This window comes from Copadichromis virginalis, linkage group LG2 (assembly GCF_057382275.1).
Source record: "Copadichromis virginalis isolate Kocher_CV1m ecotype Utaka linkage group LG2, C_Virginalis_male_GT1.1, whole genome shotgun sequence".
NCBI classification, from domain to species: Eukaryota; Metazoa; Chordata; class Actinopteri; order Cichliformes; family Cichlidae; genus Copadichromis; species Copadichromis virginalis.
In genome coordinates, this window is record NC_140619.1 from 36,846,210 (window position 1) to 37,379,223 (window position 533,014).

At 39.6% G+C, this 533,014-nt stretch overlaps 1 protein-coding gene and 1 long non-coding RNA gene across 8 annotated transcripts; one reads left to right on the forward strand and one right to left on the reverse strand.

The window, feature by feature from the left end:
• Positions 1-75,739: 75,739 nt before the first annotated feature.
• Positions 75,740-449,672, reverse strand: diaph2 (diaphanous-related formin 2). Of its 7 annotated transcripts, XM_085433575.1 has the most exons (32): positions 449,534-449,672; positions 448,541-448,900; positions 435,519-435,551; positions 434,119-434,295; positions 427,067-427,171; positions 422,457-422,477; positions 345,072-345,211; positions 332,323-332,397; positions 332,155-332,224; positions 331,280-331,416; positions 328,338-328,446; positions 325,836-325,946; positions 324,432-324,544; positions 319,927-320,043; positions 315,573-315,691; positions 314,181-314,245; positions 313,297-313,401; positions 308,208-308,270; positions 304,728-305,078; positions 299,432-299,546; positions 240,797-240,898; positions 232,578-232,672; positions 216,601-216,702; positions 213,987-214,226; positions 205,623-205,752; positions 176,529-176,653; positions 145,336-145,500; positions 137,319-137,454; positions 125,074-125,166; positions 123,214-123,279; positions 82,454-82,481; positions 75,740-79,483 (listed from the first exon to the last, which is right to left on the reverse strand). In XM_085433575.1, the coding sequence occupies exons 2-32, from the start codon at positions 448,622-448,624 to the stop codon at positions 79,345-79,347; spliced, it is 3,531 nt and encodes a 1,176-aa protein (XP_085289701.1). In that variant the 5' UTR covers positions 448,625-448,900; positions 449,534-449,672; the 3' UTR covers positions 75,740-79,344. The 7 variants fall into 7 exon arrangements, with proteins under 7 accessions (XP_085289701.1, XP_085289695.1, XP_085289694.1 ...); XM_085433569.1 differs by lacking the exon at positions 82,454-82,481 and having other exon boundaries at positions 79,345-79,483; positions 123,229-123,279; XM_085433568.1 differs by lacking the exon at positions 82,454-82,481 and having other exon boundaries at positions 79,345-79,483.
• On the forward strand, positions 367,054-367,659 carry LOC146717955 (uncharacterized). The gene is made up of 2 exons (XR_014915453.1): positions 367,054-367,402; positions 367,492-367,659. It is a non-coding gene; the product is annotated as an uncharacterized LOC146717955 (long non-coding RNA).
• Positions 449,673-533,014: the final 83,342 nt, after the last annotated feature.

Sequence of the window (533,014 nt, forward strand, 5' to 3'; positions counted from 1 at the left end):
CCTTTGGTAATTCTTCCCTCAGCCTTCCACTCTAACCATCGAGATCATGGCTCTCTAATAAGGCTTGTTTACTCAGCAGCAATTTGGTCAGTGCACTGATGACTGGTTGGAAAATGTTCCTGAACTCTAACATTTACATTATTTTGCAACAAAATTAAACAGTCTGCAGATTTGCTGGTTGCTTGTATACACAGCAGTGGGTTCTGTATTGCAGCATAACACACCAGAATGTCTCTTCACTGCTTCTCTCTGGTTTTGGTTTTTGTCCTTGTTGGTTTGTATTCCATCCTGTTCCAAAGCTGTCCTTTCACCACTGTGTTTACAGCACTCTTCTGCATGACTTGGTTTAAATATGATTCTCATACTTAGCAGTTAAGTGGATGGATGCTTTTGTTTGATGTCAAAGGTGGACATTGCTAAAGCATACGTCCTTTGTGTCTCAAAAACTGAGCTAATTCCATAAGTTTGTAGCATATACAGATATACACATAGATTTAGAGGCTAAGTAGTTTATGATAAAGACATTTTTAATCAATGCAAGTCGCATCACTGCACACTATTTCTGTAATCTTATATAATTCTGGTGCTAAACTATTTATTTCATTATTATAGCATTATACTTCATTAAAGTAAATGGAGGGTAAATACGATATAAGATCAGCTTAAAAAGTTTGATATAGCTTCATTAAGTCAAAGTCTCTACCTGGAATCATTACTCCCACAAACACACTGTCTATTAGAAAAAGAGATAAGGGACTGACTTTGATTTTCATGATGATAAATGGTTACAATTAATGTTAAATTAATTGCGATAATTAACAACTTAATATAGAGCCCAGCCAATTAAAGTTAAATCCCACTGTTTAAAAATACATAAGTGTGAGAATTCATATTTTGTTCTCATTAGAAAAGGTTGATATACTGAGATTTTTAAAAAAATGCCTCCAGGCAAAAGTCATCACTATACACATGTTCAAGGTAAAGATCCATAAATTGGTTTCTATGTAAAATTGAGTGCTGGAATTAGCAGTGTGCAAGTCCACACTGAGTATCACTCACTGCTGGACTGTATGAATTGTATGCCTATGTAATTACAAAGCAAGACCATAAATTTGTCACTGAATTGGTCTTAAATCATGTGGTAATGCATCAAATACTATCTCTCGCCATTCAGGGTGTTTACTGCATAGGTATGTAAAGGCTGTGCTTTTGGTGCCAAGTAGTTACAAGGAAAGAAGGTTCTTTAACTTCAAAATTGAAAGCTATATGTTTTACATTAGAGGTCCAGGTTGTTTGAAGGGAATGACAAAGAGACAGAAGACTACAGACAATCCCATAATGATGTTAACAAGCAGAAAAAAATACCATGAACACAACATCCTGTGATCTTACCTGTAAGCTATTCTGATTATTCTCCTGCATATGCTTCGTAAATGTTTTCCATAAATGCATGCTCCTAACTGGAAGTGTTACATGCGGGCATGCTGTAACGTAGTTTTGGCTTGCCTAAAGCTATGACTGATATAAAGTACAAATACACATTTCCACTCTTCAACACCTGAAAACCATTATCTCAGTTACTAAAAAAGGAGACAGCAGTATGTGCTTTTATTCTGACTCAATATCTCAAGAGGGCTATAAACACTGCCATGTTGCTACAGACCATCTCATTCATGCAGGTCTGTATATATGCGTATTTTATAGCCTGTGGTCTGGCAAGGACAGAGGAATTAGCCTGATCCACATTCATTAACCTCATTCTCATTCTCCAGAGCAACAGTGCTGTAGAACTGTCACCACAGCACAAAAATGATGAATTGGTAATCAGTTGAGAGCTGTCAAGAAAGCTCCAGGAATACAAAATTTACACACTTGTTTGCCCTTGCATTAACCGTTTGTAATCAAATCACTATTTATCGTTAGTACAGTTAGACATGTTTTATCACCCAGTGTTGTCATATATGTACAGGCAGGGAGACAATAGTGGCAGTTCTCATTAAACGCACTAAATATTGACTCTTGGTAGAGGTGGGGCTGGCTGTGTTTATTTCTTATAAGTAGGCCTCCCCCTAAAGCATACGATGCTTGTTGGTTGTGATTCATTTTTAATCATCCTCTTTAATTATTCATACATTTCATATTGAAAATAGAGTGCATGCAACAAATCAGTATGTTTAGCTGTTGTAATTTTTTAAGTAAGCTAGCAGGTAAGAAAATGTATTTTTAATTTGTACTTCCTTAATTTATTGCATATGTACAGAACAAGAATTATTGGTTACATTAAGCTTATGTGGAGCATCACTAAAAAAACAGTTTGACATCAACACCTAGTTATGCGCCCAAGGTGACCACTCTATGAGCAGAAGGATCCTGTGGAGAAATCAATACAGTGACAGCTGAGCTCCAGAAACTCCAAACTGTATCCTAATTAGGTGGTCGGTGTGTACCAAGAGTTTTCCTCACTTACCTAATTGTGCTTTAAAGTTCAGACACAGTGAAGAGTTGGAAAGGAGAAGGCTTGGGAGGCCAGTTGATGGGTAGTCTACCAACCTGTTGTTAATGGTTCTTGTTTTAAAAGTTAATGAGAGCTGGAGTTAAAAGCAGCATTAGCTAAAGGCTAGGTGGAGCTGAGTTATATGGATTAACTTTTCATTACCACCTCATTAGGTGGGCCTGGGGATTTGAGAGACCCTTGTATGAAATGTAGCATGAAAATATCCAAATGGGCTTCCATAAAGCTGGTTTAGAAGGGGGGAAAGTGGAGGAGTTAAAGATTGAGCTTTTAGCCCTCTCCTCATCTCTGAGATCACTCTACAGTTAAGCTGACATCATTTGCTCCCTATTAGCCAATAAGAAGGCAGGTTGTAGGAGCAGAAAAGCTACCTTTTCTTAAGGAGGTGACTTTAAAAACTAGACTGGGTCATTAAAAGCGGAATAAGAAGGCCATTATAATTCTAACACTGAAGTTGCCATTTATTTGCATTTGAAGTCCCTGGTGTAGTAGTTAAATGTCACTTGCCAACTTTAATGGGAGTAAAGTTAGAGAGTGTAGCCAGAGCTGATTAGTGTTTTCTGCAGCAATTTTATCCAATGCAGTGTCCAAAGGAATCATCAACACTTCACACTGAGAGCATACTGGGCAATGAGATTGTTCAGACCTCCCCACAGCTAGCCCAGCTATCACTAACACGTTAATTACCCTGAATCAGGAAACAGAAGTGCACAGGTCTTTAATACTTTCTGTTAGTTATGCATTATGTAGTGTGCCAATAGGATATGCTTTAAAATGTTTTTCCCTGCTTTCCCTGCTTGTGATTTCAAAATTGTTTGAAACAGGAACAGTTTCAGATGAACAGTTAGTCGACTAATGAGTTTGTAATTGCTTGAATCATATTTATTAATTACCCTAATTGTGATCCCTAAGGTTGAAGAAAGATATCTAGTAGTACAGAAGTGAACTGGGGGGGGGAAATACCCTTGACTTTTCAAGGCACTGAACACTTTCCTGATGGGTTTATGAGCTTAGTTACATGTGAACACAAAATTAAGTCAATTTTTTGATTATTTTTAGTGTTTTTAAGGATTATCCAGGGTGTGTGTGCAGTTTGACTTTGAGAATCATCTGTTGCTCATCATATTTGGTTTCAAAATACCAAGACAGTGACAGTGCTCAGCTAGCTTGGTCACAATAGGCCTTCATTAACCAGTGTGTGACATTATGAGACTATGTTGATGTTTTATGCTATTCACATGTATCATCAAGTCCAGCTGTTCCCAGCGTAGTTTAGGAGAACTGTGGTCCAATCTGGACTTTGGGCTTCAAACACAGTCAAACTTTGCATGACTTGCCTGGTGCAAGTTGGCTTGAACGTTTTACTTTTGTTTTATTTTTTATTTGTACCTGTCTCAGCTTTGGTTTGATGGTTTCTGCATTTTCATTAACAGCTGTGGAACCCAGTGAATTGGGACATACAGTTTCAGCTCTTATCAAGCGATACATTGTGATCACTGTAGTAGAAAATGTTGGTAAATCAGAAGACGGGATGTTTTATTGTTGGTGAAATGAAGACTCAACCGATTTTGATGCATATTAAGGTATCACGAGTCACAACCAAACCAAAATGTAGAACCAGAAATGCTCTAGAGATACTTGGCAATACCAGCAGTATAAAAAACATAATCCCCAGTAACCAGTGTGCAGGAAACAAATAGTAAGATGTCCAAGACATTGCAAATTAGCTAATGTTATAATGTGGTGGCTGTGATGGACAGATGACCTGCCCAGGGTATAGATAGATATTGCTAAGAAAATGGGTGAATGGAAAAAAGTGACAAATAAAAATCAATAAGGAAAATTAAACATTTAGAGCAAAATAACTAAACAAATCAAACCTAAAGCAACCACGAGACAACCCTAAAACAGGAATGGTTTTATAGGTGGAGACAACTGACAATTTTTCCTTCCTCACTAGTTTTGCATTTTGCTAGGATGAGTGTCACTACTGATAGCATGAAGCATTACCTGGACCTTACAGAGGTTGCACAGGCAGTCCAGCTCCTCCAGAATGGCATTGTGATGCACTGTGTAAGGCAAGGTTGATGACCCAAAATGCTGAGGCAAAACTAAACTCAAACCTCAGCTTTATTGGTGAAATCCAAAAGTACAAAAAGGAAACAGGAAAGCACACGAACTAAACAAGCAGGCAGAACACACAACAGGGAATGAGAGAGATCGCACAAGAAAAAAAATACATGAGGGATTCCGGGTAGAGAGAAAACACCTGGGAAACATGGCTGAACACAATCAACTGACGAGACGAGGGAAGCACAGCTGAACATAGAGACTGTCAAACTAAAACAGGAAATATGAGACACACGCACGGTGATGCAGACAGACGAAATCCGGAGAACAGAGGAAGGAGATAGCGAAGGACAAGAGACATAGCAAGGGAGTGAGGGGCGAGGGACCAGAGAAGGCGAGGAGCAAGAGACGAGAGAGGGTGAGAGAAACCAGACAGACACACAGAGACATGACTAGGGAAACAGGCAGAGAAAAATGAAGACAAGACTGACGTAACAAGGGGAGGCAAAGGAGCTTGCAAAGAAAAGCGTCTGGACTTCTTTGAGTTACTTGAAGACGTTTCACCTCTCATCCGAGAAGCTTCTTCAGTTCTAAGGTCAAATGGTGGAGAGTCCCAGATATAAACCTAGTGGGAGTTTCCCCCCACAGAGGGACAAAAGGACCCCCTGATGATCCTCTAATCGCCTGAGCCAAGGTGTGAAACTGGGTGTGGGTCACAATCAGCTGGATGACTGAGAACCTTCACAGACGTAACATGGGGAGAATACACAGAGGCAAAACCAAGACAAACAGGACATAAAAGGAAACAGACTAAATAACCAGGAACCTAAGAACTAGGAACACAAACTGTTGTGGAAGTTTTCCATTAAATAAAGCCTGCAGACGAGCGGTGAGCGGTAGCTAACACTCTTTAATCCAAACACACAAAGAACAGACAAACAAGTTGGTGGAGAGCCTGCATGACCGCAGGGCAGACGGTCAGCAGAGTCTCACTGAGCCCAGCATGGCTCTCAGTTAAAAACCTTCTCCAGGAACAAAAAGCAGTACACAGCTGTTTCACACCTTAAAGTTCACACTCCCTTGTTACCTCCCAGAGTCCTCGAAGACACAAAAGACTCTTCCTGTGGAGTTCCTGTTTTCCCCCAACTTCCTTACTACACCCCCACCATTTGTCTTACTGTATGAGTGTGAGACATGTTCAAATCCAGTGGCACCAAAGTATCATACAATAAAATAATGTGATTAATACATAAGTAAAAGAAATTCCTATACAAAACGAAGAAACACAGAGGCACAAGAGAACTAAACTATACCAACCCAAGACTAAGAAGCAGATCATCACAACAATAGGATTGCTGTGAGCCTCAGCACAGTCTCAAGAGCACGGAGGAGATTCTAGGAGACCTGGACAGGGTCCTTAACCCATTAACAGGATGGGTATCTGCTCATTTGTGCAAGGAGGAATAGGATAAGGAGTGTCAGAACACTACGAAATGTCCTCAAGTAGGTCACTGGTGTGAATGTCTCTAACCAAAAACCAGACGCCAATTGTTTCATTAGGAGTATGCTCCAGCAGTCCAGACTAGCCTGCCAGATAATTTTTTCACTTTGATTTTTAGGTAGTGTTTGAGCTCAGCCCTCTGTTGGTTGATAATTTTCATTTCCATCAAGCGATCCGGGATCCTTTTGTTCCTAACACATTACCCAGTCCATTATCAGTATAGATGTCGAACATGATTTTTATCCCTCTGAGATCTGACGAGTTTTCAAAATGTTCCTTTATTTTGAGCAGCGTATATTAGAAAATGATGTAACAGTCTACTGTAATAACAATCAGCAATAAATACCTCCAGCAATATATTGCGGGGAATTATGTTAAATGTGTGCACAGTTGAACAGAAAGTCCCACAGAGTTTCTTTGTCCATCTGTGTGATCTATCAGAACAACAAGGGGAAAAAAGAAAACTATAACGTGTGAAAACAACTCTGAGAGGTGTGACTATAATTTGAATTAATGAGACCGTATCATATAAGAGGAACGGTCTTGGAGTGACTGTGGTTGAACTTGTATCATTTGGATAATTAAAGCAACTTACTTTGACATTTACCACACGTTTGTGAGATTCACACTAACGATAACTGACACTGAGGCTGGCCTCTCCAACTGTGTTTATGATCAAATGATTGTCCTAGTTTATTTCTGCTCTGATACTCTAATTCTGGTATTGACTGGAAGAGAGAGAAACTACTGACAGGAACAAAATATGCAGACCCATCATATCATTATGTTTATTATATTACTATCCTTGATGCTTAACCTGTGATAATGAGATGTTGGTAGGTGATTCATGGCATTCTCTTACCTTCTCTCTTACTGCCATCAATTAAGCTGCATAGTTTTTCCTAGAGTTAAGAAAAAAAACAGCTTTTTAAACATGTTGCTAATGCTGCCCCCTGACAACTTCCCATTACCATTTACTCGTTGGGGTAGCACACATTCACTGTGACACCATTTCCCATGATTTCCCTTGCTGGCCAATTAAGGAGCGGCACAAAGTAAGTTAGTTGTAGGCACGCTCATGCTTTCTTTCCCATTGTGGAATAAAATGATTACCCACAAGCTCACAGAACAAAATGACCATGTTCCCTGAAACAGTCTGTTTTGTGAGAATATGCACCCAGTAACATTAAAATAGTAATCCACGATGTGTCATTTCATATTACCATTAAGAGTAGGGATATATTCTGATATATGCTGGTGCTATCAAAGATTTTCAAGGTCCTGGAGCACGGACCAGCCACATGAACTCCTTGTGCTTGCAATTGAAACTCTTGCAGGGGGTGTCATAGTTAATATACTGTAAAGGCCAATTATTGATCCTTTTGCATGTGAATATTTTTCATACATTGTAATCCCCAGGGTAATTAAATGCAAGTACTATGCTTATGATAGCCATCAACAGTTGCTTTGCCAGTGCGGTCAATCATTCTGTTAAAGGCCTTGCAGGAACTGAGTATGCTACAAGGCCAGTGGCAATGAATTGCCGCAGGCTAGCAGAACTAATTAGAAGTTTGCCCAATGGAATTCCATTACCACCATATCCAAGCCACCCAGCCCATTTCTGCTTTTCATCCCCATTTTCATCTTAATTTCAACATGCAGCATATCTGTTTCTCTTAATTCCCTCACCTCCCTCTCCAGGGCCATTAATTTGCATAGATATGTAGACTGAAAAATGTGATGCCACAGTACAAATCAACAGGGAGCATTAGAAGTGAAGTTTGAAATTTCATGCTATTCTCACATGAGTTTGTGAATACGACAAAATATTTCATTTCTGCCAGTGTGAGACTTCTTCAGAAGATTTCCCACTACTGATAGAAATACCTTTAAAGTTGTCATCCTTGCTTCCACACATCATCACGTGTCTATTTTCATTTAGGGGGAAAAAACATCTCAGATTCTCTTTTAAACGGACCCTTTGCTTGATAAATGCAAACTGATAATCATGCCAGTTTGCAGTTCGTTTTCCATCTACGGACTGATTAATTGACCGATTGAGACACCTCTACTTTTAACTGTCTGTTACCTCACAACCATAAATTATCAGACAACCCACACCAAGTGAGGTTGACAGAAATATAATCACATGCGAACCTCGAGAACAAAGGTTTTTGAAAAACCATTCTCTAAGTTATTAAAATAAAGAAAATGATAAAAATTAAGTGCTTTGAGATTTGCTAATGTATTACCTCTGTGTACACTGCAGTAGACCTTTTATTCACACTTTTCTCTGGGTGTTATTATTACAGTTATATTTAATAATTCTAAAATAGTCTAGAATGTCCATTGTTTAAGGAGGAATGTATGAATTCATTGTATGTATATGCACTTTAATATGACAGATCTTTTCATGTATTGTTAATACTATACTACAGCTTAAAATATATATTTTAATATTCCTTTAATCTTCTTGTAACCCGTCTAATTTTCATAAAGGGTTGCACTTTTTTCCATAACAATAGTGTTGTTCTTAAACTCACTTAAACTTGTTTACCTTACCTTTCATGTAACTAACAGATAATAACTATAAGAAGTCTTATACTGGTTCTGGTATAAGACTGGTCCAGTCCCTTTTTCTTTAAGCCAGCTTAGTTCTGTTCAGCCGCCCATTACAAACAGACGTTTTGAACAGCAGGTGGGTGTTATGCCACATTATGGCTGTGTATGATTTCAGTGAGAGGCTGTTCTTATTGTGTTGATTCACAGGGCTTACTTGGATATACTCTGACCTCCTTATTTATTATTCACTTTCAGGCAGGCAAAGTACTCTGTAGTTGAAAAAGATGCTTCATCGTGCATTACAATAAATCATTTTAAAAGTGCTCAATGTAAATGTGCTTTCTATATGTTACACAGCTCTTTGCAAGTCTAATCTTACTTGAAAGAAAAAATACATTGGGAGTTACAGATGACCAAAACACACTTGTGAACAGATGCCCTCCTTTTCTTTCACATGCACATAAACTGCTAGACACCTGCACATGTGTATCTTGATGAATGTTTGATCCACCCCCACGCTAGGGCCCAGCCAACCTTCAACTGTACACGATGAATTACTTTCTTCATTAGCCACATGTAAAATTAAAAACATTAAACACGGCTCTAGTAGTAATCACACCCAAGGGTTCATTCGAGCACAATGTTTGTTTGTTTGTTTGTTTTTTTCATTTTCACCTGTGAATCACTATATTCTGCACCTCAAAAGTTCTGTCATTTCATTGTTGTAATTTGCACTGCCTTATTGCCTCAGCATTTATGCTCCAAGTCTCCTATCTATTAGAACCAAAACTGTTACACTATTTGTTTGCCTTTGATTTGAGAGATGTAAAAATGGACTGACAGATGTTGAAGCAGACAAACGTAATGACACAGACCGAATTAGAATGCTGACAGTGGCAAGAAGAAGCAAATATTTAAAAAAAATAAACTATATTTAGCACATGTGACATGAGTGGTTTCTGTCAGTGTGAGGACTCCAGGCATCCTCTGGGGTTTGGGATTTTTTCTATATACCACCAAAGATGGATAATTGGTTATTTTGAGTAATTTTATGAACAAAGCTCAGCTGCTGCAGCTCAACCTCAAGTAAACAACATACCTTGGGAATAGCCTCTGTTCAGCTTGCTTCTGTTTGTAGATTCCTGTCTGCATGCATTTTTTTCTCTGCCAGATGTAAAGAAGCCTAACGTTTTTAGCCTAGATGGAGCTATTTTGATTTCTTCTGATCATCTACACCAGAGGAAATCCAAATTAGTTGTACAGACATTTAGTGTGTTTATTATATTAGCAGGCAGTTTCCAATGATTTTGTTAGCAACTTTACATACTATAGACAAATAAACTGTACATTTGTGATTCTGTATAAAACGTGAATCATGAAGTAAATGATTAATTACAAGTGGAGTCTTGGAAAATCTTTATCAGTAATAAGGTTTATTTATCTGGACATAATAAAACTCAACTGGTTCAACATTTGATACAACCTCATTTGTATAACAACAAGTCAAAATGCAGTGTGTCAAAAACTAACTATACCCTTATTAGAATTAAGAGGGTAAATTGTAGCCACATGCTGATACTATACTTAATCAATTATCAACAAGCATAAGCGCCTCTATAAAAGCAGATGTTTTCGCAGTTTCAGGTCTGGAGCATTCAGATGTGAGTTAACACAATGTAATCAATGATGAGATTGTTGCAATGAGCAGCAATGACCTGGGAGGGGTTATAAGGTAATTTTTAAATAATTTAATCTATCAGTCAATAGTGAGAAAGATAACAAATGGAAAACATTCCGGGCCATTGCCAATCTTCCCAGGACTAAATGTCCCAGCAAATCTACATCAAACTAGTGTTTTGCTTAACAAGATATAATTAAAAAAAAAAAAAAAAAAAAGTCTGGTTCTCATCAGCCACTATAGTGATTAAAATAGAACCTCAGACGAACTACAAAATATGACATATAACACTTTATTATTTAGTTAAAAGTTAAGCCAAGAAGCACTGTGTGAAAATCAAGTGCCTTAAAGCATCCATAGAAATTCACAGGGTTAGAAGCACCTAGTGCTGCGCTTGATTAACTGATCTATAAAAGCGACGTTTTGGCAGTTTCCTGGTCTGGAGCACTCAAGTGTGTGTTAACACACTGCCAATGAGCAAAGGCATGAGCAAGGTCTTAAACAATCAAATGTTGCTGGGAACGATTACATGATTATTTCTAATGTAATGCCCATCATTATACAATGACAAAGATTACTGATACAATACAATAAAACGACGCAATCTAATATGTGATTTGTAGGTGACTGTAGCTCAGAAGGTAGAGGAGGTCATCTACTAATCAAATCACAAGGTTGGTGGTTCAGTCCCTGTCTGCTCCAGTCTGCATGCCAACTGTCTGTGGGTAAGAGTCACTGTTTTGCACTGAAGTGCATGTGACAGATGAGACCAAAGCATAGATGTTTAGCCATAATGTACAGCCCCAGATTGGCAAAACAAACAAGCAAACACAGCATATCAGCAAAAACACCTCATACTAACTGTCATGCATAGTGGTGGAGGGCTTACTTTGTATACCAAAGTATTCTAGAGTCACTTGTGGGGCCATTTATCTGACAGCCAAACCTTAGATCAGTGTTTCCCAACCACTGTGTCGTGGCACATAGGTGTGCAGTGAGAAATGATCATGTGTGCCATGGAAGATTATCTGGTTCTACCTGTTTGATAGACTAAGCAATCGGCGTGAGTAACGGGCAGTACAATTACATTCTCTTCCACTAGAGGGCGATACAACTACTGGCTCTAATTAAATGGGGCCAACTGCCAATAAAACAGAAGAAGACAAAGAAGAAATTACACAATAGTCATACTGTAATAGCAATAGATAAATGTTTGAAAAGAAAAAGCAGTCCATCTGACCTGTGTCCTGGACAATAGTCTGACCCAGACGAAGGCCCAGAAGAAAGCAAAAAAGGTATACTGGGGACAAACCGAGCCAATTCCGCTATACCTGGTGTGCACGGAAAACTCAATATGCTTTTTGTGACTTTTTGTTTGGTGGTGTGCCGTGTGATTTTTCTAATGTGAAATATGTGCCGTGGCTCCAGAAGCTTAGACAAAATAGGACAACAGAACAATGATTCCCCCTTCCTCAAAAAACAAACAAACCAGCAAATAGATGGGGATTGTAATGACACAGTCAAATCTAGACCTTAACCCAGTTGAAATGCTGTGGCAGGAAATTGGGAGCTGTGCATGAATGAATGCAAGCAAACATCAATGAACTGAAGCATTGTTGTAAAGAATAGTGGGTCAAAATTCCTCAAAAATTATGTGAGAGACTTATAAAGTCATACAGAACATGATTGTTTCAAGTTATTTCTGCTAAAAGTGGTTCTACAAGCTGGTGAATCATGTAGTGTATTCACTTGTATTTACTTTTTCACACACTTCTTCTGGCCTAGTATTGGCAAATAAATGATGACACCTTATAATATGTCATAATATGTTGTTGTACATCTGAGGATATAGTTACCTAATATTAAGACCTGCTAAGAAGTGCATGATTTTTTCCCTTCATTCATAAAAGGCTGTTGTGGCATTGTTGTCACTAACACAGGTGGGCGACATGGAAACCCAAGATTGCGAATGCGATTACTTGAGAATGAGGTGACATAAATCCACTATATAAACCTGACGGGTGACATAGGATTACCGTTGGTGTATCTATTAAAAATCTCACAAGAGTTTGAATCTCAGTCAGCTCGACCTCAATGTCAAATGTCAAGTCTTCTGAAAATCTCATGAATGCAATAACTCAAGAAGGAAGTCACCTAGGATTTTGTAATTCCTATCATAAGGGTGTTTACTAAAAGTCTCAGATGAGTTTGAATTTCAGTGATCGCAATCTTAAGGCAAGGCAAGGCAAGGCAAGTTTATTTGTATAGCACAATTCAACAACAAGGTGATTCAAAGTGCTTTACAGAGACATTAGAAACAAGAACAAATAAAAAGCATGATTTAAAATTGATTAAAACAAGCAAATAAACTAACTAACTAATTAACAAACAAACAAACAAACAAACAAACAACAGTATATAAAATCAAAACAGATAAAATCAGAACAGTAGATAAAATCAGTAGTTAAATGTAAGTTTTGAAATTTAAGCTTAAAGTGTGGATTTGGTGCTTTATTCAAATGCAGCTGAGAACAGGTGAGTCTTCAACCTGGATTTAAATAAACTGAGTGTTTCAGCTGATCTGAGGCTTTCTGGGAGTTTGTTCCAGATATAAGGAGCATAAAAGCTGAATGCAGCTTCTCCGTGTCTGGTTCTGATTCTGGGAACTGATAAAAGACCGGATCCAGATGACCTGAGGGATCTGGATGGTTCATACTGGGTCAGGAGGTCACTGATGTATTTTGGTCCTAAACCATTCAGAGCTTTATAGGCCAGCATCAGAACTTTAAAGTCTATCCTCTGACGGACAGGCAGCCAGTGTAAGGACCTCAGAGCTGGACTGATGTGGTCCACTTTTTTGGTCTTAGTGAGGACTCGAGCAGCAGAGTTCTGAATGAGCTGTAGTTGTCTGACTGATTTTTTAGGTAGACCTGTAAAGATGCTGTTACAGTAATCAAGCCTACTAAAGATGAATGCATGGACTAGTTTTTCCAGGTCCTGTTGAGACATCAGATCTTTTATCCTTGATATATTCTTGAGGTGATAGTAAGCTGACTTTGTTATTGTCTTAATGTGTTTTTCTAAGTTTAGGTCTGCATCCATCACTACACCCAAATTTCTCGCCTGGTTTGTGGTTTTTAGATGTCAAAGGTCAAAGATCAACTTTTTTGAAATCAGCTAGGATCTTCAAATTTAGATCTTAGGTGCATCTACTAGGAGGTTGAGAGGCAGCACTGGCGGTACTTTCCTTTTTTTTTTTTTTTTATCATTATTGTGTTCTGAAACATAGGCCTAGCCCTGCTTTATCAGAGAAATAAGAGAGCGGAACCGGCTGTTCAAACCCCCACATGGCTGCCCGCTGGATTCGAAGCGCCGGGACGAGGTGCGACCTCTCACAACGAACGTAATATGGTCAACACCTTGGAGACGCTTACTGCTGCTGTGAAGGCTCAAAACAACACCATTGAGCGTATGAGGGGAAACATCAGAGAGAGGCCTGCTCAAAATGAGACCCTTGAGCGACAGCTGGAAAACATCGCGGAACGGATCACTGCAGTTGTGAAGTCTCAGAATCAAAAGACTGACAACACCTTGGAACTGAAGTTTGATACCATCATGGGGAGGCTCGCGGCTCTCCAACGCGAAGTTGAGGGACCAGTCTCAGAGTGCTAGAATTCGAGCTGCTCACAAAGGAGAAATCAACAATATTCAACATTCGGACACCACGGCGCCAGCTGCAGGCCCAAGGCTGGAGCCCACCAAAACAACTCCCTGATAACGACTGTGTGATGACTATTCTTCCCGTCCCATGAAGGACACCTGGGTTGGCTGGCAGACTGTTTACTTAGCCTGATAGTGCGAAGGACACTGTCTCCGCTGAACTCTGGACACACACACACACACACTTACACTGACAAGCACTCACTCATCCCCCTCCCTTTCCAACGCCTTCGATGCTTGTGCCCTACCGGGGAAGATAGCAGTCAACTGGACCAGCGCAGATGCTGCAGGACCGGATGCGCTTTCTACGCCGGCTCTCTCTTACCCTTTACCCGCCCCTGTTGCTTGTCTCGTGTTTCTATGGTGTATTGATAGTCATGTGCTTTTGTGCTGAGGTGTTTTTTCTGTTATCAAACTGTTCTCCCACCAGGAGCTCAGTCTGAGTGGAGTTTTTTTTTCTCCTCCTCTTACCTCATGTAGTGTATTTTCGTTGTTTTTTCCTATCAGCCTACCTTTCTGACATGTCTCCCCAATGTGATGTTTGTGTAAAGTTGGTCAGAAGGTTCCTTTGTGAGTGCGCATGCGCCATTAGCGTGCTGCCTGCTGTAACCCCTAATTTCCCTCGGGATGAATAAAGTATTCTGATTCTGATTCTGATTCTGAAAACGTAGAATTGGAAGAAGATGCACATTAAGCTTTTCCCTGCTGAAGCTTAAAATTTTTAAAGTTAAGGGAATATATTTTTACAGCGCCTAATGTTTTTTGAGAAACTGAAGAAGTGTCCACATAGAAAATGATTGGCAGCAGTATGCCGAATAGGCATGATAGTCAGTCATTGACGTTCATCAGCTTCAAGTAACAATGGAGTGAAGACAACAAAACTATACATAAAGCACCAAATCCTAAATATAAATGAAAATAATGCAAACATAAAAGCAAATAACAGTCCATGTTGTAGAGAGACTAGTTGTTATATTGCTAATAGGAGGTTAACAACTAATTACACAAACTGAATTGATTAAAGTGATAAAGACATACAGACTTTGGAGAGCAGGCCAGGAGGATACAGCAATTATCCTCACATACAAATAGATTCCCTCTGGTATCCCCATACTGTAAAAGACTGCATGAGAAATAGGATTCCACATGAACATCTGTTATCACAGCTGGTTTCATCATCAGGATCGTTTTATGATATTCTCCATAGTGGATCCAGATCTGAACTGTTGCCTTGTTCTCTGCTGCTGGCCTTGGCAAAGTTTCCTTCCTGTGAGACATTATTTCAAGTAATAACAAAATATCTATGACTAGTCTTAACAAAGAGCTCATTGTTATCTTAATGGTGAATATGAGGGAAATACAATAGTTAGTCATAATAAATATACTCAACTCGAAAACATAAAGGGGAAATTATTAAACTTGTTAAAATTCCTCATTGTTAACAATGCCATATTAAAGTCTTATAACAGTATATATACGTCATATACTGCTGCTGCTAAATGGAGAAAAGGGAGATTAAGTATGCATCCAAAGAAATACAAAATAATACCCTAATGAAATGTTTTCATGAGGTACTTTCTATTTATTATGTATTTATTTACACTTACCAAAGAGCTCATTGTTAGATATGTAATCCACGATCCGTCAGTTTGTTCTTTCAGACATTATGATAACATTGATGTCACAAGTCAGAGGAGTCAATAGTGTGCACACAAAATATAACATTATAACAAATGACATATAATTCATTAGGTCATAGTTCTGTCTTGATATCTATTATTGATTAATTATGTAAGTGCATTGTTGCTGTTACACCATGCTTTGAAAAACGCTGTGGAATTTGCTGTTGTCTGATTCTGCAGATACATATTGAACTCTTAAGACTCTGGAAACAACCTGTAGCAATGTGTATTTTTTCTGTCACGTTATTGCTGTAAGATATTGCATACAAGCTTAACTGTTAATCTCATAGAAGGCCTTCAGATGTGTGACAGTGAGCATGATACATCAATGTTACTACAGCCTATACCTTCTAAAGAAAAGTGGCCGGCATCCATTTAGCAAAAATCATTCAAGAAGGAAAAAAGCATCATAGCATCAATTTAGTGAGGGGTATGACTTTCACCTCTCATATAATACAGTTTACCTTGTCAACCAAACTATGTTCAATAATCTAACATCTGCTCATTCAGCTTTGAACTCTTTACTTAGTGAATGGCAATACTGCAAGTTCAGCGAGCTATTTTCTTTCAAGTTCCTTCAGCTTTTGCTGTGTAAACTCCAAGTCAGTTATACATGGAACATTTTTAAAGGAAGGCATCGACGGGAATCGTACTGGTTCCTGTTTTAGATATTATAGATATAGATTTGATTATTGGTTTATTTAGAAGCTACAACATACAATGAAATGTATCCTTCATGTCACATTCCACATTCCGTTTATTTACGTCTCAAACCTCAAGTTTTGTCTGGTTTAGAGTTCAAGCTAAACAGTTGCAATCTTAAGTTTTTCAAAATATAGGTTATACTCTGTGGGTGAGTGTGAGGACATGTTTTTAGAAAATATTGTCAGAAAGCTTGAATTATTTATTGTGCTGTAAAAAATACTTGCATAAAACTGTCAAAATTTAGCAATGAACCAAGAGTTCTCCGATGAAACCACAACAACAATTTAACATCACAAACTTCCCAAATTGTGTTCTTATTTATTAAATTACATTTCCATGTATTGGAAGTAACTAAAGGCCCTACTGTGTCACACATCAAACCAGCCCAGTGTCCTTTAAGTTAAAACAAATGAGAAAGAGTGGCTTAAATGTTGCAGGGTTTTGTTTTCCAATCGATTTTTCACGGTTGACAGTCTTGAGTGATATATAAGGACAGAAAAATATAAATGTGAAGTTACACTTAAAGTTTCAAAGTTTCAGTTATTGAGAGGTTGTACGTGTAGTTAAGTTCTGGCTATTTGAAAAATAATATATATTTTTTAATTTTTAAAAAGCTACATATACAAAAATTTTCAAAGAGATCCAAAAGATCAGTGAACCAATTTTAATATTAAACCCTGGCTTTGCTGACTCAAAACAAGGGCCATCAGTAAGCTTTCTGCAGTAACAGCTCCCTGGGTGAGTAGAAATTAGTAAATTACAGCTGTTTCCAGGTCATGTCCCAATATATACTGTGGGTCACAGGTGAAGTGAGCCTTCACTGGAAGATGGATCTCACCGACACAAAGTGGGCTTGCTCTGTATTTTCAATGCAGAGAGCAGTCCTCCTATTATCATTTTGTGAACTACGAAGCTCTTTAATTTGAAACAAAGGGAATACACGTGCCAACACCTGAAAAAAGTGAAAAGTATAGGGAAAAAAAGAAAGAGAAAGTGAAAGCCCGACACAGTAAATGAGATCTTATACAGTACAGGCGCTGTTTAGTGTGCAGATCAATGTATTTTTAACACTGCTATTATTCAGAAGAATAACCATGTTATGCATTTCATTATGCATTATATCTGAACAAGATGATGCTATTAAGTATTTTGTTTCTAAGTTTGCAGGCAAGTATCACAGTATACCATGTTTTCTATTACCTAATGATGGTTACTTTGGTTGCCACTGTACTTGGATGCATCAGAACACCTTAGTACTATGTAGCATTTATTAACAGTAAGTTGCATCTGCTCATATTTGTCTCTAATAGTTGAATTTTGGAAAGCAGAAATATCTGAAATGACTGAAATATTTAAAACACACAAAAAGTTCAAATTTAATGCTTAAGCTTCTAACATGAAAAATGCTGCTATAAACCCTAAAATCCAATTATGTATTTTCCTTATGGTCTAATAATCATGTTATGATGTACTACCTACTCTCTAATTTACAAGACTAAGGCACTAACCATCAAATTCACACCTTTTAATTTAATCAGTGTCAGTTTTATGGTAGGAATTGAGAGATTTCGACCTGCAATTTTCACTTCCACTGTATCGCTTCAGTGGTATAAAGTCAGATTTTCCAAAATTATGCCACTGTTCAGTTCCAAGTCAAATGAAACTCCATGGTCCTAATGGCTTATATTAATACCTGTGGAATAGCAGAAGATTATATAATTTAACATTGCAGGAAGATTATAAAGTTTCTGCTTGTAATAAGAATGAAAGAAAAAGAAAGAATTACCATTTGTATTTATTCAACAGCTGGTTTTGTAATTGGAAACATAGTGAAAATTGCTTCCCTGCCGTTAGTAACTGGTTTAACAGGAGGTCTTTTTCTCCTGGATGAACCACTAATTACAAATAGTTCAACAATGACATTTTACCTTGATTTTGTGGTATAGCACCTCAATGCAAAAAGCAAATTGTTTCCCCATTAAGGAACTTTGTTGTGAATCTCTAGCTGCTTTGTTAGATAGTATGCCTTCTCTCTCAGCAACATTTTCATCTGCTACAATTGGTGGGAAGCTGCAAAATGAACTCTAACTATCTGTTTTTCAGACTGATGTAATTTTTAACTGGGAATGTTGTTACCCAGTGTGAATGTATACCTCTGTGCAAAGCCAAAGGCACTGAACAGAACCATAGAATAGAGTGTACAGAAGTGCTCAGTCCACTGGCATGCAGAATATTGGACATCTTATTAGTAACAGTTACTGATGAAACAGGAAATTATGCACAAGTGCTCAGCGCAGTACTTTCAGCCTCCACACATATACACAAACTGCAATTACTGCAAAATGCACAGACTCACACATTCCCGCTCATTGCAATAAGAAGGTTAGCCCTGTCACTAATTATGACGCTAATTCATTATGAGAGAGAATTAAAACCTGGCCTCTGTTGCTGCCCAAACTCCAATCAGGCTGTAAATGAGGCAGAAAAAATGGGCTGAACCTGAGAGTGAAGAGACTCTTCAGACATGTGAATTCCAACACCTGCACATTGAAAACTCACTGCGTCATTCTACTAAAACTGCTAAGAACCAGAGAATATGTTTCCATGTTATTTTGTAACTTACAATAAAGTGTGTAGCATTGTACTCGATCAGTCTTTATAATTAAATGTTTGTTGAAAATTCTATAAACAGCATAAAAGCATTCAGATACGATTAAGTGGTGATTCTAAATGGGCCATTGGAGTCAACATGTCAGTGAATAATTACGTATTTTTTCATGTTAGCTCTATGATGGACTGGTGACCTAGTCAAGTTGAACCACCCTGTTAATTTTACATTTACAATCACCTGCCACTTTATTAGGTACACCGTGCACTTTGAGATTATTGCAGTTTTTCTGACCCTGCTATTCTTTGACAGATAGGTGCACTGTTTTCATGGCGAGATGAACATGGTCAGTAACAATACTCATGTTGGCTGTGGTATTTTAAATTATACTCCACCACCAGCCTGAACCAGTGATACAAGGCGGGATGTTGTTTAGAGAAATTCTGACTGTACCAGCCCAATGTCACAGCATAAATTGATATTTATCAGACCAGGCAGCCTCTTTTTAAACATTTATTGCCAAATTTGGTGAGGAGATGAAAATTGCAATCTTAGCTTCTTTAGTTTTAATTGTATTCTTGTTGTTACTTGAAAGGAATGGCACCCAGTGTGGTCTTCTGCTGTTGTAGAGCCCATCTGCTCCAATGTGTTTTGTGTTCAGAGATGCTTTTCTGCATATCTCAGTTGTAAGTTGGTATTTGACTCACGGTTGCCTTCCTATCAGCTGAACTTTGGAATCAACAAGGCATTTTCACCCACAGAAATGATGGTCAGTGGATATTATCTCTTTTTTTGCAAACACCAGAGAAGGCTGTGAATCATCCAGAAAATTATCCAAGAGTTTGTAACAACAAATATGGTTATGTGCTAGTGTATGTGAGGTTCTTGCTCATTTAGACATAGCAGGGTGCTTTATTACATATTATATATTATATGTATGTCAGTCAAATGTCAGTAGTGCACCTGAAGATTGAGTTCCAGTAAATTACTCTGAATAAATACTGAAAAGTAATTGTTTAACATGGCTGCAGACCCAACTAATAAAAGAAAAAAGACTTCTAACAACAGGCATCTTTCATATATGATGTACTGTGTGCCCAGTGAAGCATTTTCACCCCTTTCATTTGCACTTAAGATGGATAAAGCTTACACTAAGAGTACTACAGCCTTAAAAGAGACTGTGAAGACACTATAAAGGAAAACACTTGTGAAATATCCTAGAAACCACCCTACCCATTTTCATTATTGTCCTGTGTCAAGGGAAGAATCTTTTCTGGAACTCCTCTCGGCCATATTATGACAGCTAATTAAGAAGATGATGAGTGCTACATTGCTCTGATCTGATGGTGAAAAATTAAAGATGAAAGAGGAGATTATGTTTCTATTATTATCATTTTATTTTGTTCTTGCTCTACACCTCAGTCTTGTCATACACACTCCAAGTTCACTGGAGAATCAAAGGACATCATAAATATTTGTAGTAATAAAGCCTATTTTTCCTTTTTGTGTGCCACCTTAAGTGTATTTGGGGGACATAAGGGGTTCATAAGGTTGTTGATAAAATATTAGAGGGTCTTATCTAAACAAATATGTCTGTTCTAAAATGTATAATTCAGGCTTGTAGCTCCAGCTTTTTATTGTTTGTAGTTTAAAGCACCTGCAAAAATGGCAAACACAGGTAAAGTGACTGTAGTGGAAAAAGTCAAGCACTGTTTGTTTGTACACAGATGGTAACCAGATTTTAACATCAGAGTTTTAAAAAATGGGACCTTTTAGAATTTAAGTCCCACAAGCAGATTTTGAACAACTAGCAATTTGGACCGTATAACTCTCAGTAAACCTTTAAAAAAAAACGAAGAAGAAAATTGTGAAGCAGCAGTGATTGCTGTAGAGATCAAGGAGTACAACTCAGTTCACAAACCATTTGATATGGAATCAATAAGTCTGGATGTAGATGAATTGTGACACAGTAGAAAACATTCATAAACTAGTCAGTTAGGATTAGGAACATGGAAAAAAAATCATCCAGAGATACATTTTAGAAAATTGAGATATTTTTATTTTTAAATTACATAGATTTTAGCATAAAATGTTGCAGGGGGTGGTGATGATGGAGTTACATATGCACTTTAACTAAGCTGAACAAATGTTTATATGGGAAGAATGATCACAAGTTTCCTGGTCTACGTCCACGATGAAGGATATGTCAGCTGCTGAGTTCTGAAGCCTCAGTGTGCAATGAAGTTATGTTTGTTTCCAATTCTCTCTCTCTCTCTCTCTCTCTCACACACACACACACACACACACACACACACACACACACACACACACACACACACACACACACACACACACACACACACCCCCCAATGGGCGGCAGAGCTGCCATGTAAGATGCTGCTTTGCCAATCAGGAGAAATCAGGAGTTACAAGTTAATGTAAATAATAATAATTGTTTCCAGGCATCATGTTGATGGGTCCAAATGTTGTGCCCATTAAACATATAATATATATGGATATATAGATATGTAACACAGAGGACAAGGCAAATTTACACAGCTTCATAGGACTGTGTAAAACAGCCATCTGTTCTTTCTCCTCCTTTATATCATTCTTGTATCATTAATGTGACTAACACTACCACACAAATATCAGGCTTATCGACCCCCAGAACCTCTCAGACTGAAGGAAATGATGAAATTCAATCAAACCTCCAATGAACTGAGGTTGATTGATGACTTGGTGGAGGATTTCTGGCAATTGCATTTACAAGTGAAATCACATTTACAAGTAAAAAACGACTCTTCACTTTCTCTAGTTGAGATTACTGTAAAATCAAAGGGTACCAATAGTATGGTATATCTGTATTGGCATGGTATATCTGGAAGAGGCAATGTTACATTAATGTCGGACCACAAAAATATTCAGTGAAACTAATTCTTCCTTGTGTGCTCATTTTTTCTTACAGTGTGGATCAATCCCACCAGGATGTGCAATACCTTGACTTTTACTGTAATGGCACCAAGAGGTCAAAGTTTTTACTTACCAAGATAAATATTACAGCATTTCTAATATGGAATGAGTTTAAATTTGCGATAGACCTTTATGATTCCCAGAAGATCTATCCTTAAGATTTTAGTCATCTGTCTTTTCTTTTGGCACCTATATTTGGTGGATTTACCAGTCACAGTAAAAGGTTCTCATGTTTTACTTATCAGGACATAATAAAAAATCTTAATCATAATCTGGTCCTTTCCAGGTACTAAAATGATTTAAATACAACCCCAGGTAAACTGCAAAATATGGCATTTAAGATATATGGCTTATTGGGACAAGCTGCCAGGAGTCTTTTTTTCTAAAAAAGAGCATAGCAGGATGTCTTGGGTCTGAAAAGTTGCATCTGAATGAACCACAAGACTTCTGACATAACATCCTTTTGCCAGATATGTCCAAAGTGGAGATGTTTGGTCAGCATCAAACATCTCCAAAGTAGTTGTTTCTGCAGTCTCTGAGTCAACCGTGAATTCCTCTGTGTACAAACGTGTTCTAGAAACAAATGTGACAATAGCTTTAAACTTGTTTGTGCAATAGGACAATGATCCCAAGCATTGCAGCAAATCTACAACAGAATTGCTGGAAAAAATGAAAAGAATCAAAGTTTTGCAAGGACCAAGTCGAACTCCAGACCTCGACCCAATTGCAATGCTTTAGTAGGACCTTCAGACAGGTGTGCATAAGCAAATGTCTGTAAAACTCAGTGAACTGAAACTACATTGTAAAGAAGAGCGAGTCAAAATTCCTCCACAGCGATGTGAGAAAATGATAATCATACAGAAAACCATTACTTTATGTCATTGCAGCTGAAGTGTGGGTTCGGTACTCAGAGAATAATTCATTTTGGCTCAGGTTTTGTTGAATAAATAATGACACTGTTAAACATGTATATGTTTTTGTCCATCTCAGGTTGTATTTACTTAACTGTAAGACCTGCTAACGACCAGGTATTTTTTTTATGGTGTCTTAATATATAAAACCAGAGATTTGAAAGAGGGTGCCTTTTAAAGGAAATGGATTTCAGTCGTGATGAAGTGGATCGCTAATTTAACTTTTATACCATATTTTTAAATTTGCACGGATGTCAAGAGCAACTGCTTTCAACCCTTTAGTGTTGTTTGTACACAGTTCATATGAATGTGGGTCTTAGCAATACTAAGATAAACTTTGAAAGTCACTTTCAGTCAAGGCTACCTCCAAATGTTATTTGAGGCTTGGCAGCAGAGTTCCATGACAGGTTGTGCCCCCGCTGCCCTAGTTGCCGCTTGGCCCTCCATTGCTCTGTATGGTGAAGGCACTGCTCAGTACTGGCATGCCTGCAGAGAGACTGTATGTAGGGGGTGTGGGAGGGTGTCAGTGGTTGTGTGTGCTGGGGTGAGTTGGCAGGGCTTGGCCAAAAAAACTATCAAACAGCATTTGTGACTTACACTGGCTTAAACAATTTCCGTCATCCTTGAAAAGCAGATGAGAAAGAATAGAAATGAGAAAATAAAAAATATTTGAAAACTCTATCCGTTTTCAGATATTTTAACAAAGTAATTTCCACTAAATTTATTTGCTCATCACTTCAAAACATGTCACAATACACCATTGACATCCCGATGACACTTTAAAGGAAAAATTAATGAAATATGCCCTTCAGAAAATGACAAAATAACCCTGAGTTATAAGTGGCTGATGAGACTGTTGATACATGGAAAGTATCTTGTTGTTTTTTATAAATCTGCCTTTCAGAACATGGCTTTTGTTTTGCTGACAATTTTTAAAAAATCAAAATGCCTCCAGTGTGACACACGGATTCACAAAACAAGCCTTGCCAGACTTTCATTTACTCAGGCAATTAAAGCTTATTCTGAAATTTAAAACAAAAAACGGGGGGCATAGCCACATTGCTAATGTACATTTCCCAGTCCTCCTTAAATCTCAGTCTGCACTATAAAATAGGAACTTTTTTTGTTGGCATGAATAGCAGGAGCATTGTCACTCAAGAGGATGGGTTTAGGGGATGAGTGGATAGGGATGTAGGTTAATATTCTTCTTCTGGCACATGGCACGCCCACACATACGCTTGGTATGTGTGGGCGCTTGTTGACATGTTATCGGAGAAGTGTGCACTGGTGGCAGAAAGGCAGAGACTATATAACATTAGACAATGCAAAACCTACTTAGCAACCAGTCACAGATTGTCTTGGATTTCCTGTGTTTCATTCAGAAGATAGGCTTTGTAATTCTTTGCCGTGACAACAACTTTATTTATGGCCACTGGGCTTTGAGCTCTTGTGATCATTGTTCAAATAGTGAGGGATGTTCTTTAGCACCAAATGACAAAAAAGCCAGTTCAGTTTACAGATTAACATACACACTATTTGTGATTTTAAGCTGTTAACTCAGCTAAAAGGTGAGGTTGAAACAAATGTAAGCTAAAATTTGTGATTGACACATTGATGTCCACACGCAGCGAATTTGTCTTGATAGCTGGCGCATAACAATGACAGGCATAGCACGAAAAAATAAGACAGTAAAATCAAGAACTGCAGGTAAAAGCTGCACTTGCTGACACATACGCTCCACACACACAGTCTCATACAGACAACGCAAGCACCTGCTGAGAATGTCTGTGAGTCTGGACATGACCCTGTCAAGAGTCTTCAGGAGATTAATTTTCCGGGCCTGTTTCCTTAGATAAAAATTGAGACTGAATTAGAAACGTGAGACAGGGGGAACAAATCTGAAAATGATGTACATTTCAAAGGGATTAAATAAATCACCACATTTTTCAGTTCCTTCATTTGTCCTTTGTTTCAAGCCAGTATTTGTGAAGGAAAGTACACTGTTAGCCTTGTCACAATGTATGAAGTTGCTTCAAGAATATCCAGTAGAAATTGTCAATGGAAAATGAATCCAGGGACTCCATGCAATGGTAATCGGGAGGAAAGGAAAAAAAAACTCCAGGTAATTTATCCTCCAAAGTAATTTCAGTATTTATGGGATTCACCTTCAAAATGTAATGTGGCATGCAGGTAGAAAAAACATGGGAAATGAGAAATCCGCCAAGGAGAGGGAGGGAGGGGACGAGAGAGGCAGAGAGACAGGGAGGGAGAGAAAGCCAAAGAGGGAGTCATAAAGTAAGTCATCTCTACAGTCTGCCATCCAGACAGGTCTCCCGTGACCTCCAGCACCAGTGCCCTTCACATCTGACATTGTTTGGAGGACAGGCTGGAAATATGAGGCTGTTACAGCCACCCTCATATTTGAATGCACTTTTTATGTCTCTGTCTGGATAAGAGCATCTGTTAAATGACTGAATAGTAAATTGTGTGCTAAGGACAGCAGACTAGTAGGGCAGATAAAGGAGCTTTGTCTTAGTTACATTTCAGCAGGTAGCAGCATGGCTTAGACTGCCAACAGGTTTTGCTACTGTGCAAGCTTAATGGTGGATGACTGAGGGGAGGAGAGGGAGTCACTGGTAGAAGAGATGCGATTTTCCACTTGTCCAAGCAGTTTTCTGTGAAATTACATATGAGTCTCCTTGCACACAAAACGTATTGGACGGTCTAGATTTTAAAATATGCATTAACTGGTAACTGTGAGTTTATTAGCAAAGAAATTAGATTGCACCGGTTTGAAAATAAATCTTGGGTTTACACAAACTTTTTACAATCGAATTTCCATTAATTATTATTAGATTATTAATATTCATTTGTTGTCTTTTTGCTTTTATCGGCTTTCTGGGAAGGCTGATTTGTGAAGCTGATAGAAATACAGAGTGATGTGTTAGAGGATCAGTTTGAAAACAGAACGATGCTGTTTGTTAATTGAATAAACGCATTGCTATTCTGTGCCATTTAGAAAGGTGATATTTTCTACCAGGAAAGTGGGAAAAAAGAACCTGATATGAAGTTAGGAAATAAAGTCTAATAAAGCTAGCGTCACTTTATACTTGTGAATTCTCCTCTTACCCTCAAATCCTGCACATTTTGTACAAATTAGCTCCTTTTCTTTTTTCTTTGTTGCTTTTTTTTTTGTTTTTTAGTACACGTGCGAAAACCATGAACTCGACACATTGTTTGTTGACATTTATTTTCTCTTTAAGGAAAGACTCCTAATTTTTAAACCTGTTTGTCTTATGATGTTAATTTGCTTTGTTACACAGTAGAAAACCTTATTTTATTATATTGTATTTATGTATATATTATTAAGTTTTATAAAATAACTAACTGCTCCTACAGCATATACCTCTTTATTTACAAAATTATGGTAAGCAATTCATCAGAGTAATGATAAATATGTTGGAGAGTACTGGTTTAGGTAGCAGTAAAAAGCACAATGACTGTACAACCACACTTGCTGAGCATATAGACAATGTTAGGTAAGATGCTGGCTTACATGCAGCATTGGGAAAGAAAGTTGCTCCTTTTTTTTTACTTCTAAAGATTGTGTGTTTGTACTTGAACACCACCCAGAACAGTTTTCTTTCAGCTGATCAGAATTCTTGGCTTGCCTTTCTTTTCCTTCAAATCTGCTATTTAAGGATTGCACCCCCTCCGAGCTATTGTACCAGTGCCACTGCTCTAATCAATCACAGACCATGCTGCGTGTGGTAGTGTACGGGCGTACGTGTGTGTGTGTGTTTGCACACATTCACACACACGCGCGCATGCTCTCGCACATTCTTAAAGGGGTGTTTAGCTAATGCTATTTGAATGATTATGAGCCCTTAAACATCAAGCCTATTGCCAAATTGCCCTTGACACAGAAATATGTTGTTAGTTAAGATAATGTGCTGCCCATTATTTTAGGCTATAGTTCTCTGCCAGAATGTGGGATTATTTGGAGCTTGCAGCGTGGCAGCATCTGCACACTTAGAGATACACAGAACACGGAACAGGGAGCATCTCCACCATTATGTTGCCAGTTATGGAGACAAGAAAGAAAATTATAGGTTATACCTAAAGGAAAAACTAAACAAATGCTGCAAATGCATATAGATATATATATATATTTAAGATGAAATGTAGCAGTTTTGCACAAACAATATTATTTGTAGGAACAGCTCATTAAATAGTTGCTCTTATAATAATAACACACTGGGGGTTTAAAGAATACAAGGTATTGTTGCCTCAAAGATTTGTTTTTGCACTTTCATGTGCTACATTTTGAAAGTTTTCAAACTCCATTCCTCAGTAAATCTAAGGGAATTTTTTCCCCTCCTTTCTTTAGCCCGGTGAGTTACACATCAAAAGGAGCTGAAAAGAAATCTATTTAATATGTGAAAATACAATTAATTTACCAAAAATTAAAAAAAACTTTTCTTCACAAGAAGCTATTTATGCATAACATGCACAAGTGTTTTTTATTGTATATATATATACAACTTGTACTGTATCGTGTTTCTGTGTAATTCCTATGTCCAAGAATTTTAATTAGTTGTGTGAGTTGTGTTAAATTCAGCTTAAAAAATGATTTCCAATCATACTGGGGAAGACACTTAGTGGTCAATACAACTAGAAAAGCTCTATGTAAATGCAGGTCAGTCCATACCCATCACCATGGCTTTGTATGGGGTTGGAAGAATACAAAGGTTCAAAAATAAAGTTTGCCACAAGGTTTTAGGAAGAAAAAGAAGAAATATTCCGCTTGTCTTCACTTCTCAAGTGTCTATTCTATTCTATTCTTTAGGATGAATTTCACATATACACCTTCTGTGGGTTTCTTTTAATGATCAAAATATGTTTCAAATACTCCATAAATACAAAATGTGTTTCATACTATCATATTTTTATCCCACAATTAAGCAACTATAATTATACAAGGTGTTTGAGTGGTTGTTAAATTGAGCCTACAGGCTCCACTATAATTACCAAAGAAAATATTTGTCTGTAAAAATAGTTGTTGTTAGTGTTAAACAGCAGAGACATACAACGTTTTCTCTCTCATCTCTATCACTTTCCTCCTCCCAGTCCCCACATCTTGCACATTTATCATCAGTGAATGAAGTAAACCAAGGGTCAGCTGAGAATTCTTTGCAGTTAAATAGATAAATACACAACAACAAGATAATTCACTTCTATCACAGGGACTAGCAAACTGACAAAGATAATCAAAAAAGAAAAAGTCAGTTATCTTGTCATGTACAATATCTCTGAGACACCAAAAACTAGATAGCATAATTCAGTTATGGACAGCAGAGTGGTGCGGTGGATTGCATTGTCAGCTCGTGGTATAAGTCTGTGCCTGTCCAAAGGTTCATTGGTGATTTTATGTGTGGTCTACCTGTTTTAGCCCTCTAATAGACTGGCGACTTGTCCAGGGTATTGTTGAATGCCTTTCACACTGTGATAGCTTAGATAGACTGAAGGCCCCTACAAGATGGAGGGAGGGATGGATGGATGGATGGATGGATGGATGGATGGAGGGATAATTCAGTTATTTAATAACTTATCTTAATGGTGGATATATCCATGGCTATATAACCACTGTATGTGAACAGTAGCTGGAACCATAAATAATGGCAAGATGCAATTTATTTGGTATTGGTTGCAAAAATATTACCCTCTAACTGTATTTACAAAAACAAACATAACCTTCACCATATAGTTTTTTTCTTTGATGTTATGCAAATACTTGTGATTTGCATGGCTTTTTAATAAAAATGAGAGAAAGTGTCACTGTGGCAAAAACAGAATGTTAGGGTGATCGCATTTCAAATGAATAAATATACAGTACACCAGGTAATATGTATTAAAGTGTAAATATTATTTATAAACTAGCACTAAATGTGCACAGTATCATCCAGCAGGATATTATCATGGACGGCTGTCAAAACGAGGACTCTGGAAATCTGCTGGTGGTTGTAGCAATTAAACCAGTTTGTGTTTTGTGGAAAACTGTACAAATAGGTGTCCAGTGCATGACAATAAATAAATGGGAACACAGCAGCTGAGGCCATTTCTGCATCAGAGGCTTGCCTTGGGTAAGGCTATGTCTGGAAGAATAACAAAACAGATGCATTGTACACAACCTGGCTGATGCATTCCACATAATACATCATTTAATCACTGAACCTTTGGCTCTAAGAGAGAAGAGAGGAGAGCGGGGGGGGGGGAGAGAGACAAGGACAGAAATAAATGGCTCAAAATGAATTCTGAATCCATGAGAAGTCATATTCATATGAAGCTTTAATTTTAGAATCCTCATGAAGCAAAATGACCAAATGTATTATCAGCCAAGACTACGGTAATCCTTTTTATATAAATCCCTACTTTTTCACTTTGTCTTGCTATGAGAGGTCCTCTGTGACTGCTGGATGCTACTCACGCTCTTTATTCTTCCATAAAAAAACCCATCAAATACTATGGGTGGAACAGTGGGGGGAGGAGGGGGGGGGGGCGCAATCTCATCCATCATGATCAATGTCTCCATGTGACTATCATATCATTTGAAAGCTAAACCCTACTCACCTTACCTGCAGATCCCAATGAAGCAGAAAATAAGGGCGAAACATAGTCTGAGCAATACAGAGCATAAAACTGAATTGGAAAGCCAAGTAAAACAATAAATATCAAGTAAATAGACAACCCATGTAATGGATTGTGCACAACAACCTTTGGGATAATGCGATTCTCTCTTTCAGACAGACAACATACGTACTGCACTGAACTGCATTTCTGGTCACTTCATTTTGGGTGTGTTTATAATCCCATTATAGTCCTTCCAACTCCCCAACTTTGATTAAATTTGAGTAAAACATGACTTCAGAGGCAGTTTGACAGACAAGACAAAAGTAAGATAAAAGAAGTGCCAAAAAAAATAAGTCAAACAGTCACATGACTAAATCCTCTAATAGCACTGAGGAAAATGCTTTGGCAGGGAGTTTTGGTTGGCAGGGGTCTAAGGAGGATTATTTTTGCTGAAGTGACAGCTAACGCGTGCGAATATTTAGCTGGTTAAGCTACCTCCAGGAAGAGTGATATCTAGCAGTGTGGCAATGGTGACCTTCGTCAATTATATTTCCCCAGTTATCGATTCCAGATTCCTCGCTAATTATGGTTAAAAACAAATTCCTATTGTATCTGCTATTTTTCCAAATCTTCTCATCCTGGTCATATAATAGCAATAAACTGATATATTGAATACTTTACTTGTTTATCTAGTATTAATTTACTGTTTTTTAAATGCAGATTATATATAACCTGGGAAAATATGTTTGAGGATGAATATGAACATAACACTGTGATAACAAACATGAGGAAAAATGAAATCTAAGCTCTAGCTCATCAATAATATGCCATCCATCATGGTTAATCGCTTTGCTTTGCAATCAGACACAGCAACATATTTGCAGACACAACCTGATTATGAATCATTTTAGCACCTTTTCCCACCGTCAACAGAAAAGATCTGCACTGCCCATGTAGTGTTAGAATCATTTAGCGAGGTTATTGTACAATCCAATAACGCACATAAAGGTTGTTGAAGTCCAAACAGATTTAATCTTTAACCACTCATTTCGTCTCATAATCTCATGATCAACTGGGCGTGGTGTCTGTTTTTTTGGGGGGTTTTTGTTAGTCTGTTAGTCAAATGAGGCCACTGAAATCAGCCTTGACAGATCTGGAGCATGTTACAAGCCCTGTTTGTCACAGGCTGTACCTGCCACTCAACTAGCAACAGAGAGAAAAGAATAGGAGAAAGAAAAAAGACCATTTTGTCATTTACCTTTTGAATATTTAGGTAACCTGAAAAGAAGCAATTTTAGGGCCCCCTGGGGCTTAAATGGCATGCCTTGATTTTGCTGAAAAGTGCTGCAGCCCACACAAAAAGACTGTACTAATTCCATAGTTTCGACTAATTGCTTATAACGGCAGTCCAAACTTTATATAGTTCATGACTGAAGTCTTAATGACAGGGTTGCACTGTATGAACGAGCTCTAAAGTTACCTATGGTGTGCATTAGATTTGTGTGAAAACTGAACAGTAGTTTTCATTTGGAGATTCAGTACTAGCTCCTTTTATTGAGCATCACTTTGATTTAAGAGCATCCACGGGATATACTTATCCTAGCATGTGCAATCTGCAGTTAAAGTGTTTAAAACCTTTACATTACAATTGTTTTGTGCTTTAAGCCCGAAGTTGCTCAGTCGCTTCTTACAAAACCTCAAAACTGTGACTCTTTCAGTCGGCATGGACTGACATGGCAGGTGATGATTTCAGTGTGTGGGTGCTTATAAAATTGCAGTATTTTAAAAGCATGCATCTATACTTACCTCCCGTTTAAGCTTCAAGGCGAGGCATTGTCATACATTTGTTGCATGTTATTTTTCTCTTTAAAGCTTGGCTTTTGCAACATAATCATCTGACCACAATAACATTAACTGACATGTAACATTCATGTTTGTTCATCATAAACTGGCCACATTAAAAATCATTTCTATGATGATTCAAATGGACAGCTTTGATTTTTAATGTGTAGTCAAATTGGACATATTCCTTCAAAGAGCATCCACAGCAGGATACAGGAAGTATAGGGGAAGCTAGAAGGGGGTGTAGTCTTCTGCCTCTTTCTCATATTCTCTCCACATAATCACCTGCAACAGGATTAGTTCAGGGGCTCAGGGTCTGCCACTTGGTTCTAAAATATGTTTGCCAAAAGCCCCAGCTGGCCTTCCCTGGTATTTGGACCAGGTATTCCAAGTCCTCCCACCCCTAAGGGCACGCCATGCCTCCATCTTTCTGTGCATCCTTCCTTTTATCCACCCGAGCCCATCTACAACACTGACTTTACTCTGGACCATATTTTTAATGTAAAGTACTTGATATCACTTTGGTAAAAACTGTAATTTGTATTCAGAGAGCTGAAACAGACAGACCATTGAATGAAAGCTGTGTTTCACCAGTGAATGCAGCTTTACTGACTGTGCTCATGTCATGCAACTGAGGTCAGCTGTCATGCATTTTTCTTCCTGCAGTGTCATCATTTGCTGATTGCAGGCTGTAAAAGTGCATTTCTGTAGTTTGTAAATGACTGCACTTAGCTAGCAAACTAGTAATCAAGCTAGCTAAGAGTTGCAAGCACAGCCAGAGTGACCATGAAAGTTGCAAATGAAGCACATTTGAGACAAAAACAAAACATGAACAGAAGGTTTCTGAAAAGCTCATTCTATGTATTGTATGTAGACAGATTCATGTCTACATGCAATAAAAAAGTTGTTGTTGTTTTACTAAATGCTTTTTTTATATATTGATAGTCGTTTTTCTCCAAGAAACCAATCAGCACGGACAAAATTCTTTAACATTTAAGAACAATGGGAATATAAAAGCTTAGCTTTCAAATCATATGTAATCAAATTACTCTTCTTTCTATTCTTGCCTGCAAAATATGCAAAATTACATAATCACTTATTGGCTTTGAAGTTTTTCTAAGGTCTATGAGGGGGGGGAAAGGTCAAGTCTGTAGCCTTTTTTTAGTGACATGCAATCGTCTTATAAAGCAATGTACTCTTCTTTCCATACCAATTATTTTGAAAAGTTCATGGTTATTAATTTCACATCTTCTTCGCACAACTGAAAGCCTGTAGTTGTGTGTGACCGAAGGCTTTCGGCAAGCAGTGTCTGGTTCTCCTTAAAAGTCTCTTTGTCCGAATTTGTAGCTCATGCAAAGCACAATGTGGCCGTAGTTACCCTGAGTGCATCAGCCCATTTTGCATGAGGATAAAGTAGGTGTAGCACAATGCATCAATACTATTAGTTTTTGGATGAAAATTAAGGTTTTGTTGTTATAAAACACTGCGTGGCTTTTAGCCCTCTAAATATGTTAAACCACACAAAGCAGTATGTGATTAGGATAAGAAAGCTGAGCAAGCATGATAAAATTATAATTGCAGCTCTTGGGAAATTCCCAATAATGCATTAGATACTTGATTGAATTTATTTAAGGGACAAAGTGTTTTTATTTTACTGTAAATAACAGTGAATTTTAAAAAGCATGAAATAAAGCATTTTCTATTAAAAAGCGACTCACAGTAGAACGTAAGTGCCTATTTATGCAAAACATAAAATCTGACTGTGTATGTCCAGAGCTGCCGTCAAACAGACATATGTACATCGATCTTAGGTCAAGCATAAAAGACTGTGACTCTAACACCTTTCAATCCTGATAATCTCTCTATGCTTATCAGCGCAGGAAGACTAGGGAAAGATAAGAGCGCCCTGCTGTTGCTTATCCCTTCGCAGCACGGTCACCACACTGATCAGAAGAGGAGGACTCAGGTGGAGACCTGGAACAGTGTCATCATCAGTGCTCAAACAGGAACAGTTTGGCCCAGGCACTGGGAGTTGGATTTAGCCAAGTTGGGAAATGCCAGCCAAATGCCTTTTTGCTCTTCCTGATTCCATGCTCCCCTCTCATAACAATATCAGGGCCTTTTAATATTGAAAAGCCAGGCCGGACAAATAAGAGCAAAGTGTACTTAGCCACCTGTGAACCAGCTGGAGAGGAGATGGCCATAAGATGGTATTTGGTCAGAGATTTTGTCTCATAAACAAAATGGATGAAAACAACAGAAGCACTGGACCTGCTGTTACACAGAAAGTCATACAGATCCTTTATCAAAATTACAAATTAATGGCAGTGCCTCAGAACATCGAGGCATCTGTGACTTGATGAATAGTGTGTGCTGTGTTGATTAAGCTGTATTGATCAAAATAAATCTGACCACTGCACCTGTCAAATGAAGATATAATTATGACGTTTCAAGCTGAAGTTACTAGGTTGGTTGCTTAAATTTGTATTAAGCTTCTTGTTTAAGCTCATTTATTTAAATTACCTCACATCCTGAGCATGTCTGCAAACAATTTGTAGAGAAAGTGTCTCTCCAGACCTTCCTAATCAATGCTCAGTCTGGGGTGATTACTCAAAGTACCTGTGTAATAAAAAAATACTCAGATTCAAAATACCTGCCTCGAGGCTTTGTTTCACAATGAAATTATTAAACGATGGACAACTGCAGGGTAATAACCACCCCAGGCAGTGATGCTGATTGTTGATACCCAAGTCAGGGAACTCAAGAAACTACAACCACTGGAAACATAAAGAAAAAATGAATGATTAGCCATGTAAGGCCCTTAAAAAAAATCCACAAGCTTCCCTGTTCTAGGAAAAAAAAAGTGACATACAGCTATCCAGTGTCAGTTTAAATACCAGAAATAAACATAATCATAAGTGACTAAACCGTGTAGTAAATAGTAGATGCAGTTTGATCAGCTGCTCTTCAGTGGAGGGAACCAGTAGCTGTGGAAGCATTTACACTTAACACTAGATTAAACTGAGTGCTTCTGTTCAAACAGTTTGAAAAAGCTACCAGGATTTACTGAGGAGAGGTTGCCTTTCTTTTCATGTAGAGCACAGTGATATTGATAACACTGAGTACAAGAACAGGCGTGCACTAACCTTGTGAGACACAAGAACATATTTGAAACTGCAAAAAACTCAGGAGACTTTAAAAATGCCGGGGAAAAGACCATACAGGCAGCTGGACTTCTATTGCACATGAAATGACAGAGTAGACACACCATGTAAGACTAAAACTAATGAAAAATAAGTTGCCAAAATAAAAGTATTTTATCTAAAACTAGTGGCAAGTTAAAAGAAGCTACTGCTGGATTTGTGAATAAAAAATAGAATAATATATTTGTCATTGTGCATGTACAACAAAATTGGATGCAATGTTCAATTAGTGCAAAGGTCTGGAAAAAGTCTATAAACACAAACAAATATCTAAAATTACCTGAAAGGACAAAGGAAAGCAAAACACACATCATACCACACGTGATGCAAGACATTTCCTATTCTACCGGCATTCGTTGCACAACTCTTTTTGGTTTCACAAAATTGTACAGTTTCAGCAGCATCTAGTGCAGCATTTAGATAAAAGCGTTATTTTTAATCAAATGTTTGTCTTTGTTTTTACTGTCCTGAAATGTCTGCCCCAGGGCAGCAGTTCATTCAAAGAGTGTGTTTGGGGTGGTGGGAACTATAAAGATCTTACAGGGAGGGGAGATGGCATCTGATAATGTTCTGGGCAGTAGTGATGACCCTCTTTTGTCTACAGGCAAGCTGGTAGTCAGGAAACCGTCATTAGCTATTCTACCTCCCACACGCATGCCATCATGTTACCAGTGGAGAGCAAGTCCACAGAACATGAAGGGGTAGTTTGCAAGGTTTGAGTCTGCCAGCAAAGCAGAACCAGCAGGGAAGCTACAAGCACTATCCTTTTCAGAGCTGAGGGCTGTGCTGATGCAAGAGAAGCCCACATTCTGTGAACATTAGTGAATAACGTACGGTCCGCTCATTTGAGGACCGAGCTCCAATATGACATCATGCTCATGCTACTATATCTAAGGTGCAGACATTTTACCTGTAACCTCACAGCTTGAACGATTGGTGGAACAGAGCTAACACTAGCACACAGGCATGGTGTTAGCACACCACAGCCAGGCCAGAAGAGAAGTGCTGAAATCTATGATTAAAGCCATCTTTGCCCATCAAGTCGCTGCTTTTTTCAAATGGTTAGGCCAAAATAGTATTAACGAGGATCAAGCTAATAGGTCGAATACAGTTATGAAAATGTTCTATCTTCTACTTTTCCGACAGAGTGGCTAATACTACAGAGGGAGGTGATGATGATTATGTGATGGAAAACAAATATAGAACTCAAACAGCGTAACATGTCGTCACCATCATCAGAGTCTCTGGTTTGTATCTTCATCAACTTTCTTAACATGTTCTAGAGAACAACTAATTAAATCTGGGGACAAAATGCACCTATTTTGTAATTAGTGTAATTGAATTTTTTTTTCCTTTAGGATGTTCCATTCATTTTTACCAATAATTTACTACTAATTGCAAAAATGTTTAAAAACCATTTAATCACGCATAACATATTCAGGCTAACTCTATGTTCAATTATCTGATCTACCCTGACATCAGTCCACCCTGTGCTCAGTGTTTAGCACTGATCAGCATTAATCTAATCAATTATAAAATCATTTGACAAGCCAAAGGCTACACAAATCTTATACTAACTGAGCTCTGTAAAGCATGTCATGCATTGTAATGAGTGTAATTGATAGCCTCCCACAGCCAGAGCCATTTGTGTGGCAACCAGGGCAGATGATTTCAAATATTGAGCGTTCAGTAAGAGAAAACCATCATAGCATTGATGCTAATTATACATTTCTGAAGCTACAGGGGTATGCTCCCCTGAGGGATGACTTTCCCTATCCCTGATGCACATGCTCAGAGGCATCATATCTATGGTAATACTGGCTGAGCTGTGATTGCATTCTGCCTGATATACTGCAGTTCATTAACCTATAGCTAAAAAACTCCCCAGACAGTTGATCTAATAGAGAGGACACAGTGCTTTATCCCCTTTACTCCAATAACTAAAGAGTAAAGATAATTAGGGCCCAGTTAACAAGAGGAGATGCAGATTCTCTTTTGCATGATATAGTTCAATTATAATCTGCTCCCGGTGGGTTTAACATTCTTGGGAATATTCACCATGTATACCCAAGGGTCATCCAAATACAGTCCATGCACTTACATTGGATGGCATTTCCACAGTGAGATGTTAGTAAAGTCTAATCCTTTTGGTTATTGCATGTCAATAAGCACAACTCATATGGAATCCTTCATTTAGCTCACACTGAGAGCAGCACCAGGGAAAGTTGACCCTTCTAATAAGGTGGAAAAGTAAAAAGGAGTATAACAACGCTGATGCATAATGGATTAGCTCAGGTTTGCAAGCTGAATATCAAGCAAGTCCTCTAGTGCACACAGGCCACCTGAGTTCTGTTACAACAGAGTTGTTTAGGTGAGAATAAGCCACCAGGTGAACACTCACTTTGACATATGATACCGATAAATGAAGCATGGTAATGAGCTTTCCAGAGGCTTCCCACCAAAAATAATGCATAATCTGTTGGTACTCATCCCTTATTTAGATTAACTTTATAATAAGAAACTGGTGGTCAAAAAACAATAGATACTTCTGGCAACTCTAACAATCACAGCAACCAATAAAGGGATATTATCTGGTTATATAATTGTAAATACTCTGTAGTTCACCTCTCCTTCTGCTTTGTGAAGCTCAAGTAATTTGTACAATAATTGCATCTAAGAAAAGCGGTGCTGCAGTATCATGTTTAAACTGGAAAAATTGATCAGGTGGTGTCACAACGTTGGTATTCTCAATGACTGCAGCCAAGATGTTCACATAAATACACAGATGTTGAATGGGTGGAGGATGTCAGAGTGAAAAGTTGCTACAGCTGGTGCCAAGATACACAGTGTTTGGAAATAGACACAGGTACACATACCCGGCACTGCCACGAGGTACTGGCACATGTTGAAGTGGACTTGGCACTCAGGCTTGCGAACAGATGTTAATCCAGGACAGATAATTACATCAGTGAGTGAGCAGACATTTTTCCACTTAATTTCCGTCTTTTAAAAGTGTGACTTTTCCCCAGAGGCGCTTGCTAGAGAGATGCCCCTGGATCTGTTGCCTGGGAAGAAGCCTAAAGCACCCCATTGAGATTCCTGATCACCGGGATTTAGTGTGACCTCGTCGTCAGTGGGGGGGCAGTCAGCACGTCTGTGTCACTTACACAGATGTGTTGCACGGTGGGGATGTGTGGAAGAGAGAAGGTAAACTGTCAGACTGTTACATTTCTTTCATTTATGACCTTGCACAGCTTTTTATTTATTTATTTATTTGGTGTGTGAGCCTTTTATTGGAAGTTCTTTTCTTTAAGAAGTTTAAAAAATGGCAGGAGATGAAAGCAATTATTTTTTTGCCTCTTCACTTAGTTAACTTTAAACACTTCTGTGTAACCACCTGGTTTGCCTAGTTGAGTCTTATGTGTGTCTAGATGCCAATATTTCACTGGTACTGGTAACACAGCAGGTGTGTGTGTGCACCTGTGTGTATTTTGGCCAATATGCTATAGCTTGATGATGGAGTAGAAAACAATTCCAGTGTCAAATGGTCAAATGACTCGTCATTGTTTTCTGTCTGCTAAACAATAAGCAAGTTAAATGAGAATAGGACAATTCATTAGCAGCTTTTGATTGCAATTTTGTAGCCCAGACCTACGATGGCACAACGGGACAATGGTTCTCTGTAGGCCAGGCCACAATATATCTCACTATAAATTAAGTTAGCATGTTCGGTTATGTTGCTTAATGAGCTGCGCTACTAAACAATATTGAAGTACTCTCACTGAATGATTGGTGACAACAGCTTTACTGCCTACACAAGGGCCTCGAAAGGACAACAGGGTTTGTTACGGCAGATGCTTCCATCACTTACCCCTTGCAAACAAATGTGGCGTTCGGGTGCCTTAATACTTTGTAAACTTGAGGGAGTCATCTGAGGAGGACCTCGATTGTCTCGTGATTGTGCTCGGCTTGTGTGCACACATGCGTATGTTTGTAGTTAAGTGTACAGGAAGGGCGCAGGACTGCATTGGGGAAATTTACAGTCCATAAGACATTAGATAATTCATGGTGTGGAACCACCCGATAAATAAAAGCACAAGCGCGAGTAAATAGTCTGCAGCAATGAGTGTCACACTTGAAAAAGACCTTCCACAGACCTTCTTGACTTTGACAAAGCAAGTGTGCACCAATAACTCCTCCCTGCCTGCTGCAGGTCTTAAAATATAAGTACCCACTTCTCACACTCTTCAGTAAGTCTTCGAAGGAAATTTTTCCATGAGTCACTAACCCAACGTACATCGAGTTTTCTATGTCCTTCTAGTCCTTTTTTTTTTTTTTTTTTTTTTTTTTTTTTGAGGGCGATCGTGGCTCAAGAGTTGGGAGTTCGTCTTGTAATCGGAAGGTTGCCGGTTGGAGCCCCGGACAGTCTCGGTCGTTGTGTCCTTGGGCAAGACACTTTACCCTACTGCCTACTGGTGATGGCCAGAGGGGCCGATGGCGCGATATGGCAGCCTCGCTTCTGTCAATCCCCCTAGGACACCTGTGGCTACACCTGTAGCTGCCTCCACCAGTGTGTGAATGTGAATGAATAGTGGTATTGTAAAGCGCTTTGAGGGGTCCCGAAAAGCGCTATATAAATCCAATCCATTATTATTTTAGTTAGATACTTTTTTGAGAGTTGGAATAAACATTTCTTCTTTACAGTGATGTGCATCTGTCATCTTCGCATTGGCAGCTATTAACTGTACATAGTTGAAATTAAGACCATTCCATGAGGTATAATTAAATGCAGGGCCTATGTTGTGGGAAATGAAGTGTGCAGTGTTGATATCCAAAAAACCCTTTCCAATCGATCCTCAGTAGAACTTAGTTTAATGTCCTTGGAAAGTGAGGCAGGTAATCTATTGAGTTATTAAACTGTGAAGGTCTAGGGAATGCTGCGGCATACTGTGATTCCTATGGGAATTCCTGTTGCTCCACATCATTTGCCACCACCAAACTCTTCTTAATCTAAACTCCTATGGAGGCTTTCTGTATTAATAGACAATTTTTTCCTGTGTTAAGGTTCAAAATATTGGGGATGGAGACAAGAGAAAAACCACAATAACAACACTGGTCCGGTCGGGTTGAGTCAAACGATGATTTAATGATCACACACGTGGGAGATGGACACTGATGCAGACAGCCTCAAAATTTCAAAATGGTGGAGCATTGCTCAAACTTTTATAGCCTCTGGTGCCTCCACCTTATCATACAAAGCCTAAACATTCACATGCTTTCTCTCACACAGCGCCTAAGCTACGACCTTGGCTCCCTGTTTATCTGCTCCTGCTGAAATGGGGCAGAAAACTCCAGCACACTCTGTTCTCTTCTACTCAGACAAATTAGATTTCTTATAACTCAGCAGTATAATGCATCATAAAACAATATCATTCATTCACAACAAGTCAGCAGTTTAATGTAATGCAAATCAGTTTAACTAATGCAATAGTTATCAGCTTCTTCTAATTCAGGAGAATAATGCAAACTAAAACTACATAATAATTCACAATCTTTAATTAGGGGTATAACATGGCATAAAATAATATTATAATCTAACACCTGACTTTTGAGCGCTTAAACTATAGTGAAGGGGGCAAAGTGACTGTAACGGAGGACTGACTTGGGATCCTGAGGGAATAAATTTGCCATAACATTCCATTGACAGGAGGACATGACAAAGGGACATGCTCTGCTACACAGGAAACATGGTTAACACTTCCAATCATCTATGGTGTGAAAGTAGAATTGCCAAGATAACACTTGCAAAGTAAAAAATTATATATATATTGTGCTTGAGGGCTTGTCCTCCTGTCACAAAAAACAAGCAGTAGCACATGGTGAAGCACTTCACATACAATTTAAATTGTGCCATTTTTGACACATCCCCTCTGATAGTGTTCAAAACCATTGAGCTCAAATGGAGGTGGCACTCAGCCGGGCACTTTCCTGGCCTCAAATATGTGACAAATTCATTTTATAAAAGGTGCAGGTGGCAGATGAGGCCCTGCAATTGAGTGAGAGCACATATCTCTCAGGCGCCTGGCAGGGCCTCATTGGAAATGCCAATATGCTCCATACGTTTTTATTGGCTCGTCAAGGAGTAGGAATCATACTATGCCAGACCACATGTGTTTTACAATGGGTTAACACATTCTATGTGTGCCATAATCAGGCAGAGAAGAGCAAATGACAGTGCAGCACTGCTGAGAGACCGAAAAAAACCTCATTGATGTGGGAGGAGGAAGGGTATAAGCTCGAGGTGTGTGTGCAGCAGATTGTGCTTCTCTGTCTCCAGGGTCAGGGTTGAGGGGTTTTTTCTCCATCTTCTCCCAATGTACCAAAAGAATCTTAAGCAACAATATGGCTCAATTTCAGCAGCCATTGCTCCTACAATTCTCCAGTCGCATGTAAGGAGGAATTAAAACTCTGTAATATCTGAGGAATCACAAACCCAGAAGCACTGACCTGATATGTGACATTCTAGATTTGTGTGTCTGGAACTTTTTTCTGGAGGACTAGTGGTGGGGAAAATTGGTTATCGTTTTCTAGAAGGTCTGTATTGAAAAACAGGAAGTGTTTCAAGAATACTTACATACATAGATAGACACAGGTTTGTATTTTATATCTTTTTAGAGAGAGAGGTTATCCTCAAAGGACAGCAATGCATGCTGCACACATTTATTCTATAAAATATGATGCATTACTGTAGATTTAACTGAATGTAAAGGATTCAAATGAGCTCAGTCTTAAATACCTAGAGCAATGATATGAATCCATATAACAGCGATGGGAATCTTTAAGTAGAGTGTGCTAGTAATACGTGGGAAGTGAGGTGTTTTCACAGCGAGGTTCTTTAATAAACAAACAGTTCAAAACAAATTGTCAGTCAGTTGTCATAATCAGCTAATAGTAAATCTTTTGATAGTTAAATATGTACATTAATATTTTTACAGTTCATTGTCTACAGAAGCAAAAAGATGTCTGTATACAGTACGGGAAAATCCAGAATAAGCTGTCAGCATATATAAAATAATAATAACTTTTAGTTAAGGCAGCACAAAATAATGAAACTGTGTTTTTCTTTAAACAGTAGATACAGATTTGTATCCTTTTTGTGTAAAAGTGCAGCACGTAAGTAACTGCTGGAAGGTGTTAAGGGGGGATGTGAGGACACAAGTGAAGAAAACAGATACTTGAAGATGTCGTGACATGAATGGCACTTTACATGCAGACTGTTCTTCAGATAAATGAATGAGAAAATAGGTCTGACATTCGGAATACAATTTTATGTTTCAGGAGAAAGGGAAGTATGCCTTTACTTTAATAGTTCAGTTTGCTCAGTTGTAAACAAACAGAGATAAAGGAGGAACAAACACAGAAGCATTACCTCATTCAAAGCAGAAGTGCACACAGGTGCCATAACTACAATATCCCCAACACATGTTTTATTGTTATAATACACATGTTCAGCGGCTACCCATATCAGTACCATATCATGCAGATAGATGTCATACAGCAATGTTTGTCCCTTAACAAAGCATTGTGACACCAGATAAGGACACAATGTAAATTAGGCCTGGGGTTCTACAGTACTATAAGGGAGCCTGTCATATCCAAGAATTAAATGCAAATCATGCATTATCACCGAGCACACTCCCTATCCAGGAGAGTGATGCCTTTGTGTTCTTATGCAGCAGCAGAAGGTGCATGGCCTTCTGGGGGGTTGGGGGGGGGAGACAGAGGAAAAACAGGTCTCTGACAGAAAACTGCACTCGTAACTGAAAGGGACATGTCAATCGCATGAACAATACCCGTCTCTCAACCTGGTAATCATGGCTTTCATTACACAACCATGCACCTTTCTTCTGCTGTCACTATACCTCTCTATCTCTGTCTTTGTATGCACACACAGGCAGACGCAGCAGTCGCGTGCAAACACACATGCAGAGGCACTAGCTACAAACAGGACAGCATTTAGGTTGGGTTTTTGTAATCTTCTTAAGGAAATGTACACATCAAAACAAAACGTAGCAAATCCTCAGGCTTGGCTTTTTGGCTATGGGAGAAGAACAGCACTGTAACTGACTTGGAGTAATGCAAAGACACTGCAACAAAGAAATGTCAAAGGAGATTTTAATCACAGATTGTGCCTATGGAGGAATACATCTACATACAGGTACAACAAAACCAAACACATCTAGTCTTTTTGTTTAAAAAGCTCCTTAGATACACAGTCTGCATGCATACTGTTTGATATCTCAGTAGCTTGACGATTTAGGAACATCTTTTGTATGTGGGGTAAATGTACCTTCACGATAATTAAAAAACATATATCTAAAAAAAGACTATGAAGGAGGCCTTGGAGTACTTTTGAGTGCATAATTCCACATTCCATTTTCTTCTTGTTTGATCACTGAACCCTGTTGAAAAGAGAAGCTCATCATTGGGACATCGATCGCCTCCTGAACACTGTACAAAAGCATTGAAAATTGGTGGTTTGATCATGCAACTTCAAAAGCTGATATTGATAAATGTCTGCAAGGCCACAGTTGTTGTGTGTGCGTGAGATTTCCAAGGTTTTAAATAGAAACCTATTATTTCTTGACATCCCACACAAATATGCATTGTGTTTGATGGTGGCCGTGTAACATCCAGTCTTTGACATTTGACAAAGGACTTCAACATTATTTATAAATTCCCTCATATTAATAATGGGAGCCAGTGGCATTAGGGCAGTCAACTCAGTCTTTCATTCACTCCTTTATTCTCGTATGCATGTGGTATAATGCTTTGGTGGAGGCCATTCACAGCTAATGAATGGATGTAATTGAGAGGCTGGAGTAATACACAATTGAAGTCTTTCACGGGTTTTATGGATCTGAGGCTAATTAGTGAAAAATAGAAGCCGCATTGTCTCCCATCAAATCCAATCCTTAATTCACCAGGGTCCCAATCACCCCTTCACTGGAGCCTAACATTTTAATCATCCTACCTCTAGAGCATGAGGCCAGTCCCCTAGTCGATTATTGCAATTCAATTTAGCATATTAATTATAGCCACTGCCAAAGGGTATGTTCTTTCTCCCTACTCGAGGTGAACGTGGTCCGTGTTTTCCTCTTCCAGCATGTTTGCTTATCTCCGGTCTCGTTTAGAGCATGTATATATTGCATTGTTTCTATGGGAGACAGTATGGTAATTTTCCTCCCTGCACCCCGAGCCTGTCAGTATACATGAGTGGGCATCTCTACAGAGGAGCTCCCGCTGTTAATCCCTCTATGAAGACTAATAAAATCAATAATGCCCCCCATGGGAGGTCATTGGGTTCAGAGGATTCTTGGTGGTGTTGCAGATGGCCTTGAACTTTCTAAAAGACCCTTATGTGAGTTGAAGAACTGCACAGGGGCAAGTCTGCGGTCAGCTCTCTTTTTGGCCTGTATAAATTGAATCACTCAGGTCAAGAGTGAATGGGACTTCTGCAGGACAGTGCATTGAGACATAGAAAGGACTACTGCTGTGCCAAGTGTAATGCAACAACATAAGATGATCTTTTTTTTTTCATCGATCCAGTCTCTTCGGGTAATCTGTTGGTGCCCGGTGATTACGTTGACTTTTTTCATATTTGCTGACCAAATGTGACCGAATACACCCAGACGCACCTTCTTGGTGACCACTTGCAAATGCAAGGTGATTGCATAGGTCACCTGGTGGGAGCCAACCTGTCTCCACACAATCATGATCCAACCCAGACTGATTACAGACGCTTTATAAATGCAGATTGCAAATAATTTCCAATTTTTGGACCCATTCAATCCAAACTGACAGCAGATTTATTAAGTCACTTTCACTTTGGTAGCTCAGTGTAAGTTGTTGCAGACCTGGTTCCCATCTTTGAATCAATCATTTTAAAGCCAGCAAGATCACAGTTTCATTGCACACACGTTACATAGTAAATAACTCTGGTCGTGCCGTGGTCTCCAACCACTAAGTGTAACCATAGCATTAAAAGTTCCCATTACTTTCAAGTTTTAGGACATTATCTCGAGATTTTTTCCTACTTAATGGTTGATTTGTATACACCACATTAAGACTAAGGGCAAGCTGAAGCTTTGGACATGGCAGTGCAGAGAATATGTGATGTAAGGAGATGATAAAATGAGTCCCCTTGCTGTGGGTCTGTCCGCGCATGGCACATAGGACTGACACCCAGTCTTCATCTCTGCCTGGCTGTCCCTACGCTCCTGGCATTCCTAACCAGACCTCTGTCAAATCCCAGAGAAGAGGCAGATGGGCCTGGCTTTTTATGTACTAATCAAGGAGGAATTTGCTCCCTCACAGACATGTCACCTCTGACCCATGTGTCTAGTCACATTTATTATTCATTCCCGCAGAGGTGAGCTGCTCTAAAGGGTCTAGACCAGCGTAGAGGATGAGTAGGCAGAAGCAAAGAGAATGTGGGGTGGGGTGATGAATGCGTGTTTCGCTTTGCTCCAGCTGCCAGTTTATCCCAGTATTCAAGGGTCCCTAAGACTTTATACGAGAAAGAGGACCTCGTGTAACATGCTGAATCAAAGCGTCTGGTCCACATTTTGCTTATATTGTTTTCACTCAGACTCCTAAATTATGCTTTCTCCTTTCTGGTAGCAGCTAGGGACAAAGCTGATTTCAGGGTATTTTTAAGTGTCATAGAAGATATTATTGTAGGTTTTATCTGCATGTCTTTGTCTGGATGAAATGAATTACATTAAAAAATACAATAAAGTAAATCTAGTATTATAAAGTATAATTCTTATAATATAATAAGGCAGAGCAGTGTCCTAACTAAAGATAGGAAACTGAATTTGGGTCTGGATGTCATGGATGGCAGAGCAGAATTAGCAGGAAGCAGAAATGGGTGGCGACTTCAGATGCTACTTTCTGAGGTGAAGAGGGAGAAGAAGAGGGTTGTACTCATGATGATCTGACAGGAAAAATACAAGAGCAATACTGAGCTTTAACAAAACAAGAGTGAGAGACTGATCGGCTCATAGAAGGACGGCAAGAATAAGATGGAACTGAGAACAGAGAAAATGTGACAGGGTGGGAAAAAATATCATGATGAAACAAACAGATCAACAGGTATAGTTGAAACAACCAAAGAAAAAATATTTTGTCTTTGCAGTGCAGACACAATAATTGCAGTGAAAACATAAATTTTAGTCCATTAAGTACTAGAATTACTGCCATCACCACTGTCAACAGACAGTGCTTTTCAGACTGTCCTTGAACACACCAGCAAGTTGAGTTTTCAACCAGCCACTAGCTGACAGTGTAAAAAAAACCAATGACTGTGATAGATGCCTTTGCTTAAGCACAAACCACATTTCTGCAACATGATTTTAAAGCCATGCACTGTTTAACTGAAGCTTTAGGGAAGTTTTTAGGGGGCTTAAACTAGGAAGCTGCACCTGTATGGGTCATTCACACAAAAACATATATCTGCTGCGTCAAGTCTTAGTTACAACATACTTAAAATCTATGTTTAGACTGTAAACATGCTTTTCTCTATTGAATTCAATTCAATTTCTATATTGAATTGAATTGAACTCTGTTTAATCTGCACTGGTCACTCCACTTTATTGTTATTGATATTTATATTTAAAAAGTGTAATACTGTAATTTTCTGCTGCTCATTCCTGTGCAATATCCCATCTGCCCTCCCGTCATATTTCTTTTCAAGATTTTCTTACTTAATCACTAGTGTACATATATTTATATTTATAGATACATATATATTTAGTCATCTTTTCTCTTTTACCACGTCTCTCTAATATTTTGCTCCTTACTAGTTTTCTATTTTTTTTATTACTTTATTTGATTTTATTTATTTTATTATATTTTATTATATTTTCTTCTACTGTATCATGCTGCTGAGTGACTGCTGCTCGTCAAACACATTTCATTGCAATGTTGACCCTGTGCTAACTTACATATGACAAATAAAACTGAAACTGAATTTGCTGCCATGACTTCATCTTTTAGCCCCAGACTTGTGCCTCTGTCAAAATGTGTTTCTAAAATAGCAGAGAGCTATGGTAAATGGCCTGTATTTATATAGCGCTTTACTCGTCCCCAAGGACCCCAAAGCGCTTTACACATCTAGTCATCCACCCATCCACACACACATTCACACACTGGTGATGGCAGCTACATTGTAGCCACAGCCACCCTGGGGCGCACTGACAGAGGCGTATGATCAACACACAAAAAGTTTGAAGTGCATACAATAAGAAGCTATAACCAGAATGCTAGAATGTAATAAGGTCAGCAAGTACCAGAAAAATGTGATCACTTCTCAAAGGCTAATTCCATATTACATCCATGTTAGCACACTAATCAATTTAGATTCACCCATCAAGCTTAGTCAGATCATTAGGAAGCAATTTTCATTTTGCCCGAGAGTCCATTAGTTGCTTGAGTAACATTGGACTCTAAATTGATGCACTCAAATTGCATCTGGACTGATTTCAGAACAACAACAGGCATACAGAAATACATGCAAATGCATCATTAGATCTAAAAACACGCTGTCAGTTACAGGCAGCGATGGTGTAGTAGCACCGAGTAGCACCATCTTCAGATTACACCCAACTTTGCCAGCGAGTCCAATTGCTTCAGTTATTGATGTGTTTATGGCGGCTTGGGCACTCCTGCTCCTTCACATCTTAATAGATGCAAATAGCTGTGTGTATGCTCCACTGAACATCACAGGAAGTGACTTTCAGCTACCTTACACAAGGTGGGCAAATCAGTGGGGAGCGAGCCATTATGGCTGTGTTGTGGTTCATTTGAGTGCCATGCACTGTGCAAGAAAACATGATCTTTCCAAGTGGCCAGGGGATTCTGCACAGCAGGGTCGCTGGGGAGGAGTTGTCCCGTAAATTACGACTAATTACAGCTTCGATTGAGCTGAAATCCAGTCTGCTAAGGCCCACATTTTCACTAAGACACAGGGGGGATTTCACTCTTCCCCACTTAAAGCCCAATATCCATAAGCAGCAGTGAGAGATTTAACAGCTTTTAAATAAGCTTTCTAACATGCATAGAAATGTACTGTTCATATGGTGACAAAGGATGTTACAGTATTGTTTGTGGAATTAGGATTTGTCTGTTTTCATTAATACAGCTCCATTATTTTTACTTATTTCTTTATAGATTTGTATTGACCAGAATATTTCTCAAATTACCAATAAGATCATGTGGCTTAGACCCACTTCTTTTTTCCCCAAAAATATGTTTTGCAGTACTGAACAGTCACAGCCTCATAGCTTAGCATGATGTAAGTGTGATGTAATTCCCTCAGCCAATGATTTCAAAAAGAAAAAAAATGGCAAAAACAGAAAGCTGTTTCAGAGTCGATAAAAATTTAAGCCTCTATACTGGAAAAAAAAAATATTCGTCTTCTTTTTTTAAAATGTGGTTTTGGTTGTTATGTCATGGCAAAACAGAGAATCTCTCATATGCAGCTTCTACCCAAGACGGGACACTTTCGCTGTCACTTATAATCATTCATAATGTGCACAAGACAAAATATGCTATAATTCCTGTGTTGTGAACTCTATTTATATTTGTATTCTGGCAATAAAGCAAAATCCCACAAAAATACCCCCTGGTGGAGAAGGGAAAGTTGAAAGGGTGTGAGATTATAGTGTTACCTGGCATACTCAAAGATTTCAGACAAATAGCAATGCTGATAGTCACAGGGTGGTTGGGTTTATTTTTGCTGGAGCTGAGTGTGTTTTATGAAAAGAAAAAAAATGATGATAAATGTTTGGATTCCTTTTAAGCCCCTAATCAAAAACTCAACATAACCAACAGTGACCATAAATCCTCCCAGCCCTCTCTGCTTTGTTAAAGATGATCTTCAAGGAATTATTCATTTTACTGTTACCATGGGCACGGGAATAAATTGTTTCCCCCCCTCTTCTCTGCTTTTCCTCTTTTTTCCAATGTCAGGGTTACTGTCATTAAAACAAGAAAAAATAAAAACAACCAAACAAAAAATTACTGTGCAACTGCATAGTAACAGACTTACTGAGTCACTCACTCACAAGGACATCTCAGAGACATCCACTAAAAATGGCAAAAAGCGTTGAATGGACTGGAGGTGGTAACTGGGTTGTTGAAAGTGAGTGAGGTGCCCAATCTTCTCAGTGAGGGTGGCAGACAGAGCACACATTAACACCTGTGAGACTGGTAAGCCACAGCTTTGGCAAAGCCTCTTAGACCAGGCCTGTGTCATCCATTTTATATGGCTCTGGCACAGGGGCATTTATACTGTACAGCCTCAATGCTGCATCACAGAGCGGTTCAATGGCACACCATCTGTAGGAGAATGTTCTTTTTGTCTTGGCACAGAGTGGTCTTTAGTTTTACAGCGAGTTTTACAGATGGAGAGGCCAAGTCGGGTCAAGTCAAGTCAGTTCATCTATAGAGCACATTTGTACATCACAGAAAGCCAGTGCAGTGATTTAAGGATACGTGGACCACGAGGAGGAACGGGAGCATTTTAAACCAACTGCTGCTGAGGTATTAGAGCGGAGCTCTCTAAAACTCGAAGTAGAGCATGACAGCAGTCACACACATATCATAGAAAACCGTATTAGTATAGAATAAATGTTTACATAAACTGATCTACAAATAGCGGTACAGTGACATTTGAAATCCAACCTGGCGCTCTTGAAAATAGGCTTGCTCTTTGCACTGCTATGTTTGTATTTTTGCACGATGCCTTTGTTTTTGGTGTGGCATGCCTGGTATGTGGGTGTCATATTCCTCTGAGAGTTTTCAAGATTAGTAAGCGCTATATCTGTGACAGTTAACAGGCTGTCACATACGTCTTACCTCTTTCTTGTAGAATTTATGGTCAGAGCACAAGCACTGATCTGGCAAAATAAACTAAGCCAGGAGGATAACATGTGCAATTAAAGCAGCTAAAATCCCATTATACTGATTAAACATCTCTTAATTGCCAGTTCATTAAGTGCACCTACTATAGCTAAAAGTAATTCAGTCTAATTCAACATTCTTGCAGTAAATCCTACCTTAATAAGGTTATAATGTTTTTTAATCGAGTTGTATTGGTACGAGGTCGTTATGGCATTTAGTCTCTTCACACTGACGATCGAGGTGGGCAAAATATTAGACATTCCCTCCTCCCTCTCTTTCTCTCTCCCTACATATAAATATATATTGTTGCACTGAGGTTCAGCGTAGAATCTCATCTTTCAAGTTTTATTTTTGGTTTCTGTGCTTTTTTTTTTTTAACTGAATTGATGCTATCATGTTTGCAAAAAGTGATTTGGCTCTGTCTGATTCGAGTAAGCAAGCACTCACAAGATGCTGCCACATGCTTTTCCCAAACCTTTATCGTTGAGCTGTAATTGTGCATAAATACCCCTCCCCACCACCATCACTGATGCTGGTTATGCAAACAGTGCACTGATAACAATCTGAATGACCCATGGCCCCTTCAGTCTGAAGGATTGAAGGTCTATGATTTTGAAAGGACTTTTCCACCTAACTTCAGTTCCTTGATCATGTCTGTGTATTTAATTTTAAAGTTCTAACTTTAATCGCTGGGTGCATCTTATACGCGTATTTATCTTTCTGAAGTATCCTGATCCCAAAACGTGATGAAATACACATTTTTGTTTCATGAGTGTCTGAAAATCACTTACATTTAAATTCGTTTTTCTATTTTCAGAAACTGAGTAATTTGATGAAATTAGCGGTTTTAGTGGTGAACTGCTCGTTTACTTCAAAAGTGTTCAAAACTCTTTTTATTGAGTCATGTTGCTGACCTAATGTTAATGGGATTCCCACACAAACACGTATCACATGTCCTTAAAATGCTAGACACCTATTCTGTTTTTGTTTTTTGGTTTGTTTATTTTTCCCTGAAAATCTATTAAAACTATTTCTGCACTCTTAAATTCCTCTCAAATCCGATTTGAACTCAACAAAATCATTTAAAAAGGTGATTTAAATGCCATTATCCGGAGACCTGTTTGCTAATTATGGCAGTTTGATGGCACAAGATATACATAAAGTTAATACATAGAATTGATCATTTGAAAATGTTATGCACGCTGTTGCTTTCATTCTTGCAGCTTGACACAAGATGAAGAGATGTCCCCGCTACGCTAACAGCTTTACAAATGCATAGGGTAACAACAGTTGTAAGGAAGTGAGGGACACATATAAGATGATGGGAGAATATGCCTGACACCTGTGAAGAGGACGCTGCGATATGGAGACACATTTATAGTCTGTAGCCGGAGACTCATAGAGGCGGTAAAATGGGATGCAGCTTATGCCACATCGCTGTTGCATGGCTGCAGAGAGGAGTGGAGGATAAAAATGATCACTGCAATCATTAAATCAAATTGACAGGTGGCTGCAGTCAGTTAAATGCTGAATTTCGTCCAGTATCTGAGGGATTAGGGAGCGATGTGAATTCTTTGTCGGTAATTCTTCAAGACAAATAGCAGGGCTCCCTAGACACCGCCCCCTTCAAGGCAGCAGGCAGCCTGCACTAATTAGCAAGGGAGGTGTGAAGGAGAAATCATTACTTTATTCACACACTGTGCCCTACATACTCCTGTCTCTCTCCCCCCCGCGGACACCATCAGTCCACCTCTCTCCTTTCCCTATAATCTGCAGCATATTCATGCATTTGCATATAACTGTGTGCAACGCTGGTACACAGCAATGGTGGCTTGTGACTGCTAGTTCAAAACAGAGGGCAATTGGAGGACCACACTCAAAGGCAAGAAAAAGAAATTTGGGGGAGGAGGGGTGTTAATAGTAGGGCTTGTGGGAATAAAAAAAGAGTGTCAGACTTGCGAACTGAATAGTGGGGGGAGGAATGAAGAGAAGGGTATGTGCTGCAAGGTGTGGGCAGCTCAGTGCGGTGCCTCCCTGGGTGTAATTACTATAGAATGGTCTCTGATTGATTGTTTGAGCTAGCAGCAGTTCCAAAGGACCTCTGTGATGTGGATGAGGCCTTTGTAGCACTGCTTAGCCCCCCCTCCCCTTCCCCACTGGACCTCAGCTGGGCTCCTATTCCCAGCAGCATGATTCATGAGCACAGGAGCACTCTTCTGACCCAGGCGGGCCTGCAGTCCAAACCATCAGGTAGCACTCAAAACAGTTGCCCTCTCTGCAATTAATTAGATACAGAAGCAGAGGGCCACCACCGCTGCCACCACCTTCCCTCTTTAATTCTCCCATTTTAAAGCCTGCGTTCATAGCTGTTCATAATCAGATCTTGTTACCACAGAGCAAGGATCCACAAGAGGCAAAAATAACCACAGTAGGTTGATCTTGCTAGAAGCACCACGGTTAATACGCTAACATAATCTGCCACAGGCTTACCAGTAGGAGTACATAGTCAAAGCAATCAGATTTAGGGCTAGATTCCACAAGTAAAGTGATGCACTTTGTACATCCTGGCCACTGTCTTTTCAAGAACATCCTGAATATTTAACCATGGCTCAATTTTACATACAGGCTTTTAAAATATGATATTTATTTCATGGGGACAGAATGCATAAAAGCCACTCAAATTGAACCCTGTTGCATCCATACTCCTTTCAAAAATGCACTTATATTGAGCAGCACTTACCAACACAATGCACTCACTCTGTTTGTGCCTCGAGTTAACTTTACTATACTCAACCCTCCCTCACTAAAAAGTCAGTAGGAAAACTAAGGAAAAGTAGATAAGAACAGAATATATACCACAAGGTATCAAAAGGAATTCCATTGTCTGTAAAGGCCAGCAGTTAAAAAAAATTTTTTTGCAATAGATCCTGAAAGTAAAACATCTGTGCAGGTGCTTTACTTCACTTGCACCACCAGCAACTCAGAGGGCACATGAAAGCATAAAACTGTGCTCTAAAAAAAGATGCACAGAAATCCAGTCATGTGTGCTTCACAAGAAAATCTAAGGTAAATAGTAGCATTCCACATAAATCCCCCTCAACTACCCACCCACTCAGTCCCCACCCTTGAAAAAAGCACCCTTTCAGCACATATTCATAAAGGTTCTCTAATGGCTTCCAGAGGGACGAGGGGGCCTTCTCCTCAGACAGAGACATTTCACAGCCCCACAGGCAGAGCAGAGGAGAGCCAAGAGAAAAATATCAAGTCTGAGAGAGAGAGAGAGAGAGGACGTCTTCATCATGAGTGGAATAGAAATGATGCCCCACTGGGTTCTATTAGTGAGCTTTTACATACAATGGAAGTCTCACCAAGCATGGCAACAATGCAAAACCTCCAGTTACTATGGCAGGAATAGGAAGATTGAGGAAACCAAACAGTACCTATTGTATATCCAGTCTAAATACTCGCTGAATGGGGTGGACCACCTTAGAGATAACTTATGGTATTCTGAAATCATGACATCCACTATCATATGACGTTATTATTATTGTTATTATTATCATTACTGACTTTTCATGTGCATACTCACACACACTGGTCAAGGAGCTCTGCAAAAAGCTATCGTATTGTAATTTGGGTTGAATGTTTGGTTCAAGGACACTGGACTAATAGAAGAAGTTGGAATTGAGCTATTGAGCAGCAATTAACAGCGGACATGCTGATCCTCCCAAGAAACAAAATATATGCAATAGGCCTTGTTCCCTTGTGTTTATGTTAAAATAATGATTCAACACCACAGTATTATGGATGTGCAGGCCCCAAGTGGAGGAGTTTAGGTACCTTGGACAGATAAACTGAGGTTGCATCTGCAGGAATGCCAATGGTGTACGGGTCCATTTTGGTGAAGAGAGCTGAGTGTAAAAGAAAAGGTGTTGGTTTCCCACCTACATCCTGACCCTCAACTCTAGTTACAATACTGGATAGTAATCAGAAGAATGAGATCATGGATACCAGTGGCAGAAATCAACTTCCTCCAAAGGGCAAGGACTTCAGTCAGGATGGATTCAGAACAGAGCCATTGCCTCTCTGCATTAAAAGGAGCCAGATGAGGTAGTTTGGGCATTTGACTAGGATGCCTCCTGGGTCCCTGCTAGGTGAGGTGTTCCAGGCACAGTCTACTGGGAGGGGCCCCCGGGGCAAAACAAGGACATGCTGGAGAAAATACATCTTTCAGCTCTCCTGGGAACGCCTGGGTGTTCCCCCAGATGGGCTGGAGGAAGTGATTGGGGACAGAGAGGTCTGGGCTTCTCTGTATGGTCTCCTGCCTCCACGAGCCAGCCCTGGAGAGACAGACACCTAACACATTTATATTTCAGCTCCTGATCATCCGTGTCAAAACCTTTGTCAAAACCTTGACTGACATTGAAAGATCGCAATAAGACTCTGCTAAACTATGTACCATGGACCAATTACAAGGTGCCTTTAGTTCAAGTGCATTTACCATTTTTTCCTCATTACTGGGAATCAGAGGCCCATTAACAATTCTTCATGAACAGAATCCTCTGCTCAACATGGTGCTCATTAAAGCTGCACTGGGAAGGTGCCATTTTCACTTATTAGCTTAATTGCCAGGTCACTTAGATTGGACAGATGACAGTGAAGGTGTCTGTGCCAAAGGATATGTTTCAGTCAGCCACTGCTACGAAGTGCAAGCCATCAGTTGCTTAACATATTCATACGTCACATGCGGTATATGGGCCAAATTAAGCCACAGACAAATTAAACATGCTTGCTCATAAATTAAAGGACCTATATATCATTGGCATGGCAGTCATGAATCATTGTGAAGCTAGAACTCTTAACTTAAATGAGCGTGTAGGTTATTCTTTTACCTACTGTAGTCTTACCTACTCTTCATCCTTGGATGAACTGACTGCTTAGATATCTGCAATTATCAGTCTTACTAACCTCAGACTGCATTAAACTTTTTAATTTCTGATTGCCCGCTTAAACGCTTTCTCCTAATTTTCATCCAAGAAATCCTGAAGAGCAAAGCAAAAATTACTTTGACCCTCCGATCCTCAAAAAGGGCAAATAGTCTGTTTTGATATGTGCTTGTAGCCGCCGTGTCATTCGATGGCAGTATCCGCTTTTAGTGTCAACTTATTTCTCAGCTCAATATCATCTGTTTTTTCTTTGTGAACAGATGAAAGGGATATAAAGATTCATGGTATATTCTACTTATAGCTTAAATGAGCAGAGCAAGTGGACCCTGGAATGATTGTTGATGCCAGATGGGCTGATTTGTGTATTTCTTAAACTGCTGATCTCCTGGGATTTTGACAAGCAGTGGTGTCTAAAGTTTACTCAGATGGGTAAAAAAAAGAGAAGAAATGCACCCAGTGAACAGAAGAGATATTTCTTGTTGATGAGAGAGGTCAGAGAATGACCAGGGGCTACTGGACATGCAGTGTGTGCGTGCGTTTATTCTGCAGTTGTTATTCACTGTACTTTATAGACGGTGCAGGCAGAACCTTGAATTTTTACCATGTTACACAATTCTATCTCTGTTTATTCCCCCGCATTTGTGAAAAAGCCACCTGTCTGAAGCTGCTCAAATTTCTTAAAAACCAATCATGTAAATTTCTTTTTCCAGCACACTAGATCAGTTTTGGATCTAAAGCTACAGTGCTACAATTAATTAGTCAAAATTAATTTTAAAATTAATTCCCTTAATTAATATTAATGTGCTTCCAGGTGAGCAGTCTATGTGCATCTCGTGTTTGCAGAGGTGAGATGTCTCGTTATAGAATTTAGTTGCTTTATCTTTATTTTCCTTTACCTAGAGAGCAACAGGTGCTTTATACAAAGTCATGCAACCCTTAATAATAAATGGCTAATTTAAACTCAGACCTCCAAATACATCGTATTCATCACCTGAGTCACAGTCATTGAAATAATTAAAGCCTTGATAGAGTACAAGGCTCCAGAACATGCTCACAAATGACCATATAATGAATTCCTCTGGTTGAAAACCAAAAATCGATCACAAAAATTATTTCTATTCTTTTTTTTTTTTTTTTTTTTTTTTTCTCTAAATGACATAAGAAACAGCAGTATGCGACATTACGTGATGGCAGAGCTTCAGTTCATCCTTTGTCATTTTTTTTTTTTTTCTTTTTTTTTAATAAATAGGACAGGGGGAATGAATGAGAGAGAGAGGGGGAGAGAAAGAAAGAAAACCAAAGGGGAGAAGAGACGGTGAGAAGGGGGGGGGAAGAGAGACAAAAAAAAAAAAAAAAACTCCTGGGTCACCTGTATGGAGAAAAAAAAAAAAAAAAACAAACAAAAAAAACAAACAGAGGAGACAGCAAACAACAAAGAGCAACATAATAATAGAGAAAACAAAGCACCATCACAATAAACTAGCTAGTCATAGATATCAGTATTTACTAAGTAATAAACGATATTGTGCAGAACGCAAGATAGACAGCGCACAGTGTGCTTTGAGGCAGCAGCCAAGAAAGCTTTAGTCCGCGTCTGTGAATACCCATGTGTGCATACCTGTGTGGATCAGCATGCTTGCATTCCAAAGGTTTCTCCATGTAATGATCTGCTAGGGAGTGTGGGGGGGCCACAGCCCCGTCCTCCAGGGTGTGAAGCGGGTATGGAGGAGATCAAAACTCCAGACATCCAGAGGCCCCCAGAACACAAGAGACCATGGAAGACCAACAGAGAGGCAGCCGCGCCACTGTCCCAGTAAGAGCTGAGGAGAGTCCCAGATGAGGGCTCGCCCAGCAGCCGCGGAGCAGAAGTCAGGGGGAGTTGCAGTGACGCGCCCGTGAGCTCCGCCGGCCCCCAGCTGCACCTGAGTGACCGAGCCCTAGGCCGAGAGGCCGGGGGCACCCCACCTCCAAAGGGGCCCGAGCGAGCCCCAGGCCCCAGGCCCCGACAAGCGGCCGCCAAGGAGTGAGCCGGTGTGTACCCGGACGCCCACCCCCAGACACAAAGAACCACCAACACACCGACACCTGAGGGAGTCCGCCACCGGCAGGGGAAGTGGTGGTGGGTGGAGATAGGCCTCCAAACCTTGGAGGGCCTGAGGTGTCCCCAGAGAGGTGGCGTCTGATACCCAACCTGACATATAGACACAGACATACAGGCACACACAGACACAAACATCCATTCCCACCCTCATGCTCTCATATGCACTCACTCCACACTCAACCAACGTGGAGACAGACATAAAGAGACGCTGTACACACAATCACACTCCCCAAGCGTACTCTACAAACCGGGTCTAGGTACCCTTGCCCCTGGAGGGGGGAATTGCACCCAGACCCAGGTGGTGTTACCCTTTTCCCTGCGGTGGGGAGAGGCAGACCACCCCGACTCCGCAGCAGCAGGGAGGCCCCACACCCCAGACCGCAGTCGGACGGCCAACTCCTCCTACTAGCCCTCCCGCTCCAGCAGGCCGCAGAGAATGGGGGTGGGAGAAGACTCCAAACCTCCCTCCACCCGCTCATTGTAGTGTTGATGCATATGTGTTCTAAGGTGCAATTAAAACCCAGGAGGGCATGGAGCTACCTGCCAAGGAGCAGCAGGTAAGTGCATAGTCCCTCCTGCTAGCCCTCAATGACTAAGTGTATTTAAAATTGAGAGGTGGGCAACGACGTCAGGGGTGAGGTATACACCCTGATGGTGATTTGGACTCCGTGATTGTGCCCACCCCCAAGATCCTATATGTATGTGTAATGAGAGGCCAGCTCCCCCGCTGACCCCAGTAGGCACTCCCACCCTCCGCGACCCGCCAGGGAAGGGGGGCCCAGGCCCATCAGACCGGGGCCCAGTGCAGTAGCGCCCTCCGGCTCCACAGAGCCCTGGACAGTCCACCCAACCCCACCACAGAGAAAACTGCACCCACCCCACCAACCACACATCTTCCAGACTACATAAGACGGTAAACGCCCAGGCTGAGATCTTCCTCCACCTCTCCTGTATCTCCCCCTCCTGCAGAGAGTTCCTGAGAGAAGAAAGCTCCTGCAAGATGTGACCATCCCCCCCACCAGTTGAAGAGCCCCCCAGGCGGCTCGATGCACCGGCGGCACCCTGCTCCAGGGCCGGGCCCCCATGCACCCACCCGCCCACAACCCCGGCAACACACCAACCAGGACCCGAGCCCCCGAGGCCCGGCCCGGGCCCCAGCCCAGAGACGGAGCGCCCCCAGAACCTCACGCCCATCCCGGACCCACCCAGGGGCAGCCAGGTTGCCAGGTCAGTAACCCGCGTCCGTCAGCACAGACCCTCCCCTAGCCCCGCTGCACGCAGCCGCGAGGAAACAGTCACCTGAGAGCCAACAGAGCCCTCAACCGGACGTGACCGCTACCCCGGGTTGAGCCCCCCAAGGAAGATGCCTCCGGGGAACCCCCCGATGCCCTAAGCCTGTCCCTACCCCCTCAAAATTATTTCTATTCACCGAAGCCAGACTTTGACACCAAAGACACAAATATGACAAATCACTCAAGACTATTTCTGACACAATAACAGAAGCCTCCACTATTCTTGAGACTCGGCTTAATTCTGCGGCTAAATGTTATTGCTCCAAGCGTATCCTTTAATGTGACTCTGAAAACATCAAAGTGTTACCTTGCATGCTCTGAAACCAGTCACACATTTCTCACTTTACTCAGTCTACATGCACAAAGATATTCATCTGATTAAGAATATGTAAGGCCTTTTAAAGATAATCTATTTTTATTTGAATCTGAAACAGATTGACGTTTAAAAGAAAACCACATAAAAAGCACTTAAAAGTGGACTCAGCTGTCTTGAAGACAGGTAGACTGATTAAACATCCACATATTAAACTGAGGTCACACACGGGAACAAAGAATTCATGAGGAGGAAGAAAATATTCTACATCTTGTACCTTATCAAAAAGAAATGTGCCAAATGACTTTGCGTTAATTTTATATTACATATATCTGAAAAACCTAAACCGTACAACTCGGAACACAAAGTGAGAGGGCAACTTTGTTGCTTTGGCAGTAACAACAAAGAAGACACAGGTGTTATGCTCAATGCTCTCTTAAACCTGCATGATGACTCTCCAGCAGTATAAAAGGAAGTGAGAGGGTTGTGTACCATACTTCTCAGGTGAACAGCTGGACTGTGGAATATTTGGCGGGCAGAAAGTATGAGGCACAGCTGGCTTTTAAGAGGAAGAGCTCCCTTGGAGCCTCTGGGAGGTCACAGCCTGCTAGGCCGTGAAGCGTTGCTCGGCAGGAGCCGTGTGTAAAGGCAGAAGGCCTGTGCCACTGTGTGCAGATGTTCCAACCCCCATCCCCTACCCCGCTCTGCTGGCTGCTTCAAAACACACACAACAAACACACAATGCAAAAAACCTTGGTGCAGGGATGATTTAGCGGTTAACACGGACACCTTTCCTGAAACATACACACACGTTCATTCATACACATACATCCACTCTCCATATCTGCACAACCACGTCGCTTTCTTGTATCCTCCATAGCAACCAGCACCACCTCAGTGCTTCTGAGAGGTACTGCTGGAAACAATAAAGTATGTCTAAATGAGCTCTCCAAGGTCTGAAACACATAATCAAATGTAGGAAGGTGCCCCTCAAATGCGGCAGCAAACTGCTCCTCTTCACTTCATAACAGAGCAGCTTCTATTCATTACCCAGAGGAAAAGCAGAGTTATAGGACAAAGTAAAGATAAAAAAAAAACCTCAAGGCTCCAACCTTCACACACCTCAGTATCATACCTTGTTATGTATGTCTTTCACACTCTGCCACGTAGCAATCAACAGAAAAATTAAAAAGGCTTTTCTTTCATTCCTGTGCCGTGCACATTCATCAACCTGTGTGCACCTCTGTGATCCAAGATGCATCACTGAGGTCCAACTTTGCTAATGTTTGTGGCAGGATTATAAAAAACCTCACTGAATAATGTCAATCACAGACATGGAAGATTAAAAGAGATTTATCCAGGTGGAGTACGTAGCATGGGAGATGGCACCATAGGATAGGTACAGACACCGGGCAGCAGCATCAGCAGTCTCCTGGCAGTGATGAACAGAGAAAAAGACAGAATGAGTGGCAGACCCTAGTGAGGGACAGCACTCACTCTGCAATCTCCTCCTCACCGTCTGTCCAACCCGACAAACCCTTGCAAACCCAGGAGACAAATCCTGCTGCTGACACCAATGGACAAGCACATCTGGCAACTAAGGTCTGCCAGGGTCTGCAATGAGAAGCCCAATCAGCCACTTGATATTCAGTGTGCCAGCTTATTCTCTCAATGGGATGCTGGAGACTGAAGGAAAGAGTGCAGAATCAAGAGGAGGGCAACCTTTTAACAGAAGATTAAATATTAATCAGCCTGATCACATATCACCACAACAGCATTCAGTCATTGATATTCAGCCGCTCATAAGGCCTTAATATGAGGAGATTACGGTGAGATCAACAATAGAAGAAGGAAAAGTTAGGCCACACAGGAAGGGATTTGCAGCTCATCGAGATCATAGAAAGGCAAGACAGAGGAAACAAGCGCTGGCAATGCAAAGTTAGAGTTTCCTCAACTTTGACATGAGCGATTGAAGTGACAGCCAATCAGGCAAGGCAAGGCAAATTTATTTGTATAGCACAATTCAACAACAAGGTGATTCAAAGTGCTTTACAGAGACATTAGAAACAAGAACAAATAAAAAGCATGATTTAAAATTGATTAAAACAAGCAAATAAACTAACTAATTAACAAACAAACAAACAAACAAAACAGTATATAAAATCAGAACAGATAAAATCAGAACAATAGATAAGATCAGTAGTTAATGTAAGTTTTGAAATTTAAGCTTAACAGTGTGGATTTGGTGCTTTATTCAAATGCAGCTGAGAACAGGTGAGTCTTCAACCTGGATTTAAATAAACTGAGTGTTTCAGCTGATCTGAGGCTTTCTGGGAGTTTGTTCCAGATATAAGGAGCATAAAAGCTGAATGCAGCTTCTCCGTGTCTGGTTCTGACTCTGGGAACTGATAAAAGACCGGATCCAGATGACCTGAGGGATCTGGATGGTTCATACTGGGTCAGGAGGTCACTGATGTATTTTGGTCCTAAACCATTCAGAGCTTTATAGGCCAGCATCAGAACTTTAAAGTCTATCCTCTGACGGACAGGCAGCCAGTGTAAGGACCTCAGAGCTGGACTGATGTGGTCCACTGTTTTGGTCTTAGTGAGGACTCGAGCAGCAGAGTTCTGAATGAGCTGTAGTTGTCTCACTGATGTTTTAGGTAGACCTGTAAAGATGCTGTTACAGTAATCAAGCCTACTAAAGATGAATGCATGGACTAGTTTTTCCAGGTCCTGTTGAGACATCAGATCTTTTATCCTTGATATATTCTTGAGGTGATAGTAAGCTGACTTTGTTATTGTCTTAATGTGTTTTTCTAAGTTTAGGTCTGCATCCATCACTACACCCAAATTTCTCGCCTGGTTTGTGGTTTTTAGATGTATAGATTGAAGTTCTCTGGTGACCTGTAATCGTTTTTCTTTGGCGCCAAAGACTATTACTTCAGTTTTGTTTTTGTTTAGCTGGAGAAAATTGTGGCACAACCAGTCATTGATTTCCTCAATGCATTTACCAAGAGCCTGTACAGGGCCTCGGTCTCCTGGTGACATTGTGATATATATTTGTGTGTCATCTGCATAGCTGTGATAGTTTATTTTGTTGTTGTTTATAATCTGTGCCAGTGGGAGCATGTAAATGTTAAACAGAAGGGGTCCCAAGATGGAACCTTGGGGAACTCCACATGTGATACTTGTCTGCTCAGATGTGAAGTTACCTATTGATACAAAGTATTTCCTGTTTTCTACGTATGTTTTGAACCAGTTTAGTGCAGTTCCTGAAAGACCTGTCCAGTTCTCTAGTTGTTTGAGTAATATGTTGTGGTCAACTGTATCAAATGCTGCACTGAGATCCAGTAAAACTAAGACTGACATTTTTCCACTGTCTGTATTCAGACATATGTCATTAAACACTTTGGTCAGAGCGGTTTCAGTGCTGTGGTTCTGTCTAAAACCTGACTGGAAGGCATCGTAGCAGTTATTCTGTTTTAAGAAGTAACTGAGCTGTTGAGAAACTGCTTTTTCAATGATCTTACTTAAAAATGGGAGATTTGAGATCGGCCTGTAGTTGTTCATTTGTGTCTTGTCAGGATTGTCCTTTTTCAGTATAGGTTTTATTACAGCAGTTTTTAGTGATTCTGGAAACACACCTGATAATAAAGAAAAGTTGACGATCTGTAACAGGTCTGACTCTAAAGTCTTTGAGACCTTCACTCTGAAGCGATATCCTTCACTTCAGAGTGAAGGATATCGCTCAGTCACATCTAAACAGTGTGGTAAATATGTTAGAGGGTTACCCAGGCAACCGTAGCCTTGAATTTCTACTAACGACCGATCGTCAAAAACAAAACGATGTGCGATGAGCGACTTGCTTCCAGTGTGAAAGAAGATAACAGGGACGTTTTCTATTGTTTTTCCTAGAATTCTCAAAATTCTTTGTTTAAAATATCATCTCTGAATCAAAGTACTGGTAGTTGTATTTATAGCGGTACAACCTGCACTCATATGACAGCAGTCGTTGTTTTATATGTGTTGTTAGCTCTGCTGCCCTTTCATTAATTATGTACTAGAAACTGGCCAAAGGCTATATTGTTGTCTACAGTGAAAATTAAATATTGAAGCTCCAGCTTTCACCCCAGATTTCATTGTGTTGATAAATATGTTTTGTTTGCAAAACAATTTGAATTTAATAATTCATCAAAAGTGGGGGAGGCCATTATCATTCAGTATGAGCCCTGTGCGGGGCTCCAGATGTCAGGGATCATGTCTTGGTACTGATAACACATGCAAAGTCTGTGCCCTCTTTTATACATTATTGGAAGCAAATTCTGGAGATGGGGTTAGACATGGGCGCAGAAACTGATACGTACCTGTATAGAGGTGACCTGAGACAGTCTGTCAGGGGGAAAAAATCGTGACAAAACTACAAAGACATATTTACACAAACATTCTGCGTGATCAATGTGCTCATTTGTTACTATAAAAGCAATTGCTTCTACTGCAAAGGGATTAATACTCAGAACAAGTTTCTTTTTGTAGCCTTGATTAATTTATGTATGTAAAACGTAACATTATAATGAATTTTGTTAATGTTATAAGCTTTCCATTGTAAGAGTTCTGGCTGTTTAAAGGTTTTTTAACCCATAGGTCCAGAAATCCAGGGTAGAGAGAGATCATAGCGTCCCAGCGGGCTATACCATTAGTCACCAGCCTCATGTTGGTCATAAATCTAACACAGCAGAATCCCGACTCTGCCTGGAAACATGAATGCAATCCTTAAAAGTGAAATTATTCTTTATTTGTCATTATGGGATGAAAGGAAAGTGAAAACGGTGGCGATTACAGCTTCAACCTGGAACATCCAAACCGTATTGACCACTCTGTCAGCCTTCGGTAACAAAGCTTGACTTGACATTCTGTTAGCAGCAGTGCGGGGGCTGCTGAATAGAAGGGAAGTGGTGGTTGATAGGCGTGACGGAGAAGAGAAAGAGAGAGAGACAGGGGACGCCTGTTTGGGATTTACAGCAGCGGCGTGCTCACCTAGCAGCTGACCGTACTGCTTCACAGGTCAGCCGCTCTAACCGGACTCCATTAATACGCCAGTCCACCTTGTGGCACACTTTATGCTCCAGTGCATCTGCTGCCTCAGGGACAACTTCACTGGCACTTTACTCTCGAACAAAGTAAGAAAGAGGGGAGGTCTGGTATTCAGGAACAAAGAAACCCCTTGAAAATAGAAAGGGGTAAAGGAAAAGTCACACAGAAAGTTTGAAGAGAAGATGCCGTTTCCTATGTACTTTATTTTATGGTCCTATATATGTGATGAATTTTGCATGCTTGAGCTCACACTTATAAAGGACTCCGTTTTAAAGGTCAAAGTGGGTTTTTTGCTGTTTTTTTTTCTTTTCTTTTCTTTTTGCCTTAAAGTTGACTCAAGTTCATCTGATATACCAGGGTTTACTTTTTGGCCCAGTACCCTGAAGCACGCTTTAGGGATGGGCATGGACATCATAGTATAAATGTGTTTTATGGCCAGGCAGCTGCCGGGTGCAGGCTGTTTTTTATGCTTTCTGGCCGAGTACAACATGGCCACCTGCTTGGTGTAAAAACTCTCACTGCTATGCTGAGCTTAATGGGCACGTTCTGCAACGAAACAAAGATATACAAGGACGTGTGCGAGGAAAGCTTCCTGTTGCATATGGTTTGCACTTAAGCAATTCATTGGTGCCATAAGCATCAGAGGGCACAAATCCATGGCTCTTTGTGGATTTCAGGGCTCAGTGGGACCTGGGGGATACTCCCTGGTCTATGTCTCCCTTAGCTAGAACTACATGTGTCACTTTCTGACAACTCCTCTTTTTTCCTAAGCTCCAGAAAGCTCACTGATTATGATGAGACACTGTATGGAGGTAGTGCAACTGGATGGGGACTCACAGATGATCACCCCCAGGATTCACAGAAGAGAGTGTGTTTTTGAGCTGTGGAGGGAGGTGAGTGGCACTCAACCACCTGGTCTTCTGATAAACAAGTTCATGTATGAGGAAGAGCGAAAATGATTATTAGAAGGATTTCAGAGTGTCATCCCTCCCTCTCTCCTGCTATCTTGCTTTCACTGCGAGCGGCAGAACAAAATTACTCCCCGCCAGTGAATAATAAGGAAGTTTATGAAACGTGACGAGTGCGGCGGCGCTCTACATGAAATACCAATGAGGGAGGCGCCCCAGCGTAGCAAATGCTACATCCTAATATCAACAGTCACCTTGTGTTACTCCCACTGCTCTCCTGAAGGGCACATCACAGGCAGGGTAGGAGCACACAGCATAATGTAGTGACACCAAAAACTCCAGATTTGGTATGCGGGCCCATACAGGTGAACGTGCACATGCAGGGAACATGCCACCACACCACCACAGCAGACTGGAACCAGGACAAGGGAAGCTGCCATTGCCACATGAGCACTGCTGTGTGGCATATTCAGTCACAGACGGGGGCCAGAGGAAGGGCGTGTATGACTCAGATACAGTTGTCACTCACTGTTTGAGTAAGTGAATCAGCTTGGTGTGACAAACTTGAAGCGATGTGTGAAAATGAAACTAATGCACAGGTAATTACTAGAAAACAACTGGCAGTTGTGATTTTTTATCATAGTATGCACAATACAGACCTCGGGTGGCCCTTGACGACACTGTTTGTGGCAGTACTGTTATGGTAGATAGCCGCCCGATAACCCCTACCTTTAGGTTTGGGCTCATCTGGTTATTGACTTTTCTTGTTGTTGGATTTGTTTTGTTTTTTGGTGCCCCTTCATGATTCGCCGTTTTCTTGCACACTAGAAATAAATTACACTCTTCCTGTCGACACCATTCCATAAGCCCTACTTACAAATACATTTCTAGTACATTTACTATTCATGTCATGCTATGATATAGCGACACAGAACGTAAACTTGTTGCAGCCATAAACAGAGATGGGCAGTAACGCGTAACGCGTTACTGTAATCTGATTACTTTTTTCGAGTAACGAGTAAAGTAAGGGATTACTATTGCAAAAACGGTAATTAGATTACCGTTACTTTCCCGTAGGAACGCTGCGTTACTAAAACCGTGATTTTTTTTGCGAGAATGTCTCACGACAGTGACGTAGGCGAGTGCGCCGTTCGTGGCAACAGCTGTGTGCAGATCAACAATGGATCATATATCGAGTGCGGGAGAGAGTATGAGCGTGCAGCGTTTAAAGCGTGGAAGTACTGACCTTACTTTGAGTTTGATTCCATAAAAAGTGACAAAAACATTAGTGTCCATCGTGCGTGGGAAGAAAACTTCTTTTTACAGCGAAAAAACCCATAAACTTCCAACAAGCACCGAGTAGCTACGACGTAATGGGAAACTCACAGAGAAACTGCCGTACCCTTCCACTGACCGCTGCACACCTGCACCAGGGTAACCCTCCGCCTACCCCACTCCTGCTTTACAGGTGAAAATAGAGCAACAGCTGAGTCTTTGACTTTATTTATTTTCTGCTGTGTTTTACTTGCATCTATTTGAAAGACTGAGTGTAAACACACAAAATATTTTATTTTATGTGCTGGAATGTGCAGAAAATAGGTTTAAATGTTAAACTAATTTATTCAACTCAGAGAATGTTGCATATCGTTAGCTTCATAGCATAATTGCCTAAGTCATTTGACTAAGTCAATGACTTAGGCACTTATGCTATGAAGCTAACGATAATTAAATTTTTGCTTGATGCATAAAGTTAAAAGATTAAAACTGATAAAACAAGTTAAAAAAAAGAGACGTTTCCATTTGATTACATTTTGTATGATGGATTATGCAGAAAAAGTAGAATTGGGCTGAAAGATCTATCACTTTATCACCTGTTCAGGTTGTAAATCGTGTTTTTAAAAAGTAACTAAGTAACTAAGTAATTAATTACTTTTGAAAACAAGTAATCAGTAAAGTAACGGGATTACTTTTTGGGGGAAGTAATCAGTAATTAGTTACTGATTACTTTTTTCAAGTAACTTGACCAACACTGGCCATAAATATGGGTGTCAAGCTGTTAAGAAATCTATGAATCATTCATGTTTTTTAAAATATAACATGTCAAAACAATTAAAATTAAAAGAAAAAAAACTGTGTTTTATGTACACATTTTGCCTACAGCACTAACTAAACTGACAATCATCAAAACTTTAAGATTGGTGCTTATGTTCATCACGAACATATACAAATATTTTCATTTGGATTTTATGTTGTCTCGGTTTTGGAGCTAAATGCCTTTGTGTAGGGCTCATTGTGATATTCATATCAACAATATGGCTAATTACGACTTTTTGTTTTGGATGACTTCTGTTTGCAGTCTTGACTCTGAACAAAACGAGCAGTATGGATCCTGGAGGTCAAACACATTGATCAATGTATGTTCTATCAAAGTTTGTTTCTCCTAGATTTAGAAACTTTTATTCTTTAAGTTTACGAATTGGAAATTTGCTCCTTTCTTTTCTTTTCTTGCCACATTTCCAGCCTCTGTTGATTATAGTACAGCGTAACGCTGGCAGTAATGCTCGTGGTGATTGTGGTGATGGTAGAGGAGAGTGAACTACACGTACATCTTGAGAGCATTCTATAAATAAGCCTCCACAGCCAAACCTTTTTCCATTATTTCATCAGTGGTGACACACTTTTTTCCATTTATGTTAAAAATAATCATCCCCTGAAAATCAGTGTGAATCGTTAATGGGCGGAAGTTCTTAACTTTTCTTTTTTTATATCGCTCAAAAATAACGCTACATTGTTTTACATCATTTTGTAGGTTTGTTTCCTGTTTACAAAAGCTCCTCTTCATCTTTTCTGTATCCTCCACCTTGTCTACAGCTGAGTGACCAGAGTTTGTTTGTTAAATGAAGTATTTCCTTCTTTTTCTCATGGTCATTCCCCTCGCTTGCAGGTTATAGTTTTTCACGGGTCTACTTTGTTTGGCTGCGCACTTATAATCCCTTTCTGTGCAAAATGACTTGTTATGTTTCAACTAGAGCATTATTAATAAACGTGGGTTAAAATGCAAAACTTAAAAAAAAGCCTGAATGGAATGGCCTCTATTTTTTATGAGTGCATGTAAGCACGTGTGCACGCGTGTGTGCATGTGTATTTATGCGCATGCATTCGTGGGGTCAACCCTTTTATCCTCGTCTTTCAGTGCTGAGTGCGTGAGTGTTTGTGTGTTTCTGCATTCTCCGCAGGGACTATTTCAGTTGAGGGCAAAGAACACAGAGAAACTTTGAAAGAGCTTTTATGTACTTTTGAGTGAAATGATCCTAAGAAAGGCTTTTTATAAAAATACTTTTATTCAGGCTTCCACATCCAGAAGGGCACTTACTCAATTACCAAGCTCCCTTCTTTCCTTTTTCCATCAATCCCGCCTCTATTCTTAGGCCTGTGTCTGCGTTGTGTGTGGAGGCACTGCTATGGGCAAAGAGCATGAGCTTAGTAGTAAGCTATGTAGGGCATGTCAGTGAGTATACAGTGAGTCAGTCATTTGAAACCACTCTTTGGTCATATTGTAACTTCAAAAGATCACACAGCTAGAAAAAACATATTTGATTACTAATCTTGGTTTTGTTGGCTATTTTTAAAGCAAGCATTTAACGGTCTTTTGTTTTTTTGCTTTACTTTTAAAAGAAATCCTTTGATGTAAAACACTGGCTGTGGTAAAATATGGCATGTACAGATAAGGCTGATACTGTATGACAAGCCAACTGAATGAGAGGTAAACTCATTCTGTCTCCCTCACTTTCGCATCTCAGCTCTCTTTTAACTGCAGCCTTGTCACTCAGTAGCCTGAAAGGCAAGACCTCATACAGGTTTGACAGATAAAAGTCTCCTCACTTCATTGCTGTTTGACATTTTTACCTCCAAGAAAAGTTTCGGCACTTCTCCTCCCTTTCTTTTTCTCCTTCCATCTCATAAACACACACGCGCATACCTCGATGTGAGTCTGTCTTCTCTCCTCCTGTCCATCTGCCTGGCAAAATGTGGCGTCAGACAAAGGAGACGCAGGCTAACTCAGTGATCTGAATCAAATGGCAAGAAGAGGAGGGTAGCAGAGGAAAAGAGGAGTGATGGGTGCCAGGGAGGGAGCGCTGGAGATGTGAGAGACAGAAGGGTTGGATGGTGAAGAGAGGCATGAGGGGCTAGATGTGAATTTTTTCTGACAGGTTGAAGTCTCCTCTGAGCTGACCCTCTCCCTGCTGGGAGACATGTCTCCTGAGTGGGGTGTGGCAGGAAGAAAAAGCAGAAGACATACAGTAAGGTGAAGCAATGAACTGTGATCATGGAAATGCCACGCTGAATGCAGGAGTACCAGCAGTTCTCATCTGTGGGCATGCAGTATAATAATTTGATCCATTGCAAAGCACACACTCCTGCAAGAATATTTCTGTATTAAATTCACCACTTTCGGTATATTCTGCCATCACTCAACGTCAGGCAGGATTGTTGGACACAGTGCTAGTGCAGCCATTGAAGCTTAGCGAGGCAAAAGATACATCTGCTGTCTAGGTCATTTTACATTTTCATGTACTCAGAACAAACAAACAAACAAATAAAAAAGATGTATTGATTTATAAGTAGTAAAACTCTGGGACTGGAGTGGGAAAACTGCAGAAACACAGTGATAAGTGACTTCCAGTGACTCCAAGGCCGACAGGGGAAAAAAAGAGAGAGAGAGAGGGCAGATCTGGGGAGAATGCTTGTACGTCTGCAAGTGAACAACACAGGAGTGAAAAATGTTTTACAGTCAGATAGTTGGAGGCACTCATACATCTGAATCTGGGTGCTGAGTAAGTCGGAGTACTTTTCTATGCTGTGGTGTGCTGGGGGAGCAGCACAGCAAAGAAGGACTCATCCAGGCTGGAGAAACTGATCAGGAGGGCTAGCTCTGTGGTCGGCATGAAGCTGGACACTGGTGACAGTGGCAGAGAAAAGGACATTAAAGAAACTGATGGACATTATGGACAATGCTGGGCATCCTCTGCACACGGCCATAAACAATCAGAAGAGTCTGTTCAGTGACAGGTTGCTTCTCACAAAGACAAGAACTAACAGACTTAAAAACTCCTTTGTCCCACACGCCATCAAACTGTTTAACTCCTCTCTGGAGGGGAGAGGGAGGGGAAACAGGAGGACAAAGGAGGGGAACAACTAAGCTGTAGTGCCTCTGCACCTCACTGTACAATACCTTGTGCAATACTTTTTGTAAATAGTCAACGGTGCAATAGACTCAATACTTGAAATGTGCAATTCACTTGTATTTTTATTTTTATTCCTATTTATTCTATTTATCCCCTTTGTATATTTTATTTATATTTGTCTCTGTATTTATATATGTGTGTGTGTGTGTGTGTGTATATATATATATATATATATATAACAATTCTGTAACTGTAACTTCGGTCGTTGCTGTGCTTTTTGGAAGTCGAATTTCCCAGAGGAACCCACCCGAGGGATTAATAAAGTTCTATCTTATCTTATCTTATCTTAAGTCAAAGAAGAGAGCAGACAGCGTTATTGCATAGAAGCCAGTTCATTATACGGCTCAGGGAATTAATCAGTCAGCGCAAAGTCCATCTGTTTTTGTCAAAAGTGCCAAAAACATTCCATTGTTTTAATGTTGGTTTAATTTCTTTGTGACTTGAAGAATTTCTTTGCAGTGTTGGCCAAACAAAACAAGCAGCTGAAAACAAGCAGCTGAAAACATCACCTTGGCCTTTTAAATTGTTGATAAAGAAAAATAATCTTTAGTTGCAACTCCTATTCCACATGGCTACAGTCATAGCACCTGTGCCAAACTGTTCTTTAGCACAGTGGTGCTCTGACATTTACCCATAGACTGTATATAAAAGATGGACACACCCTGGGACATATTTACACGACATCACCCCCACTAAAGTTTGCAGTTAGGTATCTGCTGATGCATGCATGCATGCATGCAAACACACTTTATGGGTGCAACATCGTAAAGAGCACAGACTTCTTGAAGTGGTTATAGTACAATTAATCACAAATAACCACATTAAAAATGCTCTGATGGCCAGCTGCACCATGAATACAGACCAGAGTTCCAACAGTGACTTGAATTGGTGGATACGAGGCTTAGCAGATAGCTAGCTATATGACTACCCCTGTTGGCAACCACCTGTCACCTGTGCCTACTAATGACTTAGCCTTAAGACTAAAACAAAATCATTTTGAAATATAAATAATAAAACCTTTGATGCAGCATGCTGTAGTAAGTTTTATTTTAACTTTTATTTTCTCTGTTCGGAGCCATGAGGAATGCCACCTCATGGCTTTGTATGAAAATTCCACAGTGATTTCGTCGTTTTTATGGTCAATTTTTCTTTCACCGTTTCTGTGACACGGCATGCAGTTTTCCACAAGTTTCTTCATTTATGTGCCCATAAAGCATGAACAGTAGTTTTCTTTTCAGCCAAAAAATGACTCCTGCTAGATTATTACCCTGATTTCCCCTAGGCTCCACACACATATTAGGTAATATAATCACACAGCTTTTAAGTCTTTCTGATAGTTACTGGATTAAAGGAATCAATTTCTGATAATGAAGGGGTCTTTGGGATTGTGGAGTTTTAAATGCTCAGAAAAATTTATTCACTGCTTAACAGCCCTTCCAACAAATGTAATAGAAATGCCTTTTGGGCAATTATATTACATTATGAATTTGTAGCGGGCAGCACGGTGGCACGGTGGTTAGCACTGTTGCCGCACAGCAAGAAGGTCCTGAGTTCAATTCCACCATCAGGTCTTTCTGTGTGGAGTTTGCATGTTCTCCCCGTGTCTGCGTGGGTTCTCTCCGGGTACTCCGGCTTCCTCCCACCGTCCAAAGACATGCAGCTTGTGGGGATAGGTTAATTGGAAAATCCAAATTGCCACTAGGAGTGAATGTGAGTGTGAATGGTTGTCTGTCCCTGTGTGTTGACCCTGCGACAGACTGGCGACCTGTCCAGGGTGTACCCCGCCTCTCGCCCTATGACAGCTGGGATAGGCTCCAGCGCCCCCCGCGACCCTGAAAAGGATAAGCGGAAGCGAATGGATGAATTTGTAGCTACACAGTTTGGCCACTATGTTCAATTATAGCATATATATATATGCTTTATATTAATCATAAACGTAGTATCTGGGTCTGAGGAGGAAAGCCTTTGAACGAGTGCCTTAAAACAGCCTCTTTGTCCTCATAGCCAGCAGGTGGTGACACTCAAGATTATGTTTGGGAAAATTAACCATCTCACTTGATTCTTTAACTTTGTAAACATTCTCCTGAATGGTTTTTGGTCCCAGTCTCTGCTTTTCACTCTTATTCAGCATCAAATTATTTTAATTTGAAAAACTTATGTTCCCATTTAAAGTGAAATAAAAAAAAAATCCAGGGCACTGTGAGCATACAGTGCACACATTTCTTAGTCAGCTCCACCTCCACTGCAGCTGGTTTAGTATTTGGTTGTATTCAAAGACACTGGGAGGAGATAGCTGTTCAGTTCTCTCGATAAGTAAGACTTTTTATCCCGTTGTTCACCAGCATCCCAGTTACTGTCGCAGTCAAAAACGTTTACACTTTGTTAATCAAAACTTTAGTTTGCAGTAGCGCTCCTGCTAGCTATTGCCCTTTCATTCAAGTAGTTTACATATCAATGTGCAGTCTATGCTCACGTAGCAGAACAGCGGGTAAAGACAAAGTACCATTGGCATCATATTTAAGTTTAGCTTCTAAACAGTGCAAAGCTGATGACTCCCATCCTGTTGAGTTAAAAGAAAATAGGCACCATAACATAAACTGTCGTTACAAGAATATGCTGTGTTTTCTTAAAATGCATTTTTCGGTGCAGCACTACTGTGATGGTCACATTAACTGTAAGTCTTACATGCTCATGACACTGAGCTGTTAATGGCAAATACACCAAGACAAATGTGCAATGCTGCTCAAGCTGCAAAGTACCAAACAGGCCTATAGGTAGAGTTGTTCCTTTCACAAATGGCACACACCTGCAGAACATTAGACAAGTAAATTCTTTTACAGGCAAATTTATTTAGACACCCATGCACCCTGGACATGCATGCATTTTATCAAAGTGCCATGGTTAAGCGCAAAGTGCTGCTTGAATAAGATTTCTCCTCAGACAGAATTAGCTCAGGTAAGGAGGGAATCGTTACTGCCTGCTTTGTCTCATCTCCATAATGTTTGCGTATTCCATTAGGCGGAAATGCGAAATGAAACATAATTATGTTGTATTCCCGCTGACAACTGATCTGTCACAGAGTGCATTAGAAACACGACTGTGAATAGCGTGAAGAAAGAAGGTGGCGAGAGAGAAAAAACTTGTGTGGGCCAGGCTCATCTCTCAGAGTTTGACAAGGCTACTTACCTGGAGGTTGTAAAAAAGAAAAGAAAAAAGAAAACAGGATAAAAAAATAAGTAATACCTGCCACATCCACACAACTGTACCCCTAAGCTCATTAGACAAACACACTTCTAGTATCTCATTTCCAGTTCTACCGCCCCGGCCATGACAGATCTCTCAGCCCGGTACAAAGCGCAATTATACCGAACTAGACAAATATAGCAAGAGGGTATAATAATTCTGAATCACCTCGAAAGTCAAGAAGATAAAAAAGCTGTTCTTCTTATGGTTGCAGTGCTGGTGCCTCGTAAGGAACTAGGTTGGCCTTCTTTAGCACTTGCAGCCAAGTACAAATTAACCTCCCTAGATCAACAATAAACCTAATTAGAGTTGTGTTCTGCAGCACACATCTCTAAACACAGATCACAGCTTGTTGAGAGATGAATCTCCATCTGTCTGGCTGCACACTGGGAGGAGAAGAGGCTCAGAGAAGATCAGTCCCAAGACACGTCGAGAGAAGCGTCGCGCATTTCTGTGTGCGAGTGCACACGAGGAGCGGGAGAGAGCTCCTTGTGACCCGAGGTATACTCACAGATGTCAGCCCTTATTTTATGATGTCGTGCTGCAGCTGGGATGTGGGACATGGCACATGCAGGGAGAACACGCCATTACATGTGAGCAGACTTGGTGGTGGTGGTCGGTGGGCTGTAAAGCAAACGGTTAGGACAGGAGCAGCCCTGCCCTGCAATTCGACGCTCGCTAGCAGAGGTGGGACCAAGTCATTGTTTTGCAAGTCTCAAGTAAGTCTCAAGTCTTTATCCTCAAGTCTCAAGTCAAGTCTCAAGTAATGTCAGGCAAGTCAGAGTCGAGTCTCAAGTCTGAAACTTTGAATTTCAAGTCCTTTCGAGTCTTAAAAAAAACAAACGAAAAAATAATGTTGCAGTTATGCTAAATGTAAATATTAGACCATGTAATTTTTAAATCTGTGTTTTTCTCAACACATGACAAAATAGTGAACTTAGAAAATATACACAAATTGTGAAATTGCACCTCTTTAAAATGCAGCTCAATTAAACCTAGCTCCAAGAATAATTTTCACCGACAGTTCTGAGATAAGCTGCATGTTATTCTTGGATGCGGTTGTAGGACCAGCTTTAAAATCGCATGACAAAAATATCATACACATTAAAAAAAACTGTATCACCAACGTAGCCTGGACAACATTTGCTAGTTAGATGAAGTCAGCTATCTCATCGTAGCATATTTATATGCATATTTATAATCATACGGTTCTTGGAGTGAGTGCATACACTCATGAAGTTTAGTAACTTCAGGTCACTGCAACAAGCCCAGGTACAGTTTACCGACGGATGGGTGCAGGACCTTGAAATGCACCGTGTAGAACGAAAGACCATCGTACGTATCATAAGTTTACCAGTCTCACAAATCGTCGTCATAAATACACATTCCTTAACCGTTTATTAATAGGACCTTTGAGCTCAACGGTAATTAATTAGTAGTGGAAATAATTTCTGGTAGCATCACAGAAATGTAGCAGTGACAATAATATTGTATGCTGTAATCGTACTGGGCAATTAGTGATACAAAAAACCTGTTTTATCCTGTGAATAAAAGTATATGTTTTTGTCAATGTACCATAATAACAGAAGCGAAACGCAATATTGTGTCAGGACAATTCACTATTTATGCACAATAAATAAAGGAGCATAGCGCCACAATTTCTGTTCAGCGCCAGACTTGCTTGTAACCTATATCACCAATTATGTTATGAAAATGACGTATTAACTACTAAAAAACACTGACCTTTGTGTAAATGCTTGGAGCAGACTAACCTGTGAGCTGGAGGGTTCTGGGACGTTATATTTGGTCTTTGAATGGCTGCAATCCAGGCCACCCGTCGCGTCTTTGTTACTTCGGAAACATGAACAATTTCTCTTCAACGACGTAATCCGATAACAACCGATCTCTTTACCCGTCGGCTTCCCGTGGCTGTCATGTGACCGGCTATTGCAGTTAATAATAGAACGGCTTCTTGACATTTTTGTGTTTCTTTTTATCGCTGTATAACTGATTTTAATTGAAAGCCTGCGTGCGCTAGTACCGCTTGCCACGAGTTCCCAGAATCCTTTGCGGTTCTACCCGTGAATGACGTCACATTTTCAATCTCCATATAATATGCATGTTAAATTTTATATTTGGGGTAAAATATCAAGTCTTTTCAAGTAAACCGGTTCAAGTCCAATTCAAGTCCCAAGTCATTGGTGTAAAAGTCCAAGTCAAGTCACAAGTCTTACAACATTTTTTCAAGTCAAGTCTAAAGTCATAAAATTAATGACTCGAGTCTGACTCGAGTCCAAGTCATGTGACTCGAGTCCACACCTCTGCTCGCTAGTGAGACTCGTACAGACTGACACAAACTGATCGCACGGGAACACATCATGGAGAGTTCATTTTTTCCATAAATTGCTGCTCTAAAAAAAAAAAAGACTCTTATTAACTTTAAAGTCAAACTGCCTAACACAGATTTAAACTGCAAATTTTGTTTTGACTGCCTATAAAAGATGAAATTCCAGAGAAAATGTTTCCCCGGCTTACAAATTAAAATTCTTTAGTATCAAATAATAAACAAATGATTGGTTTGCTACCCTGATTTTCCCCGTTGTCTAACATAGGTGGAGATAAGCTGAAGTCACAGTAGAGAGAAACGTCTGCAAAATGATTAAAATGAGAAGAATTCTTTGAAATGTGTTTTCAGACGCTAGTAATTTCCCTAAGCTGCCATTAGACATGACAGCATTATCACTTTGCCTTTGACACTGTGCAAGATAAAGCAGCGAGGACACAGAGGTCCAAATATGTTGCTTTTATAGGTAGGAGCTGTCTCATTTATCATGTACTAAAACCTGGAGCTCTCTGTAAGCTCTGTCCATAAGTCAGAGGAGCAGGTATCTTCTGCCGTGCTATAAAATGAACCGAAGATGTAATTTTAGACCCAAGTACACAGCAAGACAAAAGGTGAAGACTTGATCAAGAAATACTTGTGACGTGTGAATACAAAAAAACTACTGGCAAAAGAAGAAGAGACAAAGACGCGCACAGAAATTTGTTTATATAACAAAGTGGTTATTATTTAGTATCATATTCCATTACATAGTTTATGGAAGGACAGTGTGCATAACCATTTTGCTTCTTCATGTTTCTAAGGATACAAATAAACTTAAAATGTTACAAATATAAATGTTTCTTATGACAATAAAACATACTCGGTGACAACAAGAAAGGTAGGCAGGGATATGGCAGCTTACACACCATGGTTGGACAGGGTTTGTCAACAGTTATGAACATTGTTTGTTGATTCAGCCACAATTGTTCTTCCACAAATCAATAGTAAGCGCTAACAAAGTCGGAAAGAACTGGATATGTGGCAGCTGGGAACTATTTACCAAAAGAAATGCTTTGCAAATAGTTCACTCTGTTAGTGGCAATGTTGTATTTACGAATCTTAAACAAATCTTTCTCCGCCTGAGCAGAATAACTTGTGAGGTAAAGTGCGCAGTCAGTGAGTGTAAGTAACATTTCAAACTTTTCATTTAATCACTTGCCACTGCAGAGAAATGGCACCTTTACCTTTATACCCCTGCCTCGCCATTCTTACCATTACAATGAGAACACCATCAGCTGAGGTTTGTTAGTAACAACCAGTAAGAGGATGGGCCGATATGCTGATTTCTACAATAACACGGCAGACCAATTCGGGTTCATTGTCAATGGACTCTCTACTATTCTTCTAGGAAAAAACACATTATTCTGAATATTCTACGAGATGGTGTGGGGGAGAAACACATGAATCACTCACAGGGACGATGGAAATGTTGTCGTTGTAGAAGCGTCTTGTTTTCACTCATTGTTATCATTCAAAAACAAAAACGTATTCAAGGTGAACACTGATGATCTGGAACTTCTATAATGGCAAACAGTGTAGCGCTTAGCTCAGCACATCAGAATCATTACAAAACAGATTTTTAAATGACATCTCTAAAAAGATGCACCAGTGTTTTGATAAGAAATAACACTTGACTATCATAATAACATCAAATTTCCTACTCTGAATGACTTAATTGGATCAAAGTTGAAATAACAATTACAGTTTTAGAAAAGCTTTTGTCTGTACAGTCTTTTTTTATAGTTTAGAGAAAAAAAGCTAAACAAACACTTGGCAAATGTGGAAGAAAGTTGTTTAAAATGAGCAAAAAAAAGAATAATTCAGTCAAATTTTGTGAGAAAAACATACTGTTACTGCTGACCGCAAACCACTTGTTGTTTTAGCATACACAGTATCCAATCATAAAGCACTAAATATCACTGTAGTTGGACGACTGATAAAACAATAGCTGTTATTAATTGCTTGAAACTGTGCTGAGGGCAAAGGGCAAGTTTCTACTAGAAAGGGAAGAAAAATCACTGCAATCTCTGCGCTGTGTGCAACACGTCTTTAAAACTGCCATCAATGCAGAAACCTCATTCTCTCTGCTTTCTCTGTATGACTGCTCAAACCTTATATTCAGAGGAGAATTAAATATGCAGACGTCTCAGAGTATTGTGGGTGCACCTTGAGCCGAGATGATGTGTAAAATTGCATTTTTAGAAGTGCGCAGGCTGGGAGAGGAGGCATCGTGAAACAGACACATCATAAGCTGCACTGGCAGATTGTTTAAATGAAAAAAATCTCCATCTATTCAGCCCAGGAGTCGAGCACATGGAATCCTATTTTGCCCGAGTTCCTGTTCCGATTACTGAGCTGGCATGGTGCACACAGACGATTGCCCCACACAGAAACACACAGACACACAAAGCCTACAGCTGAGTTCTGTTATTAGTATGGTAACCTGTCTTAAGGTAAAATGATTGCTCGTGCCCTTAGTGCTGGGGAATCGGAGGGCGTTTGGAGACTCGCTTTCCAAGACAAGGATCATCTTGTCTACTGTGCCCCTCAGTCGATAATTCTGCTCGTGCCCGGTCTCCATGTGGATTCAGCGGTTGTTTTTAGTAGCATCTGCTTACAGTTTAGGGAAGTAAGGGAACAAGGGCCACCCTAGGCATGAATACATGAATAAATAGTTCACGTGAAACTGTGTGACAGTGAGCCCATACAGAGAAACAAGCTCACAGCAAAGTTTCAACTATCACGTACACAAACGCCACACACCAGGTGGCTGTTTGGAGGAGTTTGTCCAGGTAGAAGAATTACACAAATCCCACCTCTTGGTGGTCTTAAAACCCTGCTTGACCTCATACATTCAGTCAGATGAATTTAAATGTTTTGGAACCTACGAGGGTTTTTACATATTTATATAAAATCATGTCTCATGTTCCACCAAATATATATTATGTTTTTCAGTTAGGTTTGGGAAAAGGTCAACATTTGGGATAAAACGGACCCTTTCACAAAGTTAACCACATGTTAGATTGCAAGCCTCGTTTTTGTTTTGTAGTCATAGAGACGAGTCCTACGTCAGGTACTGGTGACAGCACTGCCTTTCAGTAACTACTACAACAGGTTGCTTACATAAACACTTGTTATTTTAACCTGGTTCAAAATTTTTCCATAATTTCTTTCTTTCTTTTTCTGGAGATTCCAGTGTTTAAAAACCAAATGAAAGACAAAGTGCAAACCTTTTTACTGCTAGTTTACAGATAGATTAATTTTCGGCCTGTGCCTTTATTGTATTTCAAACAGATTAATAATAAAATGATGGTAATGTTGTCGTTTTTTTTCCCTTGCTGAACACCTGATCACAGGAAAGGTCAAAAAGTTCATGTTAGCTCCTCCAGGCAGTTAGATGCATTTAAAAATGTGTCAGTCTCTCATGTTAGAAGCAAAAGCGACCTTGGGACAGATCAGCACCCAAAGGCAAAGTTAGATATTACACAACTAAAAATAAAATGCATCTTGTCAAAATGGAGATTACAGTTTCAAAATCCATGAGTCACAAGCTCTGAAATATCGGTACAGACGGGGGCCAGCTCTTGTGGCTTTGTGGTATATGCAATGAGCTGATTTACGGAGACAACTGGCTGTTGTGAAAACTGTCTTGATGTTGGTTGAAGGAGGTACTGGCAGTAAGAAATTTTAAACAGCTACTCCCTCTTTGATAAGAGCTTGGGGAGCTGCTCGAGAAAACATCAGCAGGTTGAAGGCTTGCCAACACGGGTGTTAAATCCCTGTTTTCCATTTAGAGGACAGCTGCCCCGCTGCTTGCTTGCAAAATAAAGGGTGTGTGGTATGTTCACGGGAATGAACGACTCTGCAGTCCTTCTTGGCATTAGTTCTTTCTTCAGTACGCTGCAATGTTCAATACATGTTTCACGTCAAATCTGAGTGTGAAGTATTTTGATTACAGAAGGATTTAAGTGGAAGGCTTAGACTTGCAAGAATGAAAATGGATTTTCAAACAATCAAAACGTTTCATTTCTCTGCAGTAACCTTAAAATGTATTGTTTTTAATATCAAACCAGCTAGAGAGGACAAACATTTAAAGTGATGAACAATTCTTGAATAAATATGAACTGGATGAAAATGATTCTTCAGTTCTGTGTAGTTTCTTTAGGCTTGTTTGTTCTGTACTTGGTGCTGTGTGTATGTGGGATTCCTTGGAGTTTGTGTATGTGCCACAGTAAGGGGTGGTCTGTCCCTCTTTCAGATGTCTTCTAGGTCTCCTCCTCGCAGCCCTCTTTGGCACTTATCTAGCGTCTTATAGTAGGCGCGGGTGATCATCGAGCTTGGTGATTTGCGTTGTGCCGTGAGCGAGATCTTTCCAGGACTGCACGACGGTTGTCTGGTTAAAAAAAACAGGAAGACAAAGAATAAAAATACAAAATGTGAGAATCAGAAGGAACATGAAAGCGCTGGTACATTGATTCATACTAGCACAGGAGCTCAACCAAATCAAAGACAGAGGAGAAACGACGTGAAGAAAATCCAGGCTGATTGAGAGCAGAGCAGCAGGGAAGGAGGGAGGAACAGAAGAAGCTGCTGGAGTGGAGGTGCTTGTCTCTGGTGTCATAGTAACTCTATTCAGCTCCTGATCCAGACTTCCACTCAAGAGCCCCTCAACTATTCTCTCATCAGATGCAGCAAATGCACACTACACAAAGTAAATGCACCACGCACAAAAACTAATACCACTACAAAAATAGTATACATATGGCCTTTTTCCATTCAAGCCTGTGTGCTCTCTCCATCGTGACACGTTTCCACCGTGGCCTCCCTGCAGGGGACAGCTGCACTGCAACAAGCTGCTACGGAGGTGATAGCAGAGCCGCCCATGGCCAAACTACGTGGTGTCCTCACTGTCTTTAGTGGCTAAAATGTGCTGGAGATTAGAGAGACGTCCTCTGGTGTTCAACTGTCAATACCTTTGCAACTTTTACCTGAACTCTAGAGTTTATTTGAAGCTATGCGGTTCATTCACATGTCAACCTTGTATTACTGTGAACTGCATGTTTTCAGCTGCATCGAGTGCACTAAACACTTCCTGCTTCACGAGAAAAGCTTTTGTCTGGTGAACTAGCAAAGGCCCTAATACAGCACCCAGACAGAAGCATTGTGTTGTAGGTCTTTAGCATTAGAAAGATCCTTTGAGAAATGAAAAGGATCAACCTAAGAGTCCAAACTTCAATGAGAAAAAGACCAACATGAGTCAAAATATGCAGAAAAAATTCAATCAGATATGATTCGCTGCTAGTAACAGAGAATATGCCACTGTAGCACTTGTGGTCAGAAAGCAGGCCAGTCACACTTTGGGTTTTTCTCTTGCCAGTTCTATGACAGAGTCATACAAACACTGCCTCCTATGCTATCCAACGATGGCTGCCCAGAAATGCCCATGGCATCTACTGGGCAGCCAGGTGGCAGGTGGGGCTGAACAGAACCAGGAAGCATAGCCATGGAGTTGACTGCAGGCACACCCACACAGGACTCCCTGGTATTTCCAAGCGTGCCGTCGCCAATGTGCCCATTACTCAGTGCCAGCTGTAGGGTGCCAGGCGTCCCTGGCTGGGCGTTGTTTAATGGCACTTGCACCATCCATCATGTCAGGTAATGAGCTGAGAGTGACTGCGATGCCGACGAACACATACACAAACACGTTCACACGCAAGATCCACACCGACTCCCACATTCACAGCGGAGAACAGCAAGCACTCCTTCAGACTGGATACAAAGCATCATGCAGATGGTGCACAGGAGGAGAGGGGGAGAAAGAGGGAGGGATGAAAGAGACCGAAAGGAAGACAGCTCAAGATGTTTAAGGAAAACAGATAAAGGTCCTGCATTCTCAAATTATTTTAGTACAACATAGATTCATATACAATAGGCCACTGCAAAAGCTACCATGTTCTGGCAGCGCATCCAAACACATCATGACTGCTTATTCATGTACTCGTTTTTTCTGTTCACAAGTTGTGCTTTATTCTGTAAGCATGACTTACACAACCTCCCTCTTTTCAAAATAACAAGCAGCATTACACAAAAAAGAAAGCAAAAATGGGGACAGTTTAAAAGAAAAAAAAAACCTAGATCATCCACAATCTATCCCTGCCAATCATTTGCAAGCCCAATTGCTGTAACCTCATTTCTGCGCAAGCAGTCCCCTTTAACCCTCATTCTATCAGAAGAACATGAAAAACAGAGCTCGGAGAATACAGACCCACTGTCTCTGATCTGAGGTCATCTTGGGTTACATCTATTACTGTAAATAGGAAATGGGATAGAAAATAGGAATGGGAAAAACAATAGTGAAAGGGATCAAAGGCGGCTGTCTAAAGAAGGCATTATGAATTATTAGATGAGTAAAATGACGAAAGACAAGCTAAAAAAAAATCGTTTTAAAATCGGAAGAAAAATTAAATTCGCAGTACAAATATGATTTTCCTTTTAATAGAGCATCATATCCATTTTTTGAGCGATGCCATTCTACACATTGCATTCAGGATACTTACCATCAACCAACTTGGTTTAGACAGTCAACGTTATTAGTTTAAAGTAAGCCACAGTGGTCGAAACAGGATTCCAGCCAGTATACATCAGGCAGGCAAATATGGATCTTCAGCCGTCCTCTCTGTTTATAGGACTATTTACAGATAACCACAATATTATTTAAAGTACAGATGCATAGCTAATTATATGAGAACTGTCTACATCACAAGTGCAAACCGTTGGTGGGCATTTGAAGAGTCATTTTGTATTCTGTGCAAACTGAAAAGAATGGAAACCATTAAGGTGGCCACTTGTTGCAACCCTACAGGAAAACTGCCCTAAACTGGAGGCAGCATTTTTGTGGAATAACAAATAACAAGTGCCCTTTTGGGGGTATTTGTGTCTTGCCTGACTGCCTGAATATATTGGAAAGCGTTCGTGAAAGACTTTGCAAAAAAAGAGAAAAACTTCCAGCAAAATGCATCTCCCATCAGACGATTCTTGAATGGAGAGCTACTGGCTTCTCATAAAGACTTTTCTGTTCCTATGTTCAGGTGCATAAAAGCCCATCTTTTCCCACCCCACATCAATCTATCACAACAATTGAACAAACAGCAGCCATTTCTACTGGGAGAGAAACATTACTAGTAGCCTCTACTGAATTGAAAGCTCACATACACACATATACAGGAAGAGAGGGAAACAAAATGAAACTGGGGAAAAGGAGAAGAGATCCACACAAAAGATGCTCTACAACTAGTTTTTTTTTTCCTTTTGGTGCGCTGATTGCAACTCTTTCTACTTGCATTGGTTTTGATGGCTTCTTTACCTGCTTCTCCCAGAGGCGACATCTTTCCCTGTTACAGTAAGACCGACACAGAGCAGCACAGAAACAGGAGAGAAATTGACAAAAGAAGAGATATTCCATGTTACAACAGGGAGATGTTGGCATACCAGAACTTAATTAAATGCTGGCTGGCACTGTTTCTCAAAATGTTACTAAAAGCACCATGGATGGCAGATGGAGGGGGATGTCACTGACACACACACACACACACACACACACACACACACACACACACACACACACTCCTTTTCTCTCTCACACCAACAGAGGGAAATACATTGTTCCTTTAGTGTTAGCAGAGGAAAATCCTTGCATGTATATCATGATGATCCCTGCCACAAGGGAGAGGCTCTGAATAAGACAAGGGTAATAGGAGGAGGAGAGGACGCCAGATTACAGAGCAGCGAAAAGCAGAGGCCTTTTAAGCCTGCAAAGTCAACTCCGACCTTCTCCTGACTCTTTGGAGGGCTTCCAGAGAGATGCCATTTCTTCATATGACAGATGTTGTGTTATGTTAATGGATAATTGCACTGAATTACATCATGATGCAGTTCTGTTCACTGCTAAAGTAGAAAAAGCCATCATTCATTCACCAAATGGTTTTCACATCGGATACTCTGAGCCCAGTAAAAACCACAAGGCTTAGAAGGCACTAGACAATGTTAGGTAAATACTGTCTGGGTAGCAACTGCCCAACATCTAAACATGCCACTCATGTTCACTGACCCATATTCAAGGCCACAATAAAAAGCTCATAATCACCAGCCTTTTGTGTAAATAGCTTCAGCAGGAGAGTATCTGGAGTAAAGACTGGAGCTGGAGCTCTTGTGGTAGCTGTTGTGATAGCTTTGCATCGACTCTCTTTTTGGTTAAATAAGTTAGCGATGACATGATGCCTCTGACATGTCACTGCCTTTGTCTAATTCTCCCTGTCTGAGTTGCTCCGCACTTCATATTTTGATGAGTTGAAACATAGCAAAGGTGATTAAATCTCTGCTTGCTGCACATCAACATGTTGTTTGCTTCTCTGCTGAGGGGGAAAGCGTCTGCGGCGCCAGCAACAGGAACAGCCGCAGCCTTCTATCACTCCTTTTCATCTCCTTTACCTCCCGCCTCCCTCCCCTCTACCAGCCTCCGAGCTACAGAGTAATGGAACTCTGTACACAGAAACAAGATACGGCATATAAATGGGATGCAGAGTGAGAGAAGCTATTTCTTCTAACTGAAAATTATGACCCAGGTATCGCAAAACTACAGTGGTGGCAAACATAGCCCCTCGTTCGCTGGTAAGACTAATCACCACAAATAAAGAGCAAGAAAGAAAACATTGTGCAGCTGAGTAAAAGGTGAGAGCAGCTGTGATGAGGTGAAAAAATACAAACATTGTGTCACAGTGTCCTGTGTGATGTTACAGACACTCAATGATTTACGACAATCAGGTCAAAGGTATACAAACCAGAGAATTGTAGAAGATTAAAAGATTAAAGGTGCAACAAGCTTTGTTTCTCCTGTGTCTCTATGAAGATCTTCCCAAAGTAGATTTTCTGTAGTTAAGATTTTTCTTTTTTTGTTGCCACAAGCGGAGAATATCAACTGTAGTTTGCAGAAAACAAAGTTCATCTTGCTTCTGGTAACAGAAGCTGAACAGATGCAGATGACTTTGTTGCAGAGTTGTTCTGAGTACCAAACCCCCCAAAACATATAAAAACAAAAGAAAACTAAATGGACTAATAATAAATGCTGTAAAAGCAAACCAAACAACTTTTGGTGTCCATTTTCAAATCTGTCTTTATGTACACTTAACCATAAAAATGTAGAATTTCCATCACTATACTTATCAGCATTTTTCATTTGTACTCAGAGGAAATGCTACATGAAAAACAAAAATGTGTAAACCAATCAGCTTTCATGCAAATGGACCAAAAAAGATGCAACCATAGGTAAAGTGTTACAATTCTACTCACATTTAATCTTTTAATTAGTTAATCAGTTAACTGTGTTGATATATCCAGTTTATTTGTATTTCAAATGCCCCAAATGACATTCACAAATTTTCACACACTACTGTGAACGCAGGTATTTCCTTACAGTCAAAATGCAACACGTTATCCACCACAGTGCAGCCATTTACACATTTGCCTATCAAGGGGAAGATCCCTGGTTTGATTGTGGCAGGAAGTGCATCCGGCATTAAAAAAACTGCCAAATCAAACATGCTGAGCTACCTGCTGTGGTGACGACCTTGTGAATACGGGAGCAGCTTAAAGTAGCTTCTTATCTATGACTTTTTATCCATCCATTCACCTCCGCTTATCCTTTTCAGGGCTGCAGGGGGCGATGGAGCCTATCCCAGCTGTCTTAGGGCGGGAGGCAGGGAACACCCTGGACTGTCGCAGGGCTAACAAATATGCACAGACAACCATTCGCACTCACATTCCCTCCCGCATTCACACCTATGGGCAATTCAGAGTTTCCAGTTAACCTATCCCCACAAACTGCTTGTCTTTGGATGATGGGAAGGAAGCCGGAGTACCCGGGGGCGGGTAGGACCACGCAAACACAGGGAGAACATGCAAATTCCACACAGAAAGACCCCAGCCAGATGGTGGAATTGAACTCAGGTGTGCTGTGAGGCAACGGTGCTAACCACCGTGCCACCGTGCTGCATGACTTTCACATTTTAAATGTGCGCATAGTCAAGCACGGAAGTGTCTATAGCCAGTAATATACATTTTTTACCGTTAAGTAACACCCAAAGGAGTGGGCTGTACAAGTGTCAGGAGATCTGAGAGCGAGGGCGCTGCAATCTGGTGCTTGATGTGTTTTGGTGTGTTTTCTCAGCATGCCATAGCAGGCAAAGGCGATCAGACTGGCATGACAAAGGGAAATGTCTGAGACAGGTCTAGATAAACACGCTGAGGCAAGATACTGAAATTCTTCCACTTTCTGTATCTCTTGGAGCCTTCCAGTGTACACCGTGCTTTTTCATCCTGTATCCTTTTTCCAATTTTCTTCTCTCACTTTGTTCTACTCCCCTCCCCCCTTTTAATCCCTCTTATTACTGACATTACCTCCGCTGTTTACTACAAAAAGCTGGCCACTTGTGATTTCTAAACACCCAGGAAGCACAGGAAGCAAACCAAGCAGTAACACAGAGTTCTGGCTTAAAATGAACACTTAATCTTAAAGCATTCAGAGCTGGCAACCATGTATACGGGTTCCCATTCCTGCTTGACAGTTTGTATACAGAATCTGAAAGCAAAGTGAGTTCAACAGAGCCTGTTGAGATAAACAGTAACGAAGAGAGGTTCGTAGAAAGCAAGGTGGTCATAACACATGCAATTGCTTTTGACAGCAGAGGGATGTGGTTAATCTTTCCATGCCTCTATCACCACTCTATCTCTGTGGGTACTTTGATGTGCATGCTTGGTAATAATAGTGACTGACCCAGATAGTGAATACAGCCATTCTTTCTCCCAGTAGCCCACGACTCTCACTACCAGGATGCCACTTAAGTTCTAAAATCCTCTTTTGCAAAAACAGTGCTGTCCACCTTCACTGAGAAATCTCACCATTTTGGATCGTTGAAGCTCTCTCTTTTGCTGCTTTCTACGCTTTGCATTTTTTCTGCTTTTAATGTCGGGCATACTGTGCGTAAATGTGGTACATCCACGCAGAACATAATGCACACGCAGGAACTTACTGTCCCATACTAGCCCGAGAGAAGCTTGCTCTAAGAGAAATGCCTCTTGATTGCAAAGCATAAAATATTTTTGAGGAGAGTACAGGAAATCACTGCTCATGCTTATAAATGAATGTTTTTTTATTTTTAATATTACTTTGCCTTCTCACCAGTGAAACCTTGACAGCTCTCTACCAGGGACAAAACAGCAAGAGAGAAGACGTGAGGTTTTGCATGTGTTTGCGCACATAAAACCTGTCTGCACTACCTGCACTTAACTTTATGTGTGTGGTAACCTAAAAAAATCCATGTTTCTTCTTGGAGCTTGGCTCACATTTGTTAGGTTTTTGACTAAAGGCAACATGCCTCACAGACAAAGGGTAGTACACTTTCCTCACTGGGCTCCTCAGGTTCAAAAATCTCCTTAAAATATCTCTGCAGGACTTGACTCCTCAGTCATGGGACGGTGCCTCTGAGCATTCTGGGATGCACAGACAAACACAGCCCAAATGATCAGTTATATGAAAACACTTTTGCGATCGATCAGTGCCTGAGGCAAAACTCCCATTCATGATTGTCCTCTCAGCAGTCACGTTTCAGGAGGGAAGCTTAAACCTAAGTATAACCATGAAAGAAAACAAATATCCTTGAGAGCATATTCCTAAAACTGCTAAGCACTGCCCACCTGTGTGACTACTGTTTGAATTTACTTTATACTTTGACATTATCTCCCTACTTTGGCACAACACGTAAGTATACAGTGCAGCTTCCATGTTTAACATCTCGATCTGAGTAAAATGAGCAGGAGCATTTCCGCTTCATTTAAAAATTGAATCTCTCCATACACTTAGGGCCACATTTACTAAATGGGGCACAATAACGTGTGAGAGCAATCCCCATATACCACCGATAATTGTGGTTAGTTTTGCCGGTGATTTACGAGAGTCGCACTGTTTTCTAAACACAGGTGCAGTCAGTTCATTTTAACATGACATGTCCAATCTGCCGAGAGCTGCGCATTTTAGAGCAAGGTCGCAAGCTGTGGGTAATCTACTGACAGAAAAGGCGCAGTTTGTTATTGTAATCAGAAAAGTGTATAATAACAGATCAAACACGTGCACGTTAACTGGACGCTTGTGATTATTATGAAGGAAACAGACTTCAGTAATTGACAGACTCCAATGCAGGACTGTAAATCATGTGACATCACGTATTTTTGTATTAAGACAACTTACATGACTTCAGGGTATAAAACAAACCGGAAATACCTGATTGACAAAAGTTTATTTCTATACTCTGCAACTGGGGGCGTTAACACTACTAACACAATTTTTCTGTGCTCACTTTGCCTCATTTCATGGTCTCGTGTGTGAAATCTGTGATTTTATAGCTCACGTGTCTCAATTTGTGTAGGTCCGCCACTAAAATCAGTTGTTTTAAGTGCCCAGCTCCTAGTGAAAAAACATGTGCCATGTCTTGGGTCCTGAAATCATAACTATAATTACATTAAAGTGTAATTTATTAAGGTAAAACATGTTTTTAAATGTTATTAATGTAAATGCATTAGGCCTGGTTAGGATAGGGTCCACAGCCAACATCAGTCGGTTCTCTTGGTTCTTCAGTTTTTTCACTTTGAACTCCGTTGTGCAGATTGTGAAATTCCTGCCACAGAAGCCACAGCATGTTAAAAAGAACCCAACGCCAAACGTCGAAGAAGTTTTGTTGCCACTGGTTTTGCATGACTTCTTAGGTGTGAGGTTTCAGGTCATCACTAAATTCACTGAGCAAATTTAGAATTAGGTGTTTTGGTAATGTTTGGTAGTCACATCTTCACCTGGCTGTGAGAAATGTCTCACTCTTCCAACACGTGCTCTTAAATTTCCATGTCTCCTATGTGTAGCAATATCAAGCACATAAAATAAGACATCTTCTTTCTGGCATTAAATATCAGCATCATTTGCAGTGAACTGTGCATCACAAACATTAGCAAATCAGTTTGTGTGTTTGATTTAAATATTTTTTAATGTTGTGGTGGTGCAACAGATTTGTGAATTTATCCCTTAATATTTTAATATTTGATTTCTGGTAATAACATGCTTAGTAAATCAACATCTTCATTTATAAAATATCAGAAAACAGAGTCACAATCAACCCAAACCACCCTGACGCCATTGCCAAATGTTTACTTTTCTAATATGTTACATTTGAGAAAAAGTCATACATTCAATAATAAGCATGCTATATATGTTATGTTTCTGACAAAATATCTGAAAAATGTTTGTGGGTCTAATTAAATCTTTCTTTTACACAAGTCATGCATGGAGGCATGGTAGAAGTGGCAAAATATGCACACTGGACTGAAACTGAGATTCATTTGGGGCTTCACCAGCAGCCCAAGACTATGACCATGAGGCATGCAGGAGCCATGGAGAGCACAGATGGGGCCCACAGCAAAGGCCTGGGTTTCACATGCCTGAGCCAGGAGAGAGTAATCCATCAGGCCAAGGCACTCTGGTGCCTAGGGGGGGCAGTCACTGATCCTATAAGACTGATTGGGCCTCTGTGGGAGGCCAGACCTCCTGACTACACGGACATCAGTGGCCGGCTTGCTCCACTGAGGCCTGATCTGAACTGGACTGATCCAAAGCAATGACCTGTTTCCATTTGGATTCTATAGCGGCAGTTATGTAGATCAAAGATAACAGTCTGCACGAAACATGTTGTGTAAAATTTAATGAAAGTGGGCATTTGAAACTTGATTTTTTAAAGTATATATCTTACCTGAAACAAATTTAGGAAACATTTCAGGCACTGAAATATCAATCCTCCATAAGTAGTGTTCATATATGTTTAGCTGAATAACCCTGATGCTAAAACTCTATGCTAAAATTCTACTTCAGTGTATTTAATACAGTGTAAAACTTTAGATCAAGCGATAGAAATCTAATTACTTTATCCAACTGTCTCCTAATCAGACGAGGTCAGACACAGCCTCACCCAGATGAACAGCTGGAACCTGCGGCAGCCAAGGCAAGCTGCATGATTGACAGGTGAATGAGTAGACAGAGAGATAGTTAGACAAATGGAAGCTAAGATATAGTTTGACAGACAGATGGGAGCGTAAATGGATGGTTTGGCAGCATGATAAGGTAAATAGGCTGATGGATCACCAAACAAATGTGGGAGGAGGAAGGAAGAAAATAAAAGAAGAGAAGAAAAGAATGCCTGTCTGCAGACAACAAAAGATAGGAAGCCAGATAGCCTGATAAACACAGATGGATTGTGTTGATACACAGGGAGGTGGGGCAAGATCGATAGATTGTTTTATTCTATTTTCTCTTGGCAAACTGGAGATTTGATGTGGCTGGTATCAAGGCGATCTGTTTCTGACGACGCCAGGCGTGACTGTTACAGATGGCAAGATAATGACACATCTCAATCTTTGGCTAGCCTCGCTGCAGTCGATCTTAGCTGCAATGCTAGCACCACCGGTGGCGTCATACTGCCCTGTGTAATCAAAAAGGCTCTGTGGAACGAATATGTCCTATAATAATGTCCTATAAAGCCCCTCCCCCTGCATAAGACTTCATATAACACGTGGGTCAAAATGAGTGAGTTTGAAACAAAAAGTGAAGCGACAAAGAGCTTCGAGAGAAAAGTGACTTTGTGTCTCAGAATGGAGATCGGGGAGGAATTTTTTACTTCTACTCAGTTTTGAGCAAAACAAAATGGATGCCCTGACAACCCGATGCCTCATTACTGCTGCTTGCGTTTATCATGTCAAAATGGAAGACAAGGGTATGAGAAGTTTAGAGGCAAGGGCTCTCCTAGTTAGAAAGGTGGCTTCTCTCTGCGGCTGCTTGAGGGACATGAGGGTGCACTGCAACAGCATTGATGAGTGTTGCAGGGCTTATAATAGACAGGAAAGGCCCAGAAAGCATGCCCTTTAGAGGTGCAGCATCTCTCACTGTCTGACAGCTTACAGGGTTTAGGCTTCACAATGACACCTTCACAGTGCGCTCAAGATGACACACAAACACACATGCTCACAGGTGCATAATTCGCACACAAAGTCTCAGAAACACAAATAAGTTTGGCAGCGCACACACGCACGATGATACACAAACAGGCATGTGCATGCTATCACAGTCACGCACTCTCACTAATCCATTTGCGATGTGGAGATAACACCTGACAAGTGGAATCTCAGCATCATGCTGACAGTATTAATACTCATAAAACAAGCCAAGCTATAAAAACATCCTGCATTCACTCCAAGAAGGGGGTTATGGAAACAAACATCTGTTTGTGCCATGTTAAGGAAGCAGTACAACTCCCTAGGCGTACACATAAATATAGCGAGGAATAGTCTTGAATTTCTGTCAAACCACATAGTGGGTGAAGGAGGTAGGTTACCAGGTGGTTTCTTTAATGAGAGGCCAGCTACACAAGCGAAGGACAGCTGTGTCGAGAGCAAAATGTCGCTTTTATCGTTAGTATTAATTTACGGTAGTGTCGATGACAAGTTTCAAGAGATTGGAAAATTATTTTGACAACTGCATCATGTGAATAATGTATGCAGAAAACATCTACCAATTCCAAGCCTTTTCATTTTCAAGTGTCGCTTTTATCTTTCTCATTTTCTATCTGATCGTTAAGTGATGACGCGACGAATCCTACTTCCGGGTCTAAAGTAGTCTGCGTTTAATATGGCTTTTGTGTTGTTAACATGTTTAATGTTATGTATTTTCTTCTATTTAATCTCAAAAAGCTCCTAAAACAGTCAGTGATCACTGTTGACCTCCCTCGGCTTTTATTACCGCTAATCATTTATTTAAGCTCAGTTTTTAAAACCTTAGGATGTAACTACAGCCCAGCCCATGCAGCAGTATATGAATGACTAACCTCGTATTGTGGATGGATTATCTCAGTTGTTCTCCTGGCTGAAGTTTGGTCCTTTTACAGCATCCTGCCATGCGATTACATTTGTTCCTGACCACCGAGAACACTCACGTTAACTTTTATCCAGTGGAAAAAAAGTTAGCTTGTTTATATTATGCTAACATAGCTGTGTCGCTAGCGGTCACGTAGCATATCATTAGCTACAGCTAGCCAAACTTCAGCAACCCTACAAACGTCACTGCTGTTTAGTTTTCTGTCTTCATTTATGTTGGAAGTGATAGCAGAGCTGTACGTTTTAATTTGTTTCTAAAACCCCGCAGTCAGGACATGCTATATTGTATTTAGATAGAAGCTAGCAAGCTAACTTCCTGCTAACTTCTAACTCCATTAAATGTCATAAATTCCGTTTTCATGGATGCCTGGATGTTAAACTCAATTGTTACACCTGGTAGAGCAGAACGCTGATCATTTTATTAAAGAGGAAAGACTTTAGACAGTTTTTCAACTCTCAGTAATGCCATAGTGATCGTTTGATATATGGACCTGCAGCGGAGTTTAGGCCCAGACACGGCTAGTGACGTCAGACTTTACGACCGGATAACTAAACACATGGTGGTCAGGTTATTTTCAGCCCTACTGTGTTGTATTGCAAAACGCTCCTTTTATTAAAAGTGTTGACAAAAACATGGATATATGTTATGTAATGGATATAAATAAAAAACATGCATGGCTAAAATAGCTAACAGTAAAAAAATCTGCTCAGATCAGCAGGTAAGGCTACTGCTCTGCTTCGGGAATCTGAACTTGGTGTCTTCTGGATGTTTCTTAGGTGAGATGTTATATGTAGGTTCAACTGAGATGAGACCCCAGGGTGAGCCCAGGACACACTGGAAAGATTATCTCTCAGACAGCCTGGGAATGTCTTTGTCCCCCCAGATGAGCAGGAAGAGGAAGCTGGGGAAAGGGAAGTCTGTGCAGACTGCTGCCCCAATGCTCCAACCCTACATACATGTTGTAAAACACATATTATGAAATAAACGTAACTGTGTGTGTTTAACGATAGCCCAGGTTGGTGAATGATGGCCCAGAAGGATGCAGAGTTCTTCTAAAAAAATCTGAATGCTAGAAAACTGCAAAGTTTTTTCCAGCAACAATCCAAGCTTCCATCAAATCTCAGGATTCTCTAGGACTTTTACCCACTCGTGCCTTACCCGAGTTAATAAAACATGGTGTTGTGTGTTATTTATTTATTAATCCCCTTTTTGAAGTGTCCCAGCACACAGCGAGAGCAGTGGTGGAGACCGCAGAAGGCTTTGCAGCCAGTGAGCAGCCTCGCTCTTTCCTCCATGCGATCACCATCAGACCCATTTGGCCATGTGAAGATGCTCCCGTCTGTTCACATGGGGGGTGCGGGTGTGCTTCCTGAAAGACTTTTCACTTTTTCTTTTAATATAAATCATTCATACTGAGAGATGCTCCCTCATGTACACAAAACACCACAAGCTTCTCCGCGATGGGCTACACTTTGCTACCTTCATGTTTTTGCTTGTGTTTTTCTTGTGCTGCTGTCAACGTGCGTTTTGGTGTGCAAAACTTAAAGTAGAGGTGATAGATGCAAAGTATATAGTGGTACTGTATAAAGCAGCAGCCGTGTGACTGACTTCTTTGTAGTTTGAATAAAGTTACTTGAAATTTTCTTTTTAAATTTAATTTACCAAAAGCTATCCATCTGTTTTCTTCTGCTTTTCCAGTTCAGGAACGTGGGGGCATTCCCAGCCATAACTTGAATAGGTTGCCATTACATTATCACCTCTTAAACTTCAAAATCTATTTATTCCCCTTTCTAGATGTTGCTCTGTCTGCACTGATATGACTTAGAGTGAACAATAACTCATCGATATTCCACCACATTTCTCAGGCACTCTTTGTCGAATTCCTCGACGTCCACAGCTTAGATGGTGGATGTGCTTCTACGTGTGCGAGTATACATTTTGAGCTTATATGTGTGACTGAGTGTGTGTATGCGCTGGCATCAGATGAAGCGGGAGCAAGATGACTACACATACCAACAGACCAGACATCTCAAGCGACAATGGATTCAGTGTGGATGAAAAATTTATCCACCTCCTTCACTTATTCATCAAGGAGGAAGATTTTTCTGCAGGGATGCCCTCCAGAGATGCGGCGCTCACATGCCAGGCGGCCTGCCGCCACTTTACCCACAAGGTTTTCAATAAAACAAGCAAACAACACAATTCCAACACCTATAAATAAGTGATCGTTCCTGAATAAAGTGCTGTACATAGAGCCCCTCACTGAGGCCACTCATCACACTTTAATGGGGCCCTGTACCAGCCAAAGTTATTTCTCTCCTCTCTCCCTGCCTCTCTCTATCTTTGAGCAGAGTGAGGGAACAAAGTAGCTGGAGGTAGCTGAAACAGAAGAAGCAGAGTTGCATTCAGATCATCATCATGCCATCACCTGGCTCAACAGTGGTTAAGATACAGCACTATCTCGTTCATGATTTATGAGGCTATCAACATGCACTATCCTCCCCCTTTCCGCCTCCTCTTTCTCTCTCGTCTCTTTCAAGCACACACACACAAACAAAAAACCCACAAACACGTAAGCACAAACAAAGTCCTTGAATTACTTTCTTAGTTATTTCTCCTTTTCTGGAGACAGGTTGTTCACAGCAGTTTGAACATTCAGAGTGGTGGCCCGCCAGATGCTTGGGCGTCTGTCAACGTGGTGCTATTGTTAGCTAGTTTTTGATGAGATTTGCATGGCAGAAAAGCCATCAAATAAGATATACTACTGAGAATATGAGAAGAGATCACACCTAATCCGCACACCTGTGTCTTGGCAGCACTAAGTCTCTTTTCAGACCAACACACACACAGGAGCAGATACATCCAACCGCCCACCCACACCCACACAATCAAGACTGCAAACTTACACAGCAGCTTGAGTCTGATTTAGATGTGGGTTTTCCTGGGGCTCAAAGGCTCACAATTACCATACTTGTTCAAAAACTAACACACATGTACTACACTTCTTAAAATTGAGTATGCACAGAAACAAGAGCATTACACCGCGAGTTCTCACATATTTTCTCATATAGTCATTTTCTGCAAAAGACACTTGAATTTTAGGGAAAAACAACAACAAAAATTCAGCTGTGGTATTCAAATTTGACAAGATTCCATCTCTGACAAAAAGATATGCTTTTATTTTTATTAGTCTTATCTTTAATTACACTTAGTTTAGGAGTTTCACTGAGAAAATACAATTTTATTTGAAGATCTATTTCCTGGGGCCATTTCTTTCTGGGACTAAGTGGCTGAAAAGGCCCATTATACTTTTTCTCTCACTCTGAGTGATGTGTATACTGTGCACATCAAACCTGTGCTGATTAAAAAAAAGAACTGGGTCACTAGCATCCTGGCTAGTGGCACTTTCTGCCCTGGCCTATAAGCCCCTTAGTTACCTAGAATCCCTTGGCATCCATGTTAGAGCCAGGGCCCGCGGCAACACACCTGTGTCCGCACTTCTTCACTGGGATCAATTAGCATTAAAGTTTCAGAGCTGCTCTACCGCAGTGTGGACATAGTGTACACTGGAGGGATACAGCCTGAGAACAGCCACAAGAAAGAGACATAGACGTGAAGAGAGAGATAGATTTGTAGGCACACAGTGGACTGACACACACACAAAGTCATTCCTCCAACTCGAACCCTCCATAAGCTGCATTTCTGGGTCCAAATCCAGGGTTCTGTGTGTTTTTAAAGTGACGACCAATAAAAAGATTATCGCATGTACCGTCAGCATGAGCATGCTTTGCTTCATGTTCTGCTGTAGCTTAACCTGAAGTAAATGGAACTGTTTTTTTCTGATTTCTTTGTCCTCTCTAACATTGAACTGATCAACCTATGAGCCACGCACTTAGAGGGACGGATGAAACTTTGAGTATATAACACACTCCAGAATAAATGCAGAAAGAGAAGGATTCTAAGTCGAATACTGTGTGTAGATGCGGGAAAACCGGCCCGTCAAATGACCAAAAACCAGTGAAAAAACTGTTTTTGATTGTAGTGCTATGAGAAAAGATCTACAGCCCTGAAATCTATGTGAGAGAAATCCATAAACTGGAAGATTTTCAAATTTTATAAACACCCTTAGGCTCCTAAGATGTCATCTATTTGAATTTGCAGTAATAAATGTTCTTTAAAATTCTGCTTGTATCCAGTTTTCCACTCACAGGTTATTGTTCACTTTATCAGCCTTTGCTCTTGCAAAGTTCACCACGCTGGAATAAAAACGCAGCTTTACCAGTTGAGCCACAGAGTCGTCAATAGTGACTACCTTTTCATTTAAAGGAAACCTCACGTAGTTGGTTCCAAGTGTGGCACCCCTGTGAGGGAATGACCACATTAATATTATTTTGTGTAAAACACTCATGTAACGGGACATTTTTCATTACTATATGTATTTATTTTCAGTTTCTTTAAAAGGATAGAAAATCCATGTAACAGGATGTTATGTTAGAAAGCAGTGAGGGCGGAACTTTGGTGCTTGCTCCGGAGTTTCGGGGTGCAGTAAGTGGAGCCCACCTTCTGCTGCTTCCTCAGACACGTTCTGGAGGAAAGCAGAGACGCATCGTGTCTTCCTTACTCTGCTCTTCACCTGCTTTTACAGGTCGGTAAATGGTGTTTATTGTTACCATGGTTACCCACGTTAATGTGAATGAGAGAGTTAAGGCGGTCCGCCCGAGTTATTTATATGTAAACACGGGAGAAACCAGAGGAGTGTCCCGCGCGGCCGCACCGCGAGCCCGCTCGTTAGGTGGAGCGCTCGTGAAGCAGAGTCAGTGCGCTCCTATGCTCTGTGCAAACGTGTTGTAATGCTCCAATCAAATCAGTTCTGTGAGATGTGAATGTTAATAGTTATGTAAAAGTGACTGAGTAGATTAGCTAGTGTAACACAAGCACTCTGAGCAACTCTGTGTAGCTAACAGAGGCATTCATGGGTTGATTCAACAAGCTGTGTTTCATGATGCACTAAATAGTGATTTTGCCAGTAAATTACTGAAGGAAACAAATGTGATTTATTTACCGATGCTGTTATTGAATATAACGGTTTAGCCAGTAAGACACTGCAGAAGACAATGTGATGTGTTTATTGATATGATAAAGGATGTAGCTGTTATGGAAATAAGTGTGAATTTGAGAAACTGAACCAGTTAAAAAGAGTATATTTCACTGAGGTTGTGAAATAAGTAAATGTAATTGATGTAAATGAGGAACCAGCTGAACAGTATATTGAAAGCTCATGTTTAGTGTTTATATAGCATTTATTTGTGTGAAATAAATCCGACTCAGACACCTTCTGGAGGAAAGCAGAGACGCATCGTGTCTTCCTTACTCTGCTCTTCACCTGCTTTTACAGGTAACATATTTGTCATCGTGGTCTTCATCCTTGGGACCCGTAACACAAGCAAACAGACAGCCAACAAGTAGGCCATAGCGTTTGTTTTGAAGCGAGTGCACAATCCTGGGGCTTTCACTCCACTTTTCCCACCACTGTGTGTCACTTTACAGTGAGCATGGATGTTTTTGGCTGCGAGTTCCCATCAATGTGTGTGTGTGTGTGTGTGTGTGTGTGTGCCACAGAGGAAAAAGAGCACTGAGGGCAGCTGTACCTGTGCTGCCTTGTGGTTGTCTCTTGACAGTGCCCTTCACATCACAGCATGGGCCTGGACATTGGATCTGACAGAAGTGACCTCCATGCCACATCACCCTTACTAGACACACAAACAGACCCGCACCCTACACAGACATATCTACACACACATCTGGTAACTTGATCACATGTAAGATCTAGAGCACAATGTTGACACAAAATACTGTATATTCTAATACATTCATATGATATACAACCACAGACTGCACCCCGCACTACACCCTCAGGGCTGCTTAGCCACCCAACCCACTGTCAGACAGCTATCAATAGGGATTCCAGCAGAGCGGCTGCTAGACAGCATGGGTAAACAAAGAAGGGATGAAAAAGAGCCCGAATCAAAGGCAGAGAAGGGACCCTGTTATTCTTCCTGAACAGGAAATCATTCGCTGGCAATTTGTGACTCATTTTGAAGCATTTTGTGTGGGGGTGCTTTTGACACATACGTAGTGATGAGGAGGTGGGTTGAAGGGAGCTTGGTGGTAAACTTTTACTTAATATATTTAAAATGTCAAGTTTGTTCTTTACAATGCTGCTATTTCTGGAGAATTGATGGCTAATCAGAATTTGTGTTGCACATGTCAAACAGAAGGCAGTAATTGATGGGATTCAGTGCTGGCACAATTCAGTGATTGATAGGGAGCAGAGGAAGCACTGAGACTTGCATTTTCCCCCACTGTAAGTAATAAAAAATAAACAGCACTTGTGCCGCTGTTTGAAACTGAGTGGAGTTATGAGCTTACTTGGCATATTTATCCTAAACTGTTCCATCAATACCTTACTAGCATTACCATCTTCTTTAGTCGATTAGCCTTATCTTAATCCTCAGAAACACGATGCCATTACAAATAAATCAATTTCCCAAACACTTTCTCAGCACGACATATTTACCTGGCCTAATTGAAATTAAGTTGGGTGACCTTTGGGGTGCCTATGGGGACCTGGTCATTCCACTGTTCCCCTACTAGATCTCATTTGCTAGAACCTCATCAATCAGCCCGTTGAACTGGGCTGAGATGTTGGTGTCGACCTTTCTCATGACATTTCCAAATGGTTACATCCTCCACCTAGGGTCATGGCACCATGAAAAGTACCCGACCATGATTCATCAAGACGAGAATGACTCCATACTGCCATGTGCAGGAAATAAAATAAGCCACCGGGATTGGGGAATTGCACCGATTGCCACAAGTGGTGTGCTTTGTCCTCAGCGTCACAGAAACAGTTTACCAATGCATGGCTGACATGAATATTTAAAGTGGTCTCAGCTTTGGGAATACTCAGACATATACATCATCTTGACTTGAGCCACAATGAAGAAGCATCACTCTGTACAGAGACGCTTTTCATTCAGGTTCTCTGTTTATGTACTATGTAGAGTCTGATGAAGAAATCCTGTATATGTGTGCAAATTTGTGTGCAATACGGGGAGAGAAGTAAAGGTCCTCTTGTGACAAGCCTAGCGGGAATAGGAACATCTGGTGGACCGGCTGCTCCTCTGGTTAACATGCTCCTCCTCAGTGGCCCCCAACAACACACGCCAAGGTACCACATGCACGCACATACGCAGGTACATGCTGATAAACACACATACATATGGACACAAAAAAGTCAAGTGTATGTACGTCATGCATACCGATGTGCTTCCTTTCTTGGTCATTCCTGTCCTGGTTTAACATAAAACCATATTCTGTTCATCCCATGTAAATAATGGCTCCTCACGCCAACAGATTCAAACAAATCACAGTGGAAAGAGGTATAAATAGAAGGCCTATCATTCATGCAATGACGCTTAAGAGCAACTATGTCCAATTTGCACCAGATGCTCTTCAGAGCCAAATTAAGCCTGCATTATTACTGGTAGAAAATGTCATGTTATTGGCAAGGTGAACCCTTTCCGCTCCAACCCCTGTACTTGATGTAGCTCTGCGTGGATTTGTGCCGGCTCAACCCCATATCCGCCCTGTAATCGACTAAATACAGAGCCATGCCTTATTTTATCCATCTCAGTCTGCCACTTAGAGACGTGTATTTAAAGTCATCACTCATAACTCTGCCTCAGCTCCAGTGAAATGTCATTTGTGATGCGCAGCATCAATTAACACTTCTTCACCTTCGTTAACGAAGTAATGTTAAAGCCAGAGGTCATATTTCCAATGAGTGCATGGTCGTATAACAGGATAGGACAGAAACACTGGGTCCTTCATGAAAGGTTGAGCTACTTGATAGAAGTGGCAGTAGACTTACTAGAAAGATTGCTTACTGCCCCCAGGGCTGGCATTTGGTGCCCTAGGCAAGATTTTGCACTAATAACTTCGACCTCCCTCACTCCCTTCCTCCACTCTATTTCTTCCTTACACAAGCAAACACACACAGATAAATTTTGGTGTCTCTTACCACACATTCCCACCTTAAAATGTTCTTTATTTAAGCAGTACATCTAAATACTCCCACTAACAGAGTCAAAAAGATGACTTGGTATAAATGAGTATTTTTCAGAGGGAGGGCAATGGGCTAACATCATTATGATGGTTTTGGCACTCCCAGCGATAGTAATAATACAAAAGCACACACATACGCAGACCTAATCTCCAGCCTCTGACGGCAACAGCCAGGTCTCACCAGAAAAATTGTGGGAGGAGGATGTGAACGGCAGAAGCAGACTACACATTGTGAGCGACCCTGCCAAGCCTGAGGAACACTCAGCTGGTCTCCTGCCAGGGCGTCAGCATCCTTCCTTCACCAATCTATGTAATGGCCGTGCTAATGATGGTAAAGCAGCCAGTACCTCAGAGAGCAGTAATTTAGACACCGCTAACACTATCGCCAGTGCAGTCGTTCCATGGTGATGATATGCTCCTGATATCAGTCATTCCAGCCCCCGGTGGTTTCTTTGTGGCAACATGACAAAACTAGATAATTAGACAAAGAGCATATGCACACATTTTCAGTTACTTAGAAAAAGAAACACACTTGGAATGTGAACAGAAAGTATTACTTATTGTAACTGTTTACTTTCTCAACTGTTTCTTATGGCTGAGAAAGTGAGCGTATTGATTTTCCTTTTCAGAAAAATAATACTGAAGAAACAACCATAAATATAAACAAGAAAATAAGAGATTGTTATGGAGAAGAGAACGGAGTTTGAATAGCATCAAGGAAGAGAAGAAATTACAAAACACGAAAAGGCTGTTTTAATGTTCCTGGCAAACAGTGAATAGAAGCCTAAAATCTCAGAACGAGAGTATATTTTTACACCAGGTGCTGACAAGCGGTGCATATCCAACAGGTTCAAAGAGCACTGAACCTGTTGGATATGCATTGATTTCGCCAATACTGAAGAACAAATGTGGCACTTTAGCACTGCTTTACTTTAGCTGACTATCATAAACAACCTACTCCCAAAACAATGCATCTCTGGATCGTATGTGCTTATTTGTTTGCAATCTGTGTTGCTGCAAACATAATGTTGCTTGTGGGTGTGTACATTTATGCTTATAGTGGAATTAACAAAATACAAAAAACCCATCCAACTACGGGCATCACAAGCAGTGACATGTCAGAAGAATTTTACCACCCAGTTGGTGCTTAAACCTTTGGCTTTTGTTTCTTCACTCGCCTCTCACCTTGTTTACACATCACTGCTGTGTTTAATCTTTAGCAATTATTAAACTGTGGCTCTTTCTCCCACAATGTGTCTTTGGTACTGTCTCCCTCCTGTCACCACCAACCAGCCACGGTTTCTTCCTGTTAAAAGGGAGTTTTTCTTTCGCACTGTTGCCAAGTGCTTGCTCAGGGCCGTGTGATTGTCGGGGTGCTTTCTAATATTGGAGGATGTTTACCTCACAATATAAAGTGCCTTGAGGCAACTGGCGACGTGAATTGATGCTATATAAAGAAATGTAATTATTATTCAAAGTTGTGAGTTTCAGCTACTCCTAGCTGCTAATGAGGGGAGGGACTGTGTGTCTGGAGATGAAACTATTGGTATTGATACAGCTGCAAATGAGTGTGTAATTTGATATTAATTTAGGTTAGTATCCTTGTACCACTTGACAACCCTAGATCCCCCAAGGGATGGACTCGGGACCTCTGGAGGTGTCCTGTGGTGTCTGGCATGAGCAGATCCTTTGGGTCCAGTGAGTCTCTGTGAACTGGACTTTTCTATCCTGGGGATGCTCAACTAAAACAATGATCTAGGGTACTTGGATGCCAGGCCAATGCCTTGGCTGTTCCTGCCCTCAACCTCCTTTGGATTGAAGCAATAAATTGCTGAAGGAGGATGCCGCTATCAGGGAAAGCTATTGCCGTGGGGGTGTGTGCTATATCTGCAGCATTGATGAGGTGGGTGGTATGTGTCAAGAAACTCAATCCTAAATGCCTGCACCAAAGGATTTAAAGCAGAACATTAAATTGTAATGAGATGATCAATGTCATTCACTCCATCACTTCATCTTAGTGATTTTTATGTTTTGTCTAATTGGTGTAAATGTATCATGTACCACAAAATAAAAACAACAAGGTTTATTTCCCAAAATGTTATTGTCATAGTCAAGTCAAAATAGTAAAACATCGATGTAAAATTTACATAAAATGTAATGTTCTGCATATCTGTTATGACGACGTGTGTACAAAATACATTCACTTCACTGATTGATTCTTCTAGATATCTGGTTTAGCATTCAGAAATATGTGTGGTTTTGGTGCCATATGTCAAATTTGTAGTAACTCCAATAAACAAAGCCACATGGAGATAAAGCGATGACTACTTGAATGCCTTAAAAGTCACATTCCAATGCTAAAATAACCTTCCAAAACCTGTGTGGAAATGCACAGGCTCTCATCAATGCCCTATTCAGCTGAGTCTTTATGGGGAGCACTAAAGGTGATGATGCTATCAAGCTGTATTATGTTCTTTGATACGTGGCCATAGTGTTAGTCATGGTAATGAGGTGTCCTGATTTAAGGAGATAATGAAATTGTGTTTTAAAGATCATCCCCTCAATCTCTCAGTGTATTGTTTACCTATGTGAAGTCATCTCTCTGTGCTCTGTCGCTTATTTAATCAGATCATCTTCACTAAACTTTTGGTTTTCAACCAAATGAGCATCTTTGCTGATCATCGTCCATGCACATGCTGCGTTAAAACGAAAGTTGTCCAAGTAGCTGCACGTAATTTGACTGGGATACATTTTGACAGAAAATCAACTTTTAATGAAGAGCCGTGTGGTGGGAGAAATTAGCCATTACCCTACAGAGCTTGCATAAAATGTTTATAAATGACAATGATGTCGGTACTGACTGTGAAGGAAGTGCAGAGCTTGGGGAACATACTGACGTTTAGACTGTCAGAGAACAGCACACAGACTTCTCATCTGGGGAGGTAGAGAGAAATGAAAGAAAGGGAGGGAGAAAGAGCGTGACAGAGGAAGAAAAAAGAGGAGGAGCACGAGGGGGCATGCGAGAGACTGCATTTATGATGTGCATGAAAAAGGGAGACAGTGAACGACAAGGCGAGAGAGTTTAAAAGGCATGGTGTCTGTTGGCTGGCAGAACGGACGCAGCGAGTGAGGGAGGTATGCGACAGCAAAGCGTGGCAAGTGCGGCAGAACAAACCGGCGGTGACTCATGGGCTTCTTCATTCACCAGCGTGATCAGATCCAGCAGGACAGCCCACCATATGGGATGGCACAACGTATTCATCCAATCAGTTGGACTATATACAGGACCAGGAGAGTAAAGGGGATGGTGTGTCTGCCTGTGTCAATGCGTGCATGTGAAAGAGAAGGTGCCCTGAAGGTTCCCTGAATATGCTGGCAAATGAAAAAAGGGATGTAAACAGGAATTTAAACAGGACAGTAATTAATGTGCTACAAACTCAATTCCTGAACAAATAATACAGGCACGTCACAGCAAATAAAACATTTTATAATCAAACGTACAATGCAACATGATTTGTTTTGAAATTCAAAAAATTGATCACTAAACAAAAAATATATAAGCACTCCCATTTTGTAGGTCACCTACGATGAACAGCTATTGTTCCGCTGAGTTATACCCAATTTACATCAAACTGTCCTACAAACCCAACCAATCGTGCATGCAAATTAACCAGAAAAACATAAAAAAAGTCAACTCAATGGGAAATCCTCAGATACTAAAATTATCTGTTGTCTCTCTCTATACTTGCAGATTATTTATTTATCCTCTTAAGAAAAATTAACATAACCTCTGACTCTGTCATCTGACATATTGAAAGGAGTCAAATACATTTCAACAAATTATTAAATAAATCCTTCTGAGCATATAACATTGTGATAATCATTCCTGGCTTTTCCAGGCCTCCATTAAATGCAGATTAAGGCTAAGCTTTGAGAGGTGAAGGGCCTGGCAAATTGAGCCCCAACACACCAAGCACAGGAATAGAAACAGACATAATCTAACCAAAGCCAGATATTTTTGTGAAGAAAAGAATGTTTCTGCTCGGTTGGCAAGAGGCATCATAAACCCTTTTATAAGGTACCTAAAGTACACTGCGCTTTGCAGAAAGCAGAACCAATTTGCTTAACTTCACAACATGCAGGGCCCCGCCGATAAAAGTGTCTGTCCTATGCCGTGGCTGGCAAAGATATTGTTATCCACTTTGTTCCTCTGCCACCTTGCCAGCTTACACAATTTTTGCAAGACAGATAGCAATCGTTGTGGGGTAATTTAGGGATTAGACTGGAGGTGTATTGTGATCACATGCTTTTGTGGCAGCAAGAGAGTCATTTAGGATATAGGATGGCAAGACTGTCCAAGATGTACCTTTTGTTTCTTATCTAATACAAGGGTTCTTAGAAATCCTCAGGCCACTGCCAAGATTTTGGTTTTTAGAAAGTACCAGTATGTATTGTGCTCTGACTGATCTGGGAATAATTATGTAAAAAGGCAGATTGGAAGCATTTTTATACTAAATATGAAGCAGAAGGGGAATTTTGAGACAGAGTCAGCATCGAAAAAAATCGCTTCCCTCTCTGGTTTCACAGATTTTCAGGGTTGGAGCTGCATTACCGACACAATTTTGAATACAGCGCAATATAAACATGTATCATTTTGTTTCTGTACTTAATAACCTTTGGAGTATGACAGAATTTAAACTGCAACTTAGGCACTTCATCATAAACTAAAATAAGCCCCAGCGATGTTGTGGTTCTTCCCTTTCAAGCGCTCGAAAATGAAAACATAATGAAAATGCACGGATCCTGTGGAAAGGCTGAAGATCCTTACGTTTTCATTATGTCTTTATTGTGTAGCATTTAAAAAGGAAAATAACCTCGTTGCAGCATTCCACTGTTAGTCTTATTTGCAGCCAACCCTCCTGTTTTCTTGCCATCTGCCAAACAGTCTCCTTTCTTTTTAGATCCTCCACTCAAAATTATCCTGTGCCCGTAATAAAGGCCATATAAGGGTCTTCCATTTGGCAGGTGTGACACTGCATTTCAAAGATGATATATGTATTAGTAGAATAACACATGCTTGTCTCTTTCTTAGCTGTCAGAACCCAATGAAACATTGTCACACCACAAGGTAGCTTTAAATATATATACATGTATAGCTCTTTAAAATATCCTTTATGAACTTTATGAACCTGCTAAATGATGGTGATGAACTGTAAAACAACATACTGAAAGCAAAGACTGGCTTCATGGGTGACCATCATGAGGACAGAGCACCATCCAAAGGCTAGAAATACATTAACATTTCCCTCATCTGACCACTGCCTCAAGGCTCACATTCTACACATTTTGCCTGTTGACCTATCTGGGGCAGCTATATTTGATGACAGTTGACAGAGTAAAAGACGGTCTGCATCAAAAAAATGGTCACATTCTGACTCTAGATAATAGATGTTGCCATTCTAAGCCAATAATAGTGTCTATAATGAAATCAGTGGAGCAGAAAAGAGGCACTCTTTCATTTCCTTATGCAGGGCCGTGTGTTTTGTACATCCCATTATTCATCAGGTCCTGGCTGCTGATAACTGTCCCATTTGCATATGAATCAAGAATACCTTATAACCTCCACCCCAAAAACACCACCCCCATGCAAATGAAGTGACCTAAAAAGAGTGTGTACTGTATTTAGTTATTTGTGAGCAACTGTGACCTACTCTGGAGGTTATGCTAATATGGTAGCAGGGTGGAACCAAGTGTGCTGGCAAAGGTGCAAAAAAATAATATAAGGATACTTGCAAGTAGCTCACATCTAGATGTGATATCGTTGCAAAAATCTTGTGTGATAGAACCCTCTTTCTTTTTATCACAAAGCAGGAAGTTCTTTGCAGGATGCTTCTTTCCACGCTATATCTTGTGCTGCCCTTTTTCCCACTGACATGTCCTACTTCCATGAACAAAAAGACAGGACACGAGTGCACAGTAGAAAAGAGTCAGTAATCTTGGCCTTGCCTTTCAGAGGATGCTTGACTCACTCCAGGATAGTTCAAAGGCACAAGACTTCCTTATTTAAAATCTCTACTGCAAGTCAGAAGCATGCTGTGTGATATTTGTGATCAATCACAACTGCTGAAAAAAGACTGCTCTGGCTCAAATTCATAAAAAAGATGCTATCCATAAAATGGTGATCTTTTGAGGGATGAACTCCTCAGATGGAAGTCTGTGCCAGACAAACTGTTCAAAACCCTAGTAGGCGTACAGATTAATGGAGTGTGCCTTCATATACAGTAGTCATATTAAATTCAAGATGAAGTTGGGTGCAATCTTCCACAACCCCAACTGGAGATATATATATATATATATATATGCCTCTGTGCTGTCTTTCAGTCCAGCACAGAGGCACTAATCATGGCAGCACAAGAACAAGCTCTGAGCACAAGATCCATAGAGGCTGGGGTCTATCACACCAGGCAAGACCCCAGGTGCAGGCTGTGTAAAGATGCCCCAGAGACAATCCAGCACATAACAGCAGGGTGCAAGATGCTAGCAGGCAAGGCATACATGGAACGCCATAACCAAGTGGCCGGCATAGTGTACAGGAACATCTGTGCCGAGTATAACCTGGAAGTCCCGAGGTCAAAATGGGAGATGCCCCCAAGGGTGGTGGAGAATGACCGAGCTAAGATCCTGTGGGACTTCCAGATACAGACGGACAAAATGGTGGTGGCTAACCAACCGGACATAGTGGTGGTAGACAAACAGAAGAAGACGGCCGTAGTGATCGATGTAGCGGTTCCGAATGACAGCAATATCAGGAAGAAGGAACACGAGAAGCTGGAGAAATACCAAGGGCTCAGAGAAGAGCTCGAGAGGATGTGGAGGGTGAAGGTAACGGTGGTCCCCGTGGTAATCGGAGCACTAGGTGCGGTGACTCCCAAGCTAGGCGAGTGGCTCCAGCAGATCCCGGGAACAACATCGGAGATCTCTGTCCAGAAGAGCGCAGTCCTGGGAACAGCTAAGATACTGCGCAGGACCCTCAAGCTCCCAGGCCTCTGGTAGAGGACCCGAGCTTGAAGGATAAACCGCCCGCAGGGGCGTGCTGGGTGTTTTATATCTCCCAGGTGCCGAATCCCAGGTGCTATTTCTAAATATCCCATGTAACGAAAAATGAAACAAAAAATATTCACACATTGACAAAATGAGAAAAATCATCTATTTCACACATCTAACAAACACAAAACACACTCCTCTAAATGCCAGAGGGCAAACAGATAGAAAAGGGGGCGTGGGGGTCCTTTGTGCACTCTGAGTTCAGGTCCTGGCCATTAAATAAGCTGGCACTGCTGAGGTGAGCAGCATTGACAATGATGTATGGGAGAAACACAATCCATTGCTGTTATGAATTGGTTGGCTCTATGCGCACAATGCCTGCACACACACGCACATGCACAAAAAGACACGCAGGCGATCACAAGCAAGTGCACAGGCATAGACACACATACAGATTCAAGTGGTAGAGCCAAAAAGTATCTTCCTCTCTTCCAGACAAATTCAATTTTCATCCAGGACATATGTAAGCTGATTAAAATGGCCAACAAAGACTGGAGAAATATGTCACATCCTTCAGGACTGGACACAATATTGAGTGCTGCTTTGGCAATGGCATGCCTACTTCTTCTCTGTCCCTTTCTGTCTAAGTCGCTGCTCTTCTCTCTCATGACCTTTCTGCATCATCTGATGCCATCATGCATCCCTTCCTTCCTTCCTTCCTTCTTTTTATGACTTCCTTTTCCTTTCTTTACACAGTGACTCTCCTTCCTTCTGTCCTTCAAAAGGCAAACATATTATTCATGATACTCTATGAAAAGCACGTCAAGAGTGCACTCATTTTTTTCCTGTTCAGCATACATAACTAATGATTTAAACTATGTTTTAGTGATGAACCCATAAATGTATAGCTACAAAGGTAAAAACTGTCTGCATATGAAAAAAGTGTATAAATTGATCGTCCTGCAATAACCTGTTGTTGACAGGTTATTAGTGTACATTAAATTCATGCACTTTGCTCTACATGCCATGCACCATGTGGAAATAAAAGATGAAACTAAAATTATAAAACCTCTCACTAAACTGACAATTTTAATAAGACAAAGAACGGGCGCAAGAGCAGCTTTGTTTTCTGCTTTGCACTTGTGGCTGGGGTGGAGCTTTGCCAGTCTAAAGTGTGTCACGCAGACACAAAGACACACACATGCCCATGCACTCGAGGCACCTCGGTGTCTGTTTAGCCACGGCAATAATGTCATATCACCAGAAGATGTGTGAAGAACACATCTGAATTATAAATGGGGGAGGTTAATTATGGATGGAGGGAGGGCAAAAATAATGCCTTAGACATTTCCCTGAAACACATGGTTGGATACATGGCTACGAACCCAATGCGCACTTCTTGGCAAGTATCAAGTCAGAGAGACTCCTTAATTAGCTGGCTGTTGCTGGTAATGGTTTGTCCTTGCTGTGTGTGGATGTATTCAACCTCATTTCTGCTAACGAAACACATCAGATGAGTGGATAAGATGAATGTGCTTAACTCAAGCTGACAAGGTAAACAATAAAGCAGCAAAATTAGTTTTTTTTTAAAGAAATTACACAAAATTATATATTCTTATAGGATAATGTGGAAACTGATAGTGAGGACATACCAAAGATATAGACGAGGGGAGATTGATGCTTACTTTCTCTCAAAATGCTCTTTTTAAGCAAAATATACCACTTTCATTATCTTTGGTATTTCAATGCACTTAACACACAACTATTCGACAGGCTTAATACTTGAAAAATCCACGGTTGTAAGTGTTATCTATTTGATGCAATCAATTGTTTGCATTTTTGTGAACCAGTAATTCCTTTGCAAGAGTGTTGCACCTGCAGCTCTGAAAGATTGTAATGGGCTGTCGACCACAAACAAAAGCTGTACCCTCCAAAAGGCCGTTGAATATTTGGTTTCGTAGCAAGAAACTGGGGGATGCAGACTGGGCTGTTAGGATGACTTAAAAAGAAAGAAAAAGGATCAGGGTGGAACTAACAAGGGGCGTGCTGTACCCTGAATTTCAAAAAAAAACAATCCATTGGAAAAGAATGATGTTCCAGACACCCATGGAGACTTGTTTTGGGGCTTGTGACCCCTGGAGGTTTTGTAGAGTTGTAGGAGGATTAGTCAAATGGCCCCACTGCTTTTGTGTCACACTCATGACAACTCACCCTGTGCAGTGTGTAGTCATAATTAAACTTTTACTGAAAACAGCAGATTCCCCTTAGCTGCCTACCATCTATCCACCCCCAACTCAGCTTCAAAATAAAATAATGAAAATGACTGAAGTGCCTGCACATCAGTTAGTCATCCACCAGACTTTTGTTTTGCAGAAACACACAGTTTTAAAAGAATCTGAGATATGTACAGCTTTGAGATATAGACAAATTTTCAGATATCAGTTACATTTACTATCTATGCTGGCATACCTATGTCACCTCAGTTACAGATCATGCCCTGACTTTATGCATAATACTGCAATTTCGTCATAGAGAGATCACTGGAGCTGCATAATTTAAGTTTCTTCTGGTCTCTTCAGTGGGTATGTACACATTCCTCTGATTGTCAGCCAAATGAATACAGTTCCAATAATATAAGTGACTACTAGAAGCAAAAAAGTAAACCCTTTCTGTTTGGTTCAAGGTTTAAGCACATAATGGAGCAGAGGAAGAAAAAAAGGCACTTGGCTCTCATCAGGTTCAACTGATGCGGGATGGTGATGCACAAGGCCCTGTCTGATGTCTGCCCCTGTTGCAATTCACAGCACCCTGGGCCTTGGGACATCCACATGGCCCATTCACCCAACTCTTCTGAAACATTCAAAGCTTTGATTCCAAAGGGCCAAACTTTTGTTCCCTCACAAAAGGTCTGACCAGAGGTTCTCCCATAGATGGAAGCCCCGTTCAAAATCAGATTATTTCCAGTGAAATCCTCCTTTCTCCACCTGCCAGTTAACTATGTCAGTGCTTTTGTGTCTTCCCTGATAGAGCTCTCCAGTTTGGCATAATGGAGGCTGGATGTGCATTATTGCTTTTACTGCCATTTATTCTAGGAGGAAAGAGGCACACCCCACCCCCACACTCCTTCCTGCTTTCCTTATATTTTTTTTCTTTGAAGAAAAATCTGGGCCACATGCCCCAGAGGAACGCAAAGTGCTTTAATTCATTCGCACCTTTTCTCTCTGGCTGCCATCTCCAAGGCCTCTCTTTATGCCCAGAAGTGATTTGTTCAGGCTGGACCATCAAAGCAATTATGGTAGCGGCCTGCTTCCCTATTATGAAAAGAGATGACTGACAACAGAGGGATAGTGCGGGGGTGGAGGGCACTTGGCTTCAATTTATTTGATCTGAAAACATTTTTCATCCACTTGAGTAACAAAACACAAACAGACTCGTCAGATTATGTTTTTGAGAATTTTTTTTGGACTAAAAACGTCTCATCCAATTCTGTATAAAACATTTTTCAATTACCTTTCTCACCTTCCTGGGCAAAGCGATTGTGGCCACAGTTAGGTGATGCAGGAAAGAGAATGCCCGCAATGTAACAAAATACTGAGAGGCATGGCAGCAGTGATGTGTAGGAATTAATGTAATGGACATGAGAGTCTTGTATTACACTGCAAATGCACAGGGTCACCAAGACTCCTATCATTACTGGGCTATAGGAGGATGGCTCACCACAAAAGGGGATACTCCATAAACGGATAACGCGGGTGGAGAAAGCGGAGTATGGCGCCACTGAGCTGATGTTCCATCCAAGAGTAATAATTCTGCCTGGAGTGACACAAGGTCATTGGGATGGATAGAGAAAGGATGCAAGGAAAAGTGAACCATCCAAAGAAAACAAGGCACTGGGGTGGTAGAGAAGGACAGCAAAAGCACAAAGTGAAGCTGATAGGTAAAAATGGTGGTTTAAAAGAACTGTAAAGAAGTAGGAGTAGGGCTGGGTACCGGTATCTGGTGCCATGATGGCACCGGTTCTGACATAAACGGTAGTAACCAGACCGAAAAGCAGCGCACATTTCGGTGCTTTATTTCGGTGCTTTATTTCGGTGTTCTTTTTTCCCCTGAGCTGTGATACACTTTGAATTCTAGCCAATCATTTTACGTTTCCGAGGATAGTAGGCGGGCCCAGGTACGTACGTTCTTTTAGAGCAGAGCTACAGATTAAAAATGCCCAAGACGAAGCGGTCAAAGTCTGGCTGTACTTCACAGCAAAAGATGCAAACTCAGCAGCAACAAGTGCTTTAAGCTGATACTGTGATACTGTCAAAGGAGGTAACACCTCAAATCTGATGAAACACCTGGCGACGCATAGCGTTTTTTTTAAAAGCCGAAAAATGCGCCGTATTTGATAGCTTGCTGCGAGACCTCACACCAAGCACATCTACTGCGGGTGTGGTGCCTGTTATCGGACCCGGAGTTAGCAACATCCCCCAAAAACCCGAAGAGGAGAGTCCTGGCCCCTAGCCCTGCCAGTGTAGCAGAAATGATGAGGATGATGATGCAGCAGCAGCCGTTCTTCTCTGCGTGAGTAGCTTAATGTTGTTCGTGTGTAATTTACGTTGAGTAGGCTAACCACGTTATTACATTAATGCATGTAAGGTGAACTAGCAAACACCGTCGTAGTTACATGCGGCTGTCTTCTTGTTTGATGGCAGATACTCCCTTCACCCTGGCCAAAAAGGCTAAAATGACCAAAGAAAAAGTGGAAAACAGTTAAACATGAGAGGTTTTTGGACAAAGTTTGTGTTTTTTCCATTGTTTAAGCACTGCTTCCAGCCAAGAGTGATACCATATATGCCCCATAGCTGCAGAAAAGGCTAACATTGTTATCTTTTTACAAAAAAACAGCTGAACATGAGAGGTTTTTGGACCAATTTTGTGTTCTCCATTCTTTAAGCACCAGTTTGAGCACCGTTTAAGCACCGGCACCGTTTCAAAAGTACCGGTTTGGCACCGGTATCAGATAAAACCTAAACGATACCCATCCCTAGTGAGGAGTGACAGTGAAACAGGAGAAAAAAGAGGCAAAGGAGCATGTAAGGAGTGTAATGGGCTAAGAAAGAGGAACAGCAAGAGTAAGAGAGCAAAAATAGAGTTGAGAGAGCATAGTGTACACATAGCAGTGGGACAATATGACGCATTGGCTAATCTGTCTGCTGTCTTTCTATTTCACAAGCTGTCATCTTGGCCATCAAGCCATCAAGACCTTGTGCCTCTCCCTCGCTCATTGACCGATTCTCCTATTCAATTATTCAAGGTTTATAAGCAGGAAACATCTATTCTAGCAGCTAAACCAGTAAAAAAATGAAAGGGTAGCTTCTTCAGCCCATATTGACGGTCATAAAACTTTGGCAATTGGCAAAAGAAAAATCAATTACTCAGACAGACACCATGTAAACATATTAATGGTGCTATCAGGCAAAAAGAGCCCTTCCGTGTACAAGACTTTAATAACGTGGACCATAAGTGGTTTAACATGCTATAGCAATAATATAATACTATATTTAGCCAGGACATTATACTAATCTATATACACAGTATGTGAGCTGTACAATACAATGCTGATGCCAGTTCATTTGAAGTACACCTCGGACAGTGTGTTTCATGTGATTTAGGCAACGTATTTGTGGTTCAAGTTTTCAGACTGACATTTTCCTTAAAAAGTGAACCTGTGGGAGCGAGCCTGTGACGCAGAAATCAGGTCAACTGCTGGCCTCCTAAGAAATGCTAAGCTTCAGTGAACATTCCCACAAAGCACACACAACCAACCAAAAACAAAGTACACACACAAAGAGATCAAACGTATAGACACACACGCCCAGACACACACTCTTTTCTTGTCGGAAATCTTAAGGAACATCACAGCTCCCATCCGCCATAATCTGCCCTGGGGCAACAGTGACCTGAGCCACTGGAATAAGCTCATCTGGAGTAGGAGAGTAAAAAATAACAGTTGAGGTAATGCAGTGTGCAGCCTCACCCTTTTATTAGTGGGCACTGCCTTCAGGGTGGAGATGCTAGAAACTCTGCAACCTCTACTAGCACTCAAGTAATGACCCTATGCTTCTCAGGTTATGTAGTTAACAAGAAAAACCCAATGACTAATATCTATCTATCTATCTATCTATCTATCTATATCTATATCTATATATATATATATATATATATATATATATATATATATATTAGGGGTGCAACGATATTCGTATCGATATTGAACCGTTCGATACAGTTCTTTCGGTTCGGTACGCATATGTATCGAACAATACAACATTTGTAATTTATTTTATCAACTTTCCTTCTGACGATGCTGTCTGTGTTGAGCGCTCAGTGAATCTGCGTTCGACTACTCCGCCTAGGCTGCACTGTCGAGCGCAGATCCACTGAGCGCTCAACACAGACAGCATAGTCAGAAGGAAGAGCGCAGGGCAAGCTAGCGAGACAGAAGTTAAGCTCTCCTTACAACATGGACCTCCCCCACTCTCATTCAGATCTGGCGTTTGGAATTATTTTGGTTTTCATGTGACGTATGACCCTGAAGGTAAGCGAGTCATGGACTAAAGTAAAACAGTATGTTGGATGTGCCATGCAATGCTTAATTACATTGATGTGAACTAGTGTGTTAGCACAGTTAGCTCGTTAACGTGTTGGCCGTCTAGCCCCATGCACGGGGCGATCGGCGGTAGCTCGTTAACGGAGATTTGCCGTGTTGTGGCGTTAAGGTCATTTCAACGAGATTAACCTGAAAGCACTAGTGGGAACACAACGAATATGACTGCACATTTACGCCGACATCATCCTAGTGCAAAGACAAAAACAACAAGCATGCTACTAACTTTAGCCGAGTCATTTAGACAGCTGTTAGCACATGATTCTCCTTATGCTGCTGAGAATATAGCCCAGAAGAAGCGGATAGTATAGCTTTTATTTTCGAAAGAGCCATTTCTCTGTAATAAACTCTCTTTTCCAAAGATGAGTGATTCCTCAATCAGATACAGGGCTTGCAATATCGCTAGCCCGACGTCCCGAAGCTAGCGATTTTTTTCAGTCGGGCTACCAAAATCTAGCTCTTCCCTGCCCGTCGGGCTATTGTAGGAAAAATATATGTCAATGCTTTTGCATTCTTTCAGAAATGTAGCTGGGTAATTATGTCATTGGCATCGGTGAGCCACTGTCAATATGTGACATATTGAAGTCGCGTTTGAATTTGCGCTTGTTTTTTTGCTTTCACTTTGCAATCGTGCGAACTGTGTGTAGAGAGCGACAGCACTGATCTGTGAGTGATGATAATTTGCGCACCAATTCCTCTGACATCGTCTTATTAATCGTTAGCTTACTATGCAAACATGACAAGTGAAATCTCCCGCAGCTTAAACATGTGAGAGGTTGATCGCGCAGAGAATCGCTGAGCTTATGTGAGTCCGTGTATAAAAGCATTTCAGTTCTGCTGAGCCAAATAAGACAGGTCAGGGTGAAGAAGTGACAGCCAAAGAAAAGCTTACCACAAAACGGAGAAGTTATGACAAATCAGACTATAAGGCAAAAAGAAAGTGCAGCTTCATGGTTTCATGGACAAAAGAATTTCTGTGGCTGCAATATGACGAGCTAAATAACCAGGGCTGCACATAAGTGGTCCGCAGGTGCGCATTCGCTGTCAAAATAAAAAACACGCACAAGGGTTAGGGTTAAATTTAAAAACTGTACTTTTGAGTTAAAATATATATTTATAATTTTAATAAATGACAAATTAAAAATGCATGAACATTTTTTTGTATCGAAAAAATATCGAACCGTGACACCAAAGTATCGAACCGAACCGAACCGTGAATTTTGTGTATCGTTGCACCCCTAATATATATATATGCACTCCACTCCCTTCCAACTCTGCCCTTTAACATGTATTTGCTTAATCCTCATCTACTGGAGGCAGAGGGTCTGTACTGTGGCAAACTGTCTATTTTTAAACTTGACATATTACTCATCTCTTAGGGGAGTAACATTGTAATTTATGGAATTCATGAATACCAAGCTGTTGTGTTTCCTTCTTGTTTATTTCCACCCTCCTTCTCAGCACAGCAACTGCTTTGGATAAATTCAGATAAACTCACAGAGTCAGTTGGGTAGGATCCCTGTCTTTGTAAGCACGCAGATGCCAATCAGCCACTGCTGAAGAGGGAGCTTGGTAGCTCCTTTTAACATTTTGGTCATGTGTAAAAATATGTGACAAGTTCTCTTGTCTTTAGAGGGACGTAATTGCTACACAACCAAAAGATGCATAGCAAAACACTCCTTGCTCATTTTTGTTTTATTGTCTCTTCCATCCCATTAATACTGCTAATAATCGAATCTGTTTTCTCAGTCTGAAATCAGACCACTCTTCTCCATCCCCGTTTAGTTCTCCTTTAATTCTATTACTCGTTATCACAACTATAAAACAGCTAATTCTCTGTTTATAGTTTACAAGATTATTTTTGAAAAACTCAAAATACTACATAAAACTAAGCACTTTCTAGAAATTTAATGATCATGAATGCTTTAGCTCCACCGCAAGAATGACCAAATGTCTGCTGGAAGACCTCTGGGCAACTATATTGGCTTTCAGAGCAAATTATTTCAAATTGTACACCTGTGGGTATTTAACCATCAGTGTTCTCGCAGTAGCTCACAACAGCAAATATGTCATTGTGAGAATAAACATCAACTATATTTGCGCTCATTACACTTTAATTGTATCATCAAGATCACAAATCAGAGGCCGTCTTATTAAAATCTGACAACAAACTAAAAAAAAAGGAAAACCAAATGGAAGCAACTTTAAATGGAGGTTATGTGAACAGTGTGATTTCAAAAAGTGCATGCATTTAAAACCCTCATGGGTACTTTTTGGTCAACGACAACAGCAATGTGCTGCATGCATGCACTGTGGCTGAGAGTGCTGCCACTAATACAGTGGAAGAAAATCACACAGGCAAGGGAGTAATTTGACCTCACTCAAATCCGTCCATCAGACACTAACCAAATAGAAGTCAAAAGAATGAACGATAGAAGGAAAAAAGATAGAGAAGCAGCTAAACCACTGGGATTAGTGCTAAGTAACTAAATGGGGCATATCACTTTTCCATTACCAGAGACGAATAGCTATTTCAGCTGCTGGAATCTAAATAAAAAAAGGGAACTCTGTCCTTTCACAGTCATCTGTTCATTCATGTGTAAATGCCTTAACGTTCCTATATGAACAAATGGAGGTCTGCCATCATATACTTTAGGCCCATCAATAAATAAAGTTGACACAAATAAACAGATAAATAAATAAATGTGAAGAGCCTGGAAAATGGGCATCAGTCAGCATTAATGATGGAACCATGTCAAGCACAATCATGCTCGACTGGTGGGATTCTCTGAGTGTAGGAAGCATTAGTGCTGATTGCACTGCATTTTTGTTTGTGTTGGTATGCGTTTTCAGCTTTGTGCTGTCATTTAACTCTCTCAGTCTCTTTGCTTTCTTTAACTTTATACTACAAGCATTTTTCCTTCATTGTGCGGTACACCTACTCTATCCATTCCACAGACACTTTTCTATATCTTCTCCACACCTCTTACCACATACAATCACTTTGTGTTCCCACTCTGCTATTTATCCTCTTAATGTTAACTTGTGTTATCTCGTTTAAATAGGAACTGACTGATCAGCTGAGTGCATTTGCTCTTGAGAAAGTATTATGATAAGGACCATTACTTTTCATTTAATGTGTCTTAACCACTGTATAACAATTACCACACCCCAGAAATGGTCTACTGCATACATCCTTTTAAGCAAGCAAAACACCTTGTTAGTGAAAGTATGCACGTCCTACTAATGGTGTGACAGGGTTACTGTAGTTGTCACAGCTCTGAAACACCCCTTACTGTTAACTGAAGGGTCTACGCACAGGTGCAGGTGCTGTTAACAGTTCCAAAAAGAATTTGTCCGACTCATTTGCAACACACGAAAGGCTCTTATTCTTATTCTTACTGTATTATATTTCAGTTGGTTTTGCCATCTTTTTTTTTACTGCTTTCAGAATGCAAACGTTTAGTTTAGTTTTTGCTATTTGTGTGTTAAATAACTAACATAAGTGTTGATTACAGAGTTTTATTCCACAGGAAGGAAAACAGAAGTGTAAGTGAACTAATTATCCAATACACTTTATTGTCTAAAAATACAGAACTTCAAACTCGCCATCTTCTAATTGTTAGAACGATGGAGCACCTTTTTGCACTCCAGAAAGGCGAGGTGTGACATAATCAACCTTACTGAAAAACATGTTAAATTTAGCTTGTAACACTATTATGTGAAGAATAAAGCAGGAAAGCAATGTCAAGCTGAGAGCATGTGATTTCTTTAATATCCTTCTTCCCTGCAATACCTTTATTGGTGCGTCCTGTCAAACGGAGCATTAACCATTCTTTGACACGTTCTCTCTTTATCTGCATTCATAGGAATTGCTCGTATAACTCACTCTTTACCTCCATGTTACTCAACACCACATCAAGCCTTCACATGCGAAAGTAAAACATTATCTGCACCTCATTCTGTCTGACAGATTGTAGATAGTTGCTGACAGATCAAATGCAAACATCCGTCTGGACATAATGTCTTCCGCTTTAATAATAGCCACATCATATTAAGGACTTTTTAAAAAAATGACAGGCGAGGAGGAAGCATTTGATTCTGGCACCGTGTCTCATTGTCAAGGGAAGCCATAACCATACGAGATCTTATTCCACTGCGCATTATTTGCTCTCTAGCTGATCATCAGTTGGCCCTGCTGCATGCCTAATGAACAATAAATAAGGTTTAATTCATGCGAAACAAGTTTCCCATCCCTCAGCTCTAAGCATAAGGTTGGATGAGATTCCACTGGAATTATATGAGGGCAATTTTTCAGCTAGTGGGATGGTCCAATTGCCACCCCTATATTTGGCTTTCACAGGCATTCCTTTGGCTTTAAGCTCTGCAACTTTATAGGTCTATTAGGAATACATCAAACAATGAATGGCATCAATCTTATTGTGTGAATGTGCCTTGGGTAAAAATAAGATAAAACTTTCCATTACGGGGCCTCCAAAGCACATTTGCCCTCCAAAATTGATCCAGTATTGACAATTTACACTTAGGGTGACCTTTCATAACTGCCCACATACTTGAAAGCCAATATTATTTGGAAAGTGAGCAAGGAAATCACACATCCCACTGCAAACGCTCTAGGATGTTATTGAATATGATAAATTAGTACAGATTTGCCCTCTGCAGTTGTTTATTGATGATCCACTAGGCAGGAGAGCGAAGCTCTTCAACAACACCCTGTTCTAATTAAGAAAGACAATACTGGACATAAGTGTTAAGAGCTCTCAGGCCTCTTGATCACTGACTTTATTTCAAAAAGAAGAGGGAAAAAACGGAAAGAAAAAGCACGTCCGTAGGGGACGGAAGCAAAGTTGCAAACAGGGAGCTGTAAAAGGGGATAATGGCATCAAAATGGCATCAAAAGGGCAGTCGGACAGCCCCCTGTTGATACCTTGTAGTCAAGCAGATAGCTTTCGTGTGATTCAAACAGCAAAGGGGTTAGATGGTACTTAAGAACAGAGGCAGGGGCGAGAGACCCCTGGTGTCCAAAGAGAAGGCCATTATTAAGATTTGATTTATCTTCTCAAATGCTCTATGTCACACTTCACTTACTTTACATCCTCTCTTGGCAGAGTCAAGCAACAAATCAGTTATGTGCCAAGGGTACTCAAATGGTACATAAAATCTTCATCTATATTTCCGTGATGGGTTTTCTGTTGAGGGTGAAAGATGATCAGGTGTACAGAGATGCCCTGTGGGTCAAAAGGACGGACAATGGCTTTGTCCAAGTCCTAGGACGAGAATGGCTGTCCACGCCTCAGTTCCTTTCCATCTGCCTTTTCTGTTTGGCTGCTGATAAATATCCTTATCTATGAGAAACAGGTGATAGATTTTAAGCCGTACGTCTCCACAGAACTCTTCTCTCATCTGCTCTATTGATATCTCACATCTACTAAACCATCCACGTTGCAGTATGAGGCACCAACACCTTCTGGGCCTCTTTGCCTCAAATCATGTTAGCTCCACTTCCTTTAGGATTGCCTCTAGGGCTGCCCCAATGAATAACATCTATCAACACCCTAAAGTGGAGGCCAGGAGCTTGTGGAGGCAAAGAGCTTTAGCCCTCAACTCAGAGGCACCCTACAGCAATAGTCCCTATCAGATATGTCACACATGTTTGAAGGTGTGTGTGTGAAACAGCCAAGGAGAACAACTGCCAGAGAGGTTGAGAGACAACACAGAGAGATAAAACGATGAGTACAACATATGTGTGAGCAAATTAATTGCTAAGGGAATTACGATCACTATCACTTCCTGTGATGTAATTTAAGAAACAAATGGCTGACTTTCTCCCAGATCAGGGGAAAGATGAGAAAACAGCTGCCAGCCTGAACATACTGTGATTGTCTGCATACGGGTGATGTGGTTAACAAACAGAGGCGTAATATGCATTAGCCATCATTTATGTCACGAGGTGGTTGGAAATAAATGAAAACTGGAATATCCTTTACCAACCTCATCTTAAAGACATTTTCCTTTGGACTTTTTATTTGCCTTCCTTTTTGCAGATTCATCCACTTTCTGCCATAAAAATTTCATGAGAGAAAATAGATAATTTAATCTTCATTAAACATACAAGGAGCTCACTCTCTGGCCTGGCCAGCTGAATTAACTGCTGGGCTTCGAGGGATTAGACTGTTAGGCTGAAATTCCGTAACTCCGACGAGCTTTATATCATTGCATCTCTGTTTCTTAATGGAAATAAGATGATCATTCTCTGTTCGCTGTCAAGTAAGTCCTTAAGAGACTTACTTGACAGAACAGAGGAGGGAACTTTTGATGGACTGACCTGTGAAGGTGAAGCCGGAGACTCGGGCAGACAAAGGAAAGGAGAGAGGCCGTGGTTTGGGATTGTAATGACATTGAAAAGGTGGTAAATAAATAAGATGGGCTTGGATCTCTTTGAAATCTGATTGATGTGTCTTTTGGGATGCCCCCCAGTATGAAAGACCTACTGAGTCTGTGGCTTTCATCCCTGACCGAAAATCGATGAGCCAGGATGTATGAGAGGCTCCTGCTCTCTACCCACCAATCTCCTGCCAGATTCCCAACTGTCTCACAAGAAAGGGAATAAGAGATAAAAAAGGTGTATGGTAACTTGTGTCTTTTTAGTAAAACTTAATTTTAAATTACACTACAGCAAAAGGAAAAACAAAAGCTGCAATACACCCCAAAAAGGAAAAGCAACCTTCAGAAATTAACTTCCTGAAATGAGCCTGAACTCCAAAACAGCAACATTGTTTCCCTGGTCTCCATCAATCCATCCACTTTCTGTGTGTTGAATTAGGAATGGCTGGTGTAATTGCATAACACATGAGTATGGCCTCGCGGGTTAGATTTTCCATCTTACACAAAGTGGAGACAAGGAAATAGGAAATGCTTCTGGAATTGGGTGTAATTAAGACTGACGGCGGCAAGAATTGTGCTCAGCCTGACACTTGAGGTAGTCTGCTGAAGTATGGTTTAGCCTAAAGGACGACAAAGAACAGCATGCTGGGTTTAAATGAACTCCTTTCAACGCAAGTGAAGATTCTTGTATGACTAACGGAGTCTCTCTCACACACACTGCTCGCTTAAGGATGACAGGAGGTTAATCAAGCTTTAAAGCATGAGATTACAACAGACATGACAAGCAGGATTGAATAGATTTGCCACAATGTGTGCTATAACTGTTCTGAGAACCTTTTCTAACAGAAAATTCAGGGACTGGATTGTCATCCCTGAGCCAGACAGAAACCGCATTTACACATAAACATAGTACACAAATAATACTGCTTCACTGACCCGAAGAATATGTTGCTATTCTTGACGTACTGCAAAAATATTGTAGTACGTAAAACAAACAAACAAAAACACCACCAGTTCCCCACCTTACATGCTGAAATAGCAACCCAAAGACAAGCAGACACGTTGTTACACAATATGGACACATTGTCCTCTTTCATTGGATGAGACAAGGTATCCTTATTTTGCATAGCAACTGATTACATTTAGAAAGAAATGTTCCCCTCTTATCACCTCAGAGAAGAGACTCCACACGGCAGTTTATCAAACCAGGATGGGGCTTCATATAAATAAACAGGGAGCTGTCAGTAAACAATGCATTCTAGTAGTTTCACAGTGCTGTGCACTTGGTGGGAGGGCAGGGATTTATCGTAATGACGCAAAATCCATCATAAAGAAAAGTGTCATCCTGGTTACTTCCCAAAAATAAGAAAACAATTTATGGGCACAAAATATGAAATTAACAGGAGGTTAATCAAGGCGAACAAAATCGTTTTAAATAAAGATGGGCAGTATCTAGTTTTGTAATTATGTGATCTCACTGGTCACATATTATTTCATATTGTGCAGTGGTGTCAGAAGTTTCACCTTTGGTATTTGCAGGAAGTAGTAGTTAAGATGGATGTCCTCAGTGAAGGTTTATCCCACTATGACAGGCCTGCCCAATCCCGGTCCTCGAGAGCTACCGTCCTGCAGCTTTTAGATGCATCCTTGTTCCCACACACCTGAATCAAATGAATGGCTTGTTATCAGGCCTTTGCCAAACATGATGGCATGCTTAAGAGATCAAACCATTTGATTCAGCTGTGTTGGAGTAGGGATGCATCTAAAAGCTGCAGGACGGTAGCTCTCGAGGACCGGGATTGGGCAGGCCTGCACTATGAAGTTCCTTTCAAATTTGGCAAATCATATAATTGATGTTAAGAGTTGTGGTGGTGGTTTTAGTGAAAATTCTTTGCTTTTGAAAGTCCAAACACAGTCAGTTTTAGCAACACTTTATTTTTTCATAAGCGTTAGTGACCAAGGATGATATTCATGAAGCTTTCACTGTAAGTCAGACTGAATGCAGACATCTCTGCATTCATCAACGAAAAAAAGGTGACTATTTTACCACTTCAAACCACTGCATCACTCCAGCAAAAACATTTAGTTACAGGGAAAATACTTTCACAAGTGCTTTTATACTGACTTCTATGTTTATAGAGCAATGCTTGTACAGTAGCATTGATGAAGCTACAATGTGCCACTCTCATCCTTCTTCTGACCCTCTGTCATAAACAAGACTCTAATATACTTTAAAGAAATTACTCATATGGGGCATGCTTGTGACAACATCATTATTCAGTACCACAGGCATGGCCAAGTGGCTTTCACAATAAAATGAACAAGGTTAGGTTTCTACGACCCTGCCAGGCTTGTAGAAACTCAACAATTCCAAATCAATTCATGCAACATAGAAACAAATAAAACCTTTGTCAACCAAATGTTCTTGGAAGTATTAGACATAGTGGCGCTAATATGAGAGCTCTAGTATTACCAATCTGTACTTCCACTCTGGACAGCAGGGTTTAAACACATTCACAGCTGTTGTTGTGCACAGAGCCCAGCCTAACTTTACGTAATAGGTTCACACCTTAAATATAACCATTAGGTTGTTCCCATATAAGAGTTTAACGATCTTTAAAAACATCAAGTGTTAACTTGGCATATATAAACTTTTTCACCTCTTTAGATGTCCACTTAGAGGTTATATCAAAATAACTGTTGGATATGTGTGATTAAAGAACAAAAAACAAACAAACCAGCATACAAAAAGTGCAACATGACACCTTTAAGATACATCCACAAGCACAGTATCAGGTTCTTGGACATGCAGCAATAACAACAAAAATACAGGGAGCCTGCAGAGCATAAAAAGCAAGAATCCTTTAGAAGGACACTGTGAGCTACTGCGCATCAGCTTGACATTCAGGGAAAAAGTAGGTGTAATACACAAAAACCTTGTGAGTGACCAAAGCACTGAGGTCCACAGACCTCTCCATCAGAATATTGGCTCAACATCACTAGAAGACAGGAAGTGCTATCATGCTGTGACAACAGGCTTTTAGGAAGAGCACAGAAATTAGATGACAACTGTAGCTGCTCCATAAGACAGGAACTGTGCTGAGACAACTTCCTTCGAGTAGTGCGGCCACGTTTAGGGGTTGCATTAATCTTACGAGGTGCATTAAGGATCGAGGTGCTAATGCAAGGCTAAGTCATTTAATTACATATGGATTCTGAAGACAGAGCGTAAGATTCACGCTGTCACCCAGCATTAAAATCATTAATGTCCAGTTCAATTTTCTACTCTACTCCTGCATGGTTTAATGTGATCCTTTTATCACACAATACTAATTCTAGTAAGAAAATATGCTCCAACTTTTACATTCTTATGAATGACAGAATATTTTCTGTATTTGTTTTTAAAAATTACCGATTTTATCTGAGATTAGTTTGTTTGCAAGTCTTGGTTCTAATCTCTACTTCTAATATACATAATACAGGTTTTTGTCAATTCATGTCCAAAAACACTGGGGCTGGTATTGTACTTCTTAGGGATATTTGTACCTATGCTGGTGCAAAAATGGTGTATAAATAACAATAATATAAATAACATTGTATATCGATATTTTATGCACTTGATGTGACACTGCAAATGATATTCTCTTATAGGTCCTGTGATTTTTATTTCATTTTGAAACATGTTTTTGGTGACAGCAACTCTTCTAACTCTGACAGTTTCAATCTTTTCTCGGTTAAATGCTCAGCACAGGACTCTGCATGTTGTAGACCAGCTCAGCATGAGTGTTTAACAGGAAGGATGTGTAAGGTATGCAGCCAGGAAAAGTGCAGCAAAGGTGGTATTTGGGTTAAAATGATAGTTAAATACACACACCTAGAGTTCTGTTACCATAATTAGCACCCGACCACCACGGGGCTGGACTGGTAGGGCTTTGATCACCTGTAACAATGTTTGGGGGGGGGGGGGGGGGGGGGAAGAAAGAAAAAAGAAGATAGAGAAGGCAAAAATGAAGAAAAAGGGAAACAGACAAAGATGCATCAGAAGTGACACATTTCAGATATTGGCAGAAGAACTCCCATAGTGTGGCAAAAAGTCCTTTAGGTTTGCTAACACACCTGCCCAAACATTCAGACACCAGCTCACAACAAACCCCCAAACAGAAATATAGCATGAAAACGTTACAGGCAAAGAATGGAGGAGGTTTTGTTTATAGAATGATGAGCAGTATTATAGCTGTTGAGACAAGAAGAAAGTGTGGGTGTGTTTGTTTGTTGTTATATAGTCTGTTATATGTGGAAAACGTAGTTAAAAAATTAAACCTCAGCCATGGCCGTTCTGTCTGGAGAAAGCATGCTGTCCCCGTGCTTTGGCTGTCTCCTACAGTCTCTCTGTGACGGACTGGTGATGATGGGCAATCAGAGAGATGTTGGGTCACATAGGTAGAGTGTTACTCCAGTGAAATGCAAACTGATTTTTATACCTATTTAGTATGAGAAAAAATAAATTCTATTTCCAGATTCCAGTTTTTGTTTTCTTTGATGACTTTAATTTTGACATCTCTTTACACTGCAGGGACAGGTGCTCATATCTACCACTGACAGACACTACTAAAGTAAAGCACTCACCTGCATGATAATCTGAAAGGTAATGCTATGCATGCAAGAAAGAGGAAGTGCAGCTACAGGTCGTGTTAGGCTAAAAACAAACTCCAGCTGTTCTGCTCTCCTGTTTGTTCTGCTTTTAACGTTTTTTTCAAGCACTTCAGCCACTGTTGTGTTTACTGTTCATTTAATGACCTCTGCAGGAGGTTTCAATTGACTGTACAGAAGAAAAATGCACCTTCTGGAGAGTGCTTCTTTGCATGTTGGATTGAGGGGAGACTAGATGCGACAGGAACTCACTGCATCTTTTGTATTACAAGAATGATCCGAAACTTACCCAACAATATTTAATATTCTATTGATAATTCTAATTCAATTACAGTATATCTATCATAAAGCATTACAAAATCATGCACCAAATATTAGTTTATTTGCAAATATGTCTGTAAATGTAAATATTGGGGAAAAACAACCTAAAATGTACTTTTTAGATATAAACAAAACAATTTCTGGTCTGCCTTTAAAATATATCCTTGTTTTACTGTTCTTCAACATCTACAGCACAATCATCCACTCCAGCCAACTGTCTTTTTTTCTCCTTTCTTTTTTCCTAATATGATTGCCAGTGTGAAGACAGCAGCACCTGTGACTCTTCTGCAGAGCTCTGACTTGCATATCAATTGACCCTTGCGCCCCTACTAGGTGGTACTCCTCTGGGCATGGCCTATTCATCATGGCAGAATGGAATACATTCTCTAAATCAGCCTCGGCCCTACTGTTAAGTGCTTCATGAATGGGAAAGGGGCAATAAATTTCTAATGACCTACACCAGGACACATGCCTCCCTTTTTTTTCTGTGCCCCCTGTTTATATGTACATATGTTTCTACATGTATCAATGCCGTATCTGTGCAATGAATCCTTGAAACAGTCGCACACGGGTACAGGCGGTGAATGAACGGCACTTTCACAGAAACATTTAATTTAAATGATAGACAGCAGTGTTGCAAGAAAGCTATTACCAACTTAAAGGGACAAGTATTTTTCTGCAGACAAGTGAAACTGACAGAAACAACAAAAAGTGCACAATGGCACCTAAATACAGTATTTTGTCAGTCGGCAGTCTGTCTTACCGTTGCGTGGTGTCCGTTTTCGCCGATCACGGAAGGCGGCCCCTGACTGCAGAGCCTCCATCAGGGAATCCATCACACCGGTTTCGTCTCCCTCTGGGAGAAAGCACATAAGAAAAGCACAAATGTTATGCTACAGCTCGTACATTATCATAGTAAAGTGCATAATAACTACAGACACACTTGTATGACACACTATATGGCTCTAATTTTAGGCATCGTGTTGTGGGTGCTCTCTGACTACAGGTCACCATATATCACAATAAAAGAGTGCTTTATTCCTGAATAAGCTATAAACAATCCCTGCAAGTGCAAGAGCATTGAGACAGAGGCCTGTCACTGAAGCCTGCCTTTTTTTCAGTAAACAGCTGGGGAGGAGGAAAATACACTTAAGAGTTTAGTTTAGAGTTTAGAGGAGCCTCAGGATGAAAGCATCCAGTGATGGTCATTGACAGATATTCTTTCTGTGGCTAACGCAGGGGAGCTAAGTGCTCTTTACAAAGATTTAGTGTGGAGTCGCTCAATACCCGAGCGCTCTGTCTTGTTTAGTCAATGACACAGGGACTGGCCTTCGAAAAACATTCCCCTCGTCCACCATTCCAGCTGTTGTGTGGATCCACGAAATAAGAGGAGTGGAGGCAGCCAGGATGGCTGACGGGACAGGTAGAAGACACTTAAAATGTCCACAAGGCCAAGACTATGAGTAGTTGTGGACATACTGTGCACATGCAGTATACCACTCAATGGAAACTGGGTTCAGAAAGAGGCTTAGGTTCTATATCTGGGTCATCTATCTTTACGCCCTGATACTAATGAGTCAGAGGGGCACCATTTTTATCTTTCTGGTCCAGAACAGACATTATTTTAAACTAGGATCATTAGGTTGAGTTATTGTGGAGCTGAAGACTCGGTCATCAATTCTTTTGCGCATATGAGTGAACTAGCTCTTTCCCAGTGTTTACCATCAGGGTCCAGGCATCTTATTTCTGCACTGCGCTCAGATGAAGGGAAATGTTCAAAAATAAGTGGAGACAACTGGTACTTTTCCAACTCCTAGGATGATCAATCTTTCGTTATTTGTGTGTACACAACACTCAGGCAAATTGAATTTATGAACAAAACATAGTGACATGGATTGGTACACAAATACTTTGAGGAGGCGAGTGAGACCTGTACATGTTTCTTGTTATTGTCCTTCAGCAATAAACCATCCCACCTGCAATCATTCATGGAAGTAAAAGAAGACAGTACAACTAAGAATAGAAGCATGTCTTATGCTTAAAAAAGCATCTCTTCAGTCGTACTCACTAATTTTACTCTCTATCTCATTCCTTCTCTTTCTTCCTCAAGTTCTTCCCAAGGGCTACTTTGAAATCAAAGTATCTGTTCCAACTGTGTGCTGTGCTTAAAAGCAATCCTGATTAAATCAAGCTTAATTAGACCAGCTTTATCAGAACAAAACCAAAGCTGCGCCAAGTAGTGCTTATCTCAAATTGCAGCACTACACCTCAGATAGCAAGCTCGTCGGTTAAAAAGGGGGAGCATGGGTTTCATCTCCTGTGGACCTGGAGAACAATATGTTGAACAACTTGCAGCCTCTATAACTATATCAAATCCCAAGATCATTAGGTACTCGTTCTTATGTAGGCTAGTAAGGACACACTGTGAGTCTGACACAACGTGTTAAGTGGCAGGTAAACATTTATCTACAACCACTGTGGTACAAGAAACTTTTTGACAGCTCCTTCTTCACTGCCTTCTTCGTGGAGACCTAAACATCACAGGGGGCACCTGACACTTTGATCAATTCGTCCTACTTCTAGCTTAACTGTAGCACAATTCATCATTTGTAATGGCCAGGACTTTGGAGCCCTAGAAGACGGAGGTTCAGGGAGAGGACTGCAGACAGAAAGAACCAAAATGACTAAAATGGGAAGCGTTCTCCCCAGTTACTTCACAGCGTTCAATTAACTATGTCCTAAGCTGTCCAAAGCTTAAACTTGAGCAGGTCTTTGCCTCACCAAGAACTTCTCCCAACTGAGCCTTCAGACTGTCTGAACTTATTAACACATACACATGGTGTATATATTCTACAAATCTGCAAAGACAAAGTAAGCATTTATTCGGGGAGAAAACTGCACATTATTTGACTACACTTATTCCACTAATCCTCAAAGCAAACTTTCTCCATTGCTTACTGTAACATTGGCCACTTAAGCAGATATTTCTGCCTTATTCCTGCAATTCACTCATCTTATTTTGAGCTGTTAAACCTAAGGCAAATATTCATCTGCTTCTCATTAGCAGCTCTGGTACACTGCATGGTGTGGAATTACAGAAAAGCTAACCTTTTATGCCCACAGATCTTTCTCAAGAGGAAAGATCCCCTCTGCTCACAGGAAATTGCTTTCTAAATGGGTTAAGATGGGCTAAGACCCAAGACATTGACAAACCCTTCCAGTGATGAAACACCTATGCGGACAGCCCCGAGGTCCTTAATGATCTTATTAAAGCTTCTGGAAGTGTGGAACATGGTGGCAGCTTTTACACTTTTAGGTATTTTCTTAAAGAGTTAAATCTTTAAGATCACAACCAAAGCTATGAAACTTTACCTCCCAGATAGAGATGATCTACTGTTTCCATTTATTTTCTTTGATCCTGCTTACCTCACTTTACCTGGATATCAGGTAGTAGCTGGCCCCAGAAGCTGAGCCAACTGTAACGGAGTTCTAGGGATTGGCTCTTATATTTACAAGCAGCACTATCACATTTTATAATTAGGAGGGATAGAAAGAGCAATGCGGTGTCAGAAGGATTGGGATAAAAACTAAACTTGTAAGATTATTATTTCACTAAGAAAAAAGTACCTTCAGTAAGAAAAGTATCATTCACCAATCCCAGGGGCACTTTAACTTTGATAATAGTAAAGGGAGGTAGGGGAGGGATAGGAAAAGGATGAGCAGAGATACGGCAAGCGTATCCTTGATTATGTACTATTATGTAAGCATAAGATAACAAATGAAAGAATTAAGAAGGATCAGGAAGAACACACAGTCAAAGTCCACCCACAGAAGGCAGCACTGGGAACCAAAGTAAAGAGGTGGGGTGGGATTATTGACATGGACTAGTGGAGCAAGGCAAGACACGAGGGTGTGAAAGCCTTCTTCAAAACTTTGTGGCTAGGTTTTTTTCTTACTTTTAATCACTTCTAAAACATATACTGCAGCCTGGACTCACATTTCATGTGATACAAATTCCTGTTTCACATTTGTTTAGTAGCTAAATAAATATGTTTATTGCAGATTAGTATAGCCACAAGCAAGTATATGTTCTACTAACAAAAGCAGCATGAGGAATGTAAAGGTAGGAAGAGGGAGAAAGACTCAGACGTGGATGCTCATGATGAATTAACTGAGATATGGTTCTTGCAAGTTTTGCAGAAATCCAATGTATCACCGACGCCTCCTTCAGAACACTTGTCAGTCAATGACCAATTAGAACTAAAAAGCTTACATAATGTACACAAACTAAACAAAAAAACATCTATTTTTAACTTAGGCCAATTAGAATCAGTCATCTACAACACTCAAAATATGCACTGCAATGTAAAAGAACAGCTGTCACCTTGAAAATGTGACGAAGCATAATTATTCGAAACAGAAAAGAGAAAGAGAAACATGTACCATGCACCAAAGGCATGGCACTGCTATAATTACACAGGAGTGTCAACAATGCCTGTTCATAAATTCAATTTGCTTTCTGTCATCCCCTGCATGTTTTTTTTTCTGGGGAGAAAAACCACAGTGGATCAATTGAGAAATCAATTTCTGATGGCTCACATGCTGCCTTCATGATTCATTGAGGGGAAAGAGACAAATAATTCTTAGAATCCTAAAAAGCTTCTGGCTTCAAGTATGGATTTCTGATATAATGGCAAATTATGATATCCCGTATGCACCAGTACGACAGGTTGGTCAGCAAAAACAAAAAAAGCTATTTATGTATTTCAATCAATCGTATTTTTTTTCCACTATCCTCTAAATTTCTATTCACTTAAAATACTTTGCTCTAATCAAAGTCTCTCAACATAAGGCATAGGAGAGCTGTCTATTATCCACTACTATCCTTCCACTAGCAAATTCCTGAGGCTCATTTGCACTGTAATGAGATCTAATGAGAGCTTACCGGCCTTGTGCTTGATGAATTGAACCCACTGTGAGAGAAGAACACAGTGAGAGTTTAACCTCACTGCAGTCACCCTTCATGACTTTAGTAGACAAGATTAGAAGGGAAAGGAAGAATAAAGAGGAGAGGAACAACTCATTCTTAGTTGTTTTCTGCTTGCTGGGATTGTTTTTGAACACATTTGAGCCCATCTGTTCCCCCACAGAAAGTCACCTGTGCAATTAACCTGGACCATTAGCCGTGAAACAAAAGCCTCGGTGGAGGGGGGTGGGTTTCTGCTTTATGGCCAGGTGGAGAGGCAACAACCACACTTTCTTTTAATCTCATCTCATCTCTCCAGTCTCACTTGCATGCACCTGGTTTTGTGTTATTTTCACACCTGAATTCAGGCTCGGCCGGCAACCACCTGCATTACTCAACACCCCCTTCCTCTCACTGCCCTGCTGCCTGCTCTCTAACTAGCTAGCTTTGAGCACAGTAACTCCTTCTACTCACCCACCTGCCCTCCTGCCACAGCAGAGGGCAGACAAAGAGCATTACTGCCGCAGAGAACACAAACGCCCAAAGGAGAGGAATCGTGCACCTGTTAGATGTCTTTCTTTTTGTTTTGACCCTTTTTTGTTACCATATCCCTGCAGTATCGCTGCCCGTGACGAAAGCTTTGGCACAATAATCTGAGAAACTTTTCAGAATGGCCGTAGTCTTTAATAAGCGTGTGCAAGCTTCCTAGTTCCACTTGAATGAAGAATGAAAAAAGAAAGGAGGACGAATGGGAATTGAAGGGTAAACCGGCTAATACAAAAGAAAATTTGCCTGCTGATTGGTCTGGACTGTTTTACTGTAACAACTAAATGAGCAAAGCCACTCATGTCCTCTCTAACTCAATTAGGGATGCTCCCACAACTCTCCATTCCAGAAGGAATGCCAGTCTTGCTACTACTTAACTTGTGCTGTGAGGTCCTGTTTGGCGCCAGGGTCAGGGGAAAGTAAGTAAGGAAGACACTCAGATCCAGAAAAACGTCTCGCAGTTACTAAAGGTGGGTGGAAGGTGAACGGTGCATTGTGCTGACATGCAAGTACAGAGAAATGGTAGGCTGGCCTGGTCACTGCAGGCTTGATCTCACACACTGAAAGGATGACTGCCCTGACTACGAGAGACTGGAGGAAACGTGCAAAGAAGTTGGATGTCGACAAGGGAGAGATGAAAGTGGATTAGCCGCCGTGGCGATTTGCATTCTGTGGTGGAACGAAAGCCCTAGCGATGCCCCGAATAGCTGGATGCATGAATAAGTAAACAAACAAAAACAAAAATAAACCCTCCATCTGGATGGATGCTGCTAGGCCCCGAGTGAGAAACAGTAGGGAGGGGACACTGGGAAATGGGAAGGGGGGAAGAGAAATGCTTTCAACATAGTCATCACCACACTCTGTTTCCTCTGCTATCATTTGCTTCTACTGCCTGCAGGCCACCCAAGTTAGCATACTGCTATCACCATCTATCCATTGCTTTTGGCTAGTTTGGCCAGTAACACCAACACACAAACAACAGCTCCAACCCAGCACTGACAGATGTTAAGATGACACAGTTTAGATGAGCCACATGGGGTCATCGTGTCAGGGTGCCAGCAGGGCCATGCCTGTCCTCACATCAGAGAAGACCACTATTGCCCTTTTTCCATTAATGAGGTTCTGCTTAATTTAACAACATTATGGTAGTGACTGACCCACATGAATCTTTTGAAGTGACCTCGCAGCAGGCCATATACAATAAGGTCTATACATACTTTAATGGTGTCTTCTATATTCTATATTTCACCTCATACAACACTTTTCTTGTGTCATTGTCTACTCATCAGCTATCACAGCAAAAAGCTGCTGTTTAGCTATTGTGAAAAGCCGCAGTGCGTATAACTCTTAGGTCATTGTCTTTACAAACATTCAGCTGCTTGTGAAAAAGTCCATGCAAAGATTTCGGCTTAACATTTTAGTGTCTCAAGGCTGGGTCCTTGAGAGGGAATGGTGTTTTATTGTGCAATGCTATCTGCAGCAATGATGGAGGTGTAATGCGGTTTGGTTTAAACCTCAAATCTGTAAAACATAAACAAGTGAACAATGCCGACTTTGACTGTGCTTTTCGGAAACATGGACAAGAAATCTAAAATATTGGTGCTACATCAACATGACAGGTTCTGATGGCAGTTTCTAACGTAAAGTACAATCAATGGAATCTTGCCTGAATGGTAAAAAAGTACATATGTGTTTATAAAAACCTCGCCGCGAAAAACCAGGGTCAGTTAAAAGATCAGGTAAGATTAATGCATTGCCAAATAGCCAGTGGAAGAATACTCAGCTGCTCTAAAGATTGTGGATTTCATCCATCCTGCACAGAGTAGAGTCTTTATTTTTGGTGAGTGGCATATTTGGATAGTGGATGCAGTTTTGGAATCCAGATCAAGATAACATCTGAACCAAACCCCACATGGGCTGTTCACATCAGTGAAAGGCGGTGCTGCCTGGGGAAGCTAAATGGATTTGACGGTCTTTGTAACGAGGGTAATTAGGTTTGATTGACTGTAAAGTGACTGGTGAGGTCCAGATCTGGGAGGGGAAATGATCAGACACTTGAATCACCCACAAATTAATGAGATTCAACTGTGCCGGAGCTGATTTCACCAAGCAGAAGAAGAATATTTCTGAAAGCAATGGGAGAGAGAATACTGCAAGAAGGAATGTTCCATCCGTGCAGAAGGAAACAAAGTCAGAAATGACAGTGATTAGAGATGAGCTTCCTAAAATTACATAAATAACACACTTTTTGTTTTTGTTTGCATTTCTCCTAATACTAAAGAATATCAGAAAATACACCAGTTCACCTTGAAAAAGTGATGCAAAATGCAGACAGATAAAAACTATTCCCATGCTGCCTTTAATTGCTAATGAGTGGGGTATTTATCATGAAATACTAAAAGCTTCCCCATAAAGCATGAGGGTCACTTTAATATGCTGACGTTTAATTTTAGAGATGTACTGGAAATATCAAAATCGGGGAATTTAGTGGATGACTATTTTATTGTATTACTTTCATTTGCAAAATGGCATTTTTCAACAAAGTGTATTTAATCCTTGCATGCCTTTTTCCCTACATATTTCAGTTTATTCTATTTGGGCCAAGAGCACTGAAACGCAGTCCTCTATAATCTCTGTGCCATCATCTCCTTGAGGCAGACCCCGATTCTTACTGGAGATACAGCACAATCTAACATGCTGTAATTTATTAGAATAGGTCTATGACAGCAGATAATCCTGGTGCCCTTGTTCTTGTCTTTCAGGGTAATAGCAGAATTCACCGGTCCATATGCAGAAGTTTCAGATGATGGCTTGCACTTTTTGCACTCTAAATTGAGACAGCTTACATGCAAGGACAAAGAAAAAACAATTTGTTCAAAGTTTGGCATTACACTGCACTTACATCCACATGCAAATGTAGAAAGAGATTTCATTTTCATAAGTCATCACAAATCACAAATCTATAACTAGACAAGGAAGGCATGGCTGGTCTTTCGAAGATATTATTGTTTGTGGAAAAACAGGTTTTATATATCACTGTTGAATTCTGAAAGGTCTATCCTTGTTCGTCATATTATATATCAAACAAGAAGGTCAGTTTCAGTGCTCTAAAACTGGCTTCATTTTCTAAGCAAAGGTGAGGAAAAGAGAGAATATGTCTCAGAAGTATATATTTTTTCCCCTGGGTTTTGACCTCCGTGTCTCTATAAGCTATCTCCCCTGGTAATATTGTTTGCCATGTCTGCTGTGCTGTGGAGCCACATGCATACCTAGACAGCCAACCTGTCCAACCCACTGCCGCTTGTCAAACCCTGACTATGATCACCTGGCTGGCATGGCTGCAAAGCAAGTATGCACTGGCCTACCGGCAGCTGTCAGTGTCACACGAAACCATCAATCTGCATCTCTACTGCTGTCATTCCTGACAGGGCTCTGCCGGCCACAACCAGCCAGCCAGCTGCAGAGAAATATGTAATTTTAATTTAGCATGCCACAATAATTGACACTTGCTTTTCAGAAAAATAAATTCTTTGCTAAAAAAAAGAAGAAATAACTTAAAAAGCACTATTATGACAACATGTTCATAAGAGGGTAAATTTGATTCACATTCCAATACATTCTAATGTATGCGTAAAGTTACATGTATGTCATCTTGATTGCACGTTTAAATGTTACACTGTGTCTAACCTAACTAAGCTAATTTATCTTATATACATTGCATATACTCCTTATATACAAGATAATGAGGTTGGATAAATAGAAACTGTAGAATAAAGAACACGTAATAATTACATAATTACAATTACATTAAAATGAGCAACAAACGATATTTTACACAGCAGGGCTTGAATTATTGGAAATGTTGCTTAATGTCTGTTGGTTTGAACCTTGGCTCTGGGACTTTTAAAGACACTGAGAGAAAATGTCACATAGTCAACCTCAACCAGATGTTTTGTGAAAAAATATGAAGGTGAATACACTATGTGTCATCCCAAACACAAACATTTCGCCTAAACATATTTATCTGCTGTAAAAATCCCAGTGAGCGACCAAATGTATGGATCCACATTCTGTCAGTGTGTCTGCCAGCTGTTGCAATGGACTGACGCTGGGTGGGCTCTAATTCTGTCTCTAAAACAATGATCCCTTTGCAAGTAAAACTTAATCATAAAAACAGCATCTGTGCAGCCACTGCGTTTAGTAATACCCTGTAGTACAATTATAAGAGCTGATTTTACTGAAATATAGTTTTCCATTCAAATATTTTTCTTTTGAGATCCGCAATTAGTAAAGTAATAAAGTTGGATAACATTTCATTGTGTTTCCAACTGAGTTAGCAGGCAGTTGGTACACTCATAAAAGGTAATGTGAACTTCGAAAGTTATAACCAGTATGCTTTAAAGCTTTATATTCTTCAGGTTGACAGTGTATTTTTAGATGTTCACGTCGCGAAGGGAACGTTTACACAGAACCTAGATTAGGTTTGGTTTTGTATCTTTTTCTGAGAAAAATAGACAAAAAAAGAAAACAAATTTCTCATGGACTAAATAAAATGTTTGACTTATTACTTTTTTCTGGTTGCGTGTTTATTTCCTTTTATGTGCCTTATGCCAAGCTGAATTGGGCTCAAAGAAGCATGTGTGCTTCCTGGCTCTGTTCAAAGCTTAGTGAATTTGACTGGGGTATACAGTTGACATGTGGGTTCAGACACTTGCCCCAGACGGGGGCACTGACCTCAGAGATGCCAGCCGAGCAAGCAGCCAAAGGGGTCTGCTACTCTTCACAAATGCCTTAGAGAAGTAAAGTCCAGATGCTCTACCATGCTTGGGCACTTGACACACTCAGCATGCTGTTTGTGACATTGTTTCATATGCTGCAATAAAAAATATCCTGCTGCGCTGAGCCATCTTCTCGTGTTTTAGACAGAACCATTAGTTTGGATTTATTCTACAGTGTTCAACAGTTATTTCCAGTGAAGTAAAGTGATTTAGTAAATGCTGAACATCTGGTCAGTTGAAGAGAATATGGAAATCCACTTAGAGCAAATTAAAACAAATGGGGTGACTGGGTAATGATTTCATAAGCAATTTCCTACGTTAGGATTTCTAATACTTCACAAAGAAAACGTGTTCAGCGCTTGTCTCATCTATCAATCACGCTTGTTGACGAAGTGTGTGTGTCACTGAACGTAGAGAGAGCATAATTGCAAGTTTTATCAACTAGGAAATGGGATTTTTCGGGGGGGAAAATGATTGTCCTACTGCATTTGTCCGTCAACCCTCCCCCACCCTGGTGCCATCCTGGCACAAGCTAAATGAATTAAACTCCCATTAAATATGTATTTCGTTCTTAATCATTTGCAAGCGAAGAGGATTAGGTTGCAATTTGTGAAATGACATCAAATCTATCCCTTCTCAAAAATAGCCTCTTGAAATGGCATTAAACTGAATACTATGATCCATCAAAGACTCTCTTAAGCAATAAAATGAGAAAATCTGTAAATCCATAAAACAGATAAGACAATGACCTGAGCATAATTCTCATAATACAACAGCCATATGTTTACTCTAGCTGCTTATGTTAATGGATTTGCAATCTAAATTTATTTATATTTGATCTCATTGTCTCTCTCTCTCTCCCTTCCATCTATATATTTAGCCTACAAACAAATTTAGTATACAATAAAGACACGACTATTATAATTCTAGCCTTTCAACCTTCGAAAACACTAAATTATTTTCAGACATAATTAATTAAAGGTGTATTAAAGGTATTAAACGATCCATCTCTGGAAACATTGCTGACGCTCAGGCTGAAATAGTGATGTGAAAATAACTAATTCGGTAGCACATGTAGAATTGTAGAACAGGATTGGAGAAGAAAGCCAAGAATCTTAAGCCAAAGCTGTTAACTGGAGAGAAATGGAGGGAAAAAGTAAGACGTGAAAGCACCAAATATCCTGCGATGTGTGTTCAAACCACACAGCTTAAAGGGAAGCTAAGAGAAAACAGAAGCACAAACCACCAAGCTGCTGTAACCTCCAACCTGCTTCTGGCTGAAGTTCAGATTCTCATTCACAGAGAACATTTAAAAATCTCTGCATTTGATCGATCTTCCTCTGATTACATTCCACATAGGCAGAAGTTAGTACTCAAAAATATGAACATTTAAAGCCCGTGTAGGTAAGAACCTTCTCATAAGAAAAAAATACAGCTCGGGCTTGATACAACTTGAATTTTAAAGTGCATATTTCATAATTTCAAAGGTCATTGTTATCGCAAGAGTCCAACGAGCTAGGTGCTGGTGCTGCTGGTGCACAATCCCCACTATCTCCAAGGCCGCAGGCAACGTTGCCCATGTCATCCTTATGTTTTATTCATACGAGTCATATTATGGCATTCAGAAACTGAGATCAAAATCTGCTCTGGCAGAAATATTTAATATCATACCTACTTCTCTATCCTTCTCCATCTGGTTAGCCAGAATGAGAGAGAGGGGTAGACAGGCTCCCTCAGCTCAGACATGTTGGATTATTAAAAGTGAGGCTTTCAGAGAGGTCACTGCTTAGGAAAAAGAAAATGCAGCATGCATCAATTATCTTGGAGAGTTTGTGGCATACTGAGAACTGTCTTGTCACATTTCCCAATATGGCTGAGCTACAGAGAGGTCTCTGCCTGGTGCTGACATTTAGAAGTTGGTAAATTGTGAAAATCCCAGTCAATTTGTGCAAGAAAAGAAGAAAAAAATGAAGAAGAAAAGAACACACTGACTGCTCACAAAGCCCCTCCAGGCTTGAAATATCTTCTCAGTGTCATTGGCATAACTACACACAGGCACCCAGCTCTGTCACTATTATTTTTCATGTGTGAACAACTGTGACTTTCATTGATCAATACACGGCTTACTGGCATTGCTTGAGGACACAGTCTAATTCTAGCTATTTGCAACATTAAATGTAACATGCCGCCTGAAAACAGCTTCGACAAGACCAATGGATAAATGGGCCAATGGACTAATAAAATGACCACAATCATATTGGACGTGCCTTCTGGAGAACAAGCTTTTGCCTTTTCTATATGTCGTGCACAGCTTTCAATCTTTACATGCCCACAAATATTTCCTTGCAAGTTCTTTCGTATCCCGATGGAAGCTGGTAACAAAACTGAACGATATACACTATGTAAAATATGTATAACATTATACATGTGTGTCCTTTATGAAAAAATATGTCTTTCTACATACATGGACGAAACTTGACGTAACGTGTAAACATAACCTCTGTTTTGTTTGGAAACGTTGTGCTAGGTATCAAAGTAAATATAGAATTCCTTCATAGCTAAGAAAGATAAGTTCTGCTCCTCCTACACACTATCCTCTTCCTTCAGTTCAAATCTATGTGAAGCAGATTTCCACGAAATCCCCTTCCATCCTCCTGTTCTCGTGCTCCGAGTTCTCCTATCTCCGGCTCGGTGGCGGCATGGGGAGAAGTGGCATACCTTTGTTCATGTCAATCAGCTGCTTCTTCTTCTGCTGGCGCTCCTGCTTCTCACGCTCTGCCTTCTCCTTCGCCAGCTTGGCTCTCTTGATCTTCTCCTCCATCTCCCTTTTCTTGTGGTTCTCCTTCACTGCTTCCTGATGAGACACACGCACAGAGACACAAACACAGATAAAATCAGAATTTGGCTCCTGCCACAGCCACTTTTTTAAGCATATTCACTACTGTATAGTGTTCAGAAGCAGCAGCATGTCATTAGGAAATTCTACTCAGAGGAAAGTTTGATAGTTACAGATAAACTGCTGGGAAAACAAAACAAAAACAAAACAGCATATCATGCTTTATGTGTGGGGCCACAAACATTCAACTGCAAGACTTACAAAGTTTTCTTATCACAAGCTCATTTGTTATGAAAAAGACATCAATATGGTTGTATGGACATGCCGCAACATTAAAAAGTGTAGCAGAAATGTGATGGTCTCTGAGGAGGGAAAAAGATATAATCTTTGGCCTACTTCATGGCCAGCTGAAATGTCAGGAGTCAGAGAAAGAGAGATAATCAACAGTACGTATTCAGCCTTTACAAATGTGTCAGTTTGTTCTTGTGCCAACAGAGAATAAGATGCAACCAAGTGACCTTTGAAGAAAAAGTTGTCTCCCTTCAGGTCTGTGGTGCAGCCCTGCACAGGACCCATTGTAGGTGGGTGTGCACGTGGGAACGGTTATGCTGTATCTATACATATACATGCATATGTGCCTATGGTGAAAGCCATTTTTGCCCTCCTGCTTATTGTGGTGTTCCCCTCATGCATGTGTGTGTGCATCCGTAAGTGAAGGCATGGCCCTGTCTGTGCACTGATATAATAAGTGGCGACAGTAGGCCCCCCATCTAATGCCCCTGTGGTCCTGATGTGTGTTTCGTGTTGGCAGCTAAGACAGGGGGATTATGGGGATTGTGGGAAAGGAACAAGGAAAAAGCAGCTCATCATGCCAGTCAATAGCAGAGCCTTTCTCCATGTCCAAGGACACAAGCCCTCATTGTCACTGTCTCCTTGTTAGATGACAAGGGCAATGAGACAGAGCAAGAGAGAGATAGAGGGGTAAAGGGGTGTTGTAATAATGAAGTCGTAATAGAATAAAAGAAAGTAATTTAAAAAAATAGGGGAGAGTGTTAGTATTAACTGCATTTTGAAAATGGACCAAGTTAAATTATCTTTCTGTGGCTGAAAAAGATTTGTAAACACTCACATTTCAACCAATATTTTATCATCATCGCATTCAAGCTGTGCAAATGAAACAGATACACAAACTAGTCCGAACACTATGTTGCTATTTGGAGTTAGTAAAGCAGTGCATGGGTATTGTGGAGCAGGGAAATTATTTTACTGCTATTGTTAAATAATAAATATAATCTGCAGCATGGATATTGCATTCAGAGGTTGAACAGTGTGTGTCTTTCAGAAAGACTAAGTGGCAGGCTGACAGGAAGTTGCAGAGAGTTTGCAGAAGTGAAAGCAGGAAGTTATTTTGAGCAGCAGGCTAAGACGATCATTGCTTTAACAATGTAACAGATAGCTTTAAGATGGCCTTAAGATGTTTATGATGATGTTAATTTTGTATTTCAGATGCAGTTATAACTATTGTGTACACAATGCATATCTGTGCTTATTTGAGTTGATGTTCAGGTTCTTTAAAGGTCTTAAGCTTCACTGACGTGACTGTTCAGGTGATACATGCTGAGGGAAAACTAGAACATAGAAGGAATTGCAATACATGCTTACAAAACACTTATATATCAGGTCATTTCATATTAAGGTTTTAGTAGAGGTTCTTGGATAAAACATTTATTTAGTAGAAGACATACACATAGTCTCAGTGAGCCTCTGGTCTAGTGAAAGGTCAGAAGTGCAACAGGTGAAGAGGTGACACAGAGAGCATGTGAGGTCGTGACACACACACGAGTTAGATTTATTTAGAGGAGAGAGAGATTAGTCATGTCTGGATTGTAACGGTGAAAGTGTCTCGGTAAAAGAGGAACCGTCCTTGTCTTCTCGGCAAGAAAGAGGAACTGAAAGGTTGACCGGAGGAATCGGCCATGAAAATAGAAGATGATGTTCTGTGTTAAAAGTCATGGTTGTTTTGATATTGACGTATGTGTATATATCCTGTCTGTGACGCATGAAGGGGCGTCAGTAAATCAAGCCCTGATGGTATAAAATATCTGTTCATGCTTTGATTAAGTTGAAGACTACTTGCTGTCTGCGTACAGAGTGTCTTCCCACACGTGTGTTCATTAAAAATCATTGTTTGACCAAGAGCTTCTGGACCATGGGTGGTTTGTACTCTCCTTCCTCAATTTTGAACCTTAACAGTATATATTTAGTAAAACACTTAACTTTTTGCTCAAATAAGAGATTATTTGAGTTCAAAATGTTTGTCACCGTCCGCTGACAAGATTCATTTTGGGGATACTGTCACTGTAATGCTCGACACTTACAGCATTAGTTGCTGTAAATTATGCAGATTGCATAAAAAATCCTGTCGGCAAAACTTATTTTAAACAAACAACTAATTCTGACTGTAAACATGATTATGCAACATAATCATGCTGCTCTAATCAAACAGCACGACTAATTACCATAGCACCAAATATGTGTTCACTCATAGTGTTCGCTCTACCATTCTCTTTGGCCACCCCAATTTTGCCACTGGCAGCGACTGATTGTATCAAGTCTCATTTTCTTGGCAGCTCTGTATCGTAGGAAGACACAGAAGGGGAAACCATCATCATCATGAGATCTGCTTAACAAAAACACACCTCATACAGACAACCTGATTTAAACCCATATAACACGTAAGGCAAGAATTCGGGTTCCTCTTGAAATGCTTAGATATTGTTTATAAATTCTGAGACTAAGTTATGAAAGCACATGCGTTGCAGTTGGTCTCCAAAGCACTTTCGACCGCTCAAGATCAAAGTACAAGTAACAATGTAATTTGAAGTAACCATGAAAATGTTTATTTTTGGCCATGGCATTGGTCTCTAGGTGATGCTCATTACTATAATTAGTCGCACAATAGGTTAATTATTTATTACATTTTTTAAAAATTTAAATTAAAAAAAGACATCGTTCTGTTACTTAATGAGCTAAACAATATATAAGATTCATTAACCTCTGTGTTACTGATGCGTGTTACACTACAACACTGTATACAAAACGAGTAATGACTTTTCTATCTTACTATATCCATAACCTGAATGTTACCTTGTTGCAAGTCCCCAGTCTGTTAATGCTTTATTTTTTGTTTGTTTTTCTTTAACCTTGATTTTTTAATGCCCCTGATACCACAGAAATTAGTCCTGGGGCTCACACTCCAATCATTTATATACACAAAGGCCACTCCATACGGCACACCTGTTCAACCGCTTGTTAACCCAAATATCTAATTAACCAATCCCGTGGCAGCATTTCGGTGCATTTAGGCATGTAGACATGGTCAAGACAATCTGCTTAATTTCAAAGTGAGGATCTCAATCTGGAAGAAAGATTATTTTGAAAAAGTGACTTTGAATGTGGCAAGGCTCTTGGTACAAGACAGGCTGGGCTGACTATTTCAGAAACTGATGATCTTCTGGGATTTTCTTACACAACCCCCTCTAGGCCGTACAGAGAGTAGTACAGAAAAGAGAAAATATCCAGTGAGCAGCAGTTTTTTCAGTAAAAATGTCTTGTTGATGCCAGAGGTCAGAGGAGAATGGCCCAAACTGCTTCTAGGTGAGAGGAAGGCAACAGTAACACAAATAAGCACACATTATCACAAAGGCATGCAGACGATCATCTCTGAATGAAGAGCATAGTGAACCTTGAAGCAGATGGGCTACAACAGACCAAGTCCACACTTGGTTCCAGATCTCAAACCAACAGACCATATTTGAGATGTGTTGGAACAGCTGAGTCACATAATGCTGTTTGTTTACAGCACCTTTAGTAATCTATGCCACAAAAAATGATGGCAGTTCAGGTACTCGCAAGGTGTAACTAATGAAGTGGCCTGTGATTGTAGTGGGTCTTCGAAATACCTGATCCAAGGTGGCTGCAAAGTGCCAGCGCAAATTACATTGATGGATTATATTACCTGACCACCTGTGACACACAGTAAATCTAAGTGCAAATCGAATTTTAGTCAAGGTGTGGCAAATTTCTCATTTAATTGAGCAGAGACTTTTCAAATTCAAATGTTGCAACACATAAAGCAAAAACAGCAGCCGGTATATTTTTACTGAGTTTGCTGGTGGGCAAATGATATTTCTATTGAGCACGGGAGGTTTTTGTTCACAAACGAAATGGAAATGCTCTTCGAGAAAATACATTTAGCTTAAAAACTGGCCTTTGAATATCCACCGCAACGACTGTTATCTTTTATAGCGACAATTTAACCCCACAACCCTTAAATAAAGCTGTAAAACCCTGCATTTATGGGCCCTGGCTGTGCTCTGTATGGATGTTTAAACCGAGAGACAAAACAAAATGTGGTTTTGTAAAATAGCATCTTCAAGTATGATTGACAACATCACCACTGAAGCAGCACACTGCAGCACCGAGGCTCACAGAGGCCACGAGATGAGAGTGCGTTTCACACTCAGTGTGTTTGCGATGGAGATTGTAGGTACTCTTCTCTCTATACTTGGCTTGAAACTGAATGCTGTGGAACATCCACGTCCAACCCACCAACGAGGCCACGCAGACTTTTCCCTTTCCAGGTCCGTTCTTTCAATAATTCATGAAATGTGTTTGCTGTTCTTCCTTGACCCTTTACAACACAATACATCTCCCACAGCATGGTTCCCCTCCCATGCATACAGGTTTGCCAGTCCAATGAGGGAGCAATAAGTATTTCCAACTGCTCAGTCGCACCAGTGATCTCACACAGAGAGTGTCACTGCTATATCTCATTTGAATTTTACAAACACTACAACGCCTGGGCTTTAAGCAGCAAATGTGTTTATTAGCCATCTGTTACACTGTGTGCCAGGATGTTGGGGAAATGTCTTCAAGAAGTTATAGGTTACAGATTGTGAGACTTCTGCTCTGCAGTATACATGTATTCCCATATTGATAGGTGACCTCTAAAATCTGGTGCAAAGAATTTAATGACTGTGCACCACTAGAAGCATCCTGAGGAAATGTGACAGTGATTCAGCAAGAAGGTAGAGCTCAGTCTTTGCCAGAGCGTCATCTTTAGCATCATCAGCTTGATTATGATCATTTCTCATATTGTGAAGGAATTAGGGAGCTTTAGAAATATCATGCGGGCTAAGAAGTGGACGGATCCACCCCCACACACAGAAACCATCATTCTAATCTCTTAGATGCTCTATCTTGCTACTTTGTGAACCCAGTTTGGGTCTTTTGGTCTTATTAGAAAGTCACTCAATTAACAAGGAAGACTGTTAGTTCATCCCAGCCCATCTGCTGTGCTTTGATAACTCATTAATGAAAAAATCCTCATCCCCATGCTCCTGGTCAGGATTACGTATAAAGACCCTGCGATTGCATTTCACTCATACTCAATTTCAGAATATGGCAGCAGCATTAAATTAACAAATTGTTGGACTCTTGGAATACTGAGTCCATGTACTGAAATCAAATAATAATTCATTGGCCACAGGAAAAAAGAGAGAATGGGACAGGAGCGAGGGAGAAAAAGAGAATGAAACAGAAGGGAAATCGAGTTAATGGATTCTCTTATCAGTTACATTCAGTTCTGTGAGGACTGTCTGTCAATGCGTTTACTCAAATGCCTCATGTCGGTCGGGTGCATTAAGCCCTAGCTTTTTAGCAAAAGCAATTTAGGGTGACTGTATTGCAATGGAATTCTTTAATACTGCAGATGCTTTGTGATGTGAATGCATTGCACAAGGCAATGCAACACAGACGGAAGAAAGTCAAACAATGCAATGTCTCAATGTTGAAATAAGAGTGTGAGACACACCAGGCATATTAAGAAGTTAAATTTACTTGAATTCCAATTTGCCAGTTGGAACAAATCAGCAGCGGCTGATGCAGGTCAACCTTTTCAAAGATAAATAACATGATGCAAGTATCTCCCTAAAATTGCTTCACTGACAAGAAAAGTTAAGAAGAAGCTTTCGCTGTGCTGAAAAGAAGCTAGTGCAGTTGTTTTCACAGGGTAAGAGAAATAAAAGTATAAACAAGCATTGATTTCTTGTGCTCTGCGAGCAGATGAGATTAGCATTCCTGTCAGCAGAGCTGAAAAGCCGAAAACTATAAATAATATCTGAAAAATATGGTGATTAAAGGATTGTTGTTATATGAATATATTAACTTATAATCCAACCCCCATTTCACAAAACTATATCCCAGTCATTTCCCTCCCCTTAACCATAGAAGGAAAGTTTAAATCAGTAATAAAATATTCATCTGCAGCTATTTGCTTGAGAGAATAATTTATTTTCTTGGGTGGATGCTTCTTTTAGAGACATGCAACTCTGGAATCCTCAAGGGAGCGTTATGTTGTATGGTTGTGCACTTTGATCAGCGGGAATGAAAAGTTGGTTTCAAATGGGGATCAGAGAAAAGAGAGGAAAGGATTCAGACAAGGGGACCTTGCCATTCACATTAATAGATGGTGAAGACTGAGGGTGTGCCGTCTGGACACGGTGTCATCATCCTGACACCAGGAGCTTTCGGGGCATTGCTGGTAGGGATGACTAGACTGTTCAAGGTCGAAAATCACAGACGCTTGAATGAATGTTTAACAGACTACTTAACAGAGGATGTTTATCTTATCATTAATATTACCTCTTACACACTAATCTCCCTTGCCCTTTATTCACTGCTGTAAGTAGCAGAGGCTGTTTTTTTATTTCCCTTAATCCAATTTAAAATGCTACTTCACATTTAGTGAACCTCAAACCTTTCTCATCGCATTTCTCAGATACCGTATATGATATATATACTTTTTATTGCAGACAAAACATACTTTATAATCAGTGGAAAGATATATTTTTATTGTATTTACATATATGTGAAAGAATAAATATGTAAATGACACTGTTTACCAGGTTATGAAGCTTGCCGACGCCTCTTTTATTAGTAGTCTTGCTTTGATTGACCCGTTTTATTTTTTCTTTGTAACTTAGGACGCTTTCTTCCAGTTCTCAAGTCAAGGACGTTTGACATGAAGAGAAAGTTTACATTTATCTGCTCTTTTTCCTAAAAATCGACATGTTAAATGTTAAATATTGGGTGTTAAAAAAAACAATCGGCCTCATTTCTGAAATTGAGGTTCAGAACAAAGACAGGTAAATCAAACATGGCGTGACAGTAATTCTCCTGTTTATTAACATGTTGTTCACCAAAACCCAAATATCTTGAATAAACATTAAAGAAATATTCAGAAAAGTGACTCAGAAACATCAGAAAATCTTGACAGATTATCAGATGACGGATATTATTTCACCATCGTTGTTCACGTAATGATCTACGTTTCATAATTTCTTTTTTGGCTTTGAAGATGTACCAAGTCTGCCAAAATAACCGAGGTAAGACCATAGTGATGTCTTTGGAGTTGTTGCGATTGAAAACATGAGGAAAAATTATAAGCAGAAGAAGTCTGAGTTATGGACTAACAGTGTAGAGTTTGAAAGCTGTAAGCATTTACCTGACAGGAAGGGTTGAGAAGCTGTTGAGGTGCATTATGGAAAATTTGCTTTCAGAGCTGGTCCATTACTAATGACTACCTCAGCCTCTTCTGCTTAGATTTTGATATTTCTCTTTTGTATATCCTTCCAAAGTCCTTCAAACTAATGGAAGTGCGATACGACATAATCGGCGTCCCCTTTTTCTATTCAAGTGCATCCATGAAAGTACAGCAGTGTAATTTTCGCACAAGTTTTCACGTGTGGGTGGGGGCTTCTGTTAGTCAACGTATGTGCCTACTTTGAAGGAACGTGTTTGTGTTCGTGTGCAAAAAATCAGAAAGTTTGCACTTACCATGAAGAGCATGCGGAAGTTGGCCAGTTCTCCGAAGAATTCTTCCACACTGACCGAGTGGGGGTCAAAGGCAAAATAACTGCCTATATTTTCATACAGCTTCTGCATGTTCTTGTGCATGGTGGACAATTTTTCATACTGCTCCCTGGAACTCTTGCTGAAGCCGTGAGAAGCAGAGAGTCAAGGAAAAAAGGAGAAAGACATGTCTCAAACATACACAAAGCATATTCAAAAATAATCTCCAATATAATCTCACATCTCACAAGCGTGTTGATCTCTAGGAAAAATGATCACTTTCACAAGCTTTATAGCATTCAAAAAGCCCACCTATGCCAAGGTCAGCAAAACAAAATACTAGATAAAGAAGGGTCAGAGACAATCTAATGTGGCATTACAATAACCTCTCCATCTCACTTTGGAGTCAATGGCATGGTGAGCTAATAGCTGCAGCCCTGGAGTAATGGAAAGGTGTTTTGTAGTCAGCAGCATGACACAGATGGTTGCTGGAAAAGCTGATTGCAGCCATTGTTCTATTGTTTCTCACAACAACAGTGGGGTCAGGTTGTTTTGAACCTCACAGCTCACGTCGCACTGTGTAATTTACTGAACAGGCGGAGCACTTTTCTCCTGGTGAATGACTATTGACAGCCAGCATCAGTTAAGCATTATCGCAGCAGCCATTGACCTCTCATAGAGACTGCACTTGGACACTCGGAGACTCACGTAGTCCAGGTGAGATGAGGACGACACAAAATACACATATCTACCAACATTTACAGACATGCAAGTACATGTATGGAGAAAAAAACACTATAGAAACTCGAGTAGTACTAGTTTCAGTACACAGGCGGTGGTGTCTGACACCTGCTGTGCCTTCAATCAGTTCCATCTTCTTTCTTAAGAGGCTATTTTTGTATCTGTCACATCTGCAGTGGCACGAAGCTAAATGGCTTGAGGTGTGCCTTTTTGTTCTTGCAATTGCAGGAACTCCTAGCATTATGTCAAGGCAAAGAGGTAGGCGTGGAAACTGCTCTGTTGTTGGCTGCACTGAGCAGCACAAATCACTACATCAGTCCCCAGCCTCAGGCGACAGAAGAGCTGAGTAGAAAAAGTTTATTTTTGATGGCGAGGTCCCAGCTACAGTTAGCAAAAACCTGTACTCATGTTACAGTGTAGCCACACTGTATTTGAACATGCTAGCAGCCTACATCATTACAATACAAGGGTGGCTATAAAACCTTTCCTGAAAAAGGTTTTAATACCAAATTTCTGTGTTTTTATTGAATTTTTATTGGAGTTTTATATGAATTACATTTCATCAACCCACTTAAACGACTAGAGAATGAAATGAGAGAATTGGCATAGACATATCTGCACTTGATTTTAGAGACACTCCCATGCTGAAGGCCATTTTCCCCTGTGCTGCATGTAGCTGTTACAGCTATATTCCACTCAGGTATTCAGAAGTTGGTAAAGTTGGCAAGCTACAAAAGGATAGTGAATCTTAAACTCTCTCTACCATGCCCCCAGAAGCCGTCAAAGGGTCAACCACAAATCCAAAAACATTTTTTTAGCAGTAAAGTAGGATACAAGTTGAATTCTAGTTGTGTATATGACAGACCTGTCTGGTTTGATTTGGACCTTCGAAGCCATTGCTCGCAAACACACAGCAGAAATGACACAGTCCAGGTTCATAGCAAGCTCCTCCTTTTCTTTCCTCTTCCTTGTCTTTATTCCTGTTTGTGATTTACCCCCTTGTTTCTCCCAGACTGCTTTTATATCGTCTTTTATACACCTCCCCTTCATTCGACATGTGTGTGAAAACCTGAAGGTCTGATAGATAAATGTAAATGTAAAACCTTGCCAAAGTAATATATCTATTCAGTGTAGGAGCTGCATTTGTTTCATAAAGTCTAAACACTATCCTCCCTTCTCTTCTCTAAAAGGTCCAGTCTACCAAGTGGTGGCACTTCATCCAAAAACACCAATATAGTCACTGTTTATTGCCAGACTGGGATATATTAACGACCTCCAATTCTAACAATTATAAAATAATAATTGTGAAAATGTACAAATGTGAAATATTTATATTACTATTTATGAAGTGCAAACAAGAATGAGACTCGTTCCAAATCAATGTGTCAGTTTTGGTGCAAAAAGCATCACGACACCTTATCATTCGACAGCGGCACAGATATGCTTATTAACTTACTTTGCATACAATATTGATTCCACAGTATTGACGACTGAGTGCACAGTCCCTTTGGTTCTGAAAATGTTCAGGTCACAACTGTTGCCTCATTGCAGAATGGCAGTTAAGCATTGAGACAGTGGTTATGTTTAGTGCTTGTTGTGGCTTGTGGCTCTCTGCATTTCCTTTTCTCCCCTCTCTCTGTTTTCACTCACTCAAATACTAATGTATGCACATGCACTGTGGTAGATGTGGCCCACTGGGGACTGGACTGAGGCTGGCTGGGGTTTTGCTCCTTGTATTTCCACATCAAAGACATGTCATATTGATGGAGCCTGACGCACACTATCCTGCAGCAACACAACCGGTATGGTAGAGCCTTCATCCAACACGCATACAGAAACGGAATGAACAGGCAAATAGACACTCTCTCACACACACACACACACACACACACACACACACACACACACACACACCTATTTTCTTTCCCTTACTTTCTCACAGTCATTGCAGCCTTTATTCTCTCTCCTCTGTAAAGATAAATTTTTTCTTGATCCGTCCTTTACTTTCTTCCTGTCCACCACTGTCTCAATCAAACACATTCCCTTTATAATTCTCTTTTTACATTTCCCCATCATATTCTCTCCATTAAATTCCCTCATTCAAACAAGCAGTTCTTTCTTTCTCCTTTACTTAGAGAAAACTTTCAGAAGTATGTAGTCTGAACTGTGTCTGGTATTCCAGTCACTTTGGCTTGAAGCAGAGCAGGGAGCAGAGGGGATGGGTCTCAAGGTAAAGCAGCATGCAGCCTTTGGTTGCCCTGACCCTGTTCGTCAGTCTTTGCTCTCCTCTTCTAGTTGTCCTCAAAGGGCCACTGCCTGCGCTTCCTGAAGACTAAACCTCATCAACACAGAACAGGACAACTGCGCCTGCTTGAGGGCTCAATGTTACAAATGTGGAATTTATGTAGTTTGACAGATTCGATTTTTTTCTTAAATTGCCACTCTATAGTGGTACATCTTGTCAGTTTTGAACTTTTTTACAAGTCTTTATTTCATGTGGTTAAACACTAAAAACTAAGTGAAGCTGATATATTTGAAAGATAAACATATTTAGTCTAAACGGAGCTTGCAAAATAGCAGCTGGTCGCAAACCCCTGGCTTACGTAGCAACACAAGTTTCTGACTATCATAACTGATGGTGCTGGTTTACACGACGTAAGATACGAAGTGTGGTGTCAGTGCAAAGCATTGCTTTACTGTAGGTTTTAAATTCTCTTTCTCTTTGCCAAAACCCAACCTGCCCTTGTACAATTTCAAAATTCTGTCTTTGTCCTAGTACAGTGTCCTCATTACTGTGTTTAATCAGTGCATGGCATGCCAAAAAGGCCACATTTAACATCAGTAAGCTGTGATTAAGTCCGCTTGTTTTCATCACCATAACGTAACATCAAAATCATATCCAAGTCAGACTTACCCTAGATGTTAAAAAGGCTTTTTGGAGCCAAACTCAATTCAATGTCATGATAAATCCCAAAGAAATAGACAAATCCATTTGTGGGCAAAAACAAAGTTAAGACAGCTTTTACAATGGCCACCTATGAGGATGGCAATAAATTACCTGCTTTGTTTACCTGTGTGCATGAGAGAATTATTAAAGTGCTGCATAAAACCCTACAGTGGGGCCCCAAAAAGCCTCCTTAATAAATCTCTTGTAACCTAGTTCCATTAATGTTTATTTAATGCTTTTGCTTGCTGGCCCTTCCATCCAAGGCCCCACGCTAAGCCTGCTTTTCTCCAAACCCCACTATCCCTGCTCCCTTTATCCCCACACCTACTGCCAACAGCCCCTGTGGGCCAAATTACACCAAGGCTGCCCACTGACTGGACATAACCCATCATGTTGAGAACGAGAACGGGATGAGAAAGGGATGAAGGAATTGAGAGCAGAGGCAGGGCAGACAGAGAGAGTGAGAGAGAGAAGGTTGTTCCTTAATAAATTAATGAATGAGTAAACTATTTGTAACTGTTGCTGCTTAGACATTCAAAAATCTGCATTTCTGCTTGCATCACTTCTCTCATCTGCATATAAAAACTGAAGAAGTGGGATAAACTTAAATGCTTTAATACTGTGGGGGGGTTAGGAGGGCGAGCAGGCGGAAGCTGCCAAAATTTCAAGGAGGCACGTGCCTTCATATTGAAGGATACAGTGTGGAAAATCTCACAACTAGATCTCAGTATTATACAATTGAAGTTGTTTTCTTACTCTCCCAATTAAAGCAGATAATCCTAGCTATGATGGCCTTCTCTCTCTACTGCTTTCAAATTTGCCTAGTCCTCCACCCTTGGTGTAATACATGTGGTCGGTCTCTAGCCAGAGTTTTAAGTTTATGTCAATGTATTTTGTTGGACAACTTATTTACTCACTAATCAATGTAAATGTATGATTACAATATTCTTTTTTTCAATTAAATAACATCAAAAAACGGTTTCATTAAAAAGAAATGCAAGAAAACAGTGAGAATTCCTCTCCTCAAGTTCTATTGACAAATCGGGTTTAGTAGACATTGGTTGCATGCAAGTAAACAATCTATGTAGAAGGCAAAGGAGAAATTGTATTTGCAATTATACATAACACGATTTTTCCATCCCAAGAGCTCTCGCAACAATAAAAAAGCAAATAAAAATAAAAATAATCAAAAACAAAACATACCTTCTACAATCACTTGATAAATGAATACAGACTGCTAAAAACATGACAAAACTTAATCAGTAGTTAAATATATGTATTACAGAGTAATACTGAACACTTTCTATGTATGTATGTATTCAAATAAAATTTGAATTTGAATTTAAAAAAAATATGAATGTTTTAGGTGCCTTAAACCTCAGCTCGTATTTGTCTGATATGTGAGCCTATTTGTCGTACTTAAAAATGCAAGAATTCAAGACAGGCTCATTTTACAATGTGGGAATAATTAAATCTGTACCAAACTGAATGCCTTAGTGAAACAATACTCACTGAAAGCTGCTGGATTTTGTCCAAAGTAATCAAAACAACACCTTGGATGAAAATCAACAGTGTGCCACTGAGAAATGCAGTCCTGTCCTATCCATCTTTGTCGTTGCACACTAAATTGTATTTCTTTTTTCTGCAATTTCTCTTGGATGTTGAAAGGTGCCAATAATGTCGTGATTAATGCTATCAATTACATTTTCTAATATTAGAGCAATCCTAACACATTTCTTCTGTAGGTCTAGGTTGTCTCTATGGGATCTATTGCGTGACTCCTTGTCTGTTTGTGACACAGGCTGTGTGCTTGGTGTCGCTGTTATGACGCAGAAAGAATTTGGGAATCATCTTGCACCTTCCTGACTGCAGTGCACATCAACAGTGCCTGAAACATCTGCATAGTACTAGGGATGTGGTGTATATTTAATACTTGTGATGAATGTATTTTCCACACAACAGAGGCTCAGTGAATTATATTACCACTTTGACACTGGGGTCACGACCTTTACTCTCTCTATACTCCTCTCCATCATCTCACCTACAGCCCCTGCCTCCTCTATCTCTGGAAATTAAAAGACAGATTTAATGTCAATTTTACTGTCAATTTATTCTGCCTGTCTGTGTCTGAAATATTTATACGTGCAGAGAGGAAGGTTGCTTCTACTTAAGCATTCAAAGCTCTTCAGTACAGCACCCAGCTGGTGTTATAACAACTCAATGAGGGGGAGACTAGTGGGTGTAATGACTACATCTGATAAAGGAAAAGAGACTATATGAATTAGAAATGAGGGGATTAGGTCCATGGGAATGACCTGTTGAATCATGGATAGGCTATTAAAAAAGCTGTCAGAGCACAGGAAAAAATAATTTGGCAAAAATAATTTGATGTCCACTATCACGGTGCTGGTGAGTAAATCCGAAGACAACACACACCCACACTTACACAAAACACACAATTTTATCTTTGATAACCATTCCTGGTTGTCGTCATCCTTTCATCCTTATCCAAAATAATCTCATGCCACATCGATGCCCGGGGCCTGCGCCTCTCTGTGTAATTTTCACAGAGCGGAAACATGACAATGCAAATCCACTGTGTTTACAACGTTTATACTTGTCAAATTCTAAAAGGTCAAGTCTCTTGCTTCCCCTGATCTAATCGGTAAACATCAATCCCGTCCTAACATTACAATAACTGGTGAGACGCCCCTCGAAGAAGAAAGTATGTGCAACGCAGCTATTACATTTCATTTAATAGACAAAGCTTGCTTGTAAACATTATTACATAGTTCAACAACCACAAAAAATGCAACTCGACCAATTTTAAAGAGTGCAGAATGCTGGTACACGGAGTTTGTAATTTGGGAAGCTAATGATACCCAGTGTTGCACATTTATTGATTTGTTCTTCAGTGAATCCAACTATCACATTTTTCCTTCAGCATAAAAAGACCGTGGAATGTAGAAGGAAATGAGTGTGATTGTTTGGTCTCATAATTATAGGAACTCTCCTTCTAACGCTTAATCACGTTTCGATGTATTCACTGTGCACCTTTGAATATTGGAGTAAAATGTATTATTATACATATATAGATATTGACGCAACAGTTAGCTCACCTTAGTCCTAGTTAGCAATCATACTACAAACAAACCATGTTCCTCACCTTCTACTTGGCAGGAAAATCGTCTTTTCTTGCTTTATGATCAATTTAAAAGACGCGTCTGGCTTTGTTACTGTGGGAGTAAACAGATGCTTATTTCTGTAGGGCACACGGTATTGACTGTGTATAACCTGCCTTTGTAGTTCTAGCTGACAGTGACAGTGATGAATCACAATTGTTGGACTGTAATATTTGTTTATTGAGCAGGATCTCGCTCTGTCTTTTCGTTTTAATGCGCTTTATCAATTTCTAATTATCATTTCACCAACTGATAACACTGTCATAACCATGCTGTCGTTCTGCTATTCATATAAGTTAGGAAGCTGTGCAAAATATAAACACAGACACTATCATTTGTAAGTGAATAGCAAACAAATTAAAACTAATTAATTGGCAAAAGGTCAACATCACAAACATGACCACTGACTTTGTGTCATTATTAGGGATATCAGCCACGCTGTACAACTGAATCTGTCCTTAGCAGCCAGCTGCAGCCACTCCAAAACATGCAGCATTTGCTAATATTCAATTAGCAAAGCAAGTTTTCAAGCTGCTTTACTTGTTAGTTTCTAAACTTGGCTTAAAGCAAATTATTACAATCGGTCCAAGATTTAAATTGTTGGCATTGTTGTGGTGCTCGCTTTATATTTTATCTACAAGCTACCAATAGCTTCAGCTCTGAAACGAGCAATTTGACCTAGATTTGCTCACAGCTTCTCCAGATTCTATCTTCTTTATGTAATCACCATGCATAAAGTAGAAAGCAGGACCTCTTAGGTGGCCACTTACTGCATACCTTCTAAACACAGTAAGTAATCCAGTCAGGCAGTGTGGTTTGCAAATGGACTTCATGTTGAGCTGCCTTTGATGTGTGCTTCCAGACTGCCGCAGTGTGTTTAAAATGTCAGTGGAATCTCCTGCCTTCATGCTGGACGGCTTCAACCTTTTATGTAGCACCACGAAGCAAACAAGAACTGTTGCTAAATTTCTTGATGTTATGCAAATGATATTGATATAATGTAAATAACTCAACGATAAACTCAAGTGCTGTCTGTTTTAATAGGCGAATGAGAGCAGGGGTCATCTGTTTGATGTGCAGTGTATTATTTTCTGTACTGTACAATTCACAACAATGACTGCACAGACTGATTTATTCAGATCAATTGGAAGTGTGAGTGAAAAGGGGAGAAAACCGAGATCTAACAAGGTCTACGAGTGTAGCTTTCACACAGCTTTCATTAAAAAGTTCAAATGTAATAAAAATTGAACGCTAAATGGTTTTCCTTAGTTTTTTTCCGTAATATAACAAGCTTTTTGTTTTATCAAAGGTAAGGGTGCTAGAGGCAATATCTCTTATTTGATGATAATGATGGCTTTCAAAAGCCAGAATGTCTCTATGAGAACAACTAGTTAACAACTGGCCAAGGTTTTAATTTGTTTGTACAAAAAGAAAAAAAGGCAGAGGGAGAGAGACTGTATATTGATTAGATTCCTTCAGTCAGCCCACCGGCCCAGCAGCGAGCGTGACAAGAGTGCAGCTCCATTCAATAGCCTTATCATTACCACAGCACAAACCCATTCAGCAGGTCATCCTGTTTGGCCTCCGGTTTGGTGTGCGCACGAGTGTGAAGGCATGTGTGCGCGCACGTGCGTGTGTGAGTGTGTGTGTGCGTTTGAAAAAATAAAACAAGTTTCGATTCTTTAAGCCAATGAATCCCATTTTAAGAGTACTTATCGGACATTTCTTTGTCCAGAGCATTTTCAACCTAATGAAGTGTCCTAGGAGCAGAGGGGTAAGTGAAAACGAGATATTACTAACTCAAGAAGATTGTACAGCACAAGTAAAGTTTGTGCTATGTTGCTCACCATCATATGGCTTCTAAACTTCAGGTTTTGTAAGAACTTTGGCGACAAAAATATAACAATAAAACCAAAAAATAAATAAATCAGTGTCCTATAACTGTGTGATTGTGCTCTGTGAATGACGTGCTGTAAATTGCACTCAAAGAACAATGAGACATTCAAAGAGTCAGTGCTGAAGCATTTGAAAAATGAGGCTCCTTTAAATACAAAAGGACAACCCCGTCCTTTATTAGATTAGAGTCAGACATGAGTGGCACAAGTAGCTGTCAAAGACGTGGGGCTGGAGAAGAAGAGACTGGGGAGAAAGGAATAATGGAGCCGTCTCCATTGGCAACACAGAAGCCCAGAGACTATTTTTAGCAAATTAATTTAAGGCTCTAAATAATTAACTGATAATTATCTGGCAATCAAGAGTAAGATAAAATGATCTCCCCAAGAGTTTTTTTGTCATGTGGCTCAGCGGGCAGACAGAGGAGCTTTGTGCGACTCGCCAGTCAAAAAGCTGCTGGGTGTCACAGTGCAGAAAGAGGAGGAAAAGATAATTGACAGGGGGGAATACAGTAAGATGTGCTCGCTAGAAGGCAAGCAAATTTGCCAATATAGTGCCTAACGAGTGACAGAAAACTGGCACTTAAATTGCATTTGTGTGTGGAATAATGGATGTGTGCAGCAGCTGTTACACATGTAAATATAAATACCACGCGCGTTCTCGAGACGTCGCTGTGCTTTAATAACAAGTATGAGTAGTTCTCATAAATCTTTATGAATGTTCAACAAGTTATGAAGATTTTAGACGTTACTGAGCTAAAACGGAGAGCAGCGAATGAAAGTTCAGTAGTTTAGTTAGAAGTTCAGGGGAGTGGTAGTGGATGCTGCGTGTACAAGTTAGGTTATCTCTGCACCTGACCCTGACAAGATTCCCCTCTGAAGACAGAGGAAAAAGAAAGGGGGTGGGGGGGCACTGACAAGCAGTTGATGAACTGCCTCTGGCTATGTGTGTGTCCTCCAACCTGTACAAAAAAGTACTTTCATTGCCAGTATTTTCTTTCCCTTCCTGTCCTAATCTCTTTGGTCCTCTCATATTTCACTCTTTAGCCCGTTATTTCTTCTGGCCTCCCACTATTGAACCGTTTTCAAAATGAAAATTGCAATGGGTTATATTTTCATAGGACAGGCTGTCAAACAAAGTGTGCAAATCTGACAATCCATCTTTGTCTTGGTAAAATCTTGGACACTTTTTTAACTCACTTGCTTTCAGCGTGCGTATCGAATTGCAAAAACATACCGAGTGGTGTTGTGATGAGAAGAGGTAAACGAATGGAACTGAGCACCGCCTATCTGACAGCAGAATCAAGTAAATACATACTGTAATAGCTGCACCGCTGTAAGGAAGGATGTGTAGGCATATGTTTGCACACTGCACCCTTTTTAAAGTTTTGGGATTAAAGAAAGAGCACAATTAGATTGCCGGTGTGATGTGCTTTGGTGAGAGCTAAAGTTGACAGGCCTACCTAGCCTCCCCACAACGCAACCTTTTATAAAATCAATGCCACCACTAAACACAACTGTCCCCTGTGGAGCCGGGCCCTGTTACAGCCTCCTCCCCCTTCTAGTGTGGGGAGGAAAACACAGACAAACAGATAAATTAGAGCCTCCCCAGCTGCACTCCTCCCATCCTCAAGCCTGTCTACTATTGTGAAATGCCAACAGTTACTATCAGTAATATTTAAAAAAAAAAAAAAACTTTTGAAACAAAAATCCCTGCATTGTTTTTTGAACCAATTATATTTCTTATCTGTGAAAATCACTGGCTTGATTGGTTGCCAATGTGTGGTTTTGGAGCCTCTATACACATCCAGCAGGATCTTAACATGGCTGGACCTCAGAAGAAAATATTTGCTCGCATTATCTCTGTGGAGATACATGAATTATCTCTGTAGTAAATGCTGCAAGAAGTTTGTATTATCACAAGTTGAACAAAAAGGAAGAAAGCAGCAGGGAAAGAACGAAAGCATGTTATAAACAGGCATTAGCAACATTGTCTCTTTTTCTTGTTGCACATCAATAAAGAGACTCTTCTTCAAGCACATATTTAATGGTGTACCAGCACAGGGCCATTGCAAACAGCTTACTGTGATAGTACTGTTGGGAAAAAGCCCGAACTACTCACTGGCAAATGTATCATGCATTCCTTGCTTTAGTGTATTGACACGAAGATCAATATGTTCATCTTTTTTCATAAAACGCTTGTCAAATTACAGTTACAGTTGGCTGTGTTACCTTCTACAATTGCTCCGTAGCACTGTCACTGCAGTCATTTGGCAGTGTGTTGCTCTAATTTGCATCAGATTACATGCCCACAGAGTTAAATTCTCTTTAATGGGTAGCATCATCCTCTGCAGGTGGCGGGGAAGAAAACGTGAGTTGGGGACACAAAAAATGATCTGCCTCCTCAAATGCTCACTTGTCAAAGGCTGATTGCTGCTCTGATGACATCCATTTGTGCTCCAAGATATTTTCAACTGCTCAGTCTCCGTCTATTAACATTAGCTGAGGCACTTCAATGTGTGCAGATTAACCCAGTTATTTTGTATTTTGCTATTTTAATTACCTTCTGAAAATCTTAAAGAGTTGACAAGCCACAACACTATTCCTAAAATGATGCAGTTCATCCCACATGCTACATCTGTATTCTAATTGTCAGTAATGCGTGTGCTTGTGTTACAAAACAGGTGATTTAACTAGACTAGGTGCTGCTCGCCTTTTATCAGTGTGGGCCGTGGTGGGCTGTGTGTTGATGGCGGTATTGAGCAAGAGAACAATCTATATCAGTCATTAAAATGCAAATGTGTTTACCAAGTCTAGCTTTGATGCTGCACTAATAACAAGCAGTGTGGAACGATCATGAATCAAACTTGTGTAGCGACCTATTGAACGCACACCGACGCCATGTAATGAAACAAGAGCTGGAAACGGAAGGCTGGGTGTCTGTACCGCTGTGATTGGCTGAGACGCGCGGGTCACTTTCAAGTGTCTGACAGCATGGAGGGGGGAGAAGAAACTCGAGTTCTTCAGCGAGCTGTCTATGGCGTTATTTTTGTGCCACTATTCTGAGCGCACGTAAAAAAATGCGTGCAAAAAATGTATTTCAGTGTTTCCTATTATCCACACACACACACACAACAGGGCAAATGCCCGGTGGGCCGAACTACTAAGTACAATTCTCCATTGACAGTTTTGATGCACCACTGGAAATACATTTTTTGCACGCAGCAATGAATTTTGTTCACTCAAATTCAGCTTTTCTTCGCTCAAAATAAATTTCTCCTCAAAATGCAACACTTGCACCTGCAAATTTTTTTTGACTTGCGCTCAAATTGTTTTTACGTGCGCTCAGAATAGTGGCACAAAAATAACGCCATAGACAGCTCGCTGAAGAACTCGAGTTTCTTCTCCCCCCTCCATGCTGTCAGACACTTGAAAGTGACCCGCGCGTCTCAGCCAATCACAGCGGTACAGACACCCAGCCTTCCGTTTCCACTCTACTCTTTCATTCACATACATTATTCATACTATATTTTCTTCAGACATGTATGCATTCTCTTCTTACATACATATATTATTTGTGAGATTAAATGCATATTGAATGCATGTAAATGAGAGCAAAATGTAGGAACGCATAAATGAAAATGCATGTAGGTCAGAGTGAAAATTTGTAAATATGTACATTAAAATACATGTACAAGAGAGCACAATGTGCAATGTGCATGTTAAATATGTGTAAACATGAGAATAAAAATATCTAAATATAAAAATTAAAATCAAACTATGTGAGAATGTGTGTGAAAGAAGAATGTATGTGTGTGAGAGTGAAATAATTAATTTTGGCTTGTACGGCCCCTCATAACTTAGACTGTTGTTCACAACAAGACTTGTTCTGTTGTCTTTTGTAAGTTTCTTCCCACAGTGATAATAAGAGCTGAACTGCACATGCTCCCTACCAGGAAGAGGAGAGCTGGACACTCTTATCTGCGCTCCCTAACAAGAAGAGGGGCCGCGTCCTCCAGAATCAAACACACGCACATATACACATGCATACGCATCACTATTGTATTACTTTTGTGTATAAATAAAGAAGCAAGGCAGTGGCAGAGTGCGAGTCCTTGAGCCACACTCTTGGGTGCGAGCGCTCTGTGACTGCCCTTGCAAATAAATACTGCAGCGTGTGTGTTTCTACTCTCTGACTCTCAGCTGAAGAAGTGTCTTTTAGAATAAATCTCTTGACAAAAACACTGAAATGTATAAAGTGACTCGATTATAAATCGGCATTGTTATGGAGAAAAAAAAACAGGTGGTGGGACAATACAATAATTCATCTGTAAAATTTCAATAAGTGCTGAATTAACCTTGTTGTAACCCTTCCTGTATTGACTAGTTATCTGTGCTCCAGTGAGAAACGCATCCAGACTGAAATAAATAAACTCCAGATAAGCACAGAACAGCAAAGGAAAGTCTCGTCCCTGCCTTTACACGGCACCAAGTAGAGAAACTGGTGTTTAGATGAAAAAACTGACATCAAAAGAACAAAAGGATCTAAAGCCATTACAAATACGCACACAAAAGGACGAAAAACTCAAGGATAGAACATTCAAATGTAATAATTGTGAGCAGGAAAGATTGTAAAAATAAATATACTTCCAATGCAATTACTGCCAAAAACATTAATGACAGTGTACTGTAGGATCGTTTGGAGACTGTAAATTCTAGTATGCTGGGCAAATACTACATACACAATCAATTCAAGTGTAATTCTGCAGCTCTGCAACGGTTTTAATGAGCAATTAATTCCTTTTTAGTTCTGAGGTATAACATATAATTGTTTGTATTCACATTTACGAAATGATGGCACAAATGTACCAAAAGAAAAAAAAAGATAATAAAGGGGTGGGGTTGTAGAATTAGCCTGAAATTTTGCTTTTCCTTCTATTTGCAACAAGAATGAGAGAGTATAACATTGTTCATTTACAAAGAATTGACTCATTGCATCTTTTTCTTTTTTTGAAGGGTCCAAAAATCCACTATATGCCCTGGGAGTGTTCAGAAAATCTTCTCTGCTCAGCTCATCTTCTCATTTATACAATCACTCAGAATCATGAAAAGAGTTAGAAACCCTCTTAAATGCTTAGTCAATCTGAGCAGAATGGGTAGAGAGGCAAAAGGAGAGGCAAGCAAACGATGGCTGAGGGAGACAGGAAGAGTAACTGACAAGTAAGAGGAGGGACAAATCTTGTGCAAATCGTGTCATCTCTGTGAAAGCAGACAAAAAGTTAAAGATGGGCATTACTACAAATCTCCAATCTGCACACAGAAAAAGAAGTCTGACTTTCATTTGCCAGTGAGCCAACGCGCTCCCTCTTGTGATCTCTGAAGACGACAAAAGCGCTCAATGAACAGATTACACATCTACTGTCCTAAAGTATGTAGCAAATCTCCAGCGCAGAATCGCTTCCTCACATTAATGGACTCCATTTGAGTTATATAATTAATGTTTTGTTTTTTTAATAGTACGTATCTGAAAAAAACACAACTTTATTTCATATAAAATCATGGCAATCAGTAGACTGTGAAATTAAAACTAATCTCAGAAAGGATTATTATCTCTGATCAGTCTGGCATCAGGGAGAATACTTGATACTGTTCTGTTTCAGATCAAATCTAATAAGCTTAAAGGTAAGTATAAGGCTTAGTATTCATTTGTGGATAGAAAAGCCCATTCGGTACAGAGTTCACTTGTAATATGATAAGGAGATATTGTTGGGGGATTAGGTTATCTCCCTAGAGATCTATTAGTGGATAAGTCCTACTGGCTGTCTTATGAATCATTACCTTACTGGTTACACATGCTCTCACCCTCTACTACCAACAGAATGACCATCTACGCATGCAGTCACATGCTACAGTTCGACTTAAACTCTTATAATTGCACTATAATTGTGCATTTAAAACACAACAATAGAAGCCCAACACAGAGTGCCAAAGTAGTGCACTGAAAGATCACAAAGCGTGCCACTGAGCTTCAGTCAAAAGACTAAAGAGCTGGGATTCAGCGGATTTGCAACCTGTGTCTACATCACAGCAGGGCACATTCACTGCACTGTGTCGGATGATGAACCAAAAAGGTAGGGAACAGATGCTACATCAGCTGTATACCATGGAATAATGGCCAAAGTGACAGTAAATAACACAGGAACTAATCTCCTTCATGGGAATGCAGTTTTAGCCTAACCAGCTCTATTAGAGTGCTTTAACGGTATTAGCACAATAACCAGAAGGAAAAGCCTGGAAATGGAGACACATTTAGCAATAATTACACAAAGAATGCCACAAAGTTTAAAGGCATTCCTAACACACTGGTACTATGTGTCCCCATTCCCAACTGTCGTATTTAGCGAGAAGGGGGAAAAGACAACAAACTGAACTGTGTTTCTGCACACAGCCTGGGGGTTAGATGGGTGAAATTCAATCCTCCTTTTTCCACCTGTTAGAAATCTATTATAGGCCAATAAGGATGCTGAGGGGAGAAGGTTTGAGATATTTCAGGTCAGCCTTGGAGGTTAATTGTCGAGTCGTCTGTCTGGTCAGCGAGGGGATCACTGTGTGAAACCAATCCTAAAAGCAGGGGATGAACAGTGAGTGTGGATGCCGTTCAGGAGATTAGAACCGTTGATGGAAGAAGCAGAGACTCAAAGAGAGAGAGTGAAGGGAAACATGAATGTACAGACCTCAAATCAAGTCTTTCACAAGGCTGCCATTGCAAAGTGGGTTGGAAATTCTCTTATGTGCTTAAGAGTGGGTTATATGTAGCCAACAAAAACACCGTAGCCAGCTCTACTTAGATTTAAAGTGCAGGGTGCAGTTGAACCTTTCCTACAAGAAAAGATCTAGTTGATAAAAATGTTAAAATGTATAAAATCATCAATCACAAGAAGGCAGGGACACACGCACACACACTAACACACGACATCCTGCCCCATCCGTCCAAGTAATTAAAGCGGAGAGAGACTGATTAAACTCAAATTTAATCACATTCATGGAAATCTAAAGGAACTTCCATTAAACTAGTGCTACTCTTCTTTTAAGATTACTGTTTTAGAAAAACACACACACATGGAAATGAAATAGCAAGAAAATAACAGGCACCGAGGCTAGAAATGGGGAACTGTTTACTTTGTTTTGATGAAGGTCAAATTAAACCACCCAGTGTAGGCTGTGGTGGGGTGATGATAAATATTTGGCTGTCTTTTCAGATGTAGTGAAAAGACATGGCCCTCCTGTGGGCATCGCTCCACATCTCTCGGGCCGCCTCCATGCCAGTCCCATTTCACAAGTTGTTCTACATCTGTGACACGAAAACACACAAACGCTTGCACATATAAATGAACGCACAGAGGCACTTTCTCCCAGATACCCACACGTACAGAATGTCCCTCATCACCTTGCTCAGAGATGAATGAGTTCGCTGCTGTCCTCAATCATTTTAATCACTTCAATGGAAAATGTCTTATTCACAGCTATCATTTCACACTGCCTTGCAGCTATCTCATGTATACACATTTCAAGCTTGCCTTAAACACCACCCTACACACACACACACACACACACACACACACAATGACTGCCATTCTCTGATAGTTCTGTGTAACAGAGCACTGCAAAACCCCTCCTACAGTCTCTCTCTCTCACCAGTGATAACAAGATGCCTAATGACATTACTGGCTCTCTACAACTATCACTGATAAACCCTTAAATAGACATGCATATTCACACTCACACATACTACCGTGTGTAAAAGTTTTATGCAGCCAAATAAAATCAATACTTTAAATCAATATAGCACTCTCCTACACACACTTTCGCCTAGTTTTTCAAGGTGCTTAAAAGGTATGTTGTTCCAGTCCTTTTGGGAGGCTTGCCAATGTTCTTCTGTACATTTGGACTATCTCAGTTGCCTCTGCTCTTCCTCAGAATGACTTCATGGCATTAAGATCGGGACTCCATGACTCTGCAAAAGATATTATAGCCCTGTGTATGTTGGGACTGCCGCCTCGTCTTGTCAGTTAGGATAGCACTTTATAAATCTGGCTTTATGGATGGGGTTAGGGATTTAATAAAAGAGTGGAATTCATATGCTGTCCTTTATCCCAAAATCTTTCCAGACATTAGCCTATACAGATCTCTGAGATATGAGTTATGGAAAAGCTGCTAAATGTTTTATTGCGAGACAAGCTAGAAAAACACAATAATGGAGACACTTCATTGCTGCCCTAATTTTCAGCTGGTGCAACAGACATACCTGACCTGTAGTCACCTGGTAACCTTTGTTAGTTCAAATCATTTTAGTGTTACCACAATTCAAACAGGTCATGTAACACTACAAATATTACTGTGAGGCTTAAACTACGATTACTCTCAATGATCTGAAGCACAGAAGCACACATGCTTCATTCCTACCCATGGCAATTCAAACCATAGTAACTGTTTAATAAAAATTATGATTCCATGCTTAACATTATTTTTATGCCTTAAAAAGGGTCACTGTTATGTGTGAAAAACTAAAGTACAATACAGTTAATTAAATTTACATTTAAATTTAATTTAGATTTGTTCCTTGGATTTTGGGAAGTTGGATAAAAGAAGAACCCTGCTGTGGACCAACTAACACACAGTATATGATGAAAATTTAGTGCAATATTTAATATAATGCAAAATTATACTGTAGACTAATTTGTTGAAATGAATGTTGTAAAAAGGCTAAAAACCTGGGTGACACAGAAACCACTATAGCATAGTAGTATTGTGTTGTCAATACTTTTTTGTGAAAATCCAGCAACAATCCTAAATATAATTATATTAGCAGTAATAATACAATAACATTTATGACAAAAATAGTTGCTACAGTCCTCTTTATAACCATCACATCAATTAATATGTATTTACTGTTTATCACCTGGAACAAAGGCTTATTAAACAGATGGATAGTGTACAAGTTGGCCACATTTATAAATTACATTCTAAAAAATTCGATTTCCTCATGCAAAGTGTAGGAATAGAGCAATGGAGTACATGAAAATAGATTTTTATTGCAAAAGGAGCACCATGACCTTGTTCACAGAAGTTGAAGAATATGACCGCTGCATCAAACAAGCTTGAGGCATCATAACCTCTGCTGTACTATCCATCACAAATGTGCCTCAAGAGCACAGAGCGCATGGAAACTGCAGTCAGTCATTCAAATGGCTGAAATAATTCTTTATTTTGCTACATCGGGTTTCAACTTGCCTCTAGAAACAATATGGAAACCTTTCCGACCAGTTTTCAATCACAATTATAGATGGCATAATCTGCTCCCTACAGATGAAAATGCTGTTCGATTGGACTTTTACAAAAAAAGGTTTTTGGGTGTGTTGGTAAAAGTCGCGACAAAGTGTTACGGTGGAACAACACTTTGTCACCACCTTGCTGTGTTAAAAAACACTAATGGATGTGTCCTTTCAGTTAACCTTGCTTGCTATCTATCTTGTCTTACAAAGCTTTCAATCCAAATCTTGGATAAATAAAAGTGTCCAAATGAAGTGTACAAAGAAAATGATTGGAATATACAAGAAGAAACATTAAAAAAGGGAATATGCGTGTTTGAATTTTACTTTTGGGATAAGCAAAAGACACAAAACGCATTATGAAAAGCTTACGTTTTGTTGATCAAAGTGTTATTTAAAAAACCTGTAAAACATTTATACCTATTTCTTGCCAGGTACTGTCACAAACCAATGACACAACAGCTCCTGGGATATAACAACAACAGCAAAACGTACATTTTAAAATGTTCCAGTCTGCAAAATTTTGAATAAAAATTTAATACCTCCTATTTGTATTTTCAATTAATTTTGTAAGCTCTAAAAAAACAAAATCTGCAAAAATTCGAGGACATTTTTTCATATTTTTCCGACCTGCATGAGGGTCCTTGAAAGTTGCTGTTGAAAGAAAGTTATATTTTGTCGCTACAGTTCCTAACCAGTGTTTTTAAGTTATGAAAGAAAGCTGCAACACATCAAAGGAAAAAGTCCAGGGATCAAGTATAAATTGTCAACACAAAAAGTCATTTCAAGGTCAAGGTACTAGATGCATCTCACACAGTCCCATGCTGTTAAATTGCACGGCTTAAGAGGCTAAAAGAATACACTGTGAGAAAAAGACAGAAAATAGAAAAGAAGATGGAAGCCATTTAAAACATTTTTGCAACATGTCCATTATTATTTGAATATCTTTGCTATTGGAGTTAATCCCAGTGGGTTCAAGGATTTTATCTCCTAAAATGATATCGCATCATCCAATGAAAAAATACTGAGGACTAACAAAAGGTCCCACTTCACAGAAAACTGACCTATTAATCATCAGCCCAACCAGAAGGACTTTTAGGGGACAACTTATCTCAACCTATCATCTTATGCAGGGATGAAACACACCTACCAATTAACTGGTAGTGTATTGTTAATAAAAAATTAATGAATAAATAACACAGCCATGACTGTTGCTTGGACAAGAAGTATATTAGACCTGTTGATTAAAGCTGTAGATGCAGTTGGTTATACTCCATTTGAGTAACATTTCTCACATATTGCTGATTTGATTTGATTCACCGCAAATAAGTAATCATGGTATCAATATACAGTTACCTGCGCATCTCATATAACAGTATGGTCTGTCATTTATGGCAATCTATACCAGATTAGGGCTGGGCGATGTGAACAAAATCTCATATCCCGATATAAGAATTCTATCGTCCGATAACGATATAAATCACAACAATGTAACATTTTCTGTAAATTCTGTGAATCTCGACTTGCGTGAAATGTTTCCAGCTGTGCGTCATGTAGCTGGAGTTTTAACCGATGCTGAAACGATACATTTTTAGACATAAGTTGTAACGGCCGCCGTTTTCTTTGTATTTATTACACGGCGTGCTGCGGGGAAAAGCCTGTTCTAACGTTTGACTCTGAGGTTTATTTTTTAGCACCTGACAGCTCTTTTTTTGCTTCTCATCCGTCAATAATACGTTTTCACGTGATTCAGTTTATTTTGAAAAGTCTCAACAGGATCTTGAGCTTTATTGTGAAAGGTTTATGTGGAACATAAACAAACGGACACGCGATGCTGTTACCGTCGTTGTTGCTAACGACAACGCATAAAAACAGGCGCTTGGTATTTTGCGACACCATGAAACAAACGATAGCGTAAAATGAAACAATAGACGTTTTTATATCGTCATCCGATATATATCGTTATATCGAACAGCCCTATACCAGATATATTAAGTTAAAAAAATAGACTCACAGAACTATTTCAAGTCACACTTTGCATGCAAGCACCTTAAACTAAGTGAGTGACAAAGAAGAGGCGCAGCACATTGATTGGTTCAATTGACAAAACAACCAGTCACTGCCTGGGCACATTTATTGGCCTGCAGAGGCACATTACTATGTTCCCTGGCATTTGTTTGGCTTACTCAATCATAGGGGCATCAGTGCTTACCGATCGTACCGAACAAAGATTTTACTGTCATTTTAAGGTCATGCAGATTTTAAAGATTAACCCTGTGCTTTGTGAACACTTACATTGTAGGCAGGAAGTCATACATGCCAATTAAGTCTTCAGACATAGCTGTCAGTACTGGTTAAAAAGTTTTAATACAGCAACATGATCAAGGTCTTTTGTATAGAAAATCAGCAGTACCTGTATTTTTGCCTGAATGTGACGAGGTAGCATGGAGTTACAAGCCTCTCAGCACATGTCATCAGCAAAGAATATCCTCCAAAAGCTGGAATTCAACACGGTGTTTTGACAATTCTGTCTCGGCCTTGACTGGCAGTGAATGCCAGCCAATCCCCATTTGAAACGAGACAAGGAAAAACAAAGCCTGTCAGAATGAGTTGGTGAGATGTCTACTGAGAGCCACATGTGGTGAGAAAGAGAGTTGGGCGAGAGAGGGAGTGAGAAAGAAAGAAAAAGAAGCGAGAGAGAGCGAGAAAGAGAGAGCGATGAGAAGAAACTGTTCCTTCTCTACATGACTCTGTCCCTGAGACAAACGTCATGCTGCTCCCCCCACAGTGGGTGACTCTGACAGGATACTGTCTGTGCAGCACTCCCCCTCTGTGTGATTGATGAGCCTCATTTTGCCAATTAATGGAGAATCCCCTGTTGACTACCATCAGATTGCCGTTTGTAACTGTTAGTGTTTCTGACTGTCACAGATTCATTTTAATTAGCGATCTCTTTCTCCTCCGACTTTTCTATTGTGTCTCGAATTTGCAGAGCTGAGTGCACAGTGACATGCCAGGGAAATGGCCCACTGTGTTATTTGCTGTCATTAATTTATTCACAAAATGCACTGCTTAAACTGCTGGAGACAAAATCTTCCTGAAAGAGTCAACTGTAATGTCAAACATATAACGAATCTTATGATCAATTAGCAAATGTGAAGCAATTAGTGCACTTTATTTGCATAATGAACAAGTAATTGCTCTAAAGAAAGCAAATCCAGTCAATAAGTTTGGCAAATGATTTTTGGGGTCATACGTACAAGCATGCTGCCAGAGAGATGTCCCACAGTCATGCAGAGGCAGCGATCCGTGGGTTTTGTCAGGGGAGAGGAAAGCTAGCCACAAGTTATAAATCAATAGAGACCCAGTAGCAAACAGTTGTACAACAATATATCCCTTGGACAGCAACAGCAAGAAAGTAATAACATTACTCGGGGACAGTAAGTACTCAAACTTTGGAAGGATTTACATTTTGCAGTGACTTTAAACCTGCATACTCTGCTAAGGATACTCAGGCCTTTTTGTAGCAATTAATACTACAAAGTAATATACTGGTCTACACTGGAATAATTAAAAAGCTTTGTACAAAGGTTTGCTTTGTGATCTACTTGCCAGCATTAAAAGCTACTTATTTCACATATAAATTCTGCTATAGTAGATGTAACATTGCTATTAGTTGTCATATAAGCCAAGTGAATAGACATAACAAACAGTTATTCAAAACATGCAAACCATCTTTTTTAAGTCAACCTATGTCATTTAACTCCAAATGTCTTATATTGTGTGTTCACATGAAAACAAAACAAGCATTGTACACCCTCAGTGGCTCATATTTACTAGACAAATAACTCTAGTCACGTTTCCCATCCACTTGCATTTGATAGAATAATTTGCCAACAATGGGCCTGCCATTCACCTGAGTCTCCGGGATTTCATTAAAACATCAAATGAAAGTGAAATCATGAGCCATGACGGTAGAGAGCGGGGATGGCTAAGCAGAGAAGCGTGGTTGGTGTCTACTGCAGGATTAGAGCTCAGCAACAAGTGCTCAAGGGGGGCTTTGCATCAAACCCAGGAGCCCATGACAAATGAGGGCGACTGGGCCTCTGTCTATTACCCTGCACTAAGCCCAGGCCTTTTGGGGAAGTAATGAGGTGCAGATTGAAGCCTCTGCCACTGGGTCCTTAGCCTGGCTTTCAGTAGAGCAGAAATAATCAGCGGAGACCTGGGTCAATAGTGGCAAAGCTATAGAGCAGCTGAGCAACGCATGGAAACATGATGATAAAACCGATCAACTAAACAAATCATTTTCTATTCAGAACATGACAGCTTTTTATGATTAGTACTTGAGTCTTTGTGCTATATGTGAACTTTAAACAAACATTATAATAAATGTATTCAGCAGGGATGCAAAAAAGTGATTTGGACTCCAGAGAGTATGCCGGAAACCCAACAGGATACAACATACCGCTGAGGAGACCCTACAAGACTGATAGGGCATGAGGGCTTATCAGTCCACAAGTATATCCCCAGTACATCATGGCGGTACCTCCCATACTCCAGTACCACATCCGTTCCTGCATCTAGAGTCTACAGTCCAGGGAGTCTATCAGCAAGCTTACTCTGCTGGTTAATGAAGCTGCCACATCAGGCCAAGTGTCACAGCCTAACAAGATACTGATTGGCAAACTCCGAGGAAATTCTCTCGTATGACTAGAGAGCACAGAAATGGTCTGGCAGTAAACACGACTGGCGACAGAAAAGCCAAGTGAAGCACGATCCTTTATGTTGACAATAATCTGTGTATTTCTATTTTGCAATTTGTAATTTGTAACTTGACTACATTTATTTTGGATTTTCCATTAACTGAAATTATTCTGGTAGCTTAGAAAGATGAAATTCCAATACGACATTTTGTTTACATTGCATATAAATGTCATTAGAGTCTTGTGTTCTTGCATGTAGAAAGTCACATAGGTCCCATTGGTATAAAAGTGTTTGGCAAGTTCCCAGTTGACACATTATGGGTGTCACAGAGTGATGTTACTGATCATGTTACCAACAACACCTAAGAGGACATCACATTGACTTGCATTCATTACCTGGATAATTAACCTAACTACTCCTGTCTAACCCTAACAGAAACTTTACCATTATCTTAATTTTTGATGTGTAAGTTGCCGCGTAACCTAATGCCATTTTAAATATCAGGATTAAGACATGGATACACGTTCTTTGCAGTCAGTGATGCAAAGCAGTTTGGAACCCGTGTACATCACCGAATGCTGAGTTTCAGACCTTGTGAAGTTTTATATTTACTTCAGTTGCTTCCTGTTTTTCACCTACAGTAAATGAAAACCATATTCAGCTGGTAATCAGGTGACTGCCATTAAAGAACTATTTTTTCCCGCCTGGATCCACCTGTATTGTAAAGTGGTTTTGAAGCGTTTGACTAAATCTGAGCAGAAAGTAAAACACCTCAGTGCACTATAGCGCATGTTAGCTATTAGTCTATAGAAATAGTGCCTACACTATTTTGAGTTCCCTCCCCAGACGCCTTAACGCCCACTCACATCCTGGGCCATCTGACCTCAGGAATTCGCATGATAAGGTGGGGCCAGGTTTCACAATGAGCTCACCCGAAACTCTGGCTGATTGTGACCCACACCCAGTTTCACACCTTGGCTCAGGTGATTAGAGGATCATCAGGGGGTCCTTTTGTCCCTCTGTGGGGGGAAACTCCCACTAGGTTTAAATCTGGGACTCTCCACCATTTGACCTTAGAACTGAAGAAGCTTCTCGGATGAGAGGTGAAACGTCTTCAAGCAACTAAAGAAGTCCAGACGCTTTTCTTTGCAAGCTCCTTTGACTACTATGACCTGGATGACTGAGAACCTTCACAGACATACACTATTTGTCTTTTTCTTAAACACACTAATAATTCAGCAACACCCATATTTATAAAGCTCAGAAGATAAAAACAAATGCAACAACACATGTTATATTTCATTCATAAACCTCTTCAGAAATATAGCTTTTTATCTTGTTTTTTATTGCAGCCTTGCTCTCTGTAGACCAACAGCACCCAGTGCAGTGCTGGGAGAACAGTGAACATCCCAGCATTGATGAGAACAGCTCGCACAAGAATGTATACTGTTTATTTTGAACAGGGTTCATACTTCTATGGAGAAGCGTGCTGGCATCTTGAGAATTATAACACATTTTCACAACTTTTTGCAGCTCAGATAAGTCATTTGTCTGCTTGTCAAAAATCAGTATGTCTGCTGAGATGCCACGTTCAAAGTGAGGAATTACTATTTATTCTTGTGACTGACTCATTCTTTCTAAATCTGAGTGGTTATCTTTATTTATTTGGACATTTACATTAAGGTGCAAGGCACACTAGCAGAACTAAAGCACGCAGGGAGCACTGCTACTTATTTACACTTGTTTCCCCTGAATTTTGGATAATTAAAAGGCTCCGTGGTTTATCTGTGTTTTAGCTAATTGGCCACACAGTTTACAGTGAATTTCATTAGCAAAAGAAACCACTTCAGTTGGGGTGGCGGGGTGGGCCATGAGGGGCTTGGAGGAAGGTGGTGATTAAGAGAGGGAGCTTATTTGCAGCGAGGGGGGTGGGGTACTTTTGCTTTAAACATTATACGGAGCTACTCAGCGTGTTGCCACCAGCATGTTTTAACCCAGTTTTATTTTACACAAACATACAGAAATAAACATGATGATTCTCTAATTAATCTGACTTACATACTGAAACACATAAAGGTGTAATGAACTGTGTTAACTTTTCCAAACAACACTTACACTGTCTAGCATAAAAACGCAAAAAATACTCGCTAACAAAAAACAAAACAAGTGAGGGGTATTTCAAGCTCACCCTCTATAACAGAACAACTGCTTCACTAAGAGGCATTTATTAACCTTAAGTGTGTGGTGCTGATGCAGGGGATTTCTGCACCTGTGCAAAAACCTAGCCTGAAGCCAACAGAGTGTCCAACTGTTGCTGTTTTGACAGGGGCCATCCATAAACACACTGCGGTGAACTTCTTCCTTTGAAATGCGAACTAAATCAGACTGAAGACTAAGAGAACAACAAAAAGGAGGTACCTGTATAAATGCATCTGTCAGTTTGTATTAGAAGCTAGCCCCGGGACTGGAAAAAACAGTGTCTTGATTAGAGGACTAAACTGGTTTGAGAAACTCACACTATTATCTATGTGGGTCCAAATCCTAGGACTTCAGGCTCTCTAATCACCCAGAGGTGTCAATAACTACTGTAAATAAGTATTGCTGTTCAATCGTCACTTGTTCTTGTTGGGAAATTATCAAGAGAGGTGTGGATGTGGGAGGAATTCTACCAATTTGAATTATCTCATGATAGTTTGGCAAAATCCTTCCTACAGGGAAACAAATCCTTTTGATTTCTCTAAGACTCAGGAGTCCAGACTGATATCTAAACTCATCAGTATGACAATGCACTCCTCAAGACTCGACTATCTAAACTTTGGGGTAAAGTAAGACTATTTTCTTATTCAACTAATAACACAGCCATGTACAATAGCTTAAAGGCACACAGCTCTATTCACTTATCCTTGTGAAAGAATTCAAAAGACGTTTCACTGAGAAAACTCAGTCACTGTGTAAAAATGTGACACACGCAAAAACACAGATATAAAATACACTAAAGATTCCCCATAGTATAATATAAATAGCAGATTTTTAATTTCTTAGTCAGAGGACCATGTTATTTTTTTGTATGAAGACGCAACAGTGATGTTCTGTGATTATTGCACTCTGGGAAATAAAAGGTTAAACTAAATATCAGTAGTTTGTGTTAAGTCATTGAATACAGTACACAGAGATGTACTGGGCATGTCAAGGTATTCATCAGGGTCCACTCTGGTCTCTCATCCTCCCCACCAAACCACCTCTCTACATCAATATTCTAGCATGCACAATCGCATCCTATTCTGTTTTATCATATTCAGCAGCAAAGTGCAGCGTGCATGTGTGTGCACATCATAGCGATAGCCTCTCTGGTGAAATAGGGCTCTCTGGGGGCTTGTGTCTCAACTCTACAGCCTTTGTGAGCCCCCATTACTTCTGACAGATAGCGATCACAAAACTGCTGAACAAACACCCCATTCAGTAATTAGCATACATTACAGTAATGGAAAGAGAAAAATGTATCAGTAAAGCCAAATGAAGTGCTTCCACCAAGTTAGTTCTGGCTTCTTAGTCTTCGTTTTCCTCTTTGTCCTATGATTGAGATCTGGTGGCAGAGGTGGGACCAAGTCATTGTTTTGCAAGTCTCAAGTAAGTCTCAAGTCTTTATCCTCAAGTCTCAAGTCAAGTCTCAAGTAATGTCAGGCCAGTCAGAGTCGAGTCTCAAGTCACTGGTGTAAAAGTCCGAGTCAAGTCACAAGTCTGAAACTTTGAATTTCAAGTCCTTTCGAGTCTTTAAAAAAAAACAACGAAAAAATAATGTTGCAGTTATGCTAAATGTAAATATTAGACCATGTAATTTTAAATCTGTGTTTTTCTCAACACATGACAAAATAGTGAACTTAGAAAATATACACAAATTGTGAAATTGCACCTCTTTAAAATGCAGCTCAATTAAACCTAGCTCCAAGAATAATTTTCACCGACAGTTCTGAGATAAGCTGCATGTTATTCTTGGATGCGGTTGTAGGACCAGCTTTAAAATCGCATGACAAAAATATCATACACATTAAAAAAAACTGTATCACCAACGTAGCCTGGACAACATATGCTAGTTAGATGAAGTCAGTTATCTCATCCTAGCATATTTATATGCATATTTATAATCATACGGTTCTTGGAGTGAGTGCATACACTCATGAAGTTTAGTAACTTCAGGTCACTGCAACAAGCCCAGGTACAGTTTACCGACAGATGGGTACAGGACCTTGAAATGCACCGTGTAGAACGAAAGACCATCGTACGTATCATAAGTTTACCAGTCTCACAAATTGTCGTCATAAATACACATTCCTTAACCGTTTATTAATAGGACCTTTGAGCTCAATGGTAATTAATTAGTAGTGGAAATAATTTCTGGTAGCATCACAGAAATGTAGCAGTGACAATAATACTGTATGCTGTAATCGTACTGGACAATTAGTGATACAAAAAACCTGTTTTATCCTGTGAATAAAAGTATATGTTTTTGTCAGTGTACCATAATAACAGAAGCGAAACGCAATATTGTGTCAGGACAATTCACTATTTATGCACAATAAATAAAGGAGCATAGCGCGACAATTTCTGTTCAGCGCCAGACTTGCTTGTAACCTATATCACCAATTATGTTATGAAAATGACGTATTAACTACTAAAAAACACTGACCTTCGTGTAAATGCTTGGAGCAGACTAACCTGTGAGCTGGAGTGTTCTGGGACGTTATATTTGATCTTTGAATGGCTGCAATCCAGTCCATCCGTCGCGTCTTTGTTACTTCGGAAACATGGCTCGAACAATTTCTCTTCAACGACGTAATCCGATAACAACCGATCTCTTTACCCGTCGGCTTCCCGTGGCTGTCATGCGACCGGCTATTGCAGTTAATAATACAACAGCTTCTTGACATTTTTGTGTTTCTTTTTATCGCTGTGTGACTGATTTCAATTGAAAGCCTGCGTGCGCTAGTACCGCTTGCCACGAGTTCCCAGAATCCTTTGCGGTTCTACCCGTGAATGACGTCACATTTTCAATCTCTATATAATATGCATGTTAAATTTTATATTTGGGGTAAAATATCAAGTCTTTTCAAGTAAACCGGTTCAAGTCCAATTCAAGTCCCAAGTCATTGGTGTAAAAGTCCAAGTCAAGTCACAAGTCTTACAACATTTTTTCAAGTCAAGTCTAAAGTCATAAAATTAATGACTCGAGTCTGACTCGAGTCCAAGTCATGTGACTCGAGTCCACACCTCTGTCTGGTGGCCATTTGAATGCACTGAAGTCAGTGTTAAGCTCAAGAAAGAAGTTGATTTGATCTTTGTGTCATGTTACCCTGCTAGAAAAAAATGATGACATTGTGGTCATAAGGGGATGCACATGATCAGCAACGACACTCAGGTAGGTGGTGGCATATTAAGGAATGATACCGGATGCTTAAATTCTCCCTTAAACTAGAGTAACAGAGGCAGGAGTTTACCAAAGCCAACAGGACCCAAGAGACAGTCCAGCACAAAGTAACAGGATGTAAGCTGCAAGCTGGGACAGCATAAACTGAGAGGCACAACCATGTAGCTTGAATAGTGTGCAGGAACATCTGTGCTGCATATGGACTAGAAGTCCCAAAGTACTAGAGGGAGACACCACAGAAGGTGGTCAAGAACATGGGCTGAAGTCCCATGAGACTTCAAGTTCCAGACTGACAAGCAGTTGCTGGCCAACCAAGCAGACACAGTGATGGTTGATAAAAAGCAGAGGACTGCAGTTGTGATAGATGTAGCAATTCCAGCTGACAGCAACATCAGAAAGAAGGCGCAAGAGAAAATTGAGAAGTACCAGAGCTGAAGAAACAACTGGAGCAGATGTGGAAGGTAAAAACCAAAGCCATTTCAGAGGTAATAGGACTATTAAGAGCTTTATCCCTCAAAATAGATGAGCAGCTCCAGCAGTCCAGTCCAGGCACAACATCAGAGGTCTTTTACTGGGAACAGCTAAGATATTGTGCAGACCCCTAAAACTCCCAGGTCTATGATAGAGGACCATTATTTCTATGTAACTTTGATTATACAGTCTCGAGCGGGGTATCATGTTGAAAAAGTCCATCTATTTACCTCTTTGTTTTACCTCTTTTTTTTATCAAGTTGTCACTACACTTTTTAAAACCCTGCATGGTTTTTTGCTAGTTAAAGATGAAAGACATACAGACTGGAACAGAAGCATATGTACTCACCTACACATCCAATGTAAATTACCTTCCCATTTTCTCTGCATCTCTCTCTAGCGCACACACACAAGCACACACACACAAACGGAGTCTGACTAATTCATCACAGTGCCCAGCCGTCAAGACAACAGAGCTTCACTTAACTTTTTCAGGGTTGCTCAAGCATCAAATGCACGACTTTTAGATGTTGTTGTTCTTCCATCTGTCATGCTTCAAGGAACCAACATCCTTTTCTTTAATCCCAGCATAAAGTTTAAAAAGGTATGTTTCCCTTGATTGTGCTATCTTATGTACAGCAAAGGAAATGTCAACCCCCAAAATACGGCCCTGTATTTCACACTGTCACTGTTCCAACACTCGGCATTAAAGTGCCCCCTAAGCTCATAGCAAACGCTGGTACTACAAACTTCAGTGATTCAAGCAGTCTCCACTTTCAATCTCTCCTTATGGTCCATATGCATGTGGATTCATTCCATCACAATGCTCATTTACACAAAACAGTCCAAGATCTGATATCTGAGGAGATTTAATGTGGTAGCAAAATCTGAGAAAAGAGCTAAATTAACACAGACGCACACAGACACATACAGGCAAAGGTTTCCCTCTGTATCAGACCCCCGAAATCAATTCTCGGAATGAACAGTGCAAAACGTAATTTACTTCGACGTCCTGATAATATGCACTGTGCTACAATAAAACAACATATATATATATTTTATAAATCCTAACATGTTAACACAAAAGAATGCATGAAATACTGAAAATCACATCCTTCTTTATTCTCCCAGTTATTCGGGAAGTAACTTTATAATCAACGATGAATACAACACTGCAAAATAAAATATAAAATATAACCATGTCATTGTTCCAACCTTTAGCAAAGTAAGACACAAAATCTGTTTTACTGCAGTAAATCTGTATGAGCGTCATTCCTAGGACCACAGCATGGTCAGGTAGGATGGGTAGGGGTGGGTGGGTGTGTGGGGTAGGGGTGATGTTTCAGGTCATGGCCAGCCAGTTTCTCTTTGCCATTCTCTGGGGAGGAACTCCAGACAGTGAAAAGGAACCATACTGCAGTATATCTACACTTCTCCATTTCCTCTCACTCAAGCCTCTAGTTCTCAACGGAGCCTGGGAATCAATACTGACATTGGGGGAAAGAGCAGCTTTCTTGCCTGCCTGCTCTGCTTCATATAGTAGCTGCCGCCAGGGAAGCCTCTGCATCAGTTTTTTCTTTTTTTAAATGTAAAAATGTAAATGTCCATCTCTGGTTTGAAGAGATTTTTAGGGACTATTGCTCTCGTCCCTCCAATTGTGCTGATTTAGCCTAAATAGATATCAGATAAAAGGAAGTAAAGATAATGTTATATGTTAACTTTTGTGTGAGCCCCTAGCATATGGAAACACCCACTCATGTTTTAAATTACTCGAGAGTAATCCTTTCTTTTCTTTATAACATTAGAGACAAACATGCTGACTGCTTCACTGTGTTTTTCCCCATGAAAGGCACCTTAGCCTCAGGGTATTGACAACAGACTTGATTTTCACTATTGATCAAACCTATACAGTGAGAACCTTTCCTCTCAGAAAGGGCATTCAAGAAAGTGCAGAGACATGGCTAATTCAATTTGGGACTAGAGATGCTTGGGTGTAAGTGAAACACTCTGTTATCAAAACAGGAGAGGTGTCATGAGAAAAGAGTTCGTGGATGGCTGTGTGGAGAGGTTTGTGGTCGGCCAAAAGATGAAATCAGGAATAAGCGATAAGTTGGTATGAGGGGCCAGAGTCCCTATTAGAGGTCCCCAGGGGACAGGCAGCAGTGGCAGAGTGAAGTAAAAATAGCCACAGGCATGATTTCACTCTTGGGACCCAGGGAGGACTGAAGAGGGAGATCTGATCAGCGTCTCACAGCAAGGCAGCCAGATCCATTCCCCAAGTTCCCTAGGGTGCCACCTATCACACCAAGTGACTTAAACTGCTTACCACAGCCAGGCTGAACACAAACAGCACACAACTTTGCCACTGCTCGCTACAAAATAGGACAAAGAATGTCCTAATATCGCTCAAAGCGAATGTTGTTAGGGAGCAAATTTACGTCCAAACCTGTGTATTGTCTTGGAATGAACACAATAAAAAAAGGATATAGACATCTTTTCCACAAACTTATCTTGTTCATCGGCTGTTTTGGGGAAGTTTTCGATGTCATTCTCAAGCCTCTGAATGTGCCGTTCCATGTTGGTCAAACTGCTTTTTAAGATCTCGGCGGACACTGTGGAAAAGTGAAAACACACACAATAAGCTGGTTAGTATCAACAGTTGAGCGGGCTCTTGCTCCATATAGGAGTAACCCATGATGAAAACAACACATCCCTGAAAACGTTAAACATTTAAACAAACATATCTACCGCAGAGGGAGACCGATGTGACATACTGACTCCACATAATCCATCTGCGTATGGCCTAGAAAAGTGAGCACGAGTGGTAATATGTGTGCACATTGGGTGTGTGTGCCTGTCTGCAGTGGCTCATTAATCAGTCTGTAATCACTGCTTGCAGAGTTGCTGTGGAATCCACTATATTCAGATCAGGCCTTTCAAGTAGAGACTTCAAACAGCATGCAGTGTCTTAGGGGATCAAATGGGACAGGAGCATGGATGCAGTGGCATGTTTAGGTTCCTGTAAAGGGTTTAGTTTTATTGACACACAAATTCCAGTTTGCTCAAACTGAACATATGTCATGTTGGTTAAATGGTATTGCCCAGTTTGAGAAAGGAAAGAAAAATAGGCTGATCAGAAAGCCAGTAACTAACTTTCTTTAATATCAGAGGAATGAGGAGATGGTATAAAGAGCACATGACTAAAAGTATCTCTGTTTATTTGTTTTTATTTAAGCTGGCTTTGAGCTTCCTGTACACTGTAAGCCCCGAGCCTTTTGAGAACTAAAAGAGAAACAGTTGACAAAAATACTGTACTGTATTGAGAAGAAACATCTTTGTATAGGAGTAGTTAGAAGTGAAGCTGAAGCTCCTCCATACCTGCTTCACACCCTGGAGGACGGGGCTGTGGCCCCCCCCACACTCCCTAGCAGATCATTACATGGAGAAACCTTTGGAATGCAAGCATGCTGATCCACACAGGTATGCACACATGGGTATTCACAGACGCGGACTAAAGCTTTCTTGGCTGCTGCCTCAAAGCACACTGTGCGCTGTCTATCTTGCGTGCTGCACAATATCGTTTATTATTTAGTAAATATTGATATCTATGACTAGCTAGTTTATTGTGATGGTGCTTTGTTTTCTCTATTATTATGTTGCTCTTTGTTGTTTGCTGTCTCCTCTGTTTGTTTTTTTTGTTTGTTTTGTTTTTTTCTCCATACAGGTGACCCAGGAGTTCTTTTTTTTTTCTCTCTCTCTCTTCCCCCCCCTTCTCACCGTCTCTTCTCCCCTTTGGTTTTCTTTCTTTCTCTCCCCCTCTTTCTCTCATTCATTCCCCCTGTCCTATTTATTAAAAAAAAAGAAAAAAAAAAGAATTGAAGCTGGTAGTGAACCTACGTGAAAGAGGGTTCGTGGGTCAGCTAAACATGGGTTTATTTTACTTTCTGAGGATATGTAAGTTGAAGCTACATTCATAAAGTCACTGACTGGACTTGCACAACAGGAAAGGACACGAGGTCACAAGAACCTCTGGGATTCTTCATCTTAAGAGTGTCAGCTTTCATTCCAGTCTAGCTTTGATTTTTCACAATGTTGACTAAACACAAGCAGATGAAACTACCTACTCGGCAGAGTAACATGTATCCTGCTGATTAACAGGTCTTGCCAGCTGATATCTTATAGGTTATATGTTATTTGAATGGGCCATCCAGTTCTACTTTGCATGAACTCGTTATTATTTGTTTCAAGTACAGATTGAATACAACAACCCAGGACAACTTTTAATATTTGGCACCACTTTGACATCTGCTGAGTGTTTACATCCTTTTGTCTGTAACTGAAGAGAAACAGAAAGCTGTGGCAGGTCTCACTGACATAAGGGTCAACCTTGTCTTGCTTTACATCAGTTCCACAGCTCGAGTTTGTCCTCTCTCATTTTCTGACAATAAAATTGGATAGCAATATTTTGGATCGCATGCACTATACTGTCTGACACAAACACAAAGGGTATCTAAGCTGCATTTCCATTAGAACACACACCCATACACAGAAATTGCCTATTGTGATTGGTCTAGAAGCAATGCAGTGAGAGTGATGGGTGAGGTCACTGTCATTATTAGACTTTTCAGCTAGCTAGCTGGGTAGACTGGGAGACTCACAATCCCTCCTTCTCAATTCTGGTAGAACTGACTCCTGGGAATGACACTGAGAAGACCACACTATCACATAGTCTGTTTCTCGACTGATAGGGCCCCTGAGATCCACATGTGCTTGTCACTTTGATCTCAGACTTACTAATGGTGAAAAAGGAAAGCGAGCAGTGGACAGATGAAGCAAGAGGCAAAACAATTAAATTCACATCAAGCCACTGGGAATGCGTTTGTCATTTGTTATGGCTTATGATAGTTTTTTTGTGGATTGAGTGACAGTACTGACTAATGGCTTGGCTGAAAAACTGATCATAGGAACCAAGCATAGTGTTTTTTATGAGATCAGAGAGGGGTCATAGGAATTCAAAACAGAAACGTTAACATGGGAAGTAAACCAGATGGGAAACAAGTGAAACCCAGCTACATAACAGATTACTTGCATACATGCATTTAGCATTAAATTTGTAGCTGTAGGCCACTTTATACTTTTCATAAATTTGTATATGTAAGTAGAAAATCCAGCATTGATTCTTATGGGATGTCATTAGCTACAGTGATACCTTCTGTACGCTGAATACATGTTCCAAGTGGATGAGTGGAGAAATAAAGAGGGCAGGTAGGTATATATCATACACACAGAAGCGAGGGATGAGTGATGTGTGGCGATGTAGGAAGAAAAGAGAAAGTAAAGAAAAGACAAAAGCCATTTTAAAGCGATGCTCTAAGCTGTATGAATTACAGAGTGAGGGGAAAACTGCGAACGACATCCTTAATTTATTGACATGAGCTCGGTAAAACTGGCCATTGCGGCATTAGTCATTCCTCAGAACAAAAGGCAGACAAAATGTATTTCATCGCGTTTTGCCTTGTTTCCCTCAAATAAACTACCAGGGAAAAATACTGTGTAGCTCACGATACCAAATCAACCGCTATAATGCGAAGATGTCAACCTTCTATTCAGTCATCTGTTGAGGGGAGCAATTTTCATTTTGATTTATTGACAAATAATACCAATCATTCAACTAATGCTCTTGCAATGCTGCCAAAAGTTACAAAGGAAATAGAGATTTATTTTGAACATCGCTGCCAACGCAGCATAAAAGATCAAGTTTTAAATAATCTAAAGACTTATGAAAACAAAGACAAATGCAACATAAATCCTTAAGAGAAGGTCATTGATAAATACATTTATTCCTTTAGCAAAGGAATAAATGTATTTATATGACACAGGGAAAAGGGACACACAGAAAGGATGCACAAACACAGACTGCATAAAAGCATTTTTCAATTTTATATGTTGATTAGGTTTAAAAATGATCTCTTAATTAAAATATATCTCAAAAACTAATGACAATCCGATCGTTCAGTCTGACGTCACTAGCCGTGTCTGGGTCTAAACTCCGCTGCAGGTCCATATATCAAACGATCACTATGGCATTACTGAGAGTTGAAAAACTGTCTAAAGTCTTTCATCTTTAATAAAATGATCAGCGTTCTGCTCTACCAGGTGTAACAATTGAGTTTAACTAACAGGCATCCATGAAAACGGAATTTATGACATTTAACGGAGTTAGAAGTTAGCAGGAAGTTAGCTCGCTAGCTTCTATCTAAATACAATATAGCATGTCCTGACTGCGGGGTTTTGGAAACAAATTAAAACGTACAGCTCTGTTATCACTTCCAACATAAATGAAGACAGAAAACTAAACAGCAGTGATGTTTGTAGGGTCACTGAAGTTGGGCTAGCTGGTATATAATGATGTGCTACGTGACCGCTAGCGACACAGCTATGTTAGCATAATATAAACAAGCTAACTTTTTTTCCACTCGATAAAAGTTAACGTGAGTGTTCTCGGTGGTCAGGAACAAATGTAATCGCATGGCAGGATGCTGTAAAAGGACCAAACTTCAGCCAGGAGAACAACTGAGATAATCCATCCACAATACGAGGTTAGTCATTCATATACTGCTGCATGGGCTGGGCTGTAGTTACATCCTAAGGTTTTAAAAACTGAGCTTAAATAAATGATTAGCGGTAATAAAAGCCGAGGGAGGTCAACAGGGATCACTAACTGTTTTAGGAGCTTTTTGAGATTAAATAGAAGAAAATACATAACATTAAACATGTTAACAACACAAAAGCCATATTAAACGCAGACTACTTTAGGCCTGGAAGTAGGATTCGTCACGTCATCACTTAATAATCGGATGAGTATAAAACACTAAAAAGTCAAATGTTATATTGGATCAATTTAACTGAAATTCATGTTGCAGGGAGGAATGAAAGTTTAAAAAAAATGGGTGCCTTTCTTTACAGTGACAGCCGAAGCTATTCTCATTTGAATCAACTTGTTTTTCCATTGCATTAATTCTCTGTGAATATTTGAAATCTGCAAGTCTAAGAGGTACAGTAGTGGCTAGTATAATAGCATTTCATATGTGGAAAAATATTCCAGCCTCTGGAGATTATAGGCGTTAAATTCTTCGAGAATCCAAAACAGTTTTAGGCACGCTTGCATTTTTACCCACGCAAAGCTCTCACCATTTCATTGACTATGCAACATGTAAAGACAGGATGACCTTCAGTAAACTCTTCACATGACCAGCTACACATAATATGTGCTGAAAGGTATATTCATCACATCAGAGTAAAATTGGTTATTGATCAGCGCAATACTACCAGTCAAGACAATGACTGATTGTGTGTGTTTCTAAGTAGGTGTTGTACACATTAGTGCTACTTCAAATACCTCTACTTTAACATGACAAAGAATTTTCCTTTATCTTTTTCTTTAGTCTCGGTGGCACCTGAAAGCAAATAAGAGATGAAGTGGGAGACAGACTATTGTACAGCAGAGGAAAGCTACAAGAGGATAAACACAACTGCATGTGTTTCCTTTTCAGGAGGAATCAAAGCAGCTCAGGTTGCAGTACTGAAAGTGATAGTGTTGCTGTGACAACATAGTCACATTGTTCTTTCTGATTACCTTGAATCATGTACTCCTAAAAACAGCAGGCAGGTGAAAGCCGCAAATGAGTAAATTTAATGGACAGCATAAAGTTGGAGCTCAGGATTACCTGTAAATATTAGGGTACAATTTGAAACCATTGGAAATGATAATCTACCTTTGGTATGGTTTCCCGTTGTTTACTAGAACAAAAGATAGCTTCTTTAGTGATCTATTCATGTGTGAACAATTAAAACACCAGTTTGTTGAATTATTTAGATGCATCGTATGGATAAACGATATTATTACTTTCACTCAGAGGGCAGGAAGTAGCACAGTGTGCAAAAATAGTCACAGCTGTAATTTTCCATCAATCTTACACTAATTGTTTGCACATAAAAGGATGAAACCTTCTTGCTTTTGCTCTATTTCCTCTTTTAATTTGCATTTTCCTTAAAGCATTCATGCAGAAAAACTGTTACCATAATGAAGGATTTGTTTGCCTGATTGTAATTGATGACCCCCTGAAGAGTAAAATCAGAAGGTTTAAATTCGTAACGGTTAATCTGTAAATCCTTGCTATGATCACTTCTGAACAGAGGCCTCAGATGTTAAGCCTGGAGTCGCTACAACCACCACTCTCTCCCCATCCTGGAAAAAAACACAGCTAAATTTTGCAGTGTCACCATATCCAATATTCTTAAGCTACCAGATCAATCAAAATTAGAGAAGGAGAGATATGAACGTTAAACCAAGAAGAATAAAACATGACTGCATAATTTTTTAATTATGACATTTGAATGGAAGTATGGGCTGCAGCCAATCGGAAACGTACAGCCAGGCACCAAAAAACACACACTTTACTGTTCCTCCCGATCTAGAAGCAGGGCTTGTTTGCAATGGGGGTCATGTCTATGAGACTTTATTGCTTTTGGCAGCCATCAGAGCTACAGCCCAGTGCCAGATCTCTGGAGGAATTACAAATGGAGTCAATTACAATATATTTTGATGCATGGGAAAGTTTAGACATTGACCTGGGGTGATGACAATTCCCTGGGAAGTGCTGAAGAAATCAGTCAGGGTGATGTGTTGCTGCTATATGTAAGTCTATGCCCTCTGCAATAAAAAGAATGAGGATCTCAAAAGGGGTACAATGGTTTACCTCTTCTCTCCTGACAGCCAGCAACCTAAATGCACCTGAAGATGGTAATTTCTCTTTGTCAACACGTGTTTTTCTTTGATATTGTTATGATACGTTTCTTGTGACATGCCAACAACAGAAAATTATGAGTTAGGAATATACAGCTGGACGGTTAGGGTAACTGATTTTAAGGCAAGGTGTATGAAAAACACCAATGGAAGCTGAGTTACCGTAGCTTGAAGAGGCAAGCATGTGTTCCATCTTTCATGCATGTTTGCACTCATGTTAGGCTGACTAGGTTATCCAAATAAGTGTGCTGTTGGGTAAGTAGCAGAATAAGTAAAACCTCAGCTATGTTCTCATGCTGATGCTTCAGTCACACTTACAAGTACAACTACTAATTAATTACAATAACAAATGCCTGAATGCCTTTTAAAGTATGTATTTATGCCACAATTCATCACAATACCACAGTTTGGCTGACGCTGAATTGGAAGCACACACACAAAAGGAAATGCACACATGTATAACTTCAAAATAATAATGAAGGAAATGACTAACTTAAAATACATCAAACAGGACTGCATTCACAGTAAGATGGATATGGATATGACTTGGTGTGGCATACCAAGTCATCATGATAGCCTGCAGAGGTTGAGTCTTGCCTCTAACCTCATTCACAACTTCAAAGTTGCACCTTATCACATGGCTAAAGGTAATTCACCTGACACCTCTAAAGGGAAACACTTAACTTGCTATTTCTACATCCAAGACACCAAAACCTTACTTCAGTTATTAACTGACCTGAAATCTATAAATATATTTCTTCACAGCAATGCACTATAGTTCAGAATCAGAGAACTTTTGCAAAAAAAAGAAAGAAAGAAAAAAGAAGAGAGAGCTGGAAAAAAAAACTTAGGGAAAGAAAAAAACAGATTCAAACTGAACCAACAACAAAATCCCAGCTTTTAAATATTTAACACTGAATATAACAATGTCAATTAATATGCAGTAGCTGCAAGCACCAATTACCAGGGCGTATGCCCAAGGGTGTGTTCGTGCTCGTGCGCCCCTGAACACACATCTTCTAATACAGTTAATCTTAAAAGAAAGAGCAACTGCATCAGCACAAGAGCAAAGGAAAACTGCTGGATTCTAGTAAATATGTGATACACTACACATGATGCAAGAAGTACAAAATATGCTTTGTGCCGAGTTCAGGTTAACACTTTTTTCAATTGCAATAAAAATATGTCTGATTTCTACATATAGTAATAGTAATAATCTGTGGGACAATATTGCTGCTATTTAACTAGTTTACATTCAGTCTTATCAAAGGTTTTGCTTGAGTCTAGACTAAGAAAGGCCAACTGCTGTGGGAACACTAGAATGAGAAGAGGATAAATTGTGGGAGAGGGTCATGAACTTGACTGATATTTTTCTATTATTTATCTAAGAAAACCTGTCAGTGACATCCCATCATGATCTACAGTTCACCGGTGCATATTCACAGAAGAGAAGCGACTTTTTAAAATGAGATTTTTTTTCTTTCTATTACTTAAAAATTGAAGATGGCAAAAATGTATACTAATTATAACCTACCGTAATTTCTTCTCAGTTTACTCCAGAGGGACAGGTGGAAGTGTTATGAATTTTCAGCAAAACAACAATGATGAGGAGGAGAAGAAAAAGACAAAATAAAGGAAAAGAAACAAAAACAGTTCTTAGTTTTCCTATTGTTTTTTAAATTAATGTTAGTCACTCTTACTTCTCTTCTTTACTCAGTTTCTCTGGCCTCTGTTCTCCTCCCATTTGTAGCGCAAGAGCTCCCTCTGGGAGAGCCACACAGATCAAAGTCTGTAGTTGGGCATATTTACACAAATCTTAATAAAGATGGCTGATATAAATATACAGCATGTCTATCAGGTACAGTAAGAAGTTTAACTACTTTCTCTGCAGTAGTTAAACAAATATACGTAATAGATAAAACTTCTACTTGTATCAGTTAAACCAATCCTGGGATTTTTTTAAAGCAATATTTTCTCATGAAGATAGAAATGGATTATTGCAGTGCCTAAAACTGTTAATCTAATATGGCCCCCTTAAAACTAAATGTATGTACTGAAAAAAATATCTTCAGAGACTAAAATCTAACACTGATGACCATAAATGCATCTCTTCAAATTTAATATGTATGCACTACATGAGGTGATTTTTTTTTTATGACAAAACAAAATGTGCCTGATGTGTACTTAGTGAGAGCTTTTCAGACATAAATTCACTGTATGTATGGCTGAAGATCCACGTTCTACCTTTAATTCAGAGATAAATGTCATCAGTCTTTTGTAGATTTTTTAATAAAGAAAAATGTGTTTGTGCATTTGTGATGGTGTATGACTCATAAGAACTGTGTAGGGTGGACGATGACTCAAATCTGTGTTGGCCTCCCCATTTTCCTTTTTGCTGATAAAGTTCTTCCAGTGTTCTTCCACAACACTGGATTTATTGATCATGACATGTTGTTGTTATTGTCTAACTTGTCTATGACTCTGTTAAACATTTATTTTGCAATGGTTACAAAAATACAGATGTTGACAGATAACTAAACTCCCAGCATATCTGCATTTAAAGGAAAATTCCCGTCTAGTTTGGTGATAGATCTCACTTCAGGCTCTCAGTGAAGTTCTTCAGTCCAGTATTAAAATGTCACCCTTTAATCATTCTGTGTTTGTCACCATCCACACAGACAGCAATCCTTTGCATTATCCAAGTATAGCTCTGTAAACGGTCATAATCACATTGTCATCCCTGATTTAGATTTAAATTATGTATTCATTTCAGGAGAAAAGACAGCCAGGCTGTTTTTGATTGGCCTTAAACTAAGTAGCCATAGTGACGAGATATCTGTTAAACGTTAGGTCACCTCCAGTTAGCAAACAGATTTTATCTTCCAGTGCGGATGACTGGTTAAGGTGGTTCCTTAACAACAGGAGGAGGACGTGGAGGTAACTGAATGTCTTAAATATGCTAACTCACTAGAAGCCGTGGAGCTGTGTACAAGGTATTTGGCAGTGGAAGCAGGAATACATTTTAAATTATTCAGTTTAAGGTACAGTCCTCATTCTTAATGCAGCAACCTTTGCAGGTTGGATTTAAACCTAATCTTTGCAACTCATACTTGTGCGTTTTGGGTAGCAGTGGAAATTGATTGATAGTTCTTTTCAAAATCTTGAGTGGTGTTTTGGGGTGCAGCCTTTTGACAGTTCTTCCTGGAAAAGGAAAGAAAAAAAGCACCTTCCACACTTTGTTCTAAGGCTCTCCCAACATATTCACTTGCTTCATACATGCTAAAAGCCCAGGGGGCTTGGGAAGTGTAAGCAGTTCAACTTTCCTCTTAGACCTCTGTTGCTATTTTTTAAAAGGTTATTATTTTTTCTCCAATAGCACAAAAAATATCCAGCCTATCTTTACTTTAATGCAGGTCAAATCGTGGAAACGATGGATTACACTTATAAATACATTAATGCTGCGTGCTATGTAATCAATGGGTAAGCCTGACAAAATGTGGAAACATTTTCTGGTAGAAAATTTTTAATTTCTTTTTAAACTCATAAATGCTCGAAACCCTCCTTTTTTCTAATATAGTTTTGTTACCAGCTGCTTGTTCCACTTCTGCATGTAATTTTATTGTGACCTACATGTGGCTACCAAAATTAGGATTTCCTATGTCCCTATATCACACTAATAAAGTAGACTCAGTAAGATTCATAACCCTTACATGATGAGAAAGGTCAGATCAATTCCAGCACAATCCACATTTGTCTTCATTTAGAAGTCACCATATAAAGAGGACGTATGATCCCTTTAGAAACACATGTTTAAACCGTAGAATCATTAAGTATTTAAACAGGGTTGTATTCAGTATTCATTTGGCTGGAGTGTTGACATGTCTTTTGTTTTTCATTCAGGAGACGAGACTTGGTACGCACGATTGCCGAGCCATAAACATAGTCCCTTTCCACCTCAGGCAATCCTTAAACTCATCAGCAGGGTAATGAGACTTTTGAGCTACGAGATGAATTAACTGGCTATTTGTCTTGTTTTTACCCACCACATGCAGAGTAGTTGAATATAGCATGGGGAGCAATCCCGGACTGTGATATATGTGGCAGGACAAACTGACACATAGCTGAGTTTAAGAAAATTGACTGGGTTTCCTGCAACAATGTGAAACAATTAGTCTCTTGCATTAGTCAATGTAATAGAAAAAGGACCTTGAAAGCCACTTCAGTACTGAAAGTTTGAATATAAAGCCTGCATGCACACACAGAGTAAAATATAAATTGAAATAAAGGAGACCTTTTAATAGTGGAGAGAAATCTTAAGTCAGTACCATAATCCTTTACATATAGTGCTTCTAACATTGGCTTGCTGTCCAACTAAATTCAATGGATGGGACTGTGAGTGGAAACCCAAAGAAGGCTCATGTTTTAGACGCTGCACTTGTTACATAAACTTGTTTGTCTTTGCAGAGAGGGGTGGGATGACTGCTCCTTTATGTTAGAGCTATAACACAATGCAGGAAGCTGCCACAGTTTAATGTGTTCCAAACATTGGTGTATTGGTGTTCTGTAAATGAGAGGCAAAATGTAAAGAACTTTACTCTTTCATGTAAAATACTATCTATTGACCACATCTGATAAAAACTGGTGACTTCATGTCAAGTGAAGAAGACACACTGTAATCTAAAACCTTTGCAGATGGCAACCACTACCAATTTAATTGAACATTTTATCCTTAAGGAAGAGCTTTTTATTGATAACAAGTGAGAACAAGTGAAGTAAAACCAAGTAAATAAAGGCCCCCAAAAGAATAACCAAGCCATGAGATCCCTTTAATGTAGGGGCCAATTATTAAGGTAATTAATACAATTTCCTTGGTCTACATCACACATGCCTTCGCCAATTTGTACACTAGTCCATTTCACTTCTTTCTATATAACCAATGTAGCCAACTTTTGAACCAATATAATCTGCAAGTGTCTTTTTAAAGACAGATGCACTGCAACACTACAGCAATGTCTTTCAGTCAGCTAAAGAAGAGATTCTTATTGAAATCACTCTTTCTATTTGCAAAGATTCTGTAGGAATTATTAAATCAGTTAACCATTTATTCTGGGACGCAATGCATAGATAAACAAAATGATAATCACATAACAAATAAATATGTTAAAGGGTATTTTAAGTGATTGTAGTTGCAGAGGTTATATCGTTTTTATATAGTTAAAGAGTGGACTGCTACAAGTGCCAAAAGACTACCAACAACACAATGGACCTAAAATTGCAAAAGATATACAATACTGGGGTGTTTCTGCTGTTATCTAGTAGCCCACAGCAGCCTCACTGTGCTTTCCCATTTACCCATTACTTACAGGGGGTTTGTAGCTTGCAGCCAGTCACCCTATTGTAATAACCAACAGCTTTAGGCTTTGCTAAAAGCTGTTGTTGCTCTAGATGCACGCTAGACACTCCATGAATATAGGTCACCAGTTAAATGAAATTTTAACCTTCTAAGTATCATAAATGTGTCTGTAAAATATGTCCTGGGGGAATTATTATAATAAAATGATTCCAGTCACAGGAGGGAGAACGTTTTTCTGCAGGCAAATTTCAAGCGGACTTTCCCTCCTTCTTGGTTTTAAACTTCATTTAGACAATGCCTCATCTGATTTGAACTGTGAATAGCAAGTCAAATTAAAATAAAATGTCACTCCTGTAATTGGGGTCCTGCTGTGTAATCAAAAAGTGCTCATGCTCAAGATGCATATGCAAAAACTCTCCATTCATAGTTTTGCAGCCACACGTAATTAAAATATAGACAACCATGAATGTACCCTTCTCAAGTTCATACAGCTGAAGTGACAGAGTAAGGTAACAGCCAGCAACAATAACTTGCTCATATCTTGGTAAAGCATAGGGCATTGGCCTTTGGAAGCTTTTTGGCTATCTCACAATTTTAAAGGAAGCAGCTAAATATTAAATAAATATTAATAGGGTCCTTTATTGCCTAAGCTTGACTTTTCCATAAAATTTCATTACATTAGGTCGGGTAATTTGTTGTTATTCTGGTGACAAGTACCAAGCAGCATAAGATAACACACGATGGCAGACGAACAAATGTGAACACAGAGGACCAGCATCACCTTTACAAATGATGTTATAAAGTAGCATGCAATGAACCTTTGTGTATATCTTGAGTAGAAAACTGCTCAAAAAAGACCCATCCTGTTGCCATGGCAGCTGTAGAGTCAGTATTTGTGTACAGGTAAGCTTCTGTGCAAGGACCTAAACGGCTGAATGTTTCTAAACCATCCAAGAATGTTTTTCATTTATTTATTACTTTGAAGGGAAGTATTTTTGATTTCTGTTCATTTGATGATGATGTTGATTTCTTTTCACTTTTTCAGGTTTAAGTACAGCTTGGCCAGTAGTCGGCAACGGTTTGCAGACAACCTGATATCTTCCATGTAAACTATGGGGGACTATGGCAATCTGATGGAGACCAACAATCACAAGGAGTGTCAGACCAGTTACTTAAAAAAATAAATACATAAGAAATCCCACACCATATTCCTCTCTCTACCAAATATTAAACAAAGCTTTCTCTGACAAAAATGCAAACAGTTTAAATGAGGACTGAGCCAGCAGAAAAACAGAATTGGACTGCTGTGTCTTCAGCTATTTAGAATTACTTAGGTTTGTACCATGTATTTGATTAAGTTGGACTGATGGATTTCAAAGCGGAAAAAAAAATCAGTGAGGAACATGCCCTTATATAATACTTAACTGGTCAAAGTGAAGACTAGCAGCATTTAAAAGTTTTCATTCTTAATATAAACAAAGGGTAAGCAGGGCAGAGGAGAATAGAAATCTGCAAAACTGAGGCAGAGGCCTCTCCAGGTAAAGAAAAAAGTGTACAGGGGAAGCTGGAAACAATAATGGGCTGACATGAAACATAATCCCCTCTGTCTGAGATTTTATTGGCAGCCCCTCCAAAGAATGGTGGCTCCCCTATTATGACTTAACACATCAAAATCGCAGCATAGCACACACAGAAAAGGCCACCTGATGATAAACACAGCAGACAGCGTCAGAGGCTTTATCTTGTGGCTGCCTGCAGCTCGACACAGGTTCAATTTGGCCTGCAACAATCGATTCTGTCCCTTCTTACCTCTGCTTCATTTGGTGGAATAAAAACAGACCTTTCGGTAAAGAGCAGGTCTCAGCTGGTATGCCATGTCAAGGCAAAGGAGAGGAAAACTGGTGATAGCAAGACACCTGAATTGCAGCTGACCATTAAACAGGTATTCACATTTTTACAATCATGATATTTGAATCATGGTCAAAATAGTAGATTACAACTTGCATGGACTTTGAAAATTATATATCAGTTGTAATACACAATAATGAATAAACCCAAATGAACAGTGGAGCTTTAGGAAACTATAGCTTTAAGCTATGCAAATAAAATAAAATAAACATTTTAGGTCATCTTCTATACCTAAATAGCAAACACAGAAATTTTATTATTATTTATTTATTACTATTTTGCTTAATAACTTGGGTTACAGATTAGTTGTAGAAGCTGAAAAGAAATTTCACGTACTTGACCTCGTTCTTCACCTATCTCATTGGTGCATGCAAAATTTATCATAAACAAATTTAACAGAAAATTAGGAAATTTGCTGATTGGATTATTGGCTTGTAAAGATGGTTATCTTTATATACATACGCCTTGGTTATTCGAACTATGCCATGCACCATCTATAGAGTCAGACAGTACTCTACAAGTAATAACCACATTGTAGTGGCATATAATAACGCTATAAATAAATATGGAGTATAACGGAGAAAGTGTTGGTCTTGTCCATTATGCAGTACCATTGGGTCGACATGTGACTGACCACTAAATTCCTTCTGCAGCATGATAACGACCTGCTATAGATATGAAGAACTAGCTACAGTCAAAAGAAGAAAACGAAGTCTCGCAAAAGGTGTGAACTGCCCACACAGACCCCGCCCTTTGAAGTTCTTGCATGTTGTCTTGTGTGTTGATTAGGAACAGACTGCAGTTTAAGTTGCAACGACTGTTTGTTAAATTTATAAAAGATATCTTTCTTGGTTACTGGGGTGCAAATTTCTACCCCACCAATGGACATTTTACATGCACTAATTCACACAGCTACTAAAGGTCACCGAACTTTAAAACATGATGTTACTTCATATCTTGCACAGACAACCTATGGTATTGTTTTCCTGGGAGAAATTGAGGCAAGTCGATTTATTTATGTTTTTGTATTCTGCCCCTAAATATGAAAGGCATTTTTTGTGGAAGCCACCGTCTTGTGTTTAATGCAAGAGTGACGCCATAACTGTCTTTATTTGAAGAGAGCATCATTATTTCCTGAGATGAAAGCAACAGAGGTGGAAATGATATCATACTCATTACATGGGAGGAAAACACTCTGTTATGGTGGTGGGCAATATAGAACCTCCTTTTCATGACAATTATTAATACCCTGTCCCATTAATTTGCAATATCATCCCCATCTCCAATGAAGGTTATCCCTCTGCTCAGTATGCAGGCAACCTGGCCTCAAATTCTCAATTTCACATGCAAATGTGGAGCAACTGATTTAAATAATATTTGAATATGGATTGCACAGTGTGACTCCATATCACAGAGCTGTAAAAAAAAAAAGAAGGTGGAAAATGTAAATCGTCAACATGTAAGAGAAAGGTCATCGTGCGGACCTGTTAGATTTATTTTTTAAATAAAGGGCTTGCTGCTAAATTAAACTCATTTCACAAGGCCCGAGGACAAAATTAGAGGAGATTGGTCTGATTTACATCTCAAAGCCAAACAAACACAATACAGTTCATACAGCACAAAAGAAGCAGTTTCTGATATGATAGTGGATTTATCTAGTATATGATCAACAACAGCAGTTGCTTTTATACACAAAGATGAGGAAAAATGGATGATTTACCAACTTGTAAACTAGTTCACAACGATATAGCTGAGTCTGCTACAATGCTGCGTTCTGTTTGCCTTAGAGTCAGAGCTCAGAGAACAGTAAACTTCTGCATGGTGTGCACTAGTAGTGATTCTAGAAAACCGAGGAAATGTAAGCGGCTGTTCTGACTTTCCATGTTGGAAGTCCAACTTTAGGGAGCAATCCAGTTGAAAATTCCAACCCCATACTTCAGACTTCAGCTGTAAAGCATCATCAAGTCACTGGTGCACAATTTTGCATAATGTAAAGAAAATGTGTGGCAACAACCATTTGGAAGGTGACAGATGAAGATAAGCACGATGTTGGTAGACCTAAATGTAACACATACAGCGAAAGCTTCAACATAGGCAGCAAATGTACTGCCACGTCTTCGTTCCTCTCAGGTGTATTAACCCTTTAAAGCCGGTCGGAGCGGCGTAACTATTTTTAAATCCCGGTAGCACTGCAACCACGTGAGCTAGCGCAATAATTTTTTTTGCATATGAAACCAGAGGAGTTGTACTTACATCTTATGCCATCAGCTTGTCCTCGGTCACGGTTTCCTTCCACATACAGCTTTGCAAAAACTGCATAAAAAGCGCTTGCAGGAACAAAAACATAATATTCCAGAAACACGCTTTGCCGATCCGATCAGCTGTTTGTAACACTTCCTACGTCCATCAGCGTGAACGATCACATGTCCGCCATGACCTGCCCGAAACCAGAAGTGACGTCATTTTGCGGAAATGTAGTTTTTTACCATCAGGGCCTCATGAGCCTATACTTGTGTTTTTAAAAGTTATCTTTGACTTTATGACTTTCTGTGTTGTTTCTGGGATGCTTAGGACTCATATTGCACTGCTGGAAATATTTTATTTTGATGCATATGCTGTTATTTTGCAAATTTGCACTGTAATATTTATTTTCGTTTTTCCTGCAGTATATAAAAATTGGTGTATTTCAAAAATAAAACTATGAAGACACTTAAAATAAATTTCCTTTGGTGGGAAACTAGTTTGTGCAACTTTTTTGTATTTACAGTTTTGAGGGATAAGCCTCTTAAATTTCTCTAACTAAAAATATATGTTAAAAAATCAAAAATGATTTTAAATTTCTTTGTAGTTTATTGCACTTTTTTGCAATTTATGTAATTACTATGCACTTAATGCAGACATATTATTAAAATCTGGGCTATAATGGTTGTATTGATGTATAGCAACTTGAAATGCTCCAAAAAATGGCTCCACAGCCTGTAAAAATATAATATAAGCTCTGGCGGACTTGGTTCTATGGCAGGTCTTAAAGGGTTAAAAAAGGAGTGATGGTGGAATCTTCACGCAGTGGCATGTGTTAACTAAAAGGGACACATAGGAATCTGTTCCCCTGGGCCTAGTAAGACTCCAGTGAGTAGCACTGTCATGTTTGCCTATGCTCTTATATTATATATTGATGAAAACCCATGATAAAAAAAAATACTCAATTTAGAATCCAGAATCAATTCTCACCCCCACAATTGCACAGGAGATGGCGAAAGCTGCTCAGATTCTTATGACAGCATTTCATCCAAAGACACGTTTTCTCAAACAGTGGTCAATAGAGGCAGAGCATGCAGTGAAGCATGGAGAGCAAAACAGAGGCACTTTACCGCAATGACCACCTAGTCAGTAAATTATGTGTTGCTTTTCTGGGTAAATAGCATGTCTGTTATAATGTGTATTTTTCCTCCGCGTCATGGTGTGACTCCTGCGTGTGAAACAACAAGAATGAGAACTAGAATCGGCTCAATAGATAAAGGCTATACATGTTGAAAAAGCTTCGGACTTATCGGACCTAATGGCAACATATATGTGACAAACTGGAAGTAATTTCTCTATTCCCATCTGACAGAAAATTTGCAATTAAAAGTGTAGTTTGAAATTAATTTCCCCATTTATTTAAAGCACAAATGATTTTTGAGCAAACTTTTTGAACATCTGAAGTTCTTTCAACAGGTGGCTTGTTAGTTGCTTCCTGACACTCAGAAAAAAAAATCTGTGGAATTGGGTATAAAATTTCCCTGATATTAATTAATCACTGATTGTCCTTGTGTAAAATTATTAGCACTCTGCTATTTTGTTTGACATTATCCTGTTTTTCAAAGTCGTTTGTGGCATTCGGCTATAAAAACACTGTTTTCTGTGTTAGATTATTATAAGTTGACTTCTGAATCCAAATGAAAAATACTTTTCCACACCGTATTTAGAAGTGAAGTGTTCAACAGTCTGGGCTTCAAAAATAAAATTTTATATTCCAGTTTTTGAACTAAAAGTAAATGACTGGGTAAATAAAAAGTAAATGCATTGATGCCAAAATGACTATTGAACAATAGTGTCATACCTATTTGGCAAGCTTAGCCTATTAAATATAGACCTTACCACTGAAGCATCACACAAGCACATAACATAAATCCTTAACTGGGTGGGCATATTGTACTGTGGATTACGCTCTTTCAGTCAGTTAATATCACAAATCCTTGCACTTGTTATTGTAATGTTGCAACAGGGCCTTATCAGGAGAGTGCAGGGATCACCTCAGAGAAAACTCAATTTCCGGCTCATTTGTACAACAATCGTCATCATCTTTCTTATCAGAATAGCCTGACAGACATGCTATCACAATTCTCTAGATGAAAAACAACTTCAAAGTTCCCCAATGTTTAGTAAAAACTCCTGTCAATGACTTCTTAGTTCTGTTGCTTAAACCTTGCTATGACAGGTCAAATGCATCGTGTCATATGCTTTTGTCATTGCACAATGCATACCATATAAATCAAGCTTTGTGATAATATTCGGAGTCAATGGAAATGTCGAGCATTGTAATGACTTCATGAAACTGCTACATGGAGACCGAAATCTCTGAGGAGTACAGAATATTGTAACATTTATCTGAGCGGTACTGGAGCATTCCCTACATACTAGTGCAATTAGTAAATGGTCAACTGTAGGGCTATCTTGCAAACAAACACTGCCTCACCCCTAAAAATGATGTTGTGGTACATAAATACTATGAAGGCCTGCAGTCCTTAACATATATATATATATGTAAATGAAACAGAGATCTGCAAAAGCAGTAAACTATATTTTCTATTAAAAATCATGTACATTTTTTGAGGAAAAAATATGTCATTATAACAATAATTGTGCAATATTATCTGCTCAGATATTAAATTATTGCAATTATGTTACGATTATTTTCATCTTAAGGAAAGAATGGTTCTTGCTGTGTTAGTATAGAAAAATCTAGTTTTTTTTAAATGGAGCTTCCTTGTTCACCTCAGCTACTGGAACACTCCCAGCATTGAAAATGGTCTACTGCGACAGCCTGAATTTCTAGACTGGCAAAAAGCATTATTCTCATTCCTGGTCTCATTGTCAGCTCTCATTGAATTCTCCTGCCACAGACTGAAGCCTGATGCTAAGCAGGGCTGCTGGCCTCCCTGCATGTGTCTATCTCTGTCTACAGTCATACTCACTGGCCAAAGTGGTGATGTAAGAAATCAGAGGTGGAGAGAAAGGGAGATGGACAGAAAAAATAAAAAGAACAAAAAAAATGAAGAAAGAGAATAGTTGTTTTGCTCTTACAATGAACTACTCATCCACCATGAAGTGAGCACAGAAAAAACGAAAACTCTCTAGAGCTCATCACTCATCCTGTGCTGGTGGAGCTAGACAGGTCTGTTTCCTGTTCCTAATATTCTTCATGACAGACTGTCCATTTACACTGCTGGCCTCGCTGATCCTCCTCTATTACTTTCAGGTCCAGGGAAGGGTATACTTTCAGCAACAAGTAAGAAAATTGTTTCCATTTCTAGTCATGGTGGCTGTTAAGATGACTACTGGTCAAGTGTACTTGATATTGGTATCGGTGTGCATCACATGTTTAAATCAACAATGTGCATTTAGTGTTTACCATGCAGCAAACTATCTTTTTTTTTTACAATTATCATAGCATAAAGTTGATGGCTAAGGTTGCAAATAATGAAAGCATTCCTGCTATGGTATTTAAAAAATACACTATTTATGTCTAGTTTAAAGCAACTTTCAGGACTCCCAAGGCTGTAATTATTTGTATAGCACTAGGGCTGCCACGATTAGTCGAATAGTCACGATTACGTCGACTATCAAAATCATCGACGACTGATTTAATAGTCGACGCGTCGTTTGAAGCTTTGTAAGATCACAAAAGACGCAGGAATAAGTAGCAGGATTTAAGAGTGTAATAATGGACTGAAACAGAAGATGGCAGCACTGCATGTACAAGGATGCCAGCTGCCGTTAAACCCCGAAGAAGAAGAAGAAGAAGAAGCAGCTGTGTCCCAGAATTCATAGCGCAGCCCAGCTCAGTTTCCAACAATGGCGGCAGCTAGTTAGTTTTAATATTACTCTTATTATTCTTTCTGGGTCACAAAATAAACGTTTAACATATGTTCAGGCGAGAATGTAGCTGTGTAAACCTCAAATATCTGCTCAGTTTATCAAGACGCCACATACTTTCAAAAGCGCTCCGACGTTTTCAGAGACGTCTGTTACCCACTAGCTCGATAGCGAGCCGGGGGCTAGGCTAACTAGAGCTGTGAGAACACCGGACTCCCGGCAAATCGTTTTCAAACCCACCGCCGTCTTTCGCTGCTCAGGTTAAACATGATATATGAGTCACTTAGATAACTTAACAATGTTATTGTTTGGCTTTTTTTTAGTATTTTATTTGTTCCTGAGTAAATCGGTTTGGCTGAGATTAAAGTTATAGTTTTTACACAGCTGAATAAACATCAAGCAGACAGCTGATCATCAGAAGTGTGAGATGCTCCAGAATATACTCCAGTGTCCTGTTATATTTTAGATAGCAAGGAGTTTATTAAACTTCACCAAAACAATCTGCAGATTTCATTCAAATTTAATAAACTATCATCTTGTCTTTATTTTTAGTTAGCACAGACCTTAAACACTTAAAGCTGTAAGCTAATGATAGTTATATAAGAGCAGATGCTGCTGGTGCAATAAGCTGTACTTTTACGTTCAATGGATGATGATCTGATTAGTCGACTAATCACAAAAATAATCGGTGACTAGTCGACTATCAAAATAATCGTTTGTGGCAGCCCTATATAGCACTAAAGAATATTTATTCTAGAGATGGACCGATCCGATATTACGTATCGGTCCGATACTGACCTAAATTACTGGATCGGATATCAGAGAAAAATAAAAAATGTAATCCGATCCATTAAATATCACGAAAGCACCTCACAAAACTTGCAACACGCCGTAACTCACCTCAGAACGTTAGCACGTCGGAGCAGTATGCATCACGTGATAGAGCGGCTGTGGCATGCGGGACCTGTCGGTGGTCTGGATAGCATGTGGAGCTTCGCTAGCAACCCGGCATGTCATCTCCGACAAAGTTATCCCCAAGAGAAGTAAAGCAAGTGTGTAAGTCCATCTCTGAATGTTTGTAAAGCATTCCTGCGTTAAGCTTACCAAACGATATATGGAGCGACTGCCTCTTCTCGCTGCTACTTCAATCATGAAACTGCTTAATGATCAGCTGATCGGCTTTTCTGTCGCGAGTCCGTCTCTCTGGTTTGTTTTTGGCCCACTTTGCACCAGAAAGAGGAAACCATCGGCTGAACAACAGCAGCACGTTTAAGCTTGATCAGCTGTTGTTAGAATGTATTTAATATTACTTTCTACTCGAGGATCTTTTTCTACGTAGCTGACGCTGGTAACTGTGCAGGGGCGGATCTAGCAAAGTTTAGCCAGGGGGGCCGATAGGGCATGAACAGGGAAAAGGGGGCACAAAGACATACTTTTCTTTCTTATTCTCATTTAAAATGTCGAGCTTTTAATAAATAATTATCCGAATCTTACACCCAAAGTTTTAATTTGATGTAAAATGAATAGAAGTCCATTACTGTATATAGTGACTATTAAGTCTAATATACCCTAGTAAGCTATAGTACTTTTTCCTTTGGGAAGGTACCATCTGTGCAGTCTGCAATTTTGTTGAAGAAAGATGTTGAATCTATTTAATATTTCTTGAAAAATAATTGATTTCTGTGCATTTTTTTTTTCACACTGCATCAAATTAAGGTTGATTACGTCGATTAAGCATCATGAGGTGGAGCGTGAGGGGTGGTTCCCTATTTTTTATTTATTTATTTTTGTTGTTGCTGGGAGTTGGAACCCTATTAGTTAGGTTGCTTAATATTTACGCTAAGTACTCTTTAAAATACCAGAATAGGGAGGATGGTGCAGGTTTAAGTTTATTAGATTGATCAGTATTGCTGAACTATGAAATATTTTTTTTTTGCATACAGGTATAACAGAATAGCTTTAGTGTAGTTGTTGTTTTAAACTTGAGTATGAACTTATACAAAATGCAGCAAGATATTAAAAAAACTGTTTTGTTGATTAAAAAACACTATATCGGATTCATATCGGTATCGGCAGATATCCAAATTTATGATATCGGTATCGGACATAAAAAAGTGGTATCGTGCCATCTCTAATTTATTCAATAATAAAATTACCTCTTTTTAAATAGTTCTTAAACAACATTTCTTCAAGTCATATTTCAAAATGAAAAAAGGTTGTCGATTAGCTAATGTGTGTTTTGGTTCTAAATAGGTTTTCAGCATTTAAGTCTGATGGGAGATTTACTAAGAAGCAAACGAAAAATGTGACTCGAGTAAGTCATCTTGGTGTGCACAATTTTTCTACCAGCTCTGCGTGTCAGGAGTAGGCCACTTCCTCTCCTTTTTTCCTTGTAGACAGCATCAGTGAGCTGAAATCTTCAGTGTTTCTATAGATGTTCAAAGGGGTTTAAAACCACCCTTTGATTAGGATTTATAAGTACAAAGACAAAGCCAGTCTACTGTTGTCTCAGGTGTGCACTCTAGGTCAATGTACCACTGGTAGGTGAATCTCCATCAAGGACCGAGGTTATGTTCCTTAGAGATCAGGTGCTTCTACCTTCAAAGTTTCCAAAGTCATGACCAGCTTCTCTACAGCCGGAGGCATCCCAAAGGAATTCAGCTCTTGTGGACAGTTTACCAAAGCTTGTAAATTAAAATGATATTCTTTGTAAAACAACTGTATAAATCACATTAATTACATGTTAAAATAGATATTAAAAAGTTTCTTCAGATTTGCCACTTTATAAATTACAACAGCGTCGAAATGCTCCACTTCTATGAGCCCCATACTACACCCTATTAACTCCCATGATTAAAAGGCAAATGGAAATCCCATTGAGAATATTAATATGCACCTAAGTCAGATTGTCATTCAATTACTTTTAAGCAAGAATGAAAAGTGTGCCTACAAATCTACAAAGGAAGATTTAACTGTCTGTGAAATAGATTACTGTTGTTGTTTTTCACTGCTTGGGGTGGCCCAAGACTCATCCAACCTAGTATTACCTGGAGACCTTTAGTAGTTTCTAACATTTTCAGAGGTTATGTACTTATTAGCATGTGAATCTGCCATGTCCATAAAAATACTGATAACGATCTTATATAACACTGAGGTGTTGTATGAGAGCAATAATAAGCACAAATCTGCACCTTTATAGTCTAAATAAAGAACAAAAAGTGCCTAAAATACAAGTGAAAATTTGCCAAATGACCCATTTCATTTTAGTTCCATTTGATGAATATTATTAGAATATAATTATATTGTGCTAATCAAATTAATATTGCCCTGAAATCCTATCTGAGTGTGAGTATAACACAGTCTTTCCTTATCCAATGCAAATGCACCACACAAAACAGAAAAAAAGTAGAACTGATGACAAAACTGGGGAATGCCTCTTTGGTGCTGAATAAGGTACCCACAAGGGAAACAGACCTGATAACAAATGAAGCTCTAAAACCAGGTAAATAGGTCTATGTTTCTTACACAGGAGTACTATCGCTTTAACAGCAAGTGATCTGTCTGTCTGTCTGTCTGTCTGTCTGCATGAGTCAACTTGGGTTTCTAATAACGAAAAGCAAGTCTCTTGGCCAAAAAGAGAAATAAATAAGCTTTTTGTCTATTGCAGCAGTACTTATTTGATTTGAATAATGTCTATTCTTCACATTCCCCAAGTTTCTGCAGCTGACTTCAGTAAGATACCCTCCCATCCCTGGACTGGCAAGGGGGGAATATCTTCTCAACCCAATGATTCTATGCAACTGCACAAAAACTAAAAGACAAATGATCCTTTCTGTGTCCCACCATATCGAGAAAGGCATTTTGTCTACGTAATACAGAGCCAAGTACTGCTCTGAGTTTAAATGGGAAATGGGCACTGCTTTATTATGCTGCAGTGCCTTGAAATGAATGTGGATAATAGATATATTCACAGCGGTATTAATATCCTCAGAGTTCATCTTTTTTTTTTCTCCCCTCATTCTCCATTTTCCCTCTCACAGGCTCCAAAGTACTTTGCCCTTGGCTATGCCTTATACTAAATAGATTTATGAGAACATTTGTGTCATATTTCCTCTTTTCCCGGATTGTCAAGACAGATTGTCAGTGCACCACTGATTGAGTGGAATCACCACACAGACTTAGTTCCCATTGTCAGGCCCCACATATTCATCTCTGGGGGAATTTAACAAGGCAAATTGGCCAATAACACTTCTCTCCAGCCATTGCCACTCCTGTTAAGATGGGGTCAGGGGTATGAAAATAATAGACTCTATCGCTACATTTCAAATGATTAGAGTTCCAACACTCAATAATATATTTATAAATGAAAGTTTATACACAGAACGACTATCTAGCCTCAGTATTGCCCACAGTGCATCATCCTAGAAAAAGATTTGCCTAGAATGCTGCTTTATGTCGAAGAACAAGCCAGGACTCCACTGTGTGTGCTGGGCAGCTGAATTATTAATAAAGCTGCTGAAATTTTGAGCATTTACATTGTTTGAGTAAAAAACCTTGCAGCCACAACATACACTTTCCACAGCTCATACAGCTAACTACAGTAGGATTATTATCAAAGGGGCAACCTAAAACAAACTATTAACCAAATGCACACAAATATAACTGTTAAATGAAAGTAAATGTAGTACAGTTAAAGTAAAGGTTTACCAAAATCAGCAGCCAAGTCACTTTATTTGATGTTTTTTGTAATGCACATTAATGGTTTGCCTATCCTGTTCCACAGTCTACTGCAATACTGCAACAGTTCCCATTAATTACTTAGTTTGAGCATTCAATTAATCAGTCCGTATGATGGCGTGCTGAATTATTAATGCCTGCAGGAAATACTACCAAACGTTGTGCAAAAATGGCAGCATCATTAGTTTGCCATCCTATTTGACTAGAATAATATTGAAAGAATAGTCTGAAAATAAAATCATACAAATCTATTTGAATTAGTCTCACTCTTGTGTACTGTACATTGTTTGTGTCAGTCTGTGCAAATCTAAACAAACAAGTTAATTATAGTCATGTTATAACAGATTATGAATCAACAATATGAAGTCCTCTGGACATGTAATTTCTCAAAAAGTAGAACTTTCTTGGCTGTTTTCAAATGAATCACAGTGGCTTTATCAATATTCTGCCAAAGGCTGGTGCTTTGTCCCGTACTGAAATCTTTTTAGTCAAAATACATTTAAAATGTTTGATTCTGAAAGAATTATCAAAAATAATTATGGTGACCACGGAGGAGAAAATGTAGTATTGCACTATTAAATGTTGTGCACGCCATTACGATTGTGCTTATATTTTGTTTGTTTTAAGCGCTTCCTCTCACAGCAAGAATATAATGGATTGTGCAGTAGAAGTGAAAAGTAGAAGTGTGGTGAGACTTATTTAAATGAAAAATATGTAACAGTATTCACCTGTGTTATTCCCACTAACAGGGTCCGCATATATGAAAGTAATGAACTGAACAGTTAATTTCACACAAAGTGCAGAAGGTATATACAAAGTGTTTCGTGCATGTTTACATCTGAGACTATGTAAGGGCTCTCTGGGAATCATATTATCAGTGCACAAAAACATTTCAGTATAACTCTGATTGCATGTTTTAGGCTGTTGTCATGCTGCAGAATGAATTTGTGCCTGGCCGGATGTGTCCTTGATGGTACTGTGTGATGGATAAGAATTTGCCTGTGAGCTTAGGATTTACAAGACCAGTAAAAGTTCTATCGTGCAAAGAATCTCACAGTTGCCTGCAGACATGCTTTATTTTGGAGCCCTCAAGTCCTTCAGCAGACAAACTGCCAAATATTTTGCATTTTGGCTCATCATTCCAGAACATTTTTAGGGAGGGCATTTTTTCTGTATCGTAGTTCTTGCGTTTTCAAAAATAGGTGCAACAGTAACTGAGGAATTGCTCTTCTGGCCACAAATCCTCCCTAAAGGGTCCTTTTGAGCAGACTTCTCTGAACTGTAGGCAAGTATACCAGGGTCTCACTGATTTCTGCCAATTCTGAGCTGATGGAGCTGCTGGGTCTCTTCCATTTTTGAAGGGAAGTCAGCTTGACTTTTGTCTGCTGCACTCAAGTTTCAGTGGCAAACCACTGCGTTTCCAGTCCTTACCCTAGCCTGTTTTTTGTGCCTCTGCAGAGCAGCTTAGATAGCCCATTTGGAAACACTTGTTTGCTACAAGACATCTGCCAGAAAGAGTTTGCTGATGACCACCATGTGGCTTGTGTTATGCTCACTCTTGCCATGGTCTAAAGGTGTCTCTTTCCACCATGACAATCTCATATTTGAGTATAACCCATTTACAAATTGCACCGTTCATTAGCACTTGACTGCTGTAACTGCTTAATTATCTCCTGTGACGTCCCCAGCCCGTCTCGTCTCTCTCTGTGCCTAGTCAGTCTGAGTGCGCTTGTCACTTCCTGTTTTATTTTGACAGACTCTCGTCTCATGTGCATTGTGTTCAGTTTCGCTTCCCTCTTGTTACTGATTTATTCCTCCTGTTGTCCCAGCTGCCTCCACTTCCCTGATTACCCTATTGTGTGTATATTGTCCCAGTCTCCCCTTGCCTTTGGCCAGATTGTCAGTTCTACCTCCATCGTTCTCGTCCATGTTCCATGTTCTTTGTGTTTAGTTTTGCCCAGTTTGTTGTTAGTGAAAGTCTGAGTCTCATGTTGCCTTTTTTATTTCGTTTGATTTTGTGCAGCCTTACTAAACGGCTTGCTTTCATTAAGTTTATTCTCCTAGCATCTGCATTTGGGTCCTCGTTAAAACGTGTGACACATTGTCTAAGTAGAAGTGCTGCTCCACATTCCTAATGAAAAATATAGTTAATACTGATAATTTTGCTACCATTTTGTTGTGAAGTATCCTTTTGCTGAGCAGAGAACAGTTAATTTTGAAATTACAGAAGCAAATAATTTAGCCAGTGTCATAGTTTTTTTTTTGTTATTGTTAATGTTGAAGTGCCTGATTGTCATTTGGATAGCAGAATAAAGTAAAATGTAAAGTGTGGTACTTATTTTACTAAAAGTTCACATGTTTCATAGTAACATTTCTTTAAAACTATATGTCCACAGTGAACTGCTTAAGGTGGAAAAAGGAGGAGCCTTTCCCTCATTAAGATCTGGAACATTTGCAACTTGCTGCCTCCTTAAATAATCGTGGATTTTAATTAAAATTGACCTTTACAGAGGTAAGCTTTGAAAATAGCTGAATCCTATGAGGAATGAAGGGTCTCCATTGAGAACATTCACATGTGCTGGACTTAGTTATTGTTACCCTCTAATCTCCATTATGGTACACACATTCCTCCTAACAAGACAGCCTATAAGGTATAAAAAAGTTGAACTGCCTTTTTGGGTAACCCAAACTTTTAAAAACAAACAGACTGGACTACGACTGGCAGCGAAACGAATCGAATAAGCTGCACAGTCTGACACGATAACTCAGTGGTGTTGCGGTACTGTAATTTTTTAAAAAACCCTTTAGACTAGAGAACACTAAAGTAGCTAATCAAGGAAACAAAAACAAACTACGATTTCCTACTGACATTAGACAGGATTGACTGCCCTTACGAATGAGGCTTATTAACTGTACTTTTAAACCAGTGTATTCATTATACGTTCATGTCACACATCACTCCCTACGTCACTTTAAATCAGCCGCTCTCTAAAAGCCTCTAACAATTTACAATCAGAAATCATATGCTTGTACACCTGAGATTTACTGTAAGAAATAATAAATATATATATTTAGGAGAGGATGAAGGTCATCTGTGCAGCTCCATATTACTCTATATGAAATTACTTTATTTTGTTGGTCTGTTGTTTTAGGGTAAATGCTAATTATATTGTATAGACTTAATATGACAATTCTAACAAAGCCAAAAGGTTTCCAAAGAAACAATAACATTATTTTTTTTCCATGGATGTTTATATCAATAAATCATTAAACAGTATGCGGTTCAAGTAATGTAACATGAAAAAGAGCTTTCAATAAATGTGAAAGTAGTTCTGATTTTATATTAAACTGTTAGATTGTACAATGTGCATTCAGATGAAATTAAGATGAATAAACCATTTTAATACATTTTCTATAGTCAGTTTGACTAAAATGAGACCAAAACCTTGTAAAAGATCAGGAAATAGCGTCAAGCAATTAACCTTCAGGGACCTAATATGTCCCTGAGGAACATTATTAACTGTGCTCTTGTTACCATAAACATTTGTGAACTTCCTCTGAAAGTAGGCAACAACAATACATTAAAATCAAACTAGTGGGTGTAAAAACTGTTAATGTCATCCAAGCCAAAAGTGCAGGTACTGTCAGCTTTAGAGCTTTTTAACCGATCAAAAGAAGAGATGTTTCAATTTTTGTGGTTTCTGAGCTTGTTATAAATTCTATAACATATGTCAAATAATGCACATGTACGAATAAAAAAAACAAAGATACCATTTTGACTACAATGACCTGTAGGTACATTAGCATATTTTGTGTAAAAATGTGAACGGGAGACCGCCTGCTTGAAAATCCAGTGTAATGTACTATACGGGATGATTGATGAATGGACAGTATGTGGTGTAAGTGAGATGCCGAGTAAACCGCTTTTTGCATCCCTACTTCTTAAATAGATCCTGAAGTTTGTTTTTTTCCCCAAGAGGCATTTATTTACTGGTCTCACACAACTAATTGGTTTCTCCTTGAATAATTCATTTCCATGAAATGACAAAATTGATACAATTCAAAATGTGTGCACATGGACATCTTAATATATGCAGCGGTTGAAGACTATTCAGCCCACTTACACAATGGCTGGCAGTCCCAGTCAAGTACATAATTAGTTGAATTAGATTAAATAACCAATTACGAGACTAACAAAGTAAATAAGCCTGCAGGGATTCCACCAATTGCTTGAGAATAGAATTAAAGTGGAATTAGTTTATTGACAGGCTGAATGACAGTGTGGTCAGACAAACAACTCTATTCCTGTCACAGAGACAGAGTACCGGCTGACGTCCAAGGATGAAATGTATAAGTGTCCATACAGTACTTTAATTATAGTACTTTAATTACATCATTTTAACTCAGTATGAGCTACCATAATGCTCACAAAAGTAAGAGACTATAAGAACATACACCATCGGGGATATTTTAAACTGGTTAAACTATAAAATACGTTGATATCTAGATGGTTGCAAATTCCACTCCAGTTTAAGATGTGCTGTGGTAATAGCACAGTAAAGATGTCTATAGTGGTATTAGCAAACTGGTCTGTGACTGGGAAAGTCTTGAGACATACTACACAGGCAGACAGACGTACCTTTGCTAGCGTTCTCCACATGCTCCAGTTCATCTGGAAACCTCAAAATTTCAGAGTAGCTCTCTTCACACTTCTCAGCCAGGAAATGAAGAAGTGTTGTATTCTGACTGACAGATTTAGTGTCTCGGAGCTGAAAAAGATGGAAAAAAAGATTCACAGATGTTTAGAGTCCTTTACTTGAGGAAAACAATGTCCCTTCATTTTCTCAGTGAAGGTACATGTTGTCAAACCAAAGGGTTTTTTTTAATCCTCAATACCAGGCGCTCTTTTCACTTAAAATCAGTGACTGTTATAAGTTTTTAAGCATGGTCTTTTCCCTCATTCAGCTCTGGAACATCTGCGGCTTGATATGCCTGCTTCCTTAAATAATCATGTGAATTTTAATTAAAATTGAGTCGATGTAGGCAAGCTTTGAAAAGAGGAAAGTGTTTTTCATCACAACATTTTGGCAAAAACAAAGATTTATATCACTGAAGACTATGATAGGAATGGCCCTTTTACTTAAAAGCAGTTTTTATGTGTTCCTGTTAATATACACGAAGCATTGGCTGTCATTTTGGACCAACTGCATGGTAATAATAATGCAACTAGTAAGATGTGCTTTAGAGAAAGAGAGTGGAAGTGTGGCTAAATTAGATATAATATTATTTGCTAAAACAATATATTTCGTGGGATCAATGTGTTGTATCTCTACATTATATTTTATTGTCCATAGCCACACTGACAATGTTAAACATAATTGTTTACTCAGAAACACAAGAGGGATTTCTCTGGGGGCTGTTGCTGTACATTCAACAAAATTAGTTCCTAACAAGCCAAATGCCCAAATTTTGGAGAACTCCAACTCAAACTGATTACAATACATAGGGAGAAGGTAAAATAAATGAGACCCCCCGAAAATGTGCAACCAATTACTGAAGACTAAACCGAAACAGATAATAATACACATATGCATGTACAGTATATACACAAATAATAACCCCACTCCCCTGAGAATAAATCGCTGGAGCAGGAAAGTTTGAACAAAAGTAATGTACTGCATTTGCCACGTGTGTGTGAGTCTGTTCATAAGCTGAAGCTTGGATTCTTCACATCAGTGCATAGAGAACTTGTTCCATATTCATTGCCCACTGTGATTGCTATGCTGTTTGAATGGCATGCTGGGAAAGCTAATTAGCACAGCCCACCTCAGTGTACTCATACTGATAATATCCATCCTGTAAACAGCCTGCAGCTGGACATGGAAACACGTGTGCTCATGCGCACACATGTAGGGAAAAGAACAGGCAAAGAGACGCTGTCACACATCAGCTCAAAAACACACACACTGTTGTCATTAGAAGAGGATCAATCATCGTTTCGCTAATCACAACTGAATTTCATGGAAATTTAATTGGTTTATTGTCATATTGCCAAACTGTTATTACTGCGCAGAGAAGAGAAACTTCCAAGATTAGTAATATGTAATATGAGACAATTAAAATATAATAATAATAATAATAACAACAAAAAAATGATCCTTATCTGGGGTAATCACAGACCTATAAAATTGCATTGTATTGTTTTTCTTTATTGTATCAGTTTCAACAAGACTGAGGGACACATTCTGTTTATTCTATTTCAGATATCAGACATTATCATCACTAAAAAGTAACATGATCTGGTCAACGCTGACTGTAGCTGGTAATAGATGTCATTTCTAAAAATAATAATAATAATTTAGAAGAAGGTTTCCTTAGGAGTTTGGTCAAACGCAGCCAGGAGGTAAACCATGCTGAAATGTGAATGTGTGCCTCACTGTTTATATTTGTGATTATAACACGTCTCTAACACAGTGATAACATGAAAATCCCTTCTGGTGGTAACACTTGTGACTCTGTAACATTACAACTGGTGAACACATAAATGTCTATCAGCGTGTTCTGTTTGCTTTGTAGGCACTGCGGTTTCTCAGCCGTCTACGCCTGTGAATTTGACTTTTTGTTCATTCGATGTAACAGAGTCAGTAATGGGAACAAAGAGTACATCTTCAGCTATTCTTTATTATTCTGTTTATTCAATTATCCACCCACACGCATCTAGATCAAAAGTATGTGACTCAATAAAACAGCAGTCTACGTTTATATTTTTGACGGCAGATCATATATGAGTCACAAGTCACCGCCTCAATATCTCTGCAACAGGTTGTTCTGTCATTCTATCGTTCACTTATCGATCTAAAGTATTTGGACACTTTAACTGTTTTATCACACATCTCCTTGTTTTGCTTTTCCCACAGGGTAGAGGTTGTCACCGAGACAGGAGACTGCCTGTCATCTGAAGAGCATGCAAAGCATCTCTCATTATCCGCCACGTTATATTCACAACTTCATATTTATTATACACAAATAACACTCATATGCATCTTTTCAAAATAAGAGTATTGAGTGTTTTACTGAGCCCATAATTTTCTAGCAGTAGTAAACGTGTAGAGGATATAAATGTTGTCTTTAAAAATATTTTAGGGTTTAAATTATTTAACAGAAGACAAACAGCGTGCAGATCATTTTAATTTTTCTCAAATGGGTTTGTTCTTTCTTGTCTGGCATCTAAATATTCCTTCCTGTGCACACAGTTGCTTTCTTTGCAGCGCTACTACAGACTTTTGTGGTATCAATTTTGTTTCTGTGTTTTTACTGCCATTAACTGGCCAGCATGTTTGGTTTTGGCCATGGCCTTCATCTTTCTCTTTTACTTATATCTGACCCTCTCGTATGTGGAGCACTTTGGTATACCACTGGTTTTTAAATGTGCTCTATAAATAAAGTTTGTCTGTAAGGTGTTAAATTGATAGTTCTGTATATTTTTAGATGTATGCATCTAAAAATATGTGCAGCTCCTGATGCACTTCAACCATTCCAACTGTAAAAAGAGCAACTATGCCTTGGATTTATGTTTTGAGCCCACTCAAAGCACTTTCTACTATAAGTCTCATTCATTCACACACACACAAATATATTCATGCAACGTTTTATCCATGGCTAAGTATCTTTTTCAACATTCACACGATGATAGATGCATGAGTGGCAGCATATCGGTATCTTGCATATGGATACTTTGATGACCAATGTATCAACCCACCAACCTTTTAGCTGTTAGACAACCCTCTCTGCCACCTCAGCTACAACGTACACCCTATATTTATCTTGAACAAATCTAGGACACATTGGGATGATGCGCACATTTGTTATTAAGAATAAGGGAATTATAAGGAAAGAGAGATCTCCATATTATACATACAGGAGCTGCTTAGCCTTGGAAACCCATGGCACGAGTCTCCTGGTGCACAGTTTTCATGCTGATGTTAACGCCAGAGGACGTTTGAACTCCGCAGTTATTGAGGAGCAGTGCGCTGACTACTTTAACGCACTATGCGCCTCAGCCCTCTTGTGCACTTCATGGCTGAGTGCTTGTGGTCCCTAAATGCTTCCACTTTGCAATAACACCACTCACACGTCATTATGGAATGATAGGAGGGAAGAAATTGCATAAATGGTCATGCTATTACAGTGCCACACTCAAATTCAGTGAACCTTTCAGAAGGACCCCTTTCTTCACAAACATTTATAAGGGCAGAGCACAGCTACGTGCTCGAGTTCACACACCTGTAACAACGGGGCTGATGAATCTGGAAGCACGATTAGCATTGTAAGGTGAATTTTCTCTGACATAATAAGACTGAATCCCAAAACAAGCAAAACCCTAGATAGCCCAACGTAGCTGCTTTACTGAAATGAAAAAGAAATCCAAATAAATTGTACTACTTCAATGATAATTGTAGAGTTAAATGAAAAAAAAAAAAACAAAAAAAGAAAGACAAAACAAAGCACTACAGCGCCATGTTAAGTACTTGGTAATGGTTTACTATTAAAAAACAAGCAAAGAAAACCCTCCAAGATGAGTCATGTATGGTTGCAAGTATACTGTATTTTAAAGAGAGAACGCTACAAGACAGAAGGAGTCGTTGGTAGTAGTAACACATCCGGCTGAGGGCCTCTATAAGGGCAGAAGGACTTTGTATAAAGCCCAAGGTGCTGATGTTACTTTCACATTATTTTACATCAGGATTTTTAGTCAATGCAGCTTTGAGGTATCGTGAGAACTGTGTCAGGGGCTGTGCGGTGCCTGGGCACATGTCAAAGTTCAGAGCCATTTTAATCTCAGTCCATGCCTTGCACTGGATATTTGAAAGTCAGTACTAAAAGTGACTTTTACTGTCAGAGCTCCAAGCTGAGGAGCGTCTCCTAGGATATCTTAACTGTTATCTTAGATGCGTTTTTTTAAACTACCCAAATAAAATATTTCGTACAATACAGTAACTACTGTGTAAATACATGTCACTACTTTAGACAAATCTTTTCATTTGAAACAGATTGAAAAAAGCTTCATTACTGTGTTGTTGAAAGCAAATTCTGAACAGTTCTGTCGTTCAGTCTTTCATAACAAAACCTGATTTGAGGTAACACGATTTGAAATCCTTCACAAGTGCATACACATGAGAACTAAGAGTAGCAGGACATATCTCGTGCAAACAAGTTCCCACTTAAATATGTAGATCGGAAATAAATAAATGAAAACAACAGAAAAACTGATAACAGAAAAAGTGGCAGTGGGAATATAGAACCCTCACATTAACAGAGGACTGTCGGCCCTTGATTGCTCAATTTAACTGCTGCAGATGGAGCAGCTCAAAAGACAAATATATTGCATGATTACTCATACAACCAAATATTACACTGGATCATAAGAAACAGAGAAAAAAAGCAAAAGCGGCATTTGAACATAAAAGTACACGCAGCTGCTGAGAAAAAAAAGCTCTGCAAATGCACACTACACTAAAATGTAAGGTTTCCTCAACTCCAATATAAATGCTTGTGCTTTGGTGTTTAAAGACACTAGTAATTCTATAAAAAAACAGTAATTCCTGTAGAAATACTGTATTTTTTTACAAGGTCAGAACTGTCGGGTAGATGACTCCATTCTACCAAGTCGAGCGCCTGCTAGACATCCTGTTACCTCTAGCTTAAGTCAAACATGATCATTACCAGGTGTTCTTTATTTGAAAGAACAAATATTCTTTAACTCATGCAGTATTTATACACGTATGACACACATTTAAAGATGCAAACATTCTCTTTCTATAGTCTGAATGACCATGCTTTGTCGAATTTTGCTTTTAAAGTATTTAGTGTAATACAGGTATTCTTTGAGCAATACAGTTACTAAACTTCTTGCAACCCTTTAGCAGAATTTCAGCTTGCTTAATATATGTGACCAGGATATCAGTGAGTACTCCACAGGATAGGAGATTGAACCAGGGGAGTCAAGAGGTGGAAGGTGAAGGTGGGTCAGCCTGTGCCTTTCCTCTTGCTGCTTATTCCCATCATCAACCTCCTCCATGATGAGCCCATTAGGTACCCTGGACCTGCCACCTAGGAGGCCATTTACTTGATTGACTAAAGTGAGAAAGCAGACTTTTTTTCCTTGTCCATCAATAATGGCCAATCAGCCCCCTGAGGGGTTACCAGGCTCTACACTGATATTCCACACTGATTTAGTCAGCTTGCAGGAATACCAAAAGTACAGTACACTGCATCCACCATAGAAAAGCTCTCGCTGTACAAGAAATATGGAGGATTGCTAACTTCAGATACATGCAGAATGGGGTGGCTTTATAACTCATGCATAGTTGTCTAATATTAAAAAAAATCATATGAAGTGAGAGATCATCAGAATACATCAGCTCTATTTTTGTTTTTAAATTTTTTCTATTTTTTTTAACCTCCTAAGACCTGAACTCTTCCACAGCAGCATTTTTAATTTCTCTTTGATATTTGGTCAGGAGGTTAAAGCTGAAACACAGCTAGCAAACAGTAGTTTGACCAAAAAATGAAACTAAACAGAACAAAATGCCCAAAACATATATTTGAAATATTATTTGATTGTTTTTCACCAGTGCAAGATTGCTAACCACAGGCGGTATTAAGGGGAGGTTTGTCCATTCTCTAAACATCCCCCAGTAACTATTTTATTAGTTTATTATCAGATAAACCTACATTAAAGCAAGAAAAACAAAGAGAATGTTTGGTTGGAGTCTTTGTTCCTTCTTTTATGCATTTATGTGTGTAATATATGTCAGCGTGTTTCTTTTGTTCCGTACTTTTGGTTTTTGCGTAAGTACAGAATCATTAGTGGTTCGATATTTTAGTAGATTACCAATTTTTTTGGTAAACAAAAGGTTGCTGATTCACTTCTAGCCAGAGAGACAAATCCCCTTTGCAGCTGTGTCAGGAAGGGCATCCGGCAAAAAAAAATCTGTCAAATCAAACACACAGAACTACCCGCTGTGGTGACCCATTGTGACAAGGGAGCAGCTGAAAAGAGTTTCCCCTTCTTCTACTATGTAAGAGTTTGAGTTGGGAATATGAAAACTCCTTAAAAAGGTGACTTTAGTTGCATAACAAACAAAAACAGATCAGGACATTTTAGAAACGACAAAGAAAAGCAAATTAGAAGCTATTAGAGTGCATTCACAGAGGTGCAGAAAGTCTGTATATAGGTGTCTGTATTTAACTAAATTTATATATTATTATAGATATTGCAATATTGTTCCATTTTAGCCTAAAATATTGGGTGATTACCGTAATTGTCGGGCTATAAGCCGCTACTTTTTGCACAAGCTTTGAACCCTGCAGCTTTTAGTCAGGTGCGGCTTTTCTATGGATTGTCCGTGATTTTCGTCATATCGTAAGACGATTTGTTTTGTTTGTTCCGCTGTTGTACGGCACTACGTTGCCTGGCGAAAGATTGGGGTTCAAGAGTGGTATGTTGGTCACGTGTCCGTCCGCCAGGCAACGTAGTGCCGTACGAAGTAACGGGAAAAACAAACTTCAAAGTAGCGCTACGCGTTCAGCGGGAGGCGTGGATGATGAGCGGCGATAAACTTGCGAAAAGCAAGTTATGCCCAACTCCACCGGTGGATTCTGACAGCGTGGAAAAGTGTGAAAACATCCACGATCACCAACGGATTTTGAAGGGCTGGACTGCTGCATGATGGAGAGGAGGACACCGCCATGGCCCTTCTGAGGGTGTTCGACTCTGACACTGACAACGAGGATTTCTTTGGTTTTGAAAGTGACAACGAAGGAAAGGAGCTGAGAGTGGATGACGAAGCCATCCTGAGCCTGTTTGTATCCGACACTGGAGAAGAGGACTTTGGTGGTTTTAGTGGGCAGGAAGAAGAGAAAGATGGTGAATGACTGACTTTTCTTCTTGTTAAAGCCGTGTCGCTGCACCTGAGCCTAAAAGGTAGTCTGAATCTATTTTTCTGGTGTGCTGAAGGTTACTGTTATGTACTACATTTGTTACTCATTTATGAAGCACAGTACATGTTTCGTACTTGTAATTACCGCTACTTGTACATATACCTAAAAAGTTATGCAAATATGTACCCATAACTTGTTTTTCAAAATATTAATAAAAGGGGTGTGTCTCCAAACAGCCATCTCTTTCCTGATTCGCTTTGTGCATATTCTCTTACATATGATAAGTCAACATTGAAACACCTGCGGCTTTTAGTCAGGTGCGGCTAATGTATTTTCCCCTGATTTTAGCTTGTGCAGCTAATATTCAGGTGCGCTTTGTAGTCCGGGAAATACGGTACTTATGTCAATCAATCATGTACAATAACAAATGTACTTCAACTCATGGTATCATGACTAACCCTAGCTGTTTCGGCTGTGGGGCTGATGGCTTTGTTGTGCTTTTGTAAGTGTGTGTGCATGGCTGCCAGTCTTCTCTTTCACACCTTTGGATGCTGTGATTTTACCTGGCAGTGAACACAGATGTAGCCTTTGCTGGCAGCTTCATGCCTCCCAGTGTTTGTGTTATTTTATCTATTGAAACATTTTTCCTCCTCCAAGGTGAAAGCTGAGGTGGAGGGAAAATGTTGCTGTTTGTTTGTCTGTCAGCAAGTATGCAAAAAACTACCTGGCCGCTACTAACTTGGAGGAGAAGTGCAGCATAAACATCGGGGGTACTGACTTTTTGTACAAATTGGGATCACTTAAAACGTAAAATCAGATCAATACATTTTGAATCATCTTTAATGTTAAAATATGACGAAACTGTGAAAAAATGCTGATTTAATGATTCTGAATTAATTAGTTAACTCCCTTATGTTCTTATAAACCTGCCATCCTTTAGCTGAAAATCACGTGATACAGTTACAGTTACTAAATTTCACCTTTCATTTTCATTTCTGTTCTCATTTTAGACATTTAACCAACATGTTTTGTTTTTTTAAATGTGTGCTGTTTACGTTACCTTGCAAAGGAAGCTGACGTTGAAACCGAAGGTTTGGGCGTTTCTTGAGCCGGCATTCATGTAATTGCCAACCAGCAAAACCAACTCCAGGAGTTTGCTCAAACCTTCACTCTTCTTCACCTCCTCACAAGCAAATGTCACATTCATGATGTCGGGCCGGATGTTATTCACCTGCTCCTCAAACGTCAGCTTGAACAGAATGCCGTTGAGACGTGGCCGTAGGAGTTTTACCGAACTCATCTGAGGTGACAACATAAAGAAAGAATGTAAGTGGCATTTATGTGTAAAAAAAAAGAGAAAAAAAATCAAACAAGCACTTTCTTTGTACACCTACTTTTGTAAAATCATCCTGGGTTTGTCATAGTGGAAGCAAATAAATACTCATTGCCACAGATCTTCAAATATAAATACCCATATTGTGTGTTAGGAAAATATTCTTAATTCCATTATTATGCAATAATGAAACTTTTTTGTTTTCATTTCAGCTAATTAACAAATGAGCAGATTTTTGACAGGCACACAATTTTCATGTGAAAAATAATGCGTCACGACACACAACCCAATGAGCTCATTATCTGGGTGAGTTACCCTCAATAAATGTATATGTATTAAGTAAGCAGCAAAACTTTGCTGATTGGAAGCAATTTGTGGCTTACTTGACAAGCAAACTGCACTTGCATGCCAGAGCACTCGTTAGACAAATAACCTACAACTATATATATATATATATATGTGTGTGTGTGTGTGTGTGTGTGTGTGTGTGCAGATCATCAGCATCAAAGCAAAAAGGCTTTCTGAATCTAATCATTACAGATTTCAGTGAAGTAGCACTATCCACAATCTAAGAGATATTTGACAAAACATTGTGGGTTCATACTGTACACTACATTTTCATAAAATGAACAAGCAAAAAAAAGAAAAGAAGCACAGAAATCCTATAAAGCTATAGCACCTCGCTATCACCATCGTGTTCAAGCTCAAGTGTAATACTGCTGCAATAAACTGCAAATCTACCATAAACAAGTTCCACGTTCACACAGAAATCTATTAAACAGATTTTGTCTTAAATAATATGAAACACAATATGTTCCAATGCAGTAGAAATACTAATCAGGTGAAAAACAAACAAGAAACACATACGATATATAGCAATACATACCCATAATCCCCTCTACCTTAATTCCTTGCAGGCACAGCTATACACACTCAGTCACTTACTCTCCATCACAAACACATGCACACACATTCCTTCTCTCTCTCTTACTTGAAATGATTTGTCTACAATAAGTACAACTTACACACTGAAAGCAAGCGTATTGGTGACAGCTTTGGTAGAGAAAAGCCTGAACATAGCTTATTTCCCAGGGGAACTGAATATCTCTACAATGAGGCGCTACTTCATCAGCGGGGCAGCGTACGATCACAACATTGGTGAGATCATGAGGGAAACTTGCCACCCTCTGCTTCATTACATCTTCCAAAAGACACAGACAAGTAAAGAGATAAATAGTGTAATGTAACATATAGCTGTGAGCCCGAGGTCTAACATTTAGCTCTAGCATTTCTTTTGTAGACCTGTATAATGTACCTCTGTGTCTTGTTGTAAAGTTACCTTTAAAGAACACTTTCTTTTACAGTTGCCTAAAGTGCTGGGTTTTCACTTGGTAAGTGGATGGCGAGAGCAGTTAATTAAAAAGTCATTATAGCTGTAACTAAGTGGAAAGGTCAGAGTAGCTTGATGATGTACTTTCCATCTCCTAGAATAGATTTACAGTAAAACAATTTAACCTAACTTTGTCGGTCATCCTCAGTAGCATCTGTTTCAATTAGAGGACAAGTCCAAAGCTGATTTTGTGTATATTTATCTGTATTTATTTGTTTGTTTATTTCAGTCTGTTCAAAGGTGATTCGTGGTTACGAAAGTCTCTGAAAGGTCTGTGGCAATTTGTGAATTACAAAAAAGAACAATAAAATAGGACAAAGCTCTTCATATGTCTTACGTATCTTTATATGTGTATGCGTACTCCGATCAAACAATTATAGTTCTTCTGAGTGCTAGACATGAAGATTACTTTGTGAAGTTGTGATACGAAAAGGCTCACTATAACTTTATTTATCTTACCACTGCAAAAGACAGAAATTTGGCTGTTATGGTAAATTGATTAGAGGATTGGGAAAGATCACCAAGCCAACTGATGTCAACTGCGTACCTTTCAAAGGACTTTATTACAGACAGCATTGGTAGCCTCAGGGTAGGATTTTATCATGAGACAACATTGACAGCTGATGTCAAAATATGGCATTCAGTAAGTTCTTGATGCAGAATTCTAATCAAAAATGATTGAACTGTTCTTTGCTCAAGTCAAAAGGACGCTTTCAACTACAGCCTCTGTCATTTGGAAGTTTTGCTTTTTTCTAAAAATCCTTGTCATAAGCTACCAGTGTCCAAACCAAGCAGCTCCCCAAAAAAGTGAGTGTGTAATGAAGTAAAAATTCAATTTTTAAACAGTGTGTGCTTGCAAATATTTGACTATAACATACAGGGAATGTGATTGTGTAGACTGTTTTCTTGTTGGAATCCGGGAGGCAGCGGGCACCAGAAAATTATACTCACCACAATGCCAAACTGCTCTGACTCCACAAGCTCCTCATATTCACCCTTTAGTTCTGCTAGCGCATTCAGCTCTTTCTGCTCTGGCAGGTTCTTTATCAGGTTCTAGAAATGGAAGAACACACACACACACACACACACACACACACACACACACACGCACACACCACAACAACAGAGCTACTGTTAATGCAAATGTAATTTTCTCTCCACATCAACATGAAAATCATTGCACAGACACGGAGGACAGTTTAGCTTACACAAAAAGATGAGAAAAAAGTCCACAACAGCTCTTTGCTTGGACTCACACTATTGTGTTCCTATTTAGTTTACTAGGTTAGTAAATAGTTTGAAAAACTGCACATGTTGCCTCATGGACACATGCCTTTCCTAACAAGTCAACCTGCAGATGAGATCCAGGTCTACGTGAAGACTATACAGTAAGTAGGTAAAATTTTAGTAAAATGTATTTCTACTTGATACTCTACTTGTACTTTCTACTCTACTTCACTACTAGAGTGCTTTGTATTTTCCTCAACACCAACCAACAACCAAAAACACAGTACTATGAATAATCAACATCAATTTGGAAATGCAAGAGAAAAAGAACTATGAGCATCATAACAACGAAATAGTTTATATGTCGTAATAACTTAAGCAGAATATTTCTTAATGAAAGCAAGTAACCACAGCAGGGGTTGATAAAACTGAACTGGTATTAAGAGCAGAAAACAGGGTCTAAAATGTGTTTCTTCATTCAACTATAATACAAGATTTGGACAAATCCGAAACACTGATAGAAGAAACTTGATCAATAGAAAGTCCAAACATACAAGTGGCCAGGACTGTGAAAACGTTTTTTTTCTAATACACTCATGATTTTATTCTTTGAGATTTGTTTTTTTATTGTTCATTGTTATTTTTTCTTGAATATTACACTACTACCTCGTTTTTTTCTTCCTGTTGTAGCTATCAGCACAAAGACATAATACTACGCTTGGTATCAACAACATTTATTCATATTAAGCAGCATACAAGCCTCAAAGTAACACATGAACTTTGGTTATTTGTCATGGTCCTGGGTCTGTGACCCAGCGTTCTGAGTTAGTGGATTTTCTAGATTTTTTTTATTATGAATTCTACGCTTGGTTAATTTCATTATTGTTTCTTGTAGCCATTCCCTTGGCATATTTAGTCTTCTTCTGTTATACATTGTGTAAGAGCAAGTCCTTCCTTAGTGTTTCCCATCCTCTTGTGTCTAGTTTTCTGTGTTAATTATAGGTGTCTCCCTGTGCAGTTAGTCTTGTCCCCATGTTTATTTGCCTCTGTTACCCCAGTCATGTCCCTATGTGTCTATCTGGTTCCTCTATGCTCTCGCCCTCACCCTCTGTATGTAGTCAGTCTGTGTGCGTCTCTCGTGCTTCCTGTCTTATTTTGTCAGTCCTTCGTCCTGTGTGCATTATGTTCTGTTCTGCTTCCCGTCTCATCAGTCGGACTATGTTCAGCTGTGTTCCCCAGGTGTTTCCGCTCTGCTCTGTTTCCTCCTTCCTTGTATATATTGTGTCTCCTCATGTTCCAAGGGAGACGAGCTGAAATGCTTGGCATTTCCACCTCAATGCCGCTGTGTGGCTCGCTGAAGGTTTTGAGTCGGGGGCAGTCGGAGCAAGAAGATGCTAGGCTCCCATGGTCGCTGCTCTTCTTTTGCAGAGCAATTCCCTGTGAGTGAGAAAGACCTTTTCCCTCGTGTTCACGGTAAGTCAAAAACTGTTGTTTGCTATGCAAAGGACCTAATGACTGTTCAGTGTACCACTAGCCCATCAAAATCTAAGACTGTTTCTTTTGCTTCAAAAGCGACCAACATTAAATGTGTGCATCATGTAGCTGACCCACTAAAGTCTGCAAAGAGGCTGGGCTAGCGACTCTAAAGTCACTTCACAGTTTATTTCCCTGAACCAGTCACTTCTGAGGACCCTGAATTATCCTCTTTGAAGACTGTTTACTGTGAATGTGTGCTGGACTATCAAAAGACTGTTTTTGCTCCCCAACCTGTATCATTCAATTCATAAATACAAAGACTGTTGTGCTTTTGAAACTGGTTGAGTTTTTCCACCTGTGACTTGGGCCCTATTCCAGTTCCCCCAGCGGGTTGGACATAGCTCTCTCCCGCACCCATACCTGTTCCTCGGGTGGGAGTGGCTGGTGTCCAGTTGGCCCCTGCAGCAGTCCCTGTTCCCAGGCTAAAGCCAGCTGGGACCCAGTCCACCTCTGGACCTGTACCAGTTCCTCAGGTGGAAGCAGCTGATGTCCGGTGGGTCCCTGCACCAGTTTCCAGGGCGAGGGCAGCTGAGACCCAGTCCACTTCTGCACCTGTAGCTGTTCCATAGGTGGGGATGACTGGTGTTCAGCCATATGTTTTTCCAGAATGAGAATGGTAGCTTATCCAGAGCCTGCTGTGTGCCCTGTGCAGGCCCAGCCAGAGCTCTCTGCACCGTCTGCCTTGTCCTACCCAGAGGTGCCCACGCCGTGTGGACCTCATTCATCTGTGGCACAGCATGTTTTGTCCCAGCCAGAGGTCTGTGCTCCGCCACTTGGTCCTGTTCTGCCCAAGCCCAAGGTTCTCCGTCGCGTCTGTTGACAACCTCAAACCAAGCTGCCTGAGGAGTCCCGTCGCCTCTGGCAATTCCCAGTGAAGTGCCGCTTGTCCCGTGGCCGGTGACCAGAACTGCTATTTGTTTGTTTTTGGACTCACCTGCTGCTTAGGTTTAGACTTGGTCCAGGCTCTGTGACCCAGTTAGTGGATTGTCTAGTTTTGTTTAGTATACATAAATGAATACACACTTTTTTTAACAGATTTATTGGAACAGATTTTACTCAGTGCACAGTGGTTTGCTGATGGACTCATACAACAATGACAAGATAAGGTCACGCAGTTACTGCTCACTGTTGGTTTATTACTGTGAGAATGGTGGCCCTTAGCCAATTACTAAACCTGATAACGAATAAAAGATATCCAAATTTCTGCAGTATTGCCAACATATCCTTGCTACTGTCTATAAAATACATGCAGCGGGTTGTCCATCAATCTACAATTGTCTTATAAATTTCTTCGCAAAAGAAAAAACAATCCTGCTGGTAGTGAAGTTAAAGATAAAGATGGAGATGAGGAAGATAATGGGAGGGGCTGCATTTTCTGTAAATGTTAATTGTTTGTGTGAAGGTCAGCCAAGTTAATAAAATTGACCACAGCGACTTTTCCACCTCCTTTTTTCAGAGGAAAAGAGAGGAAGATGTGCCCTTTTCCAGTTCCTCACAAAGCTTCCTTCCTCATTAGCTCCCCAAATTTATTCAGCAGGAGCAGACTGGCGCAGGATCACGTGGCCAGATGGAAGCCTAGACAGGGAAAACAGAGAGCAGACACAGCTACTGGGCCACAGGCCTGGCTGACCATGCTATAGACCTCAGCAGTCATCACAGACAACACAGCCAGAGTCTACTTCCCACTAATGATGACATCTCTGTCCTTCCCTCAGGGAATTCAGCAATATAAAAAGTGAGCTATAATACAAGCCATGCAGTCCTGTTTGGGATGAAGCCATTAAATCAAATGTTTTTTGCTTTTGCCAAAGCCCCAATTAAGGTCTGCAGCAAGCAAGGGTGCTTTTATAATGAAGGCTTTTGATCATGTCAACAGGAACACAAATATTTTTTTAGGATATGGAAAAAAACAACAAAAAAACAGAGCAACAACAACAAAATCTTGGTGCAATTGTAATTTTAAGGATCATGCTGAAGTTAATAATGACTGGGAAAACTTCGGATCATGCTAAAGTGTTCCGAGGAGTTCTATCCAAATATGTTTAGTAATGCAGCCGTTTAGACCGCTTAGGTACAGCTGGAATGCTATTACTATCCAAAATTCATGTGTGACATCCATTTATGATCCATGTTTCACTGAACCGAATGGGCTTTTTCTGTATGCAATAAAATTCCAAAAATCTAAAAACTATCTACACTCTCCTGGTAGATAAACTCAGAACAAAATAAGCTGTGAATAAAGTTCTTCTCGTGAACTCTAAAAGATAATATTAGCAGTCGGATTAGTAACAGTGCTGTCTGACATTGTAGAGTTGGCTCTGAATAAAACAACGGTAATATAGAGGAAAACTGTTCATTTGTTGCAATAGCTACAGCTAATACTGTGACAAATCATTTAGATTATTCTCTGGCAAATAATTAGGGATATGTCTTCACACTCATAATGTAAGTCTTTCACAATGTCTTTCCATTTCCATGAGTCTGGTCTGGCACAGAAGAGACATGAAGGAAAAGTATCCTTGGCAGTCCTTGTTGATAAATGTATTCCAGTCCATTTATAATAATGTTTGTACCTTTCAAAACTGATGCGGCACTTTTACACAGCATGTAAATCCAAGACCAGGCATTACATATATAAACTTTAACAGAAAATGTCTGTTAAATTTGCCATTTGCAAAGTAGAAACTGCAGTTACATTATGAGCACCTTGCGAAAAAAGTGAAATTAATCTAAAACATTCAAAATATGGAAGTTGAATGCAACTAAATGAAAAACAAAGCAAGAAGACAAGGTAGTGGAAAATCTAATCCACCTTGTGCTTGTCATTTCATTTGTCTGTCATCTTGTTAATTATCAGAAACCCCATAGAGTACAATTGACACAAAGGCAGCACCATATGTGTAGCAATGTGGGAGTCTGGGTGATGACGCTGGGCCAGACTCCTCACCACAGGCCACCAGACACACACAGCAGTCTAGGAGAGATTACTGCAAGTATGCTAGCAAAACTACACATTCATTTACCGCCTTGGGCGAAGATGAAGGCGCTACGTATCAGCACATGTGCCAAGACACGGCGAAACATGAAGCAACAACAGCATGTTGTTCATGCTAAATCCTCAAAAAAGAAAGCAGGTGTAGGTGAAATGTGTGTAGCAACTGTATACGCATTTGTCGTAAGATGTTTTATGCGAAACGTAGTGAAGAAACTATTGATATGAGTAGAAAACTGGCAATGTCATTGTCTACACGTTATATTAAAAAGACAACATGGCCACCTGTCAGTTTGAAAACTGTTTGGATTTGCATAGCTGAGGATTTTAGTTTTTCATGTCTTGCTTAAAAAAACTAAAACATAAAACAACGATGAAAGTGGGAACTTAAGGACACAGTGCAAATCCACACAGCAGTTATGTGTCAGTCACAAGAAGGGAATGTCCGAAAGCATACCCTGCTGCTTTATTGTCTATTTTACTTTATTGCTCCATAAATACTATAAATGTTTAAAAAAGGAAAGAAAATAAAATAAAGCATCACATACTTCCGCACAACCTGACTCATTTAATTTATTTTGCTAACGAAATGCAGGGTTATTTTAAGCAGTATTCTATTAGAAAGAATACAGTTTAAGAAGGATGCAACACATAACTGCAACACTCAGTGGCTAATGCATCTAAAAACAGATCGCAGCAACATGGCATACAAGTTGTATGCCAGAAGTGAACACGACTCGATCCACACCCCCAGGATCTACAGCAACAACAATGGAATGTCATTCAGACTAAAGAAGTGTAGTTAGATGTGAAGGGAACGGATGGGAGAGGGAACATAGTCCTACTGAGGGGAGTGTACTACCAAAAGAGTACGGCAAGTCCTGAGGATCCAACTGAATAGGAATAACAAGATCTGGACAATCAACACCTACGTGCGCCAGATATGAGATAAGTTGGCTTAATAAGCTGGCCAAAGGAGGAGGTGGAAGCCACTGACATAAAGACAAAAAAGCCTGCCTGGATGTCCCGAAGTCAAACCTCTCGAGTGGTTGAGAATGACTGAGCTAGGATCAGGTGGGCCTTTCAGTTACATGTGGATAAACTGGTGATGGCTAGCCAACCTGAGTAGTGGTGGACAAGTGGAAGAAGAAGGCCGTAGTAATAGATGTAACGATACCACATCAAGAAGAAGGAAACAAATACTGAGACTTAGAGTGGAGCTATAGAAGGTGTGGGAATGTGAAGGTAATTGGAGCACTTGGGGCAGTGAACCCCAACCTGGAAAAGTGGCTCCAGCACATCCCGTGAAGGACATCTCTGCTCTCTTGTTCTCTGTCCAGAAAAGCACATTCCTAGGAACATTCCTAGATACTGACCAGGACCCTTATGCTCCCAGGCATCTGGTAGAGGAGCCGAGCTTGATAAAGGGGATAAAGACTGTCCGCAGGGCCGGAGGGGATTTAGTTTTTTTTGTTTTGTTTTTCTTTTACATATATATATATATATAGATATATATATATATATGTAGGAATAATTTCACTATTAGTACTCAGACTGTCAAGGTGGGGATTGGAAGCAGCTGAGAGGGTAAAGAAGAGTGTAAAAGTAATGAGATACAGGTTTCGGTTCACTAAACATTTGCAGAGGATGACAGTGTCTGTAGGGCTTTTACTTCAACACTTTGATCTCTGCTGCTGTCAATTCACAGTTTCATAGCATTCAGCACTCACACGCCAAGGTAGAACAACTTAATGGGCAGTACTGGGTATGCAATAACTATAAACTTTAACAAACAGTTTAAATGCTTGCATGCGGTTAAAAAAAGGATTGGTGATGTAGTGCTTAAGAAAAACACTGACATTCAGGCTACAGTGACAGTGCTTACTGTATCTGCTAAATACATATATGTATATATGGTGTATATCATCATCAAATTTCATTGACTTGGACTTGTAAGTACAATAATACTACAACTCATACCAGAGCTCTGAGCAGCATATTCCCAAAATTAAGTCAAAATGACAAAGAAGCCCAAGAACCCTTGAGATACAATCAGCAATATTAGAGATACGCCAATCGATGGAACTTTTCTCAGAGCAATAAACTCTTTATTAAGTTGGGTTAAATAAAGGAGAAACGAGAAAGCGTTATCTGATGTCTAAAATATGATCTGAGTAAATTGTGCCCCTTTTTAAAGAGCATATGGAAGGTTTATAACAAAGACAGAAGACAAGCCATGCCTGCCATGTGTTTGACAGATGTGATTTTCTCCTTTTAATTGATTTTCTCCTCAGTTTTTGAAGACAGAGAAACATTTGCTATTATTCCCACACTTGTGATGAGAACAACATGGGACTGCCACTTATCTGCCGTGACACCTCAGCGGGCTTTTTACCTGGCTCATGGCAAATCAGTGAAGACTTTGGGTTGAATCAATAACAAAATAATCAACAGATGCAAAGACTTCTCAGCTTTCTGCAAACCTTACTTCTTAAACCAGCCCCTGACAGTCTAAAAAGAAAGACTTGGGCAATTTCAAAAGTTTCTTTTTTTTTGTTTTTTTTCTCAAACTAAGCTTAATAGTCAAAAGAAAGAAAAAAGCAACTTTGCACAATGCTCTGTGAGCGTAGACGGCATCAATCTCAAACAAAAGGTTACTATTACTGTAAACTGAATACATGGAACAAAGGCTATCAAGTTGTGTTTTTGTTTATGCAAACGGGGGCACTTTTGACTGAAAATCAATCAACGAAATAAAGTACACTGCAACACAAATTTGGCTTGGAAATATTCAGCACTACAAAAAAATTAGGTTTACAAATCTCAAATAAACTATTGTTATATTTCAAATCATATCGAATGCATTTACAATTACTTTTGTGCTTTTTAAAAATATCTTAGAAAACATTCCACAATTAAATCTGACACTACAGGAGCGACGTACAGGTTAAAAATAAGAACAAGCAGCAGAAAGAAATGGCAAATCATGTCTCGGAGGTAAACATGTTAAACAAAGAACATCAGTCTTACAGCTGCATAGTTTAGACAATCTACATCCTGCCAAACGACATAAACACGTCAAATCTCACTGTGAGCAAAGCGACAGTGACAGACTGACAGGCAACGAACTGAGTGTGGCAGATTCTAAAATCGCATTAAACTAAATGGGAAATGCAGTCTAAGAGAAAAAGACAAACACACAGAGAGAAGAAAACAGGTTGGGAGAGATGTGGGGAGGGATTAATTTCAGGGTTGGGGCTGGAAAAGCTGACAGACTTAGTGTGACATTAAATTTGCCTTTTAGGATAAAATATGAGGATTTTTTGTTAAACATGCATACCTGAGCACTTGTATTTATGATGGAAGGTGTGAAGTGCGATTAAGAGTGAGGGTAAGAAAGCAAGTACAAGTTTACACACACAAAAAGAAAAATTAAAACAGAGAGGTGGCAAAAGAGACAGAAACAAGCAACACACACACACAAAGCAGTGAAAGCAAGAGATTAAAGTGCATCCGTTCTCACTTGAATAGGTGCGAGCCGTTAGGACTTACAAATGAAACTTTTTCATAAATAACTGACAATAAACTTTGCTTTAAAACATGTATTCAACTATTATCACTCCTCTATGATGTTCATATTGTTTTAAGAATACCAGGGGAAACTATATTCAAATCATTTGCTAAGAAACAAACTTGCCAAGGTGGAGATAGCAGGGTGAACTTTACTCAACTGCACTGAAATTGTCACTCATTTGTATCCATTTTTCTTTTGCCATGTCTCATATAGTCTTACTAATACAGAGCATATATGAGGCGACTGTCAATCACGTAAGAACAGAGCATGCATGCAAAACAGTAATAGAAATTAATTTGTTTATGGAGTCTGCCTTCTGAGAGGGTTTCTTTGAATGATGTGCCATCTGTCACAGTAACAAAGACACCGAATTGGAAAGTGAAAACAGAAAACAATTTTTTACTTGGTTAAGGAAATACAGCACCCAGTATGCCAGAGAAGGAGCTGAATGGACCGCACATAATCAAAATTTAACTGCTGTGGTGCATTGTGAATGGACTTCCTACTGCGTGTGTAGGTGTGTGTGTCTGTGCCTGTGTGTTTTTTCCTTTAATCAATATTCAACCTTAGGACAGAGTACCTGGCCAGGACCCTGTGGTTACAGATCAGCAGCTTGGTGATGATCAGTGAAAAGTACATGCAGTACCTTAGGTGCTGGCCATCACTTCTAAAACACATTTTGATATAGCACCAAATCAAGCCTGATTTCTCTTTTTCCTTGCCTTTACTTTGTTTATTCAATACCTCCTCTCCTTTCCTGTCTTATTTTTCCAGCCCTCCCAAGTCTGCATAATGTATTTCACATTTCATTGTTAAATTGGCATTTGATGCAGAGTAGAGTTATGTGCTGTGTGCCAAAATAAACCACAATTAAGCCCATGGGGGCTCGTTTCTCCTGCTTAAGCTCTAATCCAACAGGCCCATACTTATCACCATGCCCCACATGTGCACTTTTACACCATGAAAATGATGCCCAACAATGTGCCAGTCTGCTACAATCACCTGTTACAGCAGCGAACAAAGACTGGCATGGGCACTGCAAGACCCAGCAGCCAATGAGCAACTGCATAGGGCCATGCATATGGATGAGCATGGTGGTGATCTGGGTGATTGACAAGAGAGATAAACAATAATAACAAGCAAGGCTAGTTCCGAAGACTCCTGTGAGACCTGGTGGAAAGGTTGTTGCCATGGCGAAGTGAAGGGATGTAGTGAAAAGCCAAAAGCTGACAACACTTTTGTTTACTGGGAGACCAACTAGTCAGTGTGTATTAGGACTGTATATGATGCAGTAAGTTGATACGCCTTTAAAATTGCCATTGCCAGTGAAGAACCTTTATTATTATCATTAGCTTTACATATAAATTGAGCTTCAAAGTAAATATTACATTTATGTGAAAGGTATATCGTATTTGTGAAGCATCAATTATCCATTTGTGTTCACACAGCATTTATTAGCCACGTTAGCGACCGATTATTCAGCCTGCCACTTTAAATTGTCTTCACTGATAATGTGAACTGATATTGATGAAATGACAGCCACATAATCATCACTCTTTGAGAATCAGAAAAATATTAAGAGCCCTAAATTATTTAAATTTCTACGTATACATGTTACACATCAGCGCATTTCTTTCCCCAGAGAAGTAAGGCATAGAAGATCCCCAAAAAAAGAAAAAAGCCATCAAAGGAAACATGAAGTCAGGATATCTGCTGTTATCTTAGGGCTGTTAGACACTTTGCTTTCACTTTGAAAATGAAAACATTTTCAAAAACCTACAATGCAATGAGCAAAACAGGGACTAAAGAAATGCTATAAACTGATAGCGGAGACTGCTTTTCCTGTTTTCATGTACAGGATATCACAGCAGGGTCAGAATAGGTCAGACTGGGGAAATATTTATTTAAATAAGTGCTGTACTTGAAAAAGAAGGTGTAATACATACAGGCTATTGGTCTGTTCCTGTTGATATTGCAGCATTGTATCATTTTCATTTTTTCTGCACTAAATCAGGAGTTGAGTGCAATGTATGTAACAATTTTCTGCTTATATAAAAAGCATAAAAAGGAATAAAGAAATGTCCCACTATTTACCTAAAAGCGCTGGTATGTCAACCAATGAGTAATAAAAGTGATATGCATACACTGACTCAATTAGGATATGCTAAGTTTAAATGAAAGCTAATGGCCACTATTGTGCAATTCTTTGATATTTTTACTAGTGCATTTGCACACAACATAGGGCAATACTAATTACAAATGAATAGCAGCGGTGCAGTGTTAGTCATTAGCCTTTCCTTTTGAAAAGAAGATGGGGTAATATAAAATACATTGGCAGACATTAAACATTAAGGAGCCACTCTGATATTCTGCAAAACAAGCCCCTAGGGCCATATCATCCGCTGACGAGAGTTAGCTTACCACACGCACCAAAAACTGGGCGTACTAAAACATTTAGTGATGACTCCCCCATTTCAAAAAGCTAGATCACGTGGTGTGTTCTTAGTAGGGACCGAGAAAAGAGCTGCTCTCCAGAAGCCTAAAGTTTAATTCTCAATGCAGATGGGGTAAAATAGAGAGAGAGAAATAATTATCTGAATTATCTGAATCCAAGATTGATGCTGCAGCATGATTAAGCCCCTACATATGCCCTCTTTTAACTTCATTTAGCGAGTTGGATTGGCTAAAGAAAGAGAAGAAACTGAAATACCCAGGATGCAAAGTGGAGGCAAGTTCTCAAAAATAACTGCAGCAATCGACCTGATATCTATTAAAAGACAAAGGATGATGATGCAAAATACTGCATATATTGCATATTGCATTTATGAATTCCCAGACTAAAATTGCCTAATTTAAATATAGTCTTTATGATTACATGTTTGCTCTCACCTACTGAGGTCAATGTAGTGATGCGCTTTAATATGAAATGGTTAAATTAGAAATGGAGCATAATTGGACATCACAAGGGCTGTGATCTCCAACTATGTATACAGCATGAAGAACCACGGGCTGTTTTTGCTTGATGGAAGGAGAAAAGCTGATTAGACCTAAAAAAGCTTATATTTGCCCGGGGGAGCATTAGAAGAGGGTATACATGCATTGTAGACAGCTTAAGAATTTATAAACTGTAATCGCAAAGAACTATTTCCCAAGATGTGCCAATTAAGCAATGAGGGAATGCAAGGTAGTCCAGCAGAAACATTGTACAAGAATAATAAGGAAAAAAGTGGCAAGACAAAAGAACGAGCTGAGAGAGTGCTTGGAGAGTATCCTTGCTAAGCATTAATCTAAATTCCTAAAAACCAACACCTCTTAATCCGTCCTACTGTAAGTAAAAAATAATTTAAATAAGCCGTTGGACACAGTTTCTCTTTGAGAATGCAAACCCTGTTTAATACAATAATGGCAACATTGTCAGCAACTTTAACTTCTTTTGCAATTCTCCAGTGACAACTACTCTAACAGAGAAAGGTTATGAGCTAATAACTCCCTGCATGTGTACCAGTTGATTGCACTATAAACTATTCAAGTTTACAAGTGCTTATTAATAATCTGGGCATTGTTTGGCCTCCTTGTGTTCCTTTGGCATGAACCGTAAGGGCATGGGACCAAATACCATCATTATGCCAGTTAAGCCTTCCCCCCTCTGGGGCAAAGAGGCTGTTGGGTACTTTTGGACAGATAAAAACACCAAAGGCAACAGTTTAAATCAGTAACAGTAGGCTCATGGGCACATATCCACAAAAATGATTGAAATAATGCAAGTGTGGAAGATGTGTTCTTAGCCAGAGTGCTGCTTAGGTCTCGTAGTCTTGCAGTGCCAAAACTAAATGCAAACACAATAGAACCTGGCCCTGAAGCCCACATGTGCCTGACTCTTTCACACACAAAAAAGGTCTACAGGACCCTTCCCTTGCTGCTTCTCCTGCCACCAATAAAAGCAATGAATAGCTTTGTCAGGATGTCAGCTCTTTTAAAAGCAGACCTTTGCAATGCTTTCTGAGACTCAACCTGCTTTCACTGAGCCAACTGGTATTGTTGTTTGTCATTGTCCACACTGTTATAATCTATATGGTAGTGTGGTGACTCTGTCTTTTAAAATTTGATGAAGCTGACCTGATTTACAAAATGACCACCAGCACTATGTCTATTGTAGTCAAACAAAGAGCACAGACAAAGAAAGAGGGCATGACAGAATGCAAATGTGTGTGTGTGTGTGTGTGTTTGAGGACTGTGCACACATTTATTGGTTAGATGATGCATAATGCAGTTTTACAGGGACTAGAAAACAGAGGGGATAACTGACACCGTCTATCCATTTGCATGTGCCGTACTTATGTTTGCATGCTGGGTGCATGGAGATGAAAATAAGGGTGCAAGCATTCGTGTGGGGCATGGATGAATGGGGAGATCCAGGATTGTCTGCTAACATTCAGGGATGTGTATATCATCTCCGAGGCGTTGATGGGCCCTAATGCAGAATAAGGAGAGCCAATCAACTCCTATCTATCCGCTCTGCCAGGGTGACACATTGTAGGGGTACTTCAAGGCCAGCGTACTGCCACATTCTGCTGACAAATCATTACATTAGACATGTCGACTGAGAAGGAAGGTAATAAGATTGAGTTACAGGGTTTTAGATGGATTATGAACACCTCTTGCTTCCCTGATTCTTTCCATTTTCACCATTCTTTAAACTTATCTGGTTGATTCCAATTGTTGAACAGACATTTGAACTTGGTTATTTTCGTTTCATAACGAAAACTGCACAGCCAGTTAAAAAGGAGGAATTATTCATGTCTCCTCTTCTTCACCACAAATACAGGCACTCTTTGTCTAATTGCCAAATGAATTTTTCAACGTGGCAATTTTTGAATGAAAAAAAAAACCACTAAAAATTTCCATTGCACATTTTGATTGTAGTTCAGTAACAGTAAATGACTGGTGTAAAACCAATAGCATGTACACTTTTGCTAAGAAGAGCAAGAAGCAGAAGGTGAAGATGAAGAATACGATGAAGAAAGTTTACTAATAATGTTTTTATTGTTGTTCTTGTTGTTGTTACTCATTTACTTTTGAAACCGTCCTTGCTTTATTTTATGTGTGTGCATCTGTCCAAAAGATAAATGGTGATTGGCGTGTGGCTGAAAGTGGGTGGTGAGGAATGATTAATCAGCATAATGAATGTGGATAAGCACTGTGCAGATGGAGCCCACACTCAGGACTGTGTCACCCAGCAGGGAGTCTTTTTGCTTCCCTTCAGCGCCTCTGCATAGTTTCAACTATAGCTATAATTGTATTTGTTGGGCATGTGTTGCTTGCTGCCTCGTTTAATTTGCGAGCTCATTTCTGCACGCTTTTGCTTTATAATCACCTCATTCATATTTCAGTAGGATGGTTATCTAAGTATACAATTAGCAACATTTTCATGTAAATAAAAATTTACGCATTTGTTTTGCTTCCCTCTCTTGCCAAACATTATTGCAATGTACCATTTGCAGCAAATCGTGCTTTCAGTCAAACACAGTTTAATAAGTCCTCGAGCTTCACATTTTAACCACTACATGACATGCGCTTTGAGCTGTCTGTGGGTTCAAACTGATTTTTAATACCTCAACCTTAATATTTAAAATGAACTTCATTCTCATAAAATGAGAATGCATCAGTGTTATATCCATGCATTAAACAATTGCATTGGATTTAGTTAAAAGCTTATATTCCACAATAATAGAATATGTATGCATTGTCACCCACTCAAATTCTATTTATACACCATATATAAAGGCTAGTAAACCTCTAATGTAAGAGAATCATAATTTAACTAATTCAAAGCAAATTCAAAAGAGACATTATATAACATTAGCATAACAGCAGGTGAATTAACAGAAGAAAGAATTGTTAATAACTGGGATGCTATCCAAACTGTTCCGCCTGAACTTTCTACTTCAGACCATGCAGACCATTATTTAACCAGCAGTGACATACATGCCAGATGTGTGCCCCTTCTGTACCAATAAGTTAACCCGGTTGGTCACCCTGGCTCCCCCTAGATTTCATGACATTAGCTTGGTTTTCAGATGCTCTTACTGAGTCATACGCTCATTCTCCTAAGCCCCGTTGAGCCTTTTTGTTAGAAACCCCACTGTCCTGCTTCACATTGAATAAAGAGTAAAATGGAGAAAGTAAATGGGGACAATAAAAAACCTCTTTCTAGCTGTTTGAATGCTGAAAAAGCTACATATGACTAACCCTGAGACATTTCTCATTGGTGTATTTTTGCTACATTCAGCCACGATTTGTTCATCACATCATATGTGGTGCTGTGTGTACTGGCAATGTGTTAGTACTTTCCGCCCCAAAGAGGAGGGATGTGTGTCCTCTCATACACACCCTATGGCTGTACTTTCACCTAGTCAGTTTAAGGGTTGATTTTGCAGGATTTACATTAGTTGATGTACAAATCGTGCAAGTTTTGGTGGTAAAGGATATATACTGTTATATACAATATACCAACCAGAAGCAACATTAAGACCACTTTCAAGTGAATTGAATAACATTAATCACATTGTTACTTTGCACAGCTATACTGGGGAAGTTTTTTCCTGGGAATTATGTGGGCGTTATGTGCTCCCTTACTAAACATTGTTGCAAACCAAGTAATCACCCACCTCCACACCACAGCTGCATTCTGAGACCACACTAGAACTTTAACACAAAAGCAGTGTGATCCAGCTCATTGGCCAGGAATGACTTGAGGAACACATGACACTGATCTGACTGAGCATCTACAGGATGTGTCAGAGCAAACGCAATCCAAAGAAGCCCACCTCACAACCACAGGACCCAATAGATCAACTGTCCCAATGCCAGACACCACAGGACACCCTTCGAGCTAGTGGGAACTTTTCCCCCTTTCTCTGGACCTAAGCTTGAAATCAGCAGCCACTTCAACAATGTCCACTCCTGGTTGTCAAGTAAAGAAAAGGGGGGGGAGAAAGACTTCTGTACACACTCATGCACAGAAAGCAGTGTATCACTGCCAAGATTATACTGAAATCAAATGTTCTATTTGCTACTCACCCCTAGGGTACACACCTCCTACTGCAGAAATAAAACAGTAATAAAAGCCAACATGCTGCTTTACTCACAAGGACAGTGCAAGAAATGTTAGTGCAGATTGAGGCTCAGGCTGCACAGTGATGCATCTTCACCTCAAGTGCATCCACCTTGTTTTCAATTAATGGTTTTTTTTTGAGACAGTGAAAAATAAAATAGAAAAAAACAAGTAGCCTTTAGAAAGCTCATTAATCACGGTTTAAAACAAAGACAAGACGAGATGGGGGTGGAGTTGAGGAGACTTTGCCAAGCCTTCACCTTCTCCATCCATTGTAATAGGATAAAGGGTGGGTCTCTATGGTCCACATGAAAATGAGACGACTGACTTGTGCAAAAAAAAAAAAAAAGAGACCACACCAGGTCTCCACACACACAAAGTTCACACATTTTTTAGAAACTGCAAAGTAACAGAGAAGGGTAAAAAAGAAAGGAAAAATGGGGGGAAGGGGGGTACTTACGCACCACACTGAGTATCAGTCTTACCTGGATGAGTGATTCACTCAGTCTCTCCTCGTCTACCTGGAGCACAATGTCCCGGATCTCTTCATAAGGCAGGCGGAACGAGCCCAAGAAAATTGCTGTTGTGATGTAGACAGAAAAGAGTCATTTCCTCTCCCTTTTTTATTAGACTGCAGGCTTCAAAGAGACATTTCAGCACAAAATGACCACAGACCTAACTTTCCACTTGGAAAAACTAATGCATTTTAAGCCTTTCGACTGGATAGTCTGTGTCACAAAAGCTGGACAGGAAAGAAAAATCAAGATTTAACAACAACACGTAAAAGAGTGACAGGTAATAATAACAATACTAATAATGAGAATATTTTTAATTAGCTGTAGGAGTGTTTGTGTCATGTGAACAGCTACATGCTTTTGTAAGGGTGGATACAAAGGTGCCCAGTGAATTTGCCTCAGGGCAAAGCCTCATGGCTGTTTCACACTCCAGGTGGGGTGGCTACATTGAAAAGTGGAGCTGATGGTGTATCCAGGTGGAAGTCACACATGGAGGTTTGGTAATGAGTTGGAGGAGAGTCACTCAACAGCTGCTTAACTACTGAAGCACTGGGACCTGATGTCTGTATGTGACGTGCAACAGAGAAGGAGTGCGTCCTTTTTTCAGCTCTTCATAGTCTACTGCTACTTAATATACAGAGTATTTACTGCGTTTAAGTCAGTCAAAGCATAACACGCCGTTGCTATCACTTTGATTTACGATATAGTGTTGTAGAGCTTTAGTCCCATAACATCTAGCATCATTTTCTGGTTTCACTACATAATATACCTACCTTTCCTCAGCTCAACATTTTTTGTCATATAAAGCACATTGTCTTTGCTTTGTATTGCCTCTTCAATAGACCTACAGCTGGATATTCAGTACTGAGTTCTCTTAAGAGTCGCCCTTCATAGGTCATATGTATTGGATACTAGGACACATTGGAGATTCAAAGTGAGGGAAACGTAGATGGGAAGGCAAAAAAAAAGTTCCAGGCGGAAAATCCAACATTTGGTGCTATCAGCTTGCACCTGGTTCTTATTTCCTGTGATGGTGTAGGTGTAGGTGTGTTGATGAGATTCAGCAGCACAATGCCGTTTTGGTGCACAATTTAGCAGAAAATTGCACCTGCACATTCCCCCATGAGGATTAGTATGTATGTGTTTTTCCAGGTGCACTGAGGTGTATTTTTCGTTTTAGTTTGTATACAAAGGAGCTTTGCATTACTGCATTACTGATACGGGAATCAAACATCTGATTCTTATGTTCCATTTTCTGTACTGTTGAAAAGGGATAGAAAGCGATACTATAAGTGATACTACATCTATAGAGATACAACAGCAAATGTAGTAGACCACGCAATGTACGGTTTATGGCATAGCTGCTCTAAATGAATAGCATTGGTAATTATCAAAATCATTTTATGTTTCTGTAACGGTTAATCCGCCAGCATGTGGAAGCACTTTAATCAACATGACATTTTTAATGCTGTGATATAATTACTGTTGTTATCCGTGAATTTTCAAATCAGAATCAGAATCAGAATACTTTATTCATCCCGAGGGAAATGTACTGTTTTTCAAAAAAATATAAAAAAGGGAAATACACATCATTATTTTTTTATTAAGGCGTCAAATTGAAGTTATTTATTTTCCTGAAAAGAAAAAAATAGTTTGAATAGTTGAACGTTATGCTCGATGAATTAATTTGAGCAATATAAACATGAATTCTGTTTGTCTAATAAGTAACAATATGATTTTTAGCTTTAAACTCATTTTTGACAGATTTTTTAAATATCTGTGTTTTCTTGGTTTTTATGAAAGGTGGTCTAATAAATTTATTAAGTATCGTAGCTCTATGCTGAGTTTTTTTTCAGTCCTTTTTCTCTTTCAGGAAATACAAGAACGCAGGGTTTGTATCTCCTCTCACAACACTCTCTCACTGAGGCAGACCCCACCTCTAAGTCTCCCTCTGGACTTAAATCTCTCAACTCTCTTCTCCAGCAAGAATAGAGACAAAGTGCACATGAAGATGTTAAAATTGCATGTATAGTAAAAAAAAGTAGTGAATATAGCACACCAGACTCTGACAAAACCTAAATATCTCCAATGGAAGTGAAAACAGGTGCCATGCTGCCCTGCAAGTTTACTTTCTGAAATGCGTTGGAATTCTGTTTGTGCATTAATTATTTTTGTGGAAACAATTGGTTTTCAATGGTTTCTAGTTCTAAGCAGAATTGCAGGAACTCTTCACTGAGAAACCAGTTGGTACATATATCATCCCGTTTTAATACATGAATTCTTAAACATTATATATAAAATATATATTTTTTATATTTTTTTATATTTTAATATTTTCTTGCCCGTGTAATCCAGCTTTATTTGCTAATTTTAAATTAAGTATACATTTTATGTCGGTTTTCCATTTATTAATTCTCTTTATACAGCTGCTACATTGTGCACAAGCTGTGTTAAAAAAAAAAAAAACAGCGGCAGAGAAAAGTGATAAAAGAGAGAAAAGCATTGTGCCGAGTACTTTTTTGTTCCAGTTGGGGAAGTATATTGAGTAGGAGATTTACTACTCTTGAAGCACCTGACATACTGAATAAGATTAAAATTCATATGAACTGTAGTACATTGTCTTGACAAGCTACTGTAATTATTATTAGTAAGCTAACTAAGTGTAAGCCTTATTTTTAAAAATCTGTTTACGTTGCCTTTATGAGTTTATTAAATTCAGTTTCAGGCCAGCATATTCTCTGTAATAAACTCTCTTTTCCAAAGATGAGTGATTTCTCGATCAGATAGATTTATATAAAGCACTTTGAGTGCTCAGAAGAGTAGAAAAGCGCTATATAAGAACCAGTCCATTTACCATTTACCTTTTTTTTTTATTATTTTGTTGTTTCAGCAACATTAAATCTAAAAACTGTAGTTTTGAGTTAAAATATATATTCATGAACATTTTTTTGTATCGAAAAAATACCGAACCGTGACACCAAAGTATAGCTGGATAGCGTAGTGGTTAAACTACACGCCTTTGGAACAGAGGATCGCAAGTTCGATTCCTGCCTGGGGCGTCTGTATCCAGTAAGGGTCCTAAGGCTAGACCCCCTATGCTAAGCAAGCCTACCGCAGACATGAGCGAGACAGATAAATATGAAGGCATGCCGGCTCGGACGTCGCCCGGATCAACAAGGTCCGCGTCAGGTGTTGAGGAACCAGGGCACCCTGACGAAAAGTGGGCTACTGGAACAAGAAGGCATCGGTGGGCAAGGGACGAAAACAGGGCGTTGTTGGAATGCTACTACGCAAGTAACCCCGGCGGAAGGGGCTACATGAATAGGATGAGGGACCTATGGATTCTTCGATACCCAACATCCACAATGACGGCGAAACAACTAGTAGCTCAGTGTTCCAACATTCGAAAGAAGGGACTGCTCTCACAGCTAGAGATTGACGAGGTACAACACAAATGCTACGGCAAGGAGGAGTCAGGACGCCAGGTCAGGGGGGAGATATCATCACCCCCACCCGAGATTGGGTACATAGCCCCAAGTGCGATAGGAGAAGGATCGTTGAGTGCGAGAGAAACTGACCTGAAAAATAGGATCATGGCCAAGCTTGAAACCTGGATCCCCCGTAGCCGGTTACCAAGATTACGTGAAGTACCCTCAGAAGGTCTGCTAGATGATGTTAATGCAGCACTACGGACAATACCTACAACCACGGTTACCGACACTAACAAGCTCATCTACAATACGGCAGCAGTGATCAGTGAGATGCTTGGCTACAAGTTGAACAGCCACAAGGGGCAGTACCCTCCATGGAGAAGGAGGCTAGAGGGCAAGATCAAAGTAGCACGGAGGGAGGTTAGCCAACTAACGGAGTTGCAGAAAGGTGCGACAAATAAGGTGCCTAAGAAATACAGCAAGCTGTCCATACCTGAGGCCTTGGAAACTGCCAAGCAAAGACTCACAGCCTTGGCCAGCCGCTTGAGGAGGTACACCAGAGAGATAGAAGGCAGGAGAATAAACCAGCTGTTCTCCACAGAACCAGCAAAGGTGTACTCTCAGTGGCAAGGGAACAATAAGAGAACAGCACCACCAAGGCTGGAGACGGAACAATACTGGAAGAGCATATGGGAGAAGGATGCAACCCATAACGGCAATGCTCAGTGGCTAGAGGATCTGAGGGCAGACCACAGCGACCTCCCTGAACAGGGTCCAGTAACCATCACAGTGGCAGATATCCAAGAAAGGGTCTCCAGTATGAAGAGTTGGACAGCACCAGGGCCCGACATGGTTCACGCCTACTGGCTGAAGAAGCTGACTGCACTCCACGAGCGTCTGGCAGCACAAATGAACCAGCTGCTAGTTAACGAAAGACACCCGGAATGGCTAACTGAAGGCCGGACGGTCCTGATCCCCAAGGACCCCAAGAAGGGACCGGTCCCCTCCAACTACCGACCAATAACCTGCCTCAGTACTACATGGAAGCTCCTGTCAGGTATCATATCGGCTAAGATGAACAGGCACATGGGTCAATACATGAGCGGGACACAGAAAGGAATTGGCAAGAATACCAGAGGTGCAAAACACCAGCTACTGGTAGACAGAACAATCAGCCGAGACTGCAAGACCAGACTGACCAACCTGTGCACTGCCTGGATTGATTACAAGAAGGCCTATGACTCAATGCCCCACAGCTGGATACTGGAATGCCTAGAATTGTACAAGATCAATGGGACCCTAAGAGCCTTCATCAGGAACTCAATGGGGATGTGGCGTACAACACTAGAGGCCAACTCCAAGCCCATAGCACAAGTTACCATCAAGTGCGGGATCTACCAAGGAGATGCTCTGTCGCCACTGCTGTTCTGCATAGGCCTGAACCCCCTCAGTGAGATCATTAACAAGACTGGCTACGGATACCGACTACGGAACGGAGCAGTTGTCAGCCACCTCCTGTACATGGATGACATCAAGCTGTATGCCAAGAGTGAACGAGACATCGATTCACTGATCCACACTACCAGGCTATACAGCAATGACATTGGAATGTCGTTCGGACTGGAGAAGTGTAGTCGGATGGTAACAAAGAGAGGGAAGGTAGTCAGAACTGAGGGGATTGAACTACCAGAAGGCAACATTGCAGACATAGAGGACAGTTACAAGTATCTGGGGATCCCGCAGGCAAATGGGAACCATGAAGAGGCCGCTAGAAAGGCTGCAACCACCAAGTACCTGCAGAGGGTCAGGCAAGTCCTGAGGAGTCAGCTGAATGGTAAGAACAAGATCCGGGCCATCAACACATACGCCCTGCCCGTGATCAGATACCCTGCTGGGGTAATAAGCTGGCCAAAGGAGGAGATAGAAACCACTGACATAAAGACAAGAAAGCTCCTTACCATGCATGGAGGGTTTCACCCCAAGTCCAGCACCCTGAGGCTGTACGATAAGCGGAAGGAAGGGGGCCGGGGACTGGTGAGTGTCAGCACCACAGTCCAGGATGAGACAAGGAACATCCAAGAATACATTGGGAAGATGGCCCCAACTGACCGAGTGCTCAGTGAATACCTCAGGCAGCAGAAACCCAAGAAAGAGGAGGGAGACGAGGAACCATCATGGAAGGACAGGCCCCTGCACGGTATGTACCACCGGCAGATAGAGGAGGTGGCTGATATCCAGAAATCCTACCAGTGGCTGGACAAAGCTGGACTGAAAGACAGCACAGAGGCACTAATCATGGCAGCACAAGAACAAGCTCTGAGTACAAGATCCATAGAGGCTGGGGTCTATCACACCAGGCAAGACCCCAGGTGCAGGCTGTGTAAAGATGCCCCAGAGACAATCCAGCACATAACAGCAGGGTGCAAGATGCTAGCAGGCAAGGCATACATGGAACGCCATAACCAAGTGGCCGGCATAGTGTACAGGAACATCTGTGCTGAGTACAACCTGGAAGTCCCGAGGTCAAAATGGGAGATGCCCCCAAGGGTGGTGGAGAATGACCGAGCTAAGATCCTGTGGGACTTCCAGATACAGACGGACAAAATGGTGGTGGCTAACCAACCGGACATAGTGGTGGTAGACAAACAGAAGAAGACGGCCGTAGTGATCGATGTAGCGGTTCCAAATGACAGCAATATCAGGAAGAAGGAACACGAGAAGCTGGAGAAATACCAAGGGCTCAGAGAAGAGCTCGAGAGGATGTGGAGGGTGAAGGTAACGGTGGTCCCCGTGGTAATCGGAGCACTAGGTGCGGTGACTCCCAAGCTAGGCGAGTGGCTCCAGCAGATCCCGGGAACAACATCGGAAATCTCTGTCCAGAAGAGCGCAGTCCTGGGAACAGCTAAGATACTGCGCAGGACCCTCAAGCTCCCAGGCCTCTGGTAGAGGACCCGAGCTTGAAGGATAAACCGCCCGCAGGGGCGTGCTGGGTGTTTTTTGTTTTTTTTATATATATATATATATATATATATATATCTAAGGCTAAATACCGGCACAAGACCGATAGATGACAAGTACTGTAAGGAAAAGTTGAAAAGAACTTTGAAGAGAGAGTATATACATATATACATATATATATATATATAGTTTAAGATTTTAGGGCTACACTATGTCAAAGCTTCTATACATTAACTGCAACCCCCCCAAAAAATGTCTATGCAACACCACTTAAGTCTTAAGACCATTATTGCAAGGTGTGATGTATACATTCAGTACAATAGCAGGCCACTGTAATGAACAATTTTCTTAAACATTAAGTAGTAATTTAACTTTGGTCAACTTCTCTCTTGTATTTAAAATATTTGCAATATGAAATGTTAAAGAACATATGTTAGTTTTTCATTGAAATTTGAATTTACTAGCTTTCAGCTTTTCATGATTCTTAAACAAGGTTCATATGTACATTCAAATAATCAAAAAGTTAATTTCTCTAATTTGGGCTGACCCTAAAGTCAAAAGCCAACATTAAGCTTAATATAAGTTCAAATGATCAGACTTTGGTACGCATGATTGCTATACCACAATACATAACATGGTATTTACATTACAACTACCTACATATCTCAGTCACCGGACCTTCAAAACTACTAAACATCAAAACTGTAAAGGGAACTCAGAGGCACGCACAGAATATGATCTATGATGCTGTAGTATGTGTCAACGCGGCTCAGGAGAGCTGCATAACTAAATACAACAACATGCTTCCAACCCATTTCCTTCCTGAAGGTGAGGTTTTCTACACTCTTATTTTTGCCTCCTGTCAAATTCAAAGCCCATCTGCTTGTTATATAATAAAAGATGGCAGTGACACCTATCATATCAACATTGTCACAGCCCATACAAGGATGCAATGACGTGCAATGACAGAATCATACAAATGCAGCAAACAGGCTTCTGTGTTTCAAACTTGTGCTCAATATTTAGCAAATTTAAGTAATTTATCACATCTCTATTTATGGAATATGTCATCACTTGTTTACAATTCTCACCCTTTCTGCTTAAATAACAACAGTGTAAAAGACACATGTAAACAAATGAGTGGACTGCAATCTAAACATTAATCCATTTTTTAACCACTTGTATTTCATCATGGGACTGGAGCCTATTTTGAGAGTTATGGGGCAAAAGGCAGGAGACACTCTAGATTGATTGCTGGTCATACAATTCATTCACACTCACACCTACAGCCCGACACACATGTCTCGGAGTACCTAGAGAGAGCCTACACAAGCAAGCACCAACTGACTGGCATAATCTTAACATGTGACATTCATATTTGTTGAGGTGTTATGATCTATATTGTCACTCTGAGCTATATTATACCAAATCTTTCAGACAGGCAGATATGCTAACAAGCACACACACTATTTAAGAAGAAGGAGTAGGAGTTCTGTCTGTTTTTTCTAGATCATTTGCATGTTAACTGAAGAGCAAAATAAGAAGAAGCCTGGAAGGTGACTTAATACACCTGTACTAGGTAAACAGGCTACTCGCGGCCACAAGTGATTTTAAACACCTACATGTAATTTCAGTATTCAGTTCTAACAAAAATGTGCTTTACAAATCAAAAGGCTTGGACGCAAATAAAACACTACATACCAATTAAAAAAACTCAACAAAACACCATCCTTACTGAGGAAGAACATTCAGTTATGGTTATGGTTCATTTCTGTAGGACAAATAACTGCATCTACTTACAAAGATTCTGTGCAGTCTTGGCATCCAAGATACGAAGCTCTTTTGCCTTTTTCTTAAATTGTGGCACTTTTTCTTCATTTTCATCCTTCAGGTCTTTTCTTGCTGCAAGAAAAAAAAAAGAAATATTACATACGTAGATATATAGATACATAACATAAGAAATACTCATTTTGGGGACAAGAGCATACTATTAAGCTCAATTTTGAAGCTAACTGCAATCACCATTATATAAAAGCAAGAATTGAATGACATTAAACAACATTTTTCCACCATTTCTCAAAACATAGAAAAATAATTAATTTACATACATTAGAATCTCAATGCATATTAAAAGTAAGCGTACAGGACAACATGCGTTAGATGCCAACAGATGGCATAAACCAATTAAAAACCATTGCTTCAGTACCCGGAAAGTAGTATTTTGGTCCTGCATCTTTTTTCTCTAGACAAAAGGCAAAAGCAAATCAGCTACTGCTGAAACATTTGGCAGGTAATCTAACTGATCAGCCTGTGATGTATTCTACACTTAATGTGAAAACCTAAAATAAATGACTGAATATATACGAAACAGTCACACCGATTCTAAATGTGTTACATTAAATAAATAAACCTTCAATAGGTAAAAATGTTCACAAATGTGCATGGTTTTGCCATTTTATACACATAAGCAGCAATACATGGAAACTCTACAGTGGAACTGATTTGAATGCATTGCTTTCTGCAGTCCTTAACATATGTCATATAAGGTTGGTGATAGGCAGAACTGATTGATGTTACCAACCTTAAACATAAAAGTGGAACTACATAATAGGCAATATAATCATCTGCAGCATCAGAGGAAAGTCTTGCAGACAACTTTCCTATCTTCATTTGCATGTGCCAACACTTTTGTCATTGTGACAGTGGGTAGATGGTTGATAAGCACCGCTCCTTCCCTTAGGCCCTGCCTGTTAACTTCCTAGAGCCAGGAAGATAATTGTGTTAGCCCCCACAAATCCCAAAAAATAGTATTAAGTCTGTGACTGAACACAATAGACGAATTTGTCTAAGAATGAAGAGACCCTATGTTTTCATAATGGACAGATTATTGAGTCTGCACACTGGGGAAACACCACAATAACAGTACTGCAGTAACACCCAATTTGTCTAAAAACATGAGCCTGCAGGGGACAGAATCATACACATGCTACTCCTTTTTTCTACTTTGTTTGGCAAACTAAACTCTTTAAATGTCATGATGAATTATTTTTATGAATTTATCACCTGCTGGACTTTAAATGCTCAGATGTGTTTCAGAAAGAAGAAATCTGCTCATGATCAAAGCATTTTAACCTCCTGGGACCTGCGTCCACATATGTGGACATCACATTTTGGGTTAATTAGACTAAAATACTCAATTTTGCTCTACAAGGGCCTGAGATCCATTTACGAGGACATTATGCTGCCACTGTTCTATCAACATTTTAAATGAATATCCTCATTTGTGGCTCTGATTTTTCTTAAAAACAAAAATAAGATAAAAAGAAAAAATCTGGTAATTCTTTGTTTTTACATTCATCGGGCCCCAATCAGCCCAAATATCAAAGAGAAATTAAAAATGCTGCCGTGGAAGAGTTCGGGCCTTAGGAGGTTAATGTTTGTCTCAACTATGTTATTGAAGCTGGGGAAAAATAGCATAACGGTAGACAGCACTATCACAATTATCAAATGTCCAAAAAGTCCAAAATAATAAGACCAGTACCTAATAACTTAGTTGGCTGTGAGATTTCACAGAGAATTTGCTAATACTGAACGTAATTCTACTTTATTCATACAAAACAAGCCTCTGTGGTGGAATTCAGGTGAACTTTAACACCTGTGTCCACCTAAATCTGTTAAACTGTAATTACAGTACAGGAGAGACTTCAGAATAAAAATGCAGCAACATGAGAAAGAAGATTCCTTAGATCCTTCGCTCTCCCCCAGTGGTTTATGAGAGGCAGCACACTTTGTTGCTAATCATCACAACTGCTCAGTTTAAGCCCAAGGTGGGAGTCTCCCAGGAAATCTAGAACAAACAATCTGCTCCCTCAGCGCAGGCTTGCATATTTGAAGAAAGACTCAAAGAAGCAACATCTCCTGGGCAGCCAGAAGAAGGAATGCTAAAGGCACCTGCCTAACTCAAGTGCTTTCAAGGATGCACATGACATTTGGGATGCAGTTGTTTACTACTGGTAAAACGCTGTACCTATAATACAAATGCTACACAAAGTATTATGGTTTGATTTTCTGTCAAAATAATAGCGTGATCCTTCAGGAGGCTGTAGGACACAGCACTTTAACTTGCAATATAATACACGAGTGTGCACATGCCAACAGAAAGGGTGAGACGTGGGACTTGAGAATTCATAAATGCATTTAGGAAGAGGATGTTAGCCAATTCATTAGTGGCTGTGTTTTAAGTGTTTTACACAAGGCACAACCCTCATACATACTTGCAGTTAAGTTAATGTCATAAGAGAAAATCCCACTTTATTTCAATATTTTAATGGATAGTGTTTTAGTTTAATCTTTGCCAGGAAGGTACCTTTATTAACAATTACAAGTAATTAGGAAGAACGCAACAATAGCACTACTGAAAAAGCCAAAAGTAATAAATGACTGTTCTACAAAGTAATTAAATAATGAAATTATTTTTATTTTACTGTACTACTGTACACTGTGTACTAGTAACTAAAAATAATTACTAATATCTATCTATCTCTCTCTCTTATGTCATGCCAGAACGTCTGAATTCCTCAAAGAAAACAGACGCAAAAAAAAATATTAATGAGTTAAAAAACAACAAATCCAATATACAGTGCAGGGCCAGTAACCAACAAAGAAATCATCCTTCATTTCCTATGTGGCACGAACAAAGGATCTGAGGAGAAGGAAATAAATAAATAAATGAAAATACGAGGAAACAATGCCCCATAGACAGAGAGCAAACTGAGCCATGAGGAGGCTGCTTTTTGGCACCAAAGTGTTCTTTTCAACCTCCACATTTTCCACACGGCCTCTTGAATCTCTCATTTCAGTACCTCAAATTCTCAACAAGGAGATCCCGGCCATTTTGGTCAGTGCCTTAGCTGTCTTTACCCTAGTCCCAAGGGCCTTGTGCTATATCAATTTAAACATAAAAACAGTGCCCTCTATAATATGAAACAGGCATATTTTTTTTTCTAAAACCATCTATACGGCTCAGAGCTCTCCCACTGGGCACTGAGTAGTGGCATCACTAGGCTGATTTCTGCAACAGCATTTGCTGGCTGACTCAATTATGCCACATGTCACATGTTTCCTCTGGGCACTGCATGTGGACTGATGGGCCCTGGAGGGCTTGCACACATTCAAGCTGCCACACTAGTTGGAGTCCCAGGTGTGTGGGGAGGATGACTATAGGTGGCATATAACCAGATGGTTGGCCGCAACAATAAAGAAGTTCTGTACATGTGTTCAAAACACAGGAGCTGTCAGATAGTTACTAAATATTCCAAACTCCACATGGCTTGAGACAAAGTTACATTTTGACAAAAGTTTTACTTTTTATTTCCACCAAAATCCAACTTTGGGAATGTGTGTGACTCCTTTTCTGCCAAGAAAGCTTAACGTGTAGGGCCACAGCAGCTGATCAAACCCTGTGTCAATATTTAGACGTGTTTTATTACTTGCCCAGTGGCTAAAATGTAATACTTTCACAACAATGACATCTTTCATGCACACAGTTATATTTGTTAATGGAATCTTTCAAGCAATCATGCAGCGAAGCACCATTTGTGGCGGGAACAATGTTGGAGGTTTCTTGGCAGCTTGTTGGTTCCCTCGCTTCTGTGTACAATGGAGTCCTATCACATAGATGCATTATTTCTGTGTCAGGCAGTCAGATGAACACGTAGTGATAACAGAATTCTAATTAAAAGCTAATATAATCATGTAATTATTGCTATTTGGTAAAATTGGGCGATGGTCTGGGTGAGGAATACATTTTTCATCGAGAGTACTCAGTTCATGAAAGAAGGAAGAAACGTTTATTGAAATTTGCACCCTACTGTACTATCTAAAGCTCAACTTTCAGGAAGCTTATTCTTGGGCCGTATTCTTCTCCAAGGCAAACAACAGGGTCAAATGCTTTTGACATGACATGGGTTGTGTAAGTTTAGTATGGAAAATGTACCAGTGAAGAGTAGTTTTAATTCACATGGATTTGTTGTTACATCTTAACTTGCAAGGCTGAAAAGATTTGAGAAGACTGTCGGGGAGGAAATGTTTTGAAATCATGTTTAAACAAAACACATGGAAATTCTGCTGGCGCCAGCAGAACCACATGAAGAGAATCCTCTGGTGACTGTAATTGTAACACATTACATTAACTGAGGGGGAGTTAAAGCTTGCTCCATGCCAAAAGGAGTCACCAAATTGATAGAGGTTTTAACGAACAAAATACGTGAATGTTTGAGCAGGAAAAAAAAACGACTTGGCCTATTAAAGATGACTTGGCTTCCATGTTAAGCCTTCTCTGTGGGCCTTGGACTGAGGTATACCCTTGGGAAACTCTGTGATAACAAGAGTTCTCCAACACTTGGATATCCAGTCTGTTTGCTGGCCCAGAAACACTATCCTGGGTGCCTTCCATGCAATATCTCCCTCAAGACGTCCATAAAACCCAGGGCATTACAAAGCTAAACACTACCACATGTTCACTTCCGGACACAGACCATCCGGCTGAGCCCCAGCACCAGTCACCAGAAAATAAGCGGGCCTTGAAAAGAAATAACAGAAAACTGCAGATGACAGGTCTTCAACAAACATATTTAAAGGCAAAAGAACACAGAGTGGAACAGGCAATGTGGAGTCTGGTCCTCTACAAAGCAATTTATTCCTTCAAATGTGCAATCTGCCTGCAAACATGTGCCCTGTCCTCCATCTCAGGGACTCACACTGAGGATTGAGCTACTGGAGAGCTGCCAGTTTGTCTAAAGGAGATGCATTCTGAGGAAAAGTCACTGGCCTCAGTCACAGAAAAAACAATTCCACAGAGGCGTGGTGTGTACACAGATCGCGAAGTAGCCAGCAAATTCCTTTCATGTTCAGCATCTCTGTTTAAAACAATCACTCTGTAAAACATTTTGGTGGGGTGAATGGCATGGATACAGTGAAGGTAGCACCAATTCATGCTTGCTGTCTTATCAATTGTGGAGTAAATTATAATGAGCAGGAGCCCAGTTAAATGTCTTATGAGAGGGTAAAGACTTTTCAGCGTCTAATTAGAGAAAACAGAAAAAAAAAACAGAGCACACACTCAAGAATTAAACTTAACATATGACCAATGAAATCCATGACTAAGTTTCTCTAATACACAAAGGCTCACAGATGTCTCACTCTCAAAGCCAAAGTCAAACCACTGTGTGAATACCAACCCCCCTGAGTGCACACTTTTGGACCATGAAAACGCCAAAAAAGCCCCATCCCCCCCCATTCAAACTCAGCCTTGTTAAAACAGAATACTCACACTGCGATTAACACGTGACATTTGCATGAATATACATCTTTACTCTTTTTTATTAGACCAATTGTTCCCTGTGGATTGGGAAAACCAGATCTCTTAGCAGCAAGAGAACAAATTCAAGCACCTTTTTCCTTTGCTAGGTTCTAACCTTGACATAACTAAAACGTTGAAGATGATTTTATTTTAGAAAGACTCTTCAGCTCAAGGTTAGCCATGAGAATGAAGCTGCAGTTGGGTGGGAGAGAGAGATGTAGATGTAGCTCTCAACCATGCAATCATCATCATGCCTAATGATAACAGGGAGAGGGGGAAGTGGCTAATAATGATTATGATGATGGTAACTGTGGATAGGGTGTTAAATATTAGTGTGAGCACACCACTGTGTCAAAACACACTTCCAGAAAATATGTATGCGCACCCTGAGTCATAAATGACGATATGAGTTTTCAAGCTCACAATAGTTCTCTCGAGTTACCGGCTCTACTATCTGAAAGCATCTGGTTCTGATTATCCGAGATGTCTAAATAAAAGGTGTGTGTACAGAATGCAGGATGAGTCCTGCAGAGTGACGCTTTGACCTATGGCCAGTGATGTTTTCAGTATGCAGGGAGAGGCTAAGCCCACGGTGGAAGGTATGCAGCTGGGCCTGGAGCAGAGCCCAGGGAGAAAAACACCTCCTCTTCCAATTGAGACAAGACAGATCTCCCTTAGTGCCCTGGACTTTGCAAATGGTGTATATTTCCCATAAAAATTGTAAGTTTTTGTCAGTTAAAGCAGGAATAACAAGATTATACATATTTATATATAATTACATACTTAACTGGTAGTGTACTATTGTTGTAATTTGGGGGTATATCTAGGATCTATTTAAGAGTACAAAAGATGTTATGAATCTAGAGACAGATGGTGTCAGTTTGATTTACCTAAACTCTTATCCAAACTGGAAGCATCCACATAGTTTAGCACAGTCAATAATTCATCGAATATACTGAGGATATTTATGCAGGGAGGAGAAATGATGGTGCCGTTCAAAACACACAGTAAAACATTACCATCAACTACATACAATTTAAAAACAAAACAAAACAAAAACAACAACAAACCCTGAGAAAAAGAATCAGTAACTCTGAGCACCGTTAATCACCTGGGGCTTGGTGTCGCCTTTTAACACGTGTAGTTAATCTGCACACATCTACAAATGACTATTGGCCTCTCTCACAGGCAGGGGAGTGTGGGAAGGCTCCAACTCTTTCTCTTAAATTGGTCATGGAGACATGCTCCTGGGGGCAGTGAATGGATTGAGCCTGACATCCAATCAGTTCTGAGAAACCTTTCTCTGGTTATGCCAAAGCACTTTGTTGTGACCCAACACGCTTGGGCGCTGGTGGGAAGGCACTAGCTGATGGTCCAAATGACTGCACCTGCCGTCTCTTTAAGACCCTGTCACGCAGTCAAAACTTTAGCATTCAGGAGACAACGCTGAAGCTCAGCTTGAGGGGGACGAAGAATAGAGATTTGAAACTAAGTCTGTTCCTTGGACAACTGGTAGGATTACTGATGTCCCTGTGGTCTCTATTACCTCCACCAGTTCAATGCTGCACTGGACCAAGCCCAGCGAGTACACTTAAAGAAGCTGAAATAGTTGGAGATTTTAGGACGTGCACCTGTACTGCTGGTCACTTTTAAAAGGAATACAAGGAAAGATGTTTGTGGGCTGTCTCACTGGAGGCTACAAGACAATACGGATGTCAGTTTTACTTGTGGGCCTTCAGAGAGACTCTTAAAAAGCAAAAGCAGCAGAAAAAAGCCGTAGCTAAACCAATGACTGTCATATTCACATGTAGGATTTAATGTGTTTACTGTAGACGTATAAAATGAAATGTGGTTTATCATCAAATGTCAATAAATAAATAAAATCTTGAGTCTTTCTGAATACTCAAATTGCAGTTTAGGCACTCCATTTAGGGTCTCATCTTTGAAATTAAATGCATTCCTCTAGCACAAAGACTAATTGTGCTTTTTAAGTTACTACTTTTTTGTTTGTTTCTTTGTTTTCTGGGATTTCTACTGTCTAATAGAGAAAAACACTGCTTGGGTTGTGTGCGCAGTGACTGTCCTACTTTCTGAGTATATTCGACAGGGTTGCATTTTGTACATTTGTCAGCTGACAGAACATAATCTGTCTTTTTTTTCTCTTTATAAAGCAGTTATTCTTTCCCCTTTCTCTCTCTCTCTCATGGGTACCCCAGTTCTTTTCTTTTTGTGATTGCTTGTTCATTATTTCAGGATGAAAATAGGATGCTCAACAAAGAGGAAAAAGAAGTGTTTTATTTTCATTTGCATTTTGTGTCAGGGCATTTGGCATCTTTATTGTAAACTGCATTTTTACTGCATTTGCGTGTGCTTTTGCTTAGGTTGTGACACTATGAATATATCCATCCATCTGCGCCCTATCAGGCAAGCGGCAGAGTACACTGTGGACAAATGCACTGCAGTGCTAACACAAAGAGACAGACAACCAGTCACACTTGCTTCCACACCTACACCCAATGTTTCAAATTACCAGTTGACCTAACAAGCATGTCTTTGGACTGTGGGAGTAAACTAGAGTGTCTGGAGAAAACTCACACTGATACAGGGAGAACATGCAAGCGTCTACCCCAACAGGATCCAGCTGACCATGAGGTTTATACCAAAACACTTCCTGTCGTGAAATGGCAAGAAATACCCTTGTGCTACCACCACGCCACAATAGATATATCTTCTTTTCAAGTCCTCAGATCAAGATGCAACTTGTAAAAAGTCTATAGCATTTAGACTAATGGCTAAAAAGTTATGACAGATCAGCTTATGCAACTGTAAGCTCTCTTTGTAACCACTACTGCTTAAAAACTCAAACTTACAGGCAACATATGTCTAAACAAAATGGTAAGAAGACTGGTGTATGAACGGTTGTCAAACAAGGAAAAGATGTCCATGCTTATGTTTTATTTTTAAGAAATGCGCTCAAGTATTATCTCTTCTTCTTGTGAAGGTTAACCGATAGGTTGATCCAATTTGTCTACTGAGGCGTGAAAGGACTTAAGAAATACTTCACATTTCTGTGCTGGAAAATGTCAAGGTTTGCAGAGAGATGAGGACAAGAGGAGGGGGAAATGACTTTTTCTTTTCCTGGCAGCTTGACTTCACACTTGTTAACAGCAATAGGTTTATCCTTGGCAATCAGCACAGGGATAGGAAAATACAGTGTGATTGTAAGATCCCTATTACTTAAAGGACAGCTGGTTATGCGGTTGCCACTAATGTATATGTGTTCCCCCTTCCATACGTGCATAAAAACACAAAAGCGTTTCTCAAAGCTACATGTTTACAGTTTCAATCCTGTCACTATCTGATGGCTATTCTTCACACAGCTGCAGAATAGCATGTTGTGGGAATGTGAAGGAGTGAACGCAGACGTACCCTGATTAAAGATGCGCCACGCAGCATCTGAGAATTGAGGTAAATCGAGGCAAAGAGAACATGAGTGTAAAGAGAGGCGCTCAGTCGTGAACTACATTAAACTCCCAAAACCACAGCTGCTGAGCTCCTCACCTGCCTCGAGGTTTACAAGGATCATTTCTCTTTCTCCTCTTTTCTCCTTGCGCTCTATTATATTTATATTTCTAATACTTTATATTTCCGTAGCTTGTTTCTTTGATTCATCTGATGTCTCCTCTTACTTGCTAACACCGACTGATGACCATTGTGTTATGATTGCATCCAGCTACACTTATTTTATTTTCAGCACTAGATTTTATAGTGTGTGTTGTTTCCCTACAGTATTAATCCTTGAATAAGAACAACTATCATGCTGCTGCTTTTTTTTATATCTGTTTCAGACTTTTAAATATAGTACTGGGTTGAGATTCACCTAATTACACATGGAGTAATAACACGTGCAAAATGAGAAACAACCAGGTAACATATAAGATACCAGGAGAGTCAAAATGAAAAATGTGAGCAATCTGGATATTGCTGTTTTTGGTACTCGGAAAGCCTGCGTTGTAACATGCTTACACACAAACAAAGATTGTATGGCCTTGTGGTACATTCTGTTAGTAAAATCACTCCATGCTGCTGGCCACTAAAGGATCCATAAGAGACCTAAAAAGCATAATTGTGAGGAGCAACTAAAAACACCCTGGAGCAACAGGAGAGTTTAATGACTGAGTATTGAGAGCTGATCTGTAAATATGCACATGTAAAATGGACACCTTTATATATAATTGAAAAGTTCCTTATTATAATTTTGTGCCATCAAAAGCTGATAACCTGTAATTATTTGGCTAGTATGAAGGCCTTGACATTGCATGTTATGCAGTGCAGATAATCATATCCAACCTTTGTTTAGCGAGAAAGGATAAAAACAGGTTAGTCAGGCTTAATGAGTGATAATAACAGATTTGGCTTTGCCCTGTAGGAAAAAGTAAGAATTTAGAGCCCCAATGCAAAGCTGGCTTTTGTCTGTGGCACTCCACATCTGATGACTACAGTTGGGTGATTGTAACTGGATTCTGCAGTAGAATTAGGGCTATTGTTGCAGGGGCACAAACTCTTTAAGTGCCTCTTATTGGTCTGATTATGATGTGTTTGAGTCCTGCTGCTACCTTGCAGCCTGGATGACTCAGATGGGATTCTGTATTGACCTGTTAGCAGTAAAAAGGCTGCTGAAGCACCAAGGAAGTCACTAAGTGTAGATTTCCTTGTATAGTGAAGTGTATGAGCAAATGGAGGAAACTAATAAAGACCATGCTTTTGACCTCGAGTTTTAGTAGTTGCCCTTACCTTCAGTTCACAATCAACCTCTATCTTTGTAGGAGGCAATCTATCAGCACACTCCACTAAAGACTAATAAAACTGAAATAATTCAAGTCCGTACACATTCACTATTTTGATACACCTGAAGTTGCTGTAACATAATGCTCTAAATTATGAATTGCATGAATGCAATTAGTGAAGCTAATAAAATTAGTCATGCCAAAGAAGAGGTAATGTATAACACACCAATTATCACTTTGATGATATCTTCTGAACTACTTTCTTCACACAAGTTAATAATAATAATAATAATAATAATAATAATAATGGATTGCATTTTTATAGCGCTTTACATTTCCACTATTCACTCACTCTCACATTCACACACTGGTGGAGGCAGCTACAGTTGTAGCCACAGCTGCCCTGGGGCAGACTGACAGAAGCCAGGCTGCCATATTGCGCCATCGGCCCCTCTGGTGAAGGGGACACAACGACCGAGACTGTCCGAGCCGGGGCTCGAACCGGCAACCTTCCGATTACAAGACGAACTGCCAACTCTTTGAGCCACGATCGCCCCTTTAGTATGTTAGTTAGTATGAGTCTATGTTAAAACTCCTTCTGTGAGGCGGTAACAACCTTCGACGCAAAAAAAATTAAAAATGTCCACATAAAAGAACATGCACCTAAATAGCTGCATCTGGAATACGCGATCAAAAAACAAAAGATTAATGCAAAGTGTTTCACAACAACATGCATTGTCCTTACTAGCCTTAAACAACAGCAGGTTGTGTGAGTACCAGATGTTTATCTCCAGCCAAGTGACAGCTGTCAGGTATATTTTGTGAATGTTTCGATTTCCCTCTGAAATATTAAAGCATAAGCGCATACAAGTCAAAGAAAAATTGTTGGATCTTGCCAAGACATATCATAGAAGCAAAAAAAAAAAAATCACAATGACATTTCTCCAGCTGCAAAGAAGACAGATCTGGGTTGAAATGAAAGAAAAGGTCAGCAATACACATTCATACAGATGCTACACTAATACACATAATCTGTTTATTCCATTGTGCAACTTATGAATGCTTAATATGCTGTGCATAACGTATCGTATTCAGCATTCGGTACGCTGCAAAATATGAAACATTTGAAAGCACAATATCAAACTTCAAACGACACACTAGCACACTGTCACTGTATAACAAGGGAAAGCTGCAGGGCAACTGCACATACGGCACAGTACAATACAGTTTTTTCGACCTCCAAATAAATGATATTTCTACATTTCATGTGCTTTTAAGATACCACTCTGGTGAAACCACAGTAAAAAACTAAAATACTGCCATTACGGCTTTAAAAGGCAGGGTTTGTGGTGCTTTGACATGTAAGTACATCGCTTAAGCAATTTGCTGCTCTGAACGGTTATTGCTGTCATTCACTAAGCAGCCTCTGAACTGTTGGGCTCCACCTGAGAAATGCGTCCACATGAATCAACATGTACTGTAGCAAAATATGTACAGATGATTACTTCACGACACTGAGTGGTGTGACTGCTATGCGTTATAGTGTGCTCTCGGGAATGAAATAGTGTGCTCTCTGTCTGAAATAACATGACAGAAATCAGAGACTTTTCTAAAGTCAGACAGACAAAAGAATGAACATTTTTAGAATTTGAAAGTATTACTGATCAAGACTGATGTGAAGTAAAAGTGCACCGCGACTAAATTCCCATTTTTTATTCCTTTTCTGCTTCCAACCATATCGCTTGATTCACACAGATCCTTGTAGGAGTGCTGGGACTGGAGAGAAGTAGAGGTTCACAGAATCAACAGCAACGGATAAATCCTCTATTGAAGGTGGAGAAATATTTATCTAGAAAGGGGATATACAGAAGACTCATGCCAGCCATGTAACCCATGGAATTCAGAGTTGTCTGCCTATGACTATAGATGGACAGATAGATATTTTCCAGCATCTCACTTTTCATTCCCCACTACCTTCGAATTGCTCTATAGACATACTTTTGATTTATAGATCTACCAATGGTAGAGCTGTAATATATGGATAAATGAATGACTAAGGTGCATAAATTATACTAACTTTGCATTAATTCAGATATTTGCTGGATTCGGTATCTAATTTTTCCAAATACCTTTACTTCAAAAAAAAAAAAACAACACACACACATATATATATATATATATATATATATATATATATATATAAATGGCATTCCTTCATTTTAGGATGAATCCAGAGGACAGTTCCAATTCTGCAGTCTGAAAAATTTATAATCCTCTTTCATAAGAACTTCAAACAAGAACACAGAAAATGAATCTGCAACACCTCCAAGTTGCACATGCATTTCAGGCTCAGATAACTGCAGCAACCAGTTATCTGCAGCCTATTTCAGACAACCAGGCGGCAGCATGTGTTTTTGCAACTTATGACTTCCCATACCACCCACAATCAGCACCGTCCTCCAGGACTTCAAACACCTCCTCTGTTCTCCAAACCCTCCGGTCCCTACTGTCTCGGGGGAACCAAGCACCTGGCCCGGCAGTTTCATATTCCTCTCAGCTGTGCCTCCACAGCATTGCACTAGGCTTGATATGCTCGCATATTAAGTACTATATTGGCATTCTATTTTTCCAGTAGTTTCTATTTAACTTTCAAAGTAGGCCACCAGTGAAGGACAGAACACCTTTTCTGCCTACCAATTTCATCAGATGCGGGATGAATCAGAATCAGAATCAGAATACTTTATTGATCCCTGGGGGAAATTATTTTTTGTTACAGTGCTCCATTTTAAACCAACATTAAGACAAGACAGACAATACGCTAACTAAGAATAGTACAATATATACATATACATACATACATACATACATAAGTCACTTATAAATAAATAGTTGGAAAAGAAACATGTGTAGCTGTAGCAGCAAACAGTGTGTTAAGTGGATGCGTTGTACAGGGAGATGGCCACAGGCAGGAATGATTTCCTGTGTCGTTCAGTGGTGCATCATGGGTAATCTCAGTCTCTCACTGAACGAGCTCCTGTGACTGACCAACATGTCATGGAGTGGGTGGGAGGTGTTATCCAACATTGTCTTTATCTTGGACAGCATCCGCCTCTCCGACACCACCTTGAGGGAGTCCAGCTCCATCCCCACAACATTGCTGGCCTTACGGATCAGTTTATTAAGTCTGTTGGCATCTGCGACCCTCAGCCTGCTCCCCCAGCATGCAACAGCATAGAGGATCGCACTGGCCACAACAGACTCATAGAAAATCCTCAGCATTTTCTGGCAGATGTTGAAGGACCTCAGTCGCCTCAAAAAATAGAGACGACTCTGGCCCTTCCTGTAAAGTGCTGTGGTGTTTTTAGCCCAGTCCAGTTTATTGTCAATGTGTACTCCAAGGTATTTATAGTCCTCCACAATGTCCACACTGACCCCCTGGATTGAAACAGGGGTCAAGTGTTTCCTGGTCTTCCTGAAGTCCACGATCAGTTCCTTGGTCTTTGCCACGTTGAGCTGCAGATGATTCTGCTCACACCACGTGACAAAGGAGTCGACCACAGCCCGGTACTCTGTCTCATCATCCCTGCTGATGCATCCAACCACCGCAGAGTCATCAGGAAACTTCTGAAGATGGAGGTCTCTGTGCAGTGGCTGAAGTCTGTGGTGTAGAGGGTGAAGAGGAAGGGGGAGAGGACAGTCCCCTGTGGTGCCCCTGTGTTGCTAATCACCTTGTCAGACACACACTGTGGGAGACGTACATATTGTGGTCTTCCTGTCAGGTAATCAACAATCCAGGACACCAGAGAAGCATCCACCTGCATCGCTGCCAACTTATCACCCAGGAGGGTCGGCCTGATGGTGTTGAAAGCACTGGAAAAGTCAAAAAACATGACCCTCACAGTGCTCGCCGGCTGGTCCAGATGGGTGTAGACACGATTGAGCAGGTAGATGATGGCGTCCTCAGTTCCGAGACGAGGCTGATAAGCAAACTGAAGGGGATCCAGATGTGGTCTTACTATGGGTCGCAGCTGGTCCAGGATGAGCCTTTCCAGGGTCTTCATGATGTGGGAGGTCAGTGCCACGGGCCTGTAATCCTGGGGGCCACTGGGACGTGGCGTCTTTGGTACAGGGACGAGGCATGATGTCTTCCACATCACCGGGACCCTCTGCAGACTCAGACTCAGCATAAACAGTTTATGAAAGACTCCACACAGCTGGGGGGCACAGGTCTTGAGGACAAGGGGACTCACTCCGTCTGGTCCAGCAGACTTGCCTGAGTGAAGTCTCCTCATTTGCATCTCAACCTGGTATTGAGTGAAGGTGATGGGTGGGGGAGGGGTGTCAGGAATCTCACAGGAGGCAACATGTGAAGAGAGAGGCTGGCACAGTGGTGTGGCTCTGGATTCCAGGCTGACTGCAGGTGAGGTTGTGGGGGTGGGAGCAGACACTGTGGTGTCGAATCTATTGAAAAACAGATTCAACTCGTCGGCTCTATTCTCACCTCCCTCAGCTCCCCTGCTGTTGGTTGGCCTGAATCCAGTGATGGTCTTCATGCCCCTCCACACCTCTCTCATGCTGTTCTGCTGGAGTTTCCACTCCAGCTTCCTCCTGTAATTGTCCTTAGCCTCTCTGATCTTGTCCTTTAGTAACACCTGGATCTTCCTCACCTCCTCTTTGTTGCCCCCTCTGAAAGCCCTCTTCTTGTTGTTGAGGAGGGCTTTGATGTCCTTAGTCACCCACGGCTTGTTATTTGGGTAACAATGAACAGTCTGAGCTGGAACAATGGAGTCGGTGCAGAAAGTTATGTAGCCTGTGATACACTCAGTAAGCCCATTGATGTCCTCGGCGTGAGGCTCACAGAGTGTTTCCCAGTCGGTCACCTCGAAACAGCCCTGTAGTTCCGCTATTGCCTCCTCTGACCACCTCCTAACAGTCCTGGTGGTCACAGGTTCCCTCCTCACAATTGGCACATAGCGGGGGGTGAGGTGAATCAGGTTATGATCTGACCTACCAAGTGGGGGGAGGGAGGAGGAGCTGTATGCATCCTTGACGTTAGCATACAGTAAGTCTAAAGTTTTCTCTCCCCTGGTGGGACAGTCCACATATTGTTTGAATGTTGGTAGTGTATTGTCCAGTGATACATGGTTGAAGTCACCCGAGATCACAATAAAGGCACTCGGGTGCTGAGTCTGTAGCCGAGCTATGGCAGAGTGGATAGTGTCACATGCAGCTGTGGGGTTAGCAGAGGGGGGAACATAAACAGCCACCAAGATGACGTGAGAGAATTCCCTGGGTAAATAATACGGCCTGAGTCCAACAGCACACAGTTCAGTGTCCGGGCAACAAATCCTTTCTTTGATTGTTATGTTGGCAGGGTTACACCACCGGTTGTTAACTAAAACAGCAAGCCCACCTCCTTTACGCTTACCGCTAGCGATGCTGTCCCTGTCCGCCCGAACAGTGTGGAAGCCTTCCACGGAAGCATTCTCATCGGGAATGACCTGGTGCAGCCATGATTCGGTGAAACACATCAGGCTACACTCTCGGTATTCCCTCTGACTCCGTACCAGTGCTGAGAGCTCGTCGATTTTAATTGCCAACGATCGCACATTTCCCATCACGATAGACGGCAGACACGGTTTAAACCTCCTCCTCGCTTCGAGCCTCCGCTGTCTCACCGTCACCTTTTTTCTTCTCTTCTGTCCTTGACCTCTGCATCCCCGATGTGTTTTCCTCCAAATTTCAGCTGGTACTTCTGCGGGCACTTCTGCGGGCCTGGCCAGCGAGCCGGCATCAGGGCGATCAGCTGATCTCTGGAGTAAACAGTCCGTGCGTGTAGGAGATGTGCCGCGGTCCCGTTCCATGATAAAAGTAACAGTTCCACGGCCACCAGAAGAACAAAAACTCTCTCAATCCACATGATTGAGTAAGAGATAGAAAACGGAGGAAAATACAAGTCAGAAAAAAAAAAGAATACGTAAGAAAAAAAAAGCTAAACTAAGAGAAAAGCAGGAGCGACTGTAACAGGCTGCACGCTGGTTGGCGCATGCGCACAAGAGAGAAATGTCCCCATGTTTATAGCCTTTGCCTGTGCATGTGTCTGTGTGAGTGTGTCAAAGTTGCAGAACAAATTAAAAAAAATACATATACAATGTGTTTATGCCATCCTTATTTAATAGGCTAGTATCCCACGCGTTTTAATTAGGCTCATTTTTAAAGCAAAGCATAAGCAGCATCCCACTTTCACCTGTTCTCCCTTAAATAATGGCAGCACCTTACTCTTCCTCTCTTGCACACTGTCTCCCAGCCTCATTCATTCTGTCCATCCTCTTCCTCTGTTGTAGGTAGCTGTCTTCTTATCAGAGCTGGGAGCTCACAGAGTATTCCCATTGGCCATTGATGGGCCCCTGCCTTATGGGACTCCCCAGATTTAAAGGCAGCCCACACTGGCTTCATTTCCCAGGAGAACAAAGTGTATAGTGGAAGGTAGTGGATACATTACATGTACCCCATTCCCTTCACTTACAAACACAGTCTACAGTAATGGCAGACCATCTTGAATGTAGCCAGTAAATTGCCATTCCTTTCAACTTTATTTGCAGTGCGTGTTTTAGAGCAACAACCAACCACAGATGTCTAACTATAAAGGCTAGAATGAATGCAATTCAGAAATTCTAGACAATTTTTAAACAAAAATAGTCATCATTTCACAAAAATAACAAAAACATGCCACCAGATTTTTTTAATCTCTATTTAGACCAATGTTAGTTAAACACAAAAACATATGCGCACGTGTCCTGGTGTTTAATGCTGATTAATCTCTCTCTTGAGTATCTTCATTTAAAACAAATGCTGTGTATTACTTGTTGCTTAAAGGGTGGGACAATCATAAAATGACAAAACACGCAGCACTGGAGTCTGGGCAGGAATTCAACAGGAATATGTGTTGGCTGTATATCTCATATGCCGGATGAAGTAATTGTCAGCAGTTAACTCTGAATTTACCATCTGCCTGTTGCTGTAAGCTGGACTGGAACGCACGTAAAACAAGGAGTTTGTTTTTTCCATTATCCATCAAAGCAAAAATAAAGGAAGGGGAAAAAAGTTAGATTTCTCATGTTATATATTTCAACAAAGTAAACATATAGTAAAAATCCAGATAAAAGATCTATTCAATGAGAGTTCTAAATCATCTATAAAGAATAAGAAATCACATTTCACTGGGGTATGAAAAATACATCACATCTGGACAGGAGGATGACCGAGATGAGCATGTCATGCCAGCCCCGTTGACTGGGGTCTGCATTATTTTCTGTAGCAGTGAAAATTGTGATGAGGGAATGACTGTACTTTCCCATCTAATGTAATACTATCACCCTGTCTCCAAAACATGACTGCTCCCTCGGTCTTCACTTCTTCTGTCCATCACTTGAAACATCTGGATTCATTTTAGAAGGTCAGGGCTAGTGAAGCAGAAACTGTCAGCAGACGTTGTCTCGATGTATGTCATGAAATGGAGCAAAGAAATGCCACCCTCAGACGGACCAGGAAATAACATTTCTGTAGATAATATAAAGTCTGAGAAGCCTTCAACTGAGATAAAGACGTGCACGGGTGCTGTAGGAACACCAACACGTATAAAACTGATTATTTTTTAGCTTAATAGAAAATGACTTTTATCTACAGAATTTTAAAAAATGCAATACGATCTACTTCCAAATCAAGGGAATGAAATAGCTGACAATATCAAATCATATACTCATATACAGTTATGAAATGAAACTGAATATGCATCTAACCCCACGACTGGGTACGAAAATGTGACGAGGCCCTACTATGTTTTTCAACAAAGGGCTCCTCTAGGTGAAGGGAGCTGTGCTTTCAAAGCCCCCTACAAAAATAACCATATTTTTATTATGAGTTCCTTTATTAGGTGTGTGCTTTTGGGTCCTGGCTCATTTCTTCAGGGGCAAACAAAAGTAAGCTAAGCATTAGTTCCACAGTCCCTCCCACCCATCTCACCGTGCCAATACTTCCCTCTTAACTCCCTCTTCTTCCATACTTCCCTTTCTACCATCCCTCCTCCTGGATTAAAAGCTCTTAATTTTCACTAATTACACAAACTCATTTCTTTTTCTTCATGTCTCGGCATTTCTCCCTGTTTTTTCTCCATGGGGCTCATAAACACGTTTTGAAACAGGGTTTAATAAGACTGCCTTGTGAGGGTTTAGGGCCCTTAATGGACACAGGGCTTGTTTGATAAGTCTCCACTTCATCACACACTTTATTAATTAAAGTTTATATTACATTAGAAACAAAGTTAAAGCCATTTGCTCCTCAATAATGGTTTCATGTAGCTGCATATCTATGGCCAATTAATTGGAGTCTTGACTCCCTATTTGCATTTTGCCCTTGTTTGACAAAAGTGTGTTGGGATTAACTTCAGGCGATATATTGCAAGCAGAAGCAATACTATGCTTGTAATCCAGAATAATCAGAAGCTTTACAGCATAAGTGATTGAGATGTTTCTGGTATTTGCAGTTGCAAGAGCATAAAAAAGTTAAGAAAAGCCTTTCAGGTGGTGTTGACCCCGTCACCCTGGGGATTCAGCTTGCCACCAGTGGTATTTGTGATTTGAAGGTGGGGTCAGGCGGATGATGCTGTTGTTATGTGGGACGCATCTTGTCTGTTTTCTGAAGACAACACGGCTCTGTTAGGTTTATTAAATTGTGACTTTCTGCAACAGCTCGGGTGTTTTCCGAGTGTAAGTGGCTTTATTGCATTCTGTGCATTAACGTCAGTCTAACCCCTACAATTCACACAGTGCATTTTTCTTCAAAGATCTTGTTTTTCTGCCTATATCCAGTGCATCTGAACATATGCAATATCGAGTTACAAAAAGCTACATATAATCATTACATTTAGCCAATTCTGTTGATAATTTATGTTACTGATTGAAGAATCTATTGACTAGAGGATTGACACAATATGATTCAAATTTACAGGGTTTCTTAAGGTAACACATTTACCTTTAAATCAATTCTAAAATAAGTAGTTTAACTTACATTTTATTGCTGGTGGCCTTCTAATCACATATTCAGTATTACAAACAATTTCCTTTGATTATATAAAGGTGAATGCAGCACACTAAACAATCTGTTTAAAGAATCCAAGGACAAATACATCATAGTTTCTGAGCTAGAGTTTTTGAATAGTTTGTATAGGTATTTGGCAGGAAAAAGGCTTTGTTATATTAAGTGCGAGAAGTAAACTGACACCTTGTGACTTTCACTGAAGCCCTGCATGAATGGACGGTGACCTGCACAAGCGACCACACCGCGCTAGTGTTTGCACTGGGAAGTAGGATGATGCAGGAGGCAATGCGCGGGAGACAGCGGGGAGCGCAGAGTGGTGTGGCCTGTCAGACATAATGAGTAAGCAATGATACACGCAGTAATTGTTGCCCACTCCAGGGACCCCCGTCTCTGTGCAGCTGAGGGTAGTGGTGTTTGTGTTCACAGGCATGTGTGCGTTTGAGCACATCCCAGACACACGCACAAAGCAATATGTTAAAAAGAAGAGAGGGCACACTGAGGGCAGCTGCACAGAGTGAGACCGAGGAGAACAAAGAGGTCTATAAACACTTTGTGCTTCATGTTGTTTGGATATTATAGTTTATGGTACACTTGGCAACACAGCGGCACACCCTCAGCACCGTCTACATTTTGGAACCCATAAATAAAACATATACTTGCAAATATGTATACGTCTCCTAGGTATGTAATATGTAGCTAGTTAGTTTTGAAGACTCAGTTTGTTTGTTTTTTAAATATGGGTTTTCTGTGTATGTTTTAAAATAACAGGCTTGTTTGGTTCTTTTGTGTCCAAGTATTAGTTTGTAAATTACAACTCATCTTTTAGCTTTTAGCACAAACGTGGAACTTCTTACAAGCATCAGTTAGTTTGGCTTAAAGCCACATTGCGAGCTACAAAACCATTAAAAGATCATTTATTTAAGATCGAATTTAAGTGGAAATCATCTGTCTTTTGATTTTCTGAACTGGTCGACTAAAATGTTACATATGTCACAGCATTGAAAGGTATCATTTGAGGTTTAATTAACAACTGTATTCACAAGAAAATGATAAAATATCTGTCTTTAAAGTGAGAAAAAGTCTAACTATAGTTCAGTAGTGGGGAACACAGGGCCGGCATAGTTTAGCAACATGCAACAATAAATATTTATGAGAAAAGGGGGTATTAACTGGATTTAAAGCTCTTTGAATAAGGAGACAATGAGATTAATCCCTCCATCGACAAATGCATACTGCCATCTACCATCCCCAACACGATGATGTCTTTCATGAGTTATAAAGCCATGTGTAGATGAGGTTTGCGGTGTTGGCAACCTGTGGTCATCTCCTTATGACTATTGTGGTCTGTTAGTGACCAGTCCTCGTGCATGACGCCTGTTAGCCCAGATTAAAGCAGAGCAGCACCAGTCATGGGGGAAGGGAGGTCATATCACCGTTTACCCCGTGTCAGGGAATAAATGCAGGGCCAAGCCATTGCTGAAATACCCCTTTATTGTGCGTCTGTCAACCATTGTGTGCTTGACAAATGAAGTGTATATCGTTACAGGGTAGAGAGATGGAGAGAATCCCGCAATGGTAGCAGGTGCACCATGACGGCTAATATTTGCACAGCAGCTTCTGAGGCAAACAAGCAACTCCGCCTGAAGAAAAGGGGCAACTGTGTCCTCGTAAATGGCTCTGTTACAGGCACATAAATCCGGGGCTGACTCCAACAACCTATCCTTTTCTCCATTCTCGTCCCTCTTCTTCTTTCCACAAATCCCCTCAGTGCAGGACAATTGCCAAGATGCATCTTGGTAACATGTGACATTGCAGAGGTCAAGCTAAAACTCTGAGTGTGCTCATGTGTAGACTCTCTCCCCACCTGCAGTGTCAGTGACACACACTGCCACACACTTTACATTAAACTTCATGTTTCAGAGAAGGGTAATTTTCTTTGTTTACAATTGTTAATTTTAACTTCATTATAATTTTTAAAACTCCAATTTTTAAAAGTCCAACACAAGAGATGAAACATATAAAATGTGATAGATACATATACGTTGCAAAGACATCATATATACACATAAGGTAACAACGATAAGGACAAGCTGATCTGCTGTTAGGAGCTCCCGAAAAAAGAAAAGGGTCAACCAAAGTGCTATGAATAGACCTTCATCATGTTTTCTTTATGCTCACCCTCTTTTTGTGATTAGGTGTAAGAAATGAAAGCTTAATCCATTTAGATGGAAAATCCATAGCAGCCGCCCAGGCCGTGTTGGGGTATTAATAAGATGACAATGCAGATTCATCAATGCGACCAGACTGTTGTTCCATTGCTGACTGTCCTCAGTAATAAATAGACCTTACACCAGCAAATCTGGGAACTCTCTCAATTTCCATGAAAATCTCGGCTGTGAACATGTATAAAATATTGTAGGACAATCTACTTTAATGAGTCGAAACAGCTATAAATAACATTGAGAGTAAGCAAGCAGAGTCAGTGGATTCAGCTGAAATGTCAGGCTTGGTGCTATATCAAACAGATCCAGTTCAATAACTGGAAACATGCCAAATTCACAAGTAGAAGAGACAAAATAACAGCAGTCTTCAAACAAAAATCAAACGAGACACTACAGCTATATGTAAAATATGTCAATGCTGTGTCAACACATTAAGAAAAAATACATTTAAGACACCTGGCTGGATAAATAAAAAGACTACAGCATTATGCTCGATAACATTTATCACTAAATGTTATCAGTGTAGAGACTTATAAGTATTGTGAAATCAGAATGTCTTTAAAGTGTTTTTAAACCACTGAAGTTCCTAAAGTATCGCAGTTGTTTGTTTGTTTACTAAAATAAGCAACAACAATCTAAGCTGCCTCAGCCACATAGGTCTAGAGTGACTTCCTGGAAACTTCCAGTGGCTAGGAGAAAATGTTTATTCCCTGGCTGGTATGGGAGCAATCGATGGAGGTCAGCTTCTATTGCATAAAGGTGGACCTACTTGCAAAAATGATGTTCCACCAATAACTTCCTTGTGATTGTTTTGGATGCTAGCAGATTGTGATTCCCTGTAGTTTGCATGGAGGTTGGAAACGTGTACAACTATTTGCCTACAAGGAATTAATAATAACCAAACTTGGAAAACCAGAAAAAGACACCATTCAAATTCATTGTAAATATTGCATCTTTTGGTGCATGCTATTTGCTGGAGTAAGGAACTACTTTGCACACATTTTTCACAGTTTCGTTATCTTTTAAGTATTTTGGTGGAGCACTAGATACCTTTTTGTGACCAGTTTCACCTAGCAACTTTCAACGACCTCCTGCTACCAATTGGGACCTTACAGGTAAAGGAAAAAAGATCAAGCAAGAAGCAAAGGAAAAGAAAGAGATACATTTAAATTATTTGTAACTTTCTGTTGTTCGTTTGATATCTGTTCATTTTGGATAACTAATTAACATTAGTTAGAAATGAATTATTGTATGTGAAAGTGCTTAACCATAATTATGCACTCTCCTGCTGCTATAGCCTGCAATGCTTTCTCTTCATGACAGACATGGAAAATAGGCCAGTCAGTCTCTCTCTCGCTCCCTTTTCTCATCACCAGCACTGTGTCTGCACAGAAGAAGAAGCGTGATCTGCACCTACGCACTTCCGCTGGTCCATCTGTGCCACAAACTCTGTGTTATGGTGGGCGGATAGTGCCACGGTAACCTAGTTCCACCAGTGCTTGTCATTTTGATCTCCCTGTGGATTAATGAACCTTTGGTGGGTGCCCAGGCTAACAAGCACACCCATCTACTGATGCATATTATAGTGCATTAACACAATAGCAGTGAAATAAAATAAGTTTGTTTTAACATCTCCAGATTGCCTGTGACAGTTGTTGACATATACACAAGCGCAACTGAAGATGATCCCTCCTCTTGGCTGGACATAGGACTGATATGTATTCGTAGTGAGACTAATAATGGAATGTGGATCTCTGGGACTGGAGGCCCCTCTGGTTTGAGATGAAGGAATAGATAATAGAAATTCAGCTTCAAGGAACCTTAAATCCACAGCTGACAGAAAATGGTAAATTTGAAAAGCAGAATACATTTTCTTGCTGTCTACAAAGGTGAACATTTAAATCAATAACACATGGGCATCTCTTAAGACTTGGCTGGGGCCAAGAAAAATCCATGTGAGACAGGGATTGGGAAGGTGAGGGGTACCAGCTTAGTCAATAAAATGGGCCCCTGCCCCAAGGCAACAAGCTGACTCCAGCTGTGAGACAAAACCACAGGCCATTGTTTAACTTTCATCCTGTCAGCCAATGGCTCTCCCAGGGCTCCACTACCACTTGCCACTCAGTGCGACATTCACCTCTTCCTCACCGCACACCTCCGCCCCCTTGATGAAAGGGCAATCAGTGAGCTGGACCTGTCTGCATGGTAGCCTGAGGCAAGACTAAAAATTCTGCAGTCGAGAAGAGTTTTCTATGCAAGATGGCATTGGAGGTAAGGAACTGCAGACTGGATCAAAAGAAGGCATTTCTGCTACTCCAACTACAACAACTACTACTAATATTTCTTATAAAAGACCACAGAAAACAGTCTTTTAAATAAGCACAGAAAATATCTGCCCACAAATGTACCAATATGGAAGTTAATGAGTTGCTAGGATGCTACATGTGCTATTGGAAAAGGTGAACATATCCGTTGAAAAGGTTAACTTTTAACTTTTCTTTACAACAGTCTTTACTGTATCCTCTCTCTCTCTCTCACACACACACACACACACACACACACAACTACATGCAAGTGTGAATGACGACATAGAAAATTAGTTTACCTGTTTCTGCTTTATCTTGTCCAACATCCTACTTATCTTACAAATTTTAATAAATCAACAAAAACTAAATTAAAGTAATTAAAAATCTACTCATAACATTTTTAGATAGAGATCACATGTAAACACAACAAAATAAGCATATCAGTAGCAACTAAACAGACATTTAACTCATTTTAATAAAAAATAATCACTCACAACACCACAATATTACATGTAAAAGTAAATACTAAAGAAGTGAACGAGTTTTCAAAAGACTGTGCTCGTGCTGATCTCAGATTGTAAACAACAACATTTTATTGATAAAGCTCTAGACTTTGGCATTGGGTTTTCCTCTGGAAGTTTTCCTCACCATTACCGATAGGTTGCTAGTTATTCTGTTATTCTGTTGCCAAACAGAAATAGTTGGAGGTCATTAACTGACATTTCAGAAAACACAGACAGCCAGCAACTAACACTCAGATTTACTCTATTGAGCAGAAACCCTGCCTGTTATGATGGTGTTGGTAATGTGTGAGAGAAAATAAGAGGGAATTTCTATACAAAACAAGCATAAGGAACCAAGAGGTGAGGACACGGTAATGACCTGGGGTCAACCAAAAAGGGTCAATGCACTCGATGAATGTTTATGCATGAGGCCATTGTTAATGTTTCTTAAAAACATGTTGCCCTGTGACAGTGACAATGTGTCCATCCTTCAGCATTAAATAAGTGTCACCTCAGTATTTGTATTTGTAGCAGAATGAAGGCTCCAAAACTTTCCCAGATAATGTGGTTCACACTAGTATCACCCACTCAGTGATACACAAAATTTGAAAATTAGATTTAATAGGAAAGGATTTTTTTAGATTGATGGACAGCTTGGCTCGCATTATGACTAGGACTTGAAACATCACACATGTTCGTTAATGCACTGAATTATAAGATGTTACTAAAATAAAACTTTCTTCTAAAATTCTTAAAAGCTCTTTGATCTTACATTAATGCTAATTTTAGAAGTTTGCAATGTTAGCATGAGACTAAAGAAAGGATTTAATACGCTATTCACGCCTAATATCAGGAAAAAGCAGCCAGACTATTCCGAATTCTGCCACCTGCCACATCCTGCAGTCATCCTGCACTGCAGCAGCTGTGAGCGCCACAGCTCACTGCAAGTGCCAGCAGCATATAGTCTGGCTCTCACCTCTGTGCTCTGGGGCTTGGAAATGTGAGGAGGAATTTAATTTGGACTTACATATTTAGTGTTGTAGCTAAATAATACTGCTGACGTGTTTGTTTGTGTTTAATGGATCTTTAAGTAATGTGTGCCATTCAGTGAAATTAAATACATTTATTATACTTACCTAAGGTAAGTATAATAAATTTACATTTAATTTTTGAGCTTTCTCCAAAATGCTTGTACTCATGGTTCAAATGTGCCATCTTAACAGTAACTTATATGCTATAAATTCCACAAGAACTTGGTAAGAACCAAGTTAAAGAACGCTGCCACGGACTCCAGGATGATGAAGAGTGAGAGTAATTATTTAACCATCCTTTCTTAGCCTCAAAGTGACAAAAGACAAATCTACGGTTGCAAATTAACCCCAGAATAATGAATTAGGAATGGAGCCCTGAGGTCTTAATTGAATATTTGCTTGACTCATTTTGTTGACAATGATGGATGTGTGCAAAAAAGAAGGCCTCAGCAAACTCATAATTCATATTTCATCATCCCCACATCTGACTTCAGCTATACAGATTTATTGATTGGTAAATGATGAGTTTTCATTGTGCAGCAAAACTGAATGAAGTTTGACATGTTCCGGTGAGGTTTGATAAATTGGGGCTACCTATGCTTTACAGAGATGAACGTGAGCGCTTCATCTGTGAATCTCCAATACAATAAAGACAGCTTAAGAACAAAGGTTTTCAACAACATCAGCACTTGAACAAAACTGCTTGTGTTCCATGTGCATTTTTAATACCCTGTGTAAGTTATGAAGTCTAAAACACAAGTTGTTCAAAAGTCACATGTTCTTACAGTAAGATAGATCAGCGGTTGTGCAGCAAGTTAATTGCAAACTGACTTGCTGCAAATGAACTACATATTCTGTTTGACTGTGTAGCAGAACTAATGTGTAGCATTTCCATATACAGGGTGGGCCACTTATATGGATACACCGTAATAACATGGGAATGGTTGGTGATATTAAAGTCCTGTTTGTGGCACATTAGTATATGTGAGGGGGCAAACTCCTCAAGATGGGCGGTGACCATGGTGGCCATTTAGAAGTCGGCCATCTTGGATACAACTTTTGTTTTTTCAATAGGAAGAGGGCCATGTGACACATCAGACTTATTGGTAATGTCACAAGAAAAACAATGGTGTGCTTGGTTTCAACGTAACTTTATTCTTTCATGAGTTATTTACAAGTTTCTCTTTGTTCACAGCCATTGACATGTCGAAGAGGTTAACACGTGAGGAGCGGATCGAAATCGTGTCGATATCTGGTGAACGCAGTAACCGGGTCATTGCAGCAGATTTCAATGCAAGACACCCTACGCGACCACCCATCTCCCATGCTACAGTCAGCAAACTGCTTGCTAAGTTTCGTGAAACTGGTTCAGTGTTGGATTTGCCAAAATGTGGACACAAGAAAACTGTCACTAATGAAGAAACATCAGTGGCTGTCCTAGCTTCATTCAGCAAGAGCCCACAGCGTAGCACTCGCCGCATGTCACTGGAGAGTGGCATTAGTCGAACATCGCTTCGGCGGATATTAGATACTCACAAATTGCACCCTTACAAACTCCAGCTACTGCAGCATCTCAACGAGGATGACCCAGATCGGCGCACAGAATTTGCAGAATGGGCAAAACAAAAATTGGAACAGGACCCTCAGTTCACGCAGAAGATTTTGTTCAGTGATGAGGCAAACTTTTATGTGAATGGTGAAGTTAACAAACAAAACCACCGCTGTTGGTCTGACACTAACCCACATTGGATGGATCCCTCTAAGACTGTTGGACCAACAAAAGTGATGGTTTGGTGTGGTATATGGGGCACAACGATAGTGGGTCCATTCTTCATCAGTGGAAACCTCAAGGCCACTGGATATTTGAAATTGCTACATGATGATGTGTTTCCCTCTTTATGCACTGAAGCTTGCACGTTCCCTCAGTTTTTCCAGCAGGATGGTGCACCACCACATTATGGGTGCTGGCATTTCTCCTGCGGTGTTGCTATCAGTGTGTGAGGAGTGGGAGAAGAGGGTTGCATTGACAATCCAACACAATGGGCAGCACATTGAACACATTTTGGTCAGAAACGTGTAAATAACTCATGAAAGAATAAAGTTACGTTGAAACCAAGCACACCATTGTTTTTCTTGTGACATTACCAATAAGTTTGATGTGTCACATGGCCTGTATTACTGACATACATCCATTTTTAGATGAATGGAGAATGTATTCCTATATAAAGATCGGCTTAAAAGTTAGGTTTCATAAAAGTACTACTTCTACAGGATTCACCAAAGTGAGCTAAAATTTAACTGTGTTTATGGTACATTCTCCTTTTCTGACGAATCTACTCAATGACGGAGGATCGACTTTTACAATAAGAATGTCACTTAAAGCTGTTAAAAAGACATCTGGCAGTGACCTTGTTTTGGATGCTATTTCTGTGGGCAAGCAACACTAAGCATGTTACTAGAGTAAGACGATTTTGATGTGGGAGAAGTCACTCAAGAAAATAAGTCAGATCGCAATGCCTGGAGCACTTTAAGGACATGTCGGATATGCACAATGCGGTGCTGATCACAGAGCACACTGGGGAAGATCTCTTTAAAATGCTGTTCTATGAATGTGACAGTGCTGCTCTCTGCATTCGTATTCACAGGATTAAAACAGCATAAGGTGGTGCTTGGATTTTCACAATTTTTGTCCCAGTAAGGACTGCAGCTCTTAAAAGGGAGAAAAAAACCTTGAAGTCTACAAAGATGTTTCATAGAGGAAAAAAAAAGGTTTGATCAGTGGGCCTCAGACTCAGGGACTGCTTTACACCTGGGGCTGCAAGGTGGATGCAATTAACTACCTGGCTGGATAGAAATTCAGCAACAGTGTGAAAAACCTCAAAACACAATTCTAAAATCTCTCACAGTTTTGGCAACACAAACAGATCTCGTTAGTGATAGTTGATGAATACAGGAACACACAATGAATACAAGTCAAGACGGAGAAGAAAAGTAGCATTGGTTAAACATACAATGAGTAAATTTGTTGATTTATTTTTTTAAGGCAACCATGTCTGATACACATTAATGCATTTTTATATGTAAACCTCGAGAGGAGTGGCGATTGTAAGAGAACCCAATTACATGAATCCAATTGCCCATTGATCCAACTGAATGAATATGCTTGAAGAGGCAGGGATACAAGGATTAATGCTTACTCGTGGTAAAGTATAAGGAAACTGAAATGTACGCCAAATGCCACAAGACTCAGCAAACCAAACCATCATCACTTAATAAAAATGTTCCTGACATGTTTTTCTCCACGTAGTTCACTGAATACATTTGCAAATGGTTTAAGAATGTACAAAATCATACCAGAATATCATCAACTGTTTGAATTTGATGCTATATAAATAAAATTGAGATGAATTGCATTGAATAAATAAGCCATGTTAACTTCAGAAATTGCCACAAAAAACAAATGAACAACTTGATTCTATAAATTACTTTAAGATTTTTAAGATCATTATATACAAAGTGGATGTTCAAACTCAAAAGTTGGAAGAAAACCAAACTAATTTTTTCTTCAGGAAAACTGACAATTCAACCAACTGATTTGGACTATTGATAAAACTGGATCACAATTAATAAGAATACAATATGATACATGTTTCCCACTTTTTGCCTTTCTTCAGGTTGCATAGACAATTCGACACCATCATTACTGCCACTGGTTTGTGACAGTATTGCAACAGTTACATTGTGATTTCCATAGTAATAACCTGATACAGTTGGTTATATGAAATTCAGATGACTAGAAAATGATGAAGAACTTAGCTGCACTCTGTGCTTTTTTTTAATTTATGAACTAAATAAACAAGCAGAAATCACATGCTTCAGCCCGTATAGTCCACCTCAAATGAAAGGGCCTTTACATTAGTCAGAATGTAGATAAAAGACAACCTCATCAACACATACAAGTGAAGCAATGACAGAGCATGAATGAATATTTTCCCACACAATTTAATCAAAAGGGAGTGGTGGAAAGAATGTGGCTTTGAGCCCAGACTGAGTTTGTGGGAGTGTGCGTGCAGGAGGTAAGATAGGGAAAAGGAATAAGTAATGCGCTGGGAGGATGTGAAGCAGCAGAGCCCCACCATACCACCCCCAACACACAGATCAATAATAATAATATATATATATAATTTCTACCTAGAGTTGAGAGGCCACCACAAGTTTGCTTCATGTCACAAGGCTTTTTCTTATCGCCAAATGAAGACCCATACATACCAGAGGGGAAAGCCATATAACTATTCCAAAAGGGAAAGAAACTCGAAAGAGTGCTCATCAAAGAGTCTAAGTGTGTTTTTCAAATTCCAAAACAGTGTTTAATCAACAACTTCCTTGTGATGATGAATGAAAATTGAGGGAATGTGTTACTTGCACATGTTTTTGTGTTGTCCTGCATGTGCATGAACACTTGTGTTGGAAAGCCTGCTAGTGTACAGAAACTACAGTACATCTGGGGAAGTTGGCTTTGACTGATCAAGCAACCATGAAGTGGGAGTGCAGTATGTGAGTTCCACATCAACTCTAGCAATTTTGCAAATTGGGCATTTTCTTTCATGTGTGGATTGCAAACAAATTAGTTCCCAGCATATTTTTATCCAGAAATACACACAAAATACTCTGTAGCTGGGCCAAATTAAATATACATTTACAGTAGCCCTGTAAACATAGCACACATGCACTCGCAGAGCTAAAAGGGTAAAGATATCTTTGATGTGGGATATGTCCTAACAAACCACAGGAAAAACAACACTCCCACTTAATAATAGATTTTGCAAATTTTTAATTAAAAGGTCCTGCCTCGAAAGAGCAGCCTAATATGCAGTAGTATATAAGAGAACATCAATTTGTTCAGCTTGGTTCAGAATACTTTCCTTACATTCTGTAATACAATAAGAAAAAAAAGGTTTTTATCTTCTCAAACAAAGCAACTTTGGCATATTCTCAGACTGCTGTTGACACCAGCTCGGCTCACCACCAATATACCCACTGCGACACTAGGTCTGTTCATTTAATGGCATCCACACCAGATGGAACTTGCAAGTGACAGTGGGAGCAGACACAACTTTCAAGTTGTTCAAAAAAGTAAACATGCTGTAAAAATAAGCCAAAAATTCAACCCACAACCAATTACATGACACTGTTGACCAGTAACAGGCAACAGGAGGCAATGAATGACTTGCAAAACTTCCAAGTTCAGATGGCCATTCTAGGAACAGTGCAGCGATTAAAGTCGATGCAAATGCAAACCACTGGTTACAAAAACTGCATACACTTGTGTGCATCCACAATCAAAGCATGTTTTTTAATCTGATTTAATCTGATTATCAAATACCATGAAACCTGAGAATATATTCAAGGTAGCAGCTTCTCCATATTGTTGCTTACTATAAAGGTGTGAAATAGTTACAATAATACAAATAAAAATAGTAACAAAAATAAAGATTCAAAAAAATATGTACTTTTTGCAAAACTTTTAAAAATGTGGATTTTATCTCTTTTTTTGACACTCGATGGCGATGGTTTTAGCCCGTAACAGTAACACAAGTTAAGTTCTCTCCTTTGGCATGATTTTGCGCAGCGGCAGCAGCCACACACCGTGGCAGCGGCTAGACAGTTAATTATTGCGCCTTCTCGTTCCTATTTTTACCGTTTTATGGTAGGTGGTTGGTAGCATTAGGGTGCACTACCTACAGTGTTGTGTTTTTCAGATGTTCTCTGGTATAGAACAACCTGCCGTTATTTTCCTTTTGTTTTTGTTTTATTATCAAGGCATACTGAACCCCGCGCTGAACCCTCAACATTTGCAAGAAAGACTGCATTCACACAGCACATTTCAGTCTTATCAGCCACTCGAGACGCTTTACATTACAAACCGTATTCACCTATTCAAACATATTCATAAAGAGCCTCTTATTATGTACATACAGTGCTTTTTACTATTATACACATGTGCGCACACACCAGGGAAGTCTTTTCATTTTTTTGTAGGCTTGGATAATGACACATATACCTGCTAAAGTATTCGTCATTTTGCTGAATGCTGTGGAAGGACTTTACCAAGGACCTGTGATCATTCACTACGCTTGTGTTATTTGAATATTGAGGCCTTCAAAAGCTTCCATATGAGCAAATCTAACAAATGGAATTGATCCTAAAACTCTGTTTAATTGACGTAGATGAGACAAACGGATAGCCCACACCTGTCCGTGAAAGAGCTTTTAGCTAACTATCCAACAGGCTGCTTTCTCAGAACCCTTTTGACATGTCGGGGGGGGGGGGGGGGGGGGGAGATAAACATGTGTAATCAATAATAGTAATTATGGCATTCTTATAATACGGTGGGCCAAGACTGGGGTGCTGCGCATGCTGGCTCACTGCAGAGGCTGACGCATCAATTAGAAAAATCCTAATTAATTTTATCAATTACACCTGTGTTTACCCTGTTATGATATGTCGACATAGCTACTCTGAGAAAAAGAGAGCTGCTTGTTAAAGAGCTGGAAAAGCCAAACCATTACTCCATTTCTTTAGATGTGAATAAAGTTTAAATAAAGTATAAGAGTCTGCACTTTACACGTAATATATAACTATAACTTGAATATTTTTTTTGTTGTATGTTGCTATATCATGGCTGTAACAGTGATGTACAGTCTGGGACTGCAGCTTCACCCCAACAGATGGCCTCAGCTGGGGCCTAGCAGGGAGTCAAGAACACAGGAGCATACTCTAACTGTCAGGCCAGGTCCCTTGAAATCCCACAGCTTTCTGCTACAATGATCCCAATCACTGTACACCTGCTCTCCATCTTCCCCACTCTTTAACGTCACTTGTAAGATAGACCGAAATATCTGAAGAAGATGTGAAAACGGGAAATTACTCTTCTTCACATACAAGCCGCAACTTTAGACCTGAAGTGAAAACTGGATCCAAGAACCTTCCGAAACCGTCTTCTGGATTTTTCCACTGAACACAGAGACGGTTGATGTATGCAGATTTGGTGAGGTCACAGTATAACTGGGGGCCATCTGCCTACTCATGCTGGACTGTGATTATGAGCCTTAAGACTCCCTAAGGTGAGAGAAGCAAACACAGGCAGTTCACTATAAAGCCTGCTGTCTCCTAGAGTGAATTTAACACCTATTTTTAGCTTGTTTGTCCGTTTAATTCAGCCTGTTGAGTTGCCCTACTTCATGAGTGCCACATACATGGCACTGTCACAATATTTACCCATGTTAGAGTAACAAAAATCATACAGAATCAGCCTTATTACAAATTTAAAAAGGTTTTGTTTGGCAAAACTACGTGAGAAACACCGCAAGAGAGCCATGTTGCAAAACAAATACTGTATGTAACCACTTTACTCAACACTTAACAAAATGTTAGTGTTTTGGATCACAAAAATGGAAAAAGCATGATTTTCTAGCACAACAATAAAAAAAATACACATCTACCAACTTCTAGCACCCTACATTCCAACCCATTGCGATCCTCGTTGTATCATCTTACTACCATATTAAAAAGATGTGAATGCGCTCTAGTTTTACAAATAAATTCAATATTCAAATGTAAGTGTAGTAATTTGGACTTCTCATTGGACGCTGGGAAATTCCTAATTTTTCCTTCTTTTTTTTTTTCTTAAACCCAGGTGGTATATGTGCCCATTAGCAGGGCAATGTGTTTTGTACACATCTGTGCACTTGCTGACGAGACATACAGATTTCGCTGATGTAAAAACAGCCATCTAGCCAACAAAACTTTTAATGCGCCAGCAAAAGTAAGAAAATAGATGAAGACTGTTGGCAAAAGTGTAAGTTTTAACACTTTGATTTAATGCCTATTTCAGACGTCAAAGAAATACACGAAGACTTCTGGTGACAAACAATTTATATAAACCAAAAAAACGTTTTGAAGAAAAGTCCGCCTTTAGTACCTTTAGTGATAAACAACACAGGTGAGGTCAGTGTCCCCTTTTTTCTGAATGGTATTAAATGTTTTCCAGCTGCCTGTAGGTTTACTATGAGTTATAAATCACATGCATATGTAATCGAACATGATATTATAGTATTCGGCAATAGCTGTAGTTTTATAGTAGCTTATTACATAATAATAACAGTTATTATGATCACCATCATTGTTAGATCATCTTATAGAAAGATTTAATATTATATCAATGATATTATTAATATTAGTAGTAGTAATAGTAGCATTTATTGCAGTAGAAGTTGCAAGAAGAGGATTTATGAGCATCTGCTTCAATGAAGCTTGTATTTGTATCTCCACCACAAATTAAACCATTATCAAATTTTGTTTGTTTGTGCATGTATTTGTGTGTCTAGGCAAGTGTGTAGTGGATTTCTTTATTTATCCCCATCTCAGTGCAAGTCTATAAGTATATGTTTCTGCACTCACGCTGGGCCTAAACAAAGTGGACAGCTGCTGTTGTGATTGTTATAAAATGATTGGCAGGGCCTCAAAGAATTCCCTTGGTTACAAGGACAAGGGCTATGGCAAAACAAGGCTCCTGCAGGGCGCAGCATCCCCTGCTGCTGCCATACCTGGAGGCAGCCATAGGAGCTGCCCCATCTACACTAATAGGAAGGGCAGACAAGGGCTGACACGTTTTTTTGTTTGCCTGCTAGGAAAGTTGATGCATCCTACGGTTTCAGGCACGTGAAAAGAATGCTAATATAGCTATAGTTAAAAAAAAAAGTTGATAAAGCATGCCAGAAACTGCAGTTGAACTAGCTTAAAATGGTTGGTGGCTATAAAACACTATAACCAATGACTCTACATCATCCAGCCGCCTTGCTTATTGTCTAACTCCATGTTGGATTGACATGTACCTTTGCACTCCCTACCTCTTTATTTCTCCGACTCACAAGTCCAATTCTTTCGGATCAGTTTTGGGGGATTGTAATTGCCTTGAAACTAGTGTTGCATCATTAGACCAGAGTTCTCAGATGGCATTTGCAGGGAAATAAAGGGCATGGCTAACAGCTTCTCCATAGCTCCAAAGGTTACTTTTAATCACCTACTGAGGAATCCTCTTCTACCTCCCCATTCCTGGTTTAATTTTACTTCCAGCTGCAGTCAGGGGTCCATATCCACAATGCAGCAGCGTATTTGGCAGGCAGCTCGACTAATTAGGTTGCGGGTTGGTTTTGTTACAGAAAGATTTTAACCTTTGACATGTTATGTGATGATACATGAAGAAGTAGCTTTTACTTGGGCTCAAAATATAAAACCAAAGTATAAAAAATTGGCTAACTCTGAAGCTGAAACATTAAAAAAACAACAACAATAATATAGAAAACATATTGCACAACTGGAACCAACTCCTAAATATAAATCTAAATACATTTCTACCTTTACTGTAGAGCAAATGTTAGACTGAATCGGCTTTACTATGAGCACTGTTCATCAACATCTGATTTGCTATAGTGAAAAGGAGAAGAACAGGTGCCTAGTACATGTATATTTCCCTTTAGAGATACAATATAGATACTTTTATTTTTGCTGCAGACAATGATAAAGATGTTTCACTTGATGCTTTAATGGCCTTAAACCTAAGTTTCCAAATTCTGCTTTGAAGAAGAAGAAAGTGTACTTTATTGGTCCCCGTGAAAAGGACAGCAGACGTAGATTTTATGTCATGGGAAGATGATTACACTAGAGTGGGCCTTTCATTCTTTCATTCCCAAAACGGGCTTCACTTTGCTTAAGAGATGTCTTTGCTCAGCTAGAAACAAAACAAAGTGAACACCAAACTGCCAAATTGAAACGAAGAAAGCCATAATTCAGTTTTTACCCTGTCAGTGCATACACTAAGCTATGGCATGATTGTCAGTGATGAGTAGTGCATTTTTCTGCCTCTGTCTGCCTGACTTTTCAGCCCCTTCCTTCCTAATAAAGCAGATTTTGCAGCAGACTCAAAAGCCCACGGGTGATTCTTTCATAAATGCATAAATGAGTGGCAAATTATTATGCACAGCACTCAATTTTGAAAGTGGAGCCACACAGACGTTCATCAGATGTGTCTCTTTTTCTAGCATTATTATTTCCTTTAGGACTGAATACAGGCTTATGCAGACGAGACAGCACGCCAGATATTTCTGCTTGCGCTACATTTTTGCTCAATTCCATCAATGGTGAGTGTGGTTCTTCAGCTGACAATGGTAAGATTGACACACATCAGACGCACACATGCATGCACGCCAAATCTAGGTCAAAGATCCATTAAAATTTCAACAAAGTCCTGTGCTCTGCCATGGAGGTGCAATGAAAACAATTCAAATGAATTTTGAAAGCTCACATCGCTATGTTACACCTTCCATAGTGGCTACCACTACAAAGCTGGTCCACAGGTTGTCTATCCACATGCAAACACACACGGACGTGCACACACACACACACACACACACGCATTTTCATCTTCCTCATGCCAAAATGAATTCTCTGCTATCCATATCATTAAAATTCAGAGAAAACAGCATTGTTCCCCCACCACTGCCATGTAAATACCAACAAAAAATAACAAAATAACTGAACAACTAAAGCTTCTTTCAATTCAAAGAGTTAAAAATGATTTGTAACACTGACATGTACGGTTATTTTGATTATTATTCATAGAAAATAGTTTTAGTGAATATTAATATTAATTGGAGATTTACGAAAATAAACCAAAAAAGCTTCAGTCAAATAAGTAACTCTGATGTAGAAAGGCACTCAGATTCTTTGCCCCAGCCAAGGCCAATGCCCAACCTCTTAGAGTGATACCAATCGACACTAAAGTGTTTTCTTGCCTGTTTTAGAGAAATACTGCTGAAAGAAAAAAAGCTTGTAATATCCTATAATATCCTTCACACAACTGCTGCTGTGACAATCAAATTAAAAATAAACTGAAAATGTAAATAATATGAACTTCTACTGAACAAGAAGCTCAGTCACTATGGCCACATGAAACAAACTTTTCTATCATAGCCACAGTTATCAATTATGAACAATGTCCATTAAAATAAATCATGATTTGTGGAAAAGAGGAAAACATTTAAAAACAAATGAATTGTTATTGTTGAATGTTATACGAGTTAAAATAAAAATATCATATTTTTTATTAAGAATGAGAAATATAAAGGAGTTGACTAGCAGGCAAGACATCCAACTAAATGATTATTTGAAAACTTAAAACAACTAAAAGAAATTACACAACTGACTTCTAGCTAAATTTCCTGTGTACAAATTGATTTTGCAAAACCTTTTAGACTTCTAAGGGTTACAGAGAGGTATATCAAAGGTATCACTGATAGCATTACTGTTTACACAGGATGTTAGCTTAGATTCCACCGTGGGAGAGTAGCCCCAGTAAAAATCACACAATTTCCAGCATGGCAGGAGAATTGTATCTGGTAGTGCAGTATAAAAGTTGATAAATTATCCTCAGTGGACTCCACTGATCACTGTGGAGTGAATCACTCAGAGATGAGGACTGAAGGCACAGACAGAGTGTTGCCCGACTGATATGAGTGTCCAAACTCCCTGGCCATCAGGGAATTCAAACAGCGAGAGAATTGGAGACCTACAAAGAGCATGAAAACACAAAAGCACACACAAAGAAAGTAACAGGCTTTTGTGGGATGTGGTGTACTGAACGTACGTTTGGAGACAGCTGTAAAAAAAAATAAAATCTTTAAAATCGTTATTTTTTACTACTATATGTGCCCGCATGCCTTCATTTTTAGGACTACAATGTGCACTTGCATGGTTTATGTTTGCATGGATGCAGAATCAGAATTTTTCAGATTTGGAGAATTTCTTGATTTTCTTTTTTTAAAAGAAAAGAAAAGAAACAACATGTGCAGAGGCATAATTCCCTGTCTAAGGATAATATACGTTTTCTTCTTCTTTATTATACATTTTTTATACTTTTTTCTTCCTTTTCAGGTCATGGCTTGGGTTATTCATAACAGCTATGACTGAAATTAAATGTTGCTTTATTTAATGGCGCCAAGGGCAATGACACCATATGTTTGCTGAAATGGGTAGCAGACAAAGCAGGTAGGAAAACACGATTTGACAAGTCAGTATATACAACATGAACATATCTCTGCTTTGCTTTTCACTTCTATCAAAATACTGAGGGGTGGGAGTGTACAGCCACCATTTAAAATGCACACAGGTTGACAGCTGTCTCATGCACATGTACAAAAATAATGACAAATTATTCTTGTTGTGATTTCGGTTGGCCATCAGTGGCTATCAAATTGTTTTCATTTGCTCACATTTGCTGACTGTGTATTTGTAGATTCTCCAGCTGACAGGTCATTCTGAAGAGATCGTACTGCAGCCATCGTGTGGCACATAGTTATTAAATCACTGTTAATTACAATACTATTCCGAGGAAATGAAAGCAGAAAAAAATAAAACAACATGAACGTGACACAGTTTGAATAATGACTCCCATTTCATTCTAAGTCGAGCACTCGACGATGACATTTGAAAAACAGTGTCAAATTCAGGAGCAATTCTCAGTGGGTGCTGTCAGAGCCTAATTAAACTACAGCATCTACTTTAGTCCCCCCCCACTCTGCCCTGAAACAATCTGGATTCAGTCACTCTTTTCTGTATGACTGTGTCTTTCTCTCAGTATATGTGTACGTACACAAATATTTCTGTATGTACCAAAATAGGTTGCCCTGTCTTCATGCATGTTAGGCTTATATCAGCAGAAGAGATAAGAGGCATGGTATGGATGAGACATATTTTCCCTGAGTGCCATTTGCCCTGAGGAGAGGCTTGCCCACAGTGCGTAATCTCTGAGGGGATGTGTGTATGTGGGCCTATCAACCTTCAACGGAGCCAGAAATTCTCATACTTCCCCCTGCTGAGCCAGCAAGTTTCCCTGTTAAAGGAGTAATCCTCATGCATGCAGACAACTACATCTGCACATGCAGATGGGACCGACTCAATAACAGCAACATATCGATAACGTTACGTCTGAGGCTATAGTTTTGTAGCGCTTTTGTATTTATTACTCCATGTTTGCATGCCTCAAGTGTTAGACATCATCTTTCTGGCGAAGCAAAGCACTAAAATTATAAGTTTCAAAATGACAAACAAACATTGCAGGCTAAATGGACTGCTAGCATCCACCCACATGTACATGCAGATGCACACATACACATAGACAGGCACAAATCAAAGCAAAGCAACCTAAAACGTAACAATTACTTCCAATATTTGTTTGAAAGCTTTAGTCACATTCTGTTACAAGGCCCAAAAATGCTAAAAACAAAATTTGAAGTGAAACAGGATTAAAACATGTCCTTGTCTTCGTCTGTTTGCGCCTCACTTTCATGCCACTTTCGCTCCTTTTTCTCATTCTTTTCATGTTGTAATTGGCTTTCTCATAAAGTGAAGGTCATCAATGCTGTGCTTTCACTGGTGGCCTCTGCGTCTGATTCGGAGTGGCACAGTCCTAATTACCACAAAAGAACACCTCCATGTTGACCCATGATAGCTTCTCATAGCATGTGGCTATGTTTATCCACACACATATACGGGCGCACGCACATGCACATGGATCTGAGATGAAAAGATCACCGCAAACAACATGAAATGTTCTCAGCCCACACAGTTAGCTGGCGTCCGCCCATTATATGTCACGATGACAGTATAACTAAAACAATCTTTATTAACAGCACAACAATTTGCCTCGGTTTTAATTGGGAAAGTGAACAGGTACTGGCAGTGCATCAGATAGGAGGACTCGATGCTTATTTCAAGTGGTCTGATATGAATTCCAGGGGGTCCCCTCAATGGCTTTGTTGTGCTTATTAGTCGTCTGAACAGATAACAGATTGCATCTTAATTGGAAATCCCACCAGTAGCTTTCGTAACAATATTGTAAAATGATCCACACCTTTCGGTTTGATTTTCTGATTACTGATTTGCTCACAGTAACAGGTTGCAAGTGTCAAGGTTTTAGTAAAATTGAGCAAACAATCGCAATAGCCTGATAGTTTGGGGCTTTATTTTGAGAAATTAGAAATTGCACGTAATGTTTATATAAAATAAAGAATAAATCAGTTGTTAGAGTAGTCGTGTGCAAAGTGTGATACACGACTCAATGCAGAAATGCTCAAAGGCAGATATCCATCATGCTGCTTATATTTTCTCTCACAAACATTCTCTGGGTAACATTATCGCATCTTTGCGCCACTGAATCAAACATGTTGTGTTATTGATAGTACAGCGTTTATTCAACGCTTTACACATTTGATCATTAGTTATTATTAATCTCTCGCTCTCTTCCACAGCTCGTCTTTTGTCACGTCTCCCTCCCCTCACCCACAACAGATGGCCCCGCCCCTCCCTGAGCCTTTTTCTGCCGGAGGTTTCTTCCTGTTAAACTGAAGTTTTTCTTTCCCACTGTCGCCAAGTCCTTGCTCATAGAGGGTTGTTGAAGTTTTCTCTGTATTATTATAGGGTCTTTAACTTAAAATATAATGCACCTTTTGAGATTCAGTGTTATATTGAATAATAGATGCATCAATATATTGGCCCGTATCAGCCATGTTAACTGATTATGGCGCATTGCTAAAAGACATATTTCCAAGGTCTGAGGCTGATGTCATAGCAAATTTTGTGAGGAAAAAAAGAGACCCTGCATTGACACATTAACATTAGTAAGTCTTTTTTGTTTAAGCTCCAAACATCAGCAATGGACTCAAAGAAACAGTGTTAGTTTGGCTGTACCATTATTTCACCGCGCACTGTTTTCACTGACTACTAAATAATGCAGGCCGAGTGCAATTTCTATTTCAATCCTACATTTAATGTACCTGAACAAATATGCAAGTTATCTTTAGATGCAAACAATTCTCTATGCAAAATTAACCTTCACATATTGTGTGTGAGCTTCAGCAAATCCAGTGAAATACACCCACACTCATCATAGCTCTACTCATTATTTGCATTTCGCCTCTCTCGAAGGCAAAAAGGAAAGGTGTACTTCACTCTTTACATTATAGGACTGCAAGCTTGACAAACAATATACATGTTCAGAAAACTAATGCCTTTAAGATTCTGATCAGGATGCAAGAGAAACCAAGTGCATATTGTGCATCTTCCTGGACAGTCAATAATGACTTGCCAAGGAAAGACAAGCAAGGACAAGAAAAGCCTGAGGTAGTTGCCTTTTTCCTCTCCGCCTCTCTACTGGTCAGGCTTTAGACATTCAACCAAGCAGCCTAATTAACCCATTTAACCCATCCGCACCCATTTTATCTTAAGTTAAAAACTCACAATCAACTGTGCAGCAAATCACAAATTTGTCCACTCATGAAAGTGCAGCTGACCATTATCTATGGGAACATTTATAGAACCTTGATAAGCATTGCTGTATACAGACTTTCCTCACATAAGTGAGCTGTTATTTCTGTTAAGTCCTCCCACCTGATAACTGTAACTGTTAATATTTTAGCACAAAGCCTTGGTTTGCTCTCTTCCGTTTTTGCGCTGTGAAATTTACTGCATCGGGCTGTTAATACAAACTCAACACTTCCTGTAACTGCTTCAGATTTAAAGCCCTCTAGTTCATCATACAAAGTTTTGGAGGAATACCAAATGCTACAGCAGAAGGGGGAAAAAGGACAACAAAGCAAAGTGGATCAGAATGCATGAATCAAACATAACCGTGTCCAAGTTGGAGCATTCACATTGGGATGGCATTAGTGGAATGCTAACCTTTTTGTTCTCCAGTGTTTTGTTATAAGGCCACCACCCTGTCAGTTTAAACTGTTGTGTAAAACAAACAGCTAGTGGAAATATTCTCTGTTCTTGGGAGATTAGTTTTCCAAGGTTGTCAAAATTTAATTTCCTTTTTTTTTCCTGTCTATGTTTTTTTTATTTTAAGCCATACCAAACGTGGGACATGCTAGATAAAATGTCATTTGATAACTGATAATCACATAGACATCTTGATGCATTCTCAATCATCCAGGTAAGTAAATCTCCAAAAGCTGATTCTGTTCATTTGGACGTAGCGTTTTCAGTTTTTTTTGTTTCTTGAAAACGCTACGTCCAGATGAACAGAATCAGCTTTTGGAGACTCACATACACACTGCAGTGTATCAACATGTTGCAGCGTTAAAGAGCGAATGACCTGCACCTAAATACCACACATGTGCTTTTTTTTTTAGTTTTTATAATGGTAAATGAATTGTTGAATGAACACTTTAAAATATATTTAACCTGAATTAACATTACTGTATGCCTCATAACATAAGATGACAACAGTCATTAACCATAGAACTGCACTTGTTTTACATACATAATGCAAGTTACTTAACATGAGCTCTTCACATTATCATTTTTATTATGATAAAGTCAAAGCTAAACACCACTTAATTTGTTGACATGTGTAAATATTGTTTGCATACGTCTCAGACTCATGAGACCCATTAATTTTAATTAAATCTCCTTAAACAACATTTCAAACTAATTAGTAAGTCCACAATGGTTTTGCGATTGCTTCAAGATACTATCCTTTTTTGTCTCTCTTTTTTTAAAATCAGGCCAATTATACCGTATACAGTGACACGTGTGTAGGCTCGTTACATGTCTGCCTGACTGCGAGGAGACTATCCGAGGAAATAAAATGTTCCATACTGAGATAATGAATCTAATTAAGCCATAAAACGGTGTTCCAGTTGTTTCTGATAACATAGTTTTCTTACCCTAACTCTGTGTATCACATAACCTTTCAACATTTCAAATCTCAAACACTACATTTTAAGGAACAGTTTGGCCTTTCCTTCAGCTCACTGTTTTTCTAAGCTGTCTCCACATATATTGCAAAGGAGTGAACATTCCTCGGCCTAATTTTATCTTCTCTGTGATATTCAAGACTGAACTTGTAGTCTTGCAGGCACAAGCTCCTGAGAGGAAAGGTTCAACTCAACTTGACACAAACCCTGATCAGATTAAAAAACAGATTGACCGTGGTATTGAAAACCCTTCCTCCTATTGGAAATGAAACATCGGAAAGTTAATGTTATAGAAACCTCTCGCTGTGTGATCTGATTAAATCTTGATGTCAGGTCTGTGTTCCATAGGTTTATATATATATATATATATATGATATTTTTAAAAGCTCCAATGAGACTATAGAGAATGTGCACTTCTCACCATGAACCACAGATTCAAACCTCAGAGAGGTTTTAGCTATTGGCCTGTATCACAGTGCCCCCAACTGGTAGAAGGAAACTGATAACTGCAAGTGGAATGGTGACAGGCAAAAATCATTTCAATCAAAACACTCACTGTGGTATGCAAGTACCATACGACAAAGGTACTTAAGCTAAAAAGGAAGATCAGAATGCAGTGCTTATGGTTTTCTGTAGCACACAGTGATTTTTATCCAGTTTGAAAACAATTACATTTTTGGGATTTTAACCAAAAAAAACCTCCCAGTACTTAGATTAAAAGTAAGAAAGGGAGAAAATCATTTTGTAAATAAAGAGTTAAAAAATACTAACCTAATGAGACTGAAATCAGTATCAGATTAAGTAAAAAAAAATATACTGAATGCTTTTCCATTTAATACAATAAGACCAAAACAGATTGACTGATTGAGTTTATATTCATTATTATGTTCATGGCTATTTGCCATATCTACTCAGAGTCGTGTATGACTCCAGTAACCTGTTATATGACAAGTTTAATAATATAAATTAATTAAATACTGTTAAATCGAAAATTTACCAATAACACTAAAACTATTCTACCAAATATTTATTAGGTATAACTTTCTAGAAACATAAACTTGCTTGACTTTGTAGTTTAATTCCATCATAACGATCTTAATCATAATGAGGGAAAAAGGATTTCTGGATGTGAAGCAAACTCCATAATGAAATGTATGTACTTCTAATACGCATTTTCCAGCATGTTTATACTTTGAACATAATAACCAACACCTTGAAACTTTTTTTCTGTTTGCAGGGCTAAATAAACATCAACTACCCCTATGTGCATATTTAAGCTCTTTTAGCAGATAAATGACAAGTTCACATGTTGCGTGGGACACACTGCGCGTGCTAACTGCGCCTAACACCAGATAACATGAATATTTTTTCTCCAGGTTTGACAGCTTGTTAAGTAATGATTGTTGGAAGGTAGCAATACACCCCTGACCTGTCAGCTTTGATTAGTGATTAAAAGCTTAAGAGACCTTGAATTACAGCACTGCTAGCAAAGAGCTATTCAGGTTTTCTGGTGAGAATGTGTTACAATAATTGGGACTTATTTTTTTCTGTGCTAAAGGACAATGACATCAAGCCACATTCAGCAGAGAAAATTTCAGACATGACTAAACGAGTGTTTATTGTTGGTTTGACAGCATGTTTTTCCTAATTACAACAGACAACACAATGATAGAAGCACAGGACGCCTGTCAAGGCCACTGTGGGTATCCTCTGGTGTGTGTTTCATGTCCCTTGTGCCATATGGTAGACAAAATAGGCCACACATCTCCATACATTTACTTTTGATCCACTGAATACCACTGCTGTCAATCTCAGACACTACTTAACCTTTTAAAAATCCCAGTTTTTCCAGACACATGTCAGTAAACTCAACAAAATATCAAAGTAATAGGGGAGTAATGTTTCCTTCCACAGCTAAATCCTGGTCTAATACAGTTGACGAAAGTGTGGTGATGTATACACAAATGCTCCACTGAGATAGGTTATCATTTTCAGCAGCAATAACAGCCTGCACCGGTGTAGTTATCACATCCCTTTCCCTTTATCATCACTTTCATCTCAAGTAATGTCACTCCTTTAAACATCTCTTTCACATGTTCACCATTTACATCTCCATTTGCTGTTCAGGTGCTTACTGCTTCCACACATCTTCAAGTGAAAGTGGTTAATAAAACAATGGCATCTCTTACTATTCCCTCGACTCTTCCCTGGACACAGAACCATGCTTAGAGCACGTTTATTTCTTAAGCATACACAAGTTTGGGTGCAAAACTCATTTAGAGTAAAAAAGGTGCAAACCCCATGAAGGATCTGGGAGCGCTCAGGAAGAACGCTCCGAAATATCGGCTTTAAAATGAGGATTTACATTTAAATTTAGTATGAAGAGATATGAAGAAAAACCGCTCCGCAATTAATGCAATCCCACAGCTACAAACGTATGGTAAGAGGGAGATTAGGTTCAGGGCACCTAAAAAAAATTAAAAATAAACTGTTAAGAGCATCATCTAGATCTGTCGTCACTAGCATCTGCTTAACCAGTAGTCCCAGATACATTCAATTTACATAATGATGTTAAAGTTAAAATGATCACGAATGCTCCCAACTATCTTGCAATTAAACCCTTTTTTTAAAACATTTTTCTTTCACAGACACTAAAATTAAGAGAAAAACTCTAATTCCAGACCTGTCATTTTCCGTGAGCCTGGCGTTCCGATGCTAATATTATCTTAGCATAAAGACAAGATGGAAGATGGAGAGTGCTTCTGCTGAGTGAAGGCTATTTAGGTCTCTCAATCAGCACTCGCTTGGGATATTGTGCAGTTAATGTCTAAAAGTGGTTTACTCATCATCATTATCATCACTGGAATTCTTGTGTAGTCCAAGATGAGTTGTGTCATCTTGACGAGATTAAGAAAATGACGATGTTTTTACTGCACTGCATATCTGTGTAATAACCAATATCAATTAAAAAAAACGCCATTTTTCCGCTTACCTTTAAAGCTGCTAAAGCATCTAAACCAGCAGAAATGCCATTAGTGAAAACAATGTGCCGGGAGTTTCTTTGACAATGAAATGTCAGCGGAGTCTGTTGTAGCTCACATGCCGGTATCAGCGCCCACCTGTGTCTAAGTATGTATCAGAACACCCTGGGGGTGAATGCATCGGATTCTACAAGGTACCACCACGTTCGAAGCACAATTGTGCACTGGCTGCTCTGCTGTGGGGCCCTGGTACTTCTCTAATAATCTACCCAGCATGTGTTTATCTTTGTTGGACCAGGTTGTGTGGAGGAGGCGGTCGGGAAAAGGAAGGCAGACAGAATCCTGCCAGCCTGCATGTGAGGAGCCCGCAAATCCAGAGGGACTGCTGGCTTTGTGTGACTGTGTGCTCACGTGTATGTGTGTATGTCTGAGAGACAGAAATGGCAGCAATACAGCCAACATGAGTTATGGTCTGACACACACACGCACGCACACAGACACACACAAAACATTTAATTGCCAAAAAAAAAAGTCTCTCCCGAGCTCCATTGTGTCTAATGTGTTCAACGTTAATCTTACCCTTTAGGGACATTTGTTGTTGTGTTAATTACACACCACCAGGAGCCCTCATTAACACACATACAAATATGCACACGCACTAGCACACACACAAACACACTATGTATACAATTTAGGTGGAGCAAGTAGAAGCTTAGACAAAATACGGCAGTCCAATATGTGTGAAGCAAAGCTAATGAAGCATTTACAGGGAAAGGGGTCATCGGAGATTTGCCTAAGGTCAAACAGTCTCCTGCACCTTTAATGAACAAATTCAGCCTCAGATGTAGAGAGGGACTTATGGGTGGGCCAGGGTGCCCTGCTTAGTCATCCACTACACCACTAGCTCATCACATCCTGCACGTGCCTTTGCTTCCACCGGTGTGCAAGCTTTGGCTAAAGCCAGTAGAGGAAGGCAAACTGGAGTCCTCAAAAACAAACAATTAACCCCAGAGTATTTTTGCTGCCCCTGTTCTCTGCCTGCCATCAGCGCTCATTACAGTCAGTGCAGCGATTAAACTAGAAATGCCGCCTTGCGATTGTTCGCCTCTGGCAACCACTAAAAGTTGCACTTTACACCCATGACTGTCCAGATCATTTTTAGTCAACACTTTGAAGGAATTTAATAAACATATTAAAGCTGATTTTTTTGTTGTTGTTCAATAACACTGATTCCTAACAGAATGCAAAGCTGATGCAATGACAGTCGACTCTGATTTAAATATAAATGCTGCTGTAAAATTCTTTATATGCACCACATATAATCTATACAACAGCAGTGAATTTTACTTTCATTACTAGAAACCCAAATATATAAAAGGTCTCGCCTTATTATCTCATCATGGTAGACATTTGGGTGAAATGTTTTCATAATTAGCATATAAATTATTGAGTTATGGGTAAATTGTGTTTTGTGGAGTCACAATGACCTTGATCTTTAGCCATTTAAATGAAATCGGTTCATCCTCGAGTTCCCATGTCTATCGAAAATCCCACTGTGGGCTCCTGGTACGTCTCGTTTACAAGAATTATATGGATGTGAGGTCGCAGTGACCTTTATCAAAGTTCATCCTCGAGTACAAATGAACAGTTGAACCAAATTTGAAGAAATTCCTCAAGGGACCCTCACAAGAATGGGGCAAGACTCTTAAAAAAGAGGGAGAAAAAACTCTGCTTGTCTAACTCACATTAAACTAATCTGGTAAGTACATAAGGAGAGTGTTGTGAAGCAAATTGTTTTTCTCTTTCATAGAGGGTGAAATACCCATTTTAGGGGCAGAATAATGGGCCACAAGGTGACTGGTATGTGCTTGTCTTCATATCGCATTCACCTAACAGTGGGACTTAATTACATTGGAGGGGAGGGCTTCACATATTCAATTATAGGTAGTCAATTACAGACACAGCTGTAGCAGATTTATAAAAGATATACATTTGCTTGGGAGAAATTGGCACTGATCGCTTGGGGCAGATAGCTGATAGATGAAAGGAATACGCCTTAGGAGAATTATATGTCCACTGGCACCAATCTACATGGGGATGAGTGTAAATGAACAACTGTGCAGTAAGGTTTCTTGCACAGTAATGCAGTGCAGTCCTGCATAATCGAATACATATGGCAAATTTTTTGAACCCATCTGAGGGATGGCTAGGAAACTGTCCCAACACTTTCAAGGTATAAAGGAGACATTAAACTCAGCGATACAGAGCATTAGTCGCAAAGCGCAAGTAAGAGGTAATAGGAGGTACGCGGACATTTCTGTATTCAACATGTTAGGTTAACAGAAAAGATTATAATAAGAATTCAAATCATAGTAACAAGATGTGAAGAACGCAGAAGTGTAAACTGACTGGCTGGAAACCTTTTCATTGCTTTTCTTAGAGCTCCATTTCAGCACAGCTGAACTTTAATAAAACAGCAATATATAGTAATATTCATGTTTGCAGCAGACATGAAATATCCAATGCATTTTGCTGCCTCGTGTGATTATAATTAAAATCAAGGTGTATCAATCCTCTTAGGTTAATTTGTCTTACACAGTACGTCTGTGGTGTCTTTCCATCCTGGGGATGCTTGCGGCCTCAGAAAGGTTAATAAGCTGCTTTACCTCAGACTGAGCTGGATTGGAGGGGAGTTGGAAAGGTGATAAAAAAAAAGGCCAAGAGAGCAGAAACAACTTAATGCAAATCCATGCAGTCAAAGTAATCTGCCACATCTTTAAAACCACCAGCTCTGCTACTTAATAGTCTCCAACTACAACTGGACCTCTACTTTCCACGCAGCAAAACATTTAAACGTGGCCTTGACATCAGTCGGTCCTCATCCCGCGATGAAAAACGGAGGTCAGAGGTCTGGGAAGAATTTGGAAATGATGAAACACTCACTGAAATCCAATGTTTATTAGCATGCCCACCCACTGTGGACTGAGTCAGTTCAACGGGGCCTTATTTGCATGAAAGTCTCAGTAAACAACATTCCCAAAACACCCTGGTATTATCTGTACAAATATGTAAACAGTGCAGAATTGCTAATACTCATTTTGAATCTTAGTTAAAATGTGCTTGATTGCTGCAGCGTTACAGCTGGTTTCAGTGTGCTCACGTAAAGTGTAAAAGCAAACTGTCTCTGTCCTGAACTGCTTCCTTCAACATGTGTAGGTGGAGCAAAACTGCAATAAGGGTGAAACACTACCAAAAGACACACAGATTAACATGGCTGAAGTATGAGAATAGCCTCACAGCAGGAACAGAAACCTTCTGACTCTGTGAATCAAGTGTTTGCTTACAGAGGCAAACGCCTGCACCAAAGGCAAAAAACAAGCACACTGAAATAATGGTTGATGCTGAACATCATTGCTCAGTCTCCTGCACATTTATCACATTCCAGCTTTAGCTTTTTCTGCATTTTCAAACTGTGTTTAATGAAACACGGTCAAAAAGAGGGAACAAAGGAGGAGATAATCTATAAAAATGGCAGTTTAGAGAAAAACATGATTCCCATTCAATGATTCTGCACTGCAACTTGCGATGCATCTATAATCTCATCTGCCATTAATAGTAACTATGTGGCTTGTTTAACACTTTCAATCATTATTTCAAAATTCATCTTTTTTTTAAAGAAGCCGTCAAGGGCACAAGAGTAACAAATAAAAAAGCAAAGAGGTAATAAATAAAAAATTAAAATATGTTTGGACCATATGCTTGTTAGATGAGCAAATTAATAACATGGACTTTAAAACGTTTTCTTTAATTTATTAAGTTTTCTTCTCCTTTTTTTGTTACACCTACTGAGAGAGTCAACTTTTAGGGACAGAGGGAGGAAACTTTGCCAAAGAGAGCCGAGTCTAAACCTAATGCTGTGATGGAAAACAGACAGAGACAAACATTCACACAGAAAATGAAACACAGAAATTTGTATGCTATGGATATAGTGGCAAGACAATGATAAGCGGAAAAAGAAGCAAGATACCATCTTTAAGTTCAAGCGAGATGACAGGTTGAGAAAGATGGTGAGGAGCACATAAAGGGATGGAGTGGGAGGACGGAGAAGTACAAACAAGAAAGGTAAAATAAATAAAAGAAAGGCTAAAAGCAAAGGCTAACTGTACCAATAAGTGTCTCCTGAAGGGAAACTGAGACAAGTTTAAAGGAGAGTTTATGTGACTGGTGTGGAGAGGTGGTGCTCAATCTTTACAAGGCCAGAGAAAACACTCAACCTTTTCACTGAGCTGGATAAACAAAAGTGTCTTAACATTAATTTGTGCACACAGTACTGGAAAACATCCTTCCTGTCTGTCATTGACACAGGGCTTTTGATGGTCTTCATCAAAAACTTAAAAAGTGCAGGCTCCTTTGCTTGTTGTAGAGTCTGTATTGATCCTGAATGCTAAAATGAAGTTACTTCAGTAATGAAAAATTCAAGACAACTATATCATACAAGATATTACATTAGCATATTCTGAAAATGGTTGTCTGGGACTAAAGCATCATTAGTCAGGATGTCTTACTGGTTTTTGACAGCAACATATTTTAACTAACTGCTGCATCTGACAAAGCTCAATTCCATATTTACGTAACAAAAAAGTTTTATTCCAGCGGTGCCAAGTTTGATATAGTTCCTCTAAGTGTCGCCGCTTTTAGTGTTTTGTTTTGTTTTTCGTTTTTCAGGTGACTTTGGATCACAATCTGTAATCACGACGGTCTGTCTGCTTTATTCTCTCTTTCGCTTACCTCAACCTCTTCTATCTGTGCAGAAATTTACCGCACTCTGGCATGAGAAGTCATGATTGTTTATATTCAAGGAGGCACCATCTTGAACACGCAGGCCTCTGATTGTTTACTATCCTGCTTGTGACATCACGCTTGCTCTCTTCCCCCCGGCGATGCTCCGTCTCGTCTCTGTACCGTTCCAACCGGATTGGCTGTGGGAGTGTCACAGCCTGGCCCTCTTGTAGTCACAAAGCAATTCCACCAAAGAGGTTCACAGACAAATGAAACTTAATGCCATGTAACAAACTCGGCAGGCTAGTCTGCACTGTCAGGCGTTGTGTTAGCTAGTGGAGAAACAGAGGTTTGTCTGCACCTTTTGATCTTTATCTACATGAAAATCAAGACGGAGGTAGATCCACAGTGCGTTCAGACAGGTCAGAGTTAGACATGTGTACTAGCGCTCAGTCAGTATATAAATATATTAATCATATAAATATCACCCATGCAGCATGCAGACAAGCCACTTCACTTCATTATCAACGCTAATGAAAGCAACACTTAAGGCAAAACTTTAAAAACTTTTGAATTTCACTCAATGAAGCGCACACAGCGAGCAGTGAGCCCACATTACGGATTCCTTATAAAACTCACAGCTCTAGCACTCGTACTTCTGAGCTGGATTAGATATGCGCTCCATATTCTTCTGTTTGGGATCATGGGGGTGAGTTAATGAGGCTCCACCGGGGTTGTTCATGTGAAAAGCTCCGGCGACAGTGCTGACATTGTCATCTTTTTAAAGGCAAGTCCCATTGTTAATAAGAATCCTATCACTCAATTAGGAAGGCGTGCAGACGGGAGATTTACTGGACGAAACACGAGGGAGACGCACAAACACATACAGCAACTTCAGATACTCTTCCATTTGTTTAAAACTAAATGCCCCTTTCACTCTATTAGATGCTACATTAGAATAGATTAAAATTTTCTGACATGTTTGGGAAGCATGGTTGTTATTATGCATTACACACCCGCAAACACCATGTAAGGGTAACTGTGAGGGAGAGTGGCCAAGATATTCACAGCCACAATAGTGGAGACGGCAAAACAAATGGAACTTTAACATTTAACTAAGGAGCTGTATTTATAACTGACAAATACAAGACGTCATTCAACATTTCTCTCATGTATTTATAGACTTTATGTCTCGCAATTTTCACTCTAGAAATATAGCTCGACAAAACAAGCTTAGTTTGCCATCAAAAGGGAAAAGACGCTTGTGCGCTAAAAGCTACTTTGGCTCCTCCCTTGTCACAAGGGTACTGAGAAAATAAAGAAAAAGCTCAATAAAGGGGAATACTTAAAAATGTTGATGAGAAGATAAAGGCAAATTGATGGAAAATATATACCTCTTAAGGTCCGTGGAGAATAAAAAGATTAGAACGATAACAAGAAAGATTGACATATCCCAAATTTCCGTTAGCTGAGATTATCCGAGGGAGCGAGCATGAAGAAAAAGAAATAAAATATTTAGATGCATAGGGGATATTTATTTTTCAAGAGACAGCTTTTTGATGAACATTACAGTCTACCTGAAGGCACATAAAAGTTAGCTGGATGTAGACTTGGGAGGCTGTAAGCGGCAGGTATCAAAGAAAGCTAATATTCAGAGGGCTAAAGTTAAAGTGCACCATGATAGCCAGAATGGCTCTCATCTGAGAAGAGAAGATTAAAATCAGTGGGACATCACAGCAAGGCAATATGAAGTGGGAATGAGAGGAAATTTCTCTCTCGCTGACTCACTCTCTTACAAAGATGCACACATATAATATAGTCTCCTACAATAAACCAATTACTAGTCATTAATATTTAAGGGCCTAATTTCCATTCATATGTAATATATTAAAAATGTGCAGGGATGAGCAAAGAAAACGGCTGACCCACAGATATCCGCAGTGAGCTCGCTGCCCCAAACAGAGAGAAATGAACATCGGGGTGTTTTGTGTTTTATTGAGACAAATGTCCCCTGCCTGCACCAGCAATTAATGGCCTTCCCATAAAATGTGGAAAATTGCACAATTTGAGGCGTTTCTTTTCCAAAACAGCCTCGTTTCAAGTAATAATGGACATTTAATCTGGAATGCATGATTGAGTGATTGAAATGTGAGGAAAGGTCTCGGGTAATCAAAACAATTCACCCAAAAGGGAAGTATCTCTCCACTCAGACACCGATGACAATTTACAAAATGAGTATGTGGTAAAATGCCAATTGAGATCTTGTTTGTGAGAGACTGGAGCTGTTAAACAATGAGGCTGAGAGTGAGAGTGGGTGTCTTTTTACCAGGCTGGCCCCGGCTCCAGATGGACACCATCATGTCCAAAGAGATGATTTCAGAAGAAAGCGGAGAAAGACAAGATAAGAAAGAAGAAAGAACGAGATTTCTGGAGAAGAAAAGCACAGGATAAGGACACAGAGAAAGCTGTCTTGGCGAACGGTCCCTCCTCTCAATTAACACAATCGGAAATAAACAGCCGTGTACTCCAGGGAAGCATGGCAAACCATCAAGCTTGACTCCCAAACACTTTGACATAGAAGATATCAAAAGCTAATCATTGCACAAACGCTATCAATTCAAGGCAGACTGTCCCACAGTGGGCTACAATGTCTTCACTTGAGCTTAAACTCATTAGATTAAGGTCCTTATTACATTGTGTGTAGCTGAAAAGGAAGAGCTTCAGCAATAGCCTAGGGATGTGTTTTTTGAAAGAGCAACAAGCTTTTTCAAGGTTTTTATCACCGAGACATATTGTTAGTAAATGAATACCGCTTAACGGGATTAAAATAATTTGCGTAGCACTTGTTGCAACATTTGCTGCTATGTTTTGTGAGCCAAAACGTCTGTTAAGTATAGTGAAGAAGCACTACAGGGGCTACTGGTCAGCAACAGTTTTCTTGTCTAAGAGGCTGCCGAGTGTCTGGTGAGGTGGCCGATCATGCGTGAGTGTGTTTGATCCGGTGGCCAGGTCAGCCCTGATGTTAACAGAGTTATTAGGGGACTTATTAGGAAGAGTCAGAGAGCCAGCTAAACCCCCCACTGATTCCATCATTACTGCCGTTGTGGCTGGGCCATTACCGCCCTGCTGCTGGGGCTTTGTAGCAGGGATTGAGAATCAGCTGGTGTGCACACCACATTGGCTCAGTAGGGGAGAGCATGTGTGAGGGGCAGAGCTGTGGGGATGGAGGTAAAGCAAAAATGGGTGTCAAAGTGGGGAAAACTCTTGAAGGATTTGATCTAATTTATTGTTATGAGGGGCAGGATGACTGCAGCCATCACTTGTAGTCAGGTTTAAGCCAAGTTCAGTGCTGACCTTTACACTGAAACTTCAATATGTGTACCTTAGATAGATCCCTAACACCGCTTTTTCTTTGTGTGTGTTTGATTTTGTTTCCTTTTTAAATTTACAAATAATTCCCGAACAACAAAAGGATGTGCGCCGCCTGTCACTCTATGATAGCTCGGATAGGCTTTATATATATTCCTCTCTGCAACTTATATATGACACATAAGGAACATACAGTCCATGTCGGGATTTCAGTTGTTGTTGAGTAATCTCCTTTCTTTCTCTGTGTTGTTTCTGCTGAGAAGCCCCCCCAGACATCACCATTACAAACTGGCACATGCCCTTTGTCCATCACCAATTGATGAGGGCAATGGAGGAAACATTTTGGAATAAAGGGGGTGTGAAGTTTGCCAACATCAATCTTGTTTCAAATTGAACCGCAAAGTTCCAGCTGAATGAATTGCCTTTCAAATGCAGGAGGCCATGGCTACACGCATTCAATCCCAGAGTGAATCTGTTTTGATCCCAAGAGCCGTACAAAGGCACAACACACTGATTGATAAAGCGAACTGAGGGGAGATGAGAGTAAAAGAAAAAAAGAGAGCCAAGTCAATGGGGAAGAGTGTAAAGGGGAAAAGCCGATACAGCCAAGTAAAGGCAGAGAAGATCGAATAAGACAAAAGACAAATAGCAAAAGGGTAAAAAACTATCTGAATGCAAAATAAGATAATTCTACAATTGAGTCCAAGTTGTTCTACAGAGACCAAGTGTTGTATCATACACAATTACTTGGGTGGTTTTAATAGAACACCGAGATTTCTATGATAACACATTTGTTCAGCTCTTTGTGGGGTGGAAACAATTGTCTGATCACAAACTGCAAAATGGTGTCAAAGGTGAAGACGATGGCACGACATCAGTGTCCACAGTTGTAACACATTTTCAACATGCTGCATCCTTCCAAGAGTAAAACAGAATAAAGCACAGCTAGGCTGAAACAATCGGGCTGAATGCTCTTCCCTTTATAGAAGCCACAGAAGCGTATTCCACTCAGAGATGGGCGTAATCTGATTACTTTTTTCAAGTAACGAGTAAAGTAAGGGATTACTATTGCAAAAACGGTAATGAGATTACCGTTACTTTCCCGTAGGAACGCTGCGTTACTGCGTTACTAAAACCGTGATTTTTTGCGAGAATGTCTCACGACAGTGACGTAAGCGAGTGCGACGTTCGTGGCAACAGCTGTGTGCAGATCAACAATGGATCATATATCGAGTGCAGAGAGAGTATGAGCGTGCAGCGTTTAAAGCGTGGAAGTACTGACCTTACTTTGAGTTTGATTCCATAAAAAGTGACAAAAACATTAGTGTCCGCTGTGCGTGGGAAGAAAACTTCTTTTTACAGCGAAAAAAACCCCTAAACTTCCAACAAGCACCGAGTAGCTACGACGTAATGGGAAACTCACAGAGAAACTCGCGGATTCTTCCACTGACCGCGGCACACCTGCACCAGGGTAACCCTCCGCCTACCCCACTCCTGCTTTACAGGTGAAAATAGAGCAACAGGACCGCTGAGTCTTTGACTTTATTTATTTTCTGCTGTGTTTTACTTGCATCTATTTGAAAGACTGAGTGTAAAGACAAAAAATATTTTATTTTATGTGCTGGAATGTGCAGAAAATAGGTTTAAATGTTAAACTAATTTCTTCCAGTCAGAGAATGTTGCATATAATTAAATTTTTGCTTGATGCATAAAGTTAAAAGATTAAAACTGATAAAACAAGTTTTAAAAAGATGCTTTTCCATTTGATTACATTTTGTATGATGGATTATGTAGAAAAAGTAGAATTGGGCTGAAAGATCTATCACTTTATCACCTCTTCAGGGTGTAAATCATGTTTTTAAAAAGTAACTAAGTAACTAAGTAATTAATTACTTTTGAAAATAAGTAATCAGTAAAGTAACGGGATAACTTTTGGGGGGAAGTAATCAGTAATTAGTTACTGATTACTTTTTTCAAGTAACTTGACCAACACTGATTCCACTTACAGCAAAAATATGAATTAACACCAAGTCGTTCAATAAATAAACTTTGGATGAAACAGCTGGATTGTGTTGCTGTACAGCCTTAAACCGTTACATTTGTGTACGTTTGATTGACGATGGCTTGAGTTAAAGTTTTCTTTCTTTTTCTTTTTTTCTTGGAGGGGGCATGATTCATTTGAAGGTCTTTTTCTCTATTTATGCTGTATTTATTCTTTGTAATCATACAAAGTTACTGAAACTTGTAACCACAACAATGCATCACTGGAGAGCACTGATTTAACAGGTGCTGTATATTTACATGTATATTTTGGCTGCTGTTAGATTCCCTCATGTTTGATTTTTACACCGTATGCCTTTCAGGATGCAGCCTCGACCGGCATTATTCAAAGCATTAGAATAACTATCTAAAATCCTTCTTTTGCATAACTACATCCTGGTTTAATCGTGACCACATCCATTTAATGGGCTGGTTAAATGGAACTGCTATATTTTCAATATGTGCAATACAACTTTTTTATGTTATTCAACATCCAAAGGCGGAAAAAGAAATGTTAAGTATGACTTAGTCAGTTAAGACCCAGAGTAGTGACTTATGTTTTAAGTTTTCAATCAAGTTGAAAAAACATATTATAATAAATGACAAAGAAAAAATAGCCACTTTAAAAGACTGAAGCCAGGCTTGAAATCCCTCCTGATTATCATTTCCTTTTCTTGGTAAAACTCATTAAACAGTAAGACTCATAAAAGCAGCAGGGGAGATGACAGTCTAGCATTCTCAGTTGTTTTAGAGGCCTCTGAGCGCAATAAGCATCTGAAAATTGGGGGCTGTTAAAGTGATTCTTTTTTTTCTTTTACTGCCAAAGTGTTGTTCTTCAACAATGCAAGTAACAAGCAAGAATCCCAAGAAACGTGGAGATAACAGAAGCCTTTTTTGCACCATTTTCTGAGGGCAGCTCTGCAGGGAAGGCATTTACACCTGCTTGCCTCATCTTTCACGATACACTAGGCCCCCAAAGTGTGCTTGACTTATAAATATCCACATCTTGTGGCAAAGATGGAGGGACCACAAAAAAGCAAAGAAAAAACAACAAGTGTGTGTGTGTGTTATTTAAAAAACAAAACAAAAACAGGGATATTGTCTGGGCAATATCCCAGACAAATGAAGTCTGTTTTCACTAGTGACTTGTTTGTCAAATCAGCACAAAGGATTTATGGTCCGTAGCTACAATGAGAGGTTACACTGAGAGTACGAGACCTCAGAAATTAATCTTGCTAGTGCTGGTCACGACACCTGAAACTCCCCCCACCCCCAAAACTCCTTTAAACTTCACCATTCTCAGTTAAACAACTGGACTTGAGATAGACGAAAACTTTACACCAATATAGGTCAAACTTATTCTTTTTTAAGATAAAATATTTCATTTTTAAGCACGCTTATCCTCAGATTGAACTGAATGAAGCATGAAACATGGAGAAGAGGAAAACAAATGAATTACTATCTCATTTTAGTAAAATCCTATCTAGCACCTTTTCTGCAATACGATCTACATCAAAGCCCTTCGCATTGACTTTCAACTTCACTGTAGGGAAGGGAGGGGGGGGTGGAAGATATACAACATTAAACAGCATTTTTCATTCATGAGCAAATCATGTTCTGTTTCAACAATAGAGCAAAAAGAGCTGATTCAGTGAAGCCGCTGCAGGGGTAATTGATAGGGATCCAGCAAAGGTAACTCCCGGGGGAAATGCTGGATCATGAATTCCTACCCTGCCAGCGGGAACAAGGACTATCTATGGACGTTTTTTTTAATCCCCAGTGGGCGAGAAAGTGGCTTTAATAAAGAATTTAAAAGGACATTTAAAGCTGAATTAAAGCCATGTGTCTGTGAAACCAAAAAAAGGTTAAGTTCTAATTTATTATAAGAATCAATGGGAAACATTTTTTACTGCACTCTCCAAGCGTAGCGCTGATTTACACTTAATATGAACACTTTCTTCCTCAATAACAACTCATTAATCTAATAAACAAAAAAGTAAATAACTGTTAACTGCAAAAAAAAAAAGGGTTTCACTTCAATTACTTGAACAGCGTTAAAGAGTACATGTTAAAAATTATAGCGCCTGGCAGATATCCCTTCGTGAAAGATGAGAAGGGAGTGGCATGACTGCTAGGCCTATCCCTGTCACTTCATTAAGCTTTGCAATAACTGTTCTTTGCAGCCCACATTCTCCTTCCATCTGTATTATGCTGGTAAATCACCTTGCGGCAGCCAAGGGAAAATTGCTATTTATTTCGCAGTACAAAAAAGAGACGACTCTCGTTTGTAGACCTGGAGGCTATGAGAAAGACGGAGCAAGAAGCTGCTGCCAGGCTGACTAGTGTCCAAACAGATGGTGGGTATAAGAGAAAAGTTGGAGGATTCTGTATAGTTATGTCCACACATGCTGACAGAGCTCCGATTTGACTGTTCTGCGCTTGACAGGACTCTGACTTCTCCCCTCCCACTGTTGCTCGAATTAGAGGGGTGTGCTGCACACACATAAATACACAAACACACATGCACACGCTCGCTGTCAAAGAAGTGGAAAACACTCAAATTGTCATGGGAGGAATACATCAAGTGCCTTCACACACATATACACACACATATTCTTCCATATAAAAACAAACTTGCGCTGCACTGCTTGTGTTGTTCATCAGCAAGTTAGGTAGCCTGGTTGTGTATCTGAGAAACAAACTGGCCGGGATAAGTAAATTCCCAGAGCTTCTTTCACCAAAGCCTTCACGTCTTCCCTGATGGAAGATTGGTCTACTGGACTGGAAAAGGCAAGAACCAAACAAAGCATGGCCGCTCTTGATTCACACATATATGTACAAGCTCGGGTTTGTGCACGTCCACACACACAAAAATAAAAACCACTGATCTGAAACTACTCAGTGGGTACAAACAACAAATACAAAAAGGAGCTACTTGGCATTTTAACTTCCTCATAGACACATAAACACAGTGAAACACAAGCATTGGTATGCATAACTGGCATAGAGATTTGAACTGAGACCAAACAGAAACAGTGGTGGTGGTGTCGAGACAATTACGTTTTAAGTGAGAAAAGACGCCAAAGGAAGCATATGTCTGTTGATTAATTAAGGATGGGGTGGAGAAAGATGATGCCTCCTTACCTTTGCTCTGTGAGGAGAAGCAGAGGGAAAGCTGAGCAAATAGGTCAGGATTCTCAAACTTCTCTTCTTTGACTTTGATCCAGAAGCAATTCTCTGCCATTTCCTGAGGCACTATCTGCAATGACACAAGGATTCCATTATCACCACAATCAGAAACCGTCATTCCACCAAGCTGCCACTCAAAAGTTCTTCTCACTGGAGAGGGAGTTTGTGAGTGTTTTTGCTGCGTGCGGCCACACACATGCCCTTGAGTGGCATCTTTAGCATCTGAGTGGCAAACAAGAAATAACCAAACAGCAACAGGAGAACGTGAGGGATACATTAATATTTGCATATGACGAGAAACCGCATGAACTTAGCCATGCTAAACTTTACCCGAGTGAACAGACACAAAAACCAACATCGTAGGAATCACACGGCTGCTTAGTAAAGACGAAAATGGAGGCGTGTAAAGGAAGATCAAGACATGAACACATCTAATTACTGTAGTAGTGTATCATCAATATCTATACCATTTGCCTACTTCCGCTGTACACTGTATTAAGTGCTATAATGAGACCATATCTGTGGCTTTTTGTCAAACACTCGAATTTGCACTTGACCCAGTGCAAAGCTGCCAATAACCATCTTCGAAAACACAGTCATTTCACACTGAAAGACGTCTAAGTAAAACACTCATGCAACACAGACCAATCTCCATCTAGCTCTGGTCCATTACTCCCAATGCTGTATAGTAACAGTAATAAGTATAACAGTGTTGCAGAGTCAATCATGAGCTTGTTTTGGTGTCCGGGATAGATAACCTCTGTGCTCTTATTTGCTTCTATTCGACCCACGTATACAAACATAACACACATGTGCCTAAAATAGGTTTGTTTGTTTTGTTTTAATTGCCTATGCGTATAACAGCTGTTTCACAAGAATTACAAATTATTGTAGCAAGAAAAAGAATTTTAACGAAATAAATATGTAAATATAAATAAGGTGGCACGGTGGTTAGCACTGTTGCTGCACAGCAAGAAGGTCCTGAGTTCAATTCCACCATCAGGTCTTTCTGTGTGGAGTTTGCATGTTCTCCCCGTGTTTGCGTGGGTTCCCTCCGGGTACTCCGGCTTCCTCCCACCGTCCAAAGACATGCAGCTTGTGGGGATAGGTTAATTGGATAATCCAAATTGCCACTAGGTGTGAATGTGCGAGTGAATGTGAGTGTGAATGGTTGTCTGTCCCTGTGTGTTGGCCCTGCGACAGACTGGCGACCTGTCCAGGGTGTACCCCGCCTCTCGCCCTATGACAGCTGGGATAGGCTCCAGCGCCCCCCGCGACCCTGAAAAGGATAAGTGGAAGCGAATGGATGGATGGATAAATATGTAAATATTAAAAATGACTTAATGTTAGCTTTCCAAGTGTTTAGAATGTGGAAGCAATTTATAGTTTGCACAATTGCGTGTGACCAATGGGGGGACACACAGCATAGTAGCAATTTTAGGGTTGGTATTTGACTGTCCACGACATGAAAAGCAGAAAAACAGACAGGGATCTCATGAATTTTATCAAAGGGTGGCTATGGCTTTTGTGTGACAGTCATTGACACGCCTGGCCCTTTGAACTCTATTAATAAAAAGGAAGTACTAATCAAAGAACATTGAAATTCCAGAAGTGACTACTTTAATTGCAACTATAGGACTATAGGTTAGGACATGTATATCTGCCAATATACACTATGCAGAGTGCGAGTCTGTGAAGTCACAGATTTCAGGCTCCACTCTTTTTTCTTGTTTTTTTAAACCGACAGAAATAAAAGCAACAGAAAAATACTTAACCAAATACCTAACCAACTAAAAGGTTTCGTCTACATGAAAGTAGCACAACAAAACAGCTTGCGCTTTAGAATTTTTTTCTGCTCCTACTTTGTGCTATTAAGTCAAGGCAATGACATGAAACAATCTAACCACAGTCCATCTCTCTTTTAAGTGAGGTCCTGAATTGCAGGTAAACAAAGCACCAAAGACACTATAAAAGCTTGTGAATTAGTCACATATTTTTTCAAGACCGAATACAAAGGTATTTTGAGGTAAATCGCATAAAATGTTTTTATATATACAGAATATATAAAAAAATAAATAAAGTGTTACCATTTTAAATTGGCTTAAAAGAAAACTGAATGAATCTGAACTTTTTTTCTCATTTTCCTAATATTTTGTTTAACATTTGGCCTGTAAGTGAATATTGGCTTTACCCTGTTGGACCTGAGCAGAGCGAAACACAAATTACATCTTTATGCTTGTGAGAAAGCACTTACTGCAATTTAATGATTTAATTTTGAGCTTAAATATGAGCTACCTCAATGTGCTCTGTACAACTCATCCATTGAATCTCCACCTTATCGTGGTGAAGGTGTTTGTGTGTCGAAGTGATCCCAGGAGCTATGTTATTGGGAGCTTATGCTGGTTGCGTAGCCCAAGGCAAACTGGTCAAACCTGTAGCTACTGAAACTAGCTCTTAAAACTTCCATCATCTCTCTGGTAGGAAAGGAGCCTGAACTAATGAGTGATGTTGAGCAATACCAGGTAGATATAGTAGGTATCATCTCAACACATGGCTTAAGGTCTAGAACCAGACTCCTTGAGAGAGCTTGAAAGGGATTCTGGCAAACCATCAGTAACTGAGGAGGGAAAGTGATGCTCTACTCATACTGTGTACAGTGAGGGTGGGACGCCACTGACTTCATAACTCCTAGATGACAGGTCCCTTGGGATGGATGAAATTCACCCCGACTATGTTCTGGCTCTAGATGTTGTGGGATTCTCTTGTTTAATGTTCCTCTGTAGGGTCGCATGGAAATGTGGGCTGCTGGAGAGAAGAGTCTGTCTGTTAGTCGAATCTCATGGAAACGAACAATGAGTACTGGAACGCTGGACCAGGTCTTTATCCTCCTTTGGACATTCAAGGCTACGTGGGAGTTTGCCGAACAAGTCTGTAAGTGCTTTGTGGACTTGGAGAAGGCATTCAACCGTATTCCTTAGGCCAGTGGTTCCCAAACTTTTTTTGCTAGGCCCCCCTTTGTTTTACAAGAAAAATGTTTGTCCGTGATTTAGACAAATCGTGGCAGGATCAGCCTGATGTTATTTGTATCCCGCTGCAACTTTACTGTATAAGAGCAAACATCTCCAAAATGTCAGGAGTAGTTAGTCATTACAACAAGTGTTTGTAAAGTAAAAATCAAGAACGTGGGATCCTGTTTGTCCGTGATTTGGAGAACCCAGCGCTGCTCCCGACGAAGGGAAAACCAATCCTGCAGGGAGACCTACCTTGGTACTTGTGCAGGTGAAGCCAAAGGGAAGATTTGCTTCACCGTATTTTCTCGTCTTTGGCTTAGAATGAAGTTGGTTTGGAAACATATTCAGCGATGCTTCATCTCCTGCTTTGCGTTTCTGTGGGCGCCCCGCGCTAGCAGTGTCCAAGCGTTTAGTTTTGGTTCCCCCCCCCCGGAATGGCCCCACACTTTGGGAAGGTCTGCCTAGGGGATCCTGTTTGGACTGGTTCAGGATACTGGTCCTCTATCCAGTCCCTGTGCAGCAGTAGTGAGAGCTGTACAGGACTTTGACTGATAAATTTTCTACTGGCATTTTCTGCCCCTCAGACTCGAATAAGTAAACGAAGATGGATGGATGGATGGTAGCTGCTCAACATCTTCTTAAAACTATAAGAGTCACATTTTCTCATTTGTACGATACTTTTGTTGGACATGTATCGTCTAATAGAGGGAAGGTTTGAAATTATGAAACAATGTCCTTCCCCTTTCTTTTTTATACAACCAAATCATTCCTAGTACTCCTATACTTCTGCCTGCTGCACACAGCGAAGACAGACGACTCATGTCCCACTTAATCGACACAAGAGACACAGATTGTTTTTCCTCAGGTGGTTATGAATTTCATTTGCATCACAAAACTACATTTCCTGTGGAGGCAAGGTTAATGCTGCTGCACATTAACCTGTTTCTGTACACTTCAGAGACAACGGTCATTTGTGCTACACCGCATGCACACAAGTCATATAACACAACTGAACCACATAGATATTTCACAGGAAAATGACTAATCACATTTAAAATATCAAGGCAAAAACAAACACACAGGAATGCCTTCTATTAAGAAACAAACTGCTGTTTCCCCGACTGTTTACACAATGGGTATGACATCCCATTATTATTAATCTTACTTACCGTTCAGGAACCTCCTACACAGAGTCAAACATTAGCATATTTGCCATTTTAAAGAATTCTTAAGGTGACCAATAATTCAAACCCAGAACACCACCTCAGTGCTTTTTAGTGCAGTGCAATCACTGTTGACTTGCATTTTCACATTGTCGCTTTATGCCTTTGGTGGCATGTGGTTGGATAAATAATTGGGATAAGACAGAAAAATGTGCATGACCTGTTTAAGCACTGTAAAATAATAAGCACACGGATAGATACTGTCGACAGCCTTCATAATTATTTTTTAAGTGGCTTGATTCTACAAAATCATTGCACTTCTAGCATTATGTGAAGTAAACTAGTCTGATATTTTGTTTGCAGTCAGTAATTTCAGAATAAAACACAAGGTCACATAAGTATCAGTAAAGAACCATTAAAATAATCCTGAGAACTCCTGGGGCAACGGATAAATTATCTATGGCAAAATACAATGCAAATCAAGAGAATGTCCTATTGAAATTATATTCAAATGTGATGGAAAATTACACAACAAAGTCTCCATTCAATTATGCTAAGAATGTGCAAATCCAAGGACATTTGAGTGAAAACTGTTTACTGTTAAATCCTTTGAAATGGGTGCTGAGTATGGAGCACTTTGGCCTATGGCTGAACGAATGTTTGACTAGATTAGAAACAGATTTAAAGAGAGGTTTCTTTTAGTTTGAACCTTCAACTTTACACTTTATCACTCTGCAAACCTACCTACAAAATATACAATCAATCAGCTTCTAATGCCAGTCCAAATTGTTTGAAAAAAATGCTTGTAAATAATGTGCAAATTAGGTAATGGAAAAAAAATGGAAGTGTAACATTGCATCTGCACCAGTGTGTGAATGTGTGTGTGAATGGGTGTATGACTGGATATGTAAAGCGCTTTGGGGTCCTTGGGGACTAGTAAAGCCCTATATAAATGTGCATGTGTGTTTGTGCTATATAAATACAGGCCATTTACCATCTGTACACTGTTAAGTAACTAATACTATAAGTGAACATAAGATTATCTACTGCAGCCAATGACTGCTCAGACTGCTATACCTTGGTCCAGTTGACCCTCTTCATGACAGTTTCAGGCTTGTAGGTCTTCTTGGGCTCCAGTCCATAAGGCAGCTTAACAACAGGAAATCCAGGAGGTGGTGGAGGTCCTGGTGGGCCTCCAAACGGGGGTGGAGGCCCAAAACCAGGTGGTGGCGGGGGAGGGGGTGGTCCACCACCTGGCGGTGGAGGAGGTGGTGGTGGCGGAATGCCAGCATGGCCAGGGACAGGTGGAGGAGGTGGAGGAGGTGGAGGAACACCACCAGGTGGGGGAGGAGGAGGTGGTGGTGGAACTCCAGCACCTCCTGGAAGTGGTGGAGGTGGTGCTCCAGTTGCAGTAAGGCCTGTAGCAATCTGCAAATACAGAACACAGATGTCAACAATGGCCCACATATGCATGTAAACTCCCTTTGATTTGATTGAAACTGATGTTCCTAATACAAAAAGCTACAAGGACAGTAAAGAGGCCTCCGTGTCCTATGTGTGCAAACCACTAATCTTGCTTTTACTGATTACCTGCTCTACAAACTCAGCCACATCTACCTCCTTTAATGGAATGCATCCGTTTTATATCCTTGAAACTTGCCACTAAAGTCAAGAATTATAAGGTCAAGTGGGAGCAAATTCACTAGACATATAAAGGTCTGTGAATTTTCTTATGTCTAACTGGCATATCTCTGGAAATTAGCGAAGTTAACTTTTGCTATCAGCCCTGTAAGGATCGTTTCCTTTGCACGCCACTCCATATATGTCATTCCTTCAAAGCATTTTCAGGCTCCTTTTATGATGTCTACATTTCTACACTGGTATGTTTCAGCCTAATTTTATAATGGATTTTTCTCTCATCAATCAATACTAGACAATATTTCAGCAACAAAGTAACAACAGTTGTCTTTTATAGATTATGTTTCAAATATATAAATATTCCATTTGCAGATTCTTCAGTTAGAATTTGGTTAACATTCTGGTGGCAGAAATAAGAACCTTAAGTCTTTGAGCTTTTTAGAGTTTCTCCTTTTCTCTATGGCAATAATGCTCAGGCACAACTAGGTATGATAGGGGGTGTCAAAGAACAGCAATGTTCATGTCTCTCTAGAGTTGCACTATTATAGTTAAATGCAGCTATAGTTAAATTTGTGTTTAGCTTTAGCAGAGCATTTGCTTCTCATTTTGTGATAATTATTCAGGTAGTGGCAAACTTCCAGTGGACTGTCATGTGCCTTTTAGCATCCATCTGGCCGCTCTTCCATAAATGCCTGATTGGTGGAGTGCTGTACCAGTGATTGCCCTGTAAAAGATGTTGGGGAACAGAATGTCTCCAAAAGATGGATCTCAACAGCAACCACAAAGTTCTAAGTTACATGTCTAACAACAACAATTTATCCACGATTAATCAGCTTGGCTGGGCTGTCAGACCTAGAAAGACTGTGTCGGTGGTTCATTCATTTGAGAATGACGGTAGCTAGTAGCTACCATGTTCTTGGACAGTTTTACTAACACACAAAATGTCTTGCATCGTTATACCTTTCTTTCTGTGCATAGTCTGTGCATAGTCTCGAACCCTATACCCTTTATGCCTTGGTTTTCAGTCTGTGACCATTATCTATGAGGCCTCATACAGAAAGATTCCAGGTGTTCTTATTTTGAAAGCTCACTTGCTGGTAACCAGCTAGTCCCAGTCCTTCCCAACTCCCAACTCAATACCGCTACTCCCCAAAACGTCTCTTGTCTTATATTTGGATGTACTCCAACTAAACTGTCTTGGACTGCTACTGATGATCTACTGCAAGATAAAGGGGTACTCCAAAAGGAACCTGCTGCATGTGGATAACTGAGCCGAGAAGGACTGAAGTGCAGAGGCCTTATGTGTTTGGAAAACCGTCCTCTCATTGGAGATAATTAATAATAAAGTTTATATTTGTAAATTGTAAGTTTTTATTCCAGCCTAATAAATCAACAAAACACCAAAAATCTGTAATTGCTTGATATATACCAAAAATAAATAATGCAAATACAGTAAGTACACCCTAGCTCTGACAGGGTTTGATTTTCAGAGCTGATTAGATGTCTGCTCTTACCAAATAGGATTTCCTCTTGCACTTTTCATTTCTAAAACCAATTCCGTACTATTTAAATTTCCCCTACTCACTTGATTGTGTGCTTAAAATGCAATTGGCTTCATATTTAAAGACATTACATATTGTTTCATTACATAATAGCATTGGCGGATTGTTTATTAGAGACGGAATTAAAAAGGTGTTCTGCCTGGAGTTTTTTTTTCACAGATTGCCCAGAGCCTCTCAGTAAAATCTACATCCAATGATTACATGTCTGTCAATCTCAAACCCTCTGTGGCCCGTTTTCTCTTTTAAGATTAATATGAGAGAATGGAAGCAAATTAGCTGCTAAATTAGAGTGCCGTTGTTTCCATACTGAGGGGCCCTCCGAGTATCTCTCTCTCTATCCACCTCCCTGTTCTACCCTGTAATAATAAGCCCAGTGTTCCATGGAACTCTTGGGATCCCAAACCACTGCCGCCGGCATATTCTTCCTCGGGTATCAAAATAAACACAACAAAATGTTGTACAGCGAATAAACGTTTGTACGTCTTTTACCTTAAAGGAAATAAGGTGATTCTTGTGTTGCAATTATCAAGGTCACACATGATTTGCATGCAGTGTATACAAAATATACAAACCCAAAGTATATATATGTGAACTAGTAAATAGAGGTCTATGTTATATGTGCAAAAACCATGATTACTTACTAAAATACAATTTAAATTCACTTTTACTTCAGATCTAATATGTGTATTTGGCAGCATATTTTATTAAAATATATTGTGCTGGCAAGTGATCCTTTTTTTATTGATGTTACTCTACCAGAGCCCATCTGGAGCTCTGTGTAAAGTAGACAACCAATCTAATACAAAATCTAACCCACCCAAATGGATTCATACTCTTCTGAACTCAAAGGGGAGGTCAGCGTGACAGGTAATTAACTCTGAATGCTATGTGATTAAATCTTTGCCCAATCTCATCTCTGATAAAGAAATTCAATCACAAGTGTTTACTTATGAAAATTACATTAAACAAGCAAGCAATGTGTGCGGCTGAAAGCAGCTATAGAGATTCTCAACGTTCAGTTGATATATTCTCTCGCTCTTCCACACATGCAGTATACAGAGCACATTATTTGTTGCTGATTAGTAAAGTCAAGAGGCAATAATTCATTTATATCAAAAGAAAAAAAAAAGTATTTTTGTGAACTTTTTTTGTGAAGTTCACAAAAGTTCTATGTAATATGTGCTATATAATACAAAGGGCAAGCATGCTGAGAGAAAATATGAGACAAAAGATCAGTCCAACAATCCAAAAACAGATTTAAAGCACCACAAATCAATGACATTAAAACGCACTTGGATTTTTCGGGGATTAAATGTGAGATTATGTCAAGGGCCACACATGCAACGGGGACACCCACCTTGGCTTCAGATTCCCTGATGAGTCTCTGAGCCTCTTTGAGCTTGTCATTTTCAATAGTTAACTGTGCAGATACAACACACGCACATACACACACCACAGATACACATGGGAACACATACATTACAAGAGGCACAGAGGGCAACAAAGAGGCACAAATGGGGGTGGGTTAGATTGACAGGGAACAGGAAGACTAGTACAATAGAGCAGGTACAGTACTCACGCCAAACACAATCAAGCCAGAGAAACAACAAGGACGTCCTTCACACAGTTAATGACAATGGCAGTACAGTGTTATATTCCCATTTTGTCTGAACAAGCTATTTGATGTGCAAAAGGCAAAGTAGAGTGTACTGTACTTTTACACTGAAAACAACATCTAATCTTTCTTCAAAAGAACACCGGCGCGGAGTAATGACTGCATGAAAGGAACAAGGCGCAGCATCACTGACAGTTGGTGTACCTTCAAAAACCTAATTCTATTTCAATTTTTTCTCATTCTGGCATCACAAAATAGATTTCAACCCAGAACTCTTAGATGTGTGATGGGCATTGATTTTACTGCGCAGCCTTTGTTTTAGAAATGTACCGATTTTGCTTTGATATTTCACTCCGGGCAACTTTGCCAAAAGAAAGAAGATAGGAATATATTCCAAAGTAACAACAATTTTGTGTTTTTATGGAGTTATTCCCACAGAACATTCCTTACTATGAACTGTAGAAAACTAAATATTGAATGTGTGTAATGGAAGAGAAGATGAAAACTTTTCAGCTGCGTGTCTTAAGAAGAGTTTTTTATTTTGAAAGAATTTTGTATAATGGTAGTGAAGTGCAATATTCAAAGCAAAGAGAAATGCTACTTTATAGTTCAACCTCAGGGATTAAAAGTTCAAAGCTATGAGATATCTAAGTTTTAAATGGTAAATAAATGGTAAATGGCCTGTATTTATATAGCGCTTTACTAGTCCCCAAGGACCCCAAAGTGCTTTTAAAGAGCAAGATTTTCAGCAGGTATCATTTCCCCTGCTTTCTGAGAAAACCAGATAGTTAGAATAAAAGCATGTGTAAGAATGTAATGATGTATGACAGATGTGAATATTCTAAATTTAACTGTGTATGCTGGGGTAAACGCAAAGGCACACATATTTACTACACTGAAACTTCTGCAGGCATTATCAGTTTAGAAGAATTCTTTAATCAGTCAAGGTAGACAGCAGTTTGGCAGTAAAAGGCAGAGAAAGTAGTCTACTGCACCTCCAGTTGCTCTCGGGGCCATGCTGGGTCAGCTACAAGATCCCCAGGTTGTTAAAACCTATTAATGGGATGGCACTGAGTTTTCCAGTCTACCACTGCAGTGCTACATTATTCATCAAATCCGGAGCCAATTCAGTGAATATCTTCCCTTTTGCCTTGAATGGATCCATGCTAAGGTTTGGGGAAAAGGTGGATGGATTGCACTTTGTTGTGATTTCGAAGTCCTTCTCCTAATGTTTACAAGGAGAATTTCCACTCAACTCAATTGGGAGATAATCACACAGACACATCAAACAGGCTGCTTGTTACAATGCCAAAGTTTCTGAAGAAACACTCTCATTAAATGTGCTGGTTCACAAACAAGGTGAAGAGAAGCAACTCAGGCATGCGTGAGTTTTAATATCTGACAAGAATTCAGTGTAGGAGATGAAAGGTTAGCGTTAGCTCCCACTTCATTCATATTCAGTAAAACGGCAGTAATCGCACAGCTGCTTTGATGGGCAAGCTGAATGCGTGTCCTCACACCGATTTAAAGGCTCTGCGCACTCACAGTTAATGACTTTTCTACGGCACTAGTATCGTGTCAAACACGGAAAAGGAAAAAAACATTCTTACAGACCGGTCTTCCTGAAGTAACAGAATCTCATCTGTCTGAGAGGATTACATCGTTGTTTGAGTTCTTACTACAGACCCAGTATTTTTTGTAATTTTCTGACAAAAGGTATAGCAAGTGCAGTCTTCTCTTACAAATACGATACGGTATATAGCGTAGTTACGTTAGGCTGAATTGGGAATAATCTAAAGTTCTTACAGCAACACTCTGGTAATTTGTGCCAAACAAATGACATGTTTCCCTGTCGAGGTTAATGTCTCTGCAGCTCTCCAGCAGTAGCTGTTCTTTGAAGGAGCATTCAGACAAACAGAGAAAGAGAGAGTTTGACTCTCCGGAGCATCTCTGCTGTACGCTACGTGTTAATGCACCATAGCCAGCTAGTCTTCAAAAGACACAGACCTGCTGTGGGAAGATGAGGGAAAGGTGTGTTATAGTGCAGAAAAAAGATTGTTAAAAGCTCCAACGAGGGAATTAGGGCAGGTAAAGGTAGCACAACCTGATGTACACAAAGACTGAGCAAGGCAAAGAAAGAACAAGGCTGAGCAGGGGAGGTGGCGATTATGGACTGATTAAAATGGGCTTGCAGTGCTTAGGAAAGGAGTGATGAACTAGTTTGGGAACAATGAAAAGCCAAAACAAATTCAGCCTGTTTGAGGTACCTGTTATATGACCAAACCCATGAACAAGCAGCACGGATTTATAGATGCTCAGTGGATACAGGAGCAGAAGAGATTTGTCCTTTTAGATGTCACAGGTAAAAACACGTCCTGTTATTGATCAGACACTTAGTAAATACTAAGGTATGCAGATGTTTACTGCAGTACGCTCTCTATGGTAAGCTTTGACTTATCAGGACATAATAAAGGATTACATATTCCTTACAAGGTCTTAAAATTAAGTAAATACAACCTGAAATAAACAGCAACTGTCTCATTATTATTAAAATTAAGCCAAAATGTAGAAGTCATGTGTGAGAAACAAAGCAAACCCTATAATTCAAAGGCATGTAGAACTCCTCTTAGCAGCAATAACTCCCAAATGTCTTTAATCAGTCGTTTTCTGGATGACTTTATCAGTTCCTGTTGTGGAGGAATTCTCGCATCCTCGTATTTACTGTGTGATGTTCGCAGGCATTCATTTATACACAGCTCTCTTAAGGTCCTGCCACATCTTTTCATTCGGGTTCAGGTCTGGACCTTGACTGGGCCATTGCAATACTTTGATACTTTTCTTTCAACAGCCATTTTGTTGTTGCTGCTGTGCTTGGGATCATTTTCCTGTTGTGTGTCCTAGTTTTAGCCAAGCTTTAGCTGCTGGACAGATGGCCTCATATTTGAATGTAAAATACATTTGTATACAGAAGAGTTCATGGTCTACTCAATAACTGTCAGGGTCCTATTTCTGCAAAACAAGCCTGCCTGAAAATCATCACCCTTCCTCCACTGTTCTTGACAGTTGACATGCTTGTGGTGATGTGCTGTGTTTAGTTTTCCCTAATGTGGCGCTGTGCATTATCCCCACGTTGGTTTTATCCATCCAAAGGAGATGGTTTCAGAAGCCTTGTGGTTTGGTCATATGCAGCTTTCCTAACCCAAGCCATGCTGCCATGTTGTTTTTGGAGAGAAGAGGCTTAATCCAGCCAACCCTATCAAACAAGCCATGATTGTTCAGTCCTTTTCTAACATGAACTTTAACATTTAACTTGTTAACTGAAGCCTGCAGAGTCTGACATACGTAGCTTGTAGGTGAATTGGCTGGCAAGTCCACTCCTGGGAAGACTAAATGTTTCCACTTGCAAATACTCTTTCCCACTGTAGAATGATGGACTACAGTGGGACCATTAGGACAGGTACTTATGACCCTTTCCTCACTGATGAGCAGCAACAATTGCTTATTCTGAGATCACTGCTGATATCTTTCCTCCTTTGCATTGTATTAGCCCACACCTGTACCATCCAGATGTGCAAATTGTCACGAATTGCTTTTAAAGAGGTGCTCACACACGATCAGTTAATCAAGTGCATTTGATTAGCAGTACCTGACTGCTACTTAAACTCTTAATTCCCAGAACTAGAAGGGTGCACTTGGTTTTTCACACATTGCTTCTGTTATATTTGGCTAAAGTTTTGTTAAATAAATAACAATATTTAATGTATTGTTGTTCATCTGAGCTTGAACTAAAATGATTTTAGAACTTACTAAGGATGTTAAAAGTTAATTATAAATATGTAAAACTCATTCTTTTTATCAGGGCTGTGCACCTGCACACACACCTACATTTCTATTAAACGGTTAGATGTAATGCGTTAATTTGTTATGGCTCAATTTGACACCTCAGAGGTTACAAGTGCAGGTAAGAAGTGGCGACACACCCTGTAGGCGTATGAAGCACAGAAGTGAGATCTACACACAAACTGAATCCGAAGGAGAAAACGGCTACATAACTTTGGCTATGAAACCAGCTGAAGTTCATTCTGCACAACAGTATTTTTTGTAGACTGACGTGAGATCTGAAAGGTTCTGAGCTGTGAAAGTGATTCCTGGACCACATATGCAGTTTATCAGTTGGTAAGTACCAACATAAGCCACGAGATATGAATGTTTGAAAGAAAAAGCAACCTCTGGTACGGATGTAGCTATACCATCTTTCAATGCTGGTTTATATTAAATTCCCTAAGCAGGGAGGCAAACTGCCTTTTTGTCCCAAGGTAGTACTAAAGTGTTTGAAATTGGGTTAAGGGGGAAATAGCAGTCATTTTCTGCATTCAAAATGGAAGATTTTGCCTGGGAAGAAATGATGTGGAGGCCAAGAAAAAGAAATGCAATCGATGTCTGTGATGATAGAATTTCATAGGAAAAGCTTCAATAGAGCAATTCGTCCATATAAAGAAATACAACTTAAGAAGGAGATTGACCCCTTATTAAATCAAATGTTCTTGCATGGGTGATAACTCCCACTTACAGTAGCTTTGCATCTGTAAGTGGGGTGGAAAGGTATCCGGATAAAAACAAAACTTTCTTTTAGTGGCGCCATTACTTTTCTGTGCTACGATTTTAGGACAAACACATTTATTTGCACATTCTTAGTCTTTCATTTTAAAAACAGAAAAGTTTTGGACAACCGAGCTTCACCTATCTTTGTTTTCTTGTTTTTTGGGGAAAGATACACTATAAAGATCTCTGGGGAATGCAACATTGTTCTGTAGAGTAAAAATGGATTTACCTGGGACTCCAGGGCTTGGATCTTCCCCTCCAACTCTTTGATTTTTTCTTCCTTCTTTTGAGACTCGGCTTGGGCCTCCTGCCGTGCACTGAACTCTTCATCAAACTGCAACAAGAAATACTAAGATGTCTATGTGCAGAACACATATACAAAGATGTAAACACATGGGCACAGAGGTTGGTGAGCAGCAGGGTGTCTCCAGAGATTGGCCACAGGGCATGTCAACAGACACCAAAACACGCCACCTTACACTCTCTGGACAATTTCTGTTCATAGGTCCCGTGTCCCCAGAGCCCTGTTGTCCTCTGTCTTTGGTTCAGGCTTGGCTTTCATGTATCCTGATGGTTCTAACCTTTGCAGAAACTATGCCGTGTCGTTACAATGATTTCACTGTCCCAGTAGGGTGCCCGGTACGATGGTGGGGCATGATTCTTAAGGAAAAAACATTCCCAGGACCCCCACTGGGGTGTTGTCAGCCCGTGATAATGTTTCTCCATAAAACACAATTTATTACTAAAAGTACGACGCTGAAAGAAAGGTTTTGAATTTTATTTCTCTCCAAAAATACAAACCATCAATCAAGCCAGTAATTTAAAATACAACTAATTTAAAATACAGTAAGAGGCTCATAAAGCATCAGCTTAAAAACATGTATCAGAGTCTGCATATAACTTAACTCTACCCTGGCCCTGTGCACAAATAAGTATACATCAGAACATCTGCATTGATTCTTGTAATGCTGATACGGATCATGTACCGTCACAGCCAGGTATTGATCAGGGCATGGAAAATCAATAGCTTGTCTGGGAGCTCGGAGGAAGAAAAAACTTTCCTGATGGGAGCTGACCAACCGAGGGGCGCTGCTGGAGTGATTAATGTCTCACCTTTTTGGAGAACTCTGTTGCCTTCTGCTCACTCTCTTCAACTTTGGCTTTATCCACAAGCTGATCTGCAAGAGAAGTTGGCCATGGTCAAAAGATAATTCAAATGCATCTGTGGGTGTGCCTTACAGGCTCCTGAGATTTACAGTCGCATATTGTTTTAAAAGTGCATAAAAGCTGGGGATTGTTTTTTCTTTGTTTTTTTAAATCTTGGAACAACTGTTAGGTCTGGGAGATCGCATCAATCACTGAATTTTTAATTTCATTTCATTTAATGTAGCATTATCAGCCAGCGATAACATAATATTATTTTTTTTAGATTTCATTAAAATTGTATTAACATTTAAGCACCTTGTGCAACTCTTGGTTCTGATTAGCAAATGTACTTATCTCTCACCCCTTCATCTATTCCACTTCTTTATTAACATCAGTGTTTTATTGTAACAAGAACACCACCACCGACTGTTAGCTATCTGTTGCCTAAGGGTATGTGCCTTGAAACAAAAAGAAAGAAATCAGAGTATATAAATATGGATCAAATCAGACGTCTCTATCTTTTATTTTATTTTGTTAGCTTTGCCTTTACAAATCCCACATTTTACATCTGCCCTGTAGGTAGCAAAAGTGCAAATTCTAGGCGTTAATTATTTGCTAAATCACATATTTAGCTACACATTTTTCATTTAGAAAATGAAAAACCTGTGGTGAATGTGGATAAAAACACAAGTGAATAGACACCTTTCAAAAACTAAATGAAGATGTGAAAAGAAAAACAGATTTTTTGTTTCTTTTTAAAATTACTTGATTAAATCCAAGTGAAGTGAGAAGGAAAAAAAACGTCTTTAATACTGCACCGATCCTCTGTGCATAGGTTTAGAAACTTTTAATGACCCTTTGTTGGCAAGTTGCAGAACTGTTGGTGACACAACTGAGAGACACATGGTGGTGTTATTTATTTCTCTGTTTAAAAAGATACCCATTAGTAACACAGTGCAAATAGATGTTTTCACTGGAAGACTACAAGCAAGATTTTTTTAAAGTCTAACAGGGCTTTTTCTTCCTGAATTAACTGGATTCAGTTAACTAATAATTAAATGACCCTCTTATCTTATGACAAGTCACTGGAGATGTTAGACGAAGGCTCTGGGAGAATAATGAATATAACTCCTAATATAACTCCTGAAGCACAGGATCTAAAAAAAGTCACCTTTACTTAAGGTACTTGTTTTACCTTAAGCAAAGGTGACTTTTTATTCACATATTAACATTTAGATTTTGTTTGTCAACACACATCATATCATAACAGGCACAGTTCAAACCACTGCATCGCTGTGCCGTCTTACAGTATGTGTAATTAGCAAGTAACAAATGATTATGAAACAATTCTCTAGTTACCAATCATGTGGGTGAAGTCCACATCCAATCTTTTATTATAGACAAACTCCGGGTCCATCCCGCTGCGATGGAGGACCACCTGAGACACACACTCTTCTATCACCTTGTAGTACTGAGGCCTGAAGAGTCACGAAACACAGTAGAACAATTAGACAAACCACAGAAAGATATGAGTGACGCAAACTCCACAAGGCTAATTAACCACAAATGAGTCTGTTATCCAACCCAGAGGTCACAAAATGCCATGTCAAAAAGGGTGCTGCTGGACAAAATAGGCACCCTATTAAATTTGATCAACCGTTACATGGAATTAGCAGATTAATGGGTACACAGAACCCAAGTATGTGTTAGCCTTTCAATTTCAAGGTGACTGACAGTAGCCGAGGCCATGCTTGCCCTCTTGCATAATTTGCAATCATCTTTGCCAATTAGAGAAACCATAAAAACTGAAATGTAAATCTAATCAGTGTAATGTGAGTAATTGAAAGCACAATGAATAGAAAAACATGTCAGCCAGTTAGGAGTGTGACAGAGTGCTTGGTGTTTTCAAGAAGGTTGTGCGAATCGGCCCGAGAGTCCGACTCTAGCACACAGGCTGGTATGTGACCTTTTCTCTGTACCATTATCAGCTTTAATTGCAAGTGACATTTAGCAAATACAATGGCAGTTTAAGCAAGAGATAATTATTTTCTAAGCAAGACATTGACCAGAAAACCATTAAATGTGAAAAACTGACACTTAATGATGTTTATCAAATTAAACCTAAATTATGGATTTTTTCAATTATTTTAAATATAAATGAATAAATACAAAGTATCCTTTTTACAGGTGCACACAGATAGGACCGACTAATCCTGTCAATGCTATTTATTTATTTTTTATTGGGCAATAATGGTTATTATACAATTAATTGGTGGAATATAGCATTATCAATTGGACAAACAGGATAAACAACCCAGTGGTTCAATAATTACATGAACTCCTTTCATCTCTTTTAAATAAACATATTTTTAGTGGGTGCAGTGAGCAAAAGCTATGTCCCTCTGTTAAAAGGAACAATTACATGGTACACCAGTCCAGAGAGGCTTTCACTGGCAAATAATACTAATTTCATGTAGATTAATTCTATTGTTATTTAGAAAATATGAATGTGTATTTGCGAGCAACCATTTGGGTGTATAATTTTACAACAAGAAGATGACAAAGCCAACACTGGAAAATCTGTAAACCTGTATGTGGCTAATATTAATTCATTATTAGTTCATTTATAGCTTCCTAAAAATGAAAATCCAAGCTGCCAAAAATCCTGACATTTTATTCCATTTTTGATCTAAACAAGACACTCAAAGTCTGATCAAAGACTGCCCACCTGAATGGCTCTGTACCAGAGCACTACAATGAAAGAGCATTAATGTCACGAAAAATAAATAATTATGTTAGCAGGCAGAACCGTGAATAATGTGTCTGCTGTCAGGTAATTTGTCTGAAAAGATAAAAAAGTACATCATTCAAGTATGTATCTGAGCAAAAAGGAACACACTTTGTTATCAAACATTAAATGCAGAAAACTTTTGTTTTGTTTTTTTCTTCGGGGCTTTAACTCCGCACAAAAATTCAAAGGCTATGTTCTGATGATACCTTGTGGGTGGACAGACCATATCATGTTATGAGCAGGAAAATGAAAAGCCACAAAATTCTGAGCCAAAGCAAATAAGAATAAATCAGCATTTAGGTGCTCTGTTTTGAAAGCATGAAATGCCATAAATTAAGCCTGGTGGATTCGCCCACTCATGACTGGAACAAGCGAGTGAAAGCTCACACATCGCCCTGCATGGCTTAAGCACTATGGCACTCGGCTTACAACTGTCACCAATGTACACCACATTATTATCTCAATAAGCCGCCCTATTTTCCCTCCGTCCTCCATCCTCCGCCACCACCAGGCAGATAGGGGCTGGGTGGAGATAACTGCAGACGGAGAGAGTGACCCAGAACTGTCAGGCCCCTCCACAGTGGGCAGGGCTGGGCTCCAGAAGCAAGCATATGTCCCCTGCATCGTTCCCCACCTCTTCTTTTACTTTGGCACCTTCATTTCTTCCAGTGATAGCTTGCAGTTCAGCACAGCCCCAGCCACTTGATCCAGCTCTGCTCCACATAGCCAGTGTAATCCCCATATCACCAGGCTCCAAAAGAGCAGATCTGCTCTATATTTACTGGGTGGGTTTGATGTGCTCCCATTCATTAGGCTTTCAGGAAGAGATTAATTATCAAAAATACACCAAAACCCCAGAGGGGAGAAAAACAACTAGTGTTGTGTTAGAAGGAATTACAGTAGACAGAGCAGCTGCCCATTATAGAAGGTCTTATTATTAGAAGACTAATTATAATATTTAATGAACGCTCATTTAATGTTATTATTTGAAAGGAGAATTAAGGAGCCAAGTGTAGCGGTAATTCAAATTAATACAATGACAAAGAAATGTAATGTCTTACTTTGTACAGAAAAATACAACTACAAGTTTATTCATGTGAAAGCTACCTTTAAAAGACTTCCACCAGTAAATAATCCCAGTTAAACCCAACCATTTACTGGCCTCCCACTTTGTTTTAGTTTCATGTTGTGGAAATGGTATAGCCACACATTTTAACCACAACCCTAAAAGCTGATAACTCTTAGGGCAAAGGCCAAAAAATAGCCGATAGTATCTATTGGAAATAGCTGCATGCAGTGTAACACTGTGTCCTCCATCATCCTAAGTGCACAGCAGTGATGTACGAGGAATAAAAAGGCCTCAGTCATAATGCATTTCGGGTGATAATGTTTGGGTATGAGATTTTCCTTGCTTTTGTTATGCAAGCTCAAGAAGAAAGAAATATTCCAAAACATATCTTTAAAAAGGCCGTCCGATTTTTACGAGTTTTGGTACTGATCTCTCTTTACTGCTGGCTTACACTGTGGGCACTCGAGCTGAGGTGGACATAGTGATACTGGATGGTTAATGCGAATTCTATTTCTCACTTCCTCCGAATAGATGAGGAATACATAATTCATAACTCGAGGGGAACAGCAACTTGTCTATGGTAAATTCATCGTCCTCCTCACAGCTTTCCTTCATCTTTGAACTCTCTTTTTTAAGTCTTATTTCTGCAAAAAGATCTGACACAGCAGCGAAATCACCAGAATCACTCTATTTAGAAGAGTGTCGACCTTCCCGGCTACTGATATTTTTCCTCTTCAAAGGTAAAATAAAAAGCAACCCCCACAGGTTAAAATCAATTAAATTAAAACTACCGCCTCTGCTAACCAGTTAAGTTGCAGTTTACAACCATACCTATATAGATTTATAATTTATGTAGTGAAGACTTTGAAGAAATATAATACAAGGGCAATGTTAAGAATTTAGCAACCTGCCAAGAATGAAATATCTATGGTGTTGAAAATGTTCCCTCATTTTCCACATTATGTCAAAGTGAAGTCGACTTTGGACCTTTTGGATAGAAAATGTCACCGCTTCGTCACTTTATCCCATTCTACATTCATGTAAAACTTAATGTACAGTAAGTTGGCGTTTGATTTCCTGGGTTAGAGCTGTCTTAGATTTCATAAAATTAGGCCCAGCTGTTCCTGAGGAATCAACACTGACATGAATTGGACGAAATGATATCAGACCTTTACCTCCACCCCCCAAAATCTAATCAGTACTTGCTTGAGTTCAAGTGAATCTCAGCACCAAATTTAAAAAAATGCAGACAACCTGGAAACTAAATCTGTTTGTCCACTGAGGTTGCAATTATGGAGGCATTACTTTATCCCTGCAGTACTCTGATCAGTGTTTTCTTTTCTTTCTTTCTTTTTTTTTACTTTGGAGTTCACAATAAAGGAGATTAATAAAAAATAGCTACAAGCTATTTTTAAAGCTTTTCTCCCCTTTCAGAATGTAACTACAGTGTACACGTGCACATGTTTTGTAACTTAATGCTATTTTACTTTTGGACCCAGTTGAGCAGCTGCTTTTCACATATTTCATATCTGCTAATTCGTGCTCAGTAACAGGGATGTTAACAAAATTAAACAAAAAAAGCCTTATTATTTGTCAGATTATTGACAAATAACCAGGCAGAAAGCACCAGCATCATAAACATGATGATTGAAAACACCAGCTCCTTAACTAGCCTCCACCTTTCAGTCAAAGCAACCAAGTCCCTAATGTCAAACCTTAAAATTTATGCTTTTTGTAGCACTTTTTATGGGGAAAAAGTAAAGGAAAAACTACACCAAACTTACAGAGAGCACCACAAGGTCATCGGTCAATACAAAGTTAGTGGTAGGTAAAAAAACACAAACACAACTTACCTGATGTAATAGTCATTTCTGATGAGCAATAGGTGCTGAAGGATTGACAGGAAGTAGGTCTCTGAGGCAGTGTCTTTCACCATATTGGACAGGAGATGGTACACCTCATTCATATCAGTGCAAGAGTAAGGTTAAGGACAAGCAACTTTAGTTATTGACATGTTATTGCAGATATGGCTAACTTCTTTGGAAACCCCCCCCCCCAACCTGAACTCCTTATTATTCAGGATCATTCAACTGCAATAAACATTTAGATTTTCATTACTTCTTACTCCTTCTCATTATAGTTATTTATCTCTGCCAGCTTTTCTTACAAGGACTCTGTGCGCAGAAGCAAACAGAGATGCGATTCCTCTTATCCGTCCTCTCTCGAGAGAGAGAGAGCTAAAGCAGTGTAAACAGCTAACTTGTGGAAAGGGATCAGGAATGAAAAATGCTCCCCTCTGGTATCCCTTTTATTCCAGACTTTTCAAGAGATGGAAAATTAATAAGAGAAAAACTGGCTTGAATTTTTAAGCTAAGAATGATGAGCATCAGATTATTCGTAGGGCAAAAGTACAGTTGAGTCTCAAAACTGAAATTGAAACTGACATGTAGGAGGAGTAAAAACTGATCTTATTTGATTTCCAAAAGTTACTGATTACATCTTATGTTTGCATTTCCCAGGGGGAGGTAGTGATGGCTTTGGCATTGAAAACAGACATAAAACTGAACTAGCCTACATTTTATTCTTCATGTGTAAATATGTAATTGTAAGTGATGAATTAAAAAAAAGTTACTGAGAGAAAAACGTTTCAATTTTGATGTCGTATTTAAGGCAGTAAAATATTTGTGCTGTTCTCATAACCTCCTTAAAGTGTAACTCTAACAATTAAATAAATACAGAAAATGAGTGATCTGGAGTCTGTCTGATTTGTTTGCTTGAGAAAAGACGATTTCCCAATGGGCACTCATCTTCTCTGAAAATAAAAAGTGGAATAAGCCTCTCAGAAATGTGCAGAAAAAAAGTAGATTAAGGAGACTGCACTGTCAAGCTTGCAGAGATAAAAACCTGATTGCCATCCTAACACGAAGTGCAGATCTTGACAATGTATGTTAAAATATTTACAAAGAGAAACGCAGTAACTACAAAGCAATCGCGTTAAATTTGCAGCATGTTGGCACCATATGTCGTGATTTCCCTCCATCCTGCTTTCGGTACAGAAAATATCCGTTAAATGAATGTGCAGAAACTGAACTACGATCTTTATATGGCCCGGCTTGCTGTCACCCATACAAAACGATCTGCACGCACTGCAACTGGAGCAGATCAATTCTTTTAAACACTGTTTGACAGTCCGATTAATTGCTATTAATTTCAACAATGTCTGTAATTAAACTCTTATCCCATATCAAATTTTTAGAGAAGCAGGGATGGGAATACAGGCTTCTCTAAAGTATCATTTTGCCTTCCTTGCATTAGTGGAGTTTGAAGCCTGGGAGAATTACCAGGCCTGTGAGATTCAATTATAGCCTCACCACAGCAGCATTTGAGAGGACATGAGAAAGAGCTCACACTGGGAAAGTATCCAACTAGCTTCATCTATCACTAAACTGCAGACATAAACCTAATGTAAAATGCCAATCTATTCATTGGCACCTCCTCTACGCTCACTTTCTTACTCTCTGTCTCTCTTTACACTATCTCTCCAAATAATGAATAAACATGAGTGGCAGTCAAGTGTGATGTAGGCCAGTCTGTGTTGGGGTCAATCAATCACCATTCCACAGATCATTAATATTTATTAGTGGCCTGGAGTCACCTCCTCGGCACCTGGACCTGGGTCGGACACAGAGGAGACAGGCCTTTCAGGTTAATATTCATGAAACTGCTGCAAGACACATATACAGTCTTCAGGTAACAGAGGTACTACCTGTCTGTACATATATAAGAATGTGTCCGCATGCAGGCAAAGAGACAAAGGGTAGCCCTGGGCGTTGAGATTATGCTCATACCTAACAGATCAATACCAAATTGTCCTTCGAAACAAACATTGGACCTTCTCATTTGTGAACCTGCTCAAGCACATCATTAATCTCGGCGCACTTTTTCCCCCTATATCGTCTCTCCACATACACACACATTACCTCCTCCCCTAACCTACATGTGTCAACAGCAGCTGTCACTCACAGTAGCACTTTGTGCATGTACTAGGACTGTGGGATTTGGTGGAAGAAAAAGGCTGTGGGAATGAACATCTGCATAACAATGTCAGCTATTCATACATAGCCTTAGAGAAGATTTGTGAATTATTAAAAGGTTCTTGTCTGGGGTGCTTGAAGAAGTTTCCAACTTGGGACTAAATTACATATCACCTTATTAACTTCTACTGTGAGTGTTTGGAGTTAAATGGACATCCACAGAGAGCTAGAGGTCAAAATTCACCTTTCTAAATTGGAGCAGGGAAACGAGAGCAGACTGTTACTTAAACAGAAAAAAATATGATATGTTACCATTTAGGACAATATCACTTCATGGGAAATTTTAATTGTCTACTGTAAATGTTAAATGGTAAGAAAGGGAAAGAGTATTCCTATTCGATATCTCCCTCAGGAGTCTTACTAGAGTCCGACCAACGATAACAGACAAAAGACAAAAAGTGAAGTGAAGAGGAGAAGAGAAGAGCTAATAAAAAAAAGAGAGGTTGGAGGTTAAGATTACGAGGTTATTTACAGTGGGGCAAAAAAGTATTTAGTCAGCCACCGATTGTGCAAGTTCTCCCACTTAAAATGATGACAGAGGTCAGTAATTTGCACCAGAGGTACACTTCAACTGTGAGAGACAGAATGTGAAAAAAAAAATCCATGAATCCACATGGTAGGATTTGTAAAGAATTTATTCGTAAATCAGGGTGGAAAATAAGTATTTGGCCAATAACAAAAATACAACTCAATACTTTGTAACATAACCTTTGTTGGCAATAACAGAGGTCAAACGTTTACTATAGGTCTTTACCAGGTTTGCACACACAGTAGCTGGTATTTTGGCCCATTCCTCCATGCAGATCTTCTCGAGAGCAGTGATGTTTTGGGGCTGTCGCCGAGCAACACGGACTTTCAACTCCCGCCACAGATTTTCTATGGGGTTGAGGTCTGGAGACTGGCTAGGCCACTCCAGGACTTTCAAATGCTTCTTACGGAGCCACTCCTTTGTTGCCCGGGCGGTGTGTTTTGGATCATTGTCATGTTGGAAGACCCAGCCTCGTTTCATCTTCAAAGTTCTCACTGATGGAAGGAGGTTTTGGCTCAAAATCTCACGATACATGGCCCCATTCATTCTGTCCTTAACACGGATCAGTCGTCCTGTCCCCTTGGCAGAAAAACAGCCCCATAGCATGATGTTTCCACCCCCATGCTTCACAGTAGGTATGGTGTTCTTGGGATGCAACTCAGTATTCTTCTTCCTCCAAACACGACGAGTTGAGTTTATACCAAAAAGTTCTACTTTGGTTTCATCTGACCACATGACATTCTCCCAATCCTCTGCTGTATCATCCATGTGCTCTCTGGCAAACTTCAGACGGGCCTGGACATGCACTGGCTTCAGCAGCGGAACACGTCTGGCACTGCGGGATTTGATTCCCTGCCGTTGTAGTGTGTTACTGATGGTGACCTTTGTTACTTTGGTCCCAGCTCTCTGCAGGTCATTCACCAGGTCCCCCCGTGTGGTTCTGGGATCTTTGCTCACCGTTCTCATGATCATTTTGACCCCACGGGATGAGATCTTGCGTGGAGCCCCAGATCGAGGGAGATTATCAGTGGTCTTGTATGTCTTCCATTTTCTGATGATTGCTCCCACAGTTGATTTTTTCACACCAAGCTGCTTGCCTATTGTAGATTCACTCTTCCCAGTCTGGTGCAGGTCTACAATACTTTTCCTGGTGTCCTTCCAAAGCTCTTTGGTCTTGGCCATGGCGGAGTTTGGAGTCTGACTGTTTGAGGCTGTGGACAGGTGTCTTTTATACAGATGATGAGTTCAAACAGGTGCCATTCATACAGGTAACGAGTGGGGGACAGAAAAGCTTCTTACAGAAGACGTTACAGGTCTGTGAGAGCCAGAGATTTTCCTTGTTTGAGGTGAGGAAATACTTATTTTCCACCCTGATTTACCAATAAATTCTTTACAAATCCTACCATGTGGATTCATGGATTTTTTTTTCACATTCTGTCTCTCACAGTTGAAGTGTACCTCTGGTGCAAATTACTGACCTCTGTCATCATTTTAAGTGGGGGAACTTGCACAATCGGTGGCTGACTAAATACTTTTTTGCCCCACTGTACCTAGTATACCTGGCCAGAGATGAAGCTGGATAATGTGCTCAAGCTCCTCGAATCCTTCTCTAATGAACAAAGCCATGAGGGGGCTTCAGTCTATGAAGCTTAACCAAACCCACGATATACACTCATCTCTCACTGCTAGTTCTGCAGAATCTGTATATTCTCACAGAGGGAGGACAAAAGGATATTCCATCTCTGCGCGGATGTCATCCAGGCGATGTGAGAGTTCGATCAAGTCCTCCTCCTTGTTCTCATTGAACACCCTCAGCTGGATGTCCAGCTCTTCTGTCTCTTTTAGCTCCTGCAGTGAGTTAGACATACAGTATATAGTTTAGATTAAGTTTTACCAAAGGTCATCCTGTACTGCAGATTATTATGTTGCAGACGCATTAGCATGTATGGGTTTGTGAAAATTTTACTTTTCAATTTTCACAGGCTTCCACTTTATGGTATTTATAACTTAATTTATTCTAAAAAATAATAATAATAATAAGAGAAAAAAAACTAACACCAAAATTTCATCTCCCTCTTCCAGGTGTACAGAAAACTGGGAACTGAGATGCTGTGAACTCTCACTAAGTATTCCAGACAGTACCAATTCCTGCACACCTGTTCCAGCCACAAGGGGCTACAGAGGTGCTCTTTACAAGTTCTCTATGAATCACTGGCAGTGGAATTTACAGATGGAGACAGGGCCAAATGTAACCCAATTTCTGCAGGTATCAATCACCCTGCACCGTTTTTTGGGCGCACCATCTGTCTTCAGCAAGCAACGCTGGTTCGGAGGGAGGTGCACAATGGCACAAAAAAAAGGAGGGAAGGAGAAGAGGAGGAGAGCCAAATACATGCATCAAGGACTATAAGAACAAAACAAATTGTTCTTTCTTTTTCAGTGGACTAGTTCTCTGCCAACAGCAACACTGACTCCTGAGCATAACTCATAATTAGATGAAAGAGTGTCAGTTTGAATGTCGGCATTAAAAGCGGTAAACGTGGCATTCATGAATGGCTGTACACTGAGCCTCTTTCATATCAGGGGGCAGAATTGAAGATAATTAAAGTAATGACAGTAATAATCAACAGGCACAGCTGGGATGACTTATTAACAACTGGCTTTGTGACATCTTCACCCCACTTGTGACAAATGAGAGTTTGAATGATGTGTTGGAGCTCGTTTGCCTTTCGGCTCATGCGAAGATGCGTAAGGTTGCCGATAATGATGCCTGCGTGATGAGGTGCTAGCAGTGCATAATACTTGGCACAAGCTTCTACTACTACTAATTAAATGAAAACAATAAAATGTATCCCTCTAGTATGTGTGTAATGAAAATAACTCAGTTTAACATCTCAATAATTTGGTTTGAATGCCTGAATGCTGCCTGACCACAATTACATAAAACATTCACATCCCAATTATTTGGAAGTTTAAAGTGCACGAAAAGCTATTTGGGTTGTGATGAAAAGGAAATCTTGCTTTCAGTAATTATAATAAGAGAGAGGTAAGTTGTCGTGGGAGGATTGGCAATAACGATGCAAAATTATGTTTATGACACGCATGTAAACAATGTGTTCTCTGGAGATTGCTAACTCACAGGAAGGATCTTCTTTAGGCCGCATCTTAAAAACTCGTTGCGCAAATGTATCCTGAAGTCCAGGTCGTCAGGGGAGGTGACCAGGGCATTGATCAGCTGCATGCAGGCAACCTGTGGAGCAGACAAAACAACGAAAACAAAACAAAATCAAGAGAAAAACTCAGGAGAAACTAAATATTTTACCTAAAAAAAAGTGTCATCATCAGATATGTAACTCAACTCTAAGATGCATGTTTAGTCTAAGCAGCGTAACTGCAATTTGAGGTGAATATTTGCACCTTAATATTTCCTTTCAAAATCACAGAAAAAGCACCGCGAGGATGAGGCGAGGGAAGTAAAGAGAGACAAGTCAAATAGAAAATTGCAGAAAGTAGAAAATACAACCCTGGTATGTCTATTGACTATATGTGCATTATTAATGGATTTATTGGTAAGGAGAAATCCTCAAAGTGAGTGGTGGTGCGTGTGTGTGTGCTAGGTAGGTGGATGAGGCTGGCTTGGGTAACGAGGAAATTACTGATGAATTATAATGACCTGTAACGTGTTTCAGGGGAGGAAGTCGTGAATAAGATAGTTTCCCTTAGACAGACAATCGATAGCAGGCTAAAGGATTCCCACAGACAATCTAAAAACACTGCCTCCTGAAACCTTGACCCTGTGCTGTCGGTATGTATGCGTTAATAACAGCAATCGGAACAATTCTGAGTCTGTGTGGTTTCCTGTGTAAGCTTTATGATTTTTCAAGGTTAAAAAAACGCTATTTGGGTAAAAAGTTTTACCAAAATCAGTTTAACGTTTATTTCCATAAAGACCAACATTCAGTCCTGAATCAACTTTTTCCAACCTTAATACGACCTGAACACGCTTTTTATTTTCTACTCAGTGAAACAAAAGTGAAAATAACGCCACGAACCTTTGATTTTTCTGTTACTGCAGCGCTCGTAGGAGCATTACCAAATGCATTCATATTCTCTTGAAAAGTATACGTTTGTTGTAGTAAAGGATGCACTGCAGCTGACTATGTGCCACTACTGCCAGGAACCGGAGTGATGACAGACTTCTCCGTGTTTGAGAAAAGCTTGAGGGCCTCAAACTGAGAACTGTGCACTGAAACCTGACATTTTACTGTATCCACCAGAGGCCAGACACATAAAAGAAACTCCACCAAACCTTCACAGAATTTATGTGAGTGAAGAAAGTCATGGAGCTCATGAAAAATTCTTTCTCTTCTGCTGCATACAGATAGATACTTACATCAATCACCTCAAACATACCTCAGTCATGTATTGTGGAGTGGGAAGCAGTTGGGGGTAAGGGCATTATGTGCGTTACGTTTAGAGAGCTGCAGTGCTGCCAAAAGGGGGTTCCAAACATCGTAATTAAAAGTGGCACTGCCAGGACGGTTTTAAAGCTGAAAGTCAGAGTTCTTCTCATGCTCGGCAGACAAATATACCCCGAACTGGGGTAAAACGCATTTTAATCACATTAGCGAGGTCTAGTTCTGGAGCCCATTCCAGGTTTTGGATAAAAAGTCTATTAATTTCCTCCGAACCCCCTGCATCAGCAAAGCATTTTAATTTACTTCACAATTACCAGCTTCATTTCATTAACGGCAAAATTTAACGGAAAAACAACAGTCTCCTAATAAAAGAATATCTACTTTCTCTTCTACCACCCGCCTCATCAGTTTCCTTCATGACTTTTCCTTCAAGACTTCTCAATCCCTGCAGCTAAAGTAATTTCTTAAGTAATTTCCTCCTTTTGGCTTCGCAAATACACGTTTTAAGGGGTGTTGTTATTGCTATTACAAAGTTTTCTTGTTGCTGAAGAATACTCGTGAAGTATCTGTAAAATGGAGAATTTAAATGAAGCAGCAAAAGGAATAAAAAAGAAAGACGGGAGAAAAATATAAATTAGAGATTCGACATCCTTTTTATTATTATTTTGTGATGTTTTCAAAATGAATGTGGAAATCAGCAGCGGTGAAGGAGGAGTTTGAGTAGAGCTTCTCAGCGTAATAGTTGTAGAATCAAATTGCACCTGGTTGTGGAGGTGTGTCAGTGTAACTACTAAGTTTGTGTCAATGTAACTACTAAGTTTGTGTCAGTGTAACTACTAAGTTTGTGTCAGTGTAACTACTAAGTTTGTGTCAATGTAACTACTAAGTTTGTGTCAGTGTAACTACTAAGTTTGTGTCAGTGTAACTACTAAGTTTGTGTCAGTGTAACTACTAAGTTTGTGTCAATGTAACTACTAAGTTTGTGTCAATGTAACTACTAAGTTTGTGTCAGTGTAACTACTAAGTTTGTGTCAATGTAACTACTAAGTTTGGAAGCACGAATGCAAACCTAGTGCAGCGTGTTACAGAACAACAGTGTTCTGGTTATTGTAGTTACCATTAAAACACGAAGGTCACTTTTATCCACCAAAGGTAATAAAAGGGGAATGATGAATGCATGCTGTGTGTGTGTGAATGCTTATGTGAGTGGACTTGTGTGTAACCTGGAGCTGCTGGGCCTCATGGTTCTCCAGTCCTTCCACAATTGGAGCAAATCTCTCTTTATTGTTCCTTTCTGCAGCAATTGTCATAGCAGCCAGAATCTTATCCAAGCTGGTAGAAAACAGAGAACGGGCAAACACAAAAGTCAACAAACACTTTTATCACATCGCTACCAGGACATTTACTCACAGTTTTCACCTCAGGCATCATGTATCTTATTTTCCCTTGTGTGTTGGCATGAACATTTACTCAGCCCATCTTTGGTCAATCTGACAAATTCTACCGCTTTCAATCCCTTTGTATACAATTTAGTCCTTTATTGTTGCAGTGTCCAATTTTAACTGTTACTAAGGCGATGGCAGACAAAAACAGGGTTTTCCTGCAAATGTGTTTAGTCGTCAAAGCAGCTGTGGAATCGTGTATTTGGCTGAACGAGATGGGGTCCAAATTATTGCAGGGAGAGCCAGACTAGTGCTCAAACACTCAAATACACCTATTGAGAAGGTAAGCAAATTAGAGCACTTGCAAAGGCTCAAGGCAGCTCAACTAAATAGAGTGTTGGACAATTTTAGCCTCTAAATTCTGAATAAAGTAAGCTGCACATAACCACACCCACACAAACAGGGCTGCAATAAGAGTAAATTCATGTCTTATGAGCGGTTACATGAAGAGTTATTCACAACATGTGTACCCAATAATTGGCAGCGAGTGGCCCCTGTCACTGCAGAGCCATCGTTGCCATGGCATGCAGAGCTCAGCCTACTGTCATGGAAGTCAGGGAATAAATGCTATAGTATTAGCATTGTAAGTAAACAGTCACACTATACAAATGAATGCATGTTTATGTATGTACAAACATGTGCCAAATAAACTTGCAATTTTGACTTTTCTTAATTTGGAATAACCAGAAGGAAATCTGTGAGTGAGGAAGACCATGTGCTTGACCGACGAGACTGTATGTGCAGACTGAGCCTGACAAACAGATAAATAGAAGGATGATTCTTTGTGATAGAGGTTACAAAGTCAGACAAACGCGGGGAGCTGCATACTGAATAACTTTAAAGCCAGTTCAGACGACGCTTCAAAACAGGCAAGATAGATCTGCTTAACTCGCTGTGTTCCCTTTTGATGCTGTCAGCTAAAGTGGGTGTTGAACATGAGCCAGCGTCACAATGTCGGTTGAGGAGGAAGTTTCTGAGCTAAAAAAGTGACACCTCAGCTCTTTTGGCTGTCATTTCTACAAGATACGGGCATTTTAATGCAAGGCTATGATCACGGCGACGATCTTCATGTTTACTTCAACATTTTCTTGAATGCTTTGACTGACACGGATGAGACAGACAGAGAGAGGGAGGTCTGTCCTATCTATATAGCCAGTATCTGCTTAAAATAGTAGTTGTGTATGAGTGCGTATGCATGCAGTCTCTGTGTAAAGAAGGGACTGAAGAGAACATGGATCTATCTGAAAAATCATTATTATATAAAATCAAGCTCGCTCTGGGAATGATGTGCATTGCTAAAATGTTCAGTCAAACTAATTGTGACTGATTGTCTGTATTTTGACTATGTGAAACTCAGTACCCCAGTACTGCTAATAGTGATAACCTGCTAATATAGAGGGCAGCTCTGCTACTCATTCTAGCCTTGACAATGTAAAGACCCAAATGTAATCCCTTGTTACTCTAATTACTAGAATTAATGATGGTAGGATTCATTAACCGTGCCCCCCCAATCCCTAAAGTGTCCAGGTTTGCACATCCTGGCTCAGGAGGACTGTTTACTAGAAAAATGGGAGAGTAGTCATTATTGTCTTAGTGTTCTGACCCATGCCTCACCTTTCATGACAAAACAAAATGTCTCACATCTATTTGCTATTTATAGAAGTAAAAATGTTCTTTTTTATTACAAACAGTACATATAGTTATAATTATTTCTTGTCTGACAATTACATTATAGTAAACACATGTTTAAGTGGCATCTTTAGAAGCTGATACAGGGCAAAAAATCTAAACAAAGAAAATTAAGAAATAAGAAAAAATTACCTGGATTAAAAACCTTTTTAAAAAAAAACAAAAAACATATGCAGTCATAACTGAGGCCTATCTGAGTTGTCAGAGATAGCAGACACATTCCTGAACTCAGCTTCTCCAACAGAATTTGTGGGTTTGTTTGTTTCCAGCACTGCATACAGACTGACTTTGAAGTGCCATTGTTATTCTAGTCTGGCCCTCTGGGAAACAATAAAAAAACACTCCCCTAAATCCAATTTATACGCTGTCAGCCTGGTTGTGTCTGCAGCAAGCTACACTGAGAAGTTCACCACATTAAACAGACTAAACTGCATCATCTGAGCATGTGATCCAAGAGATTTCTACACCGACTAAGGTCACCTGTAAATGCAGTGGCAACTCATAGCGGGTAAACACACAAGCATGGGGTGCAATCTCTGTATGACTACATGCCACCCAGTGAGAGAAGATTGAAGCGACAGTAATATTATAGGGATGTCCTGCACTCTTCCCTCTATTTCAGAAACAGGGATTTGTATACACAAAGCAGTGATGGGTCATGTCTTTCATTGTTTTTCTTTGTTTTTCCATCAGTCAATCATTTATTTCTATATCAGCTGCAATTTATTGAAAAATATATAGAAAACCTGAGAAATATGTGATCCTATCAACACTTAAAATCCCCATAGGAGATAGGATAGGCAAAAGTACGGTAGCAACTTCAAAGGTCAATTCATCCACATGACCCAAAGTAAAGACCACAAATAAGAATTTTATTCAAATTAAACCTTATTTAAAATCTTTAAACCTGCAAAAAAACCAAAGCTCCCAATTTAACGCACTGAGACAGAACTTATTGTGTCTGCAGACATCTGTGGTTGGACTTTGATAGACTACCTACGCATGTGAACGTGATGTCTCTGAATGGAACTTACATGTTTTCCTCTCCGATGATGCAGCAAGCGGAGAGGATTTTGACAATCTCTGTCATCATGCTGGTCTGTTTGGGGTCAATCGCTCGAGCCAACAACGACAAACTCCGCTCATCTCCCAAGATCCTTTGCAGTCCATACTACGGGCACAAAAGAAGACAGGAGAGGATATAGAAAAAAGTCCACTGGGTATAAATTAATGAGAACATTAGCATTCATAGAGAACTTTCACTTCAAGTAAAAAACTGAAAAAAAATCTCCAATCTACGTAAGTTATAGTTGGCCTTAATTTTCTTATAAGGAGGGACAACGAGGCCGAGGGAGAAAATAGAGAGGATGATGAATTAATTTAATTCAGGACAGGACTATAGGGACAAATACTTATAGTCTCATGTACCTTGTAGTCTCCCCACAACTGAAAGAATGGGTAGAGATGACCACATGTGGGGATTAACTCTAAGAGAAGCAATATCAACAGTTCATCTATGCTTGAAATGTGTGCCACTTTTGAGAAATGAGCCAGACTACCCAAAAAAGGATAATTAAAAGATCTGAGACTGTGGGCTTGAAATGGTAAAATTAGCTTTACGCTCCCATTATCCCAGGCTTGTCGGAGTTCAGATTCAAATAAGGTTTGGAATCTTGGCCTCTTGAGATATTTATAAAATGTTTAGTGAGCTAAGAGTTTGCTCTCTCGTGCTTTTTATTTTTTTGTAAAATAAATTCACTGTTCAGCTGGTGAACATTTCAGGCCTGTGTACTCGCTTAGATTTTTCCGTTTGCGTCAGAGCAATATCACTTCATACCGACACGAAAAGAGATTTTTATGTGGGTGATCAGTTGTGTGGATGGCCTTATGTCTGTTGAATCATACAGACCTTATTGTTCATGAAAGCCTTCAAACACTGGATAAGTTTATGCTGGTTGCGTTTATCAATGGGCTCTTGCCTGGAAAAAAGAAAAAGAAAAGACAGATTTTATGTATTGCGATTGAATGAAAAGCACATTGTGCAAAAACTCAACAACAAATATATGAGGTGACTCACTGTTTCTTGTCCAGCAGCTTCTCCAGTGCCTCCAGAAGAAGTCCGAGACCCTCATGGCCAAAGTTATTAACCCAACTGTAAATAAAACACATAGACAAAAAAAACTGGTCACACGATACTCGTTCTAAATTGTTATTGCCATGTTGGTTTGCTGTCAGCCACGCTGATTCACAGAAAGAAGCAAGCACAAACAACAATATTGCATTAACCTCAGAGGAAATGAGTCACTCAGAGTAATATCAGAGGTTTAACACTTAACTCGATAAATTGACTGTTGCAGTGATTTTTAATTCCTAACAGAAAGTGCTGCAAATCAAAAACCCTCCTGCCCTCTCTCTGACACTGAATACAGTCTGAATCAGTTTACATTTAAACTATACCCATTTACAAGCAAATGAACACCCATCCATCTTAACTAGTGTCCCCATTGCCAAGCAGTTTGTATCCAGCACCACCCCCCCTCTGAGCTACAACGTTACTGTGCCAAAAGATTTAGCAATGCAAGAAGATAACATTGTAATCGATAATGGATCGCGGGAGATAACTGGCTATAAACCTCAGCGTATCAGGAGACAGCAAATGATCCAGTGCAGATGAGCCCGTTTGTCTAAGCCAGCGGAAGAGAGAAGCAGGAGGAGGCTGGGAGGGACTGTGTGGTCACAGCGAGATTATATCATTAGCATTACTTGTTTTTGGGCCTCCAACTGTCAATAATGTAAAATATATGGGGCAATTTTATGACATTAACGGGGCATAAGTCAACGATTTATCCCACCTTTTTGACAATGATTTGAAATAATAATGGTTTCAGTATTAAAGCCATTTGTATTGACTCAGTGAGTCGGAAGAGACCCTCAATTAGGGATGAGATGCATTAGCCTAAGGCAACTAGCAAAGTTGAGGTGAGGTATTTCTTTGATCTGTGACTAAATTAGCACGCACAACAAACCCTACCTACCATTACTCACATTTCATTACCAGACAAGCAGCGCCAGTTTATAAGTTATTAATATTTACTGTGGTATGTAATGATGATCTGTTTTCTTAATAAAAACAAAACACATTATAATGTTTAGAAATGTCTTTATAAATGTCTGTTTACCAAGAGCCTTCCAATTTGAATGTTTTTTTCCCAGCATGTACTTTGCACATGCTGGAAGCCATAAAAGAAAAGAAAGACCAAATTGGCTCAGTTTACTGCAGAATAACAATGAAGCTGTATGTATATGTGATACAGAGGAGGTAGAAGTTAATGAAAGGCTGCGACAACGCGGAGGGAAAGGAGGCGACATGGCTCAAGAATCACAATTCACTAAGTCCACAGTCTTTGTTTATGCTCCTTAGTAATGATGCTAATGTCAGTCTTCGGAGAGCAGGAAATTGGACCAATATTTGTGAACAGAAATTTGTTCATTACACAGTGTAACTGTAATATGGGATTGTAGGACGCTATGAGACATCTCCGAGAACACTGCAGACAAAAACAAAAAAAATACTATGTCCTCTGCCATAAGGAGGTTTTTACATAATTACAATTTCATGCTTTGCAATCATGTTCGTTATCACAGTAAACAAGGTGTAAATGTGTAATATGACGACTCTGTTTTGCTGTCTGCAGAGCATGATTCCTTCCACCTTCAAAGGAGTGTGTGTTTACACGTTAAGTACATTTTAGCAATGCTACTGTTATTTATAGTGGCTGATTTTTTTTACCTATTAATTTACAAATTAACACTCCGTGCTCGCAATCTAGACAATGTGCTTGTTGAAAGGGTTATGCCACTTCTGTACTTTCAAACTGTGCAACTATAATTCCAATTAAACTATGAGACTGAGTGTTTTGTTTGTTTTGATAGTGTTCGTTCTCTCTTTGCTTTTGTTTTCAGTTTGAAATGCAAATCATAAACCCCCTTCAGTAAATATATAAATTGTCGTTTATTAAAGGGTAATTCAAAAGGAAGATAAAACTTCATTTTTGATGAAAAAAATGCTTGGATAGGAACATCATCAGGTTTATAGTCGTGTTTTACGAAAAAGAGGAAAAGGGGAGCCTCCTGTTAAATGCACTACATGGACAAAAATATCAGGACGCATGTCTTAATCCTAAGTGTTTCACTCCTATTGCTACAGGTGAATAAAATCAAGCACCTAGCCATGTAGTCTGCCATTTGTCACTCACAAGGTCACTCAGAAAAGTTCAGTGAATTTAAGCATGGCACTATATGTACTCCTCCTAGATATTATTGCAAATCACATCAACTGCATGAAGTTACAGAGCAGATACTGAGGCGAAGAGCACCTGCAGCACAGTTCATAGTGCAAAATAGCTTCTAATGCTCTGCATTTCTTTATATCTTGCTGTCAAATTGAGAATAAGTGCAGCAAACAAACATATAAACGCAGGGACAGCAGAGTTTGGACAATTCTGATAAGTTTGAAAGTCATTAGTTGATGTGGACATCTTTATTCTTCAGCACGGTCTGTAAGCTTTCTTGTGATTTCTTTAAATAGTTTTTGAGGCTTCTTGAAGAACATTCAAAACTCTTCTTTGGATAAGCTTTTAATGTCCTTCTAGTTCTCGTGTAATTTGGTGCACTTTCGTGACGTATCATCACGAAAAACCAAACAAATTCAAAAACAGCTTTATGGGAGAAAACTAGCCTTACTATGAGATTTACAAATGCATTCTTTTAGCAGGCAAGCTGTACTAATTAAAGGAGAATTCAACTTGTAAAATAAGCAAGAGACGTTTGCTGCATGTTTGCCTTTCTGTATGACTGCTGGACTGAATCAGAATAGGCAGAAAAGAAGAGAAACTGCGATTGTCTGTGCCCTAAATTTTTCTTCAAAATGTGCGTCTTGCTGAAGGTTGCAACATAATGCAGTCCCCTAAAGGTTTCTAAGGCACTAAATGTTTTTCAGTCCTCCCTACATCCCAGACTGTCTATCATTTTCTGTCCCCTCACGTATACCCTTAGGTCCTCTACAGGTTGCCTTCCAAATGTCCCCAAAGTTACCACTAAGAAAATGAGAGATGGTACTTTTAGAGTGTTTGTCCTCAGGCTATGAAATGGCCCCTTTCTGTTCATCAGAGAACTTACCTGAATGGACAGCATACTATTACAGCAACTAAAACAAATAACCCTACTTTTCCCACTATGGTGCGGTAATAATAAAGTAATAACAATGATGCCAGCCTCTGTAACAGATCTACATTGTTGTTTTTTAAATACAAAATACTTCCATAGTTAGTAAGCAGAGCAACAAAACGTGTGCTGCGGATGTGGCCATAGGCTCTTGTTTGGTCAAATGTAAAGTACCTTAACGCAGAAACAACATGAGATGAGATCCTTATCACTTTCTTCTCCTAATGTGGGAATACATCTAAAAATTTCATTAACTTGGGGGAGAACTTGTTCATCTAATATTGATGGCTATAATCCTCTAGTTAAGTGCCACCAAATTGTGTTACTTTCTGCAATCATGTATATTCCCCAGGCAAAATGAAAAATTCATGGTTGGTCTTAGGGAAGCAATTTCTTATTTTATATTTTGTGGGGTTTTTTTGTTTTTTTCTTTTGAAGGGGAGGGGCTCTGCTAGCTTGATGCAATTATGTTGCAGTTATGTTAACTGCGAGAAAATGTATGCAGTGAAATTCTCACAGCTTATCTAACAAACAAGAGTTCAGAATGAACTACATTTTACTAACAAGATGTTTGTTCAATGAAGATTTCAGGTCCATAAAGTCTCAACTAGATTGTACATTTTTCTCAGCACTGCAGTAAAAAGAGCAGTTATGTTATAACATGTACTAATGTCACGGGTTACATATGTTATATGCATGCAACCAATGTCTATGCCTCTTATATTTGGTTCTGCAGCTTGATTGAAGTGTAAAATTGTTTCTGTTATTATATTTACTATATTTCATACTAAAAAAGAGTGATTCCTTTACAAATTAATAGTATTTAGATGGAAAGATATGCTGCAACTTATTTTTTAGCCTACACTTTTGTATGTTATTAAAACAAACTCAGAGCAAAGATCATGGAAAAGAGAATAAAGTTTTACAAGTACATCGCCAGGGAAGCGTTACTACATAAAGAGAAGATTACTTGCACATCACCAGCCACACTAAGTGACTCAGCATTGGAAGAAGCAGCGAGAGGGAGACACTGTCCCACCTTGTTTGTCTGATCACTGGTCTTGTGTTTGGATAGACTGTGTGTGTATTGATTTCAGTTTATAGACCAGATTTATTATTTTATCAGAGCTTGGTGAAGGGTTATGTTACTGAAAGCTTCTGTGTCTGTAAAGTATCTTTCATATTACATTACAGGGCCGAGGCATACAACTGTTCCTCCTTGGGACTACTGACCTATTCACCACTACAGAATCGGGACTTAGGGCCAAGGTGCAACACATAGGCCTGAAAAATAAATCTTGAAACCAAGCACCACCAGCGTCTGTTTAGTGATTTGGCATGCCAAACATGGGGGTACATTACACTGTGATCAATATAAAAGCCACCCTAAATGCCTATAAAGCACAGTGCATATCAGATGACAGAAATTAAATATGAACATTATCTTTCTGTTCCTTACATCTTTAAGCAAAATGCTTTCTACAAATAACTATTAAAAGCAGCAACATTTGTCTCTGCTTTTCCATCGTATCACAGTTTGATGGATTTCGTGGTTTGTCCTTCCACTCTACCTCCCTTTGGTGGGTACTTACCACTTATGACTGGGACTACCCGGCCTCGATGCTTGGAGATTCTCCAATACAACCGTCTTCTTGCACATTGTGTTGACTGTTCTCAAAGCTGACTGTCGATGAGTGTTCTCAGATCTTAGCACGCACTATGTGATAATCAGTGCTTCATTTCTTTTGGCTCTGGTTTTGACTCATTAGTCTAGACGTAAAGTATTGCTACTGGACCAACATAGAGTTAAACACAGCAACTAGCACTCTCATCCCCAGAGCCACATTATTAGCTTGCCTACAAACGCCATACATTATTTGCACACACTTTGAAGTTTCTATAATATATTACTGTGGATAGACTGATGAATTAATTCAACACCAGGCTGTAGCCAGCAAGTATCAATGACAAAAACATTTGTTTTAATCCTGCAAAATAATTCTTAAACTCCTACACCCTGTTTCTAATGCTGTTTGATCCTTAGCCACAGAAACCTTTACTTCACACAGAACTGAGTTAAATATTTAGGAGACTGTAGATGAGCACTGGTGGAGGGGGTGGGCAAGGTGAACTATCAAGAGATTGAAATACATATTGAAGTATTATGGACACTGTGTGCATCCAGCATCTGGCATTTATACATACAAAGTGAGTCAAAATCATTGACCTGTGCTGAACCTGACAGAGAACAGCAAGCAGGCAGGATGTTTCAGAGCACAGCTAACATGCACCTTTCCCATCCGTGCTGCCACTTTGCTCGGCAGTCTTCATAATATCTTTGGTCTCTAACTCCGGCTGGCTATAGCAGCGGTCTCCAACCTTTTTTGCGCCACGGACCGGTTTATGCCCGACAATATTTTCATGGACCGGCCTTTAAGGTGTCGCGGATAAACACAACAAAATAAAACTAGTACCGGTACCGAAAAAAAGAAGATTTATTCACAACACACGTGAAAAGACTCAGGAAAACCGAGTAAACGATAAAAACGATAACAAAATAACGCTGGAAACCGATAAAAACCCTGAAAACCAGACATTTCACACCTGAGCCTCAACTCTCGCGGCCCGGTACCAAACGACTCACGGACCGGTACCGGTCCGAGGCCCGGGGGTTGGGGACCACTGGGCTATAGCAACTCTTAAATATAATGCATCACAGCACAGAACATGTTACGATTGTGTGTACCATATGAATAAACTGTTTCATAAAGTATATTCCTTGCAACCAATTTTTCAGTGGTTTTATTGAATTAGAGCAGAAGAACTGTCCACAGAGTCATCTGCAGCGGTGCTGTTATTTCATAGTGCTACAAAACCACGTAATACAGTCTGAGGACAATATACCTGGTGTCAGCACTCCACAAATGTAATTTCTGGCATAGTCAAGGAAGCGCAGGAACAAGAACCGTGCAGTACTCAAAGGGAGCACTTTGCACTTGTAATGGTATTCAAGTCTCAGCTTGATACTGAAACATGGCTTTAACAAAGACTAAAGATGTACCACACAGGTGAATGTAGAACTGAAAGTATCGTGCGTGTGTGTGAACATGAAAGGAGTGTGAGGTTGGAGAGTGGAGGTCTCCATCAGAGAGCTGACAGACAGCACACCATGCTCCCTAGATACTTTGAAATGACTCCCCACGGAGAGCAAAACACTCTTGGAATTTCTAATTATCCCCAGAACAACACCAAGAATACCTACACACCAACATAGCATCACTGCAACCTGAAGGTATACAGAAACCAGTATTACTGCTAAAACACTGCTGGACACAGTCTTTTTTCTCTATTTAATTGCGTGGTATTGTGTAAAGCTGCGTTTATTGAGGAAGATTAAAGAATGGACCATTAGGTTTGACGCAATGTATCAACACATTCCTCAGGCTCCTGTAAAGATCTTTCAAGTTGAAGGAAATGCAATGGCAAGCACTTCCCTGGAAGAACTAACTCTATTTTCAAAGTCATTAAGTTGCCATTTTGTTCAAGCTTTTGTTGCTGCCACCTTTTAGAGGAGATGTAATTGCAGTATCAGTGTTCACCTTTGAGAACATGTTCACCAGAATTTGTGCCAGTATTTAATATCTGCAGACAACTAGTGAAACATTAGGACGGCTCTGCAGCTCTACTAAATTCTGCGGCAGAAAGGATTGCCTTTGTAGGTCACATAAGGTGATAAATCCTTTTATTCATAAGCATAAAGGAAAGTGTGTCACTATGAGCGTTTTCCACAGATTTGACATAAGTTCTTAGGATGTTTGTTTACAAGGTCAAACATGAAACAGGTGTTATTTATTTCTTTTAATACTTTCCACTTAACTATACCACAATTTTATATATCGCATTATATCAAAAAGAATAACATGAACCGTAACCTATGAATAATGACTAAGAGCGAAGAACAATAATTATAGATTTATAGTCAGTTATTTCCTATATCTACCAGCTATTTTCGATACTGCAGCAAATAGTTTCCAACGAAATCAATATAAAATTCAAATCAGATATGTCTGAATTATGTATGCATGCTTTGGGGCTGTAACAGATATGGCTATCTTGGAGGTTAACAGATGGTGTCATAAAATGAAATAGGCATCACTCTTAAAATGCACGCAGACACTGAGGACATTTATGTCTCCAAAATCATTTTCATTGCCTGTGAAGAAGAAGGGCAAACATCAACTTTGAAGTCAGCCGCAAGGGTACAAACTAGTTCACTTGCTCATTTCTCACTCCTTCTCACGTCCACTGAGAGGACAGTGTCATAACATCGGTGCCAAATTTAACAGTCAAATAAAACTCTGACTGTTCTGATTTATGCTCGTACTATTGTCAAAGTAAAAAGCAAAAATGCATTCTCTAATGAAATAAATTATTCTGAAACAACAGAAGGCCACGGTGCGTTTTACCTTCAGCTTTCTACTAAACACTTATGTCATTTGCAGTTTTATTCCTCCTTGATGAGTAAACTTTTCGGAGAACCTGAGGGTGACTGAGCGTGGTCGACTCTCACTGCCAAGAAAATGACCACTCTGGAAAATTTTTACTAAAGGAAGATGATAAAACTAGATCATCACGGCAGAGAATTAAATTGCTATTTTTCTATTATTCCACAAAGTTGGATGGAAAGAAATAATGCTTAATCCGCAAAGTTCAGAGTCTGTCTCATGTCCCGAGCTAACTCATCTCCCTGAACTTAAGCAGGGACAGCTGTTTTTTCTGCTACGTTTAAAAAAAAAAATCAAATTGACAAGAAGTCTGATTAAGCTTACAAAAGACTATCGAGGATAACAAAGTGGATACAGAGGATTAATTATGGATGATTCACTGCCATATTTCCACATCAAAAATGACAAGAGTTGAAACAGTTATTCATCTCTGTGAAGAATCTATGTCTGACAGAGCTATCTCATTGATGTCTACTGTGTCTGAATTCTCACACAAGAATCATTCATCAGTGCTGTGCTGTGTTAACTCATAGCAGTCTTATCGAGGGCCACTATTCACACTTTGTACTTGTGCCAGACGAGATTTCAGGCCTACGCTGTCGAGGGGGGATACACAACCTGTGATGCTCACATTTGTTTCAATAGCCACAACAGCAGAAGGACAGATGGATATGCTTCTGGGTGCTGGCGTTAATTGGCCGTTGTACATGAAGCAAACAGAAAAGGCCGAGGGAGTAAGACTCAGGCATATAGAGTCCCAGTTAGTGCTATTACATTTAAACTTTTATGCCAAGGGAGCAGCTTTTTTGACACCTTATAATTGACTTTGTGTGAGTTTTTGCCAGAAATGTAAAATGTAAACAAGCTCAAGTATATTGATATATTTTTGCAGGTGAAATTTGACAAAATGTTTCAAAATATATATGAAATAGTAGACATAGATTAAGCAGTAATGTTTAATGGTTTTTGACCATAAAGTATATGCAGAGCACCGAGATGTCCTTGGCAGAGATGTCAGTGTTTCTTAGTGTGTTGTTCATTGCTTAATCATGCTGGGCAGTAGGACAGACAGCCAACAGGATGAGCAACTTTATGTCAGCAGGCATTGCAACTCCCCAGCCCATAAAAAGCCCATTACTACCGTTCCATGCAACCACAAGCATTCACCAGGGAAAAGCTGGTGAAACTGATTCAGACTCAAAAACACCCAGTGTGGCAGAGCAGCAAGATCATCACAACAACCCACACCCTGAGTATACAGACACAGAGAGAAGCTCTAGTGTCAGCAAATGTCTCCCGCCTCCACAAAAAGAGCCCGCAAGAAAATGCTCTAGATCAAATGTTCGACTTGTACCGTGAAGATTTCACATAATGAAAAGTTAGGAGCCCGGTTCAATTTTGGTTAAATATGTCTTAGGGATCTGAGGGCCAGCAGATCTAATATGGAGGTAGCTGTAGGGATTCAGCAAAGTCACAGTGTAATGCCGAAGGCAAGACTGAGAGAAGTAAAAAGCCTGGACAGTGAAAATGTGCTTTTGTGCTGATAACCACTTAAACCCCTCTCCTCTTTTCTATTTAAAAGTATATTAATAGAGCAGCAGTTAGGATTAGGTCATGAACACTGAAACTACCAGATGCAAAAAATCTAAACATATGAAAGAAGACTGTACTGGCAAATTTTTAAAAAGTGTCAGTCGACTGCTATATTAATAATGTAGAACTATCTCAATCATATCAATGTCTCCGCATGTGGTAAAGCAGACAAAGAAGCAGTGACATGAGTGGGAAAAGTTGGGTTGAAACGCGGCAGGATTTCTTTCCTCTCTAAATGAGAAAATAACGGGGTGGTAATTTTCTGTAAGTTGGCATCTCTCTTCACATCAGTGGATTACGAAATTAATGAAAAGTGGCTAGTCAATCTGACATTTCTAAATTAAGAAGCAAGTATCCAAATGACAAAATTAAAAGGGGGAGAATGAAGTAGAGGATAAATAATTAGCTGGGGAAATTTTGACAGAAAGAGAAGTGGAAAACATGGCAGTTGAAGAAAAAGAGAGTGGAAACAGAGAAGGCACTGGATGCTCCAGGCAATGCCATCTGTGGGTGGATCTGCAAAGGCTGCATGCCACACACCTGTGTGGGACTGCCTGGGAGATAAGGCCCTCAGCACAATGGCCCTGTGGCCACCTGTGCTGCCAAACAGGTGCGCAGCCTAGCCAATTAAACTATTAGACAAACACAGGCCTCTGGGAGCAAATTAGCAGCCTCCCCAAACATCAGAGGAAAAACAAAAAGCAATAGTAAGCACTGACAGTGAAGAACAACTACACTTTGATGGGGAGACTTCTATCTCGTTTTTGCATTTGTATTTATGTTAAAAGAAACAAAGTTTGGGTCGGTTTGTTGTCATTTAAAATGATCATTTATCTGTCATAAATGCAAAATGACGTTTGAAATTTACAGGAAGTAAGTAAGGAGACAGACTGGGAGGCATTTGCCTCACAGAAAGTCTTTTTGTTTCTTTATTTTTCAGTTTCTTATACACCAATATTTGCTTTAAGTTCGTCAATGATTGGTGACATGCCATTGACAATGATGAATTAATTACTTTTAATTGCGGTATCAATCCCTACACTGAAACAGCTCATGTTCCTCTCATGTTCAAAACATTCAAAGATTAAACTATTAGCAGATGATTTAAGTAATTATAAAAGGCTCAAATATGTTATTGAGGCTACGTTATCTCAAATGACAACAAAAAACACCATAAAAATTACCTAGTTGGTCACCAGTTGTTTTTATTTCGAGCCTTCTTAAAAAAAAGGGCTAATATCAAACGTTCTCCTCATTTTCATTTTGGCTCCTTTATGGTTATCAGCACGCTTGCTTGCCCAGAGCTCAGGATCAGAGGAGGAGATGCTGCACCATTGATGTTTGAGATCACAACGCTGAGTACAACACTGAGTATGGGCTGGATAAGTGGGATCTGCCACAACCAATTTAGTGGTTGTGGGAGCTCTTAATTCATATTTATATTTGAGAGGTACAAAAAAGAAGCAAATCTAAACAACAAAAAAAAGCTTTTTCTATCAGGCATGGCCTAAATACTGACATGCACTCCCTACTTTGGGCGTAAAAGATGCTAAAAAGATGCAAACATTGAAGACATCGAGGCAGATGGATGCCTGTGGAACAAATGGTGACCATTTCAAAAACACAACAACACAGTTTGCTTTTAAATGCGAAAAGAAGATAATCTGGATTGTTGACACTTTCCCAGAGTTTTTGTGAAGCAATACATTTTTGTTGTATTCCTTTCTGTTTGTACTGTTTAGTTGTACTGTGAAGTACAAGTACCATATATAAATAACAGTTAAATAATTTATTAAAATACACATATTTAAAAGCAGTCAAGTGCATCATTATTCTGAGGTGCAACTAAAAATCAAGCATGAACAGACTTCATGGTTATTTCCATTATATGCTAACATACAATCAAACTATACCAAAGGTTACATTAACATAGTGTGAGTGAAATGCAGAGTTCCTGTGTGTTGTGATCCATAACAATTAAGTACATATTAATTAGAGGAAACCTTATTCATGCTTCAAGAGTAAAATAATAAGAGCTGTAAAGACAGGCAGGGGACAACACTTGCACAGTCCTGCCCAGAATCACCATCCAAAGATGGGTCCCTGGGTAGGTCTAGTCATCCGTGGGAGGCAAGTTTTTCATAAAGCACGGGTCACTCATAAGCTGGTCAAAGGTTCAGCCGTTTTAAAAACACCCACAGGGCAAGCCTGGCCTCAGTTAGAACCCCTAGGCACCAGTTGGCCTTTCTAAGTGGAAAGGCTGACTCCCTACAGCTTGCTGCAGATTTCGGGCAGCGACTCCACAGAATGCAATCACTCTAGGGATAATTACTTAGCTATTAATTCATGTCGTTACATATTATATAAGGACTTGCATTTGTTTTAAGCTCAAACGGTTATATGTTAGTACATGACAGTGTGCATGTGTCACATAATCATTTTAGCCACCTGAATATTCTTGTGCTTAAAAATTCAAATGCATTTCAGGTGAATTCTTTAATCTCACAAGTTTGATGTGGAAGAAGAGAATTGCTGTCAATGTGTCCATTTCTGTATATAACTGGCTGTATTGAGCAGCTGTTGTGCACAATTTGAGCAATAGCATGTAACTATATTGCCTTTGCTTTCAAACTGGTTAATGCAGGGATGGAGCAGTAATGCCAGTAGTAGCACACAGATTAGATAAAAGCTCCTCTGAGGCTATGCTGCCAGGTCTGTTCTCTGTATGCAGGGTCAACATAAAAATGCTTCCACTTATACAGTGACCATTTACTTGCACCACTCATTGATTCACATTAGGAAACGGCTCCTGAACAGTGGGATGATAAATAATTTAGGCAATCTGCTGTCACTAAGCCTAAGTGTGTATTGCACCAGTGAGACTAAATTATGATTGAAGATCTCGTTTACAGGAGAGATGGTAGAATTTAGTTACCTACTATGGAAATGGCTAAGGGGGAAAGCCTTGTAACAAATGACCCAAAAGAAAAGCAAACAAGTGATACAGGTTCACACAGGATTAAAGAAAAAGTCCCCTTTTATGTTTGTTTTTGTTAGCTAAGAAGCAATTATTATAGCCAGATGTGCTCATTAGCAAAAGCTTGCTTTTTGAGATCAAAATCAGGAGTTTCCAATAACGAAACAAACTGGACTACAAATGCACAGACTGTGTGGGAAAATACAGGAAGTAAAATAGAAAGAACAGAAGAATAAGATCTTAAAAACCACACGATGAATGAACTACATGAGTTAAAATGATGCTTTTAAAGATCTATATGTTTTTTTATATAAGGACTAGAGGGAAAACTGTGGAGAAAGTGCATAATGTGTGGGGACAGTAATAGCTAAAATCATCAGAACAGCAATCCTTCACAGCAAAAATGTGTTTCCAATAATAAAAACTCTTTTAGAAATGTTTTTTGTGGGGGTGGGGTTCCTTATCATTCAGATTTTTGCCCGGGAACAAGACAGTTGGCAGAATGTGACAAAAGCTTCATTTACTAACCTGACGGGGTTACTAGTGAGAGACACTCGGAGGGATTCCAGGCAATTGAGCAGCTTTTCTTCTGTGATGCCAGAACGCAGTTCATGGACGTATTCTTGGGAAGAAAGGGTACACTCATGCTTACTGTTCCTCAGTCCACCCTGCAAACACAGTATCAGTGGGACAGTTATTAGAGATCAGCAGACCATACTATAACTCAACTTTTGGAACAATATCTCCCTAAATACACAGAAGCGAATGAAAAACTGCAGGTGAATAAAACCAAAAGAAGAATTTGTTGGTGTTAATCAAAAATCCCTTTTATCAGTGTGTTGTATGTAGTAATATGAGTGTGTGGGCTTTTTTTTTTACTTTTTCACATTAAAATCTCTTTTCATCTTTTTATTACATGATAATTATAATAATAACATTTGGCTCGGACATCTATGTTTTAGAAGAAGGAGAAGCTGCACCAGCCACTTTCCCTTTCCTAGTCAGCCAAGACTCTAATGATGGACTGTACTGACAGAGAGCCAAAAACAGGCTGCACATGCTCTCTGCAGCCACTCCTGCTTGAAGTAAATGGATTCTTGTGTTTAATCTCCACAGGGATCTGTTGCTACACTGATACTTACACAATGAGACTATTGGCATCTATTGGCAGCGATACACACATTTTCAGCACAACAGTGAAACACACTGACACTCGCTTTACATTCACTGTCTAAGCACACAGTGGAGTTAACATTGCACTATATCAGGGGTGCTCAATACGTCGATCGCGATCGACCAGTCGATCGCAAAGGTAGTATTGGTAGATCGCATGGCATTAAAAAAATAGATGCCAGCCTATCATCCATCCCGTCACTTGATTGATACAGGGAAGCCAGTCAGATGACAGCAGATTTTTTCTGACGCTTAGGTCGCTGCGCATGCGCAAACAGCGGCGCGAAGTGTAGTAAAATTGACAAGCTAGTCAGCGAGTTAACTCCAATTTTTAGCTCTCGGTTTTTTCTCTTAAACCTGGCCGTCAGCAGCTACTGTCCGGACTATGCATCCCTGGCTGATTCAATTCAGTGCAAGTCATCAGAGTAAACTCAGGTAATGACAAAAAATTTACATAGTTAATTGTGTTGTGAAATATTGGATATTGCGGTTATGCATGTATATACATTGTAGATATAAAGAATCCTCAATATATTTATAAATAAGTATATGTTTTGGATTTTTGTAGTGGGTAGATCATTTTGACTTGGTCATTTTATAAGTAGCTCACATGCGGAAAAAGTGTGAGCACCCCTGCACTATATATTGGACTACAGCGATCAATGAAAAACTGGACTATAAATGAAAAAGCTCCACATGCAAACTGAAGAATACAACACTAACCCTGCTTCTACTTGTAGTGCGAGCTCCGCAAACTAATTTAATTTACCAATTTCAGTTGTTCTGTTTTCATTGTTAATATGACCAAGGTACCATACAAATCACATGAAGAGACAATGCAGAATGTATGCCTACACCAGACTCGGAGGCAAAATCATATCCGCTGTGTTCATCCCTGGATTGCTGGTTTCCTACAATGTGAGATGTGCTAATAGCCAGTTTGGGAAGTAATAAGCTAACTCATTTATCTAGAGAAAAGAGAAGCTTGCTGATCTCCTGCAATGCACAGTGAACATGAAAGAAGCACATTTTTTGTTGCAAAAACCAGATGCAGTCTAAGAACAGCAAGCTACCGCTGATTCTGAGCTTTCAGTGTAAACTGAGCTCACAGACTGATTGACCGAATAATGGCACAGAATCTCTCATATGTATTAGATTCCGGAAAATGCTAAATCACATTCTGTAAATTACTTGAGTGATTCCTGCCAAAAGCAATTTCATTTCATTACCAGAAGAAATGTAATCACACATCGTAGCTTATATACTGTATCGGCTGTAAGAATATTAATGATGGATCTACAAATTCCAGTTGAAAAAGAAAAGTTTTGGGGTTTTTTTTTGTTCAAATGCATGAACCATTCTTCTTTTGTACTGTTAATCTCTTATTTTTCTTTAAAAAATAATCAACTCTCCTGTGTGACTCTGTCTTTGTGACTGAAAATATGACTTATCATTAGCTTAAGTATTAAAACTTCTACATACAGGAATCCTAATCGGTAATTATACTCTGGAATCTAAATATTGCAAACATTAACAACCATACGCCTCTTTCCTTAAAAATTCTAAAATGTTGACAGCCAGAGAAAAGCTACAATAGTAACTGTAAGAAGCAAATGATAAAACCACATATATAGAAATGCAAAATGTAATAGATTTTTATTCAATTTGAAGTAGAGAGACAGATACTCCAAACTCTCAACGAGCAAAATGAGAAATACAAACCTTGAAATAGATTTCAAGGTTGAAGCCTGACAGTGATGTAAAACTGTTTCATAGAAATTACATAACAATTACACTTTCCTGGCAGTTAAGGTACTTCAAAGAACATATGTATTTTTAATCCTTGAGTGGTAGAGCTTATGTTTTTGAAATCAGTTCTCAAAGAAAAGTTCATATCATTTATGTCTAACTCGATGAACCTTTAACTCAATAACTCAGTGTGCATCCGCGTGCGCGTGTTGTTAGACTTATAATTGAATGACTCTTTATTAAATTTGATATGCACAGAGTTCAAGTAATTAGCATTTTCAATCACAATGTAATAATCTTCATTGTTTCACTAAAAATATTCAGAAGCCACAGTGTATCCCTAAAAGAGTAGCTGATAAAAAGCACTCTGAATTAATATTGTGATATGAATCAGTTAATTCAGACATGGTAACAAATTATTATTTAGGGACAGCGGTTAGCTGTTTCTACTTTTACTCTTTTAAAAAGCTAAAAAATGAAAAATAACATGGCTTAAGAGAATGACAACAGATGGGGTCCTGACGTGTTCAAACAGGCACAGCAAGAACATACAAACTACTACAATTCACTTCAAATGCAGAACCTTCTGGCTGTGAGGCACCAGTCCAACCACTGTATCACCGAGCTGTGGTTGAGTGTCTGAGTACCTTTTTAATTCCAAATGTTACATTTAGGCTTTTATTTTAGATGAAATAACAATTGATCCATACCAGTTAAGATGTTTATGTCTTGATCTCGACTCTATCTGAAAAGGAACTGGACCGATGAGCTACTAGACATACTGCCTTTACTGGTACGCTTAAGTGTTCATTAATTGAAAATACTTACTTTTCTGATGAGCCTCAAAGATGTATTTTTCTCTATCAAGTAGATAAGAAAAAGACTGGATCTAGAGTATTCATTACCCAATACAGCCTGGACAAGGATCTTCCATAGTAAATGGACCTAAGTCATTAAAACTATTGATTAAGATGGCGCATTACCATTAAGTGTCAGATCCAATCATGCTAAGCATGCACAAGCAGCATATAAGCTATTTAAAAGCTACTTCCCCTAAAAAAGTAGAAGAAAAATAATTAGATTTAGATTATCAGAATGAGCATTGTTGAGAGTTGGTGTAATATGCTGTTTATCCCCTGAAAAAGCAGAATCACAGCAGTCAGATAACCAAACCTTTTGTTTCTGTACAGAAGGACAGAGTGTTGAAAACACACTGCTGTCTGCAGCGATTCAGTTTTGACAACAACAAAAGCTAAAGCAGCTCAGTTGGGTAGATAGTGGAGAGGTCATGTCAGAACTTTGCTCAGTAAAGTTTGGAAAATAATGCCTGGTGAGTGTTAAAAATCACATTAGTGCACTTCACCTAAATCTGAAGACCAAATACCCGCAAATTGGCAAAAGCTTGATGTTGGTTGTTGTAGAGCTTGATGAAATGGAAAGGAATGGACTGGCATTTACAAACTGCTTTTCTAGTCTTACTGATCACTGAAAGCATTAAGCCACATTCACCTTTTCACACATTTATACAGCACCCTTGTTTACGCCCTTAAGTTCTTTACCTTTCCTCCATAGGCAATTTGGAATAACAAGCAATACAACTGACCAAAAGTCTTTTTACAGCAGGAGTTAGATAGATTACCCAGAGGATAGTAAGCAAGACCAGATTCAAATTCAGAGGCTTCCAGCTTCACCATATCATGGTTCAGTAACTGAACAGTTTTGATAAGAAACTCTTACAAACTTGAGAAAAAGTTTATTTGACAAATTCAGACTTTCATAGATGTGACATCCTTAAATACCTCCACTTTTGAGCAAAGTAATCAAAGCCATAATAATATAAAAGTTTATCAAAACATTGCAGGAAAAACCACTGCATACTGTTAGAGGGAAAAAATATATAAATGTAATGCTGCTTAAACTGGCGTTTTATTTTTGGATACAACTGATTAAGAGACACGATTTGCAGAAAAATACTTCCTCAGCATTGGGCAGTGAGAGGCAAGTGCATCACCCACTTTTTATTAATCTTCTTACCCCTCAATAGTTCCCAGCAAGCATACCGCTATATCCAGAAACACTAGAGCTCTGGTTTCACCACAGGCTCTGACCTCTGGAAACCAAAGACACTGACCATAAACTGTTTTTTCATGACCCTAGCCCAAATCAATAGAATCCTTTGGGATAATATCAACATTACACTCCCATACTGGCAGCAGAGAAACAATCTGAGGAGCAGGAGGGGGGATTACCTGCTGACTACTGGGTAATAGAGTTTTCCTCCCATCAGGTTCTCAAAAAATGGTCAACAGCACAAAACTGTCAAAAACAGTCCGTACAGAAAGGAAGCAATGGAGGGATGGGAGATGGTGTGTGATGCAGCAGTAAGACATGAAAAGTCAAAGAAGCAGGGGGTATGAGAGGGATAAGAAAAACTAGGGAAGAGATACAAAAAGAGAGTACGGGGAGAAAGGGCAGGGCAGAAAGATAGAACAACTCTAGAGGACAGACACAGCCTTTTGACCACAGCCTAGAGCCTCATCTCCTGCCGCTTATTGAATCCCCTATTTGTCGATAACAGTATTTCCTGCCAAAGAAAATAGTGCTGGGAGCAATTACTTCACCGAGCCTGTCAATTTCATTTTGGGGGGTTAGGGGAGCATTGAGGCTCATTCCCTCCTCCTCTATCACCTCTGTCTACCTTTCTGTATGCCACGGGGAGTGACTGAGTGCAGTGCCTTCTATCGAGGGCAGGGCAGGGAGACAATGCCAAGGCGCCTGCACCTCCACATGTCATCTTCACCTGTAATGAGCTTATAACAAGCTGGCAGCTTCTTCAGTGCCCAGTGCTCAACACACTCAGGCAGACTGATAGATACATTATTCAGCTTCTTTGTCAGCTTACTGGAAAACCACATAAGCAGTAACATGTCTCGCCTGGAAGTTAGTGCTAGGAGATAGCTTCCAGGCCAGACATGCCTCTGTCATTCAGTCTGCTGCGCGACCTCTCTATCTTTCTCACACATATGCACATATGCACAACAGGGTTTTGTGTATGGCTCAGAATGGGCCTTTGGGCAGTAAGCTTGATCATTCTGTACAAAGGCAATGCCTTTGTTACCTTATTTGACAAAAATGATGTCTTTTTCTGGCGTTTCTGATGATTTGATGAACTAAAATATGTATTATGAAATGTCATAAAACATACCATCTACCAAAACAACTTGGGAGAAGTACACATGCTCTTACCTAACTGGAACAGCTGTTATTTAGATAAAAGGACGATGATGGTACAATCACACAAAAACCTTAAAATAATCATGTTTGGAGACTTCTTCAAATACTACTTCTTTTACTGTTTAGAAAGAAATCGACATACTTACAACATAAGTCTATCGTATACTCTTCATTATTTCCTTTTAACAGCATTATCATCATTTTGTGAACTGATCTTTGGCCCTCATAACCAGGGGTTAGAGCATTCTGACACCTTTGATTAAGGAAGAATTAAATCTGATAGCCACGTTAATACATAATAATATCAAAGCAAGTTCATTTTTCATGTGCTACAGCCTGGAGATTTTGCCAGCTGGTGCCACAGAGATACACACTCAACAAATCAGAAAGTAATGTCACCCCGTGGACGCACCTGCACACGTTAAACACATGCCTGCCATGCGTTCATGCGTGCAGATATCAATAAAGTTGCGGTCATGGTACTTTAGCATCTATCTAGTGCCACAGAAGGGAAGAACATAAATGGAGCTGCTTTTTTTTTTTTTTTTTTGAAGTGACAGGTAATTTCAAATGTAGATTACTTTTCTACAGGCTGGCACACAATCTGTCTGCCAGCTACTGTTACAGTTGGTGCGTTTGAAGACAAACGCTTAATGTGTGATAACCTCCTTGTCAGAAAGAAAGAAAGATTCAAAAGATGCAAGAAGGAAGGACAGGAGAAGGAGATGATTAGTTTGAAATGTGAGGACTTTTCAAAAAGCAAAACTGGATGAAATAAGAATTTAAAGCGTGGATGCAATGTCCAAAATGATAATAGATTTTTAATGATCACTACAAGATAAGTTCACAAAGTAGCCTATGGAGTTCATATTGTCAAATATCTTTGACAAAAACAGATTATCATTCAATTTGTTGCCAAAGATTGTGGGAGTATTTTTTCAATGCAATCTTTACCCCTTACTATTAACCACTCATCGCCCATTCCCATCCAACCACACTCACCCTACTGACACATCATGATGCAGCCATGACCACAAAATAACACAAGACGATGCAAATCAAAGGAATAAATAAAGAGAAACCCACAACAAACCAAGGAGTTACAAAGAATAAAGTAAAGAAAGAATAAATACATATAAATATATCTAATTCCATTTAGCCATTTTGGAAAGTTGAGGGTTTCGCATGATTAACTCTAGCTGAGGATGATTCTAGCTACAAAAGATCCAACAAGATGCATAACAAGTGTTTCACTGACAGGTCATGTGGTGGAAGCCACCTCTGAATAGAGCTGGGCGATAGAACGATAACGATATGTATCGCGATATAACTTTTACTCGATAGAGAAATTAAGCTATCGCGATAGACCTCGCCGCTCTTGTCCTCTTTTTTTTTTTTAAAAAGGTCAGCCAATCCAAATTAAGTAGCGCAGAGCCGAACCAATCACAGCCGCAGCGTCACGTCGCGTGACTTGTTACGTACAGCACAAGTGCCAAGCCGCACGTGTGTTTGTTTGGGAAGCAGCCAGCGGGTAATGGAGCCAGCGCATAATGGAGGAAATGAGTGTGCCGACTAGAAAAATCAACCGAGCGTGACCGAAGAGAAAACAGATGATGGTTCCAATGCCGGAGAGATTGTCGAACGGAAGAGCCATAGAAGTTCCGTAGTGTGAAGGTATTTCGGCTATTTCAAGTCTGACAAAAAACAGAGTAGCGTGCACTGTAAATTGTGCCGAAAGCAAGTCTGGAAATACAATAAACTGGTGCATGCGTCACACTGTGCGCCACGTTATTGTTTCGGTGAAATGAATTTCTACAATACTGTTAATTGTACTCTCTGCAGTGTTTAAATGCTTACATATACACACAGTTACTGTCCCTCCACACTTACGACTCGGTTCTGCTTCTATGCCCCAGCTTTGTTTACTTTTTCCCACCGAGGCTTCTAGACTTCTGATTGGCCAACATTTCGGCACGGTTAGGAATCTAGCGCCACCTGCTGCTTTGGCATGTTCATAGCAGCGTTTTCCTTCATTTCTGCCTTTATGTGTGGACGGGATTATTTTTTAAAACGAAAACGGAAAATCTCCGTTTTCAAAAATACCCGTGTACGTGTGGACGTAGCCTCAGTCTCTGACTGGAAGCGCTAATTCGTCATTCGGCTTTTGTCAGACTAAAGTAACTGTTAAAACTGTTTGAAAAGCTCAGCTATACAACAAGGAGAGATTGAGAATTTCCTTTTAGTTCTCAGTTTATTTGATATTGACAAAAGTTAGTCAGTTTTGTCTGTTCTTCTGTAAAACAAACTAAGATTTATTTTTAGAATTAATATTTTGTTTCTAAGTGGAATTGACAATTTAGTCTGTTTCGTTTGTTCTATTTTGAAACTTAAACGCTTTAGCGGCTGCCTTTTGTGTAGTTTGCAATATTTGCCTTTATTTATCTGAAAAAGTCTTATGTTCCTTAAGTACATCTACCCTGTTGAACTTATTATGGGAAATAAATATTTAAATAAAAACAAGCTGCTGATTATTTCACATTTTACTTGTGAGCAACGGCACATTTAAATCTTACAAATATAGTTATTTGGCTTATATCGTGATATATATCGTTATCGTCTGAAATGAAAAAAACATATCGTGATATGAAAAAATCTCATATCGCCCAGCTCTACCTCTGAACCACCAGTGTTTTGGCAGCGGTTATGCCTGGCAATCATAATTTTTCGCTATTATTGAAAACCTGGAGTCATCTAATAGAAGATGTAATACTGAATCAACAGATCAACAGTAAAATTAGTATTTGTCAGCACTGACAGGATGTGCATTGCTTTGCACCAAAACGAGAACACTTCAGAACATTCCCACAAAGAGCGCTTTAAAGTTCCCACAGTAGCAGATAAGCAAAATGTACAACAGGGCGATCGTGGCTCAAGAGTTGGCAGTTCGTCTTGTAATCGGAAAGTCTCGGTCGTTGTGTCCTTGGGCAAGACGCTTCACCTACCGCCTACTGGTGGCAGCCTCGCTTCTGTCAGTCTGCCCCAGGCTACAACTGTAGCTTGCCTCCACCAGTGTGTGACTGGGTGTGTAAAGTGCTTTGGGGGACTAGTAAAAGCGCTATACAAATACAAATACATTTACAATATGGGTGCGTGAGATTATTTTAAAGAAATGCAGAATAACTAGATAGACCTGTGTTACACATTAAGGCTATTCTGAAGTGGACCAGGGCAGGTCTAAATCAAAACATAATAAAGCATATGGTCCCCACTCTAACCTCCAAAAATCAAGACATCAATCACAAAAAACAAAGAAAGAAAGAGAGGGAAAAAACAATTAGTGCTTCTTTATGTCTAATAAATGAAAATTACTAGCACATCCTACTGCTCTATGTAAAAATAATACAATAATAAAGATAGAATCTGAGCAATTAGTGCATATGAAGCAGCACGACAGCTATGTTATAACTTAATTTCCTGTTCATTAGGAGTTGATAAATTAGTTGTATTAGTTATAGAGAAAAGATACCACAAGAATGGATACACAGTCTACCGACAGGTAGAAAAAGTGTCCCATGTCTCACCTTTTTTTCTTATAATATAAACATGACCTATGAATAATGCTGATGACTCAACCGCCAAAGAAAATAAGTTCTAACAAAACAATCGCAAAGTGACCAGTGTGGAAGATTCTGCACTTAATAAATGAGAAATTCAACATTTAACACAATCTAAAGTTTGGCATGTGAGTGTGACAGCAGTCACAGTAAAGGTCAACAGGAACACGGATCAGTTGAGATGCTGGTTGGCTGGACAATGACTTTTCCCTAGCCCTACTTAAAGGACAGAGTTCTGGTGCCGACAGATAAGACATTTCATCTAGCCACCAGGGCGCAGGGCTCCCAGCACAGTGGGGGATTTCCCCCCAGACCATGTGGCCAAGTATTTCATCTCTTCCTCTCATCGTCCATCTACAATTCTGCCTTTTTTTTCCTCTTCCCATATTTATTCTTTTCCCTTGCTATCTTACTCCATCCAAAGTCAGGTGTTTTTTGAAACGTGGGTAAAAGCTACAAAGAAATATGTGTTTATCTGTACACACCAGGGGCTTTTCTCCTCTTTTATTTATTTTCACTCTCCATCTTCTGCCTGTTGTGGTCAGAAAACAAAATCAGGCAGCTTTATTCTCCTACGTCTGGGCAACTACAACCTGGTGATAACACGGACACAATTAGGCCTACAACATTCTTTCAATAATCAAGTCAATAGCTTGTCTTTGTGTCTAATATCTTTGTGTCCAGACAAGACAAGTTCACTACAAAACAGTAGCAGACTGAGAAGAAACAGAAAACACAAGAAGAAAAAAGCAACAATGCAGTATTGGGTTGGTTAAAAAAAGCATTGCAGAGTTTATTTATTAAACTCTGGTCTGTAGCCAAGGCATCGAGGTGTTTCTGCATTTCTGTGCTGATCACCACAGTCTAGAGTAGAGCAGGGCGATATGACCAGAAATATTTATCACGATATACATTTGAAAATGTGCGGTAATGATGTAACTGACGATATAATTGACACGAGACAAAATACTTTACAACTCCACAACTTTATTAGTTAAAAAACATCAATGTATTTTCACTTAAACAAGCAGATGTTTTTGCATTAAAGTTATATAAAATGTAACAGTGCAAAATCCTCGCTGAAAGTTTAACCAAAAGGCATTTCCAGTGGAAAGTGGCCAAAATATCCTCAGCACAACCATGTATAATAGCCACAAAACTTAAAAAGAGGTTATACACACACAATACGGTAACATTATGTTGAAGCACAGTACGTATCACTCCGCGAGGCTCCGCCTACGATAGCCGTAATGCTCCGACAATCCATCGAGCGGTGCGGCTTCGTAGCTTAGCAAAGTCGTACTGAAACATTTGAGAGATTTTCCAGCGCCGTGCACATAAAATCGTCTCGAGGTCAGTAAACACAACCAGAGTTCATACATAAGGCACACGGGATTATAAGGGGCTCTGTCGACTTTCAGAAAAATCAAAGGATTGATTTTAAGTGCGCCGTATTTTCCAAACAACACGGTAATAACGACGGCCCGCTAGCATGCGCTACCAAAAATAGTGCTTTGTTGTGTATCTGAGGGACGAAAGCTAAACCAGTTCCACACCACTGAAGCTGCAGCATTTTTACAAACCAGTTCTGGTTCATCGTTTCATTCAACGATCCGCTTTCGCCCTTCTCATTCTGCGTCGCCGCCATGCTTTTTCCGCCATGTGCGTATGTAAACAAAAGCATTTCATTTTCCTATCGTTGCCCAACATTACACCGGTATTACCGTGGTATCATATGGCCCAGCCCTAGTCTAGAGGATGAGCCCACAAAGGCAGAAGCAACAATAACTCCACCCCCTCTTTTTTCCTTTAACACAAAGATGCCCACAATAGTTTGGCAAAGTAATTCAATTACTTATGGTTTGCTGCTTCTATATTTTTATGAGGTAGGGCTTGCTTTCTATGAATACACTGAAAGGTCAGATATAAAAAATGTATATACATTAAACCATTCAACCATAGGGCTGAATACACATTTATATTAGAGCTCTAGAGTTTTTCCATTATTATTAAAGAAAGGACTTTTTTTTATATACGAGCCTTTATTTTCCAAACAAGATGCTCTGATGCTTACAGAAAAACCCTGACATATCTTTAGATATCAGCACACCATATAGGAATAGGCACACGTGAATGAAAGGTTTCTACCAGGAACTATATCACAAATAATAAAATCATTTATCGAAAGCTCTATGTGTGGGGTTTTTGTGGTTTCTGGCGGGGTTTTGTTGCAGGGGAGTTTCTTTGAAGGTGCTGCTGCAACAACAATTATGAAGTTTCCATCCTGTAGCACTTATGTTGCAACCTTTCACCACATAAACTTTGCCAAAGTTAAACTAGAAGTCTTTGGTGTAGGCTAACCTATTTTTGAGACTTCCACCTTGACCTTTGCTATAGTAACAAGGGTGACTGCGATCACCTTTTTAAGTGGCTCACCTCCTTCCTTTGTCTTTCACACTTTTACCCTTCGCTTGACCCACACCAGACAGCTCAGGTTTTGGAGAAACCACACACAAGTATGTTGATCCTGCTGGCTGTGCTCCTGATACAAACAAGGTGAGGGCGAAAAATAAGCGACGTCAGCAAACTCTGGGCTTTCACCTGAAGCTCAAATTTGACCTGCAATATGACAACTTTCATCTACGGTAACTGAAGCGAAATGTTGCCCAAAAATATTCTGTTGAGGAACGCTGGATTCCTAATCATCACTTGACACCAGGGGGCAAAGCAGTGATCATCAGTTAAACTCAAACCAAAGTGTACTACTGGCTAAATGAAAAGGAAAATCCAGAAGCTACTCATTAAAAGTCTATGCAAATAATAGCAAGCGAGTGAACCACTGTAACCTTTTGAACTGTGGAAACTTGAAGATGAAATTTAAATGTCTGCATGTGAATAAGAAAAAGAAATCAATGAAACACGATCAGGGGGAAAACTCAAGCACAGAGCAATCTTCATATTTAAAGCGAATAAATTACACACTTAAGAGCTCAATTAAAAAATTTGTCAATAAAGGAAAAAATGCGCACATGCCCGATCATGTAATTTTGTATTTTTTGTATTTTTGCAAGAACCATTTACTTACACTTTATACCTTAAACTACTGTCAAAAGAAGATGCCTTGCACACTCCTGTACATACACGTGATGCAACTCTTATACCATACACCATGCTTTGGTCAGATATCATCATATGGATGATATGATGATGATTTAATAGTTTTTAGCTTAATTTCTTTGAAAGTTTAATTACTTTGATTTAAGCTCACACCAGTGTGGTCCTTACTGTCTGTGCAGTCTCCAAATAAATTGTGTTCTTTGTTAACCGTTTGAATTGGTGCAAGTAATTGTGAAGGCTGTAACATAACTTCCCCCACTGGGGAATTAGTGGGAAGTTTATGGCTACAGAAACGGGTATGGTTTTGGAGCGCCTACATGATCCTCTGTTTTAGGTCCTGGAACCTTAATGTCTGTAACTCCTTCGATCAGAACTTTGGCCTTAGCCTACTGATTTTCTGTAGCTGTACTGTAACAACTTTAACATCCCAATGCACATATATACACAGCCATATGCACAGTGGGCGTTCGTTTCAAAAATGTACCCAAATTTTACTCTGTTAACTTCAGCTCTCTCTCCTTTTTTTTTTTTTTTTAAACACAGCACTGCTTTTTGAATTTTTTTTATTTATAATTAACTAAAGGCCACTGACGCCACAGTTAATTAATGCCTGACAAGTAGGACCGCTGGAAAGCTTGTAACACAAATTTTGAGCTTTTTTTTTTGCATGTCTGTGTGTTCTTGTGTGTATGCACACTTACATTAATATGGTTCTGCTCACACAATAGTGTGTGCATGCTTGAGAGCCTGTGTTTGCACACGTACGTTTGTTGGGTTATGTTTGTGTGTGGTGCAGAATATTCCCCTAAGCAGTTCTCCCTGTGCTTTGCAGGGCTCAACGCCTGCACTGAATTTCAATGACACTTCTATGAAGATAGGAGCAGATGTCAGCCAGCTCACTGAAAGTCAGGTAGAAGAGAGTGAGAAAAGTAGAGGGAGTAAAATTGAATACATACTAGACAGAGAGGGCAGTCTTAAGTTGCGCATCTACTTGTAGCAGTGTAGTACACGAAAGACGTGATTTCTTTTTACATGAAAAACAAGCAAAATGTGAGAATAAACTCAGTTATCAACATGTTATTTAGTCTTTTCTACATTATCTGGATGATTCCTGTTTAAGTTTTCCCATTATTTATCATAATAAGGGAATTGTTTGATGGCTAAAAGAGCATTTGGCTTTGCAGGTTTCTTCCTTTTGGACAATGGCCTCATAGTACCACAAGTGCCACATCTACCAGTCCAAAATACACTCAACAAAAATATAAACGCAACACCTTTGTTACTGCTCCCATTCCCCATGGGATGGACGTAGAGACCTAAAATTCATTCCAGATACACAATATAACCATCCCTCCCAAACAGTGGTCACAAATCAGTCCAAATGTGTGGTAGTGGGCACATCTGCTATATTGAGATAATCCATCCCACCTCACAGGTGTGCCACATCAGGATGCTGATCTGACATCATGAGTAGTGCACAGGTGTACCTCAGACTGCCCACAACAAAAGGCCACCCTGGAATGTGCAGTTTTGTCTCACAGCAAAATGCCACAGATGCCACAAGCAATGAGGGAGCGTGCAATTGGCATGCTGACAGCAGGAATGTCAACCAGATCTGTCGCCCGTCCATTGAATGTTCATTTCTCAACCATAAGCCGTCTCCACAGGCGTTTCAGAGAATATGGCAGCACATCCAACCGGCCTCACAACCGCAGACCTCGTGTAACCACACCAGCCCAGGACCTCCACATCCAGCAGGTTCACCTCCAAGATCGTCTGAGACCAGCCACCCAGACAGCTGCTGGAACAATTGGTTTGCACAACCAAACAATTTCTGCACAAACTGTCAGAAACCGTCTCAAGGACGCTCAACTGCATGCCCGTCGTCCTCATCGGGGTCTTGACCTGACTCCAGCTCGTCGCCGTAACAGACTTGTGTGGGCAAATGCTCACATTCGATGGCGTCTGGCACGTTGGAGAGGTGTGCGCTTCACGGATGAATCATGGTTCACATTGTTCAGGGCAGATGGCAGCTGAGAATGTCCCAGTTCTTGCATGGCCAGCATACTCACCGGACATGTCACCCATTGAGCATGTTCGGGATGTGCTTGACCGGCGTATACGACAGCGTGTACCAGTTCCCACGAATATCCAACAACCTCGCACAGCCATTGAAGTGGAGTGGACCAACATTCCACAGGCCACAATTGACAATCTGATAGACTCCATGCGACGATGTGTTGCACTGCATGAGGCAAATGGTGGTCACACCAGATACTGACCGGTTCTGGGTCCCCAGACCTCCAATAGCGCAAAAAACTGCACATTCCAGGGTGGCCTTTTGTTGTGGGCAGTCTGAGGTACACCTGTGCACTACTCATGATGTCAGATCAGCATCCTGATGTGGCACACCTGTGAGGTGGGATGGATTATCTCAATATAGCAGATGTGCCCACTACCACACATTTGGACTGATTTGTGACCACTGTTTGGGAGGGATGGTTATATTGTGTATCTGGAATGAATTTTAGGTCTCTACGTCCATCCCATGGGGAATGGGAGCAGTAACAAAGGTGTTGCGTTTATATTTTTGTTGAGTGTATAATTAGATACACAATATTTGCATTTCATAAAATCTAAAAATTCTAAATCTGTTTGTGAGTAATGTAAAAACTATTGGAAAAATCTGGAAAAACTGTGACTGGACCTAAACTTGCTAATAAACATTACAGCTAGAAGCTATAGCTTCTGCACAGTTTTACTTGAAATAGCAAGAAATGATGTGCTTGATCCATTTACATTCTCATTGCAATGCATTATATATGCTTGTGAGCTTTTTTCCCTAATCCGCCTAAGTTGTCCAGCTACTGAGCGAATGTTAACAAAAGGTGATGAAATGGATAAAAGACAACTGATGGACTGGGTTTTGTGAGTTGAAATTCCATCAATAAGATCATTACAGAGACTTATGGATTTTTTTCTCCATTAGCTCAAACTAAAAATAAGCCCTTGCAGTGACTCACCCACACTGCTTTCAAGATAATGTACTACACTCCAGCCACTCACCAATCAATTCAAGGTCAGCAGGTGGCTCAATATTGTCCCAAAAGTTTCCCGAAAGCACGAAGACGCGGGGTATTTTGCATGTAGATGAGGTGACAAAGTGGACAAATTTCCACAGTTAATGACAAAAATAATGACAGGAAGAAAAAACCTTGAAAGATGCAATAAGCCTTCTTGTCATTTGTTTCCCACTCATGTGCTCCCACTGTTGTGGCGGATGGGGTTAACAACTGAGCAGTTAAGCAGCTAAAGTCACACAGGATCTAATTTAGGTTTTCACTGTTGTCTCTGCTGCATTGATTGCAATGTGAAGGCCTAATGAACTCTGTACTTTGTGCTCTTGTATCTAGCTCTGGGACCTCGGGTGTGAAGCCAAGAGCTGCAACTACTGACTAAAAGTTTGGAAAAGGACTACAAAAAAAGTCTGAAGGAAGAGAAACAACGCTGACACTATTAATAAATGAGAAGGAGCACTGATGCTGGTTTCCAATGTGTGACCTGTTTAACACACCTCTGTCCTTTTTCGATGATCCTCTCCATAAGGGACTAATCTCGATAAATCATACATAGGACAAGCACAATATGGGGGCAAAAGGTCCACGTTAGTGTGATATTCATCTTTTCTCCAATGCTTTCCGAAGAGATTCAGCTGAATAACAACCCCAGTTCTAAGAATAAACAACACTTCAATTACCTTTTGTTCACTTCAAAAGTTGCAAGAGATTATGTGTGTAGACACAACGTGAGGCAACAGATCATCAGCAAAACATTCATCCGGAGAGAGAAGTGGGTTTAAGGTGTCTAGCCATTATGAGGATGCATGACTAAGCCTGAAAGCTAATAGAGAGCTACAAAGCAAGCAATAAGAACCAGACAAGCCACAGAGCATTGTTTTACCTCACATGATTTGGACCTGAGAAGTTTATATAGAGCTTAAAGAATGATAATAAATATTTCTAATACACTCGGGCATGTATGCTGACTCACAAAGGGTCACTCTGTAATCCAGCAATAGTACACACACACATAGGCAGAGACCAGAGACTATGAAATGTTGTATTACTGTATTTGCTGAGGTATGTGTAACAGTGCAGACTGCCTGGTTCCAGCTTAGTTTCTCTCATGTTAGTGAGTGTAGTTTTGCTTTGGCCTTTTACCGCCTGCTGTTGGCCTTTTGTGTCTTTGTCACTGTGTGAAATTAATCAAGCTCTGCCGGCTTGGCCTTAGCCCTACGCTTCTGCTACTGATGGGTGCCAGACTGGTGATCCAAACCTCTGGATCACTCAAAGTTCACAGTCTTGTGTTTTACTGGTGCTATAGACTTGCCCACATTCATCTACACAGCTTGTGTGAAACAAAAGAAAAAGTTTACACAATAAAATCCTAATTGCATATACAAAGTGGGGGCCTCCATCTCACTCCCTAACTCTGAATGAGAAATAAGGATGTACTACGTTTTATGCAGCTTGTACTAAGTAAAGGTTGATGGGTCTATCTTGATTAACTTAACACATGCATACCCGTGCGTAATCTCTGCTACTGAAATATTCTGCATTCTTATCAGCAAAGCACACAAAACCCACAGACCATCATTTTCTAGTCATTTCTCCAACCTGAGAACAAACTTTCAAGAATGTACAATAAATAAAAGAGAGGGAGAAAATAGGCAGAATGAATGGGACAAAAAACTGGGCACAGGTAAAAATGATTTGGCAGGGACATTAATGATGTCCAATCCCTACACAGGTTCAGTGGGCAGATTATGATGGAGGGGACAAGCATGATTTATGACAATGACAGTCCTAGGAGAATGGAGATGGGCCTTGCCAGAAGCAGAGTGGGAGGTATGCAAGTGTGTTTGTATTTGTGTTAATGTTTGTGTTTGCAGTGCTGACCCTAAACTTGGACGGATTTAAAATGGGAACAGACTGAGCTCTGACCAGGTAAACACAGGAATGTACACACCAAAAAAAACCAAGCAAAAAAAACAACAACAAAACACCAAAAATAACACATGCACTCAAACTGACAAAGCAAGAAAAAAGCTCGGCATTTTCCAAACCTCGAAGCAGTGGGTTGGGTACGTCGGATTCAGCTTTGATCTCCCTCTCATGTCTGCATTGGGGTTGTATCATCTCTAATAACCACAGATACATTTCCTCTCCCCTTCCCTGTTAGCTAGATAAATAGGATTTCAAATTGTCTGGTGCTACCCCATCAGAAGAAAAACATGATCTATGAAATATCTTCCCATGAAAAACCCATACTGAGAGATTATCTTCTCATCACACAGACAGCACAGCTAACAGATAAGGGTGAGAGAGAGGATCTGTACTGAAAGTGGAACACAACAACTATGTGTGGAGAAGGTGAATGTGAATGTGTGTGTGCGCTCGGCGTTGGGTCTTTGAATTGATGTTTGTGTGCATGTAAATAGAAAATATATCAAAATAAATTTGCAGAGAAAGCAAAAGCAATGCAGTTCCACTCTGATTTCCTCCACTTACATCCCAAACCTAGCCCCCTCCCACGGTAATCAAGTAAGACTGGAAACTTTGCAAATTTACACTGAAGACTCAGGAAACAAAAACTACTTCTTCTGATATCCACGCTATTACTTTGTCTCCATTGAGAGTCTGCAGCCCATTCAATAGCAGTAGAAACACCTATTCATCAAAGCATCTGTGTTCAGGTCCTGCCTAATAACAGATGGAGAGATCTTTAACAGCCCATAAATGAAGGCTCTAAACTCGAGAGAAAGCACTTGCATCAGCAGAGTAGCAGCTAAACGAACTCTCTCCTAGGCTGGGCTTGACTACTCCAACAAAGCAAGATTAATTTGCCTGTTGAATTGAGGCTGATGTCCCAAGCATGGCATGCTGCCTAGCTGATGGTGAGGTGCAATGGCGTCTCCCATACGCCAAGAACATTGGTTAAATGTCAACACTGCAACACTACATTCAAAAAGCAGAAAGTGGATTGCAAAGCTTTAGTTAGAAGAGAGCTTGCATGTCTTTATCTGGCAGCAAATGTGTGGTCTCGATATACAAATCAGACATTTAATCAAAATGATATCTGCATCCACTGCTAACTTGCACATCTATAGTAAATAAATCAATTAGCAAATGATTTATTACAGAGATATTAAAAAGAAATCCCTGAACAGTGAACACAAACTTCAACCTTGGTTTAATTATTGAAAAACTTCACCTGTCCAAAAAGAAAAGAAAAACATACCCAGTAAGACTCTGTTATGAAGTAAGAGAATAGGTAACAGCCTTGTCATATGCACACAGTATTTCCATCTTGGTCAGTGCATCTGCTGGACATGTGTCTGCAAGGTGAACTCGAGACACGTTGAAGACACTGTAGCTTCTCAAGCAGAGACCACTACAGTGCCGCCTTCCTTTTTTGGCCTGTTTTTCCCCCACGTCTGACAGGTGTGACCTTTCGGCTGTGCTGGTAGCAGCCACTTTCGTCCCCAGGTAGAAGGCCTGGATTAGTCACTACCTCTCAGGATTGTGGCACCTTGCACAAATGCGCATGTGAGGCCCAAGCGCTCCAGCATGGCCGAAGGGCCGGCTATGAAAAATAGAACACCTAATGCCTGGAGATAGAGACATTCATCAAAGACCAGTGCCCCTGCCTCTCTGCTTTGTGTGCTGCCTTCCCTGCCTATTCTCTATTCAGTACTGAGATGCAGAAACAACTCACTTACTGCAGAGTCATAAAAGAAAGATGGAGAGTTTTATTATTATTGCTGTAAGAATGTAATATTATTTCTAGACCTATTCCCTCAAAAGAGACCCTTGCTTTTTTTTTCTGCAGCCACTCACAAGTGATCTCTTGTGTTAAGAAGGAAATGAAGATATCAGAGTCTCATAAGAATAGACATCAACAGATGGGTGCATATGGAACTTCTTCACTACTCGATTCAGCACAGCGGGTCGCCTCCATTGGCCACCTTTTGAATGACAATTGAAAGAAGACCACTGAGAATATCAGGATGCCAAAAATATCCTGGGAAATGATAGCCATGCCGACTAATATCAAGCAGTGAGACCAGTTAACCTTTGCAGTGAACTGCTAAACCCTGGAGTACAGCCTGGTAATGACATCTCTTCCTCCGTGCCTTCGTTCCATCTCTGCACTCCTCCCTGTTGATCCCGGCAGGTCACAGAGGAGTACTATGGTTAAAGATGCTGCCCAGGGTGTGTTCATGCTGAAATATAACAGAACACACGGAGAGACTGCTTTCTCTTAGTTTATTCAAATTCCACTCTACCAACAAGGGGTTAGCAAGATACTGGGAGGTGGGGGAGGCTACTGAAAATATCAAAGTCTAAAGGTTCAGTACCAGGAGACGTTAGCTGTGCCTGGAAGACATGGTAATGCGAGCAAACCTATGGAGAAAAAAAATGTAGACGGCTCAGAAATACTGAGTTCAAACATGAAGATCAGGATCAGGATGATATGCATGCCAAACACATGCAGGATACATTTTCCTTCCAAATGTATCCAGTTCAGATCTCTGAATTGCTACTGCAACTTCCATTTGAACTTTGCTTTTCTTATGCAACAGGAAAACTATGCTGAAAAAGCTTTGGCACCAGAGATCGGGCTTCCTCCAGTGGGTGAAGGTGATTTTTCACATAAGGACTGCATGTAACAAACACGGCAGACTGTGCCAAAGGCTATCCAGTAGGATTTCAGATACACACACACCATATTTCTCAGTAACACCACAGCTCCAGGTGCCTCACGGGGCCACAGCCTTCCTTCATCCCTTCATCTATCCCCCTGTACCCTTCTCTCTCTGATCGTCATCTTTTCTCTCTCAAAACCTTAGCTTTAGACGGACCTTCATCGGGAAAGCTCCTGCTGTCATACATAGGTCTTCGAAGAGCAATAGGAAAAGGAAAGAAAAAATCAAAATGAGGCAATACTCACAATAGTTCAGCAATGTAGCAAATCAAACTTAAACTGCCCCTTCCAGTGTTGTATACAGTAAATGACCTATGAAGAGGAACTGAGCAAGTGTGTAAGTACCATTTCACTAATAAGAGCACACTGCAGTGCTGTTTCATGTACCATAATGTGTCTGTTTGCTCAAGTGACTGAACATTGCATCAGGCATGCAGATTGTGTTTGTGCATGCGCCTTTGTGTGTGTTCTCTGCCAATGCCAAGGGCCTCTCAAACGTGGGGGGTAAAGCGCTCTTTAAGAATGGGATTTAGTAACGCACAGGCAGCTCTAGCATGGCGGCTTCAAAGCGGAGGCAGGCAGAAATTCCTTCCGCACATGTGCGTGTGTGATGTATTTTTTTTTTTTCGTGGATAAACCTATTGCCATTCCAAAGACAGTTCATCTAAAAAGCTTTATATGGTAGTACCGCCACACACAGCATCATCAAGAAAAAAAACGTGCTTGAATGACTTCAAGTATTACATGCTGTATGTTATACGAGCGAACCGGGCAACGGAGCATGAGAAGAGGAAAAAAAGGGTGAGGTATGGTGGATGGCAACATAAGGAGACTTCAGTGAAAGTAAAAGGGTTTCATTTTCAGTCCTAGTGAACTAGGATTTTCTACAATAAAGCAATAAGGTGCACGTGCTTGGCTATGAAAGAAATTATACTGTAATCTTGATTATTTAACGCAATCATTTATTAACTTAGCAAAAAAAGAGCTACTTAAATTCAAGGCATCATTTTCTTTTTTTTTTCTAAGGGAATTTTTCTGCCTTTAAATAGAACAAAAATTATTTTATTTATTTAATTTGTGATCACACAGAAAAAACAATACTGGCCAACATTTTATCAGTGATTACAGCTTGTCAGCAGCAGCATAATACTACTGACATAGTGTTATGTACAGTGACAAATTAAGAGACAGTCTAGGTAGTCTTTTCAATGGAAATTTTGAGTGAAAGTTATGGATGTGCATGAGCACTTGACTGGGTAGTGGAGGAAGCGGTTTTATGCGGTACAGGAATAAGGCCCTGACCAGCAGGTGATATTAACCATAAAGCCTATCTCAATAGATCCGACACCACGGCACCACTGTGCCAGCAGATTTGCATGCCTCATGGACCTACACGGCAGGTATGAGGAAAGTAACAGAGAGCCGAGGCTGATTGCCAAGAGCCACGTGCTGCTGGAAGTGGGTGAGACATTCTAAGAGCAAATTCAAGACAAAGGCAACCGTTAATAAAACTCCCACAGAGTCGCAGATGGAAAACTTCAGACTTTTACTTCCTCTAGATATATGTTGTTGACCTAAGGCTCTCTTTTTTGTTCAATTTTTATACCAGCAACACTAAACAGTAAGTGAGTTTGATCTTTTAAGCAGGGGTGAAGGTGCACTTCTGCAAAAGAAAGGGGTGTGCTTGAGTTACAACACAACAAAAAAAGAGAAAAAGAAAAAGTAAATGTGAATAAAGTAATTGTCTCAAGTTTGTTATCTACCGAGTCCTACAGTGGTATCTTACACTAGACAACAACATGAAAGTGTGCTTTTCAAGAAATGATGACAAATCCAGGGTAATATTGTAAAGATATTGTCACGGACCCAGTTCCAGGGATTCGGGGTCCGTGAGCAGTGTGGACTACTATTGTAGTTATTATTATTATTATTATTATTATCATTATTGTGGTTGTTGTTATTATGGTTGTGTCTGCTGTCCTGTTTTTCCGTGTTGGTGTACTGTCAGGTGTTTAGGGGTGTGTGCTTGTGTATGTGAGGGTGCGGTCGTGGCAGGCACTTTTAGGCCTGGTGGGTGTGGCCCTGCCAGCTGACCGGTCCCACCCAGGAATCCACACACACCTGGCGCCGATCAAGCCTCGTCAGAGGAGCTTCAAAACAGTGTGGCTGAGAGCTCCTCGACGCTGGATCGTTGAGTGACTTCCCGTCAGTCTTAAGTGTATTGTGCAAGGTTAGTGCAAGTCTACTGTTAGGTTTTGTACTCACGGCTGCCTTTGGTATGCGTGTTTCCTCAGGAGGAATTGTGGCGACCAGGAGGCAGCACACGGAGAGTACACAGGGAACGGAGACAGAGCACGGAGCACGGGATAAAGGAGAAGACACGGAACGGGAGTTGGGATCGCACGGGGGGATTTATTGTTGTTCGGATTGTCACCACTGTAAATAAACACTGTTGCACTGTAGAGTCCTGCATTTTGGGTCCTCCTTTCCCCACATCCCCACGGTCTGCCAGCGAGACCGTGACAGATATAACAGGTCTAAAAGATTTTACCAGCTGATATCTGCAACTACACACAGATAAATGAACAGCTGAGCTGTATTTGCATGTGCAGCACTCACCTCAAGATCTATATTTAACCCAAAACAGTGAAATTGTAGTTTTTTTCTTATTGTTTTGTGTGTGTGTGCTTGGATTTAGTTGACTATACAAGGACGCTGTGGTAGTTTCTCCTCCAGTGGTGTCACTTGTGATACACACGCAGCATGATTTCAACAACATTCCAGATGATATAGCACGACTTCCTGGTATCTGACTTCCAATCATGTCAGTGTGTAATAGAACATGAACATATTACTTGCCCGAGAATCACTCACTGATTCATTTCATTCCATTTGGTTTAGCTGACCGTAACTCTGTCTGGTCCCACTACCCCAGCCAGCCACTACAGACTGATATGCCTCCTCCAAGGGAATGATGAGTAGGCAAAGATTGCTCAAACTTCTGCTCAGTGGGCTACTCTCTGCCAGCCAGTCAGTCAGACAGGCAGCCAAGTTAAAAGATTTATAATTTGATCTGAAAATTAGTTATCTAAATTTGCCTGGTGACAGAGACAGGATTTTATGATTTTTCCATACAGACAGCTTTCTGGGCCGCCAGAAGAGTGACAAGGATAGAATTGAAATGAAGGAGTCTGCCAAAAAGCTAACTATAAAATTCCATCAGCCAAAGAACTCTACTCCTCTGGGCCCTTGCCCAATGGGCAACAGGAGACAGGGAGAGGAAAAGATATTCAGAAAGAGAGAGAGAGAGCTATGAAGAGGAAACAGATGGGAAACGGAAGAGGATTTACGATGGGTGACGGTCCCCTTTTAACCCCAATATTTGCTAAGAGGAAAAAGGATGGTGAAATTACATTACAGGGTCCGCGATCAATACCCACAAATATTAAATTGCCCCTGAGTTCTTCTGCCTATACACACGACTTTATGTGGAGCAACACCATTTAGAGCTAACGTTAGCTGGTGTAGCGATGACGTTCCTGCCGCAATCATCGGCTACTGAGCGTCGAGGCCTGCCTCCAGTTCATCTTTCATGGGTCACTTGCAAGATACTATAAAACCAAAGCGCAGAGTCAATATTAATGAGAGAAGACATATTCCAGGCGGAGCTGCTGACAGCAAGTGTATCGGCAGCCTTTTCCACCTTTATCTGCCTATCAGTGGGTGAACAAGGCCATGTTTGAGATTAGGTTTCAAGAGAAATGTGGCGAGTGAATATGACTTGCCTGTCACTGCCTCCACAAACACCTCAGAGAGTTGTCACAATAATGGAATTTTTGTTTGGAGGGATGTTAGGAGCGGTGGGAACAGGGCAGACAGATAAACAAGAATACGGGTTCAGTTGTCATTGCTGCTGTAAACAGGGACACTAGATTAACAAATGTTTTCATCAGTGAAAACACGAGTACTATAATTTGAGGACTATTTGTGTTGATATCATGATATGTGGGTTTATCGAGAAACCCTTAATGTGACTTTTACAGATCTAACTTTTCACTATCCTGCTCTGTTATAGACAGTCAGTAGGGGTAAACTGTGACACGGAAAGTAGTTTCTTCTTCTTTTTTTATGTTTTTTCTACGAATGATCAGGCATGCCACGTCAGAAAGGTGTTATTTGCAGGTAAACCACAATTAGTTTGTCCCCTATTAGTAAAATATGATTTCCCTAGTAAAAATGATTTTGTGTCTCCAAAATATTGACAATGTTTTTCATGCAATTGAATTTTTCTGAGTCTTCACCACTGATCATGCATAAAATTAGGCTATTATTGATGTATGATTCGTGCATGTGGGTGATTTATCACAGATCTGCTACAATAACAATACCAGCATGCATTCTACTCTTTCCCAGCTTCATTTCCATCTTTGTTAAAAAATAAAATAGTTAACTAATACATTAACCATAGCATTCAAAAGATAAAGATGTACTTATTTTCGCACAGGAGGACAGATTAGTACAGTGTATTACTGTTATTACTGAAATAAACAGCCTCTCTTCTCACTTCTCTCCACATGTGGTACAAGAGGCACAGCAAGTAACAGCAACTACTTTTATGTATTTACTTGTTAATATTCAAATTCTTATTAGAAGAAATAATGATATATACAAGCTAACTTGATGTTTTGTAATGTTGCATCTGTTCTTTCTGACCACAAAAAAAGCTGAACTAGTGGGTTCCACGAAAGCAGCGATGTTGTTTGAACATGTCAGTATGTGTAGGCAGAAAATGTCAGGTCACAGAACACTGATTTTTGAAATATATATTGACTAGACATCAATTAGAGCGACTGAAGGAATGCAGAAATTGCATTGTATCTTCGTGTTTGAGACAACATTTTAGTTCCTGGTCAAGGCAAACTGCACATGATGATTAAACTGATCAGTAATCAGAAAAGGAGAAGTTGTGACTTCATTTTAAGAAACTAAAAATGTCTTTCTAATGCTCAGATTTCTCTGAAAATACAAACCCAATATCTTGAGAAATTTCATTTTTTAAACTTGGGATCCTCAAATAAAAGCATAACAAACTTTGCAAGCATGGAAATTTTTAACTTCCATAAACATTTGTCTCTAAAATAAACAGTAGCTTTCGCTCGGATTTTCAAGTTACTTAATGGGATATTTCTCCTAACACACGGAAGTGCAGGACTTGAATGATTAACATGCAAAAAGGTGCATTCAACTTGCCATGCACCAGTGACGGCAATAATGTCCCACTGTGGATGCAAAATCCCCGGGGTTTAATCGCCTAAATACAAAGAGTGAAAAGGAAGAGAGCATCCTCATTCTAAGCAGGAGTAACATTAGCTCAGTCAGGCTAAGACAAGCATCACATTCATGGACCAACAATGGAACCAAGCGCTGTGGTAAATTGGCCTGTATAAGCCCCATAAACCATTCCAGATAATGCGCAACTGGTTAGTGGGCAGACATAATGAGGTTTATCGCATTGTAAATGCACACAATTGGCCCTGTTTGGTAAAATACAACAAATGCACACAGGCACTGAGGTGTGAAGCTCTTTAAGAGTTTCTAAGAATTATGGGAGCGGTGAGTTCGATGTGTGCTTTAGCTAAAAAGCTATCATTATCCAACAAGCAAGAGGATTTAAAAAGCTGAAGTAATTTATCATCAAGTGCATGCCTCAATCAAAAGTAAGGACCCTTTCATCCTGTCTCCATTCTTTGTGTTTTCAAATCGACAACGTTTGGCATGTTTAATGAAAACTTCCTGAATCCCCAGGATCTGTGAGAGCGCTCCTCTATTTCCCCTGGTAAGGGCTCACTGGCGGCATGAGTGTAGTGAATGCTGCCTCCCAAGTGGGACCCCGAGAATGCACCTGGACTCCGTAATGGAGACACCCACGTCGGAACAATTAAGTAATTGACAACTATCCTATGGGGATTTTTCAGCTTAGGTTCTGTTTGAATGAGGTGACAATAATAAGCAGAGGGGAAAAAAACAATACAGCAGCACATAAACAAGAGTGAATATTAATGTTGCAAGATCTCTGCCCTGGCAACACTATCGGAAACATCCAGGCCAATTAATTAGAGTACGGGACTTGACCTTCAAGGTGCATCCACTACAGTTGTTTGTTCACAGGAAACAAGGACAGATTTGCTCATTTGAGATTAAAGGAACACGGGGCAGAATTAATGGCTGTTTAATTCTGGCTGCACTTATTTATTGACGGCCAAACAGCAAAATAACCCAGACGACAAGCATAATCACAAACGGTGAAATATTTTGACAGTAATTTTGACAGTAAAGCAATAAATACTCGACTCACTTCAAAGTGAGGCTTTTCTGATATATTACAAATTCCACGTGTGAAATTTACCGTTTAACATAATAATTTCAGGATCAACTCAGGACAACGAAACATGAAAATAAGAACGTAGTCGTATTTCTTTAGCAACGTGGAAATGGAATGGTTTTGGAAAGCCAAACGTCAAACAGACCACCCCGCTCTGTGAAATTTGTAAGAACTTAAATTGAAAATGGCAACACCACAAATCCATTCACTTTGACATTCAGATCCAAGCTATTGTGCCAATTCCAAAACCCACAGTTAAAAAACCCCCACTGACATTAGCTGCCTCGCTTTCCTGTGACACATCGTATAACAAGACAGCTCACCAGCGGAAGGAAACAGAAACATATCTGGAGAGACATCACACCCAAAACTTGCTGCTACTTTGTTATTGTTGCACCCCTACCAGTTTGTTTTTTCCTCTCTACAATGCACAATATAATGTAATAAAGAAAAGTATTTTTGAATCTCTTGGCACCTCTCACCGAATATCCAGGGCGTGACTGAGCTGGAGCTTCATGACTCCTTTAGCTGGATGAGCAGTCACACTCAGTTACTGCAGTAGTATAATGGCAACTAATAATTATTACAAAATCATTTATTGTAATATAGTATGTATAATATTGTAATATAGGAAATTCATAATAAGTGGATGAAAAAACAGGAAACGGACAAAAACCTCATCAAAATATTTATTTTCTTTGTTTCCTCCATTTTCTTCTGCTTATCCAGTTTGGGAGGAGGGCTGGAGCACATCCCAGCTCTCACAGGGCTGCACCCCGGACAGATCACTAGTCTGTCGTATGGCTACGACAGAGGAATCACATTCACACCTACAGGCAATTTAGAGTTCCCAAATAACCCAACAAACACACGTTTGGACTGAAAGCCTGAGTACTTGGAGAGAACCTGCACAAGCACAAGAAGAACATGCAAACTCCAAAAGGAAAAGGTCTCAGGCTAAATCTGAAGCCAGGATCTTCTTGCTGTGAGGGAACATTGCTAACCAACACACCACCATCCTGCCCTCTGTGTGCCTTTAAACCAAAATTAAATAAAACATTAGCTGGCTATGCTGTTTCAGAGCTACTTTCAGCTTAAAATAACCAAACACCAAATCAAGCACTCTTGGTTTTAAAGGTTTGGGGTAAAGTTATTAAGGTGCTGAAGAAGAACACCAGCTTCGTATTTAAATCTGGTAAATCTGGACATGAAGGATCAAGCCGGTTAAGTTTAAAATGAATGTTTTCACGCATCTTGATTAACCTTGACAGAACTTTAAAACTCATTTTGTAAGCCATTGATTTTTATGCCAACATGGAGTTAAAATGAAACCTTCAAATGTCTGCACATTAATAAGAGGGATCAATCAGTTTCATCGCGCATGCTTGCCTATACTGGATATTTGAACAAATTGATGGACACTGAAAAGGAAATCAATACTTCCCAACATGTGAAAAGAATAATGCAGTAGATTCCAGCTCTTAATCATTACTACAACAAGCACATTCACTGTCTTCACTCAACACCATGAAGGGAAAACTGTTCCAGAATCGTTCTGGCTTGAATTTTCTTTCTGCTGCACTCTCTGTCTCCATATGTGGCTACTACACATGTGTCTTCTCATGTGCAAACCCATTTATTCGTGTTTGCACTTGCACAGATTTCGGTGTGCAAGCGTGGCTATGTGCAGTGTACACATTTGAAACGATGACAGGTGGTGGGAGGGTAGTAGATCTTTTGAGACTTGTCACAGTGTTCCGGTTTATGAGCCAATGACAGGAGACACACACCCATCCACATCAAAGTTTATTACAGTTCATCACCTCCCCACCTGTGGTGTAATGACATTTAGCCAATCCTATAAAAATCCCAGGAAACCTGTGGGTATAAATCAATGCCTTTCCACCTTTCCAGCTGCTGCTCACATCCATTATTAAAGCTTCCGCATCATATTCGATAGCGAGCGCTCTTATGACAAGCATGTGTACAAGTATGTATTTATGCTTCTCTTCCCCCAAATTTGCCTTGGCAGAACAAATGAATAGACATTAACAGACAGAAGCAGCACACATATACACATACAAACACACACAAGCGACATGCCATACTGTAGCAACCGGGATCCTCACATCCCCAGCTCTGTGGAGAAAAGGATCAGTGTGTATCTCTGCTGACAAGCAGTTTACATAAAATCCCATTCGTTTCATCTAGGAAACCCTGGTAAGTGTATGGTCTGTTGCAACTGGGTATAGGAGTCTACCAGCTCCACCTGTCTGGGACTGGGGCTTATTTTTCGATTTTTTTAGAGGTTCTCAACAACTGTCAGTTGTATATTTCCCTTGCTCTCACATGCATCTAACTAGAGTTCACAATCTGGTGTAATGACAGAGGCCAGTTTGTTTCTGTGCTTTTGAGCGTGTGCACCCTTGCCTGTGTACCCACGTGTGCGTCGCTTGTGTATGGATATTATATGAAATTAAGATTTAGGTGTGTGGTTCTTAATGCAGTGAGTGACTACCCTCTGCAGGCGAGCAGGGTGAACATCAAGCTGGCAGAGAAACAGGAACACAGTAACAGGAGAATAATGCTTAGATGAAATGAGGACACTACAGTAGAGATTTAAATGCTACTGTACATGTATGATTGCTCTCTGTTTATTTTTGATAAATTAACTGCATTTACTGCTATGCTTGATGGCTGCTTGTATTACTTTTCAAAGTGCACATTTTTAGACCCATTTGCCACTGATGAGCTCTGTGCTGCTATTTTAATACTTACTGAAAACCATTATTTATAATGAGTCATCACGGAAGACAAGTACATTATCAAAGTGGAAATATCTTTTCATTGTAGCTGTTTTGTACACATTTATGTTGTTAAAGGGAAAATTGTTTTCCTGTGACGATATGCGTCTCATTTTTTATATTCTGCACATTTCGATGCTAATGTTAGCATTTTCAAAACACAATGTAAATGTCTGAAAATTACATCTTTTATCACAATCACTTTCAAACAAATGAATGGAAGGTGTCACAGCTTAAATGGTAGTTGTGCTGTTTATGATAACAACATTTTATAAAAAGAACCAAATCGAGAGATCTGACAAAGTTCAGTCATCATTTATTTGGCAGCTCGATTTGAAGCAGTTTTGATGCCAAATTGCCCACTATAACTATTAGTCATTCATTTATTCCAGAATGCACTTCATGTCTTTCATATCATGCGTTGAAGGAATAGTTCAATTTCCTAGAGAAATACATGAAAAACAGAAGCAACACAGGGGGCATCAACAAGCCAGAATGCTAATCTATCAATACCATTGAAAGGTATGTGCACAACCACACCAATTTCATTTCCATCTGTGTGAAGATGGGAGGTACATCAGGCTCTATTCCCAATAGGTTAAACAATAGCAATTCAAGTGCCTCATTGCTGCGCACCAAAAACAATGCACCGCATGAGTCTTTGAATGAGCTGTTGAAAGAAAACAGCCACTTTCCTGTCAAGGTGAACATCCTGAAATTATTAGCATTATTTACAGCACTGAAACACTGTGGAGAAGAGTGAAGAAGGAAACAGTAAGTACTTGAACACTGTGTTTAAAAGGTGGAATATATTGCCAGGCATGGTGTGGGGCTGCATCCTGATTGTCTCGGTTGGTGCAAACTGTACAAGGAGAACTGCTTTGACGAGGAAGATCGTTTGAGGTGGCTGTAGCATGAGGACATCTTTTAATTTAGTCTCTCTAACATACACACTCTCTCCTCCTCCCTTCCTCACAGCTTGACTTTCTAGTCTACTGCACTGGCTCTTAACACATGTTAAGTGCAGAGGTCAGGTGGATGCTAGGGGTCGTTCTGTTCTGTTAAAAAGAAGAATCAGCTTATTAAAAAGTGAGCTCAAGAGGAAGCATCCATATTCCACCTCCCACTGCACACAACCACTTTACTGAGCTAATTAGCTACTTGGGCCAGTATCTGGTGTCAATGGGGGAAACAACATATTTCACCCTGCCAGCTTCTAATGGTGACCTCGGGTGAACTTTTGATGCACTACTAAAGCAGATGCCCAGAGATGTCAGTGGTACCCGGCGAATTCAGCTCATCGCTTACAAGCTAGTGCGATCTCTTAGCTTAAAGGTCTCTGATCCTCTAAAATAAGGTAAACTGTTTTACTGGTATATGTACAAAGTTGGGTTTGGTTACCAACTCAGATGAACTCTGCCACGCTTTTTTTTTTATTGCACAGTACCACAAATAAGCTACAATTGCTATCCAGTCATTTCAGGATCCCACCTCAGCTCTGATGAGTACAATAATTTGACATGCAAATAGCAATTACTGTAGATTCACTTCAGTTGACATTCAACAGCGCTGGCTTTTCATCCGCCTAGTTTTCTGTAATCACAATTGAGGATCATGCCTTTGCTAGAATTCAAGTGAGAGAAAAATACGACTGGATATTTTCCATGTGTCTCCTTAAACCATCACTTACTGATTGCATCCCCGTGCTGCCTTCTGGCACAGCAGCCTGGGTCTTTGATTAGAAAAGACTCCCCCATAATCACAAGTGTATGATTATGGCATTAGGCAGGATTCTCCACATTAGAATTTGCAATCAAGAAATTGGCGTCAGGGATCGATACAATGCAGCACCTCATCTGATGGCAGAGTGGGGAGAAGGAGATTGTGTGTAGGCAGAGGAGGCTTAGGATCAATTAGGAAGCGGCTGCCACGTCCAGACATTACTTTTAATCTTCTAATGCATCTGCGCGAGGACGTGGGGCCCAGCGTTTGTTGGCATCTAAGAAGGAGGAATCGATCCTTTCTGCACATTTTGACGCCACCTCGTCGCGGGCCGTTTCAACAGCATTTAAGACGTAATGAAAGGAGGGAGCTTAAATCCGCTTACCCACTCTCCTAGAAACTGTATTTGGTGTCACACTTTAGGTGAAGCTGAAACATCTTAATCCTTTGAAATAGTTTCTAATACATTTGAATACCTGGTTAATCTCTCAGATGTACTGTAGTCTACTATAGTGCTGAAGGCTCGCCTACTGTGTTGACATCCTCTTTCCTCGCACTGACATTTCAGGCACATAAAGGGATCGAGGTAAGAGGCCTTGATTGACCTGCACAGTCCCACAAAAGACAATCGCTGAGAAACACAACCAGATGTAGAAGTTTTTTTCCTGCTATCCTTTTACAATAAAGTCAATTACTGAACTCATAATTGTGAACCCAGGATACAGTGACAAATTATTTCACTGTGGGTAATAATGTTTCACTGGATAATCTTAACTGTCTGGAAGAGATTCATGCTACAATTGTGCTGAAAATAATACAGGGGACTTGTGTTGTATGGAGTCCTTATCAGTGTAGTCCATGTGGAGTGTGTGGCTCATTCCATTAATCAGGCATCATTTAAACCAGCAGGCTTGGTGACAGGGGACCCAATCACTGGTGAAAAAAGCCATTCCCGACATTCCCACTCCATGTCCCCTGCACTAATGCACTGTGGCAACCTTCTAACTATCCAATTCCAGACCCAGACCCCCACAGTTTACACAGTCCCTCAGCTTCATCCCAGTCTCCATCCCTTCACTTTCATTAGACCCCACACCTCTATCAAAAGGAGAACGGAGGAAAGTTGCAGTTCCATCTCATGTCAGAAATTTGCCTCCAAGGAACAGGACAGTGGGGTAGAGAGAGCACAGACTAAGTGTAATGAGAAAGAGAGAGAGAACGAGAGATGAAGGAGGAAGAGCTCAAAGCCTCGCTGAGCGGTGCATTTCTAAAGGGTTTAACCAGAGTGCTAAAGCTCACAAAGATAATATTGTGCGTCAAGTAAACATATGCCGTAGAACACGTCCATGCACACGGGTGTGCGTTCATAGTGGATAGTGAAGAAGAGGAAATACGGCATCAGAAAGTCTGACAAATTACATATAATATCTATTCATACATTGTGCCAAGTGCTTCAAATGAGGTCTTCTAATCTCAGCTTTAAAAAGTGAATTACTGAAGCAACATGATGCAAAAACGCCATTACCTAAACTGCAGGCTCACACACAGAAACTCTCCGCTAACATGTGGCAAGTAAATCTTGTCTTAAATTATGACAGCATAGTGTATTTTGAAAATTGTTATCTGCACCGATCAAATACGACAGCGCAACAAACCAAAAGCCTTGTTCACATTTTCCTGTTTTTAAGCTTGTTTGAATCTGGACAGGTTCTGGAAAGTTTCCAGGCAATTTATTTATTAAGAGCAGTCATAGCCTGTAACTAAACATGCTTTGTAATAAATTAACAAGAATTTTGTTTATCAGATACTCTGTTAACAACTTTTTTTACTGTCAAGCACTGACAAATGGTCATCAAAGTGCCAAAACCTAAGCCAAAACTGCTATCAATTAATTTTTCGACTACTTGACAGATCGCGAGGTTATTTTTAACCTGGAAATAGGCAGCAATCATGGTTAACACTAGCTCTGAATGCATTTAAAGAACTGAGGCCAATATAAAAATTGCTCTCGTATTAACTGCATTTTCCAAGGTAAACTTGCCCATTAAATGTACGTGTAATCTCGCAAATATCGAAATGGGCTCAGTATTCTGTGAAATATGTTTCATGAATGAATAATTGAGCTAACATCAAAAGAAAAAAGTAGTTTGAATGACTTTTAGTCAACATTTTAAAAAAATAACCCATCATCAACAGTTTGGGAATTGAATGACAAGACTACAAGAAAAGTGCTCTAAAGGAATAGTGTTCCTATGCACCTTGATGGCTATAGATATTCATATACTGTTGTAGTGTGTGTATATATATATATATATATATATATATATATATATATATATATATATGTGTGTATACTGGATATGTGTGTTCACCCGACAGTGAAAGGAAAACTAATCCTGCTGACAGACTCTAAACCTGACCTGAGCTGTGACCCCAAACAGCAGCAGCCCATGTAGAGAAAGATGGACACACTGGCAGGATGCCTGAGCTTGCAAACATCTTCTCTTTTCCAAGCACTCTCAAGAACTGACAAAGCTTTAAAGATGCTGCTGAGATTCTGAGACCAGTAGCGCAGAGAAGCCACCCCCACGCACGCACATCTGAGAAGAAATGATATTCTGTCCTGCAGAGAGAGAAAGTTAGAACTCAAAGATCCACAACAGTGTCATGATTAAAAAGGCGGAGCGAAAGAGAAAATGGGTAAAGGAAATTGGCAAATGTTCATTGAGATTGTCTGTCCTGTGTGTGTGTGTGTGTGTGTGTGTGTGTGTGTGTGTGTGGTTTCTGTAAAAGAGACAAGTAACGAAGGTACAGGAGACAGAAGAATAGCTATAGAACCAGCACAAAGGAAAGGGGCACCAAACATGCACTGTTTAATCAGTACTTATTGATCAACAAATTCCTAACAACTACACTGAAGTTAAATTTGGATCTGGAAAAAAAATAGTTTTTATACCAACAGTGTGTGCAGCACAAGCCCCAACTTCCAGATTTCTGCAAAATGTTTCATTTCAAACCTCCCTGCAAACTCTATATAATAATATATAAATATTAATATAATATAATAAAGCATAGCCCACTTTTAAGAAAGTGAGAGCAGTATCGGGATACACGCAGAGGGTCAAAGATGCAGAACACAACATATAAGGACCCTTCAATATGAGCTCCAGACTCAAAACTTGATGGACTTGGGATTTCAATGCTACAAAATGTTGCTAGAAAGGCTGTGTGGATTTTAAGGAAAACAGAGGTGAATTTGAGATATATGGTGGTTGGATCACGCTGTGAGTCTAAACATAAGGGTTGGGTATGGTTGTTAACTTGCAAGTTGAAAGGGTACGGGGTAAGATAGAAATAGGAGTCCCTGTGGGCCTCCGCCACTCCAATTTCAACCGTGGCGTCCCAATTAAAATAGTTGCAGGGCAAAAGAGGTTTCTCTACTAGGCTGGAAAAAAAGGTTCACAGACCCCCTTCTGAGAGGAAAGACGAGGCAGCAGATTGCTCAGATTTAAATGATAATTTCCAGAGAAAAGATAAAAGCTCAATGCCTATTTACGACAAACCTTTCCAAAACAAACTTTGTCTCGGCGGTATGACTGCACAATATCTGGACAAATATTTGATTCCAAGCAATTATGTTACTGAATGTTACTCATGTGCTCCACTGCTATATGTGCTTTTTACTGCACAATTCATCTTTATACACGACTGAACACAAGAAAGAGACAGTCATCTTGAAAATGGGAACTTTTTCAAAAGAACAATTGAGCACAGAAACATGATGCGTAAAATCTTTAACTCAAACCTTAACATAATAACAGATATTGATCGTGGCAGTGAGAGAGATAAGAGCGAGCCTACCTCGAAATAAAATGAATCTAACTCCCTTTAATTGAGCTCCAAACACTGCATTATTGCGTATCTCCACTGTCAACATACTCACTGATTATTTTTTCCACAAGAAATGTGACAAACAAGAACAATCTCTAAAACAGTATGTATGTAGTTTTGCTTCAGTTGCCCTTCATTAGGTCCTCTAAATATGGCTGGCCAATTATGCCTTTCTTCCATTGCAATTGCATTTTTTAATTTTTTTTATTTGTACTGATCTGCAAAAAAAGAAAGCGCTCATTATCTTGTTACTGGCTTTCTGTCCTTTAATCCTAATGAAACTGACAGTCACAAATAGGCTGTGTAACCACTCCGCTTAAAAAAGAGACGATGCTTTTAAAAAAGCCCATTGTGTTCGTTTCATTTTCACTGATCAACATAAATGGAAACATTACAAACTGTGGCCCAGAGTAGTGTTGTTCTATCTAACTGCGGAGTTCATGAGACAAACATAATGTAAAAGATTGAGCTGACAAAAGGCCAAACGAAGGAAACATAAATTCCAGTCTTTACACAGTTACACATACAGGATTTATGAAACAGCTGTCAGTTTCATGTTTACCAGCAACGATCAGTTACATGATGTAGATATGAATTTTGTAAGAAGAAACAAGATGTGCCTAAACATATTATGTTGCACAAATGATCTAACAGACTTCTGGATTACATGTCATCTTGTTCTGATTTGCAAATGTTGCAATCCCCCATTCATGGTATTTCACCATATTACAATAGCCAAACCTCCAGGAAACACTCACATAATCACGCTATCAATATTGTCTCTCCAAGCGTAGACTCTTAAGAAAATAAAAAAGAATAATCCACACATTACACAAAGTCTGACAGTAAGTAGTTAGAAGATTTTAAAGCTACGACTTCTCCATTATCAGGCAACTATGCTTTAAACACTTCATGTGCAATATATGCTTCAAAAGACAGAGATCATTTGTTTTTTGAAACTATACTAACTCGGTATCAACACAGAGGCTGTAAATGCATGCTATTACGCCACTGCCTTCAAAATGATGCAACACTCAGACAATCTAACATCTTTAACTGCAACTTTACCACTGCCTAAGGAAGTCCTTGCTCTGCAATCGACAGGCAAACCATAGCCACGCTTAGTTACATAAAGTTGCATGCACAGATAGATGTGCGGTAAGGATGCTTAACTGTCTGTCAGCTTATATTAGGACAAAAGAAAATACAGGCTGTTCAGTGGGGAAAAGTGGCCGAGAAGGAGATGAGTGCGGTTGCCTGACTTGACTTTCACCTTCTGTCAACAACACGGGTTGAAGTTAATGAGGTTGTTCCATGGTCCTATCACTGCCAACCCCGGTGGCTTCTAACACTATAAATTCTCATTTCCTACAGCGTCTTCATGAAGTCTGCTCCCTGCCACATTTTTCCGAAGACAATGCCTCCACATATCTTGCAAAATGAAATCTGGGACATCCTTTGTTCATAAATACAGGCATTGAAAACAGAATGGACCGAACTGCGGCTGTGTGAAGTCACAGTGACATGGCACATATATAATCAATGCGTCACACATCTAGGAGAGAACAGGGACAAAGCCCGATGTGGCAGCAATAACAACCAAAGGTAGATCATTATAATAATGCACGTGTGAGTGTGTATGTGTTGGAGTCTGTGCAGATTTAATCATCAGCATGTGAGCTGTCAATGATGAAGCTAAGTAGGTTGAATCATTGAGTCAGACGCGAACAATGAGTGGCCCAGTGCCCATTGTCACCACAAGGTCACATGGAAGATATAGGTTAGAGAGAAATTCAGGAGCAGATGGAGACGTCGAAACTTCAAAATCACAAAGAAAGAGTTTAACCCTTTAAGACCTGCCACAGAACCAAGTCCGCCAGAGCTTATAGTATATTTTTACATGCTGTGGAGCCATTTTTGGGAGCATTTCAAGTTGCTATACATCAATACAACCATTACAGCCTAAATTTTAATAATATGCATGCATTAAGTGCATACTAATTACATAAATTGCAAAAAAGTGCAATAAACTACAAAGAAATTTAAAATCGTTTTTGTTTTTTAACATATATTTCTAGTTAGAGAAATTTAAGAGGCTTATCCCTCAAAACTGTAAATACAAAAAAGTTGCACAAAATAGTTTCCCACCACAGGAAATTTATTTTGAGTGTCTTCATAGTTTTATTTTTGAAATACACTAATTTTTATATACTGCAGGAAAAACGAAAATAAATATTATAATGCAAATTTGCAAAAAAGCAGCATATGCATCAAAATAAAATATTTCCAGCAGTGCAATATGAGTCCTCAGCATCCCAGAAACGACACAGAAAGTCATAAAGTCAAAGATAACTTTTAAAAACACCAGTATAAGCTCATGAGGCCCTGATGGTAAAAAAAAACTACATTTCTGCGAAAATGACGTCACTTCTGGTTTCGGGCAGGTCATGGCGGACATGTGATCGTTCACGCTGATGGACGTAGGAAGTGTTACAAACAGCTGATCGGATCGGCAAAGCGTGTTTCTGGAATATTATGTTTTTGTTGCTGCAAGCGCTTTTTATGCAGTTTTTGCAAAGCTATATGTGGAAGGAAACCGTGACCGAGGACAAGCTGATGGCATAAGATGTAAGTACAACTCCTCTGGTTTCATATGCAAAAAAAACTATTGCGCTAGCTCACGTGGTTGCAGTGCTACCGGATTTAAAAATAGTTATGCAAAACGGAGCGTCCCCCCTCTGACCGGCTTTAAAGGGTTAAAAAAGCAGACCAAAAAAACAAAATTATCTGCAGAAGCACACCACCCTCAAAATATTGTGACCTTCATTTAAAATCAAATCATTCTGAAGGACTGTAAAAAAAAAAGTACCAATCAGCAGCTTAAAAGCAGGCTGAGTATGTGAAAGATTTGTCTTTGTAAAAATTTTGAACAGCCAGTATGACACGCAGCTCTTCTGTCATACATGTGGGGGCACCGGAAGAACGCCTACCTTCCCCAAAAAATGATCACTGTAGTAGTACAATCTGTAAATTATTAAGTTGGTGTTACAATTGCCTAACCTCAACCAATCATGCTGGTGTGATCTATAATTCAACAAGGGCTGCCGACTTTCCCTTATTATTACCAACACAGTGGAATTCCAAATGAGCTCACTACTCATCCTCACTCTTTGTCACTCTATCAGTCTGTCTCTCTCACTTCTCCTCGCTGTCTGTCTCGTCTGTCTCAGTGATTGTCTCTTTCTGAACCTGACAACAGCACGCATTTCTAAATACATCGCATACATCCATTACAGCTGTGCACGGAAATCTTCATTAGCAGTCGGTCTTTGCAATAAGAAATAAAAGAAAGGAAGAAAAAAAATTCAATCTGAGAGGAAATGCAGCAATGGTATCGGTGCTACTCCAGACGACATGAGAGGGTGAGCGAGTGAAAGTCGCAAAAAAGCCTGTTTGATCATCTTCCTAATTACGTCTGTAACAATACCCAAGTTGTTTTGCACAGAATCAGCTAGAGAATATGCAAATAGGCACTGCTACTTTGCACCCGTATGCTGAGTCTGGGCAGAAGAAAAAAGTGCATTGTGGTGCTTTCTTGTTTTGAATTTCAAAAGGAAAGTGAAAAATGTCCAAGAATTCTCTTTATAACCCCAGGCATTAATTCTGCATATTACAATCAATTATAGAGATCTGAATAGCAGATTTATCTATGGAGAGAACATCTGGAGAGGAGTACTTCAATAAGACTATTGTATCAAAAAGGACTCCTCTGTGGAAATGAAATGCTACGCTGCAACCAAAGTCTGCAAGAGAAGTCTGAGAGAGGAGACGCAGGGTTAGGGGTGCAATTAAGACAGAGGAGACAGTAGACAACTCCCTGATTGATGGTGTTGCATATTCAGTAACACTCTGCTAATACCGGAGGACGGGCACACATACCTCCACATAAACATTTAAAAATACAAACATATGCGTTTCAGTACTCACGTCTATAAGCACACTGAATATGAACAAAGAAAATACCAGAGAAATTCAAACTCATCGCTTCTCCAACTTCACTAAACCAATTTCTTCCTAACACTGAAGCGCAAGCACTTAATACACTAGCAAAGAGAAATGCAGCAGTTGAGCAAATAAAGTTGATTCCACAGAGTACATATTGTCTTACACGGTGCAGTTCTCAAGGTTACATGTAATAAAACTTCTTAACACAAGCATTACAAGTAACACTTCTCTCTATACTTGAACTCTTCGGTAACATAGAGATGGTGCATGAAGACGATTCGATTCTTTCATTTTAATTGTTTTGTTTTTAATCAAACAGTTTAACTACTTTTTCACTGTATATTTAAGTGAGAGCACATTTAAAAATAAAAACAGGCAGTTAAGCGCTGTGCAAACCCTCATACACTGGTTTTCCTCATGCCTCTGTTCAATAATTAAACAGAAAGAGTTTTGGCAGTGACATGGTGGGGTCTGCATCTTATCTATCTACCTACCTGAAGGTCCACAGAGACTGCGTTTTATGCAATAAGAAAAGCTTTTAACGGGCCAGAGTCAAAGTGAGAGCTGAACCTTTGACCAAAACAAGAAACCAGAGGCCTGAACAGGCCCTTCTAATGTTTTGCACAGATCTGGAAAGGCAGCAGCTCCAACCAGTGACTTTCTTCCTTTCACATGTCCGCTCTCCAGGGGTGTAGAAGCTTGAGAGTATACCAAGTTCACAGAGATATTATATTCACAGCAAGTGAAATTCAGGAACACTAGCAAGGGACAAAAAAAGCTTCATCTTTTCTTGGCATTTCTGTGAATTTGGGCAAATACACAGTCATGCCAGTGTGTCTGTGGCACATGTCAAGAAGCCGCAGGTCAATTAAAATGTGTGCAAAACTGAAGTTTAGAATTTGAATACATGAACATTTTCCTGATGTCCACATTCTTTACTACCTTAATTGTAGCACTGGGGTTGGTTTACGAATGCTCACATGTACCTTTGCTACCGCTACAACAAAAACACAAAAGAAGCAAAGCCACCCACTCTGTGTATGAAGTGATATGGGTTTGAGCAGCAAGCAATAGGAGCGCACAATCACAAACGCACCTAGAGAAAAACCAAAAAAATACTCACACACACACGCATTCTCACACAGTCATGGAGGCACAAACGAATACACAAATGCCACAGCCAGCTTGCCATCTCTCTGCGGACAGGAGGAACACTCCCGCCACATCATTTCAGAGTGCTTTTCATCACAGTGTGACAACATGTCAGCTCCAGTCTCCGTCACTACGCCACACTGCATTGATATTCACCAACTGTGCAGCAGCCTGGGACACAACACAGCCATGCCAAAAATATGACAATGGAAGAATAACTCTCTTGCATTTACTTGCCCACTCACACGCCCACGTGCTCATACTCAGACTGTTACATACATGCACATGTGTGTGTCCTTACTTGAAGATTTTACGCGCCGTATGAATGATGAACATGGGGTTTCCGCACAAAGCCTTGAAGTCTGCCATCTATATGCTGCTGGTCAAATGAACTTGGGCTCATTTATGTTGCCATCAGATTGAATTACTTTTTGCTTTTGTTCTGCGTCTCGTAAAGAGAAGCTCGGAACGCTTCTGTACATGATATCAGGGATCCTTCCTGAACCACCTGTCAGACAGAATGACAGCCTGATTTATTGACTGACTGACAGTGCCAATTCTCCATATATTCACTCTAAACTCATCCCACAAGCTACACTCAAAAATTACTATTCAGCAACCACTCACATTTACGCCCCTGAGGCAAAGAACAGGAGACTTGGGGCAGAGAAGGCTGCTATGGGAGAATGGAGTGGTGTGTGTAGAGCTTTGTGTTTTTCTTTTGTTTTGTTTTGCGTGTGCGTGTTTTAAATGCACACATTTTCCAGGTTGTATTGAGCATCGTGTCATAATTTAATAACTCTTCCTTTTATGATCTGAAACATAAAAAAAATGGGAGACAAAAACAAAACAGTCACTAGTAAACCGTTTTATGACTTTTCCGTATCCAGAGAATATTAGGATTTTTACAAATGCACTTACATTGCATTGGTGTGAAGCATGAATCATCCCTTGACGTGTAGGGGATATGAAACTGATGAGGAATCAAATAGGCAGCCAAGTCAATCTGCTCTACAAATATTGCCTGCACTGGAACACCAGGTAAGCATGTAATGAAATTTCTAGTGTAGTCTAAAAATCCTGCACAAGAGTGTGATTATGCATCCTCTCTTTTGACTGCTCTGAATCTCCCACACAAACACATACCAGAATATTAATACAAACACATTGGCTGGGGAGAGGCATTCAGTGGAGCAATTAAACGTCCCTATGTGTCTGCATACAAACTATCAGTCAAATCACACTCTACAGGTATCCTCTGCGGAGAGGGGGTTGTGTGGATTAATCCACCCCTGCGTGTCCGAGCTGCATGGCTGCTCCCCCAGCCAGAACTACCAGGCTTGTTAAAGTTGATTTATTAGGCCGCTGTTTACTTTGGCTTTCCTAGGCACGGCAAGGTCAAAAATAATGGTTCTCTGAATGGGAATAAATTTCGACCTGGGTGTATATGGCCATCACTGCTTTTCCCTTCGAACCTTTCATGGTATGCGAGATCAAATCACCCTCTCCATCCTACTCTTGTGCACACACCCACTCAGTTTCTGTCCCTTAGTAACCAAAGGATCACTTGGGAACATCTAAATTGGTGCCCCCTCTGCAATTACTTTTTATTCTCACTGTATCCTCCCTCTTCTCCCCTTCTTCTAGCACTGCATGATGCTTGATACATCTGTTCATGCATGTGGGAGTAAACAGCCGTTACATCAATTAAGGTTCTCTTTTTTATGCAGCCCGAGGTAGGAGGGGGAACAGGGAAACAAAAGAGTTAACATCTACAAACCCAGCTGGATAACAAGGTGTATAAGTACACTTGCATGCTGATAAAACAGTGCATCACTTGCATATAAAAAAATAAAATAAGCCCCCGCCCTACACAAGACTGACAAGGCAATATAGCTGCACAACTTGTGACTTCTCTGTAGAACATAGAAAGGGGGAAAAACAACTTTATTTACCCTTCCCGACCCTGTCCATCAGTCAGTGTCAGGACACATGCAGTTTTTATTTGTGCAAGTGAGGATTTCTGATGATGGTTGACACAAAAATGGAGGCCTTACAAGTCTCACTCTGACTTGTGAAAAAAGAAATACCTTTACTCGTACTGTTTACATGGATGTGAATATTTTTGAACGATTAAATAATTCCACTCTTATCAGTAAACACTATTTATTTTTGCACAGCTACGTCTTTTCAACTGGCATGGAAGAGTTATCGAATGGTGTAATGAAAGCAGACGAGTGTGCCATTCCCAGGCCTTTAAGCATAAAAGAAAGCAAAGGCTGTGCAAAGACTTATACAAAAGATCTCAAAAGCTAGGTGGACTATACTGCACAGCCAGTAAAGAAAGACATATAGCTGCATACCCAAAGCTGCTCTCTTTACAGATGTAGCCATTCTAGGAACTGCTTTTATTTCACAGCGGCTACAAAACTGCTGCAGTGGTGTTCCACTGTGAGCAGCGATACACCTTGCAAATCACAGTACAGTTCATAACTCATCACATGATTGTCATGGGGTTTCAACAGGAATCCATACGCTTTGCAACCAATTTATCACTAACTGAAGACAAACACAGAAATAAAAATTATAGGTGTTACTCGGCCCGGTTCAAAACTAAAAGGGACGAAGAACAGGCAATCATTTGAGGCCTTCTGCTAATTCTTAATTCACCTGTCCCTACACAAAGACTTGTCTTACTTTTATAAGACTTTATATTTCCAGCTAGAGTTTTAAATTAGCAAAAAAGCAATTTCGCTGAATCTTTACACCCTGGTGGCTATAAAAGATTAGACCTCAACATTTGGCTGTTCCTAATTTTTACTGAGCTCCGGTTTTCTTTTGCAGAACATTCTGTAGAAAAAGATGCTTGGGGTAATGTAGAAATGGTGTCACCACATACTTTTGCTCAGCAGACCAGCTCCGACTCAGTTGTTTACAATACTCTTAGCACTGTCTGCATGTAACAGAGAACACATCACAGCTGAGAAGACAGAGGTACAGAGTCAAGCAGAGTTAAAAAGTACACTGGAAACTAGTTTGTGTGATAGGTTGCTGGAAAGTTTATAAATAATAACCTCACCATTTTCCATTTTTAGTATAACTATGTCGCTATAATGACTTTATTCCCTAAAAATCTGTACCAATCTGTCTCTATAAAACACTACAGCATCCTAAGTCCCTGCTAGAGTGACTATTGATAATATATTACAGCAAAAATTGATCTGAGAAAATCCGTTGCTTCCAATAGCTTCATTGAATTAGGGTCGGAATTAGATGTGCGCTACTGTGGGTGTGAGAGTCGTTTCCAACCTTTATCAAATGCCATCCTTTTCCTTCTACATTTGTCACTTTTGTGCCGCATCTAATGAAGCAGAAACGCCAAGTTTAAAAAATAATAATAATAATAATAATGTAAAATATATCCAGGGTGATTTGTCAAGATTGTGACATTTCGGTGCAGAGCTCAGCTCAGAGCTCTTTGATATGGTCCCCGTCTCTGTGAGGTTTATAGCAAAAACCTAAAGCAACTTTAGAAAATTAGCCTCTCCAAACCTACCCACTGTTCCTCTATCACTGAGCGGACTAACACAACCGGCTATTTAATATTCCCCACCAAGCACTAAAATGTTCTGTAATGCATCAGAGGCACATTGGTCAGATTACCATAAACTTCTGTACCCAAACGCTTAGTTTAATTTTAAGAAGTTAACTTTTGCCTGGAGCATACCTCCGAGCTCAGATGAAGTGCATTTCAGTGTGCAGCCACCAGCGCTAGCTCATCAGCAGCAACACGCTGTGCTGATGTGTAAAAGCTCATTGTGTATTTAAATGCTCTTCAGAGAAGATGGAAGCAAATGAAACAATCTAATTTTTGTAATAACTTCATTTTCCCTGATGAAACATTCAGATATAAAACAGACAGTTTTTCAGTTATCGTAAAGGTCAACAATAGGGGGGGAAAAATCAAATATATCAGGCACAAACACAATTTGAATCTCACAATGTGAAATGCAATATGACTTTAATATCATGAACTGACAAGACTAATATAGAGTTAATATGGAATATAGAGTATAGAATGTATTGTATGCTGTCAACCTGTAATCACATAAAAGAATAGTGAGTTGAAAGGGGAGTAATTTTACTTACTCTGAAGCTATTTGGTTATTAATTGCAATATAATGAAAAACAGTCCTCAGAGTGAAGAGGCCATTAACAATAGCTGCAAAGTCATTCCTTTGACAGAGTTACAGGCACATCAGCAGCATTTTCTTCACAACTTCTCTGTAACTAATAAACTTTCACCTCATTATGACCTTATACCAACAGATATCTCTCTATAAATCCAGACAGGCAGATAGATATTCAAACCTCCTCATTTTAAAACAGTCCTTCCACTTCAACAAACAATTTTTATTCCAACAGCTAATGCAAAGTGTTTCTTGAGAGCCTAAGATATCTTTGAGAGCGCATCATTCCAGTCATTAGATTGTACTAAACCACAGCTCTTGAAGCAAAGCGTTTTAACACCCCATAAATGCTCCACTCAGTCAACGGCTTTGATGAGGCTTTTGATATGCCTTCAGTCTATTAGGTAGTCAAAGAGAATATACTAGCATATAAAAAAGAAATAAAGTCAACTTCCTTTCATCCATACCGTATCCTCAAATCAAAGACAGACTTAAACAATACTTCTACCGCACAGGACCTAGCAGTATGTATGGATAGACTTTTGCTCTTTAAATGTACAATGTAAGGCAAAACTGATGAGGCTTAACAGCTGAGATTGTTTTGCCACTTATTCCAGGGAATCGGTTCAACTGAGGACATTTTGCAAGGGAAGGTTCCTTTCCACACAGCTAGATTAGACTATGTTCAGATATTAAGTGACTGGTATTAAATGTAGAAGACGTAGGTGCCTTTATGGAGTGATTTATATGCATAATTGGTCCAGTCTTTAAATAAGCTTAATTCTGTTTGTACACTTTTTCTCAACAGTGCTCAACTAGGCTTTTTTCATATAAAGGCACAATTCGGAAGACTGCTACTTATCTTCTAATGATTCATCGGGAACATTTCTGGCATAGGTTTAATGCATTATCTCCTTGTTGTCTGCCAAGACAAGCCACCAGTGGTCACTCATTTGGAATATCTCGAAATCTAGTAGTCAGATAAACGTTGATGAAAAAGGCCTTTGGTGATATACAGTATAATCGGTTGAAGGAATTCAGACAAAGGCAAAAAACAGGAAATCAGTCGAGTGACACGAGTGACATGAGACCAGGAGTGGTATGAGGCAGATAAAGGAAGCAAAAAGAAAAGAGCTATTAGAGGAGAACGTCGACATGAAATGAGAGAAGTTTGAGTGAAATGGCAAAAATATAGACAAAAAAATGTCGTATAGTAAAATACCCTAAAGATACATTTCAGCAGCAGCAGCTAACATAACTGTGTAATTATGCGCAACCAGACACAACGCTGAATCTGTTAATCAGCTTTCCTCGGTGGGGTGCTCAGTACCTCTCAAAGAATAACACAGTAAAGTCCAGCACTAAAAAGAAAGCACTGTAATCTTCTACCCAGCCTTGGTAACTAACACATAATGGGTTAATCTCCAGCGAGTGCTTATGATTGATACATGGCTTTTTAAGTGGTTAGTTCTCTGTGAAAGAATCTCACAAACACAGGTCAAACACTCTTTTTTAACCCTCAACTAATTCTCTGACACGTCTCTAATAGGATTGGCTGTGGATTCAGTTAATTGTACTGCTACACACATAAAATAATGCATGCTTTAACTTGATCTAGCAGGAATAAAAAGTTTATGTATCAGGGCTCTAGAGTGCGACCAATTTGGTCGCAAATGCGACCAAATTTTTCAGTGGTGCGACTAAAAATAAATATTTGGTCGCACAGGTGCGACCAACTGTTCCGGTAACAAAAAAAAAATCTCTGTAACTCTCCGTGTGGTCAACAACAGACACACACATTATGCCCCTATCGTGGACTAAACCAATCAGAGATAGTCAGGGGCAGGACCTCTCTGATTGGCCGTGGTCCAGTTGAAAGTGCAGGTGGAAGAGAGAGGTGAGTAGCTTGAATAAAGCGATATCAATTCATTAACGGATTCCACACAAAGACCTAAACACGGAGCGGACCCAACACATCAGAATCAGCTTTGTCTTTCTCGGCTTTCTCACCCGACGGCCTGAACACGGACACGCTGTCGGAGCTTAGCGATTCTTCGGGTCCGCGCTGTGTTTACGTCTTTTTGCGCTGATTCTGAGCTGCAGGTTTTGCCTCTCTCCAACCAAAATTCACCGAGCCTGCAGCAAAAGAAGCAGCAAACCGCGCTTCACATTTGATCAATGTCGTCATGAATTCCCTCTGACTTTTGCTGTTTTGCTTCCACCACGATAAAAAAATCACACTTCCTGCACAGCTCTCTCTCTCTCTGTACTTCAGGAACAGTTTCCCGTCTCAAATCTGTTTTCTGCATTATTCATTCGCTTATTACCCACCAGTCTAGCGTTGTTTACAGCGCTTTTTCTTTTTTCACTTAAATGACCTCGGACAAGAAAGCCTAATTTCTGCTGTTCAATACTGAAGAAATTTAAATTTCTTAAAATTATGCAAAATTGCAGAATATTTTTAAGGTTATCTGCTATAAAAAGCCAGACCAGGAAAATCTCCTTCATGTTTTCCTGTGTTTTATTCTCAGTTACTTTCACACAAAGGCATCTGCTGTGATTTTCACAATTCTGATGAAGTCTCATGTGTATCAGTACTGATAAATGATCAGAATTATAATATTTCTGACTGTCTGAGGCTAAATTGAATCAAATCAGGACTTTGAGAACCGGAATTGAATGGATTATAGAAATCAGTGATGATACTCAGCCCTAGTGAGCAGCCTAGGCCTGAGAGAAGTGGATGTACTGTAGCTGTGGGTAATAAGAAAAGATGAAAAGAACTATTGATAACTTTTTTGTTAAGTTAAGGCCTGATCTGTCTGAAATTCATAGCCAGTGCTCTGACACGGTGCCATCAATATTTGAATGCTGAAAAAGCACAGTGTATCCAGAAAACACATTATATGCTGCAGTAAATGCACTGCCCAAGTGTCCCCTCTCCCCACGGCCTTTCAGCAGCAGACAGCAGCAAACAGGTCGTCAGAGGAGGCCAAGATGATGATTAAGTTTTTAACATTTTCTACAATATTGACAAAGCACTTTAAGCACAAGTTTGTTAGTTAATAATTTAGAAATTAATATTGTCTGTATGGACTTCCCCCCCCCCCCCCCCCCCCCCAAAGAAAGTGCACATGTAAAACTGCGGTGTTAAGCGATGCGGTTGAAAAATTTGAGTGCGCCTAACTTTTGTGCCGGTACGCCTAAATTTTTAAAGTTAGGCGTACCGGTGCGCCCATGTCAAAAAGTTAGTCTAGAGCCCTGTGTATATATAAATTATTTGAATATCAGTATTCATAGTAGCATAAAGAATAAAGTAACAAAATGACATAATCAAAGCAGGCTATAAATAACCTTAAAGATAGACACATTTTGGAAGAAAAGAAAAACAAATAAACCCCCTTAATTTCTTACCATCAACTGAGAAGCTGTTCTTGGTTTTACTCCATGCTTTTATCAATCTAATTTTATAATCACGAGACAAGCATGACGTATCGGCTTCCAGGCGATCCGACTCTCTTTCTGCCAATGCCAATAACTTTATAAGTCCCTTCTGCTGGAACTGGAAAACAGCCTAATACTACACACCGAGAGGTTCATTGGTTCTACACCCCAGAGAAGTCATACTATTGCGGCTGCAAGAGGCGATCACAAAACACAATTTTTTTTTAAATTGTTTTGAAGATACATTTACAGTTTTAAAGTCTTTATTATTTTTCGTTAGACAAAGTAGGAATTGAAATCACAGTCTGGCTTTTTTTTTCATTTTCACGTGTAAGAGCCTGAAATGTATAATACCACTTATTTGAATTATTTCCACTAAATTAAATAAAACGTATCATGCCACTGCAATTATAGGCATACAACCAGGTGGCCACTACCCGTGAGGTTAACAAAAGAAAAAAAGAGGCTCTCCTGGTTCTCTGTAAATAATTAGTAGATTTTCTCCCGCACTGATTCTCACTGTGATCTGCAGTTAAAACAGAGGCCAATTTCATCCCTGGAACCATCAAGACATAATCCATCGTAAAAAAGGATGAAAAGAGATGTTATTCTTATTATCTAATTAATCCTGCCCATGCCCCGAGGTTATTTAATTTGTTGAAAGACCATTAAAAACCCTGCACCCAGCAAATAAAATAATGAGGATCTTAATTTGCTCCAATTCGGGAAGGCATGGCCATAAACAAGAGCAGGCAGTATCAGGCCCTCCAGACAGGCCAAGTTACTCACAAAATTAGGCAAACGGTACTAACAGCAAACTTTTGGAAATGTAATACCTCTGACAGCAGTGACAATAATTTACTCGTTGTGCCCACATGACACCCTATAAACAGGAAAACAAAGCATTAACTTGTCAGCGCGAAATGATATCTATTTAACTGACTGTGGCGCAGGGAAAGCTGTTTTTTGTTTAAGAACTTGATGTGTCTATTATGGCAAAAGGAAAAGATAAACTAATTCATCAAAGTGAGATTAAGTGTGTTGAAAAGCTCGGTTTGTCAGTTATAGCGCATCAAAGGACAAACTAAAATCCATCAACGACAGATTAACAAGGAAAAAGAAATGATTCAAGAAGAATACGGCTCAGAAAGGAGTTCAACTGCAGGGGTAAGAATCAAGGAAATGACAATGAGCGACAAAAGCACTTTCTTCTCTCTAATACACCAAATGATGGCATGCAATATCACTTCATTTTAGAAAGGACCATTATTCCAAGTACTCTGAATCTAATTTGTGAAAGGACTCTGAATTCATTACCATGATACAATAGAGTTTAGCCAAGTCACAAGCTAAGAAAAGAAAACAAGAGTCGCTCCAGCAAACTTTTAAGAACAAAACTTTTCTGGAAAACTTTTGTCCTAGCTTACCGATGCATGAGGCCCTGAATATTCTTAGAACCATACTCTTAACATCCATCATACCCAAGTAGATGTGGCATCAGAGAGGCAGCACAAAATGTGTTATCTTAAAAATCGATCTCTAGCTTTAATTAATTCTTTCGTTTCTGAAACCAGCATCGGATCGATAAGAACTAGGCGCTACTTGAAGAATGTCATAGATAACACTATGATAATTTTGAATATTAAGCTCCACTTTATCTGCAAATGCCATCCGTACTGCAACTACCATCAATATTCCTTAGGCATCCCAGTGACAAGATTCATGTTTTCTAATAAAAGAGTGATTCCCCAGCCCTGGTCTGGCTTGATGCCTAAGAATAATGTCAAGGAAGTGTTTATTGAACCCAGAGAAAGATGGCACTGGGCCATTGTTCAAACAACAAAACACAAAACAACAGACAATAATCATAAAACAGAATAAAACCACACACCACTCCCTGCTCTTCTTGGGGAATATCTAAATTCAGAGGGGCAGAAAATACCCTGCCAAATTGTGAGCTCCTTTGCTTATTCCTTTGAGTGTATTTCCTGCAAAGCTCAAGTGACCACTGCTGCGCGTCTGACCAGCATATTAAAAAAAACCTCATTTAGTGTTAGCATTACTCTAGGGAATAATAAGTTCACTAGATAATGAAGTTAAGCTCTCTGGAAGCCAGTGTTTCCGTATTCCTGCATAGCATTTCCCCCTTTTACCACTGTCTGGTCTTCTTCTCTCACTCAACCGGCTGAAAATTCTCTTGTCTCTGTGTGGAATGCACACATACTGATCTCAGCATGGCACAAACTGCATTCCTATGGCTTTCTTTAGCTTTGTGCAAAAAAATAAATAAATAAATAGATAAACTAATATACCTAAAATGCCTTCACTTCCCATGCTGAGGATTACACCCCAATAGAAGCAATGGTTTTCCATGGGGAGAGGATAATACCATGGAAATGGAACCCTGCTTCTACACCTACACGTACTATGAAGAAAACAGTGCTGAAAGGCCACTAGAGCCAATGATGTCTCTTTAGGTGAAGATTACATACTAAAACTCAAAGAAAAATCTTAGTGAGAGACTTTTGTTAGCTTAACCTGTTCCTGCCAGGATCTGTTACAACAATGACCTTATAATGTTGCTTATCCCAGACTTTCCCATGTGTCTTAACCTTTTGATCCCATCCATTTTCCTCCAAGTAAAGTGGGAAGAAAGTCTGGCAAGGCTTGCATACATGTGTATGTGCATAGCGTTCATGTGTATGAACGTTTATGTGTGCAAAATACTGCAAATAAAAACTGATTAGACAAGAGAAAAGGTTGGTATTATTCCACCTAACAGTGATCGCAGTAAAAGTACATGGCTCTCAGACCCTCAGGCTTTCTTTGAGCCAACAAATAAAAAGTGCCAAAACACACGCACACACACATTAAAACACTTTCTACCACTAGTTCTCTGTGACTGCACAATAGACATACTGTTACACAAGAAAGAAAAACCCACATACAAGTAAGCGCATCACATTTTTCTGTGCCAAAGACCACCTTCAGCCGTACTGGTAGGTAACATGCTTCCTCTGAGCCAAGCTGCTCCTAAGCATACATGTGGGAGTCGACAAAGCTCAGCCCACATAACGTGTTTACATAGCTGTACACTGTCTCACTGGGGAATACATTATACTTGAAGCACAGAAATATACATTAACAATCAGCGTATTCAAGTGCAGCTAACATACCACGCTTGGCACGGCTCTCCTGATGACTTTTTATACAGTTTCCAATGTTTACTTATAGTCTCTAAAAGGATGATTGCAATTGGCATCAAATAAGTCTGAAAAGATGCATTTGATGGTAGATTCATACATAACTGAAATACTTCCAGAGCACAGAGGAAAGTATTTTTTTACAGAAAGGAGAAACAGAAGTCCTTAACCTCCCCCCTTCTTCACAGTCTGTTGTTCAAAGTTGTAAGGAAGCACAGGTACAAAGGTGAAACACTTATTTCCCTCCCCCCTTCTTTAGTGTGATGTCTGCCTGCTCACCATGCCACACTAACACGGAATGTTTCAGAGCTCTTCTCTCTTTAAACACTAAAGATCGGTCTCACCGCTCAGTACCACTTACCGACTTCAAGGTGATGCAAACGCCAAAGCGTTAACTCTACAAAGTACATAAGTTTCAGACAGAGACGCATGCTCTCGATAGAGAGCCGGGAAGAAAGTGTTAGTGGAGGAGGGGAGAGGTGACAGGCATGTGAGGAACACCTTCTGAAGTGTCAAAAGATGGGCTCAGCTGATGAAAGAGGATAGGAAAGAGGAAGGGAGTAAGAGAAGGAGGGGGAGAGCAGGAGACAGAACGAGCTGATGTCACATCTGAGGCAGCAGAGAGGCTTTCAAGTCAGGAGCACTGGCTGTAAATTCCATGCAGGAGCTTCTCTTGGTGAATTTTAAGGTTTATATGTGCACATTTTTGTGTATCCGTGTGTGTTTGATGAGAAGTACAAGATAAGTATATGCATGAATGTGTAACAGTTGTTACGCTTGTGTACTGAACACGAAAAATGCGAAGGAGGTGGATTGCACGTCTGCTTCCATGTGTGTAGCAATGTAAAACTACATGCATAGAAACAACCTGAAGGTTTGCACCAGGGGTATTAATTGCACATGTTGGACCTACTCATCAGTGCCTGAGAAGAGGAGGGGAGTGTAATGATTAACAGTAATATAAACATAAGACCACCTTTCCTGGAACCTGCAAGATCGATACGCTGGCCTCGGCTTGCATAGAAAATTGCTGAAGACCAATCAATCCCTCTTAAGTTTTGTGAATCCAGTTGTGTAGCTTAGCCTTGAGGAGACCAGACAGGGGCATCAATGTGGGCACAAGGGAGACCAGGGGAAGACAAAGCCTTGTCAATAGTGCTTCGTTTTCCATCAACTCTGTTCCTTAATCACCCTGGTCTCAATGTGCCTTTCTATCTGACAGGCCCACTCCCATTCCAATATATCCAACATGAACCAGCCCTAAACAAACATCTACCTGCCTCTTGCTCAGCTGCTCGAGAGAGCTACCCTCATCTATCTAAGCCAATAGCAAAGGTCTTCATTACAGAGTGTGCAGCGAGAGGGTTGAGGAAAGTTTGTCCTTATTGATGGCGGCTCCATTGTCTTTTCCTCATTTAAAAAAGGCACTCCTCTCAGTAATTACCTTCTCTGCCTCTCTTCTTCCTGGTCAGGTCACAGCTACTCCAAGTCCTTACAAAGACAATTAACTTAGTGGGGGGTCCCCTAGAGTGAATAATAAGAACCAATAAAGAAAGAAATACATTATCATAGAAACGCTGGAGTTAAAGTTATGAGTTGTACAAAGGCAGCTGTGGCTAAATACACGAAAGAGCATTATTCAACCCTCTCAGTTTGTTATTTTGGAGTTCTTTATATAGGATTTGAAAACATTTGCATTTCAGTGAACAGGGAAATAATAAAGAAGTAATCCAGAGATAATACAGCAAACAGAGTAACATAATGCAAGACAAACAATAAGTGTGGGACAGGAAGGAAAGTAAAACCGGTATTAAGCCAGATAAAAGTGCAGGCACACCTGAGCACTATTTAAGACAATTGTGGCAGAAGCCTCATCTTCATTGAGTTAATTAGCAGTACCCCACAGTCAGCATCTCAGGGTGTGGGTAGGAGGACCTGAGGGAGAGCAGACTGCCTTTGAGTCAATTGGAGTAAATGGCAGGCCTCCCTGATGAGCTCACATCAGCCCTTGGAGCCTCCTGCCGTCACGTCCCACTTGATGGTAATTATTTGGAAAGCAAGCACTCTGCAAATTCCATTATTTAGATTTGGGGGTTGGCTTACTAAATCTAACACAAATTACCATCTTGGCCACAAAATTCTGTGTCTCCACATGTTTTCAATTTATCAGGCTATTTAATAATGCTAATGTTGTAAATAAGCATAGCAATAGTTAAGTTACTCTGAATGCATCGGAGTACTAATTAAGACTTGATGCAGGATGCTGTTATTGTGCAAACCATATTTAGTAGGACTGTGTCTTAGGAATGCTGCAAAAATATATTGTAGAAGCTATTTTGGATATTTTTCACAAGCACTGAGTTCAAAATCTTTTTTCATTCTTTACAAAAGTACAGATTTTTACAGATAAAAAGATTGTGACGCCAACTGAGTTATAAAAGTGAGGCACAACAATGCAGTGGCAGGTAATAATGTCATTGCAATTTAAGTCTTTTGATTGGTGCCATGTGTTAAGGTATTAAAGTAAACACTATCTTTGATTACTGTGGCTTTTCATTGGCATACTGTTATAACTGGAATGGTGTAGGTGTATTGATGCATGCTCAATCATCCAGGTAAGGAAACCCCAAAAAGCTGATTCTGTTCAATGTTGATACAGCATTTTCAGTGGAAGAAATGTCTTGTTTTTGTTAATCCCACCCCAAAGATTGGGTCCCCCAGCACAAACAGAGCAATATAGTGTACGCAGTTACGTGCCATAAGGATTGCTGTGAATGATATATTGTTAAAACCAAATAACCTCTGGCTAAGCACAACAAAGAAGAGCTAGCTTGTCAGGCCAAGACTCCATAGTCTATTTACATAAACAGACCAGTAACCATCAGGCAGGAATGCTGGTTTGAGTCAAGGAGGCCATTTACATGAAAAGGGAACGACTATCCTGAACGAGAAAGGGGGCTACAAGGGTGTGATTGCTGCCATTCCCCAGTTCTCTGCAAATGGCAGTCATGGCCACTGATCGATGATCATAACAATTTGCATAGTAACGATCATGAAACTGAATTCACACCCCATTGTTGGGCAATAGTGCTAGTTTCAGTCATTATGCAAATATAGCGTTTATCAGGTTTGGAAAACATACAGTCAGCTGAGACTGAAGGAGTCACTTGGACGAGTGATGAAGTATCTCTTCCACTTTAATCAACTTCCTGGATCCTCCCCGGTTGTGTACTCACAAAAAACAACAACAAAAACCCCTACAGTTTAAATATTACTCCTGTTTCTCCTAGCCTGTGTCTACTACTTTAAATGTAGGTCTTTTGCATAATTTTGTATTCCTTAGCCCAGCATTGTTTTTTGTGTTGCATTAAGCCGAAACCTATATGTTTCAATGATTATTTCACTGTTACAAACTTTGTACAGCCCAACATTAAAAAATTTGCAAATGCATCTTCACTCCAGCAGCTTAAAAAAGCAGCAGATCCCATGTGAAGTAGAATCAAGAATATTTTGACATTTTTTGTTGTTTGTTTACAGACCTTATCCTATTCTTTAAGCTTAGAATCAAACAGTAATTGTTGTCAACCTATCTGATTGCGCGCCATATGGCATGTCAAGCTGTCTAAACAAGTCAAAGATGGCAAGCACCTCACGTAGCACTTGCAGAGACCTTAGTTTCACCATCTGATTTGTTTAGATTCTATTAAAATTCTAACTGTCAAAACCATCCTCTACCCTCAAACTGTCACGGAGACACAGTACTGAAGTTTAATACGTGGTGCTGTCTGACTGTCAATGACACAAGTCAACGTTGCCAAAGATCCAAAATCTGCTTCTCGTTCATGTTTGTGCAATCTTTAAACAACCAGGGACAAAGCTTGAGAACAGAAAAAATACCTGTTAGAAAATGTTTATTTGTTGCTATTTCAAATCATAGTAAGCACTTAAATCATGATCATGAGGGGCACGTATGCCTAAATGCAATACAAGCTTAAGACAAATGTCAACCCATACAGCAGTAACCATGTTCATGCTGTGTACATTTGGATAATCAGTATCAAAGTGCACTGTTTTTCAGTAATGATATTGCACCCTAATATGGCTGTGTGATATATGGACAGACAACCAAACAGAGTCCCAGGATGGAGCAGGGGAGGAAGCAGGGGATAAGGATATGGAGAAAAAAAGGAAACGAGTACAAAGCCCCTCAGGAATTGCAGCACACAGACACTTCTATTTATAGAGGCGGGACTAAAGCAGGAGAATGACAGGCATCTATGGTGTACCTGGAGCACCACTGCACTCACACAACACAAACAAACCCAAATATATGCATACGGAAACACTTTTGGAACAAATAAGTCTTCTTTTTTTGAAATTATTCCGGTGCATTTCCACTATTTTCCATCTTTCTTTCTCTGTGCCATATAACGCTTAATCATGGGTCAACATTAACATATCACAAATCTTACCTATATAAGGCAGGTCAAACTGTATATTCAAATCATGGTTGCAACTCTGGAAATGATAAATGGACTGGTTCTTATAGAGCGTTTTCCTGCTGTACTCGAGCACTCAAAATGTTTTATGCCTCTTTCACACATTCACATCCATTCATACAATCACTTTTTCTATGCTTTTGCTACCTAAGTGCTTTCCTTCTAACATTCATACACATTCACATGCTGATGAACACATCGGAGAGCAGCTTGGGGTTCAGTATCTTGCCCAAGGATACTTTGGCATGAAGAACGGAGCAGCCAGGCACTGAACCACCAACCTTCCAATTAGTAGATGAGCTACAGCAACACCTACTTGGAGAGATCGATCAATATGTTTTTTGTTTTTTAACTGCGTTACTTAATGCCACTTGGCAATAACTGCTACCTCAGCTAGCCTTCAGTATATGATTGGCTAATAGCTGTGACATGTAACTGTGAATTGCATGCAAAAATGTGACAATAGTCACAGAGTGATCATTTCTAAAACAGCAGATTTTTACAATAAATGGATGGATGGTGTCTGAAATATCAGTTCCAGTAACCAGCCAGGCAGATAATCAGCCAACCCCATGAATTTGGCTCAAGATTAATGAATTTCTCATCTTTTTCTTCGCATTAAATTACGTGACTCATGAACTGGACAAGATAATTGCTCATCAGTAGCCTCAGGAAAGTTTTTAATTTGTCATCAATACCCTAAAATATCAAAGACAATGCTGCTCCTAGCTTTACTTAGCTTCATCTAGCTGTGCTTTATATTTGTATACAAATAAGTAGAATGGTACAAGGTGGCTTTAAGGCTTACGTTCAATAAAAATATTTATTAAAAAGGTTGTTATATAGTCCCATACTGTAAATGAAAGGTAAGGATAGGAGTAATGCACAAGAAGGCCTCTGAGGCATGTAGGGCCTAAAAATCATCCTCTCCAGCAAGCACCACAGCTTAAACAGACTGGGAACAAACACAGAAGCAAGGAAAGACAGAGATAGAGAGGTGTTGGTGTCTGTTGGGCTGGGTGTCTAATTTGATGAGTAATACTCAATCTTTATCTGTTACAAAAACTCTAGCACTAGATGGGCGGGTGGAATCAGATATGCAACATCTGATATGCACCCTGCCTGAGCTGATTATATTTGTTTTTAGTATTTTAACTATCTTAGCTAATCTAGGAGCCAACAACCAGAAGCTCAACATTAGCAGCCTTTGGCCCTTTTTCTGTATTGTACTGTTGATGTTATGGCTAGAGTATTTTCACTCTGCTTCTACTCGTGATTCTTGAGATCATTAATATGCAAACAAAAGAGAAAAAATAAAGTTCTGATATACAATATTCTTATTGATTTGAGTGATAATATATACTGGATTTGTTTCTGAGCAGTTTAAAGGCAGATGTCTTTAGACCTAATCTGCTAATAACTCACTTGAAAATTAACAGACGGTCACAAGCTCATCATATTATTTTAAGTAAAATTCTAATACATTTACCTGATTAAGAAATTTGGTGTCGAAGGCTAAAACTGCATAACATGAAAATGTACATGTAAATCAAACTTAATTGCGCTTAATATTAATGTAACTTTCAACCAGTGCTTGTAGTCATTTACTGTACAATATCATATTACAAATTATGCCCATATCATGCATTTCTTTTTAAATATTTTTATTGATTATTCATCCATGTAGAACAGAAACCATAGCAGCGGCCAAAAACTTTCCCAATCCCACCTGCCACTTATTTGAATGAGAAGTCCATCCATTCATTAATCGTCTATGTCATTAATCACTCTCTTTCACCAAGTCTAAAAAGGTAGAGATGAAGTTAGTCAATAACAAGGGACGTTTCATGTAAGTGTACAGTGTGGCCTATTCAACAAGACTGAGATATATATATATATTAGTGCTAAACAATGTAGAATTTAGCAAGGGAAACGAGAGATGTGCTGAAAAAGAGACAGGATGAGAATCCTTTTATTCCTCTCACTGTCTGTTGCTTTACACAGTACTGAAAAAATATGTCACTGACACAATAGTTAATTTTTTAAAAATTGAAATTAAATGAGCCTATTAATCTTTATTCTGTGAACTAAAGACTCCTGTAGGTATTCATCTACTCAAACCATTTTTATGTGGCTCTCAGAACTACAGGTGCTTTTCTAGGACTTATGTTGCTTGACACTCGTGCACAAAAGCAGCATGTGATGATATACCAGTTTGAGGATGCCAGTGAGGACGGTGTTAGTTAAGAGGCTTAGCCACACAGGCAGATCCACCTAGCTGGGCCCTGCTGACTGCCCCTGGGCCAGCCACATGCCCTCATTATCCTCCTGACACCCTCCTCTCATCCTCCTCCAGCAGTGGGGCTAATCCACACTAAAGGGGTAGGGCGTAAACCTGGCAGAGGTGTTTCCACTACAACTATGCACCTGTTCTGCACACCAATACATTGTGTTGTTTTAGTCATTAAAAAACAAAACCGATGTGTCAAAAGTGTCAAAACCAACTTACTGGAAAGTCTGCAGGTGCTAAAAATCCCCAGACTGCTGATCATATTTGGTCACTGAAAGTCGCACAAATCCTATCATACATAGTGAGACAGGTCTTATCTTCAAATATTGTTCAGTATTCCTATTCAAGCATAATTTGCTTTCTTCTTGAATTTCAATATTCAGTAATGTTCATGCAGCCATTGTGGAATTATAACAAATTCCAAACTAGGCTCATATAAAACCAACAAAAACATTTAATTAACTTAAGCTTTAATATTTTATTTCCTCATCCATTAATGCAACATAAAGAATAGGGTATGGGTGGAGGTATGGTGGGGCTGCAACAGATTATTATTTTGCATGGCTTGTAGTTCCAGTCCCATAATGGCCAGCAAGTCTTCTGTGCTTTAGGGAACTTATATGCTTTTTCATGTGAAAATGAAGCTCGAGGCTACTCCACAGTGTATCAATCAGTGTGACTGAGGTTTGAAGATGCATGAAACAAACTGGTGGGCTGGGGAATCGTGTATGCCTGTGTGCATGTGTGCGTGAGTGTGTGTGCGTGTGTCTGTGTGGGGGGAGGGTGGTTGGAGTGGAGGGGGTTTGCATCACATTTTTTCACAGTCTGGGGTCAGCAGAAATGCAGTATAATTCTCTTGCCGAGTTGCCATGCATGAAGCTCTTGTCAACAGACCTAGACCATCTGTCCTGCTATTTACCACATCCTTGTTTTTCCATAAGCGAAAACTCCACTTCATGTTTTCAGTGAGGAGCTGCATTTATGTATAAGATAAGAGAGGAACTGCTCATTAAGAAGCATACTTCAAATAACTAGAAAACTTTTCATGTCATAGACTTAACTTTCCCACTTTTTACTTAAGTTAATTAAGTAAACTGCATTCTTGTCAAAGGGGGAATAGGGTACCAGAAACAATTATTAAAAAGCACTTTTAGTTAGGAGACTTCTGTCTTAAAAACTCTTAAGACTTTCTGTCTGGGTAACAGACAGTTAGATGCATTTGAAATCTCCATCTCCCTCGCAAAGCCCTTTGAGATCTTAGCATAAAAATGTTTGTGCCCTGTTCAACTGTCATAGAGAAGTCAGAGAGTGATGGAGATGAAGAGAGTTGAGAATGAAAGAGGAATTCGAGTGATTAAACTAGTGCACACAAAAGATTCATGCTAACCATGCATAGCGAATGGCTCTCACACCTAAAGTGAGGGCATCGTCTTTAATCAGAGGGTAATTTATTGACTCCCATTTAGAAAACCATAATACTAGTGATCAAGGCCTTCAACCGTAAAATGCAATAAACTAGGGAAGTGTTTTGTGAACAAAGGCAAATAGCAAGGCCCCACACATCATTATGTTCCTTTCATATCCCATTAGATTAGTCCCAAATGCATTTTTAGGTTAAGAAAGTCATGCCATATGCAGCCAGAATCAAGGGTAAGAACGCCAAATTATCATTACTTCAGTTCACTGTATGAATTCTCAACATCCATTTTCCACTCAACCTGTTCCCACCAGAGGTGAAATGAACCATTGCAACCAAGGACTGAAATGTTCAGGAAAAAAGAAACAAAGGTTGAATTTGTGAATATCATGTTACATATACAGTGGGGCAAAAAAGTATTTAGTCAGCCACCGATTGTGCAAGTTCCCCCACTTAAAATGATGACAGAGGTCAGTAATTTGCACCAGAGGTACACTTCAACTGTGAGAGACAGAATGTGAAAAAAAATTCCATGAATTCACATGGTAGGATTTGTAAAGAATTTATTCGTAAATCAGGGTGGAAAATAAGTATTTGGTCACCTCAAACAAGGAAAATCTCTGGCTCTCACAGACCTGTAACGTCTTCTGTAAGAAGCTTTTCTGTCCCCCACTCGTTACCTGTATGAATGGCACCTGTTTGAACTCATCATCTGTATAAAAGACACCTGTCCACAGCCTCAAACAGTCAGACTCCAAACTCCGCCATGGCCAAGACCAAAGAGCTTTCGAAGGACACCAGGAAAAGTATTGTAGACCTGCACCAGACTGGGAAGAGTGAATCTACAATAGGCAAGCAGCTTGGTGTGAAAAAATCAACTGTGGGAGCAATCATCAGAAAATGGAAGACATACAAGACCACTGATAATCTCCCTCGATCTGGGGCTCCACGCAAGATCTCATCCCGTGGGGTCAAAATGATCATGAGAACGGTGAGCAAAGATCCCAGAACCACACGGGGGGACCTGGTGAATGACCTGCAGAGAGCTGGGACCAAAGTAACAAAGGTCACCATCAGTAACACACTACAACGGCAGGGAATCAAATCCCGCACTGCCAGACGTGTTCCGCTGCTGAAGCCAGTGCATGTCCAGGCCCGTCTGAAGTTTGCCAGAGAGCACATGGATGATACAGCAGAGGATTGGGAGAATGTCATGTGGTCAGATGAAACCAAAGTAGAACTTTTTGGTATAAACTCAACTCGTCGTGTTTGGAGGAAGAAGAATACTGAGTTGCATCCCAAGAACACCATACCTACTGTGAAGCATGGGGGTGGAAACATCATGCTATGGGGCTGTTTTTCTGCCAAGGGGACAGGACGACTGATCCGTGTTAAGGACAGAATGAATGGGGCCATGCATCGTGAGATTTTGAGCCAAAACCTCCTTCCATCAGTGAGAACTTTGAAGATGAAACGAGGCTGGGTCTTCCAACATGACAATGATCCAAAACACACCGCCCGGGCAACAAAGGAGTGGCTCCGTAAGAAGCATTTGAAAGTCCTGGAGTGGCCTAGCCAGTCTCCAGACCTCAACCCCATAGAAAATCTGTGGCGGGAGTTGAAAGTCCGTGTTGCTCGGCGACAGCCCCAAAACATCACTGCTCTCGAGAAGATCTGCATGGAGGAATGGGCCAAAATACCAGCTACTGTGTGTGCAAACCTGGTAAAGACCTATAGTAAACGTTTGACCTCTGTTATTGCCAACAAAGGTTATGTTACAAAGTATTGAGTTGTATTTTTGTTATTGACCAAATACTTATTTTCCACCCTGGTTTACGAATAAATTCTTTACAAATCCTACCATGTGGATTCATGGATTTTTTTTTTCACATTCTGTCTCTCACAGTTGAAGTGTACCTCTGGTGCAAATTACTGACCTCTGTCATCATTTTAGGTGGGGGAACTTGCACAATCGGTGGCTGACTAAATACTTTTTTGCCCCACTGTATGTCTGACAAGGCAAGGCGGTGTAGCGTTAACCCTCTTCATTTATCAAGCCAATATTTCAGCTCCTGCCCATCATTTTCCAAAAAAAGAGTTTTATACATTGGTGAGGTAGTTTTTACAAGAAAACAGACCAAGTGGGAATCTATACAGGACTTTTTTTTTAATATGAAAACATTTTAATTGCGTTAATGCCATTTCTACTTTACCTAACGCAGAAAACTTTCAAGCTCTCAATGACTCAAAAAGCTGGCCCTTATTCCAACAGCATGTACAAGTTATTTCTCTCTCAATGGAGGCGCAAATTCTTGTCCATCGGGGAGAACAAAGCCATGTAATTGGTTGCTTCCCCACTTGAGCCCCAGATAGCACAATGTTAATAACAAACTGATGAGAAATTCATTAGGGCTCCAAATAAAAACAATCTCTCCTGGATAAGAGACGAGTACGTTATAATTAAACCGATGCCTCGTCGTCTTCATTAGGCCGTGGAGCCTGAAAACTTGAAGACTGAACCACTGAGATAGATGCAATTAAGCGCAATTGTTTTACTACACATTTGAGCCTAAAGTATAAAACAGAGGCACCATGTTAATACAACAGATTCTTGTGGAGCGGGAAAAAGAGACCTACAAGTTATATTGGAAATTAGCTGACCACAGAGGCACATTCTAGCAGATCTACCCCACAGTCTGAGGGAAGTGGGCAAGTCAGGATTAGTTACACAGCGAGGACGTAGAGTGTAATTAGGAACTTTCTTCCAATCACTTTGCCTGAATACTCCTTCCTCATCTTTACACCAGATTACCTAGTCACTCCACCTTTCCAGCTGTCGTCCTCTTTATTCCAGCTCTGCACTGCCATTCCTCTCTAACATCCTCCGGTGGCTTCACAGAATTCTGAGATGGCCAGCTTCCAGGCCAGCAGAAAGGGAAACAAAGGGATCAGACACACAGATTTCTGTGTGCTTCTGTGCTGTGTGCTTGTTGTGGCAGGGGAGGGAATCACTTGCTTTTTAGCTGTCAGCGATGCCCGGCACAAACCTGCCTGGCCATAAAAATACTCAAGACCAAAAGTGTAAGATCAGGACTCAAATGTTCCCAGTTTTCTTATTAAAGCACCAGCAATACATCCTCAAAAAACAAAGACAAACCAGCAAATCAAACAGATATGTGCATATATACTTACAACACTCAAAGAGACACAAACATGGACCAAATGAAAGCCTTGGGTGTAGCATAACACGGACAAGCCCATTCAGTATCACTGGTGACTGGATACTGTTGTCAGTGTGAAAGTACACAAAAGCAAATATCCTTGCTTCAGAAAACCTTGGTTTCACAGGCAAGATGACTGATTGCCTTCAATGTCTCAAACTGAAACATAATATGAAGCAAACAGAAACGTGAAACTTAAACCTTGTCTGTGAAGGTTCTCAATCATCCAGGTCATCGTAGTCAAAGGAGCTTGCAAAGAAAAGCGTCTGGACTTCTTTAAGTTACTTGAAGACGTTTCACCTCTCATCCGAGAAGCTTCTTCAGTTCTTCACTTCTTCAAACTTAAACCTTGTCCATTTTATTGGTAAAGAAAAGCCATTAATAAAATGACACAAGGGCAATTCATAGAAAGCTGAGTGTTTACAGCAAAAACTTGCCTCCTTACAAACAACATGTGCCACTAGCCATTTCTGCTACATTCTTGCATTTGCCATTTCATGTACAAGTTACAGAAGACTGGTGAAAATGGCCATAATGCACTGTCAGCTGAACATATGGATGGATGGAGTTATTGTTGTTTGACCTCAGGGAAGAAGGAGGGACATGCGGGTCACATTAATGTGGACCAATAATCTCTCCCTGAGTCATTAGGATGATCAATGCCATTCTAATGAGATAACATCTGGAACAAAGGACCCTAATAGCAGACAGCTGCTGGGCAAAGTGAGGTAATTAGGAGAACATTCAGTGATGCTAACTAATGCTGCAGTCATTGTGCCCAGGTTTTGTACCCCACCCTGTTAACATCCAAAAAACAACATGTTGAATATTTCATATCTTCTCTAATAACTAATCACTGCAGAATAATATCAGTGTTAATAAATGAGAGGAAAACTGTGGGAAATGGGAATTAGAAATACCTCAAAATCTTGCCTTGACATGAATGCTTATCGAGCGGCAATAAATTGGTCAATTATGGAGAAAATCTGTTTTGAGGTAACCTTTCAGCTTATTAAATAAGCTATAAATCAATTTCTAGAGCAGAATGAGTGGCTGGCTTTTAATGAGTGGACGTGTCTAATCTTTTTTCTTTGCTTAGTTCTCTCAGACTGTGTGCATGTATAGAGAGGAAAATACTACATGGTGACCTGGTGTAAAGTTAGACTAAAAAACAGTATTTTGTATTGTTCACCACAACTTCAAAGTATAACTTGAAGTAGCACACTGATAATTCAAGTGACTGAATGTAAGTTGCTCAATTAGAGGACAACATTTTTAAAAAAAAGAGAACAAAAAGTATCCACCTCCAAACACTGGCTAAGCAGGAGCCAATTAGTCTTATGCATAGAAAGAGGAATAATGGAGACTGGCCTCAAAGAGAAACCTTATTATTAGTCCATGTAACGTGTCCGTACACACCGTTGGCGATCACGAATAAATATAATTACTATGAACAAAGAAAACTGTGTAGTCTAACATAGGGTGAAATGATACTCCAATGTTGGGCTCCAAAGCACTAATTACATAAAATAAAATAAAAATCTTGTAATACATGAATGTCTATGTACAGATATACATGCATATATTGAATGTGCATGTATATTCCACACTATGTGATGTTGCTGGATATTCAAATGCTAGAAAGTTTCCACTGCACCCTGCTGATAAAACTGTACTGCACCAAAATTTGATTTGTACCAATACTTTGGGAATGACAGTGTTTTAATAGGAGTTGTATATCCTGAGTTGCTTGTGATAGTGACGCTGTGTGTGTGTGTGTTGCTTCCAGTCCCTGCTACTACAGTGGGAATGCCACTGCTGCAACTTTCATAGCAACTAAACAATGAACATTGCCACAAATAATGTCGCCGTGTTCTTCCTGACTGTTGAGCGCACAGCTAACTTGGAAAATGACAGAAATGTGGACCAGTTTAAAGGATTCAAAGGTTAACATATGTGGCACATAACACAGCATCCTGCTGATTATCTCAAATACAATTATGATTTAGTTGGTGACAAACGTTTTTTTTCTCCATTAGGAATTTTTAACGAAATTAGGAACAATGAAAGCCTTTTTATTTATCTTTATCACTTTATGTGCATTAACAGTGTGGCAAACAACGCAGACTGGGCATGGTAACTTAATCTCAAGAACACAAGTTTTAAATGTTAAAAAAAATATTATTTTGTATTGGAAATGGTAATTTTGCGATATCAACTGGTAATATCTAGTTGTAAATATAAAGGTAACTATTAATCTAAGCCTAAACTCTGAAATTGAGATTACTGTATAGTAAACAGCACTGTAATCTTAATCTAATTTACAATAGTTCAGTTATCAATGTTCTGGTGCTAATTCACTGCTAAAAACTACAGCTATAAGAACTAGGGCTGGGCCATATCATACCGTTCACGGTAATACCGGTGTAATGTTGGGCAACGATAGGAAAATGAAATATCGCGATAGAATATGGGTAAAACGCGCATACGCAGTGCCTTTGTTTACATACGCACATGGCGGCGATGCAGAATGAGAAGAGCGAAAGCGGATCGTTGAATGAAACAGATGAACCAGAACTGGTTTGTAAAAATGCTGCAGCTTCAGTGGTGTGGAACTGGTTTAGCTTTCGTCCGTCAGATACACAACAAAGCACTATTTTTGGTAGCGCATGCTAGCGGGCCGTCGTTATTACCGTGTTGTTTGGAAAATACGTCACACTTAAAATCAATCCTTTGATTTTTCTGAAAGTCGACAGAGCCCCTTATAATCCCGTGTGCCTTATGTATGAACTCTGGTTGTGTTTACTGACCTGGAAACGATTTTATGTGCACGGCGCTGGAAAATCTGTCAAATGTTTCAGTACGACTTTGCTAAGCTACGAAGCCGCACCGCTCGATGGATTGTCGGAGCGTTACGGCTATCGTAGGCGGAGCCTCGCGGAGTGATACGTACTGTGCTTCAACATAATGTTACCGTATTGTGTGTGTATAACCTCTTTTTAAGTTTTGTGGCTATTATACTTGGTTGTGCTGAGGATATTTTGGCCAATTAACACTGGAAATGCCTTTTGGTTAAACTGTTAGTTTAGTTTTTAGTTTTCAGTTTATTTGTCATATGCAAGTTAGCACAGGGTCAACATTGCAATGAAATGTGTTTGACGAGCAGCAGTTCACGCAGCAGCATGATACAGTAGAAGAAAATATAATAAAAAAATAGAAAAATAGTAAGGAGCAAAAATTAGAGAGACGTGGTAAAAGAGAAAAGATGACTAAATATATATGTATCTATAAATATAAATATATGTACACTAGTGATTAAATAAGAAAATCTTGACAAGAAATATGACGGGAGGGCAGATGGGATATTGCACAGGAATGAGCAGCAGAAAATTACAGTATTACACTTTTAAATATAAATACATTTATAAATACATACATGTTACATTTTTATATAACTTTAATGCACATATAAAAACAGCTGCTTGTTTAAGTGAAAATACATTGATGGGTTTTTTTTGCACTAATAAAGTTGAGGAGTTGTAAAGTATTTTGTCTGGTGTCAATTATATCGTCAGTTATATCGTTATCGCAAATTTTCAAATGTATATCATGATAAATATTTTTGGTCATATCGCCCTGCTCTAATAAGAACATAAATGACCATTTTAATAACCCTGTCATATATAAGATTCAAACTTACCTGAGCATATTTTCTTGTTCTGCAGTCATATTAGATGGCAGTTCTTTTTAAGTTCCATGTTTAGCCTTTTACTATTTTTGCCATCATATCATTTAAATAATAAAAAACTGTTAAATGTAATAAACCTCCCCAAAGAAGAAAAAATATGCAGTGAGTGAAAGGCTAAGTATTATTTATTCAGTTTTTTCCCCTCCTAATTCAAACACTTCATTGGCTTGTATAATTTTCAAATAATTAAAGAAAATGTAATTCAACTAAATAAATAAAAAAATGAATCTTCTTTGCACTCATTCCTTTACTTCTGCTTCAAATGTAAACTCGTCCTGTATATGGAGCACATACTGTATGCAGCAGAAAGTTACATTAATATGGATAGTTAGGGAAATATGAAGAAACACCATCATGGCTTGAGTGCAGTCAACACTGCAACAACACTATTCCTCTGAGAGCACGACAGCAGTGGTGAAAAAGCTCCCAACTAACAGTAATTGTTTTGAAAATAATAGAATTCATTACAGTTACGGCGCTTGTTCAGAAATGCAAACAGGAGAAGAAAAAACATTCACTAGAGACTTGGGCTGAACTGCTTCGCTAAAAACCATGGGGAGATGAAAGGCATAATTCAAATGACAATTTTAGAACCTTTAGTTCATTTATATCAGAAGCTCAGAAGATGTTGCTGGGATAATAACATCATGATTTTTTCTGTTCTTTTGTTCTAGTTGCAGGGCTTGGAAGAACTTTTTCCCTCTCAATTTCATTCTTTTGTGGTGGCAAATGTCTCCTCCTCACACAGAGACATGTGAGGTGACACACAAACAATCTAGCAAACAACACCCGTCGCCAGCAGAGACAGCCAACTGAAAGCTAACATGGGAAATCTTGACAGGGAAGAAGAAAAGCACCTCACACATGACACTGAATTTGCTGCTTGTCTTATTAAATGACTGTGTAATTATACACATCAGGGGTCTGCATTGTAAGGTCCTATGTTTTTATTACATCCAGCTGCAGACTTTGTTTGACTCAAGGCCTGCATCTCAGGTATGACGAAAGCATTCACCCAATCAGCTTTGAAAGAAAGATCATTTTTCTCAAGACCACTCAGGATATAAAGAGACAGGTCAGCCATCTCAGCATGATTGGATGCCACCTCATGCTGCGTCTATAGCCAACATCAAGGACATCACTATTACAAACGCTATACATCTGCCATCAAATCAGCCTCAGGCCAATATCGAGTAATTGGCTCCATTCTAAGGAAGAGCTTGATACATCCTGTCTACCAACTGATATAGTCAAACATATATGTGAATAAATTCCTTTTTTTACTCCATTTACTTATATTTATTTGGCACAATACCTGTGAGAAAAAACAAGATCACCATATGGCTGTGCATTAAAAATGGATGCCTTATGTTAGCGAGGGCACCTGAGATGAATGATAATATGGGGAAAAAAATGATGAGTTGAAGAGCAAAGCTGTTTCTTTAGCTGCGCTCGATCAACAATCTTTATCCTGAAAAACAACCTCTCCTGTAACTGAAAGTCACGCCTGACCAAGACCATGCTCCAGCAGAACACATGTTGCCACGAATGTGTCTTTTCAAGAGCACTGGTTGTCAATAAGCAAATATGGCTCACATGGAAAGATATGGTCAGAAGGTTTGATGTTCGTATCTCTGAGGAAAAGCAACTGCATAGAATACACAAAAAGAGGGAGACATTGATATGGTGTCAGTGTACAGGCATAAAGCATAAAGGGATGTATACAGACAACCAGGAGGAAGGACAGAGACATCGATGGTGTTGTTCCGTAAACATAGCTGACGTCTCATTGTTAAGAGACTAAATCTGTTTTTAGCGTTGGACTGATCATTCGTAGCATATGGGAAGTCAATAGAATGGGTCTTGTTAATGGCAGGCAAGGGAACACATAATTCCTTACAGGCCCAGATTATGCAAGTGAAAAATCAAAAGGAAAAAAAACAACGAGTGTACCCAATAGAGTTTGGCGCTCTTCCACCATGTAAGAGGCAGTCTCACTTTTGTATTAGGTTGAAGGAAAAATAACAATAAATGAATAAATGAATCAAGCCTCCTTTCCATCTCTAGAGTTGTAAGGGAAAGTTGTTCTTTAGAGAAGACAGACCTGCCTGAGTCCTATTGAGCCATTTCACATGTATTCTTCCTTTTAAAGATCAGATGTCTAACAAATGGCATTAGTGGCACACATAGCCGTGTGTTGCATGGGCGGCAAGAAACCCATTAGGTCAATTCCATAGCAACAATGTGGCTTTTGAGCCCCTGTGGTGCAACAATGTATTGGTCGATTCAATGGGTACCCACTGCCACCAAGTGCTAGCCTTCAGTACTGCATTAGTGGCTGGAGAACTGCAGCTGTTGCCATGTCTATCTGAGCAGAGACAGACCACGATCGTCCACGATGAGCTACTGTACTTGACTAAGATCCAATGTTATCAACACTGTTGTGAGGCACCCAAAACCCAATCTCAATACTAATATTTGTCTTCAATACATAAAGTTAGGCTGTGCACAATTAAAGCACACAAAGATGTCCCCGTGCAATTCACAAAAAACTGTGACCAGTTTGGCATTTTAACACAAGCAGAGAGCAGCCAGCATGCATGAATGCGAGGTGCTGCCAACTCACTCAGGATAAGACTCGCATTCTCTGGGACAGCTGAACTACGCTTTACCAACCAAGCCTAAAGTACATCATGGCAACCTGAGTGTTTCTATCTAGTGCATGACCAGTAGGGCTGCTCAAATACTGCAAGAATCATAATCCAAATTATGCCGGTGAACAATGAGATCACAATTACTTGACACGATTATTCACTGACTTTTTTTTTCTTTTTTTTTCATCATGCATTTTACAGTTGTTAAAATTCTGTTGTTGCTAGTGTTCCTTGTGGACCACCCTAAAATCAAAGGTTAATAACTGAATAGATTTTAGCTTTTTTCTTCATTTAAAGACCAGAATGCTCTGTATTTAACACAAAACAGGAGCTTTGTGGCAAAAGAGAATGGAGCGCAATTATTGTTTTATCTCGATTATCTTATTTTCATAATTGTTTGAAGCAAAAAAAAAAAATGTAATGGGATTAATTGCACAGTCCTAATTACTAGTTAATGTATTCTCATTTGTTCATTCATTTATTCTTCCATCCATTTACTAACTAGTGAGCGGCAAGCCAACTAGCCACATGATGCCAATAAACAGCGAAAAAGTGATATAGCTTGAAGGTTTCCAGTTTAAAACTATGACCCATCTCTCCAGAGCACCCTTCAAAAAGAAACTGCAAGCCAGACAATAACACAGCAAGTGATCTGGCCTTGATCATGTCACCAATCATTACGGCAGAGAGCTGTCTAGGGAATCAGGGGAAACCTGGCTGTTGATGAGGCGATTATATGGCTTTACTCTTGTGCGTCCAAGTATGACAGCGCTATGAAAGCATTGCGGCTGATAGGCAGAGACAATACCTTGTTAGCACGCTGTTGTGCTGAGTGGACTAGTTGACTGAGCAGTAGGGCACTCCCACAGGTCCTGGTGGGCTTACTGCAAGAATAGTGAGGGATTATAAAAAAGGCCGTCAATGTGACTCTCACCAAACCCAACATCTGCAACAACTTTGTCAATTTGTCAACAGCTACCTTTTCTTCCTACCTGTCCTTCAACTACCAAGGTACAAAACAGAGATATTACAGATCAGCGGGGTCAATGCACTTCTTACATTGGAATGCAAGTGAGTGTGAAGAGAGCCTGGCAAGGTTATGAACAGGAGTGCTTTCTCACATCGCCCAATGCAAGCATTCTCCATGCAAATCTTGACATATTCAGACAGAGCCCACATTTCACAGAGATCACATCTAGAAAAAGAAGCCGACCGCATCAACCAAAGCAAATAACTTACTAAATATACACAGATGTAGAGGGTATCGAAGAGCTAAAGAAGCAAATAAAGAAATCGGGAGTGACTGGAGAAGCAAGCAACCATAAAACATGGGGATACACAGAATTTCACAGCTGTGTGAACAGTTAAAGCAGATGCGATGGGATGTGATGGTGGATACATACAGAGAGCTGGGTTGTAAAAATATGCTATAAAGTTTATGGAGCCTAATGCGGCCCTGCAGGAGCCTCCTGCCGAGCTGAGCATGCCGACAGTGCTGTTGAGTGTTTGACAGAGCTGTGGGAGAGAGATGTACAACTGAGAGCATAGCCCGTATTCACAAGCTCCATCACTAGTGTGGGATGTGCATACAGTACATAAAATTCACAGATATGCAATCAACAGAACTAAGAATCCTATTTTTTCCTCCCCGCCCTTCTCTAAAATAGCCAGTCTCTCCTGTGCAATATCTAAATCGTCGCTGTAATATGCAAGTGTGCTGAAAATTCATGGAGAAAAACAGTGCTTCTTACTACCAGCACAGAAACACGTTCATGTGGACACACCAACACAAATACAGGGAGACTATAAAGCACTGCCATAGTCACTGTTCAATTCAATATCAGCATACTGTGACCACTTCAGCCTTTCATGTTCCCTTCAAAATAACGAGATTCAGCTCGCCTCTTCTGATTGAAGAGGAATGATTGTTTCTTCCTTTGAAAAGACATATGTTGTATAGAAAAGATGTGTGAGGGGAGAAATAAGGAAGGAGAGAAGCTTGCAGAAAAGGCAGAAAAAACCCATAAAAACTCAAGCACAAAAAATAAAAAGAGGACAAATGCTGATGGAAAGTAACCTCTTTTTCTCATCCCCCGTGGGAGCTGTTGTTGACTTAATCCTTCCCACACAACCCAGCCTCTGTCACAGCTAAAACCTTGCTTCTTCCACAGCCAGCAAAGGTCAATCCAACCATAAATGCCTGAAGACAAGTCATTCGGCAAAAAAACAACATTAGCTGGTAGGAAAAGTTCAACATGACATGACAACTGTGATAGCTATTACATATTTACAATGTTATTAAGTTATCCATAAAAGTATTTATAAAGTACCGTGTTGAACCCTCATATCTTCCTAGAAGAGCCTCAGTGTGCCATGATGCTCATTCTGTGAGTTTTTCCTCAAAAAATGTTCTCCTACTTGGTGTTCGAAAGCACTCTCTGACATAAAAGTCCATCTGTCTCCCACAGGTGTTAATTTAGGTTGAGATTTGGTGACTACAAAGGCTGTAGCATGTGATTAATTTTTATACTCATCAAACCATTCAGTGACCTCTGATCGCCATTGGCTGGAGGCATTCTGGACAGGACCATTCCCATCAGAATTGTAAAGTTTTATCATTAGACAAAGGTGATTGCTCAGAAAAGCTTTGTATCGATTTGCAGTGACCCTTCTGTCTGAGGGGACGAATGGACCCAAACCATACCACTAAAATGTCTAGAGCAGCATGAACGAGCAACCTGTTGTAAGGCATTGTGGCAAATGTAGCATGTTCTGCCTAATAACTGCCAAGGGTATAATAGTAACCGGACTGTTTTTACAAAACAAGAAAAAACTGATAATGAGTAAGATGAAGACAATAATGAGCTTATAAATGAACAAATCTGACATTAAAAGGTGGTTAGTCTACCAAACCTGGATACGCTACAAAGCTACGACATAACAAATGAACTGGTAAACAAAGAAGCACAATTCTCATGGACAAAAAAAAACATTTGAACAATGACAAGAGAGCCCTTTATGCCTCCACAACAAGTCAAGAAAGGATGTACATGTTTCCTTGTCAATGATCAAAAGAGGACTTCACCACCATAACATCACAGGATTCACCACACAAAATGCTTTCAAACACAAAAAAATATCAAAAACACACAAAAAGAGACTGATACAGTTTTAGATCTGGTTGTAGATCTAAGGACGAATGAAAAAGATATCAACCTGACTCAAAAGGATGGAAAGAGGAACGTTTGTAGATGCAAATGATACAATCGATGAGTTCACAAAGGAAGAAAGGAACATGCCTATAAAACTGTTTATGACAAAAGGGTTCCCTTTGACCTGCAAATGGAGCAGAAAGGAGGAACCTGGATTTGTCAGGTTGATGTCCAGGTTATTCAGAGAGATTCAATTCCAGTGTGGGCTCGTTTCCCTCAACTGCATTAGTACAGCTTGACTTTGTAGGTGTGACGGGGTTTTCCTACATAAAGAATGCTTCTCTCCATCATCTCAAACTCGTGGGCCATAGTCAAATGCAGAAATTATGCACAGAACAGTAAGGCATGACTAGTTATCCAGATATTTACATCTGAGCCCCAAATGATAACCATTGGGTTTTCAAACTGTAGTCTACATGTTAGCGCCCTAACACATCCCAGTGAAGGATTCTGGGAGTAGAATTTTCCTCTAATTTGAGTCATTAAAGCAACAAATGTTCAGTATTTATTAACAATGATAGCAAAGCATATTTAAAGATATCCTATGTGAAAGTATTTTGTCAAATAAATATTTCCTAATCTCACTCTCAGGCAACTTTTTATGTCAATCAGAAGAACTCTAAAATTTGCTTTCAGCCAATCAAAGAAACATCTTATTGAAACGGTCCCCTCCAGAGCATGTTTCCTTGATCTTAATTTAAAATAGAATCTATGTTGAACACTGGCTCAGGGCATGGGAGGCACACGCTATTGATTAATTTTTCATTCCTGTTCTTTTAAAGAACCAAGGACATGTGCCACATCAAATCTGCTCAACCCTCAGCACCCAGTTTAATAGCTTGCTTGAAACAAAAAGTCTTTTGAGGTATGTGGTTTTAAAAGGTAAGCAGGGAGGGAGGGTGCCTTGATTTCCTTTCAGGCTCACCATATTTCTTTTACTTTTTACTTTTTTTTAGGGTCCTTCACAAGCACTCCTGGCACTGTGAACGAACACTTGATTGGAGTTAAAGAGGAGCCAGATGTATGCCTCATATCCTTGCAACTCTCTTTCTATGTCCCTTGTTTCCCATCTGGATGCTTTGCGATTCTCTATCCTAACGATAACTATTTGCTAACAGATTGTCCAAAAATCCTTGGCACTAACACAGAAGATTAGGAGCACAGGTAATTCACCTGAGATACATATAATATCAACCAATAAAACAAAAGAAATGTATATCAACATCCTTCATTTCAGTGCTAAAGGGTAAGTGCATTTCTCTTGCCTTTCTCTCTAAAAAAAGAAATTTAGGGGTTTTGACTGCTGATCATAAAAAGTTATGTCCAAATTTTGCATATTGACTGAATGCTCTGAATGTGAATTTTTACCTAAGGTATTGATTAACTTTTAACAGTAACTAATAAATTAGTGAGGAAAAATGCATCTTTAGAAAATAATGATTTAAAAAATACATCAATAAAATACCTCAGGTGGATTGCAAATGAAACTATCTCAAAAATGAGGAAAATATCAAGGTTTAGTGCTTTTGCAATGCTGTGCGTGATAGACACACAAACATCTTTTCATTTAAATGTTGAATATACAGCCACATTTGAACAGATTAATGAAAACGACCTTGTAGTTGAACTAAGTTATACTCCATGACATTAGGATGTGAGATTTTTCTAATGTATTCCTATCCTCCTATAGCATACACAATCACATAACTGCATACATCCGCACAACTCTGCACACAAGAAAATAAAGTTGATGTTAAAGACATCTTTAGCTACACTGAAATTAAAATGCCAACATTCCAATGCAGCAGAAAAAAGAAGACAGTTTATGAAGTTCATTAGCTATAGTGAAGCCGATACAGCCTCTTCTGACTTTTTTTCTCAGGTTGTCTGATGCGTTTTAGGATCTCTGGTCCAACCCACACACTGAAAACACACACAACCACACCAGCCATCACCACCTGACATCTCAGAACTGACCACGATGTTACCATGGAAATAAGCAGTCATCTGTCCAGTCATACAGATATTGATCACCTCCCTGTGGTCTAGAGATTGCAGTTTCTTTTTTTCTTTTGCCTGCATCACACAACCTCTCACAATCAAAGGCTTTCACGTTAACACTGCAGTAGACATTGATGTATTGTTACAATGTGGCCCTTGACTTGTGACGTAAATCAGGCCAAGTTTTACAAAGCCTGATGTTATAAAGCCATTGTAGTGGGTACAGGGAACTGCAGCGCACTGCGTAAAACATGCAGTTACTTATATGTATATGTTATATACAATGAATCTTAACATCAAGGGTAAAGACCACAAACTTGATGACACAGGGGCAGAATAGGGGCATTAATAGGGAATCCACACATTGAGAGCATATGCGGCTTTGCAATGTTGTACAGTTTAACAATGGTCAAAGTGGATTACAGGTAATTCCCACAGTCTCTGTATTCCTAACTCATTCTCCATGAGGAGAGTGCCAGGGAGGTTTCATGCCTTAGACAGAGAAGTTACAGTTGTATTTTCCCTGCAGACAATCCTAACCAACACTTCCCTTACAGCACATAAAAGAGCACTCTGTCCAACCGACACACGCAGACAGCATGAAAATGGGAATCTGCCAGCAAAGCAGGGAGTTGTACTGTAGGCCATCATCGGCTAAATGCTCTCCATCTGCACCCCACTAGCTTTCAGTTGGGCTTTCAAGAATGACAGTTTATACCTGCCTGTATGTTAGCCATATCTATGGGCTACTGGTAGAGGGATGGCACAGAGGTTACAAATGCATCAGTATTAGGGCTGCCACAATTATTTTGATAGTCGACTAGTCACCGATTATTTTTGCGATTAGTCGACAAATCAGATCATCATCCATTGGACGTAAAACGTACAGCTTATTGCACCAGCATGCATCCGCTAACTAGCATTAGCTTACAGCTTTAAGTGTTTAAGGTATGTGCTAACTAAAAATAAAGACAAGATGATAGTTTATTAAACTTTTAATGAATTTTGCAGATTGTCTCAGTGGAGTTTAATAAACTCAGGCGTCTGCTCCTTGCCATCTAAAATATAACAGGTAGTGAAGGGAGTCTGGTGTTTTACACCGGCTCCAGTGAGCCTTCAACCCTCCAGCTATCGAGCGGGTGGGTAACAGACGACTCCGAAAACGTTGGGGCACTTTTAAAAATATGTGATGTCTTGATAAACCGAGCAGATATTTGAAGTTTATACAGCTATATTCGCCGAGAAAATATGTTAAAAGTTTATTTTGTGACCCAGAAAGAGTAATATTAAAACTAAGTAGCTGCCGCCATTGTTGGAAACTGGAATAGGCTGAGCCGAGCTATGAATTCTGGGATAGGTTGGGCCACGAAGGATACATCCGACTCATCCTTCAAATTCGGGGAAAAGGAGGACACATTTGGAGGAATCTTTGAATCTGGAAAGCCTTCGTCGCGTCGCTGTAACGTAATCGGCCTATAAATGCGGCCTCCGAAGGATGCAGCCCGTAAATTTGGACACAGCTACAATACTGGAGACTGCTTCTTCTTCTTGGTTTAAAGGCAGCTGGCATCTTTGTACATGCAGTGCTGCCACCTTCTGTTTCAGTCCGTTATTACACTCTTAAATCATACTATTTATTCCTGCGTCTTTCAGGATCTTACAAAGCCTCAAACGACACGTCGACTATTAAATTTGTCGTCGACGATTTTGATAGTCGACATAATCGTGACTAGTCGACTAATCGTGGCAGCCCTAATCAGTATGCTCTTGAGTTGGAAGCAATGCATTTGATAGGGTGCCTGCATGGTTTGCAGAACTTCTTAATTTAGGTCTCACAATTCAAACTTGTATGATTTTGTCATATTATGCCTAGTGAAAACAAATCGTCCATTGCCGCTGATTGAAAGCTACTCAGTCCAGGTCAATAGGGGCAGAGTTGAAAAACCAGTTCTTCCAACGGAAATAACCAAGCACAAAAGAACAGTTTGACAAAGAAGGAGAAAACTCAATCGATACAAATGGTTCTGTTAAATGCCTTGCAGAGCGAGGTTTGTCTGAGCTCATGAGCAGAGCAGAGGCCAGGTCACACAGTGCTACTTTACTTTGTCTGTGGGTTTCTGTTAAGCTTTACAGTCCTCCTAATCCTCACAAAGCTCTCAAAAGGTAATAAGCCACAGTTTAAAGTGACAATTCAACACTTGCCAAACTATGAACCAGTAGATGTTAAAAAAAAAAAAACACAAAATAATTTCTTCTTTACAAAAGAGGGATGCCATTTCGTAGGTGAAAATAAGTAATCTGTATATTATAATGTGAACAAATGAATGTGTATTGCCAATACTGTGGGAAATTCCAATAGTATACTTCAAGTAAACTACCTGAAGTAAAATGAAGAAGAAGAATAAGCATTTGTAAGGAACCAGTCGTGTTCCTGTCACATGGGGAGCTGTTGACAGCAAATTTTGATAAACAACCATAAATTTTTCCACTATCCTAATATGGTCGAATATTTCTGCTTTAGGCAGAAAAATATTGCAGTGCACTGTGGGTCAGTGTGTGTCTGTGTACAGTATTTATGAGTGTGTGCAAAGTCCTTTTAAGTGTTATACTGTATATTTTTAATGTGGATCCAAAGTGTGGTACATGTGCACCTAAGAAAGATCCTCCGTTTGATCTCAAAAAGAAACGCGAATCCCTTTGGGGTTGTGTCAGGAAGAACATCTGTCAAATTAAACATGTTCAATTGAATTTTATTTATGTAGCGCCAAATAACAGCAAGGCGACGTGTAGAGCTACCCCCTGTGGTGGGGGGTAGTCAGAGAAGCTTTACTGTATATTCTCTATGTGCATTGTATCTCACAGACAAAATGTGTGTGAATGTGAGAGTGAATGAATAGTGGTATTGTAAAGCGCTTCGAGGGGTCCCGAAAAGCGCTATATAAATGCGATCCATTATTATTATTATCATTAAAATGATTTTGATAAACAGATTAGATTGAAGATTATGAGAATTTGTGTAAAAGCTATCCTTCTTTGTGGATATTAAAGTATTGAAATGCTAATAGAAGTTACACTGCAATCAATTTCAAAGAGAAACAGCAAAAACCAACAAAAGGTGTCCTGACTCACTTTCAGGCTGTATAATTTCAAGATTTCTCATTTTAAAGTGCTAAAAATTTGCATGCAGGAAAAGTGTTGACAGTTTATAGCCTTTTCAAATTAAAGCCCATTAGTAATATCACAGGTGAAAATGAAAAGAAAATGAAATGACCCTCACTTGCACAGTTCAGAATGCGCTCCTCAACATCCTTCCAAAACGAGATAAAATGATGTGTAATGTGTATTTGTGAGCTTAGGGAGTGAATAAAGACAGATACACAGAAGTACGAAGATTCACAAGCTAAATAAATAATGGGCTACTTACCGCAACTTTGCTCCCAGTTATCTGCATGCAGCGATCAGCGGAGGAGGTTAATGTGCAAAAAGACACAAACAGCACAATCATTAGTAAGGCCAGAGAATTCTCTCCATTACACGTTGAAGCATTAGCGTAACTTATGGGACATCACAAAAATTCTTCACACAATTAAAGCACACTATACACTTACAATTGAAAAAAGCCAACAAGAGAACATTCAAAACTGTCGTCACATGCTGAAGATAATGTCTGCGTTTGGCAGCTGCAGTGTTACCAATTATTTTGAATATGAATATTTGCTCGGCATATGAAAACACGCCGAAGTAAAAGTTGCGGCAACAAAAGCGGAAGTCATGTTTAGTCATGCCATCTTCCACACAAGGTATTAATTAAATGATTAAGGGGATAAAATATGATTGCCCTTGTGACTGCCTGATTGAATGAGTGGTACAGAACAGAACAGTGGCTAGTGTGGGCAAAGAGGCTCTGTGGACTGAAATCAATCTGCTGCCATTAACGTTGGGCTTCAGGTGTCAAATTTGCGTGGCGGAGCTACCTTGAACCCATGCCGTCAGCACGATTCTTGAAGTTTAACCTTGTTATTTGTCAATAGTGGCAGGTAACGGAAGTGATTTTCATTACTGCAACTGTGGGGCTTGTTTCACAGTAGGAGTGTGTCTGTCAGCAGAGTAAATGTATTCTAATCTGTGGTTGAGCTCTTCTTTCTCTGCCGTATGCTTCTGAAGAAATGCATTTTGATTGCAGGAAGTTACAGGACACACTAGGGTACCCCGTCTCTCTAGTATGCAGAGAGGGGAAGTACAAAACCTACCTTTTTGTTTCATTTACTGTCACGCACAAACTCTCTAGATGTGTGGCCATATGATGCTTGATTCCCCTCTCCATCACTCCATCACATAAAGCGTCTTCTACACGTCATCACCTGATCGCAGAAATACTACTTTGTATTCACACTCTAACTACATTTTCCTTGCTTTCCTGCGAATGCAGCATATCACTATTTAAGACGGTGCATTACCTGAATCCTGCAGATTAGACTCCTTGAAATGAGTCACATTGATGTAACTCAGAGCTCAGATATTTTGCGTGGATATTGATGCCAACCAGATCAAATACGTATTTTTAATATTATTTCATAGCAGCTTGACCAAAATAGCAGACACTATCTTTAGTGTGTTCAGATAATAGTCAGAGAGGAGCTTAAGGGGGAACGGCACAGTTTCACTAACGAGTTTTTGGTTTGGGTGCAATGTAACACCTTTTTCTGAAACAAGGACAAGTTTTCTCATTTTACTACCTTTTGAGTTCTGATGCTTAGCAGGAGAAGTCAATAGGCACACGTATAAAGTCAATAGGTGCAAGTATACAGATTTTTTTATTCAGAACAAATACAATTATGTCTACTCTTTTTTTTCTTTTTTCCAAATAATTACGTAAACACTTATCAGGCTAACAATAAAGTGCTTGAATGACCTCAGCAAATCCAGGTCCCACTCAGAGAAGAAGGTGGCACATTGGTTGCATCAAACAAACCAATATTTGAATAAAACTTCGTTAATTACACTAGAACGTCCCCCTGTTAAGACCCTGCCATAACACCTTTGCTGGATGAGATAGAGCAAGTCTGGAATTATACACTGAAATATTCACTGCTGGTAGTCAAAACTAAATCTCAGAGAAATTCTAATAGTATCAATTGTTTAGATTAGTTTGGCACATATGTAAAGGGAAGAAAGCACAGGAAAATAAGATGAGAAAGAAGTGCAGCTGTTCATGCAAAGCTGATGGACAATGATGTCAGTAGACACACTCGTGCAAGAGCAGCGTTGGATTCCACTGAAACACAGCTCATATTCAAATGAACAGGGTTAATGTGGAATTCTCCTGTGAAAAGACATCCCGTTTGTGTTGGGGGTAATTTGCTAGACCCCTGCTGAGGCACCCTGGTATACTATGGGAAGTGTTCTCAAACTTTCCTGGCAACAGACCAGGAGAGAGGTGGCAATTCACAGGAGAGAGAAGAAGAAAAGCTTTAACTTCCCTTTGAAAGACATATTTTACAAGAGAAAACAAAGTAAGAATTAGTCTTTTCCCATTTTATGTCATTTTCGAGCCAAACAGCAGTTGGATGTGGTATGTCAGTAAGCATGAAAGGTGAATATACTGTACATACAAGAAAGGAGCACCCCGTGAGAGAAACCTGAAGCACTTAAAGCTATTGAACTCCAGGAATACTGCCTATTCCTGAACACTAAGGCACATGTTCAATTGAGCAAGTCTGCAGAGACAGACAAGAAAAGGGTTACACAATACAAGGGGGATATTTCTTGTTCTGCCAGCATTTACTGATTTAAACTTCTAGTTCCAAATCTACGTTCTCTGCAACTGCATTAAGTTGAGAAAGAAAGAGGTGAATTAAAGTGTCTACACACAAATTTGACTACATATGAGTGTGGAAGAAATGGTCCTGGTTGTCCCCCTTATATTTCAATGACTGAAATGAAAGGTAAGTGCAAATCAGACACCTATTAAATAGCGTGTGGAGTAAAAAAAAAAGAAAAAGACAAACAAAGCATGTTTGTAGCCGTTTGACACCAACAAAAACCACAACCTCCCAATGCAGCATACATCTTTGCTAGATGAGCAAAATGACATTAGCATTGAATGCACAACAGCAAGACCGAGAATCCAGACAGACAGACATCAAAATGCACTCCTACATTCAATCACCACTCACATGCGTATTAGCACCCATATGCAGCATTAGCTCCCAATAATGTCCAACCTTTAATTTACAGACATATAGGCTCATTCGTGCAGACTGAGTGGAAAAAAATGATGGTGATTTTGAAGTCTAAATTATAAAAGGTCTCAAAAATGTAAACCCTCTTCACACTTGTAAGGCAACTGCTGACAAACTACACTGCAGCAATGAGTGACTGGGTTACCACAACCCACATCACACAGTCCAACAGCAAAGGAACACTACAAGGCGGTTTGAGGAAGCTTTACTGTTACATACATTTGTAAATATTTAAATAAAGTAACATTAAGAAATATCTTTTTTCATCTATCAGGACGTAAAAGAAAGCGAGGCAATTAATTGTATAAATACACTTTATTGAAAACAGGAGAACAAATCTACTGATGACTAAATTATCCAACTTGGCCATTTTTTTGTTCTTGTTTTGTTTGTGTCTTATATTTTTTTATACTCTTAAAATAACAGAATTTCTTCCTGGAATAATCTCTGATATACTCTAAAACATTGAAATAAAAGTCTTCCTGTCTCTCTCATACTGTAGTTACAGGAATAATTGTTGTGTATCACGTTGCTAACTGCAGCGAATTGGCAGCCGTGTCACATTACTATTGCAATCATATGTAAAGAAATGGCAAACTATTAAGTTGAAGCACATTATCTTTATGTATTATTGGTATGTAATGGTGTTTGGATATATAGCTGTCCTGTATTATAGTGTGACTGCATGTGCACTTGCATGAATCAGCACGCACACAATCATCACTGACATTCAACCATCCCCTTTCTTCAGACCTATTAAATGTGATAGCAGGGTGCTGACAGACATCCCATTTTGTCCTCTGTCCTTTGACTACATGGATTACGTTATTCATTTGAATAAAATATCAGTGCTCACAAAGCATAATGGGCCCTGTGTGGAATTCAATCACCTCGGATAATCATCATTATCAATAATGCCAGTTAATTACCATAACAATGAGGCAGGTAATAAATGATGATGTCAAGAAGGAGCTACCAGGTTCAGGAAACAAAGAGGACAGAAATCACTTTTTCTTCTTCTTCTTCTTCAGAAGTGATCTGAATTTTACAGCACGAGGCTGGCCACAACTTCAATAGACAATACAAGAATTTATCATACATTCATGGATCGCTGCCAAAACTGTTATTGCTTAAAATGATTAAGCATCGCCTCTCCACCAAATTACTCCAACACAAAACAGGCAAAATCATTTTAATTAATTTTATATCTAATCTCATTTTAAAACAACTGAGAGTCAACAGACCAACAAAATAATTCTGCTAAGCATCCATAGCATGCAAAACTAAATGGTAAAGCATGCTATGGTGCAGTGTAAAGAATTATCACAGGTTTACTGGTCAGACATTTGTCCTATTTCACTCCTGTGTTTGATTGCAGTGCCTCTCGTCTTTATAAACAAATAATGCAGCAAGAAGACACCACCAAAAATTCACATGCAATTATACACCTGGACAACCAACCGTTTTCATGCAAGCATGTGACTGGACCATCCACCTATGATTGAGTAAGTGAGGGATTGCCTTAAATCTGGAAGATTTTGGCACAACAGGAGGAGAAGTAAGGGATATAGATCAAAACTGCAATCAAAGGCGTGGATTTCAAGCATGAGGTGTGAAGAAAGGCAGCAAAAGTGAGCATGTGCAAGAGCAGATGACAAAGCAAGCAAAAAGCATCATGTTGTCATTCTAGAGAGGAGTGTTAAGTGTCGTGACATTGCAGCCCACCAGTTACAACTGTACAATATATCTTAGCTTATAAAGACATAACTCTGAAATGCATTCTCTCACTTACAGATTTGGCCGTGGCTGAGATGTACTGGACCACCATCTCGCGTTTGGTGCTCAGGTCCTTTTCTCGCAGCGGCGCTTTGCGATCCTCATTCAGGTTCATGTCCTCCTACACAACAAGAAAGTCAAAATGTTAACAATGAAGCTCTGTGATACTCAACAGTTTTAAGTAAAAACAGATTTTACAAAAATACTTGACATTTGAACTTGAATTTAATAAAACATTTCAAATCAACTGCATTTCACAACCTCAAACTTGTTACAAGGTTATTTACAGCACAATGGTTTCACTAACAAGAAGAAGCTTTTTCAACAAACACACAATTATTGTTCCATTTCCACTAAAATCCTTTAATAGAAAATCCTGTTTCCATGGCTGAAAAAAGTTTGCTGTCTGTTTCTTTATTAAAGTCACGTGGCTCCGCAGCAGAAAATAATGGCAATAATAATTAGCCCTTGAAACGAAAGTAGCAAGGCTGCAGCAATAAAAACTGTACACCCCAACTCAGAACAGGAGAACAAAATCAAACACACTGCTTCTATTGAGGCCATGCAATCACATCAGATAGGCTGGATAGGCAGCATCTGTGTGTTATTGGGAGTATTATCTTCATGCTACTTTAATTCTGCATCACAAAAGAGGTCTTTCATGTGAGAGACATCAGGGATAGAGCGAAGGCTGGACAGAGCACTAAAAGCTAGGGAATGACATGATGATTAGAATGGAGGGGGATGTTTATCAGAAGCACTCTCTCACAAAGAGATGGGTAGAATGAACAGAGTGAAAAAACATCCTCCTCGGGGTTTTAGAACGGCGAACCTAAAGGTGTGGAGGCATGCTGCCCTCTGCTGGGAAGCAGAGAAAATCATTTGTCTTTTAGTACACGTTGATCTGTTCTGACAGTGATTTCCTTTCATGCAGTTAAGTGTAAAATTCAGCTAGAGAAAAAAACGAAGCACGTGAGTTGAAAGTAAGAACACTGTTTGAATGTCTTACCACAAATAACCTGATTCACAAGGTTTTTCTTCATTTGTTAGCGAAGCATGGGCAGGAATTCCATCCAGGGGCACGGTGACCTGAATTCCTTCAAGCATATTTCCTCTAGTAAATACCCTTTGAGCTAGAAAAATCATTAATATCTATGGGAGATAGAGGAGGGGAGAAAGTGCAGCTGAAACTTTTACAATTGGCAGGTTTTTTTCACTGAAGGAAACCAGCAGGTTTTTCAATTAATCTCTGAACCCTGCTAATTTATCTGCTTAATTGGCATTCAATAAAGGAGGCAAAATGTGATGGGGTGAGTACATTATGGGAGGGGTAGGAGCAGTGGGCCTGCGGGACGCTTGTCAGGGGGCAAACTCGAGGAATGAGCCCTCATGTTTCGCCTCCAAAATGATTAATGCTCTATTATTAATTATACCCTCACAGGCTACATAAAAAGGAGTCTCAAGATATCATGCCTATGCTGCTGATGTGACTGAAATGAGGAGATCTGAGCTTGTATAAATGACGGCGAAGTTACGGGGAAAAAGATTCCTTGTTTGTCTCACACTGGTCTGGCAAAATCGACTAAGAATGTATTTCTACAGTAGCCAGGCAATAAAAACACAGCAGACTTTCTGCTGATTGCTTCGTCCTAAATACAGTCGAAGCAATCAACGAGTTTTCATACGTATTGTGCAAAGCTCTTGACTAGCCAGTAACCTAAATCCAACTGAGCAGGTGTTTGACTCACTAAAGACCAGTCCCCAAACAAGCAATAACTGAAGATGGCTGCACCACAGGCCTGGCAGCACCTCACCAGGGAAGATACCAAGCATCTGCTAAAGTCTGTGGATGGTAAATTTCAGGTATTCATTAACTGCGACAGATTTTCATCAAATTATTGCATAGTTTAAGGTTATGATTTGACCTATAAAATGAGTTTGCCCTTGTATTAAAAAGGCGTAAAAGAAATTACTGCATGGATCATATAATGTGGACGTAAGCGCCCTAATATTAAAATCTTGAGCACAATGCAAACCGTTAGACACTCACTGCTGTGTTTAGTTTCTAAAATATATATAAAATAATACAAGATGGCCCTAAAATTCCAAAATCCTGTGGTGTGGTAAGCCTAAAACAGAGCAAAACCAGGGCACTACAGGCTTTGTATCATTGAAAGGGAAAATTAATGGGAGCCATCAAATGCATCTCAGGCAGAAAACAGTATGGAGTGCTCACCCTATGGGGAAAACTGGATCTAAGAAAAGTAGAAGTATAAAATGTTTTGCTTCAACTGTGACAAATCAATTATTTTGTCCACTAGCCTCAAGTCTGATCCATGAGTGTGTAAGGGCACATGCAGTAATTCTCCTGTGGGCTGGTTTTAATGTCCTGGTGCAGAGTGGAACTGCTGAGGGATCACATAGGAGCTTATTACGAGGAGTGTTCATCCTGACAAGGCTCACAGAGAGGCACATAAAACCCCAAACTAGCCACAGCAGCACTGCAATGTCACATTCTTCTTTCACTGCTCCTCTGTCTTTGCGCGCACCTCAATACCGTTCCCCTGCTCGAAAAAGATATTCTCTAAAGAGCGGAAACAGAGACAAATTGGCACAGAAATCAAATCAGTCGAATCAATCAAGTATGGATGTCATGCTCTTGCAGGTTTTCATGCTGGCAACCAAGTAAAACCATCATCTGGGCAATAATGCCACGACTGCTAATGGCAACTTGGGAGGAGAGTGCCAATATGCAGCAGCCATATTCACACCATCAGGCAGACGGTCTAAATTGAGGAGATGAGTTCATGCGTTTGACCTCACAAAACACCACGCCTATGCTAGTGTACAGTCATAACTCTACACATTAAAAAAAGGACTGTGGTTATCGTGATACCTCGAGGTTTAGTAAAAATCTTCAACAGAACAGTCAATTCTTTTTATATGTTGTTTTTGTGCTATTAGTGAAGTCGACTACAGCATTATAGCTGCGTTTCTAGTGAGACGCAAATACATGAAATTCCAGCAACTGATTTATGTCTACGCATTTTGATGAGATCCTGTGAATTCAAGCTGTGCACATCTTAGGAAATTCCGTGACAAAACGCATGAGACATACAAACACAATGCCCTCCTAAGGCAGCGCTGAAAGTAAATGTTTTTCCATGCATTTTAACTTTCCCCCTGTACTTTTACAAATATACTCCTGCTCTTAATGGTTGGTTTCAAAAATTCTAGAAAGAGTTCATTTGGCTTTCCTGGCCTGTTTCTTCCTATATTTTGACAAACCCTTTTGATGACCTTTCAGTAATAGGCTACGTGCTATTTAAGCTTTGAGATACACGGCGCAATGTGTGACCACTTTGCAGCGGAAAAAAGTATTTTCACTTTCCTGCTAGTCATTAACGCACAGTAGGGGGTCTCACTAATATGCCATGGGTCAGCCCTTTATTTGAAGCCAGCTAGACATCAAGACTGCAACATGTAGGACCATAATAACAATCAATTACAGAATGGGTGTAGAGACAAAGAAGACAGAGAGCAACTGGAATGTGTGTTGAACAGATAGATGTTGAAGAGAAGCTACTATCATCAAAAGAAACTACACACCACAGTTCTGTGTTTACTAGGTTTGACCAGAAAAGTTTACTGTCTATGAGTGTAAATAGCGCTTGCTTAAAAAGTACATAAGTAAATAACCCTTTTTTAAATTTTAATTTCATTACTGTAATTATACTTCCCAACCCAAAGTGTCAAGGCCTGTCAAATGTCAGACCAACAAACATGCCTTCTGTGTCATCTGTCACTGAGCAAATTGAAGCCTGGGTTTAATGTCACGCCGCTGTGAGCACAAACATAGTAATTGAGAGGTGAACTGAGTGACAGGGATGAGCACCCAGGCAAGAAAACACTGAGCACTCGCCTGATGAAAACCAGGAGCACTGGTCGTATTTCTCTGGCCCTGGCAATAAAGACCATTGTATGAGAAAAAAGGAAAGGCAGCCACCGTACCACACACACACATACACACTCAGAGACATTATCCACAATAGTACACACAACCTATGCAATGAAGCCAGAGTAATTCAGCTCCTCACTTCAAAGAGATGGGCTGAAAGCTTTTTGTAAGATTTCAATCCTGCAGTACATAAGGCCAAAAATGCATTTCAATGGAGAAAATCACAAGTGTGACAGAGCTTTGACCCCACGGATGAGTGCGAAGTGAATTTCAAAGTTTGGTACTTCTCACACTGGCCTAAGGAATACGTAGGTGGAGACCGGCCTCACAAAAGGTTAACATCTGAATAAAAAACATTTACATTTTCTATAAATCTCAGGTCATTTTGGTTCAGTTAAAAGGTAATATTGGTTCCATAATCTTTTATATCAACAAATCCAATGAAAACACAGAAACCACAATGAACTAATACTGAGAAGTGGCCGAAGTCTGTGTTTAACGTTGTTATCCATAAATAATTCTAAAGACAAAGTACAGAGTAGTTCCTAGATGTCAGAGAGACATGCAGTTCTGCTTATAGGGCTGCCACAAACGATTATTTTGATAGTCGACTAGTCACCGATTATTTTTGCGATTAGTTGACTAATCAGATCATCACCCATTGGACGTAAAAGTACAGCTTATTGCACCAGCAGCATCTGGTGGCGCCAGTGTCCGGCAGCCTCGCCTCTGTCAGTGCGCCCCAGGGTGGCTGTGGCTACAATGTAGCTTGCCATCACCAGTGTGTGAATGTGTGCGTGAATGGGTGGATGACTGGATATGTAAAGCGCTTTGGGGTCCTTAGGGACTAGTAAGGCGCTATATAAATGCAGGCCATTTTACCATTTACCAGCAGCATCTGCTCTTATATAACTATCATTAGCTTACAGCTTTAAGTGTTTAAGGTCTGTGCTAACTAAAAATAAAGACAAGATGATAGTTTATTAAATTTGAATGAATTCTGCAGATTGTTTCGGTGAAGTTTAATAAACTCCTTGCTATCTAAAATCTAACAGGACACCGGAGTAAATTCTCGAGCATCTCACACTTCTGATAATCAGCTGTCTGCTTGACGTTTATTCAGCTGTGTAAAAACTATAACTTTAATCTCAGCCAAACCGATTTACTCAGGAACAAATAAAATACTGAAAAAAGCCAAACAACAACATTGTTAAGTTATCTAAGTGACTCATATATCATGTTTAACCTGAGCAGCGAAAGACGGCGGTGGGTTTGAAGACGATCTGCCGGGAGTCCGGTGTTCTCACGGCTCTAGTTAGCCTAGCTCCCGGCTAGCTATCGAGCTAGTGGGTAACAGACGTCTCCGAAAACGTCGGAGCGCTTTTGAAAATATGTGGTGTCTTGATAAACTGAGCAGATATTTGAGGTTTACACAGCTACATTCTCGCCTGAAAATATGTTAAACGTTTATTTTATGACCCAGAAAGAATAATAAGAGTAATATTAAAACTAACTAGCTACGCTATGAATTCTGGGACAAAGCTTCTTCTTCTTCGGGGTTTAACGGCAGCTGGCATCCTTGTACATGCAGTGCTGCCATCTTCTGTTTCAGTCCGTTATTACACTCTTAAATCCTGCTACTTATTCCTGCGTCTTTTGTGATCTTACAAAGCTTCAAACGACGCGTCGACTAATCGTGACTAGTCGACTAATCGTGGCAGCCCTATCTGCTTATACTGCTTTGCAACTTTGTTGGGCAACTTATCGCAATCTGTACACAAGTATTTTGAAAAATACAAATTTATGGCGAAACGAGTATGAATGCATGTCACACATCAATGTAGATTCAGTCACTGAGACATTATTAGAGCTGCAATGCAGACGCAGCAAAATTAGAGAGACAACACTGAAGTTTCCTGTGTAACCCGTACTGCCCGGGCGTCTCACCTGAGGCGAAAAAGGCCTTCTTCAGGGTTGGGCAAAATAAACACCATGATACAGGAGAGAAATCACATGATGCTGACACAATCAATTATAAACCACGTAATTTTCAGCGACTCTTTTATTGTTAATTAAAAAATTTTTAAAAAAGAACAACAACACAAAATACTTCCTCAATCACAAGCATTGGCTTCTTTCCTCCACTAACTAATCTCTGGAGACTGTGAAAGCCTCCACCATTATTAAGACTGTGGTGTTGTTTCAAAATAATCTATGCCTGCATTTTTCATAATGAACATATATGTCATCCGGTGCTACATTATAGTTTAGTGGTGCTTTTATAATTGTCTTTCGACAACAGCAGAGATACAGGTAAATAAAAATGGTTGTGTCAATACAACCATGGGATTACTGGATATTTAAAATTAAAGACAAGCTATTTAAAAATAATTTAAGCATCACGGTAAACTCCAGAAAATAGACTTTAATAAAAATTGGTTAATTTATTGCACACCGTTTACTTCAAATGAGGATCAGTAAGAAGGAGTTGCAGGAGTTGTCTACATTACCCCAAGGATATCATGCTAACACATAGGTACTAAAGGTTGTGTGTGTCATCCTAATATTGTTTTGTGGGGCTTTAACAAAGATGGTATGGACATAACTCTATAAACGTATAAGTTACACCAAGGTTTTTAAGTCCTGGATTGATGCTAACGTTAAAGCACTGAAAAAAAATCACAGTTATCTCTCTAAATCCACAGATAAAGCTGTCTCGACTAGATGACAGCTCTGTGGGATCCTGGTTTCAATCATAATGTTGTTAATGCTAATCAAATTGTTTATTTAGTTAAAAGAACAGCATATCATCCCTGTTTGAAAGGACTTTTTTAAGAGACACTGTATAAAACCAGGGTCGGTCTGGAGAGCAATCATTCTATTATCATCCCCCAGCAGCAAAACAAGAATGCATCTGTAGTGAAATATAGATATAAAAAATGCCTTTCAAGCCCTTTTTTGTTTTAACTAGCTCCACACATACTCAAAATAACAGCACTGTGCTTCATAGTGAAATTTTCATTACTTATTATTATGTGGAATTAGCGGTTGTAATAAAACTGTTGTTTAGTACAGCAGATGACGTTTTGCAAGAGAAACACAAAGCTTACCATCATCTTCTCAAAGAGGTCAATGATTTCTTTTTCTGAGAGGTTCATGGACCGCTCATCAAAAAGAGGCTGAGGAACAGGAAGTTCAGTTTGGGTAGACAGGGGATCTGTTGGGTGCTGTATCAGGAGCTTTTCCTTCTTCGTCCCCGTTTTCCTAAAACTGGTAATACGATCACGCTGAAAGAAAACAGATTCATTGACATATTAAAATATCGCACTGCCAGTGAGCTTGTTTTGACTATAAAGTATATGGATCATTAAGAAAAAAAAACATTTTTTAAAACAACTAGATTGAAAGATTGTCTCCTGCTGTCAAAAGACAGCACGATTATTATGCACTGATTTCAGGAACAGATGTGTTTCTGCAAACAAATGAAAGTGAGGTTAAAACAAAAAAAAACTATAGATTTTTTTTCTTTCATTTTTACTTTGTATTGAAGAAAATAATTACATAAAATATCTGCCGCATACAGCAAACACCTGTATTTAGTAGATTCCAGTTTGACTTAAAAAACAAACAAACAACTAAATAATATACTTACCGTCAAACCCACAGGATTGCTCAGTTTATGCTCAAGTGATTCTAGCATACAATGCCACTTTGCAAGTTTGCAGGGTAGGGTACTAAGAGACATTCCTTTTTATATTAATTGGTTAATCCTACTCTTATGAATGCAGTAACATTAAGTGTAAAAGCAGAAAAGTATATGAACTGCATGCAACCAGTCACTGTTAGTATTATCAAAGGGAGAGAACATGCTGGATGAATGAACAGATATAAATGAAATTAACAGACAGACATATAATGATGACATACACGATGTCGCAAATGTCAGTATACTGAAGTATTACCGGATGGATCAAACATACTGAAAGCTGATTATTGCAGCAGTAGTACGTAATAATAATATGTTGGCTGTACATCCCAAAACTCATGTAATACTACATGCGTCGGGCTATTTGTTAACTAAGGATATTAAAAAGGCCCCAGGTAAAACCATCTAATCAGAAGTGCTACTAATAATTGCACACTAAATGATCTATGACCTGCTTACAAAAGCAGAGATGCTGAGGGCTAAGTTATGTTCATAATGAAAAATTTAGGCAAACAGACCTTGTTGGTGCAGAGTGCACTACAATAAAAAATGTCTTTCACGGCACAGCTTTAGAGAGCGCTACTGCGGACAGACTTATCATTATTTGCTAATGTGTAAAAACCCACGGTATCATTTTGCCACATGATGTAACTCATATACAGTTAAAATGGCAATTTAAACAATTTGCTTCTGGCACATTTGATCCATCCATATACTTCAGTTAAAAGTCCCATGCAGCTATAAGAAAACGTGAGAGGATGTAAAACAAAACTAATCACACCAAAATTAAACCAAGCACCTTACCATATCATCAGCCAATGTTTTTATGTGTATGTTCTGTTGGAGGGAGGGCACAGTGTGAAAAACAATCCAACAGAAAACGACAACACTGGCAAGTGCACGTCCCATCTCAAGTGTTTTCACATGTACAGTGTCCCCTGGATACCGCAGCGTTTTCTTCTCTCTCTTTGGTATCACAGAGTAGAAAATGGTGTTGCATTTCCCTCTGAGATACCAAATTAAATTTTTAATAATGCTTGCATACATTAGAGAATACATAAAACACATGTGCAAATTGTCTTGGTACCACAGAGGGCAATAGCTCATTCCTGTCTTGAGCAAATACTGTACATGTGCATATGCAGGATATGGTAACACTTGATGATCCCAGACAATAGGGTAAAAGTAAAAACGTTTGTGTTCAAGAATGAACACGACAAATACAAGCACACAAAATGAGGTCCATCAGAAAGCACCCATAATCAAACACATCCACATCAGGTTAAAAAAAACCCAGAAAAACCCAATAACATGCAAGTTAGCACTGCTAGGTTAAAGTTTTGTGTATTCCCAAAATAATACATTTTCCCAGGGAATGTAGTTACAGCATGACACAATTAAACACCAAAAGCTTCTTTTATTCCTGTAATTTGTGTTCTGAAGAGCATCCTTTGTAGTGACAGTGGCCCAAAAAATTCAACCGCTTCTCCTAATCCAGATATTTATCTTCATCTCAGACACACTAAGAATGGCTACTGCCAAAGGCTTGTGGCTCGGCAAGGGACAGCCATTTGAAACACACCTCAAATGGGAATCAGTAGCAACGCTGCCATATGCTGTGGCGCTCGGCTGTAAAGTACTAATGAGTGGGGAGATGTGGGGTAGCGATGGCCATAAAGCCTGCCTCCAGCCGCGGATTTCTCCACTATTCTAATCAGGAAACTACTGATGCTGGGGCGAGCAAACAGATTGGCGCTAACCTGCACCTCCCTCTGTGTGTCTTCATCGGCTGTCGCTCTGGGCAGACACTCAAACTGCCATATCTATCACTAGTTTTGTCGGCTACAACTGATCAACAGTTGGGAGATAAAGCTATTGACTAGAAAGAACAAAGTCTCGATGTGCAGTGTTACCTAAGCTGTTTTTTCAAGTTAAAATAACACAGGCGGCGTTACATATAGAGGGTTCTGCTGGGGATGTCCAGGTATTTGTTTCGGTATTGTGAAAGCCTTTATTGCTTTTAAAAAGGCAGCATGACACTTCCCAACATGTGTAACGCTAATAATTTAACCCGAGCAACAACTTTTCTCATTTGTAACTCAGTACGTATGTATCATTAAGCCCAGCATTCTCTAGGAGCCTAAAACTGTGTGAAACAATAGCTAATTTTCAAATGGAGTACTTAAACATTTTCTAATCAATTTAACAACAATCAAACCACTGTTTGGTTAATTGCCTTGACTTGAGGGCCTTTCCTTGCCCATTATCTTGGCAACATCGCAACATTGCAATTTAACATCTAACAATTAAGCTTGCATGTCCTCTGGGCTTCTCCCGCTTATTAAAGTAAACTTTTTCATCATAATAAATGTTTATTACCAAACACATATTTCTCTAAATAACCTAATCAAATTAGCTCTGGGTCCCTCCTTAATCAAATATGATTATGAGTCCATGCAGATCCTTAAAAATGAAAACACAAAGCAATATCCCACAACTTGAGAACCAATTTGGGGACACAAAACCATACAAGTATGCATATTTCCTACAATAAATGTTAAAATTAATATTACAAACTACAATTAATGTTAGTATTACATTAATTCGTGTAAAGATATAAAATATCACCAGGTGGAAGGAGAAATACGTTTCTTTTCCAGGCTGGACAAAAGACTAGTTTTGTTTCAAAGTGACTATAATTGCATATCTTTTAAATAGCAACGCTTGTTATACTCAACCAATTAAACAAGACCATCTGCGTGATGTCATTTTAACTCACTCACTGGAACTATCACTATAAAATCAGTAGCCACGATGCCACTGTAAAATGGGTTTAGAAGGAAATTAGCTTTTACTTTAATTAGTTCTAATAATAAAAAAGAATTACTGTGAGATAGCCATTGTTGGCAGTAAGGCCTGTAACACAAAGTGCTTCTGACAGTTCTTGGTAAATTCATTAAACTACCTCGTGTCCCTGTTTAATCAGACAATCAGACGCTCTGTTCATCTACATTCTAGCAGATTTTAGCAACGATTCCTGATTTTCAGCAAGAAAAATTTAAATTTTGGGGAAATAAAATCAAAGCTGATGAAAGAGACTTTAAGAAAACTGTAAAAATTGTATAATTAGCCTTGAATGCTGGCAAGTAAGCATCAGTAGCACAGCAAAAAAAAAACAAACCTTGTGTTTTATTAGGCGCTCATTTGTTTAACTTCTGTTGCTTATTCAGAAAATTTAAATTAACAAAGTTATTGTCAACAGAAAAATATTTTTTTGGTCAAAAAGAAAATATTTTATCTCTTTATTAATATAGAGGGTTTTTTTTAACAATATAAAGCACATTGAGGCAACTGTTGTGGTTTCACATTATGTAAATAAAATTACATTTACATGAGTTATCAGCTTGCATTGAAACTTACTTAAAACACATACTTATCTTAATTTTGTGTCCAAGTAAGAAACGAATTATTGTGAACGCATCATTATCAAAACACAGCAGCTTAGCAGTGATGACCTCAATTCAGTAAAGCATTCAGAAACCTGTACGTCAACATAGTACACCTGTCTGAACACTGCAGATTATACACAGATAGCCACAGTTACATGTCTGTGGTCATTGTCAAACCACAGTTAAAAACACGAGGAGAATATTGACCTGTTCTAAATGTCAGTATAAAGGCCGTTCAAATTTGGTCTGCTGCTCCTCAACATTTCAAAAGAGTACACTAGAGCTCCCACTCGAAAACCATTCATCTAGAGATACTGTGTGGATTATGCTAAAAAGCTGCTTTCCTCCAAAGAAAAACAAAGCACCGCAAAACTGTCACACTACATCGGAGGGTAACGCTTGCTCGTCGTTGTCATATCAAACAACAAAATTACATAATTTGTCTTTGTGTAATCTGATAAGATCTGCTGCACTACCAATGTACTGATCAGTTTGAAAGGAGTGGCATCAGACACACAGAATACGGTCCGTGTAACTGAATTAGACCAAGTCAAAACAAATTAATTCATCTAAATAAATCCTGTTACAATGGCTTCTCAATGACTGCTTTTGCAAACACAGAGATAATGCAAGACACTGCCTAAGCTAAAGATTTCTCAGTGCGCACGTATTCTGCTTGACGGTATGTATCAAGGTTTTCCATATGTTTGCACAGGGAGGATAATGTTTTCAAGCAAAGCATGGAGGTGGAGAAAAGAGGCAAAAAAGACACTGAGACACAATTTAAACCTGGCAATCAATGTGACTTATATTTCAATTAGAACACATTTACTATCACACTGAATGTAGCTGTCACATAGAAATACAAGTTCCCTCATCGTGCTTTTCCACTCACAATATTCCAATAATTCTTTCTGAATCGTTAAATGACAATAAACATCTGCTCTATAGCCTTGAGTGTGATTATTATTTAAACTACATGTTTTCTATCTTAGCGGTTCCGACACTTCCCGGAGAGATTTTTGAAATCTCTGAACATCTTTGGAGATTAATATCTACAGCAGGTCTATTAACATCAGTCAGTTTTACACAGCCAAGGAGCTTATTGAAAGATGTATTGAAGGAATTCAGAGAATTACTACTTTGATAAAAACTAGCAATTTGAAGATGTCACTAAGGGAAATTAGTCTGATTTTTACAGACTAACAATATCATAACTAACAAAAAGATTAATAAAAAATAGCTTGACAAGACAAATAAAAAAGATTTCACTGCCACAAAGCATGTCTATCCAGACTTGTGAGCAAATTTACAAGTGGCTCAGTGTGAGAAGTGAATCAGTGTTTTATTTTCAGTCAGACTGAGAGAGCCGCATATGAAGTGGTACATCGTAACAACAGAAATACCTATATTAAAACACTTGTCAAATCTGAAAGATTCTGACTCCTATGTGCCCTACATGCTTCACATAGTGTCATTACTGTAGGCACTGCCACAAGCATACACACACGGAAAGACAAAAACACACACAACCAAAGACAGCAGATAACAGAAAAACATATTAAAGGCAGAATGACACATTTGTCATCTCAATAAAGTGAAGTAACGATTCAATCGAGCTCATAAAATAAGGTTGCTCTCCTAAAAAAGACCTGACATAAACACTTCTCCCTCAGTGTTTAATATTGACGTAGGTTACTTTGCTTTATTTTATTTAGGTTTGAAAAAAAACGCAGTTAATTTAAAAATGGAATGCAGCACGTTTCTGTGAGTGTCTTTAAAAGTGTGTGAGTTTGTGGTAGCCTTATTAGTCTCGTGGAAGTGCTGGTACTGCTTAGTTTCCCAAAACAGATACTGAAAAGAGGAAGCACACAAAAGCTAGTACAGCTAAGATTTGAATGGCTCCACAATGGATGGTCTGACCATGTGACTGGGGACTAGCACAGTACTGCCCTCGGGTTATCTCCATCTCTTTTGAAAGCAAATTCTTACTGTATCCTTGAAGGTGGCAAGATATGTGGTCATTATAAGAGCTGAGGTTTGTAAGAAAAGAAGGAGATATTTTTACACTGATCATAACATCACATAAAGTGTCATTTGTATTTTAAAGTCTACTGAAATTAACCTGATCTGGCAAACATTTTTTTTCCAACTGCGAGAGGAATTTTGCAGCAGACACTTTCCTCTGAAATTCGGCTTAAAACATGCCATGTTCACACCTGCTATAGCAGTTGTTTTCCCTAATTGCTGACAAGTGCAAAAACATGTGAACCATGACCTTGTTTTTATCTGCAGGCTGTTGACTAAATGGTGTGTAATGAAACTGTACGTAACACCAGAGCCAGGCAGCAAAATGTTTAAAATAATAGTCCCGGTGCGCCCAATAATATGCTTTTATAAATGTCACAGGAGTGACTATATCGGTAACATTCAATTCTACCACTGTATTTTAAATGTTGACTCATCCATGACACACCCATGTTAAGCCTTTCTCACTTGTCTAGCACGGACCTCCCTTCACTGACCATCCTTTATCACACGAGGTTCATTTAAAACAAATGAAATTAAATTAAAATACACTTTTTCATCTGGCTTCAGCCTCTCCACATTGTGTTTTCTACATTATTAACTGGATGTTGGTCCAACAACATGCAAAATGTAAAGACACTTCTTTCATTAGGCCTACATCGAGCTCAGTGGAAGCTCTGTCAGAACATGCAATCTACTCATGAATCATCCTAACTGTCGAATAAGCAAATCCCAAGTATGATTCATGCATACATGGACATGACATATATGCATGTCATACAAGTTTTACTGAGGCAGCCAAAAAACAAACTTCCTATTTTCATGTCTCAGATCTCATCCACTGATACACGTGAATAAGGCTCATGACAGAGGGGGACTTTAAAGGAGTGAATGTGTTTCTTCCACTGTGTGACTAAAGCATTCGTCACCACTTCCTCTCTCAAACTTCCTGAATGTCATTAAAAGACTCACATGTGGTCTGTTTCCTGCTGTTGCTCACACCCGCCCCCCCCCCCCCCCAACACAATGCCAGTCATGTTAATATAATAACAGAGTATGTAAAAAATATAAAAAAGAAAGTTAGTATGACAAAATCTTGTCAAGACTGGCCAAATAAAATGCAGGGCATACCTACAGTATTGTGCAAAAGTCTTGAGCCTCCCCTCATTTCTTTGTTTCCAAGCAGCTAGACAGTCTTCTAATTTCTTTAAGTAGAGCAATAGTTCTCCAAGCTTTCTTGAAGGTCTAAACTTTTCTTTGGCTACTTTTTGCACTGATTCTCAGCCCAGCCATTATATCTGATCAATTTCCTTGCAATGTTTATTTGTTTCTTTAGGCCATTTAACAGTCAGCCTATTGCTAAAATGTATAATTTGTTTGCATTTCTTTGGCTGAATCCTTAAAATGCTTGAAGAAACTGGACAATTGGAGGAAAAAATGGTTGACCTAAAGAACAGTAGCTGGACATTTTTCTTAAGAAATGGATAAATATCCAGCCAAGATCTACTTTTTGCCATAGGCTCAAAAGAAATAGTCTCAGTGGACGGCTGACTGTCAAGGAGCAATTCTTAAAAAAATGAAAGTTGGGAGAAAAGCTGAGATAAGATAGATTACATAAGCAATCAACTGTGGCAACAGCTCTTATGAAGTGATGAAATTTAAACTCTGTGGTTCAAACTGTCATCAGTATGTACAGAGAAAGCAGGAAGGAGCTAGAACAGTGAGTGTCTATAGCTTTCTGTAAAACACGGTGGAGGCTCAGTCATGATTTGAGGCTGGATTCAGCCAGTGTTCTTCTTAAGACTGATGCAATTATGAATGCAGGAAAGTACCATCAGATTTTGTTCCTCTGTCCAATACCACATGGAAAGCATCTGATTGGAAATGCCTACATTTCTCAGCATGACAATGATGTCAAACACACTACCAAATCTGTGTAAGCAAACCGAAAAACTATCAGTCATGGATTGACATCCTCAGAGCTGATAATCTCTGGATTATTTAAGCAGCGTGGAAACATCTTCACATAGAACAAAAAAAATCTTAGACTCCTTAAAGAAATTGCAAGAGAGTTAGGCTGTTTGCATGAATAAGCTTTGTTATAGTGTATATATTGACTTTCAAGATCATCAGAATTGTACAAACTCTGGTTTTGCCTTACGCTTCGTATTTAGATGCATTTTTGTAATCTTTTCAATAAGTTGCTGCACCCATTTCTCATTTTCCTTGCAAAATATAAAGAAATATTTTAATATATTTTACCACAGCACTGTAAATGGCTCAAGTGTGTGACAAGCTGACAGCTTGTGTTAACCACATGCCAACATGACCTAAAATGATTTCCGAGGCTTCCCTAAAGCTCACGTATCAAAATGTCAGATGCATCAAATGACACAAAAAAACAAAACAAAAAAGTAATTCAAAGTATGCTTCATGATGTGATACTATCAGCAGTGTTAGAAGTATGAGCTTTACCCATTATTAAAGTATGTGCTTGTTTCGCGTCTCCTACATGATTAAAATAGAATAAAATAAACTCCATTTAACTAAATGAATGCCCGACAATATTTTCATGGACCGGCCTTTAAGGTGTCGCGGATAAATACAACAAAATAAAACTATTACCGGTACCGAAAAAAAGAAGATTTATTCATAACACACGTGAAAAGACCCAGGAAAACTGAGTTAACGATAAAAACGATAACAAAATAACGCTGAAAACCGATAAAAACCCTGAAAACTATACATTTCACACCTGAGCCTCAACTCTCGCGGCCCGGTACCAAACGACTCACGGACCGGTACCGGTCCGAGGCCCGGGGGTTGGGGACCGCTGTGCTAGATGATGATGCTGACGGTTTCTGGGGCCAGTAAAGTTACCCAGCTTCAATGCAATAATAATCAATTTCCTACTTAGCTGTCCACATAGCTATTCAATATATATTATTATACACCAGACAGTTTGATATGTCACAACATAAAAAATACAATTAATTACTAGTACACCTGACTAAAACTGCCAGCCTATTTTCATGACAGCAATGCTTCTGAGACCAAATCTATGATACAGTATGTGTCACACTGCTATCCTTGCTATCAGGAGTAGAATATGGCAGCTAACAGCAAACTGGTTAACTCTAGCACAGAACCAGCTTCAGTGTGACCCTACAGATCCCTGCTACACATTTACAAAAGTGGTATCAAGTTTTTGGTTTTTTGTTGCTGCTTTTTTAATAAACCTCTTTCACTGCCCAGTGCCTTGTGGCTGTGTCATGACATCCGGCCTCTCTCTTCCATATTTCCTGCAAATACTCCACACTTTCATTTGTCACCTTATTCACAATAACCAGGCCAATCCTTACTTATGTGATCATTATTATCTCATTTCTCACAATAGTAGAATTTTGTTTTGTTTTTACCTTGAATATAAATGCCTTTCAGCATGAATGTGACATTATCGTTTTGAACACTTGTTTTTTCTTTAAATACGCCTTTCCACATTGTTGACACATGACACATAATCTGCATGCTTTGCTTCAATGTGCAACCACGATGTATTATAAATCCTGGTGGTGCAAAAAAATGTAATGGATGCATCTGAAATAGGAATTGGTCTCACTAAATCTGACATAGAGTTTTGCAGTATAATCTGAAGCCACTAAAATTACTTATATCTGCACACTTTTAGAGCGTTACGGAAACTGTTTTCCACAAATGCCCTTTATCTTCAAAAACCAACGTTTACCATGCACTAACAGTATGTCTGCCATATTTTTAAAACTTATTTTAACAACACTTAATAGGGACTAATAACATGTAATATTTGCCAAAACATAGTTAATGAGTGTTTCTGATTTTAGTTTAGCTTATGAACCACAAATAATGAAACAATCTGGCAGGCTCATGCTGCAACAGCAACCAACTGTCAAAAGAAAAAAGGAAGCAGAGCAAAAGTGCATCTGATAACATGGAATAATAACTCAGAATTAATTTAATAGGCTCGAAGCCAACATAAAACAAATAGGATCCTTTTTTAAATTATTTTTTTTTCCTTTAGGGGTGCAACGATACTCGTATCGGTATTGAGCCGTTCGATACAGTGCTTTCGGTTCGGTACGCATATGTATCGAACAATACAAAACTGTAAATTTATTTTATCAACTTTTCTTCTGACGATGCTGTCTGTGTTGAGCGCTCAGTGGATCTGCGTTCGACTACTCCGCCTAGGCTGCACTGTCGAGCGCAGATCCACTGAGCGCAGCGCAGATGAACGCTGACAGCACTAGTGGGAACACAACATTTACGCCGACATCATCCTAGTGCAAAGACAAGTGGAAGCAGACAAAAACAACAAGCAGCATGCTACAAACTTTACCCGAGTCATTTAGACAGCCGTTAGCACAGGATTCTCCTTATGGGGACCTGATATGTTTAATATGCTGCTGAGAATATAGCCCAGAAGAAGCGTATAGTAGAGCTTTTATTTTGGAAAGAGACATTTCTCTGTAATAAACTCTCTTTTCCAAAGATGAGGGATTTCTCCATCGGATAGATTTATTTTTTTTATTTTGTTGTTTCAGCAACATTAAATTTAAAAACTGTACTTTTGAGTTAAAATATATATTTATAATTTTAATAAATGACAAATTAAAAAGGCATGAACGTTTTTTTGTATCAAGAAAATATCGAACCGTGACACCAAAGTATCGAACTGAACCGAACCGTGATTTTTGTGTATCGTTGCACCCCTACTATCCTTGTATCCTTCACATTTCATATCTAAACAAATTGCCATACAGACATGCATGTTCTTTAAAGCTTAAACCACTTTACTCCCAACCAACCATTTCACCAATTTGCAATCGATGTGTATTATAAATTAATTAGGTTAAGGAGAAGATGCTTATCACAGTACTACAAAGCAAACAGGAACAAACGATGTTTGAGATTCTGAATACTTTAAACAATTTTCTTATAGAAAGAAACAAGTACAAATTGTATACATCATTACATTACCTGTCAAGCCTGCAGGCAATAAAGAAGATTGGATCTTATACTGTGTATTGACAAATTGGAAAGTTTGATCATCAGCACTTTTATTGTTGTAAAATCGTTGTATCTTACAATAGCCCCACACAAAAACAGCTGGAAATGACACATAATGCACCAGAAGAAACAGAAAAGCTGGCTGATCCCAGTCACTTATGCAGATTCATTGTAGGCTCTATAAAGACTTCCTACATAACTCTAAATCAGACTTTATTCACAAGGGGTCACCCCAACCACACTGAAAGCACTTCTTAGTGCAACCTCCAAGGGATTTGTGTCTCCTCGAAACGTGAACGTGTAAACCACTACACCACAGAGCCACCAGAGCTAAAGCATTTGATAAATATACTGAGTACTTCAGCATAGTCTTGCCACAATGTTGGTCTAACTTTGATAAAGTATAGTGAAAAATATTGATATTCAATACAGTAGTTTTCACACAGTGTAGAATAAAGAAAGGCATGCATGTGCTTAGGTCTACTACAATATACATATATATAACTGAGAACTGGTTCCCAGTTATTGGTTCCCACATTCCTAATCCTAATATTTAACGTCTCAGTGTTATTATTATATTTATGCAATGTGATGCTTCCTTCCTCTGAGTTGCTACACTATGAGATCATCTTTTAATCTGGAATTCAAAAGGAGTAACAGTTCTCTCCCTCTCGGTCAAACCAGCTCCTCTGAATTCCTTTTACTAAAGAGCTCATTCCATCTGGCTGTTCTCCTGGATGTCATACTTTTGCAAAACTTCAAGACAAGGACATTATAACAAAGAGAAGCTAGGAACTATTGAAAATTTGAGTTATGACCCAAAAGACTGCAGTGCTGTTGTAATGCTATGCTGAGTATCTACACCCTGGGCCCATAGCCCAAATGGTGTTGCCGTGATGTAATGCTGCCCAGTGACTTGTTAAACAAACACACAGCTTTCAGTGTTTTTCCTCTAAAGACTGATTTGACTTTGCATTGACCAAACCACAGCAGTTTCTGCATTTTCTTATCACCAAAGCACATGGGACAGTGCTCTTTAGCAGCGCTAGGTGTGATTATGAAACCAGTACTTTGATGCTGTTTACAGCCGGTATTACCCCTCCCTCAAGTCTGTTCCACATCCACACAGCCTGCACTGCATGCCAAAAATGTCACAACACAACCCTGCATATGTGTAGTAAAATTTAGAGATTTAGTTGCATAGCGCTTGCACTTTTGTTGCATTAGCCCTTTAAACAGCTGAATTTGTTTAATTTAGCTTATTTACATGACTGTGGACAGCTAAAAAGTTGGGATAAACACAAGAGGACAAATCAAAACTGAACTCAAGGAAGAATAATCAGCTTCCTCTTTCAAACTTAAAGCTAATGTTAGTATTTTTGCAACAGCCGCATTTGAAGCTGCCTTCTGCTTCTGCCTGTTGTGCTCAGAGAGTTGCGCAACAGAGAACACGCCTGACCATGAGACCATTTTTTTAGTAAAACAAAACCAAACACTGGTCTTACATAGACTTCTTGAGTGATTTACTGACTGATGATGTCATTCTGGCACTCTCGCAAACATCTTAAACTTGGGAGGCAGGATAGTCAAGAGTTTAAGGCTGTCGTAACGATTTCTTAAAGGAACACCCATTAGTAGCTCTGGGAGTGCATGTCAATTCGCCCCACTTTGGGATTTCCTGTCAGGCAGTTATTTTGGCCACTCTTTCCTTTACCTTAACTTTGGTGTAAACAACCAGCAATTTCCTTTGTGTGTTTCAGTTTTAGGACAATTACTAAAAAATGCTAAACATGCAATAATGCTCAAAAACAATGAGCACCACCTAAAGAAATATCAGAGGCATTAACAAAAACATTTCATTCAGAATGTTGTCCTTCAATCATTCCAGTATGCTTGAGTGAAGACAGAAACACTAGTCAATCTAAACTGTGCCGTTTTCAGTTCCCTATTTAGGAACTGTGGCTGCAACTAAACTTGTGACCTACCCAGCCAATAAGTCACAACATAAAGCAACACTAACAGAGCTCACAATGAAGATTTGGGAGGTGACATGAGAAAGTTGCACAAAGTTCAACGGCAGCCGAACTTTCCCTTTTTCCACAAATGTGGAAAAACAGACGTGAAAATCAAACGGCAGCCAAGCTTTTTTGTTTCTGGTCATGGAAAATAACTTTAAACCACTGCTTTCTGCAAGCACTGACGGCATGCAGGCACTGACGTGCACTTCACACCCTCAGCATTACAGTTTAGATTTATCATTTAACATGGCACTGTGGACGGTAAATAAAAGATTGTAGCTACAGTTTACCAAATAAGGAAATTACAGATTTTGGAGAGGTGCTGTTTACACAATTCCTCAGAAGAGTGTATTAGTTTCTCCCAGGAACTTTTAAGAACAGCATGACTAAAAAAAACAAAAGTGATTGTTTAAGCATTTCCACATAAGCCAAAACAAAACTTCCACCAAATCTTGCAATGTCATTTCAGGGCAAGATATGGCGTGCAGGACCTAATGACACCACGGCTTTAATGATGTAGATTCGGGTTTGCTACTTTTCTAAATAAGCACAATCCTTCCTCTGGTTAAACTACTGCACAAAGTCCATCCAATGTAATGACGATAAATTAATGTTAAATGGGTTTTCAGTTGTTATCTCATAGACACTGCCCAAGGGCTGCCTAAGGACAAGTTTTATCAATTGCACACACTCATGCTGTTCATAAATCGCCCCCACAAACCTCATGTACATCATGCTGTACACTGAGTCATACAGTAAATTAACTTGTGCTTTGTGTGCATATTAATATAAGACCCCCAACTGTCACAACAAGGATGCTCTTCAAAAACCTATCAGGAGATGTATTGACAGGAATAATCACATGATGCACTGAGTGCCTCGAAAATTGAAGCACTCAGCGAAACAGTACCTCTTTGCTCAACTCTAGCTGCTATTAGCCCCTACATTAAACCATAACAACAACACATGAATTACTGTTTGTGTCTCGTCCTGCACTAAACAGGGAAGTTCTGCATCGAGAATATGCTTTGTCCTGCTCCTTGGTTTCATCATGAGCTTTAAAAGTAAAAGGAAGACTGTCCTTAGCATTTACAATAAATCTTTTTTCTTTTTTGACACAGACCTAACATGAAACCTTCTGCAGCTGCAAAGCAGTGCAACTTTCTGGGTCTTAATAAAGTTGAGTGTGACATAATGGGCTGCTTCTGGGATTACAGGATGTGTCAGTTGACTTACACCCTAGTTCCACGCACGTTACACACGAGTGAGCTATTAGAATACCTACCAGCTTTTTGTTTTTACCCTCATCCTCGCTGGATTTCTTTTTAGAGGGCTTATTTGGATCCTCCCCACCGCTGGCTTGATCCATTGCAGCTTTAAGTTAATTTCCCTTCCAGAAACGCCTAATGCGACGTCCTCAAACGCTGACAAACTCCACCGGTGGGCTATTTCAACACACTTTTTACTAGACGCTCTCCAAGTTATGTGTTTTCAAAATTCATTCCGTTTAAAAGGCTGAAGAACAATTTCAAGTTTCAAATAGCATCCAAAAGAGTCGAGGAGTTTGCTTGAAGAAGAGGTGTGGTAGGGTGGATACACGTTCTCCTCGGCGTAGCAGTATGTCAGCTCACACGCGGGGGAAAAGCTAGAAAGTAACACAAGAGTGTGCAAACAACAACTGATTAGTCCAACATATTCACCCGGGTTTTAAGTTTCAACAAATGCTTTGTCTCCACGCGTGTTTCCATAAGCAGCAGTGTTTAGTATGCAGAATGCATTCAGTAAAGACATCTAACCGTGAACGGTAAAACAGATCCACCTGAGTTAGCTATAAATAGCCATCAATTATTTTTATATTTTTCTTCTAAAGTAGCATTTAATTGACCCCCTGTTTATGGGAACAGGCGGCTAAATTGTTGCAGAAAGCAAAGTTACAACCGTGTAACTTAGCAATAGAGGAGTAATAGAGAGACAGAAACGTTTCAGGCTGCCCTGACAGTTTTTAACGTGCCTCGTCAAAGCCACTATTTAACTGTCATTAATCAGAATATATATACAATTGCTGTACTATAGGGAAATCACCGTTGTTCTCTTGCTTAGAATACTTTACACTGCTGTACACAAGCGAGCAATGGGCGACCACTGCCCGGCAAGCACTGTTTATTTTAGCGGACACAGTAGCACACCAGCACGTATGAAACCATATCAAATCCAAACGTGAAGATTAAATAAAAGAAAAAGAAAACTAAAAAAAATAAAAATCCCATCCAGGGCTTACCTTTACAACCAAACGTGAATACCAGGCCCACGGAAATCCCGCCCACCCGTTTTTGACTGGACTTTGAAAGACTGAATGACGTAGAATTCAAGCTACTATTGGGCAGATGTCTTGGCAGTCACGAGGTCGGCGTGGCGTCGGTTGTGACGGAGAGGTCGCACCGATTTCACACAACGTGGATGGGGTTCAGGCAGTTGTAAGAATAGATCTGTAACGGAGGCACCGTGTGAGCGGCTGAGCGCGGATAGGAAGCAGGGCGGGAATCTGCGTCTGGGAAACACACCCAGTGTGTATACGTGTGCGCGTGTGTGTTTATTAATATTAGCACACACACACGCAACTTTTTGTGTCTGCAGAAACAGCTGGTGCCATTGTTACCCAGCTATACAATGGAGTGCATCATATAGGCCTGGCTGTTTGCGACTGCATAAAGACAAAAGGTAGATGCAGATGTGCGTTTGAGGAGAAGACCCCAGGCACTAAAATAAGTAATTAATCAGGTGTAATATCTTTAATTGGTGGGCCAGATCCCAATTCTGAATTTTATGTTCATATAAAATTTATATTCACATTTTCCCAATGCAGACTATTAAATCTCTTTTACACAGGGACCGCTACAGCAATTCTCTAAAAACTGACTGTAACAATTATTACATTTTTCAGTGGAGTGTCTACTATATTTAAAAAAGAAAAAAAAAAGAAGATATGGACTCTTAAATAAAACAACGGCTCCATATAAGGGGAAATAAGTTGTCAGCAGCAGATACTAGAAATTCTCAAAGGGAACTGTGAAACTTTTATGCCTACTGTAATAATACATCATTTAAAGGTCAATCATAGCAAAATATTATAAATTAGAAACATAAAATAATTTAGCGCAGACTTTTTTTTTAATATAAGTATTTATTAAATGAATGCCCTGGGTTTACCCAGAATATATGTTTTGCAGCATTAGAACAGGTATGTCATTCCAATACCTACTGTTATATAATTATATTATGGCTTAAAGTTGCCATTTTATTATATGTGATACTATATTAAAAAGTACCTTTGCATCTCTGAGCTTGGGGACACCCAAGCTTGGGACACCAGATTGAATGATGGGCAACAGTATGGCTAACATTTCAAACAGACTTAACTGAAGACACTGAAAGAGCTTGTCAGCCAAGTGATAAACAATCACAACATACAATTTTGCCCTTTTCTTCAGAAGACAGGGGCAGGATGAATTGTTGCTATATATATAGGGTACATGTAAAGTTGTCTGATTACCCCACAGACAAAGACTGGACAAACAATCATTAACTATTCTGTCTTCATATCAATACTGAGCGCTTTTCAGCGATATATTTAATGTGTCTTTTATTTCATCTGATTGCGAAGAAGTGCAAATCTACCATTCAATGTTATGGTTACAGTAAACCACTAATTGTGATCTAAACAACAAAAAAACTTTGTATTCCAAAACTAAAAAAATTAATAAATAATATTTTTGGAGCTTCCTTTTACCTACTTAAATTATGTGTTGCTAATGAAACCGTATCAAGAGCTATAGCTGCTATAGTCAATCATACACACACGTGCACACACACTCACAGACGCTTGCAGTATTTCATATTAACATAAATCGGACTTCTGTAATCAAGAAAAACAATATTCAAAATTAAAACATGGAGTTGATCTAACCACAGCGTGACCAAAACGTATCATTACTGGTAATTTCAGTCTATAAATAAAACTTCTTTGTCATGCTGTCATGGTCACATGTCATTCTGTGGCGCATGACAACCATAAGCTGTCATCTCTAAATGAGACTTGATTTCTCTGCGGCCAATCTTCCTATTAGGAATAAAAGTATAGAACCCAAAGATGTGTTGTAAACACACATGACTAATGTGAGTAAATAATTTGGTCATGGCTCTAAAACTGTGGTCCTTGGCCTAAGCGTGATTGTCCAGTGTGGCTGTTGGCAACAGTCCACAGAGGCTTGGAGAAAATTTTATCTCATTTTTTAAGTTAGCGTTACAACCTTTCGACCACTAACGAAATGATTGGAATCCAAAACACAATAATATGCACAGCACTGGAAAATAAAAGAAAACCAAACAGAAAAGAAGTAAGGTAGTAAAGTAAAACAAACAAGAAATTTAGTTGAGTGATGGCCACAGAATCTGTGCTTGTACTGTTAGCATGACTTGCACATAACAATACAATGTTGTCATTGTGACTTGTGCCAAGAAGAATAAAGTTGCAAGAGGAATTGCACTTGCACATTATAACCCACAGCAGGTACAGTAGGTATTTTCATTTAAATGTATTATATGTTATGATATATAATATATATGCAATGACATGCAGTAAGTTTATAATGGTGGTGTGTCTTTAGATCCATTGCTGAGAAAAAATAGGAGGAGCACCTTATGAAAAAAACCTGACTGAAAACTATAATTGGCAAATTGCAAGTAAAATATTAAAAATAAAACAACTTATTCTTTAGAAAAATGCATGCCATCACTGTTATATGGATATTTTCTTGAGAACAAAAACACACGAGGGTGTGAAAGGTTGGAGGAAGATGACCCAAACATGAGACTCCAAACTGAGGCTAAAAAACAAAAAACTAACCTTTATTAAAGTCAAGGCAGAGGGTACAAAAATCCAAAACAACATGGGGCAGTAAGAAGGAACACACAAGGGCATGTTAACAGACAGTGACACAGTGAACAAAGGAACGATTGTACTCAATGCTCGCACACGCTGAGGGCTAATGGGAATTAGACACAGCTGGGAGGAAACGAGACACAGGTGCACAGAATCACACAGGAGGAAGAAAAAATAAATATAAGACACAGAAGATAACTAACTATCAAACTAAAACAGGACGGAAGTAATAATAACCAAAAAGGGAAACTGAGGCATAAAATTAACTTTAACGTGAGGATCAGTGGTTGTTGATCAACGGTCATGACAATTTGCATACTAATGATCAAGAAGCTGACTTCACGGCCCATTGTTTGCCAGTGGTGCTAGTTTCACTTATTATGCAAATGTGTGGTTTAAAAGGGTGGGGAAACCTGCAGTCAGCTAAAGACTGAAGAAGTCATTTTGGATGAGTGACGAAGGGTTTCTCAGACTGAAAACGCTACGTCCAGATGAACTGAATCAACTTTTTGGGATTTCCTTACCCGGACGATTGATGCATGCATCAAGCCATTTTAACATAAGGAAACTACACAGAAGGAAATCACAGAGAAAAACACTGACAGAACTAATAAACAAACAGTAACAACAACCAGGACTAAAAATGGAAAATATCTAAGGAATACACAACCATAAAAATATAAACAATAAGCACACTATGCATAAAAGTGAAAAATTTAACAAAAAACTGAATCTGAAAGTCCAAAAACTGATCATTCTGGGTCAAAGACCTAGGAGCATGACAGGGGTGGCTTATTTTCCACTGGGCAGTACCTTAACAATCTTGTAATTTCATGTGATCTAATGAAGAATGTCTAAGCTAACTAGTTAAAATCCAGAATACAGTAGTGACATTATGTTATAATGTCCACTTTTCATCTTCAATACTCTACCATACGAGTATGTTGCATTAGTGTGATAAACTGTTGAGAAGGAACTGATAGAGAATTGAATTGAAAAAACAACAAAACACACAAACAAAAAAACCCAAAACAAATATGCAAATTGAAAAACACCTTTAAGCTTAGCCTGCCAAAACACAAACATTCTTTAGGATTTTTAAAAAGAGTCTTGTTTCCTACGATTTACATTTTTTGTAAATGGAGCAGTGGATAACTAATTGCATTAGCCTAAGGCTGAAAAACATGGCAGGATTGCAACATCTGATGTTTTGCAGCTCTCCGCTCACACAGGCGTGGTGCTGCGTGCAGCGCCACTTGCACTGCATGAAAGATGTTTGGATTTGTGCTGGTTTTACTAACAAATTTTTGGAAGAGAGGATGCAACAGCAGTCCACAGCAACTGTAAAAATAATCTCAAATGCAAAGTCACTGGAGCCATGCCACAGGTTGGATACGGGAGGGACTTGTCCTGCCTCCTGCCTATCTTTTTGAGTGTCAAACCAAACAATAAACATCAAGTGTGAAAAGACAGTTTTGAATGAATATACAGTAAATTCTACAAAACAAAACAAACAATAACAACAACAAAAAGTAATGTCCTAATGCTCCCTCATCAGTACAACAGTCAATAAATAGCCAATTTCATGAAACAAACACCCTTACTATTTTAGCACATTCCAGCTTCTTTTGAATGATACTTGGAGTTCAGCTGACTGAAAACAGAGCCTGATATTTAAGTAGGTCATTCAGCTTTCCATCTGTCCATACTGGACTCATGTCACCTATTGGATGTGTAGGGAAAAGAAAACAACACAAAAACAACTATTCATCACGTGCAAGTTAGAAAATACAGACTTCTTTTAAGAAGATTAATAAAAAGATGTTATATTTCTGTGGCACACTCTGGTGCTGGGGCATTACTTTGCACTACATATCCCTGCCTCTGCTGAATTATTAAGTGGACTCGGAGCAGCAGATTGTGATATTTAAGAGGAATCTTATAGAAAAATTCTAGAAGTACTACTAGTAAGTGTCAGTGTCAAACGTATGCCTAATCATGCATAAGGCATCCTTTTGAAAGTGCAAGCTCCAACTTCTTATTTCAACTTGTTGAAATGCAGTCATGCGCTGGGGCTGCTGTGGCATCTCAGTAGAATGTTATGCTTACAGCTTGTTGGCTTTGATGATGATGGGCTGGTATAAAGAAGCAGCCACAACTCCGCTGTGAAAAGATCAATCCACTGCATGAATCTTAGAACTCGCCGTCCATGATGCCGTGAAACATATTACAGAGGAGAGTCATTTTCAGATATTTACTGACTCTCTGTACCAATTTTCCTCTTAAAGTCCAAAAACCTACTGTTCATCTCAGTGAGTGGACCAAAGGTTGCCTCCTTCCCTGTCTGCAGATTTGCAGAGATGTGGCTAAAAATGGGGTGAAAAGCGGAAGATGACCCCATCCACAGAAAAACAGAAAAAGGGGCTGTAGTGTCATAAAAGCCGACTTTTATCTTAGTCTCACAAGTAGAAAATGTATTTCTTCTATTATGTGAAAGCTGCATTTAATTATGGTATGCTAAACTACCAATAAATATACAAATATAGTAAATATAATAATAGGCTTCAAAGTCTATAGGTGTACTGTTGTTCTCAAATTGTTTCCGTGAAATTTTTTTTAAAGCCTTGTCTTTTTTTTTCACAAATTGCTAACATATTCTTGATACTCGTAAATAATATATCGCAGTGTTAATGTTAATGTTATCGCTTGCAATAGTGTCCTAACCCTGGTGAATCTGTTGTATTTTTTTGGTGGCTATTCACTGGCACCAACATCTCCTCTATAGCTCTGTAATTAAATACATACAGGTGCTCTGGATAGGAGGCATTATTTTCCCAAGAGGGTCATCTGGACATTCTAAGATGAATAAGAGCCTGAAAACCACATATTCAGATTTATTCTGCGTATTCATTTTGCATCTGAAACAATCATTCAATGAATTATGGAGATCTTAGTTGAAGATGGTTGGATTCAACTCATTGTTTTGTTTTGGAGGTCTAGTGCGTACTTATTGTAAGGCCACGGCTATGTCCTTGGGCAAGCTCCCTAACGCTAGTGAAGACCTTTATGGTAGCTCTGACTCCAAGGATGAGTGTGTAGTTTGTGCAAATGGATGAAATAGTTGTAAAGCACTCTGTAAAATTAGCCAGAGTTAGAGATACCGTATCACTATGATGAGGTGCTGTTACAAAAATGCGTCAGTCTAATCTGAATCTTGTAGCTTTATAAATCTTATCATATGAACCTTTTACTTCCTTTTATTAGCACCAAAGCTGTTAAATAAATATTTGTTTCACTATTAGAACAAAATTTCAATCAGCATTATTTCTTCCTTTTATAAAAAGGGAGTTTTGTGGCAAACCTTTGTTGAGGGAAGTGAAAAAAGTAGTGGTTTTGATAACTAAAAGCCAGAAACAAAAAAACCTTCTTTATTTGTCTCAGATGCTTTCAGTCAGTTAATAACCAACATCTGAAACACTGGAATATAAAAGCCAAAAGAATTTTTGTTTGACCCAACAATAATTGCCCATGATAAACTCTTTTCATTTTTTAAGTTCAGATTTAATTGTACACAATAGCTTTTCTGGAGGTTGGTTTACCTCTTTCCATGAAAGCATGCTGAATGAGTGCACTGTTTAAAGGGCACTTAAAAACATTTCTCATGTGACAATACAAAGATGTTCCTAGGAGCACCGTGTCACCACACAGTGTTATGCAAATACAATAGAAACTCTGAGCATGCCTCCAAATCATTTATACTCAACAGGCACATGAGCTGAAGTGGGAACAGAGACTGAACAATATCCCATTTACATCAGCCTCAGAATGACATCAAGCATGAAGACCTTTCCTTGACCTCTACTGCATAATGATGATAATAAATCAGAAAGATAGATCTGAGATCATGAAACAGATGGGTAACAAAAATGACCTTTTAAAACTTGGTTTGACTTGGTTAACTTTAATATTTTATTGGAAACAAACACAATCATAGAAATTGCAGATTTCTTTCAATCAGAATCAGAAAAGTCAGCTTCTATATTAATATTCACGTGGAACATATTGTAAGATCTGTGAACAACTGGAATAAAAGCTGAAATTCAAAGCTCAAAAGTCCACGGGTTGCTATTACTAATAACTTATAGGCTTGCAAACTTAACCGTACATTCACTGGACTATTTATTACTTACACCTTGCCAGTATCAGTTTGGACCCTCTTTTGCTTTTATAACTGCCATAATCGTTGTGGCATAGATTAACAAAGTGCTGGAAACATCACAATTGAAGCTTGAGTTCATTTTGCTGCAGTTTTGTCGACTGCGCGTACACGATACACCATATCCCAAAAGTGCTCTTATTGGATGATTGCAGAGGTCATGTAAGTACAGTGAACTCATGTTCAAGAAACCATTTGGAGATGATCTGAGCTTTGTGACATGGCGCGTTATCCTGCTGAGAGCAACCATCAGAAGATGGATATAGTGTGGTGATGGCATGGTCAGCAACAATACTCAGACTGTAACCTGTTACAAATGCTCAGCTGGTACTAAGAGGTCAAAGTGTGTCAAGAAAATACCTCCCACACTATTAACACCAGCAGCAGCAGCAGTCTAACTGTTGATAAAAGGCATGATGGATTCATGCTTTTGTGTTTATGCAAAATTCTGACCCCAAAATTGAGATTCATCACACTGGGTAATGTTCTTCCAATCTTCTATTGCTCAATATTGATGAGCCTGTGTGAATTGTAGCCTCAGTTTCCTGTTCTTTGCTGACACTTTTAAATCACGTCTTAAAACCCACTTTTATTCCTTGGCTTTTAACCTCAGTGAGACTTAGTTTCTTTTTTAATGCAGTAGTTATTTAATTAATGATTTCACTCTTCTTTTATTTGTTTTTTATTTATATCTCATGTAATTTTATTTTACAGTTCCAATGTACAGCACTTTGTGTCAGCTGTGGTTGTTTTAAAGTGCTTTATAAATAAAGTTGATGATGATGATGATGATGATGACAGGAAACCGTGCTAGACGTCTGCAGCCCATCTGCTTCATGGTTTGACGCGATCCTCTTCAGAAATACTCTTCTGCATACCTTGGTTGTAACAAGTGGATATTTGAGTTACTGTTGCTTTCTATCAGCTCAAGTGGTCTGGCCATTCTCCTCTGCCCTCTGGCATCAACAATGCATTTTTGCCCAGAGAACTGCTGTTTACTTAATATTTTCTCTTTTTCTGACCATTCTCTGTAAACACTGGAGATGGCTGTGTGGGGAAATTCCAGTAGATGAGCAGTTTTCTTCTTTTTAATACCCAGGCCTGTCCATATGATACTGATATGTTGTGTTCAGATTCACTGAAATCAACCTTCTTCCTCATTCTGATATGCAGTTTGAACTTCAGTAGGCCATTAATGCATAGCTAAAAACACTTCATTGCTGCTGATTGGCTGATTAGACAACAGTTGAACAGTTGAAAAACAAACAAACAGTTGAACATGTTTATCTAACAAAGGGACTAGTGCGTATACACGAGAGCCATGACATGCATATACATGTAAAAAAGCAAGACACGACTGACAGACGCATATCTTGGATCCAAACCAAACTGAAACTTGGACAACCTGACCCTGCTACCGTAACAATCTGTAAGGATACTATTAATATAAACTGCAACGCAAGAGCAACTTTTGATGATTTGTATGTTAAACTGCAGCAAGATGCTACAGCAGAGGCTTTTATTTGGCTTGAAAACAAATTGGGCTTTTTTAGAAAGAACAGTTGTTAGTTCTAAAATCTAGCCCGAAAACAAGAATTAATCAAGTATTTGCCTCAGTCTTACTTTTATGGGGTTACATTTACTGAAAGATATTTTATGACTTCCTCCAAGAATATACATTTCCCAGATGTTTAACATATGGCAGACTTCCTGATGTCAAGCACTTTATGCATTTCCCGAGGCTCATGAATGTTCAAGGTGTTGATTTGTTTGTATTTTTTCTGTGAAACACCCACAACACCGCCATCAATAGAGCCACACTCACACTCACACTCTTTCAGTAATTCTTCGTACAGCACTCTCCTGTGAAAGAGTCAGTGGGTTCCATGGAAACTGTTAGCTTTGGTGACATATTTGAATAAGCAAATGTTTGATCCATCCTCTTTGAAACAGTTACTACAATCCAATATAAAAGCAGTATAATCGAGGACTAGAGCAAGTATAAAATAATTCATTCAAAAACAATATCGACAGATTTTATCTGTGACACAAATAATATTTAATTCACTGAGGTTCAGGTCTGAGGGTACAGTTTACATGTTTCCTCATCTTCAAATCCCCCCAAATATTTAAGCTGGATTTAAATATTTCTTTTTTACTTGTGTCCCTAGACTGGACCTTTCCATAATGCATTTAATACTTCCTTGTTGGGGCATTACTTAGTGCTATTATGGTTTAACTTGAATTTTCAGAGAAAATGCCTTCATGCTTCATGCATGGTCTTCATGCACATTTTGCTATAGTGCAAAATTCTATCCAACATAATAACAGAATACTGATACAGTATCTGAAATGGGGAGCATGCTATGCCTCCAAGACCCCCAATTAAAGGAAACAGCTGAAAACATAACATACCCAACACCATGCCTCACAGCTGGCATGAGCTTCTTATAAAAAACACGTTATACATGTTCCAAAGTTCACAGCCCATTCTAGGATGCTTATGTCATATGTGATCTTGCCTGTTGAGAAGGCAGATTGTGGGTTTCGGTTTCTTTAGAATGACTCATAAAGACAACACGAGTGAGGTCATTTTGAAGCCATCCTGATAACCTTCTCCCACCAACGATGTGGAGATCCAACCCTTTTAGATCCAATTAAAATCAAGACACTCAAAAAGATGCTCTGGAAAAGAGTAGAATTCTTGGAACAGAGTTTAATACACTGAATCATATGAACAGCAGGAAAAATACATACAGACGTTTAGCAAGAGAGTTACATAGCAGAAAGCAAGCAAAGCCAAACCCCGGGGTGTACAGCCTTAAGCACAGACAGCAGAGCAACACAGAGACGGACAGAGAGAAACAGCAGAGGGGAAAAAAGTGCTGGGGGTGTCCTCTGCTCCCCTAATATATAGGGATCAGTATCCCCGCCCCCTGCTGCTGGGTAACTTTCCCACTCACCCAAACACAGCTGCAGGGGTCAGGTACAGGCCAGGGTACGGGCAGGGCTCTGGCTGAGGGCCCTGCCCAAAGGGACACCCTTAGGTCAACCCTTTGCTTTGCCTTCTGACAATAGGTCACAACATGGTCAAAGGTCACACATTAATCCTAATTATTAAATCTTTACGATATATAATCTTATAACTACATAGGTTCTTAAAACACTTCAGTGTAGTTCAAAGTATGTGCGTGTGTGATTATATCGTATGATATTTTATCGTGATGTGTTCAGGCAATGTTACTGCTTTGGTTGTGCTGCATGAAAGACGTTGAGTGAGTATTAGTGAAGGTTAGTTACCGGAGCTGGAGAGTGAGTTATTCAGGCGAACTCTCAACAGCATTAACTGCCCTGTTACTGTACCACCTTAATAAACCTCGGTGAAGCAAAATGTCTTGTGCTTAAGACTCTACATGAAAGTTAAAATATAGATGTTCAGTGCACATAGATATATAGTGTATATAGTTACATAGTTATACATATCACACAAAAATCCACCACAATTCGTTACAGGAAACCAAAGCCAAATATAAACAAAGAAAATATGCCCTGTTATCATTCTGAGAACCAGTTTAAGTTCCAACCCATTAACTATTAAGCTCTAATTTTTTTTACAACCTTTCAAAAGCCTGTTTGAGGTACGAGGATTGGGAATGCATCAATGTCAGGGAATGTTGTTAAAAACAATTGCGAAGAAACATGGGAGCCAGTTAATGCCCTTAATTCCTGTATACAACCCTTCCCAAACATCACCGACCTACCATCAAACTGGTCATTTAAATTATGTTACAAGCAGCATATATTCTCCACTGCTTCTCCAGATCCTTTCACGTCTGTCACACGTGCTCAGGGTGAACCTGCTCCCTGAAAAGCAAAAGGTGCCATTTGCAGACCTGCCAGTTCTGGTATTCCATGGCAACAGCCAATATGGCTCCACAGTGCCAGGCAGTGAGCACTCAAGCTCCCAGGCCACCCTCATGAAGTCTGCTTCTGATTATTTGATCAGAGACATTCACACCAGTGGCCTGGTCATATTGTATGGATCTACAGTGCTGAACCTGTTCTTTCTTGCACAAAGAAGCAGATACGGGTCCTGCTGATGGTTAAGGACCTTCTAAGGCCCTGTGCTGCTCTTCTAGAGAAATAAAATATTCTCCACTGTCTCGAGACTCTGCTGGTAGACACAGTAAACCATCTGCCAATGACATATATTCATGTGACATCTTGGAAGAGTTTTTATTTCACTCACACAAAAGCAGCTGAACCTGACTACAACCCACTTTACTACTAACTAACCAGATCATTGTCCCAAAGGTTTTACTTACTTGATGCTATATTCTGATTAAAATGTTTTTGTTGAGCTGGCCGTGGTGCTCCTCCTTGTAATGCATTATTTTTGTGGTTGCTCATTGCTTTCTGTATTGTGCTTTATTCACCCACTTCATGTCATTTTGAATTTCTATTGGTCAGAGTATGATCAGCATGCTTAATATATATATATATAACCAAAATATGAGATCCATGACCATATTATGTGTATCATCCAAATGACACAGACACTGCATTTACTCTGGTCCCAAGCAAAATACATAAGTAACTAAGTAAAGTGTAGCTGAGATAGATGAGGAACAGAAGGATGAATTCTCGATGATTTCTTGCAGTATTTACTGGTGAGGGAAAAAAGCTGATTATACTGGATGAAAATGTTGACCTGATAAATACTTGGCTGTAGTTTAGGAGGTGATCTGCTGATCGGAAGGTTGGTGGTTCGATTCCTGGCTCCCCCACTCTGCATGCCAAATATCCTTGGGCAAGATATTAACCCCCACTTGCTCTCCGATGCATCCATCATACGCATGAATGTGTATGAGTGTATGTTAGTTAAAGCACTGACAAAGCTTGAAGTGCTTGTGTGAATGGGTGTGTATGGGTAAATGTGGCGTGTTGTATTCAGCACTTTGAATACTCCAGGAGAGTAGAAAAGCGCTGTATAAGAATCACTCCATTTACCATTTGTCCAGTATTTGTAAGTAATATTGACTGGATCCCATAGTTCAAAGAACAAGAAGACCAAATTCTTATTGTGAACTTCAAATAAAAGAACAAAAGCAAACATGGAACTGCATTTTCAAATGATAACTAAATTGGAACAGAACTTGTTGCTCCTGTTTGCTCCCTTTGGGATGTGGATTGTCTGTGTAAACAGGCATAAGTGGATGGCAATTAGTGTGCACAAACCAAGCAGTAAACAACTTGACTCTCTATCCGCAGCAGCTTCACCCTGAGAAAGGGCCATTGTTCAGGGCAGTCAGAAAATGAGTACAAAACAGGATATACTCCTAGCTTTCCTGTAAAAGGGTGCAGACAAATATTAAACTGAAAAGACTTTCAGGGCACCAGCACAAAAGGCTTTACAACACCACACACTTTTCTGCACTCTTCCTTTTACAGACTTAAAAATGGGTAATTAATCATTTCTAACTTGACAGTCCCCACAGGTGACTGTGACCTTAATCAGGATAACAGATTGCAGTGGTCACCACTTTCTGTGGGCCATGTTGTTTTTTATTTTCCTTGTAGGAGTCTTGTACATCTTTTAAGTATGTGATTTTTTTTTTTTTTTATCATGGACTGACCAGCCTCAGTTTTGATTTATTGTTGGGGCCAACCAATGTTCACAAAAATATATCCAGTCAAATTAAAAGTTAATTAATTGAGGATGACATTGTTGCAAAGAAGCCTCGAGTCCCTGAGATGACAGCAAAGTTATATTATACTTGAAAACTCTCCAAATTAAAAGCATACTTTGGAAATAAGAATATTAGGTTCCAAGTTAAGAAGTATTAACCCAAGAAAAATTACATTTTCATATACAAGCTAGATTATGAAGACAGCTTTTACATGAACTGATCATAAGACTTAAGGTTGCCAAATCATTCTTAACTCTTCTCATGTGTAATGCACAAATCCTACATTATGCATTCACCTCAGCTTTGGCATCTGTGCATTTCTTATTTTTCTTTTGTGCGTGTCTCATTTGTATGTACACTGCGGCTCCGAGAATCCCGGTGGCTACATGCCCCTGACCAAGGCCTTTAGCCTTCAACTGTTCCACTGGCCAAAAGCAGAAGACACTGATGGTAGAGTCAGTACTGATATGTGGATCTATGAGAACATGGGAATATAAAGTCAGCACTATAAAGCCATAAAAAGAAGCAAATGTCTAGATGAAAAAGTTATATCCTTTATTGGTATTGACTGCTTTGAGCCACATGAATATGAGAGAGGAAAGGAGAAAACTGAGGAAAATAGAAACATGAGCTAGAATATTAATGCACTCATTTGAAATGGGAAGCTGCTGAGAATACACTGTAAAAGAAGTTACACAGTGGTATCCACACAGTGCATGACCAGCATGGCTGATAACTCAAGCACAAATTCCAGGGAAAGTACAGGAAGTATAGTTGAACTTCAGCCCATAATGTAATTCCACAGTGCTTCCCTTCTAGGGGACAAAGTCCTTATAGGCGTGATAACATCTCTGCAGATAATAATCACATTCTCCTTCCCACTGCACCAGTTTCTCAGAGGTAGGTTGATTTTGTGGAATACATACATATTGTAATTACTATTCCTTCATGCAGGTAGAATAAAACTAATTATTTGCATTTTTTAAAGAGAATGCACAGCATCACTGCATTGAATGCTCGAGAGAAAACTTTAATCAAATTTAAAAAAAAACCCACTTTTGGCTTTGGTTTGATAAACACGGTCTGATTCCAATTCTTATTTTGGTATCAAAGAAGCATACAATACATTTTTAAAAGTTTCTCATAGGTTTATTCTATGTTTTAGGTTTAAACAGTCAGTGTTCAGAGAACAGTGAAGATCAGTGTAAGTAAAGAGAACATTTAAAGTGTTGCACAGTTTCTGTATGCAGCAGGAGAGATTGTTTTGCGAGTGAATATCTTCATTTACATTCTGAGGTCATGCCACTGTGACTTTGCAAATTCTATGTCCACGGTCATTTCAAGAACATCAAAGGTCGTGATTGACCGGCAAAGTCAAGCGCACTGGAAGAAAACTGTTGATAAGACTTTTGATAACAAAATAAACTGTGGAAATAGATAAAAGTACAATATTGAAGCAGTTATGCCTTAAGCATCAGCATCATAAACCTTCAAGGCATTTCAAATCCCCAGGCAGGCACAGAAAGCCCTCAGTGTTGAGAAACACACAAAATCAAATCTCCATGGACATGTTCCACTTGTGACCCCACTAAGAATATTAAGAGGGTGCCAGTCACTCACAAGTTAACTGTCAACTCAATAAATGTCTTAAGTGTTGTGACAGCACAGAGTGGCTCTGTTGGGTTTTTTCTGCCTTAGCAGAATTGAATATTGCCATCTTGTTGGTTGGCATTGTTCAATAGTGTCAAGCTGTTTTGCATGAAGATCTACAAATCTGGTGCAAAAATTGCCTCTTAGATGCCCTGCTTGAGTAAACACATGAGTGGAAGTGGCTGCCACCACAAACTATGAGCCCTATCTTACTAAGAACCACTTCAGGCCCACTCTTTCCCAGTGACAACAACCAAGTGTGCAGTCACACACTAATCTCACGCATTGACTCAATAACAGTTTGAGTGAGTTTCAAGATTTAGGACTTTACTTGTAGCCAAAAGCACATAATTCAAACACTTATAGTTCAAAGCCTGCATGAGTGGGGATGGGTACATCAGGAAGAGCATCAAACTTGTTGATTTTTAAGAATGACATTTCCATGCCTGATTGGTCAACAGGATGCTGGTAGAAACTGACCTATTGTTGGCTAGATACAAAGAAGAGAAGGGATGCAGCGAGAGAGCAGGAAAGGTGGTGCTGAGGCGAGAATTGGGAGTTTAAATGTAGAGATTATGACTGGCAAAGGGAGAGAGCTAACTGATATGATGGTTAGAAGGAAAGTAGATATATTATGTGTTCAGGACACTGGGTGGAAAGGAAGCAAGGCCACGAGCTTTAGAGGTGGTTTTAACGGTTTGACCATGGTATTGATAGGAAGTGAAATGGAGTGGGGGTTATCTTGAAGTAATAGTGTTGTGGAGGTGAAGAGTGTCAGACAGGATCGTGAGTTTGGAGCTCGAAATTGCAGAGACGATGTTGAATGTTGTCAGTCTGAATGCCCCAAAAGGTGGATGTCAGCTATAAGAGAAAAAAGATGTCTGGAGTGGTGGAAAGTGTTCCCAGGGGGGAGAGAGTGGTGATTGGAGCAGACGTCAGCGGACATGTAGGTGAAGGGAACAGGGGTGTTGGGTAAGTATGGTGTAAGTATGGGAAGAAATGCAGGAGGGCAGATGGTAGAGGATTTTGCGAAAGGGATGGAAAGGGCTGTGGTGAAGAGGAGTGGAGGAAGCTGCACACTGGCGGACTACGTCTTATGTAGAAGGTGGAGAGGAGAGAGACTGCAAGGTGGTGTCAAGGGAGTACTGGGAAGTATTCAAAGGGAGACGTCAGTAAAGAAACACTGTGATAGTCAGGGAGATAAAGAAAGCATGACACCAAGGGTGGAGAAAATGACTTATATCCACTGGGCTCGACAGAGAGAGGTGCAGCTGATTGGGGTGGTTAAGGGTAGAGATGGAAATGTGCTAATGATGAAGAGAGTGCGTTGAGAAGATGGAAGGAGTACTTTGAGGAGTTGATGAAAAATGAAAATGAGAGTGAGAGAGAGGAGGATGGATGCGAGACTGAATCGAGAAGTGCAAAGGATTGGCAAGGAGGAAGTGAAGGCAGCTATGAAGACAATGAAGAGTATAGAAAGTATGGGGATGTCAAGGAGAGAGAACAGTTCACATTTTAAGCAGGTTGTTTAATACAATCTTGAGGGAGATTTACAGAGAAGGTCAGAAGGAGTTGGACTGTCTTAGAGCATCTAGAGATATGATAGGGAGGAGGAACTGTGGTGCTGAATGAGGAAGTCAGGACAACAGAGAAGTATGTGAGGCTGGTGCAGGACATATATGACGACAGTGAAACAGTGGTGAGTGTGTGAGGTGCTAGGACTGACAGATGGGTCAAAGGTGGGGGTGGGAATACATTAGATCTGCTCTGAGCCCTTTCTTGTTTGCAATTGTGATGGATGGGCAGACAGACAAGATGAGGCAGGAGTCACCATGGACTGTGATGTTCATGGATGACGTGATGTGTAGTGAGAGTAGGAAGAAGGTAGAAGAGAACTTGGAAAGGGGGAGATATGCTCCGGAGACAAGAGGAATAAAAAAAGAGTTGCAACAGTGAAGATGCAGGGAGCAGAAGTAGTGATGGATAGTGAAAGGGAAGGTTTAGAAGATGGTTATGAGACCTGCTATGATGTATGCTTTACAAATGGCAGCACTAGCTAAAATACAGGAGGACAAGATGAAAGTGGGAGAGTTGAAGAGAATAAGATTTTTGTCAGGAGTGACCAGACCGGGCAGGATTTTAAATAAAGTAAATTTTAAAGAAGAGTATATCAGTGGGAGGACTCACATCAAGTATTTTGGAGACAAAGCTGCAGAGGCAAGGTTAGCAAACAAATTGGACAAGCTATAGCTGGGCTGTTTTTGTTTTCTGTTTTTAGAACACACATGGCATGGATTATTGAGGAGTTGGAGCAGTCAGCGGTTGTGGTCAGTGAAGAATAAATGGGAATAGAAGGGGAAAAAAGAAGCACACTGAAAAGAGCTACAATCCCAGGGGAGTCATAAATCAGGACTTAAATTCTATTCCAAAAATATTTTGTTGTGTTTTGAATTAAAGAATGCTGCTACATGGTAGATGTAGCATGAATACACATCCTAAGCACATTTATTATGAACCAATGACAGATATTTATGCCAGATAGATTTATTACAACACTACCCCGTAAAAGGTCCTGTGGCTTCTTCCTATGTTTTTAACAAATTTAATACAAAGAGCTAAAACACATATGGTTAATTTGTTCCCATGTCAGTGGGAATTGTTTTTGTATGTCTATGTGTCGCTTAAGAAATTGGAAACTGCCACCCTATGCCCACGTTTGTGTCGAAGTCAACACATTAGATGTGATACCGTGGACTATTTCTGGCTCTTCAAACACATACAGTGAACTCCACCTCTGCTTCTCCGGTGTGGAGACGAAGCAGCCTGCGGGTCTTCACAGAGACAGGAAGAGGGTAGCTCTGGGACAGGAAGACAAGCAGATTTCCCTGGTGGGAAGCCCCATTAGTCTGTCATAGATTTACAGAGGAAAAACACAATGGAAGCTGCAAACACAGTTGAACTCCCTGCTGGAGACTTGCTAAAGCCTAAAGTAATAATCTCATTATTTTTATCTAACAACCATGAACATTTTCCCTTTTAAATTGAACTCGTGTGATATGTAAAACGTATTAGCAAATTCTAGTACATTAACTTTTTAATTATTAAAAAAAAAGTCGAGTTGTTTTGTTAAAAGAATATTTGCTTGATAAGAGAAACTCAGACAAATTCATTTGGTTTACCTAAAACAATGAAATGAATAAGGTGGGACGCAATCTTACGTTTAAAAAGAATCTTAATTACGCAGACCTTCAAATATGCTGCGATTTTTTTTAAAAACGAATTCTAGTTTTTGACATACTTTGAACAACTTTGAAAATAATATATGTTTGACACACTAATTCATAATTTTTTACACAGTAAATCTGGGGCCTCCACAGTCTCCACACAAAAAAAGAGCGAGAAAGGAAAGAAACACATCACACTGAGAAATTTAAATGAGTTGATCAGAAAATAGAAAACTGTGAAAACTGTTCACCAAAGCATTTCATGTTTCATAGATCCAAATAAAACATTTCATAAAGAAAGACTAATGTACAGTTGATGAATAAATAAATAACCGAATTACAACAAGCTGACTGTTCTAGTGGATTAAAACCAGTAAAACCTAAACCTATAAACTATAAATACACATTCCCAATCTCCATCATCTCTCAAAGCCTCTGTTCTCATATCATCACTACCAGACTCCACCCTACATTCATCATATTTCCTGCACAACTCCAAGCGAGCCTATCTGCACCATCCAGTGAGAACACAGTTCCTAGTACAACAGTTGGCTTTCAACAGACATCATTGACCTTGATATCTAATTGTACAGTGGAAATGGAGCTTAGCTCCTATGTGAGGTCATTTAGTGTTGCTATTTTTCAATTATACGGCACTGATTGGCTTTGCTAACATGCAAGGATCCCAGAGGGCCTTTCTGGGCAAACAAAAACACTGTTACAGCAAACCCTGACTGCGGCTCTTTCACAGGGCTAACTCTGACAAGGAAAAACACCGACTCAGAAAATCAGTGAAAGGAATATTTGTGACCAGGCATACAGATGTAATGCAGTACTACATACAGTGATCACTGATTATAGGCGTACTGTCTGACTTTTTCATTCAAACAGAGAGAAATGACCTCTCTGAGAACAGAAATTATATACAATGAAACATTAACATGAAGGGCTTTGGTAAGTGACAGACTAATTTTTCAGGGACAAGATGAATGCATATTAATCTACGGTGCTACATGGAAAGGCATTTGAAGAACTAATAGTGAGGATGATAGACTCTTGTGTTTGGTTGTGTGTGTGGTTTTTTTTTGTCTCCCTCAAGGGCGAGACATAAGACTGCACACCTGAATTGTTTCAGCCTAATTGCAGGTTCCAACAGTCGACCAAGTCTTCATATCTTATTTTGTTTCATTAGGAATAATTGCATTGAGCCAACATGTACCATCAGTTGTAATGTTTATTTATCTGGAGGGTGGTTTTTTACAACAACTAAAAAATAAATAAATATGATGTGAGTCGTGATGATCAGCACCATCTGCTGTTATACAAGTTGCGTGATCCATGCAAACAACCCACTGGAAAGCAACAGAGAAGCACTTAACCAACAGTGACATCTAGAGGTTTAAAATCAGACAGTATATCTAATCCTCCGATAAGCATGCATTGTGCCGTTTGTACGAAATTATCTGCTAATTGTGCTGCATAAAATCCTTACTCAGTGTGCCACTATGTGGAAAAAACCCGTATGTAAACCAGTGCAAACTGAAAACTACGACTCTGCAACATGAACGATCCAGTGTAATTTATTTGGCTTCTGGCTGTGGCCATCCAGTTAGTCATGCAACACTGTAATTTGGTGATCAGTGGGAGCTCTAGGGCAAGAAATAACAACGTAGATGGCTTCATGAGGCATGGCAGAACAAATGACAACCATTTACCATCAAATTACATTGCTCTGCAAGGTCAACAGCACTGGGGGAACCTAGAAAGTAAAATTTTTAAAGCTACTGTGCAATTGCATGAAACCGGTACTGCAGAGAGCACAAATATGGATGTAATTTGTTGTAATCTATACAACAGTGACTTCTTCTTGTCAGTAATAAATGCAGGTAAAAGTATGAGTTGAATAGAATAAACCTAGGACAGATTCTTTTGAAATGGTAAATGGACTGGTTCTTATATAGCACTTTTCTACTCTAACTGAACACTCAAAGCACTTCTTACTGCAAGCCACAATCACCCATTCACACAGTGCTTTATTCAATGCCTTAAGTGCTTTCTAACAATCACACACTCACACTCTGATGGATACATCACAGGAAATTTGGGCTCCAGAATGTACCCAAGGACACTTCAGCATGCAGACTTGGGGGTAGCTGGGATTGAACCACCGCACTTGTGTGACATGTGAGGCATCCGAAGACATCAGGAGATTTGAGACACGCTTATCCCAAACAAATAGGAACAAACCCCATCGTGCATAATGATTGGCGAGGTTAGCCGATTGTTCCATATGAAATCAGACGGGATACATTTACAGACTTCACAGGTTACGTACCGTAAAAAACATTTCTTTTATAATATATTTACCATGCACCAAGAGATAACTGAACAAATGGCTGCAACTTCTTTAAGTGTAAAGCCTCTTATTCTATAAATATGACGTGTTTATCCACTTTTACCCATTTGCCAGGTGCTGAAAATGTTATGATCTATTTTGTGACGGTTTAGGCTGCGAGAGTGAGATTGGTAAATTGTGCTTCTGGTCAGTGGTCCCAGCAGGCAGAGTGGTTCGTTTAAGAGGCATGCAGTGCCCCTAGCAACCCATTAGGATTAGAAGCGAAGAAGGCCCAGCAGTGGAAGGCCCCTTTTTTTTTTTTTCTTAAGACACACACACTAGCTACAGCAGCCGCAATACATTTCTCTCCCACTCACAGGTTCCTCTTTTATCTCCCACCACTAACAAAACACTGTGTCTGCCGTGCTGCCATTCTCACTCCTCTTCCTATATAAGTTTTTACTGCTTTGGGGAGGCAAGGGAGAAGGCTTCTGTGCGAAATGGATGAGCAATCACAGGCCCTTCCTTGAAGGTTATTACCCACACTTCTTGGCTTTTCTTCACGGCCACCATGAAGCCGATGGAGGAAAATGACAATGGTCAGGTTTGTTGAGTCAGAGCATTAAGCCACAAGCAGGAGAAATAGGTTTGACACTACAGGCTCTCCAAATCACCACACTGAGCCACCTAAATGCCACGGCAATAAGCAAAGAGACAGGCTGCATTTTTCATCACAGAAGGGGAGCTCGTTTCAGAGCGAAGGAGATTGGCGCGTCTCGTTTGGTACTTTTCTTAGACCGGCGAATGTGAAGTGTTGTCAAGGAACAGCTTCACAGCGGTAGGACAAAGCTTTCATTAAGGCTTAAATTGAGGGACATCACTAGAACCCAACACATCTGGGGAGCTTTTTAGTTCAGGTAAAGCAATGCTGAAAACAAATGAACCAGCCAAAAACTCATTACACAGCCAAAAACACAGCATCACATGACAGCAGAGACAAAACGAAAAGTAAAATTAAAAAAGAAGGTCTGGTTTATTATCTCCCATCTGAAACACACATCTGGTCAAGGAGCATGATTAAATCCAACCGTCTAGTACGAGCTAAGCTTTTTACAAAGGAAAAGCTGTCACCATGGCTTATTCTCTCAGCTACGTGGTTAGGTTTGTGAAACGAGCCACCCTAGCTCTCTCGAAATCGTGTTTTGGAGCACGTCTACAAGCAGTGAGGTGCTTAAATAACTCACCACTATTAATATAAGTTAAGCTCCACAAAGTCAGTGTGCATTAAATTGCATTTTATGAATTTCCTCACAACAAAATTGGTGTTTATTGTTTAAACATATTCCTCTTGTTCAACCACTGGAAGCATATGGTTAGCAATTTTGAAATTAGGCACAGAGATTGGAGACTGTCCCCTTGAGCACAATGGTACCACCCATGGGTTGAAGTTCTAGGTGTGTTTATGCTGTAACATTTACCCCACTTTTAAAATAAGTTCTGTGATTCCGAATCGGATTTCTTTGACTAAACTGAGCTCAAAGCACCCTAATGTCATTTTCTGCAATAAGGAATGGTGCCATATGAGATTTTATGAAACAGTGTACAATGTGTTGCCAGTCTTCAGGGAAAAAATCCACACCAAGTATCAACAAGGTTACCTGATGTATTTTATATTTTTGGGCAATCGAGCTGCCAAACAGGAAATATGGCCATGTCTCAGAAACCGTTTCATGTATTGATGCCAAATGCAGTATAATGACTTTGCACCCTCACCCAGTGCTTTATTTGACTACTGGTGTTCTGCACTTTTAATATGCTCACATCAAGTTGCCATGGCTGCTTGGCCCCTTCATCACCTCTTGCAGCTACACTCTGGCCATTGTTATTCTCCACAACCATGACACGAGCCTGGCTTGACAAAATACCGAATCCATTTTTCCCCCCTCCCAGGTTTGTCTTCCTATCTCATGAATCACTAACTTCTGGAATCAAAGTGATGAAGCGTAATCCTGGAATGATGAATGCCATCTTGCATTAGATGAAACAAAACAGTTTAAATTGCAGTGAGGAAAACTGGAGTTCGCAGTGATGCTACCTAGCAGGCACACACTCATTTTCACCCGGAGAAACCTCATAAATACAAGAGCACATTTGAAATCTGCACACCACCTCTGTGTTGAATAATTGATGAAGGGGTGAAGCTGTAAACACAGATTTACTGAAGAAACAACACACTATAAAAGTTTCCTGGAATGTCAAAAAATATGGTCTGAAATTATTTACTTGAGAGCTGCATGCTGTTGAATGTTGGTGCTCCCACTGACTGTATTTCTCTCGTCCTGTTGTCATGCCATGGTTTCAAAAGCTGCTCTGCTGTTTTTTGGTGCCAACTCCAAAGACCGAGTAGGTGCCTTTTTACATCGCTTTTTTTTAAAAAAAAAAAAAGAGATTCATGGCAATTATTTCACTCCTCTGGTGGATTAATACAACTATACAAAGGATAGCTAAGGCGTACAGGCATTATTCAGAATCCCATGTCATGAATAAAGTAAATTATGTGGAAAAGAAATTACAAAACGCAGATGCAGGCAAATCCAATTTAATACTATGCATCAAGTAGAGCTGGGCGATAGAACGATAACGATATGTATCGCGATATAACTTTTTCTCGATAGAAAAATTAACCTATCGCGATAGACCTCGCCGCTCTTGTCCTCTTAAAAAAACAAAACAAAAACAAAAAAACAGCCAATCCAAATTAAGTAGCGCAGAGCCGAACCAATCACAGCCGCAGCGTCACGTCACGTGACTTGTTAAGTACAGCACAAGTGCCAAGCCGCACATGTGTATTTGTTTGGGAAGCAGCCAGCCACCATACCGCCCGGGTAATGGAGGAAATGAGTGTGCCGACTAGAAAAATCAACCGAGCGTGACCGAAGAGAAAACAGATGATGGTTCCAATGCCGGAGAGATTGTCAAACGGAAGAGCCATAGAAGCTCCGTAGTGTGAAGGTATTTCGGCTATTTCAAGTCTGACAAAAAACAGAGCGGTAGTAGTAAATTTTGTAGTAAATTGTGCCGAAAGCAAGTCTGGAAATACAATAAACTGGTGCGTACGCTACGTCCACAGGTACCCGGGTATTTTTGAAAATGCAGATTTTTCTATGCGTTTGCACCTTTCGTCCACACGCGTTTTTGGTCACTGAAAACGAAGATTTTTAAAAACTCCGGCCAGGGTGGATATTTTTGAAAACTCCGTTTTTGCATTTACGTGTGGACTAGAAAAACTGAGAAAACGCAGTGTCAAAGGTGTGCGCATTTTTTGACGTCACACTGTGCGCCACGTTATTGTTTCGGTGAAATGAATTTCTACAATACTGTTACTGTTAATTCTACTCTCTGCAGTGTTTAAATGCTTACATATACACACAGTTACTGTCCGTCCACACATACGACTCTGTTCTGCTTCTATGCCCCAGCTTTGTTTACTTTTTCCCACCGAGGCTTCTAGACTTCTGATTGGCCAACATTTCTGCACGGTTAGGAATCTAGCGCCACCTGCTGCTTTGGCATGTTCATAGCAGCGTTTTCCTTCATTTCTGCCTTTATGTGTGGACGGGATTATTTTTTAAAACGAAAACGGAAAATCTCCGTTTTCAAAAATACCCGTGTACGTGTGGACGTAGCCTCAGTCTCTGACTGGAAGCGCTAATTCGTCATTCGGCTTTTGTCAGACTAAAGTAACTGTTAAAACTGTTTGAAAAGCTCAGCTATACAACAAGGAGAGATTGAGAATTTCCTTTTAGTTCTCAGTTTATTTGATATTGACAAAAGTTAGTCAGTTTTGTCTGTTCTTCTGTAAAACAAACTAAGATTTATTTTTAGAATTAATATTTTGTTTCTAAGTGGAATTGACAATTTAGTCGTCTGTTTCGTTTGTTCTATTTTGAAACTTAAACGCTTTAGCGGCTGCCTTTTGTGTAGTTTGCAATATTTGCCTTTATTTATCTGAAAAAGTCTCATGTTCCTTAAGTACATCTACCCTGTTGAACTTATTATGGGAAATAAATATTTAAATAAAAACAAGCTGCTGATTATTTCACATTTTACTTGTGAGCAACGGCACATTTAAATCTTACAAATATAGTTATTTGGCTTATATCGTGATAGATATCGTTATCGCCTGAAATGAAAAAAACATATCGTGATATGAAAAAATCTTATATCGCCCAGCTCTAGCATCAAGAAATGCTACCTAAAGTCTGAGTTTGTACATCCTTTGTGCAACAGACAGTCATTACTCAGCATTCTCAAATTAAAATAAGAAAAGAAACTCACAAGAAAAAGGGATTATTATTGCCACTCATTTCTTCTAAATCCATCTCCTCACTTTTCGGCCACTTGGCACTGAGTTATTAAACCCCAGTGGCTCCCTTTGATCTGGAAACTTATTACGAGGCATCATGTTTTCATTATCGTGAAGATGACATCTTGATCACTCTATGATTTATTCTGCCTCATTCAGTTCGCTCAAGAACTCTGGAGGAATGGGTGAAACCCACATATATACACACACTGGCAGTACATAGCAGGGGATGAATGAGGACGCTGTAGGAGAGGGATACATTCATTTTGGGGACAGAATCCATTATAGCTGACCTGTCAGCCCTTCAGCTCACTTTTGATTATTTCATCTACCACTTCATTTACTAGAAAGATTAAAGTTTCTGCAAGACAATAACTCTGGTAATCAATTTTATGGTTTAATAACATGTATATTTTACATGTTCCTGATATATATATTATTTACTAAGCTATCCAACAAATTGCTGGGTGTGATAGCTATATTTAAATCAGCTTGACTTAAAGACCAGGAACAAGGGGCATCACTATTTTATTTAAATTTAGCCAAAAACAAAATATGAAACAAGCATATTTGAGAATCTTGAGGCACTCTTTTAAAACGAATAACAAAAATAAGGATCACATGCAAATTTTACACTCAATAGAAAAAGGTGCAAAACCTTTTATATAATGTGTACTGAAAGGAGCTGATTAAAAGTCAGACCCAGCAATGCTTCAGTGAACAGCAGAACACTGGTGTTAGTGGGCATCCCCCAGGTATGAATGTATAAAATGGAACAGTAATGAAAAAATGCCCCAATATAAATTAAAAATGATCATACGGTATGATTTTAATTTTCTATTTTTCAAGGATAATCAATCACTTTATATTGCAAACCACCAACAGTACAACAGTTGGCGCTCGTAAATGAGAAAATACAGACCTAATAATCTGTGGTTGTAATTCTCCGCCTTTGCATTGCATGCAAAAATCTCCCCCCCCCCAAAACCCCCAAAATAAAACTTGAAGGATCAATAATTTACATCATATAATACAGAATAACTAAGGACATCTGTTAGAAGTGTTATTCCACTGGTTATGTATAGGTGTTTATTTATGCACACACTGGCAACAAGACAGGAGCCCACATTAGCATACTTGTTGTCAGAATAGTACGATTAAATGCTGTACCCTTAAACTCTGTAGATCTGTGAAATTTGATCCATTGAAATCATTGCAGTAGGTTGTATTTGTTTTGAGCTACACAGAGTTATTAAGAGTAAAGTTTGCTTTTTGGCTTAAAGAAGGACACTTAATGTTTGGCATTCAGTTGTTTTTGCTATATGATTTCTTTCAAACTAACAGCTTTATTTTACTTGCTAGATATAAATGGACTGTTAAAACAACATTCACAGGGGAGTGAGTCGCTGAAGGTCATGGAACAAACACTCAAGATGAGTAGAGGCAATGCTCATTTCTTGAATCACAATGCCATCCAGTGGTAGACCTGTGTTCTGCCTCACTTCTGACTACACAATCCAAAAACATTTTTTTAAACTCTGTGCGTGCGGTATATGAGGACTTCCATGAAATATAAATATTGAATATTTCGGACTCAAACTGCACAGATAGTGAGCACGGGATGGATTTTTGAAAGTAAGGACACCATAAAAGACTCTTTCTGCTGCTTGAAGGTCAGATTAGTCATAATAGCCCCTGAATGTAGCGATGCAATATCTTTTATGAGTCTACCGGCGGTTTACAATCGAACAAAGTCATGTTGTTAAAAGAAAATGTCTGAACAAGTGATCAGAGTTACAACAGTTTCACCTTGAATGGCACAAATTTTGAAGAGGAAAATTTCTTATAAACTGAGGTATAGAATTTAAAAGACACTGGCATTTACCTTTATCATGGAAAATGGGGCATTACACATCCTTATTAGAAATAAATGTCAGATACAGCAAGCATTTACTGCTTAGATTTTCACCTGTTTCAATGATTTGAATATTATGTCTTTGAAGAACTTACTGCACAAACATAAAGGCAAACTGAGCACATAGAGAGACATTGTTTCATGTGATAATATAATTAAACTGTTAAAGGGTCCCTATTGTGCTTCTCTTTTCTTCCTGTCATTCAGTATATGGTCTTAGAGTGGTGGATGCTGCAGCCAAAGCCATCACTTCATGATGAAGTCAGTGCATATATGAGTTTAAAGCCCATGCCTCAGACTGATTTAAACTATCAGTTTATATGACGTCACATGTGAGCATCATTATCAATCATTGTTATGGTCACTTGAGGCACACAGCTTTCACAATGAGCACAGAAGCTCCACCCGCTGGCTTTTCAAGCTCTGTTTGTCAAGGGCAGCCAATTAGATGAAAGTTGGCCTTAAAGGGAGGAGAGCTAAAATTAATTTGAGGCAGTGACTGAAAGGCTGCACCAAAGTCTACAAGTCCCGGATGAGTACTTTTTTCTGTGAATGATTGAAAGCTATGTTGAGTCAAAAAATAACAAGTACAGGTCCTTTTAAATAGGTAAAAAGCACATGCTCTACTTTATTAAATAACAGAACTGGGACTTATACAGAGAAGTCGTTTTTCAAAGACGGATCATTTTTCAATTTGAAATTTCAATAAAAAAAAAAGAAAGAAAAAAGAGAATGACATTCAACTCTGAAAATCATTTTTAAATAATCAGACTACAGTAATGATAATGCTACAATTTCGTTGAAACACTGGATGTTTTCCACGTTTTCCTCTGCAATTAAGCAAGCCTTTAAATATTACAGAAGCTATATTTTCTCAACCTCGATCTTGTCTATGTGACTACAAATCATTTACCAAACCCCTAACAGGATCATAATGTATCATGTAAGCAGTCCCAAAATTTTGAGCATTGTGATTAATGGGCTGGAAAATCATTAGAATGTAAACAGAGGCAGTTGGTTCACAGTCCTCAGGGTTTGACAGTTTGAAAAATATGTCTAATTAACCCGCTGAACTGACCCATGGCCCACTTAATTCCACAACTCTAAAAGGAGGACACCAATCACAGCACAACTACCCCCTTTACTGCCTGCTCGGTCATAACAAAGTCACAAACAAAATTATGAAAAGAAGCAAATACAGAACAAGTGAACAATTTGCATTTCTTGTGAAGATATGCTTTGGTTTTATTTTACTTTGTACAATGAATTAACTAATATGTATAAGAAATTGAAAAATTATCTGCATGGTGCAAAACCCCAAATTTTATAACGTTAAAAAACCCCATCTTTTTTATAACATGTATTTTAATCTAACAAAGATCTAACAGAAATTTTCAACCATATCATTAAAATATCTGTCACTGCAATAGCAATACCTCTTTCCAAAAACAAAATATTTCATAGATTTTCTAAAAATTCAATTTAAAGAAGTTACGTACTTACATGTATACTTAAAATAGAAAATAATAAAGACAATCCTTAAAGAATATAAAGGGGATTTTTGCATAGCAGCATCCATAAACATCACAGCCTGCAGGGGTAGCTACATCCTTTAAACACATAAACTTGCTACTACCCCAAAGCTAGCTACAATGTTTCAGATTTAGTGTAATTTATGTAAAGTATGTCCGACGATCCAATGTGAAAAGAAACAAGCACACGTTTAATAGACAGTGTTTGAATTCTTTTTTCTAACATTAAAGCTTTGCACTGTGAAGGGGAACAAAAAAACAAACAAAAACAACTCGCCTGTCAAAAGACATTACTAGAAGAAGACAATTTTAAGAGGAAAGGCTGTTACCCAAGTTATAGCAGATGAAGACTGAGAACAACCCATGTCTGCACTCCAGGCTGCAGCTGGAAGATCAGTTCAGCTCTGGGGAGAAGAGGTGAAACTGGCCAAAGTGATGGCCATGATGTTGCAGGGCTGGAGGTTGATAAGCTTTATAAGGCAACCTGCACAGACTAGATTTACCTGGCAGGAGGTGTGAAGCTCCCACGGTAGGCTGGTACAGCGGCAGAAGTTCTAAATCCAATGTTATCTTCTACAAGCAACCAGCAAAAGGAGCTCAAGAGGTGGAAAACAGCCTTGTGCTAAAAACTTGAAACATTAAAATGGTAGATTAACATGATATATTTACTATCAGTCGGAAAGATAAATCCAACGCAAACCAGTTGACAGCCTGCATAAACTCATTTTTAAAAATCAACTCACAACCCTCCCTACAATTTACATTGAGACACCATTTATTTTAAAGCATTTTGAGGCTCATCAATTCATTTTTGTCTAACTGCATCATATTTCATTATTTCATTTCATTCTCATTTGATGGTGACGATGTGGTCAAATCTCAATGTCTTTGTAAGATTATAAAACCCTGTTTTTAACACTTAATGTGAAACATGATGATGGCAGATAAAAACCTTTACGCTGTATAGAACTTTAACACAGCGTGCAAATGTAATAGCTGTAATCCCCTTGATACAGCTTTGTATGACACTTTAGATACATTCTCAAATGATGGTATGCTGGTGTGCTGCTAGCACTGTTATTTCAGAATTAATGTAATTTCACTGATTGCCAGCTGGGGGCAGAACAAGCCTGCAAAAACCGGACAGTAGTGCAAAAGAATGCATGTATTAAATAACAGCTGGGGTAAAGGCAACAATATTGGGTGTGTGTTATTTTTGTAATTATTTCTTGATGCTGGGCTTAAGGTGATGAGTTTCAAAAGGAATGTATCCATATTCGTACACCCTGTATTTTGCATTATATAAAATTGCACCTGGTGAGAATAGATGGTTATTGAAGTAAAAATCCTCTTTCGCATAAACATAAAAGAGACTATAGTCTAACAAATAAACAAACTGACGAATACAAGGAAAGAAGACAGTAAAGATTAAGAAATGTGGTACTGCAAACTACTGAACTACACGTTTCTTATTGATGCAGATTATTAATTCATGATGAAGACAGCCACATACAAACTGCTACAGCAAATCATTTGGAATATGCATATTGGCTTTATATATGCATACAATGTGGCCACTTTTAAATCTTATAAGAAGCCAAATTTAACTGAATTGTTAAATGGGTCTTGGACGTCAGATGACAGTGCTGACCGTCACACGCTGCTGTGTGATGTCCATTCGTGCCTGCTGTTAATATATTCATGGGCTAAAAGTGGGGCCCTCTCACCTGTGAAATCATGGCTACAAACAGACTTTTTATTGCCCTCCTGCTTCTTCAATCAGTCTGAAGGGGAATAAAATAACGATGGCCCACAAAACACCTGTGGAGAGGCTGAAAAGGTGGCTGATGCATTCAGTCAGACTCACACCCAAGGAAGGAAAGTCACCCAAGTATTCAAGCATTAGGGGAAACATATTCACCACGATACACGAACACACAAACACAACTAGAAACATGCACACAGCACTGCTGGCATGTGTGCTTGACTATGACCACGCTGTGCACTGAGTGAAGTGTTCCACATTATGGAGACATGAATCAACTGTGAGCCACATGCAAACATACATGTGCTACAAGTAAATACATGTATGCATACCCATATTACTTTTTATTCCATCCAAGTTTCTGTCTCTTGCTTGTAGAAGCTTCTCCTCTCTCTCTTGCTAAGGGTCTGAGAAAACGAGTTAGAGGAGGCTGTCAAATTAGAATTAGAGTTGGCCTACTTATTCGCTGAAAAACGTCCCATGTGCCTTGCTTCTGGATGGAGAGGCACACTTTGACATGTCTCTTTACCTTATCTTCATGGCACACTTCCACAGAATTGCAGAATCTTTACTATTTGAAACCAAGTAAGAAAAATGTCAGCCGAAACGTTTGACTCAGTGATCAGTACTCTCAGCTGGGTTTGTGAATTTGGATAAAAAGCTAGCATATATCTGTGCAGAATAAAGTTACTCCCTAATGCAACGGATATGGCCCATGTCAAGTATTTGAAGTCTTGTTTAGTTTTTTAAAGTAACTGAAGTAGATGAGTAACTTCACCATTTGAAAGTTCAGCCAAAACTTTTTACCAAAAGCAAGCTGCATGTTGACATCAGCACTGACTCTTTCAGCTAAGGTATAAATCATGGAAAGATCATTCTCACTGGTCTCTGCTTGACTCATTTGATCTGATGACCACTAAGCGACTCCACTGTAGCACTTAAAAATCAGGCTTTTCCAGTACACACTGGCGGACTCAGATTTCCCAGATTTTTCTGTCTCAATGTAATGTAAGGTGCATAGAGCTGTAAAAGTTTACTTTTTCTTTTAATTACCATTGCCCTATTTTCATAAACAGTTGCATAACAGAAGCTTTGGGGAGAAAACATCAGAAATAAAATCAAAAGCAAACACCAAAGCTGATAAGTGACCTAGAAATTCAGATTTGGAACAACAACAGACCAGATACCCCATTCATTGCAATATAAAGTCAGGAGCTAGTTATACCACCATTAGCTGTACTGTAGCTACACTGCCTAATCCTTCCCACAGCGTTTTGGATAAATTGCTGGAAGGCAGCTTATTCTGCACAATTTAATTTCTCCCCATCCAAAGCTTTATGGCAGCAGTTCCCAAAACGCAGCTTTATACAATCCACCACACTTTAAATAAAGCGTTACTGTTTTGTTTCACTAAAACATTGAGTGAAATACACACAGCATGTTCAGGCCCATAAAACAAATAAAAACAAAACAAAAAAGTCTTTATTTTTCAGCTGTCCACCGTCAGTGTAGTTTTTTGGCTCATCATTACCCCATGTAGCCAAAAACAATGGGTCGTAATACCTAGGTCAGAGGTGTCCAACTCCATGCCTCGAGGGCCTGTGCCCTGCAGGTTTTAGATGTGTCCTTGGTCAAATACAGCTGATTTAAATGGCTAAATGACCTCCTCAACATGTCTTGAAGTTCTCCAGAATCCTGGTAATGAGCTAATCATTTGATTCAGGTGTGCTGACCCAGGGTGGTATCTAAAACCTGCAGGACACCGGCCCTCGAGGTCTGGAGTTGGACACCCCTGACCTAGGTACTGGTATTCTCTGTGTAGCTTTTTTATTTAAACTGTTTATTATGCTGAATTAAAAGAAAGAAAATAGTGACCTTATTATAAAAACTTAAAATTAATAATAAAGTTTTCCTTCAACAACTTAGTGGATAGTAAGTACATATATAACTGGCACTGGAGATGGTGATAACATGTTTTATTTCTGACGATATTCAAGCTTAACAAAATTGCAATGCTTCAGGGATAAGAAGAATATTTTCTACCACATCCTTTTTTTCAAACTGGGAAATAAAAATCAGCTGTATTAGCCAGAATCTGTTAATACAGTGCAATGGAAATACTGCAGAAATCACAGGCATTTTAGAGCAAAACCCCCCAAAAAACAAAACGTATTAAACAAAACTATACATAGTACATTCAGGAAAATCCCCCACATTTTATTTCCAAGGTGAGTGCTATATTTACTGTGTGTTTACATTACAAGATGCCAACATTTGCAATTGCCAGGAGATGTGTAAGATCATATTTTTGGAAAAGAAGGAAGCAGAGAAAACATAGATTCGAATACTCAAATAGCATCCCTTTGGATTATAGTGTTTACATGCAAAATGTGGGGGAAAAGTTACATTTTCTTCCTTCATAGAGGGAAGATTTCCTCTAAGCCCATAACCTGTGGGGGTCATCTTTAGTTTTTTTGCTTATTTTTTTCACACTGCTATCTTATCTCCAACCTGTTTGACTGTCCTGCTGGATTTCCCGACCAAGCACACACAGAACTTTGTGATATTGGATTTTGGCCAGAGACATGGGGAAGAATCCAGAGCCAAAGGTAGATAAAGTGAGAGCAAAAGCAGGGCAAAGAAGAAGAAATGCATGATGGCTTGGAAAAAGAAGTGAAAGAGAAGATAAGAATGAAGAGACAGAGAAGCCAAGAAAGAAAGGAAAAATACACCGCGGGGGTTATTCGGTGAATGGCAGCAGCCACAAAACCAATGACCATCCATGAGTTAAAATAATCTCACTCGTTTTGACCTCATGGCACTAGTTTGACACTGATGGGCAATTTCATGGGGCTGAAAAATAGAAATGGGACTGTAAATGGTGGAATCTCACCATTGGGTTGAGTCCCACCTATTTAGTACCAGTAAGGTTATATTCTCCATTAAAAAAAACAAAAAAAACAAACCGTTTTCTTCTCCATTATTTTCAAGATTCAGTTTTCTGAGGACAGTCCTTATATTGAAGGGTCTAACTTTAATCAGGACAATTTAATCCTCAAAACTAAATTTTCATCCTAAACCGGTTCAGTAGTTGCAGGTTTTTGCTTGAACCTTCACTCATCCCTTGAGGCCAGTGAAAACCCCAACATCACCTGGTCTTCAGCTGCACCTTTGTTATGGAAGTTATTTAATGAGAATGTGTTTGCCACAAGGGGCGGGCAAAAGAAAAAGCTGACTTGATATTTTTAAGACAGGGTAACATTGATGAGTCTCTAATGCATTCCAAGGGGAATGTTGACTTGGCTCTTTTTAGCTTGAGGATACAGATCCTTACCTTGAAAGTATTGCTGTTGTCCTCAGAAAATGAGGCGAGTGTGGACAAATCAAAGGATGAGAATACAACGTCCCTTTAGGCAGTTGGGTTTTTGAAGACTCAACACAACGCTCAGTGATCAAAAATGTCATAATTAAAGAGTCACCTCTGCAGCAGCTGACACAACAGTATGCCATAAGGGTTGCCTTTGTGTCCATTTCTTGGCATCACTGCAGTTTTAGCTTTAATAGCCATCCATGCATGCTCATGTTTGGGTTAAATTTAGTGACCAAGGCTTTAAAAACCTCGTGAGAAGAAGGCGAGTCTGACAAAATGTTGAGCTGATTGCCCCACTGCACCCACCAGTACCTTTAATTTTCCTCCCCCTTATTTAATTCCACTGCTCTTTCTCCGATTCTCCTGCTCCTATATCATTTTTCATTATTTTTATTCTTTTTCTGTGTCACTATTACACTGCCCACTTCCCTCCCTTCTTCCCTCCCATCTCCAGCTATAAATGAATGAACCGTGTGTTCATTAAACATGACACTTGGAAATAGAATAGCCTGCCACTGATTGAATGGAGTGGAGTATTATAATGAGGCGAAGGGGGAAAAAACCCCAGAAGAAAATAATTTTTCATTTTGAAAAGAGGAACACATAAATAGCAATCATTATTGGTTCACACCACCTCTACTTATCTCACTTTGCCACTGTCAACAAACAAAGTGCAACAACTTAGCATGTTGTTTATATATGCATATGTATATAGCCAACAACCATCAGGAAAAAATTGCATGTTAGACAAAGACTGAGGTGAAAAATGCATTTTGTGCAATCTCATCTCTGGTAATTCACTCAAACTCAGTGCAAATATATTTACAGACAGCATTATCAGAAAGCAAAAAAAAAAAAGGTAATTTCAGATATACAATAGAGGAAATATAGAGCAATGATGGCAGCAGCTACAGCAACAGCAGAAGCAATTTATTATTTACATAAATATTTTTAGTATGTATGTAATATAATCATTCCCGTGTTGCTGCAAAGGCAGGAATGTGTATCCACAACAGTTCGTGTGACTCTATTGATCTTCTAAACAGAAAATTGGATCGAAATGTTAAAAACCCCACAATGATAAATTGACAGCAGTGTTCAGACTTCAAATAGAAGATGTTGACATCAGAATCTAAAGGGGAAATTTTAAAACTCATGAAACACGTTTTGCGGTGTCATAGTGTTCATGGGATGAAAGCTTTAAAAGTTTTACTGTGAGACTTAATAGATCAGCCATTTAGGAATCGAAGAAAAGGGAGTAAAACCCGCAAAGAGCCAAGGTGTGGACTGAAACACTGTGGTGTTAAAAGGGGAAATCCCTTTTCCAATACAGTGGATAGTCCATTTGCTGAGTCTCCAAGGGTCAGGAAGAGGGAAAGCAAGGAACACGAGCTACTGGTGTCAAATGGTGTATGCCATCAAAGCAGCATGCTCAAGTGATCATGTAGTCACTGCTGACATAGTTAAACCGTGAGCACACAGTGAGCCTTGAAGTATATTCGACTCTAAAGAGCCAGAGGGGAGCGTCTTGATCATGCAGATTTTCTGCATGTCAAATACCCTCGCTACCGTAGATGTGCTGTATTTGCACTGTATCTCTAGTGGCTCCAAACCAATTTTATTTATAGAAGATCTATCCCTGTATGCATGGGGTGCAATAAAAAAAAGGTAGGTTTAGGTTTTTTTTAGAGTTTTCCTAAACTCTGGAGCCTATTTTATTATTCATCAATTCTGTTTGTGTAATATTTATGAAATAATTATGACCTTTGATTAAACAAGTTCAGGACTTAGACTAAACTATAACCACGATGTTGCCACAGAGTTTTTCCTCCTGGAATCAGGAGGAACTGCTCTCACGTAATGACTGAGCTCTCCATTCTTTTCCAGCTCAGGACCATGGTCACAGACTTGAAGTTGCTAATTCTCATTCTTGCAAATTCACACTTGGCTGTGAACTGCTTCAGTTTGAGAGAACAGGATGAACTACATCATCTGCAAAAAAACAGAGATGAGCTTTGGAATCCACCAAAGTGGACGCCTTTTACCTTTTGGCTCCACCTATAAATTCGGTCCATAAAAATTATGAGTAGAATCATTGAGAAAGGGCAGCTCTGGTGAAGACAGCCAATTGTTGCTTGATGCATAAAGTTAAAAGATTAAAACTAATAAAACAAGTTTTAAAAAGAGACGTTTCCGTTTGATTACATTTTGTATGATGGATTATGCAGAAAAAGTAAATTGGGCTGAAAGATCTATCGCTTTATCACCTATTCAGGGTGTAAATCGTTTTTAAAAAGTAACTAAGTAACTAATTACTTTTGAAAATAAGTAATCAGTAAAGTAACAGGATTCCTTTTTTCGGGAAGTAATCAGTAATTAGTAAGTGATTACTTTTTTCAAGTAACTTGACCAACACTGGTGACAACACAGTGGTTCCATCCATCTTTTCCATACAGACCAGTTGTTTTCCCTCTCTCTCTGTTCACTACACTAAGCAGCTGTTGATTTTAGTTCTAATTGAGCAATGTTTTTAAAAGTAACTCTTGGAAAAATAACTCCAATAGACATATTTCCCAAAGTTCTTAACTCAAAATTAGAACTAGGTTGTTGCATTAAAAATCCTGCAACAGGCTGCAGTAAAATATTGTTTGAATAAGTTTACAAGATCACATAAAAAGTTGAAGGCCAGGCTTTATCAAACTAGTGGTAAGCAAATTAAAAATACTAACTTTGGGTTATTTTTCAGAAAAAGAGAGATAATTAAGCCTTTAAGGAAAAACAAACACCCTACAGGGATCGTTCAAGCTCATGTGTCAGGTTGGATCAGCGGTTCGGTATGCTGGGCTAGCAGGCTGACAGGAGAAGGACGCTTTTTACCGCTAGACTTCTTTAACTGCTTTGACGCCCATGGCACTTCTCAGTGAGAGCAAAAACAGCTACCACAGATAATTTTATGTAAGTAGTGATGAGAGATCTGACGATGCTGTAGCTTGTTAGGAACTTAAACCTTTGCTTTCATAAAATGGGAAAAACTCTCTGTATGTGTGTGTTTGTATTGAGAATATTGGGTAGGTAATAGTAATGTGGCTCTAATTTATGAGTTTAATTTTGTATTTTTCTCCTTCTTAGTTATGGTTTCACACATTTATTTGCCTACATTACTGTCAGACATCCACTTATAATGTATAATATATGGAATCCAGCACTAGCAGCATAATTAGTTAAAGTCAGACACCAGATACCTCAGCATTACAAGAACTCCTGTTAAAATGTTTTATGCATGCGGGCGCAATCTTAATAGAAAAAATGAGAATATTGATGCCAAAACGTACAGAAAAACTGCTAGTTGGCTTTCTCTGATAGAAAACAGCAGGCGGACTGCACTCGTGTCAGCACCTGTGGGAACTTGTCATTATGTTAATTTATTCTTCTTGCTCCTCTCTCCTCCCATGACCCGGAAATCCTTCCATCTTCCTCATCATGGAAGATTTTCCAGTCCCTTGAGAAGTAATAGAGAAAGGAGGTTTCTGGAGAACCACATAAGAAACCACATATACTGCTCATCTCTTGTTTTTTTTCCTCACTTAATTGTTCTCCTTGCATCTTCCTAATGAATATGTGATTGGCATAATGAAAAGCATCTTTGGTATCAGACCCTGATTCGATAATGCTGTGCCAGCTGTTTAGCCCTGATGGAGGTTTTTGAAGATTGAAGATGTAGTGTCCAGGGCAATACTGTGATACGGAGACTCTTTGTAATAGGAGAACCTAAAGCTTGCATATTATTAAAGTATGACTGTGGAACAAATGAAACGTTGACTTAATTGGTAATTGGTCATGATTAGTACTTCCAAAATTATTCCTTATCCATCATTTGATAAGGAATAGTTATCCAAAGAACTGTCTGTGTGATATTTTATTATCATCGTCATACTTAAGATAAGATAAGATAAGATAACCTTTATTAGTCCCACACGTGGGAAATTTGTTTTGTCACAGCAGGAAGTGGACAGTGCAAAAGTTATGAGGCAAAAATTAGAATACAATAAGAATAAATACAGTACACAACTGTACAGAATAGAATAGAATAAAATACTATATACAGTAGAATAAAATAAAATAAATATACAATAAGATAAAAATAGAATACAAATACAAATACTATATACAACTGAGTAAAAATACAACGATGACAGAAAGGATTATTGCACTTAGTATTATTGCACATGTGTGGATGTGTGTGTTTGTTCAGTTAAAGTCTTTGTTATGGAGTCTGACAGCAGTGGGGAGGAAAGACCTGCGAAATCTCTCCGTCCCACACCGTGGGTGCCGCAGTCTCCCACTGAAGGAGCTGCTCAGTGCTGTCACAGTCTGCTGCATGGGGTGGGAGATGTTGTCCATCAGGGATGACAGCTTAGCCGCCGTTCTCCTGTCACTCACCACCTCCACTGGGTCCAGAGGGCATCCTAGAACAGAGCTGGCCCTTCGGATCACCCTGTTCAGTCTCTTCCTGTCCCCAGCAGAGATGCTGCCGCCCCAGCAGACCACGCCATAAAAGATAGCAGAAGCCACAACAGAGTCATAGAAGGTCTTCAGGAGTGGGCCCTCCACTCCAAACGACCTGAGTCTCCGCAGCAGGTACAGCCTGCTCTGCCCTTTCCTGTAGAGGGCGTCTGAGTTATGAGTCCAGTCCAGTCTGTTGTTCAGATGAACACCAAGGTACCTGTAGCTGTCCACAGCCTCATTATGCCAATCCTTAAAAATAAACTAGAAACAGCAATATTCATAACTGAGTAATCAGCAAATTAGACCACATTCAGATCTTACACATTATAAAAAAACATGTGAGAAAATGCGTAAGTTTAATTAAATTATCGCACATGTAAACCTGATTTCTGTGTTTGCCAGAAGTGTACCTGCTTCTAATTTCGGGGCATGAAAGTAAAACACTCAGCTGTCATCTTTTGGCATGCCATGTTTTACAGGATAAATTTAATGAAATTAATTTGAAACATCTATTCAATTCAATTTTATTTATATAGCACCAAATCACAACAACAGTCGCCTCAAGGCGCTTTATTTTCTACATCTGTCTCTGAAGTTGGTGTTACTGGCTATTGCTGGTGTTTCTAAGTGGGTCAGTGATATTCTTGTGTTCTCATTGCATTCTCCATGCACTCTGTTTGCTGCAAGGCATGTCAGGGTGTCAGTGAAATCTAGCCCTACTTTTTGACCAACGCTCTGTATGTTGGACTAGCCTCCATATTGCCAAGCCTATGGCAATAGCTCTCCAATTGGATTGTGGGGAAGACTGCTCTTGCTATCCAAGTTGGAATTTGAAGGCACTTCGATGGATGTCTGACTGACCACTCAAAGAGCACTCAGCAACAATCATACTGCACTTCAAAAATAAAAATGCAAAAATAGATACAGCACTTAAAATATACACATTTTAAATGCATGAACAGAAACGTAACAAGAGATGGGAAAACATGCAAGGCCCACGGAAAGTTCCAACTCAGAACTTTCTTGCTGTGAGGCAACAGTACTACCCACTAGATCACCCACTTAGTGTGCCTAACTGTGTGTTTCCATCATGCATTTTACAGCAAGCTACGTTAGGGTGTGTATGCGCTTGACAGATATCGCGGTATCCAACCAATCACGATTGTGCAGCCGTCCTATTTAAGATGTCGCACTCCTGCTACCTTTGGCTCGAGCTTTCATATGACATCATATGGAAGATAACAAAGCTTTACCCTTCCCCCCAAGTTTATAGTCACTAAGTTATTATCTTGCTTTGCCAGCTAGAGCGGCAATAGTCGTTACTATACCCTTCAACTAAAATGACACAGTCTTATTATTATGTCATAAAGTGTTTTGTTTTTTTATTAAAGAAAACCTATTGATGGAAACTGCTTTAGAAATATATACAAATTTGGTAAAAGCCTGCTCTCTCCTGGCACCCTTCAAATGTCTGCATTTTTGCCTTACTTTCAAAAAAGTCTGCATGTGGCTGTGGTGCTCTACATCCACATCTGTGGCCAGCCTACCTGTTCACCTCCTTATCTACTGATCCATCAACCCCAGCTCCGAGCAAACAAAACTTTTATTCATTTTGCTGTAGCTCATCTTGCTTGCATTCCTGGTTAATCCCGTGTTTCCCTGTGCCACTTCATAGTCCTCATCCCTTCTGCTTCAATCAGCTCCACTGTCTTTGTGGTTTATTCCTTAACTCTGCTCACTGTGCCACTGACATATTAGAGCCTTACTCAACTGCCATGCTCGATCCCCTACGTGCTACACTCAGAGTTTATGGAGGATGCTCTATACCTCCAAACACTAACCCCCTTCATTACCTCCCACCCCCTTTTGCCATAACGCTCACTTTTAATTAAAATGATCTGGATCTAATGTGTTCTTCCTTTGCACGTGCTGCACATGCTCATCAAATTTAATGAAATTCACCCTGGCAGGTTTTTGCATAATCTTACTGACAAACCAATAAAGGGTACTGATCACATACTTTTGCCTCAGCTCTCAGGTGCAAGAAGAGACAGACTCTAGCCAGTCTGTCCTCTGGTAATAGACCCTCACAGAGCACTTGTTTTAAAAATAATTTTAAAAAGAGAAAGAAATAGAAATAGATTACTCCCCAAAACACACAGACATGTTGATTTCTCCAGCATTTCTAGGGGTTGCATTCTATTATGAACTGACATAATCCCTCATTTTGCATACTGCGATCATAAACTCACTCATTTGTGACAAGTTAACATTCAGAGCACACATCTGTTTTACAGCTACTGAATGCTATCTGTAGAGTGTTGCTCATGTGGCCGACATGAACCAACCATCAGCAGTTTAAATAGTGGCAGAGAGCATGCCAGCTGGACAGCAGCGCTTCACGGCCTTGTAAAAACAAGTGAAGCCATTTTATTGGAGGCAAAACAACTAATAAGAAGATTTAAGCTTTTACAGAAATGACTGTCTCTTGGTGGTTAAATGTAGGATTTACAGAGTGACAGCAATGTTCACTGTGGGGGGGCAAACTATTTCAAAGCAAACTTTGTATTTTATCACAAATCCACTTGTAACTAAAATATATGCACTGCAGATTCACATCAAAGTGCTTATTCTGGGTGAGCATGGCGAGTACTGAGGTTTTGCAGACGTGACGTGTAACCATGTCATGCTAACTTGTCTGTCATTTTGTCATCATGTTGAAAAAATAAGGCCTCAGTCTTATTCACTTGTCCTCCCTTTTCAGGCTGCTATTCACTGACTCTTGAAGAGTGTCTTGTTTTGAGTGTACTTCTGCTGCAGCATCCACAATTTACCCCAAAACTGCAGCCTTCTGCAACTCAAACCAAATTAAGTGCATTTATTTCAAGACAAATGACCCCAGCCAAACAGATGGAGCTGGCTAAGATGTCAGCCAGTGACTTTTTAGTGTTTTTCCATTGTGGAGGAGTAAAAGGAGTAAAAGTTGCAGCTTTTGGAAAATGTTGGCTGCAGTGCTGAACCACAACTTTTACTTTGAAGGCAAATGTTTTCTGTTACTGGACTGCAGCACACCTTTTCAATTTTTACAAGATGTTGTAATTAGCAACTACTTGCAAACAAATTGATTTCTTCTATGCAAACTACAGGTAATGGTGGTGATCAAAGGAAGCTTCTGGTGCAGCACCCTGTATGCAAGTGATTTCGCTTAGCAACAGCCGGCAACCTTCAGGAACCGCTCGGCAACCAGTTGGGGAATATAGATATTTCCCCAAGAGCTGCACTGCTGTTGCTAGCATGATCTCTGCATGATCTCTGCCACAGTGGTGTACTATGTCCGATCTCAAGTGTGAGAAACCAGTAATGCACTAAAATACAAATATGATATGTATTATATCTTTTAATCCCCTTTGAAAGAAACATGCAGATATCGGCATCCAAACATACAATAGACTCAGAAGCTTTTTATAATTCTATGCTAGTGAGGGACACAGTGCTGTGTTTTATCAACTGATCTTAAGGCAATACAAAAGAGCAGAAAAAAGTTTGACTCAGAGTAATTGAGTAAAAAATCCTAAACAAAGGTTATACACCATTGCTTCAGTTCATTCTCCTGTCATTCACTAAGTCTGCTAATCCTGCCTGTTTAACCCCGTTGCCCATAAGCAATAAAAGCCTAATAACTAGTTTTACATTGCTAAACATTGCCTATCCTTCTTGCTTCAAGTAGGTTAGTCCTTTAATGGGTTATTAGTGACAGGAAATGAACGTGGGTTCCAGAAATGACTCCCAGTAACAAAAGGTGACAGGAAGTATAAATTTCAAAACCTCATAAATCCTGATGGGTGAGATAGCGCATATTATCTGGTATCAGTCTCACAATCAAGTATTTAAAATATCAGCTTTATTACATCCTGGGGGACAGTGTACACTCCAATCACTGTGCATTTTAATTAACTACTTGGCAATTAAAGCCACAATGAGAATTAGGTTGTATAATCGCCTTACCCCCTGGCAATTTATAAAACAAATATCTTGCAAAGCAGTGATGTGAAACAAACAACTCATTCCCCGTCATAGCTGTGATACATTACTGCTTAGTGCAAGCTTTGACTTGGGAGTGAAGAAGCCCCCAGCATTTTGTGGTTAAGGGAAAACACAGATTCTCTGAATAATGTTTGGTAAAAATGCCCTGCCAAACAAATGGAAATGATGAACAGTGAAAGCCGGGCAGATGGTGAAAACTTTGAGAAATATGAACAACTAATCCCTGAATGCATGCTCAGATTGACACTACTCTCTACTCAGTTGCAGTTATTAGACATAAAGAGTGACAAATTTTGAAACCACAAGGAAAGTCTTTTTTTAAAACACCTGACGTACAGATTTCCTGTCTGCCGTACCTGTTCCTGCTGGCCTCCTCCAATTTGCTTTGCTCAGTAGACTGGAAATGAAGAATGATAGGCCTTGTAAGTGTCCGGCCTCAAACCACTCTTTCTAAACTGCGCTCTCCACAAGTGTGCCACTTATTTATAGATGATGGGTATGGTGGATTAACAAGAAATCCCAAGACTACAGTATGGAGAAATGACTTTGAGGGCTTTTGGGCGGTGTCCAGCAGTCCATTTCGAAGCACAAAACCCAGCTGAGCCTTTTGGCCAGGGTTATAGATGTGGCACTCATTGGTTTTAGACAGCGCATGAAAGACTGAGGCTCTTAAAGAGGGGGTTTAAGTTACTGCTGAACCCTGGTGTTTACAGCAGGGGTGCTTTGTTATTCCATGGAGAGGGGTGATTTGTTCTGATAAGTCGTGACTGAGTGCTGTCATATTTGGACAGCATGTCATTAGTTACATCCTGATGCGCTTGCATCTTATGTTTAGTTGTAGCTAATGAACAGAACTGATAAAATATGTGTATAAATAACACTATGAGAGGGGAAAATAACATCTGTGGATGTTTTTCACATTCCAAATGCTGGTTAGATTCACAGTGAATCAGCTATAAAAAGCAGCAGTGAGGCTTGCACTGAGTAAATTAGTGAAAACTGTGCCCTGTCCATGCCTGTCTGTGCTAGATTAGTTCTGGGTGACAGTATGTCCTGGCAAAGCTCTGGGTTTTGGCACACGCCGGCAAATCTATGTAGAGACTTTGTCTGACAGCATTTGGCACGACTGTACAACATAAGCACGCTAGCTGCAACATTTTCACTCCTCTACAGATTTATTTAAAAGGACTGAAGGGTTCAAACAACATTATGGTTGGCCAGAACATGCTAAATCTTGAATTTGCCTTTTTTTATTTCTTTTCTCCCATGGAGATAAGCAGTGTTGCTCTTGGTCTCGCTCAATGCAACACCTCCTTTCAGTCACAAGCAGAGATACAAAGTGCAGCCATGCAAAGCAGCCTGGGCACTTTCAGGTGGTAGGGCAATATTTTATATTTATCAGCCTTCCAAAGAAAGTGCAAGCCTTGCTATATGCTTACAGAGAGGGAGAAAATAAAGGCTTTTCCACAGCCCTAAAGATGTTTACAGGAACAAAAGCTCTTCTCCAGGGACTTGTTTATTTACTTAGGTGTAAAAATTGTCTCAGCTTTTAAAAGACTGCTATCTCAAGTGACAGTAAAACATAAAAAATTAATTGTTGATAACATACAGAAAACATTAGCAAGACTCTTCTTTAATGTGACCACTATTTCATTAGTAAGACTTTGTTAAATTGACTCATACATATTCACAATGTCTCATTAGGAGTAGGAATAAAAGCACTGGGAATGTAATTGAACGTGCTTCACAATTATTTCACCACTTTGGAAAAAATTCAAAACAACTCATCATTTTTCTTCTATAGCCTCCTTCAGGTTTCACTGTAATTGCTCCGATTAGCATTTTTAGTTACTTAGTGGCTGCTTTCATTTTAAAAGCAGTGATGAACACTGTATTCCACATGCCACCAAATGAGAGATAAAGGTTTTATCTGCAAAGTACAAGAGCGTTTAGGTGCTAAAGAGTTAAATTTGGTAGAGATTAAAAAGACCTAGAGAAGGAGATTAAACACCAGACTTACGTTCATCAGTTTGATGAGGAAAAACAGATTCTGAATGACTCTATATGCTTGCTTGTTTAAAAAGCCACCATGTTTGCTAGCAGGCTGATGATAAGGACTTAGTGTGTATGTGTTCAAAAGTAGTTGATACAAAAGAAAATCAGATTTACAATCATAGGCCACTTAAGGCTGAATAATGTGTGTCTCTGCTATGCTTTAATCCAATATCTTTATACCTGAGTGGCTGTTTATGGTTTAAAACACTTCCTGGATTTTATAATAATTTTATTTTAATTCTCAGCTCCATTTCACACACTGACTCCAAGAAAAGAAAGTGCTGCATCCTCTTGATACCTGTCATGTTGTTATGATCAGCGACGTATCATTCGGAAAGGGAAATTCTCATTAATGGCTTTCGGTTTCTGCTGGTTGGACACAGGACAGTTTCTGATTTAATTCTATGGCTTTGTGATTACTTTCAATACAGAGACAGATTACACAGCATTATGGCCAAGACTCTTATAAATGAAGAAGAATATATTCAGATTTTCAGATAACGTTTGCACGTGTCTAATGATCACAAACTGTCATTTGACATCTTCTTCATCGTCATGCTTTGACTATAACATGGAGCCTTGGCTACGGACAATTGAAGAGAGTGGAGACATATTTTAACTGCTTCCTTACAAATTATGAATTAGTCAAGTTTATAAATTAAAGCTACATAATAATGTAATTCAGCCATGTACTCAGTTGTTTATTTTTGTAAATTAAAACATCTCTAGTCTGAATCTGTCCATCATATTATTTATACCAGCTTCTAGCATGCCAAACAGTCCGAAACATGCAATGCTGGCAAAGATATGAATACATTACCCAAGCCTACTTGAACGATGTCGCCTCCTCAAAGTTATCTTGGTTCACAGGGCTGCAAAAACATAGGTGAATGCAGTCTTCTTCAGCAGCGAATGATTCTGGGGGATTTTAAGTGATTAATATGTTATTCATCTGAGATGCACCTCCGGCCCGGGTTTGTGCATATTAAGAAAAGTGAGAGCTTTGCTCCAGTTTGGCTTGTCTCACTTGTTTCTGGTTTCAGGTGATACTGTAATCTGTGTATAGCACTGTATGTGGTGGGGGATTTGCAAAGATTTAACTCCACAATTCACGTTCAGAAACATTAATAGAGCAATCAACAAGGGCAAATAATTACACCATCATAATGACTATTATCTCCTGCCCTTTTGTGGGCTGTTTGAGCCCTGAGGTCAGTCCAGTTTGGAGACAGTATAAATATAGACGTTAAATTCAACACTTAAATCTTTGACAGGCAGCTGGACAGCTCCTGTAGACGGGCAGAAGTCTCAATGCAGAGACTTCTACAGGTCACAGCAGAAACAGCAAACCTGCAAGATCGTTTGACACCAAAACACATGAAGTGAACAAGCACACAGCATACCACAGGTTCCAATTTATCAGCAGGCATTTAGCTTTTCTTTTTAAAGTGCTCTGCAGCTGCAACCTCGTTGTACCTCGGTAACAGGCAGGAGGGCTTGGCTTGAATTCAGAAGAGGGCAGTGCCAGAGAGGTGTCTCACACTGCTACGGTGAGTAGGAACAAACCAGCCACTTCAGCAACCATGGTTTTGCCAAGTCCAACTCAGTTTTCCCTGCCGTTTCGCTCAGTATGATGCCTTCTGGTTCCAGGCACTGTGAAATGTTATTCACCCAAGCGGTGCCATACTTGTCATATTTGTTTATTTAGATGGGTACCTAAGTGTTGAGTGCGAAATGAAGAAGTTATGATTTATGTTGCTGGTTTGCCTCGATGAGGTGCTATCTAAGCATCTACTTTGTTTTCATCCAAATGAAGAGTCCTGTAACTGATATGTAAGGTCTTCTCAAGCATGAAAGATAGTAATTCACACATATCTGAGTGTCAGCTCAGCTACTACTTTGCACTCTGTGTACAACAGAGATTGTCAGTGCACAAGCTCTGATTACAAATTGGACATCTTTTAAATTAAAACTCTGTTAAATGTTGTTTTTGTTTTAGTTCAGATCACTTCATTCATTATTGTCTGTGTTTTTATGTATTTTACTCAGCATGTATTGTGTCATAGCTGATAAGATATGATAAAAAATGTTATATTGATGAAATCAGCAGCCATTACATTTGTATACTATATTATATATTGGTTAATGATTTCAAAATGTTAATTGTTTTGAAACAAAAGCGTCATTACTAAGTCACAGAGCCCCGCCAAAGCCCCAGGGTGTCAAATACTGCAGTTTTTTTCCAAGAAACTGACGTTCCAGAGAACAAGGTGCCCTTTGGCAATGGTGCCAAGATGCACCTGCCATTACAACAGTGAGACAGGTCTCAGAGGCAGTCACCGTCACATTTGGTACCCTTAAGCATCATTTTTCAACACGCTCGGTAAATGCTGTGAACAGCTGTGTTTCAACTCTATAATAGCCATGCAAATAATGTTTTAGATGCACATCACGATATTTACTAACCATTTAAAATGCGTCATATATATATCGGTTTCATTTTATTTTCATCATCTTATTGAAATAACAATATTATTTTTAATGGTTATTAACCATTGTTACCATGGAATAATTTTTATGATCATTTTCATTAATTATATGTGCATATACACGTCATGACTTACAGAGTATGTAGGGAAGGGAGAGATTTGTCTGTCTGTCTTTTGTTTGTTAGCATTCTAGCGTGCTCAATTTTAGATATCATTTTCAAATTTTGTGTGATGGCAGATATTGATAACGGCTCGAGCTGATTAAACTTTGCTAAAAATCAGGTCAAGGTCTCCCCAGATGCGAAACTAAGTGAAAAGTTTGTTTTACCCTCAATTTTTTTAAACTTTTGACTCTTCAAACTTCAAAGCCCATGGGAACCATTATCCTCTCGGTTGGCTAAGCATTTGACCTTGTCCTTCACTGTTAAATAGTTGCCTGTTAAAGCTGACCTTGGAAAAATAATTACAAGAAACCATTTCGAGGAATATATCATATGAAAGAGCATTGAAACAGTGGTACAACACATTTTTTTCAATACAATACGATACAATACAATAAAAGATAGCAGGATATAAGGATAGATCACACTTGATGGTTTATTCACAAATAACAAGGAATCCCAACATAATCCAACACGATTTATAGGCAAAGCTTTGATTCAGGTTTCTTTTCTCTTAAAACATGGTTTCCAGTGTCTTCCAATAACACAAGTTCAGCCATACTCAGTCCTTATAATTTGACTTACTATTTATAAAACACCAAATCCCGTTTATTACACCTTGCATCTACCAATTAATTCCTTACACCTTTAGGTGATAACTCCTATCACTTACATCACCTCTAGATTGCTTAAAAATAAGATCATTTGCATGAGTTGAAAGTTTTTCAGGTTTTTTAAAATTTAAATCAATCGTAAATCAATTTTTACAACTGATGTGAAGAAAAAAGAATAAATTGTCCATCCCGAAAACAAAATAATGCTATGTCAGTGATACAATGGTGCAGAAGAAATTGAAGAGTGAAATTATACTTTGCTGTCTCAAAAATCTAATTAATTGGGCTCATGGACTATGTTAGAACACTGAGCATATTCATTATATTTGATTGACCTGAAGTATTTTCCACAGAGTAACACATGGAGCAGAAAAATGGGGGAGAAAACAACAAAACAAGAGCAAAGTGCGCGCCTTATAAGTCAGACTAGATTAGGATGGGCAGTATGAGTTGCACACAGACATGACTCGCAAGTCATCCAAGCTTTGGTATGCTTTGGACCAATTAGCTCAGATAAAGTGTTGCTGTGCATGAAGATGTGCGTTTATGGAATAAAGTAATGTGGCGAGCACTACATTCTGCAAACATAATGCAAATAGTTACCTTTCCACTTCAGCAGAGCAAGATGAGCCAAATATGCATCTCATTTACATCACAATATGGGGAGTACAGGAGAAACAACATTTAGGCTGGGACGTGAAGGGGAAAAATGAGGTCACTTAATTTATACCCTGCGGAAATGATTTTTTCCCTCATGGTGAGAAAGCACAGTGCTGAGCATTACATATTGACACCGTTTCTTGTGCTTATACTTTAATCCTTAGCTCCTTTACACAACACAGACAAAAAATGAGGATTTCGTTCAGACTCCACGGGTTTCCTAACACTACTGATTTGCACTGAGTATAAAGCTATGTTTTTACACAGCTCTATGGCTTCAGGCAACAACAAATGGCTCCTAGTTTTGCCTGAGGCTGCATTTATCAAAATTGCTCAACTGTCTCTGGCTTTCTTTGCAAATGTAGTCTGCGAATATGCAGCGGTTTCATAACCTTTGCGTATTTATCATTTGTTTGACAGTGTAGAGTTGAAACAAATGCACATTTAATGGATGCAACCTTAATGAGGAATTGAAAAATTCATGAAAAGATGACCATTAAGGTTAAAGCTTTGCTGAGGTTACCCCTCCAGCGTGCTTCTCCAATCACTTATTAATAGACCTCTTGCATGTTTTTGACACCGACTGTCAAAGAAACCATTTTGACTCTTAATGAAAAGGGAGATTTTACATTCTGCCAGTTCTGCAGAAAGATGTCAGAGTGCAGGAACAGCACAACACTTTATTTTATTAATCCATCTCAAACAAGCAAAGAGAGAGAGAGACTTAAAATGACTAAAAATTGTGCCATAAAAGGGAATCCTGTCTACTACCTTTTTGCATTTTCTCTAAGATAGACAAGACATTCTGAGACAGCTGGCATCACGTCATGTAAAAGGCAGTCATTTTCTTGCACAGCTATTTCATTAAATCTTGGCCTAGTAACCATGCATCGACATAAACTGCCGTAAGACAGGAGCTTCCCTCGAAGCAGTCTGTCCTCATTAATATGCAGCACAGGTAATGTGCTTTTGGACACACTCCATTCACTGTCACTTTGATTCAAATTAGAATTGTAATTTAAGGTTATTAAATGACCTATGAACCATGTCACATGGGGAAAAAAACTGGATCTGTCTTTAAGGATGAGAACATCCGTTAAAAAAAATGTCCTTTTCCTACATAACATATACGATTTCAGGATTAGTAAGTGTTCCCTCCTACATACCATTCCAATTTGTCACCTTTAGATCACAAACTTCCATGCTGAGATTACAGAATCACAGAAGTTATATTCACCTCATCTGTACTGAAAATGAAATCAGCCTCACATTTCTCCTGTTCTTACCTAAAGATGTTTTTAAAGACTTTTCCACTTTGCTACTTTTCAGGCCTTAGACTCCCAGCGACTAGAGTCTGTCAAGCTTACAGCAGACAGAGCTTACCGGCACAAGGTCTTTCCCCCCAAATTAAATAGGAAAGCAAACAACAACACTTTCAACATAGGCGGTCCCTTACTGTTTCTGATCAAAGGAAACTCACGCCTCATCCTTTCTCCCTTTGTAGGTTTATTTCACCCTTCCAAACCCTTCCTTTCATGTGAAAAGGTGAAATGGGTGAGCCAGGGGTGAATCAGTTCATACATTACTAAGCATTCACACACGTCCATGCATATTAATGTAAATGCTTAAATGTGCATGCGTACAGACTTGATCCACAAATGAATGGCAGACTGATAAGGCAGACGTGGCACATTGCTAGGCTTGTTAGGCATGCACATTGACATGCATGGAGTTCCAAAGCGTGACTTACTATCGCCATCCAAGAACATTAAGAGATTTCAGCGTGCTAAGGCCTTATTCTTTGCCATGCCCGTAATCGCTTCCCTCATCTTCCAGTTGCCATATTTGTCAGCTCTGTTTTGCCAGTGCTGACCAAGATAGGTCCAAGCTGGTCTCATCTGTTCACATGATTAACTCAGTGAGGAGAAATCTTGCATCTCACCTTTATTTGTCTCTCGCTTGCACTTTGGCTTTCTCATCTCTTATCTCGGTCCTACTCAGAATCTTAACTATGTGCCTTTGCTGCAGGACTTTCTGAGTACTATGATTCTAAGTAGAGCACTTCCTTATGGCTGATTGAAATGATCAAGAACTGAATTTGCCGGAAGGGCTAAGATACATTATCTTTCTGCTTTCTATTTAAAATTTAACATTTACTTTTAGCAATACGGTGCTTCATAATCACTAAACATGACAATACGTGTATTCAGTTTGCACATTTTTTACAAGCTGAATGCAAGTTGAAAGGGTTCATAGAGGAGGTTAAATGTTTTTAGTGCTGGTAGAAGGTTTTGTTGTATTAATATTTTTTATGGTGTGAAGGGCACGAGGATGATCTGCAGAAAAGCTGCAATTCTGCAATTATGATTTGTTTAACTTCTCCACTCATAAACTGAGAGTTTAAGTAAAGTGCATGTTCTATGGAGAAGAATCCAGACACACATATAAATGCAAGTACTAGACTACTGGAATTTATTATGAGATCATGACCCTTTTCTCATTATTTTCTCTCAAAGCTTCTGAGAAACAACAAGCTTTGATGTGTAAAACATGATCCCTCCACATCTGCTGTAGTAACTCGGTGCCATAAATCAATAATATGAAGAGATAATATGTATTTTTCCTCCTCACTGCAGCACACAGTGTTGTGGATGATAGTAAAATGCTTATATCAGTTTCTTTGGTTTAACAGAAAAGGAAATGAAGCCAATGATCCACATTCGTCACTTTTCGTTAATTAGGTGAGATAGAAACATGTTCATTGAAATATAAACAGCAAAACTGAGTGTAAGAAGATATTTCCTGAAACACTTTTATAAGCCTGCTTTGATAAATATGAAGATTCAAATATTTTGTGTATCGGTTGCTTTGCTTATGCCATTAAAGACTAAATGAAATCATTCAGTGTTGTTTTCATCAAAGTCTCACCTTCACTACAAATAATAATATTTGTGCAGACGTTTGAAGTGTGTTTTTCACACTCGTTGCTGAAAGGAATTTGTCTTGGTGAGTTTTTAGTCTGGTTTATGTTTCTTCTATGCCTCCTTGTCTATGTTGGTTCTCCTTGTGTTCCATGTTCCAAGCTTGTGTTGTCTCTCCATGTTTCCTGCTTTATTTTGTAAGGTCTACTGTTTCCATGTTCAGTGTGTTTAGTTTTGCTTCCCCTCTAGCATCATGTTCATTTGTGTCAGCTGTGTTTCCCCAGGTGTTCCTTCCTTGCATGCTCCTGCTCTGAAACCTGTTCATTGTCTGTTTTGTCATGGTCATCACAGTCTATTTTTCCAACTTCATTTCCCATAAACGGCTCATCATTTCTGCCTCTTCTCTTCTGTGTCTGCATTATAAAAACACCGGCTCCTCAGCCGGGGCTGAAGGAACAACTGGAGCAGATTTGGAAAGTAAAGTCCAAAGTGGTCCCAGTTTTATTAAAATGCATTGTCAAGGCATTCACAATATCTCTGTCTCTGACCAGAGGAGTGCAGTCTGACGAAGATCCCTGGCGTCTCTTCATTGGCTCCTGTTAAATCCAGAATCTAAATTTAAAATCCTTCTAATCACATACAAGGTCTTGAATGATCAGGCCCCACCTATCTAAAGGACCTCATAGTACTGTATCAACCCAATAAAGTGCTTTGCTCTCAGACTGTGTCCTTAATTGTGATTCCCAGGGTAATTAAAGTAGAATGGGAGGCGGAGCCTTCAGCTTTCAGGCCCCTCTTCCGTAGAACCAGATCCCTGTTTTGGTTCAGGACACATACATTTTCTACTTTTAAGATTAATGTAGCTGGTCAAAGGAGCTTGCAAAGAAAAGCGTCTGGACTTCTTTGAGTTGCTTGAAGACGTTTCACCTCTCATCCGAGAAGCTTCTTCAGTTCTAAGGTCAAATGGTGGAGAGTCCCAGATATAAACCCAGTGGGAGTTTCCCCCCACAGAGGGACAAAAGGACCCCCTGATGACCCTCTAATCACATGAGCCAAGGTGTGAAAGCGGGTGTGGGTCCCAATCAGGCAGAGTTTCAGGTGAGCTCACTGTGAAACCTGGCCCCACCTTATCATGTGATTTCCTGAGGTCAGACGGCCCAGGATGTGAGTGGGCGTTAAGGCGTCTGGGAAGGAATCTCAAAACTGGATTATAGATGGCAGAGAGTTGGTGTCGTAAACCCCCGCCTCTGTTCAAAGATGGTCGCTCACAGTGGACATAGATGGCTTCTTTCACTCCTCTTTCAAACCATCTGTCCTCTCTGTCCAAAATGTGAACGTTGGCATCCTCGAAAGAGTGTCCTTTGTCCTTTAAAAGCAGATGGACAGCTGAGTCTTGTCCTGTGGAGGTGGCTCTTCTATATGCGGCAGGAACCCTGTTTTGCTGCGCAGCTTACCGCATAGTACGAACTCTGTTCCTGGAAACTCTACCCCTGTCCCGGTGGGTCGCAGCGTTAAATGGATGTTAATTAATGCGCGCTCAATTGCCAACAAGTCTTATATCTTAAATGACTTGTTCTGTACGGAGAAGCTTGATTTTATGTTTATCTCTGAGACGTGGCAGCGTGAGAATGAAGTCTCACATCTTTTAGAGCTGTGTCCCGCTGACTGTTCATTTCTCTGTGCGCTTCGGATATCTGGACGAGGGGGTGGAACAGCGGTAATTTTCAAAAAGACATTCTTATGCCAGATGATCTCCTCAAGCTGTTACAACTCTTTTGAGATGATTATAATAAAAATTGGATGAGAACAGCCCATATACGGCATTTTAATTTATCGTCCACCTGGGTCTGCTGCAGCTTTTCTGTCAGACCTACAAGAATTTTTAACTTCCACGATTAAACTGGGCGAGGTCATCATTGTTGGTGACTTCAACATTCATGCAGAGGACTCATCAAATAGTACCACTAAGGAGTTCCTGAGCATTATGGACTTTTTTAATTTTGTTCAACATGTATCAGGTCCTACTCACACAGCTGGGCATACTCTGGACTTGGTCTTCACCTGTGGTGTTTCCCTTGACCACATGAACTTAAATGATGTTTCTTTTAGCGATCATAAGTCAGTCTTTTTTAATGTATCGTTCAATTCAGAGTCTCTTCCTCAAAGTTTTATTAGGTGCAGGCGCTTTATTGATGACTCTGTCATTTTAAAGTTTTCTTCTCTTTTTAATTTTAAACCTTCTTCTGACGAGGTTGACATCCTTATTAATTCTTTTAATGAACACTGTCTTGCCATTCTTAATCAGGTTGCTCCTTTCAAAACTAGTAATTGCACTGTTAGTTCCTGCACACCATGGTTAAATAATCAAACCCGTGGTCTTCGACTCTCCTGTCGAAAAGCAGAGCATCTCTGGAAGTCCACTGGGCTGGTTGTCCATCGGGAACACTTCAAAGAACTTCTTCACTTATATAATGAGTCAGTTAAAGAGGCCAGATCCTCTTACTTCAATAATCTCATAAATCGTCATAAAAATAACCCAAGAATTCTATTTGATACAGTCAGTAGTATTGTTTCTCCTCCAACTCAGCATGCTGTGTTACTTTCTGACGAAGACTGCAGCACTTTCCTCAATTACTTTGTAAATAAGGTGATGGACTTTAGATCCAAAATCTGCTCAAGTGCCTCCCCCTATGAAGATGCCCCTTGTTGTCCCGGGTCATTTACTTATTTTTCTCCAATCACACTCAATGACTTAATTGCAGTAATAGGTAAAATGAAATCCTCATCATGCTCCTTAGATGTATTACCTTCCCCTCTGTCCTGTCTGGGACTCTCACCAGCATTGGTCCCACATTACTATCCATCATCAACAATTCACTGAGGCAAGGCTGTGTCCCGTCCTATTTTAAACATGCTGAGGTAACCCCTCTGTTAAAAAAAAACAGAATCTAGATCCTACCTCCCCTAGTGGTTATCGTCCTATTTCAAGATTGCCATTTATAAGTAAATTACTAGATAAGATTGTAGAAAATCAGTTCAGGTCCTTACTATGCTGATTGCAGATTTTTGACCCTTTTCAGTCTGGCTTTCAAAAGCAGCACTCTACGGAGACCGGTCTCTTAAGGGTCTATAATGATCTACTAATGGCATCTGATGCAGGAAATTGTTCCGTGATCATTTTGCTTGATCTTAGCGCTGCCTTTGACACCATCGACCACAAAATCCTACTCAACAGGCTGAAGGTTCTGGCTGGTGTATCTGGCACCGCCTTAGACTGGTTTTCTTCCTACTTATCAGACAGGGCTTTTTCTGTTAGGACTGATAGGTTCTCAAACACTGCTGCCCTGACCTGCGGGGTTCCACAGGGTTCAGTTTTGGGTCCATTATTATTTTCTTTTTATATGCTTCCTTTAGCTGCATTATTCAGTCTTTTAGTGACCTGTCTTATCATTTCTATGCCGATGACATTCAGCTGTATATGTCCTTTAAGCCTCATCAGCTGGATAGGCTGTCCACCCTAGTCCAGGCTTTAACTCAAATCTCTGATTGGCTTTCTAACAATTACCTTGTTTTAAACATGAACAAGACAGAGACCATGATCATAGCTCCTCCTGATCTATATTCTAAAATCAGTCCGGTTCTTGCCCTTTTCTGTTCTTCTGCTAAGCCAAATATTCGAAATCTTGGAGTAATATTTGACTCTTCTCTGGGCTTTGACTCACACGTAAAACCTCTGTCTCGTTCCTGTTTCTTTCATTTAAGGAATATTTCTAAACTGCGACATATGGTCTCCTTAGCTGAACTGGAAAAAACTGTCCATGCATTTGTGTCATCGCGTTTAGATTATTGTAATTTCCTGTTTACCAGCTTGGATAAATCATCTCTTTCTTGCCTCCAAGCTATACAAAACGCAGCAGCCAGACTACTAACTCGCTCTAGCAAGCGAGCTCACATCACTCCTATTTTATGTTCTTTACATTGGCTCCCAATAGATTTTAGAATTCGTTTTAAAATTATTGTTTTAACGTACAGGGCACTGAATGGCCCCAGATTATTCATCCAAGCTTCTCACTAAATACACTGCTGCTCGCCGTCTCCGCTCACAGACTCAGAGTTTGTTGGTTGCTCCCAGAACACGTCTGAAGACGAAAGGGGGCGGAGCCTTTCAGTCTGTGGCACCGAGGCTGTGGAACAGTCTACCTCTACAACTACGTTTGGTTGACTCTGTGGAATCCTTTAAAAAACAGTTAAAAACTTTACTGTTTAAACAAGCTTTCTGTTGACCAATGCTTTTTACATTTTTATATTTTAATTTACATTTAAACTCTATATTGTGTATATTGCGCATTTTGCTATTTATCGTACTGTTTATTTTAATCTCTGTGTGCAGCGCTTTCTGACTGTCTATGAAAAGCGTTTAATAAATAAACTTTACCTACTTACTTACTATGTTGTGCCATGCGCTTGTGAAGTGGCTGTTTGGTCTCTCCGATGTAGAGGTCTGGGCATTCCTCGCTGCACTGTACAGCATACACCACATTGTTAAGTTTGTGTTTTGGAGTTTTGTCTTTCGGGTGAACCAGTTTCTGTCTGAGCGTGTTGCTGGGTCTGAAATGCACCGGGATGTCATGCTTGGAGAAAACTCTCCTGAGGATGACAATATTGTTGCGTCTGTCCTTCTTATCATCCCTCGCTGGTGTCTGGTCTTCTTTTCTGTGCCTCTTTGCTGACTTTAAGAACGCCCATTTAGGATAACCACATGTTTTGAGTGCTTCCTTTACATGTGTGTGTTCCTTCTTTTTCCCTTCAGGCTTAGAGGGAACATGTTCTGCCCGGTGGTGTAGGGTCCTGATTACTCCAAGTTTGTGTTCCAAAGGGTGATGGGAGTCAAAGAGGAGGTACTGGTCCGTGTGTGTGGGCTTCCGGTAAACTTCGATGTTGAGTTTGCCGTTCTCTTCAATGTGCACAGCGCAGTCCAGGAAAGGCAAACAGTTGTCCTTTGTGTCTTCCCTGGTGAACTTGATGTTTTTATCCACAGCGTTAATGTGCGCAGTGAAGGATTCCACTTCTTGTGTCTTGATTTTGACCCAGGTGTCGTCCACATATCTGTACCAGTGGCTGGGTACTCTTCCTTTGAAAGAGCCAAGAGCCTTCCTTTCCACTTCCTCCATGTAAAGGTTGGCTACAATAGGTGACACGGGGGAGCCCATGGCACAGCCATGTTTTTGTCTGTAAAAGCCTCCAAGGAGCTGTCTTCTTGTAGTCGTTTTCTGACAGTCTCCACTGACTCCGTGGTGGGTATGCAAGTGAAGAGAGAGACTACATCAAAGGACAGCATGGTTTCATCTGGATCCAGGGTAAGTATCATTAATGTAGCTTCTCTTTGATAAAGCGTATAGGCCTGGATCAGGTGACCCAGTGCCTGTTTTCTCTGTATTATTGAAGGGTCTTTATAATTTACATTACAAAGTGCCTAAAGGCAACTGTTGTTGTGATTTGGTACTATATAAAGAAAGTTGAATGGAATCCCTCAAACTCCCCGGCCTCTGGAGGGGGACCAAGGTTTGAGGAACAAACCTGTACCACACACCCAAGTGGGTGGGAGTGGGAGGAGATTATATTTATATATAAAACAAAGCATAAAATCTTTATTTTTTTAAAGCAAATCTGGAATTCTAACATCTAACCACAAACATTTGTATAAAAACTAATTGGTTGTTTATCCAGCTTAATATATCTCAAAGTGTACAATAAGGAAGCAAGCAAGCAAGCAATCTATCATGACTTCCATTTGACATTTTTTCCATATCCTGAGCCACAAAAGACACAAAACAGATCATCAAATGTCTCATGCAGCCATGACTGTTCTGTTATGTAGATTTCACAAGACTAAGGAAGTTAGAGAAACTGTCAGAATACAATTGCTCATGCCACCTCCCCCAAAGCAGCAGCTGAGGAAAAAGGAGACCTTTCAGTATTGGAACTCAGCCTGACAGCCTCCCAGTGAGATTTGGCTCCAGTGCAGCACAGTCACCTCTATCTCCTCTCTTTTAGGGATAGTTATCTACTTGTCAAAGCGAGGACAGGGCAGAGGGAGAAGGAGAGAGAGAGAGAGCTTTCACACCCATCTCCACTTTCTGAGACTTCTCACTTGATTAATGAAACAATTGACTCAGTGATTAACGCCTGTGCACCGAGTTACTAAAAAAAGCCCAAAGGGACCTGAAATGGCAAGATATTGATTTCCTCTCTTCCCTAGGCCAATACCCATCTCACCTGCCATATCACTATGACAATTTGCATACTCACTGGGCTTACTTTACAAAATCAAAAAGTCTGAACAAGAAACTTGCCCTGTAATGTACAAATAACATTTCTCCTTGTGTCAGTGTTGGATATGTGTAGTTAAATGAAAATATGGACAGATAATGAATGAATTATGAGGTTGGTATATCAGCTTATATCAGCTCATTGTCCCATCATCCAATCCCTATTATTGTCCCATCTTTATCTATTATCACCCTTGATCGCAGTGACCTGATGACGGTACTTCTGCTGTCAAAAGTAGAAAGTTATCCTGCTCTTGTGATAATTGTGAAAAATTTGGCTCTAACAAGATCAGTGGATGTAAAATTCAGTGCATTTCTCAACTACAGGGACATCCTCAGTGTGGCTGGACTGAAAGTGTTTGTAATTGATTTTTTGGAAAGCTTCTGGATGACATTGTTTTTTTGTTTTTTTTGTATACTCTAGCGAGAGTGAATGTGACAAAGACTCATGCTGATGTGGCATCCTGTAAGTAGCAAGTGACATATATATCCCGCTGTAACTGTCTGCAGGCACAAATGTGTGGCAGCAGAACCTACGGCCAATTACGCAGCTTACATGAAGAAATAATAAAAAATGTAAATAAATAAATAAAAGTTGAGTACACATAGCAGCATTATTCTGCTCTTTACCACATAATAATGATTGCACAGAGCACCAAACATAAATATTTGTCAGATACACATCGGACTGCAGTAAGGTACAAGTAGTAGACGGAAAACCAGTTGTTGTTCTTTAACTGTCAACGAATTTAAACTCAAGACAACTGCCTTTTCCCCATCCTGATGGGTGCTTTTGAATCCACTTTCCCACCTAATGGTGGCTATTGAATTCTCAAAATTCAATTCGTTGGATTTGGGCAAAGGCATATGAAAAAAATCAGTTTTTTAGGGCAATCATTTGAAAAGATCACTGGTTAGGAAACGCAGTTTCCCTATAAACCACTTTACAACCAAACTGCTGGGATATTCTGCAAAATCCAAATAAAAAACAAGTGGGTTGTAAATATCCACTATAATCACTGACCGACGGAAAAGAGGAGAAACACATCTCGGCAAGTTCAGTGTATGCAAAATGAGAACAGCCAGCAAAGAATATTACAATGTTTAAAACATATCTTGCTATTTTCTGCTTGATATTTGGCATTTATTGTGTATTCAGTCTGTATGTAAAGAACTGAGCTTTTACGGAGTTTTCAACCACAGCAGACACAGTTTAACAAGGTGATCTGCTCCTTCAGCACTCCAGTGATTAAAAATAATGGAGAACAAGATGGCATAGATGAAGAGGGGGGTGCGTACTGTCATCATTTACATTTGCCCCTCCCTGAAGGTATAATGTCCTTTAGGTAAAGCATCATTTTGTCACATGTAGAGATCAGAGGAGGGTCACAGGACCAGCACCTTAGTTCCTGAACGCCCCCTCATTAGGGAGACAGCAGAAAGTTGAGATTCATTAATTGGAATTGTGGGCCTAAGGTGTTGTGAGTGCATGAAGGCTTTAAAAGGGAAAGTTATTGTGAAAGTCTGCTCTCCTTTTGTATTAGTCCACTGTAAGCTTCTCTTGTTAGGTATTATCCGATTTAAACGTGACAGAGTGGAGGTTTATTATAATTAAGTGCAAGTTGAAACTTCCATTTTATTGTTTTTTAAATTTGTAACTGGTCTTAATAATACCAGAGAGATCGTCACCAAGGCCTTTTTCCTCAGGTAAAGAAAAAAACAAGCAAACAAAGAAGGAAATAAAACATTTTAATTTATTTTTTTTAAATGTCAAATCGGTGGTGGAAATTTATTTCATAGGAACAGTGAAATATAAAGAAGTGAATATATTAAAAAGTTTTTAGGTCCCTCCTTCCCTGCCGGATTTTATTTGGTCAAAATAAAGTCACTGTCATGTGGAAGGTTTCAGAATTAATTCGCAACAACCTGCATGGCCTCCAGATACGTTTTGTTTAAGACTCAGGAAGCAGCAGCAGCTACAGCAATATCTCCAATGCAGCCGCTTCTAAACATTCAAAGACAATTTCATTTTATTAACTTTGGCATGTTTGTTTGAACCATTTTGACTGAATCAAATGAGAAACATCTGTAGGAGCTAGTACAAATACATTAAAAATAGACCCTTGAGTGGGGAAACAGGATATACAATAAGCAATTTTCTCTTATTTGAGTCTTTCATTAGGCTGCTAGTACGAATATAAAGCAATCATGTGAGGAAACGCTTGATTCAAAAAAACATTAATTTTCTCCCTTCTTTACCAACACATGGCTTCCACATGTCATGATAAAAGTAACATTAGTTTTCAGTTTAATTTAGAGAAGGGATATATTAGCAACATACTGGAATATTTTCCAAATCAAATTAAATCACAGGTATAAACAGAGAATTTTAGTTAAAATTATTTAAGTGCCTTCAGCTGGATGGATGAGGCTTAGGAAAATGCAATAAGTACGCTTTCTTTCTTTAAACCTATTTCTTGTATTTGACTGTTACAGTGAAGAAGCAGGATATTGACACACAGCTAATTCTCTGGCCAAGCAGAGACAAATTAAGCACTTGCTGCTCAGGGCATTTGTGGTCATGTGGCATCATGGATTGTGACCAATCTGCTACCAGGTCACCACTAGATGGGAAGTTTAAAGTTAAACTAAGTCACATAGTTTGATCTGAAGTTGGAAACTGAAGGGGGGAAATCAGACCTCACTGCAGCAGAAGTGACAGCTGGACTTTCAGCTGACTCTGGCTCTTACAGAAGAGGACAGCCAGTTGTCCAGATGTACCCTAAACAGGGTCCCACACACCCCCTCTGCCCATGAGGCCTGTTATCCTCAGATGGTGCCATTCATGCTCATCCACACTCCACATCGCCACTGAGCAATGAGCCGTCACAAAGAATAAAACATTTGCAGACAGATCTCACTGCTCAATTCATCACACTGTGCAGATGCACATCATTGAACATGTGGCTCAATGACCAGCTGACACAGGTATCTATTTATCATGCATGCTCACACTGACTCCCGGACGAAGATGTTCACATGACTGCTTGACCAAATACACTTTACTTTCTATTGCCGGTACTCAGTCAAGTAAGAAAAGTGCTTTCTCAACAAATATTCAGGACAGCATCACTTGAGACGAAGCAGAAAACTAATGCCAGGTTCAGGCTGCATAATATCAGCACAAGAATAACTTGACCATGGGGACTGACAATAGATGCCAGCAACAAACTCTGACCATTTTATGATGGGAGGCGTTATCATAAGCTTGTATCATGCATGAATTTTGGAAGAATTTGCTTGTGACACTGTAGGAAGTTATCATTTCTCACATGTAGCACATGGAGTCTGCATCAGCCACGTTTTCACTACTGGATAATCCATTTGGTTTAGGTTAGTGGCTCCCTGAGTAAAATGTTAATGTCGTGCATGTAGTGAAAGTCAGCAAGCCATGATCAGTCGGGACACTGTTTTCACAAACATCTCTTTGCCAACCGACTTTGTAGATCTAGGAAAAAGGAACTTAAACTTAGACATCGAGGTAATCCATTATACATTGTCTTCTGCTTATCAAGTTCAGGATTGCAGGAGTCTAGAGTCTATCCCGGCTGTCACAGGGCAAGTAGCAGCATACATCCTGGAAGTATCGCCAGTCTGTCGCAGGGCTAACGCAGGCAACCACACCCTCTACCATTCACATCTACCACCCATTTAGAATCAACAGTTCACCTAAACCATGGCTGTTTTTGGAGCACGAGTGGAAGTTGGTGTTTTTGGAGAGAACCCACACAACCACAGTAAGTAAGTAAAACTTTATTTATATAGCACCTTTCAAGATAAAAATCACAAAGTGCTTCACAGAAGCTAAACCTAAAAATAAAAATCAACTAAAAGCAAGTTTAAAGAGATGGGTTTTTAGCTGTTTTTTAAAAGCGACCACTGAGTCCACAGATCTCAGGCTCAAAGGGAGAGAGTTCCACAATCTGGGGGCCACAGTTCCAAAAGCTTTGTCGCCTTTTGTTTTCAGCCTCGTGTGCTGGACAGCAAGCAAGCCCTGGTCACATGACCTCAGGGACCTTCTGGGAATGTATGGATGCAAAAGTTCACTTATATATGTTGGTGCTTGTCCATGCAGGGCCCTGAAAGTCAAGGTCAAAACCTTAAACTGGATCCTGAATTTAATGGGGAGCCAGTGCAGCTGAATCAGCAGGGGTGTGACATGGGAAAACTTGGAGGACTTGGTCAGAAGCTTTGCAGCAGCGTTCTGAACAACTTGCAGATGCTCCAAAGAGGCTTTACATAAACAAGTAAACAAAGAATTACAGTAGTCCAGACGAGATGAAACAAATGCATGAATGACAATTTCTAATTCGGAGCGCGATACAATGGGACTCAGCTTAGCAATGTTTCTCAAATGATAAAAACAGGAGCGAACCAAAGATTTTACATGGGCATCCAAAGTCAGAGCTGAGTCAATACTAACACCAAGGCTCCTGATAGACGGTTTTGCAAATGTAGCAAGTGGACCCAAGTTTTCCATAACACAAGGTACAAAATTTTTAGGAGCACAAACAAGAACTTCAGTCTTCTCCTCATTTAGTTGAAGCACAGCAGCATTTAAAGAGTGGAAGATATAAGAAAGCACAGCAATAATCTATAATAAATGATAATCCTTTCCTACATCAAGACATACTATTTCATTAGCAGCCAAAATGTACAAATATATGTTGTAATTTAAGAATCCTAAGACAAAAGGGTTTGCATTCACAATAAAAGATAAACACATGAATAGTGTTGCGCAATTTATGTGGCTATAATTCCAGTAGTTACAACATTAAATATTCACAAAAGCAGCGGTTAACTTGATGGTGCCTCATATTATGCTGTGTGCTTTTATTTAGAGTCAAAGAAGACCCCACTAAAGAGAAATACAGCAGATGGTAATAAAATAGCACTAAAATGGAAATAAATTTATTAGCTTTTCAGAAAGCCTTGAGGCATCAGTATGATCTATATGTGCTGTCATGATATCATCATAAACTGCAAGGTGTGCATTGATTTTTCTTTCTTTCTTTTTTTTTACCCCGTCGCTCTAAGTGCAACACGGACCCGTCAGCATGTGTTTTTTCTTGCAAAAAGAAAATATGCGTTTGAACAGTAAATATATTAGCAGTGTTTTCATTTTTATGTAAGCTTCTTTGTATTGTAGGTATATTTCAGGTGAATATGAAGGAGGTAAACACTCAGAAATCAAAGCTCAATCATTGCTTGAAGCCACTTCTGGCACTGCTCATCAGTCTGAGTAACAACATTGTTGTTTTTCTCAAGTTTAGGATGGAAACAGAATCAAATGAGATGGATTTGTACCCCTCTCAAATTTATGCTTGCCTAATGCCGAGCAGTAGCTGGAGAAACACGTTTTTTTTTCTTTCAGCCCAGCGGCTTTCACTGGCATAAGCGTGAGTGCAAAAATAGAAAAAATACACCACCTTTTCCTTCCCTTTCCGATGTGTCATGAGTCTTCTCTGAGCATATTCTAAAAACTTTGCAGGACTGTGTAACAACATTATTACTGTGCATTGCCTTTAACTATAGCTTGATATTTTAACTTCTGCACGAACTCCCTTCCCCGTTCACACCATTTAATTTGCCTGCCTTACCCTGAATATGACATGCCATTACCGCATTAACAAATTCAGATGACGACATTGTTCATACAACTGGTGACAGCACAAGGGTAATTTTTCATTTAAACATATGTCACCCACTTGATTGCATAAGTAGGGGTCTCAGTGACGGAGAGATTCTCTGCTAGTGCTTGTGCTGTTTTTCTCCATATGACAGAGAAACGCGAAGGGATCTGTTTACTGCAGACAAGTCACTGTGATTGCAGAAGCCATTAAATGTTGCTACCCTGACAGCTGTTCAGGGTCATTCGTCAAATGATGGAGTGAGAGAAAGTTGGAAAGATGAGGCGAACAGGAGGGGATGCAAATCTGCTGAGGTAGGGAGCGTACAAGTTGATGAAACATTCCTTGGACGATTACCCCCAGGTTCAGCTGGTCCCCGTTGGCCAGTCAGACACTCTCATTTTTTCACTTTACTGCTCTGCGCTAAACTTCAAAGAGTGCGCTTAGTGATATTATGGCATTACAGAAAGTTTCAAATTTATATTATTTCCGTCTTCGAACCTCCTTCTTGCACCTTTTACTTACGGGGCAGAAAAGGAAAAATCCTAACCAAGTGTTTGCCAAAATCCCCAGTTTCTTCACACAGCCCAAAGACATGCATATTAAACTGATCTGTGATTCAATAATGCCCAGTGGTGTGAGTGTGGTGCGTTGGATGTCTCTATGTGCTAGCCTGGGACAGCTGGGATAGGGTCCAGGCCCGCTTTGAAATTGAACTGGAAAAGCAGTTCAGAAAATGAATGAATGGATGAAAAAAAGGGCAGAGAACGCCAATCCAGTTTCTTTACATACTAATCATTTTATTAACGTAAGAACACAGGTCAAACTGAGCTTAAGGAGCCACAATATGTAAAAGAGCTAGTTTATTAATGCTAGGAAGCAAGTACAACCACAGCACTTTTCTAGAAATCCTAGTGGCCAAGAACACTTGGTCCGGCGCACAGGACCAGATAAGCAGCCTTGCTAATGATCAGATGACATCCAGAGGTATGGCAGACCTGAAGACATGGAAAAAGGTGTCCATTGAAGTTACACTCCTGAAAATTGCATCCTTGTTAAATAAAAAAATAAGATTAAGAACAATGCAGCAGCTGTGGTTAGTGAAGAAGGAGAGGGGGTCATACACTAATTGGAAGGTCATGGGTTCAATCCCTGGTTTCCCTAATCTCTATGGGGATTGTGTCTGAATTGATGAATGAGGTTTATATTAAAAAAAAGCACTGTAAATGCTCAAATTGAGTAGAAAAGCGTTATTAATAGTAATAATGAATTACATTTACAATCTGCAGCAAAGCCTGTGGTTTGCATTGTTTATGGGTAGATTTAGCAATTTGGCTTAAGTAAAAAAAAAAAGAAGAAGTTTGAATTAAAATATAATTGTCTAAATAAATGCTTTGGGCTTTCTGTCACGGCAGCCTTGTTCTGCAATAAACCACAGCAAAGCTGATCTCAATAAGAATATTTGAATTAGTAAACATGACCAGAAAGAAACAGAACGATGCTGTAGTTACTTCAGGCTGTTACTTCATGATGGGCTGATAAAGATTTTTAGGACACCTTGATCAGACCTACCTGGACTACCCTGAAACGCAGCCGCACTACCCCCGATTCTAACTGTCACTCTACAAACACACAGCCAGACACACACCTATATGCACAAATATTCCCATGTCCACATGACAAAGACAGGGATTATCTCATGCTGTTTACTCTTTGGTCACCTCTCAAGGACACAGACCTTTATCAGGGCTGACCAGTGCTGTTTGTCCCACCTTCCTCTCCTCCAATATACCACTGAGTTATGGAGCACCTGCTGATGCTCCTTAAAGGGCAGCGGGACGAGTGAGAGAAATGCAGCGTATGCTTAACACTAAGCCGATGGCTCCAGACACTCCCCATCCATCACTGTCTGCCCTGAGCAACCTCTTTTTGCCTGCCATTCCAACATTGAATTGCAGGCCCTCCAGGCCATAGTTACATTTAGCAAAATTATGCTAATCATTTCTTTCTCTTTGAGAGGACTTCTGGTAAATATTACATAAAATACACATATTTCATATTTGCAAATAATAATAATAATGATAATAATAATGGATACTTTATTGATCCCCATGGGGAAATTACTTGTTTTTCTCTGCATTTGACCCATTCACTCAGTGAAGCAGTGGGCAGCCCACTAAGCAGGCGCCCGGGGAGCAGTGTGTAGGGACGGTACCTTGCTCAGGGGTACCTCAGGGTAGCCGTTAAGTGGATTCGAACCGCCGACCTTCCGATCATGGGGCGACCACTTTACCTACTGAGCTATCCCTGCCCCCAACAGCAGGTTTTAGGTATGTATAACAAACCAAAATTTACAAATGAACAAAAACATCTCTTTTGCCTTAGGCATGAGCGCCTAATGCCTGAGGGTCTGGGGGAAATTATTAATTTATTATAGTTTAGAGTGATATTGACTTCTTTTGGTGATGCAACAAAGCTTTGTTGTTACTTGCTGTGTGGGCCTTATTTAATAAACACCTTTCTTCTGTTTCATGGTTGTTTGTGGTGGAAATTGGCCTGCTAGTGTAGCCATGAAGCTATGCAATTATACAACATCCTTCAAGCTTCAAAGGTCTTTTTTGTTTGTTTGTTTGTTTTTTAAAGAAGAATGGTAGTGTATGAATCAAAACAAAGCTACTTATTAACCATTCAAGGTCACAGCGCACTTCCAGATAAGGCAAATTTATATTCACTTTGTGAACACAAGAAAGACTTAGCATATCCCAATCTCAATAATGTATGTATCCTGGTGATAGTGTAGGCTTACAAGATTATGATCAGGTTTAATTGGAAGCCTGTGTCATTCTCACTCTGACGGTTTGCCTTTCTTGGTCAAATATAATTTTCCCATCAACACTGCTGGACTTCCAGCAGAGATGGAATTTAAAAATGACTCATTTATTCACAGCTGCACTCTTCCCTGGGAGGCACTTAACCCGTTTAATCCCAGAGCACGATTCATGGGTGCTTGAAACATCTCAGTGTGTTCAGAAAGTTAATAACAAATCACCTGCTAAATGCCAATAAAGATTCAACGAGTTTTTGAGATGATGATACTAAACAATGACTTTAATAATTAGTATTTGAGATCATCCTAATAGGTGGAAAACACATGGTAAGAGGAGTCATATCTTCAGGTCAAAGACTCCCAGCTGTATGGACTTGGACAATGTCACCACCCTTCTCCAAATCCCAGCCTGCACAGTAAGGCTCCTTAAAAAGCCGGAGGAGCTATTTGCATGGGCACATATGAAAATCAAGCCCACCATCAATTCTTGCAGCCTTTCAATTCAGAGAGTGACCAGGAATGATAGCGTCGTCTTTACTCTTGGTGGTGAAACAATCTGATTCTTAGGGGGACCCGTGAGAGGCCTTGGTAGACTATGCACGACAAGCATGTGGTCTCAAGCATAACAACTCAACTTCTGCACAAGATTGACTGTTGTGTCCGGCCAGGACGGTCAATCAGTCTGGAAAGGGTGAGGCTCTTCTAGATCTAAGAGGCTTACAAGACCTGGCTATACAAGCTGCCAATCTCCAAGCACAAACATGATGCAAGTGGAGTGCAACTCAACCAGTAAATCAGGGCTCACACAATCTCAAACAAAGCCACTCGACGATGGGGTGGAGTGCCAAACATATGATCCAAAGCCACCAAAACGGAGAAGAAAGACCTTGTCATCTCTGAAATAGCCAAAATGGATGCGAAAAATACACAATTTTGGCTGTGAGCCAACAACAGGAAGGTAAATGGTCCACCTGGCAGGCCATCATCAACAGTAGTGGAAGAGGTTCTCATCTTATGACACTCTTGGAACCTCCATGTCTGGTATGGTTCACATGAATCCCGCCAGCTGTGTCACTCTTCTAATCCCAACCTGAGACGTATTCTTACTGGCTGCACGACAGCTTTGTCACAAGGGGCTGGTTGCCATGGAGATTGCAGACATACAAAGGATAACCTTAAAGACAGCGATAGTGATGGTGATAATGACAGCTAACAAATATATGAGACCACCACCCAATGAAAGGTTCATGCTACAGCTGACCTAAATTAACAGTGCTTGTAATTTTCTGTAAGGGTTGATCAACAAGTACGCCCAAGCTCTTTAATCAACATGATATGTTCAGGGTAACCCATATCTTAAGACTGAAAATAAGAGACGCAATAATAGAACTTAACTGTAGACAAATCTGTTACAGTTTTGACCAGTTTATATTTACTGTTCATAGCAGCAAAGCTGTCTATGTGTTCTACCAGGTGATAATTAATGTGGAGAGCTTGTTGCTCATTCATCTGTGCAAGTAAATTCTGAATAAAAAAGACAGAAGAAAATAGGAGCTTTTTTGCCACAGTGTTGTGTCTTATTTGCTGTAGGTCCGTGTTAATTTGGATGTGACTGGGTTCACATTTAATCTGTTTTGTCACCGGTGTCACTTTCAGTTGTGTTTGTTGTTGAAACTTGGTTCACAGTCATGCTAGTGGGCTGAAAATAAACAGGAAAAGTAATGTTAGTTCTTATGGTGTACTGCTGCATCTTTGTGCTGTGTTTTCAGTAATGTCATTTCTCATCCTATCTTGGGCTCTTTACTCACTTACTGGTAACCTACAGCAGCAGTGTTTTGGGGGGATTTTCTCTAATCGACACACAGCCAAAAGTATACTTACTGATCCAAACATACATGTACACCTGCACTAATATTTGGTTAAATGTCCCTTAACAAGTTAAAACTCAGCCACACCCTTTAGTAGCCGACAAGTGTCTGATAGTAAATGACCCCTCTCTCAGCACAATTAGTTTGTTTCAATTTGTTCACTTCACTCTGGGCAGTGATGCTGGTAGTCCACTAGTTTCCATTTCATGGCAGACTAGTGGACTACCAGTCAGTGGTTCCTGTGCTGTTCTTGAAATTTTGGGCCTTCTTCTGGACACATCTAAATAACTTGTACTTACATTGTTTTAAAAGTGGCTCGAGGAGATCTTACCAACGTGTAAATCTACAGTTCTCCTTAGATTTTCACCGAGTTCCTTGGATTTTCCCATTTTTCTGAGTATTGGTTACTCCAAAAGTGCTATCAAACAAATCATTTTATTCTGGCAAAGAGAAACTACCCGTTAATGATCATGATCACTAACGAGAAGTTAATAGTTCTTGGATTTGTCAAGTTAAAAGACATTCTGGAAGTTGTAGAACTACTTATTAAAAAATTTAAATCAGTTAGTAGATGAGTTTAAGGGATTGTATATATATAAAAACCTGTATTTATACTTTTGACAGAGTGGATTAGAGAAAATGCAAAATAAATTTTAAACTTTGAGCTTGCAGCTGATTCTTGTTTTTTAAACTCATTAAAGAACCATGGTGTACAGTCATTTCACTTTGGAAAAAGAACACTTCAGACAAGTCAAGAAAAGCCCCAAATTACCATTACCTTCATGCCAATAATAAGTGTATGTAAAGTTCTGACCACAACTACATATTAAATAAATAACATTTTAGCTGTTAAGGTCACTGTAATCGCTGTAATGTTTGAAAGTCCTATCCCAAATTACATTTTACTGTATAAAAACATGACATTAAAAGATAAACAAAAGATTTGCATCAGGAAGCGAGCCTCATCAAACATCCCTGAGGATGTGCAACATGTCACATAACTACATTTACGTCTACCAATGGGTCTCTACGGGTCTTATGGAAGGCAAGAGCTTTATTGCATATCCCTCTTCAGGATGTTTCCTTTATAACTGGAGTAGAACACGAATGAACAAAACTGAATTATTAGAAGATTACATCTCGCCCCTGCTCCTTTCAGTTCCCCCATGTGGCTCTTGATGACATTGGGAACTGCATGATGCTCATATTCCTCTCCATATAAACCCAAATACAAGGTTTTCATTTGAGCTTAACAAACCAAACTTAATCAACAACGCAGTCTTAGCGAGCTCTTGTCAAAGCAGTTATAGGTATGCATCTTACTTTTAGTTTTAGTTCAATATGAATGAAACACATTTTTTAAATAATTGGAGATATTTGTATTTGCTATGAAATATAGACCTGCCACAAAAAGCCAAGGACATTGCTGGACAGTGTGGGATACATCATAAGTTTGCAGGACATTAAATGTGTGTCTGTGTGCGCGGCTTCAAAAGCCCGTGGTTGCTATAGAGACCAGCAGAGAGAATTATGAGTGGAAAAGGCACAAAGGGAAACATCATCAGTGTTTGTGTGGTTATTGTTTTAATATATTCCCTGACATCTTTAGTCGTCTTCCTGCTACAGCACAGTTGCAGTCAGGTGTCTCTGCAACACCTTCCAGATTAATTTCACTGATCTTTTGTTTTATAGCTTTACACATAGCTTAGTGTTTGGTTGGCGTGCAACCCCTCCATGTGCTCCAGGTTGTGTTCCCATTAACCATATTTATTGGTGTAATTCCTCACTTGTAAGACAGGAGGTGCAATATTGCGTCCCCCAGTGTCATTTGCTATCATTCCATTATTGTCTACTGGTTTTATTGCATTGTAGTAGCAGCAAGAAAACATTAAACCCATTATGTGACCTTCCCCAGCTCCACAACCCCACTCTGTTCCTCAGTAACTTTAAAGTCCTGAGGAAAGCGTGATTTAAGATGAAATATTCTGAGCTTCAGACAGAGTTTGTGGCAGCAGCTTACATTTGTAAAGCCGGAGGGATGCAAAATGAGGTCTAAATTTTTATTTGCCCTCAAAGTGACAAAAAGAGACAAAGAATAAGCTGTGCTTGTCTTTCTAGGAGCGGTAGCACCATCTAAACAAATCAGACCAGCAAACACTAACACGCCAATTTTATTAATCATTAAAAGAAAACAGCAGGAGTGTCAAAAGACAGCTTCTAAGTAGTTTTCCACAGAGTGGTTTCTCATTTCACAAAAAGGCCTCTTTCTACTATCACTTCAAGCACCAATGTCAGTGCTACCTTATTTTTCTACTTTAATGATTTATTTCACAGGCTCCCACTCTCTCTCTCTTTCTTTTCTACATCTATGCGGCCATCACGAAGGAAAAGAAAAGTGGTCAGTGGGCCTAATTGAGGCATTAGATACACTTTCCTGATTTTGTAGAAAAGCCCCATTTATTTCTTCTTATTGAATTTTTGTTTGTGTTGTTTCTGTGTTATTCAATTTTACGCAGCAGTTTGTATTCATTACGGGGCAACAGAGAGTCAGTGAGCATCCAAAGACAATGCCATGTTAAACTTAAGTGTCTCCATTTGTGCATTGATCTGAAAGTATACGTGCATTACCATCTAAAGGCTCCTGACTCTTCCTCCATCACATAAGGAATCGAGACCTCCTAAAAATATTTGTAGGGTTAATTTTGAAATTTAAATTGGCTGCTGTCTCACAGAGCATCTGAATATTTGTCAATTATACGATAAATCCTGAATATACTATAATTCGCTAATGCTCTTTCAAACACCTGTGTTTCCCTTCGAGAATTTTTTTCCAACTTCACCTTCTGTGTCACGACATCCATTTACGTTCTGCTGACTGTAAAAATAAGATTTGCAGTAATTTTCTTTCCAACATCTGTAAAAAGCAGCTTCTTTCACAACTAGAGATTAGTGAGGAACACCGCAAATTTCACAGCAAGAGAGAGCCAGGATGCCAACTAAGGGGGGACATCAACCTCATACTCCAAGATTGAGTACCATGCCCCCAAAACAACTGGTAGGTTCAATGCCAAAGCAGCTGGCCTGAAAGAGATGATCATAGCTAAGCTGGAAACCTGGACCATCTGTGGCTGAGTCTACTAGATGTAAATGCAGCATTATTGATAATCCATACTTTAGCTGATCAGTTTCAGTGATAGTCAATCTATACCAAGGTGATCCTCGAGATGCGTGGCAATAGAATGAACGACAAAGAGGCGTGCCAAGGCAAGATCAAGACAACATGGAGGAAAGTTAGCAAACTATCAGAGCTGCTGAAAGGTGTGATGAAGAATGGGATGCCCAAGAAATACAACAAGCTGCCCATCTCTGAGACCAAGCAAAGACTCACAGCCTTGGCTAACTGCATGAAGACACGAAAACAATAGAAGCCAGGAGCATAAATCGGATGTTCTCCACTGAACTATCCAAGGTGTACTCAAACAATATAACGAGGCTGGAGACTGAGAGCCAAATCCAGCACTAGGGAGAGTGAGAACCACCATCCAGGATGAAACAACAAAGATCATTGAAATGAAATTCATTGTGGTGGTTTTAGTGGCAATTTTTTTTTCCTGAGTATCTTACGATGCCCTTCATCTCGTCAGACTATGTAGACCTTTTAAAGCGTACTTCTTTATATTCCTGCCACATAGATAAAGGAAAACAGGAAATGCCACACTTTCCTGGTAAGAAAGAGGATACTGTCAGTTAGCTCCCTGGCCTTATTAGTGTATCTCAGCAGGGCATCCAGAACCAATCTACAGTTACTGGTTGTGTCAGGTTTCATGCGATATTGGGCTTTTGTGTCTTCTGCTTCCCCAGAGAGTTACCCATGTGTCTGAGAGACAGTGAATGTCGGCTTCTCCGAAAAGAATATCCCGCAGGTGTCTCAGCAGGACACTGTTTAAAGAAGGCCTCCAAGAGAGTCGAGCACTAACTCCCAAAACCCTGCCTGCAAGTGAGATTGAGGTAGAGCGTCGTGCAATTCTATGGCCTGAAAGGAAGGGGTTTCTGAGCCATAAAATGAAAATAATATAAGAGCCCATAAAAGTAAAAAGAAGTGAAAATTTTAAAGTAGTTGGGTATTTTTATACCAAATGAGTCTTCACTCACCTTACACGCATTTGAAGTAGAGAAAGACTAAAGATGCAATTTCTTGCAAGCTAGAAAGTGGTAAGTGTTTTGCAAATTTGGAAAAGGCTGGAGTGAGACAAGTCCCTGAGGGTCTGTCATTTATGCAATATAAAAAAAACAAAACAAAAAAAAAAAAACACGACAGGTACTTTTGAGGCTTGAAAACCACTGTTCTGGGGTTTCAAAGGAGAACCGCAATGGTTGTGACGAGCATGGTCCAAGCATACAGTCTGACAAGAGGCTGTGACTATCATTTACAAAGGCAAGAGGACAAGTTTGGGTACTTTTAAATTTTAATAAACCATAAACAAAATATGAAAAACAGGAGTGAAGCGCAAATGCTGGTACAATAGAGACACTTGCTGCAGGGCACAAAAGCTGAGGGTTGACCCAAATGTTCATGTACAGACTTGGTGATTAGAGGAATTCATACATAAGAGTGAGGATCTTAATTTGTCTGCAGAAACCAAACCAAGGGGATTTTTTTTCATACCAATATAGCACATCTTAGACAACAGGGTGAATAATGAATTGAGAGTGCAACTGAAGTATTTCAAAAAGAGAATTCAAAATGCGAAAGTGAGATAATTTTGAGATCTACAATCAGTTCTCATTAGCAGCCGTCGCTCTGCATAGATCACCTCCAGATTCATTTTCAAAATAAGACGTTGTGCCTTTGCATGCCATAAACCTAATTAGCCATGATGGATGCTAGACAAGTTTTTGACCATTCCCTAAGAGTTTACTGCTTCCTCTTCTTCCACCTCCTCCTCCCACACTGTAACCCTGCCCTTCATCATGTCTGGGGATGCTTTGACAAAATAAACCCACAACATGCTGATGAATTATTCAAATTTGACTCAGTGATGTATGAAGAGTTGCGAGAGAGATGCAGTTATCACTACCGGCAAACCCCCTTCCTCCAGCTGACTGAACCTCCAGTCAAACCAATTACCATCCACACCCCTCCAGCTTTTAAGCACCGTTTGAGAAGGAGAAGAAATAGGAGCAGCTGACTACATTATTCTCAAGTTGCTGCAGTCAAAACTGCTGCAGTGCAAAGATGGAGGTGATGGAATTTATCAATTCATAGTGCAGGAGAAAGTGAATTACTGTTGTTTGTCACTGGCAATCTATTCTGCTGAGAGGAGCAGGGCTACGAATGTGATGCTTTATAAAAAAAACTTGCAATATCTTGTCATAACAAACAATTTTGATCCCTATCGACCTTTTATTTCAAGACACCGTGTTTTGTCTCCCCCAATGTGTATGTGCAGCACTCTAAGTATTACAGCATCTGCCACTTTTAGTTTAAAGCTCTTTGGCTCAATCTAAAAGGAGATTTTACACCATTTGTCCCTGATTTTCTCAGGGTTTGGGGCTTTTAGTTGTCATTTCCTGTCTCGTTTTTAATCACTAACCTTATTTAGCATTCTGCCTCACCTGTGTCGAATCAACTAATTACTCATCTGGGTATACTCCTCTTTCTTTGTTCTCTGCTTGACAAGTATTCCACTTAGCCTAGGTTGTTTCTTAGTTTAGCGTTTTATTTCCTTATTTTTTGCTGTCTGCCCCTGCCCCTCGCATGCATTGTGCGGTCTGTTGGCTGACCTTGTGTATACGACTGGACCTGGCATAAAATCCCCAACTAGCAACGAGGGTGAAGAGGTGTGAGTAAACAAGGAAGCAAAATAATAGCATTACAGGCAGCAGTTGGTCAGCAGTACTTAGAGAATCTACATTAGTCTGACCTACTGCACCAGTTTATCCTCTCTTGAGAACATGTCATGTTTCCCTCCCGCTGCCCACTGCCAGATCAAAAATATGACCGTCGACCCAAATTGTTCAGCCTTCCCTCTCTTCTTCCTCCCAAATTTGTCCCAGATTTTAAATGCATGTTTCTCTCTGCTTCACTCTCTACTGTGAGCCCTTGGCTGCTGGTCTGAAGCTATCTTAAATATTCACAACCAGCGAGAGGGAGTAACTGAAAGAATAGCACAGTCACCAGGACTTTACCTTGTGCAGCACAAGAAAATTATAGAACTTTCTTGTGACCTTAAAGAGGTCAAACAAAAACAAATTAAAAATATGCACTATGTGGCATTTTACTTTATATACACATAAATATTGTTTGCCTGGAATAGAAATAATAATTTAGAAAACTATATGGAAGCTACAACTGACCATTTAAATCATGGTAGATGACGGTGTTAAAGCAACCAAATACTGGGGAAATTTCAGGGGTCATACAAATAAGCCCATGTAAAACCGTGAACCTTTCAGAATTGGTGTTGACTTTTCAGTAAACCACCTGATATTAGATAAGGTGGGACTCTCCCCAATAAATAAGAAAATAGTGGAGAAGCTTCTCGTGACCTTTGCTTAAACACGACCAAGTGTTGGTGCTTAAACTTAACCAAACGGGTTTGTAAACAAAAACATTCAGGAAAATCTAAAAAGTAAATCTGGTTGCACAAGGAAGTAGACCCTTTTTGCTTGGGTGAAAGCATGTCTGCCTCTGCCACTTCCACCTTTTCCTCCAAAAGCAAAGGTTGTCACTCTTTATATTACTCTGGAGACCATTTTCCCATTGAGGCATTCGACCAGCAAATCTACAAACACATTTTTATTTTTGGAGAGTTATTGGCAATTGACCTGTTATGACATTTAGGTAGGAGTTGCTAGAGTCATAAAACACAGATGAAAAGCCTAAAGTACTAATATACAGAGATTTGTACACTTTCAGAGTACCAATCTGCACTCCTGCTGAATCATGATGTTTAAGTGTGCAGAAGTAATTGCCCAGCTCAAGTGCTGTAGAGTGTACTTTCCTCTGCTTTTTCTTTACTTCTGTTGAAATACCAAAGGTCATGACTATAAACGAACACCTGTGTTGTGTACAGTGCTGTTGAATCTCCGGCTGTATTCCAGCTGTGGGCTTATTTTATTGTCAGTGTGAGGACACACGCAGGTAACACAGATGAAGGTCAGGGTGCCAAGTAATTTGAGAATATTTAGCACACACTTTAGAGAAATTTGTTTCTTATTAGCTCATCGTTGTTTCTTTAGTATGGAAATATTATAATTTCCACTGAATGGATTTTACTATTTCTGTGACAGTCCCTCGAAAACCTTAAGCCAGCATATACTGAAAATATGTTGAGCTTCTTGAATTCACTATCCAATTTAATTTTATTTACTCAGCGCCAAATCACAACAACAGTCACCTCAAGGCACTTTATATCGTAAGGTAGAACCTAAAACAGGGGTAGGGAACTCAAGGCCTCAAGAGCTGGTGTCCTTGATCCAACACAGCTGATTTAAATGGCTAAATTAGCTCCTCAACATGTCTTGAAGTTCTCCAGAGGCCTGATAATGAACTAATGATTTGATTCAGGTGTAGGGACCCAGGGTGAGATCTAAAACCTGCAGGACACCGGCTCTCGAGGACTAACGTTCCCTACCCCCGCCCTACAATAATACATACAGAACAAAAACCAACAATCATATGACCACCTATGAGCAAGCACTTTGGCGACAGTGGGAAGGAAAAACTCCCTTTTAACAGGAAGAAACCTTGTTATTGCAAAAAGATGAATTTCTAAAAGATTCTTGTAGAGTGGATACATTTTGTTCTTAGTCAGTCCTAATCATTCTGAAATGTATGTTGAATGTTGCCATGTTAACCTTCTTCAGCAAAGTATTTGGTATTGCCTATGACAAATAATTATTATTTATAAAAGCTAAAATGTACAAAAAAAATGTTAAATTTAGTTTTTGTACTTCAGACATGCATATTTGCTTTTGTAAGGCAAATAATGGTATCGGGGTTTATATATTATAATACATGAACATAGAAATGACCAAGTGCTCTTTTTACTGAGCTGCGTTTGTGTTAATGCATCTTGTTTTGTGTTTTTATATTTCTTGTACAGTATTTGAGTGAAGCACCCACAAATTTGTTGTATTTTTTGTACAATAAAGGGCTTTTCTATTCTATTCTACTTTGAAAGCAATAAAATGCAGATGGTGACTTGGTAGTTTGACCTCTGGATGTCTAACGTCTGAAGTAGAAAATGAAATAATCCCTTGTGAAATCTCTTCTGTAATAAACTGATCTGGAGTGACCTCACAAATTACCAAATGAAACAAACTTGGTCATCTGAAGTGTAAAACCTTTTTTTTTTTTTTAGCACAGTTACAACCTTTAGTGATGAGCCAGTACATACAGTGCCATTTCACATGAGCACATTCCTGATGCAGCACAGTGAATCACCAGCTCTTTCTTCAGACTGTTCTGAAATCAGTAGCATTAGTTAATGGCATTTTCCCCATGAAACTCTCCTTTAAGCTTGAGCAGCAGCTATATAACATGCAACCCAGGAGATGTCTGGGTATGGTGGCCTTTAAGGTCTGTTACCTGCAAAAGTGGAAGAGTACAATACCAAACTTTTCCATTATAAAAAGATAAGATGCAGTTGCTCCTGGTTTCATCATACATCATGTTGAACTCTGCAGTTTCTACCCTTTTCGTCTGGGTACCTCTGGCAGCTCAGAAAAGCTTCTGCATTGTTTATTTCATGAAACGTGACTCAAATCCCCCTTAGACTCATTACGTTGGTGAAACATTTCCTCATCCTATTGCATCAATAACAATTGAGAGCAGACAAATGAACCTGCTAAGATTCAAGGATCCTGACCAGAAAGGGGTCAATCAACTGTGTGCTAATTGGCTCTATTTTCACCCTGAGTAATTCTGCAACTAATTTGTATTGCAGCTCAGAGTCACTGATCAATTATGAAAATGTTTTCATAGCGCTTGCACTCAAATGTACCTTCATTTGTAACAGAATCTGAAATAATAAGATTTCACATACCCATGTTGGTGTTTTGTACTCTGGGCAGTGTAAAGCTGGCCCCATGAAACACTGCAAAGGTAGATGTTGGTACTTCAACTGGAAACACTGGCATTAAACCGATTTCAGGTGCAATTGCTTTGGTAGTGCTCTCTGTATCTATGACATAGTAGAGCCATTATTCACTCCCCACTTCCTAATAAAGCTACTCAATCAGACTATGTTACGTACAAATACAACAACTGAGTTTAAAGGAATGTGCCCATTTTTCTCAGTCAGTCATGCAACAATGCTCACATGCAATATGGACATTGAGTAGTTGCCCTAAAAAGAGATTCTATTGTTAGTAAAGAGGAGAAATCGATACAGCGATTTTATCTTCTTCAAAGTAAATAGGGCTTTTTTATTCCAATAGAGACTTAGTTTTCCTGGCTCATCTTTATTAAAAAGTGAAATAAAAGGACTTTATTTAAAAAAAAAAAAACACACCTTTTATGGATTAAGTGATACAGAGAGTTAAAACAGAGTTTATCTATGTGTGATTTTGTTAACAGTAAATCATCTTTAATTCTAATCCAAAATCCTAAAATGAATATGTTCAATGAGAAGATGTTATGTGTGCTGGTATGATTCAGCTTCGATCTTGGCAGATTAGTGTCTGTGACTCTGACCCATCATTATGATTTTGAATAAGACAAATTATGTATAAAGTATGTTGCAACTGATAAACACAGAGTCATAACTTCCAATAATAGTTTAAGCCTACTGAATGAAATAAAGATAAAGACACAAGTCACTAAAGGATGACTGCAGAAAATGAAGCTGTGATTTCTGTCCGTGAGGGAAAAATGACAACTTAATTCACTTCTTCTGTTGGCTAATTATAATTTAACACATTACCATATTGCTTTGGATTCTATTCATTTCCATCACAAACTCACAAGAGCAACATAAAAAGAAGCTGCGGGGCACAGCATTGTTGTTTCTCACCATTTCTACCCCTGCGAGTGTCACAGGCATTACGTGGAAAATAGGACAGCCATTGAACACTCCTTCAAACTCCACTCTAACAGAAATGAGTCACACAAAGGCCGTTTAAAAGTGTTATCTTCAAAAGCGTCCTTTATAAGCCTTCTCGTCTTAAAATATAAGGAAATCTAAATGTTTTCTTCAAGAATTTATTTCGCAGCCGATGAAGTACATTTTGCCTCGGTGAAGTCAAAGAACAAAGACAGCATAAAGCACCTTATTTATAGCTGCTGCGCCTTAAAGCTGCGCTCAGCTGCATGTTCACGTCAGCAAAGGCTGAGCTGCATTTCATGGTCACAACTCATTGACATAGTGACTTGAGTCATAAAAAGACACAGCAGCTAAAACGTACTGCATCACAGTTGTAACACGACTCAGAGCAAACCGATTCCAGTCTGCTCAGTATAAAAATCATTACCATTGATCGGTGGAGAATGGGGCCTGACTTCAGTGTTTGTGTTTGTACAATAAAAATAAGAGTGGGTATCTGATAAAGAACACAAACATATTGTTTATTATTGGCTTCAGCAAACACTGAGTGCACCTGTGTTTAATTTATAGGCAGAATCAATCTTTTTTTCATGTACATTCAGGATATATTTACATGCTATAGAAAATTTAAGAGATATGAATACAAAACCAGTAAACTTGGATTTTTTTTTTAGGACTTGGATAATTATATCTATTTATTTATTTATTATTTTTAGCTTTAAATCAATTGTGAAAAATGTGGGGTTTTCACTGTATATCAGTCCAGCATTTTGTATCGCAATAAACACTCGGCTAATATTAGAGAATGATTATCGTCCTATTTAGAATTTAAAAAATGCTAATGAACAGCAATATCCTGTATTAATCACCTTAATTAATCCTTAATTTGCAAACATTCTTTCCATCTTCCAGCAAATCTGCTGTCTGATCTAAAAGTCTCCAAAAGTCTTCTTGCACACATTCGTGTTGTTCAAATATTCTTCCTCCCAGACTCTTTGCCTTTTCTTCATCTCCGCCTCATCCTGGTTGCTCAGAGAGTCTCATCTGAGTCACCATCTGCTTCACTTCTACTACCACCAGTGTTTAGACACCAAGGGTCCTATCCTACTTCCTGATATTGCTGAGACTCAGCTATACTATGTTGCTTCATCAGTTTATTAGTCAAAACTGTGCTTTAGTAAATGCAATGTTCAGTCCTTGTCGAAACTATCACCCAACTTCATTCAATGCTTGCATCATAAAGGCTGTGTTTTAGCAAGTTTCTTTGCACTTGAAAAATTAGTGTAGCTGTTTTTTATATTTGGTAGTCCTCGTGTTAAAAAAGCTGCAACTGAACAGCTGCTATACAGTGACCAACCTCGATTTAACCTATACTAATAATATTTTTAGTATCAAAGCAGTTTTTACTTTGTGTCAAATTCCTCATATACATGCGTTTATGTATTAGTCACGTTCCTTAAAATAATAATCAGGAGATAGGGTTAATAAGTAATAAGTGTCCAGGCTATTCAAAGGTCATACTCACACATAAAGAGTCTTTTGGTTCAGTGTGGAGAATTGAAATACAAATGCAGATCAGGGTTGCTGATCGTCCAAAGTTAATTCAGTCAGTCAGAACTGTCCTATATGCATCTTTAATATAGGGTCTTATCAGAGGTTCTGACAGGCTTGTCAGCAGGAAATAAGACTACAAAAAGGAACAGGAGTGATTTTTTTCCCATCTTCTTCTTAGAGAGATGGAAGAGAGCGGCTCTCTCTGGTAGGAAGTTCTTATCTGGAATTTAACAAAGTGCTCACTTCGCTACGATACTGAAGACCAAAACATCGGACTCAGTGTCTGCCCTCTTGGGGGAATGTAGCACAAAATGTTTGCTATATTCTGAAATGGTGCTACCCAACATGGAAGATACTACAAGCTCATACACTCTACAGCATGAAAGACCGAAAGAAGATGCACTTTGTTTTTGAACTGGCCTCCAAAACATCCATTACTGACCTTTCTCTTAGTGCCCTCCATAATATGTGGAACCAGATTCACACCAGTCATCAAAATTGGACCCTTTCTTTCCATTTTAGTCTGTTCAGCTAATCATACCACCGTTAAACACACCAGACCCTCGTTAAAGCTTTGACCAGCCTCCTTTTAGCTCTTTGCAATTGTTTGGTGATGTCAAGAAAATAAATGCCATGATCGTCTGACAGGGGTCAGAGTGGCAGTAGGTCAGGGAGCATAAAAAGAATGACATATTGCACTTCATTTTAATTTTGTCCGCATTCATGTATCTTTGGGGGAGTGTAGAGAAAGTAAAGTAAAATTTTAATGTTTAATGGTTTGTATTTTGGAGACCTATTTTCATATTTTGGACTATTATTAGCCTCTGAAAGTAACTGTAACAAGTCATGACATTCAGTACTATTAAACACAGCTTTACAAGAAAATGCACAAGGTGTTTTTGAATGGTAGGCTTCCCTGGGTTAGCAGCTCAAGCTAGCGTTGACCCCAAACACACAAGACCTGTGTGTTTTGTAGGCTTTCTTTTGATCACAAAAAAGTAAAACCCATGACTTGGTTAAATAATGGGTGGCATGGCGATGCTGTGATTAGCACCATCCTGTCACAGCAAGAAAGTTGTTGGTTCAGATCCAGTATGCATGTTCTCCCTGCGTGGATTCTCGTCAGGTACTCTGGCTTCCTCCAGCACAATGGAGTTAGCTTAATGGGTGTGAATGTGAGAGTGAATGATTGTCTGTCTCTGTGACAGACTGGTGACCTGCCTAGGGTGTACCCTCTCTCTTGCCCTGTGACAGTTAGAATAGGTGACCCAGAATAAGCGAAGAAAATGGACGGATGGTTAAACAATAAGGCTATATGATTACAAACGTGACACTGCCCGTTACATTTTTGTACTTTAACTATATTCCTGTATCTCAAAGATTGCAGCACAGTCATGACCAAAGGTTTTGCAGTGGCACAAATTTTGTTTCATACAGTTTGATCCTACTCCTTTTCAGACCAAACAATTGTTATTTCATGTTAGACAAATGTGTTTTATTTTATTATATTTCTTTTTTTGCTTGTCTGTACAAATACGTGTGTGTATGTGTATATCTACACATATATTCGTATCCGTAAACGAAAGTACATGTAGACGAGTATATATTGTTTTTTTTGTTTTTTGGTTGTTTGTTTTATTATGTCTGAAATAAATAAAGATACAATACAATACAATACAATACAATTATCGTTACATAAGTCTATGATATAAATGAAGAACAATCACAAGTATTTAATACATCTAAAAGACTTGCATTGGCAAATAAATTAATAGTTGGTTTGGGCAGTGGTGCCACTGGACTGGAATAAGGATGGGAAGTTGGCGCTACAGCCAATCACATATCTTTATACTGTAAAAAATTAAGATTTGCTAGCTAGCAGTCTTTGCTAAACACTGCTGTCTGTCTGCTGGCTCCAGTTTCATCCAGTAGCCTAATGTATATTTATTGTTTGCCTCATCCTCATGGTCATTCACTTTCCCAGACATGTGGAGCAATATAAACATAACCATCTTCATTTAACCATGTTGAACAGCTGTTGCAGTGGCTCAGTGCTGCTTAACTCAGACACAAGTTAAACATAAATATGTCTTCAGACTTCATTCTTACAAGCATACAACAGATTTACGTTGTTACTGTCTAAAGCTGTAGCTGAGGTTGATTTGTGATATGTCTGCAAGCTAATTGGAATTTCAAAACAAACGGCTCCTCCTTTTAAATGCGCTTTAAGGGCAACTGCTTTTGAAATGTGGGTTAGGGTGCTGGAGTGAACTACGTGCTTGGGAATCATAAAATAGACTTTGACTACAGCTAATATGAATTAAATGTAGAGCTGATGTTGTATTAGACTGACTTTGACGTTGTATTCTTCCAATATTTTGGCTGACTGGCTCTGACTGACTCTTGTCATTCACATTGTGGCGCACATGTCCATCTGTCAAAGCCTATCAGCTTTCTTTTGGACTGCATGCCCACCTTGGCTGGCAGTATGAAATGAATGGATGCTTTATGCATGCAGACGGATGGTCATGTCTGTCTAGATTATTCGTTTTACTTTATGCATCTGCATCTATTTCTGCACATTTATGTCCCCATGAGAGAATTTGTCCCTTACATTTAATCAAATGATACAAATAATATAACACTTATACATAAAGTTTGCAATCAAGTTTCTGAAGCTGAAAACACGACTGAGCAAACAGCAAATGCCACAAGGATTAGACTGAAATGGGTTTAGGGCCATATTTATGTATGAGGGGGTTAGATATGACCAAGCACGTTCTTCATTGAATGGTAGGTAGTTATTGAATAGGTTCATCCTTGTACCTTTTAGAATACCTGATCAGAAAGTTTCTTCCTCACAAACTCTGTTAGGTGATAATGTACGAAACTTATTTATGAATACTGTTTTGGGAAGAAAACCCAAGACCGCAGTACTCATTTCAAAGAGGTCTGTGCATTGACATAAGAAGAAAACAACACAGATGGTATCAAACCAAAAGTAGGACCTCAATAAATGAAAAGAAACCCAAAAAGAAGATAAAGCAAAACAGCCCAAAGAAAAACAAACAAAGCAAAAGAAATATTGCAAAGGAGTCTGTAGCGTGCACAGTAGCGTACAGAAAGGAGAATTTTACATCTAATATTGTGCAACGGCAAGAAATCATGAAAAGTATAAATACAGAGAACATGGATGAAAGAGGACAGACTTTTAGTTGTTACCAAAGTCCTGTCAAATCCGAACCGCTGAGATAAAGCCAATAAAACCAGACAGGATGGCACCTTAACCCTGCCTCTGTGTAAGTTCCTAAACATTATGTGGATAATCACCTCTTTAGGCCATAAACAGCACGGACCGCTGCACAAAGCTTTTTGTATTCACCCAGACCAACAGCCAAGCAGAATGTTATTTACTCTGAAGCAGAGGATAAGGAAGAAGTTAGACCACAAACAGACTACTCCAGCCACAGGTCCAACCCTCTGGGGGAGAGCTCGAGATTGGGATTTTGTGCCAGGCTGTGCAGCCATTTCTCTGCGACTAAAGGAGTGCACAAACAGCATAGGGAGAAAACAAATCACTTCCCAGGAAATTCACAATTGGCACAAATGCTGGCAGCAACAGGGCTTCGGAGAATTGCATAGAATTTTAGTACATACTGCATAAATGTGTTGCTAACGTAAATATTGATTTCTTAGGAGGTTTCTGCTAAAGACAAGGGGAAATATTAGCCCCAGTCTCTGAGACCAACTTATTAGGTTGCTGTGTTAGAGGTCAAGTTTGGCATGTTACCACACATGCTTCACAGTTATATTAGGATAAAGCTGGTTAAAGAAAACGTCGCCTTTGGTTGTATGGGTGAAAGGGAAAAAAGTCAGAGTGACTGCCACAGCTGCAATCTGACCTTTCACTACTGTGCCTCCTAATAATCTACAAAGCTGAGATGAGGGCAGCGCAAGAGGTTAAAGAATAACAGCAAAGATAAGACACTGACAGCATTCGCCTCAGATGTCACTTAGGTAGCTTATCAGCTGTGTATTTTCTCTTTTTAGGGTTGTGCCTTTTCATTTTACAACATCAAAATAAAAATTGAATCATAATCAAATCATAAAAATCTCTCTGAGCAGCCAGTAGCTTATTGGCCTGTGTCATGGCCCCACATTGTTATCCAAGAACTACAGCACATGCCCTGTCTTTTATTTGTATTGCAGAAGATTTTGGTGATTTGTGGGATTTGATGACAAAACGTTTGACTTGAAGGAATGTGATATTCTAGAAGGTGGTTTGAGGAATCGCAGTGCCTTCATTAAGTATTTTCTCTGTTTTTGGTTTTACTGGCAAAAATCAATCTGCCGTCTATTCTATGTGCTGTTAAGTACAGCATTGTTTCTTTCATCAGTTTATTTTTCACCATTTCAATTTGTTCAGGTAATATCTTGAAAGCTGGGTGCTATTTAGTCTTTGCCTTTTCTGTGATTTCTGTGCAAACATGTAGCTGGTGCAAAGTCAGAGAGTTGAAAGTCAAATAATCTTGAATCTTTATGGGAGAAACAGATTTTACTAGATAGGACTGATTCTATATCATCTATGTTCTTTAGTAACCACTATTTCGGTGGTTCATCAGCATCAGTGGACTTCTTTCTTTTGGATGACTTTTTCTTCATCGTGTTGGCTTTAGAATCCATATTGTGTTGTTTGCTTTACCAGTGGCCAGAAAATGCTTCCAAGTCTGTTATATCCACCACAATGATGATTGTTTTGTTTCCTCTCCAGGTCTATAACTCACACCATGCCTGCACCCTTTTCTATTGGATGCTGTACCTTAACATAAACAGCCATAATCACTTCTGTGAAAAGTGGCTCTACTCCAGTCTGCATGTTGAAGTTGCCCGTGATGCAACCGTGTGAGGGTGTGTGAAAATGTTAGACAATGTTCTTAGGAATAGAAAAAAACAACCAAACAACAAAAAATTGCACGAATATTTGTGTTAA

What these genes read in the sequence shown, in the direction of transcription:
- diaph2 (XM_085433575.1), bottom strand. Translation starts at nt 448,624, where the DNA reads ATGGATCAAGCCAGCGGTGGGGAGGATCCAAATAAGCCCTCTAAAAAG. An exon ending in CTCACTAGTAACCCCGTCAG is followed by an intron (nt 332,398 to 345,071) that starts GTTAGTAAATGA and finishes TTTTATTTACAG; the next exon opens with TTGGGTTAATAACTTTGGCC. An exon ending in GCCTAAAGAAGATCCTTCCT is followed by an intron (nt 324,545 to 325,835) that starts GTGAGTTAGCAA and finishes AACTCACTGCAG; the next exon opens with GAGCTAAAAGAGACAGAAGA.